The 443,335-nt window shown below is 40.8% G+C and overlaps 22 protein-coding genes, 4 long non-coding RNA genes and 2 other non-coding genes across 52 annotated transcripts; 15 read left to right on the forward strand and 13 right to left on the reverse strand.

Moving 5' to 3' along the window:
• Nucleotides 1-3,104: 3,104 nt before the first annotated feature.
• evpla (envoplakin a) lies at nucleotides 3,105-19,256 on the forward strand. The gene is made up of 22 exons (XM_071504525.1): nucleotides 3,105-3,294; nucleotides 7,885-7,984; nucleotides 8,070-8,224; nucleotides 8,829-8,952; nucleotides 9,733-9,864; nucleotides 9,992-10,033; nucleotides 10,354-10,515; nucleotides 10,656-10,769; nucleotides 10,893-10,982; nucleotides 11,109-11,219; nucleotides 11,793-11,939; nucleotides 12,043-12,194; nucleotides 12,300-12,397; nucleotides 12,539-12,711; nucleotides 13,163-13,338; nucleotides 13,488-13,626; nucleotides 13,752-13,945; nucleotides 14,558-14,708; nucleotides 14,816-14,899; nucleotides 14,998-15,105; nucleotides 15,201-15,293; nucleotides 15,418-19,256. Exons 1-22 carry the CDS (start codon nucleotides 3,236-3,238, stop codon nucleotides 18,814-18,816), a joined length of 6,003 nt encoding a protein of 2,000 aa, XP_071360626.1. The 5' UTR covers nucleotides 3,105-3,235; the 3' UTR covers nucleotides 18,817-19,256.
• A 399-nt stretch (nucleotides 19,257-19,655) lies between these two features.
• ten1 (TEN1 subunit of CST complex) lies at nucleotides 19,656-21,548 on the reverse strand. Its single transcript, XM_071504527.1, has 3 exons — nucleotides 21,404-21,548; nucleotides 20,779-20,936; nucleotides 19,656-20,393 (listed from the first exon to the last, which is right to left on the reverse strand). The coding sequence occupies exons 1-3, from the start codon at nucleotides 21,490-21,492 to the stop codon at nucleotides 20,242-20,244; spliced, it is 399 nt and encodes a 132-aa protein (XP_071360628.1). The 5' UTR covers nucleotides 21,493-21,548; the 3' UTR covers nucleotides 19,656-20,241.
• Nucleotides 21,549-21,662: 114 nt separating this feature from the next.
• On the forward strand, nucleotides 21,663-39,539 carry acox1 (acyl-CoA oxidase 1, palmitoyl). Of its 2 annotated transcripts, none has more exons than XM_071504638.1 (14): nucleotides 21,663-21,888; nucleotides 24,186-24,345; nucleotides 25,667-25,827; nucleotides 29,584-29,691; nucleotides 29,856-29,975; nucleotides 30,086-30,201; nucleotides 30,584-30,753; nucleotides 31,929-32,091; nucleotides 33,093-33,283; nucleotides 34,313-34,492; nucleotides 35,262-35,367; nucleotides 35,779-35,922; nucleotides 36,666-36,872; nucleotides 37,455-39,539. In XM_071504638.1, exons 1-14 carry the CDS (start codon nucleotides 21,780-21,782, stop codon nucleotides 37,503-37,505), a joined length of 1,986 nt encoding a protein of 661 aa, XP_071360739.1. In that variant the 5' UTR covers nucleotides 21,663-21,779; the 3' UTR covers nucleotides 37,506-39,539. The 2 variants fall into 2 exon arrangements, with proteins under 2 accessions (XP_071360739.1, XP_071360740.1); XM_071504639.1 differs by lacking the exon at nucleotides 25,667-25,827 and adding an exon at nucleotides 27,675-27,835.
• Nucleotides 39,540-40,263: 724 nt separating this feature from the next.
• Nucleotides 40,264-70,685, forward strand: LOC139636505 (inactive rhomboid protein 2-like). 3 transcript variants are annotated; one of them, XM_071504636.1, is made up of 19 exons: nucleotides 40,264-40,410; nucleotides 45,608-45,677; nucleotides 51,754-51,900; nucleotides 54,739-54,890; nucleotides 55,789-55,972; nucleotides 56,684-56,905; nucleotides 57,551-57,679; nucleotides 58,365-58,474; nucleotides 58,841-59,059; nucleotides 59,234-59,345; nucleotides 59,826-59,900; nucleotides 60,585-60,746; nucleotides 61,134-61,219; nucleotides 61,338-61,401; nucleotides 61,566-61,660; nucleotides 61,795-61,870; nucleotides 61,954-62,054; nucleotides 62,681-62,834; nucleotides 68,226-70,685. In XM_071504636.1, the coding sequence occupies exons 3-19, from the start codon at nucleotides 51,766-51,768 to the stop codon at nucleotides 68,655-68,657; spliced, it is 2,508 nt and encodes an 835-aa protein (XP_071360737.1). In that variant the 5' UTR covers nucleotides 40,264-40,410; nucleotides 45,608-45,677; nucleotides 51,754-51,765; the 3' UTR covers nucleotides 68,658-70,685. The 3 variants fall into 3 exon arrangements, with proteins under 3 accessions (XP_071360737.1, XP_071360738.1, XP_071360736.1); XM_071504635.1 differs by having other exon boundaries at nucleotides 40,296-40,497; XM_071504637.1 differs by lacking the exon at nucleotides 45,608-45,677 and having other exon boundaries at nucleotides 40,295-40,497.
• A 456-nt stretch (nucleotides 70,686-71,141) lies between these two features.
• aanat1 (arylalkylamine N-acetyltransferase 1) lies at nucleotides 71,142-74,841 on the reverse strand. Of its 2 annotated transcripts, none has more exons than XM_071504651.1 (3): nucleotides 74,129-74,841; nucleotides 73,611-73,765; nucleotides 71,142-72,192 (listed from the first exon to the last, which is right to left on the reverse strand). In XM_071504651.1, the coding sequence occupies exons 1-3, from the start codon at nucleotides 74,286-74,288 to the stop codon at nucleotides 71,887-71,889; spliced, it is 621 nt and encodes a 206-aa protein (XP_071360752.1). In that variant the 5' UTR covers nucleotides 74,289-74,841; the 3' UTR covers nucleotides 71,142-71,886. The 2 variants fall into 2 exon arrangements, with proteins under 2 accessions (XP_071360752.1, XP_071360753.1); XM_071504652.1 differs by having other exon boundaries at nucleotides 74,156-74,832.
• A 937-nt stretch (nucleotides 74,842-75,778) lies between these two features.
• ube2o (ubiquitin-conjugating enzyme E2O) lies at nucleotides 75,779-110,614 on the forward strand. Of its 2 annotated transcripts, XM_071504628.1 has the most exons (23): nucleotides 75,780-76,531; nucleotides 91,084-91,143; nucleotides 91,525-91,635; nucleotides 92,821-92,918; nucleotides 93,139-93,202; nucleotides 93,689-93,832; nucleotides 94,211-94,320; nucleotides 94,502-94,652; nucleotides 94,967-95,024; nucleotides 95,955-96,117; nucleotides 97,184-97,339; nucleotides 99,205-99,359; nucleotides 99,731-99,843; nucleotides 100,007-100,135; nucleotides 100,466-100,555; nucleotides 100,655-100,979; nucleotides 101,595-101,962; nucleotides 102,084-102,264; nucleotides 102,749-102,885; nucleotides 103,654-103,857; nucleotides 104,472-104,529; nucleotides 106,292-107,144; nucleotides 107,554-110,614. In XM_071504628.1, the coding sequence occupies exons 1-23, from the start codon at nucleotides 76,124-76,126 to the stop codon at nucleotides 107,579-107,581; spliced, it is 4,164 nt and encodes a 1,387-aa protein (XP_071360729.1). In that variant the 5' UTR covers nucleotides 75,780-76,123; the 3' UTR covers nucleotides 107,582-110,614. The 2 variants fall into 2 exon arrangements, with proteins under 2 accessions (XP_071360730.1, XP_071360729.1); XM_071504629.1 differs by lacking the exon at nucleotides 107,554-110,614 and having other exon boundaries at nucleotides 75,779-76,531; nucleotides 106,292-107,148.
• Nucleotides 110,615-111,818: 1,204 nt separating this feature from the next.
• On the reverse strand, nucleotides 111,819-150,636 carry LOC139636508 (sphingosine kinase 1-like). The gene is made up of 5 exons (XM_071504641.1): nucleotides 150,141-150,636; nucleotides 134,408-134,557; nucleotides 123,231-123,325; nucleotides 121,285-121,400; nucleotides 111,819-117,056 (listed from the first exon to the last, which is right to left on the reverse strand). Exons 1-5 carry the CDS (start codon nucleotides 150,562-150,564, stop codon nucleotides 116,168-116,170), a joined length of 1,674 nt encoding a protein of 557 aa, XP_071360742.1. The 5' UTR covers nucleotides 150,565-150,636; the 3' UTR covers nucleotides 111,819-116,167.
• A 641-nt stretch (nucleotides 150,637-151,277) lies between these two features.
• On the forward strand, nucleotides 151,278-157,956 carry LOC139636520 (uncharacterized). The gene is made up of 2 exons (XR_011694414.1): nucleotides 151,278-153,480; nucleotides 155,402-157,956. It is a non-coding gene; the product is annotated as an uncharacterized lncRNA (long non-coding RNA).
• A 1,166-nt stretch (nucleotides 157,957-159,122) lies between these two features.
• cygb2 (cytoglobin 2) lies at nucleotides 159,123-196,481 on the reverse strand. Of its 3 annotated transcripts, none has more exons than XM_071504647.1 (10): nucleotides 196,456-196,481; nucleotides 193,120-193,232; nucleotides 190,635-190,817; nucleotides 190,102-190,405; nucleotides 179,967-180,198; nucleotides 167,374-177,693; nucleotides 163,943-164,039; nucleotides 162,893-162,953; nucleotides 160,899-160,949; nucleotides 159,123-159,719 (listed from the first exon to the last, which is right to left on the reverse strand). In XM_071504647.1, exons 2-6 carry the CDS (start codon nucleotides 193,187-193,189, stop codon nucleotides 177,529-177,531), a joined length of 954 nt encoding a protein of 317 aa, XP_071360748.1. In that variant the 5' UTR covers nucleotides 193,190-193,232; nucleotides 196,456-196,481; the 3' UTR covers nucleotides 159,123-159,719; nucleotides 160,899-160,949; nucleotides 162,893-162,953; nucleotides 163,943-164,039; nucleotides 167,374-177,528. The 3 variants fall into 3 exon arrangements, with proteins under 3 accessions (XP_071360748.1, XP_071360746.1, XP_071360749.1); XM_071504645.1 differs by lacking the exon at nucleotides 196,456-196,481 and having other exon boundaries at nucleotides 167,374-167,566; nucleotides 167,701-177,693; nucleotides 193,120-193,228; XM_071504648.1 differs by lacking the exons at nucleotides 163,943-164,039; nucleotides 196,456-196,481 and having other exon boundaries at nucleotides 193,120-193,228.
• Nucleotides 174,569-179,873, forward strand: LOC139636518 (uncharacterized). 7 transcript variants are annotated; one of them, XR_011694410.1, is made up of 7 exons: nucleotides 174,569-174,685; nucleotides 174,814-174,921; nucleotides 175,207-175,373; nucleotides 175,521-175,595; nucleotides 178,327-178,440; nucleotides 179,516-179,586; nucleotides 179,761-179,873. It is a non-coding gene; the product is annotated as an uncharacterized lncRNA (long non-coding RNA). The 7 variants fall into 7 exon arrangements; XR_011694409.1 differs by lacking the exon at nucleotides 178,327-178,440 and having other exon boundaries at nucleotides 175,131-175,373; XR_011694411.1 differs by lacking the exon at nucleotides 178,327-178,440 and having other exon boundaries at nucleotides 175,207-175,388.
• A 69-nt stretch (nucleotides 196,482-196,550) lies between the features above and the next one.
• Nucleotides 196,551-209,417, forward strand: LOC139636517 (uncharacterized). The gene is made up of 3 exons (XR_011694406.1): nucleotides 196,551-196,661; nucleotides 197,842-197,931; nucleotides 209,045-209,417. It is a non-coding gene; the product is annotated as an uncharacterized lncRNA (long non-coding RNA).
• LOC139636509 (GTPase IMAP family member 9-like) lies at nucleotides 199,740-202,740 on the reverse strand. Its single transcript, XM_071504642.1, has 2 exons — nucleotides 202,588-202,740; nucleotides 199,740-200,856 (listed from the first exon to the last, which is right to left on the reverse strand). Exons 1-2 carry the CDS (start codon nucleotides 202,601-202,603, stop codon nucleotides 199,763-199,765), a joined length of 1,110 nt encoding a protein of 369 aa, XP_071360743.1. The 5' UTR covers nucleotides 202,604-202,740; the 3' UTR covers nucleotides 199,740-199,762.
• On the reverse strand, nucleotides 204,441-208,645 carry LOC139636513 (GTPase IMAP family member 4-like). Its single transcript, XM_071504644.1, has 2 exons — nucleotides 207,149-208,645; nucleotides 204,441-206,113 (listed from the first exon to the last, which is right to left on the reverse strand). Exons 1-2 carry the CDS (start codon nucleotides 207,162-207,164, stop codon nucleotides 205,098-205,100), a joined length of 1,032 nt encoding a protein of 343 aa, XP_071360745.1. The 5' UTR covers nucleotides 207,165-208,645; the 3' UTR covers nucleotides 204,441-205,097.
• A 569-nt stretch (nucleotides 209,418-209,986) lies between the features above and the next one.
• Nucleotides 209,987-214,043, reverse strand: LOC139636512 (GTPase IMAP family member 4-like). Its single transcript, XM_071504643.1, has 2 exons — nucleotides 211,844-214,043; nucleotides 209,987-211,558 (listed from the first exon to the last, which is right to left on the reverse strand). Exons 1-2 carry the CDS (start codon nucleotides 211,887-211,889, stop codon nucleotides 210,465-210,467), a joined length of 1,140 nt encoding a protein of 379 aa, XP_071360744.1. The 5' UTR covers nucleotides 211,890-214,043; the 3' UTR covers nucleotides 209,987-210,464.
• An 827-nt stretch (nucleotides 214,044-214,870) lies between these two features.
• On the forward strand, nucleotides 214,871-270,045 carry LOC139636502 (myosin-10-like). 3 transcript variants are annotated; one of them, XM_071504625.1, is made up of 44 exons: nucleotides 214,871-215,007; nucleotides 217,818-218,199; nucleotides 225,340-225,496; nucleotides 235,789-235,816; nucleotides 237,706-237,808; nucleotides 238,261-238,290; nucleotides 239,235-239,252; nucleotides 243,531-243,623; nucleotides 244,443-244,506; nucleotides 244,784-244,882; nucleotides 245,217-245,360; nucleotides 246,287-246,382; nucleotides 247,345-247,463; nucleotides 248,019-248,171; nucleotides 248,323-248,496; nucleotides 248,730-248,903; nucleotides 250,302-250,416; nucleotides 252,434-252,627; nucleotides 252,779-252,900; nucleotides 253,005-253,074; nucleotides 253,510-253,670; nucleotides 254,300-254,408; nucleotides 255,059-255,190; nucleotides 255,280-255,486; nucleotides 255,976-256,113; nucleotides 256,406-256,529; nucleotides 256,981-257,152; nucleotides 259,837-260,049; nucleotides 260,294-260,438; nucleotides 260,647-260,853; nucleotides 261,072-261,176; nucleotides 261,705-261,857; nucleotides 262,727-262,975; nucleotides 263,072-263,284; nucleotides 263,395-263,607; nucleotides 263,813-263,974; nucleotides 264,147-264,275; nucleotides 264,458-264,546; nucleotides 264,676-264,799; nucleotides 265,039-265,128; nucleotides 265,561-265,679; nucleotides 265,880-265,988; nucleotides 266,104-266,276; nucleotides 266,821-270,045. In XM_071504625.1, exons 2-44 carry the CDS (start codon nucleotides 217,855-217,857, stop codon nucleotides 266,966-266,968), a joined length of 5,982 nt encoding a protein of 1,993 aa, XP_071360726.1. In that variant the 5' UTR covers nucleotides 214,871-215,007; nucleotides 217,818-217,854; the 3' UTR covers nucleotides 266,969-270,045. The 3 variants fall into 3 exon arrangements, with proteins under 3 accessions (XP_071360726.1, XP_071360727.1, XP_071360728.1); XM_071504627.1 differs by lacking the exon at nucleotides 214,871-215,007 and adding an exon at nucleotides 224,321-224,494 and having other exon boundaries at nucleotides 218,070-218,199; XM_071504626.1 differs by lacking the exon at nucleotides 239,235-239,252.
• A 1,204-nt stretch (nucleotides 270,046-271,249) lies between these two features.
• Nucleotides 271,250-293,049, reverse strand: ubn2a (ubinuclein 2a). 4 transcript variants are annotated; one of them, XM_071504630.1, is made up of 17 exons: nucleotides 292,483-293,049; nucleotides 291,441-291,557; nucleotides 290,733-290,834; nucleotides 289,806-289,916; nucleotides 288,486-288,589; nucleotides 285,920-286,502; nucleotides 284,748-284,818; nucleotides 284,245-284,374; nucleotides 282,766-282,872; nucleotides 282,309-282,419; nucleotides 281,572-281,715; nucleotides 280,365-280,415; nucleotides 280,197-280,239; nucleotides 278,057-279,580; nucleotides 277,760-277,967; nucleotides 276,308-276,376; nucleotides 271,634-274,333 (listed from the first exon to the last, which is right to left on the reverse strand). In XM_071504630.1, exons 1-17 carry the CDS (start codon nucleotides 292,783-292,785, stop codon nucleotides 274,287-274,289), a joined length of 3,825 nt encoding a protein of 1,274 aa, XP_071360731.1. In that variant the 5' UTR covers nucleotides 292,786-293,049; the 3' UTR covers nucleotides 271,634-274,286. The 4 variants fall into 4 exon arrangements, with proteins under 4 accessions (XP_071360733.1, XP_071360731.1, XP_071360734.1 ...); XM_071504632.1 differs by lacking the exons at nucleotides 271,634-274,333; nucleotides 276,308-276,376 and adding an exon at nucleotides 271,250-271,572; XM_071504633.1 differs by lacking the exon at nucleotides 290,733-290,834.
• Nucleotides 293,050-296,187: 3,138 nt separating this feature from the next.
• ift56 (intraflagellar transport 56) lies at nucleotides 296,188-305,235 on the reverse strand. Its single transcript, XM_071504640.1, has 18 exons — nucleotides 304,961-305,235; nucleotides 304,669-304,812; nucleotides 303,719-303,811; nucleotides 303,442-303,556; nucleotides 302,647-302,696; nucleotides 302,042-302,187; nucleotides 301,007-301,178; nucleotides 300,500-300,574; nucleotides 300,281-300,383; nucleotides 299,835-299,890; nucleotides 299,327-299,380; nucleotides 299,158-299,221; nucleotides 298,974-299,062; nucleotides 298,586-298,669; nucleotides 298,431-298,500; nucleotides 297,289-297,395; nucleotides 296,796-296,929; nucleotides 296,188-296,556 (listed from the first exon to the last, which is right to left on the reverse strand). Exons 1-18 carry the CDS (start codon nucleotides 304,961-304,963, stop codon nucleotides 296,442-296,444), a joined length of 1,674 nt encoding a protein of 557 aa, XP_071360741.1. The 5' UTR covers nucleotides 304,964-305,235; the 3' UTR covers nucleotides 296,188-296,441.
• Nucleotides 305,236-305,746: 511 nt separating this feature from the next.
• On the forward strand, nucleotides 305,747-305,819 carry trnar-ccu (transfer RNA arginine (anticodon CCU)). The gene has a single exon. It is a non-coding gene; the product is annotated as a tRNA-Arg (tRNA).
• An 822-nt stretch (nucleotides 305,820-306,641) lies between these two features.
• Nucleotides 306,642-312,712, reverse strand: LOC139636515 (CD209 antigen-like). Of its 2 annotated transcripts, none has more exons than XM_071504649.1 (6): nucleotides 310,863-312,712; nucleotides 309,309-309,395; nucleotides 308,882-309,118; nucleotides 308,498-308,661; nucleotides 308,279-308,385; nucleotides 306,642-307,628 (listed from the first exon to the last, which is right to left on the reverse strand). In XM_071504649.1, the coding sequence occupies exons 1-6, from the start codon at nucleotides 310,957-310,959 to the stop codon at nucleotides 307,451-307,453; spliced, it is 870 nt and encodes a 289-aa protein (XP_071360750.1). In that variant the 5' UTR covers nucleotides 310,960-312,712; the 3' UTR covers nucleotides 306,642-307,450. The 2 variants fall into 2 exon arrangements, with proteins under 2 accessions (XP_071360750.1, XP_071360751.1); XM_071504650.1 differs by lacking the exon at nucleotides 310,863-312,712 and adding an exon at nucleotides 309,828-310,320.
• A 1,016-nt stretch (nucleotides 312,713-313,728) lies between these two features.
• LOC139636841 (CD209 antigen-like protein A) lies at nucleotides 313,729-316,897 on the forward strand. Of its 2 annotated transcripts, XM_071505208.1 has the most exons (6): nucleotides 313,735-313,992; nucleotides 314,683-314,772; nucleotides 315,248-315,340; nucleotides 315,615-315,757; nucleotides 315,899-315,999; nucleotides 316,113-316,897. In XM_071505208.1, the coding sequence occupies exons 1-6, from the start codon at nucleotides 313,887-313,889 to the stop codon at nucleotides 316,258-316,260; spliced, it is 681 nt and encodes a 226-aa protein (XP_071361309.1). In that variant the 5' UTR covers nucleotides 313,735-313,886; the 3' UTR covers nucleotides 316,261-316,897. The 2 variants fall into 2 exon arrangements, with proteins under 2 accessions (XP_071361310.1, XP_071361309.1); XM_071505209.1 differs by lacking the exon at nucleotides 314,683-314,772 and having other exon boundaries at nucleotides 313,729-313,992.
• Nucleotides 316,898-320,817: 3,920 nt separating this feature from the next.
• LOC139635972 (CD209 antigen-like) lies at nucleotides 320,818-338,016 on the forward strand. The gene is made up of 24 exons (XM_071503587.1): nucleotides 320,818-321,720; nucleotides 322,351-322,573; nucleotides 323,158-323,196; nucleotides 323,381-323,470; nucleotides 324,539-324,607; nucleotides 325,189-325,251; nucleotides 326,445-326,569; nucleotides 326,733-326,833; nucleotides 327,069-327,207; nucleotides 328,837-329,007; nucleotides 331,010-331,139; nucleotides 331,954-332,043; nucleotides 332,405-332,467; nucleotides 332,616-332,678; nucleotides 333,459-333,521; nucleotides 333,670-333,732; nucleotides 334,513-334,575; nucleotides 334,724-334,786; nucleotides 335,209-335,271; nucleotides 335,830-335,898; nucleotides 336,129-336,191; nucleotides 337,039-337,163; nucleotides 337,325-337,425; nucleotides 337,641-338,016. Exons 2-24 carry the CDS (start codon nucleotides 322,441-322,443, stop codon nucleotides 337,780-337,782), a joined length of 2,091 nt encoding a protein of 696 aa, XP_071359688.1. The 5' UTR covers nucleotides 320,818-321,720; nucleotides 322,351-322,440; the 3' UTR covers nucleotides 337,783-338,016.
• A 153-nt stretch (nucleotides 338,017-338,169) lies between these two features.
• Nucleotides 338,170-341,715, forward strand: LOC139636598 (CD209 antigen-like protein C). Its single transcript, XM_071504813.1, has 6 exons — nucleotides 338,170-338,535; nucleotides 339,212-339,301; nucleotides 340,064-340,138; nucleotides 340,489-340,613; nucleotides 340,742-340,842; nucleotides 340,977-341,715. The coding sequence occupies exons 1-6, from the start codon at nucleotides 338,418-338,420 to the stop codon at nucleotides 341,116-341,118; spliced, it is 651 nt and encodes a 216-aa protein (XP_071360914.1). The 5' UTR covers nucleotides 338,170-338,417; the 3' UTR covers nucleotides 341,119-341,715.
• A 4,714-nt stretch (nucleotides 341,716-346,429) lies between these two features.
• On the forward strand, nucleotides 346,430-348,940 carry LOC139636767 (uncharacterized). The gene is made up of 3 exons (XR_011694459.1): nucleotides 346,430-346,710; nucleotides 346,856-346,950; nucleotides 347,692-348,940. It is a non-coding gene; the product is annotated as an uncharacterized lncRNA (long non-coding RNA).
• Nucleotides 348,941-349,311: 371 nt separating this feature from the next.
• Nucleotides 349,312-364,904, forward strand: LOC139636875 (centrosomal protein of 95 kDa-like). The gene is made up of 21 exons (XM_071505258.1): nucleotides 349,312-349,519; nucleotides 350,296-350,424; nucleotides 350,908-351,015; nucleotides 351,244-351,354; nucleotides 352,586-352,706; nucleotides 353,415-353,533; nucleotides 354,005-354,237; nucleotides 354,856-354,925; nucleotides 355,238-355,305; nucleotides 355,902-356,098; nucleotides 356,247-356,370; nucleotides 356,516-356,633; nucleotides 356,965-357,173; nucleotides 357,741-357,836; nucleotides 358,077-358,227; nucleotides 361,598-361,770; nucleotides 361,853-361,927; nucleotides 362,111-362,263; nucleotides 362,685-362,831; nucleotides 362,939-363,010; nucleotides 363,882-364,904. The coding sequence occupies exons 1-21, from the start codon at nucleotides 349,495-349,497 to the stop codon at nucleotides 364,056-364,058; spliced, it is 2,676 nt and encodes an 891-aa protein (XP_071361359.1). The 5' UTR covers nucleotides 349,312-349,494; the 3' UTR covers nucleotides 364,059-364,904.
• Nucleotides 364,905-364,949: 45 nt separating this feature from the next.
• LOC139636878 (uncharacterized) lies at nucleotides 364,950-372,975 on the reverse strand. Of its 4 annotated transcripts, none has more exons than XM_071505264.1 (6): nucleotides 372,615-372,966; nucleotides 369,464-369,535; nucleotides 367,460-367,550; nucleotides 366,486-366,573; nucleotides 366,290-366,365; nucleotides 364,950-366,187 (listed from the first exon to the last, which is right to left on the reverse strand). In XM_071505264.1, the coding sequence occupies exons 1-6, from the start codon at nucleotides 372,833-372,835 to the stop codon at nucleotides 365,905-365,907; spliced, it is 831 nt and encodes a 276-aa protein (XP_071361365.1). In that variant the 5' UTR covers nucleotides 372,836-372,966; the 3' UTR covers nucleotides 364,950-365,904. The 4 variants fall into 4 exon arrangements, with proteins under 4 accessions (XP_071361365.1, XP_071361363.1, XP_071361364.1 ...); XM_071505262.1 differs by lacking the exon at nucleotides 372,615-372,966 and adding an exon at nucleotides 371,159-371,702; XM_071505263.1 differs by lacking the exon at nucleotides 372,615-372,966 and adding an exon at nucleotides 371,159-371,640 and having other exon boundaries at nucleotides 366,486-366,570.
• A 499-nt stretch (nucleotides 372,976-373,474) lies between these two features.
• LOC139636876 (E3 ubiquitin-protein ligase SMURF2-like) lies at nucleotides 373,475-433,205 on the reverse strand. Of its 2 annotated transcripts, none has more exons than XM_071505259.1 (20): nucleotides 432,671-433,205; nucleotides 409,152-409,190; nucleotides 407,190-407,298; nucleotides 401,928-402,061; nucleotides 398,050-398,115; nucleotides 397,228-397,312; nucleotides 396,686-396,769; nucleotides 394,621-394,832; nucleotides 392,491-392,575; nucleotides 390,953-391,111; nucleotides 389,729-389,785; nucleotides 382,505-382,718; nucleotides 380,168-380,271; nucleotides 379,943-380,057; nucleotides 379,400-379,578; nucleotides 378,507-378,644; nucleotides 378,196-378,316; nucleotides 377,619-377,820; nucleotides 377,100-377,175; nucleotides 373,475-376,971 (listed from the first exon to the last, which is right to left on the reverse strand). In XM_071505259.1, exons 1-20 carry the CDS (start codon nucleotides 432,720-432,722, stop codon nucleotides 376,872-376,874), a joined length of 2,331 nt encoding a protein of 776 aa, XP_071361360.1. In that variant the 5' UTR covers nucleotides 432,723-433,205; the 3' UTR covers nucleotides 373,475-376,871. The 2 variants fall into 2 exon arrangements, with proteins under 2 accessions (XP_071361360.1, XP_071361361.1); XM_071505260.1 differs by having other exon boundaries at nucleotides 389,729-389,782; nucleotides 432,671-433,203.
• Nucleotides 433,206-433,441: 236 nt separating this feature from the next.
• Nucleotides 433,442-441,663, reverse strand: LOC139636877 (importin subunit alpha-1-like). The gene is made up of 11 exons (XM_071505261.1): nucleotides 441,533-441,663; nucleotides 441,074-441,189; nucleotides 440,814-440,954; nucleotides 440,292-440,380; nucleotides 439,665-439,933; nucleotides 438,975-439,069; nucleotides 437,715-437,978; nucleotides 436,908-437,141; nucleotides 436,352-436,534; nucleotides 435,017-435,166; nucleotides 433,442-434,357 (listed from the first exon to the last, which is right to left on the reverse strand). The coding sequence occupies exons 2-11, from the start codon at nucleotides 441,137-441,139 to the stop codon at nucleotides 434,268-434,270; spliced, it is 1,581 nt and encodes a 526-aa protein (XP_071361362.1). The 5' UTR covers nucleotides 441,140-441,189; nucleotides 441,533-441,663; the 3' UTR covers nucleotides 433,442-434,267.
• A 230-nt stretch (nucleotides 441,664-441,893) lies between these two features.
• On the forward strand, nucleotides 441,894-441,966 carry trnar-ccg (transfer RNA arginine (anticodon CCG)). The gene has a single exon. It is a non-coding gene; the product is annotated as a tRNA-Arg (tRNA).
• Nucleotides 441,967-443,335: the final 1,369 nt, after the last annotated feature.

Here is a 443,335-nt window from a genome sequence, read left to right on the forward strand (position 1 = left end):
GGAGATAAATGTTTATCTACAGGAAGAAACCAGAAGATAAAACGCAGAGTTTCTTACAGTCAGTTTTTATGTTTCTCTAATCAGCAGATTCTCACTGTTTTGCTGATGACGGGATGAAAATCAAAGAAGTAAATCATTAGGAGCAGGAAGAAATTGTGCATTTATTTGTTGACACTCACTCAGATATCATTGTGAGATTGTTCAGTATGAGGGAGAAGGGAAAGAGTCCAAGCATCAAAGCTTCGGATTTACTTTGTGAAGCAGGCCACAAAAAGACGGACACACCCTCGCTGTGTTTCTACCTTCGTTGGTTTCTCTTCACTCCTCGCTAAATGAAGAATATCACCTTGTGGTCATTAAGTTTGTGTCCCAACACTAAAGTTGAATCTTTACTCCTCGCTTTGAAATGGTAGCTCACAAAACACCATAAGGTCCATTTAGTAACTGTTCTGGAGCTTTCGACCATCTCAGCAGGTGGAGCTGTCAGCGTCTCTGAGCTCGTGCGATTTCACTTCAGTGTTTGTGTCTGAGATCGAAAGTTTATGTTTGACTTTGGGAACAGAACTTCATGAAATAAGGTCCATTTAGTTAACTGGAGCTTTCAACACATCAAGATTATTTTATCTCAACTTCTAACCCAACATGGTCGAGTGCATCTGCAAGTCCATGACAAGTGGGCACATCACATTAGTGGAGGAAGATGGTGTTAAATGGACCACGTGGTTGTTTCTGATGTTCTGAAATGTATCCTACACATCACTACGATGCTACAGTGAGTTCAATATAATTTGAAATTTTAGGTCAGGAATTAGGCAGGAATCTCAACCACGACTTCCCTTTGAGTAAAGTAAAGAGCATCTGCTCTCCAGACAGGTTGACGCACCCCGAGAGAAACTGTATGTGAGCTCTCTGTGCTGTTCCCCTCTCTGCTGCAGAGAAAGCCGCCCGGCTGCATTCCTCGCCATGATTTCCTATTGTTGATAGGCCGCAGAGAGACGCCCTGATCCTGAACGAGTCGCAGGTCTGTAGATGCTACACTCAGCAGGCTGCAGCCTCTTTAATCATTAACATAACGACATGCTCCTCTATATGAAGGCATTAGGTAACAGGCTTCCCTTCTGTCTCAGAGGTCGTCACACTTTTCCACTGTTGACTGTACACACTGTGCGTCTGTGTTTGCAGCATCAGGTTTATCTGACACTGGAGTGTCCCGGTGAACAGGGCAGGTCACAAGCTCTGGTATCAGTTCCTAATCTTAAACCAGCAGTACTTAAAGTCATAGAGAAGAAGAAGTGGTCAGAGAGGGAAAGGGAGGAAACAAATGTTCAATGTGCTGTGTAAACTAGAGGGAGGGTACCTGTCAAACTTAAAGTTATTTTAACTCAGAAAAATCCAGTTTAATTTACTGTGATTATTAACACCAAACAACACCAAACAAGAGTCGACAGCAAAAAAAAAAGCTGTTTGGCATTGGCAGAGAAGATTTGGCAAATCTTTCATGGGTGTAACCCACATACTCGGCTCTGCTGCTCGTCCCACAAATGCATGTTCCTAACAAATGTGGCTCCATTTAAAAGGGAATTAAACAGATTTATTGCCAAAAATCATTGTAACAATAAAGAAATTATCTAACACAAATTTCCTTACTTTTTGTGCTAAGTTTATATATATATATATATATATATATATATATATATATATACCAGGTGTGCGATTGCCATTGGATAATTGGTCGAACAGGGTTTCAGCTCAACTTTCATGATGAGTCCATAGTCAGTGTCCAAGTGCCGTGTCCCAAACACCACGTCAGGACCAGAACAACACAGACCTCACTCAGTTACAGAAAGTACAAACACCTGTCAATGTGAAAACATGACAAATGAAGTCGTTCACTTACGCCAGAGGGTGAACATCATGCCAGCAACAAAACAAGGACACAAAAAGTACAAATACAAACATCTGTCAAGTGTGACAAATTAGAGGAAACGCGACAAATGTAGTTCTTGTTTTATGCCAAAGTTTCCCACAGTGTTCAGAGAGTGGATCCAGCGTGGCTCCACCTCTGAGCTTTAATGATGCTGCAGAGCTGTGGTCAGTCTGTGCTTAATATCACCTAGAATAATCTTATGAGCAGATACGAGGATCTTTAAAGCTGTTTTTGGTTGCCCGGCATAAACCAGACCACAGGCACATTCCAACATGTAGACAACATGTGTGCTGCTGCAGTTTCTCAGTAGCAGAAGTGTTTGTTGTCTGACGAGTCAGAACATTGTGCACAGCGGCCACAGCAGAAAAAAAAAAAACTCGGCCAGGAGCTGATGGGATTTAGAGAGGGGTCACTTTAGACGACATTACAATGTTTAAGGATAACACTTCTGAGCGTACCTGCCTGAGGAGGGAAGAAAACGATGTGTGAGGAAGTAGAAGCAGCTCTGGTTTTATTAATGAGCAGGGATTCCCTCTCTGTGTGTGGGGCCCTCTGATTGGCTGAGGAGACGTGCATCTGTATATATATTATGACATTTCAGCAGATTTAGACTGGAAATCTGCAGCAGGACTGCACATGTGTATATGACATGTTTCACAGTATGTTATACTGTACCTCAGTGTGTTATTCACAATGTATAATTGTGCAAAACATTTGAAAAAAAGATATTTTTAAGAGATAACAGGAAACAAGAGAGAGAGAGAGAGAGCGAGAGCGAGACGGGAACAACATTCAACAAAAGCAAAGCAAAACATGTTTCCTGTATTTATCAGCCAGATGTTTCTGTGCTGTTTTGTTCACTAGTGAAAGCCATTTGTGCAAATAAAAAGCGTTTTGTTTCACTGCTCCCTGCAGGGACTCAGTGTCCCTCCGGCCCCATGAATTATGCACGTGATCAAAGGGCCCCTGCTGCTCCCTGGGTGAGATTTGAGAGTGTGTCAGGGCCCCGATGAAAGGGAAGGGCAGGAACCAAAGGTGGGAGGAAGGGAGAGTGTGGGGAACAGGTCGGTCCGGTCTTCTTCTGCAAGGTGGATGTCTGGGTGGTGACACACCTGTTAACCTGTCTGGGAGGGGCTGCCGGGGCCGAACGCTGCGCTGACGTGAGTGTGTGTGTCTGAGAGGAGCCAAAGCGAGAGGAGAGACGGAGTGGGAGCCACAGGGTGAGGAAGACACAGACGAAGAAGGAGTAAGAGAGAGAGAAAGAGAGATTTCTGTGGGATCTCTGCTCGACCCCCCACAACCTCCAGGATGTTTAAGAAAAAGGAGAGTAAGGAGAGTTCGCTCAAGGTCTCGGGCAAGATCAGCAAGTGAGTTTTGTCCCTGAGGACTTCATGAATGTGTGTGTGAGTGTATGGAAGTGTGTGTGGTGACGCTGTATCTCGGTCATGTTCCACCTCCTCCTGCTCCTCCCGGGCCGAGGCCTGGGTCATGTTTCCTGTGCGTGCCGCTGTCCTGGTTCTCTCTCTGTGTTGTGGCAGAGCTGGAAGTTTGCAGGTTGGATTCTTCACTGATTTAAAGGGCTGAGTTCTGTCAGAGTTGATCCTCAGGGACGGTGAGAGCCTGTTAACAGAGCCTGAGGCCAGGTTTACTTTGTAAACATGAGGTGGGACAGTCGCTTTAAGACAACAGGTGAAACTAGTGAAAATATGTTCACGGCTTGAAGTGAAAGTCACACAAGAGGAAAATATTATCAGCTCTTTTCCACCTGATCCTCCAGCACTGAAACCCCTGAAACATGGGACTTCATGGGCCCAGTTTTCCCCCAAGACTAAACCAAGATTTACACTTTTGATGTTTCCTAAAAGACTCTTGTTGGTGATGAGAGAAAAAAATTCTCTAGGGAATATTTGAAGGACCAGAAGATAAGCAGAGGAGCTGGTCTCCATCCAGACTTTAATGTGCAGTCAGTGCTGTTTAAACACAGAAGTGATTTTTTTTCAAAATAAGGCTTAAACGTGACGGATGCTGCTTTCAACCACAAGGCAAACGATTTAAAAAGGTTTAATGTGATGTGTAATAAACGTCCAAGACCTGTTTTACTCATTATACATCAAGAGATGAAGACAATGTGCAGCCAGATGTTCACTCAGTGTGAGCTCCTTAAATCAGAGCCGGATAATTCAGATTTACTGACAGTAAAGAGCGATGATGACGATGATGATGATGATGCCAAACCGACTGAAACAGTTTCATGTTTTTGCCCCGTCCGGACACTGGTGGTTTCACCTTGTCCCTGCCCTGAACACGTCGTGTGCCTGCTGAGGCGTGACGAGGGCCGGGCCGCCCGCACTGCTCAGCTGGTTCCTCTGTCATGTGGGCGTTGGTTCCAAACCGTAGTTCATGGCTCATTTGGCTGTGAAGAAATTACCATCATCTACTACACTGGTTAAAACAGTGTAACAAAGAGCTGCGGCGAATGATTATCCTCATTATCGGTTAACTGTCTTTGTCAATTTTCAAAAGATCAAATGATTGTTTAGTCAGAAAATCCAGATCAAAGGTGATCATTTAAAACTGGAACTGAAACTGGAACAAACAAATTCAACATTTTTGCTTGATGAATAGTTACCATCTACTTTTCCATCAACTGACTCATCAATTCATCTGATTATTGTTTCAACTTTAATTTAAGGGACAAATGAATAAATTCATAGTGAGTTCTGTGGGTTTGACCCACTTCACTGTCCAGGTGAGTGGCACCGGACAGGAACTGTAGAGAGACACTGAACGCATCATTTATAACTGGAAACGACACGTACAGGTGGAGTGCAGAACATAGTGGTGTGTGTGTGTGTGTGTGTGTGTGTGTGTGTGTGTGTGTGTCTATGAGCAGTGATGTGTGAGCGGCCATCTTGTTCTGCTGATGCGATCTGTCACAGTGACGCAGTGACTGAACTCTGACCCCTCACACCGTCCGTCCTCCTGTTCCTCTGGGTCTGTTTTTACCTCTTTTAGCCTGAAATCCAGCACAAGTGAATTACACAACACCAACTGTGATCAGGGAGTGTTTGTGTTTGTGGTTCATGTTTTGCCGTCTTGCAACTAACTAACCAAAAAAATGCTGGCAAGCCCTCCTCAATTATGTGGGTTATCCAGTTATCCTGCTTTCAGGCCGCATCAGCCATGGCTGCGATCTGTGGCTTTCCTGCCACGGTCATTCACTCATTAATCTCAGTCTTTTTTAACACATTATATTATTATTTCAGTTTCGGTCAGAGCGCAGTCTTTGCCAGTGAAAGTTGCCGTTTAGATTCGACTGAACGCAGAAGGTGACAAAGAGCCTGCACTGCTGAGTTTATCAGACAAAGACAAACAGCTGCTGTTTGTGAGGAGTTCAAAGCACCCACAGGTCCAACATCTGTCTCTGCGACCACAGGCCCGACCACACACGCAGCAGCCACAGCGACGTGTGGGTGTGACCCGTCCTGCAGCTTCTTGACCACATTCCCCTGACAAGCGGATGGAGACGGAAACACCTCCGTCACTTCTTTAACTCACGTCCTCGACAAACTCCTTCAGGAAGTTGCAAGAAAGTTAAATCACAATTTTAACCTCGACCAAAAAAAAAAAACTTCACTTTCAATGTGAAAGAGATGTAAGAAAAAGAAACTGAGCTCTAATGACAGGTTTGAGTTTTTAAGGTGACAACAGTGATATATTTATATTTATAAAAATGAAACATATCAGACTAAAGTCCTGGACTCATTTTAATCACTGTCCATGGTGTTTACACAGTCCACCAACTTTCACCAAGACAGAGACAGTTTTCAATGTCTGACATGAAGAAATATCAGCGAATAAAAACTAGGAAACTGAATTATATCTAAGAGCACGTACAGGATAAAAAGTGTGAAAGACGCTTGAAATAGAAGCCGACAAATAAAAGACAAAGTCAAGAAAGGTCAGGTGGTAAAAGTATGTGGCTCATATTAAGCTCTGTGGACTCTTACGATTGGTCCTCGTCTCCAACATCTCACTCACTCGCTGGTTAAGACACAAACAGTAACTGGATGAATCTCTTTCATAACTAACTCCAAGTGGTTATTTGACTGAAAATGGGCAAAATTAAGATAATGCTTGTGTGTATTATGTGTATTGTGTGTGTGTGTGTGTGTGTGTGTGTGTGTGTGTGTGCACATACCTGTCCCTCCTGCTGAGTGAGCAGGGACAGGGAGGCCATTGTCAGAGCAGAACCAGCTCAGCTCACACCTCAGTGAGTCAGTCTGAACATTCCTCCGTCGCCCCGTCATTACAGAGCCGAGCTTCGTGTTGTTGTAAATCTAATATGACATTTGCTTGTTTTCTCCTCAGGGAGACACGACTTTCTACTCTGAGGTAGTTTAGGTATGTTGGTAAATTAACCAGCGAGCTGCTGAAGCTGCATTCTTCTGTCCGGTGTTACACGGATGCATGAACGAAGTCTTTCCAAGTTTTACAGTCAGACCTGTTGTGTAAACTCTCAGGGAGAAGAGCAGGAGTTTAACTTGTGTTTCTGAATGATTTATGACACATCAGGGAGCTTTGTTGTTTTCTCTCTGTACAAAAAACAATAAAAGGAAGGACTGTTTCTGCTTTTTATGCAGCTGTGATTTCACTTTACTTTCCCAGCTGATGTGAAACTGATTGTGAGGATGCTTCTCAAAGTTAAAGCATATGATAAAAGGAGCTCAGTGAAAAATGTGGAGTAATTTGCCACGTGTGCGGAAATGATGCAGAAACTGGATTTACAATAATATATATCTAGATATGCACAGTTTTTATGAGAAGTTAGACACCTGGAAATGTAAAGTATTGGATGCTGTTAGGCAGCTGTTGTAAGTGAGAAGACAATTTACAAAGCCTCATCGTCCTCCCATGTTTAAACACATCTTTTCATATGTTTGCAAATTATTTGATTTAATTCAAACCCACGACAATAAATCATTAACTCAGAAGATCCTGTATAAAAACCATCATCCTGTTATTTTTATTCAAATCCTTGACTCCAAATCTTTTGATTTTTGACTCCATAACTGCAAATTGAGCTCTTATGTAGTTTTAAGGGTGTAGTTCATCTCACAGTCCCAGCCAGCACCATCCCCTCCTCCGCCTCTTGTCTGTCTGAGGCGTCACTTCACCTTTTCGAGGTACCAGCAGCGACAGGGAGTGACAGTCACAGTGGAATCTTTAGTATTTAAGGAACGCGTCGGGTGTGGCTCCAACTGTGAAACTGTATAAACCTCAGACTGTAGTTCGTTTATACGGCTCCATTCAAAGTGCTTCACGTGCATGGAAATACATAAAAAATACAACATTAACAAGACATTAATTAACTCCATTAATTAATCGCATTTGCAAAAGCAAGCAAATAAAAAGATTAAAAAGTCATAATGTATTTAATTTATTATATACATATTATCTAATGTTTTAGGCTGTGATTTAAATGAGCGTCAGGTTTATTATGGTTGTGGAGCGTAGGATATTTAGTGCTTCATAGACAAGTAGGATTTTAAAATCTATCCTTTGACACACAGGAGGCCCGAGCAGCGATCCAGACTCCCGGTGTCGGTGAGGACTGGTTGATATTTTACTGAGACCTGTGAGGAAGTTTGAACAGAAACTCAGTGCCTGATTTGTCAGGTCGTTTTACCTGGATGAAGAGGCGTCACAGAGATAATACAAGCATGAAAAAATAGATTGTTTTGATCTTTGTTGTTGTCTTTTGTCGTGATGTTCATGTAAGTTTAGGAAGTTGTCTTTTGTAGTCAGTATATTAATTTTGATTGTGATGATGTAGAAAGAACCAAACTTACATGTGAATCAAAAATGCCCTCAGTAAACCAGAGGTGGAGGATATGAGACTGTGAGAGGAACTGTGGGACATGACCTTTTCTGACCCCTTCCCCTCACCCTTACAGGACCCAGGCCGGCAGCTTGGCCTTGCTGATCGCCCAGATGCAAAAGAATGCCGACCAGGTGGAGAAAGACATCCTGCGGGCGGAGGAGCTGCTGGCTGTGGTGAGGACACACAAACACAGTCTCACGATAACATCCCTCTCCTTCACTGGCAGCTCTGTCTAAAAAAACCTTATCTGTTTGTCAGGACGCTGAAAATGACAAGAAGGAGCTTCCCTTTGAGCATCAGACCGTGGTCTCAGACAAGCTGGGCGAGGCTGAGGGCCTGCTGAAGGACCTCTTCCTGGACGTGGACAAAGCCAAGAAGCTCAAACACCCACAAGCCAGAGAGATAGAGAGCGAGTGAGTTGGTACAGAATGAAAACAACACTCATGCAGAGCTCAGAGCTTTTTGACTGTTTCAGGATGATTTCCCATTAAAATAATCAACAAAATGAGCTAAATTTCCTTTTATGATGTTACACACAAAGTCCACAACAGCTCCAGTTATTTGCCAGTAATTGCCCATACAGTACATAATCAGCCTCCACCCTAAAGCTAATGCTCCTATTTATGGAGGCTCAAAGTGGTCAATGTAAAATAAATAAATAAGACGATGCATTATTCCCCTGCAGCTGTTTTATTTTACAAAGCTTCTTTTTATTTCAAAGTCTTTGTCTGTTCATCACAACAAACAGGACGGGGCGTCTCGTAACCGACTCATGCTTTAGTCTAAATGAGGAAACACAGAAAAAAAGGATTTTGAATTTTCCACATATACTGGACCTGCAATAAAATATTGTGAAACAAAACAGGATGAAATAACATTTCATGATAATGGGCTGATTGTAAAATATTTTTGGATACATTTTGCAGGTATTGAATCATATTTTTATTCATTTATTTAACACTAAACACTGTGGGTCTGCATGAATATGAACCTGGTTTGTTTCTCCGGTGACTTCAGTGTTATCCACCTCCACGAACGCTGGCTGAAGGACTGCGCCTTCTACCGAGACATCTATGAGCAGATTGACGACGTGTCGCTGATGCCCAGAATCGACTGGGGACCTGTTTTCAACCAGAAACAAGTGAGTGTAATAACACTGTCTGAACATCCGGGGCCCTGTGCTTAAAATCTCTTATATTCAGGAGTACAGTAAAAAATAAGGCTGATGATATTCTATATTTTTTTTAACTGCCAAGAAATGATCAACAAAATAAATTGATCCACTAACAGGTGTCGTAGTGTTGGTTTATCTCATTCCTCTGTGACACAGAAATCTTCTCTTGTCCAAAAACTGTTAACAACACATGAATGAGAACTGGTCGACTTGTTCCTTTATCATAATAAACACACACTGTAGTTTATTTTGACTCAGTCCTGCTCACAACATCCTGCTGCTGTAAAAACTCACACACATACCAGATGCGTATTGATCCGCCACTGAAAATAGTCCTCAACAAATGCACCATTTCTTCCAGTTGTGGTGACTTTTGTTTGTACCAGCTGTTTTATAAATAAATAATTACAATGAAAAATGGAAATATACATTCCTAAAGATTTCTGTCTTCAGCAACAAATGGGTTTTGGATTGGTAGAGAGACTGAATAGTATTGAGAGGTCAGTGGTTGACAGAGAGAAAAACGACAGCCTTATCTGTTAAACTTGTTTTTAATAGAATGCAAACATTCTGTGTATATATATATAAATCCATCAGCTATGTTTTACAGTTACCCTGTAATAAACACATTAACCACAGCTGAGTCAGTTAACAGCACAACTAATCACAGGGTGCCTCAGCCTGTCGGACCCTTTGGTGGTTATTTACGTACCATTAGTGATGTTCCTGTGGTGCCGGTGCTTACAGAAACAGGTGAACGTGGAGGAGTACGGCCCCACCATGGCAGATCTGGAGAAGCAGATTGCTGCTCACAACATCCTGCACAAAGAGATCGAGGCCTACAACTCGCAGCTCTGCGTCAGCTCCGCTGGCAGCAAGGTGAACAAACGTGTTTACACGAAAACACATTCCCATCATATTCTGGGCAGATCTTAATGTTCTTCTTGATCTCAATGAAAAACAGCTGCTGGAAGCCTATGAGACATGTTGTTATCTTGTCTTTTAGGAGAACTATACAGCTCTGAAGAAACAATACAACAATCTACTGGTGAGTTGAGTTGTTCATATGTAATCACATTTCTTAAAACTTTATTTATTATTGAGTTTTATTGTGACTAGACAAGAAAATGCATGAGCATGTATGAGAGGATCTTTGAGAAACTTTGTGTTTACAGTCACAACAAGATGAATATTTACCCAGGGCAGTGTTTGACAGCTGTCATGTGATAGCACAGACCTGTTTATTTTAGATTTAAACGGAGAGATTTACACAAGTTTGACTTTCTTCTGTTTGTGTGTCAGAATAAATGTTTGCACTTCCAGAACTTGTAAAGTTTTCACTGTTTTTTTTTGTTTTTTTTTCCTCAGGACAACTCCAAGTGGCGTCGTCACTACCTGAACAGCTTGTATGAATACATGCAGGGCTGCAACAAGGAACTGGCTTTCCTGGGAGAGGAACAGGATAAGATCAAGTCGCAGGACTGGAGCGACCGCATGGTGGACCCACCTGATGTCCGCAGGCAGTACGAGGTCAGGACTGACGGCTTGTAAAGTCGCAGCAGCATATTATTCTGAATAATTGCTTGTACAGAATAATCCAGTATGTTTGTTCTGCACTGAGGAAGAAACATACAATATAAATAAACCTGCTTTGATTTGATCTCAATCAGAACTTCAAGAACAACAGTCTGCTGTCCCACGAGAGTGAGGTGAACAAAATCCAAGATGAAGGAGACAGACTCATTGAACTGAAGCACCCTGCCAGTGCCACAATACAGGCACGTGTCATTACCCAGAGGCTAACCCCTTAAATCTGTAACTAACCCCGGTTTTTCATCAGCTTCAACCTTTGAAGGTTGTATAATCCGGGTTGATTTTAACCCTTCACATTACGTTTCCAGGCTCAGAGAGATGCTGTACGAAACGAGTGGCAGAAATTCCTCAACCTCTGCATTTGTCAAGAGTCACACCTGGACAACGTGGAGGAATTCAAAAAGGTAAAAATGGGACTGAAAACATCACAATCTGTGGGGAGATGAGCACATTTTGTCTCTTTGTCATGCACACACACATTCAAGTGTTATACAAAAGTTAAAACAAAATGTTTTTGTGGTGTTTTCCAGTACCAAATGGACACTGACCAGCTGTCAGAGACACTGAACAGACTCAACAACAGCCTAGACCCCAAGTCCATCAGCAAGCAGAGCAACTCAGAGACGCTGCTGCAGCTGGAGGTACGAGAGAACGTCTGCAGTCAGGGCTGCGCAGACGAGCTGACTTAGTTTAGAGCCTGAGCCGATGGAGGGAGAGAGAGAGAGAGAGAGAGAGAGAGAGAAAGAGAGAGAGAGAGAGAGAGAGAGAGAGAGAGAGAGAGGAGGGGAGCTGAACAAATGAGGAGAAAAGAGAAGAAGCAGGACAGGAGAAAGAGGGAAAAGACAGGTGGAATAGGGCGACAAGAAGATGGAAAAATCAAATTTATTGTTCACATAATCTTTTGATATTATTTGTTTTTATCTGCTGCGCTCATTAAAAAAAAGTAAAATTATTATCTAAAAGAAGAGAAATGCACCTTCAGAACGTAACTATTATAAAGTATCTTAAAGCTGAAACACATGGGAGGAAGCAGAAATAGATTCATTATGTAAGATATTTCTGATTCAAACCATCACCACAGGTCAATGTTTGACATGTTCTGAGCAAACTTGGATTACGCCATAAATCCTGGACAACACGGGAGATGAAGATTTGTTGCTGCCTACGATGAGATGAGTATTTCTATTTATTCCTCTCCGTCTGTTTCCCTCCAGGGGGAGGAGAAGGCCGTGCAGAACTCTGAGCAGCTGCTGGCCGACCTGAGGAGACGCAGCACCACCATCGCTCCTCTGAAGCTACGACGCAACGCCCCCAGCAGACCCATCACAGTGGAGGCCCTGTGTGACTGGGAGACAGATAAGGTGGAGCTTTCTGTCAAGTATCTGCAGCTGAGATGCTTCAACTCAATCGTATCTAAACCGTCTAAACTCTTGTGTATGTGTTTTATTTGTTATTATTATCCAGGACTCTCTGTCAAGAGGGCAGAAGTTGACCCTGAAATCAAACTCAGACGAGAACTGGGACGTGGTCTCCACTGACGGTGTAACTAAAACCTTCCCAGGAGTTTGCTTCCAGATCCCCCCACCTGACTCAGAGGCCATTGACAACGTGGACCTGTGAGTAATGCATGGCTGTGTTATTAGGCAGCTACAACATATAATGCAACAACACGTCAATAATGCTGTTCCTGTTTCTGCCTCTCTCTGTTTTTAATTCATCAGTTTGGGCGGTGAACTGGGAGACATCAAGAAGAGAAGAGCTGCTCTGGCGGCGTCTCTGAAGAATCACAAATCAGAGGTCTCCAGGTCCCAACAATCAGGTCATTGTCTACAAATTAAATCCTTGAACATCCTGATTGTACGGAATCAAAGATTTTATAAACCACGATAATTATTAATGATAATTATTCACCACCAGTTACACAGATAGTTTTAATCAACGTCCCTGTTCTTTCATTCAGCCCCAGTGTCTTCTGCACCACTGGACCCCAAAATAACAGCCCTGACCCAGCAGCTGGACAAGCTGGACGGTGACCTGGCCAGCGCTGAGGAGAGCATGCTGAGCCGCCTGCGAGCCCCACTGAACCGCACCGACCCAGCTGGAGATCTGGCCAAAAGGCTGAAGGAGCAGGAGGTGAGAGGAATAAAGAGAAATCAACAGCAGACTATTTATTTGAGCCGAGACCGTTCTTGTTAGCGTGTTCTCTGCAGCTAATTTTCATGCTCATCATAACACACTGGTTGCTGTACAGTTAGATGTGATGATTAAAAAGATGGAGAACGATTGTGGTGATAAGGTTTTGTTGAGCTGTCTTTTTCTTCCTGTCTGTTTTTACCTGTAAGCGTTCACTCTGCATACAATACTGCATTTCTGGTTCCTCGCTTCCTCAGCCTACTTGCATGAACAGAGGTGTTGTGTTTGTGAGATTACTGCTCAGAGATGATGTTATTGTAGAAAATGTGGAAAAGCTTCTGAGAAAACAGTTGGGCCATCAGGTGTCTCGTTACAGTCGAATCAAAGAGGAGCCCGAACTGCCCTGATAAAACCGCATATTAATGAAAGTGTCTATATTTGCTCCTCACAGCAAGCTGCCAACGCCCTGAAGGCTCTGGAGCAGCAGAAACTGGCAGCGCAGGCCGACCTGCAGCCTCTTCTATCCAAAGATCCCAGCGGCACCTCCTCTGCACTCCCACTCAAACTGAGCGCTGCCAACAACAAGCACGATAGCATCGCTGAACTCGCCGACCTCTACACCAAGAAGTGAGCAGATGTTTTGTTTGGGTAGTTGCATAAAGGGTTTTGTCTCCATTGTAAATACCTGTTTTCAAATGTTTTGCTCAAATATTGCAATAACTTATTCAAAACTTATTATAAAAAGACTCATCACTACATTTCTCTTTATTTCTCAGAGCAAACGCATCTCTCAACCTGGAGAGTCAGATTAAGAAGGTGGATGGTCTCGTCTCCGGGTTTGAGAAGAAGCTGAGTGAAGATGGTCCGATCTCTGATGCGCCAAATGCAATTCAAACCCACATTAATGACATCCAGGTGAGGAAAGGTTCATTCTCACGTCCCTTTAAAATCTTACCTCCACCACATAGAAAAGGTGATTCACCTTCTCAGTGATTCAGCTGGCATATTTTTTCACTGTTTGTCTCCGTTGTTGTGATCAGTCCCAGGGTAAGTCTGTGGCAGCGGCTCAGGATGACATGAAGAAGCTGAGTCAGGATCTGGAGACCACGGAGCAGCTGTGCAGCTCTCTGCAGCAGGGTTACCAAGAGTACTGCCCTGACATCCAGCGCCAGAGAACAGAAGTCAAGCAGCTGCAGACCCGTTACGCAAACGTTGCCAACCAGCTCAAGGAGAGGTGAGAATCAGTTTACTTAGAAAGTCAGACTGTTCGTCAATTAGTTCAGCAGGTTTCCAAGGAGTCACAGTATAAATGTGAGGGGTCACAAGATGATTAAGGAAAAATAACATAGTGTACATATTTTTTGCTACATATGAAATTGTATCTTTAATAGTGAAGTCAGGATAGTTTTCCCCCTTCAACCATGTGAAAATATTCAAGTGAACACCAGAGAAATGGAAAATACATTTTTGGATAAACTGCTCACAGATTAGAGACATAAACAATATGTGATGTGGTTGCATGCACTCTGGTGTGCAACCCTACTTCCTGGACTCAAACGCATCATACATTGTTTGGTTAAAAAGCAATTAATGCTGCAAATCAAAGAATTATATTGAGATCCTTATTTTGTAAAAATTACATACAGTACATTAAAAAAGCAGACATGATTTGTGGTTGTGCAGTGGTGTGGTTGGGCAACAGTTTAAGCTAAACTTAAGGAAAATATATGAAATAAAAAAAAACAAATCTGAGCTAACCATTACACATATAAAATTTAATTTTGTCATGATGCAGAGCTTTTACACACACATTTTAAAAATGTATCATCTTGATCAATCCTTTCAGAGAAAACATCTTACAAGAAGCTGCAACCAAGAACCAGGAGCTCCAGAGCACATCCAAATCCCTCAACTCCTTCCTGAACAACCTGCCAACAAACCAGATAAACTACAACGATGATCTGTCTCAGGTCACCGCTAAGCAGAGCTCCCAAGAGGTGAGACCATCTCCTGACCACACACAAGTGTCATGTGGAGAGTAGTGGATATTAAAAGTATATGAATATGTTCAAATTGACTCACACTGCTAAACTTGTACCTGCAGAGGGTGATGGAGGACCTGAAGAGGAAGGGAAATGACATGGACAGAGTGTCCGACCTGTCTCTAGACCTGCAGAATCTACTCAGTGTAAGAATCAAATGGATCATAATACAGTGCTAACAGAGAATGCCTCATTTTACCATCAGAGATAAATAATTTTTTTACCTTTCTTCACATTTGTGCAGGAGTATGATGCCAACGTGGATAAATACAACAGTACACTTGAGGATGCTGGTGTCACTATTGCAAAAAAACCTCAGATTCTCACACTTTCTGATGCTGTTCAGAAAGAGGTAACATTTAAGCTCTTATGTTTTTATCATAGTTAGATTATCAAGTTTGGTCGGTCCAAGTGGCTGAAGGTTTGCTGTATTTTCTTTTACTACAGGAAAAGGATCTGGTGAACCGTTTTGCTACAGCAACAGCTGAAAACACCCAACGCCAAAAACAGATGGGCTTGGCTAAGAATCTCATTTCACAGGTAAGACAACAGGGCATGAATTAAACAAAAAAAATTGGTTAATGTTGTTGAATTTATCAAAAAATATTTTCAGTTCAAAACTAACTAAAACTATGTCACCTTCATTTATGTTTTTCCACTGCAGAATGAGGAGAAAGTTCACATGGTGGCACAGCAACAAGTGCAGCTTGAAAACCAGCAAAAGAGTGCTCATGAGTTAGACATTCTGGTAAAAGAGCTGCAGGAAGAGAAGGAAAGGACAGCTCATGCTCAGACAGACCTGAGAACCTTTAAAGACAGGATGATGTCCCTGAAGAGTCGCAGAGGAGTGGAGCGCATTGAAGAGAAAGAAGTGCTACAGTACTACCGTGACCCAAAACTGGAAAGTGATTTGGCTGATCTGCAGAAAATACTGCATGAAGAGGTCCTGAGGCGTAGCACCACCCAGAGTGAGGTTGAGCTGTTAAACAAGAAAATCACCACCGTGGAAGATACCCTCAAAAACACCCCGGCCAAACTGGTGACCAGAGAGGTGACAGAGTTTGAGAAAGATCCTCAGCTGGACATAGAGGCCAGTAAGCTGAGAGATGAAATAACAAGGATGAGAGATGAAATTCGAGTGCGAGATGGAGAGCACATTCAGATGACGACAGAAGTAACGATTCTCCAGCAGAAGCAACCACCAATCAAAGAGAGGGTGGTTAAGAAGGAGGTGGTGAAAGTAGAAAAGGACCCAGAGATGTTGAAAGCAGTCCGATCGTTTGAGATGGAAATTTCTGATGAGAACAACAAGAGCAAGCTCCTCAATGATCAAATCTTCCAGACAAGGAGTCAGATTAATGCACTTGAGAGACTGATTCCTAATATCCAGCCTAAGATCATCACGAAGGAAGTGAAAAAGATTGAACAAGACCCTGACCTCATCTCTGAATCTAAGAAGATTAGAACAAACCTGGAGGAAGAGAGGATTGAAAACAACACTTTGTCCAAAGAGGTGATGGAACTCAACAGCCGCTACAGAGAAGTTCAAGACTGGAAACCAAAAATCGAGGTGAAGGAAATCGTTAACGAGATCTACCGGATAGACCCAAACACGGAGGTGGAGATAATGCGCCTCAGGAAAGACATACAAGACTCAAACAAGCAGCGCTCTGATCTAGAGAGGGAGCTCACCCAGGTTACATCTGATCTGGATATCCTTCGTTCTCAGAAGCCCAAGGTGGAGCTCAAGGAAGTTCTCCAAGAGGTGGTGAAGGAGGAGAGGAGCCCTGAAAATGAGAAAGAGATACAGAGACTAAATGATCAGGTGAACCATTTACGCACCTCTTACAACTCCCTCCAGGACCAGGTGAGTCTACTCAGGAAAGAGAGGGATGAATGGAAAGCTGAAAAGTCCAAGATAGAAACCAAACTTGTCACCAGAGAAGTCATCAAGTATGAACCTGATCCACTGTTGGAGAAAGAAGCTGACCGCTTGAGAAGAGACGTACGGGAGGAGGCACAGGTGCGGCGCTCCATTGAAGAGATGGTGTTTGACCTGCAAAACAAATATATCCTGTTGGAGAGACAGAAACCTGAGGAGAAAGTGGTTGTGCAGGAGGTTCTGCGTTTACAGAAGGACCCAAGGCAGGCACTCGAGCACGAGCGGCTCAGCAGAAGCCTGGATGAAGAAGTAACGCGCCGGCGTCAGCTAGAGCTAGAGCTGCAGCAGCTAAGAACAAAGGTGGAAGACAAAGAGAGGATCCTGAGAGAGAGTGATGAGCGCCAAAAGAGGATTCAAGTCGAGTCTGAACTCAGAGAGATCCGACTGCGCATTACACAGCTGGAAAATGCTCCACCTCCTGTTGAGGAAAGTATTGTTGTTGAGGAGGTGCTGAAGGTTGAGAGAGACCCAAAACTGGACAGAATGACAAATGGTCTTCGGTCAGATATGGACAAGGAAACCAGTGATATCCTGCGTCTCCAGAGAGACATTCGTAACATCACTCTAAAGCTTGAGATCTTGCAGAGAGAGAAGTCTGTAGAGAAGACGGTGTACAAAGAGGTTGTCCGTGTTGAGAAAGACCAGGCTGTCGAAAGTGAGAGGGATCGCTTGAGGGAACAGGTGACTCAGCAGAAATTTGCAAGACAGGACGTGGAGGATGACATCAGACGTGTCAATGATAAAATCAACCTTCTGATGAGCAGTAAGTCTAGCACTTCAAAAGAGGAGAATACCCTGATTTTGAACAAGGATGGCCTACTGAGGGAGAAGGACGACCTCACTAGGGAGCTCAGGACACTCGAGGCCAAGAGACACGACATCAGCCTGTCTTTCCAGCAGCAGACCCGACTAATAAGTGAGAGAACGCAGATGAGCAGGCAGAAGAGCATTAAGATGGAGTCTGACGTACAGCGTCTGGAGAGGGAGATCCTGGATGAAAAAGACAAGATCCATATTCGAGACAGCACCATCCGAGACCTTGTGCAGAATCTGCAGAAAGAGGAGCAGACAGAGACAAGGACCAAGGAGACCAATGTCTCCACCAAAATCACCATTTTGGATCCAGATACAGGCAAAGACATGTCTCCTTATGATGCCTACCTGCAGGGCCTGATTGATCGTCCACAGTACATTCATCTGCAGGAGCTGGAGTGTGACTGGGAGGAGATTACTTCTCTGGGACCTGATGGGGAGACATCTGTACTGCAGGATCGCAAGAGTGGCAAGCAGTACTCCATCAAAGATGCCCTGAAGGAAGGCAGGCTGACAGAGTATGATCTACAACAGTACAAACAAGGCAAGCTTCCCATCTCAGAGTTTGCCTTGCTGGTCGCAGGTGACAACAAAAAGCAACTCAGCTTTAACTCAGTCATCCCAAAGTCCACCACAACAGTGAAATCAGCCCCCCCAGACCTCTCCACTGCTACAGAAATCTACCCAATTGCTGGAATAATGGATACAAACACTGACACCTGCTTTCCAATACGCAGCGCCACCCTACGTAAACTGATTGACCCCACCACTGCCCAAAGGCTTCTGGAGGCTCAGGCAGCAACAGGCGGCATCATTGACATCAACAGCAAAGAGAGATTCACAGTTCACAAGGCAGCAAGCAGAGGCCTCATTGAGGAAAGTCAACTCCAGAGGCTACTCAATGCCCAGAAGGCTTTTGCTGGCGTTGAAGACCCCTTGACCAGAGAGTGTTTGTCTGTGGGAGAGGCTGTTCAGAAAGGCTGGATGCCAAAGGACAGTGCCATTCGCTACATGGAGGCACAGCACCTGACTGGAGGGCTGGTCAATCCCAACACTGGCCGCAGAGTAAGCATCTTGGATGCCATTGGGTCCAAAATGATCAACAGCACAATGATGAGGGAGCTGCAGGCTGAGACAACCTACATCAAGGATATTGTGGACCCAATCACAAAGGAGAAGATCAACTATAAACAAGCTCTGGATCGCTGTAAGCAAGACCCAGTGTCAGGCTTACCAATGCTGCCCGCCTCCTCCAGAGATTCTGGTTACACCCCAGTGTACAACTCTTCTAGATATGCAAGATTCTAGATATGTTTACAACATACTTGGAGTTATCAAGTCTCTGATGTGATGTGGTAAAAAAATGTACTATTAGACACAGGAAATCCATATGAAATCCATATTGTTGATTGCAATGTACATTTCGACTCAGGAAAAATCTTCTGCAAAGCTTTCTGTCCAGCAAAAATGATTGCTGCTGAGTTGCCTTTGTTTACCAACCATGTCTGACGTGGGCAGATGTTTTGTTTTGTTTTGATTTAATTTAAAAACAGAGAATATAAATGCAGTTTATCTTTGATATCATTGTGTTATAGGGATTCTGGGACACGGTGCAATGCTATTTACCAAGATTGATTTGTTTCTGTATTATTCATGGGCTATCCTTGACACTGTTCACTTTAAACTCAACCTTGTTTGATACTTTATTAAGAAACAATTATCAATAAATTTAAATTATAATGGTTAAATTGCATGGACTCCCTCACTTTCAATGCTGTGTAGTCTTTTAAATAAAACACAAAAGTAGGTACATTAGACATTTTTAAACCTTTCCATATTTTACAAGATAAAATTCTTGTGACTTTTACCACAGCTTCCAATTCATGCACCTTTCCGGCACAAGTGGGACATGAGGAAGAGTGTGTGTTGCTCCATCGCTATCAAATGACAAACACCACCACCACCCCGTGTGCATGAACATGCTGGTTGCAAATATCTGGGCAACATCTAGGTCACCAGATGATTACATGGATGACAAAGAAAAACAATATTGTACACTATTGTGCTTTTTTTATGAGATACTGGGTATTTTTCCTCTTGAAGAAAAGAAGAAAAAAAGAAGAGAAAAAAACACGTTTTAGTCGAACTGCTCATACTTTTTGACCACACTAAGGCCAAAAATATTTTTATTCTCATCATCTAGCAACAAGTCATTGAAATATCAGAAACTAATGAAAAATAGCCAATGCAGAAACACCCCTGACTGTACCTAGATGCTATAAGTATCTAATAGGGCAAAGTGCTCAATAGGAGTGTTTTGCATTTATTTATAGTTCGGTTTGTATTACATAACCATGTATGGCATATCTATTTTAACGAAATTTAAAGTATTTGTAAATGATATCAGACAACAAAGAATGTTAAGACTTGTAACTTTAACTGTACTGAAAAACTATTCTCACTAGATCCCTGAACATTGAGAGACATGACCTAAAAATGCATCGTATTCATAAGTTACAGACCCAAAACATCTGCTCGGTTCTTCACTGACCAAACATGATGCACCAATCCATTAATTTGGGGTTTTAAACGTCAGTAACTCCCGATGAAGTGCAGAACTCTGTTTTGGCCGAACATTGACAAGATCTTCTTATAAAGTGAGTCTTAAAGTTCACTGAAGCTCACGAGCCAGCGCTGTGGCAGCCCGGGAACCTTGATGAATGAGGACCCTGATCAGGTTGCATCTGCGGGCTGGGCAGCTCCACCCTGCTTATCCTCCCGCTCCCTGAAGAAGCTTCTTTGCTCGTTGATGGCTTTCTGTAGAAGTGCAACGTTTACACCATCAACACAGTTCAGCACACGGGCATTGATCATCACACCGACCCCTGTGAGACGAGGAGGGACAGATGAAGGCAGGAAACTGAGGCAGAAAATCCTTCATGTTTTTAAATGAGCCCAGTGATCGAGAGTTAATTAAACGAATGCGAGTGACAAACAAACACTGGTATCTAAATGTGTGACTTCTAAGTTTCAACTTGATCTTTGAATCTGAACCAAGAGGTAAGGAGAAAACAAACACAACATTTATGGACTAAACAATAGGTTTAAAATTCAGTTTATATACTAATTAGGTTGGTGTAATTATGCAGCTTAATTATTGTTTGACTGGTACGTGGAGCCAAGAAAAATAGGAAACTGTTTTAAAAAAAAAAAACCTAATAAATTATTCAACATTTCCCAGTCATAAGAGCTCAGAAAGTTTTTCCTTACCCTCAACGTTTTCTTTCTCACCCAGAACTATATACTGGGCTCCAAGTATTGGGTTAAACGGCTCCACAAACAAGGTGTGGACAACCACGAGGTGCTCTTTTGAAGCATACTGGGCTGACAGCGTGGCCCTGGACTCCTCAGGCTGATAGCAGACAAGTCTGGAAGATAGAACAGCATTTTACAAGGTGAAGTGGTGAGCAGGTCATACAATTTAAACTTCTCTTTTTAAGGTGTATTTTGTATTTTAAGCCTCGACTCGACAAACAAAGAGGCGCTGTAGACTGTTTGAAACCCAGTTTCAGATTTGTACAACATTTATACTATTAGTGAAAGCACGAATCAGGGATTTATTTTCTCCATTTAAACCACATCAGACTAAGTCTAAATAAAAATGTGCTCAGATTCCTCAAATGTGACTAGATTAACAACAGAGACAGTTAAACAGTTTCAGATTTGTGAAAAAAGAAAAAAAGATATAATACTGCCTTTTCTATATCCAGATCTCAACAAAAAATATTGTGCTTACACTTCAAACCTGGATTTTTTTCACTTGATGGTGATCTCTTGAATCGGGTATTATCTCATATCAAAGTAAATCTGTTAGTGTTATTTTATAGTCACAAACCTGCCAAATGTTCTCACTGATTCTCCTTCATGCACTGATCCAGAATTTACCTCCCAGGGGAAATAAAAAGCTGCAGTTGCTGGAAGCATCGTGGTAAGTTAATGTGAGTGCTCATACCCCGGTATAGCCCCTGGTTTATACCCCGGTATAGCCCCTGGTTTATACCCCGGTATAGATGTCTACCGGGGTAGAGCTCATGTGAATGTCACATGATCCGTCAGCCCCGCCTCCCTGCCCCCGCCTCCCTGCACCTCTCTGCGGCTGCGCCAGGAGAGTCGCTTCAGCCTGTCAGAGGTAGAAGGACGTTAAACAACACTTTCCTCATTCTTTGTTTTCCACGACAAAAACAGTTTTTTTTTTCCCCAGATATACAGCCATGAATCCTGATATTATGAAAGAGCGGCAAAACGCCACTTTTGACGTCGAGAAACTGACCAACATTTTGGATGGGGGCCCGGAAAAGACCAGAAGAAGACGAGAAATAGGTGAGTTTGAAATAGCTTCCATGCCAGAGAGGAGTTATTGTTGTTTTTACTGCGACACTTCAAACTTTATATGATCATAGTGATGATTATTTGCTAAAAAAAAAAAAAGAGAAAAAATAGCTAACTAAACATTGCATTTGTCGGGTGTTAGCTACAGGGTTGCTAGCATCTGTGCTTCTCTTCTTCTTCTACGGCCGCTACGCAACTTTCTAGCTGTGCTGAATTACACCACAATTTTACCTTATTTGGAAACGTATCTCACCTGAGGTACACTTTAAGGGGATATTTCTAAAGTTTGGGATGTTGGGGTGATTGGATGTGTTCCACTAGCAAATTCGGCGTTAGTGTCATTAAGCAACCGTCCTTACATCAGTTGATCTAACAGTTGTTCCCTGTCCATTGATGTAATGTTTACCAGTGGTCAGTGTTGCGTTTCAGTACCTGTAAACAAGTAAATTTCAGATTTCAGGGAAAATGACTGCTACAGGAAAAACACAGGATTACAGGTAGCATAGTAAAAACATACTGTGTGCTTTATTCAGTGTGTTTAAAAGCAACTGACCCCAGACCAGACAGCTGTCTCGGGTAATATCAGGTCAAGTCCATGGTCCTATTATTTTAGCCCTGTTAATTTAAAAGCCTAACCCTATTACAAACACATTTCTTTGACTTCCTGGTCCTTGGTGGCATGATTGCATAGTATAATTTCTGCAAATTTGTCAGCTGCACACTCATGCTGGCAATCTCTTGCTCTGCCAAGGTGATGTGTTGACTTATTGAAATAAATTAGTGTCATATTCCTGAAACCAGTTTGAGGGGGAAGTCATTAGAATATGGTAAATTGTAGACATAAAAATATGCACATGGTTAGCAGCAATACTCAGTTAGGCTGTGGCATTTGAACAATGATTGATTTTTCTAAGGCGCCCAAAGTGTGTCAAGAAAACATTCCCCACACCTTTACACCATCACCACCGCCACCACCCTGGACTGTTGACACAAGGCAGGTTTGATCCATGGTGTTGATGCCAAATTCTGACCCTAACATCTGTGTGGCTCAGCAGAAATCCTGATTCATCAGACCAGGCAATGAGAAATTAAATATGTCCATCGTAGTTTCCCAGAGTCCAAGTTGATGTCTGATTTCTTGCTCTGTCCAAGCAACAGTTTAAAACCCAGAAACATCAATTTCACATATCTCAGACCAAGAGAACCAGCAAATAATCACATTATAGATAGTTGAACCAGAGACTTTTGCTCAAAAATGAACTTCACCTGAACAAATAACTGATGGACTGCAGGGTGCTGAGGATACATTGGTTGTGTTCATTTCTCAACACAGGCCTTGTCGGCATTAGGGCTGAATGATATGCAGAAAAAAATCATATTGCAATTATTTTGACAGATATTGTGATTGCAGTAAGAGTTATATTTTAGTGGGAATGGAAGTTATTATTATTATTATTATTATTATTATTATTATTGCATTTCATTTTCACTGATAAAATATAAAAATATTGATGATGTGATTTTTGCTGGAATCTGCACCAAACAAGCATGTATCCTTGCATCTGGAGAATATGGTTTGGGGCAGGGCGTCTCTCTAGCAGCACAATGTTTCATTCATAATGGTATTTATGACACATTTAAAAAAAAAAATTGCAGCTCCTGCAATTTGGATATTGCACTTGGCCATATTGGAATTTAGATAAAATTGCAATTAATAGTTCAGACTTAGTCGGAATACAGCACCAGTCAAAAGTTTGGAGACACTCTCCCATTCATGTGAATGGGACTGCACATATGTATTTGGTCTAGGAAGGTTGAATTTGCAGGATTCATCCCCACCTTTGTGACACAGCTACTGAAGCAGTGCTCCCTTGATTATACATGGATGTATTGTATATGTGCCAGTAGTCTTGGGAGACCTTAGTTTCATCGAGCTCACAGGTGTCTGGAGAAGATCAAATACCAAGTTTAAACAGAAAAGGGCAGAAGGAGACCCAGATGGTTTTGAACTTTGAAATTATATTTTCAAAGTTTTGTTTGTTATCTTTATTTTAACTTATTTTTCACTATTCAAAGTTGAGGTGCTCGTAGCTTGTACGACTAAAGGCATGTGGTTGTTGTCAGTCTCACAACACACACAAATCGCACACAGTTTCACATGTAGACACCTTCACAAATTTGAACAGACTTTTGAAAATGTTTAATATTTATAAAATATCATTCACTTCACTTGTTGTTGTAACAACTAAAAGATACGTATCTGATTTCATTCCCACTATTCACTGTAGAGTCACTGGTTCTCAGCGACCCGGACTTTAAAGAGGAAGACCCAAACTTCCTGTCCCGCAGTGAGCGCTATGACCAGGCCGTTCGAAAGAGTGCCCAAATGATCCTGAAGCTCAGAGAGTACGGGATTGCAGACCCAGAGGAGATCTACTGCTACAAGAGGTATGTGGTAAAAGATTGGACACGTGACACACAGTCAAATCCACTGTTAGTCCTTTGAAGTGCTAAAAAAAACCCAAACTTCTCAAGTATTAACATTTTTGAGCTCTAGACAGATTTTGGTAAAAAAAACTGTATCCATTCATTCGAATACTAGAACTGTGAATCATAATGTCTGAAAATGAAAATGTACTCACAAGGAGATATATTTTACATTCATATATTGTATCACTAACATATGGATAACATGCTTAGCAAGAAATGCATGGTTTTTAATAGTCCTTCATTTTATTTGGTAAATAATGGAGTGGTTAAGTGACTGAGGCACAAAAGGACTTCAGACACTGAAATATCAGAAGAGTGAGAAATTACTCCACAAGTATTTAGCCAAAAGCTAAAGTTGACGAACATATAATATACTCATTAATGCATTTTTCTGTACTTTCATACTTAATTACCACATGTTTTCAGTAAAAAGCAAACATGGCCCATGTCAGACATGGTACTGTCAGGATCAAAGCTGCGTAATTCACAAGTTACACGTAGTAGTGCCAGCAATGCCACTACACCCTGACTGTGCTTCATGACAGTAACAGCTTTTTCCACTTTCCACAAGTTTGGTGGCAAATTTTAACACTGTAAAAGTTACCCAACTGTCCTGTAACTGTATCAAACTGTGAAACAATAGGAGGGTTTATGAATCATATAAGAGTGTCTTTGGGGAAAATGTGTGGTTATAAATTGTAGCTTGAACAAAAGTCTATGTAGCTGTTTTTTGCCTCGAAACACAAACAGATTCAGTCGGAGCAAAGTTCATCATAAGATTAAAACTGTGTCAGAGGGTATGTAGCTTTCACCAGTTGTAAAATATGATGCAATTTAATACATAATCCTTTCAAGCATTTTATATGTAGAGTGTGTACAGTGCAACATTACTTTTACTACATGTGTTTCTAAAGTACTTTCACTTGACAATGACACAAAACCAACAGTTTTTTGTTACAGGACTTTTTGAGTTTCTGGTCAAACTTTCAGTGGGCTTTGTTTCTTATATCTGTCAGTCTGTTTGCTGTAAACACAGTGGATTTTTTACAGTCATCATTTTAATTGCAGCTGCTTGTATATGTAGAATAGATGTGGATCACATTAATACCTCTTGTACTTTGCTTGTGCTGCCACTTTATCTGACCCTACCTCAACCAAATCACATTGTCCTACGGGGCATCCATAAAATAGTGAGTCAGCAAATACATCAGTTACACAACATTTGAGTGACAACAAGTCTAATCTTCAGTTGTGTATCCTATACTTTCCCTTCACCCAGTATGGTTAGAGGCAACCACCATGAGGCCATGGGGCTACACTTTGTCATGTTCACCCCCACCCTGTACAGCCAGTGTGACCATCAGCAGTCCAGGAAATGGTTACCTCTGGCAGACTCCTTCCAGGTCGTGGGCACATATGCCCAAACTGAGCTGGGTCACGGTCAGTCCTGGACTTAGCCCTTGACTTATTAACCTGATTGTTGTTTATGGCCCTCAGATTGTATAGTCTGAAATTATATATAGGGATGGGAAAAAAAGGCCCATTTCAGCAGGTTTGGAAAACTTCAGTTCCAGGAATAGTTCTGGTGATTTGTTGTATGTGTTTGACAGATCGAAATCATGTAGAAAATTCACAGTAGCTGCACGTGTATAGTTTGTATTCTGACGATTGTGTTCATAACATTTTGTCCTAACAAGAGATGGTGATTCCTGCCTTGTGAAGCACATAGCTGTAGGTGTATCACTAACATCGCTGCACTAGTGGTTGTCCCTTAGTTAGTTTTGTCTCCTCTGTCCCAAAATATATCCCCATCAACATTAGTTAGCTCTACTGCTTTTCTACTCACAACTATCTCATTCCCTCTGTATATAATGATCATGCACTGATGACGAAACTTGTGTGCATTTTGATTTTTGTCTCTTAATTGCTTTTCATCTGAAAATGACAGACTCAGTTTCCGATTCATTCTAATCAGTAATTTTAGTCTTAATTATCTCGTCTGTCTTTGTTTTGGCTGTTGACGTCTTGACTGACCTGAAATGATGATGAAGTCATACTGGTGTGTGAGTTAGTGGGTGGTGTAGACTGGAAACTGGAACCAGTCAGAACAGATTTTGTTTTTGTTCTTTTCATACAATCTTGAATCAAAGATAAGTGAAGCTGCATTATGTTCTGCAGAAAAACGCGGCCTAGGATCCCGTAATGAGGCTGAGTTCTGAATGTGTCTTTGTAATCGGAGAGGCCGACAAATCTGTGGTGTCAGAGAATGTAGGCCGAGCCAGCTATTGTTTGTTGCCTTTCTGTAACAAACCCAAGTGGATGTCATTATGAATTTGTATTTCATCTGTGCAAAGCTACACTGAAAGTTTAGAACTGATGGCCCTGTCTTTAAAGAACGTGTGGGTCACCTATGTTTGGCAAGTTTGAGCCAATACAAACAGCCCTGAGTATCGTTTATGTCATGTCAATTTGTCAATTAGTCTGGTGTTTATTTTTTCAATAAGTCTTTTGTGAAAGTGAACAGTGAAGGTGATGTAAAGGTGATGTCATTATATGTTTTGTTTGTGCGACTGATAGTCCACAAATATTAAATTTTCTATAATGTACGACCGAGAACAGTGTCAAAGTCTCACATTTGAGAACCTGGAACCATCAATTGTTCTGCAGTTTTATTTGGAAAATGACTTAAAAAATTATTTAGTTATCAAAAGAGTTACAGAATAATTTTCTTAATTAAACTCATTGATTAATCGTCATGTAATTTATTAATTGACATCCGGGTCGTGAAGAAATGTCAGGCAGCCAGATCAGGAGCACGTTTGAAACAGAACCTTTATCCTTTGATTTGATCAGCTGATGGTGAGAAATGACTAAAACCACCAGCAAAGCCTAAACTGACAAAGATTAATAGATTAATATTATTCAAACACCTGTAGCAGGGGGACTTCAGTGATGCAGCTGCTACAGACGGATTTAAAAAAGTTTGATAAGTGGAGTTTCGAGCTAAATTATGTTCAGATCAACTGTTCCAATATGCATGACATGCTTACAAGCTGTTTTAATTTGTCTTTGTCACTTCCATCCTTTCTGGCACATTCTCTATCTCTGTCCTCACTTCCTCTTTATTTGAATCAATTCTTCCTCATAACCCCTGGTGTGGTTTAAAAAAAAATTTTTTTATCTAATTTTCCTCAATCTTCTGCACTTAACATTGGTTTAAACTTTCCATAATCCGGCTTCCATCAAAAATTCTCTGTGCATCTCCCTCCCTGTCCTACGTGGCCCAGCTGTGTGCACCCTGACAGGCCAGAGCCCTTGGATCTTCATCTGGGGATGTTCCTGCCCACACTGCTCAACCAGGCCACCCCAGAGCAAATGGACCGTTACTTCATGCCCGCCTGGAACCTAGAGATCATCGGCACCTACGCTCAGACTGAGATGGGCCACGGTAAAATGAACAGAGCAGTCCAAACTATCAGGCTGGTTTGCACAGGGCAGCATTTTTATTTTTTAGACTGAGGTGAACTGAAGCCAAACTGTTGCCTTTGCTTTATCTTTGGAGACTTTAATGTAGACTGATGCTGCATTTATAAGACTTTTGTAATTATAACAAATGTTGAGGTAATTGGCACTGGTTTATTTTTCTAACATGGATTTCTGCTAAACTTCCATTTATACTTCTCTGACAAAGATTATTGTTTGTATAAATTGCAAATGTTTTTAACATCCTTCCCATCATTTATTGTGGGTATGAGTGAATTCAGTCAAATAGCAACATACATGTGGTCAGACAGGTTGTAAAGGAATCCATCCAAAGATTAACTTCATTTTCTAAGCTGCCACAAGTTTACACGGTGGTTAATGCAACCAAAATATTTGTTGTAATCAAGAATCGCACTGAACGAATTGGTGTAAACACCACTTTGTTAAAGTAGGTCAAATATTTGATAAGCTGAAGAAGGTGAATTATTTTCTACCAGTCTGACTACTTGTGTTGAATTGACCCACTGGGTATAAAGTTATAAAAATTAAAGGAAGTTGTGGCGAAACAACTGTGAAAATAAACCCAGTTTGTATAAAATCTGATTTTTTTTTTCCTTTTAATTTGATGGAATAGAGTCTGTCAGCAGCTGTTTCGCCCTCTGATGACCAGCCTGCACCAGATAGTCATCATAAACAAATCGCCTTTCTTCTTCTCTTAGCTGCCCTCTGTATGTTTTTTTGATGGAAATATTGCTTTTACTAACCATCTTAGATTAGACAGCCCGGGACAGAGGCTGGAGGCTTTGTGTTTTCAGGTTCTCTGTCTGTCCGTCCATCCCGTTCTTGTGAACATGATATATCAGGAACACTTTGAGGGAATTTCTTCAAATTTGGCACAAATGTTGACTTGGACTCAAAGATGAAGTGATTAGAAATTAATGGTCAGGGGCGGCCCGGTAGTCAAGTGGTTAGGGCGCGTACCATGTTGAGCGTAAGATGCTCTTGGCAGGCAGTCGCTGGTTCGACTCCCGACCGGTCCGACTCTTTCCTGCTTGTCATTTCCCTCTCTCTGCCCCCCTTTCCCGTCAGTCTCCACTTGTCTCTATTGGGTTGGGATCTGTCTTTGGCTGCAGATCAGCCATTCACACTGAAAACTGATTAGGACACCCACCACATACCCCCCCTCCCTCCCCCGTGGACCTGTTTTGTCTGTCACGACTGAATCATCTTGAAATACGATCTTTACATATTCTTTAGATCTGTCAAACACCTACACAAAGCACCGCTTTGCTCCTCTGTTCCTCCTCCTCCTTTTTTGAAGTTGCTTCATTTTAAATTTCAAGTGTTAAAATATCTATTTATCCAAATTTCAAACCTTCAAGGGCTAAACATGTTTTTCATTCATTATCCTATCAATGTTTTGAGTTTGTTATTTTTTTGTTTGTATGATGGATGTATAAGTATTATTATATTCTGTCTGATTGTTTCATTTTCAGTCTGTTTATGTCACTTCAACATTAGTGGTTAGTTCTGTGATTAATGATGCCATTTGTAAACATGCTTAACAGAATAATATCTTTATATCTCACTGCCATTGTTGTGTAATCATTCATTTTTGCTTTTCAACTGTGTACCCTGTACATGTGTGTTCGGTTCTGTGTGTGTGTGTGTGTGTGTGTGTTCTGTGGGCTTTGATATGCTGTCTTTCTGTAGGCACACACCTCAGAGGTTTGGAGACCACCGCCACATATGATCCAGCCACACAGGAGTTTGTCCTGAACAGTCCCACAGTCAGCTCCATCAAATGGTGGCCTGGAGGACGTAAGTACAGTCGCAGTCATGTGACCAGACAGAGTGGTTTTGCAGCCTGGAATTTGGATAGTATCACGATTCCCGTAGTATAAATGAGGACTTAAATGATGAAGTCGATTATTTGATGTAAAATTTTCCTCAAGATGTAACCCCGTCACTCTCTCTCTTTCTAGTTGGAAAGACTTCAAACCATGCCATAGTCCTAGCCCAGCTTTATACTCAGGGAAACTGCCACGGTCTGCACGCTTTCATCGTACCCATCCGCGACATGAGCACACATGCACCTCTCCCAGGTAACCACTGTCTGTGGATGTGGTGTTTGTGGTAAAGTCGGTCCTCATGAACTTCCTGTCTCCACGTCACTGTCTGGATCTTACTTTTCGACACTCTCTGCTTCTCTTAGGTATTGTGGTTGGAGATATCGGCCCCAAGTTTGGCTTTAATGAAGTCGACAATGGCTTTCTGAAACTAGAGAACGTACGAATCCCACGGGAGAACATGCTGATGAAATACGCCAAGGTGACGTGACATTACTTTAGTTGCAGTATTGGTTTTACTAATGTTGTTTGGGTTTAAGGTTTGGTCTTGTGAAAGGAGAACTGGTAGTGTTATTACACCCATGATTACACCAAAGGGCTATTGATGGTTGTGTTTCCACTGCGGCCCGTCTGCTTAATGTGAATGTGTGTTTTGTTTACCAATAGGGAAGGACTGTTGCATTGTATTCACAAGCTGTTTTGTCAAAGAAACAGAAAAAGCACCATCAGTTGATTTGATTTTTCCTATGCCAAGAAAAACTGATTTATTTGTCTAAAAAATTATTTTTTTATTTAGCATATTGCATTTAGAGCTTTCTGCTTCTGAAGCATCTCCTCTCCGAATGACTCTGTCTCACCACCAGGTGGAGCCAGATGGAACCTATGTGAAGCCACCAAGTGCAAAGCTGACCTATGGCACCATGGTCTTCATCCGCTCCATGATTGTAGGCGAGTCAGCTCGGGCCCTCTCCAAGTCCTGCACCATCGCCATCCGCTACAGTGCAGTTCGACACCAGTCTGAACTGCGGCCGGGGTCAGTCATTACAAATGAATGTATAGTGATACTTACATTGCATAACTAGTGGCACAAACATTGCATAACTAATGGAAGTTGCAAGTAAAAAGAAGACTAGGTCAGAACCTAGTCGATGGTCGGACCAAGTGTGGTCCAGGTGTAAAACTGAGGATGGAGATGAACTGTTTTCATTGTGTTGTATTTGCATTCTGCCTTTGCATTCTCCACGTCAGCCAGGTTTATCCCTTTATCTCTTTGCATCTCTCCTACCCCCTGTGCTCACATATACAGTATTTTAATCCGGCCAAATTCTCAATAAAGCTGTTCTCATTTACATGTTTTACTGTTTGTGTTGTCAGACAACAGAACAAGTTTGAAATAGAGACTAAAACACTGACTTCATCTTAACCAGCAGTCACTTCCAAGCCATTTTCAAGCTGCTGCTTTGCACTGCTAAAATCTTGATTTTAAAACTGCAATGTAATTTGATAAAATTACCAAACACGTGAATTAAAGACAAATACTGTGCTGTGTTTTTGGCTGTATTTATTTGTAAAATGATCGCTCACAGGGAAAGTTAGAAGCAACAGAATATCTCTTTATATCTGCTTCCCTGCAGCAGCCGTGCAGCTGGGAAACCAGGGCGGCTGGGACATGGGGTGTAGCCCTAAGCCTACAGTTGGCACCCATAGGCTAGGTTTATACCTAGTCTTCTTTGAAAAAAGTCTCTAAATCTAAAATCCACTACTTGGCAACACTACAGGCTGTAAACGCCCCAACTAATAGAACCTGTTTGTGCCAAATCTTTTTGAAAGAGCAACAGCCATTAGGGAAACCCCAACTCAGTCATGTGGCATTTTGCTGACCAATGGTGGAAATATGATCAGACAATCAGGGACATTTGTGATTATAGAGCTGGCACCGCTGTTGCAGTCAAGCCGACAAACACACAAGGTGAAGTTGGCAGCACCAGAAAAAAACAGATGTTGCCACAATGAAAGAATATTTATGCCAGAAAAAGTCTCAGATGATAAAATGACAAACTGTGAATAAATGATTGTATTTAGCCAAATTTCTAAATAGTGCTGGTTTTGCAATGTTTTGATCTTTCACCACATCCTCATGAATTAAAGGGAAGTGCAACTTTTTCTGAAATAATGGAAAAACCAAACCTGTGTCTTTCTGCTCCACAGAGAACCTGAGCCCCAGATCCTGGACTATCAGACACAGCAGTACAAGCTGTTCCCTCTGCTGGCTACCGCCTATGCCTTCACTTTTGTCGGCCAGTATATGAGGGAGACCTACCACCGCATCACTGGAGACATCAACCAGGGGGACTTCAGTGAACTGCCCGAGGTACTGACTCAGATATACACATGCAGGATGTGGTCTAAGCTTAATGATGACTGACTGTCTGACTGAGGGTGATGCATATTGATCGACTACGTGATAGATTAGTCTCAGTCTTTCCAACTGTTTTTGTCGGGGGTTGTATGGTACAAGTTAACACCTATTTAATCATTAAAATTCCAGATAGGTTTGTTTACTGACATTAATGCTGGCTTGTTCAGCCAAATCAAGTACTTCAGTTGCACTATTATTATTATTATTATTATTATTATTATTATTATTATTGTTATTATTCCTTAAAATGATGGCAGTCAGTTTGTGGTGGCACTTAAGAGCTGCAAACTGCAAATGCAATGAATTCATAATATGTTTTTAATGTAGTTTTGGTTAGATGAACTACTCTGTCTATCACAGTTACTGAATCTGTCACTGACTGTTTCACATATTTTAGTCAGGTCAAGAGAAGGCCAGTGCCTTATTATTATTGAAAACCTCAATAATCAATATTTACAACATGATACTGTATATACACACTACTGTAAATCGGTTGCTTAGCTTACAATGACATAATTAAAGCTGTAATGACATTTATAACAGAAACTATGAATCATGGAGATTCAGTTGAAGTCAAATATCTGAGAAATGACACCTATGTTTTTTTCTGACTGAACAAAGAGAGGGGCTAGGAAGTCTCCATTTCCTGTAACTCTGCTTTACAGTTTTATTTTTGCCTTTATGTTCATGCAGAGAGCAGCTACACCTACTGTTGTAGCTCCTAGTCAATGTAAAAGTTTACTGGAATACTTATACCTATAGCAAAAATGAAAATTAGCCATCCATGGCTAATTCTAGTGCATACATAAATGTAAATTAGTATGTGCCGTTGTTTACATCATTCTGTATTTAAAAACCCTGGGGACATATTTGTTTGTTGGGTTGATGATCTTTTTAAATATAATGTGACTTGCAGGAAGCTATTTTCACTCTCTTTGCCCTTCAATCTACAGCTCCATGCTCTGTCCGCGGGGCTGAAGGCCTTCACCACGTGGGCGACCAACTCTGGAATCGAGGTGTGCCGCATGTCATGCGGTGGCCATGGCTACTCTCGCAGCAGTGCCTTGCCTGACATTTATGTCGAGTTCACCCCTACCTGCACTTATGAGGGTGAGAACACAGTCATGATGCTGCAGACTGCAAGGTATGTCATCACACAGAAATGTATGACCACAAATGTGACACCTTGCTCGGACCGAAGTTCACAGCCTGTCGAGCTCTCCAACCATTGCTGACACAAACGCACACATTAGAAATGACTTTGTTATTGCTACTATGATGTCCGAGTGCTAATGCAGTTGGAGGTATATTATTACTTTACTTTTGCTTCAAGTTGAAACACTTTACCTTTTAGAAACTTCTGCTTACTTCCTTAAGTTAGTACAGGCCCTCAAACACACAGAGGAGTTCTGCTTTTTCACCCATTATTTTTGTCATACACATAAATAGACTGAGAGCAAAACAGAGACACATAGAGATATAATCGTGCGCCCACGCAACAGCTCTACCATACCACAAATGCAGGTGACACACCCGCACTCCTCCCACAGCAAAAACAAACACGGGTCACATTTTATAACCTAAACAAAAGCAGTCATGGTTTTCATCACCAGTAGTATAAAGGTCAGCAGCTCAGTTTCTGAATTTCTATTTTTGTTCTTCTTAAAAAGATGTAATTTCTCTAGCAAAGATGTGTGAACAGCTCTTGAAATGTTGAGTTACACAGGGAACTTGTACCTGAACATGAAGCACATACACAAAGGACAATGTTGTTGTGAATGGGAATTAATGAGCAGGTTGAAACATGAAACCAGACTTGGATTAGGTGTTCCTAAAAAAGAAAAAGAGTTACACAAGGCTAGAATGACATGGGAATATGTGGTTGTTTTAGTGGGATTATTTTTTTTTTTTTATATTACGAAACGTGCCGACTGTTAGAGAACTTAATACGTTCTCTACAAACCTTAAACAACAACACTATAAAACTGATATATATCAGCTTCACGTTGACGATACAGGAAGAATTGAATTGGAAAAGTAATAACCACAAGAAATAAAATTAGATTTGGGTACAGAATGATTGTAAACATGAGGAGTTCATCAGCTCGCTCATGCACCCATGTTTAATTGTGTAGCCCTCACCTGTGTGTGTCCTCGACTTTTGTCTGTGTAGATACCTGGTGAAGAGCTACCGGCAGGCTAAGAGCGGCCAGCAGCTGAGCGGCATTGTGTCGTACCTGAACGAAGCAGAGCATCGGAGGGTGCAGCCCCAGCCCGTCGCTGCCAGGCCCACCGTGGTCAACATTAATGACCTGGCCAGCCTGGTGGAGGTCTACAAACTACGAGCCGCCACGTAAGAGACAAAAGCAGTACAGGAGGAAGTGACCTGAAGTGAAATATTTTCAATTTTGCTTCAGTTATTAAATGTTTTTTGTCATTTGATATTCTTTATTTTCCACATTTTTGTTGGTGTGCATTCAGTGTTTGGATGTTGGATATGGGCATCTGCTAAATGCCTGTTATTTTAAGTGTTAACCTACAGAGAGAGGGAGGTTAAAGTTAACACACTTGTTTGCTGCTGTGCCCCCCCCAAATGTCTCAGGTGTTGTTGTCAGCCAAAGCTTCAGCTGTCAACATTAATGACCCTGATAGTCTCGTCAGTGTCTGCCTAAGTCTGCTGTTGCCCGTATTTCTGCCATTGTCCTGTTCTCTGTCTGGTATGATATGCTGCCCTGGCTATATCCATGGATACTGTCAGCCTTAGTCAGATCTAAATTCATTTGGCAGTCAGTGTCAGCTGTGTGGGGAGCGCAGACAGTGGCTAAACCAGTCTGTTGGAGAGGGACAAATTGTGGCCTGCCAGCTGAGACATGAGAGGAACAAGAGGCAAAAGATGACTGCGTGTTAGCAGCTGTTTCTTCTGTTTCTGATTAGACTTCCTGAAGCATTTTAATTTGTGGCACAATTGTTTTCTGATATGAAGAGACGGCCTCTGTTGTACCTATACCTCAAAGTCAAAGATGAATATGTGTCAGCATCTTGTTAAACATTGGGAGGTGTTTTTATTCTTTAATACTAATGACACCTTTTAATGAATACAGATGATGTGTGTGTGTTTGTAGCCTAGTGGAGATGGCAGCTAAGAGCATCCAGCAGGAGCTGCAGCGCAGGAAGAGCCAGGAGGACGCCTGGAACAACAGTGCTATTGACCTGGTCAGAGCCTCAGATGTAAGTTCAGTTTGTGTGTGTGTGTGTGTGCGTGCGTGCGTGCGTGCGTGCGTGCGTGCATGTGTGTACATGCACGTTTGAATTTTAAAGTGAATTATACCTAAGCTCAGTCCAGAAGTCAGTGTACAGTAATAAGCATGGCTAAAGCAGCTCAGCCAACCTTTTAATACTGTCCTGAGGCCATTCATTGTATTATCTTAAAGCTCACATTCAATTTTTTTATATCTCTTCAAGACATTGTGTGATCATTTCATAGTGGTTTTAAGCTTTCTGTAGTTGCTGCTTGATGTCAAGCTCAAAGCCTGCTCTTAGTCATCTTCTTATTTCTTGTTATTCTCTTCCTTTCTTTCCTGTTTGTTGCTCTTTGTGTCCATTCATCCACACATCCTCCTGTTTGTTTTTTGTCTCCAGGCTCACTGCCACTATGTTGTAGTGAAGCTGTTTACTGACAAGCTGGGGGAGATCGGTGACACAGCAATACACTCGGTGCTGTCAACCCTGGCTCTACTCTACGCCCTGCACGGCATCACACAACACTCTGGAGACTTCTTACAGGTCAGAAAAATCATAACAACAATATGGTCACACAGCAGCTTATCTTTATACACGTTACAGACATACTGTGCAAATCTGCTCCAGTCATTTGCATACTTATTGTGCTGTTTCACTGTCAGTTTCCCTGTGAAAAACCAGCCTCAATTGCCTCTTTGTCTCGGAGTTAACAGAATGGGGTCTTTGTGTGTTGGATCTGTGTGTCTGGGTGGTTGGTGCCTTTTTGTGCTGTGTAAATAAAACAAATTAAATTTTATTTTATGAGATTTAAATTGAAAATAAAATAGTAGAGACCATCTTGTAATTGGATCACACAAGCAATTTGGAAATCACTGATATTCTGACCCATGAGTGCTCAGTCATGGGTTGAACCACACCAATCTTTGAACTTGGCCTTTGTTTTAACCTGAACTTAAGTTTTGTGACTGCATCTTACACAGTTGTGACACTACCACAATGACTAAATCTGTACACACACACACACACACAAACCTGCCAAAGTGCTCAAAACAACCTCTGTGGTAGTTCCTGCTACAGTAGGTGTCTCCAGAACCACATTTTACCATGACGACACACACACAGACTCACAAGGTGAAAACAACCTGTCCCACTGTCACGGCTGATAATAATACTTTCATGTCACGGACAACCCACTGTCTGTGCTGTCTGTTTCCTCACTGACTCGATGGCTGAGTGAGTTCCAGCAACGTGTTTTCATCCACACCTCCCATCTTTTTCTTTTTCAGGCTGGACTTCTGAATGTGCCGCAGGTGCTGCTGATTTCTGTCCGTATCAAGGAGCTGCTGTCTCAGCTGAGGCCCAACGCCGTGGCGCTGGTAGATGCCTTTGATGTCCACGACAAGAAGCTGAACTCGGTCCTGGGACGATATGACGGAAACGTCTATGAGCACTTGTTTGAATGGGCTCGCCGCTCGCCCCTGAACTCTACAGAGGTCAGTCCGAGTCATCAGAGAAAATAATAATGACAAATTATTCTAAGTCTGAGTAAATTAATATTTTCAGATCTTCTTAGCCTCTTAATTTATGTGTTTGACATGGCAACACAGGAGTGTTATACAGTGATAGTTTTATTAGTTGGAGTTTTGATTGACACCATCAATATTTTGATATAGACAATATAATATATAAGTTGTATTTTAATGGCTGTATATAGTGACATGAAAACTAGCTAATTTCCATTTTTGTAGGACTTTCATGTATGAGTGTTATATGACTGAGGTGTGCTGTATTAAGATGGGGTCACGTTAAGTTTGTCAATTACATGAACAAAAGATAAATTGATGTAAATAGCTTTCATTGACTGTCTAAGCTTGAACTATGACATTTGTGCACTGTAACAACCACGATCATCTGGCATCAGAGGAAGACTGGACCACAAAATGTAGTCGCAAATACTATCATGCACAGATATGGACAAGAAGACTGTGTGTGATTATATATGCATGTCTTTTTTTCCCTGGTGTTGCTCATTATTTAAGCTTCATGAATGCTCCATACCGTCTTTTCTTTCACAGGTACATGAATCCTTCCACAAGTACCTGAAGCCCTTGCGGTCCAAACTGTGAGCTGACCCTCGAACCTTCATTCCTGGCTCACACCTTTCAACTCTGCGTGTATAGGCACAACCATAACAGGACTAATCCATCATGTCAACTGTATCAGCAGCTGGTGTTTACCAGTCTGAAAGAACCTAGACTTCCTTACTCTACCCACTTTCTCTTTGTGGTGAATCTGCCTTTCTAAAGACCATTGTATACTGAAAAGTTTTGCAGCAGTGTAGACAGCAGGCTCGTCCTCCTGGGTGATGGTGGGGTAAATCACACTGGATAACAAAGGGCAAACAACATTAAACAATCTGAACAAAAAGGGGAATGGAAACAAAATCAGGAAAGTTATACCTGGAGATCTTGCATGAAGTCAATATTTTGAGGCCAAGAAATGAGCTTTAAGGATACTGAAAAATAATCAAGTATTTACAGTTTTACATTGCCATGTTTTCTGTAGAGAAATTTCATGTGTCCTCATCTTGTCTTCACACTCTGCTGCCTGACGGCTCCTCTGCGTGAGCCAGTCAGGATGGATTTGCCATCCCTTTTTTTTTTCTAATAAGACCAGAATGTTATTATGAATGTTACGTAATTTTAGCACAAACAAACCAAAAGCAATATCAGTTTTGGTTGTTTCCCCTGACTACGAGGACCAACATGCTATTTAGATTTAGAAAGACACTGTGCTGCTTGTCATAATTGTTGTTAAAGAGGCTTTAATTTGTCCATGACTGTAGGCATCAACAAGAAATTGCACAAATGCAAGAGCAGAAATCCAACAGACACATCACGTGAAGATTAAAAATACTGCAGAACACTGGCACTGACACTGCAGTCAGTTACAATGGTCTCCCAGGTTTAAAATATTCATTTGCTGTATTTCAATCACAAAGGTAAAAGAATCCACCTTTATTCTCAGTCCCACCACCTGTCACATGTGTTGCTGTATACTGAATAACTGTGTCATACTTGGCCGATCCTCGTCACAGATGTTAGTGTTTAGGTCATAAACTAAACTGTAATCCATTAACAGAAGCTGAGCTCAGTGGAGGTCTGAGAAGCTGATGAAGAGACAGTGTATATGAGACACTGGAATGATTTTGGGGGCATTCAAATACTAAAATGGATTAAATTCAGCACTTTTGGGTGATCCTTTCTAAATCCCTCAATGTCTGTGCGTCCACATGAATTTTGAATGTGTTTGTGTGACACACAGCTTTTGGCAGATAATGATGTAGGATGAAGTGTGTGAGAAGCACCTGTGAGGACAGGTAGGATGCATTTCTGAAAGTTATTGAGTGTTTAATGAAGCCGCATATTCACTGTATATGTGAATTAGCATCCCCCCCTCCCTGCTGAGTGGGGTCGATATAAAGAAAGGCCACAGCCCAGCCAACAAATTCTTTTTAATGAAGCACATTTCAAACTACAAACTTTCAATAAATCTATTGTTTATATGATGTGATCGTCAAACCCTACTGGCTGAATTATACAAATTAAAACTGAAGACTGAATTATGTGCAAACTGGACGACTTTTCCAATATCACGGCTTCCCCGTTTTTGTTATTACAGTTTCAGAATTGGTGAATTTATGTTCTTGGTTTATGTCAACCTGCAGTAGTTTATTTTTCTGTCAACAATCAAAGAGATACTGAGGCTGGTGAGTAAAAGTAACAGAATTACACAAATAAACTGAGATTTTGTGACTGTAAAGACGCTAATTAAAAGGGGGAACTTTAATTTAAAGCCTCACTGTGAACTGTAAAGATGATTTGTGGGATAAAAATGTGCCTGACGAAGTTCTCTTTCCTTAATCTAACTAATTGAGAATGTTCTCAAGGGGTTCATAGAATTTTATTTCTGTATTTACGCAGACTTTTAATCAGTTGGAACAATAATCCATATGTAATGACTAAGTTGCTCATGGAGCATATTTGTGTGATAATTTGTCAACGTGTTTTCTTGAATAAAGATGATTTTAAACAATGTCATTTTAGCAGTTGGTAAACAATTTGACCTGTAATTTATATTAATAAAAAATGGAATGATCAGCCTGTTGTGTTTTTCTGTCTTAATCAGTTGACTGGTGAAAGTTGGTCATCAAAATTCAAGATGGAAATTTCTTTAGAACATTTGATTTGCATAAGTGGTTAAATTTCACAATATATATTAAGTTGCCTGTAAAATGAAAACTACTATGTCCCTTCTTTGCTTCCATACATTATGAGACAACCCAGCCTTTAATATAGTAATATTATAAGATAATTTTGGTTGTGTTGGTTAGTATGGTCATTGTGTAAACTGACTGATGATTGACTCTTTTTCTGCACTAATGTATCGACTGCATGAACCGAACCATGAATGTGCACCGAAAACAAAATTTACACTTGAATCTATTATTGTGTTTTGTATTTGTCCAAACTTTTACATATCTGTGCACAAACTCTCATCTCGCAAAACTGGTATGAGCACAAATATTCACATTTGTGAGTCACATCCTGGAGATGAAAGTCGCGTACTGTCACTGTTTTTTTTGCTCTAATTTTACTCTGATTGTGGTGGAAAATACGCATGCATAGCAAAATGTTCTCAAATGTACTGGTTTCACAAACACAACATCTATACTGAGATTCTTTTGTGTAAAAATATTCAGATACAAATAGATTTTTTTTTTTTTAATTTCACAAAACATTATTTAGCTCTGTAAATCGTATAATAAATAATATAATAATAAATAATAAATAAATAATATTGGCACCTCTTTCACTCCATACCTGTGGTTCCACACACGGCCGGGAGCTGGAGGGTTGACCCGGGCCCCCGCTCCTCTCCGTGGGTAAGATCAGTCGTAACTCCGCCCCCTGCTCCTCCGTGGAGCCGCAGTGAAGGATGTTGGAAGACAGAAAGAGGGAAGTAATAGAGGTTGGTGGACAGTAGCAAACAGTGTTGTGCCATTTCGGACATATACCGTCTGCTAATGAATAAAAAACCACTTATTTCTTCTCGGAGGTGAGTGAAATGAGACTTTTGAGACCTTACATTTGTTTCTCGACCGTTAAAGAGCCGTTAGAACTTGAAGTGTTTGAATCCACGGTCACCACCGAGTTTTCTTCTTTAATTTATTATTTTTTTTAATCAAAAACAGAAAAATATCTCAAAATCACCACGTAAAAGTAGTCTGCTGAAGGGAATTTCATTTTTAAGTTAAGAAAAAGCTTTTTTGAAGAGGATAAATAACAGCTAGTCACAGTTGAACGTTAGCTTGCAGCGGCCGTTTTCACCCCACCGCCCGCCGCTGAAAGCGTGTCCCGGCAGGCCCTTTGTTGCTGTGCCCGCCGGGACAAATGTACGCGAATACCACCGTTCATCTCAGATTCCCTCTGTTATAAGTTAATTATAGTCACCATGCGGCTGTGTCACCCCTCCCATGTGTTTTTCTAAGTATTTCAGAGGGCGTGTTCGCTCCGTGTTTCAGCGGAATCTAATGAGGAATGGCGATGACTGAAACTGACATTTTCACCTGAAGCATGACAGAAATAAGTGCTCTGCAGACAAGAGACTCGGTCCTGGTTCAGCTCATCCTGTTGTAGTTGCACACAGTGATGGCAGAAATGGAGAAAGTGCAGTGAGCCGCTGAACTGCTGCACATTACTGCAGGAGCAACTACAGAAAATGTAGGAATACCTGTGGTGTTCATGTGTGTTCATGTGTGTTCACTGTCCTTACGGTCACCTCTCCACCACCTATAGACTGTTATGTAATTCTGTGCCAGTTTCTGTTTACCAGCTGCTCTGAAATGAGTCTGTTGAGAGGGAACCTTATCAGATGTTTGTCTTCAGTCTGCAGAAACATGTGCAGGAGTGGGACTAAAAATGGCACAGCACCTGCTTTTGCAGACCTATCGTCGTTTGATTTGTTAACACAGGATGAAAATGTAGGCCAGTGTTACTCAGCACAGTTTATCTCTCTCGTCACCTGTTGTTGCAGCTGTGCTGAAATGATGGGCTGTAGGTGATTAGAAATAGTGGTGTACTGTGCAGGGAGTTCAGTTGCCACTTAAGTTAACTAAAGTTTCAGCCACTGCTTATTCCATCAACATTTGATTAATACCAAATTACGCAGTAGGCCTTCTTAGTGGTGGACAATGTGGTCAAAATAATCATTGTAATAATTATTCCAGCACTATTGCAGTGTTTTTCTTACTATATTTGCTTGTATTTAAGATCATGATGGCTTTCTGTCAGAATGATAAGTGGAGGAGCAGTCTGTTGCTCTAGTTGCTCTTGGCAGACTTGTGCAGTGGAGGATGCTACTCACACATTGAATACAACCATGTGCGTAGATAACCTGAGATCACTGAAACATAAAGACTTTGCGCAAAGGCAGTGTTGGTTCACACAGATCAGTTTAAACTTTGCTTTTCAGTTTTGGGTAACTGGTATTAGAGAACACTCATGACGTAAATATTAACAGTTGTGTTTAATATTCAACCGTAAGTCTATGAACTTAGTTCTTTATAGTGATCTTTTTATATTTCTTTTACTTTTATCTCAGAGTTTGCAGATATACTTGCACAATACTGTAGAATTACATTGTAAATACTACATAGTAGTATTTCTTATGTTATTTTTTAATAAGAAATGCTAATTTTACCAACAACTAAATATCAGACTAAGTAGCAGTTGTCTTCATGTTACCTAAACTTTTAGAGTCTGCATACGTACTTCACTGTCCCCATAGGCTGATTCAAAACTTAATTACCTCATTCTAACCCCCCACCCCCTTGAGATCTACAGTATGTGAATATATCTGTGAACAAGAGAAAGCTGTTAGTAATGGAGTGTTATTCATTGCAGTGTATGTAAGCACATCATACAAACTTTTCTGCAGCTGTGAAGACAAAACAGAAAAAAGCAGAACCACATTATAAGCGTAGAAGGCGGTTGTATGTTGTACAACATGCTGTTACGCAGCAGCTGCGTCTTCATCAGAATCAGCAAGCAAGCTCTGTCTTTATCGACAAGGCACATATTTGGACGTAATGTTGGTGTTTCCAGAAATAATATAGTAGATTTCTCTCGAGGTTTCCAGATCGGGTCTGTTGATCTTCAGGACCCTTAATGGATTTCCAGACTTTTCCCCAGAGACTTTGAAGTGGTTTAATAGGTTGATGGCTGCTTCGTTGTTACCTTTCCACGAACAGAGAACTAAAGCCCGTTTTATCTAACGGTAACAGAAAAGAACACGGGGCCTGATTAATGTATAACTTCTTTCGCTGTTCTCAAAATTTGAAGTTAGGAAACCCCTAGGTATTTCCACTTGCATTCAGTGTCTTTCAGTCTGTCAGTGTGTCACAATCAAACCCTCTCATCACTTCCCTCTAAGGGCTTTCCTTCCACGATCTTATCTGTTTTCAGCCATAACACGCCCAGAAAACACAGTGCCTTTTTTCTTTTATAATACCAACCTGCTTCAGTAAGAGGAGTATCAAGCTGCTGGCTGGGCTGTTGGAATTTTTTTCCCTGCACTCCTATGCCAACCCTCGTTCCACAGTGCATGACACATTATCTCAAATATATTGGGACACTCCGGAAATGCTTTGAAACCCAGAGAATCATAACCCTTAAAAGGATTTCTTTGGATACTCTGACTTTGCTATAAAGCTCCCTAGGTGCAGGGAGTAGTCTGTACAGACCATTTACATTTGAAAAAGCTCATTTCTGTCTGCATTTCTTGCCAGTTCCCGGAGGGGACAAATTGTCTTCACTTGAGTCTGGCACAGCAGCAGTGACAGTGCGCGACTTTGTCTATCTCAGTTTTAACAGTCAAGCTGTGCTACTTGACAAGAATTTCTCTTGCCTTCAGAAGTTAGCTGTTTTGGGTAACACATTTCAGCATACAAACGTCTACACACACTTGTTGCACCAGTGACAGAGAGAAAAACACGACAGGGTAGTAATACCATGTTTTAAAATGTGCACTCGCTGTATGAACATTAGTTGATTGTGAGAAACTCGTGGACTGGGAACAAGTGCAGTGCTGTTGCTGAGGAATTTGCCGTTGTAGCTCAGTGTTTTGCGGGTTTGGGCATGCTGGCTCTTTGAAAAATGGTGCAATGTTTTAAACTGTTTCTGGACTGATTACATTGAAGCCAAGGTCCTTTTTGAACGAAATGCCCCGATAGTAACGTTGACTTGAATTACTGTCTTCAAATGGCTTTGAAAAGGAACTATTGATTTATGTGAGGCACCAAAGTGCTATTATCAGCCAAAGAAGCGTAATGGGATATGTAAAGAAGCAAGGTTTTGTTTGGAGAGTCATCATTAAGAGATATTATGGTTGGGAGTGAGGAATGAGTGGGCAGTTTCGATTGTGGCTCTGACTGTTTAGAGGCATGAAAACACACCACTGAAACTCACACTCCCCTACACCTGCAGTAACATTCAACTGATTAAGCTCCTGCTGGCACAATGACTGCCTGCTCAGTCATAATCATTTTGTACCTTAAACACAAAGAAACAGCGCCAACAGGCCAAACCAGACCAGCTTTTGAAGTTTATCAGTTTATTATCCTTATCCTTATAAAAACACACTGTTAAAGCAGAGCACTCCTCCTCATTCTCAAGGCAGTCTGCATGGAGCTGGCTGCTGGCCCTTGTACAGTACAGCTCCGTCACACTCCTCTCTGGTCTTCTGTTTGCAGCACAGGACTGGTCCAGCAGCTCTGCTTGTTGAGTTGGATAGGCTTCATCATGAAAACTCTGTTTATCAAACATGGGAATGGGAAATCTAATTTTCATAAGCAGGATTTACTTGTCCAAAAATCCTACAACCACTTTGAATTGCTGTTCGCTGTTTGCAACAGGAAAGGTCTGAGTTTTCCAGAATGAGGTTTTTAATTTCTGGGGAATGCCTGACACCTGATGACCTGACAGTAACGTAGGTAGTGTGTGGGGGGTGGGCCAAGGAGGTTACAAGAATAGAGACAATGAATAGCCATACCAAATTACATGGTGGCTTGGCCAAGCTTGGCCACTTTTAGGTTATAGTTGGTTAGATTTTTCTGCCCCAGTTCTCCCATAACTCTTGTTCCAGAGCCACTTTCAGGCAGAGGTGGCATTTAAAAAGTGGCCTACAAAGCATAATGCTGAAATAACTGCACTGTGGCTTGTTCATGTCATAAATTGCTGACGGGTGAGAATGGAAAGCGTGAACTGAAGTTGAAAGTGAGGAATCGCACATTTTGGTCTGATGACGGTGCCAAATTAGGGATCAGCGAGTCAAGAAAACATTATTAATGAGTCTCTGTGGAGTGAGGAGTAGTGTAGTAAGTCAGGGGATGCCAGGGGGTTACCAACATTTTCTTTCTCCATCACCTGGAGGCAATGAATATCCAGACCAAATGCCATGTTTGGTCAAAAGTAAGATATGTTGTAAGCATCAAGCAGACAAACAAGTAAAGTGACTGATGTATAAATATTCCTCACTTTTAGTTCTTATTTTGATTTACTTTTTTGACTGATTAAAAGTTGCTTGAGTGAAACAGTACTTGAGGTCTAACCAAACTGCTAAAATGTATCATCTGTCATCTGTAAACACATTATATCTCTATGTTACTATACTGATGTTACTGCTACTGTGGGCAAGTCCCACATACAAACTTGCACTGACGTAACTGTGCGCACACTTACTGATTGTGTGAAACATAAAGTCTGTGTGAGGATGTGAATATTTCCCAAACATTATCACTCAGTTCAACCATCGGCGCTGTCCTTAGTCATACTAATGAAAAAATGAGAATGGCCTCTGTCATCCATCCTTCACTCTGTGATTCTCTGATGCTTCATAATTTTGATCAAGCTTCCTTTGAGTAACTGCATGTGTGAAGTCATATTTAATGGACTGTAGGTTTCCTGTGTCTATGCAGAAATGTGCTCTTCTGGTGTTTTCAACATATTACAAAGGTTAAGGGACATTTATTGGTAAACCCTAACAGCACTCATCCCTTTTAAAAAGCTATACGAGAATTGTTGCTTATTAAAGTTTATGGTAATCATGTTTAAATTATCACAAGTGGTAAACTAACAGTTATGCATGTTTTTGTGTATGTCCCCGTCAGGATCTACGAGGGAAGATCCACGTAGAACTTGGTGGATGTTAAGAAGAAGTGATGAGGCATTTATGTGAAGGTCAGTTCCTCATTTAGCCTCCCAGGAGTTTCAGAAAACCCCCCACCGCAGCTCTGACCACAAAAACTGCTATTTCTGCTGCACAGTTAAATGACACACTTGTTCGAAATGCTTGTTTCAAAATGACTCATTCAATGTTGAATTGTATCAGTGTACAGGACACAGTTATCTAGAGGTAAATGTTCATGAATGCTGTAGTAGAATGAAGTGTAAATGAGCAAAGCCCAAAGCCTCTGCCACCAAAGGAAGGATGTTGTGTAATATTGTCTTGTGATCAGGCCTTGCTTTTCACCCAGTAATGCCAGTGTCAGAAGCACCACCATCTGACATGTTAAATGATCACCTTATTATTACCTTTATAATGTTTGATGATGAAACCTGAACAGATCAAAAAGAAGTGGCTAGAATTAGAACAATGCCTTTCCTTGGTCACTGACTCCCGGCATGTTAATGTAAAAGATTTGCTTTGATAGACTTAGCAACTGCAAAAAAATTGTTTGGACGAGTTGCACCTAAGCGTTCACTTGTTTCCAAACAGAACGTGCCTCTTAAATTTCTCAAACTTTTGCACAGAGAACCCTTCATCTTATTAACAGAGAGGACAAAATATTAATTTGCTAAATAAAAAGCAGAAAAGAATAAAAAGGCTTGGGTATTGTGTTACATTGTTAATTGTAAATATGTAGATTGAATAAATATGTTTGCTGCACTACAATATACCCTAACTCCTCGTTATCACATATGTTGACCAAGGTGATTAATGAGACAACTTATATCATTTTGAAATGATAAATCGATGTGTAATTTGCTCGTTTACTTGCTACTGCTGACTGTCAGTGCTCAGGAACGAACGACTGTTTTCTAACGTGCAGTACAGTTTCCACACACGTTTGCGCATTTGTATAAATATATGTGCATTATCGTAACTGGTCTGAATGGTGGAAGCTGACTCAAGTGCAGCTTTACAAGCATGTTTGTCTGTAGCTAGCTATAGCTAATCACTCAACAAAGACCCCGGGATTATCCACAGGACGCAAACGTCCAAAAAATGCTGCTCCCCCCTCTGCTTGACAAGCGCCAGCCTTCATCAATCTGAGTATTGATTGTGATTATTTATTTAAGTCCGTCTACAGCACAGATTCCATTGGTCAGTCCTCTGTATTCAGTCAGTAGCTTATACTGAGTTATTATAAGAAATTCCCACCTCACAACTTCCCAACTCAACTCTTTCTCTTTCTCTCTTTCCCTTATTAAGAGGAAAAGTCACTATTTACAGCACTTCTCATTTTTGTAAGCAGTTTCTGGGCAGTGACAAGGGTAACACTTGTAGTTGTTAATGTTAGTTACTTTCACCACCTCTGAAGTAGATTTGAAGCTTATTTGACTCATACAGGTTGCTTTGGAAAGTCATGTAAATGCTTAAAATGGAAAAGTAAAAAAAAAAAAAAAAAAAACTGAGCTTGGCACTCACACGACTCCCACCACACAGTAAGCAGCTACAGCATGTTTTTTATTGTTGTGGAGGCACATAGTGCAGTTTCTCAACCGTTCCCCTGGCTCAGATGTGAGAAGAATGCCAAAAATACACAGCGAGTAAAAGTCTGGTTGCTTTTGTAGTTGGCATAGTTGATGTCTGAATTTCTGGAGACATGATATACAGAAGTGAATAAGATTGTAGCTTTACCTAAAGGTCCTGTGATAATTATAGTTTAATCCAATCTATCTATTCCAATCTATTATATAATTACTGTTCATGGTGCTTTACACAATTATAACTTTCAGGTTTTGTTAATTGTCAAACAGTACATCTGCACTCGAGCTCATGTTAGTAAGTTTATGTAGCCAAAGCCCCCTCGTTTTGCACGTTTGTCTACTGCAGCTTATGCTTCACATAAGTCACCTAAGTAAGCTTGGCTCAAGTAGAGTCGGTCCACTGGTGTGTAGAGTGAGCGTGGCAGAAAATGAAACTTGATATGATGTACAGGTTTTGTAAGAATGGAGCAATTTGCCCTGAATGTGTTTGCAATCTGTGACATATTTTCAAAATTATATAGCTGTGAGTTAATGAGCACAGTCCAGCCTGTCAGGCTTCAGTGAGGCGACACTGCCTGAAGCATCAGGCGAATGGGAACACACTAAACAAACACACTGGCAGGTTTCCCCAGGGGGGAAGAGACTTAACCATGGTGACACCCTCCCAAAGGAACATATCCCCATACACAAGGGGGTGGAGGTGGCAAACACACACAGACAGACAGACACACACAGATAGTACAATCCTGCTGATCAATGGTCAAGTGAGGAGCTGTTTAGATGAGCCAGTGAATTAGTAGACCACAGTGAGGCATAGACACGCAGGGGCACTTGTTCTATGTCATGTGATGACATTAGCTATGGATGATGTCATTATGGACATACCTCTTCCTTGCTCTGACATGTGACTCCAGTGGTATCCGTGACCGCAGTGAGTGTGTCGACAAGTTGACCTCCCCACATCTGAGGTTGGGAATCATTGAATTGCTTCTCTTGAGGTTTCCTCTTTTTTTTTTTTTACATGCCAAAGGGTTTTATTTTGTAGCTTTTCTTATCAAGCTATCTTCTCATCAAGCTTCAACTTGACTTGATTGGACTTTGATTTTTCATATCTTGTCCTTATGCCCTTATGGTGCTGCTGTTGTTGACATACCATCATTTCTAGACACAGCTGAGGAAAATCATGGTCATGATTCAATGAAAATAACTGACACCATTCTTAAGGTATTTTTCACTCTGTCAAAACAGGTTTGCTGCTTATGACTAGAATAATGTCCCACTAACCTGCCTATTATTGTGAAGATCACAGTGAACCATATTAAATGAGCTCAACAAGACCTAGGTTACTGTAAAATTGTTTTAACTAGAGTGCTGCTGCTTGAAAACTCAGTGGGTTTTGTAATGTTTCTACAATCATTTTTCACTGTATACACTCTGAAGCTGAGCAGCTCATCTCTCCCACCCCTCTCCCTGGTACCTAGCATACTGCTACATATGTTTGGTTTAGCATTGCCACTTAATAAGATAAATAAATAAATCTCCAATTACAAAAACAAATCATGGAAAATATAGTATAAGTTGCTGATCTAACAACAAATTCTGACCATGTTAAGGATCTGGACACTGGGCCTGTAGTTTGAGATCCATGCTCTATATCATGACCCTCTGCAATTGTGATATACTTGGGGAAAAAATAATTCTTATGTTGCTAATATGGTATAATTTTAAATCATGTGTAACTTCAAGGTCAAGTTGAGTTGAGTATGACTATATATACATGTGTTGGTAAAATGTAGTCCCACAAAGGCTTGTAGTTCAGTATATCCCTCTGTTCTCCTCCCTGTGGTCAACACTATCTGCAGTCCATCCCCATTAGTTTGCCTGTGCAGATCCTCACATCTGCCTGCCTGCACTGACAGACTGTGGTTAGCAGCAGTCTCCCTGCCACTTCAACGCTCTTTCCATTAGCCAAATTCCTATCTATTTCATTATCTAAGTGGATGAGTTCCAGCCCCTACCCACTACCCCACTAAACCACAGGTTAGATAGCCAGTAGCCTCCTCTGTGTCTCAAGAGGGCTGAATCAGGCTTTATGCCCAAACATGAAATATTTAACACACCAAATTGAAAACACAGTTAGCAGCAGTGAAAGTTACGTCCCTATTATCATAAAGATCCTGTACAAATGCTGTTTTGGGGGGTGAGGGCAAAGTAATGCAGCCTATATGTAAAAGCCCAGTCAAGCCGTGTGTTGGTACTGTAGTGGAAACTAGGCTAATGACTGAGCTGGTGTCAGATTTCTCTGCTGCTGCCATTCCTGCTGCAGACACCCAGGGTCTCGCATTGATTTTTTTTAAAACCACAACTCCAGGACAACTTCAAGGCTTTCAAGACAATAATGACATAATGGATGTGTTGGCCAAGGCTTGTGACATGATAGGTTTACATCTGCAGTGCCTTTGATTTTTCTGGAAATACTGTAACGCTACGAGACGTTCTGAGCTCCAGGAATAGACCTGCTGGTTGCTCCGCTGTTGACTGTGATTGGTAAAGACTGGCAGACGGAGAAAATTAAGTTTGGCGATATTGTTCCGTCCCTGAGCAGACGCAGAGACAGGTAATGAGTTATTACATCGACTCATCTGAGAAGACTCTGGATGTGATTTATGTGTCATTTGTGTGGTGTACAGTATACAGTACGTGCACACATTCATGTGCTGTTTGTAAACACAGACTGTAAGACACAGTGATATTGATAGAAGTCACTGCACCCACTGGTACGGAGTATTTTTTTGAAACCGCTGGGTGCACATTGTGTTTTAGACAGAAGCTGATGATCTCATTCAGAAACAACTTAAAATGAATACAGACGCAGAGCAAGCTTCAACTCCTAGATCACCGTTACTAGATGTATTCAACAAAAAGAAGTGCAAGGCTGTTTTCAATTGAAGCAAAGGAAAAGGATATGGATTACTGACCATGTTGAGGATACATGATAATTGGAGACCACTATTGACCCCATGTCATGTGATGTCACTCCCAACAGCTGGTGTATCAGTTGCTTTTTCATCAATGTTTCAAGTGTTTTCATTTGGTGCTGCAGTATTGGAGTCTGATTTTTAGTTGTCTAACCAGTTCCCTTGAATTATTTTAAAGCCTCCGGTTGGGCTGGGTGGCACTGTACAATGCTATATATCATAAAAGATAACTATTTATTTCATTTCTCTCTCTGAGCAATTCTCTAATGAGTAGGACTGCTTTTGGCATTATTATATTATAATTATATATTTTCTTCATAAATGTGATAAAGTATGTTTATTTGTCAGGTGTTTAATTCACTGGATTAGCTAAAGGCATATATGTCCATCTGGTTATTCTGTCAATGAATGGTTTACTGAATAAAATTCCTGAAAATGTGCTATAGCCCAATAAACTATGACAAAAAAAAATTACCATACACATATGTAACCCACTCCAGCTCCAGGTCAGAAATGTAATATAATTTAATTATTTGTGTATTTGTGTTTGGTTTTTATATCTTTAGGCACACGTTCCCAGTGCAAAACACAGGAAGCAACATCTGCTTCCTTTTCTCCCACCTCTTCCTTTATACAGTGATTACATTAGTTTGAATCAATTACCTAAGCACTGTGTAGCAATACAAGGTTGCTGTCCTTAATATAACACCATTTCTCATCTGCTGGAAGTGGTTGCAGAGCCTTTTAAGGATCACTTAAGATATTGCCAATCAAGGTAATCAAAAAGCAAGGGAAGCTGGCAGTGATTTTTGTTTCAGCAGATTGAACTGGAAGAAAGCCAGATCCCGACTGTTTGTTTACATAGACTGAAATAGTTTCCTTTTTGAGTAATTGTTGAGGATATAAGGAGAAGGGTAGGTCCACAAGTTTCCCACAAGAGACTTCACACAACACATTTAATTTCCTACAGCAGATTTTGTTTTGCTGTTGTTTTAGCTCTTGTGAGATAAGAATTGAGGTTGGTTAAATATTTTCGCTCTGCCCCAGTGATCTAGTCCACTTATGGCATGACATCAGTTATATAATATCACCATACATTCACTAGTAGAAATAGGCTACATGTTAATTTTTAGTTTTATAATTTTACAGAAATATTTAATATAATCCACAATCATCATTATAGACATAAGTCACAGTTTTTGTTCGCTGACATCAATCTTGCCTTGTCTTTGAAAAAAATGCTGTTTATGGATAAATTGACATATTTTGATGAATCTTGCATAACAAGATATTTGCTTTAACCTCATTGCAAGATATTGAGTTTGTACCTTATCAATGCATTTGGAGTATTAAGCTTCACATACCCTCTAACTAACCACACTCTTATAGTGCTGGTGCTAATTTTATTATGTGTAAATGCTTAAAAGTAGCAAGAATTTGAAAGGGCTTGTAAAATCTTTTAAACATCATCTGGGCAAAAGAGATCTCTTCAATATCATAATTGTGTAAAACAGTGTTATGTGACATAAATGTTCCAGTTATGTTTACGATTTTCTCATCTCCAGCACTCTAACGGGATGGCATCACAGGAGGGGAAGGAGCCTCCTCCAAACAGAGCTCAATCAGATAGCCGTCTAAAGAGTAAGAAGCCACCCAGCCTTGTAATAGCCATCCCGCCACCTGAGGTGATGTCCCAAGAATCTGCGAAACAGGTAAGCTGACCATTTGGACCTAACCCTGTTCTTTAGTGCCTGGCCTCTTGGAGCAGATGTTCATTTAGAAGATGTGTTATCACAGTAACTCATCACATCTGGTGTTAAGTGCATTCCTATTCTTCTTCAGTTAATTTAAGTTTTAAAAAGTGCCCTAAGGCTGCAGTCTCTGTTATACTACATAATATTTCTTGTTAGAAATCAGTAATTAGCAACAAGAATAGTTTATCATTTGCCTTGATTTCCCTAAAGAGCAGAGAAATGGCTTGATACTGACCATGAATGCAGTAGTTCACTGTTTTTCTGTTGAAAATCAACCTTTTGTTCAAAGAGTAATTTTGGAAAGAATTAAGGAAACATCAATTAAGAAACAAAGCAAAAAAAAATAAAAAAAAAAATTGAGCACCCTCATAACTCCCCCTTTCCTGAGACCCTCCCCAATCAGTGGCTTAGTAGCTTGTATTTATCATTATTTTTGATATTTTTGAAATGCTATGAAAATAATTTTTTGCGAAACACCTAAGAAGCAGTTTGATTGTTTTACTGGCTGGTTTTACTTTTGTCGTTGTATTCTGTCTGGCATAGATGCAAAGAGCAAAGGGTGGATAAGATCACCTCCTTTTCCAAATAGATCCGGCCACGTTCCTCATGTAAACTAGATAAGCTTGATATTTTATCAACACATGGAAATAAGGAAATAGAATGGAAGAAAAAATCAATATTAAGGTATTGTGGTAGTGAAGGGTCAAGAGAGAGTAAAGCATGATTTGATCTGTTTCATAAACATTTAGGATAAATGTAACTGGAGATAGGCTTGTTATGTTAATGAAGAACACAGTCAGACGGCTGAATTTGGATTAAAACCTGCTCAGCAGTCATTACAGGAACTTCAGTTTTATTTGAAACTACTTGCAAAATAGCTTTTGGTATTGTCTAACATTCTTAGTTCACTTTAGTTGACTTGGACTGATGGACTGATAGTTTGGAAGGAGATGTCATGCCTACTAATCATTTGACTTTGCATATACAGGGGAAAAGAAAAAAAAAGATTTCAGGCAGTTCGGTAAAAGTTCAGAAGGGTTTAAACCACCTTAATGGGGTAGCATGGTATTCCTCTGTGCCTCTGAATTTGCCATTTGCTGGGGCAGGAAGGCATTTTGGACAGCTGTCTTGCAGTTTATGGGCACAAGGCCATACATTTACCCCCTGTGGGCCCCATGCTCCGAACACAAACGATGGCATTTCAGCGACAGAAAGAAGTAGGTCGACAGAGTTTAATTGAGCATGCTACAGTTAAACTGCTGCTAAAGAGCAACCAGTGTAATAAACATGCAAATATCGTGTGAACTCAGGCACATACTGTGGCTTTGCTGTGAAAAGACAAAAAGGAAAAGAAGCAGAAGGAGGACTTGCACTCACTTATTTCCATGACTAAGAGAAATTTAAATCTAACTATAAATGGTGGAATCTTTGCCTAGATTTCGACTTTCTCAAAAACCGCTCATCTGATAGACTTCACACTTCGTGGGTGTATTGCTGAAGACCCAAGGAAGTGCTGTGTCGACTGTGAAGTCTTTTAGATGAGCTGTTCTTGAGAAAGCTTCAAACATCACTTTTCTACATGTTATTTGATGTGAAGAAAAAGGCGGAACCACACTAGGGTAGTGCAACACCCAGGCAATGTACAGTGTGGACATGTCAGGGTTCTAAGAAAGGCAGAGCTCGACTGTGACGGCACTTTCCATGCCTTCACCCAGACAATCTCAGAATGGAGCGGTGCAGCCAACTCCAGCAGTAACAAGCAAGACCAACTGACCACACACACTGCAGGGTTTTTTGCTCAGGAAGTGCAGTGTTGAGTGTGACGTTTTGGATGATGCTCTCAAGAAAGCTCGCTTGATTAATGCAGACCAAGCAATCAGCCCTGACAGGCATATTTTGAACAGAAGCTGCACTTGTCGTATTAATTATGGAAATGGTTTGCTACATCATGCACTGTACTTAATACTGAAACAACTGCATGCACACAACTTAAGCTCTTGTCATTATAAATTCACTTTATTATCTGTAAAACTAAATCTAATGCAAGGCTAAGGCTAGGACATTTGCTTGGTCTTATTCTGTGTGTGCTGTTATTCTTAGCTGCCATATTAATAGGAGGAGCTAATGTGTGCATTTGACCTGTTCTCATGTCATGCATACATGACACAACACAATATCTGACAATTGTTTTCTGCACTGATCACTGCATATGTTCAAGAACTACTATTGTGAAGTGTGCATTGTCAAGACCATTAGCCTCAGCAGCTGCAGAGTCACTGCAGGTTAAGATAATGCACTCAGAGGAATCACTGCTGCTGAGTAGCATACAAGAGAAGGATTTTAAGAGAGCAGAGAAAGTGTTTTTTTTCTGGCTGTTTTAGTTAATACCCGAACACACAAAATATTGACTGAACATAATTGTGTGCACATTAAATGTGCACTCAGTCCGAGTATTGGATTGCAGTCATTACAATAATTGCCTAATTATTTTCTTAACAGTTTTATAAATTGATAGTAATGTGATGTTGTGATGTCCCTGAGGGTACTGCTATAGTTTTATTCTGCTAATTAACCTGTAAAGTCCTGTAGTCTTTCAGAATTATCCAAGTCTGTATGTGATCTATGTCTCCTCTGCCTTGCTGCTGCTTTTTTTAGGTCATTGTAATATTCCACTGAATAAACACTAATAACAATAAATAACCGAGTTTTCCACTGTGTCCAGGTGCTATTTATATCTATTGACTTTAACAACAATTAGGCTATACTGAATCATTATTCCTCTTTTCCTCTGGTCAGCCACTCCGCCCATCTCTGAAAAAAAGTGAGAGTGGTCGAGCAACCGGTTCTGTGTCGGAGAGTGTGAGCGGAGCCGGAGATGGAGGCTTCTTATCCAGGGACAGAAGGCCAAAGCTGGGTAGACAAACATCACTGTCTCAAAGCATTCGCAGGTAAAATGGAGAGTTTGTTGTTTGAGTCGTGTGTATTATTATTTCTGTTCATGTTGCTCATAATTCAAGTTGTTGGTGAGAGTCAAGTCTTTTTAATTAGAGACCTACAGTGGATAAACAAATAGTCAGTGAGGTCATGAACCCAAGAAAAAAGCACTGAGTAAAGCACCAAAGTTATTATACAAGAAATACAAGTGCTCTTCACTGCAGGTCATTCACCCTAAGCGGTCAAAAAGTGCAGATACTATTCCCCACAATTCATTCAGCAAAAAAAATCTTCTCCAGGATCCCTCTAATCAACACACAATCAGTATCATTGTCGGCATCAGCAACATATCCCATGATCCTCATGATTGAGCATAGAGATAGAAAATGCAGTAGGTATAATGCCTGATGTACAGTATTTACACGTGTCCAATATTCAGTAGTATTTAGAGTTAGCTATGTATTGCAGGGTTCCTTCAGTTGAACTGTGAAGCGGTCTTTCTACAGTACAGGGGATTTCAGTCAAACTGTGTCAGTGTCTCAGTGTTCATCTCGCAGCGTTTTGTGATTTTGGTGTCAAAATTTACCAGAATTTTTTTGAGCTTCTGTTCCGAACAGATTCTGTAAAAATCTCAAGTTGATTTTATTGTGTTTGTTGTTTATGTGTCTTTATGTGTTGATGTGCTATTTAAAAGTGTGACATCTTGTTTTGTGAATACGTTTGACATCTTGCAGCTGAACTGCAGTTTGCCACTATTGTGTTCAGCTCATTGCCTTCTAACATAGCACAATGTCACACATTGCTAAGATGTTACTCTCTGCCTGTGTTACCTTAGCATCATCTGCAATTCCTGTTTGACTGTGTATTACAGTATATGATACTGAGGCCACCCTCTTCTTTCTGTACCCACAGGAATACAGCCCAGTGGTTTGGCGTGGGGGAAGACTGTGAGACCAAGCAGCAGGTATGGCAGAGGAAGAGCATGCGTCACTGCAGCCAGCGCTATGGCAAGCTGAAGGCCCAGTATAGGGAGCCTGACACAGCCACCAGCATCGACCAGGGCCTGGACTCACCAGCCACACACAAGATGCCCAAGGTACTGTCAACAGAGCCACACGGTCCTACTACATACTCTAATCCACCCATTAATTCACATCCTGACTGAGATTTTATCCTGTTGCCTGAATAGAATAAAATGTCCTATCATGGATATAAGTTACAGAGACAGCAAAAAGAAACAAGATGAGGCGCAGCAGGTCTATGCCATGAGCTCTGTGCACTAAAAATTCCCATTTCCACTCAATTTCACAACCAACCAACAAGTAATAAATCTTTTTTTAATGTTATGACACTGAGAGACATCTCTGGAAGCACGGGAGCAAAAAGAAATGGTAAAAAGGAGGAGAGTGGGAGAGTGGGAAAATGTGTCTGGCTGTAATGAGTGTTGTAGGGTCTCAGATGAATCATGACTCTCCTCTCAGTCCACGTCAGACAGCTCTACTCATTATCCAGTATCTAGTTTTTCCTTTGTTTTTTGTCTTTTGCTTAACTTTACTCACTTATTTCATCCTGCATCTGCTCTTGTGATTGGGTTGGCCAGTGATAAAAATTAGTGGCATTGTGTTTTTCCTGTTACTGAACTGTACAATGCACACAGACACAGAGCAGATTTCTCAGTACTGTTCTCCTGTCTTCTGCTCATTACCTGCGACTTGTTAATGTTGCAGGTAATGATTACCTACTCTGTTAATGTCAGGCTGTAATCAAATATTTATGTCATGTTGAGTCTAATTTATGTTTTTGGTAGATTGTGGATCCCCTGGCACGGGGAAGAGCCTTCCGTTGCCCAGATGAGGTGGACAGTCGCTCCCCCAGGACACCCCATGCCACTCAGGGAGGTCCTGTCACGCCGGGGATTACCTCCCTCAGCTCTTTCACCAGCCAGCGCTCTGGGTACAGCCGTTTCCCCCGACGCAAGAGGGAGTCCGTCGCCCGCATGAGCATCCGAGCTGCATCCAACCTGCTGAGGGTGTGTAGGGGTACCAGAAAGCCTGTGTGTGTGTGTGTGTGTGTGTGTGTGTGTGTGTGTGTGTGTGTGTTAGGATGCTTTCCAGATCAGGAAGGTCAGAGAGGCATCAAGGGCATTGATGTGTCATGTTGTGTGTTCTGCATTTGGTAGGTGTCAGTTTTTTCTTTCTGCACTGCAGCCAGCAGACTCTAGTTCTGTTTTCTCCAGTAAAAACAGATGACAGATCTCTGTGGAATCTCAGTGGATTTAATGGTGTGATGGGAATCTAATTTATATTTATAAAATTTATAATAACCTCATACACAGTCTAAAATATACAGTATTTAGACTCCACCGAGATCTGCCATACTCGTTTGTTACCATAATAGACAGAATTAGGCAGACTTTTACAGACTGTACTGTTCACACCTTTACTCATTTTAGAAACAATCTCGAAACTGTTATAGACCAAAATATTTAAGAGTTAGAGAGTTTCTAGTGTTATAGAAATGGTTTCCCCTGTGCGCATTTCTAGTTGTCCGTTGCCATCTTATTTCTAAGTAGAGCAGAACTGCCTTAAGAAACATTATGTATGTGTGAAATCGCTTTGTGTGTGTGTGTGTGTGTGTGTGTGTGTGTGTGTGTGTGTGTGTGTGTGTTGTCCAGGGACGTAGTGGCTTGGCAGGATCCCAGACAGGTCGCAGTTTCCCCAGGAGGAGCTTTGCCAGGCCCAGCTGGTTGGATGAGGACACGGTGGACTCCGCAGACACGTCTGAGTCGCTCTTCTTCAGCAAGGTCAGCATCCACTTACTTAATCTTCCTGTTTAAACCTTGACACCAGTTCTTCTCTTTACTTCAACTTTTGCTGGAATGTTTTTTTTTTTCATCTTAACTTCCTTCCCCTTCTTGCGTATGTTAGCAGTAACACACTCCTCACCACTTTATTTCACTTTCACTGCTTATCTGCACCTTTTATCAGCCTTGTTTATTCAGCAGCTACTTTCTTTCTTTATTATCTTAGTTACTTTCCTTCCTTGTCTTTTGAACATTTACAGCACGTTGAGGAGCAACAGCATTATCTCTACTTTGATATATATGTTCACCTCACACCTACACCTCAGTCAACAAGAACCATAACCTTTTCACATCTTGCCATAATACTCCTCTAGTTTGATAGATGAGAAAATGTTCTCTAGCCTTCCTCTTCTCTCTTTGTTCTCATCTTTACTGCTGGGTACAAATACTTAATCTAATCGGCTGCTGCTTGAATGACTGTAAAATCTACATTGTAAGGACTGCGAACTAGAAGTGAAAGGTTAATCATGCATATCTGAAATTATCACACGTGTCCTACACATCTCCCTCCCTGACGTCTGCTACAACAGGAACCTATCGTATAAACACACGATATATGGCCTTCTCATTAATTTACACCTCTCCCCCATTTTCTTCTCACACTCCCTCCTCCTCTGCTGTGTAGGTCGATGCCCATGATGAACTGTACTCGATGGCTGATGATGTATTTGAGTCTCCTCCCATGTCGGCAGCTTTTGCTCCCTGTGATCAGCCAGACCAGAAGTTCCCAAGCCTGTGAGTAAATGCACAACCAAAAACAAGATGGATAGCATTCTCTTAAGAATGATGCTGAAAAGTCTTATTGTGCCATCCTGAAAACTGTTTCAACTATTTATGAGGGTTCTAATCAAAACTCAGAAAAATGTTGCCTGTTAACTGGAACATCAGAGGTAAAAAATCTGACAGGTGTCAGTGTAGTTCGGTAAAACCTGTAAATGTAAACTATAACAGAAGCAGAACTGACATACTTTAGACTAGACTATTTGTTTATTGCTTTTCATATACATGCATTTAATTTGTGCACCTTCCTCTCCTTCTTTGCCTTCATCTGTCTAACCACTGTCCACCGCTCCTGCCTACCTGTCTTCCTCCTACCTCCAGTAAGGACGTATCTCGGATGCCCAGGACACCAACAGTAGTGCCTGAAAAGATCCATCCTCGCCGGGGGCGTCGCATCGCCTCCCAAGTAAAGCACTTTGCATTTGACAAGCATAAGCGTCAGTACGGCATGGGTGTTGTCGGGAAGTGGCTGAACCGGCACTACCGACGCAGCCTCAGCAGCAACGTCCAGAAGCAGCTGGATGACTTCCACAGCCACAGGTTGGCAGTAGATACTAATGTGTACTGACACAGTACTAATACTACATAATTTACAAACTTGACCCTCTGAGACAGGACAGGAAGAGTTTTAGACAGATGTCCCCACTGTAATGTGATGTTTGACTCCATGACTGACAGTTGCCTGATTTACAGAGAATCTTGTTTTGTTTTCAGGCCCTACTTTACCTACTGGATCACATTCGTCCATATAGTAATCACACTGCTGGCCTGTTGTACATATGGTTTTGCCCCTGTGGGGTTTGCACAACATTCTACATCTGAACTGGTGAGTGAAGCTCTGAACTATAAGTGCATTTTCACAAAGTCATTGGTGCAAAAATCTCTCTTCACTAAGAACTAAATAGGTCTAGTATGAAATACTTACAAGAATATAGTAATTTCATCTGTCATGAGTTTTTTGCATTTATACAGTATTTACTACCAAGAAGACAAAAACCCTTTTATCTTTAGTGACAAAACTGCTGCTCACTGCTTTTTGTAAAAATGAGCATTAAAACAGAATCAATTTTATTTGGATGCACTAATATCAGTCAATACATGGTTGAGAGCATTAAATATTAAAAACTTTTAAGTGATGTTATTTTTTTTTTTAATCCAAGCAAACACAGAACATTAAACAAAATGAATTATTCTTCACTCAGAAATCATTAATTAACAGTCAAATCATTAAATGTTTGGTACTTTTGTCACGTTATGTACATTTAGAATCACATTGCCAACTGTGTCCCTCTGTCGCCCTCTGTAGGTGCTGAAGAACAAAGGCATTTATGAGAGTGTCAAGTACATCCAGCAGGAGAACTTCTGGATTGGTCCTAGCTCTGTGAGTCTCTTCCTGGTCTCAGTTTAGCTGTTTTATTACACTATATGTTTTTTTTACTACACATTGGATGTTTGTCTTGATGTATAAAACCCAAATGAACTTCTCGCTAAAATGATCTTTGATCATTGTGTAACACACCTCTACAGATGCATGAAGGTTACTCACATTTCTCTACTATTTCACAGTATGATGTGTCAGTAGTTGACGTTTTTCCCCTTGTTGGGTAAAAGATTACACCCTCATGAGTTTGTGACTTTCTCACCTTATCACTTACTGCGTTTCCTGTCACATTTAGTAGGTTACTTTACTCTCTTTACAGTCTGCTCTCTGCAATCAACATTTAAGATTTAACTTAAATGTCAAGTGTTAGTATTCTATTTATTTATTTTTAAGTTATTTTTCGGGCATTATGTGCCTTAATTAGATCGGATAGTGTAGAGTGACAGGAAATGACGGGAATGACATGCAGCAAAGATTAGGGCCGGTTGGGAGAGCATACTTGCTCCTGTGGTATGCACCCTAACCACTCAGCTTTACAACTTGTCAAAAGGCAGAATGACTCAATCTCCATCTAGAAATGATCCATGCAAAGAATGGACTTCAGTTTTATTTTGCTTTACATATCATTACTGTGGGTGAGTTGTCAGCGTGTGTATCTTAATAATAATTTACAACCTTTTACAGGATGACTTGATCCACCTGGGGGCCAAGTTCTCACCATGCATCCGTCAGGACAAACAGATAGTGAGTCTGATCCAGAAGGCCAAAGACCAGGAGAGAGAATCTGGCTGCTGCGTTCAGAACGACAACTCCGGATGTGTGCAGACCCTCAGCTCCGACTGCTCTGTATGCTGTTTATCATGCACTTTCATGCTTAGCACAATAGCTAATCAGTGTAAAAAACTAATCTGTGGTTTTAGCAAGAATTTGAGCAAAGAAACATTCAGTGAATATGCTCATGCAGTTGCAAGAGGTAATGTCAAAAATGCTTATGTTTCACACACCTGTAGCCACAGAGTAGAAACAGCAAAGTAAACAGACTTTAACTATTAAGTAAATGTATTTTATGTAATGATTTTTTATGGAACAGATCACTTTTCTCACTACAGAGATAATGCAGTGAAGTACCATTTCCTAAAATGAGTTGTTTTCTTGCCTCTATATTTGTTGGTAGTGTACAAAATGAAATGAAATAAATACTAAAATTTGATACTAAAACAATTGTGCAAACAGGAGACGCTGGCCACGTTTATTAAATGGAACAATGAGCCTGTGGACATCAGCCGATCCTCTGGTTCTGTCTGTCATCAGGACCCCAGGTGAGAATATGCACAGTATGGGATTACTGTGCCACATCACATGTAGAACGCTTCTAAGAAACAATAAGAAATCTTTTCAAACCTTCTTATGTCCTCCTGTGTTGCATGTTGTGACCAGGGTGTGTGAGGAGCCGGCCTCTGCAGAGCCCCACACTTGGCCAGATGACATCACCCAGTGGCCGGTGAGGGGACACTGCTGCTAATTTGGAAATTCATGTTCTACACTAGCATGCACTTCTTTTTATATTCTTCTCAAAATATAAAATATTTTTTCGAGATAATGGATAAGATAGAGGTAAGTATTATTGTGTGTCTGTGTTATTGCTCATCGTGTGCCTTTCTCCAGGTGTGTACATATCCCAAGAAGTGGAACCAGACAGGTTATAGACACATGGACTGTAAAATCAAGGGACGGCCATGCTGCATAGGAACCAAGGGCAGGTGAGACACATTTTTGCTGTGTGTTGTTGACTGTTGTTGAGAAGGTCTGCAGGTATCACCTTTATCTACTCATTTACTGTAACTGCCAGATCATCTGGAGAAAACTTAATTACGTTTTGTTCGTCCTCCTGCAGATGTGAGATCGCCACCAGAGAGTATTGCACTTTCATGCACGGTTACTTTCATGAAGACGCCACTCTCTGCTCACAGGTAGCTTATGTGCATGTGTTTTGGTCATGCATGTGTGTTGTTGTGTTAGCATATTTCTAAGCTCATGCACTTCTGTTGCACAGGTCCACTGTCTGGATGATGTGTGCGGGTTGCTGCCCTTCCTTAACCCGGATGTTCCAGATCAGTTCTACCGTCTGTGGCTCTCTCTCTTCCTCCATGCTGGGTACGCACCGCACTGCTCACAAACATCCTGAAACAAAGACTGAATTTCTGAGTAAATATTTCTTAACAAATTTAGCTGAGACTCTTGTTATATTATTTATTTATTTGCTTGTTTTTATTGGTTTGCAGTCACGATGAAACTGTCTTATTTTGCCATTAGCCTTGAAAGAGCTGTTTGAGCTGAGTCAGCCATTTAAGTTGAGATGTAGCCACTGCAGAAGAAACACTTCATAACTTCTAAACAGCACTGGGTTTAATATGCTGTGACCAAGTGTTTGAAATATTATGCTGAGTCAATGAGCTGCTTAAATTGTTTGAAAGATTACAAATGTGTTTTCACTATGTCAGCATCCCTCAGGATTCATATAATGAAATATTTCTAAATGAGGCCCCAGTGCTTGTGAGCTGTTCACTCACATGAGAACTGTAATACTTGTAATACTTGTGCTAATACTTGGCACATGGAAAATCCCTCAGGTTTACTTTTAAAACAAGCAAACAAACAGGCCAAGGGAGCTCACTGAAAAATGCAAAAATGTATATTTGATATAATGCGTTGGCTGAAATACCAGCAGGCTGCACAGATGTCATTTGTGTGTGTGTATGTGTATGTGTGTGCGTGTGCAGGCTGTTGCACTGCCTGGTGTCAGTGGTGTTCCAGATGAGCATACTGAGAGACCTCGAGAAGCTGGCAGGTTGGCACCGCATCTCCATCATTTACATCCTGAGTGGAATCACTGGAAACCTCGCCTCTGCCCTGTTCCTGCCCTACAGAGCTGAGGTGAGCCCTTCACAATAACAGATGTAAAGAAATGAACTCGTATAGGTTTCTTTTTGCAAAAGCAAGCACTGAATTCAACCACTGATAAACAATTTGTCGGCCACATGATCTATAAAGTGGAGCAGCATGAAAACACTGTTAGTAAGACGACATTAGCGGAAGGATTTGGGATGAATTTAACTAAAAGCCAGTAACATCAGCTCCTCTAACCATGTCTTAGATTAATAGACTGTTTCCCAAAAAGATCAGTGGAAGAGTCCAGACAGCCTCGTCCTTTGTGAAATGATGTTAAAAGGGCCAAGCATAGAACCTTAAATCTGATTATACAGCACTAGCATTTATGTAAATATGTCTTCAAGGCCAGATGATGTTTGTATTTAATTTACATTTCGGGAGACACATTAATATTTCGGTCCAGGCATCATGAAAACAGTGAAACCTGTAGAGTCAGGCTGCAAATCTCAACTGTAGTATGATAAAACAAACAATAAATTACTTTCTTATCTATGTGTGTGTTAACAAAAATAAACAAAAAGGTTGTTAGTTATAAGTTAGACACATAATATTTGGTTGTATTTATGTGTACACAATTCTGTTTAGCTATTAATGTGATCGCAAAAATGTCTAACTTCACATACAAAGACTTTTCACACAATTAAAATAAACATCTTTTTTATTAGTTGTATCTTTATTCTAGAAATTGATGTATAAGATTTGATCAGAGATAAAAATGCTCCATGTGTGAGACATTTGTTTTCATCCAACTACTCACACACACAATCATTTACAGCAGGTGTGTGAGTGCAGGTTGTAAGCTACAAACACACATTCAGATGTTTATACAGTATGTAAATAGAATCTGTTGTGACTAAGCACAAACACATTTAGGAACAAACATCTGTAGATTTTTTTTGTTTCTTCTGCATAATCTGTGTATATAAAGAAAAATAAATCGAATGTAGCTGCAGGTCCAGTAACTGAAGAAGAACTTAAAAGTTTAAAAGCAACAGCTTTTCATACAGATGAGCTCAGAGTTTTTGTGTTAATCACCAGCATGATTGTGTTACAGTGGCCTTTGTCAGGATTGCCAGGAAAGCTGGTTTATTTCTTTTACTTAAGCACTCACACTTGACACATGCACATACTGTAAGCACACACTCACACTTTCACACAGTCAAATACGCACATGCTGTGCTGATCCGTGAGCTGGTCAAATGTCTGTTGTATTAATCTGTGTGAGAGAGATGCTCCCCAAAGTCTTTAATATTCCTTGAATGAATGAAGGACCTGAAGTTGCCACCGTCACCAAAGTGTCAGGTTGTTGTTTTTGATGCATTGTTCTCCTTCCTCCTTCAACCACGTCCTTATTTAATCCTATTAACAGTTACACACATGATGTGAATATGCCACATGCACTAAGGCAGCCTTTACCACTCATGTTGTTGTTAAGTTAATGTTAAAAAATGTTGATAGAGAGGTAGAACATCTGAACCATTTATATATTTCCACTATAACTATAGTTTGTTTATCTGCTGTTCTCCTTCAGTGGCTTAGCTCAGCTTAGCTTAGCTCACTTACTGGAGGGGAGTTTCTCCTGTGGGGATTATTAGAGCAGACCTGACTACCGTGTCTGGAGAGGTCTAGAGGGCCACAGGAAACACCTCATGTGTTTACTGTGCAACTGACTGAGCTCAAGCTGACAACACGTTATGACACCACTTTACTGGAGCTGAGTCATTCCTGTGAAAGAGGGAACTTCGCATTAACTGCTCATCAAACGGTTTTGGTTTTAGGTCATAACAGAACATTAGGATGGAAGAGTCAGTGATTGGCACCTGTAGCATCTCAAACTTCAGCAGAGAATTAAAGAAAATATATATCACACGGTATCATTAGCACATTAAATGAGAGCTACATGTGGCTTTGATCATATATACGCATTAAGACAATATCTTAAGATGAACAAGAAAAGACTGCACTTTTGCGAATTGAGTTATTTGTTATTTGATTAAAAAAAAAAATCAACCATAGTTTTGATCAAACAAATGGAAACTTATTCATATGTATGTTAACTGGAAACACTCTTGCCCTCAATTTTTTTTCCATTTTAAAATCTTTGCTGGATTAGAGAGGCAGAGCAGGAACTTGCTGATTATCAGGCTAAAAGATAAAGAGGTGAGAAACGCCACATGGGCTAAGTTCATTTGTCACTTTGGATGTTCACACCTACAGGATATGTTTTATTTGGACACTGTTGCCATAGTTAATCCACTCTGTGATGTCCTGTCGGACGGGCTGATGGAAAGTTGAAGCAATCCTCTTGGTATACAAGATTAAGTGTGTGTGTGTGTGTGTGTGTGTGTGTGTGTGTGTGTGTGTGTGTGTGTGTGTGTGTGTGTGTGTGTGCGTCTGTTGGCTTGTGGACATGTACGTGTGTAGTTGCTGAGTCAGCTACAGCTAATTACTATCTTAGGTGATGTCTGTACATGTTTTTAAAACACTCGGATGAGTCGATGTTGTTTCCCTTTGTGACTCACTATAAGTTCCGTTTTTATGACATACTCTTCATACAGGTAGAACACAGGAGGATCCACTGTTGTTTAAGACATAGAAATATTTATTAGCTGTCATTTCTCTAAGCACCATATGCTTGAAACTGCAACAATGCCTTTTTTTTTTTTTTTGGAGTAACTCCTCTCTCAAAGAGGTATAATATTGTCTCAGTGGCTAAACCTGTTGATTACTCTGCATGTGAAAAGAACACAGTCTGGATTACCTACTTCTTACTGGCATGAGTGTTTTCTTCATTGTGTCTGTAAAGCCCAATTTCCCCTTTAAGAGATTAGTCTAATGCCATTGTGCAGGTTAGTAAAGGCCACTGCTGCGGTACTTAGTGGATGGGATTACATTTTTTCTTTTAAACAAAGACAATTGTTGCAAAGATTAGACTTGTCTGATGGGGCTTGTAGTCTGCACAGCTTTAGGAAAAGTTTCATCCTGGCACCTTTCAGTTCATATAATGGACAGTTTTAATGGATGAGTAAAAACATTTTAGCAGATGTTTGATATTGCATCACCTAAAGCTTTTTAGACAAGGAATTTATGTGTATATATAAAATAATTGATGAAAAATGTGATTGTTTTCTGTGTTCTGAACATATGTCTCTATGCCATCCAGACATCTGTCGTCTTCTTTATAAGTTGACCTTAATTGCTTATATCTGATATTTGCGTGGTGTGACATGAGGTGGCTCTCAGTATGACGTACCTTGACGTGCGAGCCAGAAATCCCATTGCCCAGCTCTGCTCAGCCCCGAGCTGCTCGCAGGTCTTCACACAGCAGGAATAACCAGAGGAAACACATGCAAGGCACAGCACAGGGCAGTCAAGCCACTTAAACAGGCGTCTTAAGTAGATTATCCTTTAACTGTTGAGTTAAGGAGACCCTGTGGCTTGAGCATAAATGACTTTAATAATAATAATAATTCACGCAATTCGACCAGATCTAAAGAACTGTAAAAGTACAGCAGCTCAGGTTTACAGGTGACAGAGACAGACAGGGGTTAAAGTCAGTATCACTGGCTCTTAGATCTCAGTATTTGATTAAATATTATTCAATGAAATTAATTAATTGTCTCTTGATTGAGGTCAGGTCAGAGACTTTGTTCCAGTTGACATTTGGCATTAATCAAGTCCTCAGTACACACACGTGAATGCGACAGGTTTTTAATGCAAAGGAGGAAGTGGAACACATTTAAATGTGCACACAGTCCTGAGACTTTCCATGCTGAACATTCAGTGTTGTTTCTGAAGATCAGATTCTTATGATTACACTTTAATGATGGTGGTCACCTGGGATTTACACCTCCAGTGTAAATGGAGATTATACACGTGTCACTTCCCGGTGGAATTTGGGATGAGGACAGTCAGTCTGTCTGGGAATGCAGTAGTTGGGAACATGTGAGCTGACAAGAGGCTGAACTGGTGTTAGCTGAGGTTTACCTGGTTTTCTGTTCTCTCCAACGTCAGGAATAAACTTCACTGAAGTAAAAGTAGCAGCGCTGTAAAGGAAAACTAAACATCCTGAACTAACATCACGATTCATTAATGTCCCACAGTAAATCGTGACCAATGGGCTAAGTTAGGAGAGACGTCCAATCACTGCCCCTTCCTTCTGTTTTAATATTTTCCATCTCAGCCATGTTGAGTGACAGTAAGCGTGTTAGGAACGTGTCGGCCTGCGTGTGTGGGGTGAGTGGGTGGAGTGCTGTGCCATGCTCTCTGCTGTTTGTGGGAGTTTAATGTTTTCACAGATTAGCCATCTGCCTGTGACCAGGCCAAGCCTCCAAACTCAGCCCTGACGTCACTCTAATCAGCTCACCTTTACTGCCTGACCCAGGGCTCGAACTGAAGTTCCACCCCAGAACTAGATCTAAATTTAAAAGAGACTGTGTGCAATAAAGTCTTCATCTGTCAGCACGAGCATCATCTTCATCAGGTTTCATAAAAAACAGCATAGCCATTGAGACAGCGTGGCCCAAAATGTCCCCAAATCTGTGATCGTTGCGATTCTTCTGCTTCACTATCAACAGTTTCTTTCTTCATCCAACATGCATTAATTAACAGTTAGTACAGTTTCCCAGGTCAGGATTAAGTCTCTTAGTGATGGTCCCCAAGAGTCAGTTTAAATAATTGTTACCTAAAATAATCGTCTGAACCTGTTGCCAAGATTTGGTAATCGGGTTAAATCTCTCTGTGTGTCTTAATTACACATGAGTCCACCTACCTCGCCTGGTAATCACACTGAATTTGCCACTTTCACTTCACTTCACTGAATAGTGGAGATGTGTGGAACCAGGCTACAACCTGGTTTGAAACCTTGTGAATCTCTCCTGTAAAACATCACTTACACTCACAGGTACAACTAAACGTAATCATGCTTCACTGCAGGGAAATTTGTACTGGGCCTCAAAAACATAATATAACACAATATTGATAACCTGAGGAACACATAAATAAACTCAAATCCATTTGAACCTATACCCTCCATGGATAGACCTTCATTATCTACCAGACAGCAGGAGAAGGCGTTGAGTGTTCAGAATACGAATTCTTTTATCTGAGGTGAATATGAATGAACAACAACTGACAACTAACACAAAGGTCACACCAAAGCCCTGCGTCACCGGGAAGCAGGATGTCTGCATTTTATCTCCGGTACATCAGAGATGTGTGTCAAGCATGTGTCCAGTGCTCAGTCATACATGTAAGTCTTCAGCTTCAGCTTCTTGTGGAGATGAGAACCAGCTGACCTCCCTTTGTTCAATGGGTTTTAAATTGAATGATGTGATAATCTCTAAAACTTGTTTCTCTCTTGCGTCCTCCCTCCAGGTGGGTCCAGCAGGGTCTCAGTTTGGTCTCCTGGCTTGCCTGTTTGTTGAGCTGTTTCAGGGTTGGCAGATGCTGGAGAAGCCATGGAAGGCCTTCTACAAACTGCTGGGCATCGTCCTCTTCCTGTTCCTGTGCGGCCTGCTGCCGTGGATCGACAACATCGCCCACATCTTCGGTTTCCTCAGCGGCTTGTTGCTGTCCTTCGCCTTCCTGCCCTACGTCACCTTTGGGACTTTCGACATGTACCGGAAACGTATCCTCATCGTCGTCTCGATGGTGGCGTACATCGGGCTGTTCTCCTCCCTCATCGTTTGGTTTTATATTTACCCCATCAACTGGCACTGGCTGGAGCATCTCACCTGCCTGCCCTTCACAAGCAAATTCTGTGAAAAGTATGACATAGACCACGACATTAACGATGTGGTGCATTAGTCACGAGGCTCCTGACGATGTCTAAGATGGCTGCAGTGTCTGTGCTACTGATCCACTACTTTTTAGCCAATGACCAGGTCAGCTGTTTGCAGGTCAACTGGGCTTTCTAAGAACATGGCAATCATGTCTTTTATTCGCTCTTCAGAGGACCTGGTCAAAGTCCACGTGAATGGACCTGGATAAGTCTCCTCTCCTCAGCCTGCTGATTTGCTTACTTCTGTAAAACTTTACTCAACCTTTTTAATCCTCTGTCACGTCTGGCGCTACCTAGCTTGTTAATTTGTTAATGGGCTTGAAGATCTTTAGTATCAGAGGACAGAAAAGATGCTCAGGATGTCAAAACTGCAGAAAGCTGGTTGGACCTAAAGGAAGAACTCTACAGAGTGACCGCCCGGTTCCTTCAGTTCATCAGTCTGAAGAAGCCATATGAAAGAAGACACAGGCCTCTCTGGTCTACAATCACTTTTCCCTTTAACTCTATTCAAGCAGCTAAGATGAAGGAAGACTGATGCCACAGTGGGTTGTCAGGTATCTTGTCCCCCAGTGAACACAGCTACATCAGACGCCTCCTACCAGTGATTTGTTGTTTTCAGTAACACAGCGTTTAACACTACAAAGGCTGTCACTCAGTGCTGCTGCCTCTCTATGTTTTAACATGAAACAAAAAGTTTTTTATATCCGTTCTTTTGTACATATGCACTTGGCATGTCAATATTCTAAGTATTAACTGTGCAGCAGGAATAATTAAGGTGAACTATCAGTGGTCAGATAAGGCAAGATTTCTAACAAAAACCACCAGTTGCCTTAAACAGACTTTGCCATTTTCTAAAGGTGCCCTGTTGTACTTTGGCACACAGCTTACGATCAGCTGACTGAATGATGACGACCACTTTTCTGACCCAAACTTACCAAAGCAACTTCACACGCTGCGTATATTTGCATGTTGTTTTTCACAATCACTTAGTTTTGTTCTCACGTTAGCTCTACTGATAATGTCTCTGTTGGATCGGTAACGCAGTGGTGCCTAAAACCTTGTGTAGATTTAGCCTGAAAAAAAATCATGAAAGTAATATTTATTCTAGAGTAATTATCGCAACGAGCATTTTTGTTAGATCAAGTTTTTGTACTGTATTTTTTGACTCCGTGTCAGAATCACAAGATGTCGTTTATGTTTGACCTGAGCCTTAATGTTTGTGAGATGTACTGACAAAAACAATGCAAGATGGTTTTAAACAGTTTTAACTGTTATGTTGCCACAGACATAGGATTTTCCTCACACCTGTCCTCAGACACACATTCAGACTTAACGTGGACATTTTGTTTGTCCAATATGTTTTTTTTGTTTCTGGGTTGTGGTCCACGGCCCACAGGAGGCTGTTGCTGTTCTCGTGGGTCCCTGACAATGTGACACGTATAACAATATGACACCTGAAGTGAAACATTTCTCACGTTCCTGGCTTTAGACGTTATCTGGCTGTAGAGGATTGTGGCGTGTTGACCCCAGCTGTTAGGAAAGCCACGGTCATGACTGCTGTGTGGAGGATTATGTGAGTTACTAAATGAGATTATGTGAGTTAGTCTGAGGGTCCGACTCACTGATCGCCTGGTGTTGTTGAAAATACAAGTTATCAAAATAGGTTTTTGTTGACAATATAAATATTTTAAGCAGTTTTTTTTAAGGTCATCTGTTTCAAGCCTTAGGACTCCAAGCACTGATGCAGTGTGACAATGACATTCACCTCTTCATAGGAAAACCTCTTTTTGTGCCTTTTGACATGTGAGTATGTGAGTGTTTGAACCAAAACAACCCACATTTTCAATCATGACAATACGCAGTTACGCTGCTGTGTCTGCATTGGGACCAAATAATTTCAACCTTTTTCTATTTAATGGAATTAAAAGGGAAAGTTTAAAAAGAATTTCAGGTGGTGGTGAAGGTACTGTTCCGTTTTGCTTCCAATTTATATGTGAAAATCTGTGTGTGCTAAAGCAGTCATGTCCAAATAAATGTCACTCTAGTAATAATGAGGAATGTGTGTCTCTATGTGAGGTTGAATTTCATGTCAGTCACATGTGGAGTTAACTGAACACATTTTTTTTTCTGTCATCAATTTCTCTACATTTTTCTACACCAGTGAGAGTTTTGACCCTAAAAGACTTAAATATCTCCTAATTATATTTTATGAATCTAATATAATGTGTAAATGAAACAAGAATCTGCAAAACCTCACTTCTTGTCACCAACATAAATATGAAGATCAGGCGATATGACTGAAAGCTCTGGATCAACTACTAAATGGCTCTTGTGGTGAGCTGGAGACGGGAGAGAGAAGTCCTTAAAAATGGAAACTGCTTATGAAGACCATGTGATAAGATTTAGCAGCTGCTCCAACGGCTCTTGTGGTGAGATGTGTTTTCTCAACAATTAATGTAATAGCTTCTGTGTTGCTATTAAATTATAAAGAAATCACCTAAAAGCAGACATGCTAGAAAATAAAAAGTTTATTATTTTAATAACAGAACATTATAAAAAAAAAAAAAAAAAAAAAAAAACATTCTTGTCTTGATTCAAGACTCAGGGAGGCAAAGGTGGTGACAGACTACAAGGGAGAAGGTGAGAGGAAACTATCAAGGAGAGATCTTAAACACCTATATCAGGATTACTCAAGATACTGATTGTATGAGGGATTTTATGTGTTTATACAATCCTCAGTTATATTCTGTAAAAGACGTTAAAACACATGACGTACTGATCGAGGTGGACGGGGTCACTTAAATTCTTACAGTGTCTTATACTTTTCAAGTTGATTCATTCACTGGTCTCCTTTTATTTGTTAGACTGGTTAAATAACAAGTATAAAAAGGGCAAAGACGGAAACAAGGCAGCTGCGTTCTGTTGAATATGAGAATAAATGTCCAGCATTTATCATAATATAGAAAATAGTTTCATACAAAAAACACACTGAACTTTGAAATCAGGGCTTATACTCTCTCAGGGCTTTGCTCTAATCATTTGGTTATTCTACACACACGGCTTTTTCTCAGTATTAGACGACGTTTCCAAACAGCTGTTGTTGGCAGCTGGAAGGCAGCTCTCTGTTTCCAGCTCTCTGCAGACCCTCGGTCCGAACATCGCTGCTCTGGTCGCTCAGGAACAACAGAGCCGGTCGGGGTGGGAGTCCCACCACCGCTGATACCCAGGGAGAATCCCCGTGAAGCCCCTCTGTCCTCAACAACCACTGTTTCGACGCATGAAGGCGTGGCCCCTGACCGGGTAGAACATCTCGATGAAAGTGAGGGGCCCCACTGTGATGTCACTGGGTCCGTGCACCTTGAAACCCGACTTCTGGTAGAAGGGCACGAGGAAGTCTTCACACATGAGCACAGCGCGGCGGACGTACGGCAGGCACCGCAGGTACTGCAGGTAGCGCCACATCAGGATGGAGCCTTTGCCCTGCTGGCGGAAGGTCCGGTGGACGGCCAGGACGTGGATGTGGACAGTGGTCCCGTGGGGCTTATGGAGAGTCAGGGCGTCCTGGAAAACAGAAGAAGAAGAAGAAGAGAGGAGCCGTGAGATCAGGGAAACGCTTTATCATGTACAGAAAACTGTCAGTGAGAAGTACACCTGAAACCAGACACGAGTTCACGCTGAGTCCAGATTTCAGTTTGACAGGTTTTACTTTAGTATAAATACAACTATCTACATCTATATCTATATCTATCTATAGCTAGGTAGATATAGATATATAGATAGATATACCGTTACATGTTCCTGCATTCAAACTCATACTGAAATAAAAGTACAGAAGTATCAAAAGTAAAAGTACTCATTCTGCAGCATGTCAAAGTATTTTATACTACAATTATGAATTACCCTCACTGATGAATGAACATATAAACACATTAAGAAGTTCTGTAACACTGAACCTGGTTGAGGTTGAGATCATCTGAACTACTTCATATACTGTTAGATTGTGTACATTAATATATTATTAGTCTATATTAAAACAACATCGTTTATTAACTGATACCAAGTTTTTTTTTTTTAGAAAGCATTAATCTGCAGAGTAACTACCGTGGAGATGTCGCAGCGTAGAAGAGAAGTACTCAAAGTAAAAATACATTGGAACAGTATTTCAGTCTTAAAGAGACATTATTTAACTTATAAAAGTAGAAATAACATCTTCTTCCCCATGTTACAGGATAAAGGTTGAATCCATGACCACCTTTACTCAGTTCAGACTTTTCCTGCTGAGCCTGGTCTGATCACTGGCTAACGGGACCTGATCTCATCAAACTTTTGATAAATATTCCTGTGCAGCAAACATCACTGAGTCAGTTTGTCGACTTCCTGATCTACTGTCTCACAACATTTTAACAGGTGCTGCTCAGCAAAAGTTGAGCAGGTTCGCTTGAAGCTCTGATTCATCACCTCTTGTTGGAAGTCGAGTGTTTGTACTCGACACCAGAATCACATTTGAGCAAACTGAATCACAGCAGGAGCAAAAAACCTGATGTCAACTGCAAAAAAGCTGTGAAATTTCAATCTGACATATTATTAACACTTGAGCCTGTGCAACATGTGATTGTACAGTTTGCCTTAAAACTGGAGCTTATCTGAATCCTCAGAACCATTTCAGTTTTGTTGCAGCTCAAAAAACGCTCCACAGATTCGTACAGGGGCAGGATTTCATTTTCAAGAAGCCTTTTTTGACCTTGCACCAAACTTTTCAGAGCCACTGTTCAGGCAAGTTTACTCTCATCCATCTGTGTGTTTCCAATAAGACTTGGGATCTGTGTGACATTTATCATCACCAGCTCAATTTAAAAAACACATTCTACCCTAAATATGCACTTGGATCTCTTCTGTTAATCTCTTTTGAACCTTGCTTTTGTTTCTTGCCAGCCAGCCTGAGGTAAATCGCTGTCCAGGTGTCCTCCGCTCGGTCTTACCGTGGTAAGCCTCTCCTGGTCCCACAGTGAGCCGATGATGAAAGCCACCAGACGTCCCTCCTCAAACCAGCCAAGAGACAGCTCGGGACACAGGGTGAGGAAGTGACGCACCTCGTCCAGGTGGAGAGGACACTCACCGGACACAGAGATGAAGGCTGTGAGGAGGAGGAGGAGGAGGAGGAGGAGAGTCAGTGAGATCACAACCAGAACCTGAGCAGGATGTTCCCCACACAGACTGAGTCAAACACATGGAGGTGTGATGGTTTTACTGGTTCACAGCCAGTTAAAGGCCCCTGAACTTAGCACCTCTGTAAATGAGAAAGAGTAAAATCTCCAAATTAAAACACCTTCAGGAAATGTAAAGAAACAGTAACTGGGAAATAAAGAACTTTAGTTTCCCCTCTGACTTTTTACCCATGAGCTGAATAAATTACTGATTTCCCACTTTTTTCCCAGTAAAAGAAAGAAAGGGTTCCTGTGCAGGGGCCACCTGTCCTGGCAGGTGAGGTATAACCCACCCAGGCTGAGGACAAGGCTCTGCTCACCCTCCCTCTCGATCTCGAACACGCTGACCGCGTCCTCCGGGCTCAGGGAGCGGAACTCGCTGGCGGGCAGCGTGTGGCGGCGGCCCCGGGGCCCCGGGGAGCGCATGAACGGCACCGGGCTCAGCACGGACATGTCTGGTTCTCTGGAGGAGCTGGCGCCGAGACGTGACTCCCTCACTGCTGGGTCTCTGCTGGAGCCCGGAGGCTGGAGCCCGGAGGCTTTATACCCTCGGTGCGCCGGGGGTGGGGGGGGGGGGGGGGTATAATCCTGAGGCTGGATGACCAACCCCTGCGCTCCCCGTGAGTAGGCTGAACAACAATCAACATATTGAGTCGGGGTCAGGGGTCAGGGGGGCACGGGGGGTGGAGAATGATCCCCGTCATCACACCCGCAGCAGATTTAGATTTTACTGATCCTGAGTTCACGACATGTCACCGGGTTCTTTCCACGAGCGAGTCCGGGTCTCACTCACTCACCTGGACGAACACCTGAGCCGTTCTGATTGGCTCCCTCAGTGACACACTGAGCCCCCGGGTGTTTATCTGGGCCACCTGGAGGGCTCTTCATGTGAGTCCTGAGGGAAACTTTCCTCTGAGTCCACTCCACCAGTCCCACGCTTTATTTTCCAGATCTGTAAGAGGATTACAGGAGCTTGTTTGTCACCTCTTCAGTCTTTAAATGAGCCACACTGAGAATTTCAGTTGTTGACTTCTATAACCAACATGTGCCCCCCCCCCCCCCCCCAGTGTATCACCCAGTTTTTATATTCACTACAAACTGCAGCATTCACTGGATCTTTCATGTGATTTGCATTGAGGAGGCGAGCGACTGGTCCAGAAACACAAACTGACACCAGGAGCAAGTGAACTCATTGTCGCTCCTGGTCACAGGGCCGGAGGTAATCTCCATCTCCAGAGCTTAAAGTGGGCAAAGCTTTTCCTTGTGCACACTTATATATATATATATATATATATAAGTGTAATAAATATAAATAAATGTATATATATATATATACACAGTGTTACTGGAACCTTTTCACAAACATATGCACAGTCTCAGAAAATGTGATACCAGTCAAAGACAATGTAATTTAGTTATTATTAATTAATGTAGTTTCAGGTCTCCCTAGAGTTTAAACACTTTATTCCTCCAAAACCTGCAGCTGATTTTACAGATGTATTGAAAATATCTTCCGATGTTAGGGTTGGGGTCTGCCTGGGCTCAGCCACTCTTGCCCTGAACAGATGAGCCTTTATTTTGAAGGCGTCTTCATGTTAAAGAGCAAATTACAGGTTTCTCCTGAAGAACACTAGAATATTTATCTCAAAGACAGAGACATGTCTTCCCTTCATATCTCCACACGGATAACGAGATATAAAATATACTCTATTCTATAGGAATATCTCATGGGAAGCAAATTTCCTATTTAACTTTCCTCAAGGTAAATTTCAGTCAACATTTCACAGTGTTTTCTTTATCTTTTTATTTATAATAAATATAATCTTTATTTAAAATGTATGATTATTATTATTCTTATTTTTACTTTTCTTATTCTATCTTTCAGCAGTGAGACATATGGTCACATCGTTCAAATGCTGTGCAGCCTGTATATATTCATATTTAGCTAAATGGACCATTTATATTTAATAAACAAACACACTTTTCTTTAAGAAGCTATTTCTGGACTAAACTGTGTAAAAGAAACTGAGGCCGGTAAAAACCTTCTGTGTTCACCTGTGTGAACGTCACCTGCACAGGCTGCGGCTCACACCGCCCCTCGGTGGTGACAGCGGGGACTGCGTGATGACGCGCTCCCTGCGCCGGTCAGTGACGTCAGTGACGTCGTGACGCACGGCGCCGCCGCCGGTGCTGCGGCTCTCCGCGGCGACGTAAACACGTGAGCTCCGCGGCTCGCAGGTTTTCTCTCCACCGTCATCCCCGAGCATCACTCCCCGACAGCAGCAGCGATGGCGGAGCCCGTAGCATCGGATGCGGCGGCGGCGTCCCCGAGCCCGGGCCTCTCCCCCGCGGCCAGCCCGGGCTCGGAGCCTCCGTCCGTGGCGCTCTCTCCCGCGGCGGACGGCTCCCAGCGGCTGCTTTTCTCTCACGACCTGGTCTCCGGGCGGTATCGCGGCTCAGTCCGGTTTGGCCTCGTACGGATGATCCACGGCGAGGAGGACTTTAACTCGGACTCGGACCTCGACGATGGCGGAGGGAGACGCGGCGGCGGCGGCGGCGGAGGAGGAGGAGGACGAGCCCCGTGTGGCTCGGACACGGAGAGCGCTGTGGACACCCCCAGTCGGCCTCTCGGGCGGGGGTTTGTCCGCGTCCAGTGGTACCCTGAGGGAGGCAAGCAGGACATCAGGGAGACAAAGGTACCGCACCGCAGCTAACGGGGGCAGCGCTGACCCTGAGCCCGGCGGGGGCTGCGCTGCTCCCGCTGCCTGCTCCGGGTGTTTGCGGGGATGAGCGGACTTCACCCGGGGCTCAGGTTCATGTAATCCGCCTGCTTTAAACCGCACCAGCTAACTGGCTAGCATCCAAGCGCACATGCTAACTAGCAGTTTAGCTCGTAGCCTCATGTCACTCAGCTGGTGCCGCGGGGCTAATCAGACCCGCTCCCCCCGCCTGCCCCCGGCCAGCAGCCGCTCTGAGCCGGGTCTCCGCGCCTGGCTGCCCGGGGGGGAGCGGCTCTCTGTCCGGCCGCAGGTGCAACCACAGGCGGTGGCAGGTGCCTGTCTGATCAGCTCGCCCCCCGGCTGGGTGTGACTTGGCCCGAAACCAAGCGTTGTCAACGACTTTATTTAGCAGAATAACTTCAGTTTATTTCCACAACATCACTCCTCTGACCCGGTGTGAGCTGGTCAGGATTTCATGTCTGCACATGTGTCACAGCTGGAATCAGCCTCGAGTCAAGTGGCAGATATTTTTCAGGTGTAAATGACAAACACTAACTGCTTCAGTTTAGCTGAGAAGATGAGAAGTTGCTGCTTTTCTCTGTCGTGTCTCATTATGAATAGAATATATTTGGGTTTGTTTGGTCTGATGAAACAGTTGAAATGAGCTGAAGCCATAATCCATATCATGTTCTTTCATAATGTCTTTGTTCCATATTCTGGAGATGATTATTGTCATTATTGATTAATGCTAAAATCTAACAATCTAACCCTGTTCTGTGCAAAACTCAAACATATTCTAATCTAATTATCATAAAACAAATATCACCAAAGTTAAGTCGACGCAGAAACTTCACTTCATTTTGGTCACATCCCGTCGTTGTGCCAGGGCAGGTTTGGCAGCTTTGAGGAACTGTTGGGGTAATAATTAGGAGTGTGTGCATATGTGTAGCACAGAAACAGTGTCAAGGTTTCAGGGTCATCTCTGGGAAAAGGCTCCAGGGTCACACGCCGGAGACACAGTCGTCTGCACGTTGTTGTTTGTGAGTGAAACACTGATTCTGCAGCCGGATGATAAATGTGACTGTAACCTCCGGAGGAATGTGAAACCTGCTGACGGGCAAACTCTCTGGCACTTCTACTGGATTTCTCCTGGGCTTTGTGGAGAGGGGTCGCGGAGTTTAGAGGAGGCCTGGGGAGTTCAGAGATGCAGGATGGGTCCAGAAGGAGCCGGTTTTTTTTCTTTGTCCTCTTGACTCAATGAGTAAAGTTCTGGCCAGAGCATCACTCGACCTTTGTCGCAACAAAGGCTCTTAAACAATGACACCAGTGTTGACGCACCACGTGTGCCGTTAATGCTGTGTCATTACTAGTTTGTGTCCCTAAAGGATCTAGTGTGTGCTGGCGTGCATGTGTATGGAGTCCACTCTGCGGTATTGTTCATGCAGTTGTGTTGTGGTTGTGTCTGTGTGTGTACGACAATGTGATTTGTCGTTTGCTTATCTGCCTGCACCACATGTCCCGTCTCCGCGGGCCTCGTCTCAGTTGTGTGTATCCTGAGAGCGTGGTGAAGATTCTGATCAATAATTCATCGGTACTTCCTGCAGTGTGCAAAGTTGCACATCTTCAAGATGATATTTCCACAAAAATTAGAGTTGTGTTTGTTATGCAGGCGGCATCGCAGCTAAAATGTTTTCTTCTCAGGAGCGATAAGTGCAGAGAAAACTGATGCTTAAAATCTGCCTCACTTGTCAGGGTTTCTCTTGGGCTTAATAAAACCCGTCTTTAGCATTTTCACAGAAGCAGCAGTCATTTTGTGCAAATTATAAATGATTCAAGATGATTAGTCTAATGCATTCATTTTAATTTTTTTTTTTTTTGCATCATCATATTGCATGAAAATTGAGCCGTTCAAGGTTTAAAATTTCTCCTTTTAGCTTTGACTTCCTGCTTAAAGAAGGAGGTGGCACCGGGAGGATTCATGAACATACATGTTTAACCTTGTTTAACCTGTATTTCATAACAACCCGTTAATGTGAACCTGTTTCAATAGAAACAGAATTAGAGAAGCAGGTTTAAAGATGAAGCGTAATGCTGCCCTGATCGCTGCCACAGTCCACTCGCAGTATTTCTGGACGAGTGTGAACAAATGTCGCTGATGGTCAAGTTTATCTGCATCTTTCAGACTCCACAAAAACTTTTATATCAGTTCACCGCGATGACAACACAGGACACACCCCCTCTGGAGATGTCTGTGTAAGGAAGCCCGGGTTAATGATATGATGTTTATGATATTTATTGTAACGTAAAACCCCATGACACTCTTCACTAAAGGAAAAATGTAGAAGCAACTTCCTGTTTAAACAACTGAAATGAAGCCTTGGCAAAATGAGAGAATAATTATTGGTTATTTTTGAGTTTCCAAAAAAAAAAAACCAACAAAGGTTACAGAAAATAAGATGCTGATCAAAAAGTGCACAGTAGAGATATTGTGATATTAAGTTATATGTACTATGACACATTTATTCATGTCCCCCACTGTTATTACAACGTCAGTGGAAAGATGTGAACAGATGTGAACAGATGCAAGTTCAGTCTTGTTGGTGCCAAATGAATAACTGGTGCATTTGTGTTTGGTTGGATGATATTTAGAGAGATATATATATATATATATATACATATATGGCTTTAATATTTAATATCTTTGAGTGTTAGACCATTGTAGGTGGTCTTTTAAATGAATGGACGGGACCGCTTTATGGTAATAGTGTATTGTATATGATTTTTTTTTTTGTGCATCAGTTTTTTAATCCATAAATTATTTCTTAATTGATTTCTAAAAAGAATATTCCAGCGTCCGTCGTTCAGACAGTGTAAAGTTTAAAATACTGTGATAGAGGATCTGGTCTTCATCACTCTCTCTACCATCTGTGAAAGTTCAACGTATTTTAGCTTCTTTATTTCCCCTTCATGAACATACAGACACAGATGTCAAACAATAACACACACAAGCGCACAACACACAATGTCAGTTTGAGAGCAAAGTACTGTACTGTCAGTGCAGTCGCTGTTTGTAGGGAATTAACTCCAGAACTGCTTCCACAATCAGATTTGCACAAGTTAACCACTTTTGATTGAACCTAATCTAGTGGCTCCAGCTGTTTCTGAGGGAACCAGTAAATCTTTGTCACCGACTCTCAGAAGTTACACCAGCAGCCTCGATATCTGCAGCTCACTGCTTCACTGTGAGGCGGCGCATTTTTTCACCCTTCAGATGTTGATGAGAGGGAGAGATGGGGCTTAGATCTGCGTCTCAGCGCAGGTATGAACACGGACACATCAGCTGCTGTCAGCTGAACTGGTGGTTGGGTAGTGAGTCAGTCAGGAACATGGCTGCCTACAGGGCCTGACGAGGAGAGTGCTCTGGTGTTTTTTTGCATAACTGTCACCATAAGTGAAACTATTGTGTTGCAGAAGTACAGGAGGCCAGGTGCTCAGTGCATCTGAACCGTCTGTGTGTTTTTACAGTAGTAATAGATACGTGATCCTGGAAGGACGAAGAGAAGGACGCTTGCCTCTGCGTCGTCATTGATTGTGGAACGAGATGATTATTTTCCTCACTGACCTTAACTACTGACAGTAAGTGCAGATTACTGGAGGGGCTAATGCTGTTCTTGCTTCCACACTGACCCTGCAGTGTATTTTATTTGACAGTGTGATTTCAGTCAGGTTGGTACACCTGGTTCCCTCCAGGGATCATGTGGAGAAACGGCTAAAAGTTAAGAGCAGACTCAACATTAGATGAGTAGAAGTGCACTGCAATACTTCTGCTGGATTTCTCTTTCCCAACCTGCAGTTTGAAGTTCATTTTTATCTTCATTTATGATTTTTTTTTTAAATTTTTTTGGTTAGGTGGTGATTTTTCCAAACAATATAATTCTAAAACTTTTGCAGTTTAAAAAAACACATTTTTTTGCACCCCTGTGTGCAATAAAAACCAGAACTGTGACTTGAACAATATGTGTTGCGTCACCGTCTGCCCGCCTCGGTCTCCAGTCAGCATCACTAAACACAGAGTGCCCTGTTGCTGCAGCACAACCTTGAAATTTCCAGGCACAGAAGTGCTCTGCAGCAGGTAGCCAGCACTGGGACGCACCAAGGGAGCAGCGGTGCAGTGGGTGCCTGAGTTCTCCGGCTTTATCAGTCATACTGGGGGGGGGGTCTCGGCAACATGCTGCCGAGGCCTCGTATGCACAGTATGATGATGCATCAATTTTTGCCTGCTGAGCTGTTAAGGTGGATGTCGGGGCAGAGGGGTGGAGGTGAGCTGTGACGCCCTGGGAGCAGCTCTGTGACGGTTGGGGTGGAGCAGGTGGAGGAGGAGGAGGAGGAGGAGGAGGAGGAGGAGGAGGAGGAGCAGGCTGGTGTGGTCATAATGATGACAGGGAGGGTGCAGCAGGACTGGCTGTCCTGCAGAGAGAGAGACAGGCTGAAGAGGAAGAAGTAGTGAGGAAGAGGAGCAAACAGCTGTAAAGATGGTGAAAACAAGTTCTGACTACCAATGAGAAATGTGACCTGGATGTCAGAACCAATCAGAGAAAGTAAAATAGCACGAAACAACAATCTGACTGCAAAGGAGGTGATGAGACGGGCAGACAGTTTGGCTCCAGATGGTTGTTATGGTAATGTGTAGGCCTGAAATGGTTGGGTCCCACCTTCTGCTCTCTAATCCGTTTCAAATTCCCAGCCTCTTGTTGTTGTGCTGTCGTAGGATGAAATCATGGTGTTGCTGCCCTGCCCTGTTACACAGCGCTCAGTCCTGAGTACTGACACCATCACATCATCTGATTTGATTTGTGTTTAATAAATTCCACTTGGCCGCCTGCAGATTCTTGACCCCATTATCAGTTTGGAAAAAAACAAAAACAAGACCAGGTATTTGCATTCTGCCTCCTGTCAGCTGGTTTCAGCCCTTCATCTGTTTGCTCCTCCTCCTCCTCCTCATCACAGATCCAGTGTTTTAATAATACAGCTGCTTTTCCTGTAAAGTTTTTCTCATATGCAAGTTTTTCTGTTTCTGTCGTCAGCTCATTAACTTCCAAGCCTTTTCCTAAAAATCCTGATTTTTATAACTGTGACGTCGTCTGACAAAATCACCAGACACACGAGTTAAAGACAGAGACTGTGGAGAGGAAGTCACTCACTTCTCTTTATGGTCCGTTCTCCTCTTTCTGTTCACACTCCAGTTCACGGACAGTTGATTTTTGTTAGTTGCACAAGTATTTGTTTAAATAAAGCTCATTGATGCTTTATGAGCTGAGCAGGAGACTCCTCCTGGGGATTCACTGTTTTTTATCGTTGCCTTTTATTGTGGTGATGGAACTTCTATTTTGGTTTTAGAGACACCACCTCAGGTTTTAAAAGAACTCATAGTGAGGGAAGATTTCTGTGCAGCTCAGAGCAGAGAGGAGCAGCAGGAGGTTTATATGCATTGTTATGACTCCCCCACCCTCTTGTCCTGTAACCTTAGCATGGAAAGGCATGATGTCATACATTACCCATCAATCTCTTTGGCACTTTTATTTATACTAGATGAAAATGTGTGTGTGAAGTCAAACAGTTCTGCATGTATTGCGTCTGCACTGCGACTTGTTTGTAAAGGTCACTTTAAAGCCCCTCATTGATAATATATGGGAAACCGTAAATTAAATAAGAGAGAGAGAGAGAGAGAGAGCGAGCGAGCACTGCAGGTGCTGGGTGCTCTGACAGCAGGGTGACTCCCATCTATCAGCCTGGTCCTGCCCCCGACACTCATCCATCCAACTGCAGATGTCTGGTCACACCCTCACTGACCTGCAGGACACAAACAATGAATTTCATTCACCTCACAGGTTTCTCTCAGCATCCTCTGCTGCCCAGCATCTTCACATTATGAGCACAGAAATGGTTTTCAATCCTTTCCAGCTCTTGGCTCTGCAAAAGCATTTTAGCTGCAACATTACTAAGCACTTGGAAAGAGATCATCTCACTGCTGAACTGCTTTTAAGACACGAGGCCAAAATTAGTTTTTGTAGAATGACTGATTCTGGAGGCCTGGAGTTTGACCCGGAGAATTTCACTTTCAGGAATAAGCTGATCTACCCTCCGCAGCTGCTGTCATGTATTTTCACCCTGGTTGGCTTATTAAATGAATTTGTGTGTGGTTTGCAGTGTGCAGTGGCTGCAGCAGTTCCCCACTGAGCAGACTGGAGTGATCGCAGTAGTGATTTCTGTTTATTTAGTGTACACGAGCTAATTAACTCGGTCCCTAAACCATTTATTCTGTCAGCTTCAATCTGCACTTTTATTTTTCAAAGAATGGTCCTGAGCTTGTGTTTACCTGCCGCTGTGCACGTGGATTAGACGAGATGATACAGTGAGGTGCGTTTGTGGGATTACGGCTCTTGAAGCTGATGTGGTGCCTGACGGTGTCCGTTGGATATTTCAAGCTGCACGTTCTGCTCCAGCTCTGCAGCGTTTACAGCCTCAGATGACGGCGTGATTGTTGATTCGCATCCTTCAGTGTGTTCGCTCACAAACTGTCCGCAGGTGCTCAAGGTGGGCCGGCAGACGCTGGTGTGATCTGGGACATCAGGCCGCTGCCAAGGACCGCCCATCGGTGCTTTGGTGCGCCAGAGCCTTAGTTATGGTTGTGAACAGGTGCCAGGCAGGCCCACGAAAACACACACACACACACACACACACACACCCTCTATAGGCACAGGTTTTGTCACCAGCCATTGAGTTACTACACGATTCCTCTAAAAACAAGAATTTCTGTTGTTTTGTTTTTTTTATCTTGATGAAAATCTTCACACCTTGGTTTCTAACTCCTGCTGTATAACAGAACCTTTCATTTTTCCAGAAGCTCAGGGAAACTAAAAGTGACTGAGAGACATTAACCTGCATTTTGACTGAGACATTTAGGTCTAATTTTAGTTTGTGCTCCGCAGCTCTGCTTCACCTGTGGTCAGACTCTGCACGGCTGCACAACATTCACTCAAACTGCAAACTGTATTTAAATAATGATGCAAATCGTGTTTGTCATTGACCTGAAGTCCTGTTATTTAGCTGCTGTCTAGATCAAATTGTGTGAGGAAACTTTGCTGATTGTATCTTATTGATAACAGCACTTCATTAATGTCCTGGTTGCTTTATCTTTGAGTTACATTTGATGTGTGAAATCAAACAGCTTCATCTTTTGCATATTGATTTACACTTTTTTTTGCCTCTGCTCCTCTGTCAGAGAACAAACTGTAGCTGCTAAATATGTTGCACCTTTGTCGTCGTGTTCCTCGTTGTCGTCTACGTCAGTTTCCTCGCAGACAGGTGAGATTGGGCCTGTGTGACTAAGGGTGTCACCTGTGAGGAGGTGCTGAGCCTGATCAGCAGGTGGAGGAGGAGGTGTAAAAGCAAAAAGAAGAGGGGAGATGAGGAACATTTTTTTAGCCTGTTAGCCCCCCCCACCTCCCCTTGTGTCTCGGGGCTTTTATAGTGAAACTAACTTGTTGTCCAAGTTGTGAACCAGCTGTGCTCTCTGTGCACTTGTCACCTCATTGATCCTCTTTTCCCGTTATCCTCCTTCCCATCCAGTCCAATCTTTCACATTACTCTAACTTTCCCCTCCCTCCATCCATTTTTCTCGGGATGTTCATGTTATTCTGCTTCTAAAAACCTCGTCCTCCACATGTGGTGAAAGTGGCCGCGTCCCAGATCTGCTGGTTTCATGGTTTTGTTATAAGAGACTTTTAAGATCAGTAAATAAAGCTGATTCATACACATCTGTGACAAATCCAACGCTGCCAATACATTCCCACATGAACCGGTTGTAATTACCACAGGATGATGTCAGCCGCTTGTATTTCCTGTAAATCTGATATGATGGCGACACAACACGACGGCCTTTCTCTCCTTCTCCCCCTCCCTGATCCGCTCCTCCCTTAACCTCTGTCCTCCCTTTTTCCCATCCTTTCGCTCCTCCTCCTCCCGGCTCCATCTCCCCTCCCCCTGCTTCGCTGCTCCCTCATCTTCCTCCCCCCACCAGCTCCACCTTTTCCCTCCATCACCACTGTGTTTACCTCAGACCTTCTCTCATTTCTCTCCTACCCCGTCTCCTCTTTCCTCCTCTCCTCACCCATCCTGTAAACCTCCCCCTCCTAACTGCTCCTGCCCTGAGATAATGGATCCCATATGATCCTTTATTCCTCTCTCTGTATAGACCACACACACACACACACACACACACACACACACACACACACACACGGGGGAGTAGACGGACTCTGAAGTGACTTGTCTTGCTGCTGGAGCCTGCACCCATCCCACCAGCCATCTTTCCTCCCATCTCATCTCACTCTCTCCCTCCCTCATCCTCTCATCCTCCCTTTTTCCTCTGCAGTGTTGGCCCTGCCCAGTGGGGAGACTGTCTGCTCTCTCTCTCTCTCTCTCTCTCTCTCTCTCTCTCTCAACCCCTTCTAACTTCCCCTCCTTTTTCTGTCTCACTATCTGCTGTTTGCTGCGCTCTCGTCTATTTCTGGCTCTTGCTTGTGCTTCGTTTCCTCTCTCTCTCTCTCTCTCTCTCTCTCTCTCGCTCTCTCTCTCGCTCTCTCTCTCTCTCTCTCTCTCTCTCTCTCGCTCGCTTTCTCCCCTGGGATCTGTCTCGATCTCCCACTTTTTGGGCTGCCTGCCGTCTCCTCTGTGCCTTGTTCACTGCTCATCTTCATTTTCTCCCCATCACATGCTGTCGGCCTCTCCCCTCGCCCTCCTCCCCTCCGCACTTTTTCCTTCTATTTTTTTCATCTTCATGATTGACTCTCTAGAGTATCCTTCATCCCATCCTTCATCTCCTCCTCTCTGTTCTCAGCCTCTTTGTGACCGCATCTTTTCCTCTCTGATTTCATATTCTGCTTGTTTATGCTCTTCCCCCTCCTCCTAATGCACAGCCCTCAGCGTCTTCCTCCTCTTCCTCTGTCTTTTCTCCATTGGTCCTTTTTTGTTTCATCCCTTTAAACTACTCAGTGAGGAGACGGCTCTATAATAGATACTGTGTGCTATTAGTTCCCTCGTCGTTCCCCAGTGGTCTCCGTGGGTAAAAGGCCTCGTGCCTGCTCTCTTTTTAATAGAGCTGTGCACCCTTCCTGTGCGTCCTGATCAATAGCCCTCAGTCAGACTCGCTGTCCTGCAGATGAAGGTTTGATGGTGTGAGGATTGATTGATGATTCAATTGTTTATAGTTGGATTTTATTTTTTTCACAAATAAGGAAACACATCATTATCTAATTCTTTGATATCAGGTTTTTTTTTTTTTTTTTTGAATTTGTCCTCACTAAAATAATCCTAAAGGTCGCCATCTTTGCTTAGTCATGACCTCACTCTCCTTTCTGTTGAGGAGGTGCAGCAGTTCTCCTGAGCAGACGGTTGGTGCTTCAACATGAGCAAACAGACACACACAGGCCTGACAGGGATGTAAATGAGTATTGACTGCGGCTGAACAATTAATCAAAATCATCCAGATTTTTTGGGGATTGTCACAACAGACCAGAAATGAATCAGTGAAATGCTGCAGCTCACAAATCAGATTCTCCAGATACTGGAAAATGCAAAATCTGAAATCCAAAATAATCGCAATATGATTTTGCACATGGTTCATCCCTGGTATTAACTTTGCAGCTGTGAGCTGTGTGTGTCGCCATATTTTGTGCGTTTAGGGCACAGTGGACGTACTGATGGACAGCACAGACAGCTTTGATACTTCCTGTTTTACAGCCACCTTTCAAGGTGAGAGTGTCTGAGCCTCATGACAGAGTAACCTGCCGGTCTCCACCATGTGGGCCCTCAAAGGCTCTGGAGTGTTGGATGCTGTTAAAATGGTTATAAAACGCCCTAAAAACAGCAGTTCATAAAGTTTCTTAAACACCGTGCTGTCGTTAGCTGCGTCTCCGTCCTTTCTCTCACTGCAGCAAAGCCGCGTCCTTTCTTTGCTGCTACTTGTTACGTATTATTATTAGTGTTTCCCTGCTACGTCTCTTCCTGCTCCTCACAGAAATGAATGGGGAGCAAAATCTGGTGCGACCGCATTTTTAAAAGCCCTACAAAAAAAAAAAAAGCTAGTTTGAGATACTGCTCTCCTCTCTCATAAGGCGCAGCGTACAGTAAATATCTGCTCTCCTGCTGGAAAACAGTCACGAAATAATTATGAATTCCCAGAATCCCCAGTTGAGAAGCAGAACCGCGATGTGCTGGAGGCTGAAGGCTGAGATGAAGGATGCGGTGCTGCATGACGACCGCACCTTTGTTATCACTGATCGATATATAACAGCGTCTGTGGGTGGAATTTCACCTGTAAATACAATGCACATGGAGCAGAGGGAGGTGTGTGTGTGTGTGTGTGTGTGTGTGTGTGTGTGTGTGTGTGTGTGTGTGCACCTGAATCCATTGCACTTCCTCTCATGTTTGTGGGTCGGAGGAGAAAAGCCTGGCGTAGTGAACGAACTGCCAGAGAGGAGAACAGGCGTGGCCCCGAGCTGCAGTCCTCTGCAGTGTCTTCCTCCTCCTCCTCCTCCTCCTCCTTGTGCAGCACCTGAATAATGACTTGTGTTAATTAGGGCAGGAAGTCAAAGCAAATACTGTCCTCCATCGATTCTTGTAATCAGCCCGGCCCCTCCTGCCTTATCAGCCTGGATAGAGAAGTAGCTGAGGCTGTCTCCTGTCCACACACACACACACACACACACACACACACACACTCTTACATCCATTCATGCACATGGGCACATGGGTCTTTTCCTTTTGTTGTTGTTGACTCGGTGCCCGCCGCCGCCTCAACGCCTCTCCTCTCATCATCATTACATGAGCCATAGCAACAGTCAGCTGCTTAGTTGTAACCGAGCTGCTCAGATATCTGATCGCTTTGCATTAATGCAGTGAGTGTGTGTGACTGAGGATTCACGGCAAACAAGGGTTGAGGTCCTGTTTTAACGAGGGCTGAGCGAACGTGTCTGACGCTGGAGAAATGCATGAATCTCTGCAGCCGTGTGTCGCTCTTCAGGAAACTGGATGTGTGTCAGAGAGAGAGCTTTGTGATTAATGCGGAGGAGCCTTCCTATGATATTAAGGGTCTTTTCTCAGATAAAAGGTCACTGGTTTGCTCAGTGCTCTTCAGACACGTGTGACTTTTAACCTTTAGTACTTTAGGACCTCCGTTCTCCCATTACAGGATGTTTTGGTATCAGAAAGCTAAATACCACCTGTCACGCCCGTGTCTCTCATTACTGATCATTAGACGACGCAGGCAAATCAAGTGGTAAATACTCTGGAAATGAACTAGAGGACAGTAGAATTGAAACAAAAATGGCAGACAGGGGTTAAAATGTTAATAAAAGGTGAAAAAAAGGGGAAAACTGGGGCTAGAGACACATCTACACTTACTTCCTCATTGAGAAGGCCGTATGCCCCGCCCACCACAGGTGTGTTAGGTTGACAGGTAGAAGAGCAGAGAGTGTAAAGATAGTTCTCTCTACCAGAAACCTGCATATTGTTTAAATTATGATGAACAGCCGAGTTTATAATAATATTATGATAATGAATGTACTCACTGATACTGCTCTCACCCCACAGAAATACATCCACACTATAAAAACAAACAACTAATAGATGGTGAGAATTCAGGCTTTTTTTGGCGTCATCTCACTGTGATCTGTGAGAGAGCAGTTTCTCCCTCCTCTCTGTTCTATCTCTTCCTGGAGAGGAATCAGTCCTGATGCTTCTCCGGAGCAGAATCTGAAAACCGAGAATCATTTACATGATACAGTTGCACTGTCATGAAACTGGAGATTAAAATCACTCATTATTATCAGGTTATACGACTGTGAAGCTGCTGTTTCCTGAGCAGCGGGTTCACAGATTGGTCAGAATTTGTTGAGGTCCTGTCGTGGTCGTCGGGGGCAGAGTGTGTTGTATCTGCCCCCCCCGGCACCGATTTAAACACAGAGATTTTGAACTGGTGAGGCAGAGCACTGCAGCAAGATGCACTGAGAGAATATTAATGAAGTGAGGTGTGTGTGTGTGTGTGTGTATTCCCAGCAGTAGAGACATGAGGAGCAGACAGGCTGCTGTTTAATAGATTACAAGGGAACATGGCGACACATCGATCGCACACGCACACGCACACACACACACGCACACACACACACACACACACACACACACACACACACACCTGTGTCCTTGGCAGTGTTTCTGTTTTGCCTCACTGTAACCCTACTCCACTGAATTCTGGGAGAGGAAGAGAGTGAGAGTGTGTGTGTGTGTGTGTGTGTGTGTGTGTGTGTGTGTGTGTGTGTGTGTGTGTGTGTGTGTTTGTGTGTGTGTGTCTGACATGCATTTGACGACTAATTTCAGCCTGAAGACCAGTTAACTGGGGACGTCTTGCTGTGGTTTTTGTGTCAGTGGTTGAGGTTGAGGTCAGGATGAGTGTCTCCCTCTGGTCCTCGCTGGATCATCGTCTGCTGTAATTTATTTCTGTATCTTGAGGGATGAGGATTTTAACTGTATGTAAAGCACTTTGTAAACTTTGTTTTTAGAAAAGTGCTGTATAAATAAAGTTATTATTATTATTATTATTATTATTATTATTAATTCACCCAACAAGATTTCTAGTTAGATACATATTTTCAGTTCAACAGAAACTTACTGCTGGTCTATTGATTGACAGTGTCTCTGCCTGTAGGACCTTCAGCAGATATAAGCGTCACAACAGCTATATATACACCATATATATATTAATACAGTGTATATGTATATGTATTAATACAGTATATACAGTGAGTCTGATGATAAAAAGAGTAAAGGTAGGCAAAGGTTCCAGGAGTCATCATACATATGACATTTACAGTATTATCATATATAAACAGAGCATTACAACAACATTCATGTAACTACCGTCTACATAACCAGAAAAATAATGTAGATAATATCTAAGTAAATATCTGGACTGTGGAACCACACAGTTCTGTCCCACAATCAACCATCAGCCTTTGAATCTGGTAGAAATGTTTAATGAGCTATAAACGTAATTTATTATGATGATATTATTACCTTTACTTCATCTGAGTAAAGCACAGAGCAGCTGAGAGTCGCCTCGTTTTTCAGTTTGCATGTTAAGGATGAAACTTGCATCAAGCTGCAGATGAAGTTGCTGCATGAATCAAACTGGCAAACCCGAGGGGAAGCAGGTAACCGCAGGTGTTGGATTCTGCTCAGTTTGGATGCTACATAGCTAATGTTAGCATTAACAGCTGTTAACTAATCGGTCTTATCAATAGCTTCGGCCATTGCTGCCTTTAAGATGAGAGGTTATAGCAGCGCTGCTTCTTCAGGGCCGTTCGGATGCTGCAGTGACTTGGTGTTGGAAAGTGATGCTGCTTCTTCGTTTTTAGAGTTAATACAAAGAAGTGCAGAGATAAACAGGACGACTGTGCTTAATCAATCTCTATGAACAAAGTCCATCTGATGATTAAGACTGAAATTTTGGAAAATACTAGAATTAGACCTGGAGTTCATATCTCAAACTCTACTAAGTGGAAGAATAAAGATTTTTAATCCCCTTAATTATTTTGGAATAAGAACACAAAGCTCCAGGTTCTGGCAGAAATACCAACACGATGCATCCAGGGAGACGCTGCAAACGCACAGTCCTGCTGGATGATGATGAGTTTTACTGTTTACCTCCTGATTGTTGTAAAATCTTGTCTCATTATGTTTTTTGGCATCAAACTCTCAGATGTGTCACTCTAACTGACCTTCCTGGATTATATTTCACGGTCTCATCTGCACCTGAAACAAGGAGAGCCCAATGATGAAGCTTCTCTTTTTTAAAATCAGGCCTGTTTTGAGTCTGATGCTTGCTAACACTGTGACACAGCAAAACCTGGCTCACAGGAACAAGGTTTCCCTCCGGGAGTTCGGCTTCTGCCAAGTTCAGCCCGACAGCTGCTGTTTTCTGCCCTCTGTCTCTCTGGGCCTGTAGTTCTTGATCAATACAGGTTTCATCTGTCCATTAATCTGTCTGTTCTGTAGTTGTTAACCATATTGTTTTTCCAGATGCTATTTTTGCGTCCGTGTTGATTGAATAATTGATAGTGAAAATGTGCACCGACACCCTCAGTGTTCATCATTCTGCTGGATTCTCAGACCAGAGGCTCACGCTGACCAGCTCAGCGAAATCTGTCTCTGTTTAGACGACAAAACCGTTTTATCTGCTCTCAGGGGGCGTTCAGGCTCTGCTGACTGTGCATGTTGCAGTCTTCATGGCTGTGAGCCGGGACAGGCCGAGGGTGGGACGGATCAGTAAGTGTGAATGGTTGTGCAGAGGGTTATAATAAGAAAACGATGACCCGGCTCAGTGACAGCGGCGTCCGTCGGCAGGTTAAAGGTCAGGTCACCCAGCAGCGTCAGCCAGCGTGTCCTAAACTCGTCTTCTCTTTCTTTTACAGCTGAAACTTGAAGATCGATCTATCGTCATCAGAGACATTGTGCGACGGAACAATTCAAACGTAAGTGAAGTCCTCACTTTGCATCTTTTTTTTTTTTTTTAATCTCTAATTCTCTCCCTCTTCACTTCACCTCTTTGATTTTGTCTCGTTACTTCAGCTCTTTTTCAATCAGCTCTCCCATTGTCAGTCATGTCACCGTTAACCATGACTGGAACATTATCACAGGTCGACAACAACGATGGACCAGAGGGAGGCTGTTTGTGCCACAGCTCAGTCTGAATATAAATACAACATTAAACTTTGACACAACTTTTTATTTTTTTTTGGATTGAATTTAAGTGTTTTTTTTTTTTGTTTTGTTCAGACCCTGCTGCTGATGAACAGGAGGCTGTAATGTAGATCATTCAGTGATGGATGTGACCTGTGTTTGCTGCGTTACAGGACAACCAGTGTGGTATTGTGACCAACATTGACATCGAGTGTGCAGTGAAACTGGTGGGAACAAACTGCGTTCTGTATCCGGTCAACAGCAAAGACCTGCAGCACATCTGGGTAAGAGAGGAGCATCTTACTCCACAGCAAATCTGTGGCAACTCTTCATTTTATTTCTAATAATAACCAAGTGATTTTCTAGGAAATTTCCTGGAAATAACTATGATATAAAAAATCTGTAACAAGTACAGCCATGCTTTATTTTACAGGCGCCACAATTTCCAGCTGCTTTCCTGAAAACTCGTCTCATAATATCTTAAAAATTAGCTGCTCTTCCATGATATTTTAGGAAAGACCTTCACAGTCGGCGCTGATTATAAAGGAAAAGTCCGGGTTGTTACAGCTGTATTTAGAACATTTAGTAAAATGCAGCCTGTTGAGCAGAATAGACAAGGAATGTGTTTTATTATGTTGTTAGGATAAGGTTTAAGCTGAGTTAAATACACACACATTCATGTAATTGATTAATCACATGCTTTATTACTCAGAGGCCTTAAATAACTAATTTACTGCTCAAATTGTTGTTTTGGTATCAGGTTGGTTGGTTTGGAGAAGTTTTATTATCAATGTTAAACGTCTGTAACTTTGAATAAAAACATGCTGCAGTCTCAGTGTCTCAGGAACCTAAACTGAATCATCTGGAGCCATTACAGCAGTGGCCAGCAACTGGTGGCCCGCGGGCCTAAACTGGCCCACCAGCAATAATATCTGGCCCGCAAGATTATTTTGATAATCAGATTTTTGTTTTTAAATCTTAAAATATTGAACGGACAGTCTGACATTAAGCTACAGCTAAGGTAGAAATAGATCACCTCCTCTTTAGTGATTTTTGTCTTTTTATCTTGTCTACAAAATAAAAGCACAAGAAAGTTTATTTTTTCTGCACTTCTTCAGTTCATACAAGCTGTTAGCTTTTATTATGAAAAGTTCTGACAGGAAGTTCCAAAGGTTCCATCAGATAATACGAGACACATGTGAACAGTAATTAAGTAAATTTAAGTTTCATTTTTATCAGTTTTCTTAATTTAGCCTTTGATGATGTTCTGGCTGCTGTTTAATGGGTTAGAAAAAAATTTGGCCCGAAGCCAAACTTACTTGTCGACTCCTGATTTACAGCGTCTGTCTGTCAGAGTCGTGTAGAGAAGGACACTGATTTATAGACTTTTATTGTCTTTATTATGTCGAGCATCAAAATTGGATGAAATGTAAAACGGATCATTGTCCTGTTGTGATTGTTTTCTTCAGTCTTTCATGTACGGCGACTACATCGCCTACGACTTCTGGCTGGGGAAAGTGTACGACCTGACAAATCACATCATCCTCAAGCTCTCCAATGGAGCCAGGTAGACTGTGTGTGTGTGTGTGTCTGTGTGTCTGTGTGTCTGTGTTCGTGTGTGTGTGTGTGTGTGTGTGTTCGTGTGTGTGTGTGTGTGTGTGTGTGGTTATGGTTATACAGCACATACTGGGACCATGTGGTAGTGTCTGTCGCAGTGTCTGCATGCTGGCACGCCTTCATCAGTGCCAGATCCAGTGAATGTCGACCTGCTGTCTGCCTCCCTGCAGGTGCTCCATGAGCGTGGAGGACGGCGCCAAGCTCTACGACGTCTGTCCACACGTCAGCGATTCGGTACGTGGCCGCAAGCTCTGATCTGTCACTTCAGGTGTTTTCACTTTCTTAAGTTCCCCACTGCTGCAGGTTGAACAGAACAGCTGTTTATCAGGGTGTTATCAGGGTAAATATTTGGACCCAACAATATTTCTTCTTCACATTTCAGAGTGTGATTTGACTTTTTTTCATCACAAATGTTCAAAGTTTAGTTTTCCTGACAGGTTGATGTATCATCTCCTCCCTAACGCTGATTAATGGCACTTCAAACTTTTCATTTAGATATTAGAAATAGTTGAGGAGGAAAAACTGGTTTTATTTTAACTACATATAAGTTTTCTAACAAACCGCCCAGAGGGTTTTATGTTGTTTGCATTTATACAGAAAATGTCCATGTTAAAATTTGATGTGCTGCATTGCAATTTCATTTTTTTTATATGCATGTTGTTGTGTTGGCTCTAACAGACAGATTTCATGTCATACTGTCGTTACTGTGCTGGTTTCCAGGGTCTGTTCTTCGACGAGGCGTATGGTTTCTACCCAGGCCAGGTCCTGATTGGTCCGGCCAAAGTCTTCTCCAATGTACAGTGGTTGTCAGGGGTCAAACCTGTCCTCAGCAGGAAGTGCAAGTTCAGGGTGGTGGTAGAAGAGGTAAGACGACGATGATGATGATGATGATGAAGATGGCCCTTTCTTTTCTGCTTATCACGTGAAATAAAAATAGAGCTGATTGTATCGAAGTGTCTTCATTTCCAACTCTGTGGTTGAGTTCTTTCTCTCAGCTCTGGGTCAAACAAACCAACGTTCTTCTTGTTTTAGTAACAACAACAGAAGAATTGAAATAACCACAGTTTACACATATTAACTTCTACTGTTCTTACATTTAGAGCTCAGCAGGGACCTGCACCCAGCTCTGTGTTGCATGGAGGGAAACAGTATAATCAAAACTGGATAAAGATTAAAACAAGATTTAATTCGATATCTGGAGTTGTCTGAATGGTCTCTGTGGTGTCGCTGTGCTTTCCTCAGGTAAAGGTGGTTGAACTGAAGGTGACGTGGATCACCAAGAGCTACTCCCCAAAAGGCTCTGACAGCGTCTATCCACCTCCCTCCACCATCACACAGGAGAATCTCTGCAGGTCAGTACAAATATCCGTCCACAGGTGTGTGTATGTCTCCTTATTGTCACTGTGATGTGGGTTTTTCTTTTTTTTCAGGATCGCTTTAAGTTTTGTTTTCTCACAGCTTTAATAATGTAAATCTCAGTTTTTATTGAATGGGTATCAAAGAATCGTCATCTAATCTCCTGGTTGTGTTTAGGGTGAGACGCTTGGGCTACTACGACCACACCCAGAGGCAGCTGGGAGAGAGGGCCCTCTACGTCTTTCCTGCGAAGGGAGACGCCACGCGCATCACCTGTGAAGGACCCGAGGGCGCCGCTGTTCTGCCTGAGGACCCCGTGGCCAGAAAGGTGTTTTATAGATGGATTTAAATGTGTTCTTGCATTTGAAGAAGTTGTTACCTGACACAACCTTTAACCTTTATATTAACACTTAGAATCACCTGTTTCACACGAGACGTTCATGAACAGTAGGTGATTATGGTGTTGGGTGTATTTTAAGAAAGTCTTTTTATTACGGAGACTCTCAGCGAGGCATGTTTTGATCATCTTCAGTTTCTCACTCTGTCTCTGTGTCTCTGTGTGTGTGTGTGTGTGTGTGTGTGTGTGTGTGTGTGTGTGTGTGTGTGCGCGCGTGCGTGCGTGCGTGCGTGTGTTTCCTGCAGTTGAAAAGGATGTTCAAGAAGGATTCGGGGAAGAAGACAGAGAACGCCGACACACAAGGTACTGAACAGCACACTGCAGAGAAGACACCAGAGGAACATACAACACACACACAGACACACACACAGACAGACACACACACACAGACAGACACACATCTCTGCTCTCTGATGCCGTCGTCGTCTGTTTGTCGTGAACTCAGTCAGACTCTACTGTTGAAGAATTTTACTTGATCAAAAATAGATGTTCAAAAAAAATGTAGAAAAGAGCCAGAAAACGTAAAAGCTTAGAAACAAGAAACTGAAGGTCAGAAACGCTGAAGACGTGTTTTTGATTTGAGTTCAATCTGTTGACAATCTGTCAGTGTTCACTTTATTTTAGTTGGAAAATCTGATGAAATATAGATTTTTTTTTTTTTTTTTTTTCCCAGTATGTGCCTCAGAAATCTGCCTGGTCCAACTCGTCTGTCCAGTCTCTGTGACGCTGCTGCAGTGGTCTTCACACTCACTCATTAGTCAAACACATGATTACATCAGTGAGACAGAAATGAGACAGTGCAGAAACGTTTTCTCTCAGCACAAACACACAAAGTGATTCATCATTTATCGTCGTCAGTATATTTTTTTCTCTTGCATCTTTTCCAAAGTAGCTGAGAACTAAATATCTCGGTGTAAAGTTCCTGTGAGACATCAGCCGGTCCTTTTCACAAATGGAGCTCAGCTCAGAGGGAACAGACTAATTGGAACTTGTGCTGAAGTGCAGCAGACTTCAGCTGAGGAATGAGAAATAGATTTGCTGCATGATTCAGGAAAAAACGGAGGAGGGCTGTGTCTCTGTGGTTTAATGTGAATCTATTTTACCTTCTGTCTGGGTGAACATGAATAATCTGTTTCCTGTCTACAGGAGCGTTTGATTCTCTGTTTGAGAAAGTGATTCGTCCACACCTTAAATAAAAACTGCTGCCTCCTCCTTGTTTCCGTCGCTCACCAGGTGAACACAAATCGGAGCAGACAGACTCATCTCACTCCAACAACAACGGCCCTGTGGTGCCCGTCCAGAGCCCCCCGGACCCCCAGAACACCAACGACGCCTCGGCCGAACACGGGGAGCAGGACGCAGACGACGAGGCTGCAGAGGACACCGACGACACCAGGTCCGGTCACCTTCCGTTTGTTTCATTTCATCCGTGTGAACGTGTGGAAGTGCAAGAGGCGCTGGCGTCGGCTCTGTGAGCTTCTGTGAAGTGTGATGGGATCTGATGCAACAGTGCAGCAACAAAAACTTTCTTTGAGAAGATTAAATGTTCACATTTCTGTCACTGAAGGGTTTTAAATCAAACCTGGTGATATTTGAGGAGCTGTGTTGGAGTGTTTTACCTTTTACAGTGTTTCATTTGATAAAATAAGCACTGGAGCACAGTTTTGTCTGTTTGTATCACAGTAGCACCTTTGCACTGATTTACTAAAAGTCAATGACCCCCTCAGGCAGGAATTATGGGTAATTATTCTGTCTATTAGTTTGCAGGTGTACGGTGTGAATCTAATAACATTAGTCTCTCAATGTCTGTTAAGCTTTGTTAAATTTAATTTGTATAATTGATGAAGTTGAGCCACTTGCTCATAAAATCCTCTTCATGAGAGTGTTTGTGTGCGACGGTAAGACACAGCACAGAATGTTTAATTACACTTCATCACCTTTTCATTACTGAAGTTTGGAATCTAGTTTAACAGGACAAATATTCCTCCAAATAGAAGTGATGGAAATATGTACGTCAGTTTGGCAGCTAAAGGCTGATGCTTGGCTACAGTCTGAGCCGGTTCAGCATGAAACTAAAGTCACCACAGAGCTGAATCATCGTCTGTGCAACGTGGCCTCAACAGGAGAGTTTCTAACTTTTAAACGAAGAAAGTTCAGGTCATAGTCTTCAGCAAAAGTGCCATTTTTTTCTTGTTTCATCTTGTCAAAGGTAAATGTTTCTTAAAGACTGAGCATCAGTTCATTTTGAACTATTTGTGAGGCACATCTCTCTCTATTCTCTGACAATATATAGAGCAAATTAATCAGTCAATCAAGAAAACAATCCACATATTAATCAGTAATAAGTATAAATGTCAGTGGCTGCATGTTTGATATAAAATGACACATAAACTTTACTTAAACTGATCCTGAACCTGTAGCATGACAAACATCTGTGTATGTGACTGTGCCTCTGGCTGCAGCTCCCTGACGTCGTCGGCGAGCTCCACCGCCTCCTCTCAGAGCGGAGGTCTGGGAACCAACCGGAAGAAGAGCATCCCGCTCTCCATCCGCAACCTGAAGAGGAAGCACAAGAAGAAGAGGACCAAGTTCTCCCGCGAGTTCAAGCCTGGAGACCGGTGGGTGGGAGACACACCAGTACAAATATTACGTGCTTTACTCTTTGATACCTTTCTGTTTCCACTCACACAATAATCCTGTTAGGAACCGTATTTGTGTTTGTCGGCAGCTGTGTAGCGACTCATCAGGCCACTGGTGACTGAGTTTCTCTACAGAGACTGATCCTTCTTTAGAGAACAACCTAAGTTAGTACCAGGTTGGATCCTATTACTTTCACAACTGTCTTAATTCTTCGAGGCATAGATTCAACAAGGTGCTGGAAACGTTCCTCAGAGATTTTGGTCCATATTGACATGAGAACATCACACAGATTTGTCGGCTGCACATCCAGGATGTGAATCTCCTGTTCCACCCCCACCCAAAGGTGCTCTACTGGACTGAGACCTGGTGACTATGAAGCCGTTTGAGTCCAGTGAACTCATTGTCATGTTCAAGAAACCAGTTAGAGAGGATCTGAGCTTTGTGACATGGTGCTGGAAGCAGCATCAGAAGATGGGTCACTGTGGTCATAAAGGGATGGACACGGTCAGCAACAATACTCAGGTAGACACCCCCCCCCATTACACCACCACCACCAGCCTGAGCTGTTGATACAAGGCAGGATGGACGGATGAGGCCTGAGTTGCTGCCATGTGATTGGCTGATCAGATATTTCAGTTAACGAGCAGTTGAGCAGGTGTACCTAATAAAGTGGCTGGTGAGTGTATCAGGCTGATGGTTTGATGATGATGTGTTTCCTGGACTTCCACACATTTAGTGACCTCTCCCGCTGCTGTTTCAGGAAGTAGATGTAAGAATTAGACCGATGACATCGTCTGTTACCGACCGTCGCTGCAGCTTTGTGTCTGCCTGTCTGTTTGTCCAGGATCTGTCGTGTTTGTCAGCGGCTCACGTCTCGATCTGTCTGACAGTGACACAAGCATCGAGACACATTCTCAGCTTACAACACACAGACTGTTTCACTCCACCACCACGACACTGCAGGTTTTCCCTTCTGTGCTGTAGTTTAGCTCAGAAATTCAAGTTTCCTAAAGCGACAGTCTTAGTCGACGGGATTCTGTTTTCACACTGAAGATGTTAAACTTTCCTCTCGCTGCTCTTGTTTTTGACTCCTCTGGACTTGATTTTTCATAGTTTCTGATGCAGGGAGATGAAGCTTTACACTAGAATTTAAATCATATTTATAGTCAACACTGTCACATGATTACTTTATTTGTGTGATTGTATTATTATTATTATTATTATTATTAAGTTCCTTTTTTGTGCTGAATAATTTAATGAGGGATCAACATGTGACGAAGTAAAAGGATTTGTGCACTTTATTCACATCTCATCGCTTGTCCTGGACTTACTTTTACATTTTTGTTGTTGTGTTTTCACAGTCCATCACTATTTATCAAGATGGAGATTTAATGATGGGCATTTAATGTCTGACATGTTCATAACATTGTTCAAGGTGCAAATATGAAGCCATCAGACGTCGTTTTTGATAATAGTTTCATTCTCCACAAGCTGATATTTGCTAAATGCTCCTGCAACAGTTTGTTTCCTGGGGCAAAGGAACAAGAGATTTAAAGAGCTGCAGAGGCAGCAACAGGTCAAGAAGAGAGACGAGGTGAAGATAAATGGCTCAGTAGATAAGAGACTGGATAAGTGGAGCGGGAAATAGAAGCAGGAATGAGCTATTGTTATAGTTTCCCTTTGTGACCACAAGTGAGAAACGGCCTTTAATGTAATAAAAAGCAAGACACAGTTTTTAAATCGTTCTGAGCCGTGAAATACAGAATATAAAAGTCTGATCTGTGTGTGTGTGTGTGTGTGTGTGTGTGTGTGTGTGTGTGTGTTTGTTTGTTTGTTTGTGCAGAGTGGCAGTGGAAGTCGTATCCACAAAGACCACGGCTGATGTGATGTGGAAGGACGGGCGGGTGGAGAAGGGGATCCGATCAAACGACCTCATCCCCATCCAGCACCTCGACAGCCACGAATTTTGTCCCGGCGACTTCGTAGTTGACAAACGACGTAAGGAAAATTAATCATATTAAATATTTTTCATAACGATGATTTGATGATTCATTGATTTCGTTGTTCGCTATGACTGAAGATTTCTGTCCCTGTGGACTGTGATGAGGTTTTTTTATGTGGGTCACTCACCACCCAGGACCTACAGTATCTAGGTCGTTTGCTGAAACTGCTCCAAGTTTGTTAGTCTGAGAACGGGACTGAAAATTCAGGGACGTATTTAAAGGCTGTGACATTACAGCCGGTGTCCAGACAAATCCATTGTTTAAAATAAATCTTTGCATCTGGAGTTTTCTGTCGTATTTTTCTGTTGTATTTTACTTTGTTTTGCTCTTGAAATTGTGTGAAATGTGTGTGTCTGCTCTCCACAGCCCAAGCCCTCCAGGACCCGGGAGTGTACGGTGTGATCCAGTCTGGTGACCACAAGGGCCGAACGTGTGTCGTCAAGTGGATCAAACTGAACTCTTCCAGCGACGACGTGGAGGTGAGACAACAGTGTGTGTGAAGATGCTCGATGTTTGTGAGTCTGTTGGAGAGAGGAAATGATGACGTCGTCTGTGGTGACCACAGTAACGTCACCACATATGTTCACATACCGCTAGCAGATGGTTTTATCTCGATCCCTGGCCGTTTTGGTTCCGATCCAGGTTATCGGCTTGGAGGAGGACGTCAGCGTGTACGACATCGCAGATCACCCAGATTTTCACTTCCGCACCACTGACATCGTCATCAGGATATGGAACTCGGAGAACGGACAGAACGACTGCGAGAACGAGGTGAGAACAACTCAGAAAATACTGCATTCGTTTTATCTTGGAATAACAAATGACCTGGAAACAGTGTGTGCTGTGATAGAGATCAAATATTGACCGTGAAACTTAGTTTGATGGAGGATTTTTATTCTCCGAGGTGTCAAAGTCGTGCTCTTATGAGGACATTTTATTTAATTTAAGTTCTTTTCATCCAACAGTATCATCTTGTCAGGTTTTTAACATTACAGCCTTAGTTCTATTGGTCTTTATGTCATGTAATATAATGTTTGGTTCTGTCATAATGTTTTCGTGGTTGTTGATAATGGTCGTGTGTCTCCGTCCTCCCTCCCTCAGACATCGGTGGGTCAGGTGTCCAGGGTGGATGTGAGCAGCAAAGTGGAGGTGGTGTGGGCAGATAACTCCATGACCATCGTCCTGCCCCAGGTAAATGTTGGTCCGTGATGAAATTCAGTGTAATGACTGGCGTCAGATGTGAGGCGTCTGTTGCTGACTGTCTCCTGATAATCACACACACACACGCAGCACCTGTACAACGTGGAGTCTGAGATCGAGGAGACGGACTACGACTCGGTGGAGGAGACCAGCAGCGTCCTGTCCACGGAGGAGTGGGAGGATGAGAGCGACAGCTGGGAGACGGATAACGGCCTCACCACCGAGGACGACAGCCACGTCAACAATGCCGATGTCACCGACACAGCGACCCCGACCCCCACGCCCACCGGCTCCACGACCTTCATCATCCCCCCACAGGAGGGTAGTAAAGCCGGGGTCACCAGCCCCACAAAAGGAGGCCCTGGGGAGGAGGGAGAGGCATCTGTGGCTGTAGCCAGTCCTGCTTCAGGAGGAGGTGAGGACCTTTTCTAAAACCATTCTCTGTATATTATTGTTCATTTCAGGGGAAAAGTGTCAACTCCAGCTGCTGAGTGTTAATAAAACATTACAGAGTTTTCTAGTGCTGTCGACTGCAAGGTCATTTAATTCCTGTGAGGAAAGTTGTACCAGTACAATGAAATTATAAAAAGCTACAACTGCACACAGAGAAAGTTAAAAGGTATAAACCAGCAAATAACTAAATACAAACACACGTCATAAATAAATACAAGAGCAAAAAGCCACCATCTTGGCATCAGAGCAGCCGGTCGAAGACATTGCAAGAAAACTTGGTGCACTTTATATTAAATATGATGCAGTACAAATAACACATTTTAATAAATTAATAACATACAACAACATTAAAAACACACCTAAAGACAATGAAGAAACACATCTGCAAACTCAGACACATGAATTCGGTTCAGACAGGGCAGGAATTCAGAGACACATTGTTGATTGTGGTCTTCATGGGGTTAGTTGACAGTAACAGAGGTGGAGATACCTTTTAACATTTTCTTCAGTCTTCATTCAGACAGAACTGACACGTCTCTAATTAAAATAAATATGTTTATTAATTCTGCCCTCATAGGAACCACTCCAGGAGCCGCAGTCAACGGAGCGGAGAAGACCAGTAAAGATGGGGCCTCTCGGGGGTTCAGGGAGTTGAAGGAGGCCTTGAAGATCCTGGAGAGCCTGAAGAACATGACCGTGGAGCAGCTGTGGACCGGCGGCTCGCCGACCTCCCCGACCTCCGCCGAACCGGCCTCCACGGCTCATGTCGCGAGCTCGGTGACGCCCACGGCCCCCGAGAAACCCACCAAGGAGAAACGCTTCCTGGATGACATCAAGAAGCTGCAGGAGAACCTGAGGAAGACGCTGGATAATGTGGCCATCGTGGAGGAGGAGAAGATGGAGGCTGTGGTGGAGGCAGGGGGGAGCGCAGGAGCAGGGACGGAGGTTGGTGTTAAATGGATCTAGAACAAGGCAAATTCTCCAGTGAAATCCAAACAATTAAGTAGTTAAGTGCGACATTGTGACATTAGATTGTGTTTGAACCCTCTGATGTGTGGCTGTTCAGGTGGAGCGAGCTGGAGAGGAGAAGCCCCAACAGGAGCCGCAGACACCGGTTGGTGGACAAGAGTGGCCCAGTGAGTTTCTCAGTGACACACCAGTACTTTGCCAACAGAGCGGCGGCAAGCCTGGCGTCACCTTCACCAGTGCCAAGGGGGAGGTGTTCTCTGTGCTGGAGTGGGCTCCAGGTGAGAAATGAGGATTCAATTCCTTGTTTGCTTCTTCTGTTCTTTTCCTCTTTTCCTCTTTTTTGTTTCTCTCCCTCTGTGCATCTTTTTTCCCTCCCTTTGTCTCGTTTGGTTTCTGTTCTGCGTTGTGCCGATTGAATCAAAGACTCGTTGTCGAGCTGTGAGCACAGACCTGATAACGCGTCCGTCACTGGAGCTTCAGATCTCATCAGGATTTATATTAAACTCGTGTTTTGTGGAGTGAACCTGTCTTATGTGAACTCAGGAAACCACACAGGAAACCTCACATTTCTTCATTACTATGAGTGACAGTCGCTGCCTCTCATTTCCATCCTGTAATCGTAGCTGTCCGTCACTGACCTGCACACACATCCTGCAGCCGGATGAATTCCCTGCTCACACAAGCTGAGCTGTGCTCACATACGTTTCTGTTCTTCGTGTGTTGCTGTTCACTCCTTACTCGTCTTCTCTCTCTTTGACACAGACACTCACTCGTTCAAGAAAATGGAGTTTCAGCCGGCAGAGGCCAAGAAGTTCTTCAGCACAGTGAGGAAGGAAATGGCTCTTCTAGCGACGTCACTGCCAGACGGCATCATGGTCAAAACATTTGAAGATCGCATGGTGGGTTTCTGGTCATAAACATCACAACGCTCTTATCGCCTAATTTTGAAAGATTAGTTATTATCAATAAAAAAAAGAAACAAGGAACTAGAATTAACAATCAACTACACATTATTTGTCTTGTCAGAATTTACTGCGTGATTGTTATGAAACTAAGAATCTGGGTTCGTCTCTGTACATAGGTACGCAGGTATGTCCCATTCTCATGGACATGATATTTCAGGAACTTCTTTTAATTTGGCACAAATGTTCACTTTGATTCAAGGACAAACCGTTAGGTTTTGGTTTCAGTGTGACTTCACAAAACACTTATTAGCCATTCCTCAAGACTTCACACAGCAGGTCTGACAAAACTTCACATAAATGGTTCATATTTTATACGACTCTGGATAAACAGGGATGTGATTTAAAACTAGTCATGGAGGCATAAAACCACCGGGCTGTTATTCTGGGTTGTAATTATTTCGAAGCCATCCACTGTAAACCTGCGACAAAAGTTTGCTTGAGAGATTCAAGGTTATAAATGTGTAGAAAAGATTTGTGGTTGAAAATGTATAAATAAAATCCTGTAAACGTTGAGGTTCCACACACATGAATATTCTACAGTGATGTATAAAAAGGAAAGGTAAAGATTAAAGGTAAAATACTTCACTGTAGTGTCGTTTTATTCTTTTATTTCACCGTATTCTCCAACATTAACCTCAGTGGACATCAGATCGTCTCTCTAACATCACACTGACAGCAGTTCCTTTGCTTTCTCCGCCACAGGACCTGTTCTCCGCTCTGATCAAAGGGCCGACCCGTACGCCCTACGAGGATGGTCTGTTCCTGTTTGACATCCAACTGCCCAACATCTACCCAGCTGTGCCGCCGTTGTTCCGCTACCTGTCACAGTGCAGCGGCCGCCTCAATCCCAACCTCTACGACAACGGCAAAGTCTGCGTCAGTCTCCTGGGCACCTGGATCGGCAAAGTGAGCGCTGACTTCAGTGATTGACAGATCTTTAGAGATGCAGTAACAACAGTTTTACAGACCTGTGTTGACCTCTAATTAAAAGAACAAGTGTCAACACAGTTAAACCTGCTTGTTTTAACTTCTGGTGACAGTGGAAGTTTCACCAGTTTGACAGATTTGATCATTTATGTCCCACAGTCTGTTTCTGTTTCTGTTTCTGTTTCCTGTTCGGATACTTAACTCGATCTCGACGGCTTTGTATAAATATTGCAAATATGGTAACTGAACACAGAGCAAATGTGCTGCAGACAAACTATTAGCCAATAAATTGATACGTCAGTTTACAAAAAAATTGACTAATAACTGATTAGACGGAGCAAGACAATGATCTGCAGCTGCAGCTCTGTTTTGGAGCAACGCTAAGATTTAGATCAGAGTTGTATGAAGTAACCAGAAGCTACAGAGCATGACTGCACATAAATAAATCTGTTTGGAGAAGAACACGTCAGAGAGCTTTGCTGCTCCTCATGCAGCTCGTTCAGCTGATTAACGTATCAGCAGTTCAGCTTCAGGTTAAAAAGCAGTAACAAATTTCTTTTCTCAAGAATTTGTGTTGATGATATGATCCACAGGGCACAGAGAGGTGGACCAGCAAGTCCAGTCTGCTGCAAGTCCTCATCTCCATACAAGGTTAGTACACACACACACACACACACACACTCTCTTTTATCTGCAGCACATAAATGTTTTATTGATGCGTTCATTTGCTCAGAGCTCAGTCATTCAACCAAACATATCTGCCTCACACACAGACACGACACCACGTCCATAAAATGTATCTGTCAATCTGTCCTCCAGACAAAGTGCCCAAAGAGTCCAGATTTTAATCACTGTCTCAGATGTGTTGTGTGTTTTTAACCACTCGGTGCAGTGTTCTCCCTCCACCACACAGTGAAACATCCACACTGAACCTGCTGCTGCTGTTCGTTGTTTGTTGGTTTATTTTGAGACGGCTCACCAAATCTCAGTCGTCTCACACGGCGCGTGAATTATATAGAATCCATTTAATCTAACTGAAAACAAAAACAGACCAAAATTAGTTTTTGAGGAATTTAATTTCCCTTCTTCACAGCTTTTCTGTCTCATAGCATCAGTTTGACTTTTCCAGTTTAATCTTTGTTTTAACATCATAGTCTGTAAAGTTTGGAACCACTGGTGTTGCAGCCTGTATCTGAGTGTAGTGGATGTTTTTTGTTTGGATTTGATGTTATATCTTTTTGTTTGTTGTTTGTTTTCTTCCTATGCACCCCCCATCTGTGTCCTTTCTAAAGATTGAATTGAAAATTGAATATGTACATCTATAGCTATAGCTATATAGACAAGTCGAGGTAGCTTTATTTATAAGGCACATTTCACACACCAAGGCAATTCAAACTACTTTGTACAGGTAAAGACTGACATTCAGAAACAAGCTATAAAATAAAATCAGTTAAGATTTAAAAACACTGATAAAATAAAGTTAAAGTGCAGTTTTAAGTTGTAAATCGACCCAACGGCTGCAACAAGGGACATAAAAATGCAGGAAAGAAAACAGCAGTTAGATTAATTCACTCCCTCGATGTTCATGTTTTAATGCTACTTAGCTCATTATCATGAACAAATCTCAATTGTCACAGACAAAAAAAAAAGTAATAAAACAATACAGTAAAAATTATTCTCATTAATTATAAACGTAATTGTTAAAATTAACAAACATGTTAGAATTTACAGCACTTATGTAAGAGGATAAGACTGACGTGAAACTATTCAAATGTGGATCATAAAGGACAAAATCCACCTGCTGCAGCACATAACATCACATTACCTGACACCTGCAGCAACCACTGGACACACTGTACAAACAGGAGTGGTCAGAGTTAAACTGGCTTGTGAGTTGAGTTGGATTAAACAGGGATGTAAATCTGGGTATCGTCAGCGTAGAGGCGATTAATGACTGTAGACTTTTGCTGTGATGGAGCCTTGCCGAAAACCTTATAGGGAATTTTGACAATTAATGTCCAGGCACAAAATGCCTCTAGTTTACTGTATATACAGCATCAAAACACAAAAACTCTGAGCTAAAAGCCACTACGTTGTAAATAAAAACAGCATCAAAATCTAAGGCAAAGGATACATAACCAACTTTGTGTTTGTTGTCAGTGTGATAAAGAGATATCGACTAAATCTGAAGACCAGTAATGTTCTGATTTTGCAGATCTTGACACATTTTAGTGTAGGCTCGGCTGCAGGCGTCACTGGGGACCTTCATCCGTTTATGACTGTATAAATCAAAAGCTCGACTTTCGTCATTGACTGTTGTGATTGTTGTGGTTTTCAACTTTGCAATTTTTGATGCTTTGATGTCCACTCTTGATCTCACATTTTAGCACATACATGTGTATTTTTCCTGCAGGGCTTATCCTCGTCAATGAGCCTTACTATAACGAGGCCGGCTTCGACAGCGACCGAGGCCTCCAGGAAGGATACGAGAACAGCCGCTGTTACAACGAGATGGCCCTGATCAAGATGGTCCAGTCCATGACGCAGCTTCTGCAGAATCCCGTGGAGGTCTTCAGACAGGAGATCCAGGAGCACTTTGTCTCTAACGGCTGGCGGCTCGTCCACCGTCTGGAGGCTTGGCTCGAGCTGAACGACGCTGCAGAGAGGGGCCAAGCAGCACACATGTCCTGCAGGGCTTCGCACTCGAAAGACCGACCTTCATCAGTGGAGCCTCTGGACGAGCAGCTGCCTCTGGGATCCGGCCCCGTGGTGGTGGCCCACAGCAGCCCCAGTAAGCCCGGGGAGGAGGGGGTCACAGGAGCAGGAGTTACCAGTATTATGGAGGAGGAGCTGGAGGATTCAGGGCTGAGTCCCTCCACTACGGCGGCCTCTCAGCAGGAGCTGAGCCAGAACTCAGACTGTGACAGCAGCCAGGGGAACACCTCTCTGGGTGGTGAGAACAGGGCTGGTTCCACAGTCCCCGGCTCTGTAGTCCCCGGCTCTGTAGTCCGCGGCGGGACATCAGAATCAGGTTCCGCCACGGTTAGCGGAGGAGCGGCGGCCTCTGCAGGAAGCCAGCCAGTGGTGCGACCAAAGAAACGGAGAAAGAGCTACCGGAGTTTCCTCCCAGAGGGCAGCGGCTACCCGGACATCGGGTTTCCGCTCTTCCCGCTCTCCAAGGGGTTTGTGAAGAGCGTCCGAGGTGTGCTGCTGCAGTACCGAGCTGCACTGGCCGCCGCTGCCATCCCTGAGCACACAGAGGACAAGTAAGTGCCTCCTCACCGTTCCCCAACACTCCTCTGCACTGCTTCCTGCTCTTTCCCTTCGTCTCTTCTACCTTTTCATCTGCCTCGAGCTTTAGAGGAGGATCCACTACTTGTCTTGGGGGGGGCTACAATTTTCAATCTTCTGTACTACTGTCCAGAGCTGCACTGTGCCCCCAGCACTGCCCACATTTTTGTCCTTTACCTCCATCTCTAAGTCTGTACTGCTCCTGCTGCCCCCCCCCCCCCCCCCCCCCCCCCACCCCCACCCCCCTCCCCCACCCCCCACCCCCCGCCGCCTAATAATTGCTCTCGATCAGGCCACGGCTGCAGGAGGACTGCATCTTTGATCAGGGGGAGTGAGCAAGTTCTGATTTGGACGCAACTTGATAATGTCTTTGTTTTCCTTCAGTGTCCCTGCAGATGAGAGTGATGGATAAAGAGGGGTGGAGCTCACATGTGATCACCCAGTTACACAAACCTAGGGGAGCGACCCCCCGTCACAGAGAAACCCTCATCTTTTCATGACACAGGTAAAAACACGGAGGCAAAGATTCTCTCTCAGCCTCAAAGTCAAGGACTCTGACTTCAGTGGCAGTGGTGTGGATGCAAAAAGGACTAAACGAGATGAAAAATCAGTGCCATGAACCCTCCTCCCATCCCCTGTGTCCACCTTAGCCTCCAGCAAGCATCCACCACACGGGTGGGGACTTGCTGGATAACCACTCTGCCATGTCAATCAGCCGGAAAAATGTAAAGCAGACTGGTGATTGGCTGGGTTCCACTGAGAAACTGAAAATCCCAGCTCTCCTGGCTGTTGGGCTAACTGCGGCTATCTGTAGCACTACTGATATTATCGCTGTACCATCCTGCACTACAACAAACGAATGGACAATCTGGTCTGGGAGAGGTGACGTATAAATACACCGACCAGGAGGAATCTTTTTTAAGTAGAAGTCACTGGTTGTACGCTTTCTGCCAAATTTCTCTCTATTCACACAAACACACACACACACACCCACACGAATATTCAAGTAGAACGTACTGAATGTCAGTAAAACTGCCAACCACGACAGCTTCACCACTTCGTTCACTATACTTGCTGGTATTTTCCTTCGCCAATCACTCGCACTGAACCACGCAGCGAACATCGAGTGACAAAGTTTACATACGCATCACCTCCGGAGGTCAGACTGCTGTAGCTGTTTGGTGTGTAGAGAAGCCAGCCAGGCACAGGACGACAGTCAGGTGGCTGTATGTGAAGGAGTTCGTGCTCTAGTCAAAGCTTAACACAGCCGCCACCTCTACATACAAAAGTTCCATTCACTTTCTGTAGAATTTAGCAAAGGTGATCACTAAAATGGAACTTGTGCTTCAGTGTTTCGGAGTGTTGAAAGGTTGTCGCGCTCACAGAGGCTGAACTGTCTCAGAGCGGAGCTTCGCCCCGCGATGCTCCACCTTTCTGTGACGGAGGTGAACCCACATCACTGCAAATGACACAAGTTAAAGAATAAATAGAGAAAAAAAACACAAAAAAAAAACATACAGCATCCATTCCGTCATCTCATGTCAACATGTTGCCTTACTTGAATTGTTCTTAATGATCTCAGACCATTGTGTTCAGAGCTGCTTGTGTCATGCTTTAGACATTAACCTACACAGACCTAGACACAAACTAAAAACCACTAAAACCCTGTTTGAGTGTTTTCCTCCTTCAAAGTGCAGATTTCTGATCAGTTTCCCCCTTTTATCAGTTCTTAACCACGAGTCTGCGGCCGTCGCTGTACTCGGAGTTTCCTCTTCAAATTGCATGTGCAGAGTTTAATGACATCAAAATGCAAACTACAGTAAGTGTGATGCTGAAGGTTTGTTATTATAATTAATCTGCTTTATTATTATTTTCTGTTACTCCTCGTTTTCCCGACTTGAGCGTCTTATCCCACGAAGGCGACTGCTGACCCCACTGATGAGAGGAAATTACAGCACGCAGGCAAAACTTTAGCTAATCTGACTGTTGTCTCTCAGCTTCTTTTCTCTCTCTGTATATTACATACATTAGATCTGGATGAAAATAAATAATGGTTTAATTTAAGTTAACACAAAGCTCTTGTGCTGTAATTTACTGTGAAACAAAGTGAAACACACCTTTGGGTCTAATCGTGCTTCCTGGGGAAACCAGAACAGTCTTTGTTTACATCTATTTAAATAACTGCATCTCACCTCTAACATAATGTTCTTTATTTTCCTTTCAAGAAGTTTTGATTCGAATTGTGATTATCATTCTTCTTATTATTATAATACAGGTCAGACAAACCCCTTGTGCTTGCTATAATCTGTGAAATAAACAAGAGAGCTTTGGCTGTCTGGTATTTTACTTGAACAAAGAACCTTGATGCTGAAGAGTGTTTCTGAACTGAGTGATGGGAGAGGATAAAAACATGAGCCAAGAGTTGCTGCGTTTAAAACAAAAACACAAAAAAAAAAGAAAAAAAAGAAAAAACACTTGGTCATGAATGAGGATTATTTAGTTTTGCTTCGTCTTCCATTTCTTTTCTCTTAAAATTGATCGATTAAGCATCCGTGACATTTTGTCCTCTTCCTGGATTTTACTTCTGCCTTTAATGCTACAGAGGGAGGACGTGTGGTCGTCTCCACTGGCTGCTGTAGCTGTAGCATGTAGCCTTGTTTGCTTTACTGCCCCCCCCCCCCCCCCCCCCCCCCCCCCCCCACACACACACACACACACACACACGCACACACACATGCTGCTGTTTGTAAAATGTCACCTTCACAGTTCCTGGAGGAGCCTGTTTTCGATGCTCAAAGCTCAGCCTGAAGATGTAAAAAGTAAAAACACGCAGGTCCGCCGAGAATTTAAAGGTGACGTTATTGTTCAGTCCTTCACCTTCTCTCATTTGTCAACAGTCGCAGAAACAGAAAATGTGAAAATATCTCACAAGATCTCGAAGCAAAAATCCAGCAGGATATCAAGCACATGATGCTTTGTACAATTTTCTGTGTATGTGTATATTATTCAGATTTAAACCATGATTATTATTATTATCATTATTAGTATTATTATTCCTGCGAGAAGTTTGTTTTACAGCCAAAGCATGTAACATGTTGCTTTAAGCCTTTTGATTGGGCTACACACAAGACTTGACTGTACGATGTCTACGTTTCCACAGTGGCCTGTTATTGATATATTAAAAAAAAGAACTAATAAAGTTATGATTTGTAGCCTGATTCCCTCTGTACAGACGTCATGACTATATTAAAATATATAAATACATACAGTATATATTTAACACAAACTTGAGTTCTAACAAGTCACGTGGATGCTTGGGGCATATATGTACAAAATGCTGAGTGTGTATTGTACTTATGATTTTTCATTTTTTAATGGTTTACTTTTGTTGAGTTAAGACAACTGTATAGTGATGTATTAAACTTTGCAAGCAGTACCATAGAAACACTGTGGCTTTTTTTTTTATTCATTTGGATCCCACTTAGCTTTTCTTCACAGTGATATCAAAGGATGAGGCTGGTGGTTGTCTGTATCCTTCTGTTTTTGCCGTCATCCCATGAAAACACCAAACCAAGCCAAGAAAAATGCATCAATGTTGTTGTTTTCAGAGACATTTTCTTTCATTACAATAAACATGGACACTGTAGATTATTATAATGCAAAGCCCAAATACACCATCCTCGTCTCACTAGAGCACAAAATGTGTGTTAATCCGCCTCTGAAAATAGTCCCTAACATATGCACTATTTACAGCATTTTGAGTAACGTGCAAAAAAAATAATGTCCAGCTTTTTTTAGGAAACCATATGTGACAGATTTATTTTATGTCTGCAGCACAGATAAATGAGATTTGGGCCACAGAAAGAAGTGAAACTAACACGTTGTTGGTTTTGATGTTTTCATGGGATTAGTTGGCAGCAACAAACAAACAGAACAACATCAACCTTTTCCTCTAACTTTAACTTTAGAGTCGTGTGGCTGCTGTCACCTGTTATTTGTATATATATATATATATATATATATATATATATATATATATATATACATACATACATATAATTCTAACAAAGTCTAACATTATCTATCTATGGATTCCTGTGATAGTAAGTAGTAATAAATAACATAAGTTTGGAAACATTGCCCTGCACCGTTTTCACCTCTGATCCTGATCAGTCTCATAATGTCGACTTTCTGCTCATCGAATTGTGTTTTTTTTTTTTCTGTCGTAATGCAAAAAACACGTCTGTACTAAAAGGCCTAATGTTGAATGATTATGTTTCACTGGAGCTCCTGCAGCTAAGTGATGTGGTGTCCTCTCCTGTCTCAGCCAGCTGCAGGATAGTGAAGAAGAAATGCTCAGAAAACTTGATTTTATTCGCCTGTCGAGTCCATTGAATCTATTATCATGCACTTGGTCTAAATACAGGTCATGATGTGCAAACAAGCACCTTCCTGCACTTTATTAAACTCTTAAAATCTTGAAATCTGCTGAAAATATTATTGGGCAAACCAATCACCCTCTAAGACTTTAAAATTCAGCAAGGACGATTATACCTGCATCAAGTTTAGTGAGTTTAACTCTTGGATCTAAATGATCATAAACTCAGCAGCAAAGAAAACACTTAAACACAAAAACCAAATCTGAGACGGGTTATTTGTCATCATTTATTTCATTTTTTGATCAGAAACACTCCGGCAGAATGTTCAATTTGATGATAGAAAATTACAGACATTTGTCTAAATGGAAAAATAGATCTCTCTTTGAATAAAGAATCATTCAATCTTCAATGTGCAAGAAAATATAAACAGAAATTTCCCTTCACCACAAACATTTAAACACGCGAGACAACAGCAGTTCAGAAGCAGCAGGTAAAGACGATCAGCGAATCAACAGTCGGATGAAGTGAGTGAGTTTCTGACAGAGCAGTGCACGTGAGCTCCTTCATCCTCTTTTGTTTTATTCGTCTGGTTTAACTGGGACAACCTGACCTCAGTCGCACTGGCCTGCAGAGAGAAGCAGGACTCGCCCCAGTTTCTTCTCCTTGATGAAAACATGCTGAAGATGACAGGGTCTCCTCGGTTATTAATTCAAACTCAGCCAGTTGCAAATGAGAAATCAGTGTATGCACCGCCGTGTTCAGACCACCAGGAGGCAGCACAGTCAAGGCACATGAACAGTTACATGGACGCAGCATCCTCAACATCTGACCTTGCATAGAAAAAAAAAAGATGAAGTGGTCTGTAGCTGTCTGGTGTAAAAATAAGAACAGACGTGTGGTTTCCAAGCAGAAGAAAACAACTGAAGACACAGAATTGCTTTTTTTTTTTTTTCTCTTGAATTACTGGATAATTTTACATCTTTTTTTTCAGAAATATTTTTTTTCTCAGCTGTAAAAATCAAAGTTCCCACAGACCACATCTGTCCACGAAGCAACAGCAAAAGCAAAACTCAACAACATGTTTTCAAGTACTGTTTCCATCTTATGTGCTTCTCAATCGTTGCCAACAGTAAACAAGATTCAACACAATTAACATCTGTTTAATGACCTCAGTATCATCGGCAGCAAACTTCCACTGTGCAAAAACAAGTCTTTTTACAGGAAATAAATGTTGATCTTTCATATTTCACTTCTTTACAGTGTCAGACGTCGTCGTGGCGAGTTGATAAAAACAGGCACATCAAGGCTTCACAATCTGACAGACAGCGTCTCTACAACCAGAAAATGGTTCAGTTAGGTCAGTGTCAGGTTTCCTTGTGTGTGTGTGTCTGTGTGTGTGTCTGTGTGTCTGTGTGTGTCTGTGTGTGTGTGTGTGTGTCTATGTCTGTCTGTCTTTGTCTTTCTCTCACAACGTCAGAACAGGTCACTGATGCTCCCAAATGATTTCCTGCGGTGAGGAGGAGGAATGAGGGCGCCCCGTCAGAAACACAACGCCGCCTCCCTCATGCAGCATTTAACAAGTCAATAAACCCCCCCCCCCCCCCCCCCCAACACACACACACACACACACACCTATGGCCTCTTTTAACCCCCTTCAACCCTCAAACCCACTGTTTAAGGCAGCAGTTAGAGTTCGCTTCACTTTGACTCTTATACAAGAAAAGAAAATTAGTGTCCAGATGAGATTTATGTGAATTTAATTCAACATAATTTAACCTGAAACTAAACTTTTCTATTTGGATCAAAAACTTGTGTTGGCCAGAAAACTTAGTCATTGTTTCCTCCATGTGATTTAAAGCTCAATGGTAAGGACACCTAGGTGATGGTTATTAATAAATCCTCCACGGAGACAGTGTGTGTGTGTGTGTGTGTGTGCAGCTGGGGCCAGAAACACACAGGCCTGGGGCTGCTCTGCAGAGCACTGCAGTACTTGGAGCAGCAGATGGATGGATGAAAGCAGGAAGAAGAAGCGTGGTGCTCAGGGCCACAGCTACTGGACACTTTCACACAGTTACTGTCAGTCTGCGACATTCAGCTCGTCTGTTTTTGGAGCATCACAGTGACACACAGGTACAGAGACACACCAGCCAACAATTACATGAACCCTGTGAATACACAACGTGCAATAAACAGCTGGATTAAAGGGTCAGTTCACCGAGGGTTTCCTTTGACCTCTGGTGGTTTTTCAGGGCAGGATGAGGCTGCAGTTTGAGGAGCCGGTGAATTGTTAACAGACACACCCCAGTTCAGCAGCAGCACAAACTACATCCTAAAACAGTTTTAACACAAACTGAACATTATAACCTTCATGACTGAGGATTTACTGCAGGACTGTTGTATTAGACTGCATTAGTTTCAGTCAGTTAGTTTCTCTTGTCAATAAAAAAATGAGTCACAGAAAAACCAATGTAAATGACTACATGCCATTGTAAGAAAATGAAAATGGTGAACTGACCCTTTAATGTGTTGACGTCTCACTGTTCACATTCATTTCACTGCTCCTGAAGACTTTAACAGGTCTTCTTTGTTTAACAGTTGTGTCTTTATACATATATCTATAGAATCTATAGATACAATCAAAATATGAAGAAAGGAAGATACAAGAACTGGTGTGAAGTGAAATTAAAGGTAACATGGTCGGTTTAGGAAACGAGACGCTAACGAGACTTTAAGGCAACAAATCTGAAACCGTTCTGCTCCAGCGACCCCGCAGAGAAACCATCCAAAAGAGCCGTGATATGAGGAAATAAATTAAAAAAATAAATAGTTACATTTAAAGCTCTATCATGCAAGATGTTTTCTCCGGATTCATTTCATCTCTGCTGCAGCGCAGACTGGAGGAACAGCTTCCTCCACATTACTCAGCAGAGAAGATGAGCACCATCGTCTCTGTGTTTTCAATAAACAGTCACAAAGCCTGATCACCTCTGCTCACACACACACACACACACACACACCGTCTCCATCGTACTGCAGAGGAGCTGTGAAGGCATGAAATCCGATCCTTCGCTGTTGCATAAGATGCTGTAATTCAAGCTGATACGTCAGATTCAGGACAAGAGAGGAAATGTTCTCCATGCAGCGACGAACACGATAAAATACTGGAGGCTAAAGATGGTGATGGATTTATTTCCACGGAGGCCAAACACTTCATCATAAGACGATGAAGTGTGACTCTGTTTGTGTCTGTGTCTGTAAAGTGAGGCTAACATCATCTACTACAGTACGTTCAGTTGTGGCTATGGAGACACCAAAGTGTTAAATATCAAATAAAGAGAGGAGTTAAATTGTAAAATAAAACAGAACATTTTTAATGGAATGGAATATGCCACTATTCCACCACGTGGAAAAAGTTTTTGTATTTCACTTTTGTGAAATATTGAAATTCACACGTCCACATGTCCATTAATCGTTCGTTAGTTTGCAATTTAAAGCTGCACATTAAGCAGAGTAATGGAAACGTGACACCTCAGCCAATTTGAGTATTATTACTTAATTTGCAGACGCCCTGTTGCGCTAGCGATGCTAACGTAGCATATACTTGCCACAGTAATAAAACCACATGCACCAAAGTCTCGGCTCCACACATGCCCCACCTCTTTGCCTATTTTTGGATCAGCTGGGAGGTAGGCGGAGTCAGGCACTGCCAAGATGGCGACGGTGGAGCAGCCCGCTCTGAGCTTCAGAACCGCTCTTCAGAATGACATCATGGAGGCTGCGTCCATGTTTTATTTACAGTCTATGATACAGACAGATCGATATGTTTCTCTGCCATCGTGCTCACATTGTTTTGAAGCCGAGACTAATGTTTGTAAATCGTACATGCATCGCAAATCGCAACTTGTTAATCAAAACTATTTTATTAGAATCAAAACTTAATATAATAAAATGGCTGCCAGCTGGCGCTAACGGAAAGCTCTGCATTTTAATTTTCATCACAAAGTACGGAGCCACTAAAAGATTATATTTTATTATTTTGTGCGCGCGTCAATGTCTTTCTTTTTTTTTAAAAAGTCAATATCTTGAAAAAAAATCTCTTATTTCAGGACTTTGTGGGTTTGTCACAAAGTCTTTGTTGTCAATCAATGCAAACAAGTTATCACGAGTTATGTGATAATATAAATGTAATAAGTGTGTTTGGAAATAAAAACTAATTTTGGTCAAAGGACATTTTGAAATTAAAATATACCTACAATAAAAGCTCTTATTTTGAAAATAAGAGGGATTAAATAACATTTCATAATTATGAGTTTGTAAAATGCATTTGTTTTGTCACAATTTTATGGTTATGTTTTAGATTTTTTTCTGCATTTATTCACGATTATTTATCCTTACTCATTTACCTAATATTGGACACTTTGGGCCTCCATACACGGCACTTGTTTGCTGTAATATCCCATCGTACATCACAGCATCTTCCTCTGTGTACCGCTGAGAGGTGAATGAGTCTTCCCCTCCTGTACCTGCTCATTTCTGATTTGAAATGCTAACATTTGATTATTAAACTCCATCAGCCTTTAAAAGCAAAGATGAAAGCTGCTGGTGTTTGTTCGTTCAGATCATCCAGTGATTAATCTCGCCAGACCTCTGTGCACCTCTGCTTGCACCGGCCCGTACTCCACCACCTCTCCATCTACTGTTATTATCCCTTTGGGCGAATACGGCTCCAGCCTGAGTGCCCGTACCTTAGTGTGCACCAGATGTTGACAGTTAGTAGCCAGATGTGTTCCTTTCTCCATAGCTAGGAACAGCCTCAGCAGAGCGGTGCGTGATATTCCTGCTCTGACGTAGAAAAGATGGATGACCCCGTCATCCAAGATGGCGTCCGGTGCTGCAAACAGGTCCTCCGCCAGGTGGGACTGGTACATGGCCAGCATGAGGACAAAGTCTTCCTCCTGGACCACCACCCAGTCGCTGGGCAGCGGCTGCTCCAGGGGCAGCAGCAGGGAGTCAGACGGGCCAGCAAGAGCTTTGGTGGCGCTTCTGGAAGGCGTGCTCTCCGTCCTCCGCACTTTCAGGGAGTTGTTGGAGTGGCAGGAGTTGTGGAAGGTGTTCTGGCGGGGAGAGTCTCTGGACTGGCGGCACACCAGAGAGGCTGGACTCAGGGAGGAGGCCTGGTTGTTGCAGTGCAGCGTCTTGTTGTTTCTCGGACCCCCCTCGTTGCTGTGGTCCTTGGTGGCGGGCAGGTAAGCCAGCCTGCCCTTGTAGACGCGGAGAGAAGCCAGCCTCACCAGCGTGCCCACGGTGAACCTGGCAGCTCCTACGTGACGGTACTTCTCACTCTCCACGTCCACGTCCGCGACGAAGCCCCAGGCCAGAGAGAGGAAGGAGAAGAGACGGGGGCTGGAGGAGAGATGGACGGAGACCAGGTCCATACGGGACACCAGTCCTTTACAGAGCAGGAAACCACAGCTGACCAGGAGCTCCTCACTGGACACCGGAGAGGCTCTGGAAGAGCACAGAGGAGAGTTAGTCACTGCTTGTTCACCTCATGCTGCCTTCAAGTGCTGCCTGAAGTCTGCTCATAGAAACCACGTGTGACAGGAGCTTTGCCTTTTTATCTGTCAATCTCTCTGATATGACCTAAAGGTGATAAATGTGACTGTTGTAAATTTCATTTGTTTACCACCAAGAGATAATATATCTCAACACATCCTGATTAAATAAAGGTTAAATTTAAAAAAATAATAACAATAAAAAGCAGGAGGAAGTTATTTCTATGAGGGCCTGTGCAAATTGTTGAGATGTTATGTTTTGTGAAAAATGCAAAAAAAAAAACAAAAAAAAACTTATTATTATAAAATTATGTTGAGCTGCTTTAATCATGAATAAATTCAGTCAAGAATGAAGCTTCACTACTAAATAATACTAGTGTTAAATTTAATGACTGAATTAAAAGCTGGTCAGATTGTTTGATGTGTTAATTCTTTGATCATATATTGATCTATGAGAAAACTCACCCTGTATTTCATTAAGAAAAACTTCATTATTTATCACTGTCACAAAAAATAACCTTAAAATGAGGACAATCACATTCATGGTGTGAGAAACAACCGTTAAGAAAGAAAGAAAGAAAAAGTGTTGCAGCCATAACCAATATTAATAACATGCTTCTGTTTAGTCTGTTGTTACAGCACAGAATTATTTCCATTTAGTTGATTCCTTCTTGAGTCAGTGACAGGTTGTGTTTGCAGCCTCTGTAGTTAGAGGTAGGAGTTTGTCTCCAGCTCTAATGGGCCCCGGTTGGCCCATTTATATGTCAGAAAATAGTGAAAAATGTCTTTAAAAAATAATTTTTTTTGCACTTTTCCTTCATAAACAATGAATTGCCCACTCGTTTCAGCCGTAGACCAGTCAGAGTTAAAATCTAGCTCCTAGAATAAAAACAGGAAGGTGAACTTCATATTTTTGGGTGAGGAAGTGGGTCAAGGCTGGTGTGTGTTTTGGGGAGTGAGCTATAAGAGGAGAGTTACACAATACCAGAGTAACTGTGACCTTATTGTGTAATCATAAAAACACAGAGGGGAGAGAGGAGGTGGATGAGAAGGGTGGAGCTGGGGGGGGTGGGACAGAATCAGCTTATGGGCCTTCAGACATGACAGGTCAGTCAGACAACAAAGACAACCCCATCTGGGAGAATGGAGACAGGGGTGGAAGGTCATGATAACACCCCTCTCACACACACACACACACACACACACACACACACACACACACACACACACAGATACGCCTGCTGTTACCACCCACAGCCAATTACAGTGATGACTGGACGTCTCAGTGGAGCTCGCTGACTGTGGCCCTGCAGATCTCTCCATATTCATCATCCTGAATTTATTCACCGGTTTGGACGTCCAAACAATCTCACATCAGCTCCGTTTCTGCCTAATCACTGTTTAGTCAGAAGGTCAAGAAATAATAAGATCTACAACTCACCTCCACTCAGTGTCTGTATCGTCACTGGTGGAGAGTAACTGAGTACCTGTACGTCCATGTTTCCAGTTTATGTTTCTTTATTCTTCTACTCCACTACATTTATCTGACACTTATAGACAATAGTCACTTTTCAAATCATAAAACAAACATTAGCTGACCGTGTGTTTGTGGTCACACAGACTCTGAGTCAGTTTGCACCAACCTGGACTAATTTGCATCTAATGACGTCTGTATGCAATTGCAACGCCTCCAAAATCCTTCAAGTTCTGTCTGATACCACAACGCAACTAAAATACCTAACAGTGTATAAATATTGCTTATGCATTGAAGAATTATGTCATGTATAATAACATATGACTCACAGGAGACTTTTCTGACATGAGTATCTCTACTTTTGATACTTTATGTACATTTTGCTGAGAATAGATCTGTACTCTTAGTTCAGCAGGATTTTTAACGCAGTACTTTTACTCCAAATGGAGTATTTTTACAGGCTCTGAGTACTTCTTCGACCACTGATGAGGGCAAAGCTGAAAATCACATTTAAGGTGCAGCAACTTGTTCACTGCATTGCATAATACCAGATACATTCTAGCTGTCACTCGTTTGATCCACCAGCCTCGGTGAACCCTACATTCAGCTGGGAATAATACCAAATACACTCTGGCCAGGGCCATTGCAGGACAGCCTGCAGCAACCACACACACACACACACACACACACACACACAGAGAGATGTTTTCTGGATGCCCCGGGAGTGTGAGAGGAGAGTAAACAATACAGAGTCTGGTCTCTTCCTCTCATTGTTGCTACCGCTCCGGCCGGAAGACCATTGTTTGATGAGAAGCTGATTGGCAGATGCAGATGAAGGGATGAATGAATGTGGCTCTTTGGTGAAGACAGAACCGTCAGTGTGAGATGTTTTCCTTCATTTCATTTTATTGTTAATTTATTCAGCTTAGCCTTGATTCAGTCAGGGGTCCAACTGAGACAAAAAAATATATAAATAAATAAAAGGGGGAAAGAGCAAGATAAAGCTTAAAGTGACCTACAAACAGTCGGAGCAGCTTAAAGGTTGAGTTTTTTCATTTCCTCGTGACTTGTGACTGCAACAAAGGTTCCTGTCCTGAATTAAACCAGGGTCATTGTTGTTGTATTAACCCTAAACCACAAGGACCCCACAAACCTTTTACTGACGACAGACTATAGTTCACAGTGGATCGATAAGTTGATCAACAGAAAATTATTATCAACTATTATGATACATGATAGTAAACTGAATATCTTTGGGTTGATTTTCCACTGTTTTCTGACATTTTATAGATAAAATGATTATTTGATTAATTGGGAAAATAATCTGCAGATTCAGCGAGAGTAAAAATGATAAGTGCAGCCCTTATATCACACATATAAATCTATAATTCACCCACTGAACTATATCTACCCTCCTTTTTTTACTGTCCAGAACCTGAGTTTATGCAAACTGTATTATGTCCTCAAAAATCCCACAGTTAAATAAATAAAATAAAGTCCACTGCTTTATGAACAACCCCACAATGACTCAAATGCGAATGTACTAATCACTATAAAATAAAACACAGACTTTATATTATACAGAGTGATCAATGAGCGTAGGAGGCAGACACATCATTATCCACCGCTGAATCAGATCAGATCAATTATTGTTCATTCATTCACTCGCTCTCTCCTCCTTTCCTTCAGCCCTGCAGCTTCTTCTCTCTGTTCTTTGTTCTGGTTGAATGATCTGCAAACAGTCACTCAAATGAGCAAATCATTAATAATTAATACAGATGAGAGTGCATCTTACGCTGCAGAGCACCAGGGACCGGGTCGGCGTGTGTCTGGGGCTCGGTTATAGAAACAACACTATATAATGATGCTATGATACTGAAAAATAATACATCTGATTTTTTTTAAAAAAATCAGATATAATCCAGTAGCTCTGTCTGGAGCCGGAGCAGCAAAAATACCTGTTTTTATAATAGGACAGGTGAGACAGTGAGCACCATCAGTGCTTCAGGCTCTGCTGCAGTAAACCAGACTCGGGGGATTATGGCCATTACACAGCTCGTCTGCAGAGCTCCAACCGCACATACAACTAAAAATGGACAGAACTGCTTTTACCGACAGCTGCATCAGTTTCCTGTGTCTGCTCCAGTCTTTCACACAACACATTAGCTCTGACTGACGGGGATACGGTGAGGTTTCTGACTGTTTGGCTGAAACTACCCGTTGCAGTCAGTATGTCACCCAACTGGTCAGACTGGTTTTCCTGTGAATCTCTGTTGACGGTTGCAGAATAATGATGTTCAGATGCAGATGAGATTTTTCAAAAGAAGAAACAATTATTTTCGCTATTGATTAATCTGCCAATTACTTTATTGATCACTCGATTATGGTTTGGTCTATAAAATGTCAGATAATAGTGAAAAGTGTCCAAATTAAGATGAAATTAAAAAATTCTGATTTATTATCATGTATAATGAAGAATAACAAAGTTTAGAAGCAGAAACCAGCCATCGTTGGTATTTTTTACGTTTAATTAATCATCAAAATAGCTGCCAATTAATTGTCTGTCAGTTGACTAATCGATGAATCACTGAAGCTCTTCTTTTGCTCCCCAGTATTAGTATCAGTATCAGAAGTATAGCACAGGTTAGCTCAGAACATAATGTGCTGATGTTTGGTTTTATCCCTGTTCCTTCTGGATGAGACTCACCCAGAGTAGTGGTGCACGGATGCAGCCACGGCATTGCCTGATCCACCAGGTAGGATACCCAGCGGGGTCTGGATGGCCTCCTCCCAGTCTGGTCTCTCCAGCAAACCATTTATCACCTGACAGACACAGAAAACACAGCTTTGAACAGGCAGATACATAAAAACACAAATTCATATTTTCTAGAAGTGACAAAAGAAACAGACTCAACAACTTGAGTATCGAACCTCAATACTTTTATGGTATTGACCAAAAAGTGTTTGTAGAGGGTAACAACATGATTCACAGTCTTATTTACTTGTTCTTTTATCAGATATCTAGAGATTAAAATCATACTTTTGACAATTTTAGATTGTATTTATTTAGGTAAATGTCTACTTTTATCTTTTGTGAATTTCAGTTCTGAGACTGAAGCATTACAGAGTTAAAATTTAAAATTTACCTCAAGCTGTGTTCACTCTGAGCAGTGTTGACTGTTTCACAGACTATAGTTTTAACCACCAATACCTTATGAACAAAGACCAGTTTATAAATATATTTATAACATATTGACCCATTATATCTATTTGTAGAACTGCATCTGACAGTTTCTCTGTCTGAAAGTCATAAAATCATAAAAATACCTGCTGTTATTTCCAAATACTCAAAGTAACATCTTCAAATTACTTGTTATATCTGACCAACTTTTCTAAAACCCAAAGATATTTAGTTTACAGAAAAAAATCAGATTAGAGAAGCTTGAATCAGCAAATGGTTGAAGTCTTAAACTATGAATCCATAATTAAAAGAGTTGCTGTTTAATTGTCTTTCAATTATCTAATTCATTTATTGTTTCAGGTCTATTTGTAACCTTTATCCTTCAGGTTTATAGTAATGTATTGTCTTTTATTGTCTTTTTTAATAAGTGTCTTGATGTCAATGTGTTTCTCTGTGTTTTATTTTAACTTGTCTGTCATATCAGAACCATATGTCGCTCCCATGTATTCAAGCATAAAGAAGTGACAATAAATCTTATTCTGAAATCTTTTTTTTCTTTAACCTACTGTATATTACAGCATAAACCTGGTGTGAAGTAAATCAGTAGTCATAAAATCCAAAATACATATACTGTATACTAGTTTATAGTCAAGTCAAGATAATTAATAATAATCGATTTAATCAGTGATGTCAGGAACAGGAACTATGACTGTGAATATAAATAGGATATATATGCAATATAAATACCTCGGCAACATCATTGATGACAAACTAGCCTTTGTGCAGTGAAGCTCACCAGAGGAGGAATTTTTATCTGAAACGTTGTGCTTTTAATGTGGACAAAACTTTTATGAGGATGTTTTATTAAATCAATTTTAACCTTTTGCTTTATCTGCTGGTAAAAAACAAGGCTGCAGAGTGCAGTTAAAGCACGCAGCAAAATTTCTGGCCTAACTTTTGACGACCTGTCTACTCTGAACCAGAACAGCCACCCTCTTTTTAATGAATTTACACTGCTGTCTATTTGCAGGTCCAACAGACTTAGCAATTCTTTAATCCCCAAGGCAACTGGTCTTTTAAACAACTGTAGGTAGTTTTTACACTGTTTATTTTTATTATTATCTACTCATTTATTTATTTAGTTATTCTCATTTGTTGTGGATGTTACCTGTCTTACTTGTTGTCAACCTTCCTACTTGTTGACTGTTTATGTGTCTTGTGACCCTTGGCTGTATGCTGGACTGCTGGCTGTAACACAAACTGCCCCTCGGGGATAAATTCATGAGATCCATCTATGTGGTAGATTCTTGTTTGAAAACCTTAACAACTCATGATCTTTACATAAAACAGCAGCAAAGACATTTGGTTTAAAATCTGTAATGCTGCCTTTAATTACCTGTTCTATGCTAAAGTCCAAACAGTGGTGAGTTTGGATGTGAGGATAGTGAAGATGTACGTGTGTCTCTCTTTACCTCATGCAGAAGTCCGTCTCCTGACATGATGACTAAAGCGTCCCACTGAGACAGGTCGGCCTCTCTCACCAGCTCGCGGGCGTGGTTCTGCCGCTCTGCAAAACACACAGAAATGATGAGTGTGTTCATGTAGGTGCGTCTTTCCTGTCCGAGAAACGATGGGATACTCGCTCCATGTTTCTCTCATATTACTGCTAAAAGAGAAATGTGTCCTGTCAGCTTCCTCCCTCCTCAGAGGGGTCAGAGGTCACGGTCAGCTCTAATGGAGGTGCGACAGACTGCAGGTGTTTGCTGTTGGCAACTACTTATGATCCAGTTGAAAAACAACCTGGAATGTGTACATGGATTAGCATTAAACACAGAGGTAACAGAGGAGTCTTAGTCCTCCACACTTTTAATCTACTTTCTCTTTTCCCCTTCAGTTCCCAAATTAAAGAATCACCGCGGGAGGGAAAGCTGATATACGGTCTTTAATGAAGCGACTGCCACGCTGCCAATTAAATTGGGACAACTAAATCACCCAGGAGCACTTCGTCAAATTAATAATCCCATGAAGTGGGACTCTGGTATCAAGGCCATCTGCCTCTTAAGGTGGACACCACCTGACTTTTAGAGTAATGCTTCTCATAACAGGTCTGCAATTTCCTAAAAGTTTCCTGGAGAGAACTGAGTAATTTGGCCCTAATTATAAAGAAAGTAGAGACAGCCTTTAATTAGTACACTTCAATTATTTAATTCTAATTAATTGCATGCACAACCTGGAGTCTTGTAGTCAGCGGCAGGTCGGCTGAAGACGGAAAACTCTGTCTACAGACAAGTATAATTAAACAACAAAGTATCCACTAATAAAGGAATAATTCATTAATATTTATTTGGGTTTAAATTAAACTGCTTCTTCAAGAAAAGACCAGTTTTCTTATGATTATAGTTCTTTTCAGGAACGTTTCTTGGAAATTATATACCCATAGAATAAAATGTGTCTTGGGGTCTTGTTTACAAGTGAGGAAAGGATGGATGGAGAGGGAGACTGACGGGCAGGACGTAGTAAAGCTGGTGGTGAAGAGGAAGCTGAGCTGTTTAAGGGATTATACATCTCATCTGGCCTGGGGACATCTGGGGATCCCCCAGGAGGAGCTGGAAAATGTTGCTATGGAGAGAAACGTTTGAACTGTGTTGCTTAACCTGACCACGGATAGGCAGCAGAAAATCATAATTTTAATAGTAATTTGCAGTTTTTCATTAACAAGGACAATTTCTAGTAAAGTGTGGAGAAACTGAAATATTTGTTTTTAATGGAGAATCCCCTAAAAACTTTCAAAAACCAGACTTCATCTGTTTTTCTGTCAATTGTGTGAGTTTTGGAGTTGGTGAGTTTATTTAGACCAGAGACTCAGATATTTCAGTGAGAGATAATAATGATCTGCCTCTCGACCACCTTTCACTTGTGAGTTTCTATTGTTCCTGCACCATGTGAAAACTTTGTGCTGTGACACTGTGATAGACTGAATAAAGTTCCTATAAATGTGATTACACATGATCAAGTCTTGTGATGTGACCTGAAGATCAGCTCAGTTTGAACTGGTTCAACTTTCACTAAACTCACTCTCTAACATCTTTTTCCTGGACTTTTTGAATATTCCTGTGTTTATTGTGTGGAGGGATGTATCTCTGTCTCAGTGTCTGTGTCCTCTGTCTGAAAGTGAGACGACAGCAGGACGACTGTGAGGTGTGAAGAAAATCCGGTCGACCGTCACAGCTTCAGTCACAACTCTCCACTGTTTTTCCTGCTGGACTCAGTAACACTTTCAATTCTTAACATTCTTCTTACTTTTCTCTCACTTTTTTTTTTTTTAACCAACTGATTCTATTTCATATTATTTAGTTTTTATTATCTGTTGGTGAGAGAGGCACACGAGGGAAGGCAGTGTGGTTCGTTGGTAAAAATAAGTTCAAACATGGAGTTGATGGAGGACACGAAGAAGACAAATAATAGAGTGATGGTTTAAGTGGACATTTTATCATTAGTCCAATAAGAACAGTGGTTTATCTCAGTGAATGCTCATCCTGTTTCTTGCCATCAGGACAGTAGAAACAGGTCATTTTGTATGAAGTTGTGTTTTTGCCCAGTGATAACCAAGTATCTGTATGTACCCAGACTGGACTCAGGCTGGACAGGTGAACTATCATTACACAGTGTTATAGTTGTTCTGAACAACATCCTGTTACAGCAACAGTCAATACAGTAAACCTACACACAGAGACACAGCAGACCTGGTTACCAATCAATACCTGGTGTGAACTGTAGGAACTCTAATAATCCCACCTACAAACGTCTACTCCTCAACCAGTCTGTGTAACAACTCAAGACAATACAACATTTGACCACAATGGCTCTGGGTTTCTGAAAGCAGCTGACAATTCAGTGTCTTAAAACTGGACCATTTTTTGTGAATCCTCTAATTACAATAAAACATTTAGGATGACATCTGTTTCGAGACTTTAAAATACTTTTAAAGTGTCAAAACTCCACTAAAACTTTGGTATTAAGAATAATTTTACTGTCAGTCTGATGATAAAGTTGATCTTAAAGGAACACTTTTGGAGATAACAACATTTGCTCTTTTAGATGAGAAGACTCATACACTAAATATACATAGAGTCTTTGTGTTAGCCTGGCCAGGAAACAAAATTCAACTATGAGCACATCTAAAGTTCCCTGTAGGTTTATCTCATTTGTTTTTGTAATCCATACAAAATCCATGACACGTGTTTGGGGACTTTTTACACGAAGGTTTAGACTTTTCCAGCAACAGAATGACAGGTAGTATTTCATGAATGTTTATCATGAAACTTTCTGAAGTTTCTTTTCAAGGCACAAAAATACGTTTTCATCTTTTCCAGACTTTGCAGACCTGTGGGCGGCAGGGACCTGAAAATAAATTCTCCTCTTTTGTGTCTTTTCCATGTTACTTCGTTCTGTCCTTAAATGCTGCCATTGTGTTAATGAAGAACGGCAATGTTACACCATCCAAAACACACACACACACACACACACACACACAAACACACAAACACACACACGCACACACTCTCTCTCTCTCTGTCTCTCTCTCTCTCTGTCTGTGCTCTAGAGAGGGATCTGATTTCTCGGCCTCTCCTCTTACCATCCCTAAACTCTGCAGAATAAAGGAATCGATTCCTCCTTATCAGTCCAGTCACATCACGTTCCCGTATCTATGCAGAGGCTGTACGCTAAAAAGGACTGAAGGGCCCCAATCAGCAACAAAGCAGGGACGCTGCAGTGAGGATGGAGCAGAGCTGAGAGCAGTTTTAGCATGCAGCTCCCCTCGTCAGTTAGATTAATGATGACAAAACGGAGCAATGTGAGAAAACAAATATCAGGGATGGAGACGAGTCACACTGTTGCTGAGGAGAGGAGAGGAGGAGAGGAGGAGAGGATTACTTTTGTCCAGCTGAGTTTCTCCCTGTGGGTAGGAGCAGTTGACTGTGACTAACTCGTTACAGTCATGCAGATCTCTGCTTCGTTACTGGCCCCTGGTCACAGCTACAGGACTTTGGTGTTTTCAAAATGTCCTCAGAGGGACGCAGAGATGACTAACTCTCCCCAGCCTCCAATAAATACATAAATGATGGGGAAGATGCTGTTCCACTGATCCTCTCTTCATCACGGGGATCAGTAAATCTACAAATCAGTATTAAAATATATGGTTAGACAAGTGTTTGCGTTGTCTACTATACTACACTTACCTGCACATTTTATATTTACATTTAAAAGTCTAATCACGATGGGAGGAAATCAGGGCTAAAGCATCTCTGAATGACACTGGAAAAACTTTTGGTTTTGCATGAGATGAACAAGACTGAAGATGGTCACACTCCAGGAGGTTACTTTACTGTTAATATTGAGGTCACAGCACAAAAAGCTGTGGATTCTTTAATGATAGTCAAGTTGATGAAAGGTGAGAATGGACAGAAAGAATAATTACAGCCTCAAATAACTCATTCTCTCAGCACGTTAAATGTTTCATTAGCTTCTAATAAAGTCAAGTTAACACAACTTAATTCATATAGCATCAAATCATAACAGAAGTTATCTCAGGACACATTTCATATAGCGCAGGTCTAAATCGAACTCTTAAAAATATTACTCACTGAGACCCAACACCCCCCCTTGAGCAAGCACTTGGCGACAGCGGCAATAAAAACTTCCTTTTAACAGGAGCTTGAGCAGAACCTGAGTCTGGGGGAGCCTGCCATCTGTTTGATTGACTGAAATGTTTACATCATTACGGGTTAAGTGTAGGTAAGGTAACAGGACGCTCTGTCCTCCTGCTGACCTTGTGTTAAAGGCAGCTCCAGATGAATCTCCACCCTGCTGCCACACACATGCTGACTGCAGCTCTCCTCCAGCAGCACAGTCTGATATAGCTGCAGTACTCATCCACCGACCTGACAGCAGGTGATGACAGTTAAACAGCACTGCCTTTTAAATATGGGTGTGTGTGTGTGTGTGTTAGTGTGTGTGTGTGTGTGTTGTGATCCAGCAGGAAACACTACAGTCACTGTGACAGCTTACTCAGCTGCCTGGAGGTGCCTGAGGGCGTGGCCACACATATAAACACAAAAATTTGTACAGGCACACACACACACACACACACCTTGCAGTACTCTCTCACACACACACACCTTGCAGTACTCTCTCACACACACACACCAGGGAGTGCCTGAGGTGTGACTCTTTGTGTCATAACAATGACATTTTTGATGACTTTTTCTGGTGAGATTTTCTGTGCCTCTGTTACCATCTGTGTCACCGTCTCTAACTGCTTCCCAAAGATGAAACAAATTTAGACTGGCTGTATCTGGCAAGTTTGCATAAGCTAAATGGTTTTATTACAGCAAAATAAAGTGTCATTTGACTTTCATTGCCGCAGTGTTCACCAGCTGGGCAGACAAATTTGTGCTAGTATCATTCACCACCACACAACACAGAAATGTAGTCTTATTCCAGTCTTAGAACTAGGTCCCTTCTTGGATCTAATAAAAATCTTGCCACTCTACACAATCTAAAGGAAGTCTACTTTCACTGCACTGATTCAAGTTATATTTTTCCCCAGAGTGCAGTGATAGAAACACTCATCACAGGTCCAGAGAGACTCCAGTAGGTTGTGCTGATGGCTGCAGGCACTGAGAGACACGTCCTGTTCTGACACTGCCCTCAGCCAAGACTGAACTCTGGAAATATCCACTAACAACAGTTTAAACATGAGCAATTCTGCAGTCTGAAAGTGGAAAAAAAGTGCCTATAAACAAGATATGGTTAAACTTAAGAAAGTATATTTACACCAAGGGGCAATTATATGAAGTGGTAAGAACCACATTAAACAAGCAAATCTTGGAAATTATGATACTTTTGGGTCATAAAGTTTTGGTGGGAAGACTCGTCACATTTCACTAACTGTGTGCTCTCGAAACCCATTAGTGATTTTCTCTTTAAAAGCTGCACTGGAAACAATTTTATTTTGAAAACTAACAAGAAATGCACCTGTCACTAAGGATGAAACGATACTTCGCTACGAAGTTCAAGCTTCAATTCTTAAAATGCGACAGCACTTGTTTTTCTACCGAACCAATGATACTTGAGATGTGATTCATCCAGAACTGACGAGGGCGGTGTAATAACCCGACAAGAAGAAGAAGTCTGGCACAAAAAACAAAAACAACACATGGAATGGCAGCAGCAACAGGTCCATTGTTGTATGGAGATATTTTGACTATTGAAATGAATATTTTCACACCATGTGTCTGTCACATTATTGATCAATTTAAACTACTGACTACTGCTCACTGACTATATGGAGGTGTGTGCATGTGTGTGTGTGCCTGCGGATATGTGTGTGTTATATTTGTCAAGCAGATATTTGTATTACTGGAGAACTGAAGCTTTCTCCCTGCAGGTGAAACATGAAGCAGTCATACTACTCCATACAGAAATGATCAATTATCCATCTCTCTTGAAATGGTCCATGCTCCAGGTCAGCCTATGTTTTTAGGTTCACCATGGGAAATCAGGGTGCTGTTGGTCATAGCTCATTTTGGTAAGGCACAGCTGTTCGGTGTTAAATGTGAAATACAGAATCAAAGATTATGCTCTGATCCTGCAGCCTCGCTAAAAAATCAAATGACTCTCAAAATCAAAACTGGGAAAAATACCAGATCTAACAATTCGTGGGAGGCCTTCTGAAGTTGTCTTGTGGGCCATATTTGGCCCTCGGGCCGGCAATTTGAGACCACTACTGTCCATTTGACTTGCTATCCTGTATCCACCCACATGAATCAACAAACTGGAAGTTTTACAGAAAAAACAATACATAACAGAAAGAGAGCAGAAGTGAGTAAGATCTCTTTCACAGAGCAGCCAGAGTTGTACAGATGTAAAGTCGGTCAGACGTCCAGTGAGAGTCCCTGTATTCTTTGTAACACAATACTTTGATGAATTTATGAAAAAGCTTCTTTTCCTCAGGTTATAGCATCTAGGACCTTTCCGAGATCCTTGTCCTCTTCTTGCCCTCTGGGCTAGAGTTACAATAATTGTCTTAACATCCTCACATGGGCCACGGCACAGAAAGAGCTCCTACAGTATGGGCCTTGTTAAAGGAGCCACGAGATTTTACTAAGAGAGAACGTGGTTTGTCGTCATAAAATAAAGAATAAAAGACAGAGAGAAAAAGATAGAGAAAGGGAGCAGCACAGAGAGGTTGTTCGAGGGGATATCTGTCTCTTCTAGTAAACATTTGTCATTTGTATTTAGCAAATGAGTCTGAGCACAAGAGGAGGTCGAGTATGTTGCCGACGTTTAAATCAATACTGGGGTGCCTGAGAGGAATCAGTGTGCCATCTGTACTAACACGTAGACACAAGCAGAAGCTCACTAACAAACACAAAAACACACACTGCCTCGCTCTGCACTGGACCCCCTCAGCAGAGCAGTCATCCTTCATCTATCCTCCACCCCTGGCAGTGCCCACAGCTGCCACAGCCCAGGATCCAATAATGAGCCTGTCTGCTTCTGTTAGCATCCACATACAGAGACTTTCCATACAGCGCGCACAGATGCCAGTGATTCTCAAGAGCGGATACACATGCTGCTTTGCAAATGTTATGGCCAAACATGTAATTATAAAACAAATTTTTCACTAGTAACAGAGAATCACGATGGACGTTCACTAAAAACCTTAAACACTGAACTGTCGACTCAAAGCTTAGCAAGTGGTGCACACGTGGCTCTACTGTCTTTTGAGACTTTAGAAGGTTGTTTCTTTTTTATTGCCTTTCAGAAACCAAAAATACTCTTAAGTAAGTTGCTAACATTAGCATGTCTGGCTAATGATCTTACTAGCTACAGCTTTACTTTCAGGGCCATGAGTTAGCGTATCGTTAGCCGTCTAGGTTATTACATGCTGTTACAAAATGGACTTAGCGAGGTTGAGATACGGTTGCTGAACTCATCGATTCATCTCATCCTCTTTTTTTTTTTCTTATTCAAAATAAAAGATATTGTAACTTTTAAATGTAACATTACCTTTGTGTTGCTTGTCCAAATAGACCATTATTGTCTTCAAGTGGTTGAATGTAACTAAGTACACTTATTCAAATAGAGAGCTTAAGTATATTTCATTCTACTTTATACTTTTACTCATCTACATTAACATAACTTTTTACTCCATTTCATTTATTTTACAGCTACAGTTACTGGTTACTTTGCATAGATTTTTCCATAAAAAAATATTTGTTAAATTCATAAAATTTTTGTAATAGATTTAACTTGTCAACAATATATTACATTAAAATACATCTTATATGCTCATATATCAGTATTAAATATTAGTATACATTCTGTCATAATACTGTATGCAGTAACAACTTTCGGGGATGAAGGATGGGCAAAATAAACCCAAAACCTTGTCAGTACAGAGAGCGAGAGTTTCCATTAGCACAGCCACTAACACTGTGTCAGCCACTGCCAGTTACAATCTAACAAACAGTATAAACAAATAAAAGATGCTAACTATGCTAACCGTTTTAATATATCTGCTACTGGTGAATTTTGGCCACAATGCACTCCTCATCTGACTCTGGGTCTGATTGAGGCTCAAACATGTAGCCGAAACCTTGTCATTACACTAACACTGTGTCAGCCACTGCCAGTTACAAGCTAACAAACAGCATAAACAATTAACTACACTTACTGTTCTGATACGTCTTCTAGTCGCTGATTTTAGTGAATAATAAACTTCTGAAAAACTTCTGAGTCTGGGTCTGACTGAGGCTCAAACATGAGATGTTTCCTCCGCTAATCATCTGCTGTCACACCTGTCCACCTAGCGCAGGTAGCGGTGGTGGGCGGAGCATAAGGCCTGATCCAGATTTCTCAATGAGGATGTAAGCATAGATTAGCTCCCAGCCCCAGTTTTTGATTTTTTCCTCACTTTTTCTGTAGCAAAACCATGTACAACAAAATATGTATCATAGAAGAGTATTTTTGTTTAAAACATGTCTGGAGAGAAACTTTAATTATGATTGTTGAAAAGCTGAAAAGAAAGAACTGCATGTAAACCAAAAAAGTTTAAGATTGTTCTACTGAGACATTATTCAGGGCTTAAAACATTTGGGAGAGATTACAGTGAAAGATTTATTTTAGAAGTCCATCAGTCAAACAGATGTCTATGGTCGTGCTCTTTCACAGATGCAGATTTGGGGATTAAATCTATTCTTTTATATTCTCCAGGATTAACTTGTCAAAAAAAGAACATCTTGGAAATCACAAAAAGGTCATTCTTTTGTGTTTGTTTTCCACATTTTCAGCACAGTCTAAGTTAGAGGATTTCTCGTGTGTCTGTCTTCCTCCCTGTGATTCTCTCTCTCTCTCTCTCTGACTGTCTGCCCTCTTTTCTCTATCTGTGAACTTCCCACTGTGATGAAAGCCATATTTTCTCTCTGTGATCTGACACTGCACTGATTTATGAACAAAGCCAGACAGAGGATGAAACTCAAAAATAGAAGACAAGGAAAGAAGAAAATTCCTCCGAATAACTGATATGATCAGGCTTACACTGCATCTGCTGATCAGTTATCTGCAGCGCAGTCGGAAAGTGTTCAGACCCCTTCAGTGTTTTCACACTTTGTTAGGTTGCTGCCTTATGCTAAAATAAAAGCTTGTTGTGTTGCGCTACGTTGTGACATAACTCAGGTTCCTCCAATTTAACCTGATCATCTTTGAGATGTTTATAAACCTTGACTGGAGTCCACTTGTGTACACGATTTAGAGAGGCACACACCTGTCTGCGTCTCACGGCTGACAGTGTATATCAGAGCAAAAAACCAAGCCATGACGAGGAAGACAGGACCGTGTTGAGGAACAGATCTGAGGAAGGCTACAAAAAAAAAAATTCTGCTGCACTGAAGGTTTCTGAGAGCACAGTGGTCTCCATGATTCTTAAATGGAAGAAGTTTGGAACAATCAGGACAATCAGGGAAGAAGGGCCTTGATAAGAGAGGTGACCGAGAACCAGATGGTCACTCTGGATGAGCTCCAGAGATCCTGTGTGGAGATGGAGAAACTTCCAGAAGGAGATCCGATTCTAGGCGTCATGTCTGGTTTCATCCAAACATGATGTGTGAACTGAGGCCAAATAGTTCGATCTTGGTTTCATCAGATGAGAGACTCTTTTTTCTCACAGTCTGAGAGACATCTAGGTGCTTTTTTGCAGCTGCCTACAGTTCCTTAGACTACAACCAACAGTGCAACACTTTATGGCAAAGAGGCCAGAGAGAAGCCTCTCCTCAGTGAAAGTTAAAAAAAAGCACCTAAAGAGTTAATACAGACAGGTGTGTGATTTTCAAATCATGTCCAATCAGCTGGAAGATGATACAGAGAAATGGGTGGAACCTGAGCTAAATTTCATGTATCATAACAAAGTGTCTTAATACTTATGTCAATGTGATATTGCACCTTTTCCTTTTTAATACATTTGCAAAAATGTCAAAAATTCTGTTCTCACTTTGTCATTACGTGGTATTGAGTGTAGATTGATGAGGGGAAAATAAATATGTTTTTTTATTATAGCTTAAAGCTGCAACATAACAACATGTGAAAAAACTGAAGGGGTCTGAACACTTTCCGAATGCGGTGCATCTGGGATCAGTGAGTGTGACCAGCACTGCACTGTATAATCATTACTACCCAGTGTGTGTAGATTACAGTGATGACTATAAACACATCAACACGGAGCTTTGAAAGATTATATCAAAACAAATCATGGCAAATGGGGATTTTGTGTGAATGTGTGTGTTTATCCATATGTGTGTCTGACTGTGTGTGTACACATATTTATTATATAACATCTCTACATGCATATGGGTCAGAGGCAGCTGATCAGCATAATGATGGCGGCAGCAGGAAAACACGCAGAGGATTTAAACTCGAGGAGGGATTCTGTGATACAGAGAGAAAATCTGTGGGACATGAAGGGAGGTGTTGCTGTTGTTGTTGTAGTGGCCTTTTCTGAGCTGTGTGCGAGGCTGTTTTTATGACCAGTCACTGCAAAAGATATTAAAGTGTGAAACTGATTTGTAAGAGCTGAATGTCAGTAAGAACTTGAGAATAAAAGCAGTGAAAAATGTGTTTGTTTCTGTGTGTGAGACCATAACGTGCCTATTCTATGTGTAGTGAATGCTTGTGCAGACCTCTATTAATTTTGTTTGGCAATCAAGAAACTAAATCAACAAAATCAAAAATGACATCTTTGCTTTTATTGACCAGTTTCTTTCGTGTGTTTGGCTGGACTGACAAACCAGCTGATTATTATCACAAATCCCCGGGTTAGTTGAATTTATTGGAAGGACAAAACAAAGGAGAACGGTAAAATTATACCTAAACTATGGGTATATAGGTTTATAGTTGTGTGCACTTGTGAAATGATGGATTATTAGCAAAATTACCTGTGTACTCACTTTAAGTTTTATCTTAATTAAGAGGTTTAGTTAATCTTTCTTACATCAATTAGATTCTTTTTACAACTCTCTTACAATGATATGCAGTAATGTTTATATTCTTATACTGTATTATACTGTGTGCACTTGTGCCTTCCGCTCACCAGTGATAACCAGAGTGTGCTGGATTCCGGCCTCGTTCAGCATTCGTTGGATGTGGTTGTTGTACAGGGTGAGCGCCAGTCCTTTCCCGCTCTGGGGATTCACCAGCAGCATCATCCGACACGGCCGAGGCAACTCGCCCATCGACACGCCTGCGGAGAGAAAGCACAAAGGCAGCTACTGTAAATGAAGTTATTCTGTAACATCTTACACCAAAACGAGTCTTACGCTGCAGACAGAAGAGTTTTATCAAGGACTCGTTAATATTTCTGAATAACCAAATAAATGTAAGGAGAAAAATTATGAAAATATAAAGTTAATGCTGCATCTGATGGCAGCTAACGTCCTATACTGCTCAGTTTTTGGAAACTTAATTTATTTTCAGTTGTGCTTTTGGATTCATTCATGTAGGAAACAAAGATGTACAACTATGAGTAATTATTTTTCCTTTCTTATAGTGATACAGTTCTTCCTCTGTCTTTAGTCTTTAGTGAAAGCTCTGGTAGATTCCTGTTTAAAGTTCTGTTTTATTCCCTTATCTAAGTATCAAACAGTTTTCTCATTTACATTATATAAGAAAAGAATCAGGTTTCTACTGAGAGACAAAGTTTTTAAGTGCATTTAAACTCATTGAGGGCTGGTTGAGGACTGAGTCGCTGCAGATCTCTACAGGAGAGGTACAAGGGGGAATCTGTGTACTGGGATATTTGGAGATGGACAAACTGGACTCTTATCTCAGCTAACAGGAACAGGCTGTGGTGAGGCTCCTGTAAAGAAGAGGACAGAGGTGCACAGAGATTGCTGTGGCAGGACCCACTGCAGTGCAAGACTGGAGCGCACAAGGGATAATAATGTCTACTGCAATGTAAACCCATATATTCAGGCTACTCAGACACAGTACAGACTGGAGCTTTCAATGGTCTTCACATTACAGTGTGTACTACTTCTGCATGCCTTGTAACATTTCTGCACATTTACTGATCATTTAAACCTGGTAATATTTAGTTTATTCCTTGATGTGTTAAATCTATTCAATAATGTGTTGCACAATCATCTGTTTTATTATTATCGACAATAAATCAGAATCCACATGCAGTTTCATCTCATTTAATGTCTGCAGCAATGTAAACATTTTTAAAACGCTTGAAAAACGCTTGAAAAACGCTGTGCAGGGAATCGACAAGAGATTTGTGGGTACATGCAAGAACAAGGGTCAGTGGTCACTACACTAAACTTGCATCTTAAGATGGATGAGCACAGAAGTAGCAGGGATGATGCAAATGAGTGTTCAAAATATCTACGGGATCAAACAGATTTCAGAGGGTTTACATGGGGTTACGGAGATCTTATAAACACAGATCCTAAATCTTTTTAAAGCTCTCTCAGAGGCACAGCATGGGGCTGAAGAAGAGAGGAAGAGGAGGAGGCTGGTTTTGGTCGTATCTCCCACAACATCTGAAGAGGATTAATTCATCACTGCAAGTATAAGACTGTGCTTTGACAAAATATTAAATTATCATGTGATATCTGAGACAAGATAGAGGACACTAAATAGAAATATAGATATGATGGAAGTAAGAGTGTGATGATCAAACTGTGCTCATGTTAAAGGGGATGCAGTGGTAGTTCTGAGAGAGGTGAGCAGGAAGATAAGATGACGGTATCTCAAAGACGGATCCTGTAAGAAAAAGTTCCTGTAAGAGCAAACAACTCATTAATGTTCTCTCCTTTTCCCCCGCTCCTTTAAAAATCTGGTTTTCTTGGGGCTCAGCTGGGAAACAAGAAGAGAGAAGTGTGACAAGAAGCCGTCAGCCACATTAGACACACAGCAGCTGAGGGATAATTTTACAGGTAGGTACACAATGTCCTCTCTGTTGTAGAAACGACACGCTCCACTAAGACTTTCCTATGTCACGCCTTGTCAACACACACACACACACACAAAACAAAACAAACTATTACGGCCCCATAAGCAAAACCTCTGCAGTGATTTTCCTCTTGGAGAGTGATCTCATTCTGTATTGCAGGCTGCTGGATCTTTTTAAAGATCAAAACATGGAGCGGGTGGAAGGAGGCGAACCCTCCCAACACGTCTGACAGCTGATAAATGAGTAACGATGGGCGGGAAGAAGTGAAGTGCAGACACTCCTGGGATAAGCATTTCTAACTGGTTCAAAATCTTATTTGCAGGTTTGGTTTTAATTCATACTGCACTTCCAGTGGAGTCTTAATGATAATGCTGGAATGCAGTGAGTCAGGTCAGAAAAATGTTCACACACATTAACGTACCTCAGACTCTGCTCACGTCTGTTTGACCTGAAGTCTCCCAGGCGTAGTTCTCTGATAAATCTGCTGTATTACATTATACTGAGAGGTGTGTGTAATCTTAATCTTCTCCTCGCTGATATAAATGTGGTGGATATGTCTGATTACATGTATTTATTTAGTTTGTGTAACAATGTTTTTTTCCGGGAGTTTAAAAGGTGAAACATCAGTTTTGGGAAAATCAGTAATGACGCAACCATCAGAGTTGACTCATTGCAGTTACTAAATATCCTCTCTGTAATTCATCATTCATGAACTAATCAATTAGTTAATTAATCAACTAATTAGTGGATCCAATTTCTGTGACTTCATTTTCCTCTTTAGGGCGATGGGGGGTCCGGACACTATCTCAGCATGCACCTTTAGGGGAGGTTGGAAAAAAAATCATAGGGTGTAGCTTCACATTTCTTTTTAGATCATGTTGTTCATGTCAGTGTCCAATAAAAACATGAGCATGGCCATGCGTGTGTGTGTGTGTGTGTGTGTGTGTGTGTGTTTGTGTGTGTATGTGTGTGTGTGTGTGTGTGTGTGTGTGTGTCTCCTGTACTGCACTATAAACAATGAAATCTGCACATTTCCTATGAGTTAAAAAGTACAACAGAGTAGTTCTGCTTCCAGAAATTGTATCAAATAATTGCAAGTAAATTAAAACAAAGCAAACCCTATAAGCACTATGTAAACTTCCTATGATTCCTATGATCCTATGATTTAGAACGACGCAGCCACTTTCTCTGTGAGATGAATATTTCTATGGAGTCATCTCAGAAACATAGTGACTGGGCTCCTGAGGGAAGCCAGAGAGGACCCCTCATGAATCACTGACCTTGCTGTCTGTCTGCACCAGCACCCACACAACAGACCTCGTTGGCTAAATTCAACCCCATGCCACTTCCTGTGTGCCACCCCTCCCCTTCTCAAAACATTCCAGAGGGCACTATCTTTCTGCTCTTGTCTCTCCACACTCTGGGTTTCCTCCTCTATCATTAGCTCGGCTGCAGCGGCGTCCCGGCACCGAGCCAAACTATGACATACGTCTAATAAGGGGATGCTAAAAGTTAACAGAAACAGAGAGAAAATCTATTTTACAACTCTCCCCGAGCTATAACTACACATTATCCATCATGCTGGACGTTTAGTAATAAAGCAAATGAAGCTTTGTTGTTCTTCAAATGAGGATTGGTGGGTTGTGACAGCAGATAATGTGTCTGGTTTGTTTGTATGGGGATGGGTGGAGCCCTGACTGTCAAGTGATGATGTATGTTGCTGTTGATGAACATATAAGGTCACAGACACTTGTTTTAGTCCGGTCCTCTGGTGACAACTTTCTGTGTCGAGTTAGTTACGTTATCAGTTTGTTAAATTATGACAGAGCTGAGACAGAGATAATCACCTAGACAAAATATTTCTAGAAAAAAGCCTGTGTGTCTTGGATGAAGTGATTAAGTGGATGACATTGCTGCGGATTAAGAAGCAGCTAAATGAATCACCATCCTCACAAACAGCAACCAAGACACAAAAATAGTAAAAACAAGAGCAAACCTACACCAACAACGCTCTGCCCCCTCATTTCAGCTACACACAAGACGTCTCATCTGCTCGCTTCAAGCCAAGAGCAGGGGGCCTGTCCCAGATCTTAATGGAATAATCACTAGTGAGGTATTCGACATAGGAAATGACAACCTAAATGAAAGGGAAAAACCCGGGAGCCGGAAAAAACACATTTTCCAGCTTATAATAGCTATCTGGGAACATATAGAGCCTGAGAGTAGACAACTTTCTTAGCTTTGTGTGACATCTCTCCAGTACATTCAGCAGGATGTCGGCTTATATTAACCAGACACAGAGATGAAGGCTCAACTATCAACTTCTATTAACATCTGCAAAGGTTTTTAATATTTCTATTTCTATTCATTTAGATACAAAATGGCCTTATATTGCTATAGTATTTTAATTTATTGAGGACCTGACCCTACATGGTCAGTCAGTCTATCTACAGCTTGACGACTCACGCTGACTCATTGTGATGAGCTGTGCATTAGTCAGTCGGTCGTACTGGTGTGAGGCTCAACTTCCTTCAAATCAGCTCCTCATCGCCAGTAAAGCATGACGAAGCAATAACTGTGATTAAGCAATAAAAGAAGGAATCTTAGTAGAAACTGCACAAGCACCAGGTTTCTGTCACGCTCAGCTGAGCCCACACCACAGCACCAACTCAGAAGGGGCTGGTCCCACTGTGCCCAGACCTGGCGTCATCGGGGATTTAAAGGGTGAAAAGAGACATCAAGAAATGTTGTGCTCGGTATTTTTTTTATGTCACATTCAAGCAGCGAAACAGAAAAAAATGTTCTGTCTTCAAGTTGTGATTCCAAAGATATTGACAGCCACAATACCTCTGTGTCAAGAAACCAGTGGCTACACAGCTGCATAGCCACCATCACTGCCAGTTACATCTACATAAAATACAATATTAGCACCACTCCAGTTAATTCAGCTTATTTAAAAGGAGCTGAACACAGTTTGCGTCTGATTTTACTTGTTAAAGATGTGCTGTGGAGTTTTGACCACGATTGAGTAATGTTTCTGTGAGCTGTTCCTCATTTTGTTTTGTCCATGTATCTACAGGTGGTGGTAACACGGCAGGAAGAGCAGCAATGTGCTAACAAAGGCAGGTAACAAGACGACTGCCAGCAAGTAAAAGGTCGCAAAAAAAAAAAAGCAATGTTTCGAAAACTTAAATACATGACACAGCAACAGTATATAATTGATTGCACAATCTGGGAAAAATGTGATGTTTTCCTGTTCTTCATTCTGTCGACATTGCTTAAGGGCAGCATTACAACGTGTTCTGCTTCATGTTCAAACGAACACTGTGTCATCGACAGACCTCCTACTCACAAGGAGAACACACCACAGACGATGTTTGAAGAGCGGTATACACTGATTATTACTGCCATTAAAAACTGGATCTGTTGCTGATTCATCACTGAAGTGATGGAAACTCTGCGATACCAACAGATTACCGATTTCTAACCAATCAGAAATCACATAGGCTCACAGCTGGCTCCTGTGCACACATGTGCTCACGGGGTCGCCGCTGTCTGTGGCACATGACACATTTATGGCATCCTGTGGTTTCAAACTGCTACCTTCCCTCAGTCTGCACAGGACACAGAATCAAGACTGAAGATAAAGAAGACATATTGTGTCTTTGTAGTAATTAAAGTTAATTTAATTTTTTTCATGCAAAAACAGAGAGCAGGGAGACAGAGGTCTCCTGTTAAAGTCCCACTGAAAACTGCTCTTACATTTCTGCCTGTTGCTCTAAGCCTTGACAAACACCCATTAGGAGAGAATCCAGTTTCCACATTAAAGGGATTAATGGATTAACATGTATTTGACCTGGTGCTTATACTCTCCCTGTCCCATGTAATATGACAGATATACTCAATCGCAATCTACTAAATGTTAGTTTAGTTATTCACAGGCCGGCTGAGGGCAAAAGCTGGCTACTCTCTAAAATACAGTGGTCTGCATGTCATGTAGCGGGGGATATATTGTACCAAACAAACAAAACAAAGATAAGCATATTATCACAAAACAATCTTAACAACCACTCAGCGGCTAAAGCTGCGATTTCAGCTACAAGTGCAAAAAAAACGTATAAACTTAGAAACTGTCACGATAAGGTCGTTTTAAATATGACACACGACACAACTTAAAACTATTGGGAGTTTTTCTGCATCGTGTCCATGTCATCATTTAACTCTGGGCTTCTGCATCCAGCCAGCTGTGCTGAATTCCTGAAAAGACATGAGAATGTTTTGCCTCTAAACTGAGCTTCATGAGCAAACTGTAGTTAACTACATACCAGCTGTAACCTCATGACAGCAATTTAGAGATACAGCACAAAGTCTGGGGTGTATCCATCATGATTAGAGGTTCAGGATGATCCTATACTCAAATGTCATATCATTCAAAATAACAAAACTTTATTTGGAGTTTCACAAGGCTCAGATCCAAACCCAACCTCAAATCAGTGCATTAAACTGTATGTAAAGACATATTTGATTGTGTTTGAGTGTTGCTAGTGTGACGGATCATGCACATATTCTTATTAGTACTTTACAAGAACACATTACATTTACACAGTCAATGTGTGTAGCTTTAATTAAATTTAATTCACAAAGACAGGCTGCTTAGGTATATTTTTCTATCCTATAAGATTAAAGTCTTAGGTGGGAAAAATCAGAACCAGTGAGTTTTTGTTATGTGCTGATAGTTAAAATGCAGCTCTGTTTAACTTATGTTTTATTCAGTTTATTTAACTGCGACTCCCAATGTGGCAGTAAACATTACCTGTCTATCAATTTGAGAGAGATACTGGCTTTATTTGAGAGTGACAGCCCGATCACAGATTGTACCTTTAAAGAAACCTCGCCTCACCTCACAGCGTCTCACTGCAGTAATATTCAGGGTGCAGCGAGGTGATAACTCTTCTCCGTAATGTTGTCTGTAAATCAAAGAGTGGAAGCTGCTCAAGCACACAAGCAGATTTTTGCTGAGCCAGAACCACAAAGGGTGTGGATTGGGGGAGAGGAGGAGGATGAGGAGGAGGAGGAGGTGCTAGTGGTTAGCCTGCTGTGGATCTATATTAAGAAAGGCTGAGACTTTACGACATTGAGGTTTTTATTAAAATGATCCTGTGCTGTCTGTCATGTAGCCGTCCCTACAGCATCCCAAGCTTTGTGCTGTGAGACAGGAGAGGATGTAACCACCGTCTGTCACTCCGTGCAGTGATGTGCCTCCCATATGGTTATTTTTGGCTGCAGGGTCAGATTAGGGAGGGGAGGTTAGGTTGCTGCATGAAAACAAACTCCAGAGCAAAAACTTTCCAAAAGTCGGCCACTTACATTGCCACTAATTTAAGGTTAAGTATAAATTTTCTTTTAAGAAAAACTGGAACTTTAATTCTTAATTAACGTCAGCTCAGATGGCTCTATGTTCGACTGCATGTTTACTTCCTGCAACTATTAGTCAGAGCAAAACATGAGATTACTGCAAACTGTAAATAAGAAAAATAGTTATATACAGTTATATACATAAAAAAATGCAATAAGTGCAGGTGAAGAGGAAATGGACTTCCCACCATAAGAAACCACAACCACATGTTCTTCTACCAGGCAAAGAATGACTTTCTCTGAGGTGAACCAGCTGCTCTGCAGGCTGAATGGTCAATTAGTGGTTGTTGTTGTTGTCGGCGAATCATAGGCTGACTTGAGAGGCCGTTTCTGAGAATAGCAAAGTGGGTGAACACTGGATGCATTTTATGCTGTGGTGCTATAATGCACAGATAGTCATCCCCCATATTTTGTTACAACAGGCAGGATCTGAGCAAAGTTTGATAGGGTTTTGCTTGGAGTATATTTTTGAACAGTTTCTTCTGCATCGTCCGTCGTTTGGATTTGTCCATGGTGAGACAGACGGGGCAGTGCGCTGTCAGTGCAGACACAGCAGTGCAGACACAGAGCTGCTGTGAGCCCCCCCAGAACCGGAGAAAGCTCCAGAGTATGTCTCGACAGCACGTCAAGCTCCAACACAGCGTACGTCCAATAAGGAGGAGCCCTCGAGAGAGGGTTGCTGCTACAGTACCACTGCTGTCTGACTACACACTCACGCACACACACACACACACACACACACACACACACACACACATAAACAAACACCTCAAGTATTCCAGTGAATTTCACAGTGGGACTGTGCTGATAATTTCATTGTAACCCAGTAATGTCACATCTTTCTTTTTTCTTTTTTTTTACTACTGCAGCAGCTTGACAGGTAACCTATTATGAATGAAACATGTGGTTTCTGTTGTAAGAGAATCAGGAAGTTTCATCATTCTCATCTATTCAGAATGAGAATGATGAAATCACAAGGGTGTGATTCAACTGATGGGATCAGTTGAATCACTAACCAGACAACTCATGCTCATCGGTTATCGTCTAGGTCGAAGAGTCTGAGTATATGTGTTAGATTTTATCTTCTATGGAGTTCTTATATCCATAAGAAACTGGAAAGGGGGTAAAACTGATGCATGCAGCGTTTGAAAACAGTTTCTAAAACTTGAATTCCACAGGTCGCCCTCTGTCATAATAACAGCATCGAAACCACCAGGCATTCAGCAAAGAATTTCACCAGGACTTGATCCAGCCTGTGTCCCCAGCTCCTCTGCAGCAAATTCCAGAGATGCACAGAAGGACATCGTGATGGGTGTGCTTTGCTTTGTTATGACTCGTATTACTGGTTTGTTACATATATATACTGTGTAATTTCAGTTTTGCCATCTTTTTGACGAACGTTTAATAGGATATCCACCCGAGAGCCCCATGGAGCAGATAGAGCTCAGCAACTTCAGACCATGACACAGCCTTCTTCTTTTCGACTGCTAGAACCAAACAAAATCAAATCTTCATCCTCTTTGGACCTCACAACCCAAATATTTCGGAGTTTGACTTATCAGACTTCAAGTTTGTGTATTTTGTAGCCAAGGAGGATTTTACACTGTTTATCTGAACATGAGAAGCAGCAACTTTACATAATTTTTGGCAAAACTGAATAAAAAACATCTTAAATATTGATGCAATGCGTGCACATGGAATAAAAAGGTGTGTGAGAATGAGACATGCTGAAATTTTCCTTTTACTATCAAGAAGGCATTGCACGATCACATAGTTTAACATAAACTTCTTTCTGCTTGCACTTCTGAAATTGTGTGTAACAGAGCATAACTCCCATTGTCCCAGTTTCAACTCTGTCTCGGCCAGAGGTAATGTATCAGTAATAGCACTGACTGGCTGAGAGAAGCCTGGATTTTGCTGCCAAAAGGAGCGATGCCGGCTCCCCTGAGAACGTCGAATAAGGTGCTTCTCATCTGACTTTCTATCAGTGCTGTTTCCATGGTTTCACACTTTTATTAAGAGCCTTATTCATTTCTAGTACTTTAGCACGGGTCATGATTCTTGTGATGATTCAGAAACTTTTTAGAACAAATATTAAACTCAGTGTGTCACTACTGGACAAGCTCTAACAAACACATCTTGGTTTCAGTTACAGAGGATAAGAATCTAAATCCTCAGTGTTGTTTAGGCTACAATGACAAGATAATGATAATGAATGATGATGAATGTCTCACAGGAAGGAAAACTAGACAGGAGCTCACAGTTGTAGCAGAACCTAAAAGCAGAATCTCCATCATGTGTCGGGTACAGGAGGGTGAGAAAACTACATGTTCACAGCGTCACATGCTGAGATGATGAAAAGCCCGACTGTGCTCTGACTGTGAGAACAAACACCGAGCAAACTCAGCCCTGTACCCAGACGGAAAGTGCAGCTGCAGCATGAAACCAGCGGCCCCCACAGTGTCTCAAGATACAAAACACTGACAAACACTAAGCCCTAGAGCTTAAACAGAGGCTGACTGATTACAACACTACTAGTACAACCACCTACTGCCGTTCATGGACTGCCCTCACCTGCCTCCACCTTAAATACATCTGACAAGCAGGTGTTGTCTGTTCGATGAGGTGGAAGCTTCAACGGCTATTATTGAATATGAGGCAGCTTTAGAGTATATGGGTTTCAGCAACAGTGCTGGAGCACAGGTGCTTAGTGCTAAGATGGTATTTATCTTCAACTCAAAGCCACAGATATCAGTCCTCCACCAGCACATGAGAGGACATAAACTGATAATGACCCTGCAACATGCAGCCAGATTTGGCAGGGCAGTCCACATGGAGTCCCAGTGCCATGGAGGAGAGAGTGTGCTAGGACCAGCTGGGTCTCTCCTCCCATCTCCATCAGCCATTTACACTGTGGCTGTTGCTCTTTGACATCTACCTCAGCTTCAGTCCAGCGTCCCCAGAAAGTCAATCACCGTAATCTCACTCAATTAGGCTGAATCTTAAAGTCTGCTGACTTACAGCAAGCTTTTCTTAATGAGTGATGATGGTAACTGAGAAAACCTTGGCTTGCATTAATTATTTGTCCTCATGTGTGTCTTGATTTGGATTAACCCCGTGCAACTACATTTACCATCCCAATAGACACAACAGTAGAGGAGGAGGGATGAACACGTTTTGGTGTATTTAAGGGAAAAACATGGACCTACAGTTCACATAGTAACACCACACAGAGCACAACGGCATTTACCACCAAGTCAACACCAGTTACAGAATAATCTAAAAAAGGGGCCTGGACATTCAAATTCATAGTTATACTGACGCTGATCATACTGCCACTGAATTCATTAACCTATTAGACAGCCTAGAATTTACTCAAAATGTCACAGTGGCTTCACATCAGAATGGTAATATCATGTAGGCTACACATTAAAATGTTAGTGTGTTTGACCTAGATACACTTTGTTTCTAAATGAGACAAGGCTGCAGCACAGTAACTGAGAGTGAGCCTCTACCTGCCAGGCTTCGGTCACTGATCAGCGACCACAATTCATTGATTCTCATTAGCTGGAGATGTGCTTTAATTCAGTGTCACTGGGCGGTGGCAGCCAAGTGCTCAAGATGACAGATGACAACCCGGAGTGATTGATTTAATCAGTACGAGCAACTTTCACCTCATCACTCATGATAATGATACGTCCAGAGCTGAATTGAATCCATTCATTGACAACCTCAGATCAATGCTATTTAGGAAATACTTGGCCATGCATCTGAACTGTCAACTGTAATTGTCAGAGAGTGATGTAATTTATCAGGAACTTGAGTCAGGGCCGAGACACATGATGTAGATCACGCAGATTCAGTGCCGGCAAAGAGACTGAAAGTAGAAGTGTGAGCTCACGTCGTGTCATGCCCTCTGTTAAAACCTGCACTTGAACACACCACAAACACCAGAGCTTACTGACAGCTGACCAAAAAATTAGTTCATTGGGCCAAAATTATTTTAGGAAGCCAAACAACGCAAACTATTTTGAAATCATTGGTAATAAAAATCGTCTACAGTACTGTAAAATGTTTCCATGCTTTACACGAGCGTTATGTGTCTGTAGTCTGTGACCTGTCAGTCATAACTCACCAAAAAGTATTAAAAACAATGTAAAATCACCAGCCAGAGGAGGCCAACTGACAGCCTGTCTAATCACAGCCTCAGCAGATGCTTTGATAAATTATCAAAGTTGAGTCAATCATTTTATCTTACAGTTTGACTATGTTATCTATTAGAGCAGAGAAGCAACACTGGGCAACCTGAGCATGTGCAAACATGGCCGACACCTGCTTGTATTTATCCTTTAAAGAACAGGACAACCAAATATTGAAGGAAAGGTTAAAATGATAGAGCCGGTCTCTTATGTAACAAATCCTTTTGGATTATAATACCACAACAAGGATATATATGATACACTGGACTGCTGGATTTAGGAACGGTTTCGAAGCAGACACCATCGTCAGCAGGTCTAAACCTGTCAGATGTAAATGGATCTGGAGAAAACAGACGTTCTCTGAGTAATTCTGTGAGTAAACTGGAAGTCAAGCCAATGACACATAAACCAGTATTGATGGAGAGGTCAGATAGGCAGCACTGACCTCATTTAGACTAATGGTTTGGATGCAGAGCTCCTGAACACAATTTAGTATGGTTCCCAAGGCCTCTGGCATAATGAGTAACTTACTGAGGACGGCTTTTTAAACAGAATTCATGTTGCCAAATTCCAGAGATACCACAGACCCCTGCAGCATGAACAAGGTTTGAAATGTGATATTTCTGCAGGTAACCAAGAGGTAGGAATATATACAGCCTTTAATTTGGCTCAACACTCCCAGAGTCCAACATGATATCTTCAAGGTGCTTGTTTTATCCAACCAACCGACACCAAAGACATTCAATTTACCATAATTTCAGACAAAGCAATGCAGCAAATATTCCAATATGAGAGTTTGGCAACAGCAAAGTTTTGTTGTTTTCCCCTGAAAAGTGATGAAGTGCTTAAAATTGTGACCAGTTCTTTTTCCGTTTGTTCCCTAATTGCTTAATCAACTAACTGACCAGTTGATAAACCACTCCCACAAACAGCATTATACCATCAGGTCAATCAAGCTTTGAAGCTTTTAAAATTTCTATACTATTGCAAACGTGCCTCAGTGGCTCACCTGGTAGAGCGCGTACCATTGAGGCTTCGTCCTAACTGCAGCCGCAGCCCGGGGTCGACTCCGACCCGCGGCCCTTTGCTGCATGTCAAGGTAGTGGTATATCAGAGTTTAGGGTAACAACAGCAGCTCCAGCCAACACTTGTCACCGAGCTGTTCATAAAAGGTGCAGATTTCTCCTCCGATTGTCAGAAAGTGTGAATCAGAGTTAAATTGGCCCAAAACTCCTGTAGTCTGAGCCCAACTTTAACGAAGGGTCAATTGTCTCAGCTCCAGTTTCCAATGTTCCTCTTTGCATCCATGTGAGGACTAAACCAAGTTCTAACATCTCAGAGGAAAAAAAGTCTCCAGATACAGGAGGTTTTCCAAAGCAAAGACGTTGGTTTCAGTCTGTGTAAACTGGGAGGAGGTAGAGGTGCATTACATTCCTGAGTCCAGAGCAGGTAAAGCCATGGAGACACCTGTGTTTGCTTCTAGTAGAAAACTTGTTAGGTCGTTGTCTCAGGTTAATCTCCAGGCAGTTGAATCACAATATGTTTCAAAGCAAATAATACTGTCTAGGGTTACTGAAAGTCTGCTGTTTCTTCCTCTGACAATGAGAGGGCGGATAGAATTGCCGCCTTTTTCTCTTGTTAAAAATAATTTTGTGTAAATGAGGAAATGCTATCTGGGTCACAGTGTACCAGTGATACCACGGTTGTGCGTAGGAGAAAGTTTTTGTGAGGCAAAGAATAGCATTTTGGTTTTTCATTCAGCCAGGACAGATCGGTGAGGACCACAAATAATGACACTGCTTATCTTTAGAAATCTCCAAGTACAGAACGTTTCCCAACGGAGTGATTTTACCTCTTGGCATTACATGAACTCAATAGCAACATAATGGTTTTCTCAGGTGTCTTTTATGTTAAAAAGGTTTGTTTGAAGACTGGAGTTACTGAAATGTGACTCCATACCACACCCTTTGTTTCACTATTGTTTCATTTATATAAGCAGTGGGTGAAATGTAATAAAATATCCTGTAACAAAGCAGAGCTGATAAGAGACAAGAATACAGGATATACCGCTTGACATGACATGAATTCAATAGCAGTAATACTGCCTTAGGTTCTTCACGTCTCTTATGTTAACTGTATACAGGTATTTATATAGTAGCTCATTGTTTAAATCAGGTTATTACTGACCTCCAAACTACAGTTACACACTCCAGTTAGCATTTAACCTGAAAATTAACCTTAAAACTTACAAAAAAAAAAAAAAAACAAACTTATAACTTTATCAGAAACTATGCACATTCTGATGAGAAGGTCGGTAACATTAATCTTAAAACTTTAGAGGGAAATAAATTGGAAAACCCTCCATATACAAATCTGTATGGATGACAGATTATCCTTCCATACTTACATTGACAAAGAAACTTTATTTTCATTTAAGGAAATGCTTTCCCATTTGCACCAAGAAAAAAAAAATCTTGTTCAATCCACATTTTTAATTATTTTCAATTATATCTCCAGGCATCAGACTGTTTAATTTGTGGGTCTGACCCTGTCTATCATTTATCTACCTTTTATTTTGAAAGTTGGGACAATAAAATAATCATTGCAATTTATACAGATTAATGGAATGGACGTCACCAAAAATGTGACTTATTTCATCTTTAAAGTCATCCTCGGTAAACTTCCTGTTTACTTTAGTGAAATATTTTCTCTAGTTTATTACATATAGCAAGCCAGATCATCTGGATGGATCATCTTTAGTGTCCTTATGTGACACCTATCTTCCTTTGCCATTTCGGCCAGGTCTCTCTTGTAAAAGAGATAATATATCTCAAGAGAAGAAATGTGATTCGACCAGCCCCGCTGTTTTATTCATTTCAGTAGTAGGTCAGTAGGAGTAGGTGATGGAATAACAGTCTCCTTCAAAGGCGCAGCTGACACAGTGACAAGAAACCAGTTCTGCACAGAGAGACGCCAAGGATAATATTAGTTATTTAAATAGTTGTGGGGCTAAATTAACTTCATGAAAAAACTGGTACGAGAATAAACCAGAAAAGATCATCATCCTGTCCTTTGTAGTTGAAATTATTAAATGTTGTAAGTGGCATTGTAATTGACAGTTAGCTGCTGACAAAGGTTGGTACGTTCCAAGAAATGACTGAGTAACTGCATGTTACACAGTCTTTAATGACCAGGTAACAACGACTCCAACAGTTAGTGGGAACTCAATAGTATTACTCCCTTTTATTTTACCACTATCAGACATTCAGGTAATGAGGTCACAGAAACACTGGACACTCAGCGGACGTTATCTGTGACCTGTTGTATCACTAGAATCTAATTTACACCTAGTTCCTATATTACAGTGTAGTCTAAGACAAGTTTAGGCACCTGTAGGTAGTTCGACTGCAGTATTTGTACTTGTTGTATCTCTTCAAAATGCAGTTATACAGTTAGTTAAACATAAGGGAGATGTGATGGGACCTCTCCTCATTACAGATTCATGGAGGTCTTTTCCCTAAGTAACTAAAGAGTAAGAGCAGTTGAAACATTAATAAGTCAACACACAGATAATCAGCAACTACTTTGATAATCAATATTAAAGCAGACTATACACTGGAGTGATACAGGCTTTAAAACATCCCTAATTTCAGGGTATCTTGTAAAGGGGCCTTAATTTAAGCTCTAGTCTAGCATTTAATATTTCAGCTTTGTGCTTATATGGTGCATTTTTATACAACTGTGCAAGTAACAATTATTTTTATTATCGATTAACCTGATGATATTTTTCTTAATTAATCGATCAATGGCTTTACTAGTGAAAAGTCCCATGAAAAGCGCCTGCTGTAATGCACTAAAGCTCAGGGTGTATTTTATTCAGCCTACAGTCCAGAACCCACATATATTCAGTTTATTGTAATTTAAAGCAAACAAACTGCAGCATCATATTTGATCCGAGACTAACAGCAATCTGCCTGAAACCAACTGCCAATTTATTTTCTGATGATCAGCTAATATTCGATAACTAACACACTGCACAGAGAGCTCATTTTCCTCCTGAAACGAGACGTGACTTTAACTAATGTTTGTTTCTTTTTGCCATTTTCTCTCCGTCTGAACAGATGTGTGAACATGTGCTCAGTCATTTCACTTCTCCACAGTGTCTTCATGGAGCAGGCTGACCTGTGTCCCTGAACTCACCGCAGCTCATGTTAACGGGCCGTGAATGCCTCTGGTTGCTAACGGAAACTCACCGTCTCCTAGATACCGTTGCCGGCCAACGCGCTCCCGGACAGCGCGAGCCCACCTCTCCGCCTCCTCCAGGTTAGCGACCGGGTCCTGAAGCGCGGGAAGCCGAAAGCAGTGCTCCACTCTCTGCCGCGACACCCCGGAACTCATCCAGCGGCGCCGGAGCGGGTAGAAGTAGGCTGAGAAGTACGCCGCCGGGTCAGCGTTGTCGTCCGCCCGGTAAGCCCGGCAGCCGACGCAGTCCCTCAGGCTGAGCGCCACCTTGCTCCGCCCGACAGGTGCCGACGAGAGCTTCTGGACGACGAGGTCCCGCTCGGTCAGGCTCACGGAGCACCTGGCTTTTCGGTTACCGGTCACCGTGAATTCCCCGTGTAGTGTTCCCGGGTTCCCGCCGGTGCCGCGGTCCGGTTCTGCCCTCCTCTGGTCCATCCTGAGCGGAAGCCGGACAGGAGCCGCACTCTCACATCGCCGCCCGCTTCAACGGTGCGAGCAAAGTGGGGAACACAGGACCGACAGCCCGCCGCTCGGACCGGGGTCAAGGGTGACGAAATCAAGCGCACCGTATCCGGCCACACTTCAAAATAAGAGCCATCAGCACGGATACGCATTCTGAGCCGACAGGGAGGTGATGCCAGTATTTTTACATTCAGTATATTTAATGTCACTGAAGCTTCCTTCGTTGGAAATTATATTCAAATTATTATTTTAAGTTCATGCATTTTATGTTGTGTGTGTGTGTGTGTGTGTGTGTGTGTGTGTGCATCCCATATTACTATTGCTCTCATCACTGATGGGCAGGTTGCATGTATTTTCCAGTCATCTCATCAGCCTGTGATATAGAGGACAGCAGGTGAATATAGTCAGTTCACCAGGTGACCAGGTGAACCAGCAGCACCCACTGTCAGTCCTACTGGACCCGGAGGCTTAATTCTCTACAACACACACTTTATTCAGGACAGGACATTTCCCTATGACAAGAAAGCAAGAAGATTTTTTAGTTTGATTGTACATTCCCAAACTAGTGATTTTAGTTTTATTCTGCATGTGTAATTTATTGAGAACGATTCACGCTTTTATTTTGAAGGGCGCCCGAATTTGCCGTGTGGTTGTGTGTGTCTCTCTGTGACTTGATAGATTTGCACTGAGCTGCAGTTTACATTGAACTTTACTGCTGTTCATTAGATCTGCCCGCCCAAAAGATGCGGTGTGCTGCCCCCTGGTGGTAACAGGGTTCGACCAGAGGTTGCAAATTTAATCATCATCATCATCATCATCATGCAAACTGAAAAACATTGAGTCACTTAAAAAACTATCAACTGCATTAATTACATCTTTTACTGACTACAAAAGTACATGAGAAGATGTTATGTAATATTTATGTACATGTGGATGCAAACTGCTCATAGATTTACAGTGGAAGCACACAACGTGGAGGAAAATAGACAGAACTGCACAGGCTGTGGCTGCTGTGGTGATTTCACCTTCCTGAAAACGTACATCTTATATTTAACGCTTAAGGTTTAAAATAAAAAAAAAAAAACAGAAATACCCCAAAGAGACAGTATTATAAAGACTTTAAAGACTTACTGTAAGTACCTTTGGAAAAGTAAGTGATAAAATCTACTTTCGAAATTAATTTAGTGTCAGAAGTAAGAAAGTGGTCCGTCTGCGTCTTGTATGGCGGATTTTGCTCCTCATCATTGTTGAGTATTGATGCAAAATCTATTCAGAAACTACAGCAACAAATGATCTCAGAGAGCGTGGCTCGGTGTTTAATTAAGTTTCACACATGAATACAAATGCAGTTTGATTGATGTTAACTGGGATGAGAATAAAAGTCATGATTAAAGAAAAATGTGTGTTTGATGATGTAAGTGTCCTTAAATATGTCAGTGAAAATCAGCACAGGGTGCCTGCAAGTGGAGAAAATGGCAAGATGGAAATCTTCCATTTGTCGAGGGATGACTTACAGAGATCCGTGGCCTAATTTAGGTTCAGATGATTTCAGCTCAATTTAGCTTATTTCACTCAGATGGGCGTGATGACAACTGTATGGTGGGCAGCTGGAGTGGATGAATGAATCCAGGAGAACAATTATTACTGCAGCACAAAGAGAACCATCATCCACACAGAGCAAATGCATTTTAATAAATCCCAACTCCAAAAATAGTGACCACTACAGTTGTCAGGCAGGAAACACTGCACCTACACAGAAACTATGCTTACAAACACACAGCCCACTATGTGCTGCTAGAAAAAAACAAATAGTTTTGAGGTGCTTGTATTTTACTTGAGAATTTCCATTTCATCCTACTTTATTCTTCTACTCCACTACAGTTAAAATGAGATTATAGCACAGCTACTGGTCGTTTTGAAGATTAAGATTTTACACACAAAACATCCCGTATGATGAGAATATGATATGTTGTTATGTAATAAACTGCTTAACAGTATATTGTCTGCAGTAGTTCAAATTAGCTCCTCTTTTACCAGCCACAGTAGGAGTTGTTTACATGGTAATGATGTGTCAGCAATAGTAATTCAGTGATGTACAAGTAGTTTAGATAGATAGATAGATAGATAGATAGATAGATAGATAGATAGATAGATAGATAGATAGATGTGCAATTTCACACATTCTGCATAACTGTTGTTAAATTTTCATTTTTTCTAGTCATCGTATAAATGGAGCAGAGGCTCTAGTCAACCAGCAGATGGTGATGTTGGATTCAGAGAAATGCAGCTAATGATCACCATGACACAAACTCAGATGTGTTTTCAGTTGCTCTAAACCACAGATGAATATAACTTCTGTACAATTAAGTATGTTTTAAGTACAATTTTTAAGGCATGGGTCCCTTTACTTTGTGAGACATTATGCTTCAGCACATTTGACTGACAATTACTGCACAATTTACCACAACATGTGAGGCCTTACACTTTGTAGTATTTTAAGAGTATTATACAACTATATGATGCATTTTTGTTTTTTTTTACAGTAGGCACTTTGACCATCTTTGCAACTTTGCATTATCTTTTTACTAAGGAAATCCTATTTTTAGTAAAGGGTTTGATTACTTTTCAAGCACTGGTACAATGTGCACCACCATACCTCTGTATTGTGTCATCAGCAGCGCCATAAAATCAATTACCGGCAGCATCATTTATCTTCATCATTGCAACAGTGATGTGTTAGAGGAGTATATTGCTTTGAGAGAATAATAAAGAAGTTGTCTGACTTCTCCTTGGTCAAATCAAAGTCATTCTTGCGTTCTTGTTCTGCTCCAGGCAGCGGCACATGATCCACAGAGAGGAGCAGAAGAGTGGGAGGTGTAGGAGGAGGAGGTAAGCATATATGCAGATGGGAATTAGTGGTCCCAGTAAACACCTGGAGCCAGAGGGGAAACGAGAAGATCTTATTCACATGCAAGTCATGTGCTTCTAAAACGCACAGCTCTCCATCCACTTCACACCAGAAGATAGGTAGGCATCACCTTAATTCCTACTTTGGCTGTGAATGCAGCTCTCCCCTCAAGACACCCAGGCTTTACTTTGAACATGAACATATTATGTAATTTGCAGCAATGGGAGAAGATGCCTCTGAAAAACATGCATGTTTCTTCAGCGTGAGATCATTATACACACTATCGCCTTCACAACAAAAGAGGCCTTTCATTTCAAACTGCGGGGTAGATGCTGATTTCCTAAACGCTATTGATTGAAAATGGCACAGCTGAGGAGCGGGAGAGGAGCCATGAATGGAGACAGTAGATCCTCACTTCCACCGTTCTCCAGCTGTGAGCTCTATTGCTGCCTGGCCTTGAAGGGGGAGAGAGGGCCGTCCCTGCATATGGTGTTTTTCAAGGGATTTAAGAGACAGTGCTGTCACTCCCATACGAGAGGTTTGAGAGGTTTCATCTCAGAAGGGCGATGAAAACAACCAAGTTTTTGCTGCACACATGCTCCAGTTTGCACTAATTGCCATCACTGGCATTCCTCACCATCTGGTTTCATCTCCTCAACATGAGACCGTTGACACAAGCTCAATAACTGATAAGCAGCCATCAGGGCGACGCGGCGCAGATGTCAGCTCAGTGCATATCAATACAGTCAATACATTAACCTCATTTGTACTTATATAACTGAGCCTGTCTCTGCCTTATCACCACCCCACACCCTTCACGCACACACACTGACAGACAACTGAGTGGGAGGAAGGAATGTCATATACCTCAGCATTTAGTTAGCATTGGCATCCAACATGACAGATTCCCCGTCTGGGTCGCTTAGCACTGATGGCTTGCAGAAAGGTTTCGCCTGTCTGCCTAGCTCTCCTTCAGTTGCCCCTTAATTCTGCTCTGTTTCTTCAGATGCCCGCCCCCTTTGTCAAGGCGCTGCCATAATTATATAAGAGTTATGCAAACCTGTCTCTTGCTGGCAAACAATGAAACATATCGAGCCCTGAAATGAGAGATAAACAGCCACATATTGTGAAAATTATCATTCGAAACTAATAAAGTTGTCGCTGCCAGGGTGCCTCGTGGAAAACCATTTTGTGTAATTTCATGCAAAATCATTCTTAATCTTCTGTGGACGAGCTACTGTGAAAACTGAAAATGTGATTCTAAATAAGACTAAGAGTCGAATGCCATGCTAGCAGCTCTGTGAGGCTATTAGACACAGCAGGGCTTTGAGCTAAATGCTAACGTCAGCATGCTAACGTGCTCACATGGTGGATGAACCAACTGATGAAGCTAAGAAACACCCACTACCCCTCTCTGTTTAAAGTGAACACGGGCAGCTTTGTGTCTCTGCCACTCTCCCCATGATTCATTTGTTCAGTTCCTAAATATTGTGTTAAATTCGTGGTGATACTTCTGATGCTTTGTTATGTTTCGGGCTGCAGTTTACTATTATTTTCATTGTCCATTAAACTGGAAATTACTTTATCAATTATTTGAATAATCAAATGGAACAGCTGTCCAGAACCCAAAGATATTTAATTTGCTGTCATAGAAGACAAAGAAGAAGAAGGATCCAGCAAATGTTTACATTTTAATGCTGGAACCAGATATTTTTTGGCTTAAAAGATGACGGTTAAAGAAAAGATTCATTTATTCATTGAAATGGATCAATTACCTCTCCAGTCAGTGGTACAGTAGGTATGTTACACGGAGCAATTAGTGATTATTTACAATATGTCTTAATCTAATTATCCCTGATGTGTGAGTCATTGGTGTTATTATGTGGACTCTTCTCTTCTCAGTAGTTTGTTTGACCTGAAACACAAGCAGCATCAAACTGCAGCGTCGTGAAGACACCAGGAGAAGAGAGGCAGCTCGTAGGACCCACCAGGTCGTCTTTGATGCAGCTGCCACCCAGCAGCCATGGGACATTCAGAGGGCTGAGTCACTCACTGAACTGAAGACATGCCAGGAGGAACAGACAGGGGGGAAGCCCAGGCCTCTCCCTCTGCAGTGGGGGTGGAGGGGGGGGGGCAGGTTTATCAGGTCACCTCCATTCTCATGGCCGGGTTGCTGGAGCGTGGTTGTGGGGGATTTGAGAAGAACCAACTGGATTAGTATGATGGTATGAGCACTGATGCGCGTCACATGGGGTGATATGCACTCCTGCAAAACGACTGAACCCACTTGCCTGACTCGATTAGAGGGACTCCATGTAACTCTAGAAATACCCTGAATATCGCGGCCAGTGGGCTTTACTGACGTGTCCTGAGGGTGTGTTTGCTGAGCTGTGCTGCAGATGGTGTAGTATGTTGGCAGGCAGCAGTCACCGCTTTGTATGTACACTTTTAGATAGAAAATGTCATGGCATTGTAAAGCAGCTGAAGAGAGAGAGAGAGAGAGAGGTCCACTTCATGTTCGACACTTCTGTGTCTGCTGAGTCAGGTTCCTTCTCCGGTCAAGATCTTTAATACGATGTGTCAGGTATTTATGGCGATGACCACCACAGTACGTGCATCAGGCTGCTCACTGCTGTGGTTTTTCCATCGTCTCATTTCCTCCGTCGCAGTGTCAACCACATGCGGTCAGCTCTCATGATGCTTATATGTGACCTATTCGAAGTAGCTCCTCTGTATATCTCTGCTCATTTCCTGAAGTGGTGCCCCCGGTGGTGCTGAGAGAAGAGAACAAACATATCATGCTGGCTGAAGCGACACCTTGCTATTCTCACAACCTCTCCAATCCACTCAGGCCCCCCGACAAAACCACAACCTATAAAACCATAGAGGAAAAGAGAGCGAGTGAATGTGTGTGTGGGGGCGTTTTCATCTGTGTATTTCTGAGGGGGATGGTTGAGAGTTTGGAAGACCGTTATTGTTGCTGGTGCGTGTTAATTGCCTCTGAGTGAAATCTTATCAGACTCTAGCTCTCGCTGCAGGAGGCCGCTGCTCGCTGCATCAACCTGCTCCTGATTATGAGGTGCTCCCCTCACTGTGTGCGTTACCTCAGAAGACACCACATTTATTTTGCAGACATTTCAAAAAAAACAAAGGTGTTGCTTCAACAAAAAGAAATGAAACAATGCCCACACATGGCCATCTGGCTCCAGATTGCACATTTAATTCTACATGGACATGACATTGTTTTGGATTTTTTTTTAGGTTAGGCAGAAGACAATACGCCCAATCATTCAATTCCTAGGAGGGATCACACAGTACCCGTGCGGACATCCCATCAACATTACTTTGAATTAGAGCAGGAATGTGCATATGTTACTTTGAGGTACAAAACACATGCTGGTGTTACTGAGTCCTTAAGTAAAGCATAACTCATGCAGGATTCCTGATGATTTAATTACTGCTCGGTGTATCATTTATTCCTGTTGCTCACCATTATGTTGATCTTAATGTTCACTCGTAGTTAATGAGATTAATTAATGCTTAATGGATCATCAATTAATGAATGTTATTTCATACATTAACTCATACGTCACGGAATTAATTGTAATCCAGTTAAACAGAACAGGGCGTTTCAGAGCGTTGCATCTCTCTCAAAGCAGGAACATGAGTATAATATTCTCATAATGGAAATAAGATGCAGCATTATTCTAGGGGTAGCAACGTTGGTCTGTCAGGCAGTTGGTCAGACCACCGCTTTGGTCCAATCTCTCAACAACCACTGGATGGATTGGCACAACATTCAGAGTCCTGATGACTCTGGTGATTCCCTGACTTCTCCTCGAGCTCCTCGATGAGGTCCATTTCAGTGGTTATGAGTGAAATATGTCAAAAATTATAGAGCGGATTGTCCCCCTCAGGATAAACATGAACAACTCCAAAAAACTGCAGTTTGTCCAATACTTTGGTTTACGGCTGCACTTTGTGTTCAACACTAATTCGCAGAAGTTAGCAAGCAGGAGCTAACGTGCTAAACTAAAGTGGTAGTAAACATTACACCTGCAAAACATCATCAGTAGCATTGTCATTGTGAGCATGTTGAGCACTGCTGTGCCTTAGCAGAGCCTAACAGAGCTGCTGGGTTTGGCTCTATTTCTTATGTTCTTTCATTCGACCATAAAGCAAGCTGCTGTATATTGTGTTTATCTGCAATCATATGGTGCAACACAGCATGTACATTGGTGTATTCATCTTCTGCCAAATGAGTTTAACCTTAGAGGAGCATGTATATACATACTGTATATATTTATTTATATATTCATACTGTATTTCCACCTTGCCTGCATGGCATGACTAACGCTAACAGAAACTGGCCTGTGTTTGAAGCTAACTGTTGACCCCTGCTTTATGGCACAGTAATATGAACACATACATTAAACAACGCCTGTAGGCTGCTATGATTCAAGATGGATAACTTAATTGGGCTGATGTTTAAATGCTCTGCATCTTTCGAGTCAACAGCACGACTACAATAAGCTCCTCAAAAACCAATAAGTTTACTTTTGTTTCTTTGAGTCGTGCCAGTCCTCGCTCAGGGTTTTTTCTATATTGAATCTCAAAGTCTAGTGGAGAGATGATTCCCCAATGATTGGGGAAGAAAGAGGGCTGTGTATTAGAGTCTCCATCAGTCCCTACCTCCCTGCATCTCTCTCTCTGAGGCCATTATGAGTCGTGGTTCTCTCCCCCATCATTAGATTAACTCCCATGCTTTGCCAGAGTGTGCAGGAAGACCATACTCATTACCCAAGCTGCTCTGCTTTAGCGAGTACACAAAAGCCTTGCTTTCACCTTGTAATTTGAGTCAGATAGGCTCATCAGGGCAGGAGGCAACAGCGAGATATGGAAGTGCCGCCGCCACTATCACAAGATACTCGTGTCCTATACCTCCTTGATTACACAGGCGGATTCAGAGTGCACGCTTGGCAGAGACGATGTTCCTGGGGGCATATTAGGCACATTAGTTCCCCCGGCTTCTGCCAATAGTGTACTATGGCTGGAGGGATTTGGTACACAGTTGTCACAATGACAAACAGGAACATTTAGGATAATAGAGTTCTTAATAGAGTAGATGCATAACACACTGCCATATTCCTGTCGCAATGGTCCTTTTGGTCCCTTTTCAAAAATAACTCTGTGGCCTGGTGGTCCCAGTGGAACATAAATTGAATGCACACTGGTGTCCCCCAGACAACAAATAGGAAAACAACCTTAATATCAACAAGGATTCAATCATAAATGTAATCAGGGAGGAAATAACAAGATCTCATTTGGTGGCAAAGGAAATGGTCAACCTCATAAAAAGACACACACAAAAAAAAACAGTATTCACTGCAGAGATCCTGCACACGGGCTAAATTCCTACTGTATATGACTATATTGGTCAATTAATCGGTCGACGTGATTGAAAATGAAGGTGACTGAAGCGGTATCATCCACATGCACAGAGTAAAATGTCAAATGATACAGAAGAATAACCCTGGTAGCTTGTTTTTATTTGTGTGGTGCTTTTGTGCCGTTGACGGGGTGGTTGTGGATTTCCATTCAAATAAAGACGTAACAGGCCGTGCACAACGCTGAAAACACCTGTTTATTTCTGATCTGGCAGCAGAGTAATGAGAAAAAATTTTGCAGTTATTCCAGAGAACCTCAATTTGGAAACTACTTTAATTTCTTATGGGACATTTGAGTAATTATACAGTTACTTTCCTCTCCTGAAGGTCAAACAACAGGTTAATTAAGAGAAGAGATCATTGCATGACTGACTGAAGACGTGAGGTTTGCTAAGAAAACCCGGATCAAACAAAGTTGCTCATAACGTCTGTTACAGTTTTGCTGCTCATGACATAAAGTAAAACCCAACATCTGCTAAACGTCACAATGTCAAGTAGCCAACACTCGGTTTTGACCTGATTTTCAATCCCAACAAAAACTGGAACGTCTTTCTGATATTACACTGACGTCTGGTGCCTGAACCGAAGTGACATCCGTTATTAACAGGACAAAGCCAAAATCTGTTTGTTTGATTCATCTTGAGTTCTGCTGTCAAATAGTTGAAGAACATCTAAAGCCGCCTCTTCGACTGAAGAGAGACCTCGGGAGATGGAGGACGGCTCTCCGGACTGTTTCCACTTACACAGCGAGGATATTTCTGCAGAGAAGCATTCTGGGAACAAGAGAAGGTTAAGTTAGTTTGACACCTCACTGCCCATAATAAGCTACAAACAATCACATCCAAAAACACTGTGTGACTTCAGAGTTGTGAGGTTCCCCCTGATATTTTTGTCAAAAATAGATTTTGAAACCTGGAAAATGATGATTTTATTATTTTTATTTTTATTTTACAGTGTCAATGAGACTCAGCTAAGTTGAGAAATATCTCTTTAATCAGTTTGAATCAGTGAAAAGCTGATTTTTAACATCATTAAAGAAAGATTGCTTGAATTGTTAATTACAGTTCTCAAAATAATGTTTGTTGGAAAGAATTAATAACTTACTATTAATAACTTTCAGTACAGAGAAGACATCGATTATCAGATTCAATATGTAACTAAGAAATTTTGAGTGAAATTCAGTTTTTTGTTGCCAGTTACATGTTTTAAGATATGATTAGATAAGAAATACTTTTTTTTTAATGCCTATAGGGAAATTCACATTTATCCAGTGGCCTTTTCATGGATTTAGTTAGATTAATTATTATTGTTATTAATTATTTTACTAACCTTATGCTAACTCCATTATGCTGCTGAGAGGGTTTGTGTCTGTTTTGCTCGTAACTTTTGTACACAGACATAAACTGATGACACTCAAAGCTCAGACTAATATCAGAGTGATAACTTGAAAAAGTAATAAAGTTGGTCCAGAAGTTCAGAGCAGCCAAAGAGACCGAAGCAAACCAAAACCGATGTAGCTTAAATGAAGGAGAGAAATCATCAGCAGTAACCTATTTTTTAATTTGCAGCATTTTTTTCGACTTGTGTTTTTACTAAAATATTATGATCTGTAACTTCATTCAGTAATTAACAGATTAATTTAAAACAGAGACTAAACTCTACTGTTTTGAAGAAAGTCCTTGTGTATTTGTTCTGCCCAAACCAACAGAGCATCGCCATTCACATGAGACAAGATAATGATATTATATAATCAGAGAGGCTGTAGCCTGCCTTTGCTTGATAAAGGAGAAATTCACTGTACAAACATCAGCTTTGCTCTGTAGGATGTGAAAATGGTGAAGCTCTCACATAAAACAGAGAGAACCATATAACTACAAGGTCACGACTTGTATAAACGGAAAAACTGACACTGATGTTTTTACATTACTGTCTCTCTGTGGACTTCAACTCACCAGCCGCGTGGCCATGGACCTGAGGACACCCTCCACATCTGAGACCCACATCTGTGTGGAGGAGGGAGGGAGGGAGGAAGGAAGGGAGGAAGCAGAGGAGGTAATAGGAAAGTGACACCTGAAGTATTTCATCATCAGACATGTTGCAAAGTGGAATTAGCTCCTGCTCCTTTTGATCATAGCAGACCGAGCTCTGAGAGAATGAGCGGTTTCACATTTTGGTTGATAAAATATTAAACAAGCTCTGGGAGGTGTTCAACCTTCAACCAGCCGGAGGAGCCCCGTCTAATACACAGGTAGTTTAGTGTAGTTTCTTTAGTTACCAAGGACAACACAGACAGAAAGACCCAGAGGACAGATGTTCTGGTTTTTGGATGAAATATAAAACATTTTTTCTCAAGCAGCTTTTTACTATGTGTGATCAGGTCCTACACAAAGATTATTTCATTCTATTACTTTAATGAAAATTTAAGTAAGATAATTAACACATAAATTAATACATTTTTTTTGTCTGTTTAATATTAACTCTGTCATAAAGCATTAAGGAGCTGCTGGTTTTAGCTCTAAAAACGTGTTTTTTAATGTACTGATCATGAATTATTGAGTTCATATAAAGTACAAACATATACAGTCATTATAAAATGATAGAATTTTTTTTTTTAAATGTCTTTTCTTTGTCTCAAAGAAATAAATCAGCTCTAATTTGGAGATCTGACCTGTTTCTCCCAAAGCCCCCCTCCTTAGGAGAAATAAGGAGCAGAAGAAGAGATCAACATCTGAGAAATCAGTCCTGTCCAGTTTGACAATAACAGGAGAAAGAAAAGAAGGAAATCTGGTCTTTACTTGATCACAGTAACAATTTCAGGTGTTGTTCAGGCTCATTTACAAGTCAATCAAGTCTTAAGTCTTAAGAGCTGATTATTATTTCAGAAGGGTAAAGATTGGAGCAGTGAGAGAATCAAAAAAATTAAATTCAGAAATATGTAGAAATTGTCAAAATTTTATATTGAACTTAAACTGAGCTCAACTGTGTCCAGGAGAAAAAGACAAAGAAAGATCTTATTTTTGAATGTTCCTTTCCTCTGGGCAGCAGATTATGTGCTGCTTCTGAAGATGAAACTTTATTGACCCAAGACAATGGGACTCAAAAGTCAAACATATAATATGTGCAGCAATAACTGTCATTTTTTCTTTTCTTTGTTTTTTTTTTTTTTTTTTACACATGAAAAATGTCATTTTTGTAAAAACATACAAACACTCAGGAGAGCTATTACACAGGAGCTCCAGCACAGTTAAGAGATAAGAAAATGAGAACTGCCATTGATTGATCTGCTGGACAATACCCAGAGGCGTCGTACGTAGAATAGCCTACATAACAGACTTTATAAATGACTTAGTATTGACTGAACCAGGAGAAAACTATGGACAGCAGCTCTGTGTTCAGTCTGTTCTCACTTAAATGTGCACAAGCTATAAGAAGGACTGTTCCTAGAAAACAGGATCAGAAAATGTTCAGGCCACTGTGTGATTAAAAACAGTCTTACTCTGTGGCTTTGTCTCTTCTCTATGCTCCACTCTCGCACATCCCTCCAGTGCTCTGGCAAACATGCATCAGTTGCCCGGCTGCCTCCCCTCCTCGCCATGATGTCCCCCTCACCAAGCCAGCGTGCTGGGTCACTGCACTGACCACGTCCGCCCCCTCAAGTGTCCAGCACGGTTTCCTACAGTGTAACTCGACTCTAGTAACCGATACGCTCCTGCACGAAGCTGAGCTGTGGGTGGTGACGCTGTGCAGCATCGAAATCCTTCTGCTTCACAGATATAGGTCTGCAGCGTAGATAGATGCTGCGGCTGCACCACCGTCCCATTATCAGTCCAGTGAAAGCTGATAAAACGCACATCTTTAAATCTGGATTACCTTTCACTGCAGCGTCTCTGATTAATGGAAATGTTTCACTGTGTTACGAACACATGCAGAATAATTCAGGTCTCACCTGGTGAACACATGAAGTCTGAGCTTTAAATGCAGTTCCCTGCCAGAGGCTGCCTACGCATCTGTGGAGAAATAAAACACATTATGATTAAATGGAGCGTCAGTGTTATTCCAGCCATAGTTTCCTCAGTCACAGTTGCAATAGTAGATCGTAGACTTTTATTTTATGCAAGTCAAACCAAAGCATTGAAGATGTTTTATGTAAAAACCCAGAAAATGTCAGAGACACTTGACATGGGTGGAAAACTTCATCTTCAGTTTATTTATAGTGTGCAGAGAAAAAGTTAGAGGCTCATTAACGTCAGCTGGAGAGGTGAGCCTCCGAAGAGACAACCCGACCTCTCGCTCGCAGGCCGACTCTGGGGGCTGTCTTATGGAAAGTAGGGATGTAACTATACCACAGTTTTGGTATCCAATCAAATCAAATCAAGTTTTATTTATTTATATAGTTTCTCACAACAGAAGTTATCTCAAGGCACTTTCCAATGGGAGGAGGTCAAGACCTTCTCTTTAAAGTATAGGAGAGAAAGAGAATCGACAATTCCCACCGAGAGCAAGAAAAACTTCCCTTAAGAGGCAGAGACCTCACCAACATGGTGACATTTATTTATAAAGTCAGTGTTATCTTTCAGCAGCCGAGCGGTGATGACAACTAGCTCCTGTTATGAGCTGTTGCTCCGTTAGCCTAAACAAGCCAACACCTGAAGCTCACTCAGCCTGAAGGATCTGGACACTGATTTCTGAGGTGTTTCCTCCTGTGACTCTGTTCTCTCACCAGCTTTTGGTCATCTATAACTTAGATTTTATAAAGCTACCCAGCAAACTGGTAAGTGTGAAGTCATTCCATCCACCCACTGATGAGATGTATCCACCGCTCTGAGATGAGATCGGAGCAGTTCAGCACAAAAGAAAAGATCCTCCTCTGACCAAAAAAAAATCAGTTCATCCACAAACTGCAGATCACAGGGTCGACTCTGACATCCCGGCCAAAGACAGATGACAGAACCAGTGACCTGTGGAGCAAGAAAACAGTGTCTCCAGCAGTGTGTACCTGAGGTGGATGCCTGCTAACACCTGAGCCTCACTTTTCCGAGTCTCTGCTGCTCTGCACCCGGGACGCCTCGCTCTCCCCCGAGTCTTTTGGAAATCTGAGAGGAGGAAGTGACGGAGGTGAGGGAGAGGTCAGCAGAGTGGTAGAGATGTACATGACCGAAATAATAATAGATCAAACGAGGGACACGGTGATGAGAAACATTTTTAAAGGTGATGAGTGAAGCGATGATGGTGAGATAACAATTACCAAAGCAAACCAGGAGCAGCAATCTGCTGCCAAATAGAGAGGGAGTTTCAGAGTCACAGTTTCTCAGTGTGTGTGTGTGTGTGTGTGTGTGTGTGTGTGTGTGTGTGTGTGTTTTAAGTCATTTGAATACAAATGCAAATGGTAAATTCTGCATGATCACTTTCTGAACCAACTGTTACTGCAGTTTGTAGTAGGATGTAGCTGCTTGGTGCAATTACTCAGTGAGCGCGCACGAAGCCAATTTGATTCCCTGATGATGTCTTTTAATCCCATCAAGGCAGGAAACAGTGGAAAAAGTTCATTTTCTGCATGTGCTGCTCAACATTTTATAAAGTGGGTTTTAATCAATGTGTTTTCTAGTCTCTTAGATTCACTACACTGTAAAAACAGCTTTCAGAAGTTTCAAACTTGCTTGAAATGCTGTGCATCTTAACAACACTGACATCTCTTAATTTTAATTTTAATGAATGTTACATTATTTTTTACTGGCAATTAGAGTTTGACAGAGAACTTTGTCAAGTCAGTTTGTCAGCTGATATAATTTATACCTACATGTCAGATAACAAGACATTTTTGTGCAGAAATGCCAAATATCTGTTTACGGCAATGTAAGAACGTTGTCTCAGCGACATGGTTGGTTTAACAGGAGCATTGACGGCCTAACTTTACATTTTAAAGCCACCACTGCTCCAGATGAAAATATCAACTATTAGATAATTTGCCATGAAATGTTATGCAGGTATTCATCATCCCCAGAGGATAAATCCTGATAAGATAAACATACATAATCATACCTGCTAAATATCAGCACGGCGTTGTCACTGCCAATCATGTCAGCATTCTGAAATTAGCTTTTAAGCTCTTGGTCTTTGTCCTATTCGTTACAAATCTTTGTCGCTGTCAGGGACACAAATAAAAAATGTTTGTGTAAGTCGAGTTTATGATAAAGAAACCGACATCATGTGATGTGTCAGGATTTTTTTTAACTGGTGAAGTGAATTAACAAGTTGCTTCCTCGAAGGCTGGAAAACTAAAATGCTGCCAGCTGATGTTGTTGGGAAGTGAAATGTAAAATTTTAACCTTTTTGCAGATTTGTCTTCTGTGCTTCGAGCTGAACGCTGATGTCAGAATGTTAATATGTTAACGTGTAATGTTTAAACCATTCTCACCACATTAGTTTAGCATGTTAGCACGCTAACATTTGCTAATTTACAATAAACACAAAGCTGAGGCTGAATTTTGTTCAACGTGAAAACGCGTCCACATGTCGACATTATATCTGGACAACAACATATCCTCTCAAAGTTCATTTAGTTGGTGTGAAGGAGTTGATCAGAAATGTGATTGATTTAATTCAGCATCATCCGCAGGCTGTGGAGAGAAGGGCTCTTTACTGGCCTTTAACACAGTTGTATTTCGGATTCGAAAAAACAAAGAAACAAAACTAATCCTGTTCCGTTTCCGCTCTCTCTGCATGTCTGCCTCAACCTTTCAGCAACCCAATACAACATAATGATCTGTTCTCTGTTTATTTAGTTGAATGTCAAAACAAATAAGTGGTTATTACTGGATGCACCTGTATAATCAAGAAAATTATCGGTTTGGATCTGTGGTATTTCATGAGAAAAAAAACAAGCTCCTGAGAAAAACAGTGTCTACACCCGTCACATACAGTTTGTTCAGATTTCAAAGCTATATTTAATCTCACAGTCTTATATTGAACTTGGTCTGAAATGTCATATTTATGGCATGTCGTCCTTATGTCATCGTATTTATAACCTTTGTAGTCAAAAGCAAAGCAAAAAATCTGTCACATTAGAATGAGGCGTTTGTTCAGGCGTTTATGCAAAACAACGCTTCGTAACCCTGCATCAGCATTTGAATCTGTCACTGTTACAGCTGCTCTCAACATAATAATCTTGGCATTTGCAATCAGTATTTACCAGCTCAGCTCAGAATAGCATCCAGCTCTCGGAGATTCCCTTTAGTGACAAAACAGTCACTATGAGGCTGACTAACCGAGACAGACAAAAACATTTCACAGCAATCAGCACTCGTTTCCCAGCACACAGTCACCTTGGAATCAATTCAAGCCCCAAACCGTGGTGTTATTCACACCACATAATTACTTTGTTCATCCGTAGCTGTTCAACGTCGTAATGAGCTAAAGATCCAACCGCAGACCCTGCCCGGGGGCCGAGCATCTGAAGGCGAGAGAGTCTCTTGGAAAATGATTCATGTCGTGGTCTCCTCTGGTCATGATCTGGCATTAGACATGGATCTCCAACTGAGGCGCCGCACCTCATTACACATAATTGTGTGGAGAGATCGATATCTGCCAACCTGGAGATGATGACATCTAAAGTAATTTATTCTCAAATATGACGACCCCTGCACATTTAAAGGCACCTGAAGGAGGCGAAGCCATTTCACTGTATTTAAGGAAAGAGATTTCAGTGTGAACCTCCAGGTCCGGAGGGTGAAGCTGGACCAGACGGACGCTGGATTCATGTCTTAACATCACTTAAAGAATTCATAGAAAGTGAAGAGACTTAACCAGGAGTAGGTTCTCTGAGACACGTCTGAAATTTGGATTACAACTGAATTAAACAAGATTAATTTCAACCACGTAGTGTGTTGGTCCTAATTACTTAGGGCACACGCACGCAGCGCTGGCCCGAGGGTGCTCATTAGAGCTGGAATGGCTCACAACAAAAAGGGCAAAATTTGGTGATAATTGTGTGTGTGTGTGTGTGTGTGTTTGTGTGACTGGTCAACAGACCAACAAAAGACAGGACTAGAAGCCAGGAGTGTAGCTTCCAGAGGATCTGTGCTCTAATATTACTGGAGATTTAGGTTGTTTACAATAACACAAAGGTGAGCTGGCATTACACACATTACACACACACACACACACACAAACACACACACACACAAGTCTGACTTTTTGTGACAATATGTCAATCTAAATAGTTTTCAGAAACAATACTGAATCAATTTAAATGAGAGAAATTTACTTTACGGGTCCAGTGGAAGTGATTTCAGTGTTTCTGGATGTAACTCGATCATTTGAAAATGTATAAATGTAAAATATGAATTCACTCATATTATGACAGCACCAAAAAAAGCTAACAAGACTTGATAAAGGTTTGATAAAGGTTAAACAAAAAAACCCACTTACGTCTTGGCTCGGCTGGTGAAGTGCTGGCGCAGCACGAGAGCCAGAGTGGAGAGGAACATGATGGTGGTGCACATGGTCCCCAGAGAGCACCACCCTGCAGCCAGAGAGACAGCAGGCTCAACATGACCCATCCATAGCGGATGGTGGACTTCAGTCACCGGGTGTTTGTCTCTCCCTCTCTCTGCCTGCCCGCCTGGATCAGGAACGCCGGAGGATTAGTCAATCCCAGATTAGAAAAGATGACATGGTGCATTATGGAGGCCCAGCACTGCTGCACCTCTAAGCTACGAAGTGATGTGTGTGCAGTTATTGTGCAGAAGGACCTACCTGCAGGTCTTTGTTGGTTTTTTCTTTTGACAGCACCACTTTTGTTATTTTTGCATCTTTTTCTTCCATTTGCTAAATCTCCTCCGTGCAACATTTCCTGTTTCAGCAGACTCAAGGCCCAGCTCCTCCTGCTGCTCTTCAGTCACCTGGTCTTCACCTGCCTGCACACCTGCCCCCACCGCCTAAAAAAAACAACTAAAAAACTGTACTGCCTCCATTTCCCCAAGCAAATAGGACAATATGGCAGTCCAGTGGTAAAATATAAGCCAGGGAAATACTCTTAGTTTTATCAAGTCAACAGTTTAGAGATGATAAGGAGGAAACAAAGACGTGCAACAAAGGTTCCTGGCGTCTGGACCTGAACCACGGACGCTTCATGAGGTTCACGGTCAGAGTCTGGTCAGAAATTTCAGCTGAAAAAACTATTCTTCATTTCAGTATCAGTTTTCTCTTATGAAACTCTAACTAAACTCAAAACGTTCCTCTTCAGCCAGTCTTTTAATTAAATATAGTTTTTAGTCATTAGTCACTTTATTCACTTATTTTGTTGTAACTATGTTGTAAATTTATTCTTTTAATCTGTTCTTTTATTATCAATTATTAATTTTCTTACATTTGTTTTTGTTTGCTAATGTTATTATAACTTTTTTTTTTTTTTAAATCTAATTTTTGTTTCTCATTGTCAGCTTCTGTCAGACTGGACTCAAGGATTGGACTCAGCTGCACAACCCTTGACACTGAGTTACAAAGACGAACTGGACATGTGGAAACAGGGGGAACTAAATACACACACGGGGGGGGGGTATGAAAAAGTCTGATTGATTGATTGATTGATTGATTGATTGATTGATTGATTGATTGATTGATGGATTCTCTTATGAACCAGTCTAACTGTCTTGTAACCTTACCTGTTTTCCACACACGTGACACACAAGGAGAACAACACAGATCTGAGACGTTCACAGCAAAACGATTTGACTGACTTTTTCCTCACCATTGTGTTTTCTACCAACAGCAGTAGCCGTTAAACAAAGAGCAATCAGCCACAGTGGCAGACATGACGTTTTAATTAAAGGTATTTCACCTGTTGAGGATCACCTGCAGCAGCATTTCAAGCCACAGTCAAAGCTGTATCCCGCTTTAGCACGATGACCATTGTTAAGTGGAACAATACAACAACCTGGCAACATAATGAGGATATCTCCAAGGCAGAGGAAAGCTATAAATACACACAAACACACACAATGGATGCACACACGGGCACAGACCATTCTCTGTCTCATTAGGCCCAAGTTATATTTCTGTGGATGTTCTCAAGCCAGTGATGACATTCCCCGCAACAGCATCTGTGACTCTGCTGTCGCTGCTCTGTCATGAAGCCTCTGGTGCGTGGACGGCAGACAGATGGAAGTTCACACAAGTGGCTGTCATGAATGTCAAGCTGCAGCGGCGTGGCTGTGCATCTCATCTGCAGCTTTGAGACGACCTCACGCCGCCTAATTGGAAAATTCTTCAGGCCTCCTCTCAAGCTTTGTGTTGATGGAGAGCTGCTCAGACTCAGCAGTGCCTAAAAATCAGGGGGTTTAAGTGCCACAGAGCTGTTACTGGTGTTGACCTCTGTGTGCTCTGAGCTTGCATGAATCAGCTGTAGATTTATCCCCTGAGCAAACATTTTTTTCTCATCCAGGAACGATAGTGTCGGTCCAGACTGAAATATCTCAACAGCTACTGGATGAGTTGGCAGAAGATTTTGTTCAGACATTCATGTGTCCAGAGGATGAACTCTAATTACTCTGATTTACAGTTTCCATGTCTGCGTGGCCGTGAGGGTTCGCATCTCGTACACTTCGTCATGTGACCATGTCCCCGTCCCAAAATCTGAGATCGCAGGCGCTGACTGCACATGTGCCAGGAAAGTAGACCGGGTCTCCTCGGCCTTAATCAGTGGTCTTATACACTGTTTTCTTCTTTTTTACATGGTCAGACAGTGAAACTCTAACTACTCACTGACTTTGTCTCTTAGCTGTGGGTGCTAAGCAGGTAGTTGATAAAGGCTGCACGTTGGTGCTCGAAAAAAGCTGATTTTCAGATGATAACAACGAGCTGAGGGACGTCAAAAGGTGCTTATATTTGGTGACTGATGAACTGAACATATCAGTTTGCGACTAACAAATGTGAACGTGAATGCCAACCACCAAAAAACATCAGAAGAAGAACTGTATGTTGGTTTTATGGCTGCACACAAGGGTTCACAGCAGCCAGTGTGTGTTTAGTGCTGGCAATACAAACAGCACAGCTACTGGTGCTGTTGGTTCATATTACAGACTTTACAGAAAAAAATCAGTAACACAACAGTAACAAATCTGAACGACACGTCGAGTTGAAGCATCCCGTCAGTATTTTGAAATATCTACAAGGGAATGAGAAATCATTAAGAAAAGGTGAGTTGGACCAACAGTCAAACTCACAACATTTACACGTAAAACATACTCACATTGGTTTTTCTTATCTTCTGTGACTCTTTAGTAGTAAACAGCAATTCATGTAGTCTGAGGCTGGAGGAGGTCCTACTGGAAAATAATAACTAAAGGAAATATTTTTTTTTTGGACTGTGATCTTAGTTCAGATTCAAAATTGTGAACTATGAAGGTGAACTAGTTCATTTTAACCTGTGAACTGGCACAACACTGCTTGTGAATCCCCAGAGATGATCTCCCACCAACTTCTGCTCCCGTGTGTCAGTTTACACTCAGAATAATTGGTTAATCTGAATATCTCATCACCTGCTGAGAGGTGCATCTGTGTGTGTGTGTCTGCACTCAGGAATAAAGATAGTAGATGCATCTTAACGTCGAGATAATGTGTCTCTGCTCGTGAACTCCCGCTGCCTGTTGTTCGTTTCCAGTTTCAGCCCCTGCGTGTTTTCAGGTGGGCGTGAAAGTACTTTGTCCAGGTGGGTTTGCACATCAGTCCCCTGTGATGTGATGAGCCCCAGTTACCAGCGCTCTGCGGAAATGACAATATCTGGCAGTGGGAAAAAGTGTCGCCATGGTGACGAGTCAGTGTCCTGTCAACCACGCTGTACACGATGGAGACACTTATAGGAAAATGACTCTATTTTCTGACTCTCGTGGTGCTGTTTACTTGCTTCACCTGCTCCTGTTACTCAAGCCAGGCAGAGAGAAATAAGCTAAAATTGATTTGTAGAATATTAATATTGATTATTATAGACCAAATGTACATTTTTAACCCAACCACAGCACAGTGACATGCTGCTAAAAATGCTGAATTCTAAATAAATATTAAAATATTATAACAAAGTCTTGTTTTCCATTTGATGATAGGACGTATGGTCTGAATAAATTATTGTATGGATTTGAAAAATGAGTGTCTTCCTCCCTGCATGAACCTCCCACTGGAGTCTTTGATGGAGTCTCGCCCGGAGCATCAAGCAGCGAACAGGCAACCATTAATCATTGATTAAGAACATTTACATCTCATTCCATTTAATTATCTCTTGTTCCTGAAACTGTGGGACTGCCAAGCAGAGTATATTTGCAGTGACTACCTGCGGGCAGGAGATGTGTGTGGGTGCAGGGTTATCTGGGTCAACTTCACCTTTGACTGATGTAAAACCAAGAGAGAAATTAAAAAGAACAGGATTAGACTGGAGATGCAGAAGAAAAACATTTGTCCATGAAGATCAAAAATAATCCACTCTCCTCCTCACGCTGCTGCTGCCACATCACACCAGTTCTCACATCTTTGCACCGGCTTCTGATTGATTTTAAAATACTACTGGTTTATATAGCAGCGAATGGGTCAGAGCCAAAACACATTTCTGCTCTGATGCTACGTTATGAACCATCCAAGCCTCCCGTGGAGAAGCAGCATCCATTTTCTGAGCTGCAAATATCACAAACAGCAGCTCTCTGCTCTTTAAAATCAAGGCTTAAAACTTTTCTGTTTGCCACTATTTATTTATATGGTATTCTTCTGTTTTATTCCATTTTACCTTCTTTTTATTTTGCTTTTTTTTATTTTTCTTTTAAAACCTTACATGTGTCTGTTTGAACTGCTTTGTGTTTCTTTTATATTTTATATTCTAAATGTCTTACGGCACCAAACCTGAGCTTTGTTTTACCTTTATAATTTAATAAATATAATCTCTACTCACGTAGCTTTATTCAAATGTATTTCCTGTGCTGAGTAGTAACTATATAATGTTATGTTTCGTTTCTCTGAACTCTGAAACCGCTGCTCGTTTCCACACTTTTACGCAGCCTTCAGCACACATGTATTTTAATATTGTGTAATCAGCCAACCAGGTAAAAGCTCCTTAGTGAAAACAAAGGTTTAAAGACTAATAAGGAACTAAACCAACACAGCCACACAAAAGACTATTACGATGAAATAATAAAGTCTGCTAGCTAACATTAGCTGGTTAAAATGTAACTTGAAGCAAAAATGAGAAACTAGCTAATTTTAGCTTCCATTCAGATACTTGACGCGTCTAATTCAGAAACTCAGTTTATTATGGTTAGAAAATGACAATTCAGTTCAATTCAACTCAAGCCTGAACCCTGTTACTTGACATTTTGATGTAATTGGCTTAAATCACTGCAAGTCATTAAATATAAAACATGAACGAATGGTGATGTAACCTGAATCTAACATTTCCTACACTGCAACAACAGCCCCACTAAACAGAAGCCAACTATTCTTAAATTTAATCAAATTGTCTTGTATTGAGTAAAAAAATCTGCCAATGGGGTAAAACAGTTTTACTAGAAACCTTAAAACTAGCAAAAAGTCAAAGCCACTGAAACTAGACGGAAAAACCTAAAATAGATCCACAAACTTCCTGTTTCAACAGGATTCTTAAATTGAGACGTTGTACAAGTTCTTACTCTTAAAATAAGGAAAACAATCTTGTTCCTTTTGCTGGGTTATTATGTAAAACATTGTTATAGCTTATTACAGGTTCAAATTAGCTCAATATTAGCTGGGATATCTTCTTAAGACAAGGTTAGATGTATTTTCTTAAAATGAGATTTTCTGATGCAAAACCTACTTGACAAGATTATTTTTCTTTTTAGTCAAAAAATAAGACTTTAATTTCCTTTTTACTGTCCTGAAATTCCAGTGTAGTTCCAGCGTTGCAGTGTTGGCAGCTTGTTGTAGCACTAGACGAAGCTATGAGTCACATCTAATGCATTCTTTAAAAACCTGGACAGACAGACACAAACTTACTTAAGTATATTTTATTGATGGTCATGATTCATTTTCACCAGGTTTGCAAAGATACAAGTTTGTGGTAGGCTGTGCAAACATGCTCAAAACACTACAAAGCCACTGCACTCGCTCCTACCAACAACGCAGTATACAATGACATATTCATATACAGTATTCAAATACATAAGATTCCTTCTTAGAGATATATTTAGAAAAATATAAAGTCCTAACTTTTCAACTGATAGACAGAAACATTTCACAACAAAGACACATAGTTCCACATATGCTGTGATGCCCTTATTTGCTGGAAGAGAATGAATGTGTGAAATGAATTAATGAGCAAAGGAAAATTTGTCTAATCTTCAGTTTAAAAAGCTTGAAAATAGAAACTGGATGAAGTGCTGCGGTAGCACACTTGGCATGCGAGGACATGCCCAACTCGGCCAATTTAATGCAAGACCATATTTGTGTGTGTGTGTGTGTGTGTGTGTGTGTAAGTGAGAAGCAATAAAGAAACTGAGCGAGCGTGATTGGGTTGTGTCTGAACATAATTGCACGTGTGTGTGTGCGTGTGTGTGTTTCTAGTGTGACGAGGAACATGCTGCATATAGAGGCAAAGGGACACAAAACCTGCAGCTTACCCAGAGAAACAGTACGTCTCCGTTCTGAGTGAGTGAGTGTGTTTGCAGATGGGTTTCACACCACACAGTGTTGAATAAACAAGATGTCGGGGAAACTCTGCTTAACAAAAATAATCCTGAGCCTCGAGCTGCTCGAGGTCAGACCTCAGGGGGACACGACGTCAGGGGTCGGGTACAGAGCGGGACCGGTGTGCACTTTGAAACGGATCCTTTATGACTGAAAACAGCTTTACAGCCTCCAGACCCATCTGAGCCAAAGTGGAAATAGTTTAGCTCGAGGTTTGTTTGACTCCAGTGTGTATTTTAGTCCACTTGACTCTCCAGTTAAACCTGAAAGTTTAATGTGAGCTTTTCGTAAACTGCTGCGAGAGCTGGATGTCAATGGGCTGCGTACAGAAACTGAAGCTGAGAGTGGCTGTGGTTGTCACAAGTTAACAAGTTATCTTGTTGTCTCACGATAACCAGGTCTTCTCATAGCAGGTTAATTATCTCATGATCTCAAGGAAACAAACTGTCTGAACCATTTATTCAAACAATACATTTTTTCTTAATTGCGATTAATTGCTAAATTTCAAGAGTTAATTGCCATTAATCAGTCTGTCTGAGCTAGAAGCTAACGTTAGCATGTCATTTTCATTTTATAAATACCATACTTCTACCTCAGCCAATTATATTTCAATTATATTATAATTACTTTTTTTCAAAATTCTAGCTTTTCCTCTTTGACTTTTTTATGTGCAAATTCAAAATGAGCATAAAACCAGGTAGATTTAACAGTTTGGTTGAAGGCAGTGGCTCTTAAAGTGGTGGAGGGCACGGAGCCAGTGCAGGGGGAAGCACACACGACCAGGGGAAACACACGGAGTGAAACTAAAGCTGAACAGATCAGCTGACACTTGACAAACACAGGTGTATCTGAGCCTTTTAATCGCTGTGCGTGGTGACTGCTGGATCAGAGCCATCGTTAATGTTATTAGTTACACCTGTGCAAAAATGCCTGCTGGGAAAAGGCCAATAAATCACATTTATTTGTGAAGAGCAGAGGAGTCGGGTTCAGAGAGCAAGACAACAGAGGGAAAGAAAAACACTGTCAATAAAGCAGGAGAGCTGTGAGTTTTAAAATCTTCAATTTGCTCTTCCACTACAGAAATGAATTAGCTGACTAATTGATGTTGTTATTTCAATAACATTTAACTTGGCTCCTTTTTTTTTTTTTTTTTTTTACCTGTTTCCCCAGTTTTCTGCCTGGTTGATAAACAGTCAATCAATTTACCCACCAGGGGGTGAAGGAGGGAGCACGATAGGAAGAGTGTGGAAAGCAGTGGTCCAAGGAAACGCATAATGTGTAATTAATACCCTCAGGAAGCCACTTTAAACATCATTATTATTTCTGATACTTATCCTTGACCGTAACTGTGCTAAACTCATTCTCTTCCAAGTGAATGAAAGAGATTTTTATAAAGTGTTGTTGTGAATTGCTGCCATGGTGTGGTGGCTTTAAGGCCATCTGTCCAGTCATAATTGTTTTTGTTCTCGGTGACGCGGCCCTAACAGAGGCAGTGGGAAGTTACAGTAGATGAATGACCAAATGAGGAGACGAGGAGACTCATTACCTCCTCATTAATGCCAGATGCCGATGCCAAGGGGGGTTCAGATGGGAGATACAGGACGTCACTGGAGCAGATGCAAACTGAAGATTGGATCAAATGTCCATCCTAAACAGATTTGCTGCGTATGTTTGGGAATTGAGTGGAGAGGGACCTGCAGATGGGGACTGCAAACCGCGGCGACAAGAAGGTGAGGTTAAGCAAGGTAAAGAAAGTTAGATTGACAGTGTGCACAGCACAATTCAAATTATGCATTTCATGTATTTGTATATATTTGTATTACATTTGGCGAGAGGTGAAAAGAAAAAGACTCCTAAAGCTGACGTGTTTTTTGCAGACCTCCAGAGTCAGTTTCCTAAGCCCTTAATGGAGCCTTTAATGCAGCGTGTCTCTCTGATGGGGTTTTGACGAGGTAAACCAACTGACAGTCATGTAAATATTAGCACAGGGGAGGTCCTACAGCATGCCTCTGTGTGAATGTGTGTATGTGTGGTGACTGACTGCGTCCACCTGCTGATATTTTCCTTCACAACGTGTGTTTGCGTAATGAAAGTGATGGACTGAGAGGAGTTTAAAGCGTCGGTAGTTCAAGACTTCTAGCAAAGAAAAAAACAGCCCTCTTCAACACGTCAACAGATCGACGTGCCAATGAGTTGTAAACAAAGGCAGAAGAGTATGCACACTTGCCCACTGTACACTTATACAAACAACACCTCAGTAAAGTTAAACAAGACATTAAGAGCACGCAATGCATCAATAGAAAGAGAAAGGGGCGGCGGGTCCCCTAAACATGAGGATATACTGTAGTAGAACACAAAGAGAATCTATTAACAGTCAGCAGCTCCATGGTCCCGTAGCTGGGGCTTCAACAGCGAACTGCCCCCCCCGCTCGTAGCTTAAAAATCATCCCTTGTCTAAACATTTCTTAACCTCTCTTTCAAAATATCGTAAAGTATATTCTTAAGTGCGGCTTAGCCGGAGGATGTTTCTCTCACCGCAGGTTTCCACAGAAATGAACTCTATAAAGTAATAATCCGCAACGTTTTTGTGTAAATAAATGTTTGTTCCTCACATCCTCAACTGACCGTTCACTAAAACCCCAACGAGGCACGGCGAGCCTGTCCAGCTTTGGATTTCTGCAGATGCAATGAATGAAATCAGCAAACAGTGTTGTGAGTTGAGTGATGTGTTTTTCATGACCTTTATCTGCTCTTGGTGTGAGCTGCAAACAATAGCACGTCTGCTCCAGTAGCTTCTTACATACAGCAGTAACCTAGCTTTAAGGCTAAGGAGCATATCATTAGCTAACTACATTATTCTGTGGGGTTCTGTATTGGAGCCACTCCCAGGTGATATGTTCCTGTTTCTAATACAGTATTTATACCTAACTAGCTACCCTGCCATGCAAAAATCATTCAATTTCATTTCCTCAAAATGGATCTTGAACATTTAGCCTCAGTTTTTTATGTTGCTGTCACGAACCCTTGAAAAGCCTTGATTGTGAAGGTTCTTGATTTAAAGCAAGTCAGTCTGAGACACCTATTCTAATTTTTAACTTGCAATTAAAATAAATAACTAGCTGGTAATAACTGATGAAATCTGCTCGCCACAGTTGTCATTACATATGAAGACGTCTGCAAGAAGTGATATGCCTGCCTTTGCCTACCGATGCCGTTTTCTCTCTGAAGGAACAATTGTTTCAAACATTACTGAGAAACTTTCATCACTGTAAACTGTGTGTGTGTAAACAGGAAAGCTTGACAGGCTGGGCGGGGATTAACGAAGGGTCAATTGTCAATTAATGTTGAAAACAGACCAGAAAAAAAAAAAAAATCTACCAGTTCATTAAAGCTTTTGGATCTGTACAAGCACCTGGTAGATTTTTAAAGGGGAGGATCCCATGCTACAGAGGAAGTGGTGTATTATATATATTTGGTAGCAGTTTGTCTGGAATAAACAGCAGAAGAACTGGACAGTTAGGATTAGCAGTGATCGCCTCCGTGGCTATAGACACACACCAAAGCACCACTATCATGAGATAAAACTTCACTGGGAAAAGTAAATTGACATGTGGCTACAGAGTTTGGTGTCCAAGTGATCTCTGGGGAGTGCGACGCAGAAACACCACCACAACGAAGGCTTAGCACCAAAATGTTACCAAAATAAAGTACAGGGTTGCACGGATTACCACGTTAATCTCATCCATGTCTGTGAAACCATCCTCACAGAACCCCATGCAATCCCACTCGTCTCCTTCAGCATTTTACATGATCAAAAACACATCTTTTCATTTCACTAAGTCCACTGGAAACTCCTTTACCCCCCCTCCTCTTCGTCTTAACTCTTCACACCGCTGAGCTGGAGACCTGGAGCCAGCCCACCTCTGTGTAGGCCCCTGTCACGTGCCAGTACACCGCCCCCATCAGTTTGGTCCACACCATCTGCACCTCTGCCGTGAAGAATTCTGGGAATTCTTCAGACAACACCTCCAGCATCACGCCACTCAGGATCTGGGAAGGAGGAGGGTGAGAAAGAAACTTGATTAACATAGAAAAAAAAGAGAAAAGGAGATGGCATGAGAACGAGAGGGGGGTTAGAAAGAGTGGGAATATGTGGCTATCGAGATAATGGCAGTCGGAGGGAGGAGAGAGTTGCACAGAGAAATAGTATTCGGTGGATGGAGTGGGACCGAAGTGGTGGACAAAAAAGAATCCAATTCACTGAGCATAAAAGTGGGCGAGACAGGTGAGAATTGAAAATGATAACAGTAAAACATGAAAGCAGTGGGTGGACAGGCGACACAAAGAGAATGAAAATGACAAAGTGGAGAGAAAGGAAACACAGGTGGGGAGTGAAAAAAGAAGCAGGTATAAAGGAAAAGCAAAAAATAAAGAGAGAAACGTGAATTTAAATGCAGCAGATGAGCAGTGGTGTTAAAGCTACAGCGACGAAACGTCGCAATCTGTGAGAAACGGGGACACGCAGAAATTTGTCAAGTCTCACGTCTGTCACCGTTTTATCGCCGCACAAACATAATGAAAAGAATAAACTGCATCCACAGTCACAGTATCCATTTATTTCATGTTTACACAACCTTGATATCATGTGACCTAACTATAGATTTTGGGTTGTGTGATTAACAGGTGGTCAAATGTATGGGGGAAGATGTCAATGGCCTCCTTGATGTTTCTCTGGCTGTTTCCATGACAACTGAGCAACTCCATCTATTGATGAAGACCAAGAATAAGTTCAACCTTGTACTGAGAATTTTTTTTTTTGTGCCTTTTATTTGATAGGACGGTGGAGACTGACAGGAAAGGGGCAGAGAGAGGGGGAATGACATGCAGGAAAGAGTCAGGAGTCGAACCGGCGACTCGCCTGCTAAGAGCATTTGCGCCCTAACCATTCGGCTCTCACGCCGCCCTGTTCTGAGAATGTTTTTGCCAAACCGATGTTTTCAAAGTCAAGAAAGAACCTTCTATAATCAATATTTTTATCATAATAAAAAAAAACAACTATGTGACAATGTGAAAGGGCGTCGCTCATGGTGACGAACCCGTGGAGAATTATCACAGAAATCAGTAGCTCTGCTGGGCTTTAGTGAGCTGCACAGCCAGTTTCGGTGCATTGTGTAGCTGTCCAGCCAGCGTTGGTTCACCTTCACTCCCACAGTGCGTTCAGCACCACCGTGATAAGACAGGTAGCGCCAAAAGTGCTAAATAATGACCTGAAGAGTTCACCCTTGTCCATCAGGCGGTTAACGGTTCAGGAAATACACACAGAGACTAATCCATTTAATGATTTATTCACAAACTGATCAATTAAGTCTTAAAACGTATTCTGAAGGCAATCGGAAGTTAGTGGTGCTCAACTGGCGGCAGCGTGTTCTCTTCACAGCTGCATTTATGAACCGACTGCAGACGACATTCAAAAGACTTGAAGAGGGGAAGCATATGTTTCCTTCTTCAGTCAGATGAAGAGGGAAACATGTCACACTGAAAACCATATGGTCTAAATTAAACGTGGGAACTTAAAGATTTTTGATGACACTTATTCTGATCTGTCACCCCTGGTAACAGCAGCACCCTGAAATAACATTAACTCTGCTGCTGTGTGGTGATTTTTTTCTTTAACTGTCATACATCTTAAATTCATTAACATTGCTGATGTGCTATTTTGAACATTAAAGGCATTTTGAACTGTTTTCTTACTGTTTCTGTACAACTACAGGCTGTTAAATTCTTCTTTGCAGTGCTTATGTGTAATATAAAATATACTCTGTCTAACATTTGTATGTTTTTTTAACTCATTTAACTTCTCCCCTTGTTGCAGTGACGTACAGGTGAACTCTGGGTGTGTCAGTTCATTCAGACATCACTGTTGCACGTGTGACTTTAAAGCTGGTGAGATTAATTGATTTGTTTACACAGTTTCTCTTTCATATAACCACATTAGACTTTTTACATAATACAAAAAAACTGAAGAAACTGGGGGTGAGATATCTCGTCTGCCTCATAAAACTCTAATGTCTAAGTATAATTTCTACATTACATAATTTTGATGTATTTTTTTCACAGCCGGAGTATTTACATAAGTCAAAGGGCTGGTGAAGCAATAAAATACGTCCACTGTGCTACAGGAAAGAGAGAGCTTGGGAAGGGAAGCAGGGAAGAGTCTACTTTGTTTTACAGATAGACACCAATCACGTGGCCAAAACTAGAGAACAACACCCCTGTAATTTAAGGGTTTGCTGGCAGCAATTACGTTTATTTCCTGAAGTTACCTTGAAGTACATGGGCTCCACCTTGTGTTTGATGGCATGGGCCTTTCCCACCAGGGCCAGCACTGATGACACCTTCTCTGGGTCATGGAGGTTCTCCACCACAGTATTGATGGCATTCATCACCCTGCGAGCATGGTGCCGAAGTTGGCTGCTTCGTTCCATCTCCTCTGGGTCCTCCATGTCCTGGAACTGGCTGAAGTATTGTTTGGCTGATGGGAAGTTGACAAAGAACCTATAAGGAGGCAAAAAATTGCACCAGTCTCATTAGACTCATAGTAGAAGCATAAATGATGATTTGTCCAGCAGTGTAGCTCGAGGGATGGCGGTGCTGGTCGGTCAACTTTGGTCCAGACGGACTGAATATTTCAACAGCTACTGGATGGAGCACCATGACATTTTTCATTAAAGGCAATTAATCCTAATGACTTTAATAATCCCTGACTTCAGATCTACAGCCACCAGCATCAGAGTGTCCAATTATCCGGTAAAATTTCTCAGCATCCATGAATAAACTGGGAAAAAAAATAATACAAACATAAAAAATACTAAAGAAATAATACAAACAGGTTCCTCGATCCATGAAACTTTGTTACTAATGTTTATGTTTCCTTGAGAATTAATTAAAGCAACTTTGGTGAGTCCATAACTTTTCATCCAGTGACGTCGTCAGGTCAAATTTTCAGTTTCAGTTTGTCCAGTAATGTGATTTATGACCAAGTATCTGCAAAACCAATGACAGGCAGACGCCTCAGTCTGTATTATTTCTCAGTATTATTTTAGTATTAGCTGAAATGTTTTTTAATTGTCATTCATGTTTTGTGTGTAAATGATGTTGATTGACATCAAAGCTGAAGAGGAAGTTGGACGATAAAGTTTTTCTTGATTTGATTTATGGAACAAACGCTAGCATGCTAAAATGCTAAACGAAGATGCTGAACGTGCTAAACATGAGCATGTTAGCGTTTTTATTTTCCAGTGTATTTTAGCATTAGCATTAGCATTTGTAGCTAAAAGCACTCCAGCTCACATACAGCCATTTTTCCATCCTCTAAAGGACACATCACATTTTATCCTACTTCCTACATGCTGCGTACAGGAGATACTGTTAATTGTACTTAAATTCATACTCCTAATAAACATTGTTTCTGTCAAACGATAGATAGCTTACCTTAGCAGTATTTGTTATCAATGCTAGCCTGGCTTCGTCTAAAGATTTTTTCGAAATCTGCCTAAAATCTGCATTTCTTAAGTTCATTAATGAACATGTAGTATCTTGTTTAATCGGTACAAAAACCAAAGTGTCAAAATAAAATTTTGGCAGCTACATATCTATTATTACAGACATAACTGTGTTATTAATCTTCTCATCCAACTCTCAGCAAGAAAGCAGAGAAGCATATTTCCCAAAATGTTCAACTATCCCTCTAAAACCAACATAAGTGGCAGCTGTGGACAGACAATCTTCCCCCTCCCTGCCGGCCCTAATAACCAGGGTAATAGTGGTGTTTAAGAGGAAATGCAGGCTTGCATGTCTGCTGTATTTGAACAGTGCCACCATCTCTTGTGGTCTGAAATGCCACCAATGAGGCAGTTTGTGCTGCAGCAAGTAATGAGGAGAAAAGGAGTAAAATGAAGTGAGGACAGAAATCGACACTCGATACATCCTCTACTTTTAAAACAAAAGTTTTAAAATTCATGACCTGATATAGTTGGAAGTCACATGCAGCAATAAATGAGGCGTAAGAATCAAATGGATGAACTGTCTGTTACGAGAGGGCCGGAAAACATGGTGCATACTGATGCAATAATGGCTGTTCACACGGTACACAGGACACACTGGGGATGCTGGACACAGCCGTCTCCTCACCAGAGGCTTCATCGATTGTCTGATACTCCAGAAAAAGAACAACATGTGTTTTTGAGACAAATTCCAGATGTGAAATGCTGAAAGCAGATCTCGATTAACTTAAATAAACTCAAACAAACATTACAGAATACACACCCCTTCTCTCCCATATCAGTGTCACCTGTGAAAACTAGTAAAATCAAGATTCCAAGAATAAAACAATCTTTAAAAATGCATGAGGTAATCTATGATCTTCATTTTTGACCAAAAGGAAGTGAAATAAAATTTGGTAAACCTGTTAAATCCTGTCTCTTTCCAGCATGGAGATGAGCAGACTAGGTATTTACGTCTGCTGACATGACAATATACCATGATGCAAATAATAGTTTTAAAATTTCTTATTGTCTTTACTGTGTTGGCTTCTTTTTTCAGTAGTGGTTTGTGTGTGAGGACGGGATGAGAAACAGAGAAATGCTCTGGCTGTGTGTGATTTTCTGGTCGTGTGCTGCATTTTTTGGAGGAAGAGCGTAAGAAGAAAGACATGCTTTACAATCCTAAATACCAAAATACTCCAACAACAAAGACATCTTCACCTTCAACGCTGTTGTTACTGTTTATCCTTGAATTGTTATTGCCAAATAAAGATAACTATGACATCTATTAGGTTCAACTGGGACAAATCCCTTTAGAGCCCCATAATATATCCAGAATGAATGTGGGGACTCATGCTTGAAAAATTAGAATTAACCAAGAAATGAATGACCCAGGGCGACAGAATCACTCTTTCATATAATAAAAACACAACCCAGAGTCAAACGATGTCCTGAAGCCTTTAAATGCACAGCAGGACATAAATTCTAATTAGTCTCTTCAGATTTTCTTCCTTACTAAGTAGTTTGTTTGTTTGCAGTTCCCACATTCACATGAGCTTTTCCGTGTGTGTAAAGTGTGTAATCCACCTCGGCAGCGCGACGGGAAGGAAGTGCCTGGCAGGAAGCTCTGCAGCGTGGCAGTACCGACGAGACCCCGATGGTTAAGATTGATCATCCTCTTTGAGTGTAATGTGATGCAGGTGTGCTGAAGAGAGGTGTTTAATTCTCAAGCATGTCTGGTTTCAAGTCAGTTTCAAGCAGGTTAAAAAGATGTATAATGTTTTTTTTTAGCTTCTGCAATATCGTGTTCATGAACGTTATCAAGTCAAGCTTTAATCAGTTGTCAGTGTTTGGATGCTGTATATTTTATCTTTCTGTGGTTCGACTGAACAATGTGTGTTGGATGTGTGTGGAGGTTTTTAAGTAAAAGTGGATCCTGCATTTATTCATACATGAGCCCAACATGTAAAATTCCCATATACACAGACCCAAAAAGGATGTATGTTATGATAGGTTTAGTTTGCTCTTTATTGTTAATAGTATATTTGCCACTTCTTTTAAACTCCAGGGATTAACAGGACTAAAGGTTGTAGCCACACTAGCATCTTTATGAGGCTGTACTCTGATGAGAGTGACCAGAGGATGAATTCCTGAACCAAGTTTCACTGCAATCCATCTTTTAGTTGTTGAGATGTTGTTGTGTGGACCGAAGTAATGGACCCTAAAACAGTTTGCTTATGATGAAAAAGGTTGTGCAGCTAACCTGCCCTGACGTGCTCCTACAAACCTGTTTCAGCTGTTTTCTCCAACAGACAAAATAACTGGTCCCTGTGGAGCTTTTCAAACCCCTCCTCTGCATTAAAGACTGGTGATGTGGGAGAAAATGACTCGTTTATCTCTGATGTGTCTGGATTGTGTTCAGGCTAATTTTTTTCTGAGGAGCTATTTTAGGTGCAGATGTAGTAAACTCCTTTCTCGAACCACCCTGGTAGATGTAAGTGAAGAGATAAACAAAGAAAATGTAAATTCTCCTGTGGGGCTCTAGTTGCGGAGACTTGCTTTGATTCGGGGGTTTGACAGTTTTCATCACAGCCGACTGTGAGCTGATAGCAGCTCAGTGTGCGAGAGGAGAGAGTCTGTGCCAGAGAAATAAAGTTTCCACGAGCTCAGCTAAAGCGATTTGTGAGAAATTTGACAGATTACGTAAAATGACAACAACAATTCAGAGTGTAGTAACACAGAGCTTTAGAACTTTGCAGACCAACACTGACTGAAAAACAGATGGATTTACATGTTTGCACACACACAGACAGACACACACACTTATGCTCTGACCCACTTTAAATCTAGTCTGTCCTCCAGCTGACTAGAATTGCTAGTACAGTTATTTCCCAGTTGGAGTTTGGCCCTCGGCAGCACCGCTACACTACATCCACATCCCCCAGATCCTGTGTCATGCTAGGCCTACAAAGGCTCAGCTTGCTTGTAGCACTTCTAGCTCGGCTCTACCAGCTGTCACGATACATACACACACTTTTTTCCTGGATGAGAGGGAGAATACAGGCTGTCTCGCAGCTCTTGTATTAGCTTAGACAAACATGAAAGTTAACTGCGGCGCTTTAAGAAAACAGGCTGCTGCTCTGATGCTTTCTTTGAGGAAAAACAGAGTGCCTGTCCTCTTGTGTTAGGATGAAAAATGTTTAATCCCCTGCAGTCAAGGCATGGTTTTACAGTACATTAAAAGAAAATACGCAACAGGCACATCACCAAGCACAAGAAACCGTTTTCTTTTTTTCTTTTATCTGGTGTTTCAGTGTTTAAAAGTCTTGAAGTCCCTGTCATCCTTTTAAGTTGGACCTCAGGATTTGAATGATTTACCATTATTGTGCAGTAGGAAGTGTGTTTTCTCACAATAGGTCAGTCTGAAGGACAACACTAACTCTTTTGGGGTTCAATCTCTGGTCTGGCCACCTCACCTTAGTTAAGAACCCCAGAGGATCACCAGAGTCATTACCCTACATCCTCTGGAAACCATGAATATCTGCACATAACGTGCAAAACCATTCATTAGATTTTAAGATGATGAAAGCTTTGACCTCCTGATGGCAATAAAGGTAAAGTCACCAAACTCAGTGGGATCCATTCTCTGGGTAACAGGCAGGTCTTTACAAAAATGAAACTTCAGTTGCTGATATATCTGAGTCTGGACTGAAGCTGTGGTCAGACTGACTGACTGGTGGAAAAACAGACAGAATGATGCACCTCTGCTGCTCACATGGCTAAAACATGATCCTCAGTATCTTTCAGAGCTGTAAAACTACTTGCACATTGAGGCATGGTGGGAAACACTTTGTTCCTGTGTGAGAGGAGTGCCGCTGTTTCGTACTTTGGAGAGCTCTGAACACATTCTTGCACCTGTCTCTGCATTCAAATGAATTCATCAAAGCCATTAGTGGAGCTTGTTAATCACACTTTGATTAGACTGGAAGGGTTTTTTATAATTATGAGGAGTACCATGAACAACCTTGAGCCTCACTGCTGGAACTTAAATGATGCCTTTTTCACAAGGCAAACTCTATGACTCCATACTGCTGGCTTAATTATTGACAAATAAAAAACAACCCACAGAGGCCTAATTTTAGAAGAAGACTGGAATAAATGTACATTAAAAAACAACTAATTCACCAATTAATCAGCCAGTTAAGAACAAATGCTTTGCATTAGTGACAAATTATATATTGAAATAGCTTCGTCTCCTGTTTCTGCAGTGGAACAGACTTCTGGGCTGTAAAAGGGTTTGGAGCTGCCCTCTTTCTGGGAACATTTATATCCTTTAACAAAACAGTTTCTCATGAGATAGAGCTTATTGAAACACATACGAGTAGGAGAACTGCTTGGTAAACTTTGTGAAAACACTGGGATCTGTGGACAGTAATGTTGTCTGTCTGTCATTCTTGGTTCAGACTGACATGCCTAAAATACCTAAAAAATTCTACACTTAAAGAATCGTCACTAGCACTTATTGCTGCGCTAACACTTCTTATCGCACTTAACCTTGATTGTTCCCCTTTCTGTAAGTCGCTTTGGATAAAAGCGTCTGCTAAATGACTAAATGAAATGAAATGAATGAAATGTCTTTACAGCTGTTGGATGGATTACCATCCAACAGCTTGTGCAGGTATTCATGTCATGTCCCCCAGAGGATGAATCCTGCTGACTCTGGTGATTTCCTGACTCCTAGTGCCACCAGCGTGTCGACATGTTATCTGTGCAATTTAATTAAAAAAAACTGTGGGTCCTGCTCGAACGTCTTGTTACAACTGCAGCTGGAAAATACCTAAAAAATTAGATTTCCTTAAAATTCTGTTTCATTGTGACACTTAAATATCACCCACTTTATGAAAATGTGCATCAGCATTTAAGTATTTGAGCCAAAGTACGCAGGGTTTGAAGCTGCCATATGCACGGCTCTGCTGACGCCTGGGGTGCGCTCACTCTTTGGTGCAATTGCATTTGTACGCATTGGTGAGATCAACTGAGGCTATTGTCACTGTCTATTCTCTCCATGCATCCAGGCAGATGGATCGACATAATAATGCAAATCCGTGGGATATTGTGCAGTGATCTCAAAAATACGATCTCAACCATGCAAGACGCTGACCCAGAGTCAGCCTCAGTTTCTGTTAGGTAACTGAGGAACTGCCGGCCGACTGTTGATAATTACACCGAGATTGAGTGATTTCAATGTCGAATCGATAAGTAGAATTACTGGGCAACACTTTTGATAACTGTTTGGCATTTAAGTCTTTTATTAAGCAAAAATTGCCAAACATTCACTGCACATTTTCTGTTTTACATCATTGTAAACTGAATATCGTTGAGTTTGAACTGCTGGTCAGACAAAAGCAATCTGAAGGTATCAACTTGGATATTTTGCACAATTATCTGAAAAAATATTTAACTAATCCTTTAACATTTTTTTAAGCTCAAGGAAAAATAATAATTTTAAAAAAATGGATTTGTGTATATATTCTGTTACCGTCTGTCTTCTACACTGTTGCTCTTTAGCCGTGAGAAGCTAGTTATCAATATGTATCAACACCACAGTCTAAAAACACAAAATGCGTGGATGTGTCACCCATTCATCAGGGGAACATGTGTCAAATTAGAGAAAGAAAGATACGTAAAGAAATGAAAGTAGTGACAGAGAGAAGACAGACAGAGGCTTGGAGGGAGACATTCAAGTGCCAAAGCTTGTTGCTGTCATCCACAGATAAGAGCACAAGACACACACACACACACACACACACACACACACACACACACACACACACACACTCTCTCTCTCTCTCTCTAAAGATGGTCTTTGCCCCTTCCGCTCTCTCCCTGCAGGGATTCTCCTCAACCCAAACTGAAAATCAGTTTGTCTCACTGGCATCGGTCTCCTTGGCTACGACTCGCTGTCCATTTTAACAAGCCCTTAAAGGCCTTCTGAGTGTAACACTGAGACAGTTTAGCCAGGGACATTCAAACGAATCGAGTCTTTCCTCTGTGACATATGAGAAAAAAAAAAAAAACATGAAAAGAAGCAGGAACAACACAGACAAGCTGTGTTACAGCCAGTTAGTCTGCAACACTTCGCAGCTCCAAAGAGCTTTACTGCCTGTTGAAGATTAGGCTCCTGGAGAAAATGTCTCATCCTCTGTTTACGGATACGTTTTGACAACTTAAGAAGACAGTAGCAGTGGAGGAGCAAGGAGCCCTGAATAATATGAAAACAAGATGCTTACAGTATATTTAAAGATGAAAATTTATGATGCCTGAACTGTCCTCTATACACGAACTAAATATAAATGCTTGAGGAACAAATTCAGCATATTAACCATCTCAAAGACGCTGCGTGTCTTGTCAAAGTGTAAGAAGACGTGAGCTATGGAGTATTTCTTCTGCATCCTAATGAGAGAGAAAAGGTTGCAATGTTCCTTCCTTTCCTTCACTTGTCACAGCTCAGTTATTGGTGAGAGGTTGAGGGAATGGGTGCAGAACAGCAGTGTGTGTGTGTGTGTGTGTGTGTGTGTGTGTGTGTGTGTGTGTGTGTGTGTGTGTGTCTTCATTAATCGTATCACTGCATCTCCTACATCATGTGTTAGTATCTGTTGCTGACCTGTTTCGATGCTAAGACACATTAATTACTCAACACACAAACACAGACCTTCTCTGTCCTTGATTGTGTGTGTGTGTGTGTGTGTGTGTGTGTGTGCGCGCGCGCCTCTACACGCTTCCTCACACTGAACAAAAACATCCTTAATAATGATCGAAAAGGTATCAAATTATTTTGCAGCCTGAACTTAGCCACAGCTAGCGCAACTTGAATTTAAACATATAATACACAGTATATTATATACACTAACATATATAATAATACTGTGTATACACTGCCCTCTGTGGTTAATAGTTTCAGGTCTGTAACTCCACCCCACAGTGATCACACAGTGTAACGACACACCCTGATGTCTGCTCCTTCATCACTGCTGCAGCGTGGGAAGTTAAACCTCTGCAGGTCAGTAAAAACAAAGTTTTTAGCTGCTGTTCAGTTCTCGTTCTGCTTCAATGGTCACTTTGTAGACATAAACATCGTTGTTCAATTCCCAAGACTTATATGATAAACCAACCTGACCACGTCTCGCCCAATGTCTTCTGGGATTGGCACCGGCGCCCCCGCAACCCTCAAAAGCATAAGCAGTACACCTACAGGTATGGCACGGCATATAAAACACAACAGTAAGGTGTGTGCTGGGTAAAAAATGTGTTTGTGTGTGATGCACTGTTAATAATCTCAGCAGGGTCGTGGCCAGACGTGCTGCGATTGTCAACACTAACTGATTATGTTGAGGTTTAATCCTTGAGATACAGTGTGAGGTTGAAAATTATGTTCAGGTTGAAGGTCGTTGAGGTTAGGTGAGAGTTCGGTGTGGGGAATGTGAGGACAGTGCATCATGGATGGACGCCATGCTCCAAAATGGCTCCACATTCCTCCCTGTGAAAGCTGCACATTGAAGCGGTTCTGGGTTTCCTGCTTTGGCTGAGCTGGTTTACTTTACAGAGTCACTTCAGTGTGTTTGTGATGCTCAGAAATCATTTATCATGACTTCATAACAGCTGTGTCTTTTGTGATAACTGTGTATGGGAAAAGCTGTTTTGGGAATAACTTTAGAAATGCAGCTCTCCTCACAGCCCATCACTGTTCAGCAGGGATTTGAAGAAACTGGGCACACGTGTGAAGGTACTAAACTGTGGAGCTGGTGAGTAGGTCTGTTCGCTCAGAAGCCACCGAGCCACGTAATCAAGAAACTTTTCTAGCTATAAAACATCAGTAAACCAGCACAGTAACCTATAAAACACCACGTGCTGCTGATTCAGTGCCAGATTATTAATCTCATTAATCACATTACAGATTTCATCAGATTCACTTATTATTATTCCAATATTATCATGTCTGAAATCATGTGGAGGAAAGTTTCAAAGCATTTTACTCATCAGTTCAACTCAATGTCAATTTTTTAATAAGTTTCTCGTATTTCTTAAATCTGATGTTAATGAAATTTCACCACTTTATATTAAACCAACAGTGATTCCCATAAACTGCTGCTACAACTCTGATGCACTTCTGATGTGGCTGGTTTGTTTTTCTGACATTTCAAATACTGTATGAGACAGTTTTTTTTCCTACTGGTTACTTTTCACCACATTTGATTATCTTGTACGGGATCACTGCATTTCTTGGTTATTCTCAAAAAAAAAAAAGAAAAAAAAAAAGGAACAAAACAGAGACTGTTGAGGAAAATCCTGGTTATTCTCCGTTCACATCAGCAGAGATTTCAAACATTCATTATATCCAGTCCAGCGAGTCTTTCATGTTACAGCAGAAAACCAACTTAAATGTTTCTCTGTGTAGAATAATGGTTTGGACATGATAAAAAGATGAAACATTTTTTAGATAAAGCTTTCATCAAATATTTGCTTGGTTACAGAGACACCTCTGCTGAAGATCTCTCTTCACGAGGGCTTCGTTACGTGTTTGATGCAAATGAAAACAAAACATATTTCTAAAACATAAGAATACAGAGGGGGACAGAGGACAGATCCCAGCACCTTACTTTTCAACCACTGATTATTTAGGACGCACTGGATGGTGAAGTGCTGGTTGAGAATAAATAGAAAGCTCCAGGTTTCACTGCGAAAATAAAGCATCTACATCCAAACAGACAGAGAGCTCGAGCAGCAGAGAAACTGAACTGACGGCGTTAAAGCACGCAGAGACTTAAACTTAAGCATCTTTATCTGTGAAGACGTGTTCACTCTTCTCATGTAAGTCCACTCATGCTCAGACGACAAACACCTCTTAAAAAAAACTCACCGTATGAGCACAGTCACCCCCACATCCTCGCAGTTCTTGTAGACGTGCCCCCACGTGTCCTGGATGATCTCCCTCTCGGCGTCGGACAGTGGCTCGGCACGCTCCGGACGATCCTCGCACTGCAGCTCTCCTCTCCGCACTCCCAGCAGCTGCGGAGGTGGAGGTGGCGAGGGCGGCGGCGGGGACTCCCGGCGAGACATCCTCCTGCGGCGCAGCAGCCCGGAGGCTCCCAGCAGGGCTCGGGGGAGGTAAGGAGCGAGGGAGGGGGGGAGGGAGACGGAGAGCTGAGACCCCACGGCGGGAGCTGGGAGAGGAGAGTCAGGATGAGAAGAGGAGTGGAGAGGAGGAGGAAGAGGAAGAGGAAGAGGAGAAGGAGGGGAGACGGAGAAGAGTGGAGGCAGGCAGCACTCACAGCCGAAAAAGAGAAGGGAAAATGAGGCGCCCAGTCCCCCCGCTGCCACCCACCAAGCTCTCTCACTCCAAACTCTCCCTCACTTGTCCTCCTGCCTCCTGAAAACTTCTATATCCCTCACTGTTTTGCTCCCTCTCTTTTTCTGTTCTCCTCTCTCTTGCCACTTCTCTTCTTTCTCCCCCAGTGAGGGAGATGCTTGTCAGTGATGCTGATGTTGCTCCTCTGTCACTTCTACTCTCTGATCCTCTCGCTCTGGTGGAGGAGATGAGGCGTTTGGAGGCTGCGGTGTGTGTGTTGTGAGGACCTGATGGAATGAGAGCGCCAGGGTGGGGAGAAAGAGAGAGAGAGAGAGAGAGAGAGAGAGAGAGAGAGGGGTGGAGATATCTGGAGCGTTAAGGGTCTCTGACAACAGCCCCCAACACACACACACACACACACACACACACACACACACACACACACACACACTGTCTCTATGCAAATGTCTGAACTCACTTATTGACACATTCAGAGTGAGAATGTATTTGTCTCTTTTAAAGACACATGTTGACATTAGAACAGATGTATAAAAAACCAATTAAAGCTCCTCTAATTAATATTTTTAATAAGAATAATAAGTGTAATATGACAGGGGTTGCACATAGAGATGAACCTGAGCAGTCCCTTCACTGTTTCTGTGTCTTTCAGCTTGCTGTTTTGGTTTTACAGCCTGCGACTTCACTCTTCTGGTTCACTGTCACTGCTCTCGCAGCCTCCGCAGCAAAAACCGGTCCGATAAACACATCATGCACAACTCGCTTGGCACTTAAAAGCAGACAGACGCAGAGAAAGACTAACTGTTCAACATACTTGGGCATTTAGCAGATAAAGATCCAGATATTTCCCTGGTGGAAACCAAAACAGAGCTAAAAGGAGAATGCATATCGGACATTTGTCAAGTCACCAGATTCTGTAAATCAAATCTAATGTTACTCCATGTGTGATGGATGTGTAGGCAAATGTTTACATTAATATGTTTGTCATATTGAACATGTAATAACTGTAAGAGGTTGTGAAAACAATGTTGATATGGACAACTTGTTAGCAACCTTGGTTTTATCCCCCATATCTCCTGGGGTTATTTTCACACCCAGGAGATATGGAGCAAAATTATGTTGTGTTGTGTTTCGGACCAACCCAACTAAAACACTGATTATAGCTGAAGTTTAATACACTGAAATATACTTGTATTCATTTTAAATGAGTTAAACTGAAATAAAAACTAATTTTTTGCTTGTCTACAAATCCACAGGTACAGACGACAATAACTTACATTTCTCTGCTAAATTCAAAATATCCTGGCATCTGACTTGATAAGAAATTTGCACAGATATCGTGTGGAAATCCTGGCTGGTAAAGTGTGAGCTTGGTGACTTGAAGAAACCAGCTGTCCTCCTGTTCGCTCTGAGGCCCCTCGATTTCATTTACCACTCTGCCCTCAGGTTCATCACTGCTGATCATTACAACTCTCACCACACCACTGTCTCCGTGATAAAGATGGCTGCCCCTTCCCTGTCTGAGAGATTAAATAACCACTGGTACTGATACAACATTGCTGGAAAACTGCCATCTTGCTGGCCCATGTCTAACCTGTTGCAGTGACCGTCTAATGGAATAACACACCGCGTCACGTATAAATCAAAACATTCATACCCCTCTGTGACTTTAAGAACACATTCAGTCTCAGCCTGTGACTGTTTTCACTGAGCCTGTGCCCTGGTTGTTGTCATCTAGCTGTTTCATTAATGGCTCTGTCTGTTCTTGCTGTTTTGTTTCAGTTTCTCTATCAAACCGTAACAGGGTGGTGCTGTAAAGGAGCATGTGCTCAGCCTCCCCCTGTATAAATAAATGCTGAATAAATAAATGAATAAATTTTGAATAAGCTATTCCAGACTTTCTGACCCTCACAGACGATGAAGAACGTCCTTCTCTGTTGTGGTAAGACAGAAATATTTTCAGACCAGGAGTGTAAAATTGTAAAATTATGGCGCGACAAGATGTTAGGATATCATATGAATTTCTTTAATGTTCACTGTTGATCAGGGCTGCAATCAATAATTTAAATGATTACTTTATTATAGATCAGTCTGCCCATTACATCCTTGAGTAACTGCTCAATTGTTGTGTCTATAAAATGTCAAAAATTCCCGCAGTCCAAGATAAGTATTCACATACTTGTTTTATCTGATCAAGAGTTCAAAAGTGATAAAGAAAATGATCAAATGAGGACATGGTTTAGTCATTTTTGCTTGAGGCAACAAAGGCAACACCATTTTTTTTCCATTTCATGTTTTAGTAGTATTAGTAGTATTTTTCTAGCAGTTTTCTGATCACTGACTTGAATAACTGGATGATTGTCTCAGCTCTTCTGTTCATAATTATTTTCTTGTGTGTTGCACTCATCAATGCATTCATTTTTTATGCTGAACATAAATGTATCTACAGGATATGTTAATAAATAATCAGCCTGATATGTAATAATTGGTCGTGTATTGGCACATAAAAAGCTCAAAAATGAAAGATGAGTGTGTCTTAATGGTACCTGCTCTGAGACAAAGAATACGTACACAGTGACGGTGACAGTACAGTCAGACAGAGCGAGAAGGTTCTGCTTCTCCACAAACTCTCTCCGGACATTGCAGCAGACAGTTTGCCAGGTACGGAGGAAGCTGAGGGCGACCTAGGGCAGGAAAGGAAATACATCAGAATGTCATTACTGTCAGAGCACTGGCTGCTACATAATCACAATATGTCTTTGTTTTTTAATCCTTCACATTTTAATTAATCACTATCTTCATACAACACCACATTACTCAGTATCAAAAAGCAAAATATGGCTGCAAAAGATCTAATTCTGAACAGGTAGGCTGTACCCAGGACCTTAGAAATCCTGAGGTCATGAGTCCCTCAGCCCCATGGAACTTCTTCCTCAGAGACTGAAAGTAAAGTCTCTAGAATGTACGAATCTAAAAACACTCCTTAAAAAAAAAAACAGCAGACATGACCTTATCTATTAAGACTGTTTCACCTGTTTCCAACAGATACTTAAGATTTTTGGACGAACAGGACAGAATAACAAAAATCAACAAAAATCACAAGAAATGACGGTGGTTTCTGGAAAATATTTCAAGTAAGACAATCTGTGCTGAAACTTGAAAAACAATTTCAATCCACTGAAGAAAATACATTTTAAGAATTCAACAACTGACAAAATGACTTTTTGAGATCAAGATTATTGCAGTGAGCAAGTTCCAAGAGAGCACATCAATCCATACTTGTGCAGAAAACAGGAGACAGTGCCCGAGGAGGTCAAATATTTATCTCCATCTAATCTGGCATCTGGTATTGAAAATGCCACATTTGACATTCCTTATCTGCACAAAAAAACCAAAAAAAAAAACGATGGAGATGTTTGATAAACTGCTGTCTAGACAAAAGCAGAAGAGGGATGGTGGAGGACGATGCTGATGACAGGTCTATTATGCCACAGAGGCGACTGGAGAAGCCAACAATTGAGAGATGGAGCTGTCACAGCATTTTGCAAAATGGCAGATTTCTGCACCACACCAAAGGGTGTCACTCTGTCACTCGTCAAGACAAGATGAAATAACTCACTCAGACATCTTGCATCTGTCACTCAAGCTATGCCAGCGCTCAGTATGTTACATGAAATTTAGAAAAATATATATACTCAGTCTACTATTTTGTGACTGATGAATCTGTGTGGCAATGCATGACTGGTGAACATAGGGAAAGAGTAGACAAGGAAAACACAACCAGTTAAAATCTGATAAAACTCTGTCTGACTCTCATGAGCTTAAAAACACTATGATTTACTGTTTTACTGTGTAATATACACAACAGTGTATCATCATACATGTGAACATGTGGTTCACAAAAGCGAAAGACAGCTGTCTATGACCTGAGCTGAATCTCTGTCAGGCTGAAAGTCTGCAAAGCTTTACCTTTACTGCTGCTGCCCTCTAGTGTCTGCTGCACTTCACAGAACATGAATGTATGTTCCTGTAAAAAGATTTTTTCTTTTTTTTTTCGTTTTCACAGGCCACTTAGGTGCAAGGGAATTCACAAAAACATCTCTGCATATTTAACTAGTGAATGTGTGTATTTCAGCAATTAAATAGTGCGACAGTAGAGCATAACACATACAATGCACATTTGATAACCAAAAATTTAAAGAAAAATTGGTGATGAAAACATAATGACTTTAAAGCTGTTCTGATAATTTTTGATTAAGATGCACTGGCATAATTTGAGCCCAGCAGATATTTTACGTGAGTAAAATGTCCCATTTATAAGCATGAAAAAATGCACAAGCTAATATTTTATGCGTTGTTTACTGCCCTTATCAGCACTTGTTACAAGATCAGTCAGCAACTATAAAATCACCATGAAAATGGCTTTATAAACATTACCGTAGTGGTTCTGGATTCAATGTAAAAAATAATATTCCATGTCTCACTCCCTATTTGCTCACCAACGATACAGACTTTGTGTTAAACTCATGCCAAACCAACAGCTCCAAACCTCATCTAACACTGGGCTCCTTAGGCAAACTTTATCAAATAAGACTAATTTTGTAATAACCTGCTGCAGGGTCGTCACCATGGCAACTGCTGCCCTGAGCTTCACTTCAGCAGCTGTGGAAAATAACTGAGCACATTGGCTCAAGTGCTTTAGGTACTTGTACTTCACTGAAGTCAACTACATGTACAAGTACAGCTGAAATAATTAGTTACTTAATCAATTACTCAATTGACATAAAATAAATTGGCAACGATTTTGATAATAGTTTCGGTCCCTTTTTTTTCCAAAGTAAAAGGTTGAACTTTGGTGGTTCCAGCTAAAGCAATGAGGATTTGTTTGCCTTAATTATTCCAGTAATTTTTATTCATTTTAAATAATCTTGACATTTCAACTGGTGGACAAGACAAGCATTGTGCAGATGTCAGTTTGAGTAGGATGGGCTTTTCTCAGTATTCTCTTTATTTCTTTTCTTTTCTTTTTTTTTTTTTTTTACAAAATAATCAATTGATTCATCAAGAAAATAATCAATGGATTAATCTATAATGATGACAATCATAAATTGTAATCCTATACAAAATTGTTTTAAAAAATACAACAGTCCAGTAATTGAGCAAGATGGAGTTGATAACAGATTTGTGACTAGCCTCGGTGCAATTTTTTATTGGCCCACGCCATAAAGAGAAACCTGTCCTCACCTGTTAAAAGCTCATCAACATCATTATTCATGAACAACACTGCTGCAGTCAGACCCCGGCTCTGCTGCTCTCCATTCAGCGTGGGTTCATCCGTGGGCCCGTCCGGCTAACGTTAGCCTCCGGCTGCACCACATGCTAGCGCTGGACGAACTTGAAGCTAACCGAATAAAACCTTCATCATTTCAGCAGTAAACCATCCTGTTCTCTTCTATCCTCCCGCTTTTTTTAGCTTGTCAAACATTATGCTGCTAACTGTATCTTCCATTTGCTGAAAATCTCACTTCCTGCTAAAAGGTTGAGAAAATAAACTGACATCCACTCACACAAGTTGTCACAGAGGAAGGAGCAAGCGCAAATTAGGATTTCCCAGAAACTCTTCCTTCATAGCTTTTGGGATGGAAGTAAGCAAATTTCAAAAAGTTGGCAGAAATACTAATCTTTTTTAATAAAACATACAGAGCAATAAAGACAGAAGACTCAAAATCCCAAGTGTGATGGGCCCCAGACTTTGCTGTGTACCATCAGTAATAATGTCACTGGTCTAGGTTATTAAAACCAGTCCAGCAAAGCCTTTAACATATATTTATACCGTAGACTGCATATAAAAAGATTTATACAATAAAATAAAGACTTCCTATTTCTCGAACTACAATTAGTTCCTACCACTAAGTGCCAGGAGTGGATTTAATGGCGGCGCGTCGTCAGGGTAACAAGGTGAACTTCGAACTTCCGCTTCGACTGTGATTGGCTATGCTAGTGTACGCAGCATGCGCATGCGCAGACGGGTGTGGATTCTAACGGTTAACCGTTAAGAGGAAGCTGTAAACCAGCCGATTACACCGACTTTTCTTCTCTGTTTAACATCTGAAGTAAGTTTGTGAAATTTGAGGCACAATATATATATATATATATTTTTTTTTTTTTACAGAAGTAGCACTCTACTTTCAGGAATAGTTCATTGTGTAGGTTGTGTACATAGACAGAGAGAGAGAGAGAGAGAGGGAGCAGTGATGCTAACTGCTAGCGGAGAGTTAGCTTGTTAGTTAGCAGTGTAGCTGTGAACAGTGCAGTGTATATGTGCTTTAGGCTGTAAGTAGATAAATGACGCATCACATCAAGACTTAAGTTTCCCTGTGCTTCCCAACTACAGTCCTGACAATTTTCAATTCAGTTTTATTTGTATAGCGCCAAATCATAACATACATTATCTCAAGGTACTTTACAGGGTAAGGTCGAGACCTTACTTTGTTATAGAGAAAACCCAACAGTTCACACAAAGAGCAAGCGCTTGGCGACAGGGGGGAGGAAAAACTCCCTTTAACAGGAAGAAACCTCCAACAGAACCAGGCTCAGGGTGGGCGGCCGTCTGCCTCGACCGGTTGGGTTAAGGAGGAGATAAAGGGGGGTGGGGGGAGGAGAGAGGAGAGAAGAGAGAGAGAGAGAGACCAGGAACAGCTGTGTAGGTAATGGTGTTATCAATAATAATGACAGATAACAGTGGTTAATAGTAATGATGAGTAGTGGTGGATCTGGATCCTGCTGCTCCCGAGGCAGAGAGACCTGCAGAATGAGGACAGAGAGAGGGAGAGAGAGGAGAAGCACAAACTATGGGAGAGAGAGAAAAAAAAACTAACTTAATGGCATAAAGTAATCGAGAGAGAGAGAGCGCCCAGTGAATCATGGGAATCCCCCAGCAGTCTAGCTCTATAGCAATATAACTAAGGGATGGTTCAGGACACACCCGAGCCAGCCCTAACTGAGCTTTATCAAAGAGGACAGTTTTAAGCCTGATCTTAAAGGTAGAGAGGGGGTCTGCCTCTTGAACCCACACTGGGAGCTGGTTCCACAGGAGAGGAGCCTGATAGCTGAAGGCTCTGAGCCAGAAAAAGTTAACAACACAGAAGAAGGTAAACGCAGGTCTGCCATTGTCAGTTGATGCTAACTATTTTGAAGATTAACACAGAAATGATTTTTAGATATTTTTTCCTCTATACTGTGCATATGTTTAGTGTCAGTTCAGAGGAATAATCCTAAAACATCTTCACACAGGAATGAGAAAGGTGAAGATGTCCAGGCAGGGAGCAGCAAGATGCAGAAGAGAGACCTTCAGCACAGGAAAGTTTGGTCCATGCTTTTGTGGTAAGTGTATCGCCCTGTTTGGGGTGTGGGGGGGCGGTAGTTTGTTGCGGGCGTCTGCTTGCATGTCTGTAAAGGTCACCACACGCTACTGGGATTTAGTGATTTGGGGGGTCAATAAAACTGACTTGTTTTTATTTTCACCCTCTCTCTAACTAGGAATGTCTCAAAAATTAATTTTCTGTTCAATAAAACTATTACACAGTACAAATACTGTCTGTACAGCTACTAGGCTTGTATGTTGTATGTACACTATAATTTACTCACTGTAATCAAGGGGTCAGGTGACATGATAATGTCACTTTAGGAGAGTTATATAGGTGTTTTTACTTTTGAAAGTATATTTTAGTGGCTCATTTTGTGACCCATCAAAATACTTGCATAAATTTGCAAATATGTAGGAATAAAGGTCTCCGAAGACCCAGACCCCCTGGCAAATGCTTTGTCTGGAGATTGGGCTGATCATGGGACAAACTCCTGGCCCACTTTTTTGCCCCAGTCCACCCCCGGTCAACGGTAAAATACACAGAAAACACCAGACTGTCAGAGTGTTCAAATCTCACATTTTTCATGATGGAAGTATGTAGTGTCGCTTTCAACGGTGTCTATGAGTCTTTAATTGTTGTTAGGGTGAAACCATCCTTAGCAATACCTATTTTTACAACACAGTTGAGTGAAACTTGAGACAAACTTTTCCTGAATGTCAGAGGTTTAGTTTATGTTTAAATAATGGTCAGATATAAATGATGCATCTGGAGACAAATAGAGCAACCGTGGATCTGTATTAATGTGTCTGTGATAATTATAGAGAATAAAAGCTTGAATGTCTTTTTATCTATGTATGTATCTCTATATCAAGACATTAACCTGAATCAAGGAACATTATTTCACAAGGGTGCTCTGACATTCAATTAATCGGGCTTGATTGAGATCAAAATGAGAGAAAGAACAGTGGGCTCACCTGAATAACGTAGAAAGGACATTACACCTATTTATCACAAAAATATTTCCTGCAATACTCTCTGCAGGAGTTTTCCTGTAGGAATCATAGTGTGTGGTGTAAGGTCCAAGCTTGTAATCCAATGTAAGTCTTTTTTTTACTGCACTGTGGCAGCAAGTGGCTGAATGTGTATATATTATACTTTTTCAGCATTGTCTCTTTTCAAACACTGTCTTCACTGCTCTCCTTCATTTCAAGACAGTGCTGCAGGAAGAGTGACTTTTAGACATAAACCTTCCTCTAGAAAGGTAAACCATCTGAGTCACCATCTTGCTGTCAGTTTTACTTGAGTTGAAGATACATTATCATTGTTTAATAACAGATTTCAGCACTGTTTTTAAGGATATTCTAGTACTGAAGACGTGACAGTCAGCTGTTAGAAAGCAAAGTGACATCAACTATGACCAAGGGCTTCCCTTAAGGTACAAGAAAACAATTAATTTTTTATGTATTTCATTTATTATTTTCATCCAAAATATCTTTAAACCTGATAAGGCACATGTTTACATTATCAACAGCCTCATCTTTTGTTGTCTGGAAAACAGGCAGATATATTTTACAGGGACACACATTGCAAAAAAATCACACGTATGATGTAAAATAACATCATGTCATGTTTTGCATTGTCAACAGCATCAAACAGCAGAGAAGAATGACACTCTTACTCATAGCCTAACCAGCCTACACTATACAGCTCCACTTCAACAAATAAAATCAGCTTTATCACTCTCATAGATAATGAAAAAAAAGAAGTTCTGATTATAATTATGTGGAAGGAACAATTATTTTTTTATTGAGGCTTCCTCTGTGGTTGAACTGCCTGAATATGAACACTCAAAAGCCAAACAATTTTCCAATTCCCTTCCCCAGTGCTTTAAGTCCTTGTACTACCACTTCACCAGCTTTTATCAAAGGATATAATGGATTAAATTCCTCAGCTTCCTTTCTGGCTGCATTTTCATGCCTGGACTGCAACTTTTGTCTTTCCTCTTCCATTTCTCTGTCATGCTGTTCCTGTATTCTGTTCATCATGCTTGTCATATCCCTTTCTTTCTCCTCTCTCTCTCTCTTTCTCTCTGCTTCTCTCTCTTCTCTCTCCCTCTTTCTCTCCTCATTCATCTCCTCCCTCTCCCTCTTCCTCTCCTCCTCTCTTTCTTTCCTCTCCCTTTCTCTCTCAGCCTGGAGCTGCTCGTTCATTTTCCGCATCTGTTTTTCATATTTTTCTTGAAGCTTCCTCTCCAGTTCTTCTCTCTCCTTGCGTATTTTCTCTTCTTTCTCTTTCAGGATGCGTTTTTTCTTCTCTTCGATTGCTCTCTCGGCCTCTTGGAACATCTCGTTGGTGTAGTGGCTTCCTCCGTTCCTCTGGTTTATATTTCTGATCTTCTGGAGCAGCTCTCTGACCTGAGAGCGATCCTTCAGCTTGTTATCGAACACATGGTACTGGCCATTACATCTGGCCACAAGTTCTTGAAGCTCTGAGCTTCCGGCCAAGAACTCCTCGATAGTGGTGTTTTCAAGAAGGTCACCATGAGTAAAGAGAACCATGCTGTACCTGTCTGCAGCCTGGCCAAAGATTTCTTGGATCCTTTGCACTGTCTGCTTTTCCTCATCAGTGTATCTTCCCAGCCTGATGACAACCAGGAAGATATGGGGTCCAGGAGCAGCATAAGAAATGCACTGGCATACATCTTTAGTTGTTCTATCCATGCCAAACCTGGTGTCAAACAGACCCGGGGTGTCAATGACAGCAACCTGTTGTCCATCTGCTGTAGTTTTGCCCTTGGAGCAGTCTACAGTCATAGACTTAGCACTGAACTTTGATTCAAAGCACTGTCGTGCCAGAATGGTGTTTCCAGTGGCACTCTTCCCACTCCCAGTCTTCCCCACCATCACAATCCTCTGCTCCTCATCATTTGTTCTGCTAAATCCTGTGTAGAAGAATGAATAATACTGAATAAGAATGTACAACAGGTTGTATTTACAACATTTCTTTTGCAGACTCCATCTGAGACAAATAAACTCACTCATCCAATCCTTCAGAGAAAATGTTAAACTGATGGCACATAATAATTTAAAAGCAACTTAAGACTCAAAAATGCCCCAATGTCAGTTAAAAATAATAACTGAAAAAACTGTATAAATGTATGACCACTCCAGAATTTGATATCAGATTATGAAACACAGAAATACAAAATAATACATATGCAGTTCTGTCCAGTATACATCTCTATACAGTTGTGTGAAAAAGTGTTTGCCCCCTTCCTGATTTCTTATTTTTTTTGCCACACTTAAATGTTTCAGATCATCAAACAAATTTAAATATTGCTCCCCCCCCGTTAAAACATAAATTAACTGGGGTTTATCACATCTATCAGTCTGGAAAAGGTTACAAAGCCATTTCTAAAGCTTTGGGACTCCAGCGAACCACAGTGAGAGCCATTATCCACAAATGGCAAAAACATGGAACAGTGGTGAACCTTCCCAGGAGTGGCCGGCCGACCAAAACTACCCCAAGAGCGCAGAGACGACTCATCCAAGAGGTCACAAAAGACCCCAGAACAACATCCAAAGAACTGCAGGCCTCACTTGCCTCAATTAAGGTCAGTGTTCATGACTCCACCATAAGAAAGAGACTTGGCAAAAATGGCCTGCATGGCAGTGTTCCAAGACGAAAACCACTGCTGAGCAAAAAGAACATAAAGGCTCGTCTCAGTTTTGCCAGAAAACATCTTGATGATCCCCAAGACTTTTGGGAAAATACTCTGTGGACTGACGAGACAAAAGTTGAACTTTTTGGAAGGTGTATGTCCCATTACATCTGGCGTAAAAGAAACACGGCATTTCAGAAAAGGAACATCATACCAACAGTAAAATATGGTGGTGGTAGTGTGATGGTCTGGGGCTGTTTTGCTGCTTCAGGACCTGGAAGACTTGCTGTGGTAAATGGAACCATGAATTCTGCTGTCTACCAAAAAATCCTGAAGGAGAATGTCCGGCCATCTGTTTGTGACCTCAAGCTGAAGTGCACTTGGGTTCTGCAGCAGGACAATGAGCCAAAACACACCAGCAAATCCACCTCTGAATGGCTTAAGAAAAACAAAATGAAGACTTTGGAGTGGCCTAGTCAAAGTCCCGACCTGAATCCGATTGAGATGCTGTGGCATGACCTTAAAAAGGCGGTTCATGCTTGAAAACCCTCCAATGTGGCTGAATTACAACAATTCTGCAAAGATGAGTGGGCCAAAATTCCTCCACAGCGCTGTAAAAGACTCGTTGCCAGTTATCGCAAACGCTTGATTGCAGTTGTTGCTGCTAAGGGTGGCCCAACCAGTTATTAGGTTTAGGGGGCAATCACTTTTTCACACAGGGCCGTGTAGGTTTGGATTTTTTTTCCCCCTTAATAATAAAAACCTTCATTTAAAAACTGCATTTTGTGTTTACTTGTGTTATCTTTGTCTAATATTTAAATTTGTTTGATGATCTGAAACATTTAAGTGTGACAAACATGCAAAAAATAAGAAATCAGGAAGGGGGCAAACACTTTTTCACACAACTGTAATTATCTGTCATAGGACCTACAGCTCACACATACATTTAGAATCAGCACTGATCAGTAAAATAACGGTACTTTAAAACATGAATACAGTAACATGATTTACCTTGGTTGTTGGCCATGTTTGGGTTATAAAAGTTGCCGTCTATGTTTCGGTTGAAGAGTGCAGAGTAGGTCCTGCAGTCGAAGAGTGACGAGAGTCTGTCTGTTACAGCTCCTTTTAATAAGGTCCAATGCAACACACACCCACAAACACTGGTCTCACAATGAAACTGAAACTAAAACCTAACATGGGAATGTATGCGTATACTTAGTAACTTTCCTTTAGAACTACCCCTTGTTTCACTTCTGTTTTATATGAAGGCCAGTTATTTCTGGGAAGTACCTGGCTTCCCTTCTTTATTCTAAGTTTAGCTTTGTGTTTAGTGTGCAGTTCTTAGTTTTTTCTCTAAGGCAAGAAATTAACTTTTTAGATTTAAAATTTCAAATGTTGATTTATAAATTTATGAATCTGACCTGCTAGCCCCAAAATTACTGTCTGGTTAACATCCATGATCCTCCTCAGTGATCAAGCCCTTTGTTAATGTGAAACTGATGTCTCCATAGCATTTTAATTACAAAATATAATTTCAAAATGGAAGATCAATTTTGGTTTCAATGTTGAAACTGTAATGTTTCTTGCTGCCAAATTGGTTTGGCTGAAGGTGAAGTTGAAGCTTATGTGCAATGGAGAAAAGTATAACCTGTTGCCCCCTGTCCTCTGATAAAGACTTTTATTGCAATTTACCAACTGTGCTCGTGTGTATTTGAGTCCGCTTCAGGGTGGGGGGTCATGCATGAATAATAGATTAGCATTGTTTAATTTGACGTATGATCCATGTTGTTGAAGACACAAAAATTCTAAAGCATGGCAAAATAATATTGTTATTTTTAGGAACCTCCTCACTACCCAAAGGAAAAAAAAAATCATAAATTATGTTTTCAGGGGAGCCCATGTCTTGTTAAGGGGACCTGAGCTTTCCCTGGCTCCCAAGTAGTTTGCACTCTGGGCATGTGGATGCAAATAGCACATTAAGTTTGTTACTGACACTTTAAGGAGGTTATCAAAAAATCATTGTATCTCAGTAAAGTGCTAATTGATACAATAAAGTGCTTCATTTACTCTACCAGGAAATATTCTAATCTTGAAGTACTGTCATATAATATTCTGATGTTCTGAGTTATTGTGCTCACAAAAGTGTGTCTGCACACAGAGTACTTTAAAACCTTTTAAAGCCTTGAGCCTCATCTAAAACACCTGCATGACATGAGGTTGGAAATCCCTAGTTCTGATAAAGGTCAGTTAGTAACTATAGGTAAAGATATGATAATTACTTATTAACTTTCCTTTGGAAATTTCCCTTGTTTCACTTTATTTTATATGAAGGCCAGTTATTTCTGGGAAGTACCTGGCTTCACCTTAAACAAGTGAAAGTTCATTCAAGTGATGTAGTGATTTAAAACTTACAGAAAAATAGTATATTTTCAAGTGTTTGGATATCAAATTTCAAATGTTGATTTTCTCCATGTATGTAAATAATCTGTCATAATTTTTCATTGTTTAATTTACAATTGTTCTATTTTTGCGCAGATGATACAGTTACCCATTGCTCATCCCCTCAGAAATACAAACCCTTTAAATGTTGCTGTGTGCACCTGTTGTTGTTCAGTCCCATTTAACTCAGTTGAAGCTGGTGTTAAATACAGACAAATCCAAGGTTATGCTATTTTTAAATGGCAAAGAGGTAACAAATAATCTTCCAAAGACCGTTTTATTATATATATATATATATATATATATATAGTGAAAGTTCACATAATTCATTGTTAGCAATCTGATTATATGACAGGACATAAAAACGGGTCAAGGTTCTCAAATACCAGTTTTGATCATCAGATAGATCAGATGGGTGATGACATAAGGGCCAATAAAATATTTAATAATGCAAAAAGTGCCATAATTGAATAAGGTTTAAATCACATAATCTCACAATTCATTGATTCTTGTATTTTATTACTTTTATTCATGACTATTTCATTAAGGGTTGATTCTTTGAAATGAGACATTTTGGACTTTGTAATACATTATGTAACATGAACTAGACGATTCTTTGTGCAGGCTGAAAGTCAAGACATGGTCAAGTCAATATTTGATTGGCACATATGATACACAAAAGCAATTCAAAGGGCTTCATGAAATGCCTCAATAACATTAAATAGAAAGTACAGCATAAAATATATGTGTAGAAAACACAAGATAAAAAAAAAAATAAAACGTAAATATTTAAGTATAAAGTAACTAATGGTCAGTGCCTCTACTCAATGTGCCTCTACTGGCAATAGAGAACATAAAGTTATTGAGCCCAGCAAGTTGTACTTTTAGGACTGTGATGCATGCGGTGGTTTTTTCCTATTTAAACACACAGAGGCAGTTTTGGTCGTGTTTCCAGTCTTCTTTAAAATTATTACTTTAAGGTGCTGTCAAGGGTTATAGTGAGAGGAGGGACTTTTTTCCTTTTTTCCTCCTCTTTCCCTCTTATGAAATTCAAATACTTGAAGACTAGCAGGGAAACAAAATCAGAGAATTGTACAATTATCATCTGCTCGTTGAACTCGTTGCAGTTCTTGCCTTCTCATCCTCTCTCTCTCCTCTTCCAGTTCTCTTTCACGCTGTTCCTCTAAAAGTTTCCTCATGTTTGCAATCATCCTCTCTCTTTCCTCTTCTTCTCTCCTCTGTTCGGCTTTTCTTTCCTCCCTCTCCCTCTCTCTCTCCCTCTCTCTCTCTCTCTCCCTCCTCTCCCTTTCCCTCCTTCTTTCCTGCTCTCTCTCTTTCCTCTCCCTCTCTCTCTGAGCCTGGAGCTGCTCGTAGATTTCCCGCATCTGTTTTTCATATTTTTCTTGAAGCTTCCTCTCCAGTTCCTCTTGCTCTTTGCGTATTTTCTCTTCTTTCTCTTTCAGGATGCGTTGTTTCTCCTCTTCGATTGCCCTCTGGGCCTCTTGGAACATCTTGTTGGTGTAGTGGCTTCCCCCGTTCCTCTGGTTTATATTTCTGATCTTCTGGAGCAGCTCTCTGACCTGAGAGCGATCCTTCAGCTTGTTGCTGAACACATGGTACTGGCCATTACATCTGGCCACAAGTTCTTGAAGCTCTGAGCTTCCGGCCAAGAACTCCTCGATAGTGGTGTCTTCAAGAAGGTCACCATGAGTAAAGAGAACCATGCTGTACCTGTCTGCAGCCTGGCCAAAGATTTCTTGGATCCTTTGCACTGTCTGCTTTTCCTCATCAGTGTATCTTCCCAGCTTGATGACAACCAGGAAGATATGGGGTCCAGGAGCAGCATAAGAGACACACTGGCATACATCTTTAGTTGTTCTATCCATGCCAAACCTGGTGTCAAACAGACCCGGGGTGTCAATGACAGCAACCTGTTGTCCATCTGCTGTAGTTTTGCCTATAGAGCAGTCTACAGTCATAGACTTAGCACTGAACTTTGATTCAAAGCACTGTTTTCCCAGAATGGTGTTTCCAGTGGCACTCTTCCCACTCCCAGTCTTCCCCATCATCACAATCCTCAGCTCCTCATTATTTTGTTCTGTATGGAAGAACAAATGACATTAAATAAGAAAGACTGCACTAGGTATTCATAAGCTTTTGTAAATTGCATCAACATCATGCAAGCTTTTACAGTTTCCCCTACATGTAAAACTCAGGTGATGTAATAGTGACTTTTATATTGTCATTTGACATGGGACGCTTATGGAGCTTTATTGAAATCTTTCATTTAATGCTCTGGGATATTTAAAAGGTGCCCCGATCAGCTTTTAGAAATGATGAATGATGAATGATGAATTGTGACGGCCCCTCTGCTTGGTTCCTGCTCGGCTCTGTTGCTGTGCTTTCTCTCCAGGGCTGCAGGCAGTGAGGGGTCCAAACAGCAGCATGGGACACACCTGGGCCTGGTGTGCTAGAGCAGCTGCAGTAGTCAGAGCGTGGGCAGACCTGGTCACCACACACATAGCTCTGCAGTTTTTGGTTTTTCTTTTGGTTTCACAGCACAACACCCATACAGTACATTTTCACTCACCCACTCCCTGCACAAGTGATCTTACAGACTTCTCCCATCTACTTTTTGTGATTTTTTGTGAAGTTTTATTTGCTAAACCAACAATGCCTGATTTAAAGAATTTAAACCTTAAATATTTTTGTTTTGATTAAAATGTAGCTGAGATTTTCAGTAAATGCAGATGGGAAGCTAAGACTCAGCAGATGTCAAACATTAGTTGCCTCAAGCAAACCTGTTGTACTTGTGCAGCGATACTACATAGTTAGTTGAAACAAATCAATGCTGTGCTTGGTCACTCAGTTACCTGGCCATGTGTGCTTAAGGATAATTTGCAAACATTTGGCCATGTGCAGACATTATGTGTGAAATGATTTAGAGTCTGGACTGTACTGTTTTATAGGCAAGTTCATTGATAGTAAATAAATATAGATAAATACAGATAAATAAAATATGTAATAATACACAGTAGCAAGAAACAGTAAGTGAACCTTTGGAAGTTATCTCCGTTATTTATAAACTTCGAGCGAATCTTTAACAACATAGTACAATAGCATCATGACTTACTGTATTTGCTGGCCATGTTTGGTCACAGAGTGCTGACACTGGTACAGGTGAAGATGCAGAGTCTGTCTGCTGCCTCTCCTCTTTATCAGATGGCTCCATGCAGCAAACCACTCCTACACTGAGAACGTCAGAGTGAAACTGAAACTGCAACTTTGGCTTGTTCAGTTATATCAGGGATTTCCACTCTAAAAGGGGCTGTACAGACATGATGTTCCTTGAGATTATGGTGGGACAGACTTTGGATGTTGAGCTCAGTTAAGCTCATCAAAGTCCAGAGATGAAAGAAAAGATACAGGTGAATTGAGAGATTGACATGAAGAAAGAACTTTGACATAAAATCACACTTCTGTCATGAAGTTTCTCGTCTTCAGGTCTGATGGTTTTTGCTGGAGAAATTCTTTTACTTGAGAAAAAGGAAGAAGAAGAAGAAAGAAGTCAAAGGTGTCATGTTCAGAGAGGAGGGGTATAGACGAACCACAGAGATAAATGTGTTTGTTGTGGTTGTCAAATACACCAGCTGCACGTTGTCTCCAATTTGACTATAATGGGTCCATAAGAACAATGTTTTCCAAAAAAAACAAAGAAAAGAATAGGAAGTTATACCCATAAAAACCTTTTCAAAAATGTTGAAAGCCAAGGTTCTCTTTATTAAAGCTGTGCTAATGTGTTGTTTAGTCAGTAGGGCATCGAAATAAGCCTGGGGTTATGAGCGGAGATTGCAAGCTGCAAGATTCAGCCTTTTAAAGCAGAATAAGAAAAATAATGACAAGACAAAACTTTTAAAGTCAGAACAACGAATATCACAATAACTAACAAATTGCGATGATTCATGGCTGTGATTAAGCAAAACCCTAAACATGAACACGTGTTATATCAGGACAAACATGCTGTGGAGAATGTAGTCATCTTTGATTAAGTTTGATTTGAGACTGAAGAATAAGAACTAAGAACTAATGAGATCTAATTTCACATTAAGCTTCTCTGGAAATTATTTGGATTTTAGTGTCAGACTAAACAAGCCCTCCTCTCTGCACTGTAATTTCTTTTTAGGTTATTCTGACATCTACTGACTGAATAATTTATTGCTCTATTTCATCTCATTATCAGTCTGTTTTACATGGAAGCACATGGTGGGTAGTAGTAACGTCTGTCTTTATGCAACAGAGGGCACTATTTAAACACAGTAAGCGGTGGTGCCAGGCACCAAACCAATGATTATTTTAGTCAAAAAGTCCTTTAGTAAAAGAAAATTCCAATTAAAAAAATCTATTTGATTTTAGAACCAATGCTATAGGACAAAATTCTTTAGGATAAAATCTGATATAAAATCCTATAGAATAAAATCTGATATATAATCCTATAGGATAAAATCTGATATATAATTCTATAGGATAAAATCCAATACATATTACTATAGGATATAGCTTATAATATTTTATGTAGGATAAATTGGGATATGGGACCGTAAGAACCAAAAGGACTATCATATGATTAACTCTATAAAAATACAGCTAATCCTATAGAATTAAGTCCAATAAAATATTTCTGAGAAACCTATAGGAATATAAAAATTTGATATATACAATAGGTTTGTTTCTTGCTTAAATCTATTACAGTAATACAAAAATCCTATATAATGAATGCTTTTATAATTATATTGTCTTTTCTCAGCTTAACTATACAGACTTTTTTCTAACTACCAGCAAAAATACACCAATTACATGTTATTTTATTTTAATTTGATAAAATCAATACAACAAATGTTTAAAAAAATCACATATAATAGCACAGCCCATCCAAAGTGACAGAGTAATAACTTGTTGGATTGTAAGTTTGTGTCAGATTTAGCCTTCGAATGAGAAAATACTGAAACATATGCTGTGTTTGTCTTTGCAGGAACTGGCCCCTAAAAATCAGACAAAGACAAGGCCAAGATGAGAAAGGAGGAGAAGAAAGTAAAGAAGGAGGTGCTGAAGGAGGAGATGAAAGAGAAGAAGGAGGAGGAGAGAGAAAGAAAGGAGAAGAGAGGAGTAACCCCATGTTCCCTTTAACTTCCACCCCTCCACCCTCCTCACCCCTACTCTCCAACATCCCCACCATCATACAAATCATTAAGAAAAAGGCACAAGAACAAAACTTGGGCAAAATATTTATTTATTTATGACATTTTAACATCAGTAACTGTTAGGACAGACTTTGGCACATCAGTATACTTATTGTAACCAAAAACCACCAGCAACAAAATCCAATAAAAAAGATAAATAAATGGCCGCATTAAATTCAATTCAATTAAAGTCGAATAAAACACATAGACCTAAATGGGAAATGTGGTTTTAATCTTAAAACAATGTTAGCAGTTTAAATACCATTGATATGAGACAGAGGCTACCCAGCATCTCTCCTTTGACATCATCAGGTATTTGACCATTATTTACCACAACTGATTCAACTGGATTTAACCAGAGAGATATTACAGTGTAATATATTATTATATTACTCATATTGCATACTCTATAACATTATAGAGTATTGCTTGGTACCAAACTCTTAGTACACTTTAGCCAGTTTTCTACATGAGAGTCTGCACAGAGAGGACCTGTACCCCCAAACCCCTCTGTATTTTCTTGCATGTAGTCTGTGAATATTCTCATTTGTCCAGGTCATAGTATCTCAAAGGAGTTTTAAATCGAAAGCAACTGGACTTGGTTATTTGTCTAGGAAAAGACAAATAACTAAGTCCAGTTGCTTTCGATTTAAAACTCCTTTGAGATTTCTTGCATGTAGTATATCTTCATCATAACCTCCTCCATGCTTGTTGTCATAAAAGTGAACACTCACTGTACTTGAGGATTTTATTTCTGATACATGTTTACATCATCAACAGCCTTGTCTTTCTTGTCTGGAAAACAGGCAGATATATTTGACAGCGATACACATTGCAAAAAAATCACAGCATGCATTTGGATTTTGAGTAGTTAAAGATTCTTTTTGGCATTATCAACATTCACATGTTGTTTTATAATTAACATTAAAAGCACAGATTTATACTGGAAGCACAGAAACAAACCACAAACCACAAAATAGATTTTACATTGGCACATTTACCAGCAACATCTCTACCATAACATACCAATCCATACATAATACAACACTGTGTTCTGTGGGTGTCACCCTCTTAGATAATGACAAAAAAAATAATAATTCTGATTTTAGTTATGCTGATGAAATTGTCATTTTTTAAATTTTTATGTTTTTTATTATGTTTTGGGAGCTTCTTGAGGCTTCCTCTGTGGTTGAATTGCCTGAATTTAAACACTCACAAGCGGAACAATTTTCCAATTCCTTCCGCCAGTGCTCTAACCCCTTGTACTATCTCTTTACCAGCTTTTATCAAAGAAAATAATGGATTAAATCCTTCAGCTTCATCTCTGGCTGCAATTTCATGCCTGGACTGCAACTTTTGTCTTTCCTCTCTCAGTTCTCTGTCATGCTGTTCCTTTATTCTGTTCATCATGCTTGTCATATCCCTTTCTTTCTCCTCTTTCTCTCTCTTTCTCTCTGCTTCTCTCTCTTCTTTCTCCCTCTTTCTCTCCTCATTCATCTCCTCCCTCTCCCTCTTCCTCTCCTCCTCTCTCTCTTTCCTCTCCCTCTCTCTCTCAGCCTGGAGCTGCTCGTTCATTTCCCGCATCTGTTTTTCATATTTTTCTTGAAGCTTCCTCTCCAGTTCTTCTCTCTCCTTGCGTATTTTCTCTTCTTTCTCTTTCAGGATGCGTTTTTTCTTCTCTTCGATTGCTCTCTCGGCCTCTTGGAACATCTCGTTGGTGTAGTGGCTTCCTCCGTTCCTCTGGTTTATATTTCTGATCTTCTGGAGCAGCTCTCTGACCTGAGAGCGATCCTTCAGCTTGTTGCTGAACACATGGTACTGGCCATTACATCTGGCCACAAGTTCTTGAAGCTCTGAGCTTCCGGCCAAGAACTCCTCGATAGTGGTGTTTTCAAGAAGGTCACCATGAGTAAAGAGAACCATGCTGTACCTGTCTGCAGCCTGGCCAAAGATTTCTTGGATCCTTTGCACCGTCTGCTTTTCCTCATCAGTGTATCTGCTCAGCTTGATGAGAACCAGGAAGATATGGGGTCCAGGAGCAGCATAAGAAATGCACTGGCATACATCTTTAGTTGTTCTATCCATGCCAAACCTGGTGTCAAACAGACCCGGGGTGTCAATGACAGCAACCTGTTGTCCATCTGCTGTAGTTTTGCCCTTGGAGCAGTCTACAGTCATAGACTTAGCACTGAACTTTGATTCAAAGCACCGTCGTCCCAGAATGGTGTTTCCAGTGGCACTCTTCCCACTCCCAGTCTTCCCCACCATCACAATCCTCAGCTCCTCATCATTTGTTCTGCTAAATCCTGTGTAGAAGAATGAATAACACTGAATAAGAATGTACAACAGGTTGTATTTACAACATCTTAACTTCTTAAGACTCAAAAATGCCCCAAATCCTTAACATTTTCCAAGAAATCATTTTTTTAACTGAAACTTTTAACTGTTGTCAGATTATGAAATACAGAAATACAAAATAATACATATGCAGTTCTATCCAGTATACGTTATGTATATTACATAAAATTAGATTCAGCAGTGACCTCTAGAATAATGGTACCTAAAAACACGGATATAGAAACATGATTTACCGAAGTTGTTGGCCATGTTTCGGTTTGTAAAAGTTGCCGTCTCCATTTAGGTGAAAGAGTGCAGAGGAGGTACTGCAGCCCGAGTGAGGACTAAAGAGTTGAGAGTGTGTCCTGCAGCATATTTTGATATGGCCCATTGCTCCAAACACACCCTCAACCAGCTGAACTGGTCTCACAATGAAACTGAAACTAAAACCTTATGTGGCAGTTTTGGTTATACAAGGATTTATTAACAGATGGTGCATAAATGGGAACATATTAAAAACCATTTATCTGGCACCTTTTTTTGCCTCAATGATGACAACCAGTTATTCTTCATTAATTTATCAAGAAGTGACATTAGATAAAAAATATTTAGTCACTTATTTACAAGAAATGACAGCAGTTTTGCTATTTTTTCAGGCTAGAATGTACATAACCTTACTGTTGTCACTTTATCCACATAATGCCTTTTTGGATATTTGCTCCAATGGTATTTCAATGCACAAAGCAATTCATATTTAACACATATATGCATATAGGCATATACATCTGTTGGCCAAAAGACAATCTTGAGTTGAATAGTTTTAGGTTTCTGCCTTTAAATTGTCTCTGAGGGACAAACTCCACCAGACTGACTGAAGGAAGTGCAGAAAAGTATCAGATAGATTTTTCAGAAAAGATGTGACCTGTAAAATGATATTTCAAATATGCAGGTGGAAAAACTAGACATACAGCATTACAGTCTCTGGTTGTACCAGTAGTTCTGAGAGGATGTACATCGTGTAAATTCCAGTGTGCTTATGTAGCCATCGGATCCAGCACTCCTTTTTGCTGGGACTGATCTGGACAAAACAGCATGTTGAAGCTTCTTCTTATAAACCTGTTAGCCTATTTGTTGTGTCACGGCCACACCAGCTGGGAAGTTGGGACAAAAGAGAAAGGAGAGAGCTCGATGTGTATCATCATGTATCATCACAAAGATAAAAAAGATTGAAAGACACTGAAACAGACAGAATATTGTTTGGCACATGGATTTAGGTTTGCATATGGATGGACGTGTCCCACCAATGATTTGGGAGGACAGAATTGTCCCTACCAATATTTGAGTGAGCTCGTTCACACTGTATTTGGAGTGAAGTCATTAGATAATTCTAATGTGTGCTCCCAGAGGCTACTTCTCCAAGATGACGGATTGTCATGTTAGCATTAGATTAGCTGAAAGGGCGGGGACTTTCTGGAGGCTCACGTCATGTACAAATATCACACTCAACTGTAGACATTGGTTGGAGCCAGTTTTGAGTCAGTCCAGACCTCAAGCATGGGTGAAAATTTTGTATTTCAAGACACTTGCATTGCACTTTGTTTCACCCTGGGCCCCTTTACGCTGGGTGTAAGATAGGGCCCTAAGGGTTTGGCCAACTTAGCTCTAAAATTTGCGGTTAGTGTTGTTAGAGTAAAATGTAGCTGAAGAATAGAGGTAGTGTATCAAAAGAATCTTTCCCCATCTATGGCAGGCAAAATGTCTCAGTATGCACTACGCTTCAAAAGCCCTACAGTAGCTGATAAGCTGTTCTCCCGAATTCCAGGAATTAAATTCATCAGGCCCTCTGACCTATCTGACTATCTAACATGTAGAGTATTTCGCTCCTGTTTTCTCTTTCTAAATAAGACATTTTCTATTTTAAATGTTTTGTACTTACCAACACCCACAATAACCTTTTGTAATTCTGGCTCATTAACAGTTCCAGCTGATATTTCCTGTTTTTCCTCATCAGTGTATCTGCCCAGCCTGATGACAACCAGGAAAATATGGGGTCAAGGAGCAGCATAAGAAATATATTGATGTATATATTTAGTTGTTAGTTTTAGTGTCAGACTAAACAGGCCCTCCTCTCTCTGCGCTGTAATTTTTTTTAGGTTATTCTGACATCTACTGACTTAATAACTTATTGCTCTCTTTCAGCTCGTTATCAGTCTGTTTTACATGGAGGCGCATGGTGGGTAGTAGTAATGTCTGTCTTCATGCAACAGAGGGCACTATTTAAACACAGTAAGCTGTGGTGCCAGACTGAATGGAAATACATATCCAAACATATTTAAAGTAACTGAATTAGCAGGATATATATTAGATTCCTGGCCCATTGAGAAGTCCCTTTTTAAATTAAAGCTTTTTGTAAAATACCTAACCTTGTGGTTTACCTTTCTATATTTTCAATTATATCCATCTCAGTTTTTTCCAACTTAAATTTTATTCTCCTGTGTCTGCTGATTTCATGGTTTGTTTTTATGATCTCATAATCCTATTGCTCTTATTTGCATTTGCCTTTGTGTAAATTGCTTTGTCTTTTCCCTGTGAACATTTTAAGACAAGTGCAACACAAATATACACATTTTCTATTCACAGTGTGATACCATATATTATTATTTAGAATAAAAAAAAAAACATATTAGATACATTGAAATAGGATATGACAAAAAAAAGTGAGAGATGTCAAGATAACACATTACCGATCCCACAGGACAAATTAAAGAGATAAAAGACTACATATATAAATAAATAAATGAATAATGAGATCAGAGTGAACAGTAAGTACAAAAAAGAAATAAGAAAGCTATTTAAGAATACAGGATAATAGAATAGTAAACAATAGTATGGGAGTGTTTGTATAAAATCACATGTAGTGCAATAAAGTAAGGTGTGTAGTTGCAGCTGTTCTGGCATTCATTAATTTCTGAAATATATGTGTCGATATGAAATTGATAAATACAAATATGTTCCCATAATAAAAGCTGATTGTTGAATCAGTGAGAAATGGATGTGCTCATGGTGTGTGCGGCCGCAGCAGCATCCACCGGCTGCAGGTGTCGGTATCTTGGGCGGCAGTCGTCAACTATCAAAGTTTTGGGATGGAAATTATTCTGGACCAATCGCGATGAGGCATCACACTTTGCTCTCCAATCACAATCCAGATCCGCGGTGTGGGCGTTACCCAAAAAGCAGGAGTGCGGCGGTGCGGTACGTCCTCCCTGGCCGGCAGGGTTCGGTTGAGAGGGTGCTGGATGGTGGGGGAGTACCACTGATGAGAGAGCGGGCGAGAAGAAGGGACTAATTCAGCGCCGTTACACTTATCCACCGGATACTGTGAAACACCCGGGCAGAGTTTCTTCACCTACCGTGTGTGGTGAGTTCACCAGAGCGGCCAGGGCCGGTGGCTTCGGTCGGGATGCGGCGGTTAGCAGTAACCGTTAACAGGAACCGTTAACGTTAGCTAGCGGATTATTGTGCCGTGACTTTCCAATGATGGAGGACCGTCCGCTTTGCTAACGTTAGCCACGGGGCGGTCTCTGTTGGTGTGAAATAGTCTTGAATTAATATTTGGATTAGTGTTTGTCCCTTTTAGGAGTTTAATCTTGAGGAGCTGCTGTGAACGGTGTGGTCATTGTCCGCCTGCTTTTATCCCCACCCAGACGTCTCTGAGCCACCCACACCCATGATGGGGTTTTGCCTGAGGAGGCTGCTCGGTTCATCCCTAAAACTCCCATCTGCATAGAAATTGGACTATTTTAGAGCTTCTTTTTTTCACCTTATAGCTGCATAAAGTAATAAAAGCGCCAGTAGAGACCCGCCAGTTGTGTTTAGGCGGTTGCTCAGTGCTGGGTCCTTGCAGGCATCTTTTCAAGCGGGTGGGATGTGGAGCACAGCAAGCCAACTTTGAGCTAACGTTAGCGGGCTAACCTAGCCGATGCAGCTGTGTGGCCTGGTCGGGATTTATCAGTCCCCGACGAGCCTTTTACACGGCTCATGTTGACATATCCTACTGCAGGTACGGTGTGGTGCATATTCCCCGTAGTCTAGAGCTGTCCGAGGGATCAGAGTAAGTGTTTTCCAGTTCAGGGTGAGGGGATGCAGCCACACTGATCCCCCCTCCCCGTCCCGTGACCTGACCCAGATTCATGTCTAACCAGCGGCTGATTTAAGCATGGGACTTGATTGTAGGTTAAATATCTCTGAGCATTCATCAGATGAGGTTGTCTCAGATTAATAAGAAGCAGGCTGGAGTGGTGCTCTCATTCAGACTGTCTCTGCATCAGCTGCTGAGGGCATCAAGTGCCAAGTTTTACAAAGTTACCCTGTTCTGTCTGCTTTTATTATTGATGTAGTAATTGTATCCCATATTGTACATGTAAAAGCACTCAACAATCTTGTTATACTACATGGAGGTCTGCAATGAATGAGTATTTTCATTATCAATTAATCTCCTGATTGTTTTGTGATTCATAGATTAATTGTTTCATCTATAAGGCGTAAGAAAATACTGGAACATGCCAGTTGCTGTTTAATAAACCCCAAGGCGACATCTTTAGATTAGGACTACTACTATGTTGCAGTTATTTTTATTATCTAACAATATGGGAATTATTCTCTTGATTAATAGTTTGGAGTGTGAAATATTAAAAAGAAAATCCTAAAGCCTGAAGTGACATCTTCAAACGGCTTGTTTTGTCTAACCATCATTTTAAAACCTGAAGATATTTAATATATGATCAAATAGGACAAAGAAAATAAATGTATCCTCACAACTAAGAAGCTGAAACTGGAGAATGTTTGGGATTTAAATAATTATTCAAATATTTAAAAAGTTGCTAATTAATATTCTGTCAGTCAATTGATCTTTTCAGCTTTGATAATATTATTTTTTGGCATTTCCAAGGTTATTTATCATGTGAAGTGAATTGCTTAGGTGTAGAGATAAAAAATGTTTCTGCATTATTTTTATTACACAAGGTATCTGAAGAGGCTCTAATGGTTGAAGATACTGTGCATGTGGGTTGGTTATGCACAGGGATGGAGGTGCAAAGGCTTGACACTCACACAGCAGTCTGTGTGGGCCCAACAAAGCCCTAAGCAAAGGAAAGACAGCAAATGAACCAAACTACAAGACAATACGCATAATTCACTCTACATTTTTTAAAACTTACATTCCTCTCATTTGGTCAGGAAAAAAATATTTTGCTTTTCCAACACAACAGTTGCTCTCTCTCTCTCTCTCTCATGCTGAATCTGTCACTGTTTACAAGACATGATGATTGAAATACTAGTATTGTTGTATTTCATGATCATTCATATTTGCGTTTATTTTTATGAACAGTTGATACCTATATTTGCTGTATATATATGCACATGAACATGATCCAGATGACCCACATTTTTATAGTAGTGGTATTTATAGAATGTTATTCACCACGAGCCTCTGCTGAGTTATGACAGGCGAGCAGCAACCATCATGGATGACTGTAATAAACTCTGACACTTGTCATTCAATCAGACATGCCCTGAAGTATGCTTGTTTTTATACCGCCATATTTCCTCAATGAAACAATAATAATTGTCACCAAGGCAAACATTAGAAACAAAGGCATTAGCTATTGAGAACGTAGCTTCTTGTGGAAGAGATACAGGTTGTTGATATGTGACAGATTCCGGTCACTTAAGATACGATCTGAATGCTGTCTCCAGCATTTAACATCCATTAGAGCAGCTGCATCTGCATTAAAGCACTTAACCACCAGCTTCAACATTCAGCTGCATTTGTTACCAGGAATTTTATATAACTTTTACATCAGCTTTGATTTTTAAAGTGTTTAATAGGTTGGATTAGCCGAAAACAGACATCCACCTCTGGCTATTTTAATCTAACAATTGAAGATCAGTTGATTTAACAGAAAATATATTATAGTGATATATTGTGATTTTAAAATAACATGCATTCCATTTAGTTGTTATTAGCTAGTTTAGTGTCCCACTGTCACGGTTTGGCGGATCACTTGATCAGTAGCACAGAGTCATCATTAATGCTATTAGTAAAAGCTTTGGGTGATCTCATCTGTGCCTTACAGAGTGAACAACGCAACATTAGTCAGCCGTATGGATTTTGAATGTGGCATTTTTTTGTTGGTCAGATGAACATAATATTTCCTCTCCTCGCTCTAGGTGGCCACGTGTGTTCTGCTTCTGGTTTCCAGCAGCAATGTCACAGAGGAGTGGGCAGGAGGACCCGGAGCGGTACCTCTTTGTGGACCGGGCTGTGGTCTATAACCCAGCGGCCCAGGCTGACTGGACTGCCAAGAGACTAGTATGGATACCGTCAGAACGCCATGGCTTTGAGGCTGCCAGCATTCGTGAGGAGCGTGGTGATGAGGTGGTGGTGGAGCTGGCAGAGAATGGGAAGAAGGCGGTGGTCAACAAGGACGACATCCAGAAGATGAACCCACCAAAATTCAGCAAAGTAGAGGATATGGCTGAACTCACCTGCCTGAACGAGGCATCTGTGCTTCACAACCTCAAAGACCGCTACTATTCTGGCCTCATCTATGTGAGTATTTCACAAGAAGTGCAGTCACCTTTAAAAAAATCTTCTTTCACATTCCAGAAACTAATTAAATGTCTAAAATATAATTTGATTTGGTGCAATTCTAGTGATATATCACTTTGCCAGCCGTAGAGTTAATGAAAGCAGTGCTGTTGAATTAGTAATGTCGGACAGAGAGATTAAGTATTATTATTGCAGTCACTAAAATTTTACAAAAACGCTGCCCTAACAGTAGTTGTGAGCTCTCTGTTCAGCAACAATAACGCCCTTTCTAAAAATGGAAATGGTAATTTTGGAAAATGTGGTTATTGGCAAAATCAGCAGCAGAAAGATGACAAGTGTCGTTCTGTGTTGGTGTTTCCTTGTTTTTGATTCAATATTTGTCAATACTATTGATTGCTTTTGAAGGTTGCTTGGTCCACTTTACAATATGCCTAACATGCCTATTAAACCATTCATAGCATTTCACACTTGAGTCTCTGAAGCGGCTAAGACACAAATTTCCTTCAATGAACAAGCCATCATGTCCTACATAAGCCGCTGATTCCCCTGATTATGCTCCACTTAGTGACATGCATTCCTGGAATAGCCCAGACACGGAGCTTGTGGGGCACTTGAGACCCAAGGAAGAGGCAGGGGCTGAAGGGTTCACACTTAGACACCCAGTCACAAAGACAGAAATGAATTAGCTGAACTAGAATTTACTTGGGGCAGAGTGTTAGGAGGATGGAGGTCTGCTTATCTTGTCATGTTGCTCGATTACGTACTCAGTAAATGATCAGAATGTCGACACTGGGCATGAGATAAGATCAGAAAAACTGGTTAGGGCTTGGATTGTCTAAAATCATTTGCATCTTATATGTACATCATTTAAAACAAATCTTTCCTTTTAGGTCATTATTCATCAGCTGCTCCAGTTGTATTAGGTTTTAACGGAGATGAGCTGCAGTTAAAAGTATTTCTGTGGTTTTCTGCATTGGCAACTGAGACGGATTTCTGGAAGCGTCACGGATGAAGTCATGACATTTGAAAGGTTAATGAAGAGACTATGTATTCTTTGTGTTGATGAGGCATGATTACATCACTGTCATCATCCAGCAGATGTCCTGCCAAACCACCAGCATTATGGCATTATGTCCCACGGTGGAATAATTAAAGGAAAGAATCCACTTGCAGGTATTCTTACTCTCCTCGGATCCAGATACTCTGTGATCTTCACTTTATCCCAACACCTATTTTATAGTGATGGGTTTGTACTTAATATTTTGCACACTTTACTTGACCTATATATAGCATAAAGTATATTCTTACTAAAGCTAGTAATTTACTGTATTAACCCATGTCTTTTAACAGCTCTCAGAAGGTCTTCTTGGTCACTTTCCTGGTTAACTGACTTCTCCTTCAGTCTATAAAATGATAAATTGTGATTGAAATTTCCCTGAGCCCAAGGTGACTTATTCAACTGTAAGTCCAAACCTCTAAATGACATTTGACTCATTTTTGTAGAAGCTGATGAAAAAACATTAAAATATTTACACGAGAGGCAAGAAACCAGTGAATTTGTGGTATTTTTGCTTAAAAAGTGGTTTCTAAATTAATTGATTATCAACATTGATTCAATTATGTTTCTTTCAATCAGCTAATCCGTCAAAGTGCTATTTGCTTTTGCTCTAGATATGTTACATCATGATCTATCAGGTGGTGTCTCTTTTCTATGCGCGATGTTAGTGAAGATTAGTGACTTATGATATATTTAAGTCTTTATATAGATGAGTAATGATTATAAAGAGCTTCACATTGCACAAATGTCATGCAAATATATAATTCCAGCGTAATCAAGGGGAAGAAACCCTCTTCAACTCCCTAGAACTCTCTTTTGAATTTATATATTTATTTTCTGCTGTTCTACTATATTGTAGAAAAATATATTTAACCACTATGTAATTGACATAGTGAATTTCAGCATAATTTCACATAATGTAATAATTTATCAACAAGACAAATTAACATTCATCAGCAAACAACACAAGAGACCCAGAAATCCAGTGAACTTTGAGAAATGTTGTTTTTTATTCTTTGTTCTGTAGCTAAGGGGGGAAATAATAAAATCTAAAAGCTTTTGTTGCAGCAAAGTTAAAAAAAAAAAAGTATTATGACTTCATAAGTGAATGTTTAATAGATGAAAGGCTTACCCTGTTGACGTCAGCATGGTGGGGGATGTTAGGAGCAGGCAAGGTGTAGCAGTGTGAGCTCTGCCATGTGGTCACTGTCTGCTGATGGCTGTCTGCCAAGAGACGGCTTGGTCTGTTTGTATCTCCTGAGAGCAGAAGCTGTTTGCCTCCAAATTACAATAATCATGAGCTTACAAGAATTTTCAAAGTAATGTTTTTGAACATAAATGAAAGCTTATTTCTTTGTACATCTGTTGACAAAAGTTAGTTATTGGTTCCAAGTTCTCACTCTGCATGTGCTGTGAAAAAAAACTGGGTACAGTGTGACCTCTTTTCTAACCTGAGCTACAACAGTATTTCCATTAATTTCACATTTTATTCACTCATTCAAATGCAGCCCCGGTAAAAAGAACATCTTTTTATTTTTTAGTATTTTCAGAGGGCTTATAATGGAAAAGGAAGTGACCCCAGCCTCATCCCTTAGTTCTGGGAGGCTTGTGCTGAGTCACACTGTAACCAAACTGCCGTAACAGAGTTCTTTGTGTTCTCTGATAAGCAACAGCTGTCTACTCAAATAACTGAAATATTTTTCACTTTTGCTGTCAAAAAACTGCCTGCGCTTAATTAACAACCAACCCAGGCCAGCTTTTGGATGTCTTTGCTGTCATGTGGGGTCAAAGACAGGCTTTTGTTCTTATACAGTTTGTGTGCTTAGTCGATTTTTGTGTTGCTAAATTACCAAGGTGAAGGTGATGAACCAGGATTTTTGAGAGATTTAACTAGCATGCATGAAGAACCTTGTTGCCTTCGCATTCTTGACTCTGCATGTTTTCCTGTCCTGATTTTGAGGATTGTGTGACCTTTTAAGTCAGAACAACACAACATAGCACTGTCATAACCTACTTTAGGAGGCAGCGGATGGAAATGTGATAATCACACTTCAAACTTATTTGCATTAGAACATAAAAGGAAAACAGCTGTTTATACACTGGAGAAATGGGCAACTTCTTCAGCTCAAAATATGTTTCAGTCATTGAAATAATAATGGATATACAGCACAGTCCCATATACAGCCCCATATCATGCCTGTCTTTGCTGATTAGCATGGTTGATGAAATATGCTTCAACTCAGTGGCTGAGGAGAAAGGAAGACTGGATATAGTAACGATGTCACTGTGATGTTTTATTGAATGCAGGTCACTATTTGTTCTTCCTTTGTTACATTGTTGGTGCAGAGTCTACATCCTGAAGAGGATGAGTGGCAGCTCCAGGCTGAGAGCTTTGTGTGAAGGCCTGTGTCGGCAGGCTGTTTCTCTGTTCATTAAGCCTGCCTCTGACTGTAGCACTGGTCTGTTTGTTCTGAAACCTGGACAAGATCTTTTCTCTCTTGAATGTCTTTTCTCAAGAAAACAGCATCAGGCTTGTCCAAGATTTTTATTTTGCGACCACATACTGATAACGTTTATGAGTCAGCTCAGGAGAAGTTCTTTATCTTCATATGGTTGCTTCATGGGTTTCTATTCACATGTAGCGCACGATGCCGTCATCGGTAGAAATCATTTCTAATGGAAATTACAACTCCATCTCATCCAGCTTTCCCTTGATTGTGACTCTTTTGCCAGTTGGCTGGGTTTTCTCTGGGCTTACGCTATCTTGTGTAAAGGTTAAAACCACATCCTAGTTTCTGGGTCTTTGTATACAATATATATAATATATATAAATGTTGAGTGATATTAGAGCAGCTTAAGATTTAGGGCAAATATAGAGTTGCTATATATTGTCTGAGTTGCAGATGGCTAATGTTGTTTTAGGCAAATTAATTTCGTCATTTGCTTGTGAAGTCGGTAGAGATGCTTACGTGGTTTTTAGGATTTAAAAGACATTTAAAGCCCAGTTAGCCCATTTATGTCAGAATGGACGACACTGATTCATGCAAGAGCAGAGACCCCAGAAATTTTTCCCCTTCTCCGATTGAGAATTGCTAAGCACTGCTTGGTTCACAGACATTTATTTGGACATTTCCGGAGAGCTGGGAAGCCTTTCAACAGTGTCAGAGTTCTCATCTGTTGACAATAGTTTCTCTGGGTAGTGGACTCAGGACTGTGTTGATTAGCTCAAACTCATTTATGGGCTCAAAATAAACTGCATTTAGTACTCAAAGATTCAGATGTACGTCAGTAGATATTGTTGACTGACTAGTTCCTTTGTGGAAACTCTGCATTTTAACAGAAGGAACAAACCACAACACTCTGGCTGGCTGGTGTCTTGTTATTCCTGGTTGCTCAGGCGTCCAACCCCTTGCCCTCAAAGCACCACTAATCCCCCAAATACCTTCTGGGGTCTACCGTCAAGGACAGCCAGCTGAGTCATTCTTCACCCCACTGCCTGTGGCCCACGCTGGGTCAGGGGCACTGATCTGTCTGCCTGGCGCGGTGCCCACCGTAGGGGGGCCTGGGATGGGGTTAGTGTGGCAACAGTGCATCCACAGCACATCCTGCAAACTGGAGTTGATGTTTACAGTCAATGCCAGTTAGCAAGGTGTAAGATTTGGTCTTAGTAATGTCAGTGCCAATCAGGAAAGTTGATTAGTGTTAGAGTTCACTGGCAAATACAACTGGTGAGTCCAGAGTAACAAATCTCTACAGTGTATGGCTAGGTTGCAACACAGAGCTGTTTCTAAAGCATCTGTGCACATGGAAGAGACTGGGGAGGGGGGGTTTGATGGCCATCTGGTGATCTCGCCTCCACCTTCCACACACAGGCTACAGCACCACACAACCACCACCAGCCTTAATTTGTGTCAGTCTTATACATGCATTTCCAAGGGTTATACTTTTAACGCAATTTTATAACTTAAGGCTCATTACAAGCGTGTGGACTTAATTTAAACATGTAAAGTTATAGCATGAGCTTGATTTGGGGCAATATTGAAATTAATTATAATTATTAAATATTTTGATATTCAGTGCCAAATTTTTTTTTTTTGTTTTATGTTTTAATTTTAGCACAACACAGGTTTTGGTTTTAACACACATATGAGAGAGATTCACTAGAAATTTTTGAAATTTTGTCCAACTTCTGCTGCAGAATGTCACATGTCACATGACTGACAAGGCGACTGCAGTTTTCTGAATTAAGTATTGCAGTTGTTCTCCTCCAGCTGCACCAACTGGGAACCACCTCTGTGACGACAGAACTTTTACGTGTCGTATGTTTTTATTCAGAGCTGTTATCACCTGTGGGTATCTCACCCAAAGAGGATGCAGTTTTGTTTGCTGGATCTCCTCCTGGAAGCTCACTTATATGTGCACTAACACTGTTACTTTAATTTCCTGCAAGAAAGCTGTAAAAACAAGTTTTCCAAGTTGTGTAATCTACGGACCATGATTTGGCCTCCTGTTGTGTTCAGGTGTCATTTTGACTAACTTTCTTCCTGTGATGTAAAAGGTTACGTCAGCTTCCAGTTTCTTCAATGATGTGAATTCTGTTGAGTGCAATCTAATTTCCAGTTTGGCCAGTATATTTGTGGTATGTCAGATGACGTCTTTATTTCAGAGGTGAAAGAAACTTTGAAGTAATAAAACAGTAAACTTGAATATTTATATATTCTTTATTGCTCAGATTAGGTTACGTTTTAAGTGAAGTGTCCCCTTAATTTTGTAATACGTGACATGATACCGTCACTATAGAAGAAAAAAAAACAACAAAAACACTGTGATATAATTTTTAGGTCATATTATCCACCTCTGTGATTAACTAATTTAACTTCTGCCACGTCAGAGTTGCATACAGACATTATGTGATGATATTCAGTTATTTCCGACTCCGTGTTGAGCACTGCAGTAACTTCACTAAGTGATTTCAGGCTTCACAGTATGAAACTGTAGATGCGCAGTGTGAATTTGTGTTGTGAACCTCTAGCCAGGTGACAGTTGTGATGTGTTTTTTTACAGGTCTTTCTCTCACTAAGTCACACACAATCCACTCTGCTTTGGTCATGTTACCACTGTTCCACTTCAACAACTCCGTTAGCTGGCCGTGGGCCCCCAGCAGCCCACTGGACGCCACAGACAAAATAACTACAAGAATGTGGCTTTGCAGCCCGGCCAAGCACAGAGATCAGAAAGGTGAAAACAGAGTTACAGTGAGAAGGAGTAGAGAGCTGACGGAAAGTTGGGACCACACCGTGCACTTACAGAGTTTACGGATGAGAGAAAGTTTTTATTGGCAGATGAATCAAGATTTTGATCTCAGTCATTGATATATGTTTCAAAAAGCCTTAATCCAGCAGCGTCTACTGTTTACTGTGTATCCCCTAAATTTGTTGCTCAGGCAGCAGCAGACATGTCAGGGATTAACCCTGTCCTCGGCTGTCTGACTACATGTCTGTGTGAATTATACAGCTGAGGGACGGATCTACTGTTGTGAATTAAGATCACCACACCTTCGGTTTAATTTCTGGTGTCAGTCAAAGGATGTCTGGCTAAATTTTCACCAGTTTAATGTGGGAAAAAAAGGAGATGAGGAATTGCCACACACTGTATGAGGAGGATAAGTGAGAGGAGTAAGAGTATCAACTGCGTACTGCAGAATACTAGGCAGGGTGCCAGCAACCTGCAGTGATGTACCATTTTTTGCCATGATCCATGAATTTGTGCACTAACTTGCATGACACAATGTCTTTTGAGCGAACAGGAAAACTATGAAATTAGACAGTGATATTTGATACTTGTAAACTCAAACAACCACTGTGATAGTTGAAAAATGTAAAATTGTATAATCTCTCCAGGTAGCAACATGTGTCCAATAAAATATGCACTCAGCACCATTCTCTCTAAATTCCTCGTACATCATTTTGTGCACTACAAGGACCTCCCATAATACCATAAAGTATTAACTGTCTCATAATGGTGACATTAGGGCGACTGTGTGTTGAATTAACAGTGAACCGTGTTTTCTTTTCTTTTTATAGACATACTCTGGTCTCTTCTGTGTGGTCATAAATCCCTACAAAAACCTGCCCATCTACTCAGAGAACATCATTGAGATGTACAGGGGCAAAAAGAGGCATGAAATGCCCCCTCACATCTACGCCATCTCAGAGTCTGCATACAGATGCATGCTGCAAGGTAAGTCTGAGAGTTACTGCTGCTTTCATCTACCTCAATCCACCACATTTAACGCTTAACACTTAGCATTTAACCTGACATTAAAATGTCGCTGAATGTCAGTGTACTGGTTTCAAAGTTTTTCTTAGATTATAGCCTGTTTTTAGGGTTAAGGCTTAGTCATTACACTCAGGTCGCTTCTGCTCACTATATGTTCAGATTAGGCATGATGTGATTATCACTCTTGCTGAATATGAAGCTTTATGTGTGTGTCAGTGTTACGACTTACTAGCACCTCTCTATGTGATTAGCCAATGTTACTGCCTGGTCCTCAAGAGGAACACAAACCTAATGGCACGCAGCATTTCTGTCTTCATCAAGATTGTGATTTTGTCAGTAATCTGAGGGATGCCTAGAACAGGGGCCAAAAATATGTTGAAAAAAGCGGTAGATGTTGCTTTAACATTACTTCACCTAAAAGCATTTGGTGAAGTATCTTGAGTTATAAATCTATGGAAGCACAGATGTAATTCACTGATTTTTTTAAACTCTTTTCAGGCCTACGCACAGTCAAAGCATCGATTTTGTTATATTTTCATGTCTCAGGAAATGTGACTGTTGTCATATTTGCTCTGAAGTGTTTTGTCGATCCTTTTCACTTATATGTGGCATTTTTCTGGAGTACACACTTGGAAGTGAAGATGGTTCACAGTGGATGATGTCTTCAAACATCCTTGCTTGTAGTTGGCAAGTTTCCAGGCTGTATGAGCAGTGACTGACTGGGATCAGACCAGAGAGAGCAGAGAGGGTGACCCCATTGCACTCCACAATAGGTTCTTTGTGTGATTGTGAGGGCCGACCAGTGGGGGTGGTGACAAACTGGACAGTCCCGTCAGTCCCTTTAGGCTTTGCTTTTCCCATGTTGGTACACAGAAGGAAGTTTCAGTAGTGTCAACAAGTAGCCTGATGATACCTTGGCCCTTTTTAACAAAAACTAATCAGTCATTGACAATTAAATGCATTAAATCAGAATTTTAACGTATAGCTTTCTTTGTAAACTTGAGTCTAGAGATGTTTGTTGTGATGTTGAATGATGTTGTCTCTTTGCAGTTGATGAAGTTGATGCACAGGAGAACAGTTTCAGTAGGAGCCTCGCTGTAGTTGTTGTTGAACTCTTCCAGCTCGTCATTTTGTCCAGCTAGTTTCTTGCTGTCACCACCTCCTCTTTTCTTCACACCCTCTATGCTCAACACGCTGCGTTTCTACATGGATGGTCATGGGGGCAGGGCTGGACACCCTGTCAGTTAGTGATGTTTTCATTTTGTGCATTTTCTTGTTTCTTTAATTTGAATGAAGCAATGACCTTTGCCCTCGAGCTTCTCAAACTGCTGCATGTATCTACTGTATGTCTCTGAGAACACAGTGCTGACCTGTCATTTTTAATGCACCACTACTCCAACCCATTTCTGGTCCTATCAGAATTAACAGAGTTGTGGTTGAAAAGGAGGTTTGTAGGTTGGAGATTAGTGGTGGCCAGCTGTTGTTCAGCTGTGGCCTTGAGCATTTCAGAAACCTGGTTAATATAAGTACATATCCAGCTGTATAGATGAGCGCTGGTGTTTTTTTCTCCACTTGACAGTAAAGTCATCAGTTAGCAAAGTACTGGGGCAGATAACATTAGATGTCTTCTCTGTCCCTGTTTGGGGAATTCTCAGGGTATTTGTAATTTATTTAATTTATTATTTAAGTCATTTATCAGTCAGTTATCAACGTTAACAATTTTCAGCTTATTTTATATAATTTTAGATATTGTTGCATATCATTTGGTTTGTGGTAGCTGATCAAAACAAGATGTCACCTCTGTCTCTTCTAATTGCAGTGGCCATTTTTCACACATATTCTTATGGCATAAACAGTTAATTGATAAATTGAAAAAACGATCAGCAGATAACTTGACTGTTAAAATAATCATTAGTTGCAGCCCTAGTCCAATAGAAACAAAAAGATATTAAATGGGTAACTACCAGGATACAAACTGTCTGACTGTTGATAAACTCATATCATCCCACATTACTACATGGCCCAACTCCAGTCCCTCTCATTTCAGAATGATTCGTTAAATTTCTGTGATTAATACCATACTTTTCACACTCCATGTTTAGACTCTGCAGCATCAGCTGCCATCTGAACAAGAAAGAACAGTTGAGGCAAAGCCGTACAGATGGGCGAATCATATTTACAGCTGAAGGGTGTCTGAACCTCGCAGGGGTGTGTTAATTACTGCAGCATTGCTGTGAAGCCAGTCAGTGCTCAGTTGCAAGGTTAAATGAGGTGTTACCTAACAAAGACAGGGTGTGTAAGCAGACCTCTAGAACTTGCTGCACATCTGTCAGTGATTAGAGGTCCAGATACTTTACATAATTGGCCTCACTGCTCTGCTGACGTGAACTCATTGACGTACAAGAAGCTAATTTTATCATATCTGGAAATGTGTAGTAAAGAAATGCTGATGCTTGCTCGAATGAAAACGTGTTAAAAGAACCGGTCATGTCAGCAGTTGTGATGGACTCCAAGACCGGACATACACAAGCAGCACTGCAAATGTCCCTAGGTGTTGTTGTGAAACAGGGGGTCTTTGTTTCAGTGGAAATGGAGAAAGACCCCCTTCTCGAGTCTCTCCCTGGTGTTTAATCAGGGCATTAGGTCAAGTCCAGCTAGATCTGTCTTGGCTAAGTGAAGTTTTTCCCAAAGCACAGCTCTTTGATTTCTCTCATAGCAGTGCGTTCTATCAACAATGAACAAAGTGCTCCTCACCTCACATGTCAGCACCATTAATGATATTAAGATTATGAAGAATGTGAAGTATGTTCCCTAAAGTTCTCAGTGAACTGTACAGTGTAACCTATACTGTCAGGAATGCGTGATAAAACAGGCTTGGGAATGTTTATCATGGCACAGCGTACACTCTCCACAGACACTGGCCCACCTGGCACCAATAAGGTCTATAGCAAACAGCAATGGCTTTGATGGCCTTTTGAACTGAGGCTTAATGCCAGGCTCTTTCAACCTCAAACCTCCTCCTTTGCACACCAGAGCACATTAAGCATGCAGGAAAACTAATAGTTATTATCCTAAATAGTACAAACACAGCTGGGGGTATAACTTTCACTGCTGTTCTTTTAACTGTTACTTAAAAATCCTTCTTTAAATCAGGTGACAGGTGAGTAAGAATATCAAAAGAGGACTGCAAAATACAAGTGCATCTCCTCTGCCCCTGAAATTAAAGAGCTTCGTAGTGACCTTGTGTGCATCAAGCTAATACTTGCTGACACATCTGACACAGAACCATATACAGTATTACAGAAGCACTAATTATATGTTCCATTAAAAGTAAAATCTGCCCAATAACATCAGTTTGTTTTGAAAGGATCAAACGTGGTCGATGTATCTTGTTGAGATGTAGTTAGGTCCAGTGAGATAGTGTCTTATGTCCTGTTATCATAGCCGTTCTCTGAGATTTTGAGGTTGAACCCAAGTTGACAGTTGAGCATTTGATATTTTGACGTTTTGTAATGAAATGCCTCTTCAAAGAAAGGCCACCAAATTTGTAGTTGTTGTGACTGCCAGTGTTTTTTGTTCCTCTATTGATCTTAGAAATGCTCAGATGTTCCACAATACAAATATTGTGTCAGTGTTGTGAAGAACCATGAAATTTCTGGCAGACATGCTTTATATGAGCGTTGTGCACAAAGTCTAAAGTAGATTTATTCATGCCTTTACTTCGTCTTGTTCCCCTTATGTATATTAAATACATAACCTTCAGTATGTCTTATATTCCCTTTCCCACTCAGCGATTTCCTGTCTTCTTCCTCCAGTCACCTCTCTCTGGCTGCCACACTGGCTGTCTTCACTGATTTGTTTTGCACCTGATATAGATATTAAGTGCAGACTGCCTAAATGATTTCCATCAGTTCAGTTTGCACGAATACCTTGGATAAAAATCAAAATTCTGTTGTCAGTGTTACTCAAACACAGTTAATCTCCCTATCAGATTTCATTACTTTTCCTCCCCATAAGAAACCAAACACTCTGGACCTCCACTGCATCTGTTTCCATCTGTAGAATCTCGGCTGAAGCATCAGCCTCAGTTAAGGCCACACCAGAGCTCTTTGCCATCATAGCCCTAAAAGGAATGCCTTATAATGTTTCATTACTTTGACTTATAAAACCATATTGACATATACGTCTGTGGGGATAGTCAAACTCCTTTTGACCAATAGTAAATGGTTTTCTTAAATTTGGAAGGTGAAGTAAGATGAGAGACAAGTATTGGATTGCGCCACTGAAAACATAAGTAAAGATTTTTTAATAGGCTCTAAAGACCCTTTGGCGCTGTGTAATAAGTGTAACTGCTCTGAGGTGTTAAACTAATAAACAATCACAAGCCCCTTCTGCGTTATGAGGTGGGGGCTTTTTTTCAGTGCCAGAAAAGACATTACAGACACCCAAGGGTCTTCAGAATCAGCAGTAATTCAGATTTCTGTTTTGTTGTTATAGTTTAGATTCATGGCAACAGTCCTGCTCTATCCAAGTCTGCTTAGAAGCAAATTCCATAATTGCCACAGGGGATTCTGAAACACTACTTTGTTTTAGTTGGAAAATGAAATGTATGGCAGTCTATGCATGGTCATCATGCAGCTTTCAAAGTGGTTTTTTGTCTCTTATTGGGTACTGTAGCCTTAAGCCAGTGTTGTATCATAGCTGGATAGACTGCACTGATGTTTAGATTTATTATTTAAAGATAAATGGCATCAAAAAACCATGGCAGTATCTGTTTGAAGGATGTGATATTGAAGATCAGTGGACTTTTGTAAAACTTTTTGCATGTAGAACAGTTGTTTAAAGTTAGGGTTAGGGTTGTGAGGTTTCTGTGGATTTGGGTGGTAGCTGAAGAGTTGGAGATTAACTGTGACCTAAGGGTTAGGGGTTGCCACCAAGGTTCATAGAAAACAATGATGGCAGAGCTGTGGACTCGAATCTTGAACTATATGTAACTGCATTAATTCAGGGTCAGTGGCTGTCAGTGGTGGCTGTCAGTGTTGCCTGAATTAGAGTTTTAGTCATGACTGAGTAAAAGTCCCCCCCCCCCCCCCCCCCCCCCGTTCTTTATAACCTGTATACTGTAGTTTGTCACATCCCTCAATTCACAGCATAGCACCTCCCGGTTTCAGTCTCACTACAGGTCTAATTAGCCAGGCTAATTGAAAACACCTGTGTGCGTGCGTGCGTGCGTGCGTGCGTGTGTGTGTGTGTGTGTGTGTGTGTGTGTGTGTGTGTGTGTGTGTGTGTGTGTGTGTATGTGTGTGTGTGTGTGTGTGTGTGTGTGTGTGTGTTGGTTGGTTCTTTTTAAAGAAGAATCCGCATTGTCTGCACAGTTTATTACTGATTGGTAATTAAACCTGTTTAATAGACATGTTTAACCAGGATTTGTTGTAGGTTGTTTCAGGAGAAGGGACTAAGTGAGCTTCAGACAGAGCTATATAGTGTCGAAGAGGAAATGAGGTCTTTGATATACATTTTATAGTTGAGTTTTTCTGAAAAAAACTTTATAATGTTTAGTTGATCACTTAAGTAATGTCCTAATCTACTGTCTGTACCTAAGCAAAGGTCATGAATGACGTTATAGCAGCACAAAGACAAAGATGCTTTTCCTTCTGTTAATGAGACAGCATCAGAGGACTCATGGATTTGTCATTATTACCATGAACATTCAGCTAATCTGTCCTTCTGTTTACACCATGGTGCTTTTGTGGAGGTTTCTGTCCTGCTGCGATACTTTAGTGACAGCTAGGTCAGTGTGCAGGACTGGTTTCTGAGGTGAGTGTTTGCACTTCATTCCCACTCCTAAATACAGGCATTAGCCATCGGTGGCGGACACTGGCCCAAGCCCAGCATGCCACAGCCTCACAATGAGTTCACTGTCGTGAGCTGAGATCAGCTCCCCCTCTTTCCCTCTCTCCTTACAGGGAGAAACACCACATGCAGAGCTGCTGTGTTTATGTCAAAGCCGCAAGACATCCTCAAATTTTTCACTGTCAACACTTTGTAAAAGCATTGACGCAGACCTTTTCTATCTGAGGACTAATTTTATCGACATCTGTGCAGCCTGTAGCGATTCCCTGATATCTTTTCAATCCGTAAATCTGAAACACTTTTCTTATTTCAACTTTTATACCATCTTACCATTATGATCTGACAATTTTTTTGCCGTTCAAAGGATCCAAATCAAGTATTAATAATGACATTCAAACTTCTTAGCTTTCACTTTAACTAATAATATTATATATCCTGGGGGAATCTTCACTGCCCTCAAACATAATGGAGTCATGTGAAGCTGGCAAGAGCATTACCAATCATGCGAAACCCACAAAACAGTCCTTATGACCATCAAGTAATGTTACGGAAATAACAGTCCCTGTTTGGGTAATTCTCATCTGCACAGACCCAGAGCATTCTGCCAGTAATCAGCGCTTTACAGTCTGGAGAGGCCGTTAAGGTCGCAGCCGTGCTGGTAAGTTCGTGAATGGAATTGAACAGTCTCACAATGAGTGGATCATATCTTCCCACTGTGTCTGCAGCCAGTCTGATAAGGAAGACACCAGCTTTCTGAGTGGTGTTGTGTTTGTGTGTGATTCAGATAGGGATGTGAATGTAAGGAGATGTGACAGAGGTGGTGGCTTATGGGGGATTGCATGTGTGCTGTAATGCATAGAGCAGCAGTTGACGTCATGACATAAGATATCCTGAAGGATCGGAGTAGCTTTAGTGTGTGTGCGCGTGCATGCACATGTGTGAGGTCAGTCCCTCTTGTTACAATATTTAACTGCAGGAAGTGCCTGGTCGAAGTCAGGAAACCCAGGTTGTCCATAATGAGCCATCCAGCTGTGTCCTCAGTCAGATAACCTTCCATCATTTTACCCCAAAGGAACAGAGTCAGCACTTCAGTGCGGGAAACCTTCACCTCTGGCAGAACAGACCAGCCCAGGACATGACGTGTGTGCCATGAGCTTAAATATTCACAGCATGGCTTAGAGTAGTGGTTACTAACCTCTTTTGGCACCTGACCCCTCACAATGAAGCAATGTGGCTCCACATCACAGGTCACAGCCTTCAGTTCAATCAGAGAGTGGTTTTCTTTCTTCGATTGTGTTAATTTATAGATTTTAAGAGGCCTGAGGCATCAAAAGGATCCAGAATGTCACAACAAAAGAAAAATTCATTGTTTTGTGTGACAGATTCTCCCTTTAATCCTCTTGCGACTCCTTAGATTAATTTTGGGACTCCCTGGGGGGTTTCCAACACGCAGGTTGGGAGCAGCTGGCTTAGAGTATATACACTGTGCTCCTGCATGTATCTGGAAGAGTAATCTGGAAGTCTGAATATAAAATGACTGTCCTACTTCTTCTGTCATGATGACGAGTAGATCAGGGAGCCATCAGAATAACCGTGCTGAACTAAATTAGTACAGTTATTGTCATTAGCATTCGGCAAGTGTGCTCTGCTGCTCCACATGGTGAAATGATCAGGACTCTGTCTCCAGCCACCTCAGCTCTGTGTTTTAGTCTTGTGTATCTCGTCATCTTGTTGCTGAAATGGGAGAGCAGCTTATCCACACTGAACTTTCTCTTTTCTCCTCCAACAGTTTCTAAGGAAACAATCATTTCTTTAGAATAATTTAATTTTTGTAATAGTCTGTTTGACTGCCGCAGCAGGTTGCGATGGCCCATCATTCTGAGATTGTGGGTTAATCCATTGCTTCAGAAACAAATTAAATATTAAATAATGTTCTACCTCAGATCCAAAGTAAATTCATTTGCAAGCTCTTGTTGCCTTCCAACTATTTGCCTGAGGCAATATTTGAATACATTACTAAAAAGCTGTCTTTGGATAAAAGGCTGGACTTGGCTTGTTCAGTGATACAGTTATATTTAGATTCAGAGAGGATGTGTGTTTCCCAGAGTTATTGATGGCTTACTTTTCCCAAGTCATTCTACTAATGCACCAACTTGCCAATCACCAGTCACTGGTAACTCCTTCAATTATGAAACATGCAGACTTTGCAATACAGTTACAGTATTAATGGCCTGTGAGCTCAGCCCCCTTGATGAACAGGCACTTGCTCATCAAATAGAGATCAAGGAAACTGTCTTAGCTGGAATGGAATGACGGTAGATGCACAATTAATCTGAAACTGTCAAGCCAGTCATGTGTTTTGATGAGCCTCCGAACCTGTTTACAGAGACAACCTGCAAGTATAATGTAGCTGTTTTTTGTATTTGAGGAAAAAGCCTTATGATTTTATTAAATCTTGTGGTGGTATCATTATAATCAAAGATTTAAGATGATACTGGGATTTCATTTAAACAAAGTCTTATTTCCATTTAAACATATTGTGAAATTGAAGTCAGTTCATTTAAAATGTTGATGTGCAATGCAGCTGTTTCGAAAGATGGAATAGTCTTCATAGATCTCAGTTTTCACTCAGTCATAACATAACTGCTGTTCGTATTGAATGAATTGTACACGGGGCCAGAGTTTTAGCTCTGAATGAACAGTGCAGCATCGAGTCATTGCACTGCAGAGAGTCTGATGACTTCTATCTAATCTTTGGACTTCTTGCTGCTCAGCCAGCCATGTGACAGGACAGGAGGCCTGATTCCTTGGGGTGGGGGGGCATTGATGGGAGGACAAAGAACTGTTTCCTATGACATCAGCACCACTATTTTCCCCCATAGGGCCTTTAGATGACTATGAAATGCTTCACTCCGAATTCACAAGGATACCCCAAAGGTTTATGGAGACACATTAGATATCATATTTTATTGCCACATGACCACAGTGCAAATTGGCCTCAGCACAGCGTGCATTAACATTTTCAGGATCACCGTTTGTGTCGTTATACTATAAGTGGTTTTGCTAATCAATCTTTGTAGATCCTTCGTTCTAATACTACATCCTGAATATCCTAAACAAACGACAAAAGGACAGTTTAGGTTTTATTAACTTCATTCAAATGTGGTCAACAGACTTTCTGCCCAGAATTGTTCATGTTGGACATCAGAGGACATTTGAATGTTCCTATTTTTGTAGATGGACACCGTCGGTCTAACTGTGTGTAATGGAGCTGAAAGCTGAAAGTTGATCCATATGGGCCCTGCCTTTTACGGTTAGGGTTAAGGTTATGGTTCAATAATGACAATAGAAGTGACCTTCATTCAGATTTAACACCCAAAGAGTGGATTTACCAAGAATTATAATACAAAGAGGAAAGAGGGGTAGAGGACAGTGTATTAACAGAACAGTAGATGAGAAGCCTGTATTGTAACCGTACTATAAACATAATAGTGCAGACATGTCAAATTTGATCAGCCACTCTGTCATGGAAGGGATGAAAATAAGACGATAGTTGTTTCTATCAACTGAAGAAAAGTTATCGTGACCTGCTGCTTCTGTCGTGTCTGTGCTGATCACGTGTGCGTCAGGGAGCACGTGCATTCTGTCGAACATTAAATTAATCGTGTTAACTTATGAAAATGAAATTACAGACTGAGTTACAGACAGACTGTTGAGACTAGTCAAACAACTCATCCTATTAAATCATTCAAAGCAGACCAAATGGTCTAGCATTCATTCTTGATAATACCCACCAATACCTGTCTTTACTACTTTATGCTCCAGTTCATGCTCCAGAGTTAATAGGTGCTTCAAAGATTTTTTTTCCTAAATTATGGAATCTGTACTTAAGCTTTATAAAATCAGGGATTACTGGCTAGAGAGCAAGTCTCATAGTTATTCTTACAGTCAGCACCCTCTGTTTACCCTCTGTTTACCCTCTGTTTACCCTCTGTTTACCCGTATATGGCTGACATTACTGTTGCCTTATCTCTCCTGTGCAGTGATTGGACTTCACAGTGCTGCTTTTCTGCATTTGTGACATTGCATCCAAGGAAATACCTGTGGTGAAATGCTGTGATGCCTGAGCCTACTGAAAATATGCCCTTTTTCCTATGCTGATAAAAACCAGTCTCAGGCTGTGAAAAATGTGGTAATTTAAAACATTTGATGGCAAGCTCACACGCACACACCAAGCTTGACTTTGACTTTCAAATCCACAACCTGCTGATAAGAGTTTACTTTTAGCACTGTGTTTTGGTGATGGGGTTGTCACTCAGAACCTTGTGACAGCAGAGTAGAGACTGAATCACAGACAGACTGCTGAGGTTTTACTTTTTCTGCTCTTCTTCTCCCCACAGATCGAGAGGACCAATCTATTCTTTGCACGTGAGTATACAGGCTTATTCCACTACTGCATGACTTTAAATCAGTTAAATTAAACAATCCTATATTTATTAACTGGTATTTCCGCACCTGAGGCCTTGATAGTTATTTTAAGCTGTGTTTCTCAGTGACACTGACCAGACCACCACTACATGAACGAAAAGTGTGAAATGTGGGGTCTGAGAAATGCCTGACATTTCTGCAGCAAAGGCCTCTGGCGTCTTTTCTATGACAAGTGTCTACAGATGACAGGAATGTCGCCACAGAAAATGTCAGAGATGGTATCAAGACATAAGCCATGCAATAACCTTGTTCCCTATTATATCTGAATAGGCAAGTATTAGTGTTATTTTGCTCTTTCAATATCCAGCACATACAATGGAAAAACCTTGTGTAGCACATCTTACGAAAGGTCGAACTTGAGCCAAAAATAAACATGTAAATCTAATTAATTTGACCTCAACTCGTGTAACCTAATCCTTAACAGCGATGTGGAACTGACATTGTTTGCTTCTTTTATGTTGTCTTCACTGAGCGACACACTAACAGGCAATTTCACATTTGTTGTTGCTGTAACGTGACAGTGAGGCAGCTGCATTTTACAAAATGGGCAAACAGCCTTACCATTATCCACAATTTTCCATTAATAGTATCAAATCCAAAAAGCTTCAACACAATTCTCAGATGGTTCGGTGTCATAATTATTCATTCAGCAAGGCACTCTGCAAGGAGAATGGCAATAACCTAGATTACTGAGGGGAATGGGACATGCAGTAGAGTGACAGTACTTTTTATGAGCACTCCCCACAGGAGGGCAAGACGGTGACTGTTGAAGTTCATCTTTGACCATGAGATTCTCTTTAAGTACCAAAAAGTGGATCTTTGAGTTCACATTTATTTGTGACACATCTGTGAATTTTTTTTCCATTTTTGAATGACCCCTAACATTCTGTCAAAACTTGAAGTAACACGTCTTACAGTCAGTGAAAATATATTATTAGGTTCATTAGCATTAATTACATGGTTATTCTGTTGGACTGAATTGTGTTGCTGTTGGGTTGCACAAAAGAAAGATTATGTACTTTATCAAGAGCTTTTGCACTGAGAAGCACAAACTGATTGCAAACTAGTATGGAAACACTAAATATGGAAACATTAACAAAGTATAGAAGCCTCACAAGACATGATTAAGTCAGCGCTCCCTGTTTCAATGGCTTGTCTTCTGTAATGGGGGAGCTGAGGAATGTAACACCCAGCAATCCAAGGCCAACAACAGAGACATTGACGCAATCTGTCCATGATTACCCTCTGTGTACAGTAGCCAGTGAGACTGACAGCACTTAACACACTGCTCAGTGTTTACTCTGAGCCACATCACACTCGCTCAGTCCGAAAGCAAAACAATATTTTGTGCATAGTTGGTGTATGCAAATATGCACTTACTGTAAAACCACAGGTATGCTCTAAATCTAAACTACTCCTCAAAGTTTTCACATGGTTTGGAGGACTTGAGAAGATTTCCTTCTTGTTTGTCTATGCCATGACCACTGTATGACAGACCAGTGAAAAGCAGGCTGAACATCCACACGCCCACAACCACAGGCCTAAACTGAAACTTGAAATATATATACATGTATCTTCAGATATGCACTAGTGTTGGTTTTGAGCTTATGTTTTGTTTGTTTGTTTTTTTGAAGAGGGCAGGGTTTATGTTCTGTCCTCACTCGTGACCACCTACAGATCTGTAAAGCTAAAGGAAGACAGTATATCATTCATCCAAGATCACCTAGCGGCTCAGGTATAGATATAAAGGGTTAATTCTAAACAGTTCAGTGTTTTACTACTCTGAAGATGTCTGTTTTTTGCGTGTATCGTCTTCTTTTTTCTCGCAGAGGTGAGTCAGGAGCTGGCAAGACTGAAAACACAAAAAAGGTCATTCAGTACCTGGCACATGTTGCCTCCTCCCACAAAGGAAGAAAAGACCACAACATTCCTGTGAGTATTCGCCTTATAAATTACTCTAATTTAGGCTAGCTGTGCCTGCTTTAAGCCATAACCTAAACATCCCATAAAAATGTGTTGAAATACTAATGTTAATGCGTGGTTTGTGTGAAAAATAAATTACTACTTATATGCCCTTTCATACATTTTGAGTATGCTTCTACAACTCCTTAAGACCAGGTAATTCTTTTAATGCTATAGAGATAAAAATTTACGTGTGCATCATCAGAACGGCGCATACGGAGTAACAATCATTAGAAATAACTAATGAGCAGGTGGGACTGTTGTGGGCTTCAGTGAGATTATAGTAAAGCCATAAGTGACTGAGATGTTCTGACAATTACAAATAGTACATGTATAGGTACAGATGCCAAAACCTGTAGCAGGCAACATGACCTCTGTTCACACAATCTAACAATTTGCATTTGTTTATCTGTAACAAACAGCCAGAATCTCCCAAACCAGTGAAACTGCAGGCAAGTCTTTACGCTTTTTTCATACACCATGTTCATGTGCATGCTAAACTAACATTTTCCTCTCAAATAAACCCATTTCTCTATAACTTGGGCTCATAATATATCCGTTAAACATAAGCCCACTAAGGTGATTCTGAAGAGGTTTCATCAGTGATTCCAAGGATGTTAGTGATTACACTTCACAGTTAAAAATGCCTGAAAAATAAAAATGCATGTTCAGCATTTACTTTTATCTCTCTCTGCCAGGCTCAAAATGCAGTTGTAAGTAAATTTTAAAACTGGCATGATTATTCAGATTCTCTTGTGTTATATGTTGATGTGCCATACTGTAAATTTGCTTGCCGTTATTGGGATTCACATTCAATGAAATATAATCACGTGCATGTGTATTTTTTGCTGTTGTAGCAGTCTTGGATGTCATGTTGTGCTGAATGAAGCAAAGTCATAAAATGCTTATTGTGCTCAGTACAGTAAAGTGTTATCTGATCTGTGTTTTGGACTGTTAAGATAAAGCTGCTGACCACAACTGTCTTGCTTAAAAGCGTCAGATGAAATTATCTATATGAAGCAAGTTTATGTTCGAAGTTTATCTGCAGTACCGAAGTGATTCTCTGTCCTGGCCACTAGGACCCAGAGCCCTGCTGGTAGTTTTTGCAGCCATCTAACCGGTGACTGATTTATACCTGAGATGCAATTAACTGTGCGTTAACCTAGAACACCAGCAGTAATCTGGGCACTGAGGGCCAGGATTACAGACCACTGAGGTATTATAATAACACCTGTTGCTAATTCCATTTACAGAGTGCTGTAGGTTGTGCTTAGATTCTGACGTAATGCATTATTTCAGAAATGTTCTGCATAAACTGCAGGTTCACTTGTATCCATGACATTAATGCAGTTTATTATTTTCCATAATAACAATTGAATCTCCCCATATCCTACAGAGTGGACCCCTGTTTTATGTGAGTAGTATGTAGTTTCTCACCTATCTCACCTCACTTACAATATCAAAGGGGTACTTGACCCACTCTGTTGCCACCTACTCTTTATAGCAGATTATTAACTCTTTAATATTGCCTGAAGTTGGGTTGTAGAGGCTTTCCATCCACTTTAAGGCACCAGCTGTAGTTTTGCCTTAACTTTTGCATTGCATGGTCTGTACTTTCTGTCCTGACTAATTTGATAAGAGCTGCTTTTTCAGATATTTAACATTTATATTACAATGTGAGGACATCTCCTCTATTTTGGAAATGATCATTGCTTTAACCTTCCTTTAATAAACTAATGGTCACCATGAAGCTGATAGATCCCATGCCACTTATTTGCCTGTAAAGCAGTAGCGTGCCAGTTAAAGCTAAAAATAGACACCAGTAAGAACAACACTGAATTGAATTGAAGCGATATCTCCCTTTACATCTGATCTCAGAACAGCGTTCTGTCCCACAAAGGACCTGATACCTGTTTGCATTCATGTAATTTCCTGCCCACTTGTGTCGGCAGCAGGGTATCGTCCCTGCAAGCTAGCTTGCCTTGCCCTGTCCCTTTGACAAAGGCTGGGATCTTTGACTGATGATGAGCTACAGCCAAAGTGTGCTAGGCAAGCTGTCCATGGCTCAGCTTCTACTGTTCTGAGATCAGTTGTGATATTACACGCATCTTACGCTTGTGGAGACGTGTGTGGGAACTAAACCTGTGTGTGTAGTGGGAGGGATGAAGAGAGAGAGAGAGAGAGAGAGAGAGAGAGACAGACAGACAGACAGACAGACAGACAGACTATAGACAGACAGAGAGAGAGAGAGAGAGAGAGAGAGAGAGAGAGAGAGAGAGAGCAGTGAGGCTGGTGACCGGAGCAGCAGAGAGTTAGCTGTGAACGTAGCAGTGTGATGGGGGGGTAATTGGCTGCTCAGTTCTGCTTGTCTAACTACAAAGGTCACTGCATGCCACTGCTCTAAAATGAAATAAGTTGCATATACATATATAGTATTTTCCATTCTGTTTCCCATGTAAGAACCCCCTGTTTGCATGATGTGACTAAGATTTTCAGTTAAGTTCCTGGTGCGCTCAAACAGTGTCAATGTGTCACTTGTCATTTGGGAGGAATTGTGAGAAATGCGTGTCTAAATTTCACAACACAACTCAATTATTTGCTGTATTAATTATTTTTTGTCACCAAATATTGTAATTGAAATTTCTCTAACTCAGTCAAGATGTGTATGTTCAAATATAATCATGACATTCAAATGGAAGTTTTTATTTATATATTTATATAACAACTGCATAGTTGGCCAGTTATAGTACAATTACTCTTAAGTTAAGTCTGACATGATATTGGACGGACCCCAATTAACTTAACCCTGTTGACAGGTGCGTACCGTAGCTACCTTAACTTGAGCTTCACAGACTGACACCAAATACCCGAGGTCTGAATTCAGAGCTTTTATGGTGAAAAGCTTAAAACAGTGATGTGACTCACTCCCTTCCCTACTATATGAATCCCATGCTACTGACGAGCTACCTCTCTGAAATAAACGTGACACGATCATACAGATCATTTTGTCTATAAAGTGACAAGTCTCTTAAACCTAAAAAATGTCATAGATGTTGTTCTTTAATCCAACCATTTTATTAACAATAGTACAGAGATGTTATTAACCAGGCTACAGCCAGAATTTCTCTGTTGTTGTTTTGGCAACTCACAAAATTGATGTTAATAAACTACAGCTCAGTAAAATTGCCCCAACACAATTATAGACAGTGAAATCAACAGCTGCTGGTTTAAACTTTCACTTGAACTAGAGTCTGTTCATACTGTGAAGGAGGATTTTGCATATTCAATCATCAGGCTTTTTATTCTCAATTACCCTCCTGTGAATGAAGCTAGATAATAGTTACATTACCATGTTTGTGCTAAATATAATTGGAGGGGTTCACTGGTTTTCAAGCAGGCTCATCTTAATCACTAGATCCAGTGTCCGATGCAGAACCTCTTAAACTTTAAGTTGGAATCAGCCTAAAAAGACTCTGGTGGCCCAGATGTGTTTTACATATTGTCTTGTTTCTGTCCAAAATTAAACACTTTGTGCCATTTCCCGTGAAATGCTCTCATTTTCTTGCTGGTGAAAACAGCGACTTGTAATATCTCTCAGGCCTCGTGACCTCTGGAGCAGATGTTGAGCTGTGAAAAAACATCCACAACTGGCCTCTGCCTCAGAAGATTTAGTGTGACAGTTTTGACTGATCCTCTTTAGCTTCGCTCAGTCTGTCCTAAAATACTGCTCTGTGCCTGCCAAACACACAAACTTGTAGCTGTGACCTGTAAAAAGTTTTCATAAATGCAAAAAAAAATGCTTGAAGGAGATGATTAGGATTCTTTTTTTAGCTTCAAAAGCTTTAGGATATTTGTCGCGTTGACTGATAATTAGTCAGGTTGGGTATATTTTATCACAGTTACTCAGCCATTGGCCATTTCAAGTGGAGGAGCCAGCTCTCTTGGCTGTCAGATGTCTGACATACTCATTTTGCAGTAGGAATGTGGGTCAAACTTCTAATGCTGCTAAATTGGACCCCCCCCCGGTGTTTGTAATCTGCTCTTTGTTTTTATGTGGGCACAGCAGACCACACAGATGAGTAGAGGTTGCCAATGAACAATTTTAACTACCAAGTTGCACCACAGGCCTGTGTTTATGTAGAAACAAAGGCTTTTGGTTTAAATCCTCTGGCCTCTGTGGGCTCTGCCGCTGCTCTGAGACCTGGAAAAGGACCAGGTTTATCCAGTTCAGCTCTGCTTCATTCCAGCTGCTCAGAAACTCAATTAAAAGCAGCCCATCATGCTCTCCAGCCAAAGATCACATTACATGTCTCACATCACTAAGCACAATGCTGATTCCTCAATTCCCTTTTGTGGAAAATGGCCTCTTCAAACCCTTCAGTGTGTGCTCCATTTTTGACGTAATGGGAAAATATTTCACAAAGCCACAAGAAGAGGAATAACAGTGTAGAAAAAATTATTTTTCTCTCAGTCATTTTGGTTTCTCTGGTCATGACAAAGTTCACAATGTGGCTCAGATGGAAACATCGTGGGCCACCTGTCCAAACATCTGTACAAGTCGTTTGTTTATTCAGCCTCTCAAAGTGTCCAGTCTCCCAAAAAAAAAAAAAAAAAAAACCCAAAGTGTTTCTGTTGTGTGTTGCAGACACATTTGTCCTGACATGACAGAGTGCTTGTCTGGCTTTTGTCCCAGTAAAAAGTTTCCCCAGAATTTTTTTCTCTATCACTATCAAGCACCGTGACACATCATAGTCCTCCGTCAACCAGAGCAGGGCTTAGATCAGCTTTGATTTTCTTTGCAGTTTAAACTTCTGCAAATGGAATTAACCAGGTTGAAGAAGGGTTGAGATGTTGACATTTTCTGCATTTTCATTCAAATGATCAAACAAAGGGTTGCAACTGTATTATTCTCTCTCAAAATCTATCACATAACAAAGTGAAAAAAGCCATGTGAATTGTCAAATTGCTGGTTTTGTTGAAACAACAGTCCAAAACCCAAATATGTTTCATTTACAATGTTATAAAACAGAAAAGTCGCAAAATTTCACACTTTTATAAGCTGGAAATGTTTTTGCATTTTTGCTTGAGAGATATTTGTTTTGAAAATCATTTTTTGTAAAATTACTTATCCTCAGAGCACTGATCAGATGAATTCAGAACTTTAACTGATCTATAAACAAGGTTTTAAAATTATTTTGATAATTGAGAAGTGATTTTTTTTTTTCATCAAACTTTTATTAACTGGAGCAGGTGTTATTTTCTCACTTAAAATAATTTCTATTTATACTGGAGGTTAAATGTTGGGGTCACATTGTCCCAAACTTCAAATTCAGCTGCAGATGAGAAAACAGTATCATTACTTAATTTGAGTCTGTGGACACCTGCAGAACAACTCAATCAAAACCAACCACTGTACCTTGAACACCATCATACAAAAAACACAAACTTGAATATTATCAAAGTGTTTACTTCATTTACTTTATTCATATTAGTCTAGTTATTTCCATACACTATCTCTTTCTGCATGCCTGAATTATGAAATCTATTTTCTTAGGTTTTTCTGTATAAAATACTTGACAATTCTTCAGATGTCTTTGTCTTTGTCTTTGCATGTTTGTGGTTTTCACAGTTAATTTGTGTTATCTTTCATGTGGTGACAACAGGCTGCTCTAATATCCCTCTGTTTTTATAGGGTGAGTTGGAACGTCAGCTTTTACAAGCCAACCCCATCCTTGAATCTTTTGGGAACGCTAAGACAGTGAAAAATGACAACTCGTCACGATTTGTAAGTACAGAAAAATCATATTCATGAAGTGGATGCTCTGTTCTCCAATTGGTGTCTTAAAATGTCTACTGCAGTGTATGTGATTGTTAGTGATTGTGATAGCCTCCGCGTGTCTCAGCACCACCATGACTCAGCTTTATTTGGCACCTGGGTCTTTTTTTTTTTTTTTTTTTTAGAATAAGGTAAAACAGATCGAAAGTAATTGAATTCTTCTACTTTTCCTGTAAGCAGTTACGTGGGCCATAAAGCCAGAGACAGACGGCTGCTAGTCAGTAATAATGCCCTTGATATACTGGAGCCTTTCAGACTGGAGGCAACTCCACTCAGCAGACTTCTCAATAGTGACATAGGACTATAGGGACATGAGTAAAGCCTTGGCTTAAGTGTTCTGTGGCGAATTAATCAGAGAAATTCATTGGAAAATTTTCTCTAATTATCAAGTCACTGCATTGCTTTATTACATCTTGGCCAGGTGAAAGCTTTATCTGCACGGGCCCTGGCTACATTGGACAGTAAAAATTGCCTCCAATTGTCATCATCGAGAACTCAGAAGCAGATCTGTTGTTTATTATTTCATGACTCATTATCTGTATCCAAAAATACTAACAGCAGAATGTACTTAGTGAGAATTAAGGACACAAAACAAACATTATTTTAATGATTTGTACCTTATGAAATATAATGATCTGTATCACTGTACTTATTAATGGAGGAGTGGCCTCAGTGTGTGTTACATAAATGTCATTATATTGGAGATTCATTTCTGTATATCTTGTCTTATGCACTTCCTTAACATTTATTTTGTGTTAATCTCTGCAGGGGAAATTTATCCGGATCAACTTTGATGTCACCGGATACATTGTTGGAGCCAATATTGAAACCTGTATCCTGTTGTAAAATGATTTAGTAGCACATTTCATTGTCATTTTAGGTAATGTATTTATAAAGAGGCTAGCCAGGAGTGTTTATTGAAAGCACACACAAAAATGAATCCAGTAGAAATGCCATAGAAATTTGTTACCAATTTTGAAGCAGAGGATTATTTTATTTATTTATTTTAAAACCTGCTACACAGCAAAGTGTCACATGTATAAAAGAAATTAGATTTCGTCAGACTGACTCAGCAAATGGATTTTATTTCCTTGACCAGTCTGTGTCAGACTTATTGGAGAAATCCAGAGCTATTCGTCAAGCCAAAGATGAGCGCACCTTCCACATTTTCTACCAGCTGCTGGCTGGAGCTGGAGAGCACCTAAAATGTGAGTAAACTGAACTTGAAGGACTAATATACCAGATACAGTAGGTACTTCTACTGTGATCTGTCTGTCATAAGTTTAGACTGCAGATTGTTTTGGCAGTGCTGCTGTATGTCCAAGGCAAATATATAATTTATAGCATTATACTCTACGTATTAATTTCCAACACTTAAAATGTCATGTAAATCTGTCACTTCCTCTTATAAGGAATCTTTTACAGTATATTTAATATGATGAATAACTGTGCAATTCTGTTATTTGGGGGTTTTTGTATCTACAGCACTAAAAAAGTTACATCTTCATCGTCCAAATGTTTTTCCCATCTTTCTGTCCACAGCGGACCTGCTTTTGGAAGGATTCAACAGTTACCGTTTCCTGTCCAACGGTAACATCCCGATCCCGGGACAGCAGGATAAAGACAACTTCCATGAGACCATGGAGGCGATGCACATCATGAGCTTCGCCCACGAGGAGATTCTGGGTATGCTTTCTTTAACACCAGCACAAAACACACAGAAAGATGAGTTTCTCAAGGCTGCGGCCATGTCCTGCCTGGAGTATACCCCTCTGAGATCATTGGAACATGGAGTTAAGGCAAAGACCACACTCTTTGGTGTGATAAATAATCTCCACAAAAGGCTTTTATGCTTTTTAGAAATGATTCCGCCTTAAATTCATAGTGACACAACAGTTCTACTCACTTCAATTCTGTAATGTCACATATTTCCAAGTGAACAGAATATGTGGGCAGTGTGTTGTTTGAAATCATTGACAATTGGTTGATTGAGCTGTAGAGGACCGTTGGCTTCCATCCACACTAGAGACAAGGTAGAAGTTGGAGAACAACTATTTACTCTTGGAATTGTAAACTCTCACCTCCACCTGTGATATTGCTCAGCTAGCTGCTTTATCCCAGATGCTAATGGTCAAGTATGGTTTAATATGACAGATGAGAGTTAGTCACCTCAAATAACTTGCAGGAATTTATGTGTATTTAAATAATCAATACACTAATGAGCAGGATGTGCCATTAGAAATATGTTAACATTTAACTGGAAGACAAAAGAGAGGGATTTTGATGTATTGAAAAAAACTTTAATTATGATTTTTGACACATTTGGTATAAGAGATAACAGAACAGTTGACACAGGGACGCTGGATTAAAACTTGGAAAATGTATTTTTTACTATTTTGTTTTTTATTACTTTGACATCTTCTCCTAAAATGTAAGAAATTAGTCATTGATAATTTCCGCTGAAATTAACATTTAATCGATGTTTTCTCTGAATGCCTTTACGACCATGAAACTATGTTATGTTTTGTCAGTTTGCTTAAACGCAGTCATGTGAAGCAAACGTGATGTCTTGCTGTAGTAATTTTATTTTCTCTGGATTCTTTTACTCGTAGCCATGTTGAAGGTCGTGTCCTCTGTGCTTCAGTTTGGTAACATTGTCTTCAAGAAGGAGAGGAACACCGACCAAGCCTCTATGCCTGATAACACTGGTAGATATCTCTCTCTCTCTAACACACACACACACACACACACACACACACACACTGCAGTCCTTTTACATCTGCTTCACAACCTCGTAGCCTCGAGCTCACAGGTCAAGACACTCTCCTCCTCCTTTTCCTCTTCCCATATATACTTCAGCTCCTGTCCTCCCCTTTTTCCTACCTCCCTCACACTGAGCACCTCATCCACTGAACAGAGGAACCAGTGATTTACGTCTGTTCTCTCCCCGAGCCTTGTCATCCTGCCATTAAGCCACATCATTATGAGGATTTACTCCTGAAGGAAATGGGGCACAGCCTTCCAGTTCCTCCACATGTGGCATTGCATATTTGGCACTTAAAGAGGAGAGACTGGGAGAGAGGATGAACCTAATGCCAGTGATGCAGCTCGGCCAGATATTCCCAAATGTGACAAGCAGAACCCAGGACTGAAGCAGATGTTTTTGTATTAGTGAGACTTGGCTGATCGGGACCGGATCCTGCTTTTTCTGCTTTTCCACAGCCTCCAGCCATGTAAAATATGACAGTTTCCCCGTTACATTTCACATGAAAACTAAACATATTGGAAAGATTTGTGGTAAATCTCAATATTATTCAGCAATAGGCAAATGGCAGAGTTTGATAGACACTTCACTTATTATACTTCTGTTTCTATGGCTTTGAAGGAGGTTTGAAGGAATATCTGTCAAATGACGTTACTGACAAAATAACACTGGGAAAGATCCTCATCTCTATCAAATCATTCTTGAAAGATAAACCATAGTTTCCACACACAACAGTCATTTCTGTTTTTCTGTCTTCTGTTTTGTGTTGACAAAAAAAAAAAAAGAATTAACATACAGGTGTCAGTCAGGTGTAGAGTTATAAATCTCCAAATGTGGCCTCCTTTTTATTGTGATTTTAATTAATGTTTCTTCCCTTTGTGTGTTTTTTCCATCTCCATTGCCCAGCTGCTCAGAAGCTGTGTCACTTGCTGGGTATGAATGTAATGGAGTTTACCAGAGCTATCCTGTCACCAAGGATCAAAGTGGGAAGAGACTATGTCCAGAAAGCCCAGACTAAAGAGCAGGTCCGTTGGATGTTTTTTCTTTTTTTTACAGACTAACATGGTGTGTATCTTCCTTTGTTGTTAACTGAGCTCCTCAGTGACACTAATAATGATCTTTTGTATGCCAAAACAGTGAAGATGTGCTGTGAAGCTTGCTTTGTCATTGTTATATATTGTGAAAGCACTCCAAACCACATCATGTGTTTATGAATCATTCATTGGCACATAAAGTGCAGTACTCTTGCAGACTTCTGATCATAATGGCCGGTGCTTTTGTTTGAGATATTAATGAAAGTCTGACTCAGAAAAGATATGGAACATTAACAATACACAGACTCGCCAAGATGTACAAGTCTATTTGTCCACTGTAGAATAGATATAACTGTAAGGATCTGGTCATACTTATACTGATTTAAGGCCCCACATGCTTAGACCCAGTCTCTACCTGTTAAGCACACACACATTTTTATTTTCTTTCCTTCTCACACTTCGGTCATATAATTTCTCTCTTCTTTCATCGTCTCACCACTTTTTTCTCCCCCTTCATCTCCTGCCCTGCCTCCCTCCACCCTCCAGGCTGACTTTGCTGTCGAGGCCCTGGCTAAAGCAACATATGAGCGTCTGTTCCGTTGGCTGGTCCATCGCATCAACAAAGCTCTGGACAGAACCAAACGACAGGGAGCCTCCTTCATCGGCATCCTTGACATTGCTGGTTTTGAGATTTTCCAGGTTTGGCTTAAAATATTTTTCTAATCTTTAAAGAAGATTGTTTGTTGTTGTTGTCATAAGCTATCTTCATTTGATGTTTTTGATGGACTTGTCATTCAAGCACATTTTCAATGAAAGCATTGATCTTCCTTGTATGTCTCCCCCATGACAGTTGAACTCGTTTGAGCAGCTGTGTATCAACTACACCAATGAGAAGCTGCAGCAGCTCTTCAACCACACCATGTTCATCCTGGAGCAGGAGGAGTACCAGAGAGAGGGCATCGAGTGGAGCTTCATTGACTTCGGCCTGGATCTGCAGCCCTGCATCGACCTCATTGAGAGGCCGGTCAGTCTGAATCATCACCTAGTAACTGAATCAACGAGTTATTTCACTGTGTTTACAAGCAATTCTGCAGCAAAACAATACTCACTTAACATTTGTTTTTCAACTTTCTCTTCTTAATATGTAAAGGAAAAACTATATCTGCAGCTAGAAAAGTTATTGTTGGAGTAGGACGGCCCACCTTTATTGGTCACTCTTGCTGAAGTCTATAATTCTGTCCTGTGTTGTTCCTTCAGGCAAACCCTCCAGGAGTGTTAGCTCTGCTGGATGAAGAGTGCTGGTTCCCCAAGGCCACAGATAAGACCTTTGTAGACAAGCTGATCCAGGAGCAGGGTACACACACCAAGTTCCAGAAGCCCCGTCAGCTCAAAGATAAGGCTGACTTCTGCATCATCCACTACGCCGGCAGGGTACGCACGTTTAATCTCTTTAAATATCACACTCAGCAGGTTTCTGGAACAGCTTAACTGAACATAGACTGCTGTGTATGCTTGCTTCTTTTCAAACCCGGAAGTCTACTCTTTACAGATTTTGAAGGGGAAAAAAAAAAATTGTGGCTTTCTTAAGAAATTACAGTTGAACAAAACTCTAATTTTATGGAGGTTGTTTGTAGAGCATAGGTCGGGCTCTCTTCTATAAAAACACTCACCAACACAGAGAGCTGTTACAACTGATGCTGTCATGTTTTTATGCACTTGGACTTTCAGTTGCTTCACTTTATCATAAACTGGGATGTCAACACATGCCCCATAGTTAAGGCACTAATTCAGTTCCTGGAAAGCTGGCACATATATGTGATAGATATAACTCGCCCACTTTCTTAGTACTTAAGTTCTGTGTTGCACCAGGGTCTTTATACTTTCTACATCCATATTTTCCAAGACCTCCACGATCTCTTTTCCTCCCTGATCTTCTCCTGCAATAATCACACGAAAATTTTTTTGCCTGTCGGGCTTCAGATAAAATAATGATGCATGGTTCTCCTGTGGTGAGACTTCAGGGAAGAACTGAATCCTTGATTTATATGACATTGTATAGGAGTGGATTTGGACAGTATTTAGTGGTGTTATGCAATAGAAGAACACAGCATTTGTCTCACAGAGAGACATGCTGAGTAGCACATCTGCTTATCATTATGTGGACTGTGTCGTTTTACACCACAGTCACAAACTTTTGAGCTCTAAGAGCATCGCTGTGGAGAAAAGTCTGCAACACCACGGAGCTGTTGTAAATATTAGATCATGTTTACAGTTCGAATCACTACAATAAGACAGACTTCCACTTACATCTCAGCGAACTCTGGATTTTCAAGCCTGTGATCAATTTTGGGACAAAGATTAGTTTTACATTCCACCAGGTGATTTAGAATTTTTTTAATTTTTAATTTTTAAATGTTTTCTATTTCAAAATCAGCAACTTTACATATATATTTAAAGTTTTCTTATCGTTTTATATATATATATATATATATATGCTGATAAGTAACATAAACTGCACAGAAATGCTGAAGACATACCTACTCAATTCTTTAAAAGTAAATATAAAGGGAATTTTATCCAAAGTTTGCCCACGTGATAAAAATGTTAAAAAAAAAAAATAGAACATGATCAGCTGATATGTTGTTATCAGATTTTCTCAGAATCTCAAATATCTGTATCTTAGTGGCTTCAAAAATTCAGTATCAGTGAGATTATAGTTGTGGTACTATTATTATTATTATTATTATTATTATTATTATTATTTTATTTTATTTTATTTATTTATTTTTTTATCCACATCACTGAGTTGTGCCACATGATTTTTTACAGGTGGACTACAAAGCCGATGAGTGGTTAATGAAGAACATGGACCCTCTGAACGACAATGTGGCCACTCTTCTACATCAGTCCACTGACAAATTTGTAGCTGAACTTTGGAAGGATGGTAGGCTGCTATCTTTTTATCTCTAAACACTGAAATCAACACTAGGTACATCTATGTACAAAAGGCACATCCTCTGAGATTCATTATGTATGTACCTGTTTGCTTATTCAGTTAACAAACACATCTCTCACTCAAGCCTACTAACAACAGCTGCCTGCCTTGTTGTCTCAGGCCGATACATTTGTGGTTTTCAAGAATTAATGTAACGTCACCTCCCCTCCCTGTCTCTTTCTCTGTGTTGTAGAGATTCAGACCATTCAAAGGGCTTCATTCTATGACAATGTCACTAGTCTGGATGAGCCAGCAGGTGAATGACTGGGTCGTGCTGTAGCAGACCTGGGCCAAAATAATAATAGCCGAAAAATTAACAGTGTTGGGTTTTGGAACCACGCTGCTCAAAGGCTTGGGAGGCAGAACATAAACGCTCCCTGAGCAGGTTCACTTCTTGAAAGTGTATTGGTGTATTTTTGCCCAGATCTGGCTGTATGGTTCATGCTTCAGCCGGTGCTGTGTCTGCCATAGCTACAGTGGCTCCCATTCGCTTACAGGCTGCATGATTCATGTCTGCCAAAACAGTAGTGCCTAATTCCTAAATAAGTTCAAGTAGAATATAGTTATTAGCTCCCTTTAGTTGAGCCAGTGTGCTTTAATTAGTGTCAGTATATTCCTGGGCCTACAGTGGTCTTGTGATCTTTATATGGTCAATAACCCTGACACAAGCGTTCAGGAACTAGCGCAGCTGTTTGGAGTCATCATTGCTTATTTCTGTTTCTGTCCCTCCTCTCTGATGTGATACATCCAGGAGCAAATGAAGGATTTGAAGCTTGACTGAAGGATATTTAATGGCGTTAATTTCCCGCCTTCCTCCTTCCCAGATAGGATCACGGTAGCAGGGAAGTGAAACCAGATGTTGCTCTTGGTATTTGCTTTGGCTCTGAGCACAGACGTCATTGCAGAAGGTTCAGACAGCAGGCCGTGCATCACTTCAGTTTAAACACCAGCAGTCTGTGACTCATAATACTTGTAAATTTAATTTCGCTACTGGGACATAAATAAGTGACATAGTGTGTATTTATTTTAGTGTTAAGTCATAACTTATGTGCGGTGTGATTTTGTTGAGATGTTTTAGAATAATTCTGCTGACAGTACTGCCAGATTATATAAAGATGTAATATTTATTGGATAATTCAGGTGATATTCTATATTTTTCTTACTGTCAGCAAATTCCACAAGACGTCCAAAACCAACAATGAACTGATCCTATAAACAACTGTTGTCAGAGTTGCTAGACCCTGATATATAGCTCCATTGTTGTCAAGAAACTATTGAAAACACATCAGTCATCCAATTTTCAATCAGTACAGTGAACATGAGTCAACCCCACATACTGCCACATACTTAGGTAAATACTCAGCTGTAGCACCAAATTCCTGCCTAAAAGTAGTCCTCAAAAATACACGATTCCTGTTTGAGTAATGTTTTCTTTTATAACAAATGGAACTATATACTCTTGACCTGCTTTTAAGTAAGACAGGGGAGGGAAGTCAGAAAATATTTGAGAGACTGAGTAATGTATTGTTGATTTTAGTCTTTTACTGGGATTTTTATTGGATTTTCCCATGTTGATGCAGGTTCTGTGTCATAAACCGTGAAATAAAAAAAAAAAGCTATCAAATAGCTGCTATCAAGCATTGTCTCATTCACTGAGACCCGAGAAGAGCTTTCGAATCATATTAAAAAACTGTGCTTCCCTCTAAGGTACCACAACATATAGAGCCCTGTACATAGGAATTGACAGGCTGTGTGCTCCATCCCCATCTGCAGAAGTTAGTGGTAGCTCTAGACTTTGAATGTGTTGCTCATGTTCAGCAGTAGTGTGTCATGTCTCTTTCATCCATCTGCACTTGGTCATGTAGCTACATTATGTCACTGTGTTGCTGCTGCTGTTCCTACAGTGACTCTCTGCTGCTGGGTGAAGTGTTCGTGCTCTAACCAGCTCCCCTCATCTCCCCAACAGTTGACCGCATCGTAGGATTGGACCAAGTGGCAGGAATGAACGAGACAGCCTTTGGTGCTACCTACAAAACGAAAAAGGGCATGTTTCGTACAGTGGGACAGCTCTACAAGGAGTCGCTCACGAAACTCATGGCCACGCTGAGGAACACCAACCCCAACTTTGTCCGCTGCATCATCCCCAACCACGAGAAAAGAGTAAATACTTCAACCTTATCTGAAGTATAAAGCAGTGTCACTTTAAAATCCTCTGTAGAGTTTTTTATAGAGCCGACATTGTATGATAGAAGTGTAGCGGTACACACAGACCTGTTTCTGTCCTTAATTGTGTATTTGTTTCTTCCTTCAGGCTGGTAAATTAGAGCCTCACCTGGTTCTGGACCAGCTTAGATGTAATGGAGTCCTGGAGGGGATTCGTATCTGCAGACAAGGTTTCCCCAACCGCATCGTCTTCCAGGAGTTCAGACAGAGGTAACAGACAACAAAGACGCCTTTTGAACTCCATAATTCTGTCATACACCAAAGAAAGACTGTCTTCATTTTCAGTTTACATTACTTTTCTCTTTTGTGCACAGATATGAGATTCTGACACCCAACGCGATCCCCAAGGGATTTATGGATGGGAAACAAGCCTGTGAAAGAATGGTAGTGCTGTTTTCCTGTATTTTAGTTTAAAACTGTTACAGCCCAGTCACACATAAACATTAAACACAACTACTTAATTGTGAAAGAGATGGTATGGAGTTTTCCATACCATCCAGAATAGGTGATGTTGTATGTTGTACAGAATATCAAGCTCCTTAAGGCAAATGTTTGATTTGTGATTTTGGGCTGTATGAACAGACTTGACAAGCTACTTATCTACATCCTTGACGGACAGTTACAGAAAAATGACAACATCTTCTATCTTCTTGAGGTCGCAGTCTCTGCTGTTGTAAGTCAGAGAGATAGCTTCCACAATCCAATCAGAAAACTGCTGCTCGGACAGAGCTTTGCCTCCGGCCCGGGATGGCAAAGAAAATGTGAATGTAACACTGACCACAGACATTATTTCTCAACAACTCTGTGTTTATTTTATAGATCCATGCCCTGGAACTAGACCCCAACCTGTTCCGTATTGGTCAGAGTAAGATCTTCTTCAGAACAGGTGTTCTGGCTCACCTGGAGGAGGAGAGAGACCTGAAGATCACTGACATCATCATCTACTTCCAGTCTGTGTGCCGTGGATACTTGGCACGCAAGTGAGTGTCAGAGCTCTGCATTTTAGCCTCAAAGCAAAACACATCTGTCATTTCAAATCACATATACTTGACACTTCTCCAGTTACTTCCTATTTTGTTTGTGATGCAGCAAAAAGTTTCTGTCATACCTACCTGCTCGACTTTGTGGAGCATTACAGTGACTTTCAGCTCATTGTTAAGCTGCGTGGACCATAATTTACTGTTTTGGTTTTGGTCCTCTCACACCGGGCAGCTGTTTATAGAGAAAAAACTGACTGTAAACTATCTGCTCAGGATCAAATGGCAGACACACAAAGTTAGAAACTAGCTGGTGAATGTAGTGGAGCTGGCTACTGTATTTGACTCAAGAGTTGGTGGAGACCAAAAACAGAGCTATTAAAGAGTGAGTATTGAACTTAAACTTGACTGACTCCAAATGATTGATAATGTTGCACTGTAACTGCTGGATGTGTGAATAAATAGCTATTTGCCAAGTTCATCAAATAAATTTAAATGACAAAACGTCAGTGTTGTGTTCAGTTGCTGCTGTGTTTCCCCAAGTTGCACAACATATCACTGCAGACTTAAAAAACCCTGGTTTCCTCAGGCACTGATTTGCCCTCAGTTATATGATTTTTTTCTTCCCACAGGGCGTTTGCTAAGAAGCAGCAGCAGCTGAGTGCGCTGAAGGTCCTCCAGAGGAACTGTGCCGCTTACTTGAAGCTACGACACTGGCAGTGGTGGAGGCTTTTCACCAAGGTGAGACCCCTGACAGCGACCTCTTCCAATAAAGTGGTTCATACACGCGACGCAGATGACACGGCTCTACATCTCATTAGAGACTGAAGATCTTAAAACTTTCCTCAGTTAAATAAATAAATAAAACAGTAAAATCTCTCCCACGTTCTTCATCAACAAAAGGAGTTTGCTCAGTTGCCGTGGAAATGTAGACGTTTGAACGTCTACATTTCCACGGCAACTGAGCAAACGCCGTCTGCTCACATTAAAATAGTCCCTGAGTTCAAATGTTTTCACTGCACTTATTAGAGTAAATTACTGGTGAAGGCAGAGTTTGGGTCACCATCATGAGGGTCAGTTTCGTTCATTTTACCAAAAACTTAAATTAACTTGACTCATTACTTTTTATTTGGTTAATCAATCTGTCAAATTTCTTTCTGCAGCTTTTCTGGCTCCAGGTCACATTGATTGATTAATTATATTCCCAGAATTTTTAATTAAATGCAGCAGCGAGATACTGACAGACATTTGAAATAGATATATATATGTGCTAAACAAAACATCATAGGCCTTATTTTCTCTACTGGTCTTCCTTCATTCTTTGAGTATATGACTCTGTATTCTGTGTGGTCTTAAGAAGGTAGAGGTTGATTTTTATTTTTCTCTCTCAGGTGAAGCCTCTGCTGCAGGTCACCAGGCAGGAGGAGGAGCTGCAAGCCAAAGATGAGGAGCTGATAAAGGTGAAGGAGAGACAGCTTAAGGTGGAGAATGAGCTTGTTGAGATGGAGAGGAAACACCAACAGGTAAACATGGTCTCTGTCCTGGAAAAATTATTTTTCTTCCTATAAGGAAGGAAGGTAAGGAGATTTTTGACACTTCTCCCTCTCTCCAGCTCGTAGAGGAGAAGAATATTCTAGCAGAGCAACTCCACGCAGAGACTGAGCTGTTTGCAGAGGCTGAGGAGATGAGAGTTCGTCTGCTTTCTAGGAAGCAAGAGTTGGAAGAGATCCTTCATGACCTGGAGTCTAGGGTGGAGGAAGAGGAGGAGAGGAACCAAAGCCTGCAGAATGAGAAGAAGAAGATGCAGTCACACATCCAGGTTTGTATCCTTCATACACAAACCTCGCTCCTATTTTTGTCTTGAGGTCAGAATAAAGCTACCACAGTTAGGTGCTAGTGTTAATTAGGTTTTAATGAGGTTTCAATAGTAATGTTAATCTTTGCTGATCTTTTATGGTGTAAATGCTCTTTTTGCCCTTGTAGTTCTTTCACAGCCACTTCAAAATGTCTTCTTTCCAAATGTTATTTTAATCCTGTAATATGTTGTTTGTTAAATGAGGATGTTTCCAATACTGATGTGTCCACGGTTTCTTTGGAAGACAACTACTTTGGTTTTAGAAACATTTATTTTCATGTTAACTCATATGTGGCAGAATATTCCCAAAATATCCAATTTCATTGTCTATTTAGTCACAAATATTTAATGTTGTAAATAGATAAATATTTTGAAGCCAAGTGTTCGGGGGCTTTATACAGTTTTATGTGTCAGATAATGAATATTAATATATGTGTTTTATCATCTCAACAGGACCTAGAGGAGCAGCTCGACGAGGAGGAAGCTGCAAGACAGAAGCTGCAGCTGGATAAAGTGACAGCTGAGGCAAAGATTAAGAAGATGGAGGAGGACATTCTGCTGCTGGAGGACCAAAACTCCAAGTTCCTCAAGGTGAGAGGATTATATCTGGAAAGACGGGGAGATGAAGTAAAAAATGATAGATGAGGATTTGAGTGATAAACAAATCGAATTGTGTATTTTTATTGATTTTTCTCACAAGTCCATGACACATTTTACTCACTGTATGTTTTGGCTTTCAGTTACAGTCTCAAAATAGGTTGTACATTGACTTTTGTGGCACCACAGCAATATTGCTTCCTTGTTAGTTAAGTTTTTGTACCTTTTCACCTCCATCTAGTAGTTATGCATCTTGTCTAACCCACACTTCGATTTTACCCAACAGGAGAAGAAGCTGCTGGAGGACAGGATCGGCGAGATGACCTCTCAGCTGACCGAGGAGGAGGAAAAGGCGAAGAACCTCGGCAAGGTCAAGAACAAGCAGGAGATGATGATGGCTGACCTGGAGGGTAAGGGACTGACTCCACTTTGTGACCACGAGGAGGGAACATAAGGAGGAGGACAGACTGTCCTTAAATGAATTGTCCTCCAAAAATAAAGGTTTTATGTTAAAAACAACTTTCAACAGGTCAGATATAGGACATGCAGACTGTCTATGACCCTTAATTAGGAAAATTGACTGTTTACAGCTGTGCGATGGCTTAATGAGCTGCAAAGCAGTTAATCTGATTACTCTTAGTTGTGTCAGGCTGTTAGCAATTAGGTGTTTGTGCTTTGTCATTTTCTGTGACCTTTTTGAGCCTTGTGTGACCTCTCTAACTCGTGACTTTGCCCGTTCACCTCTTGAGATTAACTCTAGCCAGAAGTTTTATTTTTTAATATCAGTGGCCTTGTTTTTCTTACTGTTTTGTTCATGACTCTTGTGTATGATACATTTGATTGATTTGTTTATCACCTCAGAGCGTTTAAAGAAGGAAGAGAAAACCCGCCAGGAGCTGGAGAAGGCCAAACGCAAACTGGATGCTGAGACGACAGACCTGCAGGACCAGATTGTTGAGCTGCAGGTTCAGATAGAAGAGCTGAAGATCCAACTGACCAAGAAGGAAGAGGAACTGCAGGCTGCTCTGGCCAGGTCAGTCACAGCCTAAAGGCCCCTACTGCAAAAGATAAAACACTGATAAATGAAATCCAAACTTGAGCCTGAAGGCAGTGATGGTGCACTGTACCAGCAGGTGAACTGTACAGTCTTTGAGCCATAACCCACAGCTTTATGAAGTGTGTATTTAATAAAACACAGGGAGCTGTTGTAATAAATACAAGCTGCTGTAAGGTATTAATAATATTCAGCTGTGGTACTTTTTTAAAACTTGTATTTTGATATTGCGTGAACAAAATTCATGGTTCAGTGTAAAACGTCTAAGTGACGACTCATTTTGAAAAGTTTCTCTTTCTTTTTTCTTTGTTCATGTTGATGTTAAGCTTTTTCCCATTATCTCTAACCCTCTTTCTGTAGTCAGCTGTCGACAGACCACAAAAATAATGACAGTAAACTCATTTCTAAATATGGGAAGATGATATAATTACAGAAGATGGAAGTGGAGCTATAAAAAGACAGAATTAAGGAGAATTAAATCAAGAAAAAATCCCTTCATTTGCTGTCAGGCAGATTTTTTAAAAACTTTTTTAGTGTTGATCATAAGACCCCGGTGCAATAAAACTGCCTCAGAGGGGGCTTGTAAATTCCTCTTTAATAAAATTCCTCTTTTTGCCAACAATGAAACAAACACTGTAATATCCTTTAATTTGCTGTTCAGTGGCTGTTTATTGACTGGAAGCCTAAAGATAGCTGCTTAAGCATTTGGCCTCAAGCTTTTAGACATTAATAGGTAATTTCTAGTACAAAAATAAGCATCTGATCGGATTATAACACAATTTCATATGACATTCAGATGTACTAAAGCATATTTGAGCCCTGAGCTAAAGAATACAGAAGTGTATTTTTAAAGCCAGTCACCTGAACTCGCATCTCTACAAACCTGAACTGTTGTGGTAAAATATTACTGTTTGTGGTGTTGCTCATTTGTGTTTGTGTAACGTACAGATTCACACACATCCTCTCGCCAGTGCAGTTCATCCCATTTCCATGACAACTGCACTCCACTGTGGTACAGCTGAGTCAATAGGCGGACCTAAAATAGACACAGACCAACATGGAGTCAACTCTGAACTCCGTCTTAAAGCGGCTAACGTCCTCCTCAGCAGCTGCAGCACACGTCCACGCTTTTTCTCCATCGTTCACTCGCCTCGGTCCTTCTCTACGTTCCTCTGCTCGCTGCTCCCAGCTGCAGTGTTTTCCGTCAGCGATGCTGGCTGAGTCCTTTCATCTTGGAGGCAGCCGTGTCTGATTACAGGCAAATTGATGTTGATTGATGCTTTCAGTCCCTGGGCTTTGCATTAGTTTTTCCACATGAAGCTTGGAAGTTGGTCTAAATCAGGCTGTCATCTCACAGTGGAGGAGAAGCTGTTAACAAGCGTGTTTATTCACATTAGGAATTTTTTGTGTTGTGGCTGGAAAAGGCCTGTGTCTTCCCATTTTGAAACCAGAATCATCATATTTTCTTCATTTAGCTCACTCCTCCATTCAACCTGATTTTCCACACTTTTGAAGCCATATTTAATTATTTCCTTGATTTAGCTACTGCAGGCTGGATACTGCTGTGTTGTTGCTCTGAACGTCAGCTCAGATCATTTTAACGTGGCTTCTAGTTTCCTCCCTTCACGCGACCAACAGTCCAGACTACAGGGGTCGATGGTAAATGTCTGTCTGACTAATTTCACACACACAAATCCTCACTTTAGTCACAGCCCCAGATAATTAAGCTTTCATTACACTTGCTGTGCCTCATTTTGAATTCAGCAGCTATTCTGAGAGCAATTATATTATCTTTGTTTGGAAAGTGGGGAATGACTTTAATATGGGGATATGGGAGTCATTAGTGCCTTTCATCAAAGTGGAGCATTGTGTTAATTATTTAACTGAATCATTACGACATTCACTGTGTTTAATCAGTGAGTTTCTGCATAAATGAGAAATGCAGCTGGCATGAATTTGACTTAGGCTCACTACCATGTTCTTCTGACAGAGAACACACACACACACACACACACACACACACACACACACACTTTTGTTTGGACAGCTTCAGCAGTGAACAGTTCACTACACTGCCCCCCTGTGTGCACTAGTGGCCTCATTTCAGCAAAAAAAAAAAAAAAGAGAGATCACTGACTTGCCTCTAATTTAATGTCCTTATCAGTAGTGTTTAAATGACTGCATGTGATAAATTTACATCAGTAAAATGCTGTAAAATATTATCATTTTTAGGACCAGAATAACCTCATAGGTTTCTGTGGTGAATCTAAAATATCAAACATTAAAACATAATTTAAAATAACTAAAGTACCAGTTTGTCAGTTTGTCTGTCATTTAGTTTAGATTTAAGATGAAGTGTAAATGAGTAGTTGGTCTGTAGCTCTGACAGAAATTAATGCCTGTTCAAGTGAATGAAAGATCAGCTGAAGTATAAGCACTGGAAGCAGCTGAGATAAACAATTTGAAGGCTCAGAAGACCTGAAAGATCCTCAAAGATTTCGCAGTAAAAGTAAAATATTAACAAATTAAAGATATTTATTTTGTGGAGAAGAAATTTTGGAAACTTCTAATCTAATGAGATGTTTTCACTGTTTTCACCACTAAGGTGAGCGATCAAGTTCTACTCTGAAAAACTGATTTGTGTGCTGTGTGTCTCCAACCAGGAGTGACGAGGAGGCCGTCCAGAAGAACAACGCCTTGAAGCAGGTTCGGGAGCTGCAGGCACAGCTGGTTGAGCTTCAGGAGGATCTGGAGTCAGAGAAGATATGTCGAAGTAAAGCTGAAAAACTCAAGAGGGACCTGAGTGAGGAGCTCGAGGCTCTGAAGACAGAGCTGGAGGACACGCTGGATACCACTGCCGCCCAGCAGGAACTCAGGTGCTTGTTTAAAGATGGTTTATCAGTGGTGATAAAAAGGGAAAGAAGTGAGCTTAACAGACCTCTGCAGCCCACTCCTCATCTCTGTGACATAATATGCTCAGTGCTCACTGCTCAGTGGACAGTGAATTGGGATTTTATTAAGACAATAGTAGCAATAAACCCTGAGTGTTCGAATGTTTTTGTATTGTGTTCTGGAAGGTGTCCTGTCCTCCTAATCCTCTCCCTTGTATCTTAACTCCAGGACCAAGAGAGAGCAAGAGGTGGCAGAGCTGAAGAAGGCCATAGATGAGGAGACCAAAAACCATGAAGCTCAGATCCAGGAAATGAGACAGAGGCACGCCACAGCACTGGAGGAACTGTCCGAGCAGCTGGAACAAGCCAAAAGGGTGAGGAGGTTGCGTCTGATTACGTTTGAAGGGCTTGTATTTGCTGACACACATCAGTCTACATCAGACACAAAATTTATCAGGCAAATAACAGACACGATCCCACAAACGACCACCAGTTTCTAAACCCAAACCCTGACCATTTCACCGAAGCCTTGTGTAACTACAAATATAAAACCATTGAAGGATAATCTTCTGTTCTGTGCAGTTCAAGGCCAACCTGGAGAAGAACAAGCAGAGTCTAGAGAGTGACAACAAAGAGTTGGCCTGTGAGGTGAAGACTCTGCAGCAAACAAAGACGGAGTCAGAACACAAGAGGAAGAAACTGGAGGCCCAGCTGCAGGAGTTTATGGCCCGAGCCACCGAGGTAGAGAGGGCCAAGGGAGAGCTGGCTGAACGCTCACACAAACTCCAGGTAAATACCTGAGCCGACACTTACTGATGTCAGAACAGCAAAGTTCTAGAGACGTTTTGGGGGAATATAGCCGCAGTTGTTTGATTTTCAGATGGATCAGACTTCCAAGGACAACAACTGTGGTTTTTGACTTTGCATCTATATTCTCCCAGTTTTATGGCGTGCTTCAGATTAGCCTTTTGTGATTTTATATCATAACCCTGTTTATCTTTTGTTAGACGGAGCTGGACAATGTTTCCTCTCTGCTGGAGGAGGCAGAGAAAAAAGGCGTCAAAATGGCCAAGGAAGTTGACAACCTGAACAGCAAACTGCAAGACTCAGAGGTGTGAAAGGCAAAGGGAACATGACCTAGAATCACAGTTTTTATTCTTCTACAGTCTATGGAGGTATACTGTTAAAAGACATCAAGTAAATGTCAGAATAATTTAGTCTGATGTTGAAACACCAGGACAGAAGGAGTGTTTCTAATATACACAATGAGATCAAGGCCATTAGAATAAAGTGAACATAAAGACATCACACAAAAACAAATGCTCATCCATGCACAGCTGAATGCTACACAGAAGTCAGCGAGCCGCCATTCTCTCAAGTCTTAATTAATCAATGAACCCACCAAGCAGCTTTCACTGACTGTGAGAAAACAGTTCTCTCATCTATCTGTTCAGAACTAGAAAGATAACACTTAACCATGTGTGAAAATGCAACTTACATCAATTTCTATGTGTCATACTTTTTCAAAGTATCACAGAGAACAGTGTCTGTTACATTAAGCGTAACAGGTTTAACATGCAGGTCTCCTTGCTTTTCTTTTGTCTGATTATCATCATTTCTGTTTGTGGTCTGGTGTGTAGGAGTTGCGGCAGGAGGAGACGCGTCAGAAGCTGAACCTGAGCGGCCAAATCCGCCAGCTGGAGGTGGAGAAGAACACCTTGATGGAGCAGCAGGAGGAGGAGGAGGAGGCACGACGCAACCTGGAGAAACAGCTGCAGTCGGTGCAAACTCAGGTACAGTTATTCATTCCCACAAACATTAATTAGTCTCATACACATGCAGTCACAGGTCACTGGCATACACAGAAACATCTGCAGGTCTGATATACATGTATGAGGCAGGCACAACTCCTAATTCCTATACCACTGATACTCATCTGAGCACCAAGAGAAGGGCCAGGCAAAAGTTTCCAGCTGTTTGGCAGCTGTGAACACCTGTAGGTGTGGAGAGCAGCTTGCAGACAGCTGTGAGGAAGTGAGGCCTTGTAGCAAATTAAAGAGCCCATGAAGTGAGAGTGTGAGTCAGTGAGATGTGTGGTAACAGGAGTTGAATGCTGGGAGTGACTTTGCTGGCCATTAAAGCGTTAATTAAAAATGAAAAGCACAGGAGATGAAGCACATTTTGTCACCATACATTCAAAATAAAAGGTTTATTGTGCTTTTCCCTACAATGTTGTGATTGACAAACTTTAAGAAGGAACATACATGTGATGAGCCTGAATTAAAACCTTCTTACACAGAACATGTCACAAAAATGCAAAGAATTTATATTGTGTATTTTCATCTGCTGAAATGCAAATTCTAAACTGACTGCTAACTGGTTCTGAGACGCCAGTAACAGTGAGGTGGTTGCTATGGACTTCAAAGAGCTGCAGCTGCTGCGACACATAAACAATGAGAGGATTCATCAGGGTCAGTAGGAAATGTTGCCATGTGAGACGTTACAGGTGAAACAGGAGAAAATCCACGTTGCACCAAATAAAATGAAAGCAGAATATTTGCAGAGCGGTTTGTTGCCTTGTATGTGTATTGTTATATCAAAGTGAAACTATATTTTCACTCTGGTCCTACAACTCTAACACTGTGCTCATTCCTTCCTGTAGCTGTATGACACAAAGAAAAAGCTGGAGGAGGACGTGGGAGCGATGGAGGGCCTGGAGGAGGTGAAGAAGAAACTCCAGAAGGACATGGAGCTGACCAGCCAGCGTCTGGAGGAGAAGACCATGGCCATGGACAAGATGGAGAAGACCAAGAACCGGCTGCAGCAGGAGCTGGACGACCTGATGGTGGACCTGGACCACCAGAGACAGATCGTCTCCAACCTGGAGAAGAAGCAGAAGAAGTTTGACCAGGTACAGTGGATCGCCCAGCATGTTTCAGAAATGATAGACTGAGGTCAGTGAGGGTTGTTAGTGTATTAAAGGCCGTTGTTCCTCTATCTGCACTAGATGCTGGCTGAGGAGAAGACCGTCTCAGCGCGTTACGCTGAGGAGCGTGACCGTGCAGAGGCTGAGGCCAGAGAGAAGGACACCAAGGCTCTGTCTATGGCCAGAGCTCTGGAGGAGGCCTTGGAGGCGAAAGAGGAACTGGAGCGGTTTAATAAGCAGCTCCGTGCTGAAATGGAGGACCTGATGAGCTCCAAGGATGACGTAGGGAAGAATGTGAGTGACCTCTGACCTTTTCAGTGACACTGCTGATGCACCATTTGGCTTCATCCAACATGTTTTGCTGACTCGTAACGTTGTCTTGTGTCTCCTGACTCTGCGCACAGGTCCATGAACTGGAGAAGTCCAAGCGAATGCTGGAGCAGCAGGTGGAGGAGATGAGAACACAGCTGGAGGAGCTGGAGGACGAGCTGCAGGCCACAGAGGACGCCAAACTGCGTCTGGAGGTCAACATGCAGGCCATGAAGGCCCAGTTTGACCGAGACCTGCAGGCCAGAGATGAGCAGGGAGAGGAGAAGAAGAGGGCACTGGTCAAACAGGTACACAGGGAACACGACTGACGATCACAAGGGAACGGATGTTTTAATTTTGCCTTGAAATACAAAACTTTGACCTGAGAAATGAAGAAATTCCTCTACACTGCTCATGCAGTTTACACAGTTCAGCATTTGTTCATTTTATGACAAGATTTGCTTTTAGTGCTGGATTGAACTTGACGTGCTTTGTCTTGTTTTGTTCCTCCAGGTGCGTGAGATGGAAGCAGAGCTGGAGGATGAGAGGAAACAGAGAACTCTGTCTGTCGCCGCCAAGAAGAAGCTGGAAATGGATCTGAACGAGTTGGAGGGACAGATCGAAGCTGCCAACAAAGGCAGGGACGAGGCTATTAAGCAGCTCCGAAAATTACAGGTACACCCCCGACAAACACACATCTGTTCACTGCAGAACACCTCATACTTGATGTTAAAAAAATGACAGTAAACAAAATGTGTTTTTGATGCTGGAGCTGCCATTTCACCAGTTCTGTTTGGCTTGATACCACAGAAAAGACTTGGTCCACATTGTCTCTGTTCTCCTACAGGCTCAGATGAAGGACTATCAGAGGGAGCTGGAGGATGCCAGAGCCTCCAGGGACGAGATCTTCACCCAGTCCAAGGAGAACGAGAAGAAACTCAAGAGCTTAGAAGCTGAAATTTTACAGCTACAGGAGGTTTTTACTGTTATTTCAGTTCTTTAATAGACTTGAACTTGAGATCAACTAATTGTATTTGATGTGTACAGTCTTTTATACTTAACACGCAAAGTGACATGCATGGAAAATATGATAATGGTGGAATAAATTCCCCTTGTGTGTGTGTGTGTGTGTGTGTGTGTGTGTGTGTGTGTGTGCAGGACCATGCAGCATCAGAGAGAGCCCGTCGACATGCTGAGCAGGAGAGGGATGAGCTTGCTGATGAGATCTCCAACAGCGTCTCTGGAAAGTCAGTGTCACCTTGTTTGTACTTTGATTATTTTGTGGAGGATTTTATGGAACTCAATGAGAAAAGGTTGTTTGTTTGTCAGTATATTGCAGTCAGGACAAAAAAATGTAACAGAAATGTGTGTGTCAGGTCGTCGCTGCTGGAAGAGAAGAGGAGGCTCGAGGCTCGTATTGCCCAGTTGGAGGAGGAGCTGGAGGAGGAGCAGGGCAACATGGAGATGCTCAACGACCGCTTCAGAAAGACCACCCTGCAGGTAGACTGTCTGCGCACGAGATAAGAGTTATAATCATAATCATTGTGCTTTCGTTAATGTGAAGACTGAACACAGACAAGCAGGCGACACACATCATAACTGAGTGAAACGCAGACACCTTCGTTCACAGACAGTTTTTCAGTAGCTTTAGCAAATTTTCTTAAACTGTTAAAATTCTCAGCACATTAAGTACATGATTTACACACCTCTCTCTCTCTCGCTCTCTCTCTCTCTCTCAGGTTGAAAGCCTGAACACTGAGCTGTCTGGAGAGCGTAGCGCTGCACAGAAGAGTGAGAACGCTCGACAACAGATGGAACGACAGAACAAGGTCTTGTGTAGTTTTAAATACCTGAGCATATGTGAATATGTGCTCATGTACGTACAAGGGTCGGATAAAACAACAGAAGGAGCTTGTAACCAGCTGATTTTGTAAACACGTCAGTGAGCTTTGTCTTCACACCTCTGCGAGGACAGTGCTGGTTATAGGTTGTTGTATCTTTCTGGACAGTTTGACGTAACACATGATCGGCTTTTTCAGGTCAGGCTATTGTCTTGTCTCGTAGCCTTAACTTTGTAACTGTTATTTACTAACTTAGTTATTTTGTGAAGCTTTATTGTGTCCTGTCGTGCATGAACACATCTCCTGTTTGCTGCTCTCTTCTGTTGTGGAAGCACTTACACATGCAGGGATCACTTTAAATGAAAAATGTGTATCTTATTCAATGCTCAGGATCCTAACAGTTGCATATAATAAATGCAGGATTTGAAAGCTAAGCTTGCAGAGCTGGAAGGTGCCGTCAAGTCAAAGTTTAAGGCGTCCATCGCTGCCCAGGAGGCCAAGATCCTGCAGCTGGAGGAGCAGCTGGAGCAAGAAGTCAAGTAAGTGTCCAACTCACCTGTTCTCACATGTCAGAGGATATTTTACATCCAGTGGAATAAATATTTTAGGACAAGCTATGAAAAGTAATTGTTGAGATTTTCTGTGCAGGTAGTGGGATCAATAAATTACATCACTTTTGAGACATCGATGATGGTGGATGATGCTCGCAAAGTTGTTTAAGTTTTATTTAAACTTCCAGGGAGAGAGCAGCAGCCAACAAAATCGTCCGTCGCACAGAGAAGAAACTGAAGGAGGTGATGATGCAGGTGGAGGATGAGCGTCGCCATGCCGACCAGTACAAAGAGCAGGTATTGACTCGTGACGGGCAAAGTGTTACGCATAGAAAGATTTGCTTTTACTCTGGATGGTTATTCTGCCAACTATCCTTGACCTCTCACCGTCTCCCATCTGTCTTCCTGTCAGATGGAGAAAGCCAACTCTCGTATGAAGCAGCTGAAGCGTCAGTTGGAGGAGGCGGAGGAGGAAGCCACCAGGGCCAACGCCTCCCGCAGGAAGCTGCAGAGGGAGCTGGACGACGCCACCGAGGCCAGCGAGGGTCTCACCCGGGAGGTCAACTCCCTCAAGAACCGCCTCAGGTGGGAGGAGGACTCAGCTCACACCCTGTGGTAGAAAAGATTCCCCACAAAAGAAATTCTAGAAAAACAACCAAACAACTACAACTACAGATCTGTCCAGAGTTCAGACTTATGTGTAATGCTCTCTGATTTACAGACATCTAATTTGTTTAATTTGTACACAATTATAGATTAAAACAACAAGTTGTGGTTTAAAGGGGATTTATGTGCTGCAACTATTTGACCGTGTTCAACTTCTGGTCGCCAACAAATAATTCAAGCACATAACTCAATGATGAATCACAACGTTTTTATATTTCCAACGGAATCCAATCAGGGAGCTGTAGAGGCAAAACTTCAGACAGAGCCCGCCTACCTGTTTTCCCATTTCCACTTTTTATGCTAAGCTAAGCTAATCGCCTCCTGGCTCCAGTTCCATATTCAGCGTATATATCACGGTGGTGTTGATCTTGTCATTTAAATCTCAGCAAGAAAGCACATAAGCACATTTCTATTCCTGTAAGCAGCAGAGGTTTAAGTGGTTTTATTGATTTGTTTTGACCAGGCGTGGGGGTCCAGTCAGCAGCTTCTCCTCCAGCCGTTCAGGCCGCCGCAACCTCAACCTGGACGGTGCCTCCGTCGACCTGTCAGACGACGACGCCGACAGCCGTGCCAGCGACTTCAATGAGACACAAACCTCCAACGTGGAGTAATTGCAGCGACCCTCTTTCCTCGCTTTTCCCCCCTCCTCTCTCCTCTCCTCACCTTGCCACTCCCGACCTCCCTTTCACCTCTTCCACCTGTGACCTGCGCCCAGTTTTTTCCCCAAGAGATCCACGGCGTCAGCAAGGTCTTCATTCATTTCAATCCACTGAGTGCACAGAAGGTTGGAGCGACGAGCTGTTTTTAGTAAAGCTGGTCAGAGTGCCCTGGCACCGCGCCTCTGTTCTTTTTGTATCAGATAACACTGCAGGGAAAATCCACCGCCCTCCCCTGAAGAAAAGCCTCCAGGCCTGGAGAGTCACAGGGGCAAACGGACAATTCTGCCTTACTCTGTTCTCCTCTGGCAAGCTGCTAGTCCTGGCTCGTCTGTCAGCCACGTATCATCTCAGCGTCATAACGTAACACCCCCCTCCCACCAGGCGTGAAGTTACCTGCTCAGCTTATTGAGAAAGTATGCATAGGTACAAAGTGCTTTTTATACATATGAATCTGTGTGTGTGCGTGAAGTAGGCAGAGGCTGTGAGATGTGCACACATTAAATATGTAACATGTAAACGCACTCCATACTGGAAATGCAGGACTACAAGGAAACGTTTTTCACTCTGGTGTCGTTGGTGTTCTGCTCGCTAGTTGTGTAAAAGCCATCTGATGCGCGACACGCTCCCTCCTTCCAGTGCTCAGACTGACGGTCCCTTCAGAGGAAAAACACCAGACCGTGGTCACGCTGGCCTTCGGAACGCCACGCCTGCTGCTTTTGTTGCATGAGTCTCCCTCTGATGTACAGACTACAACACTACAGGAACGACTAACATCTCGGGACATGCAATACAACAAAACGGACTCTGAATTGAAAATGTATTACTGTGAAAAAAAAAAAAGGTATTTTATTTTCTCTGTTGCTTCATCTCAACATTTAGAATGTCTAGCTGAGGTTTTAACTGGGAATCTCATAGCTCATAAGGTCAACGGTTCTGTACTGTTGACCGTTGGGAGCAGTATTGGGTTTGTAAGTGTGTCGACCGACTTGAGCTGCGAATGATGCAGAGATGCTGGAAAATGCACAGAACTGCACAGGAAGATGTTTGAACCTTTAACTGGAAACCAACAGGGGGCAGAGGCTCTTACTGGAAACACGAAAGTGGCGCTCAGTTTTCAATGTGACACTAAATGGTTACAGCTTAGGTTAAACATGTAGTTTGATTAGAAATGGAGACTTCATCTCAGTGTTTGTTTGTGCCTAGTCCCAGTTTGTTTTATTGCATTCGAGTCACAGAGCTGAGAATCAGTTTTCCTGAACAATAAATACCTGGTGATCTTCAGAAACTTAGGAGATGGTTTAACACTTTACACCGCTCTGAATGTTTTCTTCAAAATCCTCAGATCCCCAAAAAATATTCCACCTGTTGCACAATAAGATGTTCACCTTTTAAGTCAGTGTTGACAAATTGTCTTTAAGTGTTCAAAAATGTGAAATTTCATTTTCTGCAATTTCATAACAACGGTTTTTAACCCTTTTCTCAAGTGGTGAATATTTCCTAATTCAAACAAAGATGGGAGCTGGAAATAATATTTGTCTTCACTCAGCTTGGGCATCATCAAAAAAAAAAAACTGAAAGTCATTTTTAGTTATATTTGTCTGTATTAATGTTGCATTTGTGATGTTAAGTTTTATGAAAATACAAAAAAAGTTTTATTTTTCTTCTGCTGTACAAAACCTGGAAACAGGTTAAAAATGTGTCGACAAAACAAACTCATCTCAAGGTCCATTAACGCTGCGGCTGTTCTCGAGCTTTTGATCATTTTACACCATCTTCATCCGCAGATGTCATGGAGCATGGAGATGTTCAAATTTCCATTTTCTCCTTCAGTAATTTTTTTTGTTTCTATAAACTCTAACAAGAGTCTGACAGTGTTACACAGTGTTACAGGAGTTCAGCTTTAAAGACTCCAAGAACATCTGTGCTTTTTGTTATTGTGCAACAGACTAAATATTTTTTTTTCTCCATATTTTTTTTTTCTGAAAACCTTCAGAACAGTTTGAAGTGTTAAACAGCCTTTTGGGTTTTTTTTAAAGATAGCTGGATATTTCATTTTGAAATGAACCTGTAGCTCTGTGACATTTGTAATGGTAGAAAACAATAATGAACAAACTCGGGCTGGTTTGTGCCATGATTTTGTGAGTTGAAGCCTGACTCTTCACACTACCGACAGACCGGTGACAGGTTGTCTTTTTTTAATTCTTTCCTTTGCAATTTTAGCCCAAGTACCTTTAATAGCATCTTTTAATGAGATGAAGGCAGGCTCTGCTGGAAATACAGCAACAAACTCAACAGTTGAACCACTACAGTGTGAAAAAACATGTCAGGGGACTCATATCCATCCTCCAGCTCTACTTTTATTTAGTCTTTACTCTGGATATGCTGATTAGGATGGTTGTCTATGGCAGACTGTTTTGCCCTTCTCCTCATAAGTTAACACTTAACAGTATGTTTCTTTAAAAGTGCCTTAGACACTAAATAAGAACATAAATGGGCAAAGATTTCATTCCAGATGTGAAACAAAACCCTCATGAGATGAAACAGGTACATCAAGAAGATATTCAGATATTCAGCGCTTAATCTTTTCTTTCTCTTGTATCGTTGCTGTGCTTCATATCATATCCACCGTGTACCTCTACGTTCATAATAACCTCATAGCTAGTGTTTGGCTCAGAATCAGTATTACAGTATTATGATTAACTACATGAGAAGCAGAGCCCTCGGCAGCTGCATGTCCCAAAATTATCTTTGAACTAAGAAGATTTTTCCCCCTGTAACCACTCACAGGTGAGTACTGAAGTCATTTTGGGAAATGATGCACTGCACAGAATTTCATTTGGTTGGAAGCTTTAACATCCAGAAGTAGTTAACTCATTTTTCTTCTATTATTATCCAGCTGGCTGTTGACAACCAGGCATTCAACTGCAAATACTCCATCTTATTATTTCTTGTATACCTGTATTTCTAGATGGTAATTTTTTCTGTTTTGTTTGTTTTTGTAAAAGGAAAATAAAGCATATTCATTGTAACTGTGATGGTGGTTTGGTTTGTTTTGGGGACAATTGGCAACAATTAGGCAAATTTAAAGTCAATTAGTGGATCAACAGAAAACTAATGCGAGCCACGTTGATCATTGACTGTCATTTATTTAAGCAAATGTCAAACATTTACTTGTTGCAGCTTCCTCAGTGTCACAATTTGAAGCTTTTCTGTGCCAAACATGACAGTGAACTGAAACTCTTTGGCTTTGTACTGTTGATTGGACAAAACAAGATCTACTGGGCTCACAACTGGCATTTTTCACCATTTTAGAGACAAAATGATGAATCAAATGGAAAAAAAAATGCATATAGTAAATAGCTGCTAGTTGTATCCCTTATTTCCTTGTTTCAGTCACAAACACTTGAGATTATTGGTCAATCCCGCAGAAAATGAACCATTACCTGCTGCTAAAAAACTTAAATCCTTAGAAATTATTCAGCCTTAAATAAAAGTTTATGTCTGTGACCAGTTTAAAAATAAAATACAGTGAAATGAAATGGGCTTGCGGCTTACTCCAAATTGGGGGGTCTGACCACCCTGATTAAGGCTTGGACCCCCCCCCAAAAGAGGTAAAAACAACAGTTCGGGGGGTTGAAACATTTATATTTAATATATTAATTTGTAATTGTGAATATAACAATATATTTCCTATATTCATACCTGAAAGAATTTTGCAATAGGATCTGAGACACCCCTAAAGTGGACCGTACCATTTCTCCGCCTCCTGCAGGATCATCCCATCACATTTGTATTTATTTATTTTAATCTCCCAGAAAAACCTAGTTGTGTATTTTAGCTTCTCCAGTCTCTAACGGCGCCAGGAGAACAGTCAGACCCTCGGGAAGACGGCGACCTCTTCAGACCACCGGGGTAAAAGAGAGAAACACCCACACTCCTAAAAAAATAATAAAACTGAAGTAGAAATTAATTTATTCCGTGTTGCTGCTCCACTTGCTATGGCGTTACTATGGTTACGCCACGGTTAGCTAGCTTAACTTTAGCCGTTTAGCTAACTGACGTTAGCTAGCTGGTAGCAAACCCTTTTATTTATAAATGTTGGTTTGATATTTTATCACCAATAGAAAAACTGAGCAGTATTAAAGTAAGTGTGTGTTGACAGTGGTGGTAAGTTGTTAAGTACATTTACTCTAAGTACTGTACTTAAGTGCAATTTTCAGGTACTTGTTTCCATTTAATGCTATTTTATGCTTCACTGCATTTCAGAGGGAAGTGTTGTACTTTCTACTGCACTGCATTTATTTGACAGCTTTGGTTAAACAAGCAAGAAACTGTAAAACTGAAAGGCTTTGAACTCTGAAGTCCCCCTGCGCCTGCACTGTACCGGGATATGATGAAACCAAAATGGCACCAAAAGCCTCACAATGCTCTCCAGCCATTTTCCCCTGGCGTCCTCTGAACCACAGGTGTCTCCAGGTCACCTGATGCTCCTGTCCTCCGCGTGCTGTCCAGGCTGCACGAGCTCGCCATCAACGTTCAGTGGAAACACAGGCGCTCTGCACAATTTCAGATGCAGCAGTGAAAGATGGAGGAAAAACAAGTCCAGAGGAGTCATCGTGAAAACCACCTGTTTTGTTTAATTTCATAATTGACACACAAAAATAATCTACAAAAGACCAAATTATAGCAACCAGTTAACCACGAAATGTCATTTTTATCCTCCCCCCACCCCCAAAGAAAGCACAATTTATAAGATGTCACCCACTGCTCCAGTCACATGACTTCACAATGACACTCATGGGTTTACAGTTTTAGGGAAGATGTCAGATCAATCACACAAACACTGACCAGCAACACCCCATCTAAAAAAGGACTACAGGAGCAATCTTTGGCGTCGTTCTCGGTGCTGCTGGTCAGACACGCACACATGGAGGAGGGCTGGGAAGTAGGCGGGGGAGGACAGCGAGACTCAGGAAGAACGATTTTGTTAACGGAGGTATTCAGCAGAGGGAAGGTATCTATCACAGTGTTCAGACTGACGGCGGAGGAAATTCTGACCAGCAACACGCTGCTGCTGTGTGTCTGTCTGTGTTCGACTCAGCCTCCAAACTCACCAGAAACTCTGGTTCTTCTTGTTATTTCTCTGCAGTCTCTCTCTTCTTGTTTTTGTGTTTATCAGGGAGAACTCTGAACGAGAAAACCAAACAAAACAATAGTGTTCCCACATTATTTCAAGGTCTTCAGCCTTAAATTAACTCAACATTAAATTGGCTATTTTTTGTTGTGTCTTTGTGTGTTGTGTTTGTTCATTACCAAGTATAATCAGATTCAAATGACGAGTGTGTGGCTCCTATAAAATTAGCTGCATCGTCAGCAAATTCTCAAACTATGAAGGCTGAATAGTTTTTCTCACTTGGAAATACACATTTCTGATGTGGATGATATTTCCCATTTGATGAAAACAATGTGACAGACATGTCGACAAACTGTTGGTAGAATGGTCACAAATATAATCCAATATTAACACTAATGCAATCGATTCAGCTAATTCTGTCGTATCTATGCTGTGTATCTCGTTTTGACCTGGTAACAAGGCTAGCAGTGGGGCTCATGTTAACAGCATGTTGGAGTTATTGTAATTACAAGCTTCATGTCAACCTCAAAGTCGTAATCACAACTGGGAAACTCAGGTTTTTATGAAAGCTTCAATATGTCCGACTCAGCTTTTACTGCTGCGGAAAAACCTGCAACCAAACAAATATGGCCGCCTAACATCATCCAAATTCAAACTGAATTGATCTGCAGTCATACAGTCAATGCACAGTCCTTTTAATTCCCACATCTGTAATGACACAGCTGTTGACATGGGAATCTTGAAACAATGTGTGAACACAGAGTTTTTCTCCTTTTCCTGTTCTTCCCACTCTGCTAACACTGTGTGAAAGCAGCATTATTTACGCCTCGAGTCTAATCACATCTTTCCAGTGACCTCGTACGCAAACGGCTCAAATTCCCTTCACGTTCGGTCTGAACACACACCAGAAATGACGGAGTCTCAAGTGACATAATAACATCTACAAACATTCACAACTCCAGAAATGCACTGACCAGTTGAGTTGAGTAGAGGTTGAAAGCCAAGCGACAACTTGCACTTTTGCATTGAGCGTTTTACAGTCCTGCATAGATCTTTTTCATACTTTTTCAATACAAACTAAGGCGTTGTGTTATATTAAGTTGGTTTGAGTCAATAAGCAGAGAAAGTAAATAAAAAAATCTTAACTCACCAAAAGAAAAAAAAAAAAAAATTCAAGTAGGCTACTTCTTGACGTTTCCCCCCTCTCTCACAGGTGGCTCCTCTCTCCAGAAGAGGAGCCCGAAACTTTTTCAATTCAAGTCTTTTTTCCAGAAAAAAGGTCCAGTGTGATGAAACAGCACCAAAAACACACTGAGCAAGAGAGGGGCATCAAACTTACACTCGCTCATTATTGTTAAAAGGGGATACACGTCCCATTCATACAGAATAATCTGGAAAGAAATTAACAGTATATTGTGTTTTTTATGTACATACACACATTCAAATCAACCTCAGCGCTCTCTCTCTCTCTCTCTCATACACTCACTCACTCACTCATTCACACACCATAACATGTTGTTGTCCCTGTGTAAATTACAAATAATTTATTAATATTAATTTAAGCTACTACTTAACAGTCATTTGTGGGAGCAGAGGTGACCAACAATAAAATTTCTACGGACACGACGATTCCCACATCTGAGACAAAAGACAGAAAAATAAAAATTCATTACTCAGTCTGTTTTTCTTTTTTCTTTTTGTACTGCAAGAACAAGAGTCCTGTTATTCCACATAAGCTTAAATACAAATTATATTACGTAGCGTATCACTACTTTCATCTGTACCGCCGCCGCCACCTCGCTCACACTCATTCCACAGTGATCAAGGTCGGTCATATGTAAACATGTTGACAAAAATAAAAATAAGCTGAACAAAAATAAGTGTTCTCATCATTCACTCCGTCTTGTTCTCATACCCGGTTCATTAGAAAATACAGTTAAATTAATTCATCATTGCCACTTGTAGCGAGGATAAACCGATTCTCCTTTAGGTCCGTTTTTAAAAGAGGCAGTGTAGCCCCGCCCCCTCATACCACTCCATCATGTCGCTCAATCAATGTGAAGAATCCTATTGGTGGATGTGTCCAGGAGGCTGTGATGTCACCGCGCTGGTGTCCGTCTCCTGCGCTGTTATTGGTCAGTGGGATTTCCTCTTCATGTCTCCACCCTGGCTTTGGTTCGCATCTGAGTGGAGAGGGTGGAGGTTTTTAACGGCGAGCTGGTCTCACCTGCCGCAGGTCCTGAAGCACCAACCCAACCTGAACCTGAATCTGTTCTCAAGTTCACACACTTCACCCACTCACACTGCTCCAAAAATAATCAATAACCAACAAATCTAATAATCCATTTATCTATTTATCCTGCAGTAACCTTAAAATAAAAATTGCAGTTTGTCAAATGTCAGAATTTCATTTTTCTTTTTCCTGTTTTATAAAATTAAAACTGAATACTGGATGTGACCTTTAATTTTTTTTGGTTTTTTTTGTTTACCATTTTAAATGTTTTTCATTACTATTTGATTAATTGATTCCCATTGATTAATCAAACAAGAGGCACTTAGATTGCCTCATGTCCTGCCAATGATCGCCTTGATAAAAGCAAACTTTATCAATAATAGCAGCAGAAGTTTAAAAAAATATATAGTTTTTCCTCATTAATATGCAAATGTATGCAATAACATCAAGTCAGGTCATCTACTCTGTACTACAGGTTAAGTATTAACTTTCTACACTGTTCTTGAGTTTTTTCACAAGAAAGTGTCACAGAGTCCTGCTCAGTATAATAGAAAAATTAATTTAAATAATTATTAGTTTTCATCCTCATAGGGGCAACACATTCTTCTACAATACATGTAATTCTTTTATTGTGATATTGGTATTTCATGATATAATAAAGTTACTGTTTAGATCAAATAACTGAATGGGAATGTCTCAAATAATTAATTAAATACCTGCTGGTTATTTCATTACATTGATGTAAATATCCTGTAAATCCAGGGTCATCACAGAGTAACGCTGCCACACAGAACTAGACATTTCAGGAGCTTCAGCTTCAGTGGAAACAGGGTCAGCACGACGTCTGATAAATCTCTACTGTCATCACACACTGCACCAGTGTTTACGTCGGCTGAAGTAAAAATGTCAAAGGTTTAGTTTATTAGAAACGATGTCTGTTACTCAGATCGTCCACCAGAGTGCAGTGGCAGGTTTATTTGTCAGCCGTAGAGCTTCCTGTTCAGAACACAGCTCTTAATAATCTGGTAAATATCATGAGGTTTAAAAACCTACAGGGCAACAGAGGAACAAGTGTCCTGAGCCGTTACCAGACAGAGAGCCCACGTGTCTGACGGTTGACTTGGCCATTATTTCCTGGAGCAGGTGATAAGATTGAGGATTAAAAGCTAATTTTGGTCGTCTCACATCAACAGATGGTGGAAATCTTTAGATTTGTTGCAGACAATGTTCTGCTGTTTGAGATGCACTGATGTAGCTTCAGTGTGAAACTAACTTCAGTCTAATATTCGTCTTCAGGTTCATCACATGTTGAGCTGGTGCAACAGGCTGCAGGAGGAGATGTTTCACTGCTGCTGATGATCTGTCTCCTGGTTGAGATGTTCAGATGGTTCTTTGACCTGAGGGCTGTGGATGATCCAGGTGAGTCTGGACTGTGTCTGAACTGAATGCAGCTACAGGTGAATAAAGATCAACTGGTTCCACAGCATCAGTAAAACTGTTCAATAAAGACGATCAAACAGAGACTCTTTGATTTATGATGGACAGAATTTTAAATCACGTCCACACAAGACATCAGCTAATGTGAGCAGAAGCAAATGTTTTTCATTTTCTTCATAATTCAGACGCTGCGGTTTCAGGTGTTAATCAGACCGCTGCTCTCAAATCAAAGAACCATCAGGATCAAACTGAATCCTCACTGTGTTTTCTGCAAAGACAATAAATTTCTGAAAAACTTCAGCAGCTTCACAACATGCGACTGCTGTGCTACAGCTACACAGGCATGCCAAACACCAAATATACTGAAGCAGGCAGAAAGATACAGAACAAACAAGCAGAGGACGACAGGTCGACTTGACACAGACAGATGGAGGGAGAGAGGGAGGGAGGGAGGATGAAGAGGAGGAGGAGGAGGAATGCAGATTACCTGAGAAAGCAAGCTGCAAGTGAGGAGGTAGCGCAGCCTGCGACCCTGACTGGAGACTCTTATACAGATCTGAGGAGAGATGGAGGAAAGGATGGACAGATGAGAGAAGAAGGCAACAACAACAACAACGAGGGGGAGGATGGAGAAGATGACGCAAAGAGGGAGGAACATGTTGGCAACAAAAGAGAGGGGAGGATCAAAGCGAAGTGGCAGCGAGGCACACAAGTACGAAAGGTTGAGATGACAGAGGCGACGCAAGAGCTGGAGAGAACAAAGGAGGGAGACAGCGGTTTATAATAAAAAATAAAAAAAAGGGGGGGGCGAGAGGGTCACAGTGTGAGATGTGGGGCACAGCAGACACAGTGGAGGTACTGCAGGTACACTTCAGTATGAACGCACACACAAACACACCCGCAAGGCTGACGTACATACAGAGGCTGGAATTTAAATAATGAGAACCTGTTAATGATTCGCACTGATCTGCTTTAGTCCCCCTGAAACCGTCCTGCCTCATGTGCTGTATGTTCTCCTCCAGGAGTAAAACTTCACATAGGGATGAATCATCTTTACAAACTACACTCGCGCCTGTTCTGATTGTCGACTTAGTGTTGAACAAAATGAGTCCGTACCAAGCACTGTCAAACTTTTCTACGTGAAAAGAACGAGAAAACAAAAAGAAGAGATAAAATGATACCAAGGGTTATTATCTTCAGACCAGCCATTACAGTTTATACGTAACTTGGTTCACTTTTTTCTGTTCAGTAAATTAATATTCACTTGCCAAAACAATTAGTCGTTCAGACCCAGCTTCACGAAATATTTCAGAAACAATGCCCTAAACACCAAAGAGACAATGTTTATAGCCATCCCTCCATTTTCTATAACACTTATCCAAAACGGCCAATCCCAGCTGACATTGGGTGAGGGCGGGGTGCACCCTGGACAGGTCGCCAGTCTGTCACAAGGCTGACACACAGAGACAAACAACCACACACACTCACGTTCACACCTACGGGCATTTTAGAGTCACCATTTAACCTGATGTGCATGTGTTTGGACTGTGAGAGAAGCTGGAGAACCCGGAGGGAACCCACGCAGACACGGGGAGAACATGCAAACTGGTTAGCGACAGCGCTAACTGCTGCACCACCATGCCGCCCAAAATGTTTATATGTGTGTGTCAAACCATATTCACTAATGCAGCAAATGTGTATTAATCCACTGCTGAAAATAGTCCCCAACAAATGCAATATTTACTCCTGTTTGAATAATGTTTGTTATAAACTACACTGATACAGAAACTCACCAAACTTTCTTTCAAAAATTAGTTATTGTGTGTGTTTTGCAAAAGGTCCCATCACTGGTGCTTCCCCCTGATTTCTTCCCCTTCGAGCCTAAATGTAACTCTCTTTTTTCCTTAATCAGTGTTAACATGTTGGTGTGCCTGCTCACCAATTAGGTCGCTCTGTGCTAGGGGGTATCCTGAGTTGGAGCTGGGGGCTGAGCCCATGCCAGCGGCCCCTGGGGCTCCAGGAGGGCTGAAATTGAGCAAGTGTGGGAACTGGAAGGGTAGTGAGACGGGTACCAGGCCTCCCAACATCCCGAAACCCAGGGGCAGAGCGGAGGGGCTGCCCAGGAGGGGGGTGCCTGCTGTTGATACCTGCAGAAACAGCAGTCAGAGATTTTATTTTTTTTATTTTTTCATTCGTTCAGATCCACAACTCTTGTACTTTTGTCCGTGACACTAACCTGTGAGAGGTGTGACGTTGTGGAGGACGTGGCCAAAGTTCCTGAAGCCGCCCACCCGTTTCCTGCCTTTGAGCCCTGGTTGGACCCACCCACCACCCTCTGCCTCTGCCCGTGATTGGCCGAGACTGACGGTGAAGAAGAGGAGGGAGTTTTGTCTGGGTGAGCGCAGACAGCTGATACCACTCCCTTGTTGTTGTTGGAGTTGTTGATGCTACTGTTGCTTGCGGTGGACTGAGGTTTCTGGCCTCCAGGGAAGCTGCAACCGCCCTGCGTCTGCTTCAACTGCCCGCCGCCCGATACGCTGAAGGGGGGCCTGAAGGTTTTGGGGGTTTTGGGGGAGTACTGGTGTTGCTGCTGTTGGCCGGGGATCATCTGATGGGAGAGCGGGTGTGACGGCGAGGATGAAGGCGAGGGGGAGGAGGAGGGAGGCGGAGTAGGTGCAGGAGGCCGAGGGGTGAGCTTGATGATGGGGGAGGCGTTGCTGCTGTGGGACGACTTGGTGAGGGTGGCCTGCATGGGCGTGATGAAGTTGGCCTGGTGGTGGTGGTGTGTGTGGGATTTCCCTTGTGAGGAGTGTGAGGTGTGGGAGGTAGGGGACGGCGATGACGCCACCGGGGAGGGAGGGCAGAAAGACTGCAGACCAGGGTGGGAGGTAGAGTTAGAGCGGGACTGGGGGGAAGGCGAGGAAGAAGGTGTGATGCTGCTGCTCACAACGCTGCCATTGCTGCTGATGCCGCTGGCTTTGGCACTGCTCTTGGCCAGTCCTTGAGGGGCTCCCATAGTTCCCAGTATCCCCACCGGGCTAACAAAGCCCTTCTGATGGGGGGGCAGCAGAGGGGAAGCCGTGGGAGGAGGTCGTTGCTTCGGAGGCGACGGGGAGGGGTGTGGATGCATCTTGCTACTCCCGCCCATCGCTGGGCTCGGCCTATGATTGGGTGATGCCATGGTAACATGTCTCTGATTCTGGGTTTGGCCCACAGCACCAGATCCTTTGATCGGGCCGTAGGGACCGTCAGCAGTTCTGGAGGCCAGCGACAAGCCTGCTGCCTGCACACGAGCCATAGAGGAGACAACCAGAGACGAGGAAGAGGAGGTAGAAGAGGAGGTTGGTAGTGTTGTTATTGTTGTTGGCAAGTTCCCAGCAGCCGGCGGAACAGTCTCCACCTTAGACAGGGAATGATGCTGCGTTGTGGATGTGACGGAGGCAGAGAGCTGGGACGCTGAGGGATAGTGAGGGGTGACAGGAGGAGGAGAGGAAGTAGGGATTTGCAGGGGCGGGGGCGACAAGGGGCTGTCTGAGGGCCCAAGGCCCTTGGATGCATTGCTGAGGAGGGCCAGAGCGTGGGAGATGGAGTCCAGAGAGGGTGCAGTCAGATCCTCATCCAGGGAATCCGACAGACAGATGGGTTCCGAGGGGGAGGAGGAGGAGGGGAGCTGGCGGTTGACGGTCACAGCGGACGTGGAGGTGGATAGAGATGGTGCAGAGGTCATGGTGAGAGGTGGTTTGTGGATCCACGGACCCTCCTGAAGAACAGAAAACACTTGTTGAGTTGAGACGCAGTTTATTCTGAAATTAACCCCAGTGGCACAGACAGTGGGGCTTTTATTTCTAAATTCTCCTGTTCATCAGTTAGCAGCAGCATGGTGAGTAAAACATGACTCTACCTGATGAAATACTGTAAATGTGCATGATAATAAATTTGTTATGTAAGCTGTTGTAGTAGGCTACAGGTAATTTCACCTCCCTCAATGGTTTTTTTTGTTACCTGGACCTTTATTTGTTCGTGCTCACCAAAGCTATTATTTGAGACTCTTATTTGAATACTTGAGAAAAATAAAATGGGACTTTTGAGATATCAGAGTTTCAATCATGTAATATGAAATGAATGCTCAATAGAAATTCTGTCTCCAGAAGTGAGCAACTGTGATACTCGCAGCCCAGACACATTAAGAGGAAGTGATACAGTCTTATCACTTATGGTTTCCTGATCACTTATCGTTTCCTGATCACTTATCATTTCGTAATTGAATGCTGTCTAGCAAATGGGTTCAGATTAAATAATCATTGTGGGTTTAAATAACAACAACACAGAGGGATATTTTAGATAACATACAGTACAAAGTCTGAGTTGTCACTGACCTTGGCTTTGGCCTTGGGCCCAGGCACCATTCTCCTCTTGACTCTGTACCAGAAAAATAACAGCAAATGTTCAGCCTTTTCTATTTATATTTTGCATTCAAGCTCAAATCCCAGAGTAGTTATTATAACTGAGGAAACACAGCTGTTTGAGATAAAGGAAATACTCACAGGTTTCCAGTGAGGTGACCGTGAACAGCCAGACTCTCCTTTAACAGAATCCTGAGCAGAAGAAACACGCCGGATTAATGTCAGGTTAAATTTCTCAAGTAATCGCACAGGCGCAATAATTTTTCAATTACAACTAATGTATGATTCCAGATTTGGAAAATGAAGAGAGACACATGAAAAAGACCAAACTGACTGACTGACTGTGTGTTTACCTGCAGCAGAGATACTCGTTGACCCATAGAAAAAAAACAGTTTGGAAACTTCAAACTCCGGGTCTTTTTTTTTTTTTTCCAAATAAACAGTAAGGAATCCCAGTTTCTAGACTGTAAATTACCACCACACTTGATAAGAAGCTACAGATATGTGATATTGCCATTTTACCAGCTTTTAAACAAAGTCTGTTAACATCTCACTAAGATCAATACTATAGGTTGTTAAAGTTTCCTTCCTTTGCATGTGTGCATCAGTACTGTTCATTTATGTTCTGCTGCCTGTACCGAACAGTGGATGCGATCATTGTACTACCATAACAATCTTTTCCTTCCTCTTGTTGCTTGGTATGATTTGCACACTGTCATAATGACTTTGTTACTTGTGTTGTCATTTCAGCTTCTTACCGTTTCATGTTTGTATTTCTTAACCTTTCACTTGCAAATCAGCCAGCTGGCAAACACTGGCGTGTTCAAAGAAATGTTTATTTATGTGCAGTTTCCTTATGAATAAAGAAATTAAATGAAAAGAACAACTACGGCTCTGAAATTTAAACTTTTCTTCTCATACACCTATAACCTCTGCTAAGCAGCCACTCTTTGCACCAGTGTTGGCCATTTAAATCACTACAATAACATGCTGCAATTTGTACCTATTTCCCATTGTAAGTTTGAAATGTGTAAATATATAGGCTACACATAACACTTGATGATTACATGTCTTTGTAACGTGCTGTTGCTGAATATAATGAAGTTTAAGATGCTTGGAAAATAAAACCTACTCACTAATGCCAAACTAGTGGAATCAGTAAAGTCAGTTAACACAGCAGAAATGAATAAACCAATAAATAAATAGTCAGCTGCTATTGAGAATGTGCATGCAACAACAAATTGATGGCTACTCTCAAAAGTGTAGCCACACACACACACACACACACACACACACACCCCCCCCCCCACACACACACACACACACACCCACACACACACACACACACCTGGCCTGCATCCAGCCCTTGGGCCATAGTGGTTTGACCTCATTCTCTAAGAAGGCCTTGAGGTAGTCCTCCACAGACAGAGAGCACTGGTTCTCCATGTCATAGCAGCTCAGCTTCACTCGGACCAAGCTGCACAGCAGGTTCCTGCACAAACACAAACGTTCAATTCAACACAAATCATTCGATATTAAAATCTAAATTAGGCCGCAGACATAACTCCCTGTTATTTTTCAGGGGTGTGAATGGATGTGTAAAAAAAAAAAAAAAAACCCAAAAAAACAACTTTTCCTAAAAATGTGGACGCTATTGAGAAAATGAATGATGATTGAATTGCAGCAGCGAGTCTAAAGGTTTTTGTCATTTCAATAGGACACCAGTTCTTTATTCAGCATTTACACTTTTTAAATGGCATAAAATTCAGGGCTTTCCTCAGTAACACTGAAGATCCCAGCTGAAGTTTGAAAATGTACAATAAATAAAATAATTTCATTAATGATTTGATTCAGTTTTTCCCCCATTTTCTTTCATTTTCATACATTTTTAGGCCTAATTTTTCCACCACTGTAGGTCAGTGTCAGCTCTGTTTACTAGATTAGACACCAACAGTAGAGAGCAACAGGAAAGACAAAAGGGACAGTGTTTGAGGAAATACCTCAGGGTACAGCGTCAAACCTAGAGCACCACAAACGCACTGCAGCTCAACCAGCTTATCCAGCAAGACAGTCCTGGATCATTACCTGAGCTTGTCGTCCCAGACAAACTTCTTCCGCGGGCCCATCACCCTTTTTCCAGGTTTCTCCTCATCCTCCTCCTCTGAGCCGTTCTTATCGCCCTCCTCTGACTGCTGCCTGCAGGACACACACCCACGCAGTCAGCAATATATAAGCATACAGGCATACATTCACAAACCAACAGCTTCAGTAAACTTTACTGGATAATCTTAACAATAACTACTGTCTGCAGAAATACTGCTGTCAAAAAATAAAAACACTTCAGCTAAAATTCAAATTAAAAAAGTAAATACAATGCTGTCTTCCAAAGCAGATCTATTCTGTGAGCAAAGCACTACACGACTCCAGCTGTAATTCTTTAGATGGGTTTTTTTGTCAGCTGGTAAAAAGGGAAAGCGGGGGCAGAAGACGATAACGTTCACTCAGCTGTTTTCTGAAACAAAAAAAAAAAGGAGTTACTTACTTGGCAACCTTGGCCATGCAGTCCATGTTGTATCTTGCTATCTGCTCTGGCATCACACTGCAAACCGCCAGCTTCAGCTTCAACAGTGGCGTCCGTAGTCGGTCGTCCTGAGAGAGAGAGAGAGAGAGAGAAGGGTGGGTGTATTAAGGACAGAGGGAGACAGAGATGGAGAGGGGGCAACACGAATAAGAATAAGAGGTAGAGAAACCAAAAGAGTTGGAGGAAATTGAAGTCAGAGTGAGGAGAGATGGAAAAGGTGGAGGAAGAGCAACAGGGGAGAAAAAGAAAATGACAAGATAAACAACAGAAGAAAAAGGAAAAAAGAGGGGATGTGAGTGAAAGAGTCAACGAGAGAGAGAAAGTGGGGGGAGTATGTTGATGTATTTTGTCAACAACGCTACTTTAATGGTGCATGACAAAAGACATTTGGAAGCCTGTTTTCAGTGGCAGTCCTTGTTGCACTCGTCTGCCTACACAGGGATCCCCACGCATTACCAACCGAAGCAGTGAGGACGGCTGGGGATTAAAAGCTTTTTGAAAAGGCAAAAAATAATGTGGAGAATATACAGGCTAACATTTGGGGTTACACAGCGGGAGCTGAACGAAGGAGCTCAAGTGCAAATCAGAAATCAGAGTCTGAATGAAACACTTCTGATATTTTGCTGCTTCCCTGATGTGTTTGTAATGTAAAATCCCCAAATAGCCGATATTTTGTGGTCACAGATGAGAATGAATTTGTTGCCAAATGAATCACAGTGGGTCATAAAAAATAAAAAAAAAATAAAAAAAAAATCACTGGTATGATGCAATAAAGAATAAAAACACATGTGCTTAGAAGAGAGGAGAGAACGAGAAATCAAGTCAGAAATCAAGATGTAAAGGTAAATAAAGAGATGGGTTCGCAGCTAAAATGTGAAAATTCATAGTTTAAATTCTGTAATTGCATTTTCCCTGCTAATCTTCACCTCTAATCATCTACACAACTGTACCTGTAATAATACATGAATCCATTTGGAGACTAGTTACTGTCAAAGTTATTCAATTGTGGCCTCTCAGCAGCCATGTGCACAACCACTTCATGCAGCTGTTGGCCAGGTGTGCAGAGGTGTCCTTTATCCTTCTTCATGCAACTACCTCCATTACTCTTTGTCTGTACAAACAAGTGTGCGCTGTAATCTCCATTACAATTATTGCATCTTACCCCCGTCTATGACTGCAGGCCTTTCACCCCACCTTCAAGTGCGGCTCTTCCCAGGAGCTATAAACACTTTTGCCTCAGACACATCCTGTGAACTAGTTATTTGTAGGATCCTTAACCCTGATGTTCAGTTACTGCAACTATAACTTCCTGAATCTGACTGTTAGTGACCACGGAGCGATCAAAAGAACCGCAGCAGGAAAAGTTTTATTCGATTCACATTCTGGATCGATGTAACACGAGGGAATTTCTCTCTTCCTCCTCAGATAAGCCTCACTCACCTGGATGTTGAGGCTCAGCTTCTTCAGGCGTTTGAGGAGGGCCTCTTTGTTGCACGGCACAAATGCCTCCATGTGTGAGTAGATGTCTGATCGCGCCTCAGGAGGCTGCTCCTGGACCTGCAGCTCAATACTGAGCGGAGGAAGAGTGGGGGAAGAAAAAGTCAACATTGTGGGATACAGTAAGGGAAAGACAAATAAAGGGGAGGGAAGTAGAAAGGAAGATAATGATGGTGGGACAGAGAGAGAGAGAGAGTGAGAGAATAAAAGAAAAACAAAAAATTCAAGGCAGTGGCAGAGGAATGAGGACGATGCAGAAACAAGAATGGAAATGAAAAGCATGTCATTAACACAGACAACGAGAAACAGAGAGAAAACAAAACACTCGAAGATGGCAGGAGAGGTGACGAGGGAAATCTGCTGAAAATGAGTGAGAAAGACCGAAAAGGGAGGAGGAGAGCGAGCTGGGATTTGGCTGACGGTGATTTAAAAGCTGTCCTACTCACTCCAGGAGAATGTTATTCATGTCCAGGGTGAAAAATTTCTTCCTGCCCTCCTGATCAAACTGCCGCGAGGCCTGTGGGAGAAAAGGTCGAGTCAGCAAACAGCGCTGTTCCGTACAGTACAAATACATATACGTACATCTGAAATGCTCAGACTCTGAGGGCTTTACCGACGGACACAGATACTTCCTCTGTCCCTGCCTGATACGGACCTCACTCACTCACCTTAATCTAATTTTAACTACACACCTCAAGCGGTGCTTCGACACCGAACCTGTCTGGCTCGGGTAAAATAATTTGGGCTGGTGTGAAACCTGAGCTAAACGACAGGACCAAGAGCAGTTGAACACGAGGGGCTCAGTCCATTTAGAGGAAACTGGTGCGATTCATTTGTGGTGTGAAGCCACAGGATTTTTTTAATTGTAAATATATGATTTTTTTTCCCCTTATTGATCTGAAAGTTTAAAGGAATCTCAGCAACATGTGGCAGTTCCTCAAAAAGACGCGAGTGGAAGGTCCACAGTGGCAGTAAAGGTACAAAACTCCTCTTTTTAATCGTTACTTATGACATGAGGTTCAATTTGAAGGTGAATCACAACAGATCTAAAAGGCAACATCGGACCAAATAAACCAAACTAATGGTGAAGCACAGTGATACTTACTTTAATGAATTCAAGAAAATAAAAACCTCACTAATGTTGATTCTCCTGAGCTTCCCCCACGTTGTCTTTGGAAGTAACAAAAAAAAAAAAAAAAAAAAAATCCACCATTTCTTTATTTATTCCTCTACCTCCCTCCTCCTCACTCTTCTCTTCTTCACCTCTGTATCCTTCACTTGCATCATCCTTTTCAATTGCCTCTCTGCCTTTTTTTTCATTTTTACCAACATCTAGAAAAAGATTTCTCTGCAACAGATTGACTCTGTGGCTCTGAGATATAAGAACAACAAGAAAATGAAAACTTCTTCAAAAAGTAGTGATGCCAGCCCTGCTGTTATAGTTACATAAAAACCCTCAGGGTTCAGTTTGGAGCCAACACTTTGGACGCTATTCTCTGAATAATAACAATAAACATTCTGTGCCACTTCCTCGGCTGATTGACACTTGTGTTTAACTTCAGTAAAGAGGCTTCACCGGTAATTGCAACCACCCACAGACAGGCTACAGTTGACTCACCGCCCGCAGGTCCTCGATGCGTTTAATAAGCGGAGCAGGCAGTCCATCAGGCAGCGGGGGTGGAGAAAACAGTCCGCTGGAAGACCCCAGGCCTCGCCCTTGGCCCCCTCCTCCTCCTCCTGCTGCTGCTGCTGCTGCTGCTGCTGCTGCTTTATGAGTCGGAACACCGACTCCCAGGATGCCGTTCTCTCTGGCCGTCGCCATGGCGTGCTGCTGGTCAGTGTCCAGCAAGGTGAAGTCCAGGTCACCTAGGAGATCCTGCAGCTCCTTCTCATTGGCTGAGCCCAGCAGCGACATCACAGCGGCGTCCGAGGTGAGGTCTGCCAGTGAGACGTCGTTGCTGGCTGCGTTGCCCTGCGGGTGGGCGGAGTTAGAGGCTAACAGGTGGTTTGTAGAGTTGGCAGAGTTGGGCTTATTAGGCACACCTCCTGCCAGGCCAGGGTGAGACATGTTGGGGTTTCTTTTCTTCATTTCCTCCTTCTCCCGGGTGAAGCGGCGGAGCATGGCTGCCAAGTACAGCGAGTCCTTCATCAGCTTCTTCCTCTTCTTCTTCTCTGGCCGATGGAGGTTGAGGGCCGTCACTCTGATGGAGTAAAACATAGCGATGCATTTTTTTTAACAAAATGTTTCATACATGTTCTGACGTCAGACTTAACTCATGCAGCCTGAGCTCAATTTGTGTCTGATCCAGGTTTTGATCATGTTCAGGATCTGGTCACTTCATGGAACGTGTTATTTCTCTCCCTGTTTACACGATTCTAACAGGATCTGATGTGATTTCTGATCATCTGTGTGCAGTTGTGTCTTGATTTCTCCACATCTCAGCCACTATGTTCTGTTCCAGCAGCAAAAAATCAGAAACCAGGATTAGGTCTTTACAAACCACAGTATCCTGGTTTCTATTGGAGTACTCCAGGTAGCATATTAAGGTTTCTCAAAACTTCTCAAGGTTTTATCCAGGTTTTTGAAACCAGGATATGATCTTTACCTTCACACAAACAAACCTGGAACGCGCAAAAAGCCTGATCATAACCAGGATGCTAATGTGCTAATAAATCATTAGTGTTCACGTTAGCACATTTCTGTTTGGGAGGGATCTTATACGGTTTTGTTTTGTCTTAATCAATCAGCAGGGAGTGGTATATCTGTGCTGCCAATGTAATTTTCAGCTGCAGCAGTGTTTCTTATGATTATTAATGGTTTTCACCTTTATCAAAAATAAAATGTAGACTAAGTTCAGTCTTTCTACATTGTGAAACAGCCTGTTGTGAGCTTCAGTCCAACTCAAATAAATTAAACAGGTCACGCAGCCCATCTCCACCCCACCATGCTTTATTTACTCACCGGTTTCGGCCATCTTGCCTCCTTCAGGGTGCTGACCCTGGTGAATAAAGCATGGTGCACTGGAGACGAGTCGTGCCACGTGTTTTAATTCTGATACAACAGCTTGCACAGCTGTACCGATCTCATCCACGCTGGCTGCCACTTTTCTGTTGCAGTTTTGTACGACTTGGCTGGCGAGCTACGTACGAAGATGATGTCCACGTTCTTGACCCCGCCCTCTAAACTCTAATTAGTCAACTGTTTCTCCAGCTGTAAATGTGCAGATCTGAGAGGGAGGCAGCTATCCTGAGGTCTGAAACCAGGCTGCTCCACTTCTTTTTGAAAAATTTTAACAAATCCACAGTTCAGTTACATTTAAGAAAGACAGAAAAGAGAGCAGCTGGAGGTGAAACACATGCTACAAATACAGTAAGTGACATTTTCACTGGCAAACTGAGGCATCGACACACGCTGACAGACGCCTCCGAAACATTAGAGGAGCGTGGAACTGTGGGGATTCTGAGGGATTAACCTGCAGTCTGCTCTGAAAGATCTGACACACACACACAACCATATATAACATCATCCGTTTCATAATGGCACAATAGCAATAGCTGCTGCTATTTTTGGAAGTTGTTTTCAGAATGGTGGCGTGTTGGAGTATTCTGCCTATCTGAGCGCGGATAACGGAGCGTTTTCTAGAAGGTGGCTCTGGCTTGTCACCGCAGCAAAGAGCAAGTCACAGTCAGCATCCCCGCCTCATGATAGATGTATGAGAGGGCGCGCACAAAAGCAGAGGAGTATAATGTCTCACAGGGTGGTGGATTATTAGCAGGGTAGAGTGGACAAATGCGTCATCACATATTCACAGTGGCCCACAAATCCCCGGGTGTCCAAAAGGTCAACTTTTCAAGCACAGGAAAAAAACTTGTCCATTTACATAACAGTATCTGAGTGTTTTTGACATTTTGAAGTGACAGTTTTTTTTTCAGTAGCTTGGCTTAATGGTAATGAATCATTTCATTACATGGGAGATTTTTCTTAAAGGTCTATTTTACAGGTGCTTGGAAAGTGACAGGGCAGGAGCTTTAGCTTGGTCAGCTACTCGTGAATCATTCATTCGACTTCTTAATTATTATTATTATAAACCCGAAAATCCCTCATGTACAGAAGTATAACTTAACCAACTGACACAAAACAACGACAAAAACAAGAGACAGAAGAATACTGCCATGATTCTCACCCTTGTTTTGGTACTCTGTTCTTCTTCGTGTTCTTCTCTTCCAGATTGTTCACTTCTTTTTTTTTCCTCTTCTTAATCACCTGCTCCCTGTCGTCACTCGGCTTCTGAAACAAGAACACATACGTCCTTTAAGTCAAACAAGAGGAAGACGACAGCGCACAATGGCAAAGGATCAATTCTGTCTGAGGAACACACACACACACACACACACACACACACACACACACACACACACAGTGCTCTGAGAGTGTGTGTGTGTGTGTGTGTGTGTGTGTGTGTGTGTGTGAGCACCCTGTCCTTCATCTCGAAGTGGTGAAAGATAACATCACATCTCACTAAAACCTATGGAAATCAAGCTCTTGTTGGGACTGCTGTGATCCAGAGTGTGACTTGGCACTGAACTCCACACTTTTCCGAGTTAGAAATAAAATTTATAACTTCCATGATACATTACAATTTCCTGGAACAACATTTGTCCACAGTGTCCAGGCTGTTGTTTTATTTCACTGAACTCGGCACAGGCACATCAGGATCTTTTTTATATGGGAGGTAGAGCATTAAAAACACAAGACTAGCGGCGCTATGAGGATATACTTAGACGCAGCGGCTAAATGCTAGTGTCAGGATGCTAACATACAAACAATTGTTAATTAGCTAAGGCAGGAAAAGTCAGGGTATCACCACAGTCAATATGATTCATCCTCTGGGGACCATGAATGTCTGGATAACATTTTACGTCAATCCACTCAGTCGTTGTTGAGATGTTTCGATCTGGACCAAAGCTGAGGCCTGACTCTCTCCCACTCCGTATTACTGGAACAAGTTATTTTTCTGTATCGAAATAAGTAACTGATTACCAAAACCTCAGAGGTCGTCGTTTTTGAGTTTCTATGCAACATTTATATCATTCATTTTTTGGCTGTTTTGCTTAAAGTGAATGGTGAGTTTAATGGTAATAATCTACACTCTGTTGCCAGGTTATTAGGTACATTTGCAGCTGTCCTGCAGTAAATCCTCCTTCGTGAAGGTTAAAATGTTAAGTTTGTATTGAAACTGTTTTAGAAGTGTTGATTTAACTTATGGTTAGTTTGGAGGCTGCAGCTTGCGATGCTGTCGAAATAGCATTGCGTTTCACAGAAAGGCATTTCTATTACTTTGCCCAACCTAATTATATCAGTGAGGGTCGGCTAAATATGTGTAATGCAGTAAAGTTAGACAAAGTTTTAGACTACACTGCGTGAGTTCAGGGATCCTTTCACACAATGTCAAATAAACTAAACAAAATTAAAAACCGTATAAATAAAAAGAAGGTGAGCTCACCTTGTCCTCCTCTCCCTCGGAGTCAGAAGCCGCTCTGAACTGCAGCGTGCCGGTGTTGATGTAAAACCCCCCCAGCTTTGTGGTCAGAGAGGCCGGCACCAGCTCATCATACTGAGAGAAATAACACCAGAAGACGGATTGTGGTATAAGATCACTGAAAACTACAAAACAATAAATCCTCTTACAAAGCAAAAAGCCAACATCGTCTCCACATTTCAAAACATTTTGAGTAACTGATAATGTTTTCTGTTAACATTTCACAAAGCATCCTGTGCTCTTCTGTCGGTCAGTGAAAATGGATGACTTGTGCGCCAAAATAAATAAATCACTAAAAAGAATCGCAGTCCCCCAGGCCACAGATGAAAACATTTTTCCATCACAGAGCATATCAAAACAGAAAAAAAGGGTCAAGCGGGCACGGCCGAAATATGAGTGCAGAGAGGACAGCTATCAAAACAAAACAGCAAATTTCATATAATGGCAGAGAATCCATACAAGGAACATAAATCTGGCTATTACAGTCAGACAGTGAGTGGTACACTCTGAATACTGAGCAGCAAATACTGTCAAACAAAAACAATGATATATAAGGAGCACGTACGTGTTCATGAGTCATGAGGACGATTTTAGACTGTAGTCGGTTGTAATAAGGGACACGTGTCTATCTTTAGAAATGATTTGAATGTACTGTATTGAAACATCAAGCTGGGAAATAAATATTTAATCACAGGCGAGTAATGTCTACCTGAACACAACGGAACAAGAGAACAACAGTTAAATAAATCTGTAGATTATAAAGGTAGAAAAGAGAACGACGTTATTATTATAAAAGACCAAAGGGAGACAATCTGACTAAAGTGACAAAAAAAAAAGGCAGACACCTGAGTGCAAAATGACCTCATTATTAAAAAAGTGAAGGGTACTCACAGCTTCTGAGTTGTCAATAAAGGGGTCTGTCTCGTCGTACCCAAAGCCTATATCGATTAAATCTTGCATTCTGTCTTTCCTCTTCTTCTTCCCTGTATTACCCTAAAAAATAAAAAATTAAAAAAAAAAAAAAAAAAAAACAAACCCAAATACTGACACTGAGTTTTGATTTACATGAAAACTCCTTTCCTTTTCCTTTATGTTCACCTTAAAATGGCTTGACAAAATGTTCTCACTTTCGGCAACTGACTGTTTTTTGTATGTACTGGTCAACATTAGCCAGATATATTGTTATGCAATGAATGTAAAAAATCTGTTAGCAGATATTTTAAATTCTCAAAAACAGAAAAGAAAAACCTACCAACTAATCGCTATAACAAGTTACTAAAAGGCACTAACACCAATCTAACCACAATGTTGGCCAATAACAGCTCAATGCAGATACTGGAGCACTGAAAGATGTGAGAGGTACTTTTGAAACTGTCACCATTACATGATTTTTCTCACTGAGAATCTGGTCTTTCAGCTGTAAATTGTCCCACATGTTTTCTTACGTTATGTGTTTATCGGCCAACAGGACATTATCAGATTTTTTTTTACATTATAAAATATTGATATTGGTACATCCGGTATCAGTCTGGTGATAATTTCAACATGATCAGATGAGCACCACTTCAAAATGCAGCAATAAAATAAAAATAAACTCACATATTTATTTTCAAACTTTTTGGCCAGGGCCTCGACCTGGAGCCGCTCTCTCTCCTCATCGTCGAAGGGGTCGTTGGGATTGTGGGCTGAAGTCAGAGTTGGAGGTTTATTCTTTGCCTGGAACAAATATTGATTATTAAAGATGATGAAGAGGAATGATCAAATGTAAGGTTAGACAGCTTCAGTGCTCGCCTCACTGAAACACCACCAGCTTCAGTGTGGCGACTTGTCACTGTGCTGAAATCACCAAGAAAAATAATATTACCATGAAACTTAAAAATAACTGAAAAATTCTCCAAACATGGTGCAGCCATTTTTAATTCAAATAAGAAATATTTAATTATCCTGTGGTTTGCAAACTTTTTTTTAATTTTTTTTTTTTTTGCATTTTAGCCCAAACTGCACAAGCTCAAACTGAGGGGAGCTTCTCTGAGATCCCTGGGCTCTGACATTTGCCTTTGCTCCCCTGCTACATCCTGGTTCCTCCATCAGCAGCTCTCATCTCCACCACCAGAGCCAGAGGGCCGAGCTGCATGTGGCATTCCCAGGCGCTGAAATGGCTGAGTGACTGAGCTGTTGCTGGGCAAGTCTGAGTGAACAGGGCACAGGTAGCAAGCACCAAGATAATCTCGACATGTGCAGCCAAAAAAAAAAAAAATAAATAAATAAAAAATAAAAAATTAAATAATAAATAAATAAATATATGTATAGAGGAGGTTCCTGGTTAAACATCTGTTAGAGCGCAGCTGAAGTTGGAAAGCACAGAGTCGACTGGATGAGTGGAGGAATAAATAAATAAATAAATAAATAAATAAATAAAAATAAAAAACTACCGCTGTCTTTTGTGTAGAGTCGCACTAATGGTCAGTTTCAACCACGCTAGTCCACGAAGGACACGGTGCCCCCCCTCCACCCCCACCCCCCACCTCCTCCTTCCTTTACTTAGCAATGACAAGTCCGCACAAACACTTCCACCAGCGATAAACCCGCTCCGGCTCCAGCGCCGCCGGCCCGGTCGTGCTGGTTCACCCGGGGCTCCTACCTGGAGGTTCTGGATGAGTTCGCCGTAATTGAACTCGGCGGAGGAGCGGTCGTCGGGCTCGGACAGAGGCAGGTGGAGCCGCACCGTCGCCCTCTTCTCGGCTCCTGCCTTGTCCCTGTCGCCGGTTTTGCCGAGACGACCGTCGCTGGCGGCACCTCCTGCCCCGGTCGCTGCCTCGACCTCCCCGGCTCGAACGAAGCTGAAGTCGGCCTCCTCCTCCAGCCGGCGTTTCCTGGACTCCGCGGCTGCTCCGGCTGCGAAGGCCGAGAGGGTGACAAACTGCACTTTTCTCGGTTCGGCCATTTGGATGAGCCGCCTGCCTGAACCTCGCTCCGGACAGACAGCGACAGCGAGGAGAACAGCTACTTCGCGAAACTCCTCCAAATCGGGGGATTGAAGACGGTTTCGCGGAGCTCCGACGGCGGCTCGGTGCCTAGACGGACGTCAAGGCCGCCTCCGCACCGTGCGAATCGAACTCCAGGGGAAGCGACGGTCGGGGAAAACTTGTTTTTTCGGCAGCTACTCGCATCCTCGATCTGCTACGGGACCGAGACATCCACAGGAGCCATCTTGGGTTTCGGGAGTAAATAAAATATCAGAAGAGAGGGGTCGCTGCGCATGCGCATACGCACGAAACGGAACCATCGTGACACAAGGGGGAGTCGTCGCAGCCAATCAGAGCCCGCCCCGCTCCCAACCCCGCCCCTGTCACAACAGGCGATAATAACAACACTATTAGTACTATTATGACCTTTATAAAGTGTGCGAGCGGCCGCCAGCCTCATCTCTGCCGGCAGCAGCCTCCACCTGCAGCCCCTCTCTCTCTCTCTCTCTCTCTCTCTCTCTCTCTCTCTCTCTCTCTCTCTCTCTCTCTCTCTCTCTCTCTGGCCGAAAATGCTGAGCTGTGCATTTTCATACAATGGCTCCGGCTCACACTCCGACATCAAACACTACACGGAGGCCAGGTGACTGGCTGTGTCACCCCTGAACACAGCTGATCAACCCACACTGAGCACCACCAGTTGATCTGTTGTTTCCCCACCAGATATATAACAATAAGCTGCTTGGATTATAATAAGAATCATGTCTAATGTAGTTTTTGTAGTTGAATTGCATGGTTTTAAATTCTTAAAATGATATGTGCACCTCCCTGCCCACTCCTTCAAAATCCAGAATCTATGAATATGTTAATTTTTTTATTTTTATAGTTTACCTGCTGGACAGAGGCGCTTTCCCTCTGTATGTGACCTGGTTTCAACATCACACTTGTGTAACTTGCTCAGGATCAGGGCCCTTTTCTTTGTAATGTTGATGATTTGACATGAGTTGACGTTTTTTTGGTTTTTCAAAGCTGGTTTCAAAAAATCTTCCTGTTCTGCCGTCAGAGCAACAAGCCCAAACTTTCAAATGTGCAGTTTATTGTCAGTGTTTTTGGAGTTTTTAAGGTGAATCCCATACATAAACTAATGGCAACTATTACGATTTAATAATTACAATTATAGTTTTAGATAAGAATAAAATAAATCATACAATCTGTTGATGTCACAGTTTAATTTCCTATATTTAAACAAAATATAAGGCAAAATAAAGGTTAGTTCTCTAAAAAAGAGAACTAACCAGAGTCATTTGGAAGTGGGGACAGACCATATGGCATTTTATTTGACATTGAATGGATTAAATTTGTCATTTAGACAACTATTATTAAATGACTAACTGCTAGAGCGCTGCTGGAAAATGTTCATGCAATTGGTGCAGCCTTTTACGAGGTTTGCATGAGGTTTCATTTTCATAGCAGGCTTATATCACTCAGAAATCTTTTGCATGTCTGTCAGCAAACATGCACCTTCACATACAGTCGTCTTACTACATTCAGTGGTGATATCCAAAGTTTAATAGCGATGGACGTATGCAAACACTGTAGAGAACAATGTTAAACAAAGGACGTCCGTAACAATGCAGGAACACTCCTAAAGGGAGGCTCGTGTCCATGAATCTGTTGCCCCAGTGCATGCTGGGAACTCAGCCACTCATGAATGCTGATCATGGTTTCAACTCTTCAGTCATTTTGCTTTTATTTTAAAATTAGAGTTCACTGTTATTCTAGATAATTCTATCAAGGTTTAACAATTAATCCTCGAATATCCAAACTAGTTGGATCAGAATTACCATTATCATTTATTTATTTATTTTTCATTTATTTGTGGCAAAAAAAAAATGACAAACATATATGACATAGTAGACAGATGCTAACATATAATACATTTGTGACCTAGTGTGACAAAAAACACACAAATGGGGTAACACAGAAGACAAGTGCTAACACATATACTCGCAATTTTATCAGGCGGTTATACTGATGTAAGTCCTGGAGTGGAGATTAAGGCTAATTGACATTGTTATATAGCTTGACAACAGCATATTAGCCTGAGTTAGCTAAACCACATTTGAAGAAAAGGGCCAAGGATTCGCTTCCAGGCAGATCGTGATGTGACAAATGGTGCAGCCAGGTACACGCCTTCAACTCAGATCTAAAGTGAGCTCAGGGAAAATCTTCACCTCCAGCAGATGAAGGTGAAAACATGAAAACAGCCCGTCAGTGTCAAACTCCGCTTATGCATCATTCAGCACAGTGAGGGTCAAACATCCAAGAGAAGTAACGATGAACAAAATGCATTTGGACTTCAACCGTAGCAGAGGTGCACTTATTACAACAGATGGTGTGAATACATTTAAATTTGACAGTGAGTCTTGTATTTTCTGTTCTGTGACAGACACAGTGGGTTGATTAACCTGTTACAAAGCCCCAGAGCAAAAGTTTGGTGCTGTTGTATGTTCTAATGCCGCACCTCTAATGGCAAGTTCTACCAAGTTGCCTAATTTGAAATTGAAGGAACATTTCCCCAGTTTTACACATTACGACCAGTCTAATCATCATACGACTCAACCTGAGAAAACGTCTTCTGTCTGTCACTGGAGGAGCTTTGTCAAGTCTGAGAAAATAACCATGTGAACTGTGACGCGCCTTTGCCAAATGAAGTTCAGAAAGACAAGCGCAAAATGTTTTTCTAAAGATTTAAATATTCAAACCTATTTAAGAATACATTTGTTTGTGTTTTTTAAAGGTCTTTCACGAGCAAACACCATTCTCTTCTCATGGCACAAGAGTCACCCAAAAATCATGGGTTAAGTTTGAACACGGACTAATTTGTGTTTCCTAACTTTTCCTTCCTTCCTTCCTTCCAGTGCCAACACACACTACATTTTCAAAACCTGTTCAGATTAGCATGCAGTAAAGAATTTGGACTTGGCTCATGCTTCTAATGACCTTAAACTGTGTGAGGAAATTTAAGTTTGTAAAAGACTGAGAGTCAGACTGGAAAGTCTCTAGCTGGATGGGGTTGAGATGCGGTGACTGAGAAGACCATAGCACACGTTTCACAACATTTTCTTACTCATCAAACCATTCATTGCACAGGGCATTGTCATCCTGTTCCTCCACTCATTTTTCAGATTCTTCCTTTAATTTGTCAGAGGCCTGTGTTTACTTTGTCTTGATAACGCCTTTTGTTTTTCCTTTTCCTGTTTCTTTTAATTTTTCCTCTTGTTTATGGATTTTTGTATCGCTGAATAAAAGCTGAGAATAAAGTGCGTAAAGTCAGTTACTAAAATGAAATTCACATAAATGAATCACAGACAACACAAAAGTAATTTACAAAACACTTCACATTTTATTACAAATATATAAGTACATAGAGAATTGCAATCGAAAACTTGTATTTTTAATGCAAAATACAACTTTGTATCAGATATAATAGCTCAATATTTCTTCATGTGGCATAGATATCATTCATACAAGTCACTGAAAAGGACCAAATGCACTACAACGACTGCTGATTTCTGCATAATGTAGCTACTCTTCATGTAGGCCTGGTAGTAGCAGATGTAGGTGCTGAGGGTTGTCATGAAAGGAGGACTCTGTTGTCTTTGGCCCACTTCCTCAGAGCTCGGATGATGTATTCAACCTGGGGGTTTCCTGAATTTTGCAGCAAGGGCACCACCTCTTTAAGTGTCTCCCTAGAACACAAACAGGATATGTGAGGGAACAAGATTAGATAAAGAATGCACCATGTCTCATGTTTCTTTTATTTAGACATCACACCCATTTAAACAGACCACAGACGTTTGATATGCGAGTCCAGACATTATTCAGTTTCACTGGATAATGACAGGGATTATGAAGAAAAATGTATTTCAATGTGTGAAGACGAAATCAGGAGCCAAACCACTGCAAAGGAAAAAAGAGACAAACATACTTGGACTCCTTGTTTGCCAGTATGAGCTGGAAGACGCCGACACACGCCCCTCTCTTGCCCTCCCAGTAGTTGGATTCTGGGTCCAGCTTCTCCAGTGCATCAAAGGCTTTGGCTGCATAGTAGAACTGGCCCATCTGAAACAGCGGGTTGTGGTCATGACCCACTGCAACATGTTGACTTTGCGGGCACAGATTAAACCACCTCTTTACAAAATGAGCAGGAAAGATCTTATCCAGAGCACTACATGTAAAATCAATCAATTAATCATCTAATCTGAAATGCTTCTCAAAAGTTATGCCAATCAAAATTTCCCAGTCGTATCTTCAAATTGCTTAAACAATTACCTAATCGTCACAATGGTTGGTGATTTATTTTCTGCCGGTCGACTAATCGCTACATTGATCTCAGCACTGATTCATAATTCTCATATGTATTTGTATTGAAGTTTTAAGCTCAGATGCTACGAGAGGCAGAAGACAGAGGGTGTTGTCACCTTGTAGCAGTCATTGGCAATGAGCTGCAGCAGACTGAAGGAATCAGCGGAAGTGCCCATCTTCAGATAGAGCTCCCAGGCAAGCTGACCCTTCTGGTTCATGATGTCTGACAAGAACAAGACAAGAGTTCAATAGTCCATCATTCACAGTCAGTTTCAGCAACTTTTATAGACTCAAATTTGGAATTTATCAAATGCCTCTGGTCAGGTTTTATTGATCTGGATTAAGCCGAGAAAGGAAGAAAAATCTTTTCATGGAGATTTCTATTTCTTAGAGCTGCTGAGTGCAACAGTAACCCTAAATTCTTCACAGGCCTGAGGCTAGATATCTGGCATGAACATGTATAAAGGGTTGAGGGTGTTCTCCATGCTTTTATGCCAACAGCTGTACTGTAACTTTTTTCATGCCTACCTAAAAAGGCCTGGCCTTTATGCAGCTGGAGCCAGGCGCAGCAACAAGTCTGCCAGCAAAAACTAAGGGACCGGATCATATTGCTCCTGTTTTGGAGTTTTTTTTTTCTTTCTTGTTATAATATATGCAAAATGTCAACTCCCAGACTTCTTACTGAACAAACACCTCACCAGCAGTCTGGTATTCTCATGCTGGTGGTCTGTGGCACTTACCTGTAGGATTAATTTTAAGACTTTGCTGTTATTATTTTTACAGTTTCAATCATCTTACAATTTTAAGGCCTTTTACTCCCTTTGTGCCAAAGCTCAGCTTGAGATCTGTTTAGAGTTGAACAAGTAAAGGTGCCTGGACTACGCTCAATTTTTCACGTTTTTTTTTCAAACAGGCATTTATTATTTCTGTTTTTGTTTTTTTTGTATCCATCTTGCTTCAGTGGATTTTTCTTCAGTTATTTTTTTAACTACCTTTAATGCTGTTTTGTTTTGTTTTCATTTTATTTATTTAGATTTTTGAAATCTTTGTTTTCACATTTATATGAGGAATTCCTCTGGATTAATATATATGTTCACATTTTCTTTTAGTCACTCTTATAAAGCTTGTTTTCAATTTTTTTTTAAGTTTAAATGAATGTAAATCTCTTTCATGTATTGTGCTACATAAATGAATTTTCCTTGAAGAAAGATTTTTGTTATTAAATATACTATCATCAATCATCAACTACTATACATACAGCACCGTGCCAGCCAGCTGAGGTAAACATAGTCATTCTTGATCTTTTCACTCTGAATGAGCAGAAAAACCTGAAAGAAACATTTAAATTAGTGCGGTACAAAGGTGAATAACTTCAGTCAGAAGAATCTGTAGATGTTTGCTGAAGTAAGGTACCTCTTCTGCTTCCTTGTAGTTGCCAAGGGCTGCTTTAGCCTGAGCATAGTTGAAGTTGAATGTGTCATCATTATAGAAGTAACCCTGCGCAAAGAAAAGAACAGTTATGCCCACACAAAAAAAGGATGAGTGCCCACGTGTCCAGAAAGAAAGAGCACACAAAGTATCAGCTTTCTGTTGGAAGTGCGAATCACCGGGAGAATCACACAAACACACACCTGCATCTGTAAAGCACCACTTGTCGTCTGTAGTGACACTTCCCACCCAGTGTGTGGGAGTCTTTTTTTCAGCTGCATCTTACAGACTGATACCACAGTAAAGTAACAACACTGTGAATCTTCAGTTGAATATGTCATATAATGCGTGCCTTGTACTGAGCATCACTAACCTTGACTGAGTTCAGATATATGAGAACATCTTCAAACTGCCTCAAGAGGAAGAAGCAGGAGGCCATGCACTGTCTGCCAGGAATAGTGTCTGAAAGGACAAAGAATGTTACACACACACACACACACTCACTCACAGTGTTTCTTTAAAAAGGATCATATTGATTAAACTTCTATTCAATGTACCGCATTCGCTAGCTGAGCCTCCGACCAACTGAAAGAACTGCTGTGCAATTTTCAAGTGATCCCTCTGAAAAGAAAACGTGATAAAAGCGCAATTACAAACATTTGTCTCACGCTCGCTGTTATCTCATTTATTTGCATGTAACTCTTCAAGTTTAACAGAAACACTCACTGATCCAATTTCCTGTCCCAATGCGGCATTTACCACTCCTTTCAAAATATACTCCTGAGAAAACAATAAATGATCAGAGTGAATGATTTTATCTGCTGTTCTCAGAATCCATTTCAACAAGTAACAAATTAATAAAAAGAGATACAAAAGCCAAACAACCCATCAGTTTCATGTGACATTAATTTTTGGAGATTCAAAAAACTGGTCAGAAGCAAGAAAATACTCTTCAGGAACTCTTTAAGTGGAACAAGAAGGAGAGGTTTATTTATTAACAGGCTGAATTATTGTAGCTTTAATTGTACATTTTTACGATAAAACAGCAAAACCTATAACCCTCAAAGCGAAATATTCATTATAGCCCTGGTTATAGTTAAACACAGCTACTATATTGCCTTTCATGTTAAAGTGAAACTGGGCAGATCTTATTGAGGCCAATAATTGAGGACAATTCACTTCAGAGAATTAATGACACATCGCATTAAAGTTCAGTATCACTGAGAATCATAACCTGAGGTGTGGTGGGCATCAAATCTTGGATGAGGTTGTAAGCTTCTTGGACATCATCTGGAAATGTTAAATGGAGCATGTGAATCCCTGAACTGGGGCAAATTTTAAAATCTGACAATTAAAACAACTAAACATCCACATGAAAACAAAGGTGCTGACATTACATCGGATGTTGCAAGCTAAATGTGAAGACTGGATGAGGAAACAGGGAATTATCTTCTATATTTTTTAAAATCTTTTTTCAACATAGCATTGTCCCAAGAGTGGGATTTCATTGTTTTGTATAGTATTGTATTGTAATTGGGTATTTATAACTTCTTGTGAATAAAGATCTAAAGATACTTTGTTTTCAGTTTTTCACTGAACAAAAAACATGTGATGCATTTAAATTGAAATATTTTTCTTGTTTTTCTTGTTCCAGAAAACTACAACCCCACATCTACACACCTTGTCTGAGATAGTAGATGACCAGGTTGAGTCTGGCCTCCGGGATCACATCGATCAGAGGAGGCAGCACCTGCAATGCCCCCTCCCCACCGCGAAACACCACCTGCAGTACACAAGGGGGGGGGGGGGGGGGGTTCAGGGAGTGTGAGAATTGGCGTGTAAGTCACTAGTGTATGCACACACCTACACACTCACAGACAGAGCTTGTGAAGAGCTTACCAGGTTGTGTCGGATAAGCTCCTTAGCAAACTCAAAGGAGCAGGAGGAGATGTCAATTAGGTTCTTCAACTCAGCCTGAGAGGGAGAGAATGCACACATTAAGTCAAACCTACCACTGGTTACTCTTCCCAGAGAAACGAAAAGGATAAGCAGCTGCTGACTCAACTGTAATGGAACATAAATAAAATAATAAAATCTGGTATTAAACAAAGATTGACTGTAGCAGCCCAAATACTGTGTATTTTTGCCCTAAATATAGATGTGATTATATTATTTATTAGAATATTTGTGTTCACCTATTGGTGCGTGGTGCCACTGGAAAAAAAAAAGTTATCAATTTCATTGTTAAATCAATGTAAGCTGTGGTTTTTTTCTGTTTTCCCTCTAAGTAACTAGTTCTTACACAGTGTTCTTCGCAGCAGTATAAATATCTGTGTATGGAAATGTGAAAACATGTGAATATGAAGAACCACCAGCTAGAACATGCAGCAGTCAGACACTGTTTACCTCTGCTGCCTTGCCATTGTAGAGCCTGAAGTGGTTGCAGGCCTTGAGGTTAAGGGCAATAGTGGAGTCAGGGATGCTCTGCAGGTACACGGCCAGCACCTCCTGGGACACATCATAGTAGTCCAGCTTGTAGTAACACAGAGCCACATACACTTTCAGGGCCAGGAAATCTCTGAGAAGACAAGATGTAGTATTATATCACTGCTTATATATTATATCTTGTAGTGGATGGATACAAGATCTTTCTGATAAAAAAAACAAAAACATTTAAGAAAAATCTGAAAATATACCAAGACTTTATGTCGCTTTACTGCTATTGGTATTTTCTACATATTTTTATTTCATCTACATTCTTAACTAAATGCATAACTCACCTATATTCATAGCTGTTTAGAAAAGGACATTTTTCTTATCTAAAAAGACATCATGAATTTAATCACTATTGTGTTATATTGCTTGATTCGACATAGTACCATGTCTGAAGATGTTATTAAATTATTACTTAAATCAGATAATTGAAAAAAGAATGAATTCCAATTTATGACCTGACAAAAGCGAAGACTTGATTGCATGGGCTAGAAAAGTGAAAATGTGATGTGAGGACAATACGCAAATTTTTGGATGACCCAATTTTGATATTTTTGTATTTTTCTGTTAGCAGTCTGTTTGCAGCTGTCCCTGTGCAATTTCATAAGGCAATATAATTGAGGCTTAAATCTGTCACATTTGCTGTCAGCCTAGTAACAAAAAACAAAACAAAAAAAAAAAGTACACCTTGGCCACAGACGCCACAAAGTGAAGTGGCACAGGAAATCTTGCAAAATAAAAGTCATTCATTTTTTTTACCCTTGCTACTAGCTCAGCAGGTCTGCGGCACTGACACTTTATCTTTATGGTTTCACATGGTGTGAAGCACATGAAGTCTAACACCTATGCACTATTAACTAACACCTGACAAGGTGTAGCTAGGAAGGTACATGTGCCCAAGAGCTGTGAAACTAATTTAAGCGAGTAAGAGGCAGGAAAAGCACAGACCTGTTCTGCAGAAGAAGCCGTTTATAGATGTCTATAGCCTCCTGATAGTGTGACCGCATGTAGTGGATGGATGCCAGGCTCAGCTGATCCTCTGTCACATCTTCCAGGTTCTGGTGGAAACCCATCAGCTTCTTCTCATCGTTGAACTGAGACATGATATGAAGACAACAGGAAAACTTCAAACAGGAAACTGATTAAGGTGATAATATGGTACGAGACTGGAGGGACAGCAGGAAAACATGAAGTACACCTTGGATCAAACAGGTCAAAAACAGTGGAACTACATAAGACACAACACAACGAGGAAGAATTGTTAGGTCTGTGTTGAGATGACAGATGAGGTGATATGTACAGAACGAAGTTAGGGGGCGAATAAGATCTATTACACAAACACTGGAAACGCAACAATTTTTTCCTCACCACTGAGCTCAGGTAAAACAAGATGAAAGTACAGCACAAACCCACACAGTTTCCCTCATATTATTACAGATTTAAATGTGTATATTCACACTTTCAGCGTTGCTCTGCAGTGCTTTGTTAGTGATTGAGTGATTGCAGAGGGGACAAATAAACACATAAAGGTAAGATATCGTTTATTTTCCAACCTTGTGAGCCAAGTGGAAGAGGAGCCGGTTTTGGAGTGGAGACATCGGTGCTAAGACAACAAGAGATACCAAATTAAGTTAGACAGCAAACCACATGAGAATAGAGGCACAATTCATTAACATAATAACCTTAGTCTCAGCAGTGAAATAACTGTTTAAACGGCATTGTAAGTTGATCTGGCATAGAAATTGCGCAGTGACTGGGGAGTGGTTTAATAGGACCTAAGGTCTACAGCAAACCCATACAAATAAATTACTACACCAGTTAAACAGCAAATGGTGCACAAGAGGACTAACTACTGTCAGATTTACACCAAATCTGGTCAGGAAAACTAGTGGAAATTCTGGGTGTACATATTTAACTTTGGAGACCTTTGTATTATATTTTGCTGACTTTCATTTACTTTTAATTAGAGAGTAATGAAAAGACTACTTTGCAACAATATATGTTACCGTTTTTTTGGGGGGGGGGGGGGTTTCTTATAATTGTGAATCCTATAGTTGATTAACATTTGAATGATGATGAACAAGAGGAAAACGAAATTTTGCCTTAAATCAAATGGTGAACTCAGTATGTACTAATGTACTGTGTATATGCAGTTGATTGGTGGTCAGACTCCATGGTAGTTTTTTAAAAACTAATTTGATCCCACTTTGCCCAAAAAACTGAAAGTAGTTCACAGTTCATATAAAAAAAGCTTCATGGTGGCACAGAGACGTGGTGAGCTAGAAAATGTTTTCCCCAAATAGCATTGTACAGAATTTAGGTTAAAGTCAACTGGCTGAAATGCCTACCCTTTGATGCAGCCTCCTCAGCCTCTTTATAGAGCCCCAGAAAAAACAGGGCACAGGCCAGATAGACCCACACCTCAGCAGGACATTCAGGGCTCATGGTCAGAGACTTGTACTCCTGTCAGAACATGATACGTTAATATTAAAAATGTGCCCAGACCTTGTGAAAACTGCCAGTCACATCCTTATATATTTACAACAGAATTTACATACTGCATTTAGGGCTCTTTTTGTAAAATGTTGTGTACCTAGTTACACTCACTCATTCAGACTCACATACCTCCATAGCTCTCTTGTAATCACCCAAGTGAAAGGCACAGTAACCAATCCAGAGGTCTGCATGCTCCTCTTTTTCTCCAATACTTCTCTGAAACTGGAGATGACACAGCAACACATCAGCAGCAAGCAGCGGCAATTCAGTAATACAGTGTTGTCAACTGCATAGATAGGGGGGATATTCTATTTCTGAAACTTTGATTCCAGGGCTATAAAGGGTAATCTGCAGCAGGAATTGCATTAAAAAAACAAAAAAAAAAAAAAAAAAAAAAACGATTTAGCCACTGTGAAAGTGCAGCAATTACTTATTATGCACAGGGATACGTTAGCTGAGCAGTTCCATCTCAGCCCAAACTATTAAAAAAGAACCGTCACATATTTTTATTTTACATTATTGTTAAGAGCGAGAACTTAAATCCCTCACAACTTCGCTTGCATTAAATTTGTAGAATTTGCTATGAGTGTTACTACTTCACAGCAGTAATAACGTAGTTTATCTCTTCATAGTTTAATGTGCCCAGTCTGACCTCATCTGTTACTCTACTGTGTACTGCTCTTACATCCCACCTCTGCCTCACCCCCGCCACCTTGAATTTAACACACTGGACTTAACTGATTGAATTAACTTCCCTAAACCAATTTCCTATGAAAACAACACCTTTTTTTCATAGGTTATTTAACATTGGTGTAGAAACTAGTGCAGTTCTGTTAAATTATATTTCTATTGTTGTATTAATTCTATTACCTGTGGATAATAATAATGGTACTTTTGGGATTTTGAGCATTTTTCCAACTCTGCATGTTGTTCTTCACATGAATGCATCTCAGCACAGGACCCTCTAAACCCGTCCTTACTAGTGAGGGGTGACCCTTTAAATAAATAAATCACTTTAATACACAACTAGAAAGCCGTGATCTGGTTTCAGCCGGTGTTGTGTGTCCCTGTGTGTGTACCTCCAACAGTGTCAGGGCCCCCAGGTAGTCTCTCTGTTGCAGGTACTCCTCCAAACGGGGAACCTTTGTTTTATTTTTCCTCTTCTTCTCGCCGATGCTCACCGGTGTCTCTCCTGCCACTGCTGGTTTTACGCGAGAGAGGATCTGCCAAGGTACAGGGACAAAACACGATTCTCTCAGGCGATCACATAACTCTGACTTCCAGTGGGGCTGCGTACACCACAGTCTCATAAGTAGATGAAATAATGACGGTCCTGGTATGAGGCTGAAGTGTGCAGAAAGGTTAGCTCACCATGCCGACGAGCCTTGAGGAGATGACTCTCACCTAGCTGAGACTTGTTTATCACTAACCAAGCTAACGGTGGGTTTCCCCTCTATAAGAACAGAAACTGTCAACGTTAGCTGCTACCTCCGCTATCTAACCTAGTTTCATCTGTCATTGAAACTATCCAGTTAACGCTTTCAACGTAGATAATAAAATTAACACGTTTTCCACTATCTAACTGTTAGGATTGTTGCTAAGTAGGATCGTTTTTGCTAGCTCCAGTTAATAGCGTCAATTCATCGGGAGCATAGACCGTGTCTTCCGCTCTTGTATTTTCAAATTAAAGTCACAGGCTAAGCACCTGCTAATATGCTGAGCCAGCTAAAATCCCATTCGGGGCGAATTGCTAATAGAGGTGATATTACGGCCCCCTTTGAGCGGACCATATGCCAGGTTTGAAACGGTAGTCGAAGGAAAAGTTCAAACTTTGCAACTGTTTTAGAGTATTGTTCTCAAATGACATTTATTTTGAAGTAAAAGAGGGGAACAGGAAGCAGCGGCATCTCTGTGGTGCACACAGATTTCACTTGACTCGGTGGGTTTGTTCCTTGTTGCCTAGCAACGGACCAGCGAGAAACTGCTGCGCCGCGCCACGAAATCGTTTGTATTTTGGTAAAACATATTTCTTATACACACGTTTCTTAAACAACAGGATACACACGTAAACCATGTGCGTCTTCATACGGATGCACAGTCCCAGATAATATATATGATATGATAAAAGTGACTCATTTATGGCCTGTAGCTACCGGTGCCCCAGTGGCCTAATGGATAAGGCACTGGCCTCCTAAGCCAGGGATTGTGGGTTCGAGTCCCATCTGGGGTGAAGCCTTTTCTTGCAAAACTGAGTGTGTGACCATAAACACACACTTTCTCAACTTCCTATGCTAATAACATTGCAACGAGTTTCCTAATATCTGTTCACATTGTGTGCATCAAATACAGTTTGGGCTGTGGATATGTCACATTACTAAATACTGGAGTTTTACTATTAGGTACATTAGCTGTTCATTTTGATTATTAAAGTGGTGAGTTTTTTTTGCCTTTAATGTGTTTTCCTTGTACATTTGTATAAAGGTTCATCTGTGGACAAGTGTGACAAACAAACCTACGCTGTAAATGCTGTGCATTGGTCTGTGCCAGTTGTAGGCAGAACAGTCAAATCCAGCCCTTCATCAAAAATATTTAGCCTCCTGACAAAAACCTTTTAGTTTTTAGTTAGTATCAAAACTTTATGTATTTTTTCATAAATCTGCTGTATATAACTAGTGAATCTGGGCTTAGCTTTCAATAATGGGATATTTGGACAGGATGTTGAACAGGTAGCAGCCAAACAGCAGCAACACACAAATATTTATTCCGAGGCAGAAACAATAACAGTTCTTTCATTGAACCGTAGAAGAATCAGGCCCCGTTTACTGTGTATGGATAACCTATGATTGCACTTCAAATCCTGTTGTGCAACACAAAGCCTTCATTGCGTGTATGAGTCTGTTTTTTCTGAATGCGTATCAGTGTAATTCTGCTGTCACCCTCTCACCTAACTGCTGACCTTTGACCTATGCTATGTACCTACAAAAATAAACATTTAACAATCAATCACTTAATTAAATTCACTGTTGTGCCTAGTCACTGAAGATCAGCAAAATTAAAGTAGACAGTTTTATGAATAACCAGTCAATTTTATTGATTTCTCAGCTCAAAGTGCTGTACATTTCACGTGTGTTTTGATGGACATGACACGACAAAATTGCTGATATTCTATAATTTCACACAAAAAACTATGTACAATCAGTGAAAAGGAGACCATGTAATCTCTCCACAGTGCGACCTCTAATGTCCTGCCCTTAGGTGATTTTAGTCAACTCTCAGTCATAGTTACATTGGATCTGGTGATAATATTGGCTCTAGGCATCGCTACATCCTTTGTAAATGACCTTAGTATTCCTGACGAGACAGTTACAGCTCTTTCAATGTACAGCCATGTTTTAGAGAGGTCATATCAATAATCCAACCCAATTCGATTAAAGAGAAGTAGTTAAACTTGAAGGGATTACGCCTACAAGAAAACACCATGAAGAAGACAATACTGCAGAAAGCAAAGCGTAAATAAAGAGAAGTAAAATTACTCTCAATTACGCTCTCAATAACAAAGCTAAATGGAGGTTCCCACTCACATTCACTGAAGACAATTATTTACCCAAAAAAATATTATATACTTACAGTTGAGCATAAGCGTTACTTTGAAGGAAGACAATGTTTGGTACAAGGTCTAAATGATAGAGGCCTCCTGCAGCCTCCAAAGCACAACATCGAGTAAAAGTAGCTGAAAGTTTGTTCACATAGATTAAATTCATTGTCTTTTATTCTCGATAAGATTTGCTTATTTTATTTCTCCATATTTTATATTCTTTATATATATTTTTTATATTCATTTACGTGTACAGACACATTATATTATGTTCTTAGCACTGGCATTGAGTTGGTACTTGGATTTTTCTCACACAGCCAGCGTCGCTTTTGTTCACAGGGGGCGTCGTTCCAGTTAGCCTGCTCTGGGTTATCGTGATACATCTCCACGCAGTCCTCGCTGTTGTTAGGACCACCGTGATCCGGCTGACCAGTCTGCCAGAATCTGAAGGACAGGAGGAGGTCAGAGAGATGTTGGATTACTGGACTGACAGCAGTTCATCTAACTAACAGTATGAAGCCCTGGGGGGTCTTTGCAACAGATAAACCACGTTTAGAGGATTATGTACATTTCTGCACAGATGTTTCACATTAAAAGCCTTCCTGCAGCTCGAAGGACACAGTCCCTCCCTTTAAAGCTGAAACTTCTGCAGGAGCTTCATTGACAGTAGCCTCACAGAGAAAAAAAAACCAAAAACAAGAAGAGATTAGAAGAAATTAAAAAAATAAAAACTGAGAGCAGCAGAGAATAATTGTTATTGTACTTATTGAGTTAGTGGTGAACTGAAGGTACTGAACTGGAGGTAATTACAACTCCACTACTGTTCTTTCTCTTATTCATTAATAACTCAATCCACCTTTTGTTTGCTAATTTGTTGTATATATACTATTTCTTTCCAAACACTGACAAATTAATAAGCTTTGTCATGTTAACGCTTTTTCAAAACAGTGTTATTTTAAGCATACAATTTGCAGCCTGGCCATTTTGCATGAGCCGAGCGCTGCGATAGATAAACCTAACCTGAAGTAAATACTATTCCTCTCTGTGCTGCTGATGTCTAGCAGAAGGGTTGATGGTGATTCTGAAGGCCTTACTGTTTAGTCAGTGCAGATCCATCCACCCATTTAAAGATCTCATTGGTTTTATACAGACCGATCCAGAACAACAGATACCTATCCCCATCCAGACGGTACAATGCAGCCTGTTGACAGTGAGATAACAGAGAACGTAGCTATGATTCAAAAGTTGTTCTTCGACATCGAGAATGTCATACGCACACAGAGAGACACAGACACAGACGCACTGTACGCTACCTGTTCCTGTTCACTGCTGATCACCACCAGGTCGCCTCCGTTATCCTGACAGTATTTTCTACTTTCCTGCCATGTCCTACTCTCACTGGAGAGGAAATAACATCTGGAGTTGATCTCCCTCCAGCCTGCAGGACACTTCAGAGCGGCCGTGCTGCCACCCAGCTCTGGAAGACGAATAAACAAATGATAAATCACATATATCCTAATAGACTACAACTATATAACTAGCTGTGCATTTAGCAAATACGAAAACACATTCATATACAGAATGATGAATATAAACATAACAGTTTCTTATAGAGGGCCAAGTAAAAACAGAAAAGGTCATTTTCTAAACAACAAACAAATTTTTTTTTCCTAAATGCTTTTTAGAACAGAACTCACCCCTCAGCATAATTCTCAGTCTGTCTCTCTCCTCCTTCACATCCTTTATCATGTTGTTGAGTTCAGAGTTTCTGTTTTCTAGCAGGTTTTTATCTCTGGTCAAAGCATTGAATCTTTCTTGTAATCTGTTGCAATGACCAGGCATCTTTCCCTCACAGTAAGTTTCCACATCCCTATCTTGGTCACTAAGATCAGTTGTGTTGCAGTCCAAGGGAGATGATCCTTTGCTCGAGTACACTGGTAGCAAAAAACCACAAAATCGAAATAAATCAAAATGCTTTTCAGGTTTTCTTTGCCAACAGTTGTTTTACCAACAATGTCAAATTACATGACAGAGTGTTGTCTTTGCAACTATCTTAGCAAATTTCAAATTACACAGTGCAATGGTTTTGAAATACGTATTCAAAGACAAAAAAACTATACTCACGTGCAAGACGTAAAGAAATGTTGAGAACGGCTTGTATGATACAAACCACGCCAAAGCTGAGGAACAGCAGCTGAGGCAGTCGTCTATCTGCAAAATCAACACACACAGACGCACGACCATAAAAGACTATAACCACAGCAGCAGTCACGATGTACTGCTGATGTATCAAACATGGAGAGGCAGGCTTTTGCTCTTATGCATTGCAAACAATCAATTAGGTGATTAATTAATATGCAAAATTGATCAAGTTAGCCTGTTAGCACTAAGCAACAAAGCAGTAAATAAAAGAGGATCCATGTTAAATTTTAGTGAAATAAAGGTTAGCACACTAGCATCAGCAAACAGAGACACGCTGGATGAGCAGAAAAACCCGCGTGTTGACACCGACTGTGCGTCTGCTGCGTCGCTGCTACTGCCAGCTACAATTGCTAAAATATCTTTCCAGATAATTTAGCTCCATGTGTAAATATCCTGAATGTCTGGAACATGAGATATCAGTGAAAATTACAAATTACATACTGGGCATTCAATCAGTGTTGTACTGGTTTCCACACCGTGAATGGGCCCCCTTGTGCCCCCCCCTTTAAACACGCCCCTGCCAGGTGGAGCGGGCAAACGCAGGTGAAATCCACTGCTTTGCACAGCTCTCGAATATTTGGTTCTGGAATAAGAATCTATGCCCTGTCAAAACACCTGTTATTTTTCAAACATGCAGCCTTTAGCAGAACAAACTTAGCACATTAGTGGAGCACTAATACTAAAACTAATGTTATGGAGCATTTAAATGCATTAAATAATTATGTCCTGAATGTGATGTAAATTGTGAATATTAATGAATCATAATACTGGAGACTGCAGCTCATTTCCTGACCCTGAATGTGCTGTGGCAGGAAGATTGTGGTTTTGGTTATTGTTGAAGTAATCATGTCATGTCTTGTGTTGATTTCATCAATTCCTTAAGACCACATCTCTCTCTAACTGAACTTAGCCAAGTGCTTTAAGTGCTTAAACATCCACTTGAAGTTTACATACATCTCAGCCAAATACATTTAAACTCTGTTTTATAATTCGTCATAGATCCTAATAAAAATGTGTCTTAGGTCAGTTAGGATCACTACTTCATTTTAAGAACATGAAAAGTAGAGAGAATTACTTATTTCAGCTTTTTTTTTTTTTTTTTTTCACCGCATTCTCAGTGTGTCAGAAGTTTACATACACTTTTGCACAATTGCAAAATGGATTCTGGCTTTTTTTACGCTGGTTTTGGACCGGTGGCTTCTTCCTTGCTGAGCAGTGTTTCAGGTTGTGTCGATATAGGACTCGTTTTAGTGTGGATATAGACACTTTTGCACCTGATTTCTCCATCATCTTCTTGGATTTGTTTACACTTTTCGCACCAAAGTTAATCTCTAGGAGCCAGAAAATGTCTCCTTCCGGAGCAGAATGACACCTAGATGGTCCCACAGTTTGCTGATTCATTTAGTAAGAACATTTTACTTGAATAAACATGTTCTTTTTGGAGGTTTTATATAATAAGATGATGTGTGTAATTACCTGTTTGATTTTTATCCCTGCTGCATTTCTCTTCACATCTTGGTTGCTCATTCATGTAATCCACCATCTCCATTTGCTCCATAGTCCTGGTTGCCATTGTAGCTGGTGAGACGTCTGGTCGGCAGACTGCGTGTTCCCTCCTTTGGTGGGTGTCTTCCTCAGGAGTTACTCAATATGTGGTTGACAAATTTAGATGAGATAAATAGCGGAAGAGACAATGATGTGGCAATGAAACGTTGTTCAACCTAAATGACTGAAAAACGAGCTATTTAAACCTTAGGATTTACCTCAAAAATTAGTCCAAAAAGTCATACTATTTCTCAACATTGCCTCATAATATTACATATTTTTATGCATCTATGGTAAAAACAGAATTAAAGGGTCGATATAAATGTCCTTGTTGGTATTTTTTTCCTAAAATCTGATGCAAACCTGTTTTTTGCTGTCAAGCAGCTGCAAAATCACAGGCAGAAATGCAGCAGAAAAAAACCCATCAAACACACTAGAGTAGAGCTGAGCACTTTCAACAGATCATGAATCTGTGCAACACAAATAAGATACACAAATTAAACAATTTTCAAGGTCTGTTATTTATAAAAACCTAACTAATATAACAGATTTTTAAATTCTTACAATGCATACATACAACATTTGACTGAACATACCAATTTAACACGCCAACCGCAATATTAATGTAGGGGCACAAGACCCAGAACAAAGGGACGAAAGAGAACATTTCACACATATGGTCACACGTGTGGTGAATGTGTGAAGTGAGTTGTGCATATGATGAGTGGGAAGTGGTGTAAGAATAGGTTTCCTGTGTACATCTTGTGTATTTCCGTGAAATACCTCAAATGTACCCCTGAGAAAGCCAGCTTAAAGGACGGTATATACTGTGTCAGGAAAAAGTATGTGATTCTTTGGAACTACCTGGTTTTCTGCATTGATTGGCCATAAAATGTGATCTGATCATTATCTAAGGCAAAAACATACACAAAAACAGTGTCCCTAAGCTAATATAAAAAAACAATTGTAATATTTTGTGTCTGTATTAAACACGGCCATTAAACATTCACAGTGCTAGTGGGAAAAGTGAGTGAACTCTTGGATTTAATACCAGGTTTGGCACCGATAACCTCAAACAAGCGCTTCTGGTACCTGTTGATCAGACCTGCACGAGGTTCAGGAGGAAGTTTGGACTTGACCTCTGCTCCTCTGGCAGAACAGCTTCAGCTCAGCCTCATTATTAGGATGTCTGTTGTGACCGACTCTTCAGGTCTGACTGGGCCTCGTTTGAAGTCATTTTGATGTTTAGGGTCATTGTCCTGCTGCATCACTCAACTTCTACATTTTCCTCTGACATTATCCTGTAAGAGACCTTCATAAACCTTATTATTCAGCATTGTGATTTTGGAGTAATCTTAGCTGGGAATCCACTTCTATGGGAAGTAGCGACAGAACTAACTCAACTCCATTCATAGACAGTTTCTGAATCATTGTTGGTGAAGATCGAATGAGTTGGAAAATAAAAATATAACTCACCCAGAGCTCGTCACCGGATAAATAAATTATTGGACATCTTCATAATTACACATCAGACATGCTAACGTTAGCTTCTAGTTCAGACAGACTGACGGTTATGTGTTGTCAAACAAGAGAAAACAGTTCTGAAATGCAAAATATTAGAATTTTAATCATGTGATAAAACATGCAATTAATCGTGATCAAGAAAAAATTAATTGTTTGACAGCCCTAATTTATTTGTAAGTCCCAGTCGCTCTAACCTGCAGCTCCAGTCTGGTTTCATTGATTTGGACTTGAGGTTTGGTGACTCTTGCCTCCACTTAGCTTTTGTTGATGCCAAGGAGTTCACATCCTTCTTCCAGGTGGAGGTAATTCTTTTTTTTTTGGCACTGTAATCACCATATATCCAACTGTAATGGCCCCATATGCTCCTATATTCAGGATATAAAATATATTATTTGTGTCTAGATAGATGAATAGCTAAAAGTTGGTTGTGTTGTGCTGTATGTGATGTTGGTGGATATGGTTCATGTGTTTTAATTACATCATGATTTCACTTCCTTTAATGCACCAGCCTGACACATCAGTGGTTCTTGAGAAGTGATTGCAATCTTGGAAATTTTGACTTGTCAGTGAAAACTCAACCAGTGATGACATTTTGTAGTTCAACATGTTGTTATGATTCTATTGTCACATGCACAGCTGCATGACCAAATAAAAAGAAATCATTTTTTATCTAAATGACTCGCAAAGGCTCAGATTCCACATACATACAAGCAACATCACTGTATACTTCACAGTCAACTATTTTTAGGCATATTTGAAATTTGAGAGAAGAATATTATTGTGTAAAAATGTCTTTAAAAATGGCACTATCATAGCCTTTAGATGTCCTCTCCTCTGCAGTGAAACATTTGAACAAAGCCACGTGTTGTCTTTCCATTTCGTGGCAAATTTTTATTACTCTGTAATTATTTACAGACTGGAAGCTCATTAAGTATTAGAGTAATACAGTGAAGGTTTCAGGTCTAATAATTGTGCAATACTAAGAAACAGAATGAGAAGACTTGTCTGCAAAGATGACAGTTCAGCTCGGTTGTAGTTATTCATTCATAATTCATAATTCAAAACTGTACAAGGAGGAGAATTGTTTACATTGTTTGCATTGGTTTCAAAGGAGAAAGAGTAAGAGAATATCTGACTCAAGGTGAGGATTAAAGTCTATGGTAACTGTTCACCTGTCAAAAAATAACTTCATATCAATAACATTAAAAACGCAGGAAATTGGAGGCCTCTTTGGAGTTTTAAGATTTTCCACTCTGCAGGAAACAAAGGCACAAGGCAGCGATCACAGGAAAAAGAAAAATGACAGAAGAATGAGGAAGCAAATGTGTTGCTTTTTGAAAAACATAAAAGAAGAAGTGGCGCAAGTATCATTCTTATAGAGAACACATTCTCCATCACCGTTATCTCACTCCGGTCAGTTGGTAAAATAGGATGAGAATTTTCCACAAGGAGCAATCTGAGATTACTATAGACTATGTAAATGATCCATTGGCCAGAGGAGATGCCTCGAGCAGCACAGGGACTCCTGCTGCGTCAGGTAAGACAGAAATCCAACAGTCCAGTGAATATTGTCAGTTTTTACCATAACTTCAGTTTTTGACAAAATAGAATCTATTAGAAAAAAGCAAGGAAGAGAATTAGAAAAGTATTTTCTGCTGAAGATCTTTAAAAATGACTTTAGCCTTCATACACCCTTCATACACTTCAGATAACTTCTGAAGTGTATGAAGGGTGTATAAATCTCTAGTGTATAAATCTCCTAGTAAGTAGGATAGTAGGTGGGTGGGTGGGTAGCTGTAACCAAAAATTAAACCGCCATCATACAGCTGCAATTTATAGGCCAAAAAGGTTATTATGGTCACCTTAAAATACTTCATGCCACAACACCCAGTTTCCTGTGAAGTAGAGAGACATATGCATACAGGAAACAGAGAGCTACAGCCTCTTTTAAGACTGTGTCACTCTTAGAGTCAGAGTGATACCGTTGTAAATTCAGAAGCACACTTTGCAGACTTTGTCAACTTCAGGACCAAACTGAACAACAGGTCATGGGGGATGAAAAGTTCACAAAATATATATGAAAACATCTTTATTCACGCTTTACACATCAGTCCGTGTCCTTGGGCATGTGTCAACCTTTACTCAGAAATATCAGAGAATACTCAGAGAATATAGAAACTGTGCAGCTGTGTATCAAATGATGTATCTGTGTGATTTGTGCATCCAGGGAGAAAACTGTACACACTGGTTGGTGTGAGCTTTGGACTCCTGTGTATCCTCCAAGCTGCTCTCAACATTTCCCTGCGTTATACTCTTTGTGAGTCGATTGTCGAAGATGCGATTGTCACTTTATCTGAGTGTTTTTTCAGTGTGATTTTGTCTTCATATATTTTTTGTGTGTAGATTATTTGATTGATGATAATATACTAATGCATTATCAAAAATTATCAGGTTCACTCACAGTTTTTTATCCAATATTTAGTATTACTGTTCCATTGCCTGTTTATTATTGCATAAGGCAAAATAGCAGTACAAGAAAACTGATGTAAGACTTTAAGTAAGAAGAGGACGGTACTTTCCACTTACTTCATGTTTCATATTTTTAGCTTTTAAAAACAAAATTGAAACAAAATCTGAATTTTCAGAATGTAAACTTGTGTGTAGTCTGGTGTAGCTTAAACCACATATAAAAGTTTGCTTCTCTGGTTTATTCCCAAACCTCCTCCTGTCCACATGTGAAAGTGTCAGTTTCTCCTAATGTCTGAAAAACTGTTGGTCAAATATTCTTTCAGACAGCTCTGATAATAAGACATCAAGTACTGAAGACAGCTGCAAAAACCTGACAGAAGAGCTTAATGACCTGAAGAGAAAACTGAAAAACTTTGGTAAGTATGAGGATAAAACTCATCATACCAGCCTCATATGATGATCCATTACACACTTTAATCAGCTTTGGTGCACAGGCAAAACATACTTTAGGTCTAAATTAAATCCAGGAGCGGAAGATGCTAATGCTGATTATCAATCAACCATTTTATTAAATATTTATAATTACTCACTTTAAAAATTGTTCTGGTGGCAGCTCCAAACTATCTCGACTGTGTGTAATTCATTTGTTAATGTCTGAGATGTTGAAGGTCTTCGTCCCCACCCTAACAGATCACCATTTTCAGCAAGGATGGGTGTATTTCCATCCCAGTTTCTATTACATTTCATCTATCGAGAAATCCTGGCAAGACAGTAGAGATGACTGTCTGCAGAGAGGTGCAGATCTGGTGATTATCAACAGCAAAGAGGAACAGGTGTGTGTGTGTGTTCTGTGGATCTATATGTATTTCAGATAATAAAAGAAAGATTGAAAAATGTAATAAACCAGAGTAGGAGAAATAGAAACCTGTTTCATTTCTGTTGATCGTAGATTACTGTTTTTCTCTCTGACCAAGGACTTTACAGGAAAAGTTCACAGGAACAAGTGGATTGGACTGACTGACAGAGACACAGAGGGGGTGTGGAAGTGGGTGGATGGTTCTCCATTGACCAAAAGGTTCGCATTTTAATCTTTAATTCAGCTGCGCCTGCATGTTGTAGCATGTTGCTGTCCATCAAATGCTTCTTGGGTTGTGTCCTTTGTTAAAAGATGATTCTTTTGCATTTCAGCTACTGGGGCCAAGGGGAACCCAACAATTTTAGAGGCACAAAGGAAGATTGTGTAGAAATTAGGTTCCACGAAGGGCAAAACAGCTGGAATGACAAAGCATGTGGAGATAATAACTTCTGGATCTGTGAAAAGACAGTGGCTCTATGAGTCAGCACGTCAAACCAGAGCTGCAAGTTCTCCTGGAGTTCAATCTGAATGTGCAAATTCATATTTTTAACAGGCAGTTTATTCTATTTCACATTCCTGCAGCTATGTGTATGTGAATGAGTTGGATTTTGAATAGGAACGATATAACGATGCAATGGCTTAATTACAGAGTATGTACAGCATTATGGAGGTGGCCACTGCTGCTGTAAGGCTGACTAATCACTCCTGTTTGTACAGTGTTACTGAAAAGTGACAGAATCAACTGGACTGAAGGCTTTATGGGGATACTGAGCTAGATGGTGTGGAAAATAATTTAGAATAGAGCTGAGATTTACATTCCTTTACAGATACTGATGACTCATTAATTTTCCTACATATTATTACTGTCCACATCGAATGATGAAACCTTTTTTTTTTTAATTGTGAGTGAGATGGTTGCAGGTGAAAATGTCGGGGGTATGGGGTGAAATGCTGTAGTTATCATACAATCTTGCTATTGGATGGATGTAATTGGTGCCATTACCTCTGCCACAACAAATCTAACAAGGTATCATGGAATAATTCAGATGTGTAAAGGTACTGTATGTCTACAAGAATACTGAAGTACTTTTTATTAAGAATAAAAATGTACAAACAGCTTGTGTGGAGTTATACTTCAGATTGTTTCACTGTATGAACTTGCAGTGGGTAGGTAGGTTGGTGGGTAAGTGTCAAATTCAAAACATTATGCAACATAGGTCTAACCAAAAAGGAAAGCGCATACTGTACCATCACACAGCTGCAACCTATAGGAAAAATAGGCAGTGGTGGCAAAAAAACCTCATGCCACAGTTCGTTTTTAGACAGGACCACCCTTAGAGTCAGAGTCAGAGCGATACTGTTGTAACTTCAGAGACTCGTTCTGCAGACTTTGTCAGCTTCAGGCACATCAGGACCAGTGCAGCTGAACGTCATGGATCCACAGCTGGACGTTTATGTCAACATTGAGAGACCTTCTGGTCACAGCAGCAGGTCGATCGAGATGAAAAGTTCACAAAACATTTATGAAAACATCTTCGACACTCTGGAGCCGAGCAGGACTCTACCTGCACCCCCTGGTAACGAAGACAAGCCAACAGGTACATCTGCACACTATTTATTGTTTTTTTTTTTATTTATGTATTTATCTTCTTCCTTTTTATATGTAGATGTAAATTTCAGTCTACAGCAGCTGTTATGTTCAGTTCTAAAGGTGAATTTATCAGTTTATACAACAATATGTAAACACGTCAAAGGGAGTTTCAGCACCCACAGTTTTGAGTGAGAAAACAGGACATGAATTTTAAAAGGTGTGGTAACTGAAAACATTTTGTGTGAAGGAAAGCAAAAGTGGCCCACGGTTTAGCCCACACTGACTTCCATCGTACTGAAAAAATATACGTGAGCTCAATGTAGAGCAACATATGTTCGCAAATGTAAAAAAAAAAACCTATAGTTTTATTTGAAGAACAGAGGAAATCCACGGTGCCTGATAAAACTACACACAAAGCTATGCAAATATATGCTTGAATATGAATTTATGTTGACTCATATACTTCTTTCTATAACAGTTGATTCCAATATAATTACCGACCAATCCTCTTTAATCCTCTAGTAGTATTTTACAGTAATTCCCGGTAATAATACAATTACAACCTTTCATTATACTGAATTTACCTGACTGTTATTTCTTGGCAACTTCTTCACATTACTGCATAATTAATATATAATTACTATATAATTAACGGCCTGTAAATTAAAGGGTTACCAAACATGTTTCATACTGGATGGTGGAACTTCAGTGGGTGAAATTTGCTCTGAATATCATGTTTATCATTATTAAATCATAAACCTCTCTACACGTGGTAACACTGTCCTGCCCTGGCTCTCAGCTTCAGTTCACTGTCTATAATGTGTTGTATTATTGGAACTGCTGATTTGTTTTTATTTGATTTGACATTAAAATTCAGACAAATGACAAACATTGCATTTTGCCTTCAGGTGCTGTCAGTGTAAAGAGGAATTGTGGCAGAGCTGCTGAAGTGTTTCTGGGTCTGCTGTGTCTTCTCCTCCTGGCTGGACTCATAACTCTGGTTCTCCTGAATGAGTGCTCTTTTAAGATACTACCAAACCACTGATAAGACTGGTTGACAGTGTTTCTTTATCTGTTTGTTTATGTGCCAAACACAGACAACAAATGCAACTCTGAGAGAAACATGGAGACGGTCCAGTTGCAGACCAGTTCCGTCAACCTGACTAGAGATACTAGTTAGAAACCAGCCTTAACAAAATGGATAGATGTAAAAAAGCAGTTGAAGTCCTGTTACAGTGATGTGGCCGGAGAGAGAGAGCAGCCACAAAAGAGACAGCTGCAAGGTTGTCATTTAAAAAAAAAAATTTTTGCATTGGGAAAAAGTCAAAGGTCATCAACCAGGAGTCATTGGACAGCTGGAGGAAGCTCAAGGGGGGAATACCATTTCCCACTCATATACAACACAATCTTATCATGTGACCAGATTTCAAGACTTTGGTCACATGTTAACAAAAAAAAACCAAAACAAAAAAACAAACAAACATCTCCATGACAACTGAGGAATTCCATCTGCTGAGGAAGGCCACAAGATGTGGTTGAAAGCTACGGAGACAAGATGGTAGTTGGACTTTGTGTTGAATTATTGTGGTTAAAAAAAACAAAGTGAACTGGAGATTTTCTGTAAAAAAAAAAAAAAAACTGTAGTTAAATTAGAAAATCAATTCAATTGAAACCGGAATCAAAATATTTGTCAGAAAAAATATTTTCCTGAAATGATCCAACCCTACAGGGAAGAGAGAAGCAGCCAATATTTCAGCTCGTTGCAGTAGGTAAAGAGCAAATTTTACAAAAAAAACATGAACAATCTGTTGACAACAATACCAGGACCCTGACATTAAAACAGATAATTATTATTTACACCTGTACTTCTCTTTCTGCAAAAGGCCTATTAATCACATAAACATTCACACAGTCCTGACAAAGATTTATCAGAGTGAGGGAGAATACCTGTGTCACCTATCTAAACGTCCAGCAGGCGGCACTGGAGCTCAGCTTTAACTGTAGATACTTACCGGCCGTCTGTCGTCCCATCAGAGTACAGTGTTTCTGGACACACTCCGACAATAACAATGGTCCCTATTCCTCAGTGAAAATTAGATCTGTTTTGGTTTCAATTGAAAAGAAATTACAAAAATTATGTTATATCATGTCCAGGTCACAGGAAATATATGGAGAAGTAACAGACTGCCTATTATATTTTGCTAATTTTATTTTTTATCTTGTTGGTGAGAACTTATGATTTGACTGATTGATGAATTATTTTTAAAAAAAAGACTTGTTGTCTTTCTGCTGTCTTGAGGGAGGACCTGGCTTTTTTTGTAACATAAACTGAAACATAAAGATGGAGAGTAGAGACGTGGGTTATGCTGCAGTCAACATATATTTTATAGAATAATGTTATTGAGTCAAATGTATAACAAAAGTTTGTGGCGTTCACAATTTAGAACACTTCCACTCAAATTCTCTCAAAAGATTCTCATAGTTTATTCTTGTCATTATTATTATTATTTTTTAACTATTAGCTGTCAAAGCTGATAATGTTGAAATATTTAGCATCATATCTATAAAACTGCTTAATGCAAATTAATCTTCATATTAATACTGAACAACTTAAAGTATAAAACATTTTCTTTGTGGCTTTGTGATCTACTGTGTGTATTTCTAACACATAGCCTACAGATGGTTTAATAAGCAAAGCTACTTCAAAGTGCATCATCTTCAGCTTCAGCTGCTTTAAGAAAATTTAAGATTGTTCCTAGAAAACTCTCCTGGCTTCTAGGATTGATCATTATTGGGAAACAAGACCCTGCTAACGCACCTTTGACTATTTGTCTCAAATCCTTCACCAGAGCTCAGTGTTAGTTAGTAAGTCATTTTTTTATGATTATGATTTATAATTTTTCTTTCTTTCGCAATAGTAATTTGAGGAACTCCTATTTCTCCTTCAACATCTGTCAGCAGAACGCAAATGTCTGAAAATTTGTAAATGTTATTTTCTAGTTCTCAGATGTTGTATCTTGGTTGGTTGGTTTTTCAAAATAAAACTTTCAATGAGAGGGAAATAAAAGGCACAGAGAGGACCGAGAATAAACTGTACAAATGATAAAACACATCATTTTGTCTTGTATAGAGTTACTGTGATTAAAAGAGATAAAGCTGTATGTCATCAGCATAACAGATAAATCAGAATGACAAACTGTAGAGAGCTGAAGTGAAATGTGAACTCCTGGAATCTGGTCTAGATGTTTAAAAAAAAAAGACTCATTCAAAACCCACGGATTTGTAACTACACATATTATTAGGAAACCAGCCTTTGGACAAACTCTTTCTCAACCGAACATCATGTGGTTCACTTGATCTAATGATCTAATACAGTATCTTTTTTTTCATTTATTTCATATTTGTGTTTGTTTTTTGTGTTTGGGCTGAATTTTTCACTATACTGCATGTCCCAAGCAAAAACTCTGCTCTTATCTTCTAGATAATATTAATTTACAGATTATCTGTAGTTGTACAGACACAAATTTCTCTAGAAAGTGTTCAGTCTTCATTATGAAATTATTTTGTAAAGAACTAACAGTGAAATCAGGTTACAATGTCTCAACAGAGCAGGGAAAATGAGGTTTTCCCAGGAAACTTGATGGTATATTTTAAGATGGGATGTCAGTGAACTTGTCAACAAAAAAAGGGAGTGGGGTGTGTCACAGTCCTGAGCTGGCTGTACAGGAACAGGAATTGAAACCCATCTAATGTGTGGGAAATAAATATATTTTCATTTTGATTTGTTAGCAACTGGTTAAGAGAAAAAGGCATCTTCCCTCCTCAAGTTTATGATTATTCAAGATAATCTATGTCAGGCTCACCTATAGAGTTAGAATCTATGGTCCAATTTTATCTCTGATTTAACTCTTATTTAACTACGAACAAGAAATCGATCTTTTAGTCTCTGTTATGAGCAGGGATCAGTTTGGGAAAAGTTATTTGTCACATGATTACTTTAGTGCAACTAACATGCAATGGTGCAGTTCAAATCGAGTTCAGTTTCTAGCGGAGCTGTTCACATCCCCTTCACGTCTGTTGTTCTCTGTCACAGTCAAGTTTTGAAACAAAGCAGCTAATTTCATAAATAGGAACTTCTTGAAACTTGTTAAGAAACATATGTAGCAACATCAGATCATAATCATATCACATACCAGACCATTATCTAACCACATGCTCTGCTGGGACTTTGCAACGCACAAATAAGTTACGGAAACTGACGTTGTAGTTGTAGTTGTAGTTGTAGTTGTCTATTTCAATAAAGATTTTAAGAGAAGGCACCATCATCTTTTCCACCGTTCCAGGCCAAGGCAAGTTGTTCCTACTTTTTTAAAGCAGCCACCCATGAAGGTGTGGTAAGAAGTTGGTGGTTATCTACGAAAAAATAACAGGAGTTGTCATTTATGAGGCTCAGGTTATGATTTCTCAGTCACTTAAAGGGGAGAGCTAATGATGCTGTGCCAATTCGAGTTATGTTACTCTTGTGTAAGATCAATTATATTTCATGGACTTGAATAGTTTTATTAATACAGTCACACATTAAGAATGAGAATAAAATAAGACACACATTTTTTTAAACTAATTTTTTACCTAATTTTACCACCCAGTACTGCTGAAACGTACGTGTATGAAAAGCCTTAAACACATCTCACTCAAAGAGGAAGTTATTGTTTAAGTGTACGATGATGGTGACAGTAAAAAATATCAAAGAGATATAAACATACTGAAATTGTTTGTTACTGAAGGAGTGTGACATCTCATTTGTTGATTCTGTGCAGATTAAACCGTACAGTTATTTTAGAAGTGATTATTTATGGCTTTGAATTGAGACAAACTGATCTGGTTTTGATCATGAGGTATGAGTCAAAGCTTCTATGAAAGACAATTCACTCAAAAATGAGGAAGAACACGGGTGAACAAGAGTGTTGCTGTATTTTCAGAGTGACGCATAACAAAAAAAAGATTCAGATCACAGACCAGCACCGCTTGATCTTTCACTACCACCGTCATCACTCTCCAGTGGCTGAAATATGGAGATGGTTATCCATGAAGAAGAATCTGGGATGTCTCTTGAATATGAAAACATTCAAGATGCCACAGTCAGAAAAACTGCGTCAAGGAGGCGGTCGAGAGAAGAAAGTAAAGTTCCTGCTGCAGCAGCTGGTGAGGCAGAAATCCTAATTATTTTAAGATTCAGTTTAAAAAAAACAAGCAACATTGACAACAATGTTCACAATAATGTTATCATGTGCATCAAAATGTAAATTCAAGAAATAAAACCAAAAAAAACAAACAAACAACAACAAACAAAACTCAGTTATGAAAATTTATTTAATGTAATTTTAGTCAAAAATCTTTTGCATTGATCATGTATCCATTTCTCATCTTGTGCTCCTTTCTTTTACTTTATTCTCATACAGATGTTCCTACGTTAGACCACTTGTTAAACTCTACAGAGGTGGCTCACTTATGATAATACACATGTACATAATAATTTACATTACACTGGCCTGACGACTGTGTGGCTTTCCTGTATATTCACCTTATTCACTTTTAGACTATCACTTCAAACCATTAAGTTTTAGTGACTCTTTAAAAAACCCCTCCTGTATCATCATAGTCATCATATACTACAAGTGTTATAAGTACTATAAGTACTATAAGTATGTATAAGTATGTATAATTTGAGACCAGACTTCTGCAAAATTTTTTTACTTAATTAGAAAGGTTTTTTTTTTCTTTTGAAGAAGAAGAAGAGGCGATCAAACAGGAAAACCGAACTTCAGGTGAACCATTTAAATGTTCTCAAATTGAACTATTGCTATATTATGATATTTTAATCAGATGTTTATATGTGAATTAGTATGATTATGTCAGGAACTGGAATAAAGCAGTCTGTGCTGATGTTTGTGTTTGTGTGTGTGTGTGTGTGTGTGTGTGTGTGTGTGTGTGTGTGTGTCTGAAACACAGGAGTAAAACTGTACAGACTGGTTGCTGTGAGCTTTGGGCTCCTGTGTATCCTGCAAGCTGCTCTCAACGTTTCCCTGCGTCTTGCTCTCTGTGAGTCCTCTTAATGTGCATCTTTGTTGATAATTTAACATCTCAATTCACAATCACCGGAAAGTTTAGAGGGTTGCCATCATAGTTTCAGTGATTACACATACAGGCAGTGACAATCACTCAGCCTGGTGCTTTCAAGAAGCATGTCTATCTAGACAGAGTTGGGCCCTACGACCTGAAATTCATATTTAAATTAATTTGCATTAAAAAAAACAAAACAAAACAATATTATAATATTATTATTCATGCGGTTATTCAATCAGCAGCAGTACAAAAAATATAATCATGCAGATACAGGTTAGGAGCTTCAGTTAATATTCACATCAAAATGTAATATCACTGACTTTAACTGTGACATGGTTGTTGGTGCCAGACGGGCTGGTTTGAACATTTCTACACTGCTGATCTCTTGGGATTTTCAAAAACAACAGTCTCAAGGGTTTAATCAGAATAACAAATCAAAAAACATTCACTGAGCAGCAGGTCTGATGACAGAAATGCCTTGTTGATGAGAGAGGTCAAAGGAGAATGGTGAGGCCGGTTGGACAGAAAGGCTACGGTAACTCAGATAACCACTGTTTACACCTGCGGTGAGCAGAAAAGCATCAGAATGAACAACACATCAAATGTCGAGGTAGGCTGGCTACAACAGCAGCACTCTTGTCAGTCAAGAACAGAAATCTGAGGCTGTAGTCAGCACAGGCTCAGCAAAACTGAACAAGACCGGAAAATGTAGCCTGGTCTGATGAATCTGGATTTCTGCTGAGGTAGCAGACGGTTGGGTCAGAATCTGGCATCAGTTGCATGAATCCAGCTGACAAATCAGATGTGATGCAGTCATGTCGACATGGGCCAAATATTTCAATTAACAACATTATGTTCATAGAAAATGTCGCAGAGTTCATGATATATGCAATTATGTTTCCTGCAAAACTGATTTGTTTTGTATAAATGACATTTCTAGGAGACAGAGTTATATTTAGAAAGCTGAAGGTAGAGCATTAGATAAAAGAAACCAACAATGCATCTGACAGATCACTGCAAAAGACCATGGAAATTCTGTTTCAGATACTGAGGCCAGTTGTGAAAACCTGACTGAAGAGAGGGATGAGCTGGAGAGGAAGCTGAATACATCTGGTAAATATCATAATGAAACAACATCACTAATAAGAGCTCAGATACCAAAGGGTGCAAGTCATAAATGTTAAGTTACTTATAAAGTTCCCAGTTCAACATTATAGTCAATAGTTTCTCTCCAAGTCAAGAACATTAACACAGGGGTGAAGTGATAATGATGTGATAATTATAAAACACAACTATTTTTGCCTGAATAGAACTAAACAAACAACTGATGATTAATAAATGCAACATGGAAATGACTGAAGAGAGCGAGGAGTTGATAAAGAGGCAGGAAAACTAAGCTGAGTTTGAGGTTGAATCAATGAACCAAAGGCGTATGAGTTGAGTAACCTGGGGAAATATGAATGTTGTATCCAGTCATATTGTGTCTGTTGTAAAAAGGCAGTTAAAGTGGTGCCAAAATGTGTAAGGGCACTTATCCTCTGGTTGCTGTAGACAAGACAGAACACTGAAGCTGACTCCATTCAATCATGGAAATTAAGTTTCCATGACATTAAGGTTTAAAGTGAATTGTCTGGTCGTGGACACAACTGATTATGTTGGAAAGCAATTGGTAACCTCTCCTCTCAAAATGACAGTTTCCCTGTGTAATTCCCTGACTGAAGAGAGAGACAAGTGGAAGAGGAGACTGATGACCCCAGGTGAGTATGAGTTTGGAACTAGTGACACCAATAATCAATGATCCAAAGACGAAGTGTTAGATATCATCAAATCTTGTTATTACCAAAAATACGTGTCTTTTACATTTATAATTAGTCATCGGCCGATGGTTTTGTCCAAAGCGATTTACACCAAGAACTCAGAGCATGGTAGGAGAGGAGGTGCTCTCCGCAGAGATGAGTCTTCAAGAGATTCTTGAAGATAGAACGTGATGCCCCTCCTCTAATGGCATTTGGTAGCTTGTTGCCAGGATGGTAAAAATGTTCAGTTGGACTCAAGGACAAACTGATGTGATTTTGGTGGCTCAACGTCAAAGGTCAAGGTCAAGGTCAAGGGGCCCTCACAAAACATGATTTTGGCCTTTTGAACGCGATATCTCGAGAACTCCTCAATGGAATCCCTTCAAGGATGAAGTGATTAGATTTTGGTGGTCAAAGGTCAAAGGTCAGTGTGATGTGGCAAAACACTTTTTAGCCATTACTCAAGACACAGCAATGGACAAAAATGACAAAATTTCACACCAGTGGTTAATATTTTATATGACTCTAGATAAACAGGGATGTGATCTGAAACTAGTCTGAGTTGCAGAGGAATACATCTGTGAAGTGCTGATTCTAGTTTGTTGTTGTTGTTGTTCACTGTGGAGATGCCGTGGAGAGTGCTGCTCATTGGGAACTGGTGTCTTCCGCTCAGTGTGATGTTGGCCGGAGAGACACCGAGGTTCTTGCTGAGACAATAAAGACTAGTTTGGCTTAACGTTCAGACAGTTTACTAAAAGAACAAGGGCAGTTATATCAACAGCACAGGACATTGTAACAGATCAGCAGTAACCTTTAATTACCCCCGGCCTGACTTATTATACCATCAACAGGTTGCCAAAACAAGTAAAGCACTTTAAAATATATTCTTTTCTTTTACTACACATCATAGAAGATTATGTGATTGCCAACTGCACTATACAGCTGAGTTACTGCTACTAGTTTTCTACTGTAAAAGTGGTTTAAAATCTGATTTGCAATTGATCAGCAACTTTGACTTGTATATATTTTGAATCTCTAGTAGACTCCAAACCTGCTCTATTTAGATCTTTCACGGTTTTCTTTATTGCTGGAAAATAATCTGTTAATTCATTGTTGTTAATGAGATGTTTCTGTTTTTCTCTATGCTCAATAAGGATGGGTGTATTTCAATGGGAGTTTCTATTACATTTCTTCTACTGAGAAAACCTGGCAAAAAAGTAGAAATGATTGTCTTCAAAAAGGTGCAGATCTGATGATTATCAACAGCAAAGACGAGCAGGTATGTGTGTGTTTATGTGTATATGACTCTGTGTGTTAGACAGATGTTGCACTGACATTGTTGAACAAAGGATAGAAACAATGAATGAATGCAAAGGTCACTGACATTGAAACAAGTTTAATTTAGGTTCTGTGCTTTGTGTGTTTCTCTCTTTATAAACAAGAATTTCACTCGCCAATTCAAGAAGTACTTGTGGATTGGACTCACTGACATAAAGACCGAGGGGAGGTGGAAATGGGTGGATGGGACTTGGCTGACGAGAAGGTTCAAACATAAGTTTCTTACATCGCAGCAAACAAAAAACCTACTTGGACCAAGATTCAAGAAAGAGAAAAATATAACTGTGAATTTAAAAAAAAATAAAAATAAAAGCATTTCGATGATGATTTGATGTTGGGTTCAGCTTAGCTACATCCTTTGTGTTGCTGCCAATAAAATACCTCTTGGCTTGTGTTGATATTTGCAACAATCTTACTTGTTTTTGTGTTTTTTATTTCAGCTTCTGGGGTTCCAAGGAGCCTAATGGTAACGCAACTGAAAACTGTGCGCAAACAAAATATACTAAATATGAAAACAACTGGAATGATGAAAACTGTTCTAATTCACACTACTGGATCTGTGAAGAAAGGGTTTCCCCATAATTCTGCAGAAGAAAAAAGAGGCGTTTTGCAATTTCAGCTGAACAGAGGAAGAGATTGAATCACCTTCTTGTTATTTTGTCAATGTGGACATGCACATCATTTTCATAATTTCTTGGCTTAGTCTCAAATTTTATTAGTGCACTGCAGGAAACTTATGTAAAACCAATATACAACCAGGGTCACGGCTCTGCTGCAAAAAAGAAAACACTGTAATACACATGCTATGATTCCTCTCTAAATAAATGTTTGCTGTTTCCTCATTATTTGCCATAATGCAAAGATTTGAACCTAAATAAATCTATCTATGAACATCACCCTTGTAAATTCATTATAAACTGATGGTCTCAAAGCTTGGGCACTCTCCTCAAAAGATTGCCATTGTTAGATACTTTCCAAGGAAGCAGCAGGTATCAGCCAAGGGATTCTGGGACGTGTGAAGTCAGCCTCTCCTGTAACCGATGCTCTCAGACTATGAATTATTGATATTATCCCCTTTAAGTGTTATGGGCAACAGACACTAGTTTGCTTCACATTTTTGCATTGTTTCTTCTTCCTCTTCTTTGCTCTGGGTGTGTTCCAGTTCAGATTACAGGAAGACGTCATCTTGCTATAATACCTTTTTTTTTTTTTTTTTTTTTTTTACATTTTATCTATTTCTGCCCCTGACCTTCTAAATCACCCATCTCACAATTATTCTTTCTTTCAACCATTTAAAATTGGCATTTATCTTTGTACCACTGAAAATGTTTTTGCAGGTTACTCAGCAATGAAATTGGTCCTGATGGTGGCTGATTCTTGACAGTGCCCTCTAGTGGTCTGTCTGTCATAGCACAGCCTTTATTTATCTTCATCTTTATTTATATTTAGACACAGTTTCATTAGTGTAGGCCCATGTTCTTAACTATAATGACATATTTTAAAGTTCATTCTACACTTTTTATCTTGTTATATTTACTCTTAAAACATATGTCTACAGTTATTTTATATCATGCATTAGGCTGTTATGATGTGCTCTGATAGTTTCATGGATTATTATGTCAATACATAGGCGAGGCTATTGATTAAGGTGTTAAAGTGATTGAAGGATAACAACATTCAAAAATATTTATTTAAAACATTTTGTAGAACTAGATCATCTTCTCATCAAGATAAAATCATCAATGTATCATCTCATCAACGTCATCAACTGATTCATCAAAATATGTTTTTAAAAAATATTTATCAATTCATACATTATTAAAAACACTACAAAACAAAACAACAGTGTAATTATAAATGTACGCACATTGTTTTTTTGTTTTTTTGTTGGTTTTTTTTTAGGAACATAGCAGTAGCAACATATAGCCTTAACATTTTTTTCAGTCCAAACATGAATCTTGAAACATTCAAAGGCAGTCTTTGCAAAGGTATGATTCATCATCATCAATTATCCCTTTTTGCTCCCCACATAGACTCCACAAGACGTCCATTCCTCTTCTCTCTTTGGATCTTTTTTTGTCCCCATATTTGCCTCCACAAATGCTGCACAAATTCTCCTCATTTTTCTTATTCTTTTGTTGTGGTTGTTTCCCTTTCCCCTTGGCCCTGCTTCGAACATAGTCAAAGTGTGCCTCACTTGTGAGGTAGCAGCTTGGAGGCTTGGATCTTTTCGGCTTGCTGCTAGAGGGGCGACTGCGAGTAGGCAGGGTGATCAGTTCATCGAAACTGGTCGTCTTCACTTCAACTATGTTGCTGGGATCTGGAGGAATGATGTCAGTGGTCTGGATGGATGTGGAAGGAGCCACAGTGGGGTCAAAGGTAGCAAGCACATCCAGGTTAACTGCCAGGGAGGGGTCAAGCTCAGGAGTCACCATCTCGCCTACAGTATTCTCCCTCTCTGCAGTCACAGAGTTGTCAATCTCTGGAGACCGGTCAATACGAGATGGGTCCAGAGGATAGATCCCACTTCCCCGAAACCCTGCCTGGGCATTTTGAGGTGTTGCTGCACTTTTCCACGCCTTCAATAACACTCCAAGAAACAGAGGTTTTGGCAGCCTCTGTCCACCATTCTCTCTGGTGAAGATACGGCCGTCCAGGTTCCAGGCCCTGTCTGTTGGCTGCAGAATGTGGGTAGTGTGTGCAGGAAAGCACACAACATGCACAATGTTGCTTCTCATTAGCTCCAAGACCTCAAAATTGAAGACATGGGAGCTGTGCCCATCCGGGAGGAGGACATGTGGGCAGGGGTCATCTTTTGGTAGGGAAGTGATAAATTGTCTCCCCCAGTCGCACGCACTGCATTGATCCATCCTGTCTCAGTTGCCTTGACCAGCGCGTTGTTGGGAGCCTCATAACACCACTCATGGTGCAACCTCTTCCCCTTGAAAATCACCATTAGTGGCCCATATTCCCCTGCTGCATTGAGACCTGCGAGAAGAGTAGTGGTCTCCCCTCTCTCGTTTGCTGTGACCTCAAAGCAGGGGGATCCTACCGGTGACACCACTCCCGCAGACACAAAATGGTCCTGCAACCCTGTCTCATCGCAGTTCCACAGATGGCTCGGGACATCTTGGATTTCAAGCTCAGAGATGATATGATTTCATAGGACTTGAGCCACTGCCTCACAACGGCTGGATTGAAGCAAGCAGCCCGGGCTGCAGAAAGAGCTTCTGACTTCCTCATGCTAAGACTGGGATGTCTCTGCGTGAATCCCTGAAACCAATAGTGACCTGCTTGTTCCTTGTTCCCTGAGAAGCCTTTCAGGCCACTGACCTTTGCAAATTGAAATGCTAGTATCTGAACTTCCATCTTCCTCATTGGAAATCCTTGCTTTGCTAGACTTGTGATTAACTCAGCAAGTTTGGCCTCATCTTGTGCTGAAATGGTGGTCTTCCTTCCAGCCACATGTTTGTGTCCCTGTATTAGACCTTTCACTCGTCTTTGAAGGGTGGATTTAGGAATACACCATGCCCTGGCTAGAAAACGTAGCTGGGGTCTGCTACCTGCCCTCACCATTTCTCTATATTCATCAATGGCGCCCTTCATTCTGCTCTCGCTCCCTACAGTCTCTCTCTGTTTTTCAACTCTCTCTCTCTCCCTCAATCTGGCAGCCTGTATCCTGGGAGCCATTCTATTCTGCAATCAGGGTTAAACCATAAATTAAACAAAGTGATCAAGTGTTCTGTGTGCTATATTGTTCCTTTATTAGACTAAATTACTTGTAGTTTTATGCTGTATTCTTGTGCTGTCCCAAATTACCTGATGTCCCAATATACCTGAATTCACCCTATTTATCTTGAAAGTATTAAGATACATTTGAATAAATGACAATTTAAAAAACAGTCATAATAATATAAAATATGTTTTCAAAGGAGAAGTAATAACTGATGACAAATTACTTATATCTGATCACAACTACACAAGTGTTATAAGACATTTATTAAATGTTTATATAGTGCTTGTACATACAAAATAAGGAAGGTCTTACCAAAAAAAGGGTCAGTGGAAGTTACACTTTCAGTGTAACTGAACTTGTGAGAACATGAAGGAACATGAAGTACAAACTTAGATACAGACCATTAAAAGTAACATAAGAGCAACAGAGAAAAGATGCCTCCTGTTGTTCTAATGTTACTTTCATTTTCTAGGAAGTGAAATTTCCTCTACAGTAGCCAAAGTTTCTAATTTGAGTCTGGGAAGAAATATAATTTAGAGGTGAAATGAGGAAGGAAACAAGTATATTGCTGAGTAAGCTGAGAGAAACATATAAAAAAGAAGCCGATCACAGATCAGCACAATCCCAAGAAAACACAGCCACTAACAGTTCAGCAGTCAGGAAAACATGGTGAGGGGCGTCCATAGAGAGGAATTTGAATTCATTATGGAAGATGAAGACCTCCGTGTTGGTTCAGCCAGGACCCGCTGTGATGAAGTGATTTCAGCATTGCCTGGTGAGACAGAGATTCAGCAGTTCATCTGTGATTTTGTGCATTTTATTGACGCTTCCCTGATCTAATTTCTTCATTTATTTGACTGCGTTTTCTTGTTTTTGTTGGATTTATTTATTTGTTTGTTTATTCAAATGCCTTTATCATCTTTTGTAACTGTGAAGCACATTGAGAAGTTTTATTTGCCCACTTACTAACCTGGTTGTTTTCACCATAAAAGCAACTTAGACAAAAATGAAAAGATTTGAATGAATTATAAACTTGTATGAAATTCACAGTAAAGTGCAATGAACACTCTATCTCACACTATGACGACGACGACAGCGTTGGGTCTCTCATTGATGATCGAACTAAAAAACTTATTATATTATTACTTATTACTTATTATATATTAATTATACATATACTACAACACAGTGTCACTTGGCTTTTTGCTCCTTGACCAAATTAAGCAGCCTTCTAACCTCATGATCAAAAAAACAAAAAGTTTTTGATGATGACACCCCGGTCACCAGGAAACTGCACAATAGGTCGTTCCATAGTCTTCAAAGTCAGGTGAGCACCGTGGAACTGGGGATGATATAATGCCAAGTTAACATATCACTTCTTGACAATAAACAGTCAAAAAGTTCTTTAGCAATCCAAACTGGGAAAAGAAGCTATTAGCTTTAGCCACCCCTCATCACCTTTCTCACTGCTATTTTCTTTTCTAATGGCTCCCAAAGAGCCTCAAAAGTGAATCATATGAATGCACGACATTAAGAATGTGTGTGTGTGTGTGTGTGTGTGTGTGTGTGTGTGTATGTTTTGCACGCAGGAAGAAAACTCTGCAGACTGATTGCTGTGGGCTTTGCACTCCTGTGTATCTTTCAAGTGGTTCTCACTATTTCTCTGCGTATCGCTTTCAGTGAGTTGCCTCTGATTGTGTTTTTTCGAATAACATTATCATCTTATTATTTATTGTATAATTACTCCTACATGATATGTCAGTCTCTTGCTCCAAGAGATTTTGAGATATGTTTTCATCTACATATATTAAGTGAAGCTAAAAGCACGAAATACACAGCACTCAGCTGAGTGGCCTCCTCTCTGTCAGGGAGGGGCCAGCAGGTTGAAGCAGGTGTGTATCTCCCTGAGTCCTTGCACATCACAGCAGTGCAACAAGTGAATGCAATCAGTGAATGCAAGATGGAAATGTGGAAATTTTGTTATATTTAGCTGTTAATAAAATCTGATTCTGTGGCAAATGAACATAATTTCTCTCTCAGGTAATGACACTGGTTTTAAAAACCTGACCGAAGAAAGAGACAAGTTGAAGAGGATCAACTCTGGTGAGGATGAAACTACTCCAATAATCAGAGCTTAGATCTGAAGGAGTGAAATGGAACAATTACTGCAATCAATGCACACACACAGTGCTCCTATAAAAATCTGATTTAAAGTGAATTGCCTCTCTAGCTTTGATTTTCTCTCCACCAGATTTTGAGGCCAGGTACAAGAACCTGACTGAAGAGAGAGCTGAACTGAAGAGGATCAACTCTGGTAAGTGTGAGGATGAAACTACTCCAATAATCAGACCTCAGATCCAAAGAGGTGTGAGTCCGTGCTGGAGAAATACCAGCCCCAGCTATAAGCTCAGCACAGTGTTTTATTAACACGTCAGCATCAGCAGCAGCTTTTTATTTGAAGAGGTGAAACTGAAAATCACATTGTTAAGTGTAACAAAGCAGGAGTGGTTTCTCTTAAATTGTGCTTTCAGTCAAATTCAGTAACATCCAATGCTTAAATGTTACTCAATCATCACGTCTCCTTCAGAATTGCAGGAACATTTTTGCTAGGCTTTCATTCAGAAGAAGATATATGAATTTAGGAAAGTTGTGAATCAGTTGCAAACGTAAATCACATTGTTATCAGTGCTGATGACCATTGCATTTACAAGACAGCTAATATTTTATTCTAACATCAAGAGCTTCAGAGTTTCCAGTTTTGAGTTCATGTATCAGATTAATGTATCAGGCTATGCTCCACTAATCAATATATTTCACTCCGATTCATCAGGTGACCACAACTTTACAAGGCAATAATATGTGTAATATGTTCGTCTATGTGTAACCTTGGTGTGGATTAAATTTGATGTATTTTATGTTGTATTTTATTTGATTATTTTTACTGGGTTCAGTTCATATCTGTACAACATCATGGTTTATACCTATCATCAGTGGATTCATGCAAGTATGTTTATATTCATTATTAAAGTGACTCTTGTCTCTGTTTGTCAATATAATCTCATTGTGTTGCAAATGATGGAAACTCGTCAACCAGCTATTGAGACCAGTTTTGAAAACTTGACTGAAGAGAGAGACGAGTTGAAGAGGATCAACTCTGGTGAGGATGAAACTACTCTAATAATCAGATTTTAGATCTGAAGGAGTGAAATGGAACAATTACTGCAATCAATGCACACACACAGTGCTCCTATAAAAATCTGATTTAAAGTGAATTGCCTCTCTAGCTTTGATATTCTCTCCACCAGATTTTGAGGCCAGGTACAAGAACGTGACTGAAGAGAGAGCTGAACTGAAGAGGATCAACTCTGGTAAGTGTGAGGATGAAACTACTCCAATAATCAGACCTCAGATCCAAAGAGGTGTGAGTCCGTGCTGGAGAAATACCAGCCCCAGCTATAAGCTCAGCACAGTGTTTTATTAACACATCAGCATCAGCAGCAGCTTTTTATTTGGAGAGGTGAAACTGAAAATCACATTGTTAAGTGTAACAAAGCAGGAGTGGTTTCTCTTAAATTGTGCTTTCAGTCAAATTCAGTAACATCCAATGCTTAAATGTTACTCGATCGTCACGTCTCCTTCAGAATTGCAGGAACATTTTTGCTAGGCTTTCATTCAGAAGAAGATATATGAATTTAGGAAAGTTGTGAATCAGTTGCAAACGTAAATCACATTGTTATCAGTGCTGATGACTGTTGCATTTACAAGACAGCTAATATTTTATTCTAACATCAAGAGCTTCAGAGTTTCCAGTTTTGAGTTCATGTATCAGATTAATGTATCAGGCTATGCTCCACTAATCAATATATTTCACTCCGATTCATCAGGTGACCACAACTTTACAAGGCAATAATATGTGTAATATGTTCGTCTATGTGTAACCTTGGTGTGGATTAAATTTGATGTATTTTATGTTGTATTTTATTTGATTATTTTTACTGGGTTCAGTTCATATCTGTACAACATCATGGTTTATACCTATCATCAGTGGATTCATGCAAGTATGTTTATATTCATTATTAAAGTGACTCTTGTCTCTGTTTGTCAATATAATCTCATTGTGTTGCAAATGATGGAAACTCGTCAACCAGCTATTGAGACCAGTTTTGAAAACTTGACTGAAGAGAGAGACGAGTTGAAGAGGATCAACTCTGGTGAGGATGAAACTACTCTAATAATCAGATCTTAGATCTGAAGGAGTGAAATGGAACAATTACTGCAATCAATGCACACACACAGCGCTCCTATAAAAATCTGATTTAAAGTGAATTGCCTCTCTAGCTTTGATTTTCTCTCCACCAGATTTTGAGGCCAGGTACAAGAACGTGACTGAAGAGAGAGCTGAACTGAAGAGGATCAACTCTGGTAAGTTTGAGGATGAAACTACTCCAATAATCAGATCTTAGATTTGAAGGATTGAAACTTGGTTCTGGACAAATTCTAGACCCAGTTCTAAGTGCAGCATATACAGTACTTTGTAAATTCATCACATAGCGTTCAACATGCAGAGCTACAGGAGGAAATCAGAAGATCTTTCTATTTTATTTGACATGTTTCTGCTAACTTCATCCAGTGTTTATCCTCCTTCACATGAGTGTGATTGAATTTCTCATCAAACTCTCAGTGAGAAAGTGAAAAAACAAATTTTTCAACTTTAAAGTGAAATGAAACCAAAGAGTCAATTATCAGTCAGTGATTTTACAACCCAGAGTATGTTCAGTCACAGATGCATTAGCCTTTGGAGAATCTGTGTTGATGTGAATTGTTTGAATGAACCTCTCCACCAGACATTGAGGCCAGTTTTAAAAACCTGACTGAGGAGAGAGACGAGCTGAAGAGGATCAACTCTGGTAAATATGGGGAAACAACTTCTCCAATACTCATGGTCTTGATCCAAAGAGATGCAAGTACAATACAAATGTTACACATCACGATGCCTCCAGTCACTGACAGATTGACTCGAACAATAATCCTCTACCTACCACCACAGACAATAATTCACTGACAAATACTTGCTGATGACTTGCTGACTGATTTCAGAATATTTTTTTTCTGTCTACATATCATTTTATAAATGTGTAGATAGCTTCAGTGACAATGATAGTAATTATTACATTAATCTTATTTTAATTCTGTGCTTCTTTCCAACTCTATTCTCCTCATTTTTATTTTTGCACTTTTGACAGATCTTACAGCTGAGTAAGAAAAGGAACAAGTGATGTAATGCATTAATTTTGCTGCTGAGTAATTAGTAAATTAATGTAAATACCTTTTCTATGAAAACTGTCTAATAAGTAATTGATTACTGCTCACTGTGACCCTCGCTGTCATTATATCTCACTTTACAGTGTGTTTGAACGGCAGATAAATAACTACCTGTTAATTTCTATGTCCATGTTCTGTTTCAGAGACTGAGGTCAGATTTAAAAACGTGGCTGAAGAGAGAGATGAGCTGGAGAGGAAGCTGAATACTTCTGGTTAGTACGATGATGAAACTGCATCAGTAAGAGTTTGGATTCCAGAGGGTGCAAGTAACACAGGAACATCAAGTAACACAGAGAATTAAAGTTAATCTGATGTGATGATGAAAAACAAGAGTAGTTTGTCTTCACAGAGCAAAACCTTAAAATAATAATAATAATAACAACAACAATAATAATGATAATAATGATAATAATGATGGTAACGTCTCCATTCAAACTCACAGTTTCACAATATAATTCCCTGGTTGAAGACAGAGACAAGTGGAAGACAAAAATGACAACCCCAGGTGAGTATTAGGTTAAAACTAGTTAAACCAATAATCAATGTTCCAAAGATGTATGAGTTGAACGATGGGAAAATATGCACATTGCAAACAATCAAATTCTGTCTGTGCCATAAAGACTTGGATGATGATCCACTGTTGTAATTAAAAACTAGCATTTCTGCCTTACATCCGCACCATCCTTGTGGACATGATAGCTCAGTAACGCTTTGACAGAACCTCTTCAAATTTGGCACAAATGCCCACTTGAACCCAAGGATTTTGGTGCTCAAAGGTCAAAGGTCAAGGTTGTGGTGACCTCATATAACATGGTTTTGGCCTTGTGAACGCGATAGCTCGAGAACTCCTCAAGAGAATTCCTTCAGACTTGACACAAATGTGGCACTTGAAATCAACTCAAGGACAAACGTATTAGACTTTAGTTATCAAAGGTCAAAGGTCAAGGTCATGATCCCTTCACAAAACATGGTTCTGGCCATTTGAACATAATATCTGAACGTAACACCTTGAGGTCAATTCTTCAAATTTGGTACAAATGTTCACTTGAACTCAAGGTAGAACTGATTAGATTTTGGTGGTCAAATGTCATAGGTCAAAAGTCAAAGGTCAAGGTCAGTGTGACCTCACACCGCGCACTTTTTAGACTTCACACAGCAATTATGACAAAATTTCACACAAATGGTTAATGTTTTATGTGACTCTGGATTAACCGAGATGTAATCTGAAACTAGTCTGAGTTGTGGAGGCAGACAACCACAAGGCCGTAATTCTACTTTACCAAATAACCCCAGTGAATTTGTTCATTCTTGTTGTTAATGAGATGTTTCTGTTTTTCTCTATGCTCAATAAGGATGGGTGTATTTCAGCGGTAAATTCTATTATGTGTCTTCCGTCATGAAAACCTGGCAAGAGAGTAGAAACGATTGTCTTCGAAAAGGTGCAGATCTGATTATTATCAACAGCAGAGAAGAGCAGGTGTGTGTGTTTATGTGTATATGACTCTGTGTGTTAGACAGATGTTGCACTGACATTGTTGAACAAAAGGTTAAAACAATGAATGAATGCAAAGGTCACTGACATTGAAACAAGTTTAACTTAGGTTCTGTGGTTTGTGTGTTTCTCTCTTTATAAACAAGGATTTCACTCGCCAATTCAAGAAGTACTTGTGGATTGGACTCACTGACATAGAGACAGAGGGGAGGTGGAAATGGGTGGATGGGACTCAGCTGACGAAAAGGTTCAAACATAAGTTTCTTACATTGCAGCAAATAATCAAGATCAAGACAAACAAATACAAACAAATACACAAAGCATTTTGATAATGAATTGACAGTGGGTTCAGCTTAGCTACATCCTGTGTGTTGCTGCCAGTAGAATGTCTGTTTATTTGTGTTCATATTTTCTACAAACTTATTTGTTTTTTTTGTTTTCTTTTTGTGTGTTTTATTTCAGCTTCTGGGATTCTAGGGAGCCTAATGGTAAAAGACTTGAAAATTGTGCGCAAACAAAATTTCCTGAGTCAGAAAACAACTGGAATGATGAAAGTTGTTCTAATTCACACTACTGGATCTGCGAAGAGAAGGTTTCTCCATAACTCTGCATCCAAACCTGCAGAAAATACAGGAAGCTGGACTAAAGGACGCACAGCTGAACAGAGGAAGCGATTTAATAACTTTGTTTTTCTGTTTAATTATTTGTTGGTTTGGTATCAGTGTAGTCTCAGATGTTATCACTGTAATGCAGCTAAAGTGACTGCATATGCAAAAAAAAAAAAGGAAAATATTGTAATACACATGATTCTTCTATAAATAAATGCCATTTCAATCTGTGAATGTCTCCCCTGTAATTCACTGTAATTCACTCTCCTCAAAAGATTCCCACTGGGAGCCGTGTTAGAAAACATGAACCACCGATGTACATTTTACAGCATGTAGAATCTCTAGATATGTCTGTCATAAGGGCGTTGAAGGTGGTAACTTCACCCAACTCACACACTGAAGTTAATTTAGAGGCGGGTATTTACTGTCATGAATTGAGAGAAGCTATTCTGGTTTTGATCAGAAGAATATGTCAAAGATTCTAAGAAAAATTAACTGAAAAAGAGGAAGAACGAGTGTGAACGCGAGTGTTGCTGCCTTGACAGAGTGAAACATAAAAGAAGATTCACATCACAGACTAAGACCATTTGTACTTAAACCAACACCTTCATCACGCTCCAGTGGCTGAAATATGGAGATGGTTATCCATGAAGAAGAATCTGACATGTCTGTTGAATATGAAAACGTCCAAGATGCCACAGTCAGGAGCCGCTCTGGAGAAGACAGCAAAGCTCCTGCTGCAGCAGCTGGTGAGGCAAAAAAATCCAAATTATTTTAAGATTCAGTTAAAAAAAAAAACAGCAAAGTTCATAATAATCTTATCATGTGCATTAAATTGAACATTTCAATTCTAAAAATAAGTCCTCCAAAGGAAAAATCATCACTTCAGTATTAAATACAGATGTGAAAATATTTTAAATGTAAACTTACTAAAACACCTTTGCTTTTGCATTGATTATGTACCAACTTTTGCATCTAACTGTTTGACTTAGACCAGAGATATCTCACTTTTGATGGAACATAACAGGCCTGACTACTGTGTGGTTTACCAATATCCTCTTCAACTTTTAGACTTACAGTTCAAAGCACTAAGTTTGTGTGAGTCTTTCAAAAAAACAAAACAAAAACCTTGCTCCAATCTGCAAAAAAAATCAGAGGCACTATTTACCATTTTTTTGCCAATATATTTGTAAGTTTCATCATAATTTCACACACTAATACATGTTATATTAATCAAATGCTCAAATGTGAAGTAATATGAATATGACAGGAACACTAGTAAAACAGTCTGCACTGATGTCTATGTGAATAGGTAATACTTATGTCTACAGGGAGTTTATGTATGTAACTTAAAAAAAAGTTTGAGTTCATTTTGTGTGTGTGTGTGTGTGTGTGTGTGTGTGTGTGTGTGTGTCTGGCACACAGGAGTAAAACTGTACAGACTAGTTGCTGTGAGCTTTGGACTCCTGTGTTTCCTGCAAGCTGCTCTCAACATTTCCCTGCGTCTTGCTCTCAGTGAGTCCTCTTAACGTGCATCTTTGTTTAAATTCTGATTCAACATCTCATTCCTGAAACACTGTTCACAGCTTGATTTCTGTGTAAAGAACTTTAACTCCTGAGAGCTTTAGCTCAGTTCCTCTTTTCTGCTCTTCTACAGCGCCAACAGTTCTGGTAACAGCCTTAGCTTTGAAATGGAGTCTGTTGTCTGACTCTGATCCATAATGATAATATAATATAATGCCATAAAAACGCAATAATATATAATAATGAAAATCATGATGATTAACATTATATTAATGTGGTAAAGTTGGGGGAGAGGCCAATGTAACAGTGTAACTTTAGTCTCCTCCGTAGTCGGACTGGCCATCGGGACAACCAGGACATGTTTGGGCTGACAGGTGGGTCACTGCAGGTTTTTACTGGACCTGTCAGTCTGGTCGCTGGTCCTCTCTGTGTGCCTGTCATCCAGGATCCACAGATTTGCTGTTTAGACTTTCACTGCCACCTTTGTTCCTCCCTCAGTCAGCAACTCTGGAACAGGCGTCCATGGAGAAGTTCCTGCCTTGTGTCAACAGTTCAGGCTGCTGATGGTGGTGTAATAGTGTGGGAAATTTTCTTGGCACAAATTATGTTTCCTGCAAAACAAATGTTTTGTGCTATAAATGTAATTTCTAGGAGACAGAGAAGAACATATAAGCTAAAGGTAGAGTATTAGATTAAGTAAAGGAAACCAACAATGCATCTAAGAGATTAATGCAAAAGACCATGGAAATTCAGTTTCAGATCTTGAAGCCAGATTTGAAAACATGAGGGAAGAGAGAAATGAGCTGAAGAGGAAGCTGAATTCCTTGGGTAAGTATGATGATGAAACTACATCAGTAATAAGAGCTTAGAAACCAGAGGGTGCAAGTCGTAAGTGTTATTTATAAGTGTTACTTATAAAGTCTGCAGTTAAATATTGTAGTGAATAGTTTCTCTCCAAGTCAAGAGGAAGAAATGTAAAGATGTTTGTCCTCACAGAACTAAACAAACAACTAATAATTAACATGGAAATTAAGTTTTAAAGTGAATTGTCTGTCCGGTTGTGGACATAACTGATTGTTTTGGATTGTTTCGTTACCACTTTGTTCTAAATAACAAATTGCTCTTTCACCCTAACGACAAATCATTTGTTAATTTTTGTTGTTAATGTGCCCAACAAGAACGGCTGTATTTCAGTGGCAGCATCTATTACATTTCTTCTATCAAGAAAAACTGGCAAGAGAGTAGAAATGAATGTCTTGAAAAGGGTGCAGACCTGATGATTATCAACAGCAAAGAAGAACAGGTACAGTATGTCTGTGTGTCTGTGTGTGTGTGTGTGTGTATTAGAAAAAGGATAAACGCACATTGACGCAGATTCAAATTTGTTTAAATTCCCAGTTATATTGATGATTTCTCTCTCTGTGTAAATAGGATTTTACAAGATATTTGAAGGATCATATGTGGATCGGACTCACTGACAGGGATGCAGAGGGGACATGGAAATGGGTTGATGGGACTCCAGTAACAACAAGGTACACATATTTTCCAGGCTCTAAACAAGAAAAAGTAAGTTTTCTTGTGTTGTGTTGCAGTTCAGCTTGGAGGATCAAATGTTTCTTGGGTTGTATTCCATATAAAAAACGTATTTTTTATTTTTGGGTTTCAGCTACTGGGCGAGTAAAGAGCCTAACGGCAAAGAGGCAGAAAACTGTGGAGAAGTCCAGCTGCATGAATGGAAAAATAACTGGAATGATGACTCATGTGACAAGAAACTCTTCTGGGTCTGTGAAAAGAAAGTGTCTGTGTAGCTCCACAATACAAACTCAAGCTTTTCAAAAATAACAATGAACGCCTTCTCAGACGTAATCAGATTATTTCATATATGACCTCCTGGCAGAATGTGAAAATGCATCATCTGGATGAATTATTCTGTGGATGCAACATCTTTCCCCAGTGCACTAGTGCAGACATGGCTGCTCACCTTAGACAACAGGTAGAAATTATCAGGACCAATCAAGTCCCAACTTTCAGCTTTTATATTGTTCAACTGTTTAAAAACAGACAGAAAATGTATAAATGATGTCAGATAAGTTGTGAGTGTTGTCATATTAAAATACAGTAGGCTGCAGTCAGGCTGTTATACATAATTTCATTGTTTATAATCATCAAGAAGAGATTTTGTTTTTCTATTTTTTTTAAACATTTTAATGTGGACTTACATCTTCACAAAATTAACCTGATTATGCTCATGTAGACATCATGTTTAGGAATAAACAGCGTTTTCAGATTTGTTGGCTTTGTGTGGATGTAGTGTTGATGCTAATATTATGCTGCAGGGAAAGTGGCCACATGCATGTGTCCATAGGGTCACAGCTTTGGTTGCAAAAGAAGATGAAAAGAATAATGTAGGGTGTAATATTTTATGCATGCTTTAAATAAATGTCTGCTGTTTTCTCATGAGTTGACATCTGACTGAATTTAGAACTATATCAAATATTTATCTTAATTATTATAATAAAATTAATATAAAATCAATATTTAATCATCAACAAACCTCTAAGTGAAGATCATTTCTCACAGTAAAGGAGGAAGTATATCTTGGTGCCTCTTGTTTGCCACAGTGACCAAACTATTCTCTTATCATCTACTGTTTAAATGTTGAATGTTCACCCAACCTGTTCCTGACCTGTCACCTATTCCACTATTGTGTCTGTCTGTTTTTAATTGACTTTTGCGAAAATAGTGTCTAGAATTAAAATGAGTGTGGGGGCTTGATTTTAAAGAAAATGTAAAATCCCTCTTGGATACATTTTTGCACTGTTTTGTAATCAAATTGTGGGACACAAAATTGAAACTGAATCAAAAGTTGTACCTAAAATTCCCAGATCTGATGCAAATGCACCAAAGGGATGAGAGAAGATATTATTTATTCAGATAATGAATAAAGTATAACAGACTCATATGTATCACATATCATGACATTTATGTTGCTAACTAAACTAACAGTTTGCGACATTCAGTTTTTTTTAACTCTGGCAGGGCTGTGGGTTAAAGTGTGATTTTTTTTTTTTTTTTTTTTTGCTGCACCAGTGTATTGAAACTGTTTTAACTACAGAATTTGAAAGAACAAATGGGTGTTTCTGCGTAAGCAACATAAAACAAGTCTAAGAAGAAACCACCATTAAAAGAGTCCTCACACTCCAGTGGGTGAAAGATGTCTGGCCACTGTGGAAAGTGCAAACTGTGATGTTGCCTGAACGAGCTGCACAGGTGATGACGTCGAGGTGGATGCAGCAGTTTGACTATCTGACCAACAAACATCATATTTCACATATGTGCACAGGCTGTGACCTTCAACGGTACCAACGCAATCGCACAAGTGACACAAGTGTTCGGTGCTTAGGCTTTTTTTTATCACAACTGCACACATACACATTTACACACACACACAAATGATGGCAACTTCTCCACCAGGTATTGATGCCAATTTTAAAAATCTGACTGAGCACAAATCTGGAGAGCATCAAATCTGATGATGATGATGATGATGAAATATGATGATGAAACTACTCCAATAATCCGAATAAGAGCAATATGTTTTATACTGTGCAAATATGAATGTTACAAGTGCTACATGTCACACGTAGTGTAAAAGTTCCCAGTTAAATCATGTTAGCCACTAAAGCCACTAACACCATAGGCATATGTAGCTAATGTCATTAAATTGATTTTATGTGTACGTTTACAAATGGTTTCTCAATCTTGAACAAGTGATTTGATCAATTACAAAAATGAGATCAAATGAATCATGTTTTCAGCTGCATTAAACACCTACAATCCTAAATTTAATTTTAATCCTAATTTTAATTTGTTTTTTAATTATTCTTGTTCTTTTCCTGTGTATGTTTAGTGGCTGAGAGAGAGACAGAGAGAGGAGTGTCAGCTCATGCTGTGATAAAATCATTGGTGTTTAAGAGGAAGCCACCATGCGAACAGAAACATTTAATACATTTATTTACTCTGATCTTGGCAACCACATCCTGAACACTAGTGCTGATAATGTAAAACCAGATACAGTTTAATGAAGTGCAGGCTTTCATTCTCTTATGTGGACATGAGGCTGAACCATGTTAACCTACGCAGACGTGCACAGCACAGCAACACTTTACATTCAGTTCCACTTTTTAGCATTTATGAGCAGTATGTGAACATTGAAATGGTTTGTAATGATATTGTTGTAAGAAAATCTAACTGTTTATTGATATATTTGTTAACAACACCCGTTAGTGGATAGGTGGATGACACCCACTGGGTGTTTAAACAGATCACCAATAACAATATAGACAAATAAAGATGTAATGTATAAAACATGTCTTCATTAGAGAAATTATAATTGCTGACAAATATTCAACATTAATGAATACTTCATCTTATATCTAAGTATAACTGTATTCAAATGTGTTATAATCAATTTATGAAATATTTGTAGCTTGATCATGATTGCTAAAGAAATTTGGTTTTGGGCGTGGTAGGTGCAAAAGGTGATACAAATTGTTTAAATACTGCAAAAGCTTGTTTTTTTTTTCACCAATATTGCTCAGCGTCAGTGTAAAGAGACCTTAAGATAAGATTGTTGGATTGGTGCTGTGACCTAGAGATCAGGAGGAGACATCCCACTCATCACACAGGTCGATGGTGTCAATACTAACCTGCTTTATGCCAAACACGCTCATGTTTGTTCGCAGATAACAGTTAATGTTTTATTTTATGGCACAAAGTCTCTTATAAATCTCTTATAATATTATAGCAGGGCGTGTATGTGGGTTTACATCTGGGGGGCCTGACTTACTCAGATAGCAAAATAAATCTGGCCCACATGCTTGTTTCCTTCTGAACCATTAGCATAGCTGCAGTGAGAGAGACAGGAAAGTCGGGGACAGAGCTGCTACCCACAGGATTCAGTCATTGTGGTATGGACTCTATGAGCCACCGGCACTGGTTGCGTTTAACAACGACAGTATTTTCTAGCTAGGCCACCAGATTAGAAGGTGCCTAGCACCTAGTACATACACCCAGGATTCCTTGTAAGTCGCTTTATAGAAAAATATCTACACAGGTGAGCCAAAGAAATATTATACACCCTATACATTATAAAAATTATATTATTTGAAGTGAAATAATAATAATAATACATTTTATTTGTAACACACTTTATATTTGAAGCAAATCTCTAAGTGCGAAGTGTGATGTTTATCTAGCAGAAATGATTAGTAAACATTACAGAGGCTCTCGGTTCTTTTTTAAACATTGCGTCACATTTTGATTGAATAAAAAGTCTGGAAAAACATGAAAATGAAAAGGAATTATGGTCAGTTTTAATTAGACAATTTTCTGAAAGGTAAGGATTATATTTTGTATTTAAATAAACAGGAACATCTCACACTCAACAGAGATTATGTTACTGCAACATTTATACTTTTGCATTGACAAAGTTACATCATTGCAACAAATCCTCTATACATAGCTATTTACAATATCACAGCAGCCAGATTATAAATGTTTAACAAGCAGAACAGATAGGTGATGATCTCTGTTGACAGCCTAATTAGAAACTCTGTGTAGGAAAAAAGGGAACTAGCAAAGTCAAAATGAGAAGCCGGGGGTGATGTGTTGCTGACAGATAAGCGACAGAAGTGTGATGCTGTGGTGAGCAGATTATTATCAAGGATAGAGAGGAAGCAACAGTTTACAGGTTAATTAAACTCAGAAAACCCTGTGGGTACAGTATTTTAAGGTTAGTATTTGAAGCTATGGATAACAGAAACCGACCTGATGCTTCAGCCAGGGGTAAGTAAGTTTATGGTTGGAAAAATAATAATAATCTGACAGTATAATATATTCTATTAGCTCTATGCTCTGCTCCCTATATTCTATAGGGAGCAGAGCATAAAGCAGTGTTTGGAGTGAACAACCCACCAACACAGCTTCTGTCAGAGCCTGATGGGGAGTTTCCATCAAAAAATACCAAAATTTAGCAAGAAGCTGCATATTAAGTTAATTATTTTTTCATCCAGAGATAGTGTACAAGAGGTTTGCGGTGTCACAGAACACAATACCAGGCCTGTCCTCTTAATAATAATAGTGGTTTTTCATGTGTCTGTGTGGTATGTGCACACAGAGAGAAAACTCTACAAACTGGCAGCTGTGAGCTTTGGATTCCTGTGTATCCTCCAAGCTGCTCTCAACATTTCCCTGCGTCTTGCTCCCAGTGAGTTGTCTTGAATTTTCTCTATAAGTTCAGCTTGTGCTGCCTGTGAATTATATTGAAATTCAGCAACTGAATATTAAAAAAACAGAAACTGGAACTGGCTACCATCACACTTTGAATAACTGCATCTACAATCTTGAGTGCTTTCTTAATATTATGTAGTTAACTAAATTGATTGCAAAACAGCATTACCTTTGTGCAAATTAATATTGTAATAGATGGTTGGGGTGTATTCAAAGATCAAGTAATAAAATAATGGGGCTTTCCAGTTATGCGTCATGTTTCATAGTGTTGTCTGTAAAATAAAGTCAAACCCTGTTCATATCTTTTGCCTTGTAAATAGGTTCATGTGTTTATAATTGAGGGTTTCAGATTTCTAACTATTTGTCATCATAAATGACAAATAAAGATAACGTCATGATTTTATGATGACGACATCATCAAGCCAAATACAGTAAAATACAATTTGGGTGATACTGATAATTATAGAAAGTCATAGAAGTGACAAAAAGTCAAATTAAAGTTTGTTTATTTATGATTATAATACAAAAAAAAAAAAAGTATTTATACTGTAATCGTGGCTGCTGAAGAACCGACGTTGCTCTTGATCCCAGGGGACAATGAGAGTGCAACGGAGCAGCGACTGGATCATTTCAGGACACCCACTGACCAAAAGTACACATGGTGCATGTAGACTAGTGTCCAAAGTTTAAATTAATAATTATGTTAATTAACAACGTGCAAATCTTTTTGCACACACAGACAGTCCTTATGCAATGATGTCACATTTTGAGGCCACAATCAAAAACCTCAGTGAAGAGAGAGCTGAGATAAATAGGACGCTGAATGTGTTTTGTGAGTATGAGGTGAACTCCCTATGATTACAGGATTACCTTAACATAAAAAAGAATCCAGCTCATTTTACATCTCTGTTTGTTTGTTTTTTCAATGAGACGTGAAGCTTTGTCAAATGTTGTCATCCTTAACAGATCATTACACCCAGCAGGGATGGTTGTATTTCAACAAAAGTGTCTATTACGTTTCTTCTATCAAGAAGTCCTGGCAAGACAGTAGAGATGACTGCCTGCAAAGAGGTGCAGATCTGGTGATTATCAGCAGCAAAGAGGAACAGGTGTGTGTGAGTGTGTGTGTGTGTGTGTGTGTGTGTGAGTGTGAGTGAGTGTGAATGGCATCTCTCTATGAAAGAGAAGGAGTCAATCAAACCGGTTATGTTTCAGGGATGTTAATTATCATCGGTTTCTCTCTCTGTAAACAAGGAATTCTCAAGACAGTTCAAGCAGACCACATGGATTGGACTGACGGAGACAGAGGAGACATGGAGATGGGTGGATGGGACTTTGCTGAACACAAGGTGCATAAATTATTGTTTTTTGTTTAAATTGTGGCAGGACTGGATACACTGCTACTCAGCAGCTCAGTGATCCTGCACCATGTTGTACCATTTTACATGACGTTTATTAAAGAGGTAGAAATTTTAATATCACTTTGCTGATTCAGATTATTTCCTTCAGAGTAGATACTAGACAGTGACCATATAAGTGCCTTTACATTTTCAGGCTATGCAATCATCGCTGTTCAAATGCACTTTATGTCAGTAAGTGAATGCATCACTATTTTAATTCTGTGACCTTCAGCACAGTTTCAGTTCAATAAAGTTGAGTCTGTTGCTGATTCAAGCACAAATTAAACCTGTGGAAGCGCTGTTTATTGGGGTAATACTGCATGCAGCACCTTGAACATTAGCCAGGTGATTCCTGGCTGTGGGCTCACAGAGGCCAGGCAAAGGTATCTGTAGCTAGCACACAAGACGCCATATTAAAAACACAACTTTGAAGAGGTTGTGAGGTGACTGTAATGTGTGACTGCTGCTTATAAAGCTTTCCACTACTTTGATTCCTGCAGCATCTGACCTTTCTACTAGACTTTAGGTCACCATATATGTAAATCAACTCTAGCAATGTGAACACACTCAGGTTATATGACTAAACTTTAGTCAGTATCAGTTCAATAATAATATTCAATGTGGCTCCATGTCTATTAAATGCATATTTGGTTGTGTTTCAGTCAAAAGCCAATTCTGATTTCCTTTCAGCTACTGGTTCACTGGTGAGCCCAACAACTACCAAGGCAGAGATGAAGACTGCGGAGGAATAAAGTTCTATGCATATGAAAACAGCTGGAATGATATGTCATGTAACACCGAAAACTTCTGGATCTGTGAAAAGATGTTGGCTTTATAACTCAGCACCCAAACCCACCAGACTGGTAACTCCAGGGAAAGCGGCTCATTAACATTCATAGACACAAACACAGAAGCTTGCATGCTTTCCGTTCAGCTGCATTAGTTTCGGGATCCTGGTGTTGTGCATGCTCTGGTTATTTAATAGCATGGGGTGTAAAAGATACAGGTACAGTATCAGCAGAATGTTTTCATGTATAAACCGTATCTTTTCTGAATCTGTGGTTGCTGTTCTGACTATTTTGTGTTCAAAATCACAATTTGTTATGAATAAATGTATTATATTTTGTAAGTATTGCATTTAAATATGCTGTGTACAATATTACAACACCTATGATGTTTTACATTTAGAAACACATTTTTTTTTGCTTGTTTCACCCACTTAATTATATATGTTTAATCATAGAAACAGAAACCGTTAACACATTAGTGAAATTCTCACCAAACACCATAACAAATACTTCTGTTATACCCTGACTGGTAAAATATGGTGAGATTTGAGAATGAATGATTATGAGAATGATTTCTGCTCTCAAGTAAAATGAATGCATCGATATGCATGTAGTATGTGACCAACAGTTTTAGGAATAATGTACTGAAAATGTCTTGCACCCTGGTTTTTGAGGTTGCCAGGGGATTGTACGGCTGTTACAAAGTGATTGCGAGGTTTAAGTATAGTAGTTGGTTGCTAGGCTGTTGCTATGCTACCACTGATCTTTAATTATTACAATCATTATATCATTTATTATATTAATTATAATTAGATGTTTAAGGTCATGTTTATTGGGATTTACAGGAACTTTGTACTTAGATACAGATATGTGAATTTTTATTTTATTTTATTTTTTTTTTTACAAAAGTTGTGATGCAAACTAAAAAAGAGAAAACTTTTGTCAGAGTCCAAATATTTTCTTCAGAGGGCCAGATTTGGTCCACAAGCCACTACTTGCCTACCACTTCTTTATAATACCCCTGAACTTGTGCAAGTGTGAAGAGTGTGTGAGATGCACTGAGTAGTAGGTGTGAAAGTTCACAGTCTTGATATCACTTGATATCAGTGGAGTTGTTTTTAAAAAAGAGTTTTTAAAAGTGTAATAAAATACAGGAGTATTAAAAGCATGTAAATAATTCATACTCATTCTGTTCTTTGTTGAACTTTATTTTTCATCACAGTAGTTCTAGCAGACCTGCCTGTATTGCTGTATTGTGGCTTTTGGAGTCTGGGGTCCTGGTGCAGCTTTTCTAATTAAATCCAGTCTTGGAAAACATCTCCACACGTTACCACACGTTAATTTGCATTAAAAACTAATGTGACAGAATCTCGACATAAATTGAACAATAACGGTTTCACAAAGATTATATATGTTATATATGTTATATTATATCTGACTGGGTCCTGCTTTGTTTATCACCATCGGTCGCCGGCAGGGGGCGCTGCGCACCTATCACAGGACACTTCCGGAAACAAAGACTGATCTTAACGTCCAATCAAACAAGACTTCAATTTTAAACGAGAGCCGATAGTTCCTTCTCCCTGCTACTAAAAACCACAACATCACAACAGACCCCACCTCCTCACGGGCCTGAATTATAAGAAAGTCTTTTTTTTAGTTAGTTGTTTTTGGGCTTCGTCTGCCTCCAGTCGACAGCTGTTTCATGGGAACCCAGGAGGGAGAGAGAGGTAAGGCAGCCGAGACTGTGTCCTCCTGTCCGGCGAAGGCTAGCGACACGTAACGCTAACCCGCCGCCAGCGCTAGCTGCCAGGTTATTGTTACTTCCCTGTTGTCACTGAGCTGGACAACACCTGGATATACATTTATTTTACAGACGATTTTATTTCAAAGGTCAGAGCGCACGGCTCAACGTTGTCTGACAGTGTTCCCGTTAGCAAAAAGACCGAATTAGCAACGTTAGCTAGCTACCGTTGAGTTAATCCAGCCGGTGAAGTTACAGTAAACAAGGCGAGAGGTGACTTAAGGGTAGAAGGTAACTTCAGGTGAGAGTTAGCTTGTTGTTTTATCGTCTCAAATTCAAAGAAATCGGTTTTATCTTTCATAAACTGGCTGTATGTCCGCGGCAGTCAGTGTAGTAGTTGGTGTGTATGGGACAGGGAGAAACTACTCCCCGCTCCCAAACTTAAGTTTGCCGCCGACCCCTGCAGACACGACTGAATTAAAGATTTCACCCCTGGGGGATGTGCTGAACCTTTGTCTGTGAATAAGTAACCGGGGAATGTCACCAAAAAGAGCTCTCTAAAAGTAAAACAATCATCCTCCATACATAGTACAGTGATGTCGCCTTTATTAAGGAAATGTTACAGATAAGATGCATGTTGTTTTAGTTTTAGCTTTAAGTGTTTTTTTATTTTTCATGGATATATTTAGCAGATTTTAAAAATTGCTAAATGTTCTGCTTAAAGGCTTCACATGAACAAGCCTGTTTTCTTCTGGTCTACAGATTGGGCAGATGTGGCAAATGATCTATTCAGCAAGTGTCATATAAACCTGAGGCTGAGGAAACTCACAGACTGTGATGCAAATGTTTTCATTGCTCTGTATGAGAACATCTTGGGGGAGAAAGTTCCAGGTAAGAGCAAGCTGCACATCTACTAAATGTCAGAAAAAGTTGAACCATAGAGAGATAGTTGGCAACTATTTTAATAAGCCACTACTCGTTTAGGTTATTTTTTTAAGCAATCAAGTAAAATATTCTCTTGTTCCTGCCTCTCATTTGTGACGATTTGACGCACATCTTTCTTCGTTCTTAAAATTATGACTTTAAACTTGTTAACAAGGGCATTTAAAATCCTAATCAAAAGCCACAAACACTGAAGGTTTTAGTTGTGTGTGAGGTGAGGTTTTCATGTAGAACATAAGTGTGCTTGGTATGTGAGGAATGTTTCCTAAGACTTTCAAACATGCTATCACAAGACTGTAAAGTTGCTGGATTCTTACCTGCATTGTTAAATACAGGAAAGAGCTCAATGTGTGTACATGTCACTGTTTCTGTGATCTCATGTGTGTACGCTTTGTGTTAGTCATATTTGTGTGCATCTGTTTGTGCATTTAGATTATATTGCAAGACCATGCAGTCAAGAGGATGACATCCATAACGTTCAGTCTGTGATTGATTCACTGTCCCTGGATTACCTCCAGATCAGCCTCTCACACATTACAGGTATATTGTACCTTTCAACATTGAAAATCTACATATGTAAGAGAAGATTAACTGCGATTCACTAGCACATACCTGCGTAACTTTAACTTGCATCGACTTGAAATGGTAGAAATATCACTTAGTCACTTTATTTTCCGCTTCATGGCAGATTTCTCAATCCCTGTTTTTCTTCAACAATAAAACTGATGAGTACTGAGTTTAATGGTGAGAATGGCTGTGTGTTCACAGGAGAAAATGTTGTCAGAGGGGATAAAGAGTCTATCAAGAACCTCCTGGAGATCTTTGATGGCCTCCTGGAGTATCTCAGCGAGGAGATAAGTGGGGAGTCACAGAATGGTGGTAGGCTGATTAATTTGTCACTTTTCCCTCCTCAACTTAATAGATAATATGAATTTTATCTTCAACAAAGGGATATTTGAAGATGTGAATCTGAACTATAACTACAAAATGGCTGTTTTGTGTAACAAATTAGTACATTATCATTTTTAATCATGTATTTTAAGGCTTCATTATCTATTTAAAACAAATTCCAAAATTATTTTTAGTTCAAAAATCTGGTGCAATGTTAATGTTAACAGGTGTTTATTTTACACAAACAGGAGCTGAAGCAAAAAGTCAGAACTAGTGTCAAATTTCAAACATCTAAACATGTTAATACTTTTCCATTAATGCACAGTTCTCGTCATTACATGGCTTTTCAGAGCAGTGGCCAGAGGACCATTTTCATTGCAGTCTTTAGCAGCCTGAGTCCTCAGTTTGCCTGAAAATGCTAATTCTCCCTTTTCCTGACTAAGACACAAGTCTTTGTTGAGGTGAGGTCGCCTGTTTGTGGTCCAGCATGAACTGGACGTAGTGTGTCTTAAATCCAGCTGGTGCAGGACTTTACAGGGAACAGTCAGCTCTCTTAATTTAGTAGAACTGAGCACGCCTTTGTGCGACTTGCCCGTCTCTCAGACCACTGCCAAACAGCAATTAGTAGTTAATAACTGTGTCTGCACTTACAAATGATGTGTGTTTCTGAAAGGCCCGGCAAAATGTCCTGAACTGGTATAGAGTTCAATAGAAGCTAACAGTGGCCTGTTTGTTGTAATGTGAATGTGGAATGTTTGAGTTGTTTTGGGCTGAAATGTTTATTAATCTGAGTTTTGGAGACATTGTTCAGTCTGTCTGACCTTAGTGTCAAATTTCACTTCTGCGTTTCGTGCTTATTTTGGTTAATAGTTGATGTGTTTTGCTTAGTTTACTTTTTGGCTAAAAAACTAAAACGTGACCTCAGTTGTCTGTCAGACTTTTTGGCTGTGAGTTTTTTGAGGTTTACTTTTTTATTTATTTATTTTTTTAAAGAACAGTGAATTTTCACAGCATCAGTTTGTTGGATTAAAGGTCATATGAGTTTGTTCCTCTTTAAAATTCCATGGAGGCCTTTACATGTTGTAATCACAAGAATTGCTTTCTGTTTGTCTTTGGTTTAGTTTTTTCTTCATTTTCTGCCTCCACCTTTGGTTCATTTGTATTATTATTATTAATGTCTTTGTTGTTTTTTTTTTTTTTTTTTTTTTTGTTTCTTCAGAGGAACCGAATAACGGTGTCAGTGAAGATGTGCTCGGTGAAACCAAGGAGTCAGCAAGCAGCGATGCCACAGAGCACAAGGAGACTAAACTGGAGGGAGCTTCTTTGTCTTCCACTGGAGAGTAAGAGCTAGTGTGGATCCGGGCTGTACATCCTGTTGACACAACAGACAACTCGACTAACTTCTAAGCAGTAGTGTAAATATTAAGACATTACTGTGCTGCTGTCAAATCAGACATCCTAGCAGCTCACTGTTTCAGTGCTGGTATATTTATTCATGCTATTAAAAATTACAAATTACTATATTATTGTGTTTGGTAGGCTCTTGAAAAATGTGAATAACTTTAGCATTACGGTGGTGTTGTAAGTAACAGAGGAACCACTGATAGAGCCTGTGTCTGAGAAGCATTAAGCAGGTGTTAAGTAGTCAGTGAGTCAGTGCTTCTGATGTAATGATTTCAACAATATGCTGTGTCTTTGTACAAGAACAACTGCATGGGTTTTAACAGCAACACTGTCATGACCTAATATTAACCAATGCTTCAATCTGGAAAACTACACAACAGAAAAATGAACAATAGAAAAATAGACAAATGATTTTTTTTTTGTCTTTGATGCTACAGTTCAATTCAATACAACTCAGTTTATCCCTGTGAGAGCAATCATTTGCTGCAGGTTGTCACCCAGATCAACAAACTCCTTAAAATCCATAATTTAATCACAATTGTGGTTTTATAAATTCAAAGCAAGTTTATCAACTTACTGTGTGTCCACTTTAATATATAGTTGTGTGAACCTGCGGTAAATCATATTATGTCCTTATCATTTAGGTCCACCGCCCAGTCCAGTAAACATTCCCTCCATTCCTGGAACGCTGAGGAGATGGGATCAACCAGTGAGCTCATTGGGCTGGGAGTCTCTGCACGCACATTTACAGGCAAACAAGACGGTAAGACGCACAAACACAGACCATCTTTACTTCTACCAGTGACGATGACTGTGTTTGGGCAATGCCCTTATACATTAGTATTTACTGTACCAGTGTTTTTTTGCCCTCAGGTTTTTCCAGTTGTGTTGTGGCCAGATTGTCACATTAAGATGTGTCAGGAATTTGTTTCCTCAGAGGAAGATGAAATGTTTTTGCTTTTTGTTTGAAATATTTCTTATGCCTTTGAGAGGACTTAAATTATTTTAAGCACTGATTAATTTTATTGGTCCAGTTGTTAGAATATACAGTAGTTATCCAACCTGCCATGAGGCTTTGCTCCAAACCACAGAAAATTTAGAGTCAACAATCAGTCATATGCTCTCTATCACCTCATTTTGCCATAATTTATTATTGATAAATTATTAAAGTGTTTCACTTGTAACTGCAATAATTCTTTCAACAAATCTCATGATTAATTTATACTTCTGCAAGGACTGGCTGTCGCTCCCCAAACCTCAGACGCAGTCACTAGCTCTGGTCCTCTGAACGCCCAGGATGCTCCACTGACTGAACCACTGCACTCAGCTGTCGCTCTGCAGCCACCCAACCAGAGCAACACTCCCCACAGACCCGACACAGACCCACAAACACCCATCCAACCCCCCACGGCTGCTGGGCTCAGCCACGGGCACACAGAAGAAGGAGCCGGCCCTGCCACTACAGAGGTAGCCTTATAATACAGTATGATGATGTTTAACTGTTTTACAGTCAACTTAACTGTTATTTGCATGCAATTTGAAAGGACATGCAAACTTCCTGAAGTTCTGTGACTAATGAGATATGTTGCTGCGGGGCAGCAGTGCAAGATTGTGTCTCTTTCTGTCTCGAACACACACTTACATTTCCTACTTTAATGACTCCAGGACAATACACAAAGATAGGCACATGCTGACTCATTCAAAATGGTTGAGACAAGGAAGAAATTCAGTAACAGAACTCCTGTATTTTACTGTCAGACATTCAATACTGCACAAACATTCACTTCACAAACCTCTGAAGAGGTTTTTCAAATTATACCTTTTGGATATGAACTTTCTGCTGACCATTAACTTGGAAGAAACACATTTTTGTTCTTTCTTTCTTCAATCCATCACCAATGTCGATATGTTATGTTCGAAAAAGTCTCTTCTGCTCTGATGGTCTTCTTTACTCCTATGGATGATTTTAGAAAGTGGATTTTTGTGAGGTGCAGATTATGTTCAGTGTTACTCAGCTCAGCTTCACAATAATCCTTTTTCCTGTCTCTTCCTCTCTCTCACTTTCTCTCTATCCTTCTCACACAGATCCCTAAATCAGTGGCTGAGACTATTGTTAGCAACGGACTACAGTCTCCTCCCCTTTGCCAGTCTCCTGGTGAGTCAAAATGCATGTACTGTCATTGTAAATAAGAACTTATTATCATTATCATCACTCTCTGACACTTTCTGTACCAGCGTGAATGTCTTCCAGAAGACGCTCTCTGAAAAAAGATTTATCCCTGATTTTAAACAATACTGCCTCTCCCCCTTCTCTCTCATGGCTGGTTTTTTCAGCTTCTTTCCACCGACAGTCGTGGCTGTTTGGAACAACTAGAGGCACTTTGATTTCCAACATGGTCGACAGCACAACTTCTGAGAGACCATAAACTGACCTGTACTCGTTTATGTTGTTTTGCTCAATTTCCAGCTGTGAGTGAGAAGTCTTTGTCCAGTCAACAAAGAGCCAGGACAGACGTGGAGGGGGAGACACTAGAGGTAAAAGAGCAACAAGTCTTCGCTTGTACCAGTTTTACAGCAACCTTTAACCCCATGTAGACACTGTTAAATGTTTAGTGATTAAATGTTGTGTCAGCACATGTAAAGAATCCTCCTGAAGGTAGGTTTGGATGTGTTTTACACTGGTTTCTCTAATAAAAGAACAGACATGGGATTATTAACTCTGATATGCTGTGACATACAACATGCAATCTGAAATCAAAAATATGATCACATCTTTTCTGTCTGGCTCATTTAGACTCTTTCAAAATACCATTTAACAGATTCCCTGTATGTTAGTCAATAACATTTAATATGAGATGAAATGTGAAATTTAGAGATGATCATATTCCTGTCACAGAAAGGTAACATTGCTAATGTTTTTGGATGTGGTTTATTAATGTTTGCCAATTTAATCCATCCTGTGCAATGAATGTATCTATGTGAAAAAGGGGGTTGGAATAGTTTTAATACACATACGCCCCACATTTTTAACAAAGTGAATGCTCTTGCTTTCCCTCTTTGTTTAGATGTTCTAGTTTGTGTTATTTTATGGTCACCAAATTAATTTATTTCTATTGTTTTTCTAATCTCAGCCAACTAATGGAGGTCCCAGGAGGGTTTTATTCCGCACCCAGCCAGATGTGCTCTTCCTCACTCTACAGGACGAGATGACGCCCGTCACCCCTTCTCCACCAGACACTGAAGAGGAAGAGCAGGACGAAGAGGACCAGAGTTATACAAAAAGATTACAGGGCAGAAGAATACACCACAGAGAAAGGACATATCTCAGGTAAGTGAGGTGAATCTGGAGTAGGATGCGACAGAATAAGGAACGGGATATTCGAGAAATTATGTGATGAGGGGATAATGCTGTAGCAGCTGCTTTCTGATTTTCTAACCATCTCTGCTGTGTGCTGTCTGTGTTATTGTCTGAGCAGTAACCGGTTAGAAGAAGATTTTGAGGAACCTCTGTCTTACCGCAGACAGAGCAACAGGAAAGCAGAAGAGGAGCTGCATCAGATATCTGAAAAACTGTCCCATCGACTTGAAGAACTCGATGAGGTGTGTGTGTGTGTGTTTTGTCACAGCTCCTTGTCCTGGACTTTACAACCATCAGAAGATGTACTCCATGTACTGATGAGAGTTTTGTATTTATATATTAACCCTTTAATGTCTGCAACTACATGTTATGGTGTAATTCCTGTAGATGCTTAAACGAGTCGTGGGAGAAAGTGGAGAGTCCAGTGAGGTCAGAGAAGAAGACAAGCAGTCACACCACAGCGACAGCGTCATGGAGTGTCGCAAGACTCCCAGACAGCACACAGGTACAAACACATTACAGCTAAAGCACAGTGAGCGTATGACTTCTATAAATCCAACTTCAGCCTTAAAGTTTTGTGTTTTAGTCCATTCACTGCAAACTACAATAGCAGATCATGAGTTTTAATATTCATTTTTAATCTCTCAGGTAGCCACTGATGTCTAAAAAGTCACAAGTGCATGAAAATGAGTTTGCAGGGATTTATTGTTGATTAGATAAAATATAAATAACACTGGAATGGTCATTTTTAAATAATGTTCCTTATAATTTTCAATCATAACAATTTAAAATCTCATGCAATTCAATTCAATGTATTGAACTATAACATTTATTAGTTTCAGAAACACTTGAAGCTGAACCGACGCACCGGACACGCTCCCTGTCGCCCTCCCCTCCGCGGGTTCGTCGCTCGCACGGACAGTTGGAAAATGCAGCGGCAGAGGCCTTGAGCCTGGATGATGGAAGACAGACGAACCTCACAGCTTCTGATCATTCAAGGCGAGGAAAGCTACATCACAGACTGTCTCACAGAAAACACAGCAAGGTATTAACACACTTCTTTAACGGTTTCCCTTTAAATGCACCTTTATATTCAGATTATACCTAAACTGAGTGAGTGTTTTTTACGTGGTTATTTAAAATGTTTGAGTTAACAGCATTTTACTATTCCGATATTCAGCAATGGATCCCACCACATTGACAACTAGCTGTAATCTGCAGACTGTTCAGTAGATTATAATGCTACACTGAAGCCTGACTGGGAGGACTTTAGCAGTAGCTTAGGGACAATCACAACCAAGTTGGGAGGTTATGAGCCTGACTGAAACTGCATATAAAAGTTAATGCAGTTAACATCTTTGACTTAAAGCTTAAGTGATTGATTTCTGACCTATACACTACCTGAAAAATGTTTTCTAAAGGTTTTAGATGCTAACCAGTATCAAATTTAGGCAGAAATATTGATGTTTTCACCTTTTTAAGAGACTTGTTTCAGCTGGATGGGATGGGGCTACAGTATAATAAATAATGCTCATATTAAACAAATTTGCTGCTGTTCCTGTTCCATTTATCATGACCTATCCTTAGAAAATGAAATGACTGTCTCTTTCAGTATCTGGAGAATAACGCCTACGAGGAGGAGCTGAAAAGATATGAAGACAAACAACGGGCAGATCTAGACAAGGCGCGGCTGAAAGCTCAGGAAGCAGTAAGTCATTAATATGAAGTCCAGCTTAGTGAGAACAGTAAGGATCCAAAATTTTAATCTATTTATAGAAAAATGCAGAGTTGGTCATAAACACAGTAAAGACAATATGCATTCAAAAAAAATCTTTAACTGTAAAGAGATAAATTACACATCATCTGTTGGTTTGTTCAGCTGGAAGCTCAGTTGTTGAGTGATTGTGACTGTGACCCTTTACTGAACTGTGTGTGTGTGTGTGTGTAGGAGCGAGAGTACAGAGAGGCCATACTAGGGGATGTTTCCCAAACCCCCAGACTGTCCCCAACCAGAACAAAGGCCCAGCACAAGTCACAACGTAACACACAAATCACACCAGGACGGAGACGGCAGGAGGCCTCCAGGAAAGCTACATCACGTAAGTTAAGGCTTTTTTTAATGCACGAGAGCCTTAAGCACAGGTCCGTTTTCCTGTACATCAATCATGGCTTGCATTCATTCATGCTTGGACTATTTTTTATCTAAATACTATAATTATGTTTAGTATTTAAAATGGGTGTTTCCACAGCACAATGGTGCCTTACCATATTTTCTGTGCAGTGTTTCTCACTACCAGTGAATGAAACTGTGCTCGTCTCCTCTCCGTGTTCCCTTTTTAGCAAACTGAATGTTATTACTTTGGGCTGAAGCTACAGCTCTACAGCAAATTTACAGAAATGTCGGCCATCATCAAAAATCTGCATCTGCATAATGATGATCCACTTGAAGGCACATCTGTAACTAAGTTCATGTCCAGATCCAGGTTCATGTTGATGCGAGTTGAGACTGTTCTTCCAGTCTTCAGAGGGTTGTGGGATTCAGAGACTCGCCTTTGTATTTACAGACACTTTGTCCTTTGCCTGAAGCTTCTTCTTGGTCGGTGTGTGTGCCTTGTGAATGTTCATAGTTTGAGCTTCAGGCTGGCTGGTCCACTTGCGCTGATAATCGCAGAAGTAACAGCTCTGGTAGACTATGAAGTAAGGGCCACGAGTGTGTTTGCTACAGCGACACTTTCTGTCGCACACTGGGCAGTTTTTCATCAGCTGCAGGATGGCCTCCTCATCAACAATGTGCTGTGGAGTTGGTCTGTTATAAGGTCAGAAGAGATATATATCATCATTGTAACGGATGATTACACTCTATCACAGAACTGTCTGCTATGTGGTTTACTGAGAACATTAGGGAACGTGATCAAGGTTAGTTGCTGACTTACTTCTCCGTGGTCGCAGGACACATCTCAGGAACTTGAATACCTGTGAGTTAATATCAGCACAGTCACTCAAAAGGATCTTTGTAGTTCAAAGTTACAATACTTAAACATTTAGATAGTGTTTAGTAATTTAAGAGTCATTTCCAAAACAAAGTTAGAACAAAAAACATGATATATAACAGGGTGGACTCTTGATCAAATCAGCTGAGGGACTAAAGAAACTTATAAAAATATCTTTAAAGTATGTTCTATGAGGAGAATACAGATGGCGTTGTTCATGTTACAGCTAAAGGCAAAACTCACTGCTGATAATGATAAGGAAAAGTTGTATCATTTAACATATCTTCTATGGGATGGATGACTGACGGACATGAAAGACACTTCCTGTGTGGATTGTCCACAGTAGATCTCAATAAAAATATGACAATAAGTCTTTAGTCAAACCTTTAGGTGATTTGTCTCTCGTTTACTGCCTGTGCTGTAATGTATTGCTGCCACTTATGAGTCCTCTGCTGTCTGACGTTAAGCAAGCTGATGAAGAACTGTGAATAAAACACTTGCTGCACATTAAATTATGATTTCTATACAAGACACTGCAGACATTCACAGGTTGCCACAAATACAGGCAGGCACTGCCTTTATCAGCTGTTTGCATATAAATCCCTTTGTCTCTTCCCCACACCTGTGCACCTGTCAACATAACTTGGTTTGCTGATGGTCTGTGCTGCATTAACAATGTCCCCCTGTAAACACCACAACCCACAGCTGTGACTGCTTATAGCATCCACAGTGTCCTGCATGAGTCACACATGCACCTGTAAACCACACAGGTGAGGGGACCAGACTCACCTGTGCTCCTGAGCCGGCCTGGTGGTTTGTCCATGACTGCCCAGCTGTCCCGCAGCTGTAAAACACCACACAGACAGGCACCTCCCTGTTTCCTTTTATTTTTCATCTTCAGGGAACATTAGCACTCGCTGCTATCAGGCTAACCTACCGGCTAACATTAGCTAGCACTGCTTATGGTCTTTCTGTTTACTGCCGGTCAGTGCTCGTCTAAATGCTGATAAATCCCTCAAACAAAAAACAGCCTCATTACGGAGACACTGACCTGAGGGGGCTCCGGTTCTGGAAACACATCCTCTCTGGGAAGAACTGGCTCTTGTGCCATTTTTGTAAGAGAATAACGCAAGTTAATGGTCGAACCGGATCACTGCGCTGTCAGGGGCGGGTCTACTTCTTACACATTACACACGTGTAATGCGATTATAATGATATTTTTGCTTCAGGTGACCGATTTTAAGCAGCCATGCACTGCAGATGTGCACCAGTAAGGCAGCAGCAGGATGCACACACTTCATCTTTACAGGGTTTTTCTGCAAGTAGAGAAAACCTGACAAACTCTCAGCTGACATTAGGTTGCAGCCTTTAAGCTTTGTGGTTCATCATTGGACCAATGCCAAACATTTTTGTCCCTATTCATCATTTAAACCCCAAAAAATGGGCCAAAAATGAATCAATCTCTGCAACACACTCATGGAAAAACAGTCAGATAGTAGAGACAGGTAAAATAAAGGAATGTGGGATGATGAAGCCACGCATTGAGCCGCAGGAAGTAGCTCTGAGTTTAGATAAAAGTTACTTTACAGTGGCTATTTATTTATTTTTATTTATTTACCTGTGCGTCCACATGGGGCTTCACCTCTCTGGGAACAGCTGTGGGTTCCAGGTGAAGCTGTCTGGGCCGCACTTAGTCCCCCCTCTGGAAATGTTCACTACATGAGAGAGGAAGCCGATAAAAACTGCCCAGTGTGTGTCTTTTCATTTTGTTACTTCTGAAAATATATATATAAAAAAAATAAAACAATAAGTACATTTAAAGGGGGAATAGTCCTGACAGGTGTAATTGACAAAAAAAGGCAAACATTAAAATCACACATGGTTGCATAGTTTTTTCCAGTTGGAAGAAATTTGACCACAACATCCCTGAAAGATATCTGACATAACAAACCTCTGTGAGGACAACATGATTTTTTTTCATGTTAAATTGAGGTGTTAATGCATCATGCTATGACCCATGTTCACTGAATGGTTGTATACAGTTATGTGCTTCAAGTGTAATGTAACTGTTTCCCATCTTCCCCTGTGCACTTAGGTCTCACAGCATCATGCATCCACTAAAGCACTTTTCCTATTGAAGTCATTCATATAGTTACATCGGAAATCAATTGAAAATCTGAAACCTGCAGCTTTTTAGAGAACAATTTTATTTTAACTTTATCTTAATTTTAACTGTTGCATTGTTGTTGTTGTTGTTGTATTAAACTACTGAAACCAGAATGTCAGTAAATAATCAGTTGCCCATAAGGAGGAGGCACTGTGTGCAGGATTATATAAATAAAACAACATTTTTATTTTTTATTTTTTGGTTGTACACTATGTTTTACTCACTGGCACAAACATGGAAGAAATAATGTGATTCCTGTGTCGTGTGATTATACTGGTGATAATCTGTTTTGTGTCCACTCTCTCTTTGCAGTGAAGGTAAAGGAGAACGAGCTCCTCCCTGCGCTCCTGGAGGAGTTGCCCCACCTTCACATCTCTCCTCACGCTCTGGGCAGGATGTGGGAGCAGCAGATGCAGCAGGTGGACAGACTGCACGCCCTGTCGTCCTCTCACAGCCACCAGCGACGCAGCAAACTCTCCGGCCAGGTAGGCTGGTGGCCATTACAGGTCACGCCAAACGTGAAAGTAGCCGGTGTCAGCTCTGTGTACATGTACGTTTCTCTTCCAGGTACAGGAAGCCCAGAGGAAACACGACCTGCTGGTGGAGATCGTCCGCAAAGAACAGGACCACAACAGGCGTCTGGTGAGTATCAGCACATAAACATGCCCTCAAATGCTAAACTTCACATTTCGTAATCTGGTCAACAACAGTTAGAGTGGATATTTAGTGTGTGATCGCATTTTCTTAAACAAGTAAACAACCCTAGTCTGTTCTGTACACACAGTATTTATCAAACCCTGCTCGGCTAAAATGTTTGTCTTCCAGAGGGACTTTAAAGAGCGTATCCAGCAGCAGAAGTCGACACAGAACAGACTGAAGGAACAGAGGCAGCAGATAGCCCGGGCCAAGAAGTATCACAACGACTACCATGTTCAACACCGTGCCCGTTTGATGAGGGCACGCACCAAGGAGGAGCGGGTGGGTAGTGAGGACTAGTTCCACGACTGAGGTCGCAACTCAGTTACTTTTTATCATTGGTTAATATTGTGATTATTTTTTCAGTGAACTGTTGCCGTAGAAGTTTTCTGTGTAAAATGTTAAAAAATGTTGAGAAATGCCACAAAAGTCTTTTTTTCCTTCAGAGCTCTTTGAATAGTTTGTTAATTCTGACCAATAGTTCAAAAAGCATGAAATATTCAGGTATGTAAAACAGAAAAGAAGCAAATCCTCAAATTTAGGAAGCTGTCCTCTCATCATGAGTGTTTGACAGGAACCAAGAGTAGAATCAGATATTGATATTACTAAATGAAATGTTAAATTAGACCATGTGATTATCTGGCCTTAGTGTTTTGGGTAACATGATGACCAAGTGGGGTTGTGTGTATATGTGTCTGTACAGATGTTTCGGCAGCTGTTTGAGGAGGGTTTGGAGCTACAAAAGGTCCGGTTGAGAGAACAGAGAGCCTATGCCAGGGAGCAGCGACTGGAGCATCAGAGACGACACCAGGACCACATCAAGTCTATGGAGAACTACTACAAAGACCAAGTAGGACATACACACTGTGACCCATGCAAGAACCAGGAAGTTGCACACACCTTTAGTATTATTTTAACTTTCACCCTTTGAGCTGTAATGCGCTTTCTCTTCTTCAGTTTTCACTACTGGCCGAAAAACTTGCACAAGAGCGGCAGGAGATCCAGGTTCGGAAAAAGGCTCAAGAAAAGGTAAAAAGAAAAAACATTACTGCTGTGAACTCACTGCTTTTACTGCACATGGTCTACAGCGTAAGCAGATTATATATTGTAAAATGAATTTCTGTCTGAAGTACGCTGAGAAGATTAGAGATGCTCAAAGAGTTGATCAGGTCTAGGAAAATGTGACTTTGACTCAGCCTTCAAACTGTGCTCTAACTACAGTAGTCATGCAGTCAGTGTGGCGTCTGTGGCTGTGGCAGAATTCATGAGGTTTGCATCGCCCGAGGATGTGCTTTTATCATGCTTCTTATTCAGTACAGTACAGTGTCTTCAGGCAGAACTGGCCTCCTGCCCAGAAATCAGAGCACTGCTTTAAATATTTGAATTTGCATGAACAGGTGTGACTGTCTGATCGTGCAGCATGGTTTTCGTCAAGGGCTGAAACGAACAGAATTATTGTTGATTAACCTGCCTATTATTTTCTCAGTTAATTATTTAGACTACAAAGTGTCAGAAAAATGCCTGTCTTGATTCCTAAAGCCCAAGGTTACGTCTTGGAGCTGGAGAATATTTTTGTCTTGATCGACTAAATGTAGACACTCAAAACGCAACTTTAATTACCTCAGTAGCACCAGCGTGAGTGTTTTTTTTCTGGACTCATCTGTTCAAACATGTCAGTTTGCTGATGGGTCTCTCTGTTGTTTTAAATCTTCAGTCTACAAAAGGCTGTCATAGGATCTTTTAGGTCAGATAACAGACAACATGGTCACGGCTCTTAAATCTGTTCCAACTGCACATCATGCCATGAATTTGTGACAGCACTGTCCAGATCACTCACTTTCCCCCTGTAAAATAAAATTAGAATGGAGATGCTGTACTCACCTGTCCCATTTGATTGCAGGCCCTGCTGAAGATGAAGCGAGAGCTGCGTTCCAGGATGGAGCGTGAGATCGGCGAACTGCAGAAAATCATCATCCAAAACGATGAGGACGACCACTTCCAGGACCTGGAGGTCCAGAGGCTGCGAAGTCGGGTCCAGATGGCTTCTTTCCAGTACAACACTAGTTATCTGCATTGAGCTGAGGAGCAGGGCTGTTGTGGCAGCCGCTCAATCGAGGCTGGATTTTTATTACATGAACTTGCTGCAGGAGAGACTGTTTCTGCCATTTCCAACTGAAGGTACGACACGCTGATGGCTGAGCAGCACTGCCTCCTCAGGCATCTTCCTTTGTAGATTTGCACAGGAGGAGGAAATTCACATTATAAGAACTTAACACAAGTTGTGATTATTGATCAATGATGAACTGAACACACTCCAACAAAATGTAGCTATTAGCTAATTTAGCTAACTCTTCCTCTCACCTCAGCTGCTAAACCTGAACTTAAAGACACCTTGGACCAAGTCCCCTTCTTTCCACAGTTTTAATACTTGGTAACTCAGAATGTTTTAAAGTGGCTCCCTCACTGTGCCGTCTTTGTGTGCTGTTGCTGTAGCAGATAAATGAGTAAAGATGTTCTTCCTCTTGCCAAATAGTGACCACCAGTGCAAAGTTAAGCATGAATGTCGCACACTATGACAAGATTTTTTAACTTCCTTTCTTCCTGTTGTGTGTGATGTCTTCCTTTAATGTTTTAACCATGCCAGCAGATTATTTATTTTTTAACTTTATTGTTGTTTGATTTTTAATTAACCCGGTGTGCGTTCTGATCACTGGGGGCGATGATAATCACTCTTTCATGACTTCTTCTTTCCTTCAGTTCCATTGTGATTGTTTTTAACTCGCAGCGAAAACTCACACATGGTAGTTTTGGCTCAAAACACCAAGGGCTGCAATGTTAACACTGTCTACTCATAACTGTGCGACGCATCTAATGAGCACATGAACGCCCTGTCATCACCCATTAAACATGTGGGTTCCCTCATCTTCTCAGGCTCTAATGTGTCTACATTATTTCCATGAGGTGCAGGTCACTGTTTGAGTATTTTATTTAGATTAAAGCTTATTTCAACACACTTGAACAAAGTATCAAAAACATATAAAGTAACAGTGAACAAATCATGTAATGAAGCAGTTGCAGATGAATCGAGACATATCTGTAAATTTCATATCAAATCAAAGCTTTAAATCTTAAAAAAATAAAAATGGTGGCGTCAGTAATACCTGTATTAACTGAATGCTAGTTTCTGCATAAAATGAAGAGGATTTTTTTTAAGATAATGGCTCAGAAAACAGTGAACTGACAGCTTAAAATTTGGGGCCCATTAACACCTGGTAGTAACATGGCATCTGTATCTGGATAACAACATCCGATCTGCAGGTCTTCGCTCTTGTTCCTGGTACTAACTGTTCCCGTTACGATGATTTCTGCCTGCACTGTAATCACATCTCAATATGCAAATAAGCTCTGTGGATCTGACCAACCGGTCAACAAACATGGCACATACAGATCACGTGTTAATGCCAGGTGGGACGCGGGTCTTTAGTTTAACCACTAATACTGAAAAATGAGTCATTTTAATATTTTTATTAATACACATCCTTGTTCAAGCAGCTGTGTACTGTGGAACTACAAATGAGCAGATGATGAATTTGAAGGAGGGAATCTTCCAAAAAAAAAAAAAATGTTCAAAGGAAGGTTAGGAGAACGGCTCATCTTTGCTGTTTGCTGTGTAGGTTTGTTGCAACAGCTCCAACTCACAACCACTAACAGTGATTTAACTGTTCACCATAGCAGTGATGTCACTGAGGTAAACACCCTCCAGTTTGCGTCAGACGGTTCTTTAAACCTGTGACGGCAGCAGTAAATAAGTGAGGCGGAGAAAAACCAGACGTCCAGCTGCATCACAGGTGAAAACAAAAACGGGAACATTCATGGTTCAGTGAAATCCCAGTGCAACCACCGTCCACTCAGAGCATCAGGTCTCAGCTGGTGTTCCTGCGCGGTGACACTGCTGTGTCCGTCTGTCCGTGTGCTGTGTCTTTCCCATTGATCTGGAGCTCACCGTCGTCTTTGCCGCTGCCGTCATCTTCATCTTCATCTGGCAGGTTAGTCCATGTATAGCGGCTTTCACAGAAACAGCACGCCTGGTAAACAACCAGCTTTAGTCCTTGGACACGTTTTCTCACTGAACATTGTTTGTTGCATTCTCGACATGACTTGAACAGCTGGAGGATGCACTCTTCATCAACGATGAACTCTGAGGAGCTGAGGGAGTCAGACAAGATGCAACTGTTCAGCCCAACACTGAAAACTGCAGATGATGAGGGTGAGAAGGACTGAGGAAATCTTATCAGCATCACATCATACCTTCCCAGGTCCACAAGGTAACGTCCGTCTCCCACACTTAACGAGGTGCTGAATTCTTCATCGTCTTCTTGATCATCTGTGTGTGGATCCATTTTAAACAGACAACAGTTAGTACTTCACCTTACTTACAAACAATTGCTTGCAATCTTCAGATTTTTTTTTTTTTGCTGAAGAAGGACTTAAGAAGTTGACTCACCACTTTCATTATTTTGTGACTGTCTGGTTGTCGACCACTCGTCGTGACTTTCTGATCTTTGAAGAGCTGCATCTTTTGTCCCTGGCTCCTTAAAGAAATTTATCAGCACACAGCTCAGTGGAAACAGGTGCCACAGTTGTATTTATACAGCACAACAAATATTTCAGCAGAACTTGGCAATAGAGAGACAGCTTCAAAAACTGTGCAGTCAGTGCAAAACAGTGAAAAACGGCGCAGTGAGCTGACATTTGTGGCTGAAACTGAAACTGTCAAACCCAACACAAAACCAGATTGTTTTCTTTAATTAAAGTGAGTCAGTCAGATTTACCTTGCAATTTGCAAACTAGTTGCATCATTTTAGTGTGATACAGAAGGCAAACTCAAAGCTGCTGAAATTCAAGTGCCACAAATAGCAAGACATTCCACACAGGATGCTAAAAATGGATTACTTGTCTTGAATTACAGTACACATTAGGTAGGAATATTGTTTGCATCTTCTGTATGTACTGTATGTGCTTTAAATTAATTAAAGTACAAATCAGTGAAACCATATCTGTGGGATGTGCTGCTTTGGAGCTGGAGATGAGACGAATGGTTTTCAGTGAGGAAATCCAAGTTCAGCAATCATCCAATGTTCCACTTTTTATAAATCTGGTCCATTGTAATTAACATTCATTTTCATTATCAGTTAATCTAGAGATATTTTCAATAAATCCATTAAGCATTAGGAATATTAAAAATTGGTCTTCCAAAGCTCTCAGTGTAAGGTGATGTCTTTAAACTGCTTATTTTTCCAAAACCCAAATAATCTCAGTTTATAACGATATAAAAGAGAGAAGTTGCAGCCAGAGAACGTTTGCTGTTCTGGTAGAACAAATATAACTAAGACAAAATCATCAGAATAGTATGTGATTAATTTTCTGCTGGTTAATGTTTCAGCTGTACAAGAAATAAAAGTCAGAGTCACGTTTTACCTTTCCATTTTCAGATGACTGGACAAAGGGAGCAGCCCATTTTTCTTCATATGGTGAACTCAGAAAGGGGTATTCCGAATTCATACTTTCACTAAACAAACGACAAAGAAGCACAAGGGTATGAATTAGTTTTACCTGCACATAGTTGTATTCAGGCAGGTGGTGGGTTTCTTTAGTTTGTCTGAAGATTCTCAGTCATTCAGGTCATGGTTATCAGAGGAAAGTTGAATCAAGGGCAGCTGGTCGTGGTTGTAGATACGTGAAGAGGCTTCTCAGCTGAGGTGAAACACCTTCACGCATCTCTAACCCAGTCCAGCTTCTATCTGTTTCTGTCTTTTGCACCAATAAAGATTTACATGTTTTACTATCATTCATTAATCATGATCAGTTATCAAACGTTAGATCTGTACTTAAAAATAACAAAGTAAAAATAACAGCTATAATATGAATGATTAAACACACAGTAATGTTTGCACTACTAAAAATTAAATGGTACCACTTTCTGATAAAGCATTAAATATTTATATTTATGTAAAGCTGTAATCAGTGATTATTACTTGATGAATCATTTTTAATGGTTAACAGGATTCCAGACTCAATGTTTACATTGGCTGCACTGCTGCACCTGACTTTGTCATTTAGCTGCCACAATAATATCATTTAAGCGTTACCTATTTCAACACTTCCCCTTCACAATGGTAATTTCTTAACAGATCATTTCACTAATTGTAAACAGGAATAAAAAATGTGCAGATAAATGATTTTTCTTTATTTAAACCACAGCACAAGAAATCACACTCACAAATAATTTGCATAAATAAACTTAAGAGTAAAATACTTGACAAACTCAAATAAATAAATCAAATTCAATGACATTCAACACCTGCAGCGTGTCCGTCTTGCTCTTTGACCTTAGGAGAACCAGCTCGCGACGCTCTCTCTTGCACCAAAGTCCTCCAAACGAGGCCCCTCAACACTGATCCAAGTCAGGTCTTTCAGTGTGTCTGTACGGAGAGATGCTCTTACATCAGATTTGATTTCCCGCCCCCTTTCACATACAACCGAACACACACTCGGACAACAGATGCTAGTCTCTGTGCAGAATAACCAGAGCAGGTTCTATACGCCACATGTGGAGATACAAGAGCAAACATAAACCAACTCATCAGCAACTTTTGTTTGGAAAGCACAATTATTTCAACGCAGTGACCTGCATGTCCATCTCACTGAAGGCACCACAAGCGAGACGCTGCTGGAGTTGTGATTTGAAAATGTTTAGGAGTAAAGTTTGCCAGACTTCCCTCATAGCTGGCAACATCACGGATCACGGCAACATCTGGAAAAATAAGCACTACACGACACAGCTGCATATCCCCTAATATATTGTGTTATGTCCTAGGATGCTGGGAGGGTTGGCTCCTCCAGAAAAACACACTGAAATAAATCAAGAATGGATCAGCAACCATCAGGTTAACTGTAAGCACGATCTTAGACAACAAGCTGGAAATTCTGACTATATAATAACAGAATGAATGTTAGAATGCTTAAACAAATTACATACAACAAAGTACATGATGTTTATTAAGGATTAGTTAGGAGAGGCCTCTACCTTCACTTGGATGTTTAATCTCTTGCAGTAGAATTTAAACACAAAGTACAACTTACATCTATTAATGGAAGCTTTACACTGTGCAGGATCAGATTACACCTGTGTGCACAGCAACAGTCAACAGCAGTTCTCTCTTTTTATTGGCCCAAAGTTCCTCTCCTTGTCTCACCTGTGAGCCTATATGTTGGTGCTTTATCAGAAGGTGGTACCAACAGAACTCAGACCCCCCCCCCCCCCCCCCCCCCAAATCTGTGATATGTTGGTGCTTTATCAGAAGGTGGTACCAACAGAACTCAGACCCCCCCCCCCCCCCCCCCCCCCCCCCAATCCGTGATATGTTGGTGCTTTATCAGAAGGTGGTACCAACAGAACTCAGACCCCCCCCCCTCACTCACCAGGTCTCAGCTGAAGAACATCTGTCAGGTCTGGGCGGCTCAGGTCGACTCCCCGACCTGGTCCGAAGATAACTACAGCCATAAAGACACGTGCGTGAGTTGAGTCATGTTTTCTGTTAACGGAGACACACTAAAGGACACACACTAAAGGAGACACACTAAAGGAGAGACACTAAAGGACACACACTAAAGGAGACACACTAAAGGACACACACTAAAGGAGACACACTAAAGGAGAGACACTAAAGGACACACACTAAAGGACACACACTAAAGGAGACACACTAAAGGAGAGACACTAAAGGACACACACTAAAGGACACACTAAAGGACACACTAAAGGAGACACACTAACGGAGACACACTAACGGAGACACACTAAAGGACACACTAAAGGAGACACACTAAAGGACACACACTAAAGGAGACACACTAAAGGACACACTAAAGGGGACACTAAAGGGGACACACTAAAGGAGACACACTAAAGGACACACTAAAGGACACACTAAAGGAGACACACTAAAGGAGACACACTAAAGGACACACTAACGGAGACACTAACGGACACACTAAAGGACACACTAAAGGACACACACTAAAGGACACACACTAAAGGACACACACTAACGGAGACACTAAAAGAGACACACTAACGGAGACACACTAACGGAGACACACTAACGGAGACACTAAAAGAGACACACTAACGGAGACACACTAACGGAGACACTAAAAGAGACACACTAACGGACACACACTAACGGACACACACTAACGGAGACACACTAAAGGAGACACACTAAAGGAGACACACTAAAGGAGACACACTAACGGAGACACACTAACGGAGACACACTAAAGGAGACACACTAAAGGACACACACTAACGGAGACACACTAACGGAGACACACTAAAGGACACACTAACGGAGACACACTAAAGGACACACTAACGGAGACACACTAACGGAGACACACTAAAGGAGACACTAAAGGACACACACTAACGGACACACACTAAAGGAGACACACTAAAGGAGACACACTAAAGGAGACACACTAACGGAGACACACTAAAGGAGACACACTAAAGGAGACACACTAACGGAGACACACTAAAGGAGACACACTAACGGAGACACTAACGGAGACACACTAAAGGACACACACTAACGGAGACACACTAAAGGAGACACACTAACGGAGACACACTAACGGAGACACACTAACGGAGACACACTAAAGGACACACTAACGGAGACACACTAACGGAGACACACTAAAGGACACACTAACGGAGACACTAAAGGAGACACACTAAAGGACACACACTAACGGACACACACTAAAGGACACACACTAACGGAGACACACTAAAGGACACACACTAACGGAGACACACTAACGGAGACACACTAACGGAGACACACTAAAGGACACACTAACGGAGACACACTAACGGAGACACACTAACGGAGACACACTAAAGGACACACTAACGGAGACACTAAAGGAGACACACTAAAGGACACACACTAACGGACACACACTAACGGAGACACACTAAAGGACACACACTAACGGAGACACACTAACGGAGACACACTAAAGGACACACACTAACGGAGACACTAACGGAGACACACTAAAGGAGACACACTAAAGGACACACACTAACGGAGACACACTAACGGAGACACATCACACGTCTCCACATGAGATCGGCGTCGCAGCGGTGACGCTCCGGCCACGTTCACGTCGCTGCGGCGGTGCAGAGCGGCGCCGCTCACACAGCTGTCCAGCGGAATCAAAGCCATCTTTGGGTCGCTTTTGACGCCGTATCGTCTCTTCACTTGCTGCCACTTTGTAATTGCGGCACCGATTGTTATTCTCGTCTTGCTGCGCCTTCTGTCGCTTTCTTTCTTAGCACGCCGGCCTTCCTCCGACCTGACCCTCCTCTTCTTCACCGGAGAGTCTGCATTCACGGACTTTTTGGGAGCTCCAGGCGCCATGTTTGTTATTCCCGGCGCGATGACGTCATCACAACACGTCCAGTGAGTTAATTTCGTAGGTCACGGACTATGATGTGTACCACTTTTACACAGACGATTCAAAGTCTTGTTTGGGTTTATTTAAAATGGAGATCTCTGTATATTTTTATATACAGATCGAGAGGTTATATTACGCCCTCTGGGCCTCCGTACTTCTCCATCCCCTCATGCTGAACCGTGGCCAGATCATCGGACGCTACAGTGATCCACAAGTACGGGGTGGGCGGGGCTAGCATGCTAACTTCAGTAGCATGCTAACTTCAGTAGCATGCTATCATGCAGGAATTGCATGCAAGGAATTGAGTTTGATTCTGAAACCAAAACCTAAAAACCGTATATATGCAAAAACATGAATATGGCACCTTCACTTTGTAGCGATGGGTACAAATTGTAGGTGCTGTCGCTACAGGAAGTACACTCGTAACAGATTTCTACAAAACACCAGTTTAACCTCTTTATCTGTTTGCATCTCTCCTGCTCTTTGTGTTTACATGTGTTGTATTTTAATACAGCAAAAATTCCAATGATGCTGACTTAATTTACAAGTTTGAACTTGTGACAGAAACGCGGTGCATTGACGCTACATGTTGACTCCACGTTTACTCCTCTGCTCTGCTGAAATCCTAGTTTATACCCGCGAAACCGTCTCACAAAATCCCTCTGCACAGGCGGGGCTGGGAGGGCGGCGGGGCTGGGAGGGCAGCTGGAGACCAGACAGTGATCGTTGGAGGTAGCACGGGTCGCGGCTAGCTGGTTAGCATGCTAACTGCAGTAAAATTAGAGAAACGATGAAAATATTATCAAAACGCTGGCGCTGCTTTACACCACGGGACGCAGCTCTGGGCGGGTAAAGGACTGAAGTTTGATGCAGAATATAAATACATCTACATCTTGAGATGTGGGAGTTGGTGGGACGTATAAAATGTAAAAAAACACAACATAATTTAATATTGAATGACTTGATTTCTCCTCCGTGAGAGAGGCACTGTACCCCTTTGCTGCTGCTGTCGACATCTGAAGCAAAGTTAAAGATTAATTACGAGCCTCTTTCCGTTCTCCTCAGAACCGTGAGAATAAGTCGGCAGGTTGTGACTTACTGGTCGAGCAGGAATGATGCCAACTGAATGTCGCTTTTGAATCCTCTCGACTTCCGGAGCTCTCTCCACCGAGTGAATGCTCGTCCGGGCCTCACTCTGGTTTCACCCCGGTTCCTGTCGCTCTCCCTCTTCGCCTCCTTCGCCTCCGCCGACCACCAGGGTCTTCTTCTTTTCTCGGGCAGAGTTTGTGCAGCTCGGTCAGTTGTTCCACCGTCGGCCATCTCCGCCAACCAACGGAGGACTGTTGTTTTGGTTGCACACCGGAAGACGCACTTCCGTTGTGCCGTAAATCGACCCGTCGTTTTCTCGCGAGATTCCGGTGGCAGATATAATTGATAAAAAAACGAGGTTTACAAGGAACCAATCTGATGTATAAAATCGTTTATCTTAATTTATCTTTTATTATTTTCTATCGTTTCCTTCACTTCTTTGTCTTTTTTTTCTTATTTTATCATTTGTGTTTTTATTGCTTGTCCTTTGCCTGTTTGTATTGTGTTCACGTTATTATGCCACTTAATTTGTAAAATTGAGATATTTCAATAAAGTTTGCAAAAAAAGAACCAATCTATAAACCGATGGTGTCAGCCTTTACATTATATTAACACTATAAATTATAATGATTATATATGTAAAATTAGAATAATTTACAATAAAATATAAAGTAAAACAAAGTAAAAACAAGTTTATTGCCACTTAAAAAGACTTTGAATGACTCATCTTTAGACATGACCGTACTCATATTGCTCCAAACTCAAACCTTTTTCATTTTCATTTTAATCTGTTCACCACAAACATCATTTACACCATATTAAAATTGTCTCAATTAAGCTGCAGAAAAAAAAAGACAGTAATACATGTGGTTCTATAAAACATAATGCTGTGAGGTCCAAACAGCATAGTTTTATTGCTCAGCTTTCTGCTAGGGTACAAGAGGTTTATTACATTGCTTCTTTATTGTCCTTATGTACAGGTGTCAGTTACAAGCTCACAGAGCAGCTGATGTGAAAAACTATGAACACGTATACTGTAATAATAAATACAAAACAGGTAGAGAATCAAAAGAAATAAAACATGGTGCAGTTAAAAAAAAGTTTGTTTTTTTTCTGTTTTGTACTGAATTCAATCAAAAATCACTTACACACACTGACACACACAATTTGCACATTAAACTGTAAATTTGTGCTTAAAAGTGTGGGGATAGAGAGAGAACCAATTAAGCCATCATTATAATACACATTTTTAATCAGAGTTGTCTTCCAATTTATTCAAGTAAATGAATCAGATCAATCACAGTAGACAAAAATGTCTTTCCATCAAAGCTTGATAAAGTTAACAATGACCTGCAATTTAATATTTTTATTTGATGTGTGACCAATTTGGCTGCTTAACTGGGGAGAACTGTGGTTTCTCCCTGTCTGGAAGTAACTCAACCCCCACAACTTTTGCACTGAAGACTGAACCAGCCAGAGAACTTGGTGCCAACAAAAAAAAAATAACAAAGACCAGAAGAGGACTGTGTGCACTGGACAAACATACATGTGTGCATATCAAGAGCATGTGTGTGTATATATGTTATCTACAATAAAATCAATCAGTCCATTAACTATTTGGTAAATAGAAGGAAGTGTCTGATTATAACTTGGAGCCCAAGTATGCATAAAGTGTGCAAAAAATCTTGTAATGCTTTTCTTTTCTGTCTCTGAGTCGAGTTATTAAAAGTAAAATCGAATAAATTCTCTGTAACTGTACAAAGACAACTGTTTTGAATGTACTCTATTTTGTTTGCTTTGTCTCATGACCACAAAATAAAAAAAAAAAAAAGTTTTCTGAGTATCAGCTGATAAACTGTTCATGGTTGCAAATGCAGGCAGATACATTTATAAAAAAAACATTTAAGTGATTTACCAATTCAACAAGTTTTCTACGAGTCATAATTAAGCAAATAAATAGGCTTGATCTCTCGAGCATCCATTCATGCAGGGTTTTTTCTTTTTTTTTTTTTTTTTTGGATAGAGGCTCTGGTGACGGAGGTGCTCCTCACTGTTGCCTCTCTGGTTTTTACTGACTTTGCATTTGGGTTGAACATTTTCACCGGGTAGCACCGAGGAGTTCAGCAGCAGTCAACCACCCACATTTGCAGCCCTGAGGATGTGAGGCCACCAACAGCATTCAGGCTACTTCCTCGCTTTTAAAAATTCATGCTGCAAACATACTGCTCTTGTGCATATGAAATAATATGGTTGTCTGTGCTGTTTGGTATTCAGTGGTGATGCAGATGTCCAGAGCAGCAAATATGGCCTTTCTTGTTCTCCCATGAAGGTATGTGTGTGTGTCAAAAAGCGAATGTGATTGATCAAAACAAAATCTCACTTTAAACTGCCAAGTTTTACAATCTAACATGGGTTTAAAGACAAGGCCTATGAAATATAGTTTCCATTAAAACCAGTTTTACCCCTCATCACACACTAGCCTAATGAACTTAAAATAAAAAATAACAAAAAAGAAAAAGAAAAAAAAAAAAAGAGAACAACTTCACCTGAGAATGCAAAGAGGTCTGTGACAGACACCAACATGCTTGCATTTAAATTGAACAGAAAGAACAAGCAACAATATACAAAATAGCTATGTATTTGTACATATATACTCAAAAATTACAAGTGTATAGATACTTTTTACTCTGTATATTTCTAATGTAGTTGTATAGCAAAAGAAACATGATATATTTTAATCTAACATGAAGAAAGCACTCCTGCCATCACTGCTCAGTTTGTAAAGTGCTCTAAAGTGACAAGAGAGAGAGAAAGAAATACTTCTGCCTGTGACTGAAAATAGACATCTGCCTTGAAAGGCTTTTTAATCAAGCCTGGTCCCGAGGACAGTTGCGCCCTTTTCACATATGATCTGAGAGGAAGTTCTGCTGAGTTAAGCTTGGTTGGATAGGATGGAAAAAAAACATGCATACTTGTAACTGCTGGAGACAAATAAGAGAAAAGGAAGACGAACCAGGCTCAAACAGTGAGCTTCAATCAGCTTCGCAGCAACATATACAGGATACTGTGATAGTAGAGTTGAAGGGGAACTCATTTACAAAATGTCTACCTTCCTTCCATACAAATGTTAATTTGTGTACACATGCAAAAACACACAGACACATGTTTACAAGAGCCGTGGCCACAGCATGCAGTGATCCAGGGAAGAAGAAAAAAAAAAAAAAAGATTTATGCCTTCTTCTTTACCAGAGTCCATCCCTCATCTTTGAGCAACTGCCACAAGCTCGACTCAAAAACGCCACAAAACATCAGACCTACTGTACATCCAAGTCAGCCATGAGTTCCATTTCAAAATGATACATCCACTATATAAATTCTAAGTTCCTCCAGGTACAAAATGAATGCTGGTATAAAAACTGAACTAATAATGGAGCATTGCTGTAAAAACTAAAACATTTCTATTCCGAATTTGAATTACATCAGCTACAAACTTTTACAAAAGATGACACGTAGCATTTTGGAATGAAACCCTCCAAATGCCAAAGCATTACACTGAGGTAGGACGAATTTGTGGCGCTCCTACAAGATGAAGCACACCAACTCTGCAACCATGAGAACTAGAGGGTGTATTGGTTGTGGTTAAGATGGCTACTAAGGGCAAGATATGGCTACCTGTAATGTTAAAGATTCAGTAGCATGACAATAAAAAAAAAAAAAAGAAAAAAAATCTGATCAAATTGCAAAACAAAATAGTGACTCACTGTTCTCAAATGCATCCAAAAACATTTTTGTAAGATACTGAACTGTGTGTTGATAAACCGCTTCCTGATTTGATTCAATTCAAAGTGAGATGACCAGGTATTGGGGTTCTTTTCACCGTGTTTTTTTCTGATTGCAAATGAAGTCAACAAGAAACAAAACAATAACAAAACTGCCCATGGAAAATGTTAAAAATCTAAATTGTTTAAAGAAATGCAGCGGCTCATAACAGCTCCTAATTTGCTCTCTATCATATGATCTTTCATATGAGCTACAAAAAAAAAAAAAAAAAAAGGATGGGTTGACTCTCTCGCAGCTGTTCAAACAGATATCTATAAGAGAAGTATTTGGACAGCGGTGAGAGAGGAGGAAGACTGCAGGCTGGTCAAAGACGTACGTATCAGGCTCTAATTGATACTAATTGATGTCGAATTTGGAATAATAATCTATCAGAGTCCTGCACACAGTTAAACATGTTCACGCACAAACACACTCTCCAATGTGTCTCTTATTCCACAGCGAAGCCACAGGTCTCCTCGATCGCCGTCAGCAGCTTGTCGTACAGCTTGTCGTAGCTCTCATAGGGCGGAATGTCAATCCGATTGAAGCTGGAGGGAAGAGAGAGTTCACATGAATGAAGCTATGAAAGACTGAAAGTTGCTGTTTGTCTTTACCGTGATAAAAAGCGTGTGTGTGTGCAAATGCGTTTGAGTCTGCAGGTGCAGGTGACACACACCAGGTATGGGCTTTGGGCAGATTGTTGGTGTTGGCATCGATCTGATGAATGGTGAAGAGTCTGGGCCCAGCAGCACCTGCAGTCAAAACACAAAGTATCCATCAGCTGCAGTTTAGCAGCAAATTCACTGGTAAGTTTCCCACCATCATCTCAGCTTGTAAAGTCCTGCTCTCTCTGCGGTCCAGCCCGGGTTCAACTAGCTATGCCAGACAAGTTTTTATCACAGGGTTTCTTTCACTTGTCTTCTGAAAGAGCTTAAACGTGCTCCTGGAATTTTTTGTATTCCAAGATATATAATATCTGAGCATTACAATATGTGTCATTAGTCCTATCCACACAATGGTTGCCATAGTCTAACAGGAGCTGCAGTTTTTGACTGCAAACACAATAATCAGTTGTTTGTCTTTGAGGTATTCAAACTCAATACCCACTTATTATAGAGAATGGACAGTAAACAGTGTCAAAGTTTCTGAAAGAATGAATTAGAAGACATGTTAACACACACAGTCAGATACATACCCTGCAAAGCCTTGAAGCCTTGCAGTGGGACTCTGGATGAGCCAGTAACAAACTGCAGTAGTCTGGCCCTCCTCTCCTCGTCAAATGACTCCACAGCTTTCCAAAACCACTTGACAATGTTGCTGTCAGGGGTGCAGTGCTTCAGACGGGTGTTGGACTTCCAGTCTGTGATGTCGATCTTTCCCAGGCCACACACTATCAGCTGAAAGTAGGAGATTTTAATATTATTACAAGTTCATTTTTAGGTAATAAATCAATATAGTTTGCCCCAAATTGTTGTATTTTCTGTTGTGGAAGATGGATAAGTGGTTAAGTTTGGGCTTTTATATTATCTATTGAGTTTGTTATGTATTTTATTTATCCTGTATTAGGTGGTAGTCATGTGTAATGTGTGTACGTAAATATGGATGATGTTAAAATGTAAATATATTTGCTAAAGTTAGTACCATACCAAACCTTACACCATAAAACAGTAAAAATAAAGCACAAAGGTAAATGAGCGATCTGGTTCTGTGTGTGTGGATTCAGTGCATACATAATGTGATGACTCTGATCTTGAAAGTGTTTTCTACTGTACCTCCAGTTCCTTCTCATCAAAGGCTTTGAGAAGGTGTTCGGGGATAACCTCATTGAAGCCTTTCTGCAGGGCCAGAAACTGAGCCTCGATGCCATGTAGGAAACGCCAGTTCACATACAACCTGCAGAGAAGAAGAGAGAGGAGGGAAGGTGAGAAACAGTAAAATACAGATTAATCATCATGACATTGAATTAAAGGCAATGTGACAGTCTGCACTGCCTCTGAAAACCAGTGTGAATACGGTGAAAATGTGAGAAAATGTTGTCACATCCTCGTTTTTGTGTGTACAACATGTTCATCCTTCTTCATACCTAACATACTCCTTCTTGGTGTCCTCTGTGACAGGAACACTCTTGCCGTTGGGTTTCAGTTCATGCTGGATGATTTCTCCGTAGGCGTTGTGCTCTACACAGAAAGTGTGGTCCAGGACGCCGGTGATGTCATTGTCCCTGAGCAGAGAGAGAACGGACAGTGCGTCACAAGAGGAATCAGCTCTCAATTTTATTTAACACAACAAAGACAGAGGAGCAATCTGGAGCCAACATCAACAGACAAACATATTCAAAGTATACTGTGTTTTATTGTGATCGTTCTTTGCAACTGATTGGCTCTTGAGTTTTCACAGGTTTCTTTCACTTGCTGTAATTAATTTTCACTTGCACATTTTTTTCCTCATTAAACTTTAAATGGTCAGTGATGACTCAGCAAGAATTACAACTGAAGAGTCACAAGAACAGGTGACATTGTGAAAAGTATGAAGTTTTAGGTCCTATCAGGATAAGAACGACACAGCATGCACATGTTTTAAAACACTGGTGCAACGTGCAGGAGATGGATGTCAGACATTCATCTGATCTGGCAGCAGAGGGCGCCACAATCACAAGAATTGGTTTGGTTTTTGCAAAACCGTTGAGGGCAGAGCAGTCAAGTGTGTGTGTGCTTTATCCTGGTTTTAATGCTTTTTGTCTATATTGACACATTCTCTTCTTTTTTTTGTCCTGTACACATGACACAGATGTTATTTTACTGTTCTACTGGTACATACAGCTACTTTACAATAAGTGTTGGGTAACCCTGTATTTCAACTTGTTTTGACAAGATAATTGCTTTTGCACTTAACTGTTAATAGTGTTTTGTCTCTAACTTTAGGTTGCCAGTGTAGAACATTTAGAAAATAATAGGTTGGTTGGAGAAAAGGTCTTACAGAATCCAGACGAGGCTGTTGTGGAGGTCAGGGTCGACGGACTCCATATCATCCAGCGTGATCGGTTTTCCCAGCAGCTGTTTGTAGAAGGGCAGAGTGAAGCCTCCGTCGATGTAGTGGCCGTGGAACACCGCCATTCCCATGATACGACCCACAAAGTGGAAGTAAGACAGGTGCTCCTGCAGGTGAAACCAGGTATATTAATATGAAGGCATTAAGTTATATCAGTTTTAATACAAATGCAGTACCTACGAGGTGTAACCAGGAGTTCACTGCTCTATCGAACTATAGCATGAAAAGAAAAAAAAGTATTTGTCCACATACTGAGCCAATCCAATCTCCAAACTAAAGTTATATCAGTATGAAATTGTAATTATAACAACAAATCTCTTTTACCTTTTTTTGATATCATATGAAGCTGAAATCAATCTGACTCTAGCTTGAACAACTGAAGATGCCAAACGTTTCATGTTTTTGTCAACATCTGATAAATCCCTATTACAGGTTTGAGAATTAATAAATATAAAACTAAATCATTCCTACCGGGTTGACAGCAGAGTCGGGATTAATCTGTAGAGTGTAGATGTCATCTCTGGAGTACTGGAACAGGCCGTAGTAGGGGTTCAGCATCTCATGGGACAGCAGGTATAACCATTCCCTAAAACATACAGATTGCAACGGTACTTCAACTAATGCTAAAACCATCATAAATACATGTTAGCTGACTTTTAAAATCACATAAATGGTAAATTAAACATGACAAGTTACCTTGCTACCCCACCATAGTCCAGTCCCTCCTCTCCTCTGAATTTGATCATCAGTCTTTTCCAGAGATCCTTTGGACGCATCTTCATCACCTGTCGGTACGACTCCTGCAGTTCAACACACACAGTAAAACTTTAATATCATGCAGGAGGCCTCCACAAGGTAACACTCTGTGAATTAAAAATAGCAAATTTGCAGTGACTTTGTGTTTGTGTACACGGTGTGTGCAGAAGTGTGACTGTTATGACAATAAGATTGTTATGGCACCAACACACACCCTCAGAGATACCAGGTACTCATGATGTGTGGGATGAAGACTGCAGGAATAAAATGAAACAGCTTTGTCTGTTCAGCTGTGTGTGCGGTGTCATGATGTTTTGATTAGACGAAGTTTAGGGGAAGTGTCACGCTGAGGTTATAGAGCTATGGAGGTTAACATAGTTATAATATAGGAATAATTATAAGAACAGGAACTAATATAGTCATTACAGATACAGACACATACTTCTTTAAAATCAAGGATTTGCATGTGGAGCACAGCCAAAAAAAAAAAAATGTCACAATAGCTTATTTCTGGAAATTAGTACCATTTAAGAATTGTGCAAAGAGATGGGGAGAAACACAAAATTACATTTTAAAATGGGGCCTGTATGAGTACAAACTGAGGCACACTGTTTTAAACGTAAATGAATACAAATATCATTCCAGTGCATCTTGATAATCCTGTTCTTGCCTCCCTTCATCACCCCCTCCCCACAGTTACAGTTAAGCAAATAGTTTGTGCGTTTCCTTTTTACATTACATAAGCGACTGACTCCCAGTCTGTACTCTCAGTGGAGTCCAGGCTGCGCCACAATAAACAATCTCATGCTGCAACAACAGCAGTGCTACAACTGAGAGAGCATAACAGAGCTGGGCTGCACAGAGAAGACTGTAAGATGCTTTTAAACACACACATGTGTTCATCATTCATTTGATGAACCTGCTGACACAAGATTCAAAGTTTCAAGACTCATATTATGGAGTCCTAATAATGGTGCAGATGATATCTCCTCAGTCACACAACCAGGCTGCAGGCAAAAGCTGAGACAGAGCTCAGGTATGCACCCAGCTCATCAACATGTTGGTGAGAGGGAGGAAAAATGTATAAGAAGTGTCCAAAACACTGAGAACCATCATTGTATTAATGACTGAATGTACACAGAGCGAGATGCTGCATTTGTATTAATCATATGTCAACTTGTGGCAGAGAACATGCGTAAATAGGAAATTGCACTACAACCATTGTAAGTACATACACACTTGTGCGCACACACTGCCAGTGGCAAACTGCAGTGCTGGTTTCTGCATGAAAACCTCAAGTGGATCTGCAGAGCTGGTTTTCACACTTAACTTTCCCCTTCCACAGCTGTCACGTCGAAGGGGGATGAAGTCATATTTTTCATTGCTCCACTTGTAGTTATGAAGTTATGTCTGGCCCCGAACACTTGCCACTGCTGCCTTAGCTCCTTTTCTCACCCGCTCCTTACCCCACCCCCCCAGACCCCACCTCCCCCCAACCCTTTAGCTGCTGAAATCATCCAGAAAGAATGCCTTTGCCTTGGTAGAACAAATGATTGGGAGAGCAACAAAAAGAGAGACAGAGGAGGAGAAGAAAAGGAATAAAGAAATATTTTTTTTGTGGTGTTGTGAAGGCCTTTTTGTTCAGCTTTTTCCTGGAAATCATAAAGCAGTTCTGAGCACTGGTTCTGTGCTGCCCCGGGCCTTTTTCTGGCAAACATTGTAAATGGGGTGAAAAAATGACAGTAAAATGCAAAGATCTGAGTTTCCCATTGTTTTCGTGGATGTTTAGACTTTGCATGGTAGCATGCGATGCTCTGAAAGCCAGATGATGAATTTTGAATGAATACACGATCAATTCACATTATGCAGATTCATGGTAAATTCCGTGTTATGCATTCATTTGTGCGCATGTGTTTGCAGCTATGTTCAGCTGGCCTTCAGATGTTTCCTTTTATGGTTTAAGGCACATCAGAAATTTCAGGTTAGAGTGTCATGTTTATGAGCATCACAACTATTTTTAGACAGGCATGTGCACTGCTGGGGTGGAACATTTCAGTGAAATTAAGTTTCAGGTGCATGATGTTTCATGATCTGTGAACATAGAGGAAGGAATTGTTTTTGTTCAGTTTGCAAAACAGGTAGCAAGACTGTTCTCAAGAACACAAGGTTACTAAAACACGTGCATTGTTATCATCTTGTTTGTGTGTTTACCAGTACGTGAAAGGGTCATCCTTGATTCAGGTGTGTAATACCTTTTGTTTTGTTTGTTTTTTTTACCTCAAATATCTCCTCGCGGCAGACCTCGATACGGCAGTGGCCGGCCTGGGGTTGTGCCTGAGACAGTTCCTGCCGCAGGATCTTCAGCTTCTGCACCAGGTCTCTCTTGTATTTGGGCACCGTCAGGCACTCTGCTTCTTCAGGTAACTGGGCTGGCGACAGAGCTTGCTGAGGGACTCCAGGACCGCCCTGGTCCTTCAACTGAGTCGGGTGACTGGAGGGATAATGTGGTTGAAAGGGAGGTGGAAGAGGAGCAGTCAAGGAGACATGGAGAGGTAGAACAGCAGGCAGGGGAGATCAGCAGGGTAGGGAGGGGCAGACAAGTGACATGAAAGAGGGACAGAAGGAAAAAGAAGAGAATAGTCTTAAGTCAGCATGATTTATCATTCACTTAAACAGTTTGTCCTGAGCTGCCCTCTCCTAAGGGCAATTTCCATTTGGTGAATTGCAGCTGTTTACTGTCTCATGGTCACAGGGATATTTTTCATGTGCGCTGCTTTGGTGGAGGCAACAGATTTATACAAAAGATAGAAGAAAGGGGGATATGTCCTGTAGGGAATTCCCCAGCCCCTACATCTCAAATATCCTCTAACCGCTGAACTAGGGAGTTTTGTAAGAAGTTCCCTCCCCAGCCCTCACTCTCCTCACTCCTCTCAAAGCAAAGAACACTAAACAGAGGACTAAACCCTGAGTAAATCTGATCCAGACCTGTGGACAGGCTGGGCCTTCGACCAGACGTTTGGTAAATATCACCACCAGGAAAGACAGAGAGAGGGAGATAAAACCTGAGTAAGTAGAGAGAGGGAGACTCACACAGAGGAAGAGAAAGGAAGAAATATACAAAAGGAGAGTGGTGGACGAGTAGCTGGCACATCTGGCAAGCTCAGCTGGACAGATAAGTCAATGTGGACTCATCCATCACACATTTCCCTCTCAAAATTTCCTTTTTTTAAAATTCGCCCTCAATCAAGCATCTTTGCATCCGAAGACTTATTTACTGCTTGTCTAAAGCCAACAAAAGTTGACAGATTTCCGGTAGGTACCCCTCCCCACCACCAACCACAACTGGAACTTCCATCATCCGACCACTGAAGCTGCCACCCTCTCTCATACTTTGAGGTGTACTTTGTGGAAAAACACCAACATTTCTGTAAACTTCCAGTCTAGTTTCTGTCAATACACTACGGTGAAGATACCTTTCTCTGGCCTACAAGTTAAGCTCTGGTAAATGTAGAATCCAGCCACTGCTCTGAGTTCATGCTTGCCTGGCCAAAGTGCAGCCTTATTTTGCATTTTTTTGCAATTTCAGAACAACAAGGTTAAGTGTGGGAAAGGGTGTGAACAGGGCACACTGTCTGTCACACAGTGGACCAAGGAACTGAGCTTGGGGAATTTAAATCCCGACCTTTATCCCTCTTTTCTCTGTTGCCATTCAGAGCCTGTGTATTCTAAGAAAAGATGAGATACAATCTTATACAATCTTGGCATAGATGCACCATGGTCAGTGTTCTAGTTCTGGCCTCCTCCAGCCCTCACTGTGGTGTTGGTGGTGAGACGCTTGGGTGGGCCTCATAAAAACATAATCCATCTCTCCCTTCAACAGGACAGCAGCCCTCATTTTCCTGTGAGGAGACGCTGAGCCAGCAGAGGACTTCTTGAAAAGAAGCTACTGTCCTCCACAGGGAGGCTGCTGTCGGCCAAACAAAGATGGCACACCAAGAGACCTGAATTGGTACACAGAGAAAGGAGAGGACTTCTAAGGTAGCAGCACATAGCCACCCACTTATTCCAACACTCATTGTACACTTGGGTTCTCTGGTTCAGTAGGTTGAAAAAGGCCTCATCTATTTGGCCTTTCCAAACTAAACGGGTGCAGTGTTTCACCAGTCTATCCCTGTATAATCAAGTCTACTGCTATTTATTTTATTGGCAGGCGCTGGGGCTCCTAGCATGTCAAAGAAAGGGTAAGACTGCAGCAGAGCAGTCCTGAAAACCACTTTAGGAAGGAGGAGGGGAAGAAAAGATGACCTTAAAACAAAATGGAATGAGTTGCTTTTGGCTGGGAGGCTCAGGAACCATATAATAAAGCGTAATTTCAGCGCACTTTTTTCTCCTTCTGAGGGCACAGTGTAATTAAAAATATGTTTCGACATAGTTCATCGTCTCTGGTTTCCAAATGGGACAAGCTCTGCATATTTGATGGTAAATATAGAAAATACAAGCACAGCAAAGTTGAAAATCTGCCCAGGCTGAAAGAGAGAAATGGTTCCTATTGCTGTGACAGCTTGGGTGAAATACGACGTTTGGGAAGAAATATAAACTTTCAAATTCAATGTAAGAGCCAGAGGATTTTTTTATTGTTATTCCAAGGTAGAAGAAGCGGGAGGAAAGAGGCTGAAGAAGTCAAGAAATTAAGGAGTGAACATTTTTCTGAACTGGATCACCTGCGCCTGAACCTGCAGAGTCATGATAGGCCTCCATCCTCTTTCTGTGTATGGAGGGAGACAGACTGGGTGTGTGTCAGGTGAGAGAGGGCACGCACAAGAGAGCAAGTCTGCATGTATGTTTGTGTAAGACAAAGTATACTTGCTTCTTTTCTAGGGCAGCTGGCACAGGTGGGCTGAAATGAGTGAGTAAGGATAGTGGTGTGAAAGCCACACCAGCCACCACAACACACCCACTCTGGCCCCCACCCACCCACCCAGCCCAGAGAATCAAAGGGTCCTTTATAAGTCGATCTGCTCAGAGTATCAGCTGGTGCCCTGCTCTTTACACTTGCCTAAAAAACAGGAGGGGGCGGAGAGGTCGGCCAAGAGGTGCCACTGCTGCCGACTCTGCAGAATGTAGAGTCAGGGTGTGTGTATATATGTGTACAGAATTATTTACTTGGATAATATGTGTGTGTTTTGCCAGTAAGAGTGTGACCTCTTACATTCTTCCCCACTGCCAAGCTCCCACATCTGTACACTTCTACCTTCTCCAAAAGTACATGAAGTACAGGAAACCAGCAGCAGACAGTCTGAGGTGATGAGACTGCCTACTGACTAAAATATGTTGCATCTGAAGACACTTTCTGCAAAAGAGAGATTGGCAAAATTCTGCCATTACAAAAACTAATCTGCTTTCTCCCTTCCCTTCATTTTTATGCACAATTTCCAATGAAAAATATCAATAAAATATGGCAAAATTACCAACCTAGAACAAGCAGAAATTATATTTTATGTACTGTGCAATACATTGTGTGTCTTAATAAAACTGAAGTCCTTTGTTTTTGTAGGAATTTAAGCTTTCACCCAGGCTGTCTGCTTCTGTTCACTCTTATACAGACTGCCTTTTAATGCTCCACATACAGACAGAACATTTATCCTGCTGTATATACTGTTAAGACGGCTGGGATTTACTGTATCATCAAGTCACATGCAAGGTTTATAAAGTACAGCAGAAAATGTCAAGTACTGTACATATTGTAGATATATACGTTGGATTTATTGCTAACCCAATAATTTGCTTTTATATTTATCTTTCACAGGTTAAATATACCACACACCCGTGATGTACCAAGTATAATCATCACTTTTTAAACATAAATGCAAATATTGATATAAATGTCATGAAGATTTATAACTTGGTTGGGAAAATACCTGCTGATGCCCACTAAACTTAAACCCAGAGCCAACTAAAAATACCTTCAGCAAACACTGATGTAATCTTTTAGACATATACTATGCGCTGGTGCAAGGAAGGAAAGCTAAGTATGCGAGAAACAGTGTGGCAGACCACAGTAATGTAGCTGTGTCTGACTGTCTGACAATCCAAGGCCTTCATCAGTCTGAGGTTGACAGCAACAGGACTGTCTGAGTCACATTTAAACCAAGATGTGTCCTGGAGGATCAGTAGACTGAGGTGCAAACTGTAGACCTACAATGATGTAATATCAAATTTGTTCCACGCCATCTAATCTAATCTTGCAGACAAAACACAAACTGTTTCTACAGATGGGGGGTAAATTATACGCCCAGTAAACCACAAAATGGGTCAAGAGATGGAAGGTAAATCAACAAGTGCCCAGTTCTAGCTACCAAAAATATCTGCTGTTTTAGTCTGCAGGACAATGAGAAAAAAAGGCCTTAAAATTTTTAAAATTTCTTTTGTATTTCAAGCACCAAGCACAAAACGGTGTCTGTTATTTGTAAAAAAAAAAAAAAAAAAAAAAAAAAAAAAAATTACACTTTTTTCATAGGTAGCTGCACTTATACGTGACTCTAAGGCACTGCCAATCATCCTGTGTGTGTCAACTCAGCATCCACCAGTTTCCTCCTTTTCAGGTCAATGTTGACAGTTTGGCTTGCAGTAGGTTTTTACTTTAAGTCGACACATTACTTTTTGTTCACTCCATCCTGATTTACTCAAAGCGAGTTGCTCTCCTGCAGTTGTTATTTGTTTAACTAACTGACTTTGCTTTCTCCACTGTCAACTGCTATTTTATTGTTTTGATTTAATTTCGTGTCTGTCTGTCTGTCTGTCTGTCTGTCTGTCTGTCTGTGTGCCAGAAAACAAAAGAAGAAGACCTTTAAAAAAGAGAAAGATGCACCCCAACAATAATGAAAACATCCTCCAGTGGTATAAAGGGAACAGTGCTGCAAGAAAAAAAAAGTCCCTTTGCACTCCCTCTCTCTGCAGGATGCATACTTTCCTTTACAACCTCTTTCAAATCAGCTATCACACCATCTATGCAACTATGCAGATATCTAAAGAAAAACAAAGATTTTCAGCTTCACTTTGTTTTTTTTCTTGAACCCCTCACATCAGCATGAGGTAACATGCACTCAGCTCATCCTAGCATGCAACCCCACCCCCCTAAACCATCACCTTCAATCTCCCAATATGAAAACAAGTCAGTGCAGTGCTGCATTATAGTAGGGTCATGGTGTGTGTATGCACGTGTGTGTGTGTGCAGTGGACCTATGCGGATGTTGGGTGAAATATTCTTAAATCCTGGCACTGATAAAACACAGATGTCCTGACGCTGAGCCAGCAGAGAGGCTGATAACTTTAACAGCATTTGGAGCGCAGACGAGGGCGGGGGGCAGCCGAGACAGAATGAGTGAGGACAGAGGAGATGACAGGAGGAGGGAGGTGTAGAGATTAGAGGATAAAAAATGAACAAGGACAGAAGGGGAGAGGACAGATGATATGGAAGAGTTTGGTGATGCTCAGTGGTTTGACTGGTTTAAACAGCAGAAGCCAGAAGGTATAAAAAGGCTAAAACTTCAAAGAAATGGTCAAATGTTGAGATTTTCACACACTGGGTATGTACATGTACAGTTTGTGTAAACAGACTGTTGTCTCCCCCTTGTGTCTCCCCATGTGGTCTCTGTTTCTCTGCCTGCTGTTGTTTTTAATGGGCCTGCTTGTCAGTCACCCTGGGTGTTTGCATGTGAGCCTCTCACCCTGTAAACAATCCAACATTATGTCTGGGTTGTTGAGACCATTTAGCACGCCCAATAAAATTTAGTGTTTCTTAGCCAAAATCAGTAGGCAGTCTCATCACCACAGTGCGCTCTACACAAATCTATTTTAATTCTTTCTCTTTCACTCTGAGAAAAGAAAATGAAATACTGTTAAGAAGACAGAATTTTGACAATGAACTGAAGTTACTTTGACACAGATTTGTCTCCAGTGATATGATGACTTCAGACAAAAGGAGAAGTATTTATGCAGAAGTGCTTTTGCCAGTTTTTGGTTATGGGTGTTAAAAACAAGAACAACCATCAATCAGACCAATGTTAGCTCAAGAGATACTATTTGAGTCAAGCTCATTTACCTTTACATTTTAAACTTCTTAAGATAAAATAATTAACAAAACGATTTCTTGACCACATTTCAAGTTGTACTTTGGCTTGAAATGCAGCTGATTTGGCTGGTAGTCATAAACCACAATAATGCTTGAATATTGATTAGACTTATGTCAAGAATCTAAATCATATTTATTCAGACATAAGCCAAGTTCTTACTGTTGTGACATGGACTGTATGTAGAGAGTGTTTTCATTTTGTTCTCGTTAATCAGTTTGTATCAAGGTAAGCTGCATTAGAAATGAGATCTTGTTAATTTTGACCTTCTCAAGGTTTTAAAACATTGTCTGGACTCTCTCAAATCTCTCCTAATAAGGAGTCAGACAAGCAGTTAATGATGCTGACTGGATAACATAGTTGAGCTTCAACTCACAACCAGGGGCTATTCTGACACATATGGATACTATTTGACCAAATGACCAGATGTTGATTTCCCAAACATGTCCATCGTGCCAGCAGCTGTTATTGCAAGAGGTTTTGACAAAGAATTTATACTAAAAAAAGCAAAGGGGAAAGATCTCGATATCTCGATGTTCCTCTTGTTCTGGTGATTTCTACCTCATACACTGGCAAACTGGAAGTGAAGGGAACTACCAGACAGCCAAAATATCTGAGAAACAATTTCATTACAGTATATCATATTCGTTTCATCAGTGATTCATCTAACACAATCACAAGCTCCTTCCAAATGGATATGGACACCAGCGCTAACACTCGCTGATGTTTTTATTCCATGTGAAGCTGTAAGAACTGGTGCTAAGCTAACAGCTGCCGTGCTAACACATGTTTAGTATTATTTTCCCTGGTGGGGTCGGCTTCATCAGGCCTCTCTCCTGGCTTAGCTGGCTGCAAACTGAGCTTCAGTGAAGGCAGACTGCTGACAGAGAGCGCAAACACACTGAAAGATGGACTGACTACCCCCCGATACAGACAGCCAGGGTGAGGTGAGGTGTAGAGTGTGTGTGTGTGTGTGTGTGTGTGTGTGTGTGTGTTGTACTTGAATGACATCCTCAGGGGTTGAAAGTCAACTCTGACTTTCTGCATATATATAGATAAACACACACGGACTGGACATTCCCAGGTGGAAGACTATCACAGTCAGCATTTTTTTTTATGCTAGTGCGTGTGTGTGTGTGCGTGTGTGTAACTTTGAGTGACTGGCTGCTGAAACTGCTTTATACAGACAGCTGGGGTGAGAGTATGACAGTATCTGTCAGCCTGTGAATGCTGATTGCACTGTCCACATGTTCGTATGTTACAGACCACATGTAAGTGTGTGTGTGCGCATCGACTGTATGATGCCTGTATGCAAGTATGTGAACGCGCAATTGTCTTCACAAATATCCTCGTGTGTGTGTGTGTGGGTTACCTGAGGTTAGTGTTTTGGCTGTCCATGGCCACACGGGAACCATTTGGACTTGGGCTGCTGGAGAAAACAGGAGGGGAGAGGGGAGTAGAAGACGGAGAAAGACAAAGAGGGAGAAAATGACATACGAGAGAAGGTGAATGACAGAGAAGGGTATTGGAGCATTGAAAACAACAGGAAAAGGGAGACAGGACAGATAGGACAAAGAAAAAGTGATACAGAGGAGACATGTAAAAGGATACAAAGAAACAGAAAGGGGGATGAGACAAGAAAATCAGGTAGAGGAAAAGCAGAAGAAGAAGAAGAAGGAGACATAAAAAAAAGCAAAAAGGCAAAAATACGGACAAATACAAAGAGAGGAAATGGATAAAAAGACAACAGAGTCGGTAAGAATGACAGAAAGAGGATAGGAGGGAGGAAAAAGACCATTATTAGATACACAAGACGGACAGAGGATGGGGGACAGGAAAACAGAGAACAAAAATATAAGGTGAGATGAATAAAGCCAGGACAGTCATCAGTGATTATCTTACAACAGACATATTCATTGCTGGAGGATTCATGACTGTAGTGTGCATCACATGTTCCCTAACAGTTTTTCCCTCGTTTCAGGTTATTCCAGCATCCCCAGACAAGAGTCATCACGTCCATTTCCAGGATGGATAGTGTGAGTGTGAAGCTACTTTTAAAAACACTGAATTTCTCACAGTCCTTGGCAGAAAATATGAACAGAGCAGAGAGCGGCTCTGAATCTCATCTATTTGTTGTATTCCACTGAAAAATAGAGTCGTTCTCACTTCTTCTCCATTTCATTTGCCTCTATTTACATTTCACAGTCAGCCCCTAAATACAAACATAGTCTTCAGAGCTTGTAGCAGCGTATCTGGTATCTTTTATGATCAAATAGCTTCAAAGTCATAATCTCTGGGTTGTTGTTTCACTTAAGTTGTTGTTGTTGGTTTCTGCATTTTTGTCATCACTAGTTTGAGAATTCAGGGTAGAGGGGACACAGTTATCTACACAAAGCAGATGCTGACATACAGATTTGTACGCAGCAACACATTTGTAGTTGTGCATACACTACTTCTATGTAGAAAGATACAAATGCAGAAAAAAACAAAATAATTTTATTTGTCCTTGGTAACACAATGTAAACCACAGTGAAGGTAATATCTCCTTTAATATCCTGCCCAGGGGGTTAAACACAGTATTAATAGATGCACTCACTTGAGTACTAGATGCAGGTTAGCAGACAGTCGCGGGTCTGTGAACTGTGTTGTTCGATTGTTGTGGTCGACAAAGTAGACGCGGCCGGTGGCTGTGTTTCTGATCTCCCAGCCTGGTGGCAGCGGGCCAAGCTCCTCACAGTTCACATTGCTTAGGTCCCTGAACAAAATAATTAGAAGCCACAATGACTCTACAAATAAAAGTTGATCTAAATTAAACAATAATTACAAAAATACATACCACATAAAACAAACAGGCCTGCAGACCAATGACCATCATACCCTCAGTGTATTATGATACACTGCTATATAACTGAATGGCCCCAGAAGGGAGAAAACTATTACTTTTTTTTTGCAGTTGTTACAGTTGTCATTAGGTATGACGGATGGATTGCTAATAACTTTTCTAAACTACAATAAAACTGAACAACTGTTTAATGAAAGGTTAATTTAATAGCTATAATTAAACATTAGTCTTTCAGCAATACATTTAGTGATAGTACTGGGTTAATAATGAAATATAGGTTAGCATTAACATTCTCATGAAGGTTGCATGCAGAAATCTTTTGCACTGCAGCTTCACAAGACTCAGCCAATCAAAATCCAGGATCACAGCCTTCAACAGACCCAAAAGCATCAGCAACATTAACATTAACATTATCCTTCTGACAAAGTATCTGCTCTAATTTCCTGATTCTTCTTCTGTCCTGTACACTGACATTCCTGTCAGTGGAGACCTAAGTCCTGATCTGGGACAACGCCATAGCCTAAGGTGGTGTTGTGCCTTTGTGCGTGTGTGTGTGTGTGTGTGTTTGTGTGAATACTTTGTCCTTGTGTGAAGTAAGGACACATCACTCAGGGACAAAGTACATGCCTCGCTACACTCATCACAACATACTGGGTCATTTTAGCAGCTCTGTCCAAAATGACCAAACCCAGAGTTTGCAGAGCTGCTGTAAATTGGATGTTACACACATGTGCTTCATCACTGAGCAGCAGCTACACCGAGACGTGGCCAAAAATGTAACGCAATCACACTGCCTTCAGTCTCTAGTGAATTAACTAGTGGGCTATTGAGAGTTGGTGAACAGTATGATTGAATGCAGAGCCACTGGCCTGGTGGTGTTTTCAGCTCAACATCTGTCCAAAAATTTTCTTCCAGCTCCACATCGGACCCAGAGGTCATTAGTTTGGCTGACCCTGACTTGAGCCTGAAATATGACTAATAAGGCTGTTTTTGAACACAACCCTGAGCAATTAAGTGAGAAATTAGATCTGATCCAAACCAGTCAAGTCCACTTTGGCCCTGTCAGTTTTGGGAATATATGTCAGGTTTTATATTTGGATTAAAATAATACAGGCTGTCCAAACTGTGGTGCATTTGTTATGTATTTAAGTCAATATGTTTTTAATTCTGAGATAATTATGCTCATATTAATAGCTCTTAGTAACATATATGAAAAGAGACTAGCTTTAAAAACATAAGAATTTGAACAATAAACATGAAACTATACAAGGATAAATGCATGAAGAAGTTACCTGGGTACCCGGGGGTCATGCCAGGTGCTGACTCCAGTCTGTGTGTGGAGGAAGTAGACCTGGCCCTGCTGAGTTGTTCTTTGCTCTAAAAAACCCCCACAAAAACAAAACAAAAAAAATTGCATTAATATGTCAAAAGCCAAAACAGCACTGCAGCAAACTTAGAACTGTTGATGGGACTGTTGTTTTGTAGTCTAGTTCAGGTGGGTACAGGCACGGATAGTGAGTTTGTGTATTTTGGAGAAGAGGAAGTCTGTTTATAATTGATGTGACAGGCAAACTGCTGGGACAATGTTGAACTAAGAGTTTCTTAAGGTGTGTGCCAATGTAATCAATTAGTTCCTCTCCAGTCTCCAGTAGGCCTATCCCAAGAGTGTGGGGAAAATAAAATGTGAGGGAAATTTATCAAAGACTTCCATGAGTGTTTTTCCTTGCAGAGAGTTCCTCGATGCATCCTAGTTGCCTTGTTTTCTCTTAAAGGTTAGTGTGTGCACTGAAAGTCCATCCACTCCTATTAATCTTCAAAACCAAAAGGAAATGGAAAGGAAAATGCTGTCATTCATGCCAAACCCACTAATATAATATACTGTAAACAAATAAGGGAACTGAGGACACCGAGATGAAATGTGAGGAGAACGGTTCTCATTTGTAATCCGTCACTGACTCGTTGGACCCTTGGTTCCATCCAGCTCATGGATGAATGAAGAGCGAGTGTGTGAATGTTGGCACAAAGTGTGTGCGCTTTTGGGCGTGTTGTTCATGTGTGTATATTCAGCCGCTAATCCATCACTACCCCCCCCACCCCAGCTTCCTACTGGCACAACTCATTTCCTACCCACCTCTGCCTGTCTTTTTTCCTCTCACACATTCCCCCTCTCTCTCTCTCGTTCTCTCTCACGCTCTCTCACCACACCCAGCCGCTGGTTCAGAGGGTTCAGCTGAGGAGGAAAGCTCACTAGCTGTTGGGCATCAGTGACTCATTTTGTCCGACCTCGGCCAGCCTCGGTGGACACAGCAGGACGTTTCAAAGGGGGCACAGGTCCAACAGTGCCATTCTAAATCACTGGCATGCAGCCCCACACTTAAAATAATAATTTATTTTACAGACTCTGTGGGTATTGTGGGGTGCACTGTGGCTGACTGTGAAAAGTGCACTTTTTGGAAAAAACTGTCAGATGTTGGAAAATGTACTTGCTTCTGCATTATTTTCCCAATGTGTTTGAATGTTGTAAGTAAAGCCAGTTTAAGCAATACAGTACAATAAAAAATAAAAATAAATAACCAGTAACTCAAAGTGCCTTTTCTGAACTAAACACCAAGCTATGAATACTCCGTTTTCCCTCCTTCTCTTCGCTGTGGGAATATCAGTCTGCAAAGCCAAAACATTCCAACAAACAGGAGAGGAGAGGAGAGAAAAGGAGAGGAGAGACGGACTATTAACACACAGCAAGAGTTGAATGCAGTTGTTATGATGTGGTGCTGTGGGAAGGAGGGATAGGGGAGGTAGAAGAGGATTAACAGAGAAAGTGTGAGTGAGCCCAAGGACAGAGCAGAGAAACAGACAGAGAGAGAACAAGAGGAGAGGATACAAAGGGCATTTAAACTTTATTCTCATCATTAAAAGAAAAACATGTTGAAACTATCACTGCCTCCAGGCTACAAACAGGATAGAGCCCAAGAGCAGCTCACCATGTCTTTGATCTACGTATCATGTATTTTTGAGGGTTATGCCAGGGACTTCACCCCATCAGCAACTCTGGTAAATACACAAGGTGATATGACTGCAGCTGACTGATAGCTGGCTGATGCTCGAAAAGCAAAATGGGATTTGATCACCCTTATAGTAACGCCACAGTTTTTTGAGATGTTGTGCATCAGTTCCACGTGGGGCTGGTCGGCTAATCCACTGATCACAGCAGGACAATATAATGTGATGTCATAGACACTGCCTTCTTTACTGCAGCATCCTCAGTGCTCACAATCAGGACGATAGATGCAAAAATAACAAAAGACTCAATCGCTCCTTCTCTACTTTTACAGACTGAATTCTAATCAGGTAATGGAGGGAGTAATTATGTCTGTGTGTGTGTGTCTGTGTGTGTGTGTGTGTGTCAGTGCTGTGTCTCTCACCATAACCCTCAGGCAGGTCAGGCGGCATATGCAGGTGTGTCCGACTCATGTAGTTGCGATGCCGCTGTGATCTAACCCGTCTCTCCTGGATCCGCTGTTCGCCCGGTGGACCGCTGGCCACGGCCCCATTAACGGGTGTCATCACCGGTGTGTTCTCGTCCACCACGCAGCTCAGTGGACGCCCTGATGGGCTGGAGTACTCTGACGCTGGCCTGGGAGAAAGCAGAGTGTGTGCATGTTCATGTGTGTGCAGGCTCAGGTTATGGTCCTTTCTGTGTGTGTTTTTTCCTGAGTGTAATTTTCAGTTTGTTTCCATTTTCCAGTTTTAGTTTCCAAATATATACAGTATTTATATGTTATACAGATAAAACATGTTAATAACAAATCAGAAATGATTAATAATCAAAGCATTTTGCCTAAAAGATGCTGTGATCTGGATGAATAAAAGAGCAACATTAGTGTAGTGTTTTCATTCCTAGGAGTTACTAGTGTAGTAAACGAGTGAGTGATAAGTGGTTGGCTTGTATATGTATGTGACTGTGGACCATGTTTACGTCTACCTGCAGGAACCTGGGTGTGAAGGTTGCAAACAGGTATGTCACTGTGTGTTATAGGTGCTTTAGAGGTTAAGCCTTAGGTCAAGCAGGTTTATCTTTTCTTGTGATGTCTAGACATTCACACAAGTGAAGTGTAATTACTGAAAAACAGCTTGTGTCATCAGTCCTCAAGGGGAAAATGTATTTCATGGTTATGGTTTAAGTGATATGGATGATTATGGGTTGCATAAGAACAAAGTCCTCATAGACTAAGGTAGAATCTTAAAGTGTGTTTGTGTGCTACTGAACAGCAGGACGTCTAAAGCAGATATCTGATAAGTAGACACGACCACAGGCAGGATGACTTACTGACACGTTGTGTGTGTGTGTGTGTGTGTGTGTGTGTGTGTGTGTGTGTGTGTGTGTGCGTGCGTAACATGTCTGACCACTGTCTGGCTGTCCGGAGATACTGACGCCTTGGCTATCTAAAACCTTGGACCCTTGTCTGTCAACCCACAGCCCGACTCCCCCCACCTCCACACACTCTTCCTTCCTTCCATTTCCTCTGTTTCCATGCTCGACCTCCTTTTTCCTTTGTCCTGTCTTCATGCTCTATCACTCTTCCCAGTCTCTGAGCCAGTCTTCCCAGTCTACTCCTCCAAAGTGTCATCTTATAACTCAGTTAAGGGCAGTGAGTTATTTGCTAGGTTAATATGTAATGTACTTGCAGACAGACTGAAAAAACACTGAGTCAACTAGCATATGGCTCTTTCTCCACTTCACTCAACTTGTCTTCTTGTTTGTTAATCCTCTTTCCCTTCAGTCACTCTGTCATTTCTTCCTCCTACACAGTCGCTACCTGATTATTTTCATTCTTAACATCATCTTTTCCACCTCCCTCAGTGACCTACCACTTAACTTTTCCTCACCATTTCCTGTCTGTGGTATCTCGTTCTGCTATGCTGTGCTGCCTGGGGGCCACTAGAGATGTTTAGGAGTGGGTGAGGCGGTGGGGAACTTGTGCTTTTTTTTTTTTTTTTTTTTTAACATACTACCATAACGGCTCCACTGATATGGGCCAAGTAGGAAGGCGACAGTTGTTCTTGCAGGAACAGGGGCCAAGTAAAACCTGGCTGCCCGACTGGCTGGCTAGTTTATTTAGGTGTGTGTGTGTATGTGAGAGAGAGTGTGTATTGCAGTGGGGTGGGGGGCTAAGGAAACTGACAGCAATTCACCCATTACGGACAGACTGTTATTGTTGTGAGTGGAGCTGAGTGGAAGTTTTTTTTTTGAAAAGGGAAGTGGAGGAAAGTACAACCACTTAAACAGAGCCCCCCTGCTTTTTTGTAAAAGGTCAAGTTTGTTGTGGTTTACAATAGTATGACTGCTGAACTAAAGACAGGCAGTAGAATATGAAGGATGATACGATCTGGGCCATTGGAAAGCTCCCATTTTAACTCACTTTTATGATATAGTAGTAGTAGTATAGTAAGGGGTGGTAAGGGATGTGTGTACGTGTGCAGATGTACCTGGTAGGTCTCTCCCATTGCGTGGTACGTGTGATATGGTTCAGGTACTGTATCCTTCCAGAAGCTGTCCTCCTCTCTTCCCAGCTGTTTGCAAAATGCATCATACTTGTTATCAATCAATATCAAAAATGAAAAACAAAGAAAAACATTTTTCTCCACATTTGATGACTGTAAGCCTATTGGAGAATCACCAATAGGCTTACAGATGAAAGTTATCATTCTTTTAAATACACCAAGGATTAAAAGTTAAGATCAAACAATACATCAAAGAATTTATTAAAAAGATGATATTCTAACAAACCAAACAATGGTATCATATGGAGGACAGTAATATTCACTCAGTAATAACTACTGTTCACAGACTATATACCTCACTTTTCAAACTAGCTCCCCAGCCTCTTAACTGTAGATTACTTTACAAGTATAATTTGTCTCCGACGGAGTTCAATCAAAGTAGCTCCAGAAGACCTTAAGCAAAAGTAAAGTACTGTGTGGGCTAAAGGATGAACTCATTTTAAAGAAAAAGCTGTAATAATACTGACCCGTCGGGTAAATCATTGTCGAACAGACGACTGCAGTCCACCACCGGCCCTCCTGTCCCGATGCGATCCCTGGACTGAAGACTTACTACACAGTTAACAAAGACAAGGAAGGTTCTAGATCAATAACAATGTCCTACCCATCCAACTCAAATAACGATGACTAATATTTACTATATTCAGCATTTTGTAAAAAGTGCCTATTGCATGTGGATTTCAGTTCCACTGATGCTTCTGTTGTTTATATTCTCCATGTTTCATTTTCTCTTCTGACATTAAGGTGGAGAAAAAAGCCAAAATAAGAAAATAAAGGTTCATATGTAACAGATATTGAATGTATTATAAAACATTTAATATCTGTTATCATTGTATTATAAAACCAGAGAAAAAAAACCTTTCTGCGGTTCAGTGGTTAGGTAATGAACTGAGTCAGAGTATTGAGGCAGGCTATGCAGTCTGGGTCAAATTGTGTTTTGTAATGTTTAAATAATACAATGCACCATCCAGATATCCAGAGTCATGTTTGTGACACAAGCATTGGTTCAATATTTACCTTCATAATCTCAACTGAATTCTCTGTTCACATTTTGTATTGAGAGACATCTAAAGGCGTAGTTCAAACAGTATCTTCTAGCTGTTAATTATTTCAGTGTTTTCAGACAGTGAAACTCTCTAAAAGACTGAAGTCTGGGGATAAATAAAATACTACCACTGTGAGAATATTTTATTTTATACAGATACACAATATGACATTAGAATTTACACACATATCAATGTTCTTCATTCTGACACACAGTCTACTGAAACTGAAGCTGCATTTCTTACCTACTATCTGTCCTCTCACAGTGTCATTGTCATTGGGGCCGAGTTTATTCAGGTCCAGTCTCTGATCTGCAGGGAAAACAAACAAAATAAAAAACATAGATTCAACATATGTCCCCATTTACAACCATGAACACATTCAGGTACTAAGATGCTGAGATAAACTGATTTTTTTGAAAATTTACCAATGCATAATTTACACAATCCAGTAACCCAGAGTGCCTGAATTACTTTTTTCCCATGCACAAGTCATTGGGATATACTGATATATTTTCTAACATTTTAAAGGTACAATAACATTTAATTTATTATATTAAGAGTTTTGACTGGCTATAACACTGCAGAAGAAACATTTCTGCAGCTTTTCCCAGTTTATGTGAAAAGATTTAAATATGGAGACACCAAAAGTCATAAAATTTGTTAGCAATCTTGTTGTTTCTGGAAAAGTGAGAACCCATTGTCTGCTCAGCACAGGATAGCACTGCCAGACACAGACAGTACAGGAACACAACCCAGGAAGACTCTGAACAAGATCCAGACACAGATACACTGCAGTCTCTCTCTCTCTCTCTCACACACACACACACCCCACAGGGAGACTTATGTATGACCAGTCCAGGTGACCCGCATAGGAACCAGGAGTGACATCAATTGGTGCCCGTTAACAATGCAACCTGTGTGTGTGTCTGCGGGGGCGTAGGTTTACTTAAACTAAAATGTATTCAGACATAAGACAGAGTGTAGGTGTGGGTGGGTGGGGGGGTGGGGGGGGTGCAGAAGAGGCAGAAAAAGGCAGAGTGAGTGAGAGAAGGGGAGATAAAGAGATGCCCCAGTTCTCCATGTGCTAATACTTAAACCAAAGTCAGACTGGATTTGTCAGGTCTTTGTTATGGCTTGCCTGTAAGATTTTGCACAGCATGTACATGAAATAGCATGCCTGTTTGTATGTATAGGCTTAGAAGTTCTCAACAAACCTGTAACTTGTTTCCAGACTTGTGTGTGTTTGTGTTTGTGTATGTGTGTGTGCATCTGTTCTGGATATGTGTCTAGACTAAACAGTGATGCTCTAAGCCTTTCATGGCTAGAATAGTAAGCAGATTTTTCACTTAAATAAGAGAGGAGAGAAACACAGAGACACAACATTTACAGATCATTAACCACAATCCTAAAGCTATCATAATTATGCGTTACAATGAACTGAGTACATAAATGTGTGTTAATATGTGCATGTAGAGTCACTGAGCTCAGTGTGTTTAAGTACTGCTTCATTTAGTTCTTGCACATCTGTCTCTGTATGTGTTTATATACACACATACAGTATGTACACATGTGTAAAAACTTAAGTATCAGCAGTATTTACAGTAAGTAAATATAATCAGCCATTACATTGTTACTATAAATACTACAAACAACAAGGTTCAAAGCGAGGCAGACTAACATGTGTGGTCAGTCAAGTCATTTTGAAAAACTGGTGGTAGAGAGTTTGCGGTTCAGAAGTGGGGCAGAGGATTTAGAGACTTGCATCTGCCATGCTACAGGAAGTGGAGCCAGACAAACCTCTAGTAAACTAGACAATCATGATCCCCTTTTGGTTTGCAAACATGTGCGTGTGCAGGAGTGAAACAGCTTTATGAGTTTGTGTTTGCATTAGATGACAAAGTGGGCTCTGTGTATGAATATGCCTTCTAGGAACCAGGGCGATTCCTGTAAAAGTCCTTTGTGCGTGTATGTGTTGGTTTTATGTTTGTGTTTGTATATACATGTGCACATCATGGTGAGACCACAGACTGGGCACTGTTCATGTGTCTGCATCACACAGGACAAAGGGATAAAGCGAGCCTTGCTGTCTTGTCATAGATCATGTCTCCCTGTCCACTTCCTGTGGGTATGATGAAGTATAATTTCTGCCATGTTTGCTGTACAGTAAGTGGCTGGTCTGGAGCCTAACTGGAGCCTATACTGCCTGTTTCTGGTAATTGTGGTTAAGTCTAAGGGCAAATCATGTGGCACCCACCCAGTGGGGTAAAAGTATGGCACCAGGCTTCACTGGCCAATAAGGTCCCTTTTGTGGCAACACTGATGCTGTTGTGGTTTTGGTGAATCAGGGGGCGAATTTTAAGAGCCAAGAATGTCATTTGGGAGCAAACAAAAAGAGTGCTGGAAACTATTCTGAACCATTGTGTGAAATATTAAACTTGACAGTTGGAGGCTGTTTTATTTGGGCCAACCAAACTACAACTATCTACATTCATGGAAGGATCCAACTATGCAGTTTGGATAAAAAAAAAAATTATCCAAGAAATGGTTATTATATTCAGACAGACAACTTCTAAAGTGGTTGTGGGGTATGGCTATGGGGAACAGATGAATGGAAACAGGGAAAAGGCTGTTTTCAGGGAGGGAAAAATGTCACTTGGTGTGGTGGTTCTAGCACACATCCGACTGCCTGTTTAACACATGTCAGGAAGATGGAGTGAAGGAGAGGAGGAGAGGAAATGTTAATTTGACAGTTGTTGTCGCTGCTGTTCAAATTTGGCATTAACTTCCTTCTCTAGTGATCCAGTCACAAGCAGACAGCTCTGAGTACAGGTGTGAACGCGTCTAAGACGCATTAGGACACATTCAGGATCCGATCACTCAGATCACATCTGACCACATGCGACTACGTTCTTCTAGCAGTGTGAATGGAAATTCATCCTGGGCCACACTGAGGGACCACCTATTCAACCGACGTCCTTGGCCACAGTCTAATCAGTTCTGCTGCAGTTTCATAATGAACCAAAAATATTTAATGATTCACTCAGCCCCTCCTTGCCCTGCTCCCTCATTCTCTCTCTCTGTCTCTCACAAACACTGAAAATGGACCTGTCAGACTGGCTAAAAACAACAGCGCATCCATATTTATCAGCATATAGAGCGGGTAAATGAGATCCAATCACAAGTCGTCACTTAAGACACGTGTGGAGATGAATTCTAATGCCACGTGTGATCTGACGTGTTCACAGCTGTCCACTTGTGATCTGATCACAGAAGACGCATGTTATTGGCAGGTCTGACTGTGTCAGTATCAAAGGACTGGTGCTAAATCAGTTGGAAATTAAAGGGCATATCGTGACAAACTGTGACAATAACTAAATCAGCAGGACAAGGCCTATACCTTCAAGAATAAAAGCTATTTATTTCCATGACAGAAAGATATATTGCTCTCAAATGAATAGTAGCTATTGATTTAGTCCCAGGTGCCAGATGTCTATAGCAGGCAAAACTTCTGATATGTGTTGCCTTTATGACTTGCTTGTGTACTGTGGCCATAAATATTACAGCAATGACCGGCTGGCATTGGAGCAGAAGCAGGGTACAAGCTGGGGATGCAACAGCAGCACTGCTGAAAGAGTGAAAGCTGTAGCAGTGGGCTAACTAGCTATCACGTCGCTGCAGCCAGAGAAAACAGAGGCACAGGAAAGACACCCTGGTCTCCAGACACGACATTTGTCTCCATTGCTGGAGACAGTAGGTCTGGCCCACACATTTGTCTGTCTGACTATGTGTGCTAAATGCAAGATGTACTGTATGCATACAACAAATCTAAATTAATACAACTTCATTATCTACATTTGTTTACAAGAAAGAAATTAATCTTCTGCTTGCATGACAACAACATGAGATATTAGAACTTAGTGAAAAGAGATGTTAACATGGTTCATCCAACCACTGGATGGAGCCTCCCTATCACCTTTCACTAATAAGCCAGAGTGGCACTTGTGGTTAAAGGCCACAGTAAACATGCAGAGGGAGACCAGACACCCATGACCTCTCTTCAGTGAGTGTTCAAAGGCACGGAGTATGCACTTCCACATACACAAACATAGTCAGGTACTTACAGCCAGTGTCTTTAAGTCTGTTGATGGCACTGGACAGGAGGCGGACACAGCCCAGGAAACCTGCACCCTGCTTTTTGTGGATCTTCTTGTGGTTCCATACACTGATGGTGATGGAGTCTGCCTTTCCAATGTATCTGACGGGAAAGAGAGGGAAAAACAACAAGTCAGTAAGACAGAAAAGAGGGCTGATGGCAAAGTTAAAAGTAGTTTGCATTTACTGTCATTATGCATATAATTTGAAATGGTCCAATGAGACATGGTGTAAGCCTGTGTGCACTGCAGGGGGCTCAAACCTTTAAGAGCTACTTTTTTAATCAACTGACAGGAAATGAAACTTGGAAATTGAATTACCTCATAAGCTAATACAAACTTGTACTTGTAATAAGATTCAAATACATGAACAAACAAACACACACACACACACACAAACACACACACACACACACACACAGAGTAAAAATAGATAAAAAATCTTAAACCTCTATTTTGCATCTTATTAGCTACTTCTCACTGACAGCCTGAGAACAATGCACCCTGTGTTTGCAGAGCAGACTTTCAGACTGTGTAATGAGGCAGATTAGTTGATTTTAAAGTAACTTCTGCGTATGTGCTCGTGTGTCTGCAGATTTAGCACAGCTCAGACCAGTCTAGTCGTGGTTGGAGAACAGAGGAAGTCCCCGTGATGTGCGCCACCGCTGTCTGAGACCCAGGCAGCTCTCGCAGTAAACACACAGAGTTCAACATTCAAACGCACAATCACACATTCACTGTCACACACATACACACATACATACACACATAATTACAGCCTAGCAGTTGGCTCTGATATGGAGCTCTATGTTACGCTGTATATCACTTGCAACGAGCGGGGTTTCCCTTCTGAACACATCAAAATGTACAGGGTTAGTATTCAAGCCAAATCACAGAAGTATCCAGTGATTTAGTTTCTAGTTATGGTCTGAAAATCTGATCAGGATGCAGTAGCTTGGTAGCATCTTGGCACTTTCTCTTTATCTCTCTTAGCAGATGCTGGTGTGCTTTGTAGCTGAATAATTTTGCTTATATTTTTTGCATAGCTAATCAAAGCAGTGCTGCTGTTTACTTTGATCTGACCAATTTCCACACAGCTCATCCTTGATAAGGAAGTTCTTCTTATCTTAGCACCACAAATGCACTAAGCATTGTACTATTATGTTTCAATGTGTGCATTTTGTGCGCTGTGATGCTACTCAAATCATCGCTCTGAGGACATTATAGTGTTTGAATTTTAATCTCATGCTCCTGCTTTCACACGGCATGGCAAAGCCCTGTTTTGAAGCAAAAAAAAAGGAGAACTGTAATAGCGGACGAGACAATGACTTAGTGTCTGACAACAAGAGAACAGGTAGACCAATATGTTATTTCCTCCCTCACAACTGCAGGGCCAAAACAGTGTTAGGAAATCTTGTCATTATATAACAATGCAGGTACTGAGGTAATTGTTACATCAAGTATTTTATAAGGTTATAAGTGATAACACAATAGCTGCTAGATGGCAACAAAAATATTAAGGCAGATTTCATTTCATTAGGTGGTTAAGGGAACAACAAAAATAAGGATACACACTCTTAATCCTATGGACAAAAAAAAGACAGAAAAGATTTCTGGGGTCAAATTCAGATTAGCTTTATAGAACAGATCCAGACCTGCAATATTTGCACAATTCTTTTTGCCAGGGAAAATATATTACAATGGGAAGTTAAAAATATTATTTCTTTCCAGATTGGATATATTTTGTATTAATATTAGACAGCCTTCAGTTGTTAACATCTATAAAGAAACTTGAATTACTGCCTTGTGGTTGTCTGCCTCCACCACTCAGACTAGTTTCAGATTACATCCCTGTTTATCCAGAGTCATATAAAATATGAACCATTTGTGTGAAATTTTGTCATAATTGCTGTGTGAAGTCTTGAGTAATGCTTACAGTGTTTTGTGAGGTCACACTGACCTTAACCTTTGACCTCTGACCACCAAAATCTAATCAGTTCATCCTTGAGTCCAACTGAATGTTTGTGCCAAATTTGAAGAAGTTCCATCGAGGCGTTACTGAGATATTGTGTCCACGAGAACAGAGTGGAAGGACAACCCGAAAACAATATGCCTCTGGATCTGGCTGTTGCCGGCACGGAGGCACAAAAAAATAAATCCAAGTGGAGATTCTACAGCTCTGGCTTGTCCGTATCAAGTACCTTGATCTGATTTATGTAGCTGGAGTTGATGCCAGAGCATTCTTCCTTACTTCCCACAAAGCTTACTCTTACTCTACCTTACTCTTAAATTCACCCAGTGCCTCAGTTGAGTTCTCTTCTTCCACTTTTGGACATACGCTTCCACAAACATTCATTGACTCTCTTAATGGAAAATTGCACAGATTAAAGCAATAACATCACTTACAGAGTACAACGTGTTCTGGGTGCAATTCGATAATTGCCTATTGAAGTTGGTTGAACCTTTGCTGTCAAAGTCAAAGACAAAATACTTAATATGTATACAATCAAAACTATTCCCAGTTCCAGCCATAAAGACATTTGCTTTTTATTAACATTCACTCTCGTCTCAGTTTATACTTTGACTGTGCCAACTCACTGCAGACAAGAATGAAGCAGAGAGAAATCTTCCTGAGCTCAAACCACTACCAATCAATCTCTGGGGTTACTCACTTTCTGATTATACTGTGGGTGGGTATGTGCGCCATACAGAACTCCGAGGTTTGTGGTAAGTAGGATGTGACAAAGAGGGTCAATTTGCCAACTACTGTCGATGTATTTTTAACATGGATGTCCACAAGGACGGTAAAACCTCACTGCAGCCACGCTAGCGTGAGGTTCAGCATTGGGGGGAAAAAAACAAAAACAAATCTTGCACAGGCAGGATGTGTGAAGACTGGTAAGGTAACACAGGCTCTCATGAGGAAGCGAGGTATGTACAGAACCACATGTACAGCATTTAATATAGTGTGAAAGCTGAGGGAGCAACTAAAGCAATGTGAGAAGTTGTACTGAAAAGGCTGAAAACTGGGGACCAAAAATGAGGAGGCAGCCTGACCAAAACCAGACCTACTACGAGTTCATGAACTTTCAACACGTACAAATGTTTTCAAAAATTTGGCTGGGTCAATGTGCCCTCAAACATATTCTGCCAAGGATAATATGAATATGAATCATAGAGCATTAACTGTATTATTTTTGTAGGGTATTTATAATGCACAATATGTAACAAGGCCCCTGGCAGTATTAGTGTCATGTGGGAAAAGACCCCACCTCCTAAAGCTGGAGGCTCGAAACAGGGGGTGTGGTGAACTGGCAATCTGCCAAGCCCACACTCCCATCTGCTTTCTGTGGCATGTTAGCCATTTCCTGAACCAGAGGAAGAGGCCAGGGTCGCTGGCGGGGAACACACTCCTCAGAGAGGGTGGGGATCCAGGAGGGGGAAGAAAATTATGTAAAAAAATTAAAAAATAAAAAATAAAAATGGGCGGGGGGGATCTGAGGTTGCTGTTGACAGGCGAGAAGAAGCATTGCAAAACAGGTGTGTGTATGAAAATGAAAGTGTGCGCCCACAAAGGCCAAATGTATCTGTATTTACATACAAATGATCAAGACACATGTACATAGACATTTTAAAAAAACATACTGTACATATTCTTCTTCTACAACTGTGTTTCAATAGAATTACAACAGCTAACAACTAATTTCATAATCAATTAATCTACCTGTTATTTTATTATTCAATTATTTAGTCTCTTTAGTCTACAATCCATCTCCAGATTCCAAGATAACAACTTCAAATGTCTTGTTTTATCTGAACAACAGTCCAAACAGGAAAATCCAGTTTACTATCATTAAAGACAAAGAAAAGCAGGTAAGATTCACATCTGAGAAGCTGGAACTTAAACTGTGAATTTCTGTAATTTATGCTTGAAAAATTCCTTTTCAGATGTATCGATCATCACAAGCTTTAATTATAGTATTGTATTTGCTGCTTTTTTCCTGAATGATTCGATGTTTACTTCATATTATTTTATAATTTATCTGTTTGGCAGTACAAGATATCCACCGTCATACATATTTTCACCTTGTGAGTATTCACCTTCTTTCTTTTGGAGTTCTACATCTGCCAGTCCTCTAATGGTTCTTTCTCTTTACTACATTCAACTCTTTATATCTGGCTTCCTTTTCCCTTTCCTTCCCCTTCTTCCACTGTTTCCTTCCATCTCTCACCACAACGTAAGCTCGGTTGCCAGTGGGTCCTTTGGGTCCTATGGGGTGATCACTCTTTGTAACGGCCTGTCGACACAGTACAGGAACATTCACACCACACTGCCTCAGTAAAACACTGAAGTACGTAGTTTAATACAGGCACTTGTGGAGTGTAATATTCACCCTCGTCATTTTGGGTTCTGAGGTCCGTGGATGATATAATGACCATGTGTTGCTTTAATTCTTCAATAGCCTGCAAATATAACAAACTTTTGCCTCCTGTATCTCTTCTGGTTTCTTTGACCACTGCATTATTCATAGATTTTATTTGAAATGCAGACAATTTGCATTTACATTCCTGAGACATTCCTGAAAGAGAAGGGAGAGCTTTCGTGACTGAAAAAAAGAGACTACTAAAGAAAGAGATTACTAAAATAAAGTAGCGCTCTAAATTAGTGTCCTCCATATAAAGCCACATTTGGCTCAGAGACAGTGAGGAAGCCAGAAAAATGCGAGTTAGACAAATTCATTGTTCAGGAGTGCAAAACTATGCAGCAAACCGCATGTTCTATTACCCAAAATAGGCAGAATCTGTTATTGGAGAATTAATATCAGTACGAGTTGTGCTTTCCGCCAGAAAACTGCTGGTAAGAAATGTCTAAAATCTTACTCATGTTCACATGTAAAACGTCTCCAAAGGTTTACAGACGGAGGTTTCACACAGAAACAAATCTACATTCCTTAAACACTTGTCATAGCAGTTGCACACAGAAACATACAAGAGACAAAACCAACACTTCTGTGACAGCTATGATTACTGCATCGAGGTGGTGCCTGACCTCCGCGCGCACGCGCGCGCGCGCGCGCGCACACGCAAACACACACACACACACACACACACACACACACACACACACACACACACACACACACACACACACACAGCATTTGTTTCGTAATGAGGCGCAAGTGGCATACAGCAACCTGTCACAGCTCCTCCACAGCGCTCCGGCTGACTTACAGATCATAATGTTGATTCCACTTTGGGTCCAGCGTGTTTCTCACAGTATCTGTAGAGTGGCATTGTCCTGAACCGTCCACCACCACTTTAGCAAAGGGATCTGGCAACCCTGTGAAAGCAGACAGTGGCAAATTAAGTGGCTTTGTTTAGTGCATCTACAAACCTATTACCTCACCAAACACACGTGTGCTCAACCACTTTCTGACCCATTTATGAGACTGCAGTCACAAGTTCATCTCTGGTTGTCACCATTCACAGAGACTTAGGTTGGAAACTGTAGCTGCACACTCTTTACTTTAAACCATAAAATGACACATTTACCTATTAAAGTTACTTTTCAGTTCTCTCTACAAGCTCTCTCGCCTTTTTTTTTTTTAAGACTAAAGTCTGTTAAACGGCGTTAAAGATTAAATTGATCTACATCTCTAACAGATACACTTGTTTACCAAAGTCAAACGGTGCCTGACCTGAATTCAACTCATGCTGGGATGAAGGTCATGAAACCTGCTCAACGGCCCATTCAGACTGACTGTAGACCCACATTTTGCTGTGGCAGCCTGAGAGGGCTCTGAACTCAGAAGGAAAACTTTCTATTTCACCTTCCTATTTCATATGGTTTCAGTTAATCTAGTTTGGGTCAATGTCACTCACGTTATCACTGTCCAACCTTTCAAAGCTTATCTCAGGACAAGCTGGTTAAACAGGTTGATCATGTAAAAGACTTTTTAGCCAATGCAAAAATAGAAATAGAAGTTATCTAAAGTTGAGAAGTGAATACTGTTACTGCCCTTTATGAATTGTGTGAAACATTTCCACAGCAAAGAGAGGGAGCGCGAGTCTTTCACAGTATCACAGTATTATTCGGGTGGAAATCTGATAAGCGATTCTTCTTGGTGTGTTTATCTGGAATTTCCTTTGCTGGTCTGTGTGACTGTTCATTTGTGTGTTTTAAATGTGTCAGAGTATACACCTCTGGGCACCGATACTTGACACAAGTCAAACCTGTTCAGTCACCTCTATTGTGTCTTGGGACTTCCCTGTCTGTGGTTGTGTGTTTGCGTGTATGTGTGTTAGCACGTTAGACAAAAATGAACCTACCATTGTGTATCCATGACTTCCAGGTTAATGGTGAACCAACCCACTGGGTAAACACCCTGCTACTGTTGCAATTAAGTGCTTTTACCACGGGCATAATATGCAATTATGGTAAATGATACGAGTTGGAAAAAGGTATCCTTTTGTAAAACTGTCTTATCTGTAGAACTAAATAATACATCACCTCTGACATTAATGCTAGCGGCAGAGAATGGCCGTCTGTCCTGATAACCTTAACAGAGGCTGATGAAAAGCCCTAAAGCTAAACGTTAACTAACTGTAAATAACAAACCACAAAGACAACCGAGTACAACCCTCCCTCAGATGCTCTCTGTCAGCGTTTCGATTTTGGTGTTTGTGTGCATTTCTGTTTTATCCCATCAGGTCCCATCACGCGTTTGTGGTGTGGATGCAAGTCTCATTATTTCCCTCCCATATAAAATTGATGATCTGGTGTCATATGTGACATTTTTAAAGCACGATGCAAAGTCAGAGTTTAAAATGTCTTCTTGTCTATAGTGTAAAATTTGCATTTATTCTCATGTAATTGCCATTTGGGCTTGGTCATGGGCTGGACTTGGATGAATTCGGTGTCATTTCTGTCCAGTTCCATTAAAACCTTTTTAATTAAGTCAATGGCTCCCATGCCAGTGGACCTGGTATCTATTACTAGAAGTTAGGTTAGCGGTGGGTCCCGGTGTGTGCCAGGCCTCCTGCTGTGTATAACAGACTGACAGCTCCTAAGGGACTTCATTTACAGCATGGCTTCAAAAGCCAGCAAGCTGCCACTGCTGACAAAGCCCATTCTAATGCACAAGGGGGGGAATGGGACAAGAATAGCAACACGTAAAAATAGACTTTACTTACGGAAGAAGTCTTTCTTTGCCAGGTTTTTTGCACATAGGACTGGAAGAGAAGAAATACAGAAAGATGTTAATGACAGATAAAAAACGAGATGTGTACAAATTAAATAATAATAAAAAAAAATAGGCCAACTATTGCCCACACTAAAACCTTCAAGGTAACTGAATATACAAAGAATATTTAGTATTTCATGTATTTCAAATTAAAGAAAATAAAAGAAGAACACTTCAAGAGTATGTGACATTACGTCTTCCTTTAATCTTCATGTTCCGTTTATATTTAACACATCAGTGAGTGACAGTAAACGCGTTTTAGCCTTTACTCAACATTTTGAATAGGCTAACTGTTTCTCTCTGATAGTTTTTCCAGTAAAAGCCCAGATTTCATTATTTAACATTTTCTGTCTTAGCTGTAAAATCTGACACAGTTTCCTTTCAGTAATTGCTGCCGTCTTTTTGCCCTGCATATTGGTTTGTCCTTCCTCACTGTCCATTACAGGCCAGGAGAACAGTTTTGAGAGTTTCTCCTTGTAAAATATTGAGTAGACAAGCACCGTTTCCTGTATGAAGCGAGTCCCTACGGGTATGCATCACAGACAACATACAATGGCTTTCAGCAGAGACAGAGAAAGAAAGACAGCTAGTCTGTGTTTGACTTTGTTCTTCTCTTGTCTTTTTTCTTTCCCTCTCCAAATGCCTCCCTCCTGGTGTGTTGTAGGACCTAGGTGAACTGAAGCAGACTAGTGCTTTCTTTGGAACTGGCTAGACAATCCTGTGACAGTTATAGAGCGAGACAAATTGGGTCAAGCATCAACATTCAAGAGCAATGGCAGAGAAAACTAACACAATGAATGCAACAAAAACATCAGTGAACTTGAGACATGTGAAAGGGAGTTCAATAAGCATTGTGGACTGTCAACAGACAGACCAGCAGCCTAATCACAAGTCTATAAAAACTCACAAACTGTTCTCAATCTTTCTGCAAATGCTTCCACCCTTCCATCTATTTTTATATTCACTGCTTCAGATTCATGTTCATGGGTAGACCCCTCTCTTTTCCAACCAAATCATGACCTTAGTAAGCAGGTAGAAGAGTACCTGCCTTATTTGATCTGGTACTGCAAGATTTATGGATGGTAAACAGAAGATGTAGATCCTCAGTGGTGCCTACGCAGCTAAATGGGCTGTAAAGGCAAATCATCAGCCTGAAAACTGGATTTACATCATAGACACGCATTAGCTTGATTTAGACAATAAGATAAGGGCTAAGAATACATTTCAGATGTTCACATAAACGTATCATAATAAAGGCATCAAAGTAGTCCGACCAGCTACATGGAAGTAATAAAAATGTATTCACTATTTCATTCTGTAGAACATTAGCCTCCTCACTAATTTAAAAATCAAGTCAGCAAACAGAAAACAAGTTACTTGAGCCCACAATGTAAAAAACATGGCTGCAATGTTTCCCAGCAAGACAATTAATTACAAAACCACTTAGGGACGTCAAAAGTTAGTCAGTACTATTTGACGCAGATCATTAGGGACAAGTTATAGACAACCAAAAGTCATTATGCAAACAGAAACACAGAGCATTTCAAATGAAAGGAAGAAACACCTCAAAGTTATCTAAGCAGCTCAAAGACAGACGTCTGGATCTGTACAGAACTCAGGCTGAGTGAGTTTCAGCTGTTAACTTCATATTAACAACATGTCGTTTAAATGTTCATGTTCTGAAATGTTACCGTTGTTGTTTGTGAACTGTGACAGCTGCCATCTGTTGTAGCAACGCTCCACACACAACAACAACAAAGGCTAACATTAGCTTGTTTAGGCTAATGTAGCAACAGCTCATAATATGAGCTGGGGGCTCACAACATTAGTAGGCTACTGTCGTTACTGTTCAGTCTGTTAAAATATAACGCTCTCAGCTTGGTTAAACTACTGCTTGCACACTGACTAAATGGAGGTGTGTGTGTGTGTGTGTGTGTGCGCACGGAGGTCAGGCACCACCTCGATGCAGTAATCATAGCTGTCACAGAAGTGTTGGTTTTGTCCTCTTGTATGTTTCGTGCGTAGCGCACTGTATGCAGCAGCCCCTGTTTTCTGTTTCTTGCTTTGGTATCGAATTTGGTATCAAGAATCATGGAATTTAACTGGTATTGATGCAAACTACCGAATCTCTAGTATCATGACATCCCTGCATCAGAGGCTTTCTTATTGTTCCATGTTTCAAGCACATAAAGCAAAACCCGTGGTGTGTCAGGCACATCGTGTACATGACTTACACAATACATCATGTCCAAGTCTGTGATTCTGCCACGAAGGAGAAACGAGCAACACTTTTGTAAAAGATATGGACAGGCCTGGGAAACCAACCTCGTATTACACCCATTCAATGTGGAGACCTTGACAGTGACCAAAATGACACAGTCAGACAAATCCAACAGAATCACAACATGGGAACAGACGATCTCAACACAAACCAAATTACACCGACTGGGCCGACTGAATGAACACTAACCATCAGCTTGTCAGGGGAAATTACACTGCCAAAGCCGACAGTATGGGCGCAGGCCAAATCGGAGGCAGCCAGAAAAACCTCCTGTGGGACAAAACGGACACCATGTTGTTGGCAGACAGGGGAAAAACAGGAGAAACAGAGGCCTGAAATCTTGGCAGAACATTTGTGGGCAGAGAATCTGTCTCAGAAACAAAATGAGCCACCAAAGTTTAAATGGGTCATCATTCTTAGCCTAAACACTTGCCTTAAATATATATGTATAAGCCCATGTTGCACACATGGATTCCAGGGTATTAGCTTCAGATGTTAAAGTGATAAATTTGAGGCCAAAATCTTGTGATTATGTACATCTGAGATCATTCTGTGTAACAGAAAAAGAAGAGCATGGCTTCAGTTCATTTCTGATGTAACCTGCAATAACCGAGGATCCAGGCAATTACAAGCTGACAAGCTTCATACTGAGAAACCTGAATCCCATAGTATGACATTTAGCATACTTGACAAAGGCCTTAATTTTTTGGAGACTAAACAGGGATTGGCTTAGGAGTAGACTGATATTATCATGAGCATATTCAATTCAGAAAAAAATATTTTAACTGTAGCCAAATATATTTCTTTGTTCAACTCTATGGCATCTGAATATGCTCAGTCTTGTCTCAAAAATCCTAAATTACATACCATCATATTCTGATTTAACTCCTATGTCATCTCACTTCATTCAAAAAAAGAGTCATTGAGCAAACTGGGGATTTGGGCAGTAATTTAAAGGCTCAAAAACCAGGCTGTTAAACAATTGTAATATCTCTGATTAATGTACAGTTGACGTGCCGTGGATGCCCACCACACTAAGTAGTTACCACGTTCATCTGAGCGTACTTGGCTCTCTGGCTACCAAACTATGCTAATGAAGATTAGGGGATTAACCTGCACACTGCTCCACTGTCTCAGCCACAGTTACCACAGAAAGAAAAGCCTCTCTCGCTGTTATCAATGGCCTCTCACCAACTGTGCTGCCAGGCACAGCAGGCTGCTGCTACTGATGACGATGAATAGGTTCATAAATTACACAATGAAGCAATAACGACAAAGTTTTCAGAGATAAAAACTACCAGAAATGTTTTTATGATTTTGGGAAGCACAAATATTGTGCTGAGAACAAATCCCACAAGTAGTTCTACAAGGTACATCATAAATCTATCGGTGGAAACAAAAAAAAGTGAGGTAACGAGCTACTGAGCATATCATGAGCATAGATGTGATGACAAAGTTCAAGACAAAGCCATTTAGAGGTGTGTGTGTCTATCAGCATTAGGGCTGACACTAACAATTACTTCATGATAGATTCATCTGAAGATTGTTTCTCGATCGTTTGTTTTTTCTATAAAATGTCTGAAACTAGTAAAAAAAAATTCTTGTAATTGAAATCTGCTTTATAGATGGACTGATGAAGTCCAACTGATGAAGTCTGGAAAAAGACTCATTCTCAGAAGGGCTCTCTGGCTTTGCATGTTACACAGCTCCAGCAGTGAACTGCAATAGCTAAAGCATTGCCATCAGTACTGTAGGAAAGTACAAAGAGAAATTAAAAACAGACAAGATATAAGAAAATAGGTTAGCTTATGTTAGTTCTAATTACCATCTAAAACATCATGAGTTGGAGAACGAACAAAGGGAAATGGGTAATTGCTTCAACGAATCTGTAAAATAATTTTTTCAAGCCCTAGTTTTGCTTCCAAAAAAATGATTCAAGTAGTTCCTAGTGGTCTCTAAAATAATATGCAGACTAAAAACAGACCAATTCTCAATTACCCTATGTTAATTTATGTGGGTTCTTAAGACTTTGTATATTGTGAAAACAAAGATGGTCTGAGAAATGTTCTGAAAACCTCTAATTGACGTATTGACGTATTGACACATATTGCAAAATCATTTTACAGTAACCCCACTAGGTTTTAGATAAATATGGCTAAATATGTTGATAATCTCTACCGCTGTGGATCCTAGCATCAATGAGGAATCAAATCTCGTCTCAACACCCTGTGGGTATCTAGCAGTGTTGAATAGCTGCCACGTGAGCAGGCAGGCCATGGTGACCCCGGGCTGGCAGAGGACCAAACTCATTCAGATCCTAACACGGAAAGCTGGGTCAACTGGGAATCAGTAAACGACCGGGGAGCCCAGGGGTGAGGCCGCCCCGTGTTGTCTGTGGATCATCATCTCCACCACAAACACCCACTTGAGCAATGAGAGACAATAAATCTGACTGCACACCAGAGTCCTGCAAACAACAAAGGAGGGGAGCAGAACACAACCATCCTCTGATCAACCTTCCTAAATATTTCTGTGAAGACACTTCCTCTGATGACTACTGTTTTATAGAAGTATTACAAATCATTTCTGACTAACATTTATTTTAGTCCCCTTTTAAACTACACTATGGTTTAAAACAAAGGGGCTAAAATAAGACTGCTGAGTAATATCCTTAAGTAATGATTACACCTTTTGTATTTGGTTACCACTTATAATTTCCCTACAGGGATTGATAAAGTATTTTTTATCTTTAACTTTGTAAGGAAACCTGTGTTGACGAGTACTGGATGAGTGATATGGTCTCACAACGTTCTTTACTGATTTAGGTTGCTGATCTTCCCTCCACGTTTAAGATAGTTTTGGCAGATGCAATCTCTGTAACTTTACTGAAGCAAGATGGTTAAGACTGTTTTACACCTTTTCTGGTACTGATGTAGCTCTTCCTAACATCTGACCACATCAGATTTCAATTCAATTTCACCTAAATCCAGATTGTGTTCTCACTCTCAAACAAGACAAACACCTGCATAACGGTATTTTAGTCCAACAATAATATGACAGTACCGTGTAAAGGTTTAAGCCACTTTAGGTGTTTAAATTCAGCGCCATGCAGCATGACAATAACCTGAACACACCGTCAGAGTCAAAAAGACAACCTGCGCCAGATGGCATGGCTCCCACAGAGCTCAAACCTATCTCAATATCATAAAGTCAGTGTGAGATTACATGGAGCGATAGACCACGAAGAGATAAGCAAACTGTGGTCACACCGAGTTGATTTGATTTAGGTTTTTTTGTTCACTGCACTGTGCATGAAGTTAACTAATAAAGAATATTCATGGTATTATTTTTGAAAGCATACTCATTTTACTTTGTTTTGCACAGCACTGTATTACCTTAATCAATTAAGACCAACATATTTTCCACTGTTTAGTCAAAATCTAATTGTACTCATATTCACAATCCTTGTCTCTCAACATTCATCTGGGGGAAAAATCTGCTCCAAAAGAAAAGGAACCTATTAAGAGCTTACATAAACTACAACTTTTCACAGCACATTGCTCATTTCGTCAGTCGACCACCCAAAGTTGCCCTCATCTTAAACCAATCTGTGATAGTAGTTAAAGGGTCAAAGAGGGGCCGACTTTGCTGTTTATTAAAAGGATTTAAAACAGCTGCTGTTTTGGGACCATTTGTAGGTGAGTTACCCCATTCCACAGTCTGACACCAGCCATAAATCAAACTAACAGTCACACCAACCAAGCCTATCCATCTAAGAAACTAACATAGAGGATAATGGCTTTACCACTGTCTGGCAGCTAAGGGACACGGAGACAGACAGTGCCCTGTCACTGACCCAGACATTATGTCCTCAGGCTTTAGAGGTCATAGCTTTGTATCCCCAGGGGAAATGGTAGTGTACCATTTAAGCCTCCACCTTTATTGAGCTTGAAAACCTACATTTGAAAACTAGAAAAAAGAGGATATAAAAGTGAAGAGACTATTTCTGAAGTCTCAGTGACTTTGAATATGTCCAGCCAATTGATATCAATGTGATGTATTAATATATTTCATAAAATATTATATTCTACAGTATAAATGCAGCCCAACTGATGCCACACTGCAATTTAAATAAATCTTTGCTCAATGATGTGTGATAATTACATTGTCTATTACAGCAAGTCCCTTAGCAGTCATTACAAAACAAGCACAATGTTCCTCTGACCTCAAAGAGAGGCAGTTAGAGGGGCGGGAGCTTTGTAACATCTCCGTCTGTCTGAATACAAAGGTCATGCTGAAGGTTGGCATTAGTTCTGGTCAAAAGGTGAAAGGTTGTAAACAGACAGAGGCGGGGGGTGTCAAGGGAATCCCACTTGTTTTCTCAAGGGAGACTCCAGGTTGCCATTTGCAATGGCTACTTAACGCCTCACTCTGTTTGTTGGGAAAAGGGGTAGGGGGGTGGGATGAGTTAGATGATTAAATCCTTTAAATCCTCACAGAGTGCACTCTTTTGATGGATCCGGTATTTTTAGCTTGATACTCTGAATTCACAAAATAAAAACATACTTTTTAAACAAGAACAAACGTTGCACAGTCCCAATGTGCATTTATCAAGACACTTAGTGGTAAGAATCTGTCATTCATTCACGATGGTATTCACTCTGAACAGCACTGTAGGAGTTGTATGACAAGCAAAATTGTAAAGGCTCAAAGCTGAACTAAACAATAAGTTTGAAAAATGATGGCTGACTTTGTCATTGCATAAGTGTAGTGTAGTTAAAGTGAATATAAAGTTTGATTAAACCGCCTGCAGATTCTGGCACTGTAAAATTTGTTTGTAAAGACAGGGGATGACAAGACAAAGGACACGAATTCACAAAAGTGTATGATTTGCACTGTACAGTCCACCGAACCACCAGCATGCCTCTCGCCTCTCGCACTCTGCATTAACATTATCAAACCACAGAGCTGGGCTGCTCTGCCCTAGACCAAAGGAGTTGTTGTCAGTAACTCCAGCGGATGATTGCATGATTGTGCGCTGCCAGCTCCGCGGTCAAGCAGAGCCATTTTGTGGTTCATTTGTTCAATTAATTCTCCGGCAGCACTACAATGACAGGACAGTCAAGCCGTGCGGAGCCTGGATGCTGATGCCATTTTGAAAAGTGTTTTGGAATAGTGGTGATCCTTTCTGATCATTTTATTTCATCCTCTATTTTAGGGCATGTTTGGTTTCCTGTATAGGTGGTATACAAGGACAAGTTATACAGAATGAGACTGCACAAATGTAGCTAATAAGCGTATAAGACTTCCCGTTACTTTGCGTGGCACATTGAACACGTTGGTACGTTGGATGGCTGCGACCAAAAGGCGCAGCAGAGCAGGAGTACAATACAGCTGCTTCCAGTGGACATTACGCGCAGCTCAGTTCACTCAGTTCACATGTTTTAATGTAAGGGGAACAAGCCAATTTTCACATTTCATATTTTCCACCTGCAATACAGCATAGTAGCCTGCAGCCAAGAAGGTTGAAAACACTATTCCTGCCTGCTCCTGTTTTGATTTAAACTCTGTGTCATTAAAGCACTCAAAATACAACCTGACTTAACAGAAAAATATCATCTAAATGGTATCAATAGCTTCCTTTCCCCTCCTTACCAATACAGCCAAAATTAAGTCCAATAATAAATTTAAAATTTTTAATACAACACAATTATTCAACATGTCAGTGAGTATCACAGCCAAAACATAACTCAAATTGTGATTCTATAACCGGCTAATGTGCTTGTTAATTGCTGTGCTGGTGTGTAATCATCACAAAATTATGCCCATAAAACTGAAGGGTAGCCAAATATTAACATGGTCAACAGTGTGGTTTGGGGTTGCTTAAAATGTTTGATGTCTAGAGAGCCTGAAAAAGCCTAGAGTCTAAAATCTACTCAGGGCAAACTCTTTCACAGATCTTTCACTGTGCAAATTTCCAAACTTTTCTAGACTTTTCAAGAAAAATAGCAAAATCATTCAATATATAAACATTTCTCTATGCACATATAGAGCACATTTCCTCAAGGCCCAAGAAAGAAAACTTTTACATTGATTTCAAACTTGCTCTTTACACACCCCATGACATCCCCAGTCATTAGTGACAGTCATATTTAAAAAGGGAAGGCCCACATTCTGCGTCATTGCTCCTGTTATGACTCTCGCTACAGCCCCATGCTGTCTCATTCACAGTATTGTTCAATAGTTCAACAAAATACTTCCTCTTCCCCTCCTCACACCTCCCTAGCAGGCTCGCTCACTTGGTAGAAGACAGAATACATGTTGGCAAAATGTCAAGCACAAGCGCTCTGTGTGTACGTGACCAACTTTATGTTACTGCTTCAAGTGCACAATGCAAAAAACAATGATGTTGTGGTGTGAATTAGCATTTATGGGTGTCTAAAATTGGGCAATGCTGCCAAACTGGGCTTCTAATCAACATTGCACTTCCTCCCCAGCCTCCCACCCTCAGCCTTCCTCCAGCCCAGTGAATGCTCGGGATGCCAATTATGTCATTCATTTGAGAGGCCAGCAGTCTACAGCTGACACTCTCCCTCCTCCTCCTCCTCCTCCTCCTCCTTCTCCCCCTCCTCTTGGCTCCCCGAGGAGACGCCAACAAACTGGAGTCAGAGCTGTGGAGTGGAACGTAGTCACTACATTGAGGAGGAGGAGGAGGGCTGGGTTGGATAAGGGGTGAGAAGGTAAAGACAAAATGTTCATCTGGAGATGGGAATCTACGGTGGAATGGAGGAGGAGGAGGAAGGGAGGAATGTGAGGAGAGGAAGAGAGAGGTCTATCTAGAGTCACAAATCTGTGGAACGCAGACAGCAGAGGGGAAGAAAGGGAGAGGAATATGGCAAAGCAGAGGGAGGGGAAGAAAGGGGAGAAGTTAATTTGGACAAGGGAATTTTGAGAGTGATGATATTCTGGCAGTGACACAGTGTTTATACTGAGCAAGGAGTAGCAGGGACGGCGGGGAGAGATAAGAGGAGATGACAGCAGAGAAGAGGAGGGATAAAAGAATGAGCAAAGGAGACCAGAATTTAGTTTGGAAATTCATTGTGTGCACATGGGAAATTTTGCATTTGTAAAATTTACTTACAAGTCTACATTTAAATCGCTAAGGGTGCTTTATTAGGAGAATGTCTGAAAACCTTTTGAAGTGGCTCATCCAAATCTCACAGGCTGGAGTCCAACCATTTCAACTTTGATGAGCTGTATTGTGTTATTTTCATGCTCACCTGGTTCAACATAAATGCTTCCATAAATGGGGCCTTGGATCCCATTACTATATTAAAACTGAGCAGCTATTAGACCCTCAAATCTAATGCTGGTATAAGGTGATACAAAAAAAAAAAATCATTCATTTTTCTGCTATTTTATTTTTAGTACAGTCCATATAAAGTCAATTCAAGAGACAAACGAGAGTAAACTGACGGTAGACAGTCCAATCTATGTACTCAAGGTCAAAATGAACCAAATTGCTGAACCTTCGCTCACTCACGAAAACATACCACACATTAGGTTGAGCTGATGGACAATGATCTCTGCACAGAAGCAAAGAGTTGTTTAATACTATACTTTGCAAGGGACCATTAAACTTTCTTTTAACTTTAAACGAAATGGAGAAAAAGATGATTGTTGAGGTCTCCAGCTTCTGGCTCTTTTACAACTTACTGGGACATAAAGAAGAGGAGCACGTGGAAACAAATCGACGGCATTGTTGGTGTGTCTGGCGGTGGCGGACACATCTGCCCAGTCAGAGCCGAGTATGTAAATTACATACTCAACACAATACACCCCCAAAACTACATATTCATGAGAGGCCAGATACTGCCAGCTACTTTGTGCACCATAAGAAGCTGCCATGGTAATCTGACCAGAGGCCAGCGATAGATAGGAGGTGACATGTAGAGAGACCAGAATTAGAAAAGAACATGGGGAATAAGCTAAATGAGTTTTTAGGTGGAGGCAAGCTGCCTCATAGTGAACAGATGGAGGGTTTAGATGGTAGGAAACCAAGCAAGAAAGGTGACACGAAGCAGAGAGAAAGGGATGGAGGGAGGGAGGGATAAAGAAATAAAAGAAATAAGGGGGAGGAAATAAGCTGGAGGGAGTCAAGCTCATCTAAAGTCTGAGTCACAAAGTAAATGTAATACTCATATAGGAAGCATGAAGGCTGAACCTAGATACAGTCAGGTGTAATATCATACCACAGGAAAGTCATTCCCATATGACTCATTAGGTAGACATATGGCTGCTTATTTTATCTACACGTGCTTTAGCTAATAGAGAGTTGGGCCAGCCTCTTTATGAGCACGGACCATACTGTATATGATTCATCCAACAACTGTCTCAGGAATGCAGTAAAGCAATTTTTTGTCAATATTTAAGCACCAGAGACCAAAGCATATGATTCACACAGTGTCAAACTATGTGGGTTTGGACAGGAGGAGGGTTTTCCCTGCATTGATACGTGGACGGGGACAAAAGAGGACACAAAGACAGGATAAAGGGTGTTGCTTATTGTGACTGTGCGTGCTGGAGACTGTGGTTCACCTAAACTGAAATTAGCCCCTTCAGCTGTTTGTTTTTTGTCCTATTTAGATCATCTTAAAAAAAAAAAAACAAGAGTCGTGATGATGCTCTTTTAGCAGGCATTGCACCAAAGCTTGTTCAACTTGTCTCCTTAAGGTGCCTCAAACCACAACTACTACGTCATCCAACAGGATTGTGTGTTAGTGTGTGAGTGCACAAAAATAACAGGCTGCATGTATGTGTGTGTATATGTGTGTGCTCATTCCCATATGGATGCCAGGGTCCATTTATTAACTGTCTGTGCATGGAGTGTTAGCCCTTAGAAACAAGGGAATGAGAAAAGACAGGGGCAGAATAAGATGACGACCATGATTATGAAGTGGAAAACAGTGGTTCAGAGGTTGAGGTGGGGAGATGGGGATCTAGAGAGCACTAAGAGGAGGAGAAAAGAAAGAGAGCAATAAAAGAGGAAAGCTTCAGTGATGGAAGAGAGGATAGGGACAAATAAAACAGAGGAAGAAGAGGCTGCGAAATATAACAAGGAAAATTAAAGAGGAAAACTAAAAGAAGACAGGGGTTGATGGAGGCCTGGGTAATACAACATGCCAGTCCTCTCTGCATCCCACAACCACTGAGGAAGGAAATCTGAGGACAGCCTATGTACTGAAATAATGGTTTATACCCGAGACTCTGAGACCACAACGTCACAGGCACACAACAACATGCTAACATGCTCAGAGGCCCAGACATGTATTCTGATTTCCACAGAAGCCTAATAAGGCACTAATACAAATGAATGGTGCCACAAAGTAAGGCATCATGCTATGATGACCCTTTAGCTACAAGACAGAAGGTACAAGGTACACAGAAGGTACAGGTGTGTAACAAAACAAAACAAAAAAAAGGTTCCCTCTTGCCAAGCCAGTGGACAGTTCAGTCCAGTCTGGCTTACTGTCAAAATTTACTGGAACATTCAAATTCCTCAAACTCAAACTGTGATACTGCTCCTGATCATATACTCCTAACAGAAAGACTCATCCTTCTCTTTTACAGCTTAACTATCAAATAAATAAAAATTCATCCAAAGGTAGGCTTCAGTCGATATTCAATAATATTAAATATTGCAATATTTTCCATAATATGGGGATTTTTTTTCCCCAGTCTGCTCCGTTGCAGAGTCCAAACGTCATTTCACTGCTTTGCTTACGCTCAGGGCACAGTGCCTGCCTTGCGTGAGTGTGTGTGTGTGGCCGGTGCATTACTAAACTGCTGTGGCTCGCACGCATGTATGTGTTTACACTGGCTCCGTCGCTGCTACCGCCAGCTCTATCTTTCTACATTGAGTTTGCCTTGGACATGGTCATCAATACTTCAATTTTGAATTTCCATTCATTATAAAACTTTTTAAAGCTTGTTCAGAGCCACACACACAGAGCAAGAAAGAATGTGCCAGTAAAATACTGCCCTTCACCTGTTAAATTAAATTCTAGCCTATGTTGGGTTTCTGCTATGACCATCTAGTGCACAAGGCCTCCACCGTCTCCACATGCAGTTGATAAAACGGTTAAAAAATACCTTTTTTTATGTCTGTGTCGTATTCAGATTCAGCCTAGATATTAAAACTATGGTGAAAGGTGTCAGTTTTATGTAATGTTGCTGGTTTAATGTCACTATCACCATCATCGGGTGTTTTCCGAGTCTATTTTTGCTGGGAACCATGCGTCATGCATCCCATGAAAAATCGGCGAGATGCCAAATCTGGAGATCACACTTGAATCAGAATATAACAACTCTTAAGTTATATCATTCAATTACAATGAGTGTAAAGCAGAGCAGAAGGAGTAGGGGAAAGGGGAGGATTTATCTCTCGTTTGGACGCAAATAAATGTATGTCGTGTTAAAAGGCCTACATGTCCCATATGTCAGCAGTTATACTCAGTCCCACCACCCACTGACAATATAGCACAGCCACGGGCAAAGTGCCAAGTCCGTACAGTAAATAACACCTGTACTTGGTATTTCTCTATTTATGTTGCCATTCCATTTACTTTCCTATAGACAGAAGTGGTTAGATGTGTGAGGCAGAATGATGAGACACAGGCAGCTACAGCAGAGGGGGCGACGGGGCAGTGTGTGCCATGTTTCCTGTCACTCTGAGTGTGAATAGCATGGAGAGAGGTTACTTCAGGATACAGTAGTTTTCCTCATCTCTGTGTACACATAAATATTCAGCTGAGCCTAGCTGACATTGATGGTAGAGTCCAGGACTTTTTGTTGAGTGTGGGTGGAGGGTAGCAATGTGTGGCACAAAAACACATCTATAACAAGACAGCGAGAACCTGACTTTATTTAGATCACCTTGACCATAAAATAGATAATGAGGACACTACTTTAATTGGCATGGGGCAACACTGGACACATAAAAAAAAAAAAAATCATTCTTACATCACATTTTTATGCCACAAACCAGCGCCTCATTTTTGGCATCCACATTATGTCAAAAGTTTCTTATCAGTATCCAACTTCAAACTCTCTCTTCTTGTATGGACCTAAACCATTGTGATTGCCTCTATAAACATTTCAATAAAACACTGTGCTCTGTTTTTACAGCTATGTGAAGAAGGGGATTAAAACAGGACATTTTTCTCACTAAGAGGCTGGATTGCCATGTATGTTGTAAAAAAAAGCATAAGAATACAGTAACTGTGGGAGCTCTTTCTCTTCTCAGTAATTCCCCTGATTCAGTAGTACTAAAACATGCCAACTGTTGGTGAATGGCAGGTCAAGGTGGTAAATTCTGCTGTTATTGTGATTATGTTAAGAGTGGAGCGGGACGGTGTGGCGCACCAGTACTGCTCAAGCTACTTGATCCTCGTCTCCACAATAAAAACTACTGCATCACTCATGTCCTCCAACTGTCCCTCGCCCACAGCTAAACTGAAAACACAGACTCAGAGAGAGTGGGCTGTGATTTGAGTGGCAGTGTGTGTGTGTGTGTGTGTGTGTGTGTGTGTGTGTGTGCGTGTACAGTAGACATGCTGAGTGGTCCACCAGACAGACAGACAGACAGACAGACAGACAGACAGACAGACAGACAGACAGACAGACAGACACACACACACACACACACACACACACACACACACACACACACACACACACACACACACACACACACACACACACACAGAGAGGTGGGTAGTCTGACTGCAGAAACAGTAGCAGGAGAACAGTGAGGGGGAGGAAAGTGTGATCCATAAAGTCGGCCCTGGCGTCCTGCTTCTACTGGGCTTAAAAAAGTAAATAAATAAGTACAAGTCAGAAATTAAAAGCATTTTCTTCATTCACAAGCAAAACTACTTAATATTTACAACTCTTGCCAAGCAACAGTGATACATATATGTGGTCATTCTTTGACGCTGCACACAGCACACATTCTTCATTTTTTGAATCAAAGACAAAAACGGTTTCTTTCAGTTAAGAAAAAATGTTAGTTTTATTTTAATTTTAATTAAATGTAGCTTTTTTTGTTTCAGTTTTTATTAATATGCCTGATTTCACATTGTTTTACTGAGATATAAAACCACGCAGTCTTTCACAAAAAGATGGAGATTGAGGCCAACAACGGGGGTGCAAACAAATTCCTGTAATAGTATTACTTGTATTTCTTGGCCACATCCACTCCATGCTCTAGGTCATTAGGATTTGCAAAGATTTCTCATTTTGATATACATAAACATTCTTATTGATTTGGTATAATGTTCTCTGTTGATTTGGTATTAACTTGTGCAACTCTAAACACAGTACGTGGGTGATGACAGTGGAACATATTAATACCACAGTCATTTTTATGGAAGCTCTTACGATACTTTTAAGTGATTAAAATTCAAATCAATTTATTATTTTTGCTAAGGGTCCCTGGAATTCCCCCTCAGACTCCATAGGGTCCCCATGCAAACTCACTAAAAACAAGAAGTACTGTACTGTGGTGAGGGACCGGTACAGGAAGTGTATGTGTGTGTGTATGCATGTGTGTGTGTATGTGAGTGCACATCACAAGTTGAAAACAGATAAAGAAAAAAAGTACACCAAGCTGGAGCCACACCGACAGAGCCGTCTGTCAGCTGTCTGGACGAGATCCGGGGGTGAGTGAGGGAGAGGAAGGAAGACAGAGAAATGACAGAGAGATGAGGGACATCCTGTTCGAGAAAGAAAAGAGAGTAAAAGAGTGCAGAGAAAAATGCAGGATACAGAGACATATGATGAGAGGCTTCTGTGGGGAGGTAGAGAGTTCAGGCAGTGAAAGGAAGAGAGATAGGCAGGATGCAGTAAAGTGCAAGAGCAATTACCTGCCTTTTCACATGTTCCAAATTAAGTTTTTAAGACTCACGTTTTTTTGACTTCCCTCATAACTTTCAGGGGCTGTCAGAAATATTATGCTCTTGCCATATGAAAATAAAAATGTGATATTTCTCCTCCATATTCTGCAGGAAAATCCTCCTGAAGCACTTGGAAAGTTTAATGTATTCTGCATATTGAAGCCCACCTCCTCTCCAGTCCGAGGCTGTTATGCAATACTGAGGTGATCAGTCTTTCCATTTTCCTGCTCCGAAGTACACAGATGCCACCAAGTTCCAAAGTAATTTGAAAAGCAGATAAAACCAAGGGTTGACTGAAACAACCAAAGTCTAAGAACAAAGTTTTACAAAGATATTTAGAAAAAGGCAAAATCATAGGCTATATTGTGCCATATTATACATGCAGCCAATAAAGATTATATATTTATTAACAATCATACTTGCATGCTTTGTATTCAAAGGACCTGTTTGTTCCCGTAAAGACAGAGTCCTGAGATCATCCTCCAGTCAAATGTCTTATATCTTATGCACCACAGGTTTTGTCTAGTAGACAGCATGTAAGCTTCCTGTGTGTTACATGGTGAAACGCAGGTCATGAGTGGAGAACAGTAAAGCTGAGTTATGAGACTGGCAGTGCCCTGTGAGATTTCATCACCGAGTCACAGTCTCTTCATATACAAATTCTTCCTAATGCAGTGCTGTGTTGAGATACAAAGACCATGCCTGAAAACACTAAGCCAGCTTGAATTGGTCATTTGTAAGAGTAATGTTTCCAAACAAATCATTAAGGCCCGATCAGATATCAAGCAGCATTCGTCTTGAGTTAACAGAGGACTGACCAGCTGCACACAGCTGACATCTCTCCAGAGCATGCAGTGCTCCTCTATGTCTGCTTTGCTGTGGTTGTGTTAAATGCGCTAACCCTGATAGGAAAATCCACAAGTCAACTGAAACAGATATACCCAGTGTTTCCCCTACCATTGCCTTGTGGGTACAGGGTGTCCCCCTTTTCTGCCAAAAATAAAAAATTCTAAAAATTAAAAAACTAAATATTTTAATCATGATATTTATCTAATTTTTGTGCACTTGTTTAATTTCAACTCAGTGTGTGAGTCTCTACTGTCATTTACAGTCACATTTTCTGTTTCATCATGTGTCTTAGACCCTCCCCACACACACACACACACACACACACACACACACACACACACACACACACACACACACACACACACACACACACACACACACACACACAGACAGCAGAGCAGAGCAGAGGAGACAAAGAGAGAGGTACAAGGTTTTTTTTTACCCAATAGTGACAGTAAATTAATGAATTATTATACAGAGAAAGTCAGATGCTGGCTACGACAATGTCACAACAACAAAGGTTCCCTTAGTATAAACAAACGTAAGCATCCTCTCATTGGTTATCCACATTCCTAATGCCGGCAACCAAGATGATCTTATCAGTAATCATACAGCAGGGAAATCAGAGTGCACATGTAAGCAGTTTCTACAGAAAATTTTAGTTTGCAAATGGCTCATACAGATATGCAGGGGCCCGTGTATTCCCATAGCATCGCACTTACATGAACTTAACTGACAAATGAAAATTAAAGTGGACATTATTAAGTGTTGACACCATTATTCCATTTTGAAAATTAGAACTGGAGGCTGTGACCACAAGTTCAACTTTGAGTTGAGTCATAAGGCGACACTGAGTGAAATTATGTTAAGTTAAAATGTGAACATTTATTGTTTGGGATCACAAATGTGCAGTTAGAATTTTTTATTAATTTTTTAAATTAAGCAAAAACGTGCCACAATATTTTTGTGTGGTCTGCTGCATCTGAAAACTGTTGTCTCCTGTGTGTCTTTTTAGATTTGCTGATAACAGGACTGACGACACAGCTGGAACGGCTGCGTCACACAGTGAATAAAACGTTTCCATATGATGAGGGGGGAGCCACATGAACAGTGAATGAGTGATACAGCCTGTCAAGTGTGTGTGTGCGGTCAGTTGAAGTATATGCCGGTAATGCAGACTAAACAGAGCTGGAGGAAGTTTGGGTATAGAGCTCTGCACTGCACTACGAAACCTAACCACAACACAGTGACCCCAGATGGTAGAGGCAAGATCAGGCAGACACACACCGTCACTCACAGAAACATCATCTACTTCCTGACAAGGACCATGCACACAGTCTACAGTGCAACACAAACTGTAGTGCTGTGCTGAATCTTTATGCTAGATCATAATTCAGCACAACATTCACAGCCAGATGACCTAACTGAGTCATTCATTGCAAATTAAACAGAGTTGCCACAGAGTACGCACTTTACACAAAGGCTCTTATGCATTCCATAAACTGAAACAATTTCACACTTTATTAAATTGTCTAGCCCTAACATCCGCCACAGCTGCCCAGGGGAATGGATTCAAGCTTAGACTGACAACCTTCAGTGTTTTGGCATTTAAATGCAAACTATAAAAAAAATAAAAAATAAATAAATAAATAAAATAAACACACAAAGCAGAAATGTATAGATTAAAAGGAGCTATTTGTAAGTTTTGCAATTGCCATATAGCCAGTGTTAGCATTAAAAGCGGTTTATTTAGCATTGCGAGTTCAACATCAAACTTTATTCCTTTCCTCACTAAGAGCTGTCACCAGTGGTGGAGATCAACCCTCTGATGCTAAGTTAATGTAGCATCCAGGCTGCCCTGAAGTAGTAGCGCTGTTTAGAGGGCATTTTCTAACCTCTTGTACTGTAAATGCAAAAATGCCTGAAGCTCTTAGGCAAGACTGGTAAGTAAACAGCTCTTAATGCTAACGTTGGCTACGTGGCAATAACAAAACTTACAAATGGCTCCTTTAATACAACCACATGTGAGCACTGATGGCACGCAAAAATGGTCACTTTGCAAGTTACAGGGCTGGTTTTTGCTGAAAGCTCTGACAGACAAGATATGTGCAAAGATGAAACCACAAAAGGCTTTTTTCATTGTAAGAAACAGGGAACTACCCAGCAGAAACATCCTGAAGTGAAATTTTAATGTATTTTTTCTGTAGATAATCAAGACAATCAAGCCACAGGATGAATAGTAATGAGTGAGAGAAGATCATGTTGGAGGGAACAAAAAAAATGAGAGAGGACTTCAATAGAGAAGATGTGTTATTAGAGGAGTGATAATAAGATATTTAAGAAAAATATGAACATGAGAGGAGCCGACAACTGAGTAGTTGACAAAAGCAGCCTCAGACTTCCCTATATGGGCTGCTCTTTTGTGTTGGCAGATCAAATGCAAAATGTTTTAGCTGAAGCACATATCACACACATCTGTGTGCATACACAGTCACACACTAGCCTCCCTTCAAATATCTGAGTGTAGCACATTGTCCTTTACTGCATGTTCAGAAGTCACAGTGACAGACAGGCTCAGAAAAATACAAGGGGCCAAGTCGAGGAGGAAGCGTCTGATTCCAGAAAGAGGAAAACCAGAGGTAAGCAGTATAGAAATGAGCATATAGGCTTCAACGCATCATACTCTTGTTGATACTGGCTAAAACAGCAAAAAACACTTCTTTTTTCAATGTGGTGGACTAGAAATATGAGGTGAATACAGAGCAGCTAAAGACTTACTTATCTCAGTGTCTGGGTAGCTAAGGGTTTTTGAGCAAATCTTTCCTTATGTTTGAGTTTGAATCACCATTACATTTGCAGATTGCTTTCTCTAATCTTCTCCTGTCTCCTGTGCAAACGCAGAAATGCTAATATTTTTTACCCCATAGTTCTCAGTGTGTGTGGGGGTAGCACAACTGTACATAAAACTGGTGAAAATCTTAACAGCCCAGTATCTTAGAGGGGATTTCTGCAGCAATCTGAATTTTTGAGACCTGCTTATTAATTGCCTCATAACCGGGTCAAACTGCACATTCTGCCAGAGTATTGCATGCTCCTAAATTAAGCTGTTCCCAGAGATAAATAAAACAGAGAGCAACACAGTAAACATGTCACTGTATGACTCATGTCTATTGTGTGCTGATGAATCATTATCACTGACTCTGGTCCACATTTCAACTGTCAAAACTTTGTATTGTTTAAAGGGGGAAAAAGCCACTTGGAAATGAAACAGCTTAGACGCAACAAAATTAATAACACCACCCGCACATGCACAGTCCAAGTCCCCGCACTACCAGCAGCTCTCAATGTGCTGATTAAATGTGACTATCGCTATGTAATCAGCTTTCATTCAAATCATACGGAGAGGCCAGCAAAACTGGCAAGCAGTTTTGTCGGCGGGCGAAATCCACAGAAGGTGAGGATGAAGAAGTGAGTCAGAGATGGTAGTGAGACTCCAAATTGTGGACAAAAAAAACAAAACAAAACAAAAAACTGTATTTTATTTCCTCTCATTTCAGGCTGCTTTTCTCAATCAAATTACCCACAAGGCCAGTAAATATTTGCCATTTAAATGCATCTCTCATCATGTATTTTTAAATTCTTCTAACGCATAATTATCTTGCAAACCCATGTGGGCATCCTAACTTGAAAGTTGACAGCTCCTGTTGGTTTCTCACTGTCACCATAGTTCACTCCTTGTAACATTCATTCTTCATATTTTAGGAAGCCGACAGGCCCAATTTAGCTCAGCATCGCGTGCTGACAGTACATCCTGTGGAAGCTCAACTGTGTATATGACTGTGTCTGTGTGCATGTGCACGTGAAAGTATGTGTTTGTCTTTTGTTTTAGGAACACAAACATTGCGCTTGCACATACAAACAAGCTGACACAAACAGATGTACTCTCTGAGAGCTGACAGGGAATGCTGAGACAGTGGTCCCTGACAACTTCCCTAAAATGCACTCTGCCCCGGTGCTAATGCTGGGCCAGGGACCAAGGCTTGATCTTTATCTTAATCACCAGCTTCCTGGCTTTTCCCCCTTTCAACACACACACACACACACACACACACACACACACACACACACACACACAAGCTCCAGCACCAGTTTCCCAAAATTTTACAATGAGGGACACGCACACACACAAAGTTTGACAGTAGATGAAAAATGTCCATGTGGGTTTCCTTGCTTGCCTAAGTGTCACGCGCTCACACACAACAGGGAGAATCCTAAGATGATTCTTCCAGTCGTTCCCTGCTTGCTGCGTGCCAACTGGAGGCTAATGGAGGAAATGGATCACATAGACAGACTCCCTTCCCTAGCAGCAAAGGCAGCAACAGCATAGTGCAGCCAAGAAGCCATATTTGAATGGGGGAGAGAGAAGGACTCATCCGCTTGTACATCTCATGTCATTCACCTTTGAAGAACTCCAGATTCCATCCAGTGAAGGAAAGTGAGGGAAACACCCTGTTCTTGTTCAATTTCACTAAATCATACACCAACTCTTACCGCGAAGGAGACAGAGGCAGAACTACACCAACTGTTGGCTCCCTGCAGTGTTTGGAATAACAGCTCTCAAAATCCAAGACTGCTCTCTTTTACAAGCTTGGCAGCAAACTCTGTGGGGACACGGCGACACACCACCTACCAGCAAACTCAAACCACAATGTTTTTATTAATTTAAGCATCAAAGAGCAGCTGTCCCAGATAAATGTTCCAGACTTAAGGATGATCCCCGAAAAAGTGTTACTGAGAAACCAGACGGTGGCATTTAAATGCAGTGTGGGATGATGAAATTGGGGATACATAAAATCATAATCCTGCAGTGTGTTTGTATAAGACCACCCTACGTAAATTCTAATCTACTGCCATGACAAGATGGGATCCCAGTGAGGGTGGCAAGCTATAACCGTCACAGCTCGGTGACACAAATCTAGGAAAAGAGTCACTTTAGTGGAAGAGAATTTTAAGAAAAAACCCTGTCAAATTTTGTATTATTGTGAGGAATGCTTCTGCAAGGGTAACTTGCCCCAGCTAGAGATAGATATAAGTGTTACTGGTGACAATATACAGTGATTAGCCATGGTAGCACTTCTGCAAAGACCTGCACACACATGAAGACAACAAGGAAGGTTGGAGGTTAAGCATAAAACGATTTACTAGCATGCCAAAAAAATCAACTTTAAAATCAATAATTATTCAACTGATTTGAATTAAAGTGTTATTCTGAAGCAAAAACTCCGACGATTGATACAGAGCCATTGTTTTAATGTAATTGGGTTACACTTATGGTGGCCAGCAGGGATGAAAGCTGGGAAACAGCAACGAGGCTACAGACTGCAAATAACAGATGCATTCAAACATCACTTTAACAAGTCACCAACCAGCACAACTAGTAAGTCTTTTTGATTTAATCTGAATTCAAATATGAATTTCACAGCTGTTGGTCCAGGCATTGTTTCATTTTAAATGCTGGCGGCTTTATGACTGTAACAACTCCTATCAATAATTCAATACTGTATTTGGGCTAATAGGCCATAAGCCTATTGCTTATCAATTACAATGTTCTATGAACATAAAAGCCAAACTTTGAGCAAAAACAATTATGAAACACAACCATAGTTCCAACCATAGATCCCAGCTTTTGGTTTTACCAATTCCCCTCCTGTCTTACAGGGAAAAATACACGTGCAAACAATGAGACCACAGAGCAGACAGAGTGAAACTGGACTGCAGCTGGTATGCAATGTTAGGTCTAAATGCACACAGTCTCAGACACATAAATCAAGTGTGGCCACAACCAAACACACATGTTTAGTTGCAACGAATGCACCAGTCTAAATGTTGACTTAGCATCACTGATCATCGCTGTGTGAGCAGTAATTCTGGTCACTCTGTGCCATATCAACCCCCACGGCTCTCTCCCCTCACACACGCACACTGTTGTCCTTATCCTTTCTCTCTAGTGAAGGACAGACAGAGGATGTGTCTATGATCAGGAAAGACTCACATTTCCTCTCTGAGGTTTCACATTCCTGGGATTCCGTCTGAAGACCACTGCAGCCCATTTAAAACCATTCCCCATATGGGGAGGTGAAAAAAAAAAAAAAAGAAACCCAGGACAAGCGGGTAGGAGGGACGGCTGGGTAGGTCTTTGAGCTTTGAGAGTTCATTTATCTTTACAGTAATAATCTACCCTGGTAGGTGTATGACCCTGTTGTTGACTTGTGAGAAGACACTTCAGTCACATGATGTAACCGTCCCTCCCAGAAACCATACCATGACAGAACACCTGTCATTAATCTACGCTGTAGGAATTCAAAGCCATACTGCACTGCTGTGAGTTTTAATAACAAAATAACAGCGGTCTATCCTCAAGTACAGGTAAAAAAAAGACCAACAGAATCAGACAATTGTAGATTCTCACGCATCAGCTAAACACCATGGGATTTATCATTTGATGTGGTTACCACCAGAAGATGCTGGGGGTGAAAGGTGGGAAATCTGGTTCCTGCATACATCCATCACTGCAGATTTAAACTAAAACGCTAGACACTCCTTCCTTATGAAACCACAGCTCATCGGCAAACCAGAAAACACATTTGAATGACTTGGAGTATTGCTTTAATGGACACCATATAATATAGTGGTATCTGTCTTCTGTGCTTGTTCCACTGTTCATATACATCAAGGCCATTGCAGTGTGATATTATGGTGGCTTTTTTTTTTTTTTTTTTTTTTTTTAAACAGCTGTTATATATAAAGTGTGATGACACATGGTATTCCTCCTTAAATAACCTTGGAGCATCTCTGCACAGAAGAGGACAATGAGTAATGATGACAAATAGTAGTGTGTTTATGAAGACATGAGTAAATAAGAGTTGAAAATAACCACAAACTAAGCTGAAAAACTACAGGAGTCGATTCACATTACCACAGACTTCCTGACACCAAACTTCAGTATTTAAATCTAAGCTAATGTTTTGGGGGGAAGCCCATTCAAAGTAAATACGAGCCACAAATAACGACGTTAGCCAGCTGGGTTATTAACCTTCAGCATCAACAGTTCCAGTAGGTTACAGCTAATTTTTGCTAACAAGCAAGGTTCATTGACTGCCTGCCTTTCACTGCTGCTTGGTGCGCTGGCGTGAGTTACATTCAGGTCAAATTAAACAATTTAAGTGTGATAAAAAAATAATAATACACATAAGGTATAATATGATTTGGATTCATGTACATATTAGAGTCCTGCTGTACCATCAGCAGATGTTAACCTGGTTGGCTAGCAGGCTAACTTGCTAACGTTTCGAGCGGCGCAGGAGGGGGTTTAAATTCGCTTACCTGTCAACCGCAGCTTTACTGGGCCATTTCTCCTAACTCCTTGGTTAGACATTCCCCTTTGTGTTCCAGCTTGATGAAAATTCACCAAAAGTCTCTAATTCATGTGTCAGCGTATGATTTTTTTTTTTTCAAAAGGGTATCTCCCAAAACAATCCCTCTGCTAGCTTGGGGTTAGCTTGTAGTATCACCATAGCAAATCACGTTGACTGATGCAACATAATGGTATCATAATCATATCGCTAGAATAACACTCTCGTCTTGAGCCCCTTTCGCGTAAAAATGCCAAATAACTACGTTCCCAAATGTCGCTCATGCCTTGAGCCTCGGGTGCTGATACGAATCAGGTGAACGGTTTGCCCTCCATCCGGACAAGCGTCTCGTCTGCCCGGGCAGCTCAGACTGAAGTTGGTGGTGGTGATGGTGAAGGCTGTGCTCCTGGAGACAGACAGGCTCAGGGACGGTAGATGTAAGAGCACATCCGCTACTGTCATTCAAAATAAAAGCAAGATTAAACGAAGCGCTACTCCACTGTTATGATAATGCAGTTATAACGTTGTCAGGAAGTTTTCATGTCGACTAAGGTGTTATAAAGTTACCTACCAGTAAACCACAATAATATGCACACGACTTGAAGTCGCGTTTTCAACTGGCACAAATTATCCACATTTATTTTGAAAGTAAGATCGCCCATTTCCGGGCTTAATTTGGACAACTTTATGCAGATTATTTGGACGTGAACAAGCCGAACAATTAATGTGAATACTGCTGGAGGATGATTGTGTGGTATCAATTTTAATGAACTTACATCAATATTAAGTATACATACGGAATTAATACTAATCAGTAAAAAAATGAATCAATTATGAGGGTAAATGCAGAAGAGAGTCATTTTAGAAGTCTATTATATGCACTCCCATGTGAAATGTCACTGGTATAATACAGCCACCATGGGCCAAAAACATAAAACACAAAAAACTCATGAAGTATGACAAGGCATTTTTAAATTAATCCAACCTACAAGCCCCTATGGACATTATGTGATTTTTTTTTCGTGAAGGTAGATAAATACAGTTTTGAGGAGTATGACTTTTGACATCAAGTCTCTGGGTGTGGTTCTCCTCCTACCTGAGACATTTTTTTGTGATATTCAGTGGATACAGTAAAACAATTAGACTTCACTCATAAAATAGTTCACATGTACAACAAACACAACAGGATCATTTTAAGCTGTAAACTGACAACAAGCAAAGAGGATAAGCAGTGTCACCTAGTGGTGCCATTGACTCAGAATCACTTCTCCCCATTTCCCACTGGTTATTCACACATCAACTCTGTTACATCTTTTCAACAAATGAATCCATCATTGTGTCCCTATTCATAGCCTGCTTATATCTGAAACACATCAAGAAGAAAAAAAAAAAATCACTGTACGCATGAATAAAATTTATTTACAAATATTTTTCAAAAAGGAGATATTTTGTCTTTGTACTATTATGTACAAGGATGAAATGTCTAAGAAAATTACAAAAATATTAAAAAAAAAAAAAAGGTCAGATTTTTCCTTTTTGTATATGTTACAAAGAGCAAACTGGACATGTTAAAACTGGAAAGTGCTTTGGTCTTTGGGAATCTGGAAGGTATAGCTGTCTGCTGTGGCCTCAGGAACCACAGAATCATCATCTTCATTCTGAAAGACAAGAGGGACAGGAGGAGAGGGGCATCGGAGGATTAACCAAGAGTTGGCGTGTTTTGGGGAAGGTTTCGTGGACATGGATTAGGATAGATTCTGCGGACACTTTCTGTCAGTCAAGAAAGAATCTGTTGTGAACTGAATCATAATAAAGGCTGACCTTTAAAAGCAGAGGAAAGTTTTATTTTGAAAGCTTTTAGTCAGCGATTCCGCAAGGAAATGCAAAACATTTATTAAAAATCACAATGAGCATTGTGTCAATACATTGAAGGTAGCCTCTTAGAAACCAGCCAACAACTAGCTCAGGCTACTGTATGTTGAACCACACCTCACATTTATTCTTTGGTAACAGTAAGTAAAGAAGAGTAATCACACAAACAACCTCTGCCACCCTGTTGGCACTGCCAGAGTGAGTCATACAACTAAACTTCCTCTGCCAGTTCATAGAACGCAGTATCCCAGCAACAAAAACAGAGATTCGCAGACACAGAAGAAAATTGACTCTATATACATTAAGTGACACCACTGTGGTCATCAGGAAATGTAAGATTAAAGTTGCATTTGTATTCAAATTTCTACAGCTCAATAGAGGTCACTGTGATCAAAGCTGTCTGATTAATCTATCAAAAAGGTCACCTGTCATCAGTAGCACTTACCTCTTCAGAGAAAAATCTGTCTATAATGTTAAGAGAGGACTTGTAGACAGCTTCATTGTCATGGGACTGCAGTGCTTCAATCTTGTCCAAACCACCCAACTCCTCAATCATTAGGCACAGTTTCTCAATCTCACCAGTTTTGTGTGCCATCTGTGGGAAAAGGGAAAAAAAAAATCTGTAATAGTTTCCTCACACAATAGATGACCCTGTGTCCTGTGACCATCCATTTTAATCTGTGAATGTCAAGAATCAATCTGTGTCATTTAATCTATAATGTGAGATTAAATTCAGCAGATCAACATGTTTCCTCATCTGAGAAACCCACAGTGTTAATCCCAAATTCCCCAAGACCTAAAAACAAATATCTACTGACAGAAGAGTGTGTAAGGTTATGTTTAAAGGTTAATATCTCTTAAAAATGTTCTTCCTTGCAGCTATAGGTATTAATATAATGTTAGACTCCTGTGCATGGCTGGCTCCATGAAGATAGTTTAAAATTTTGTGCATTTTCCTTCACTTGTATTTCATGTTCTAAAAAAGGACCGTGCCATGTTTTATACATTTCACTTTAAATCCACCATAATAATTCAAGTTTCACCACACGCCTAATCTCTAAACATTATCCAATAATAAAAAAAAATAAAATAAGATTAAATGAACCTGAAGAATTTGGATATAAAATGTGTCGGCTTTCATCACCTTGTAGAAATAAAGATTAACATCTAGTGATTTAGTGAACGAACATCTGTTCTGTGCGTTAAATGTGTATGTGAGATCGATTACTCTTTTTACTGCAAATCAAATTTGCCTACAGGTACAGATAAAGTAATCTAACCTACAGTCCACAAGTTGCGTTGAGGTGAATGAACTAGCAACAATTTTCTAAAATATGCTTTTCTGTCATTTACTGTAATTTATGGCTTTTTTGTAAGGTGTTCTTACTTTGTGCTGTGAAAATCAACCTGTAATATGTATTTAAATCAGCACTGACTCAATCATTATGTAAATCTACCCTTGCAACTACATAGCTACACAATGATACAATACCTGAACATGCTATATAATCTTCACTCCGATACATTACCTATAATTTGATCAAAAATATAAATTGTGTGAAAGTTTTAAAACACTGAGATGAATGGTTAGGCTCCACAGTTTGCCTAAGAGGTCACTCATAATGTCAGACAAGTTAGGGGTGAAAATTGACGTGACACATGGGAAAGACTGTTGACTGCAGTATTTTGAGTTCCCATGAAGACAGATTTGGCCATGACTACAGCAATGTGGCTGAAAAATGGGACCTCTTTGACTTTTTTTTAAGTCCTGGCAAAATACCTGTAAAATATTGTAGATTGCATCCAGGATGACCAAGATGATCTTGCTGTCTTTGGCTGTCAGTAGGTTGAGCAGAGGCCCCAGCACATTGCACTGGACGAGGTAGGCCACCTGAGCCACTGTTCCACCACTGGTATAATTGGTGACAGCCCACACTGCTTCCTTCTGGGTCTTGTAGTCTCCCTAAACAAAAAATACATTTGATATTTTAGAATAGAAACCATGAAATCATGATACATTTATACCTCAAAATCATTTTATTTGGTCACACGATAAGATTAAATCCCCTGAATGTAAATAGTGGTAGTTGCTGTCAAATCAAGTGTTTAAGATACAAGGAATTCTGCTGCTATTGTGTTTGACCAGACACTAGTCTCAGAGCTGGAGCTGGAGCATTGTTGAATGAGGGTTTATATGGATGGGTAAAAAAGCAGAGGACAACCTTCCCTACACTGATCAATAAAATTTAAGTAAATCTATTATGAATTAATAAATCTCATTTGGAATTTGGATGCAACAAGCCAAATATATTTCCTGTCTTCTTTTGTGTCCTGACCTGTTGGAGGATCTCCACCAAGATGGGTATCAGTCCTGCCTTGATAACCTCCTGAATCTGGGTGTCCTTGCCAGCAGTGATGTTGGACACTGTCCAGGCTGCTTCTTTCTGGATGTTAGGTTTATGGTGACATAGTAGGCCGGGTAACATCGCCAGGGCACCTGCATTCAAAACACACTGGGTCTGCTCATCTGTCCCAGTCACAATGTTGCCAAGTGACCGCAGGGCTGGAGTCTGCGAGGGAAAGGAAAAGTCGTCACATCCTAAGGTCACATCTGACTGCACGTGACTTGAGACTTTGTAACAGTAATCTCCCCAACACTCAGCAAAAACTCGACAGAAAGATGTTCCAGTAGTGCAGGATTGAACAAACTCTTAATAAGCCTAAATTCAAATTATGGATTAAATGATTATGTAAGATTCAAGTAATGACAGTAGATGTTTAAAACTAGGCAGAAAGTGTTTTTCTTCAACTTCATGAGAATGTTGAATTAGATCTGAAGTTAAAGACACAGGAGGACGGATACAAAAGAGGAGGCTTGAGTGGACTGTGGGGAATGTCTTGAAGAGAGATATTTGTGAGCATATAATGAGAACTTGTGGACCTAACAAGCTATTATATCAAGGGGCGAACTCTTATCATGATGGCAGAAATAGAATCAAGAGAGCAGTTACTTCTGATCAACGAGAGTAATTCCTTTGCATTTGTAACTGCTGTGCTAAAGGAATAAGAGCACTGAAGCTCCACCAATTCCACTTTCAGCAATAACACAAACTTTTGAGTTTAACAAGCACTACACCACATACCACAATAGAGAGCTCCCCGCAGGCGAGAAGCTGTACCAGACGGGGCACCAGGCCAGCCTGCACCACCACCTCGATCCTCTCATTGACTCCATCAGTAAGATAGGACACAGCCCAACAGGTGTCGGCGAGGACCTCCCTGTCGTCATGGTGCAGGAGGCGCACCAGGGCTGGAAGTAGCTGCTGCACTGCTGTCAAAGGAGGGGCTGGGTTCTTGTTCCGGCACAGGTTGGACAACGTCCAGGTGATATTGCGCAGGTAGCCAGGCTGGTATGGTGGATTAAGAGTCAAATGTTATTTTGGAACATCAACATGTCATAACATGATAGTTGTTAGAACAACATACAGTTTACCACGATACTGACAACACTCGAATTTGTTCAGTGTCCTCTCTATAAAGAGAACCATCTTCAAACAGAAAAAAGTCAGGGCCTTTTATCAATGCATGAAACCTGTTAATCACTTTGAATGAAAAAATCTTTATTAATGAGTAACTGTTCAGACAAAATTTTACAGCTATTGCGCAATTTATGTATTGTGGTGAATCCCAGTAAAAAAACCGTACTGTCCAAATTATGGATAAAAAGATATAATTATAGCTTATTGCACTTCCTCTAGTGGCAATAAATAATCTATTTGGTATCAAAAGGCAAAGTCAACAGTATTTACAATGTCCTTACTGTATTAATACCAAATTACTTTTTTAGATCATACATTTTTTAAAAGTTGTTGAGCTTGTTAGACGTGTTCACTTCCTTGCTGCAATAAATAGCTGCAATTAAGTTTACTGACAATGTGATCAGATCAGAGGTGCACACCTCTAAATACAAGTGCAGCTGCAACCAAAACACACAGAAGAGGAAGTAGGATCTGATTCCGATGTGGTAGGGGATACATACAGACACGTGCTATATATGCACTCCTGACCACACTAAAAGGCAGACAAGTAATTTCTGTAGTGTAAGATTTACATTACAAATCTATAACCAGCTGGATCTAGTTGGTTTGCCAAGTCTTGAATATTTTTAAATCTGTACTAGAGGTAACACACTGACTTCTTCCTAATATTCCTCAAAACAAATGTTTGACCAGGGAGAAGCAAAAACAAATGATTTTAATGCCATGTGTAATTGTGTGTGCAATATGTCTTAACGTTATGTAGATAGAACATACAAGGTCTTAACAAGTACCTAGCAGTTCCATGTAACATAAAAGTCACTCTTAAACCCAGCAGTGCAATCATGTTTATAAAAGGACACTCACAGGAAACACAGATAGGTCAGGGGCCGCCAGCAGGGCCAGGAGTGGCTGGAGTCCACCATGTTTGATCACTAGGTCTCTGTAGTTGGATCCATCACCTGAGTTTGGAAAGACATTTTCAGTCATCCCCCATCAACAGTGCATTCACAGAGCAGAAAAAGAGTACATCGCAACAAAATGTTTCATGTCATGAAAATTGCTGAAGGTTGCTGTATGTGGTTATCATGAAAGATGAATCAGTTGATTAAGCGTTTCAAAAGGAAGCCCTTTAAAAAGAGCCTTCCGCATGTTATCCTATTATCATAATATGCCCAGGCTGTTTTTCATTATGTGTTGTCCTGCTTTTTCTGACTGAAACAAGTCTTCATATTCTGAGTGTCCAAGGCTCCACGACTTCCTTACTACCATGCATGAATCAGTTTTGGACGATGAACTTAATTTGCCAACAGCACACTTTAGAGTTTTATGGCATATATATATATATATATATATATATATATATATATATATATATATATATATATATATATATATATATATATATATATATATATATATATATATAAATTCAATATTACAGCCACAACTTCTCCAGACAAAACAATAGATGCATAATTAAACAAAAGATCCTCACATTACAAATTTCCAGGCAAATAAGATATATCTCAGACACCAAGAGATAGCCTACAGTACCTGCAATGTTACCCAGGGCCCAAATGGCCTGTTCGCTTATGTGCGGGTGGGGTGATGCCACCAGACTGATGAAGGCTGGGATGGCCCCTCCTTCCACGACAGCAGTGGTCTGGTCTGATGTACCTGAGGCGATGTTGGTCAGAGCCCAAGCTGCCTCAAACTGGATGGGAGGACATTCAGATAATGCCAGAAAACTAACAAACCTCGGGATGAGGTTGGCAGCAATTATGCTGTCAATTGGTGGGTGCTTTTCTCTGGAGAGGAGCTTTCTATACATCAGGGGAGAAAAAAAAAAAAAAAAGTTGGGGGGGTTAATCAAGGGAAGACGACTTTAAGGAAAGAGAGAGTAAAGTCGTAGTATTGTTAAATGTAATTTAAGTAATAATTAGCTTTAGGACAATACAAGGATTATCGTGTCTTACAGGTTTGGGAATAGACAAATTATTAAAATTATTAAAATTAAATTACTCAGCAGAAACAAGAAAGAATATATTTGTAACCTAATAGAATTTGAACAAATGACGGACACCGGGACTAAAAATGCCACAGTACTAACATAATACTTTTTATAAGCTCATCATAGCAACAGATTAAAACTCTTCAGAGTATTTTTAAAAATAATTTTACCTGGCTGCCTGGGTGGCCTGCAGCTGATGATCTAGGTTCTGGCTGTTTACACCTCCTACAATCTCCTCCACAGACCAGTGCTGAGGAGGCTATGGAAACAGAAACAGAAGAGGATTACTTGTCTGGCCGGTAACCCTAAGTCAAACAGCAGTTAAAAACAACACACAGCATTTACTGGAACATGTTTAGGTGTGTTTACAGATCAACAGTGAATCTAAGCACATGCAAAGCTTTCATAACATGATAATAAATTAATATTAACAGTCAGTGACTCTTCTTGAAGTGCTTTAAAATGAAGTGGAACAATCGTCACCCAGTGATCATTAGGCATGTACTCAGGTTTGCTCTAATTCTCTTACTGACCTTTGGCCGCTGTGTGCAAACAGAGCCTTTCTCAATTTGACTAAACTTTATCATTTATCATTAATGTGATCAAATATTTCAGACATGCTAGATGCGACCTGTTTACTGTAACCCGCCAAAATAAGAGCGAGACCGAGGGGCTCATCGGCTGCGGTCTACCTGTGCGTTTGGGTCTTTCTCTTGCAGAGGGGAGCCCGGCTCGTCCAGAAGACTCTGGACGTTTCTCCTCTTCAGGATCTGATCATCTTTCTTTGCTTTTCGGAGCTCCACGTTGACTTCCGCCCTCCTGCGCCTTAGCTCCTGAAAATGTCGACACCCGTAAAAGTTTCATGCATTTGTTGACGTGTACGCATGGGACACAACTGTGCGCGCAGCTACCAACACCCTCCAACGTGCTCGACGGTGCTGGCAGGGCTTACATTGGCGTCTTTGCCTTTGTTTTTGAACTGGTTGAGCCGAGCTCCGCTGTCGCTGCCAGCTGACATTCCTGACCGTTGAGCAAGACAAACGGTTCCGCTGCCGATTCACACGCTCCCTGTGGGGGAAAAAACGGGAATTTAACGACAGAAACTCAACGGTCACACCAACGACTGCTTTCACTGGCGTCGTGTAGTTAGCTCAAGTTTAGGCAGCAGGCTGTGAATTAGCCAGAAACCGAGCGTCCGCTCGTCCTGTAGCCGAGCCGGTTATCTAACGCCATGTGGCCCGCCGCACACGGAGCCTCTCTCTACCCCAGCGCCCACAAAAACCCGCTGAAATTCATAGGAACGAGGGCCACACAATCAAATTAGAAGCGAAGACAGCTAGTCAAACGGTTAAAGTGATAACACGTATGTTTAAATGTACATTTTGACGCAGAGCATGTGCGACCGGCTCACCTCGCGGATTCCTCGCAGCCTGGTTTTTTTTCCTACAATAGGCGTGACGTCATGTATATACCGCCCAGTTTTGGTTCTGACTTCTGATTGGTCAGTCGGCCTCAAGCTCCTCCCTGTTGCCCACGGTTTTAAAAAAAAAAAAAAAACGCATCAAACAACAAAACCGTTGTCAAAGGCAACCGCTGTCAGTATCGCGAGATAAAACGGGCACAGTTTTTTTTGATTCTGAGCCATTTCGGTTGTTTCCTTCAGTCAACGGTGTGTTTATTTGATTTCAGGTGCTCAAACGGACGTCTCATCGCTGTTTTCCATTCCACGTTTGATTTTGATAAAGGCTATTTTTAACAAATAGTGGCGTAATGACCCAGTGGCCTAATGGATAAGGCATCAGCCTCCGGAGCTGGGGATTGTGGGTTCGAGTCCCATCTGGGTCGTCTTTAGTTTCCTTTTCAGGGCTCATCCAGGAGAGTCTCATCACAATGGTCACCACGGTACAGGAGCACAGCAGCACATAAACCTGTCCTCCACCAATGCTTACTCTTTCTATCGAGCTGATCACAACCACATCTGAACAGAGCAGAGGGTTCAGCAATTATTATCCAAATCTCAACTATCAATGCTAAACAATGGTCAAATTAGTCAATATAAACATGACATGTAACCAAGGGCACTACACACAGTTTAACTCATTAAACATTGGATATATGTATATATATATATATTAAATGCCATATTCTGCAATTAAGAGCAGCCACAGAAGTGGTATTTCAATTGCATATGCTGTAGCTAGAGAACAAACAAATCAAAATGTGGGTTATAATTAAAACAGAAAAGCAAAAAAAAAAAAAAAAAACTGCCTCTCTTCTGGAAGAAATTGTTAAGCCCTTTTCATGTTTTGTCACATCTTTTTATGATTGTTTTATTCTGGTGGCGTTATATGCATGTTATATGTGTCTGATCTGCATAGCTCAGTAAATTTGTTGGAAATAAAATGAAAATGGAAAAATATGCGGAATGGTTCAATTTATTTGTGACATTTATAAGACAAAATCATGACATACATTGTCTCAAGGCACTTCACAGGGTAAGGTCATGACCTTACAACATTACAGAGGGAACCCCAACACTTCCCACAGTGTGCAAGCACGTGGCCCCAGCTGAGAGGAAAAACTCCCTTTTAACAGGAAGACTCCTCCTGGGGGAGATCAGGAACAGCTGTATAAAATAAGGACATTCATTATTAAGTATGTAGAGTTGCAGCAACACACTGGGAACCCTGAGCTCTTCAGTCCAGAAGTGAATAGCAACATGCTAGAACATGAGGGTCCGGTTTGATGAGTGCATTGTTGTGCTGCAGCTCTTCACTCTGACCACTAGAGGGCAGGGAGGATTCATACACTCAGATCAGCCATCAGCATCACCCAGCATCAAGGCAGCGTGTTGCTAGCTGAGCTACCATCAGTGTCGGGCAAGTTACCCAGGGAGAGTAATAGTGCTTAACAAAAATATTAAACATTGCACATGAAGGGTGATACCATAGCTTCCTGTTGTGTTATTTCAGCCTGAACATCAAACAAGGTCCCGATGTCCAGAAGTGAAATAATGATTGTATCTCACAGCTCCCATCAGACAGTCTGTTTCTTGTCAGGCCAAGCACCAAACCTCCTAAACTAAAAAGGTCTCAGATGGGGTCAGAGTGTTGTACTCATGTAAACGTTCTCATCCAATCCCCTCCCCACAGGAGTGCCCCAAGGATTGCTGCTGGGACCTCTCCTCACCTCCATGGGTCCGATTATCCGCTCG

The sequence above is a fragment of the Trachinotus anak genome, unplaced genomic scaffold, assembly GCF_046630095.1.
Source record: "Trachinotus anak isolate AG129_WGS33_773 ecotype Australia unplaced genomic scaffold, CSIRO_AGI_Tana_v1 ptg000019l, whole genome shotgun sequence".
In the NCBI taxonomy this organism is placed as follows: domain Eukaryota; kingdom Metazoa; phylum Chordata; class Actinopteri; order Carangiformes; family Carangidae; genus Trachinotus; species Trachinotus anak.

Bases quoted from the DNA above. Each gene is read 5' to 3' on its own strand.
- LOC139636875 (XM_071505258.1), top strand. From the start codon at position 349,495: ATGGGAACCCAGGAGGGAGAGAGAG. The intron at 349,520-350,295 runs GTAAGGCAGCCG...TCTGGTCTACAG, and splicing joins AACCCAGGAGGGAGAGAGAG to ATTGGGCAGATGTGGCAAAT. The intron at 357,174-357,740 runs GTATTAACACAC...TGTCTCTTTCAG, and splicing joins CTCACAGAAAACACAGCAAG to TATCTGGAGAATAACGCCTA.
- LOC139636841 (XM_071505208.1), top strand. From the start codon at position 313,887: ATGAGAATTTTCCACAAGGAGCAATCTGAGATTACTATAGACTATGTA. The intron at 313,993-314,682 runs GTAAGACAGAAA...TTGTGCATCCAG, and splicing joins AGGGACTCCTGCTGCGTCAG to GGAGAAAACTGTACACACTG. The intron at 315,341-315,614 runs GTAAGTATGAGG...CCACCCTAACAG, and splicing joins GAGAAAACTGAAAAACTTTG to ATCACCATTTTCAGCAAGGA.
- ift56 (XM_071504640.1), bottom strand. The intron at 302,188-302,646 runs GTTGGAAAATAA...ATCATGTCTCAG, and splicing joins TCTTCCACTTGGCTCACAAG to TTCAACGATGAGAAGAAGCT. The intron at 300,384-300,499 runs GTAAGCTCTTCA...TGTGTACTGCAG, and splicing joins AGCTTATCCGACACAACCTG to GTGGTGTTTCGCGGTGGGGA.
- LOC139636508 (XM_071504641.1), bottom strand. From the start codon at position 150,564: ATGGACCAGAGGAGGGCAGAACCGGACCGCGGCACCGGCGGGAACCCG. The intron at 134,558-150,140 runs GTGAGTTTCCGT...TTCTCTCCGCAG, and splicing joins GCAACGGTATCTAGGAGACG to GCGTGTCGATGGGCGAGTTG. The intron at 121,401-123,230 runs GTAAAGAGAGAC...TGTGTCTGTCAG, and splicing joins GAGACGGACTTCTGCATGAG to GTGATAAATGGTTTGCTGGA.
- LOC139636502 (XM_071504625.1), top strand. From the start codon at position 217,855: ATGTCACAGAGGAGTGGGCAGGAGGACCCGGAGCGGTACCTCTTTGTG. The intron at 246,383-247,344 runs GTAGATATCTCT...TCCATTGCCCAG, and splicing joins CTCTATGCCTGATAACACTG to CTGCTCAGAAGCTGTGTCAC. The intron at 265,680-265,879 runs GTAAGTGTCCAA...TTAAACTTCCAG, and splicing joins CAGCTGGAGCAAGAAGTCAA to GGAGAGAGCAGCAGCCAACA.
- ubn2a (XM_071504630.1), bottom strand. From the start codon at position 292,785: ATGGCCGAACCGAGAAAAGTGCAGTTTGTCACCCTCTCGGCCTTCGCA. The intron at 288,590-289,805 runs GTGAGCTCACCT...TTCTTGTTTCAG, and splicing joins CCGAGGGAGAGGAGGACAAG to AAGCCGAGTGACGACAGGGA. The intron at 282,873-284,244 runs GTGAGTGAGGCT...TCTCTCTCTCAG, and splicing joins AGCTGAGCCTCAACATCCAG to GACGACCGACTACGGACGCC.
- LOC139636505 (XM_071504636.1), top strand. From the start codon at position 51,766: ATGGCATCACAGGAGGGGAAGGAGCCTCCTCCAAACAGAGCTCAATCA. The intron at 56,906-57,550 runs GTGTGTAGGGGT...TGTGTTGTCCAG, and splicing joins CTGCATCCAACCTGCTGAGG to GGACGTAGTGGCTTGGCAGG. The intron at 61,220-61,337 runs GTGAGAATATGC...TGTTGTGACCAG, and splicing joins GTCTGTCATCAGGACCCCAG to GGTGTGTGAGGAGCCGGCCT.
- LOC139636878 (XM_071505262.1), bottom strand. From the start codon at position 371,478: ATGGCGCCTGGAGCTCCCAAAAAGTCCGTGAATGCAGACTCTCCGGTG. The intron at 366,574-367,459 runs GTAAAACGTGAC...AATTTCTTTAAG, and splicing joins AGTCATCTGAAAATGGAAAG to GAGCCAGGGACAAAAGATGC. The intron at 366,366-366,485 runs GTGAGTCAACTT...ATCCACACACAG, and splicing joins GTCACAAAATAATGAAAGTG to ATGATCAAGAAGACGATGAA.
- aanat1 (XM_071504651.1), bottom strand. From the start codon at position 74,288: ATGTCCGTGCTGAGCCCGGTGCCGTTCATGCGCTCCCCGGGGCCCCGG. The intron at 73,766-74,128 runs GTGGGTTATACC...TCCTCCTCACAG, and splicing joins GAGCCTTGTCCTCAGCCTGG to CCTTCATCTCTGTGTCCGGT. The intron at 72,193-73,610 runs GTAAGACCGAGC...TCTGTTTTCCAG, and splicing joins ACCAGGAGAGGCTTACCACG to GACGCCCTGACTCTCCATAA.
- cygb2 (XM_071504647.1), bottom strand. From the start codon at position 193,189: ATGTCCGGAGAGAGTTTGTGGAGAAGCAGAACCTTCTCGCTCTGTCTG. The intron at 190,818-193,119 runs GTACGTATTCTT...TCATTCCATCAG, and splicing joins TGTACTGTCACCGTCACTGT to GTCCTCACAACACACACACC. The intron at 177,694-179,966 runs GTAACTTCAGGA...CCTCCTTCCCAG, and splicing joins TGGAGCCCATGTACTTCAAG to ATCCTGAGTGGCGTGATGCT.
- LOC139636876 (XM_071505259.1), bottom strand. From the start codon at position 432,722: ATGTCTAACCAAGGAGTTAGGAGAAATGGCCCAGTAAAGCTGCGGTTG. The intron at 398,116-401,927 runs GTAAGTACCTGA...TTTTCCCTGCAG, and splicing joins CAGACTTAAAGACACTGGCT to ATCAGAGACTGGACCTGAAT. The intron at 377,176-377,618 runs GTATGTATCTGA...TTTTGACTGCAG, and splicing joins AGGCTTCAAGGCTTTGCAGG to GTGCTGCTGGGCCCAGACTC.
- acox1 (XM_071504638.1), top strand. From the start codon at position 21,780: ATGAATCCTGATATTATGAAAGAGCGGCAAAACGCCACTTTTGACGTC. The intron at 32,092-33,092 runs GTACTGACTCAG...TTCAATCTACAG, and splicing joins ACTTCAGTGAACTGCCCGAG to CTCCATGCTCTGTCCGCGGG. The intron at 34,493-35,261 runs GTAAGAGACAAA...GTGTGTTTGTAG, and splicing joins TACAAACTACGAGCCGCCAC to CCTAGTGGAGATGGCAGCTA.
- evpla (XM_071504525.1), top strand. From the start codon at position 3,236: ATGTTTAAGAAAAAGGAGAGTAAGGAGAGTTCGCTCAAGGTCTCGGGC. The intron at 14,709-14,815 runs GTGAGACCATCT...TTGTACCTGCAG, and splicing joins CTAAGCAGAGCTCCCAAGAG to AGGGTGATGGAGGACCTGAA. The intron at 15,106-15,200 runs GTAACATTTAAG...CTTTTACTACAG, and splicing joins CTGATGCTGTTCAGAAAGAG to GAAAAGGATCTGGTGAACCG.
- LOC139635972 (XM_071503587.1), top strand. From the start codon at position 322,441: ATGGAGATGGTTATCCATGAAGAAGAATCTGGGATGTCTCTTGAATAT. The intron at 323,471-324,538 runs GTGAGTCCTCTT...ATTCTGTTTCAG, and splicing joins TTCCCTGCGTCTTGCTCTCT to ATACTGAGGCCAGTTGTGAA. The intron at 333,522-333,669 runs GTGAGGATGAAA...TCTCTCCACCAG, and splicing joins GTTGAAGAGGATCAACTCTG to ATTTTGAGGCCAGGTACAAG.
- ube2o (XM_071504628.1), top strand. From the start codon at position 76,124: ATGGCGGAGCCCGTAGCATCGGATGCGGCGGCGGCGTCCCCGAGCCCG. The intron at 92,919-93,138 runs GTAGACTGTGTG...GCCTCCCTGCAG, and splicing joins AAGCTCTCCAATGGAGCCAG to GTGCTCCATGAGCGTGGAGG. The intron at 100,980-101,594 runs GTGAGGACCTTT...CTGCCCTCATAG, and splicing joins CAGTCCTGCTTCAGGAGGAG to GAACCACTCCAGGAGCCGCA.
- LOC139636512 (XM_071504643.1), bottom strand. From the start codon at position 211,889: ATGGAGACGGCAACTTTTACAAACCGAAACATGGCCAACAACTTCG. The intron at 211,559-211,843 runs GTAAATCATGTT...TCTTCTACACAG, and splicing joins AAACATGGCCAACAACTTCG to GATTTAGCAGAACAAATGAT.
- ten1 (XM_071504527.1), bottom strand. From the start codon at position 21,492: ATGCTTCCAGCAACTGCAGCTTTTTATTTCCCCTGGGAGGTAAATTCT. The intron at 20,937-21,403 runs GTTTGTGACTAT...TCTATCTTCCAG, and splicing joins TCAGTGAGAACATTTGGCAG to ACTTGTCTGCTATCAGCCTG. The intron at 20,394-20,778 runs GTAAGGAAAAAC...CTCGTCTCACAG, and splicing joins TGAGAAAGAAAACGTTGAGG to GGGTCGGTGTGATGATCAAT.
- LOC139636515 (XM_071504649.1), bottom strand. From the start codon at position 310,959: ATGGCAACCAGGACTATGGAGCAAATGGAGATGGTGGATTACATGAAT. The intron at 309,119-309,308 runs GTGAGTATAGTT...TTTTGCTACCAG, and splicing joins CATTTCTTTACGTCTTGCAC to TGTACTCGAGCAAAGGATCA. The intron at 308,386-308,497 runs GTAGCGTACAGT...CACTGTCAACAG, and splicing joins TCAGCAGTGAACAGGAACAG to GCTGCATTGTACCGTCTGGA.
- LOC139636877 (XM_071505261.1), bottom strand. From the start codon at position 441,139: ATGTCAGCTGGCAGCGACAGCGGAGCTCGGCTCAACCAGTTCAAAAAC. The intron at 439,070-439,664 runs GTACTGTAGGCT...TTCCAAACTCAG, and splicing joins GGCCCTGGGTAACATTGCAG to GTGATGGATCCAACTACAGA. The intron at 435,167-436,351 runs GTATTTTGCCAG...CTTTTCCCACAG, and splicing joins CAATCTACAATATTTTACAG to ATGGCACACAAAACTGGTGA.
- LOC139636598 (XM_071504813.1), top strand. From the start codon at position 338,418: ATGGAGATGGTTATCCATGAAGAAGAATCTGACATGTCTGTTGAATAT. The intron at 340,614-340,741 runs GTACAGTATGTC...CTGTGTAAATAG, and splicing joins TCAACAGCAAAGAAGAACAG to GATTTTACAAGATATTTGAA. The intron at 340,843-340,976 runs GTACACATATTT...TTTGGGTTTCAG, and splicing joins GGGACTCCAGTAACAACAAG to CTACTGGGCGAGTAAAGAGC.